Genomic DNA, 479,042 nt, shown 5'->3' with positions numbered 1-479,042 from the left:
CTCTTCCCTAGTGATGAGACCAAAACTGATTCTTGTTTGCAGCTGGAGAAGATCTTAACACCAGCAGGCTACACAGAGGACAAAGCAATACATTCGCCTGACCCATTTGCTGCCAAAACTGTGCTTTGAGTTAAAAAGACTTTGTTCATTTAGAGAGTTAACAGAGCAATGAACCTTTTTTTTCACCTAACTGACATCGTTCATGCTCCATCTATCTTCCTGTTCTTATGCTAATGGCTGGATTGCCTGTCACTTTATTACAGAACTCTGCCTTAGACTGCAATGCTGCTGCCTTCTTCTGTGAGGATGTTTGAATTACTACAGTATCATAGGATCATAAAATCATAGAATCAAGCAGGTTGGAAGAGACCTCCAAGCTCAGCCAGTCCAACCTAGCACCCAGCCCTGGCCAATCAACCAGACCATGGCACTAAGTGCCCCAGCCAGGTTTTTCCTGAACATTTCCACCACCTCCCTGGGCAGCCCATTCCAATGCCAATCACTCTCTCTGACAACAACTCCCTCCTAACATCCAGCCTGACCCTGTCCTGGTGCAGTTTGAGACTGTGTCCCCTTCCTGTGTTGCTGCTTGCCTGGCAGAAGAGCCCAAGCCCACCTGGCTACAGCCTCCCTTCAGGTAGTTGCAGGCAGCAATGAGCTCTGCCCTGAGCCTCCTCTGCTGCAGGCTGCACACCCCCAGCTCCCTCAGCCTCTCCTCACAGGGCTGTGCTCCAGGCCCCTCACCAGCTTCGTTGCCCTTCTCTGGACATGCTCCAGCCCCTCAATATCTCTCTTGAACTGAGGAGCCCAGAACTGGACACAGCACTCAAGGGGTGGCCCAAGCAGTGCTGAGCACAGGGACACAAGAACCTCCCTTGTCCTACTTGCCACACTGCTCCTGAGCCAGCCCAGGATACCATTGGCTCTCCTGCCCACCTGGGCACACTGATGCCTTATCTTCAGCTCCTCTCTACCAGCACCCCTGGGTCCCTCTCTGCCTGGCTGCTCTCAGCCACTCTGGCCCCAGCCTGTAGTGCTGCTTTGGGTTGTTGTGGCCAAAGTGCAGAATCCTGCACTTAGCATTGTTCAGTCTCCTCCCACTGGCCTCTGCCCACCCATCCAGCTTGGCAAGGACCCTCTGCAGGGCTCTCCTACCCTACAACAGCTCCACACTTGCTCCCAGCTTGGTGTCATCTGCAAACTTACTGATGCTGGACTCAATCCCCTGGTCCAGCTCATCAATAAAGATATTGATAAAGTAGGCAGCTGCTGTAATTCTGATTTCATTTACTGCAGTCAGTTTAATAGTCTTGCTCTAAATAATCTTCAGACTGAAGTTCCAGGAAAAACCCCAACTGTATTCCAGCCAAGATAAACTCCTCATGGGAACTACAGGAAATGTTCAATAGAACTTATAGGGAAAGTGACATCTCAATTTCAAAAGTATGAGAAGAGTTGAAAGGAGCTTTATCTTATTTGATCCTTATTAAGTTTTCATAGTGAGATGCTGCTCCCCATGTCCCAGAGGCAAAAACTGCCTTTCTTATCAGGTTTTGTTTAGCATCTCCTTTTGTTGTAGAGAGATTTGGTTTGGGGTAAACTACAAGGACCCAGGAGACTGCTGCTGATGAACATCTTTCTGCCTGTTCCTTCTTCTGTCACAGCTTCTTAAAAACAAGGAGTATTTGAGAGAAACATGTCTCCTTTCTACAGTTCCTTTCTATTCTGTAACAGCTCACTCAGCTCCCTTAAAACTCCATCACCTGCTGCACTTCTTGTCACTTGCAAGTAGAAGCTTACCAAGCCCTCAGCGAAACTCCTGGCTTTTGCTTTGCAAGATAATAACAAGAAGTTCCTTTTCTCCTGTTACTAAGTTATTTTCCTTGCTCTCCTATAAAGGGAGTTATTGAACCACCTTAGAGGTAAAAAAACACCCAAAGTGATAAAGTCCAGCTCTGCAGGGTGGCCAAGCTGTGGGGCAGCACTGCCCGGCAGCTCCTCCTGCAGCACACCAGTAACCCGATTACAAGTGCTCACCTTTCCTACCTGCCACCTCCTAAGGCACAGCAGATGTAACTAAATATACCAGAGCTTTACAGGACCTAACAAGCTACCATTATTAAGCTCACCACCTTCCCTAGCCTGCAGCATGGAGGGGGAAGGGTGGGAGCCACTGGGACTAGCATCAGATTCAGGTACCTTCCTTCATCTTCTTTCTTGAGCAGTCAGCCAGACTGACTGGAGACAGCCTTTAGCTTAAGTACAGCTCGAATTTGTACCTCTGTGTCTGTGCTAACTGCTCTGCTGCAGACAGACACACAGAGAGTCCTGCTGAGGCAGAATTTCTGAATGCACAACGTTTTCCAGCTCCAAACCCCTGCCAGCTCCTAGCATTTTAATCATCTTCCAGGGGAAAATATTGTGACCAAGCTAGAAGCAGCTGTAATTTAGAACAGAGATTCTTTCCAACAAACAGACAAAGTGGAAATGTGTTAGCTAAGATTGCATAGAGTGGAACCTGCTGCAGATGCTGCATAGAAATGGGTAGTTAGAGATCATCTCTACCTCATGCTGGAAGTTCATGTGATCTGGAAGGAAGAGAGCCATGCTAAGTGCTAGTGAGGTGGCTCCTAGAATCACAGAATGACAGAACCAACCAGGTTGAAGGAGACCTCCAAGTTCATCCAGTCCAACCTAGCACCCAGCCCTAGCCAAGCAACCAGACCATGGCACTAAGTGCCCCAGCCAGGCTTTGCTTCAACATCTCCAGGCACAGCAACTCCACCACCTCCCTGGGCAGCCCATTCCAATGCCAATCACTCTCTCTGACAACAACTTCCTCCTAACATCCAGCCTAGACCTCTCCTGACACAACTTGAGACTCTGTCCCCTTGTTGATGCCAATGTGACAAAGATTCTTTTATCCTCATCTCCTCCAGAAGTGGCCTTAAGGTGCCTTAGGGTCAGCAGCAGTAGGAGGCATAGGGATCTTCTGTGCTAAGCCTGAAGTTGTGGGCAAGAGGAACTGAACTTGCAGAAGATGCAGAAAAGGGCAGCCAGGAAAAGGAGGGTAGGAGCAATGATTTGTGGAAACGTTGAAAGCTTGGCAACAGGGGGAAGGCTGAAAGAGATATGGTTGCTCTCTGGCGATAGGAAGGCTGAAAGCAGGGGAAATGAAAGTCATTTTAGGGTTTGGAACGTCAGGAAGAGTCTGCCAGGTGATCTTCATACAAATGAAGACAGAATAAAAGAGAGGAAAGGTTTTAATTAGCAGAATGTGCCATTTTGTATTCAAGGAAAACATGATCAGCTGATGTGTGGCAATCATTACACGACTGCATGCAGCAGCAAGGTTTGGATGAGCCAGGAAATCCCCTTTCCCTATATCCAAACTTGGCTTTAAAACTTGACAGGCTATTTCTTTCTCTTCCCTGCCCTAAAAATAGCACAAATGGGATTAGTGGAAGACACCAGATGGTCCTGTCACAGTTTCCTAAGCTCAGTGCATCCAGACTCCCACTTTTCACAGGTTATGGCTGAAAAGCTGAGTAGCTGTGTCACATGAAGCACATTTTATGATGTTCCTGCACATGCTATTAAAGTTTGTGTGGTGCTGGCATTGGTGGCTGACCAGGTTCTTAGAGCCTCAAATGAAGCACTTTCAAATGCCAGCAGTAAAATTCCTCTTCTAATGATCCTCTTGCCTCTGGGTTGAATGAAAATGGCACTGAGTCCCAGGAGTGCCAAGCACACAAAAAGAATGAGAACCCAGGATTTTGCTGCCTCATTTTCTTTTGTTCTTTTCATTGGACCTTTCCTTAAATTAAGCAAAGAATCATAGATTCACAGAATCAAGCATGTTGGAAGAGACCTCCAAGCTCATCCAGTCCAACCTAGCACCCAGCCCTGTCCAGTCAACCAGACCATGGCACCAAGTGCCTCATCCAGTCTCCTCCTGAACACCTCCAGGGACGGTGACTCCACCACCTCCCGGGGCAGCCCATTCCAATGCCAATCACTCTCTCTGACAACAGCTTCCTCCTCACATCCAGCCTAGACCTCGCCTGCCACAACAAGAGACTGTGTCCCCTTGTTCTGTTGCTGCTTGCCTGGCACAAGAGCCCAACCCCACCTGGCTACAGCCTCCCTTCAGGGAGTTGCAGACAGCAATGAGGTCTGCCCTGAGCCTCCTCTTCTGCAGGCTGCACACCCCCAGCTCCTTCAGCCTCTGTGGCCTGGAATGTGACTCAGACTACAGCCCATGAAGAGTATGAAGAGAGAATTAAGGGGAAAAGTACACACAGTTGTTACTATAAAAATCTGATAGAGCTCAGATGGGTTTTATTCATTCTGGGCTATTACTCCTCCTCCTCTCAGTGCTTTAGATCTCTGCCCTCCTATGAGGCTAGACTACAAACCTGAGTGTTCTCAATTAATCACTCAAAAACTTTAGGCACTGCATTTAGAGCTTAGGCAATCATCCTACCCTTTGCTTTGTGTCCTCTTACCTCATGCATTTATAAACTGTTTCCCACCACAATTAGAATGACAGAGAAATGGCCCATGCTAGAGGGACAGAGAAATGCTCCATGCAGGGTAAGAACTGATGAATGATTTATAAGGACTTTTAGCAAAAGTCTCATTCAAGGAAGTTTGCTCATCAGGTTCTAGCTCTAATCTTTGATGTGGGCTTTTGTTTTTCCTTTGAGCACAGTAGTTTGCAATAAACACTGCTGCTTGTCTGACAGAATCACAGATTCAACCAGGTTGGAAGAGATCTCCAAGCTCATCCAGTCCAAGCTATCACCCAGCCCTATTCAATCAACTAGACCATGCCACTAATTGCCTCAACCAGGTTGGAAGAGACCTCCAAGCTCATCCAATCCAACCTAGCACCCAGCCCTATTCAATCAACTAGACCACGGCACTAAGTGCCTCAAGCAGGTTGGAAGAGACCTCCAAACTCATCCAGTCCAACCTAGCACCCAGCCGTAAACAGTCAACCAGACCATGGCACTAAGTGCCCCAGCCAGGCTTGGCTTCAACACCTCCAGGCACAGCAACTCCACCACCTCCCTGGGCAGCCCATTCCAATGCCAGTCACTCACTCTGTCAACAACTTCTTCCTAACATCCAGCCTAGACCTCCTCTGACACAGCTTGAGACTGTGTCCCCTTCTTCTGTTGCTGCTTGCCTGGCAGAAGAGCCCAACCCCACCTGGCTACAACCTCCCTTCAGGCAGTCCTAGACAGCAATGAGCTCTGCCCTGAGCCTCCTCTTCTCCAGACAGAAGTTAAACTCAAATTGCTTAGGTCTCTTTATTACACTGCACCTTTCTTTGGCATATGCCTTAGTCAATATCGTGCCTAAAAGCTTCTTTTTCTCTTGTGAAGAGACTAAAAGTTGTGTTGTAATGGTTCATTACAACATCGTCTTGGGAGAAGGGGAGGCTCTTCTGGAGTCAGCATGGCTTTGTTTGTTCTGGTTGCAGATTGCAGAGCCTAATTAGCATTCCTGTAAAAGGGTCCATTAGGATCACCTAGTCTGATTTCCTACAATGCTGCTGATGTTATTGAGGTTTGAATTGTTAATACTGTGTTTAATAGCAGGTATCATTCCTACAGCCAGGGCTTAGGAGACATTAACAAAATAAAACCAAAAAAGTAATAATCCAACTTGCTAGAAGCTTCCAGGACAACAGGAATGTGTCTGTCACTGACCCAGCTTAAGAGCAGGGTGTGACAATCTCATTGACTACTCAGTAACATGCATCTGTGGTGCTTTCTAAACTTGGGGTTCTTGCAGACCCTCTGATGTCCCTGGGCACTGATTATCATGGAATCAAGCAGGTTGGAAGAGACCTCCAAGCTCAGCCAGTCCAACCTAGCACCCAGCCCTATCCAATCAACCAGACCATGGCACTAAGTGCCCCAGCCAGGCTTTTCCTGAACACCTCCAGGCACAGCAACTCCACCACCTCCCTGGGCAGCCCATTCCAATGCCAATCACTCTCTCTGACAACAACTTCCTCCTAACATCCAGCCTAGACCTCCCCTGCCACAACTTCAGACTCTGTCCCCTTCTTCTGTTGCTGCTTGCCTGGCAGAAGAGGCCAACCCCACCTGGCTACAGCCTCCCTGCAGGCAGTTGCAGACAGCAATGAGCTCTGTCCTGAGCCTCCTCTTCTGCAGGCTGCACACCCCCAGCTCCCTCAGCCTCTCCTCACAGGGCTGTGCTCCAGGCTCCTCACCAGCCTTGCTGCCCTTCTCTGGACACCTTCCAGCACCTCAACATCTCTCTGCAATTGAGGAGCCCAGAACTGGACACAGCACTGGAATATTGTGCCCACTGACCATAAGGATACAGCAACCAGGGCAGGTGAAAATGTGTGCTGGAATCCACATGTAAGGTCAACATTTCCACACTACTTAGGAACTATTTGTGTCACCTGCCTGCATACCTGAGTGAGCTGTGCAGACAGAAAACTGCTTTCCTTCTGGTGGTGTGCTTTTTTCTGATACTCAATGCAGTGATTTATTCACAGGAGCTTGGAAAAGGAAGTGTTTTAGCAGACATACAATCTGTGTGAATCAGCAGCTTGTCTTTGAATGCTCAAGACAAGCACAAACATCAGAAGGTACTAAAATCCCTCTGATAAGATGATGTGAAGTGATTTGTCCTCTCATTGCTGCCTCCAGCTCATACTGCCCTGCCTTCCAGAAACGGCTGCCTTGCATCTTTGCTTTCTGCTAGCATCAAGCACCAGAGAGAAACAACCTCATGGCTCTGTCCCTGCATTAGAGCTACTCACAGCTCTAATGACACCACCTGGCACTGCAGCCTGCTTCTAATCAAGCCTTTCTCAGTAACCCAAGGTTACTGAGAAATTTAGATGTGCTCCTTCACTGATGCATTGAAATGAGATTTGTTGTTGTTGTTGTTGTTCACTTCCTAATTATTAACATTGGCAGTGCACAACAAAAAGCAAACCAAAGCAGAAACAAACAGACAAAAAGAGTGACACAGCTCAGGTCAGTACACAACTACTGAGGGCTACATTTCAAAGGATACTGCACTACCTAGCACAGGCAGAAAGGAAATCCAGCAATGATTCTGATGCGATGAAAGGGCAGGGTTCTACACTTTGGCCACAACAACCCCAAGCAGCACTACAGGCTGGGGGCAGAGTGGCTGAGAGCAGCCAGGCAGAGAGGGACCTGGGGGTGCTGGTAGAGAGGAGCTGAAGATGAAGCAGCAGTGTGCCCACGCAGGCAACAGAGCCAGTGGCATCCTGGGCTGGTTCAGGAGCAGTGTGGGCAGCAGGACAAGGGAGGTTCTTGTGCCCCTGTGCTCAGCACTGCTCAGGCCACTCCTTGAGGGCTGTGTCCAGTGCTGGGCTCCTCAATTGCAGAGAGATATTGAGGTGCTGGAAGGTGTCCACAGGAGGGCGCCAAAGCTGGTGAGGGGCCTGGAGCACAGCCCTGTGAGGAGAGGCTGAGGGAGCTGGGGGTGTGCAGCCTGCAGCAGAGGAGGCTCAGGGCAGAGCTCATTGCTGTTTACAACTCCCTGAAGGGAGGCTGTAGCCAGGTGGGGTTGGGCTCTGCTGCCAGGCAAGCAGCAACAGAACAAAGGGACACAGTCTGAAGTTGTGTCAGAGGAGGCCTAGGCTGGCTGTTAGGAGGAAGTTGTCAGAGAGAGTGATTGGCATTGGAATGGGCTGCCCAGGGAGGTGGTGGAGTCACTGTCCCTGGAGGTGTTGAAGCAAAACCTGGCTGAGGCACTTAGTGCAATGGTCTGGTTGATTGGCCAGGGCTGGGTTGGACTGGCTGAGCTTGGAGGTCTCTTACAACCTGGCTGATTTAATGATGATGATGATTCTCTGATGATGAAAAGAGAGTGAGTTTCTCTCCTCATACCCCACTGAGGGTTTAAACCACATTTCAATAGTCACAAGAATGTTAACGTTCAGGTCACAGCTGAACAGAAATGATTTCAACTTTAATACTAACTTCACACATGATTAAAGGTAAGATCTATGCTATATAAGTTCTATAATTCCAAGTGAACACTGTGAGCCTGAAAAACACCAGTCAGTGTGAATGTAAGTTGGATTGTTTATAGGAAAGCAATTTTAGGCATAGACTTTTCAGCAGCTGCTGAGGGATGTTTAGCCTCTGTGCTTCAGCAAGCAGAAACAGGGATCCTTTGGTGTTGTTCTGTATAGTAGCAGACCACTTCCATGACTTTTGGGTTGCACACAGTGGCTGACAGAAACATTCACCTCGATGGTTTTAATTGCACAAGGGGTGTCTGCCTTTCTTTCTTTGTTTATTTCAATTGTATGGGTTAAAAATACATAGATATGTAAAATAATCCTCTTTCAGCTTAGAACATTAACCTCAGTATGAGTGAAACTCGGGCACAGAGGCAAAATCCTTCTCCCACACTTATATAAAGGACTTGTGGAGTGGTGCAGCCAGCGTTGTGCAGTATTAGAACGCCTTTTCAAATGATCTTCTTACCACTGGGTTGAATGAGAATTGCACTGAGTCCCAGGGATGCCAAGCACGTGAAAAGGAGGAGGAATAATTAACTCTTCTGAAGCTCTACCAGATAACCACAAGAGGTCATCTCTGCTCCACGAGAACAGTTTCTCCTTAGCCTAGTAAGAAAAGCTGCTCGAGTGTCTTCCATGTGCTCAATATTAACTAACTAAATACAAACCTAGCACAACTGAGATTGTTTTACCTTCTTCACGATGAAAACACCACCACAAAACCAACAAGCAGCCCCCTCCAAACAAACCAAACCAAACTAAAAAACACCACCAAAAAAAAAAACCTCAAAGAAGTTTCTGCAATAAACTAGAAGTAATTTCTTGAAATCTGTCTCTTTAGCTTTAATATATTTTGTCTCACTTTCCTTAAGCTTCCTTCTCGAACCTTTCCACACCTGATTCATCTCTAATACAAAGGTCAAGGAAGGGGGTGTTATGTGGGATGCCTGCTTGCTGGGAGAAAGAGTCTCTTAGCAGTTCAAAAGAATGGATGGCCAAAAAGAATCACAGCTCATGTCCTTCCTCCCTCCTTTCCTCCCTCCCTTCCTCCCCTCTCTTCCTTCCTCCTTTCCTCTCTCCTTCCCCCCCTCCCTCCTTCCCCTCTATCTAACCCCCTCTTCCTTCCTTTCTCCTTCTCTTCCTTCCCTCCTCTCTCCATTCCTTCCTCCCTTCTGTCCTCCATCCCTTCATCCCCTCTTCCCTCCCTTCCTCTCTCCCACCTTTCCTCCCTCCATTCCTTCCTCCCTTCCTCTCTCTCTCCCCCATTCCCTTTCTCTCTCCTTTCCTCCCTCCCTCCCTTTCTCCATCCTTCCTTCCCCTCCCCTCTTCCCTCCCTTCCTCTCTCCCACCTTTCCTCCCACCCTTCCTCTCTCCCTTTCTCCCTCCCTTCCTTCCTCCTTTTCTCCCTCCCTCCTTTCCTCCCTTCTTCCCTCCCCCCCTTCATATTTTGACCTTCTAAATTCAACCTTCTCCCTTGTTCTGTTCTCAGCTCCAAAAAAGCCATTGCATACTACAGAAATGCTTCCTCTCTCCTTTGCCAGCTGACCCAAGGCTGTCTCAGCAGCATAAGGAGGCAGAGAAGTTTGCAGAGTGTTTTAGACTTGGAGCACTCCAGAGATTCTTGCCCTGATTACATCTGATGTTTGCCATTTTCTTTTCACATAATCCCTCCAAAATGACAGACTTTCTTAACCATGCTTTCACTACAGAATCCCCACCTGGGAACCCATCTCATGTCCTAACAGGAGCTTCAAACACCTCATGTATCCAGATGATGAAAAGAGCTTCCTTTTGTCTTTTCCTGGCAAATGTAATCTTGCTGCATTTAGGCTAACTCAGAGTACTCCCAAAACAAGCTAATCATGAGGGGCCTGAAGCACAGCCCTGTGAGGAGAGGCTGAGGGAGCTGGGGGTGTGCAGCCTGCAGCAGAGGAGGCTCAGGGCAGACCTCATTGCTGTCTACAGCTACCTGAAGGGAGGCTGTAGCCAGGTGGGGTTTGGCTCTGCTGCCAGGCAAAGAGCAACAGAACAAGGGGACACAGTCTCTTGTTGTGGCAGGGGAGGTCTAGGCTGGATGTTAGAAGGAAGTTGTTGGCAGAGAGAGTGATTGGCATTGGAATGGGCTGCCCAGGGAGGTGGTGGAGTTGCTGTCCCTGGAGGTGTTGAAGCCAAGCCTGGCTGGGGCACTTAGTGCCATGGTCTGGTTGATTGTCTAGGGCTGGGTGCTAGGTTGGCCTGGCTGAGCTTGGAGGTCTCGTCCAACCTGGCTGATTCTATGATCCTATCTTGGAGCTTTTCCTGCTATCTTTTTCCTACCAAGTCCCCCTTGAGGAGCAGCACAATCTCTCTTGGGTTTGCCATTGCTGTATCCTCACCCACCTTGCCATCCCTCTGCCCATGCTGCCAGCCTCTGCAGCCCACAAGCACTGTCACTCTTTCATCTGCTTCATACAGAAGAGCAAATCACTGCCTTCCTTCAAAAGCCCCTTTAGAACCACTGCCCACCATTCAAATGGCAAAAAACAAACTCCAGTGTGGTCAGGCAGCTGGATCTGCTTTGATCACTGCCAGTTCCCCTTACCTCATTCTTCCCCAATCATTCTCACAAGCTCAGCTGTATCCAGCTGCAAGCTCTTTGAAGGGGAATCATCTCCTGATCCCTTATGCAGCATCATCCCACTCCATTCCAAGGGCCTTCATGCAATGAAATCAAATAAGCACAGATTAAGGGTTTAAGTTATGGCTTGCATAACTTGTTTAACATGGAGACACGGTCAGTCTGGGAATGGGTTTAAATGTCAGCAAACTCCATCTGGTTTCAAGCCACACAGTGAACAGTTTAAAGCAGAAGTATTATATTATCTTGCCTACAGGCTGCCTTCATGTGGGACCTGCATGACTCCAGAGCACATTTCCAAACCCAGACACGACAGAAACAACATCAAATTCCCTGAAATCAACAGTAAAAGTCCCAGTGACTTTTCAGCAGAGTTGGGATTTCATCCTCAGCCAGGTAGGCAGGTCAGAATCACATCAGCACATAGAAATGGTTATAGTAGCGCCAGATGAGACTGTGGCCATTACCATGGCAACCTCATCCCAGATGAAAGCTAACAAGCCAGTGCCATTCAATTAGCACCAGCGTCAGGCTACTCTCATGAGCAGCCACGGTTTATTGAAGTGCTGAAAGCTTGCAGGACAGAGACTGCAGAAGGAAGAAGAAAACCAACTCACCAGTTCCATGGCTACATACCAAGATGCAAATTGGCTAGCTAGAGAGTATATTAGTCATAGAACATCCAAAGTGTTGTTACATAAAGAATTCCACAATTAATATTTGTTTCATAGTCTATCCCTGGCTGTCCTTGTTTCACTTTTTGTACCCTGCATGGCTGTGAACTAAAAACAGAGGAAAAAAGAGTCAAACTGAAAAGGGATTATGTTGGGGAGAGAAAAAAATCCGCTACTGTGAGGTTCAATATGACAAACTGCAAGGCACTGCACCTGGGTCAGAACAACCCTTGCTATCTTTCTCTACTCCCCTCTGTGTGATGAACTTTCCAGGACTGGGATCTCTGGACACTCCCCAGCTCAAGATGACAAGGGACTACATACAGAATCATAGAATCAAGCAGGTTAGAAGAGACCTCCAAGCTCATCCAGCCCAACCTAGCACCCAGCCCTGGCCAAGCAACCAGACCATGGCACTAAGTGCCCCAGCCAGGCTTTGCCTCAACACCTCCAGGCACAGCGACTCCACCACTTCCCTGGGCAGCCCATTCCAATGCCAATCACTCTCTCTGCCAACAACTTCCTCCTAACATCCAGCATCACATTTTGTGGTTCTATGATCCACAACCTTCCTGGAGATGTTCAAGGCCAAGCTGGAGGAAGCCTTGAGGAACCTGTTCTAGTGGGATGTGTCCCTGCCTGTGTCAGGGGGTTGGAACTGGCTGAGCTTTGAGGTCCCATCCCACCTAACCCATTCTATGAAATAGCAGATCTGCAGGTGAGAGATGCTGTGACACAAACCCAGCCCTGGATCGCAGCATGAGAAGTCAGTAAGGCCAGGCCAGGATGACAGCAGGAGCACTGGGACACAGAGGCAGGCTGGGCAAGTGTCTGACAGCAGCAGACCTGGCAGGCCTCAGAGACAGCACAGCTAGGTAAAGTGTGGTGTTAACATATGCTCAGCGAGCAAGCTCCCAAATTCTCTCCCTTGCATTCTCCCAGTACCTTCAGCAAGGATTTGCAAGCTGCCACTAACATTTTACACATACTTTCCTCACTGCCAAGTACCTCCAATCCTCCACCCATCCCCAGATGAGTGCTGCAGTCAATGCTCAGTACAGTTCAAAGCTAGACAAGTGACCACAGAGACACTTGTTGAGGTTGTGAGCATCCCACAAGAGGAGATATGAGCACAGGACTCTCAACACATCACTTCCACCTTTCACCCAAGTGATCCCATTTTGGTTTTACATTTTTAAAGAGCTTAATTAGGGGTCTTTCTCTGATCTCCCTGGGAACTTTAAATGGCCTGGGAGAAACTGCTGGGATGCAGAATTTACTTTAGTTGCTAAAACCTCATGAATAAATTCAGCCAGCAATGTTTTGTGACAATCCAGTTATTTGATAGCCTTGATTAAACCTTTTTTGGAATGACTGGAGGCTCTGGATGTTATTTATTCATGTTGGAGCACAGAAGCAGTCACTCATGCAGAGAAGTCCTCAGTGAGTCACAAAATGACATGCTCACTTAAGCTGGGTAGCTCGCAGGGTGATGCGCTGCTGCCCGGACGCCTGGGTACCGTGCACGCTGACAGACTGGCCCAGGGATCACAAGGTCACAGACCACAGGCTCACAGATGGCAGGGGTTGGAAGAGACCCAAAGAGATCATCAGTTCCAACCCTCCTGCCAGAGCAGGGCCATACAATCTAGGTCAGGTCATACAGGAACACATCCAGACAGGCCCTAAAAGTCTCCAGAGGAGGAGACTCCACAGCCTCTCTGGGCAGCCTGTGCCAGGGCTCTGGGACCCTTACAGGAAAGAAGTTCCCCCTTGTGTTGAGCTGGAACCTCCTGTGCTGCAGCTTCCACCCATTGCTCCTTGTCCTGTCACAGGGAGCAGTGAGCAGAGCCTGTTCCCCCTCCTGACCCCCAGCCCTCAGATATTTACAGACATTTATTAGATCCCCTCTCAGTCTTCTCATCTCCAGACTAAGCAGCCCCAGGTCCCTCAGCCTCTGCTCATCAGCCATGCCCTCCAGTGCCCTCATCATACTCACAACCCTCTGCTGGACCCTCTCCAGCAGATCCCTGTCCCTCTTAAAGTGGGGAGCCCCAAACTGAGCACAGTATTCAAGATGAGGTCTCAGCAGGGCAGAATAGAGGGGGAGCAGAACCTCCCTTGATCTGCTGACACACTCCTCCTAATACACCCCAGGATCCCATTGGCCTTCTTGGGCACAGGGCACATTGCTGTGCCATGGGTAACTTGGTATCCAGCAGGTCCCTCTGCACAGGACTGCTCTCCAGCAGATCACCTCCCAGAGACCTTATTTTAAGAATCCTTGCAGGCTCCCACGAGGACCTCCTCTCCCTTGAAGCTGAACACAAATCTCCCCAGCCACTGCAGCCCACACTGCTGAACAGGCTCATCCACCTCCTCCTCCTCCTCCTCCTCCTCCTCCTCGAGCCTTTTCTCAGTGCTGTGGCATTTCCCTGCTGAGGGCTCCCCTAAGGTTGCTAATGCACTTATGAAAGGAATTCTTGTTTGCACTACCCTCACATTTTAATATCTTAATGCCAAAGAGCTGCTTGCTCTGCTTTTGGGGGTTTGCCTTGGTTTATATGAGCAATGCTACATTAACCCAACACTGGATGACAGCCAAGGGGATGAGATGACTCAGGGGATCAGTAACGGGCTGTGAAGCCTTTCCTTTCCGGGCCACTGCTCCAGTTCCTTCTAGGATGGATTACCTGGATTTAACTTTGGGGAGGAACTTGGGACTGGATGATCTCCTTTTATGATCAGGTTACCTGCCTGGTGAATGTGGGGCAGGCTGTGGATGGAGTCTGCCTGGACTTCAGCAAAGGCTTTGACACTGCTTGCCGCAAGCAGCTCCTGGCACAGCTGGCAGCTCGTGGCTGGGACAGATTCACTCTGATATGGGTCAAGAACTGGCTGGAGGGCTGAGCCCAAAGACTGATGGTGAATGGTGCCACATCCAGGTGGCAGCTGTCACTAGTGGTGTGCCCCAAGGATCAGTGCTGGGCACAGTCCTGTTCTATATCTTTACTGATAATCTGCACCAGGATATGGAGCCAGCATCAGTAAGTTTGCAGATGGCACCAAGCTAGGAGCAGGTGTGGAGCTGTTGCAGGGTAGGAGAGCCCTGCAGAGGGACCTGGCCAGGCTGGATGAGTGGGCAGAGGCCAATGGGATGAGACTGAACAAGGCCAAGTGCAGGGTTTTACACTTCGGCCACAACAACCTCAAGCAGCACTACAGGCTGGGGACAGCTCCACTCATGATCATGCAAACAGCAAATTCACAGCCTCCAGGCTCTATTCCCTGCAGACAAATGCTTTACTGTACAGAAAATGCACAGCCACATCCTATCTGTGGATGGCATCAGACTGCCCAGTGCCATGACAGCAGCAATAAATACCACAAAGCCAACCAACAACTCCTCAAATGCTTTGATGATAGCTCCAATAAGCCACCAGAAATGCACTCAGTGTGGAGAGTGCACATCTAGAACATAGTCAAGAGAAATCCATCTTGTCAAAAAGAGCTATGACCGAGTGAAAACCAGCACAGAAGAGAGATGGCAGCCTAGGGTGCTGCTTTCAGGAACTGAGAGCTTTTTTTCCTGTCCTTTTGGAGTTTTAGCTGAGGCACATCAGTGCTGCAGTGTTCCACTGCTGTGTTAAATAATGCATAAACACAACAAAATAATTGAAACAAACTTCATTTCCCTCTAGGACTCCATCAAAAAGGCTTTTGCTGCACTTTTTAACACCAACATGCTTGGAACTTCAATTATAAAGTGAAAATGTATTTCACAATCACAGAGGTTGGGAGGGACCCAAGGAGATCATGGAGTCCAACCTGCCTGCCAAGGCAGGATCACTCAGGGTAGTTTGCACAGGAACGCACCCAGGTGGGTTTGGAATACATCACCCACTGATAAAGCTCTAACTCAGAGGAAGACTACAGATTCATTAGTCCCCAGTAAATATGAACAAGGAGTTTAGTGATCACAGGCTCAAAGGATGTTAGAGGGTGGAGGAGACCCAAAGAGATCATCAAGTGCAACCTCCCTACCAGAGCTGGGCCATACAATCTAGCTCAGGTCATACAGGAACACATCCAGACAGGCCCTGAAAGTCTCCAGAGAAGGAGACTCCACAGCCTCTCTGGGCAGCCTGTGCCAGTGCTCTGAGACCCTTACAGGAAAGAAGTTCCCACTTGTGTTGGGGTGGAACCTCCTGTGCTGCAGCTTCCATCCATTGCTCCTTGTCCTATCCCAGGGAGCAGTGAGCAGAGCCTGTCCCCCTGCTTCTGACCCCCAGCCCTCAGATGTTTATAGACATTTATTAGATCCCCTCTCAGTCTTCTCTTCTCCAGACTAAGCAGCCCCAGGTCCCTCAGCCTCTGCTCATCAGGCAGTGCTCCAGGCCCCTCATCATCCTCATAGCCCTCTGCTGGACCTTCTCCAGCAGATCCCTGTCCCTTTTCAACTGGGGAGCCCAAAACTGAATGTAGTCCTGGAGATGGGGTGATCGTGGTGTGCACTTGGCTGTTTATAGTGACACTTCAATAGCTCCAAATGCTTGAGAAGCAATGGAACTGTTCTTACAACTCTGGGCTATAAACAAAACCTAACCAATAAACTACAAATGAGAATGAGCAGAAACTACTTTCAGAATATCAACTCACAGCAGTGGAACAAAACCAAATGGGTTTTCTAAATCAATCAGAATACTGAGGACTGATGTCCACAGCTAGCAATGTTTCCACATCTTGTTATTCATAGCACCATGAGCTTATCATTTGACACTCAATTACGTGCATTTAAACTTCTTATTTATAATACAGGTGTTTTATCATCTACAATATCAAGTTCTGCAGGTGATGAATTGCTGTGTGATACTGTTACGAGCACTCAGTGCAGTGCTGAGCTGTATCCACAGTGCTTTTCAGAACACAGAGTGAGGGGAAATAAAAGGGGAGCTTATTGTTTGTGAAAGAGATGAGAGAGAGAGAGCTCCCTGCAATAGCTGGGAAGTGAACTGTTGATGCAGAATTTCTCTTTCAGTTCTCTGAACCAACAGCTAAGCCATCCATGATGTATGCTGTAAATCTACAGGCTGGGGACAGAGTGGCTGAGAGCAGCCAGGCAGAGAGAGACCTGGGGGTGCTGGTAGAGAGGAGCTGTAGATGAGGCAGCAGAGTGCCCAGGTGGGCAGCAGAGCAAATGGCATCCTGGGCTAGCTCAGGAGCAGTGTGGCCAGCAGGACAAGGGAGGTTCTTCTGCCCCTGTGCTCAGCACTGCTCAGGCCACCCCTTGAGTGCTGTGTCCAGTTCTGGGCTCCTCAATTCAAGAGAGATGTTGAGGTGCTGGAAGGTGTCCAGAGAAGGGCAACAAAGCTGGTGAGGGGCCTGGAGCACAGCCCTGTGAGGAGAGGCTGAGGGAGCTGGGGGTGTGCAGCCTGCAGCAGAGGAGGCTCAGGGCAGAGCTCATTGCTGTCTACAACTACCTGAAGGGAGGCTGTAGCCAGGTGGGGTTGGGCTCTGCTGCCAGGCAAGCAGCAACAGAACAAGGGGACACAGTCTGCAGTTGTGTCAGGGGAGGTCTAGGCTGGATGTTAGGAGGAAGTTGTTGTCAGAGAGAGTGATTGGCATTGGAATGGGCTGCCCAGGGAGGTGGTGGAGTCACCATCCCTGGAGGTGTTCAGGAAAAGCCTGGATGAGGCACTTAGTGCCATGGTCTGGTTGATTGGCCAGGGCTGGGTGCTAGGTTGGCCTGGCTGAGCTTGGAGGTCTCTTCCAACCTGCTTGATTCTATGGTTATATGATAAAATGATCTGTCCTGCAGCTTTCATTAGCTGGAAAAATCCAGGCAGCAGTCAGTGCCACAGATCCTAGTCTCATCTAAACAGAGCTGTAATTAGATAAGAAAACCATTCTGCTCATGTTTGCATAAGATTTCTGCAACTGAACTGTACTGAAACAGGAGAAGGCATAATTAAAGGAGAAAAACTGCCACCTAGATAAGAAGTGACACAAGAGAGGAAGATTCCACACAGCTCAATAACTAAGGGAAACATGGAACAGCTGAAATCCTGAATTTGTTAGCATGGATATTTCAGAAAGAGATGGCAAGCCAACACTCTGCCTCATCCAGGCCCTAACCCAACTGCTTCTGAAGTTAACTGGATCCTCCTATGCAGGGAGAGTTGTTAAGCCTGGGAAAAGACTGCCTGGAGCAGTTGTGCAGTCTCCATCCTTGGCAATGTTTAAGACTCTGCTAGGGATGGCCCTGGCCACCTGCTCTGATGTGGAAATTTTCAGCAGAAGACCTGGCTAGCTGAGCTCCAGAGCTGCTTCCAGATCAAAATCCCATTCTTTTAACAATGTACATTCTCAATTACAAGACAGTTTCTTGTCATCAAAGTATGAGCCTCCAGCACAGCTTTTCCATTGCTTAACCACTCTCACTCTGAACAGTTTTGTTCCACGTACCAGTGGTAATTCCCCTTGCTGCAGCTTGTGGCTTCTGCCTCTCATGCTTTCACTGTGTATGCTTGACAAGAGGCTGGCTCTGTCTTCTCTGCAAATACCCTTTGGGTTCTTGAAGGCATCAATTAGATCTTTTCAGCCTTCCCTTCCCCAGATGAAACAACCTCAGCTCTTTCTGGCATTACACAACCCCTGAACCTTAACATTCTCCCAGTGTTATCCTTCTCACAGCACGTGGCTGTGGGCTGTACAACTTCAGAGCCATGTGGTCTTGTGCCACAATGGCCTTTTTGCTCACCTCTCCTTCCTTGGCACACTGATAGAAACACTCCTTACCTCAGCTTGACCTGTTGACAGATCCATCATATCTTTGTAGCCTCCTCCTATGTGATGAGCTTCTTAGTTTCCTGATCACCTTGGCAAAACTTCCTTCCACACGGCTGCAGGAATTCTTTACCTTGAACAGGTATAAGCTGTATATGCTTATAAGGGAGCAGGAACTTGAGCCCCTTTCTCCTTCCTGCTTGAGTATCCTCCAGTGGCAACACATCTCTTAGCTTGTGTGGTATGGCTGAACAGGTATTAGCTGCTCCATGCTTATAAGGGAGCAGGAACTTGAGCCCCTCCTTCTCCTTCCTGCTTTAGCATCCTCCAGTGGCAACACATCTCTTAGGTTGCACGGTATGGCTGAAGCTGTGCAGCTCCCATTTTAGATCAGGGTTGAACTCAGCTCACTGTGCCAAGTACTCTTAGCTAGTGTCTTAAGAGACCTTCTTGATACCAGTATCTCCTCTCTAACCCTGCTGGAAGCACCACCTTCAGGATATCCTAGAACCTTAGTTTCTTTGCCATGGACAGCAGGCAGGCATCACAGGCAGCATTCATAGCACCTAGCTTCAGCTGTCTGAAAAAGTGATCATCCTATCCTAAGAGACATGGTTGACCTCCTTCAGGTGTCCATCCTTGTCTGTTGATCAGAGGGGGAGGTGGGACAACAATTCCAGACCCACAAGCTCAGCATTATACAGCTGAAGCTGTATTAAGAATTAATCTCAGGTTCTGTGCTGGGGGAGGCCTAGGCTGGATGTCAGGAGGAAGTTGTTGGCAGAGAGAGTGATTGGCATTGGAATGGGCTGCCCAGGGAGATGGTGGAGTCACTGTCCCTGGAGGTGTTGAAGCAAAGCCTGGCTGGGGCACTTAATGCCATGATCTGGTTGATTGGCCAGGGCTGGGTGCTAGGCTGGACTGGCTGAGCTTGGAGGTCTCTTCCAACCTGGCTGATTCTATGAGTCTGTGATTCATATTTTTCATTCTCTGTCACCTCCACCTGACAATCCTACAGCTCTGCAGAAAGGAAATCTTCTCATCAGTCATCTGCCGTCTGACACTGGATTTTTGGGGTGTTTTTCACTCTTCCATTTGTCACACAGGTGCTGCTGTTTGTTTCTATCAGGCACCTCCCTTCTCTTCTTCACACACAAAGCCTTCCAGCGTCGTGAGTGTAGCAAATTGATCAGTGTATGCCAGCCTGTTGATGGGGTCAGAGGGAAGAGAAACAAGATCATTTGTGACATATCCATCTCCTCATGGAAAAACAACACTAATAACTTGCTGCCAGCTAACAAGTTCTTTTGCCACCTCAAATAATTATTGCTTACCCCTTTTGTTAGAAAAAAAGCAGCTGATTAGCTTTGCACTGTGCTCTCATCTCAATCTTAATCAACATATGGTGATTAAGACATGACACCACATTAAATGAACCCCAGAAATCCTAGTGTTGGTTTTACTGCAACTTATTTTATCTTAGACTCATAGAATCAGTCAAGGTTGGAAGGGACCACAAAGATCATCTGGTTTCAAACCCCCTGCCATGGGCAGGAACACCCTACCCTAGATCAGGCTGGCTGCAGCCTCATGGAATCATGGAATGGTTTAGATTGGAAGGGACCTCAAGGATCATCCAGTTCCAACCCCCTGCCATAAGCAGGGACACCTCCCACTAGAACAGGTTGCTCAATGCCTCATCCAACCTGGCCTTGAACACCTCCAGGGAGACAACAGCCACAGCCTCCCTGGGCAACCTGTGCCAGTGTCTCACCACCCTCACTGCAAAGAACCCTTTCCTAACATCTACTTTGAATCTCCCTTCTGCCACTTTAAACCCATTCCTCCTCATCCTCTTATTACAAGACCTTGTCATAGAATCACAGAATCAAGCAGGTTGGAAGAGACCTCCAAGCTCATCCAGTCCAACCTAGCACCCAGCCCTGTCCAATTAACTAGACTATGGCACTAAGTGCCACATCCAGGCTTTGCTTCAACACCTTCAGGGCCTCCAGATGACTCCACCACCTCCCTGAGCAGCCCATCTCAACAGCAAATCACCCTCTCTGTGAATTGTAAGCATCAGTTATAACAACTTGGGGGGGGGAGAAAAAAAACAGACACACAACAAAATCTTCACAACACCTACCTCAAGAAGGCCTCTTTCAAAACATCCTATTGGAACAGACCAATTCAGCAAACAGCAGTAAAGATTTTGGCCTCGAGTTGTTTTCTTTGCTTCCATTTTCTTCACGTAGTTAAATCAGCCAAGAAAAATGTCTGCAGAGAACAAAAAGAAACTTATCTCACATCAAACAAATATTGATGTGACTTTTAAGGTCAGTTGCTGCAAGGCCAGGGTTTAAAAACAAATTAAATGGGATGTATGCCGTTGGAAAGGTCACTTAGAAAGGTATCTGCTGCACCCATTTCACAGTGCAGCCCCCCCAGGGAGGCAAACCTATTGAATGCTGTGAGGAGACATTGCAATAATCAAGATAATTACAGTAATAGGTAGGTAGGTAATAGGGGCTTAATTAGATCAGAATGAGGATGTTCTTTAGAGAAAAAAGGAATTGCAGTGCATTGAATTAAAAGTAGATTACAGCAGCTGGGGTCAGTATTTATTTCAAGTTGACAGTTAACATGCATTAATGTTTCTTTGGAGAGATTCAGGGATTGCAGCAAAAGGCAGTCAAGATCATAGAACCATAGAGTGGTTCAGGATGGAAGGGACCACAAAGCTCAGCCAGTTCCAAGCCCCTGTCATAGGCAGGGATACCTCCCACTAGAACAGGTTGCTCAAGGCCTCATCCAACCTGGCCTTGAACACCTCCAGGGAGGTTGTGGACCTCCAAGCTCGTCCAGTCCAACCTTCCACCCAGCCCTGGCCAATCAACCAGACCATGGCACTAAGTGCCTCACCCAGGCTTTGCTTCAACACTTGCAGAGCCTCCAGACGATTCCACCACCTCCCTGGGCAGCCCATCCCACTGCCAATCACTCTCTCTGCGAACAGCTTCCTCCTAACATCCAGCCTAGACCTGCACTGGCACAGCTTGAGACTGTGTCCCCTTCTTCTGTTGCTGCTTGCCTGGCAGAAGAACCCAACCCCACCTGGCCATGGACAAGTTATTGTGAAAGAGGACTCCAAAGTCCTTCTCTGTGGAGCTACTCTCCATCAAGTCAACCCCTAACCTCTACCAGTGCATGGTGTTGGACAGTTAAACGCAGGTGAGCGCAAGGGCCACAGAGCAGTTCATGGTCTTTTGTCTAGGAAAGGCCTGATAATTATTTCACATACATAAGTCCCAAAGCACTGTTTTATTTCTTGTGTGCTTTGGCCATCTGTTCACTCAGGTGGGGTGGTTGTATTGCTTCAGATTGTGCTTGGGCATAGACTTCTGAAAGTCAGCTTCTAGTTATGGAATGTGACTTCTGGTTTAATGAAGGGGGCAGATATTCACTGACCACCACTGCCTTGCCAGGAGACTCCCTGAACTTTTGTGAGGCCAGGTCTGTATCACCCACCACAAACTGCTTGCTTGCCTTGCTTTTCCTTCAAGGTCCAATCTTCACACCACGTCAGCAGGACACACACTGAAAAAAGCACTATTCTTTTAGACAAAAACAGATGATGAACACTTGACTGGACACTTCTCCTTTGCAAGAAAGCATGTGGAGATGTCACCTCTAACTGCCAGCCATAGCTACATGCTGCTTACCTAACAATCCAAGTAGAAAAGATGAACTTCTGTGAGAACTTGGAGCTTCTTTGAGTAATTTCCATGTTTCTTAATGAATCATTAAAATTCTTTGATTCTGGTTGTGATCACTCCTGCCATGGCCACAGGCAGGAATGCAATAACACACGGAGTTATTCTGCTAGGAAGCACCAGAGGGTAGCATTGTCTTTTGCTCTGTGTGCTTGTGCCAAATGTGTTTCACCTAATCATCCTGAGGCTTGCTGCTGTGGAGTAGGCTGGATGCTAAACTGCTGCAGTGCTCTGCTACTACTTGTGAAATGACATCATAGAATTTGCTAGATTGGAAGAGACCTCCAAGCTCATCCAGGCCAACCTAGCACCCAGCCCTAGGCAATCAACCAGACCATGGCACTAAGTGCTTCATTCAGTGTTTGCTTGAACACCTCCAGGGATGGCAACTCCACCACCTCCCTGGGCAGCCCATTCCAATGCCAATCACTCTCTCTGACAACAACTTCCTCCTAACATCCAGCCTAGACCTCCCCTGAAACAACATCAGACTCTGTCCCCTCCTTCTGTTGCTGCTTGCCTGGCAGAAGAGACCAACCCCACCTGGCTACAGCCTCCCTTCAGGGAGCTGCAGACAGCAATGAGCTCTGCCCTGAGCCTCCTCTGCTGCAGGCTGCACACCCCCAGCTCCCTCAGCCTCTCCTCACAGGGCTCTGCTCCAGGCCCCTCACCAGCTTTGGCGCCCTCCTGTGGACACCTTCCAGCACCTCAACATCTCTCTGGAATGGAGGAGCCCAGAACTGGACACAGCACTCAAGGGGTGGCCTGAGCAGTGCTGAGCACAGGGGCACAAGAACCTCCCTTGTCCTGCTGGCCACACTCTTCCTGATCCATTGGCTCTGATGCCCACCTGGGCACACTGCTGGCCCATGTTCAGCTACTCTCTACCAGCACCTTTAAGTTCCTTTCTGTCTGGCTGATTGCTCATCCCAGAGCAATCAGATGTGCTCTCTGCACGCATTTGTCTGCCAGACTCCCAGCAAAAATCAATAGCAAGCAACGCTGGCTTCTGGGATAATCCTTGTCAATAGGTTGGAAAAGAGAATACAAAACAAATCTAACAAGGATTTATGGGACCACAGAAGAGGAACAAAATACCTCCAGAATTATATTATACCAGGAACTGCACAAGACTTTCATCACAGTAAAATCAATTTGCAAGCATCACATTAATAGAATTAATAGAGGGTGGTGGGGGAAATGTAGCTTGAAAACGCTTCAGTGAGCTTCCCCATGAGCCTTATGTGCTGCACACTGACTGTGTAAAATGTCTCTTTCAGTCATATGCCAGAGCCTAAAATCTCTTGGATTGCTGTAGCTATGACAGTAACATATAATGTGAAGTATAACACTGAGATATTGACGCTGCTAACAAAGCAATCAGCTACTCTGCCCCCCCCCCCAAGGCAGTAAATCTGCTATCTGGGAAGGAGCAGTTCCCAAGCAGGGATGATCTGGGCGTTTGCTAACTGAAATGCTGCTACTTGTCAGTATTGTTGACAACAACAGAATGGAATGGTTTTGGTTGCAAGGGATGTCAAAGATCATCCAGCTCCAGCTCCCCTACCATGGGCAGGGACACCTCCTACTAGAACAGGTCGCTCAAGGATGATCCAACCTGGTCCTGAGCACCTCCAGGGAGTTTGTGGAGCACAAGGGGTGGCCTGAGCAGTGCTGAGCACAGGGGCACAAGAACCTCCCTTGTCCTGCTGCCCACACTGTTCCTGAGCCAGCCCAGGATGCCATTGGCTCTGCTGCCCACCTGGGCACTGCTGCCTCCTCTTCAGCTCCTCTCTACCAGCACCTCCAGCTCCCTCTCTGCCTGGCTGCTCTCAGCCACTCTGGCCCAGCCTGTGGCGCTGCTCGGGCTCCTCTGGAAGCGCTGCTGTGGCAGCACTCGTTCCCTGTGCCAGAGAAGGTGCTTTTTGCGATTTAAAGCGCACCGTGCGGCGCAGCGCTCAACGCCGTGCGAGGCAGGACGGAGAGGCGCACACGGCTAAGGCAGACAGCGGCCCGGGCCGACGGAGGCCCCCTCGGAACCTTCCGCCGAGCGGCGCGGGGCCGGCCGGGCAGCGATCCGTGGCGCACCGCTTCCGGCTTCCGCACTGCCGCCGGCGCCAGGTGGGTAACGCCGGGGAGCGGACCGGGGGGGAGGAGGGCCCGGACCCCGCAGCGTCCCGGTGTGAGCAGCGAAGCGCTGCTAGTTCCCCCAGAGATCGGTGTCGGGAAACACGGAGCACGGCGAGCCGGGCTGGAAACGTGGCGACAGGGGCTGGGGGCCTAGGGAGAGTGCAGTGCTGAAATACACCGAAAGCTGGAACGCCGCAGCCGTGCCCCGCCGGCCCAAGTGCGGCTGCAGAGGCGGGAACAGGTCGGGGATGTGCCTGGGGACAGAGTGGCTGAGAGCAGCCAGGCAGAGAGAGACCTGGGGGTGCTGGTAGAGAGGAGCTGAAGAGGAGGCAGCAGTGCCCAGGTGGGCAGCAGAGCCAATGGCATCCTGGGCTGGCTGAGGAAGAGTGTGGCCAGCAGGACAAGGGAGGTTCTTCTGCCCCTGTGCTCAGCACTGCTCAGGCCACACCTTGAGTGCTGTGTCCTAGGCAGTATTTTGATCACATTGGGTGATTCTGTGCTCCACAACCTCCCTGGAGGTGCTGAGGAGCAGGTTGGATGAGGCCCTGAGTGACCTGTTGTAGTGGGATGTGTCCCTGCCTATGGGGTTAGAACTGGATGAGCCTGAGGTCCTTTCCAACCTAAATCACTTTATGATTCTCTAAGTAGTTCCCACACTTAGCTTTGTTTCCCCCCCAGGACAGTGAAAAATGCCCAAGAAGAAGACTGGCGCTCGGAAGAAAGCCGAGAACCGTCGTGAACGTGAGAAGCAGATAAGAGCTTCAAGAGCCAACATAGACTTAGCCAAACATCCCTGCAATGCTTCAATGGTATTTGAAAGTATTTTTTTGTAAAGGAACCTGGGGGTACTGATAGGTAGTAGGCTAAAGAGGAGGCAGCAGTGTGCCCAGGTGGGCAGCAGAGCCAATGGCATCCTGGGCTGGCTCAGGAGCAGTGTGGGCAGCAGGACAAGGGAGGTTCTTCTGCCCCTGTGCTCAGCACTGCTCAGGCCACCCCTTGAGTGCTGTGTCCAGTTCTGGGCTCCTCCATTCAAGAGAGATGTTGAGGTGCTGGAAGGTGCCCAGAGAAGGGCAATGAAGCTGGTGAGGGGCCTGGAGCACAGCCCTGTGAGGAGAGGCTGAGGGGGCTGGGGGTGTGCAGCCTGCAGCAGAGGAGGCTCAGGGTAGAGCTCATTGCTGTCTGCAACTACCTGAAGGGAGCCAGGTGGGGTTGGTCTCTTCTGCCAGGCAAGCAGCAACAGAAGAAGGGGACACAGTCTCAAGTTGTGCCAGGGGAGGTATCAGCTGGCTGTTAGGAGGGAGTTGTTGTCAGAGAGAGTGATTGGCATTGGAATGGGCTGCCCAGGGAGGTGGTGGAGTTGCCATCCCTGGAAGTGTTCAAGCAAACACTGAATGAAGCACTTAGTGCCATGGTCTGGTTGATTGGCTGGGGCTGGGTGCTAGGTTGGATTGGATGATCTTGGAGGTCTTTTCCAACCTGCTTGATTCTATGATTTTCAGTTGTGAAAACCACTGATAATAGATTGTGGTCCCTTCCAACCCCTACCATTCTATGGTTCTGTATTAATGCCACTAGAAGGTTCTTCCTGCCATCCTTCCCTTCCTAAAGTTACATTTGCATCAGAGCTATAATACTTGACTAACAAGTTTGGTTCCTTATCAGAACTTTAACTCAGAGTCCCTATGGAGTCTATAAACGTACTGCATTTTACCTAGAATAAAAATAATCACTGGTGTTGTATTTCTTTTCTTTAGGAATGTGATAAGTGCCAAAGGTAAGTATTTTTCACCTTCCCAACCCAGCAGTTTCATATTGATTGGTTTCCAGCATTTTTACAAAGCCTTTTTTAATGCTTGCCTTTTTTTCCCCCCCTCCATGCTCAGGCGACAGAAGAACAGAGCCTTTTGCTACTTCTGTAACTCTGTTCAGAAACTACCCATTTGTGCACAATGTGGTAAGTAGAAGCAACAAACTGACCCTTGCTGACCTCAGCCCTGTTTGAGGTGTTCAGCTCTCAGCAGTTGGGGTTCCTTTGTCTGAAAGTAGCTTCACCATTTTTGAAGCAGGTTCTTTTAAATCTGTTGTGATCATCCCCCTTGAGAGGAGATCTGCTTGATCATGCACTAATGCATATGTCTGACAATCACCTCCCCCAGAGCTGTGCAGGTCTGGACATGGGCTTGCTTTAGTAACACAGCCCTGTGAGGAGAGGCTAAGGGAGCAGGGGGTGTGCAGCCTGCAGCAGAGGAGGCTCAGGGCAGAGCTCATTGCTGCCTGCAGCTGCCTGAAGGGAGGCTGTAGCCAGGTGGGGTTGGGCTCTGCTGCCAGGCAAGCAGCAACAGAACAAGGGGACACAGTCTCAAGCTGTGCCAGGAGAGGTCTAAGCTGGATGTTAGGAGGAAGTTGTTGGCAGAGAATGATTGGCATTGGAATGGGCTGCCCAGGGAGGTGGTGGAGCTGCTGTGCCTGGAGGTGCTGAAGCAAAGCCTGGATGAGACACTTAGTGCCATGGTCTGGTTGATTGGCCAGGGCTGGGTGCTAGGTTGGACTGGCTGAGCTTGGAGGTCTCTTCCAAGGTGGTTGATTCTGTGATTCATTCTAATGATGTTTGGAGTTTCATATGGTCTTTTGTTTTAAAACAGGGAAAACCAAATGCATGATGAAGTCTTCAGATTGTGTTATAAAACATGCTGGGGTGTACAGTACTGGACTGGCAATGGTGGTATGTATGCAGAACTACAGCCTTTTAGTTTTTGTTCAGTGAGGTTATGCCTTGCAAATTTTTCTGGAAGCAGAAGAAGAGATTTATGTAATGATAGCATAGAATCATAGAATGGTTTAGGTTGGAAGGGACTTCAAAGCTCAGCCAGTTCCAACTCCCTGCCATAGGACACCTCCCACTACAACAGGTTGCTCAAGGACTCATCCAGCCTGGCCTTGTACACCTCCAGGGAGGTTGTGGAGCACAGAATCACTGAATGTGATCTTTGATCACATTGGGTGATTCTGTGCCCCACAACCTCCCTGGGCGACCTGTGCCAGTTTCTCACCACCCTCACTGCAAAGAAACCTTTCCTAACATCTAGGTTCAATCTCCCCTCTGACAGTTTGAACCCTTCAACCCTTGTCCTGTCATTACAAGACCTTGTCAATAGTCCCTTCCTTCTCAGCCTTCCTGTAGGACCCCTTCAGATACTGGAAGGCTACCTCAAAGCCTTCTGTTCTCCAGGCTGAAGAGCCTCAGCTCCTGTAGCCTGTCCTCACAGCAGAGCTGCTGCAGCCCTCTGAGCATCTTGGTGGCCTCCTCTGGACTGGCTCCAACACTTCCATGTCCTTCTTGTGTTGGGGGCTCCAGAACTGCACACAGGACTCCAGGTGGGATCTGAGGAGAGCAGAGCCAAGGGGCAGAATCTCCTCCCTTGCCCTGCTGCCCACACTGCTCTTGCTGCAGCCCAGCACAGGGTTGTGTCTGGGCTGCACTCACACTGCAGGCTCCTGTTGAGCTTCTCATCAGCCCAGACCCCCAGGGCCTTTTCCTCAGGGTTGCTCTCAGCCATTCCCCACCCAGCCTGGAGTTGTGCTTGGGATTGTGCTGACCCAGGTGCAAGATCTTAGACTTGGCTATCAAGTGTAAGGTCCTATCAAGCTGCTCCACAGTTCACTTTGTTTGTTTGTTAGTCACTTCTGCAGGATTACATATCATGAAAAATAACTTGGGTTTGCCTCTTTTCTGTTTTTTTCTTTCACATTTCCTATCTTAAATCTTATGCATGAAAACTCTGTCCTCCTGCCAAAACCTGAGATCCATAAATTCTAACAACATTCTGGCAAAAACACAATTTAAAAAGACCTGGAAAGTGCCAGGAGGTTCTTACAGCTCAGATCACTCATCTGGATTTTAAACCGTGCTGTCTGAGAAAACAAGCACTGCAGCAAGCAAAGATCAAAGAACTCATTAGAAATTAATTAGACTCTAACTTTCACTTTGATTGAACTACAACAGCTATTTGTTAGCCAGCCCTTAATTGTGGCATTTAAGAAGCTTCCTCAGACTGTAGGTAACTGCAGTGTGCACACAAAGCCAGGAATACAAAGGTGAATCCAAATTAATAGTTGCTCAAAATACTGCCTCTGTGTAGAGAGGGAATGAGTTTAGGAGCTTCAGAATGGAAAGGGCAGCTGTGTTACCCAGAAAAGCCACTGACTGGAGGCAGACACAGGATAGAGGTTTACTCCATGCAGCATTAAATCCAGAGGCTGTGACATTATCCTTTCTTTCCAGAAGAGAGTCACTCATTTGTCTGTCTCAGAACAGAACTCCAAAGGCCAAAAGCTATGATGCTCTCAAAGAGCTCTTTTTGTCTTTTATTAATTTTAAATACCATTCCTCCCTAATCACAGAAACATGCAGGCTGGCAAAGCTCCTCAGGATCACCAAGTCCAACCTAGAACCCTACTCTACAACATTCACCTTAAATCATATCCCTAAGCACCACATCCAGACCACCCTTAAATACATCCAGAGTGGGTGACTCCACCACCTGCCTGGGCAGCTCATTCCAGTCCCTGACCACTGTCTCCATAAAAACTTTTTTCCTAATGTCCACTCTTAACCTCTCCAGTCTCATCATGAGGCCATTGCCTCTTGTTCTGTCTCCAATTCCCTGTAAGAGCAGCCCAGCAGCAGCCTCTCCACAATGTCCCTTCAGGTAGCTGTAGTACTGAGGTCTCCCTTCAGCCTCTTCTTCCTCAAACTAACCATCCCCAGCTCCCTCAGTTGCTCCTCATCAGAATTATTCTCTAGGTCCTTCCCCTCTGTTATACTGACAGTCACTACAATACTCAGAAGACAGCAACAAAAGCCTCCCACACTCTACAGAATGATTCTAGACTTTAATGGAGACCAGGAATTGGTTACAAGGCATGGTAAACTGTAGTGCTGTTATTGATATGCTTAGAGACTCTCACCAGCACAGATTTAGTAGCATCCAGGACTTGTGCTAGAGTTTGCAGGAGCTGAATCTGAAAGTGTAAAATCTGGTTTTCCAGTATAAATTGGTTTGTGGTGGTAAGATGAGGGGGAAAAAAGATTGGCAAGAATTCAGCCTGGAGAAGAGGAGGCTTTGAGGAGACCTTATAGCAGCTTTCCAGTATCTGAAGGGGACATACAGGAGGACTGGGGAGGGACTATTTGCAAGGTGTTGTAATGACAGGATAAGGAGAAATAGGTTTAAACTGGAAGAGGGGAGATTAAAACTGGATGTCAGGAAAGGGTTCTTTGCAGTGAAGGTGGTGAGACACTGGCACAGGTTGCCCAGTGAGGTTGTGGGGCACAGAATCACTGAATGTGATCGAATCATTCAGTGATTCTGTGCCCCACAACCTCCCTGAAGGTGTTCAAGGCCAGGTTGGATGCGGTCTTGAGCAACCTGTTGTAGTGGGAGGTGTCCCTGCCTATGATGAGAGGTTGGTACTGGCTGATCTTTGAGGTCCCTTCCAACCTAAACCATTCTATGAATACAGATATGGTTCACACTCTTATGCTTAGCTGAATGAACCCCCTGAAAGAATGGTTACTTGGATACATTCAGGGTTATGGAATAGGCATCTCTAGGCATGACAGGATCTCTCTCTGTAATTGCAGGGTGCAATCTGTGATTTCTGTGAAGCCTGGGTGTGTCATGGGAGGAAGTGTCTGAGCACACATGCCTGTATCTGCCCTCTTGCAGATGCAGAATGCATTGAGTGTGAAAGAGGCGTCTGGGACCATGGTAAGTTCCTCACACCCAAAGATAAGAAAATCCAAACAATACTTTTCACACTGCTCAAGTTATTGTACCTGTATCCTCAACAGAGCACTTCTAATCTCCACTCATCAGTCCCTGCAGCATGTTTCTTCAAAGCAGGGCATTGTCCTCATTTAAAACACACCTTATGCAGTGGGGAATGTAAGTGACCTGCTCAAGACTATACAGCATTCAGCTCATGGGTGACTGTGTAATGGGCAGTACTGACTGTGCTAGCAGCTGAGTGCTCACAAGTAAGCACTGGATCAGGCTGTCAGCACACTTTGCTGTCATTTCCCTTCCACTCACCTGCACTAGTACAGGTATTTGGGTTCCCAGCTGCTTAGCAAATCAAACTGATCCTCATTTGTGGAATCATTTAAGTGTGTATTTCAAGTGTCCCTCAGAGGTGAGGGCTGAGAGGGAAGGAGGCTGGATGACAGACAAGGGGATCTGATTTAAGAAAGATTCTTAATGCCATAGTCAAATTGAAGAAAAGAAGTAGTACTTGCTTTATGTTGTCTTCATGTGTAGGCTAGAAAGTGTTTGTCAGTACAATAATGGATGGCAGTTGAGAACTTGGAAGTACTTCATAGAATGGTTTAGGTTGGAAGGGACCTCAAAGCTCAGCCAGTTCCAACACCCTGCCATAGGCAGAGACACCTCTCACTAGAACAGGTCACTCAAGGCCTCATCCAACCTGGATGGTGACAAACGAGAAGAGGTCTTCAGTCAAAACTGCCTTGCTTTCTTGTAGAGCAGAATTTGATGCCTATGCCCATTGCTAATTATTTTGCCTTGGTAAATCTTTGACCCAATGCTAATTCTTTTGCCTTGGTAAATCTTGTAGGGGGCAGAATATTTGCCTGCTCTTTTTGCCACAACTTCCTCTGTGAAGATGATCAGTTTGAACATCAAGCCAGCTGCCAAGTTCTGGAAGCAGAGACATTTAAATGTAAGTCACTCATAGTCAGCTAAGCAGACTTTCCAGTTGATTCCTCTGTGCTCCATCATGTAAAGGGTTAACCCTCCTGGGGGTGGTCTGAACCTGCCCCCAGGTGTAGTGGTTGGCCTACTTCCACTTCCTGTCTAGGCCCTCTATGAAAACAGAGGAACTTCTTGCTTTTATCTGCCCTCCCTACCCTGCTCCTGCAGCTCCTGTTTAGCCAAGTGGCTACCCCACCACATGGACACCCCCTTCCTGAATCTACCTCCATCCACTGCCATCAATCTGGTTGCAGAGATATTTTTGTATCTCGTTTCCCTTCCCTGTACCTCTTTGTAACTCTCCTACCTTAAATGCCTTTTAGTTAAATGTTTTAGCTTCCAAATGGAAGCAAGACTCTTCCTTGGGTGCTTCACCTCTTTTCCTCTCTACATCTAATTCTTTTCTTTCTAAAGAGGGGGAGAGGGGAAGGCATGCTATTATTGTACTGTTCTCTTAGCTATTTTGAGTCTCTGGAAAGCTTACATCAGACCAATACACATCACTTCTCCCAGATAACTTCTATAAGCACTGTGGGCAGAAACCTCTTTCCTATCTGCTCGCCCTCGATATCCAGTTACCTACACTAGAGCTTTTGTTTCTGAGCTTCCTCCATGCCAGGTGGTCCAGGGCAGTTGTTGCCCTGCCCGCTTCCTGAGGAGTAGCTGTTCACCCAGCTTTGTGTTGCTGCCAGTTCCCCTGTGGTTGCCTTTACCACGCTCCCTCTAGTGGAGCGAAGAAACCCACGGGAAGCTTCAGGCCAAGTTAATTCTGAGCCTCGGCTCTGCTCTTTACAGCTCATGTGCCAGCCACAGCTCTTTCAACATAGATTGTTGCATGAGGTTTTGTGCAATAAAGTATGTTCCCAGAGGACACAATAGAAAATACAGAGTAAAACAGCTGCTCTGGGTTTGGAAGCTTGCAAGCTTTAAGTGCTCTCACATCTCATTTATGAGATGAAGATGTTAAAGGCTGCCATGGCATTGCTTCTAGTGACTGTAAAATGATAGTTCTATTTCTTTGATGTGGTGAGAAGGCAAAGCAAGGTGAGCACAATGCCAAATTGTTTCTGAAACTTCTGCTTTGGAAAGTTTGCAAACTTGAAGAACAGTTATTTCCCCCTCCAATCCTCAGACTTTGTACCTAAGTATTGGTTAGGCCTGAAAACAACTGGTAAAATGAATGGTTTGTGATGCCAAAGCACAGTCGTGTCAGGAGATAAAGAACAAATGCCTCAATTCCATCACCACACACTTTTACAAGGCTTTAAAAGCATCTCAGACCTCCAGTTTCCAAGTACTCAATATTACATGTTGATTTTCTCCTACAGGTGTTTCCTGTAACAGGCTTGGGCAGCATTCGTGCCTGCGCTGTAAGGTAAAGCATAAAACAACTAGCTACAGCTTTAGACTTCTTCTCCTTAGCCTCCAAAGCTGCTATCAGGCCTCATCAAGGCCGTCTTCCAGGGATCAGTTCTGGTCCTTATCAATATCTTTATTGATGATCTGGACCAGGAGATTGAGTCCAGCATCAGTAAGTTGGCAGATGATACCAAGCTAGGAGCAGCTGTGAAGCTGTTGGAGGGTAGGAGAGCCCTGCAGAGGGACTTGGCCAGGCTGGATGGGTGGGCAGAGGCCAAGGGGATGAGATTGGACAAGGCCAAGTGCAGGGTTCTACACTTTGGCCACAACAACCCCAAGCAGCACTACAGGCTGGGGGACAGAGTGGCTGAGAGCAGCCAGGCAGAGAGGTACCTGGGAGTGCTGGTAGAGAGGAGCTGAAGATGAGGCAGCAGTGTGCCCAGGTGGGCAGCAGAGCCAATGGCATCCTGGGCTGGATCAGAAGCAGTGTGGCCAGCAGGACAAGGGAGGTTCTTGTGCCCCTGTGCTCAGCACTGCTCAGGCCACCCCTTGAGTGCTGTGTCCAGTTCTGGGCTCCTCAAGTCAAGAGAGATGTTGAGGTGCTGGAAGGTGTCCACAGGAGGGCGCCAAAGATGGTGAGGGGCCTGGAGCAGAGCCCTGTGAGGAGAGGCTGAGGGAGCTGGGGGTGTGCAGCCTGCAGCAGAGGAGGCTCAGGGCAGAGCTCATTGCTGTCTACAACTACCTGAAAGGAGGCTGTAGCCAGGTGGGGTTGGTCTCTTCTGCCAGGTAACCAGCAACAGAAGAAGGGGACAGAGTCTGAAGCTGTGGCAGGGGAGGTCTATGCTGGATGTTAGGAGGAAGTTGTTGTCAGAGAGAGTGATTGGCATTGGAATGGGCTGCCCAGGGAGGTGGTGGAGTTGCCATGCCTGGAGGTGTTTGAGGAAACACAATGGAGCATCTAGTGCCATGGTCTGGTTGCTTGGGCAGGGCTGGGTGCTAGGTTGGACTGGATGAGCTTGGAGGTCTCTTCCAACCTGCTTGATTCTTTGATTTCTTAACAATGGAGAGAACAGTTTGTACTTCTATATGAGTTTCTGAAGCTTGGAAGTGGACTTGTTTGGGACAGAAGGACTTTTACCTGTGCTTGCCTAATAATCACAAGCTAGTGCTGTGCATCCTTAGGGCAGGGAAGGTGCTCTTCACTTTGCCCAGCTCTGTGTTTAAACTGGGGCTGTACCACATTTGGGCCTTTTCAATCAGAAGAAAACCACCAAAGCTTGGTGTTGACCAGAACTAAGGCTTTGGATTATGTTTTGATCCAGTGTAGAATTAAGCCCATGTAAAAAAGTTGTTTTCTTTTTAAACAGTCAATTCCTAATCTGTCCAGAAACCACTGCAGCCTGGATCCAACAGAAATAATCTCCACAGCTGCTTTGCTTTAACTCATGGAGAGGCAAATTTGCTGACATCAGGTTTTTGTTTGGAGGCACAAAACTTTGTTTTTACACAAAAATTTCCACTTGCTTCCTCAGCAGCATTGCCCAGATGTATCCAGGTGTTGGTTCATTGCCTTCTCCTGGCCTTCTTACCCTCCATATGTTTCCCTGCAGTCTGCCTTGGCATGGATTGCATACTGCAGCGTGTTCCTTTCTCCAGCTATCTTCCCTGGCACCCTGGTGCTCAACACATGCAATTTCTATCTCTGATTCTTGCCTTCAGCTCACTGCACAGTTTCATTCTGGTGCACATTTCTGACTGTGTTTTATTTGAGCTTGTTACCATGACCCAAAGTTTGCCAGGCTCCTTGTGGGCCGTTCCATAATCCAGTCCTGGAGCATGTTCCTTTCTCTACTGGTTTATCAGCACTTCTCTCCAGCCTCTTTGCTGGGAAGCCACAAAACCACGTTGAGCACAAGTGGTTGCCTTATGCACAGACTCCAGTTCCACTGAGACAGAGCTCATTAAATGTTAATCCCAACCAGTAAACTCTGCTGCTGCTAGACACTTTTTTATAGAATCATGGAATGGTTTAGGTTGGAAGGGACCTCAAAGCTCAGCCACTTCCAACCCCCTGCCATAGGCAGGGACACCTCCCACTAGAACAAGCTGCTCAAGGACTCATCCAGCCTGGCCTTGAACACCTCCAGGGAGGTTGTGGAGCACAGAAACACCCAATGTGATGTTTGATCACATTGGGTGCTTCTGTGCTCCACAATCTCCCTGGAGAACCTGTGCCAGTGTCTCACCACCCTCACTCTAAAGAACCCTTTCCTAACATCCAGTTTCAATCTCCCCTCTGCCAGTTTAAATACCATTAACCCTTGTCCTGTCATTACAAGACCTTGTCAGTGGTCCCTCCCCAGCCTTCCTGTAGCCCCCTTCAGATACTGGAAGACCACTATAAGGTCTCCTCAAAGCCTTCTCTTCTCCAGCCTGCAGAGCCCCAACTCTTGTAGCCTGTCCTCATAGCAGAGCTGCTGCAGCCCTCTCAGCATCTTGGTGGCCTCCCCTGGACTGGCTCAAACAGTTCCATGTCCTTCTTGTGTTGAGGGCTCCAGAACTGCACACAGGACTCCAGGGTTTTGTTGTTCTGTGATTAGAACCTTCAGCCTCTGTATTCTCCTTTCATCCCACAGGCCTGTTTTTGTGACGACCATGTGCGGAGTAAGGTTTTCAAGCAGGAGAAAGGAAAAGAACCTCCCTGCCCTAAATGTGGCCATGAAACTCAGCAGACAAAGGATCTGAGCATGTCAAGTAAGCCTGCCTCTCTAGCTAAAAACCAGCGCAAGGTACCACTGGTGACTGCTCTTCTGCATGGGAGCACTGAGCAAAGTCTGATTGCTTTTGCTTTAGTAAAGCTTTGCTTTGCTGCAGTTATTTTGGGGAAAAGTTTCATGTTTCTCTGTTGTAGAATTGAGCAACCTCTTAACCAGCAAGGAAAGAATTCCTGTGTAGTCAAAGGTTGTTTAGTTTGGGATTTTAGTTATGGAAAATATGCTTAAGCCTTTATTTCATCTACAAGGGGCTGGCTAATGAATTTCAGAGGGTGAATTGATGATACACAGCCTACCTCAGCCACTCCTGCATAAATCATAGTGTGTGTTGTGTCTGCAAATATCCAGGTACAGCTTTTTCTGGCTAAAGTACCAAAGGTTTATCCTAACTCCTGCTCCGGGGGCAGACTTGGCTGCTTGGGGCAGACAGTGCAGCAGAAAAGTTGTGTCAGAGCAAGGCTTATACCTGAGAACATCATGTTTAGGTCAGAGGCTGTCTTAATGCTGTACACACTTGGTTCAGCAGTGGAAAAGGATGGCAAAGAGATAGAATGGTTTGGGTTGGAAGGGACCTCAGAGATCAAAAGGATGGAAAAGAGATAGAATGGTTTAGGTTAGAAGGGACCTCAAAGATCATCCAGTTCTAACCCTCCACTGTGGGCATGGACACCTCCCACTAGAACAGGTTGCTCAAAGCCTCATTCAAACTTGGCCTTGAACACCTCCCTGGGCAACCTGTGCCAGTTGTCTCAGCACCCTCACTGTAAAGAATTTCTTCCTACCACCCAGTTTCCATCTCCCCTCTGCCAGTTTAAACCCATTACCCCTTGCCCTGTTATTACAAGACCTTGTCAATAGGCCCTCCCAGCTTTCCTGTAGCCCCCTTCAGGTACTGAAAGGTGACTCCAAGGTCTCCTCAAAGCCTTCTCTTCTCCAGGCTGCATTGCCTGAAGAGATGCCAGCTGCTCTGCTCTGGTTGCTGGTGAGGGTGGGGACATGATGATTTCTCTCTGCCTGCAGCACGTTCCTTGAAGTTTGGCCGACAGACTGGAGGTGAAGATGGAGATGGAGCTTCTGGTTACGATGCCTACTGGAAGAGTCTCTCCTCCAGCAAGGCTGCAGATGCAGGCGACCGCGAGGAGGAGTGTGACGAGTACGAAGCCGAGGATGACGACGAAGACGACAATGATGAAGGAGGAAAGGATTCTGACCCTGAGACCACAGATGTATTCAGCAATTTGAATTTAGGAAGGACCTATGCTAGTGGATACGCACACTATGAGGAGGCAGAAGATTAAGTGTAGGATGCTGGCAAGCTAGAAACGCTTGGAAGGAGCCAGGCAGTGCTGCACTTGAGTTGTGTACATGCCAGTAGGATAGGTCTGTCAGGTACTTACATATCAGAGTTAGAGAACAAAGAGTATGGGACTTCTGCAGTAACTTCAAGGACATTTCCATTGTTGGCATAAACCAGGATTGGGTTTGGGCCTGGAGCAGGGAGGGAACATCTTTATTCCTCTAACAGAAACGGTTTTGTCCTTGAGTTACTGATTATAATGGATCAATGCTGTTTTCTCCTATCAATACAGGAACACAGGAGATCTGTACAACGACTTTCCATTTGCTCAATAGAAATTAAGTTATTTTTGTTAACTGAGCTCATAATGTAGTGGTGGGTTGGTGACTGTATTTGGTTTTTGATTTGCCCAATAAAGTCAGCTGAATTCTCTAATGAATTGTCAGAAATGCTGATCTCCCTTGAAGGCTTGGAAAGCAACTTGCATCAGAGTATAAACTGACACTAAAGTAACTTCTTTTATGCAGGTAAGGCAGATCAAAGTAGTTGTCCATGTAGGATCATAGAATCAGTCAGGGTTGGAATGGACCACAAGGATTAGCCAGTTCCAACCCCCCTGCCATGGCCAGGGACACCCTACCCTAGAGCAGGCTGCCCACGGCCTCATCCAACCTGTCCTTAAACACCTCCAGGGTTGCCCAGGGCCTCAACCACCTCCCTGGGCAACCCATTCCAGCCTCTCACCACTCTCATGCTCAACAACTTCCTCCTCATGTCCAGGCTGAATCTCCCCACCTCCAGCTTTGCTCCATCCCCCCATGCCATGTGGGGTTGGGCTCTTCTGCCAGGCAAGCAGCAACGGAACAAGGGGATAGAGTCTAAAGCTGTGGCAGGGGAGGCCTAGGCTGGATGTTGTTAGGAAGCTGTTGTCAGAGAGAGTGATTGGCATTGGAATGGGCTGCCCAGGGAGGTGGTGGAGTCGCTGTGCCTGGAGATGTTGAAGCAAAGCCTGGCTGGGGCACCTAGTGCCATGGTCTGGTTGATTGGTCAGGGCTGGGTGCTAGATCTTGGAGGTCTCTTGCAACCTGCTTGATTCTAAGATTCTATATGAACTGCTAAGTTGATAAAACAGAGTAGGGGTTAAAATACTGGATTCAGATACTGTTCCGTGCAAATGTGCTGGTGCAAGACCAGTGATCAGCACATCTCAGCTGAGAAGGAGACACTTGCAGAAGTGTTTGTGGTGATTCTCATTTGAAAGTCAACATCTTAATTACCAGCCTACACATCTAAGTGAGAGTATTTAGTCTCTTGTAGGGCAGTGTTGAGAGGGTGGCAGATTTAACAGCAGACAGGTCAAGATACAAGAGCAGCCACCTGAAGTGTTGCTCCAGCTTTCTAAATGCCATGCTTAAACACCAGAAAGCTGTTCCTTGTTATCTGTCAAATATCTGAGCTGATTATGGAATTAACTACTTTTGTGGTGCCTTCTCTACTGTTTTGTAACAGCTAAAGGTCAGATGTTGGCAGTGTGTGCCCTACTGAGAATAATTGTTAATGTTAGGGTGGCCAAATGAGCATTTCTTATCAAAATAAGATTGAGGAGCCTGGCCTTGATCCTTCCCTCCCACATACCTCTGATAACAAATGCATGAAAAATGAGACCTGGAAGTTATCCAAAGCAGAAAAACTGACAAAAAACACAGCCTGGATGTGGCAGCTGAGAGAAAACGTACAAGAAAGAGGATCATGACCTGATCAGTGCATGTCAAGAGCTTGCCTTCAGAACTGGAAGCTCATTAATAAACTGAGAACCAAACTCCCTTCAAAATTGAAACTCTAGAGTCATCCAGTCTCATGTGCTAGCAAAGACCTGCTCATCTTCAGAGAATCACAGAATCAAGCAGGTTGGAAAAGACCTCCAAGCTCATCCAGTCCAACCTAGCACCCAGCCCTGACCAATCAACCAGACCATGACACTAAGTGCCCCAGCCAGGCTTTGCTTCAACACCTCCAGGCACAGCGACTCCACCACCTCCCTGGGCAGCCCATTCCAATGCCAATCACTCTCTCTGACAACAACTTCCTCCTAACATCCAGCCTGGACCTCCCCTGACACAGCTTGAGGCTGTGTCCCCTTCTTCTGTTGCTGCTTGCCTGGCAGAAGAGCCCAACCCCACCTGTCTACAGCCTCCCTTCAGGGAGTTGCAGACAGCAATGAGCTCTGCCCTGAGCCTCCTCTGCTGCAGGCTGCACACCCCCAGCTCCCTTAGCCTCTTCTCACAGGGCTGTGCTCTAGGCCTCTCCCCAGCCTTGCTGCCCTTCTCTGGACACCTTCCAGCACCTCAACATCTCTCTTGAATTGAGGGGCCCAGAACTGGACACAGCACTCAAGGGGTGGCCTGAGCAGTGCTGAGCACAGGGACACAAGAACCTCCCTTGTCCTGCTGGCCACACTCTTCCTCAGCCAGCCCAGGATGCCATTGGCTCTGCTGCCCACCTGGGCTCTGCTGCCTCATCTTCATCTCCTCTCTACCAGCACCCCCAGCTCCCTCTCTGCCTGGCTGCTCTCAGCCACTCTGTCCCCAGCCTGTAGTGTTGCTTGGAGTTGTTGTGACCAAAGTGCAGAACCCTGCACTTGGCCTTGTTCAGTCTATCCCCTTGGCCTTTGCCCACCCATCCAGCCTGGCCAGGTCCCTCTGCAGGGCTCTCCTTACCCTCCAACAGATCCACAGCTGCTCCTAGCTTCTGTACCTGATTAATGTCCTGATTTGTCTTTTGTACATCCAAACCCAAAGTGAGGGCAGTAGGGTGCCTGCCAGTTCAGCAGTGATTTCTCATTTGTGAAGTTGGCATCAGTGACAGAATTTCAGCTCAACTTCCTGTGGTCAAAACACTTCTGTAGTTGAGTCCTACTGTGGCTGGTCAATCCCAGCAAAGATGCCAGGCTTTTATCTTGGCTGATGTTCCAAACCATTATGCAGCAGGGCCAAGTCTGACTGTACACTTCTCTGCATACCTGTAAACTTCTAGGTGCTGGTTTGTCATTTATTAACATTATTACTTAATTACCCAAAACTCCCCTTTAAGGTTGTTGGCTCCTGGATGAGGCTTTTCCCACGTGAAATCTGCTGCTGTCACTGACCTGTGCCAAAGGCTGCTGATGTAAGAGAATTAATCATCATAATCAGAGGAAAGAATTATTCATTCTCTCATTGAAATGTCCTTGCAAGATCAATCCTGCAGAGCTAATGCTTGTCTCTATGATGCTGTCATAAGCGAAGGTCACAGCACTGCCTGCAACAGATGCTCAGGATACCTACTATCATTTAACAAGGTCACCACTCAATGAACAGAGGCATTTATTTGCTTGTGGCTTGTACTGCTGTGGAAGGCATTGAAACTGCCTGTGCCATGAACTTGGCTGGAAACAGGGCCAGGTATGAGACCTGCACTGGCTGGCTGAGGGCTCAAAGCAAGCAAGTTTAAGCTGCTTTGAAGTAATCCGATGGATTCAGGCTAGGACAGACAAACATGACCTTGTTTTCTACTAATAAACTCCTGCATTTTTGACAGGACAGGCAGGATACAGTGATCCAAGTTGCACTTTCTCATCCTCACTGCTTGTGCAGTGAAGTTAGAAGCATGTGGTCTGTTTAGGATGGGTCCCCAAAGCTTGCTTTCAAAGGGTGCATCGCTTTGGTTAGGGTAAACGGCAGGAACAGGATGCAGCAGGCTGAGCACCTACCCCGGCTGTACTCCAAACCTGGTCTGGGACAAACTGCCCATCTCAGCAGCTCCACTTTGCTTTGCTTTTCATCTACCTTGAAGTGTCTTGGAGAAATGTTAGTGGTGCACTGACAGGGCAATCTGCCATCTCCACATCCAAAATACAAAGAGTGCTCCATTTACTACTACTTCTGAACTGAGCAGCTGATTTAGCTGTTGCCAGATCTGAAGGTGAGGATGCTGTGGTACTGATGATGCATGTTTTACACTCTCAGTATCTCTGGCTAAACCAGGCACTGCTGCAACCCACCAAGTAAGTCTGCAACCCATCAGTAAGTCTGCAGATGACAGCAAGCTAGGAGCAGGTGTGGATCTGTTGGAGGGTAGGAGAGCCCTCCCGAGGGACCTGGTGTGATGGTTTGGGGCTGGATGGGTGGGCAGAGGCCAATGGGATGACATTTAAACATTTAAAGCTTGAGTAGCATTTGAATCAAAATTGCAGGAATATTTCTTGTGCCTGCAGACCCTAAGAAATGAGATCTATGGCTACCTCTGCAAGCTCTTTCCTGGCATTACTTTGTTATGCTGACAGCAAGAGAATCATAGAATCAGTCAGGGTTGGAAGGCACCACAAGGATCAACTAATTCCAACCCCCCTGCCATGGGCAAGGACACTCTACCCTAGATCAGGCTGCACACAGCCTCAGCCAGCCTGACCTGAAAGACCTCCAGGGATGAGGCCTCAACCACCTCCCTGGGCAACCCATTCCAGCCTCTCTCCACTCTCATGCTCAACAACTTCCTCCTCACGTCCACTCTGACTCTCCTCACCTCCAGCTTTGCTCCATTCCCCCCAGTCCTGGCACTCCCTGACAGCCTAAAAAGTCCCTCCCCAGCTTTTTTGCAGCCCCCTTCAGATACTGGAAGGCCACAAGAAGGTCATCTGGTAGCCTCCTCTGCTCCAGCCTGCACAGCCCCAACTCTTTCAGTCTGTCCTCACAGCAGAGCTGTTGCAGCCCTCTGAGCATCCTCATGGCCCTTTTCCGGACACATTTAATCATCTCCACAACCCTCTTGTAATAGGGGCTCCAGAACTGGATGCAGTACTCCAGGTGGGGTCTCAGCAGAGCTGAGGAGGAGAATCACCTCCCTTGACCTGCTGGCCACACTCATGCATTCATAACTCATGAATTCATTGGGTGCTTAGGTGGATTTAATGCATTTTCATTTATACTCAGGGGTGAATTAGCACCTGTGCCTGGGAGTCTTATGGTCAGTCCTGGTGCAGGGTTGCTGATTTTGTTTCCAGCAAATTGCTGGGGAGATCACTGTAAGGTACCAAACAGTTTCAATTACCAGTTGTTGAGGCAGAGCTAGAGAACAAGCTTCTGAAGGGCTTAAAGCTCTGTTTGTTCAGGCAGAAAGCATCTTAGTGTGTCTTACAAGACACTGCATGCATCTCTCCAGGTCCTGATTCTAATTCCAGAGGAAGCAATGGCAAAGCTCCCATTTATCCAAGTGGGTGAAATTTAATCTTTAGTATCTGCAGTTAATCTTAAAACGTCAAAGAGATGTTATGGAACAAAACATGAGGGCAAGCTGAGGTGAGAAAGATGGAACAGAGCTGAACATGAGGTTAATGTGCTGCCATTAGCATAAATATACTGGTTCTGAATTTCAGCAGTTCTGCTGCAAAGTGCTTTTCAAGAGTGGAAGAGGAAGGTGGTTAAAGCAGGCAGACAGAAGAGTCCACAGAACACATTCAACAAGGTGTGGAAATTTGACTACTCGTCTCCTGAAAGTCTGCACACAGCCAGGGTTAGAAGGGACCACAAGGATCATCCAGTTCCAACCCCCCTGCCATGGGCAGGGACACCCTACCCTAGATCAGGCTGTCTAGAGCCTCATCCAGCCTGGCCTTAAACACCTCCAGGGATGGGACTTCCACCACTATCCTGGACAATGTGTTCCAGGGTCTCACCACCCTCATGCTGGGGACAGAGTGGCTGAGAGCAGACAGGCAGAAAGGGAGCTGGGGATGCTGGTAGAGAGTAGCTGAAGATGAGGCAGCAGTGTGCCCAGATGGCCAAGAGAGCCAATTGTGGCCAGCAGGACAAGGGATGTTCTTCTGCCCCTGTGCTCAGCACTGCTCAGGCCACCCCTTGAGTGCTGTGTCCTGTTCTGGGCTCCTCAAGTCAAGAGAGATGTTGAGGTGCTGGAAGGTGTCCAGAGAAGGGCAGCAAGGCCGGGAGGGGCCTGGAGCACAGCCCTGTGAGGAGAGGCTTGAGGGAGCTGGGGGTGTGCAGCCTGCAGCAGAGGAGGCTCAGGGCAGAGCTCATTGCTGTCTGCAGCTACCTGAAGGGAGGCTGTAGCCAGGTGGGGTTGGGCTCTTGTGCCAGGCAAGCAGCAACAGAAGGAGGGGACAGAGTCTGAAGTTGTGTCAGGGAAGGTCTCAGCTGGATGTTAGGAGGAAGTTGTTGTCAGAGAGAGTGATTGGCATTGGAATGGGCTGCCCAGGGAGGTGGTGGAGTCTCTGTGCCTGGAGGTGTTGAAGCCAAACCTGGCTGAGGCACTTAGTGCCATGGCCTGGTTGCTTGGACAGGACTGGGCACTAGGTTGGACTGGATGACCTTGGAGATCTCTTCCAACCTGCTTGATTCTACAACACTGATTTCTAACAGTGAAGCAGCTGAAGCATTTGCTGCCCCTCTGAAGCCAGGGATTCTTCCACAGCATTCCCCAGACTTAACAGTAATTGAAGAAATCAGTTTGGTTTCCTTCTGAAATGAGCAGCAGTGAGTGAGTGCCTGCAGGGCCTGGGCAATGTTCTGACTTTCTCATGATGTTACATGACATCTGCTGCAGATTTTCACATTACCAAGCCACCAAGTAGTTTTAAATTTTTCATTAGAGGGTTAGAATGCCAAAGGCCCACGAGTTCTGGAGCAGGTAACACACATTTTTACTGCTGTTGTTGCCTGTTGCCCTTCCTACTGTTTCATTTGTGGCATAGGAAACTAGGTTGATTCTTTTGGGAGAAAATCATTGCTGGTCATGCACACAAACCTTTGGGCTGCCTTCAGTCTGATCTCAATTCACCTTATTTTGATGGCAGAGATGAGAGTGAGCCCCTGTGAGATTTTTCTCACCAGCAGGAGAGACTCAGGAGGACCTCACCCTTGGTGTCAGCATCAGCTGGAAGTGGTAACACTCCTGCCAGTTCAAAGTGGTAACAACTGAAAAGTGACCTTTTGCTAGATCACACTGGAAGCCAGCAGAAAACCAAATGCTGCTGCCTCTACCTGTCTTTAAGTGCTTACTGCCTGGAAAAAAAACATCAGCTACAAAGCTGAATCCCACCAAGGAGGTATTTTCACCCTACTGCTTCCTCAGGGATAACAGAATGCTTCCACTAGCTTATACAGAAGTTATTGTTATTGGTTGGGTTTTTTCTTCTTTAAATCTATGAAGCATGGATTTAAGTGAGAAATAGAAACAGAAACAGAAAGATAAATCTATCAACAGCAGAACAACAAAGCCATACTGAGTGCTTTCTAAGAAGGGGATGCAGAGACAACGCCATATGCTCACAATTGGCTTCTCCTGCACCCTCCTCTTCAGTCTACAAGCACAGGCTAAGCAAGCATTACACAGAGATTAACCTTGGGGTTTTGTTTGCCAAAGCATTAACAGTTCCAAGGGAGCTTCAGAAGGAGCAGGGTATGATTTCTTACTAGGCAGTTAATGCAGCACAAGCACCCTGACCTGATTTGGAGCCTTGAGGGTAATTCACAAGGTAGATGATAAATTGCATTCCTGGCATGTGCTCCCCACTCCCTGGGTGCCACATGCCTTCCAAAGGTCCATCATGACCTTCACAGGCTAAAACTGCACAAACACAGCCCTCTCAGCTACCAGCAGCAATCAGGAGTGGGTGCAAGCCCAAGCACAAGTCCAGGCTGGGTGGGGAATGGCTGAGAGCAGCCCTGAGGAAAAGGACCTGGGGGTCTGGGCTGATGAAAAGCTCAACAGGAGCCTGCAGTGGGAGTGCAGCCCAGACACAACCCTGTGCTGGGCTGCAGCAAGAGCAGTGTGGGCAGCAGGGCAAGGAAGGGGATTCTGCCCCTTGGCTCTGCTCTCCTCAGACCCCACCTGCAGTCCTGTGTGCAGTTCTGGAGGCCCCAGCACAAGCAGGACATGGAACTGTTTGAGCCAGTCCAGAGGAGGCCACCAAGATGCTGAGAGGGCTGCAGCAGTTCTGCTATGAGGACAGGCTACAGGAGCTGGGGGTCTTCAGCCTGCAGAAGAGAAGGCTTTGAGGAGACCTTAGAGTGGCCTTCCAGTATCTGAAGGAGGCTACAGGAGGGCTGAGGAGGGACTATTGACAAGGTCTTGTAATGACAGGATGAGGAGAAATGGGTTTAAACTGGCAGAGGGGAGATTGAAACTGGATGTTAGGAAAGGGTTCTTTGCAGTGAGGGTGGTGAGACACTGGCACAGGTTGCCTAGGGAGGTTGGGGAGCACAGAATCACCCAATGTGATCTTTGACCACACTGGGTGATTCTGTGCTCCACAACCTCCCTGGAGGTGTTCAGGACCAGTTTGGATGAGGCCTTGAGCGACCTGTTCTAGTGGGAGATGTCCCTGCCTATGGCAAGGGGTTGGAAGAGGCTGAGCTTTGAGGTCCCTTCCAGCCTAAACCATTCCATGATTCCTAAGCAGGTAGTGCCAACATAAAACACAGCAGGTACTAGCAGGCTTCTCACACCTTCAGGAGGACACCACTCCTCCTCTACCCAGCACCTCACAACACCATCAGCAAATTAACAGCTCAAGAAGCCTTTCCAGCAAGCAACGTTCCTGACCTTGGTTCCAGTCTGCCAAGTTTTGAATCAACTGAGAGCAGCTCAGTGCCCAACATACTACTGCGACTGGCGTGGAGGTGTACACTGGGCACTCCCAGCATCACTGCACCACAGGATCACAGAAATATCCAGGTTGGAAAAGCCCCTCAGGATCACCAAGTCTAACCCATACCCTTACTCTACAAGGTGCACTTTACACCATATCCCCAGGCACCATATGCAAACAGCCTTTACACACCTCCAGGGTCAGTGACTCCACCACCTCCCTGGGCAGCATATTCAAATGCTTGAGCACTCTCAGTGGGAATTTTTTTTCCCTAATATCCATTCTAAACTCACCCAGTCACAGCTTGAGGCCATTCCCTCTTCTTCTGTCCCTAATTATCTGTGAGAAGAGACCAGGGCCAACCTCTCCTCAATGTCCCTTCAGGTAGCTGTAGACAGGAGTGAGGTCTGCCCTTAGCCTCCTCTGTTTCACAGTAACCATCCCCAGCTCCTTCAGTCTCTTCTCACAAGATTTACTTCCAGGCCCTTCACAGTCTCCTTGCCCTCCCCTGCACTGGCTCCAGCACCTCCACCCGTCTCTTGTGTTGAGGTGCCCAAAACTGAACACAACACTCGAGAGCAGAGTCTAAGACAACAATCCCCTCCCTGATCCTGCTGGCCACAGCATTTCTGATCCCAGCCAGGATGCCTTCCCCCAGGCTCAGCTGTGGCATGCAAGAACATAGACTCAGCACCTTCCCACAGCCCTCTGTAGCCACCCTAAAAGCACCAGAGCTCACTCTCCACAATAAGCTTCCCCCCTTCTCTCCAGATCTGTGACCCATCTCCTCTCCCCAGACCTTTACACAGAGAAAGCCAAACCATCACTTACCTCCGTGCAGAACAGCTCCAGACCAGAATGCCAGCAAGTGCTCCTCTGCACCACAGAAGTTCCCTGATGGCTCACGTGAAAGTTCCTTTCTCTGCAGTAGGCCTTCAGGCTCAACAAGCCCTTTAACTACTCTCAGCCTTTGCCTGTTGCTGTCTGATGAGCTGCTGTGGTCTCTATCCACCTTTGCAGGTGCTGTATGATCAAGTACTGAGTCCTGTTGCACCTTCCTGCTGCTTCCAAAGAAAAATGGTTTCAGCATGAAGCATAAATAACATTTATCCTATTTAACATGTGACAGCTCTCCTATGCCATGCTATTTTCTTACATCTAAAATGAATTTGCAGATGATGATACAGGTTTTCTACTGACCCAGGGTGCTCTATCACGAATATACTAGCACCCTTCTTACAAGGCCTTCATGATACATTAGTATCACTAACTCAGCTTCTGGAAACTAAAATATTACCTTATGGCCTTTTCTATGCTCTAATTTTCTTTGCCAGTGATATGGACAGAGCAATCAGTGCAGCCTCAGCAAGTGTGCAGATGGCACCAAGCTGTGTGGCACAGGCGACTTGCTAGAGGGCAGGGATCCATCCAGAGGGACCTGGACAGGCTGCAGAGCTGTGCCCAGGCCAATCTCATGGCATTCAACAAGGCCAAGTGTAAGACTCTGTAGCTGGGTCGGTGCAGTCCCAAGCACAGCTCCAGGTTGGGTGGGGAATGGCTGAGAGCAGCCCTGAGGTAAAGGACCTGGGGCTCTGGGCTGATGAAAAGCTCAACAGGAGCCTGCAGTGGGAGTGCAGCCCAGACACAACCCTGTGCTGGGCTGCAGCAAGAGCAGTGTGGGCAGCAGGGCAAGGGAGGGGATTCTGTCCCTTGGCTCTGCTCTCCTCAGACCCCACCTGCACTCCTGGGGGCAGTTCTGGAGCCCCCAGCACAAGAAGGACATGGAAGTGTTGGAGCCAGTCCAGAGGAGGCCACCAAGATCCTCAGAGGGCTGCAGCAGCTCTGCTGTGAAGACAGGCTACAAGAGTTGGGGCTCTGCAGTGTGGAGAAGTCTTCGAGGAGACCTTGGAGTGGTCTTCCAGTATCTGAAGGGGGCTACAGGAAGGCTGGGGAGGGACTACTGACAAGGTCTTGTAATGACAGGACAAGGGGGAATGGGTTTAAACTGGCAGAGGGGAGATTCAAACTGGATGTTAGGAAAGGGTTCTTTGCTGTGAGGGTGGTGAGACACTGGCACAGGTTGCCCAGGGAGGTTGTGGGGCACAGAATCTTTGACCACACTGGGTGATTCTGTGCTCCACAACCTCCCTGGAGGTGTTCAGGACCAGGTTAGATGAGGCCTTGATCAATCTGTTCTAGTGGGAGGTGTCCCTGCCTATGGCAGGGGGTTGGAACTGAATGATCCCTGAGGCCCCTTCCACCCTAAACCATTCTGTGATTTTCTGTGATTTTCTGTGTGTATGAAAAAAAATTATTAGAGCTATATCAGACGATTAACAGCAAAAAAACAGCCATGGCCCCTCCAGTGCCATTTAAGTCTATCTGAAAGCCTTTCTCCTGCCAGAGATGTTTGCTCCCCAGATAATAAACTCTCTTGCAACTTCATGGAGAAAGTTAAGAGGTCTTCCCACTTGTTCCACTGCTGCTCCCAGGAGCTGCAGCCCAGCAGGGGAGCGTGCCCTGGGATGACAGCTGTTGCTGGAGCTGACAGTGAAGCAGTGTTCAGCCCAAGCAGTGAGCTGACCCATGAAGATCCAGGACATGCTGTTTTCTTTTCAGCTAGGCTCAGAGTCTTTGCTTAAGTATCTGAAGGTGAGAACAAAATCCAAACGATCTGTCCTTGCTTTACTCCGCTGAGTCTGCTGTCTGCACTTGGTTCTAACATAAGGAATATTGTCAAAGTGACTGATTAATGATCCTGAGGCATGGTCAGAGAATCACAGAATCAAGCAGGTTGGAAGAGACCTCCAAGCTCATCCAGGCCAACTTAGCACCCAGCCTTGTCCAATCAACTAGACCGTGGCACTAAGTGCCCCACCCAAGTCTTCCAGTTCCTTTCACTTCCAGGGACAGTGACTCCACCACCTCCCTGGGCAGCCCATTCCAATGCCAATCACTCTCTCTGACAACAACTTCCTCCTCACATCCAGCCTAGACCTCTCCTGGCACAACTGGAGACTGTGTCCCCTTGTTCTGTTGCTGCTTGCCTGGCAGCAGAGCCCAACCCCACCTGGCTACAGCCTCCCTTCAGGGAGCTGCAGGCAGCAATGAGCTCTGCCCTGAGCCTCCTCTGCTGCAGGCTGCACACCCCCAGCTCCCTCAGCCTCTCCTCACAGGGCTCTGCTCCAGGCCCCTCACCAGCTTTGGCGCCCTCCTGTGGACACCTTCCAGCACCTCAACATCTCTCTTGAATTGAGGAGCCCAGAACTGGACACAGCACTCAAGGTGTGGCCTGAGCAGTGCTGAGCACAGGGGCAGAAGAACCTCCCTTGTCCTAGAATAACCTCCTTTATTTGGTGGAATGTGGTCCTGTGCTCATCTCATTCTCTGCACTTCTACCTCCTGCCAACGACCCCACTCTGGTCATTCACACTTAGGTGCAGCTGGAAAGCAGGAGCTGATACCCTCACCCAGTAAGTCAGGACTGTGTTACAGGGAGCTGGGTGCCAGTGAAATGCAGTTTGTCTACTGGGTGACTGTGGTCTTTGCACAACCTCCTCCTACCTCTGAGCCCACAGGACCTGGTGAGGGTTCCCTGCTAACTCAGACACACCTTGCTAAACTACAGCCAGGGGCTGCACCTTTGCCTGGCACTTTTCCCACCATGTCCCTTCTCACTCTGATATTTGCCTCTTACTTTGTGAGATCAAACAACCCAAGCCTTGACAGGTGCTTTTGCAGTAGGGCAAGTGACTGAGAGCCCAAGCACAGCTCACTTCCATTTACCCAGAGCCGGCAGCTGGGAAGAGCAGAAGGCAATTCTTGTCTCAAGACTCACAGTCCAACACCAGACACTGGTTTCCAGGGAGCCATTTCTGCCTAAAGAATCGAGTCTAATCAAGGACCAAAGCAAAGAGCAGAGCTCCAGCTGCTTGCAGAGCCTGCACTCCCTTGAGCAATGCTTCTGCACAGCCTTGCAAAGTGCAACTAACAGCACACCACATTTGTCTCTGGAGCTGAACAGAAACACCAGCACAAAAAGCTGTTTGTGTGCTTTGGTGTTCTGCTAATGACAGGACTTTCCACCTTCTGAGACTCAGAATTAATGAGTATATGTAAATGCAGAATGAGTGGCTCTGGATTAAAACAGCCCCAAAGGCTCAGCTCAGGCTGTCTGTGTTTAGTGCAGGGGAAAGCAAATGATTGTTTCCTGTTGTTTAAGTGAAGGGAGTTGTGCAGCTGACCCTGGGAAGACTGGAATCATAGAAATCATAGAATCACAGAAACATTCAGCTTGGAAAAGACCTTCAGGATCACCAAGTCCAACTGACAGCTCTAGTCTACCTAAACCATACCCCCAGGTACCACATCTAAATGACTGAGGCTGAGGGAGCTGGGGGTGCACAGCCTGGAGAAAAGGAGGCTCAGAGGGGACGTTACTGCTGTCTGCAACTACCTGAAGGGAGGCTGTAGCCAGGTGGGGTTGGGCTCTGCTGCCAGGCAAGCAGCAACAGAACAAGGGGACAGAGTCTAAAGCTGTGGCAGGGGAGATCTAGGCTGGATGTTAGGAGGAAGTTGTTGGCAGAGAGAGTGATTGGCATTGGAATGGGCTGCCCAGGGAGGTGGTGGAGTCTCTGTGCCTGGCGGTGTTCAAGCAAAGCCTGGCTGGGGCACTTAGTGCCATGGTCTGGTTGACTGGCCAGGGCTGGGTGCTAGGTTGGCCTGGATGTGCTTGGAGGTCTCTTCCAACCTGGTTGATTCTAGGATTCTATGGGTTTAAATTTGTGCTCCTAGGTATTACAGAGCTTGCACTGTCAGGAAAAGAGGTCCTTCTGCCACTTGCCCAGTTTACATGGAGAACATCCAGGGGAGACATGAACAGCATCAGTTGAAAGAGTTAACTTAGTACTGAGGTAGCTTCAGCTGCATCCAGGTATTAAGCTACCTTTGTGATGTCAATTACCTACTTTTTTATGGCCCTGTTAAGTAAAGTTACCAGCACAAAACTACTAAAGCAGAGAGTCCTATAAAAAAGTGGCAAGTGAGTTACTGCAATTGCTCTAGGCAGTGTAACCTACTTCTGCATAGTCACAGATGGGGAAGGTTTACTCATTGTCTAAAATTTATGCTTACAGAAAGTAAAGCAAAACACAGAAGCAATCCTTTTTCCTCTCCAAAAATCAGTTTTCCTCCTCCTCACCCTTGAGCAAACAAAAATCCCCAAACTGGTTTCTCTGAAAGGAAAGAAATCCTGATGGGACTTCACTGTAAGGTGAAGGAGAAGGTTATTAACTAAAGTGGTATTGCAAGCTTAGGGGACTCTAAAGATGCAGTGAATTTCCAGAAGCCAAACTGTAGCCATTTGAAATTGCATGTTTGTATTTGATTGATCAGGCAAATGTGTTACTTTGGAGATAAGGCTGAAGTTATCATATTGAGAGATGGTTTCCAGCTACGCTATCATCTGGTGAGAAAGAGGCAGGATCCCAGAGCTCTGTTTGTTATTAAAAGCAGCTGTTTAATTTCCAGGAAAGAAAATAAATTGAAATCTTTGCTTCAGAAAGTATGTGGCAGAACTGAAAGGACAGAATTACTTTCAGGCTGTGAAATCATAGAACTAGAGAATCACAGAATCAACTAGGTTGGAAGAGACCTCCAAGTTCATCCAGTCTAACCTAGCACCCAGCCCTGGCCAAACACGCAGACCATGGCACTAAGTGCCCCAGCCAGGCTTGGCTTCAACACCTCCAGGCCCAGCAACTCCACCACCTCCCTGGGCAGCCCATTCCAATGCCAGTCACTCTCTCTGCTAACAACTTCTTCCTAACATCCAGCCTAGACCTCCCCTGGCACAACTGGAGACTGTGTCCCCTTGTTCTATTGCTGCTTGCCTGGGAGAATGAGAGGGAACCTAACCCTACCCTTAACTAAATGTGACTCTTGGTCACAGCAGCAGTCCTGCTGACTTCAACATAGCTCCTTGACTGCTTGAGAGATACTAACTGGCATATGCCAGCTGTGCTGTTTGTCTGTGGGGTGCATGCTGCTAGGTCCCAGGGGACAAGGAGAGCAAGCTGAACCCCTACATCTGGGGGTGTTTGAAAGATGCAGAGATGCAGTGCTAAGGGGTGTGGTTTAGGACCAGACTTGGTAGAGTTAGATAATGGTTGGAGTTGATGCTCTTAGAGGTCATTTCCAACAGGAACAATTCTCTGATTCTAAGTTTACTGCACCTGGGAAGTGTTGGCAGGACCCACACAGTTCTGCTCCAGCAGTGCACCTCACATGCCAGTTTCTGGAAGCATCCTGGTATGGATAGGGTACAGTATGGCCAGTGGGACAAGGGAGGTTGTTCTGCCCCTCTACTCAGCACTGCTCAGGCCACACCTTGAGTGCTGTGTCCAGTTCTGGGCTCCTCAAGAGAGATGTTGAGGTGCTGGAAGGTGTCCACAGGAGGGCAACAAAGCTGGTGAGAGGCCTGGAGCACAGCCCTGTGAGGAGAGGCTGAGGGAGCTGGGGGTGTGCAGCCTGCAGCAGAGGAGGCTCAGGGCAGAGCTCATTGCTGGCTACAACTCCCTGAAGGGAAGCTGTAGCCAGGTGGGGTTGGTCTCTTCTGTCAGGCAAGCAGCAACAGAACAAGAGATCTGGACAGGCTGCAGAGATGTGCCCAGGCCAACCTCATCACACTCACCAAGGCCAAGTGTAAGGTCCTGCACCTGGGTGGATGCAATCCCAAGCACAATCCTAGGCTGGGTGGGAAATTGCTGAGAGCAGCCCTGAGGAAAAGGCCCTGGGAGTCTGGGGTGATGAAAAGCTCAACCTGAGCCTGCAGTGTGAGTGCAGAGTATTTTCTTCTGCTTTGCCTACACACATGAAAGGCAGGAAAAGGACCTCCCAAGCTTGGCCTGAGATGGATCAGAACTGGTGTCTTCAGGGGGCTCAGCTGCAGCAGATTTTCTTTCAAACTCAAATCAAAAGATGAAACAAAAATTACTCTCTGCTGATTTTCTTTACCTTGCACACCTGAAATCTGAATAAAAGGGAAAATCAGGCATTTAAAAAGTGCCAGCTTCAAAAAATTGGCACTGACAGAGCATGGCTGATCAATGGTGGTTTGTTGTTACAAGGGGAGCTTTAACTGAAGCTGTTTTCCATTGGTCTGCTGCCAGGGACAGCAGCAGAGATCTCTGAGGTACAGAGGAGGGGAGCTGAAAGAGTCTGGAGGAATTCCTTTGTGGCAGTGACTACAGACCAAGAGAAACCTCTTAGCCATATACATTTTTTACAGCCAACAGCTCAGTAAACACTAAAAGCAGGCAGTAGGTTGTTGAAAAGAAAAGCAGCTCAGTCCTCAAATACCCTTTTCATAGCATTCTGTCTCCAGGTTTCATGAAGTGGCAGGGGAGATCAAATACCTCTGAAGCAGCTGGGCACCTCCCCGTATTTCCCTCTGCATTTGGCATGCTGGGATCTAAAAAGCAGCAATATTCTGAAGCCATGGTGCCCAGGGTAAGGGCTCTCTCCCCACTGTCAGTTCAAAAGAAGACCTCAGCAGGCATGCTGCCCTATTGAGGAGTCTTACCCAAGACAGCAAGAAGGCTGTATGTGAAGGTTACTATGCCTTGCCCTGGGAATTCCTGGATGACTCCCACACTGGAGGTGCAGCCACTCCGATCTCAGAATCCCAGAATCAGCCAGGTTGGAAGAGGCCTCCAAGCTCCTCCAGTCCAACCTAGCACCCAGCCCCAGCCAATCAACCAGACCATGGCACTAAGTGCCCCAGCCAGGCTTGGCTTCAACACCTCCAGGGACAGCAACTCCACCACCTCCCTGGGCAGCCCATTCCAATGCCAAGCACTCTCTCTGACAACAACTTCCTCCTAACATCCAGCCTAGACATCCCCTGACACAACTTGAAACTGTGTCCCCTCCTTCTGTTGCTGCTTGCCTGGGAGAAGAGACCAACCCCACCTGGCTACAGCCTCTCTTCAGGTCTTAATCTTGCTTTCATGCCCATGGGATACTGACTTCAACAAAACAGTCTCTGCTTCATTTCCCAGCTTTGCAAAACAACTTAATGGATCATAGACTTGGGGGAGCACTCCCATTAATTTCTAGCTTACATTCCCCCCCTTTCACAACAGCAAAATGTCAGTGGCTTTAGCCTTTTCAACACTGTTTCCTCTGACAGCACACAAGTCAAAAAGCAGAAGGCATAAAATAAGCTTTCCTTTCTCTGAAGCCATTCCTCTATCAGCTATGAGGATGGAGAAAGTCATCCAAAGCCCCCTCTACTGGCCTTCCCTCTGAGCAGGCAGAGGGCTCCAGGCACTCCTTGATGATCGGCATCTGTTTGTTAGCACGACCCTGATTCTCTCTTTGCTCACACACTTATCAAGCATGAAGCTTTGCTCCAGCTGACGTCAGCAGAACTTTATCAGCATAAAAGCAGACCAAAATGTAAGTACAACTGACAGAAGAGGCAGCTTCTGAAAGCAAAAATACACATTTGCTGTACCTGGAATGACAGAAAGGAAGCTCTGCTTGTCTATTTGCTGCTCTATCCCTTTGAAGCATTACAAAAGCCTGTGAAAGTCTGGATGTTAGAGGCTGCATATGCACTTAGAGAGCTAATGTGCATAAACATACAGAAAATGAGGGTTTGCATTCTTTTCTGCACACCTTTTTTGGCTCTAGTGCTGTGTAAATCACACCTACTTTATTTTCACTTGCTGTGCCTTTTAGTCTCCTTACAGCATCTCAGGGAACAAATACACATTCCCAGATCCTTACAGCCCTAACAGCCACATTAATTTGTACACAAACACAGGCTGGGTGGGGAATGCTGAGAACAGCCCTGAGGAAAAGGACCTCAGGCTTTGGGCTGATGAAAAGCTCAACAGGAGCCTGCAGTGTGAGTGCAGCCCAGACAGCAACCCTGTGCTGGGCTGCAGCAAGTGCAGTGTGGGCAGCAGGGCAAGGGAGGGGATTCTGCCCCTTGGCTCTGCTCTCCTCACACCCCACCTGCACTCCTGGGGGCAGTTCTGGAGTCCCCAACACAAGAAGGACATGGAAGTGTTGGAGCCAGTCCAGAGGAGGCCGCCAAGATGCTCAGAGGGCTGCAGCAGCTCTGTTATGAGGACAGGCTAAGAGAGTTTGGGCTCTCCAGCCTGGAGAAGAGAAGGCTTTGAGGAGACCTTGGAGTGGCCTTCCAGTATCTAAAGGGGGCTGCAGGAAGGCTGGGGAGGGACTATTGACAAGGTCTTGTAATGAGAGGATGAGGAGGAATGGGTTTAAAGTGGAAGAGGGGAAATTGAAACTGGATGTTAGAAAAGGGTTCTCTGCAGTGAGGGTGGTGAGACGCTGGCACAGGTTGCCCAGGGAGGTTGTGGAGCACAGAAGCACAGAATATGATCAAAGATCACATTGGGTGATTCTGTGCTCCACAACCTCCCTGGGCAATCTGTGCCAGCGTCTCAGCACCCTCACTGCAAAGAACCCTTTCCTAACACCTAGTTTGACTCCGGATGGGTGAGGAGGTCCTACCCCTCTCCATGCACAACAAGTGTGACAGCTTTGCCATGCTGCACTTGGCCCAGTCAGAGTTTGCCAGGCTGGCCTGTGCTTATCTGCATTGTATTCTCTACCAGCAGCCCTGCAGATGGACGTTGCCCTCAGAGACCACCAATGATACGAGCACAAGAGGTGCCCATGGTGTCCAGAAGGGATTAGCTTCACTTCCAAAAGGGGAATTCAGTGAGACAATGTGTTGCAGCCCCTGGCCCTTGCCAACCACACGAGGCTCTGGCTGTAATGTAGATGTCTGTCTGCTGGGCACTGGGCTAAGCCCAACCAAGCAGCATTCACGCAGGCCACTGAACAGCTTCTGATGTTAATGACTTTCGATTGCCACTGGCCTGAGCTGCCTCTGTATTTTATTAACAGTGTGTACAGAGTGAGCAGAATTCCAGATGGAGCACAAAGTGCCTTTTTCCTTGTTTTGCCCATAATTGCAAATGCTCAAATTGTACTTGCAGCTGGTTTATGACTTGACATTGACCTTAAACTCTGCGCTTGCTCCCGTGGAACACAGCAATTTCTAGGGAGTGGAAAGATCACCCAGGGCTGGTCGATGATCTCCACGATGCAAACACAAATAGTACCAGGAGTGCTCAAATAAATATTTCTTTCCATTTTCTCTTTGCATTTTTATTGCTTCCCCAGGTCACTTGAAATGAAATTGTCCTTCCCAGGCCAAGCTACGGTTGCTTTGCAGACAGAAAAAAAGGCTGCTTTTAGATCATTAAAGCCCTGGAGAGGTTAGAGCAGTGCAGATGATTTGCATTTCCGAGGGAAAGGCTTTTATTTCTGAACTGGTCACCTATTATTGATCTGAAAATGGACCTTCTTGCTCATGAAAATGCCTGTCCTCAGAATTAAAAATGGCATACTCCTACCCTTGATGTGCCACCTCTCCATCAGCTCCCTGCTGAGATGCTCACTGTTCTTTGGGAGGAAGTCATGCCAGTGGAAGAAATGAGCACTCTGGGCTGGGGAGCTACCCTGGGTCTCAGTGGACAAGGTAGAGGAAAAGAAGGTTCACAGACTCTTAGAACCATTTGGGTTGGATCAGAGATCGCTTACTTCTATACCCTCTGCCATGAGCAGGGACACCTCCCACCAGCCCAGGCTGCTCAGGGCCTCACCCAACCTGGCCCTGAACACCTTCAGGAAGGAGGCAGCTGCACCCTCCCTGGGCAACCTGTGTCAGTGTCTCACCACCCTCACTGCAAAGAACCCTTTCCTAACATCCAGTTTCAATCTCCCCTCTTCCAGTTTAAACCCATTCCTCTTCATCCTCTCATTGCAAGACCTTGTCAATAGTCCCCCCACAGCTTTCCTGTAGCCCCCTTCACATACTGGAAGGCATCTCCGAAGTCTCCTCCAGGCTGCAGAGCCCCAACTCTTGTAGCCTGTCCTCATAGCAGAGCTGCTGCAGCTCCCTGAGCATCTTGGTGGCCTCCTCTGGACTGGCTCAAACAGTTCCATGTGATTCTTGCACTGGGGGTCCCAGAACTAAGTCCCATCAAGCCTGACCCAGAACGTTTCCAGGGATGGGGCTTCTAATACATCTTTGGTTCACCTGGGACAACGTTTCATCACCCTCACTGTAAAATTTTTCTTCTTTCTATCTAGTCTAAATCTATCTAATTTTAGTTCAAAACCACCCCCTTGTCCTGTTGCAACCAGACCTGCTAAAGACACTGTCTCCATCTTTCTTCTAAGCCCAGAGGGGCTCAGCCACCATCTCCTTTTCTTACCTCCAGGTAATCTGGACATTGCGTTTCGTTTTTCTGTTAGGTTTCTTTTTCCCGAAGAGGAAAGGGAAAGGGATGTCAGGAGCCGGGATGCTGCTCGGGGAAGCGTCGCTTCCCGCGGCCACCTTTAGATGGCAGCCGGAGCCGGAGGGATGCCGGAGAAGAGCCTGCGGGGATGGAGCCAGGCTCAGGGGAAGGCTGAGGATGTGTAAAACCAGGAGACGGCAAAATTGACGGCGAAGAGTGCCCCGGCGCTAGCGGAGACGGAATGACTTTTGGAAGGCGTCTTTGAACACACAAAAGGCATCTGCACCTGCCTGCGAGTGGGGAAAGAGCTCGCTGTGCTCCACGCCCCGCACCCTCCCACCTTCAGCAGTCCTCTCATCAGCATTCCAGCCCTGCTTCACTTTGAAGCACAACCTGTATTTCAGTGGTGTTATTTCCACGCGGGCTGTGTGGAAATAAAACTCATGACAGTGTTGATTTCTCAGATCTGCTCAGAGCCTTCGAAATTTGCATTCGATTAGCCTAATCACTCCTCCTCGTTGTATATATTTACAGCAGCACTTTTGATGTTTGAACAGACCAGGCTGTAATGAGATGTGCAGGGGGAGAAACATACCCCAAAGAAAAGGAGCACTCTTTTTTCTCAGACCTCAATCTTAAGCCAGAAGTTTTTTCAGATGGAACAGTGGGTCAGTGCCTTTGGGACCTGAGGAGAAAGGCTGGGAAGGATGGAAGATGGAGGGACTGGCTCTGCCTTCAGCAGCAGCAGGCAGACCGAGGCTGGGTCCCTGCCGCTGTAACACAGAAGCACCCAGGCTGGAAAAGCTCCTCAGGATCACCAAGTCCAACCTAGAACCCTACTGACTGAAGGCAGACACAGGATAGAGGTTTACTCCATGCAGCATTAAATCCAGAGGCTGTGACATTATCCTTGTTTTCCAGAAGAGAGTCACTCATTTGTCTGTCTCAGAACAAAACTCCAAAGGCCTAAAGCTATGATGCTCTCAAAGAGCTCTTTTTGCCTTTGTTAATTAGTTTTAAACACCATTCCTCCCTCATCACAGAATCACAGAAGCATGCAGGCTGCCAAAGCCCCTCAGGATCACCAAGCCCAACCTAGAACCCTACTCTACAAGATTCACCTTAAACCACAGCCCTAAACACCATATCCAAACGATTCCTTAAACACAGCTAGGGTGGGTGACTCCATCACCTCCCTGGGCAGCTCATTCCAGTCCCTGGCCACTCTCTCCAGGAAAAACTGCTTCCTAATGTCCAATCTAAACCTCTCCAGTCTCAGCTTGAGGCCATTCCCCCTTGCTCTGTCTCCAACTACCTGTAAGAAGAGCCTCTCTGCTCCTGCTGGCCACAGCATTTATAATACAAGCCAGAATGCCATTGGCCTTTTTGGCCACCTGGGCACACTGCTGGCTCATATTCAGCTCCTGTCTATTACAGCCCCCAGGTCCCTTTCTGCCAGGCAGCTCTCCAGCCACACTGCCTCCACACCTGTAGCATTGCTTGGGGTTGTTGTGGCCCAGGTGCAGGACCTGGCATTTGGCCTTGTTGAAACTCATCCCATTGATGTTGGCACATTGATCCACCCTATCCAAGTCCCTCTGAAGAGCCTCTCTACTGGGACACAGTCTCAAGTTGTGTGTGCCAGGAGAGGTCTAGGCTGGATGTTAGGAGGAAGTTGTTGTCAGAGAGAGTGATTGGCATTGGAATGGGCTGCCCAGGGAGGTGGTGGAGTTGCCATCCCTGGAGGTGTTGAAGCCAAGCCTGGATGGGGCACTTAGTGCCATGGTCTGGTTGATTGGCTAGGGCTGGGTGCTAGGTTGGCCTGGATGAACTTGGAGGTCTCTTCCAACCTGGTTGACTCTATGATTCTACTCTATGATTCTACTCTCATTCACATCCTGCCCCTCCTGACAGAAGGAGCTTTCCAGATTGATCCCATGATGCCTCTACCTACAGAGAGCAGTTTCTGAGGACTGAGCAGAAGGAGCAGCTGCCAGATCCTGACTCTGCTGAACTCACTGGGAATAGTAAAACGTCCTTTTAGGGGACAACAAAAAGGCTGTGATTGTGGCACAGTTGCACTAGCTCTGACCATGCTGTGCAGGCAAGTCCTGCAGGCCCTGTGCTCCTGCAAGTGGCAGGCAGGAGATTTGGGAAGTGTTGCAGCCATATGCTCATGTTAATTAATTTGGTCTCAGGGCTGGCTCTGTTAGATCCAGAACGACAGGAGAAAGCAGAGAGAGAAGCAACCCTGGCATAGCAAATGTGGCCAGGAAAAGGCAGTGGGACAGAGCAGATGAAGGAGAAAGATTACTTGAAGACTGAGGAAGACAAGGAGTCTTTCTGGAGGGTACAGGAAATTGGCAGTTACCTCGCATGGATTTCAGCTTTGCAAAGGCTCAGCATCATGCTTCTACTGGCATGTTAGTATAGAGAGCATAGGTGCAGCTCTTGAATTCAAGGGGGAACAATCTGGCTGACTCTGGTGTTAACTTGATCTTACCATGTGAAATCTGGTGCAAATCATCCACCCTTCAACATACTGCCCTGAAGACACCACAAACCATGGCAAACTGTGGCAGCTCAGTATTGATTCTGTAACTTGAGATGGTGAAGTTTGTTGGTAGGGACCTTTAAAGGTCTAGGGCTGGGTGCTAGCTTGGAGGTCTCTTCCAACCTGGTTGACTCTATACTTCTGTGATTCCATGATTTCCATAGACTCAATGACAGATGACAGCAGACTTTCTAACTCACACACTGGAACTGATCTATCCACTTAGACATGCAAATGTCAGGTTTTGAATAAGTCTAACATTCTGAATTGCCACCACTGCAAACAGCTTTCTCCAAAGGCAAGCTGGATTTTTCAGCTCTCCTAAGCTTGTTAAACATGTAGAGTCAAGGAAAAACAACACCAACAAATGAACAAGACTCAACTGCTCTGCTTTATAAGGATTCAGTGATCAAAGGAGGTTTTTAAGGCACTATTTCCCACTTCATAATCTTTTTACAAAGAAATGTTTCTAGAAGCATGGCTCAAAGTAGATATTAGGAAGAAGTTCTTTCCAACTAGAGTGGTGAGACACTGGCACAGGTTGTGCAGGGAGGTTGTGGATGCTCCCTCCTTGGAGGCATTCAAGGCCAGGTTGGATGAGGCCTTGAGCCACCTGTTCTAGTGGGAGGTGTCCCTGCCTATGGTGGGAGGTTGGAACTGGCCGAGCTTTGAGGTCCCTTCCAACCTAAACCATTCTGTGATTCTATCACTTCCCTGAGGATTTCTTAGTCTAGGAAAACAAAAAAATCCCAGGTGATTTTCATAGAATCATCATCATCATAAAATCAAGCAGGCTGGAAGAGACCTCCAAGCTCATCCAGTCCAACCTATCCCCCAGCCCTGTCCAGTCAACCAGACCATGGCACTCAGTGCCTCATCCAGGCTTTTCTTGTACACCTCCAGGGACGGTGACTCCACCAACTGCCTGTAGAAGGTTTGCATATCTGCCAAGCAGTTTGCATCTGACAGTCGACTGCTGCTGCTGAGAGCCATCAGTTCTTTCAAGGACTTGGAACTGCAGCCAACTTGTATGGCAAGTGACTGTAAAAGGAGGTAACTGCAGCCATTATTTGGTCAGATTTAGCCAAAACATCCCCAGAAGAGGCAGGAGGGCACAGTGGGAATTGTCTGACGAGCCTACTGGGAGAATAATTCCCTGGGCAGCAGTTTGCTCATTTCAGTTGTTGCAGCACTTAGCTGCTTTTGTGCTGTCAAGCACTGGGCTTTCTGAATTAAACGATCTTGCACTGCCATTGTCTCTTTAGCTGATTCTGGGATTATGCACTCTCGGATGTGCATTCCAGGCCTGCTTCTCTATCATATCAGCTATTAGAAAATGAAAATACTTGCTGCAATATTCCCATCCTCACCAGAGATGAAATTTGCTCCACCGGAGCTGTGCTACTGCATTACAAAGAGTTGGCTTTTCTGCTTGCCATGCTCACGCAGCTCTTAGCCCCATTTGTGTTTTAACCTTGCTTCTTTCAGCAGGATCAAAGTCAACATTTGGATCTTCAATACCTTTTTTTGCTTTTTCTTTCTTTTTGTGTGTGTGAAAATTGCACATACAAATGTTGGGTTGGTCGAGTTTTAGTTCTTGTTGTTGCCTTCGGAGTTTTGTTTGGGGTTTTGTTTTGTCTGTCATTCTTCCTTCCTTCCTTCCTCCCTCCCTCCCTCCTTCCTCTCTCCCTTCCTTCCTTTCTCCCTTCTTTCCTTCCTCCCTCCATCCCTTCCTCTCTCCCCTCCTCCTCCCCTTCCTTCCCTCCCCTCTCTCCCTTCCTTCCTCTCTCCCTCCCTTCCTTCCCCCCTCTTTCCTTCCTCCCTCCTTCCTCTCAACCCTCCTTCCTTCCTCTCTCCCTCCTCTCAACCTTCCTTCCTTCCTCCCTCTCTCCTTTCCTTCCTTCCCTTCCTTCGTCCCTCCCCCTCACCCCTCCTCCTTCCCTTCCTTCCCTCCCTCTCTCCCTCCCTTCCTCTCTCTCTCCCTCCTTCCTCCCTCTCTCCCTCCTCTCAGCCTTCCTTCCTTCCTCCCTCTCTCCTTTCCTTCCTTCCTCCCTCCCTCCCCCTTTCCTTCCTCCCTCCCTCTTTTTTCCTCCCTTCTTTCCTCTCTCCTTCATCCCTCCCTCTCTCTCCTTCCTCTTGACCTTCCTTCCTTTCCTTCCTTCCTCCCTCCCTCACTTTCTCCCTTCCTTGCCCTCTCTCTCTCTCTCTCTCTTTCTTTTATTTAGCTACTTATGTCCTTATCCATGTATTTATTTCAGTAACAAGTTGCATCTCAAAGTTTTCAAGACCAAGTTAGGCACCAGGGAACCAAAGCTGGGCCAGAATTCTGATTTGACTCAGCAGCTTTTGAAAAACATAAAATACATCTAATAAAAGGATATGAGCCCCTGGAAGGCACTATGGGAAAGTATTGCCAAAATATGGATTCTGAGTGGGCAGAAAACCCAAAAGCTATGAAAAGAAGCACATTAAAATCTAGAATCTCTACCCTGCTCTCCTGAGACTCCACCTGGACTCCTGTGTGCAGTTCTGGAGTCCCCAGCACAAGAAGGACATGGAACTGTTGGAGCCAGTCCAGAGGAGGCCACCAAGATGCTCAGAGAGCCGCAGCAGTTCTGCTATAAGGACAGACTACAGGAGTTGGGGCTCTGCAGCCTGGAGAAGAGAAGGCTTCAAAGAGACCTTGGGGTGGCCTTCCAGTGTCTGAAGGGGGCTCCAGGTAGGCTAGGCAGGGACTACTAACAAGGTCCTGTAATGACAGGACAAGGGGGAATAGGTTTAAACTGGCAGAGGGGAGATTCAAACTAGATGTTAGAAAAGGGTTCTATGCAGTGAGGGTGGTGAGACACTGGCACAGGTTGCCCAGGGAGGTGTTCAAGGCCAGGCTGGATGAGGCCTTGAGCAACCTGTTCTAGTGGGAGGTGTCCCTGCCTATGGCAGGGGGTTGGAATTGGATGATCCTTGAGGTCCCTTCCAACTAAACCACTCTGTGATTCTTCGATTCTAGAAGCTGTGTTTAATCAACAGGCTACAAGAGGTACATAGTAGCCTGGGGGTTGCTTTTTACAAGACAGTGAATAAAACCAGTTGCAACAGCAAACCTGACCCAGCAAACCACCCTGCCCAGAGCAGCCTAACTGGTCCTCTCCACCAGTTCTCAGCTGCTGTTCCTGATAAACCAAACCAGGCTGAGTTTGGTTTGTTCTGGTGGATGTAGCCCATGTGCTTTCCAGCTCTCCAATATGAATGCATAGACCCAGGCTGGTGTCTCTTGCTTTAAGTAGAGTGAGATGAATACAAAAGAAGGAGAAGAAAAGGAAGTAAAAGAGGTAAAACATTACCATATCAGAGCTTTTTGCTGCTGCATGTATGGATAAAAATATATTGCTTGTGACTCCAGTGAAATGAGAGTCTGCCATTAGGGAGCTTACCACAATCTACCTTGTTTGTGCACTTGGGAGGCTTGAGAAGGCTAACTTGATTGGAATGGAGATGGAAAACTTGTGGATCATTGGCCAAAGCTTGAAATAAAAGAGACATTTCCTTGCTCTGAAGAGGATATTAGCATTCTCACAAAGGCTTTATCAGAAGAAGAAACGTATCTTTAAAGCAAAACTCCCTTTGATGTGGATCCTGCAGAGAGCACGGGAAATATAAGAGGGCCTGTGGGATCCTGTTTCCTTCTGTGTGCACTTCCCAATTCCCCTCTTTGCTAATGGATCACTTGGGATGTGTCTTCTTTCCAGCAGCTGAACTAGGGCATCTTAGGAGGGCAGCAGGGACACAAACATATCCTAAAAGACATGCTGCTGCTGGAACCCATGTCTCAGAGAGAAAAGCACTTCTGTTCTCTTTTCCCATCTTTTCTGTTCCTGCACTCTACCTGATTCACACTGCAGCTGCTTTCAGAGCAGAAGAGCAATTTGACTTAGCAGCCTGAACTGGCCTCAGCAATCTGCTCTTGACAGAAGTTAGTGCTAGAGACAATATTCTAAGAAAGTTAGGAGCAGGTGTGGAGCTATTGGAGAGTAGAAGAGCCCTGCAGAGGGACCTGGCCAGGCTGGATGGGTGGGCAGAGGCCAAGGGGATGAGACTGAACAAGGCCAAGTGCAGGGTTCTACACTTTGGCCATAACAACCCCAAGCAGCACTACAGGCTAGGCACAGAGTGGCTGAGAGCAGCCAGGCAGAGAGGGACCTCAGGGTGCTGGTAGAGAGTAGCTGAAGATGAGGCAGCAGTGTGCCCAGGTGGGCAGCAGAGCCAATGGCATCCTGGACTGGCTCAGGAGCAATGTGGACAGCAGGACAAGGGAGGTTCTTGTGCCCCTGTGCTCAGCACTGCTCAGGCCACACATTGAGTGCTTTGTCCAGTTCTGGGCTCCTCAATTCAAGAGAGATGTTGAGGTACTGGAAGGTGTCCAGAGAAGGGAGATAAAGCTGGTGAGGGTCCTAGAGCACAGCCCTGTGAGGAGAGGCTGAGGGAGCTGGGGGTGTGCAGCCTGCAGCAGAGGAGGCTCAGGGCAGAGCTCATTGCTGTCTGCAACTACCTGAAGGGAGGTTATAGCCAGGTGGGGTTGGGCTCTTCTGCCAGGCAAGCAGCAACAGAATAAGGGGACAGAGTGTCAAGTTGTGGCAGGGGAGGTCTAGGCTGGGTGTTAGGAGGAAGTTCTTCACATAGAGAAATCCACTCTGTCCTAAGCAACAACTTCACTGCCATAGTGAGCATGATGACCATTTAGGAAATTCCTGTTTGGCTTTTCCTGCCCAACTGAATATTTAGGCTTTGCACAGAGACCTTCCACCCACAGTGAGCACACTGGCAGGGAAGGCTGAGTGGGATAGAGCTGTGGAGGTGCCAATTTGGCAGGACTATGTGCACAGCACCTGCCTTGGAGCCCTGCCACGATTTGCCATTGGAATGGGCTGCCCAGGGAGGTGGTGGAGTTGCCATCTTCAAGTCATTGTGATTTTAATTAAAGAAGAAACAGCTACAGCACAACAAAAAACAGCAAAAAGCCTTTTGTAAGCAGCAGCTTTCTATAGCAGGATTGCAAATCAAGGTTCTTTTTGCTGTTGCTGTTGCGTTTGTTTGTCTGTTTTGGTGGTGGTGAGGTCAGGAAGTTGGACCTTTAACTTGCCTTAGAACCCTACTACTCATCACTGCCTCATTTACAAGGTTATTTCAGTATCTTGTGCTGAGGGACCACTTTACCTCAGCTCTATTGCCTAAGAGTCAGTATCAATTTCAAACTTATACTTTTTAATATGCTTTGGGAGACATCTCAAGAAAGTGAGAAACTCTATTTGTATATCACAGAATCATAGAATCATGCAATGGTTTAGGTTGGAAGGGACCTCAAAGCTCAGCCACTTCCAACCCCCTGCCACAGGCAGGGACACCTCCCACTAGAACAGGCTGCTCAAGGCCTCATCCAACCTGGCCTTGAACAGCCCTGGGGAGGTTGTGGATCACAAATGTAAGCCCATTTGTGGCTGACCAGGCCTACCTTGACAGTTCTTGTCAGTGATACCAGAAACAGAGCCCAGATGGGTTCCAAGCAGCTTTGTTTTGGGTGAGCTGTCTCTGAGGAGGCCACCTGAGCTGCACTCAGGAGGATGTTCCTCAGGGAATCTCAGGGACATACCTGCATCTGTTCTCCAGAGGGGAAAGGTGTCACTGTCCTTCTTTGGCCAACTGAGCAGCAAACAAGTTCTTCATCAGCTACAGGTGGGGCATAGCAGGCAGTGCAGGGCTCCCATCAGTGCTGGCTGAGTAAAACCCTCAGGATGGAGAAGACTCTTGTTTAATTCTCACCTCTCTGCTACAGAGGGACTGCAGCCCACAGGTTCCTCTAGTTTTCTCTAGAAAAAGAAAACAGGGTCAGAGTGAGAAACAGTGGAAGGGAAAATGACTTTCTTGCCTAAGGCTGAGGTGATACTATACTAAGGCTGCTTTTACTAATGCTTTTTGCAGTTAGTTTTACAGAATCATAGAGTGGTTTAGGTTGGAAGGGACCTCAAGGATCATTCAGTTCCAACCCCCTGACACAGGCAGGGACACCTCCCACTAGAACAGGTCACTCAAGGCCTCATCCAACCTGGCCTTGAACACCTCCAGGGAGGCTGTGGAGCACAGAAGCACAGAATGTGATTAAAGAACACATTTTGTGCTTCTGTGCTCCACAACCTCCCTGTGCAACCTGTGCCAGTGTCTCAACACTCTCACTGCCAAGAACCCCTTCCTAACATCCAGTTTGAATCTCCCCTCTGCCACCTTAAACTCATTACCCCTCATCCTGTCATTACAAGACCTTGTCAAGCGTGTCCAGAGCAGGGCCAGGAGGATGCTCAGAGGGCTCCAGCAGCTCTGCCGTAACAACAGACTGAAAGAGTTGGGGCTGTTGAGTCTAGGGAAGAGAAGGGTTGCAGGTGACCTTCTTGTGGCCTTCCAGGATCTGAAGGGGGCTACAAAACAGCTGGTGAGGGACTTTTTAGGCTCTCAGGGAGTGCCAGGACTAGGGGGAATGGAGCAAAGCTCCTCTCAGGGAGGTGGGGAGATTCAGGCTGGATGCGAGGAGGAAGTTGCTGAGCATGAGAGTGCTGAGAGGCTGGAATGGGTTGCCCAGGGAGGCACTTAAGGCCAGGCTGGCTGAGGCTATGGGCAGCCTGATCTAGGGTAGGGTGTCCCTGCCCATGGCAGGAGGGTTGGAACTGGCTGATCCTTCTGGTTCCTTCCAACCCTGACTGATTCTATGATTCTATAATAGGTCCTTCCCAGACTTCCTGTAGGACCCTTCAAATACTGGAAGGCCACTTCAAAGTCTCCTCAAAGCCTTCTCTTCTTCAGGCTGCAGAGCCCCAACTCTTGTAGCCTGTCCTCACAGCAGAGCTGCTGCAGCCCTCTGAGCATCTTTGTGACCCTCCTCTGGACTGGCTCCAACAGTTCCACATCCTTCTTGTGTTGGGGGCTTCAGCACTCCACACAGGACTCCAGGTGGGTTCTGAGGAGAGCAGAGCAAAGAGGCAGAATCCCCCCCTAAATTATCTAAATTACCTAATGGGAAAAAACAGGGCAGGAGGAAAAAAAAACACATTTTCCCAGAGGCTGGCCTCTAGCAGATTAAGAAATGGCATTCCTCTTGTTTTTTCCCTTCTGAGCAAACCCAGCTGGGCAGTGCTATGAGGATGCTGTGAGTGAAAGTGTGCTGCTGGGTCCCACGCAGCGTTTCTTGCACATTTAGGTCTATAGGGTGTACTCATAAGAGCATTCAAATGACCTAAAAATAAAAGAGAAACTGCTGCAGGAAAATGCCAGATACCCACAGGCAGTGACTAGATACAGTAAATCAAACTCATGTCATACTAGGCTGCTTTTCACTTTGACAGGCAGCCTTTTCTTTTACACTCTGATGTTGTTGTTTTAAGATCTCAGATGATTTTGACTGGTAACTAAGGAAAAATACTTATAATAGAAGCACATTGGGTGATTCTGTGCTCCACAACCTCCCTGGAGGTGTTCAAGGCCAGGCTGGATGAGGCCTTGAGCAATATGTGCTAGCGGGAGGTGTCCCTGCCTGTGGTAGGGTGTTGGAACTGGATGAGCTTTTAGGTTCCAGCCTAAACCAGGCTATGATTCTGTGATTACTGCCAATGCATTACACTGTGCAGGAGAGCTGCAAAGTCTACAGCCTAAGGTTAAAACAATCCCACACAGTCACGCTCAGATCATTAACAAAGCAAAGAAACCAACCAAAACCCACCACAAAATAATCCAGTACAAAACAAAACAAAGCACCCCAAGCCTCACACCCCAGCATTAAACTACAGCCTAGTAAGGCAGCTTTACTTTTCCCTTGTGGCCTGTTTTGGACTAGCTCTGCATCCTGTTTGCTATGGCATCCTCCCAGCTTCATTTTTCCTTGACTGAAAATAAAGCAGCCCATTTTTAGTTTAGCAGATGTGAAGGTAAAACACAAAGTGTTGTTCTGATATTTCTCAGCTCCCACCTGCATCGTTCTGAACCTCTGGCCAGCTCCAATTCAACTTGACAGAGATGGAAGGCTCTCTTGTATGCTATCTTTCAGCATGTTTCATGCAAGCAGGGAGTCAAGAAGAAAAGAGGAAAGGTATCTGTGCACCAATTGAGTGACAGTCTTCTTTAGGCTCTGGGGAAATGATATGCTATCACCCCCTGGGGACAGTGCTCCACAAAAACCTGTGCCCAAGGAACTCCACCTTGGTATTAATGAGTTTGGGTAATAAGAGCTGGTCACAGATCAAAGCTGTACTCTGCTGGATTTTGTGCACAGATAATCTCTGCTTCACACCTTTCCTAGAGCACAAATCAACAGATGGGAAGAGCAAGACACAGCACAGATCAGTAAGGCAGGCAGGCCCCTGCTATCAGTGCATCACCACAAAAGGAAATGTGAAAGGGGGACAGAAGTGTTCTATTCTGCTTTGTAGATGGAAAAAGCAAAGCCACTTTGTGTAGTGAGGGAGAGCTGAAGAGACAGAACAGTGATGCACTTCCCAAGTCAGACACCAAAACCAGGAACATCTCAGCACCAATGGCTCTCCTGTGTGCTGTATTTGCAAGCCTCAAACCCAGTGAACTAAACTCCTTTTTGGTGACCCATTTAGCTTGCATCTATTGTGTTGTGCCTAAGGATACTCCTCCACTCTCTCAAGCTAAATCACTCACAAAAAGAGAAGACGTTTTTGTGTTGGGATAGATATTGCCCCACAGGATTAAACAGCCTCAGGCTCTTACTGCTGCAGCCTTTAACTCAGAACCAGTCTTGTGTTTGTTTCAGTTCTGGTCTGCCCATGCTGCTTTCTCAAGCCCACCTAGCGCACAGACTTCCATTCTGTCCACATGAGCCTGTGCAGATGTGCTGGGCAGCTAAGAAAGAAAAGTGTCTAATGTGGGTAAGTATGGTCATGTATGAATGGAATGGGAGGAGGGGTAACAAAAAATTCCACCACAACCAATCACAGACTGTTGTGCATTTTGGGTAGTACCAGTATGGTCTTTTTTAGCATTAGAACATACACCTCCACATGTCCTTTGGGCAGCCTGCTCTAGGGTAGGGTGTCCCTGCCCATGGCAGGGGGGTTGGAACTGGATGATTCTTGTGGTCCTTTCCAAGCCTGACTGATTCTATGATCTCATACCTTCCCCTGAGATCCCTGAACTTGGCTGGGCTTCCACATCTATGCTTTTCACCAACAAAAGCATCAGCACAAGCTACAGAATTTTCTTTCTGTCTGAAAACAGAAAGCAATAGAAGAAGAATCCTCCTTTTTGCCCATTCATGGCCCAAAGCTGATTTCCATTCCCATCTTGTTGAGGAAGGAAACTGCTAACCCAAACAAAAGCCAAAGGCATCATACCTTTATTTCCTAGGACAGCCTGGGTGTTGGCTCTTCTCAGCACTGGTGTCCTCCAGGAGGTAGCTGCAGGTGCTTACAACTCCTCTGGCTAATCATCTGCTCTGGTGGGGCATGTCCTGTGGCCTCCCCTGTGCTTCCACACCTGAGGGCTAATTTCTTTCCTGGTAGGTGACATATAATAAAGATTCATCCAGTTAAAATTTATGCTGGAGGTCGGGAAAACTTCACTTGGAAAACTCCTCTGTAACATCTTCTGTAACCTGGGGGTCTGGGCTGATGAAAAGCTCCAGATGAGCCTGCAGGGTGAGTGCAGCCCAGACACAACCCTGTGCTGGGCTGCAGCAAGGGCAGCTGCTGTGGGGGCAGGGAATTAATGTGGCCCAGTCAGGAATATATATATATTAAAATAGAATTACTTCATTTTCCTGAGACCCTGCCCCCAAAACCACATACAGAAATGAATCCAGTTTGATTAGCAGGCTCGGCTTGACTGAGAAGCTCTTACAAGGGCACTGTGGATAAAGGTGGCTGGTTTAGAAGTCAGGCAGGGGAAAAGGCTAAGCAACAAACACAGCTTTTCCCTGCTGTCAGTCAGGCTGAGCAGAAGTTACACTGCCCGCAGGTGAGCCAGGCTGGCTGACGGAAAGGGCCCTCCAGAGGCTGCTCAGCTCTCTCTCAAACACCTCCCAGGCGCGCTAGGCCCCGCTGAGCTCGCACAAAATGGCTGCAGCGGCTCCCTCAGGAGCTCGTCCCTTGAAGCCCCGGGAGACTCTCTGCAGGCACTACCCGGGCCGGGCAGCACGCTTAAGGCGGGAAGCAGCCCGACACTGACACCTTCCAGGGCGAGCGTGCCTCTAGGCGCGGAGCACACAGCCGAGAGACCGCCCCAGCGCCAGGCACCGCTCCTGCGCCGGGCACCGCCCAGCGCCAGGCACCACCCAGCGCCGGGCCCCGCTCCCGCGCCAGGCACCACCCAGCGCCAGGCACCACCCAGCGCCGGGCCCCGCTCCCGCGCCAGGCACCACCCAGCGCCGGGCACCACCCAGCGCCGGGCACCACCCAGCGCCGGGCCCTCTGCGCAGGGCGGGAAACGGCTGCTGGGGCCGCTCTCGTCTCCTTTCCTCTGCTCTGCTCTCCCATTGCCTCTCCTCTCCCATTGCTGCACCTCTCTGCTGCCATTCAAACCGCAGAGGGAGAGCAGTGTTGGGGCATCCAGGACTCCAGGAGAGCAGTGTGGGCAGCAGGGCAAGGGAGGGGATTCTGCCCCTTGGCTCTGCTCCCCTCACACCCCACCTGCAGTCCCGGGGGCAGTGCTGGAGCCCCCAACACAAGGACATGGAACTGTGTGATTGAGTGCAGAGGAGGCCACCAAGATGCTGAGAGGGCTGCAGCAGCTCTGCTCTGAGGACAGGCTGAGAGAGTTGGGGCTCTGTGGCACAGAAAAGAGAAGGCTTTGAGAAGACCTCACAGTGGCCTTCCAGTATCTGAAGGCAGCTACAGGAAGGCTGGGGAGGGACTATTGACAAGGTCTTATAGTGACAGGATGAGGAGGAATGGGTTTAAACTGGCAGAGGGGACATTGAAACTGGATGTTAGGAAAGAGTTCTTTGCAGTGAGGGTGGTGAGACACTGGCACAGGTTGCCCAGGGAGGTGTTCAAGGCCAGGCTGGATGAGGCCTTGAGTGACCTGTTCTAGCGGGAGGTGTCCCTGCCTATGGCAGGGGGCTGGAAGTGGCTGAGCTTTGAGGTCCCTTCCAACCTAACCCATTCTGTGATTCTGTGGCTAAGATTTGGTTCCCTCCAACAGCCTTCAGCCGTGGGAGCATTGCTGAAGCGCTGCAGGGTTTGTCCCAGTGAGAATTTCCTCGCTGCAGCTTTTTATTCATGAGGAATTGTCAGGGGGCAGCCACCTGAGAACCAAATAGCTGTGAAGCTGTGCAGAGGACAGAGGCAGTGCCCCTGGCCTTCTGCCCAGAGCCACACTGCAGTCACCAGTCCTGTCGCTCAGTAAGGTGACCGTGCTGTGGAGCATGGCAGCAGAAACAGAGAATGACATCTGTGGGATACTGAGGACCACACTGCTGGGCAGCCCCAGCTCCCCACTTGGCAGCCTTCTGGGGCACATATGAAGGCCTGCCTGTGGATAGGCAGGCAAACTCGTCATCAGGGAGAAGTTGTCATGTGAGCAAGGCGAGTTATCTAGCAAAATTCATGACTCTTAATGTAAGCACTCTCATGGTTATTTGTGGAAGACATGGAGCAGCTGCACAGCAAATCACTGCTCATACATCATTCATATGACATCAGCAGTCTCCAAGCCTGCAGTGCCTTGAAAGGTGCTCTCATATCTTGTAGAAAGGGGGGGAAAAATAGCATGCAGCTAAAGACCAAAATCCCAGGAATCATAGAGTCATAGAATCAAGCAGGTTGAAAGAGACCTCCAAGCTCAGCCAGTCCAACCTAGCACCCAGCCCTAGACAGTCAAATAGGCCATGGCACTAAGTGCCCCACCCAGGCTTTGCTTCAACACCTCCAGGGACAGCGACTCCACCACCTCCCTGGGCAGCCCATTCCAATGCCAATCACTCTCTCTGACAACAACTTCCTCCTAACATCCAGCCTAGACCTCCCCTGACACAACTTCAGACTCTGTCCCCTTCTTCTGTTGCTGCTTGCCTGGCAGAAGAGCTCAACCCCACCTGGCTACAGCCTCCCTTCAGGGAGTTGTAGACAGCAATGGGAAATGGGATCACCCCTGAGGAAGAGTTCATTTGGTGTCACAATGACTCTAATTAGTCAGAGACTGGCAGCAGAGGGAAAAATGGCAAGGTTGGTAGGTGTCTATTTACTGTTACAGTTAACTTGAATTCTCTGGGTGTGCACATGCACACACACACATCTGGAGCCATATCCTGTGAAGAAAGTGTCGTGGAGGCAGGGAATTAATGTGGCTGAGTCAGGAGTTATAAAAATAGAATTATTTCACCTTCCTGAAAATCCTGCCCCCAAACCAGATACAAAACCAGCTTAGGTTCATTTACAGATCCCAATTCGATTGGGGATTCTTCAGAGGATGTTATGGACAAAGTCAGAGATTGAGAAGTCAGGAAATGGAAAAGGCTAAGCCACAAACACAGCTTTACCCCACGATCAATCAGGCTGAGCAGAGAATTAAGGCAGCAGCAGGCTTTACTCAGGGAGGTGAGAGAGGTATTCTGCACAGATCCCTTGTGGGATCGCTCTGCTCTCAGCTGCCTCCTGATGCTGCAAGCAACATCCAATAGTCTGGATCCAGGCAGCAGCAGCCCAAGGCCAGTGGCAAAGCTGCCAAGCTCAGCAGTGCCTCTGGACGTGGCTGCCCCAAGACAGGGATTCGTGGAAGCGAGGCTGCCTCAGCAGCAGCAGCAGCAGCAGCAGCAGGGGGGAGCAAACTGCTTGGGTCTCCCCAGTCCGGACTGGCAGGCAGCAGATCAGCTGTGCTGTGGCCTGAGAGCAGCCAGGTCCGGGTGCTGCCAGCAGCTCTCTCGAAAGGAGCCCAGGGCTTGCCCAGCCTGCAAGTCTGCACTGAATGGTGCAGAAGTGGGAAGGACCAGCCACAGGCAGGGATGCTGTGAAACAGAGAGCTGTGCAAGAAGGTAGGAGCCATCCAAAAGCAGGGATGGTCCAAAAGGGGAATTCTGGCACGGCAGGAGCCTGTCCTGTCCAGAGCTCTGTCAAGGCAGGAGCCACCTTGCACCTTCTCCCTTGCTCTATTTATGCTTTTCTAGACAAAGTGTCCATTTGCCATTTTATCCTGGGTGCCAAAACCCAGCCAAGCACCAGCCTCATCCCAGCGTGGGCTTCCACACGGGTCAGTACAGGTGTGGAAAGGCCTCCTGCTGTTCCCTCTTCAAGCCTGCAGGGCTGGGGGAGGGAAAGCAGTGTTCGTGTCACCTTCTCCTCCCCATTCATACCCATGGTGGGGGCAGGAGGGAGAACAAAGGAATTTGGAGTGCTCAGGATCAGAAAGGCAGTAAGAAGAGGAAGGAAAAAGAAACAAACCAAACCAACCAACCAATCAAATAAAAACTGGAGCGGAACAAAGCATCACTGATGAAATGAAAAAGAGATTCAGAAGTATGAAAAGAAAGGATTTGGCCATCAAGCACAAAGGTCTCTTCTCAACAAGCGCTGAGAAATTGCTCAACCTCCTTCCTTTCAGGCCGAAGGGAGCTGATGGCAAGGGGCAGGGGGGAGCAGGAGATATGCCCTGTACAGATTTGGCAGAGGCCACAAGTTCTCTGGTCCACAGCACTTGCACATCCAGGTCAGTGCACAGTGACACACTGCTGACAGTCAACGAGAAGAAAACTATTTACTTTAGAGATTAGCCCTGGAAAATGGGAATGACCATGCAGGACCCAATGGCCTACAACAAAAGCAACAACATTTCTCATTACTGGTTTCTTTCACACAGTAATGGATCTTTCCAGAAAGCTTCTAGGCAGTGGACTCTTAGATTCATCTTCCCTTGTCCCCGCAGAATAACCTTTCCCTGGGCAAGCAGCCCAAGCCATCTGAAAGAGCACAGTCCCTTAGAAATCATGGGCTGCTTGGGGTGGGTGAAGGTGGCAGAGGCAAGGTCTTGCAGTGCTAAATCCTGCCTCACCTCCAAGGAGCTGCTGCATTTAGAACAGCCTCCTCTCCATTTTATGAGGCATAAATTATCATAGTGCATTTCTTGCTTGCAAACTTTTTAATGCTGGCTTTACAGCGCAGGGCTAAAATTGGAATGTCATTGCAGGAAAACCTGTAGCCACCCAGCAAAGGGAAAAATAAACTACAGCAAATAAAGAAGGCAGCATGAAAAATTTCTTGAGAGTAATACAGAGGTATCTGTAAATAACACAAACACAGGTTTAGTAGAAAAGAGTCACTGATAATCAAAACAGGTGGCTCCTTCATCAGTAAGTTTGCAGATGACACCAAGTTAGGAGCAGCTGTGGATCTGTTGGAGGGTAGGAGAGCCCTGCAGAGGGACCTGGCCAGGCTGGATGGGCAGGCAGAGGCAATTGGGATGAGATTGAACAAGGCAAAGTGCAGGGTTCTACCAACCCCATCTGGCTACAAGCTCACTTCAGGTAGTTGTAGACAGCAGTGAGGTCACCCCTGAGCCTCCTATTTTCCAGGCTCACCAACCCCAGCTCCCTCAGCCTCTACTCATAGGTCTTGTAATATATCTGCTTGTATATTGTGCTAAGCTGTGAATATAAAGCTTTGTTCCTTAACTTTCAGTTAGCTGAGTCTAGTCTGGGTGATTTCATAAGTGTGGGGGGGTAAATCCCAAACCATCACACTTGGAGTGCCTAGGGAAAAAGGACATGGCTCTGTTAGATGGATCTCAGCTGCATGTGCAGCTGGGATTTAAGGCAGCTTTCCTGTAGCTTTCTCCTACAGGCAGTGGGATTCACCCAGCAGACCTGCTCTGACATTGCCCCAACGCATTTGAACCACATGAGAGAAACCAAAGAGCTATTTTGGCTCAGAGGGAGCAGTCCAGGTCAGTTTGAATACACACAAGAAGCCACAAGCAGGTGTACAAAGAGAGAATGCTCAGCACAGCCTCCAGTTGTGCTGGGGGAGGTCTAGGCATTCTTAGAGCATTTTCTTTCTGTCCCTGGGCTTCTTTAAATGCAATTTGTGGTGCCAAGTCTCTTTTTCCTAGCAAGGACTGAGAGGGAGCATGCACACAGATGAAGCTAAAAGGGATCCGGTGGGGCAGAAGCAGGATGTATGTGTCAAGGGCCAAAAAATATTCTAAGGAAGCATCAGGCCTCATAGGAAGATAAATATGGGGCTGAGAGGCAATGATGTAAGAGTCATGGGGAACAGTTGTTCTGGGACCTGTTACCAAAGAGGGCTCAAGAAAAGGAAACAGTAGCTCATGTTCTCAAGCAACAGCACTGAAAGAGAGGCTGTTTCTGCTGTGACTCACCCTGGCAAAGACACTCTGTGCACATGTGCACAGGCTGCAGGAGCTGGCTGCCACTCTTGCAGCCAGGATGTGTGAACAATGGGCAGCTGATTGCAGCTGACATGCAGTCTGAGGAGCACTGATAAAGCAGGAATACTATACTCAATATTTAGATGGAAGGATTAGCCTCATCTTGAAGCTAAACAGGGAATGCAGTTGTCAATAAGAAAATAGAGAAAAGCAAGCCATGCCATCATTCAAAGCATGCAGTGGCTGATGTGGAGAATATCACAGAGTCAAGCATGTTGAAAGAGACCTCCAAGCTCATCCAGTCCAACCTAGCACCCAGCCCTAGACAGTCAACCAGACCATGGCACTAAGTGCCCCATCAAGGCTCTTCTTGAACACCTCCATGGATCGAGACTCCACCACCTCCCTGGGCAGCCCATTCCAATGCCAATCACTCTCTCTGACAACAGCTTCCTCCTAACATCCAGCCTAGACCTGCCATGGCACAACCTAAGACTGTGTCCTTTTGTTCTGCCTGTTGCTGGTTGTCTGGCAGAAGAGCCCAACTCCACCTGGCTACAGCCTCCCTTCAGGCAGCTGTAGACAGCAATGAGGTCTGCCCTGAAGCTTCCCTTCTCCAGGCTGCACACCCCAGAATTGCTACAACCCTAGCTAGCCAGCCAGGCAGGGCAAACCACAGGCTGGAATACTGCATTATGTTCCAGACTCCACTGGAAATAAAAGCAGGAAGAGAAAAGTGGTCAGGAACTCTCTATTCCCTACCAAAGAAGATCTCTCTGAAGAGCATCTATAATTTCAAGCAGAGTCTCCAGGACAGCAGACTAAGTTTAGAAGCAGACCTTGCTGTGTGTAACAGTCAGTTCACCTCAGCTTGCTCAAGTCCAGAAGTCACACCACGAAAGCAGCTCAAGCTCAGAGCGAGCTGCAAAGAGGAGCCATTAAAAACTAACAGCAAGTGAATCACCACCTTTACTCCAAAGCTGCTGTCAAAACAAAGCCACTGAGCAGCACACTGTAAAATAACCGAGGTCACTCCACATGACCAAAGAAGCCTTCCTACTTTATATGCCTTGCAACGTCAGGCAGAGTTTCTCCTGTGACAGAAGATACAAATCAGACGTTCAAACCTTTGCCACATCATCAGGTACACTTTTTTAACGGGAGACAGGACCTCAGCTCCCTGCCATGGAACCCCATGGCAGCTGCACCACGTCCAGAGAGACTTATTTTCTTCAACATTGCAACACTCATAGCTAGAAAAAAAGGAGAGGTCACAAAAGAAGGAGCCAAGGTGTGACAGCTATTAAAGGTGCTGGGAATGGAGTGCTAGGCTGAGTATGCACAGGCTGCAGCTAAGTAGAAATGAAATCCCATGAGCTTGAGATATTCTTTGAGGAGCTGAAAGCCATTAAGTGTATACTCATAGGACGTCAGCTACTGCATTAGAGTCTCATAAGCTGTAAAACTTCTAAAACAATTGGTTTACAATGAATGCTGCAAGGCAAGAATAGACTCCAGAGGGGGAATTTGTGAAACAAAGCAAAACCCCACACTATGAGCAAGGCACCAATTTAGATCTATTACATCCCACCCAACAGCTACTGCAAGAGTTCTGTGCCTCAATGGGAGTCTGAGGAACAGCAGCACTGATGCAGCACCTAGGTGGGTGCTCCAGGCTGGGTGGAGAATGGCTGAAAGCAGCCCTGAGGAAAAGGACCTGGGGGTCTGGGCTGATGAAAAGCTCAACAGGAGCCTGCAGTGTGAGTGCAGCCCAGACACAACTCTGGGCTGGGCTGCAGCAAGAGCAGTGTGGGCAGCAGGGCAAGGGAGGGGATTCTGCCCCTTGGCTCTCCCGAGACCCCACCTGGAGTCCTGTGTGCAGTTCTGGAGCCCCCAACACAAGAAGGACATGGAACTGTTAGTGTGAGTCCAGGGGAGTGCCACAAGGATGCTCAGAAGGCTGCAGCAGCTCTGCTCTGAAGACAGGCTACAAGAGCTGGGGCTCTGCAGGCTGGGGAAGAGAAGGCTTTAAGGAGACCTTATAGTGGCCTTTGATCCAGCCTCTCTGGACAACCTGTTCTGGTGCTTGCCACCTTCACAGGAAGAACATTCCTCACTTGAAAGAGGACTAACTCAAGACACACCCTTCTTTCAGGTCACTTCCATGGTGTTTGAAGCACATAATTTTTTCCCTCAGTGATCCCTACAAGATATGACACTAAGGTTTATAAAAGCCTTTCCCAATAGCATTTTGTAGCAGAGCTGGCCAGGACAAGCTCAGTTTGCACATTAGAGATGCCAAAAGCTTTTTACTCAGTAAAATGCTGTTCTACAAAATGTTCCTTCTTTCTTATACACTTTTTTTCCCCTCCCTCAAGAAAATAGCCTCTGCATCCTTCCTGACTCTTTATTAGTCTTCTCTGTCTCAAAGTCCATTTATGCAAGGTTATTTGTCAAAGCTTGTTTACTTGTTTGCAATCCAGGGAAGTATTTTGTGCTATTAAAATCAGGTCAGCACTGATTTAATAGTGTCTCTGGGAACTTTTATGTTTGGTATCAATCTCTGCCACTTCCTTGCAATAGTATCATGGAATCATAGAATCCACAACTTGAGACTCTGTCCCCTTGTTCTACTGCTAGTTGCCTGGCAGAAGAGACCAACCCCCACTTTGCTACAGCCTCCCTTCAAGTAACCTTGTTTAATATTAGTGCCTGAAGCTAAAAAGGAAAGGAAAACTCTTTGCCCCTGAGATACCTGGGGTGGAGCCTTCCTACTCTCTCCAGATTGCTCTGCAGTGATGATGAGAGATGAATGAAAGGGAGTAATGAAGTTATAAGGAGATAGATTTTGCTCACATAGTTAGAACAAAGGGACACAGTCTCAAGTTGTGCCAGGGGAGGTCTAGGCTGGATATTAGGAGGAAGTTGTTGGCAGAGAGAGTGATTGGCATTGGAATGGGCTGCCCAGGGAGGTGGTGGTGTCACCATCCCTGGAGGTGTTGAAGCAAAGACTGAATGAAGCACTTAGTGCCACGGTCTGGTTGATTGGCCAGGACTGGGTGCTAGGTTGGACTGGATGATGAGCTTGGAGATCTCTTTCAACCTGGTTGATTCTCTGATTCCACGACAGTCCTGGAGCTTGAACAAGAGCAAATTATCTGCAGCCAAACCGGTGCAGACAATAGCAGCAGTTTCCAGACTTGAGGTGCAAATGTAACCTACAACAAGGAATGCAAAAGTAAGACATTCCATTAATATGCTTAGAATGAAAAGCTTCTGTTGCCTCCTGAGCACCAAGAGACAAGAATCCATTTAGGAGCCAACCAAATGTGTAAGGAGATCAGTGTTTAAGAAGAAATCAAAGAAGAGCTGCCACAGCAACACAGCAGAGGAAGGGAGGAGTGGTACAGCACGAAAAACAGAGATGGTTTCTGCTCAGTTTTCTTCCTTCTTTAATATGATGTCACCTGCTGTTACCAACTGATTTGTTGTTACAAAAGACCATTATGAGCAGAAAGCTCAGGCTGATTCTCTGCATTTCTCAAGCTGGTCCCTCAGGCACTGCTGAGAGAGAACTACCATTTTGATGAGGTACAGTTCTTCTAGGTAATCTGCCTCCTGGCCTTGGGAGATCTTGCTGTGAGCATGTAACCATAAAGTAATCAAGGTGATTAGATGGGTCCAGTTGCTCATCTGTTACACTGGATGAAAAGGTGCTGGGTGTAACAGTATCAGCTGGGTACTTCAATCACTTGTGTGCCAGCTAAACAACAGAAGAGACTGGATTTCCAGGGATTCTGTGGTGATAATTTATAGGTCTGTAATCTTACAGCTCCAGGATACTTAAGAATATGATGTTGACCTCTTTCTGGCTTCTGTTTATTCCTGTTTCCTTCCCAGCTTTAGTTGTGTGCAGGGGGAATAACAACACAGACAATGGAGTAGGTGAAATGCAGCTATCCAAAGCTGTCTGTGCTTCAGCCTGTTGAGCTCCTGTCAGATTTTGTGCCGTGGCATGCAGACAGTGTGTTTCCTTGCCCACTAAGGAACGTTTCACTTGAACCAGGTTAGCAGTTTTATAACACAAAACAACAAGGATCAGGAATACTTGGGAGCATTTTTGTTTGGAATGCATCTTCAAGGAGATGATCTTGAGCTTCAGCTGTGGAGAAGTCCCTCAGCAAAGATTCTAAACGTGCTTTACTTCAGCTACAGCAGCTAAATAGGATGGAATGAAACAACCACCAAACAAAAAAATCTCTGCATCTGTAACAGGATTCTTAGGCAGCTTTGACCATTTGGTTCTGTTGAAGGAGCATTTGGGAACCATTAGGCAAATGCCTCAGGGGAAAAGCTCCCTCTCTGGTAGTCTCTGCCACAATCTGTTCTTTTCAGTAGCTGTGTTTCTCTCATACACCTTAGACTGATACTGGGTTTAGAAGGTTGATTTAAAATGAAGAAAACACCCAAATACTCCAGAGCTGATACAAAAACATTGCAGGGGCTGCCTTGTCACAGGCTACACTGACTTACAGTAAAGATGCAATTAAAAATGAGCTTATTAGAATACTGGATGTACATCACAGGAGGCTGCAAAATGACTCAGAACAGGAAAACGATATGCCTGTGCTTCATTAGCCTTTTTCCCCCACTGAATAGCAAAATGCTGACCTGTTGTGGAACACTTTTAGCACCCCAGTTTTGAAAGCTGGCTCCTGTGACTATTTCCACTCAGAATGGGAATAAGGAGTTTTACAGGACTCAAGACCCAGGATTTCTCTTCCTGTGACCCAATGAACAACATAATAACATTTTTTTTCTTTTCATTTGGTTCCTCTGCCTTTTAGGGATGACTTCTCACTGAGGTAGGGAGCCAGTTCTGCAGTTGTGGAGGCCCCCAACACAGGAAAGACATGGTACAGTTGGAGCCAGTGCAGAAGAGGCCATGAAGATGCTCAGAGGGCTGCAGGTCTGCACTGACTTCAGTGAGAGCAGATCTCTCCTTGATGACTCTCACAAAGACTAAAGCTCTGTTTCTAGGAAAGGACATCACTAGTGCTCTTGATAATAGCAGTCCTGTTCACGTGTTGGGTCAAGTACATTTCCAAGGCAATACTAGCTGAGGCTGTTCAGGCTGCCACAGGCATTAATTGAATCCATTAGATCTGTCCTTAATGTCTTGGGACATCCTGACATTCTGACTGCCCAGCATGAGGTGTAACACACACTGCTAGGGAAATAGCTGCTAATAACAGTGGCCCTCGTGAAGTGAAAACACAGGGTAATTGAATTCCAGAGCATGCAGCAAAGCCTGCTGGTGAGTGCAGCAAATGAAACACAGCAACCATGCACTGCCTGATGAGGAGAGGCTGAGGGACCTGGGGCTGCTTAGGCTGGAGATGAGAAGACTGAGAGGGGATAACTATCTGAGGGCTGGGGGTCAGGAGGGGGGACAGGCTCTGCTCACTGCTCCCTGGGATAGGACAAGGAGCAATGGGTGTAAGCTGCAGCACAGGAGGTTCCACCTCAACACAAGGGGGAACTTATTGACTGTAAGGGTCCCAGAGCACTGGAACAGGCTCCCCAGAGAGGTTCTGAAGTCTCCCCTGGAGACTTTCAAGGCCTATCTGGATGTGTTTCTGTGTTACCTGAGCTAGATTGTCTGGTCCTGCTCTGGCAGGGGGGTTGGACTCAATCTCTTTGGGTCCCTTCCAACCCCTGCCATCCTGGGATCCTTCCTTTTCTCTTTGGGTCCCTTCCAACCCCTGACATCTCTGCTCTTTCTGGGGCAGCTACAGACTAATGGGTTATTCCAACAAATGCTACAGGAGCAACACTTGATAGTGCTGATTCTCAGAAATAGGGACATCCAGAGTCAGAGCACTACAGTGGAAAAGCAAAAAGAACACAGGATTCTCATCCTCTGCTTTGAGAATTCATCAAACACTTAATTCCCGAGCAGCTGGAGATGTAATGTCTGCTCTCAGAAGATCTCTGGTACCTGAAAATAAGGGTCAGCTACTTCCATTAAGGAGAGAAATAAATCAGTCCATCATGCTGCATTTCAATCCTGGTTTGAAAACAGAAGCTTGTTATTTGCCCTGCTAACCCTTTCCTTGCACTGGGAAACAAAAGGTGCCTATTCTATGCCAAAGCTCACACAGTGCTCACGTTAAAGTGCCTTTTTCATACACAGCAGCATCTCTCATGCTTTTAATCAGAGACATTTGCATGGCATGACCCACTTAGATCTGCAGTTAATACTGTCAAGTATTTTATTTTGTTCAGGTCTCCAGGGTGAGCTGTTAGAGAATGGCAACAGCACTTCTACCACAGCACACTTGCCAAGGATGCTGCAGCTGCTCTCTCTCAGGATGCCTAAGTGGGCTGAAGAAAGCAGGAGTAAACACACAGCACCAAACAGCTCAGTAAACAATTCCATCTGTACTATCCCTCACACTTGGATTATTGCTAAAGCTCACATTGTGAGACACAGAACTCAGAGCTCAGTGGTGCTATGCAGGCTGCAGCAGCGCAGCCTTCTCAACACCTATCTTCTCAAATCCTGCCAAGGGAATGCCATCAAAAGCTGAACACCTCCTAGATGTCTTTAAGATATCTATAGAGAATCACAGACTGGTTTAGGTTGGAAGGGACCTCAGTTCCAACCCCCTGCCATAGGCAGGGACACCTCCCACTAGAACAGTATCTATGAACAGTGAAAAATGAAAGAGTGAAGTCACTTCCAAAAAGGATTCCAGTTCATTTCTTCAGACTGACTGGAAATAGTCAGAGCCACACTGTGCCACGTGAATAATTCCCAAACTGGTTCCCAGCAACATTATCACTCCGTTGCAAAACAGTGTTCAGCTTTGTCAGGTCCTGGTCAGCTTAATGCAATGATGGAAATCCATCAGCAGGGCAAAGTAAAGGCAGAACAAATGGAATGCCACTGGAATGGGCTGCCCAGGGAGGTGGTGGAGTTGCTGTCCCTGGAGGTGTTCAAGAAGAGCCTGGATAGGACATTTAGTGCCATGATCTGATTGATTGGCTGGGGCTGGGTGCTAGGTTGGGCTGGATAAGCTTGGAGATCTCTTCCAACCTGGCTGATGCTATGATTCTCTCCCCCTTCAGGCAGAAGTCAAAAGGAGCAGAAAAAAAAAAATCTCTGTCTTGTGTTGGAGGAGCTGCCTTTGTAGCAGCAACAGTGAGAGCTGGAATATAGAAAGCATACTCATGGGCAGTGGCATTTCTTCATGCCAGCGTTCACTGCTCAGAGGAGAGAAAAGGAGAAGGCTATATGCAAGCTGTGCTTATAGGAAGGGTTGATGTAGACTTACATTTAATCATGGTCAGTTCTAGATTTAAGCCATTTCAGGGAGAGCTGAAGTAGACTTATATTTAATCATGACCAGTTCTAGATGTAAGCCATTTCAGGGAGAGCTGATGTAGATTTACATTCAATCATGTTCAGTTCTCAGTTCTGCTTTTAAGCCATTTCAGGAAGGGCTGATGCAGACTTATATTTAATCATGTTCATTACTCAGTTCTAGATTTAAGCCATTTCCATGTTCTCAGTATTCCTCTTGGTAACCAAAGAAATTCTCCATGAGAGAGACTGAGATGCAGACACTCCTAGTTTTAGGTGCCTGGTTAGTTGGAACATCTCTATAGGGCAGTGCACCATTAAGGGTGGAAAATAGATGCTGTATTGCATGGGCCTTGCTGTCCCTGGCTAACACATCTTTAATTGGAATTTAGAGTACTTAACACCTTTAAATACCTGCTTTTCAAAACGTCAATTCCCTTAATGAGGCTGTCTGAAAGAGAGGGGATAATCTATGTCACCTCCAAATTGCACTCTAAATACCCAGTTAAATGATCTATTAAACAAGGCTGCTTCTGGGCACACTCCACATTAAGGAGCAGAAAGGGAAAGGGCACTACAATAAACTTCACCAAGACATATTGTCCAGGAAAGATTTTCCTCGTGAAACATTTGCTGTTTGCATGCCCTGACTGCAGCTTTTTTACACAGCAGTGTGCTGTGGACTGAACCTCAGCGAGATAATGCTCAAATTGCTGCTGCAGACTCTGACAACTTTGTTAACTCTCTTCACTGTCAGGCTGTGTTTCATCCACATTCTAATTTCTGGTTTGGTAATTAATAATAATAATTATAAAACAGGGGATGGAGCACTTCCCAGAAGGCTGTCGAGGCATTTAACCCTTTAGCTCCTACTCGTGCAGCACAATCATTGATTCTCCCTAGTATAGCCCCACCATTGCCGACTGCAGCTGGTGGTGTCCTTGAAGCTTTTTCATTCTCACTTCCAACAGGGACATTGCATGCATCCTTCCACCTCTAGTCTGCTGCATCCCTCACTTCAGCATGCCATGCTGGCCAGCTACCTTCCTTCTCAGATCACTGGAACACCCCAAACTTCCCCTTCACCAGTACCTTCATGCAAAGTCACATCTGAGCCTAACAGAGCCATGGGATTTTCCAGAGACCAGACCCAAATGAATAGCCACATAGAAACACAGAATCAAGCAGGTTGGAAGAGACCTCCAAGCTCATCCAGCCCAACCTAGCACCCAGCCCTAGCCAAGCAACCAGACCATGGCACTAAGTGCCTCATCCAGGCTTTGCTTCAACACCTCCAGGGACAGCGACTCCACCACCTCCCTGGGCAGCCCATTCCAATGCCAATCACTCTCTCTGACAACAACTTCCTCCTAACATCCAGCCTAGACCTCCCCTGACAACTTCAGACTCTGTCCCCTCCTTCTGTTGCTGCTTGCCTGGCAGCAGAGCCCAACCCCACCTGGCTACAGCCTCCCTTCAGGGAGCTGTAGACAGCAATGAGCTCTGCCCTGAGCCTCCTCTGCTTCAGGCTGCACACCCCCAGCTCCCTCAGCCTCTCCTCACAGGGCTGTGCTCCAGGACCCTCACCAGCTTCTTTGCCCTTCTCTGGACACCTTCCAGTACCTCAACATCTCTCTTGAACTGAGGAGCCCAGAACTGGATACAGCACTCAAGGTGTGGCCTGACCCGTGCCAAGTACAGGGACAGAAGAACCTCCCTTGTCCACACTGTTCCAGACAAGCTTAAGAGATGAACACTCATTACTGGTCCAGTCTTCATCACATCAGTTTGACCTTATCATTCACAGCCCACCAAAGAACCTGTTAAATCCTTATTCAAGTAGGACTGTGAAGTCTAACAGATTTGTCTTCAGAAATGGTATTGGTTTAGGCAGTCTGCTTGAGGAGGAGGATGGACTGGTTGACCTCTGGCTTCTCTTTCAACCTCACTTTTCTCTGCTTCCCTGGAATCTCACGCAGAGATTCTCTGAAGGGCTTTCCATTTGTGTGGACTGAAAAGAAAATTATTTTTAATGAGAGCCATGATTCTGGGCTTGCTGTGCCACTTCAAAGGACGCTGCATAATGCTGAGTACATTATTCAGATCCTGTGGAGCCTTCTCAAGCTAAAAAAAAAATGCTGCAACTGGTCCCTGCCTGAAGTTCTGCCTGAGCAGCAGCATTGAGTCGCTAACGCCACTGGCAGCTTGCTCACCCTTTCCTCCTTGATATTAAAATAGGTTATTATTAATTATTATTTTTAAATGCTGTGGGCTCCTCTTTGGTTTGATGTTGACTTTTTCACTGTGCCTTCAGTGTGTTTAGGTTAAAAAAACCCCAACCCTTAATGCTTCTATATATTTGCACAGGTAGGGAGTTTGACCTTTCGTGGGGACTTCACCTTAATTATTGTCTGAAACAAGTCAAGTTTGCTCCTTTTTCAAGTCATGGGATGAATGCAAACCTTTTCAGTGCCCATTTCCAACTCCTATAAATGGCCTGCCATTAAAAGAGGTTAAAAAGTCCCCCATAAACTACCACTGCTGTTATTAAATTTAATTAAGATAGAGCAGCAGGCAGTTTAAATGGGAAAGTACAGCACAAAAGATGGCAGCACAGAAAAATGACTCCGATGTTTTCATTAAAGCTAATTGGAAGCAAAGGGGTTCTAAATGACAATGTAATTAACAGGCTAATGAATGCCATATTAGGATTGTTATTAACAATGAAATTTGCAAACATACATGGAAAACTAGTTAGAGACCTCACATCATTAGAGATATTACAAGGTAGAACTCTACAAACAAATTATAGAGCACTCTATCTGATGACGATACAATGCTCCAGCCACCCAGCAGTAATTAAACCTTTTGACCTCTCATGCTTCTGCCAAATTAAGTGATAATGATCGTGGATTAGCTATAAAATGCATGCTTTGAGGAATCCTGCCACTCCAAAAACCTGCATGCAGCTCACCAAGTAACATAGTTAGAAAAGGCAGTGAGTGAAGGTGGGGAAAGGGCAATGACTGCTTACAGCCTATGTCTATAAAGCCACTAAGGGGGTTCACTACCACATGGAATGGAAACATAGAATCAACCAGGTTGGAAGAGACCTCCAAGATCATTCAGTCCAACCTAGCACCCAGCCCTAGCCAGTCATCTAGACCATGGCACTAAGTGCCTCATCCAGTCTTTTCTAGAATGCAATGGAATAGCAGAATCAATCAAGTTGGAAGAGACCTCCAAGATCATCCAGTGCAAAGGAACTGTCAGGCCACCCCTTGAGTGCTGTGTCCAGTTCTGAGCTCCTCAATTCAGGAGAGATGTTGAAGTGCTGGAAGGTGTCCACAGGAGGGCGCCAAAGCTGGTGAGGGGCCTGGAGCAGAGCCCTGTGAGGAGAGGCTGAGGGAGCTGGGGGTGTGCAGCCTGCAGCAGAGGAGGCTCAGGGCAGAGCTCATTGCTGTCTGCAGCTGCCTGAAGGGAGGCTGTAGCCAGGTGGGGTTGGGCTCTGCTGCCAGGCAAACAGCAACAGAAGAAGGGGACACAGTCTGCAGTTCTGGCAGGGGAGGTCTAGGCTGGATGTTAGGAGGAAGTTGTTGTCAGAGAGAGTGATTGGCATTGGAATGGGCTGCCCAGGGAGGTGGTGGAGTTGATGTGCCTGGAGGTGTTGAAGCCAAGCCTGGCTGGGGCACTTAGTGCCATGGTCTGGTTGATTGGCTAGGGCTGGGTGTTAGGTTGGCTAGGTCTCTTCCAACCTGGTTGATTCTATGACAAGACCTTGCAAAGAACTCCACTTTCTAAGCATTTTTGCTGGTCAGAAAGGTTAGGCCTTCAACAAGACAAAGAATTGAGTGGTCAGAAGATTCTGAGCTAGAATGTAAAACAGCATCACAAACAACAAGCAAACTACTGAGCACACAGATGAAAAATGACACAATTTCCTCTGCCTCTACAAACAAGCATTTCTGGATAAACATCAATTTCACCCTTAATTGGCCCATCCAAACAAACTGAAGCATGCTGAAAAAGTCACTAAAATGCTTCTTCAACCCAAATATATTTAGTGGGAGCCAAGAAAACCAAAACAGGTTTGGAAGAAAACCAACAGAGGGCTGCAGAGCTCTGCTGTGAGCACAGACTGAAAGAGTTGGGGCTGTGCAGGCTGGAGAAGAGGAGGCTCCCAGGTGACCTTCTTGTGGCCTTCCAGCATCTGAAGAGGACTACAAAAAAAGCTGGGGAGGGACTTTTTAGGCTGTCTGGGAGTGGCAGGACTGGGGGGAATGGAGCAAAGCTGGAGGTGGGGAGAGTCAGCCTGGAGGTGAGGAGGAAGTTGTTGAGCATGAGAGTGGTGAGAGGCTGGAATGGGTTGCCCTGGGAGGTGGTTGAGGCCCCATGGCTGGAGGTGTTTAAGGCCAGGCTGGCTGAGGCTGTGGGCAGCCTGCACTAAGGTAGGGTGTCCCTGGCCATGGCAGGGGGGTTGGAACTGGCTGATCCTTGTGGTCCCTTCCAACCCTCACTGATTCTATGAAAAACATCTGGAGGAAACAGCAAGAGAATTAAAGGCAGCTTGTAGGAGAAGAGGGTTTAAACAAACCAAGGGTTGATTCATAGCCCTCAACTCAAAATTTGTAATTGCTTCATAGTTAAGATTCTTTTCTTCACAGTCACCATTGTGACCCAAATCCTGTTTTTCAGCAGTTAGTCTTTTGCCATGGCTGAAGCCAATGACATCTTTTAAACAAAAATCTCTTTAGGCAATCCTTGCTTTGCAGTATTTGGAGGAGTCAGGAAGTTCAGAGCCACCCTCAGCTACGTGGATGGAATGAAACTCTTAGAGCCTCCACAAAACTGATCACATTGAACCCTGAAAGAGATTGCATCTTGCAAGATAGGAATTGGATTATTTCAGCAATTCCCCAAATGACATCTTATCAAAAGATTCAAATCTTTGGCTGGGGTGTACATTTCTTACCCCTAATCCCCTGAAAAGGAAAGGTGTTCCTGTATTTTTAGGTTGCTGTTGAAGAGAGCTAAAGTCACTCTATTGCCAAATGCAGGCAATGGAACACAGGTGTTAAAACTTTTTGTTCCTGCTTATGTCCTGCTTTGAGTTACAGCCACAGAATGTCAGGGGCTGGAAGGGACCTCCAAAGCTCATCCAGTCCAACGCCCCTGCCAGAGCAGGATCAGCTGTACCAGACCACACAGGAATGCATCCAGGCAGGTTTTGAATATCTCCAGAGAGGAAGACTCCACAACCCCCCTAGGCAGCCTGTTCCTGTGCTCTGTCACCCTCACAGGGAAAAAAAATCCTCCTCATGTTTACATGAAACTTCCTATGTCTCAATTCAGAATCATAAAACCAACCAGATTGGAAGAGACCTCCAAGATCATCCAGTCCAACCTATCCACTCAACCAGACCATGGCACTAAGTGCCCCAGCCTTCAGGCACAGCGACTCCACCACCTCCCTGGGCAGCCCATTCCAATGCCAATCACTCTCTCTGCCAACAGCTTCCTCCTAACAGCCAGCATAGACCTCCTCTGGCACAACTTCAGACTGTGTCCCCTTCTTCTGTTGCTCCCTGCCTGGCAGCAGAGCCCAACCCCACCTGGCTACAGCCTCCCTTCAGGGAGCTGCAGACAGCAATGAGCTCTGCCCTGAGCCTCCTCTGCTGCAGGCTGCACACCCCCAGCTCCCTCAGCCTCTCCTCACAGGGCTCTGCTCCAGACCCCTCACAGCTTTGGCGCCCTCCTGTGGACACCTTCCAGCACCTCAACATCTCTCTGCAATTGAGGAGCCCAGAACTGGACACAGCACTCAAGGGGTGGCCTGAGCAGTGCTGAGCACAGGGGCAGAAGAACCTCCCTTGTCCTGCTGGCCACACTCTTCTTGAGTCAGGCCAAGATGCCTTTGGTTCTCCTGCCCATCTGGGCACATTGCTGCCTCATCTTTAGCTATTCTCTACCAGTACCCCTCTGTGCCTGGCTGCTCTCAGCCACTCAGTCCCCAGCCTGTAGTGCTGCTTGGGGTTGCTGTGGCCAAAGTGCAGAACCCTGCACTTAGCCTTGTTCAATCTCATCCCATTGGCCTCTGCCCACCCATCCAGCCTGTCAATGTCCCTCTGCAGGGCTCTCCTACCCTCCAACAGCTCCACAGCTGCTCCTAGCTTGATGTCATCTGCAAACCTACTGATGCTGGACTCAATCCCCTGGTCCAGCTCAAAGACACTGAAGAACTCCCCTCCTTAAGAAGGAAGCAGTTGTTTTTAAATTATCAGACGAAATACATTAATGCTTTTTAGTATTTTAAACCCCTTAAGTTACCCTCTCTGTCCCTCAGCAGTCACACTGTGTCCATTTCCATTGCCTGTGCAGCCTTGAGAATATCACCACTCTCATATATCCTCTCTGCTGCTGAGAAATGGACAAATCAGCAAAGAATGTCATGTTAAGCTAAATCTCCTCCTTCAGCCAAAGCAGAGCATGCAGGATTTCATTAAAAGCTGCTGAACATAGCTCTTGTTAATTGGAGTGACTGGCAACAAAAAAGCCCTTGGAGACCTCCTGGTTTGGGGTAGGATGAACTTGCATCAGCATCAGAATTTCAGATGGCTCTTTTTTGTGTATTCGATGTAAAGACTTAGCTCTACCTCCTTGGCAAAGTCTCTTGTTCTCCTGGGATGCCAGGAGACAACTGTGTTTATCAGATTCCTAGATCTAAGCTTCCATTCATGTGTATGGGAGTGGATTACAATTGAAGCCATGCAGCCACTCAGGATCAAAACAAGTAAAGCATACAATTTGTGGTGCCAGCTGCATGTAATGTCAACCTAGGAAATAACAGACTCTCCACTGGCATAAATACATGGAGAGCTTTTGCAAGGAAGCCTCAATATCAGCAGGAACTCAATTCTACCCCTCCCCTAAGCCACACAACATTCATTTTCAGGACAAGGAAGTGGTTACACAGGGGACTGTACGCAAATAGATGCTCTTGGAAAGAATCCTGTGATAAAACACCTCACATGACAAGCTGTTGCTAGCAATTTATGGCTGCTGGCAAGTCATGAGAAATGTCATAGTTCCCTTTATGTAAGATTTGGGAGAGACTTTTATTAGCATGTCCCAAGTGACACAAAGTCCATTGTTTTTTCTGGAATATGCCTACAGTGACAACTTTGCCATGTTGTAAGTTTGCCACTGAGAACCTTCACTGCATAGGGTTTGGCTTTGCTGCCTGTTGTTGTACTCAAACTGAAACCTGAGGCAGTGTATGTCTTGATTTGTTTACTAAATACATTAAGTCCTAATGCTCACATACCATAGAATTGAGTAGGTTATAAGAGACCTCCAAGCTCACCCAGCCCAACCTAGCACCCATTCCTAGCCAAGCAACCAGACCATGGCACTAAGTGCTTCATTCAGTCTTTGCTTGAACACCTCCAGGCACAGCGACTCCACCACCTCCCTGGGCAGCCCATTCCAATGCCAATCACTCTCTCTGCCGACAACCTCCTCCTAACATCCAGCCTATACTTCCCCCAGCACAACTTCAGACTGCATCCCCTTCTTCTATTCCTGGTTGCCTGGCAGAAGAGCCTCCCTTCAGTAGCTGTAGGCAGCAATAAGGTCCCCCCTCAGCCTTCTCTTCCCCAGGCTAAACAGCCCGAGCTCCCTCAGAATGGACATCATTACTCAGTTGCATTCTCTCCTCTTTCAGCCCTCTCATTTCTGTGGTAGTCCTTTTTTAGTGGGACTTCCTTGCATCATCAAACAGGTTAGGATCTCAGCCTCCTGCACTCCTAGAGGCTTCAAGTGAAATGGCAAAGCCAGCTGCAAAGCAGGTTGCTTAACCTCATGCAGGGTGCCTACATGGACTCTGACAAACACTTAGCTTAGAGGGAAAGAATCCTTCCTCCTCCCACCAAAAGTGACTCAGCTTCATTACTATCATGGAACATTTTGATGCTTCTGTTCATTCTTCTGGAATTTCTGTTGAGAAACACTTATATAATGCTTGTCTAGGGGGAAAAATTTACCATTGACTGACACATGCTTAGTGCTGTGCTTTGAAGTGAAGGAAGGCACTGCATTCAGGAGAGGAGCCCGAGCTGTGCATCCTGGTTGGAGGCATGGCCAGTGAAACCAAGTGCACTTCAATCCTCAAAAGGCTTTCCCCAGCCCTTCTGATTTGCTGCTTTAGACAGTGCCCTGGTCAGGATGTGAAACTTAACAGCTAAATGTGCCTGACTCCCGAGGCTGACAGCTATCCACTTAGCAAAGTGCCCAGTCACCTAAATCCAGTGGCACACACTTCACTTCAAAGAAGCATTTGAGTAGAGGCTTATTCCTTTGGGAACTTAATTAAGGATTAGCTTCATTAGAGAACACCATTGGAGGCTGTGGAGACGACAGGAGTTTTGTGGTTTGGCCACTCAGAGTTAAGAGAGAGTTAAATAACATTACCTACAACTTGACAGAAGTGCTACAGTGCAGCCAGCCCTTTTGGGGTGCTAGGCAGCCTTGGGCTTCACCTGCTGCTTTTGGGTACTTTTTCTGTACCCATCATGCAAGTTAAGGAACAACTCTTTCAAGCAAACTTTTAGGCTGCAACACAACAAACATTTTGTCTGAGGACAGTGTATGCTCACAAGGCACTAAGCAAAGAACATAAGATATAGGTTCCTCACATAACACCAACAAAGAGCAGCACATTCCTCTGCGTTGGCTCTTTGCACAGAGGCCAATGGGAGGAGACTGAACAAGGCCAAGTGCAGGGTTCTGCACTTTAGCCACAAAAAACCCAAGCAGCACTAGAGGAAGGGGACAGTGTGGTTGGAGAACAGCCAGGCAGAGAGGGACCTGGGGGTGCTGGTAGAGAGGAGCTGAAGATGAGGCAGCAGTGTGCCCAGGTGGGCAGCAGAGCCAATGGCATCCTGGCCTGGATCAGGAAGAGTGTGGGCAGCAGGACAAGGGAGGTTCTTCTGCCCCTGGGCTCAGCACTGCTCAGGCCACACCTTGAGTGCTGTGTCCAGTTCTGGGCTCCTCAATTCAGGAGAAATGCTGAGGTGCTGGAAGGTGTCCACAGGAGGGCACCAAAGCTGGTGAGGGGCCTGGAGCACAGCCCTGTGAGGAGAGGCTGAGGGAGCTGGGGGTGTGCAGCCTGCAGAAGAGGTGGCTCAGGGCAGAGCTCATTGCTGTCTGCAGCTCCCTGAAGGGAGGCTGTAGCCAGGTGGGGCTGGGCTCTGCTGCCAAACAAGCAGTAGCAGAAGAAGGGGACACAGTCTCAAGTTGTGTCAGGGGAGGTGTAGGCTGGATGTTAGGAGGAAGTTGTTGGCAGAGAGAGTGATTGGCATTGGAATGGGCTGCCCAAAGAATAGTCCTGCTTGTAAGGTATTCAAGGTAGGGGAGTTACAAAGAGGTAGAGGGAGACAAGACACAAAAGAATACATACAACCAGGTTGACGGCAGTGGATGGAGGCAGGTTGGCCACGAGGCAAAACAGGAGCAGCAGGAACATAGATCATAATGGCAGGCAGGCAGGGAGAGCAAAGAGAAAATAAGCCTGCCAGTTGCTCTGCTTTTATAGGGAGTCTAGACAGGAAATGGGAGTGGGCTAATCCCTACACCTGGGGTCAGGTTCAGACCACCCCCAGGGAGGAGTCAGGAGGATCTACAGTCAGGTTCAGACCACCCCCAGGAGGGTTAACCCTTTACACCTTACAAAAGTCTTCTCCCATTTTACCACTCTTGCTTCTGTGGCAACTCTTCCTCCCCTGCTGTTCAGCAACACCACTTCCAAATGGGTTCATTTCAGGAACACAGGCAAAGTTTTAACAGCACAGCAGACTCAAACTCGTTGTTGTTGGTCGTGCAGCCACACAAACCACCTCGCTCATAGAAGCATAGAGTCAGTGAGGCTTGGAAGGGACCACAAGGATCAGCCAGTTTCAACTCCCCTGCCATGGCCAGGGACACCCTACCCTAGAGCAGGCTGCCCACAGCCTCAGCCAGCCTGGCCTTAAACACCCCCAGGGATGGGACCTCAACCACCTCTCTGAGCAACCCATTCCAGGCTCTCACCACTCTCATGCTCAATAACCTCCTCCTCATGTCCAGGCTGAATCTCCCCACCTCCAGTTATGCTCCATTCCTCCTAGTCCTGTCACTCCCTGACAGCCTAAAATGTCCCTCCCCAGCTTTTTTGTAGGCCCCCTTCAGATCCTGGAAGGCCACAAGAAGGTCACCTGGGAGCCTCCACTTCTCCAGGCTGCACACCCCACAGAATCAACCAGGTTGGACGAGACCTCCAAGCTCATCCAGTCCAACCTAGCACCCAAACCTGTCCAATCAACAAGACCATGGCACTAAGTGCCCCATCCACTCTTTTCTTGAACATCTCCAGGGCCAGCAACTCCACCATCTCCCTGGGCAGGACAATGCTGCTTCAGATCAGTTATGGTCACCTTTGAACTTTAAGTTATGCTTTTATTTTCCAGACGAAGTTCATGCATCTGTTTTCACCTCACCATTTACATGATTGGCTTGGCTGTTTGCAGGTTATTCACATTCTTTGTCCCTGCCCTTATAGCACTAAATTACAATTTAGTAGCTCATTAGTGAGAGTAATTGCCAATATCTTGCCAAATAGCCTGTGTCCACTAGAAATGAAACCTGCATCTATTAGAAAAGGATATTCTGCTCCTAAGAGAGCAGGAGAATCATTTGTGCTGTAAATAAACACCTTGATGTGCCTCGTAGTGTTTAGATGACCATAAAACATCCCTGGTGTAATTAGGAAGCACATTTTGGTGTCATTAAGAAAATGAATGAGAATTAAATTTTGAGAGGGTCCAGGTGACATTGCCACCCTATTGTAATGCAATGCATACTGACACTTGCATTATTGTTGTGTACAGCTACTGTAATGTTTAGGAGAAGTTTGTCTAGTAAGCTAGCAGCTGATGAATTTTAACTTCAGCAATGCCACGAACATGTAGAATCATAGAATCAGTCAGGGTTGGAAGGGACCACAAGGATCAGCCAGTTCCAACCCCCCTGCCATGGCCAGGGCCACTCTACCCTAGAGCAGGCTGCACACAGCCTCAGCCAGCCTGGCCTTAAACACCTCCAGCCATGGGGCCTCAACCACCTCCCTGGGCAACCCATTCCAGCCTCTCACCACTCTCATGCTCAACAACTTCCTCCTCACCTCCAGTCTCAATCACTTCACCTCCAGCTTTGCTCCATTCCCCCCAGTCCTGTCACTCCCTGAGAGCTTAAAAAGTCCCTCCCCAGCTTTTTTTGTAGGCCCCCTTCAGATCCTGGAAGGCCACCAGAAGGTCACCTGGGAGCCTCCTCTGCTCCAGCCTGCACAGCCCCAACTCTTTCAGTCTATGCTCACAGCAGAGCTCCTGCAGCCCTCTGAGCATCCTGACAGATCATGGTAAATATATGAAGTGAAGCTTCAAACATAGTCGTTTAAGCTTCAGGATTAAGGATTCAAATATGTTCTCTTCCTGAAGTACAGGCATTGCATTATTGTCTAATCAAATCATTTATCTTAAGAAGAATCTCCTCACAGAAGGAGTGGTAGACCATTGGAATGGGCTGCCCAGGGAGGTGGTGGAGTTGCCATCCCTGGAGGTGTTTAAAAGGAGGCAGGATGAGGCACTTAGTGCTGTGGTCTAGTTAATTGAAAGTGTTAGGTGATAAGTTGGAATTGATGATCTCAGAGGTCTTTTCCAACCCGGTTAATTCTGTGATTCTGTGAAATTATGAGACATGGACAGAAGAATCAGTGCAGCCTCAGTAAGTGTGCAGCTGGCACCAAGCTGTGTGGCACAACTGACTTGCTAGAGGGCAGGGATCCATCCAGAGTGACCTGGACAAGTTGCAGAGCTGTGCCCAGGCCAACCTCATGACATTCAACAAGATCAAGTGTAAAGTCATGTACCTGGAATGGTGCAATCCCAATCACAACTCCAGGTTGGGTGGGGAATGGCTGAGAGCAGCCCTGAGGAAAAGGCCCTGGGGCTCTGGGCTGATGAAAAGCTCCACAGGAGCCTGCAGTGTGAGTGCAGCCCAGACACAACCCTGTGCTGGGCTGCAGCAAGAGCAGTGTGGGCAGCAGGGCAAGGGAGGGGATTCTGCCCCTTGGCTCTGCTCTCCTCAGACCCCACCTGCAGTCCTGGGTGCAGTTCTGGAGCCCCCAGCAGAAGAAGGAACTGTTGGAGCCAGTCCAGAGGAGGCCAAGAGAATGCTGAGAGGGCTGCAGCAGCTCTGCTGTGAGGACAGGCTGAGAGAGTTGGGGCTCTGCAGCCTGGATGAGAGAAGACTTTTGATGAGACCTTACAGTGGCCTTCCAGTATGTGAAGGGGGCTACAGGAAGGCTGAGGAGGGACTATTGACAAGGTCTTGTAATGACAGGACAAGGGGGAATGGGTTTAAACTGGCAGAGAAGAGACTAAAACAATGTCAGGAAAGGATTCTTTGCAGTGAGGGTGGTGAGACACTGGCACAGGTTGCCCAGGGAGGTTGTGAAGCACAGTATGTAATCAAAATCACATTCTGTGATTCTGTGCTCCACAACCTCCCTGGAGGTGTTCAAGGCCAGGATGGATGAGGCCTTGAGTGACCTGTTCTAGTGGGAGGTGTCCCTGCCTATGGCAGGGGGTTGGAACTGGCTGATCCTTGAGGTCCCTTCCAACCTAAACCATTCTATGAATCTGATTCTAGCCCAGCAAAGGTATCACATGAAGATGAAAAGCTAATTGGTAAGCAATCTGTTTTCTTCCACTTTTAAACAGTGACAAATCAGGACCAAAGTCCAAATGCATGCTCTTGCAGGTATATTTGAAATCATTTACTCTCATTCTCTGAACTGCAGCAAGCTGTAGAAACAGAGGGGTTTATGACAGCTTTTTTTTTCAAAGCAGTGCCCTTATCACAACACACAGTTGATAAATGAGTATAATCCTTTGGTTTAAACATTTACCTGGGCCAGTGTTTTTATGCTGCAGTGCTGGTACCTGCCTTGCATTTGCAGCTTTCTACTCCCTCAGGCAAGAATTCCAGCCACGTCTGTGCTTTTATTTTCTCTTTCAAATCCTGCCTACCTTTCTAATGGCTGCCAGTTGAAGCAGATCTCTCCTGCCAGGTCTGCCAACCGCTTCAAAAGTGATAGTGACACTCGATAGTGAGACAGAGTACACGGAGCACGAGGAGTTGCTGCTTTTCTGGAGACACAGACTATCTAAAAGATAGCAAAGAGTCCCTTGACAGCATGAAATTGTGAGTTCAGCTTTCTTCTTCTTGTCTCAGCAGAAAGAATGCTGGACCCAAGCTTTGGACCAGCAGTACAGTGCACAAGGGTGCTAAAAACTGGCAGGAAGCTGAATCATGCAATGTGTTTGTCATCTCAGTTCCAGTGGCAGCAAGTTGCATCATTTGGAAACAGTTCCAGTCTTTGTTTCTCTCTCTTGTAAGATGGTTGCTTAAGATACAGAAGGCTTATTTGGGACTTTAAGTAGATTTTTTCTGAGTCTGGGTGTAATTAAATCTCCCATGCATGAGGAACTAACTGCTACTGTTCACCAGGCTGCATAGAGAGTGTTCCTGGAGAAAGAGCATTTGACTGAAGCAAGAGGGAAATGCCTAACTCCAGAGACTCTTTTCTTCAGTAAGGAGGCAGAGGCATTTCTAAACTCCTCTCAGTTAGCTGCAGAATATTTTTACCACCTCACAGAGTGTGGTAGGAGTAGAATAACAACTAGCACTGAGGAAAACACAGAAGAGGGCAAGATGAAGGTTGCACAGAGAGGAAATACCATTTTCACTGTAGGCTCTGGAGTACATGACCCTTGCACAAGTAAGTGATGGTTCCTGGAAGCCTGAGAGCTCCTGGGAGCTGCTGAGCCATATCTTCAGGATATTGTAGTTTAGCTCAGGATAGAAAGGTTTTCCTCTTGAGGTGTCCAAGCAGGACTTTTGGATTGTAGCTGTCACGTCTTGTGATTATCATAGGTAACAAACTCTCACTTTTCCTAGCATCTAAAATCCACAATTTTGGCCTTCAGTGCAATTTGTGGAGTACTTTTTCAGCTCCCTGTGATGGTTTGGGTGTTACCTGTCCCCCCCTTAAGAAAATCACCCAGACTAGACTCAGCCAATCTGAAAATTAAAGAATGAAGCTCTATATTCACAGCTTAGCCCAATATCCAAGCAGAGATTTACAGCTATAGGCAGAAATAGACAAGTTTAAAAGTAATACAGAAACACAGAAGCCCTCCCAGAAACCAGGGTGCCCAGGAGGGGCTCTCAACCACCCTTCCACCTTCTCCCCATCCCTCTACCTTACCCCAGACTTTGCCTTAGGTTGAAGGTGAGTTTGGAGGATCAGCCAGGGGGTTAGGAAGCAGAGGAATTAGTTCAGCAGCAAGAGAGAGGGAAAGAGGGAGGGTCAGGGGGTTTTGGAAGCAGAAGGATTAGTTCAGCAGCAATAGAGAGGGAGAGAGGGAGGGGCAGGGGCTTAGGAAGCAGAAGGATTCGTTCAGAAGCGAGGGAGAGAGGGAGAGGTGCAGCCCAAAGCCAGAAAGCAAACTGTGTTATCGTATCTATGTTCATGTTCTTGTTTTTATCCATCTCAGCAAGCCTATGAGTGCAGCAGACATCACCGTGTCCTTCTCACAGCCTATCATCTAATTCATCTCACTGAAACATCCCAACTAGCCAGCACGCTCCTTAATAAGGATCCTCTTCCAACGCCACAGGAAGCTATGCCACCTCTCTGTGGCCCCGCAGCAAACCAGAAGGTGTGCCTTTCAGAGGACCTCTTTCCTGCCTATGTTCCTCTTTCTTGGCTTTGCCTCCTACGGCGACTTCTCTTTCCCTGCCGCGGAGGCTGCCCCAGTTAAAGTGCTTAGTCTGCGAAAGAGGAGGAGTCCCCAGCACGAAGCTGCAGTGCCTGCCGCCAGGGCAAGCGAGTCTGCGGAGCCGCGGGTGGAAGGACACGCCAAGGGACTGGGCAGAGCCAGGGGCAGAAGCTGCTTTCTCCTTGCGGAGAGATAAGAGGTAGCATGCGTAAAGGCGGCTGCTGGGGACAGCAAGCAGCTGCCCTGGGTGGCAGCGAGTCGCCTGCCTGCCTGCCTTCTAGAGCGCAAGCGTCTGCCCCCCTCCCCCCCACCTGTCTTCTGGGTCTTATCCAAGGTTGAAAACCGCTCAGAAACGGCAGTGGGAAATCCCTGCTATCTGCCAGCAATTTCCGCGCTGGATTAGTCCTCTGCTATTATATAACAACAGAAACTAAACGGGAACGGGAGGTGGAGGGGGTGGAGCATTTGCTGCTGTCACCAGCGCACACTTTAACTTCTCCTGTCCCCCCTTGCTGCACAGCTGGTCCAAGATTTGTGAGTATTTGACAACTGTCTTTTTTACAGCCTCTTGCTTCTCTTTCTGTCTGGCATGGAAAAAAAGATGAGGGCGCTCACACCGCCTAGCTCCCGTTCAGTGGCTTTTAAAACGGTCTCGGGAGAGCTGGGATAGAGATAATAGACTCTGCCTAAGTGCTGTGCTTAACCTTGCAGCTGGCACCCCCTTCTCTGCCTCTGCTGTGTGAGACACAGCAGTAAGTAGGGAGAATTGGTGCTGGACAGAGAAAATCTGTCACTGTTTTCCAGCAAACAGCAACAACAACAAAAAAATGAGGAGAAAACATAGATAAATGCTGTAAGCCAAATTAACATGGCAAGGACAGAGATAAAAAGCCGGGAGGAAAGTTGTTATTTACCATCCTAATACCTCTTGAAAGGGTATTAAAGGCAGGCTTCAGGGAACTAAAAGTTTGCAGCCAAGTGGAGTCCCACTGCAAACCAGCAGCACAGATACTATAGCTGACAGCAGCTAGCATGGAGGAGTTAGCCAGCAGTGAACCTGAGGAAGCAAATGTATTGATGGATCTGCTGTTAAACTACCACATTCCACCTAAGTAAACCAAAGAGGTAGGAGAACAAAGGTGTGGGGGGCAGAAAATTGTGAAGGATTGCACTGAACTGAAAACTTGCAGCCAAGTGGCATCCCACACAAACCAGCAGCACAGATACTACAGCTGATAGCAGCCAGTATGGAGGAGTTAGCCAGCAGTGAACCTGAGGAAGCAACTGTATTGATGAATCTCTTGTTAAACTACCTAATCAAACCCAAAAGGTAGGAGGAGAAAGGTGTGGAGGGCAGAAAAATGTGGAAGATTGCATTGTCCAAACCTGCAAAATCACCTCTGAAAAGCCCAGTGGGAGGAACTCCTCTTTACTGTGCACACAACCACCACCTTGTGATTCCTTCTGTATCAGCAGGTCTGTTGGTGCTGCTTGGTGTTGAAAGAGTCTGATAGTACAGAACAAATTCCTGAGGATAATTACCACAATCTGTTTTGCTCTGCTTTCCAAGTAGTCAATAGCACAGCACTTGCTTTGCCTCTTAGGAATGTGTTTATTTATACTCAGTTATCAATGCATTTGACAGGCACTAGATAAATGGAAAGGTATTGCTTGGGTCTTTTATCTTGGAAGGAGATACTTAGTTGTAGATCAGCTTAGTATAAAGAATTGATCTTTATAGATCAATGGAAGTTTGATGATGTTCATTCTTTGGGAGCCTGCTGGGCTGTTCCAAACTCCCAAACACATGCAGAATAGCTTTATGCCCTGTCACAATCATTTCAGCTCTGGGGAAATGGAATGATAAAGGTCAGCTTTGCTACCTCTTCAGAGTGCAACCCCATAAGGAAGGAAACAGCTCCTGTGCTGGCAGGACCTGCAGCTGAGCCTGCAGCGTGGTGCACAGGACAACAAGTGACTAAAACTGGACACAACAGTCAAGGTGGTGGAAGCCTCATCCCTGCAAGCTTTCAAGGTCAGGCTGGATGTGGCCCTGGGCAGCTTGACTGAGTGGGAAGTGTCCCTGCCTATGGCAGGGGAGTTGGAACTAGGTGAGTCCAGAGGAGAGTGATAAGACTGGTAAGGGGGCTGGAGGGAAAGTCTGATGAGGAGAGGCTGAGGGAGCTGGGGGTGTCCAGCCTAGAGAAGAGGAGGATTAGAGGAGACTTTATCACTCTACAACTGAAGGGAAGTTCTAATCAGGTGGGGGTCAGGCTCTTCTCCCAGGCAGCTTGTGACAGGACAAAAGGGCATGCTTTGAAGCTGCACCAGGGGAGGTTTAGGTTGGATATTAAGAAGCACTTCCTTACCGAAGTGTGGTTAGGCACTGGAATGGATGCCCAGGGAGATGGTGGAGTTGCCATCTCTGGAGCTCTTTAAGAAAAGATTGGATGTGGCACTTGGTGGCATGGTTTAGCTGATATAGGCTGCACTTGATGATCTCAGAGGTCCTGAACTCAGGGAACCTCTGGGGAAGCTGAGAGACTTGATGGAAGCCTGCAGTTGCTGGGGCCAGGAGCAGTGGTGGCCAAGTCACCCTCCCACCTAAAAAAGAAGACTTGAGGGACTGTTAGCAGCCAGGGTGTGGCATGACAGATTGCACAGCAGGGCAGGCAGCCAGGGTGCTGAAGCTCTGCCAGCTTGGCTGTGGAGCAATGGCACCCACCTGACAGAAAGCCAAGGCTTCTCTAAGCTCTGCAGCCAGGGCGGATGCCACTGCTCATCAGAGCTCTGGTGGGAGCATGCAGAAACCCAGGTGCCAGGCTGTGGGGTGTGCTGCACCTGTGGGAGGTGTGCTCAGGTAGAGGAACTCCTCCACTTGGTGACAGAGCTCTGGGAGGAGACAAGTAGGTTGAGGGGTATCAGGGAGTGGAAGAGGGAGATTGACCACTGGAACCACATCCTGCCTTTCCTAAGAGAGGGCCAGCAGGCAGACAGAACACAGGGCGCCAAACACTGAACCTTGGCTGCTGCTGCTCACCTCAAGGGTTCCTGTGTACTGAAGGTTCCCCTGCTCCTGCTGGGCCACTGCTGTTCCCAGGATGGGAGAGCACACTCAGGACAAATCTGAAGGAATCACAGAATCAAGCACTTTGGAAGAGACCTCCAAGCTCATCCAGTCCAACCTAGCACCCAGCCCTGGCCAATCAACCTGACCATGGCACTAAGTGTCCCAGCCAGGCTTTGCTTCAACACCTCCAGGGATGGCGACTCCATCACCAATGCCAATCACTCTCTCTGGGAAGGCCTATAAGAGAAAGAGATTTCACCCAAGGTATGTATAAGCATAAGCAGAGATGCTGCTTGGCTAGGTCTGAGTGCCACCTTGGAGACAATATTCTCTCCATCATTGTGAGAGCTTTAGTCTGGGATTTCCTTTACATTCTTCAGCTGCTCTGGAGCCTGTTAGCCATCATACATCAGGATTTGTGGACAACTGGTGCTAGATTTCTGTATCATGATGACAACACAAAGAACTCAGGAATCTCAACTGCTAAACTGTGTCCAGTTCTGGGCCCCTCAATTCCAGAGAGATGTTGAGGTGCTGGAAGGTGTCCACAGGAGGGCGCCAAAGCTGGTGAGGGGCCTGGAGCGCAGCCCTGTGAGGAGAGGCTGAGGGAGCTGGGGGTGTGCAGCCTGCAGCAGAGGAGGCTCAGGGCAGAGCTCATTGCTGGCTACAACTACCTGCAAGGAGGCTGTAGCCAGGTGGGGTTGGGCTCTGCTGCCAGGCAAGCAGCAACAGAAGAAGGGGACAGAGTCCCTTGTTGTGTCAGAGGAGGTGTAGGCTGGATGTTAGGAGGAAGTTGTTGTCAGAGAGAGTGATTGGCATTGGAATGGGCTGCCCAGGGAGGTGGTGGAGTCACCATCCCTGGAGGTGTTCAAACAAAGTCTGGATGAGGCACTTAGTGCCATGGTCTGGTTGATTGGCCAGGGCTGGGTGCTAGGTTGGGCTGGATGATCTCGGAGATCTCTTCCAACCTGCTTGATTCAATGATTCTAATATAAGCTTTCCATCTCCCACTCATAAATTCATGCACTAGCATAAAATAAGGAGGTTTATTCCTTTTTAGCTAAAAAATTAGTGAAGAGCAGCAGAAATATTTGGAAGCCAGCAGGAGATGTACTTTATAATTAAACTGTTGTCCTTGCTGATATGTTATTATCAGCAGGTAACAAGATGCATGCATCATTACAAAGCATCTCCCAGCATTGCGTGCTCTAACAGATGAGCTATGTCGTCAGTGGCGGCAGAGGGTGATCGCTCAGACATTGTTGCCATTACAGCTGCTATAAATTACTACTTAACAGTTTCATAGTTTACCAATTAACTCCAGGGCCAAGGCTTGCAAATTCAATGCTTGGAGATTTTTTTTTTGGCCCATGGAGGAACTGTTTCTGAAAGCCTGCTTTAGAGAAAATCCTCTAGACTAGAAAGGTTCCACCCAGTTAAAAAGACAATCTTGTACTGAAGTTGCTAAAGCAGCTCACCCATGACTGGAACTTATCAAATGTTTTAAGGTGCTTTTTTTATATATATAAACAAAACCCCAAGTGAGGCAAATTTCCTGCCTCAAATTTGAGTGGAGAGATTGCCATATTCCAAACCGCTGCCCCAAAACGATTCCTGCTGCACCTTTTGCTCCCTGCAGGCTCTGCCAGAAGGCTGTGAAATGGCAGGTGTTTTGTAACTGTCTTTCCAAGAGTTTAAGCTATAAATAAGGATACAGGGACACAAGAAGGACATGGAACTGCTGGAGCCAGTCCAGAGGAGGGTCACAAAGCTGAACAGAGGGCTGAAGCAGCTCTGCTCTGAGGACAGGCTACAAGAGCTGGGGCTCTGCAGCCTAGAGAAGAGAAGGCTTGGAGGAGACCTTATAGTGGCCTTCCAGTATCTAAAAGGGGGCTGCAGGAAGACTGGAGAGGGACTATTGACAAGGTCTTGTCATGACAGGATGAGGAGGAATGGGTTTAAACTGGCAGAGAGGAGATTCAAACTGGATGTTAGGAAAGGGTTCTTTGCAGTGAGGATGGTGAGACACTGGCACAGGTTGCCCAGGGAGGTTGTGGAGCACAGAAGCACAGAATGTGATCAAAGATCACATTGGGTTGTTCTGTGCTCCACAACTTCCCTGGAGGTGTTCCAGACCAGGGTGGATGAGGCCTTGAGTAACCTCTTCTAGTGGGAGGTGTCCCTGCCTAAGGCAGGGAGTTGGAACTGCCTGATCCTTGAGGTCCCTTCCAACCTAAACCATTCTATGATAGAATGGAGTAGTTTATTGTCTCTGCTGGAGAAGGAACTTGAGCTCATTGGTGATGTCAGGTCACTGTCTGCCATAGATCCTGTCCGTGGAGAGGCAAATGAGGCTATGCAGTTGTGCTGGTGAGCTTGGGAACAACTCATGCAGTACAAGTCCTATTTTATATGTAAAGGAGTAACAACACTGACAAGATTTCTCTCCACGTGTCTTAAATGCTTAAATTAACTTAATATGTTGTTAACATCAGTCCTGTAACCAATATAATGGACAATTAGGCATGAACTCTGTGGCCTCTTTGGATGCTGCGTTAGCTAACACAGAATTATGGCACTTCTAGCAGTGCTGCAAGCATGCAGCTCAGGCAGGTGACAAGGTGCCAGCCTCTGCAAAGGGAAGTAGGAACCTTGTCTGCCCTTCCAGAACTAAAAGGATTGCAGGAAGGTGGAAATCCGTGTGCCTGACAGCTGAAAGTTGCAGCTGGTTACTGGCACCAACCTGCCTGTAAAAGCTCTCAGCCTAATCACACTTGAAGCCATGCTGGCTCTCCTCTGAGTCACCTAGCTCAGGGTGATGGCCACTGAAATGACAGACATCTGCATACCTGATGTAAACAAGTGCATGTAGTGTGTTTTTAAGAGTACAAGAGTGGGAGTCACAGTAGCTCTTGCAGGCTCACCTGTTGTAGCCTGTGGCAGAAACCCATCAGGTAAGGTTTCTTTCCTGCCAGTCTATGTGGGTAATGGGGCAGTTGCTAGGTGGAGTTTTCCTTTGTGCTGCCCCTTTGCAGGGTAAGTAGCTCAAATGCTGTTCCACCCTCCTGAGGCTGGATTAGTTCTGATAGTAGAGTTAACAGGATCAGGGCTGCCAGGCAGTGAGCAGTAGAGGTGATGGGGAGGAGAGTGGCAGTGGCAGCCCACCTGTGGTTACATCAGTCCCCTTTTCTCAGCCTGGGGGATTCCTGGCCACATCCTGAGTGCTGTGTCCAGTTCTGGGCTCCTCAATTCAAGTGGGATGCTGAGGTGCTGGAAGGTGTCCACAGGAGGGCGCCAAAGCTGGTGAGGGGCCTGCAGCACAGCCCTGTGAGGAGATGCTGAGGGAGCTGGGGGTGTGCAGCCTGCAGCAGAGGAGGCTCAGGGCAGAGCTCATTGCTGTCTGCAACTACCTGAAGGGTAGGGGTGGGGGGGGGCTCTTCTGCCAGGCAAGCAGCAACACAACAAGGGGACAGTCTGAAGTTGTGTCAGGGCAGGTCTAGGCTGGATGTTAGGAGGAAGTTGTTGGCAGAGAGAGTGATTGGCATTGGAATGGGCTGCCCAGGGAGGTGGTGGAGTCACTGTGCCTGGAGGTGTTGAAGCCAAGCCTGGCTGGGGCATTTAGTGCCATGGTCTGGTTGACTGGGCAGGGCTGGGTACTACATTGGACTGGATGATCTTGGAGGTCTCTTCCAACCTGCTTGATTCTATGAGTCTTAACCTGAGTTCCTTAACCTGAGCTTTTCACAAGTGACAATCATTTTCTAACCTGCTTGATGCTATGATGCTATGATCTGAGAACGAAGTTGCTAATATTTATAGTCTGAAAGAACTGTGTAGAGCTCCCTCAGTCTCTTGTGAATGTATCAGACATCACAACAAATTGTCCTTTGTGACCAAGTGCATTTTCCAGAAGGGAATCCCCCTTATCTTGCAGCACTGAAAAATGAGCCTCCTATCTAAAAATAACCAGTTTTAAAAGTCTGTGTCTTCTATTTCCATCAAGGAGACTTGCAGGAGTTCTTTGTGAAACTTCAGCCACTTCCTGCTCTGAATGCTCTTATTGGAAGGGGCTGAGAGCCACTCAGCACTCTGTTGCAACACTGTGCATACTTATTTCCCCCACATTTAGGTCCTGCAGTGTCCTTTCCTCATCCAGATGCTGTGATCCTGTTCTGAGTAACACTCCAGCAGGCAAGATGCTGTGGATGGTGTGGCCAGCACAACCTCTGCCAAAGCACTGAGCAGGCTGCAGAGTCTGGTAAGTGTCACTTAACCACCAGCTCCCATTAGGATATTTCAGCAAAGCTCTTCATCTGCTTTTATAGCCCAAGAAGAAAAAGAGGTAGTGCAGCAAATGTAAGGCTTGGAGACATTTCCAGTATTTCAGATGAGACCACCAACACCCAAAACTTTTCCACTCTGCTTGTTCCACTCCTTATTGCCCACTTCCAGCAGAATTAGACAGTGAAAAGCTCTGGGCTTGGATATTTTCTTGTATTTTCTTTTGTATGTGTATGTGGAGGGTTTTTTGTTTCATTTCTTTGTTTGGTTCATGTTTTAATTGTTTGGAGTGTGTAGGGTTTGGTTTGGTTGGGTTGTTGGTAGTGTGGTTGGGGTTTTGTTGTTGGTCTGTTTTATTCTTCTTTGTTTGGTTCATGTTTTAATTGTTTGGAGTGTGTAGGGTTTGGTTTGGTTGGGTTGTTGGTAGTGTGGTTGGGGTTTTGTTGTTGGTCTGTTTTCTTCTTCTTTGTTTGGTTCATGTTTTAATTGTTTGGGTTTTGTAGGGTTTGGTTTGGTTGGGTTGTTAGAATCATAGATTCAGCCAGGTTGGAAGAGACCTCCAAGCTCAGCCAGGCCAACCTAGCACCCAGCCCTAGACAATCAACCAGACCATGGCACTAAGTGCCCCAGCCAGGCTTGGCTTCAACACCTCCAGGGACAGTGACTCCACCACCTCCCTGGGCAGCCCATTCCAATGCCAATCACTCTCTCTGACAACAACTTCCTCCAAACATCCAGCCTAGACCTCCCCTGCCACAACTGCAGACTCTGTCCCCTTGTTCTGTTGCTGCTTGCCTGGCAGAAGAGCCCAACCCCACCTGGCTACAGCCTCCCTTCAGGTAGTTGTAGACAGCAATGAGGTCTGTCCTGAGCCTCCTCTTCTCCAGAATAAACAATCCCAGGTCCCTCAGCCTCTCCTAATAGGGCTGTTAAGGTTTGTTTCTTGTTTTCATTTGTCCTTACCACTCTGCTCTTTGTATTGTGTTGGGAGACTGGGGTGATAGATGGAAGATCTCTTGTAAGAGTTCATAGTTATCTTCCACCTGTTGGCTGGCTTTGGATGACAGCTAATATTGTGATCTAGACTACTGTGTGGACCTCCTTGTCCCAGGCCTTTCATAACGACATGTTGCAATAGTTCACCTTCTTTCTGATCTGTGTTTCTATCATCTCCTGCACCATGTCCCATCTCTACACTCCAGACTGTAACTCTCTACGCCTTTCTTCCTACATTTTCACTCTCCTGTCCATGTTCTCACACACACCAAAAAAAGCAGGTCCTTCCCCTTCTCAGGTGGTGCTGGAGATAGGGCATTTGATAATGACAGAGCAGGTCGTGAGCTGCTGTCTCAAAGGCAGGCACAAGTTGGTACATGCTAGTCCTTCCAGAGCAATTGCCTGTAGCACCTGTGAGTCACGTTAGGATTATTTACTCTCCTAAGCCTACAACAAAATCAAATGCATCCCAAGCAAGCAGGATTCTATTTATGCTGAGCATTTCAATTACAAATAGCTCCAGTGTTGTTTTGACTATAGCATTTCTCCTGTGGCTCTTAAAGAATGCAAAAAGCCATTACTCCTGGAGCAAGCAGCAGACACAGGCTGGTGTGACCAGCTCAGGAAGCAAGCTTATTTTGCCCTTTGGTCATAGAAATGCTCTAACTTGCCTAGTAAATCTCCTTCATCCTCTGTGAGAACTGACCTCTTGTTTCCTGGAAGCAATTCTGTTTGCCTCCAAAGCCAGTGCACCTTGTTAAAAACCACTGTACCACTCCCCCCTCTCAAAGATCTCTGCACTCTTATTCACCTGGCATTGATGCTGTTACTGTATCATCTCTTAAGGTAGTAATTCTATGCCATTTCTGACAATGAAGGTTGCAGTGATGAAGGTACAAACAAAAAGGCAACATCTTTCCCAGTAGTGCTGAGTACCTAATCTCAGACTTGGATATTTGTTTGACTCTGTCCTGCATGGCATCCTGGTCACCAAACTGGAAGAACACTGATTTAATGTGTGGAGCACTGCTGGATAAGGAATTGGCTGGGTGGTGGCACCCAGAAAGTGGTGATCAGGGGCACAATGCCCACCTGGAGACCAGTGCCAAGTGGCATCCCTCAAGGGTCACTGCTGTCACCAGTGCTGTGTAACATCTTTGTCGGTGATATGGACAGAGGAATCAGTGCAGCCTCAGCAAGTGTGCAGCTGGCACCAAGCTGTGTGGCACAGTCGACTTGCTAGAGGGCAGGAATCCATCCAGAGGGACATGGACAGGCTGTAGAGGTGTGCCCAGGCCAACCTCATGGCATTCAACAAGGCCAAGTGTAAGGTCCTGCACCTGGGTGGGTGCAATCCCAAGCACAGCTCCAGGCTGGGTGGGGAATGGCTTAGAGCAGCCCTGAGGAAAAGGACCTGGGTGTCTGGGCTGCTGAAAAGCTCAAGAGGAGCCTGCAGTGTGAGTGCAGCCCAGACACAACCCTGTGCTGGGCTGCAGCAAGAGCAGTGTGGGCAGCAGGGCAAGGGAGGGGATTCTGCCCCTTGGCTCTGCTCTCCTCACACCCCACCTGCAGTCCTGGGTGCAGTTCTGGAGCTCCCAGCACAAGAACAACATGGAACTGTTGGAGCCAGTGCAGAGGAGGCCACCAAGATGCTCAGAGGGCTGCAGCACAGGTTGCCCAGTGAGGTTGTGGAGCACAGAATCACCCAATGTGATCTTTGATCATATTCTGTGCTTCTGTGCTCCACAATCTCTCTGGAGGTGTTCCAGGCCAGGTTGGATGAGGCCTTGAGGGACCTGTTCTAGTGGGAGGTGTCCCTGCCTATGTCAGGGGGTTGGAACTGGATGATCCTTGAGGTCTATTCCAACCTGAACCATTCTGTGATTCTCCAGTGACACAACAGCAGTATCTACAGCACCTACACTGCTGATACATCCACCCTCCAAGTACCTGAGACTGTTTTTCCAAGGGAATTGTAGTGAACAGTCTCAAGTTGTGCCAGCAGAGGTCTAGGCTGGATGTTCACAGAGAGAGTGATTGGCATTGGAATGGGCTGCCCATAAGATGGTGGAGTTGCTGTCCCTGGAGGTGTTGAAGCCAAGCCTGGCTGGGGCACTTAGTGCCATGGTCTGGTTGATTGGCCAGGGCTGGGTGCTAGGTTGGCCTGGATGAGCTTGGAGGTCTCTTCCAACCTGCTTGATTCTATGGTTCTATGAAACTTCTCTCATGTCCTATTTTTGAAACAATTCCTTCTGTTTTCCACCTTCTTTTTTTTTTAAGGACAAGCCCCCTACCCCCCCAATCTCCTGCCTTCATCTAACTGAAAATATCTCTGGGATTCATAAGATTTTATGGATGCCAGTAGATTGTTTTGCATAATTTAATGGAGAGATGAATATTTCAGGTCTCGTTTTAAGCTGTGTGCTGTTTCAAGGTACGTGGGTCAGAGCGAGGACAAAGCAGTTCCCTACAAGTTTCCATGCAGCTAAGATGAATGACTTGACAATAATGCAAATTTATGTGCTATGCAGATGTGGCAGTTGTAACAAGGAGCTAGGAGATAATTTGCCTGCCAGTCAGAGGGAGAGACAGCGTTCACAGGGAACTGATGTGTAACTGCTGAGAAGGCCAACTCCACCTCTGCCTTACAGCCAGTAAAAGTGGATTCTCAACAATTAAATGATCCAAGAAGATGGGGGGCTAGCACTGATCCTCTCTGCTTCCTGGGATCTGAAGGGCTTTGCCAGTGCTCTTGCTAACAGCTCAGGGTGTTTACCATATCAAAGGTGTGGCAGCATTCAAGGCACTGATACAGACTATTTTATCTCAAAGTAATTTAAGGCACTTGTCTTGCCCTGGCTGAAACGTCAGCAAACAAAACCCTCCTTCATTTAGATAATAGATTCTAATTTTGATTTCCATTTCATAGAATCAGACAGATTGGAAGAAACCTCCAAGCTCATCCAGTCCACCCTAGCACCCAGCCCTAGCCAATCAACCAGACCATGGCACTAAGTGCCCCAGCCAGGCTTGGCTTCAACACCTTCAGGGACGGTGACTCCACCACCTCCCTGGGCAGCCCATTCCAATGCCAATCACTCTCTCTGCCAACAACAACTTCCTCCTAACATCCAGCCTAGACCTCCCCTGACACAACTTGAGACTCTGTCCCCTCCTTCTGTTGCTGCTTGCCTGGCAGAAGAGCCCAACCCCACCTGGCTACAGCCTCCCTTCTGGTAGTTGCAGACAGCAATGAGCTCTGCCCTGAGCCTCCTCTGCTGCAGGCTGCACACCCCCAGCTCCCTCAGCCTCTCCTCACAGGGCTGTGCTCCAGGCCCCTCACCAGCTTTGGCGCCCTCCTGTGGACACCTTCCAGCACCTCAACATCTCTCTTCAATTGAGCAGCCCAGAACTGGACACAGCACTCAAGGAGTGGCCTGAGCAGTGCTGAGCAGGGGCAGAATCACCTCCCTTGTCCTGCTGGCCACACTGCTCCTGAGCCAGCCCAGGATGCCATTGGCTCTGCTGCCCACCTGGGCACACTGCTGCCTCATCTTCATCTCCTCTCTACCAGCACCCCCAGCTCCCTTTCTTCCTGGCTGCTCTCAGCCACTCTGTCCCCAGCCCCTAGCACCGCTTGGCATTGCTGTGCTATTGCTCATACTCTCTGAGCTGAGCATTTTGCTAAGACTGAGCTACCATTTGTCCAGCAGTTGTTGCTGTGGTAACTATTTTATTTTATAGTCTCAGGTTTCCCAATTCTCATGCATTAGTATGACCTATTTTCTAATTTTCACTGCTTAAGGTTGGTGTTTGGCACTGTTACAGAGGTTAACACCCTAACCTTACACGCACAGAAACATCCTCCCCAATTGTACTTCTATTCCCTGTTGGATATTTGTTGCCATGCCATAACAATAACTCAAATAATATTTACAGGGAGTACCTTACAACCTCCATAAATAAGGACCACGTTGTGCTAAACTAATTTTAGTGCAGGGTAGTTCCTGCCCTTTCTTTTGGTGTGTGTTGTTAGTGTCCTTCACATTTCAAATCTGCTGTGATTCAGCTGCTTACAAAGTATACTCTGAAATGTCTTTTCACTGATTATTGCATCCTAAGGGTGGTTGTTTGGGGTTAAACTGTCAAAGATAAGCATCTGTGCCCTACAAATGAGGGTTTTGCTCTGTACTTCCTCTTTACTTCACTGGCTGTGCCTTGAACTCAGTAATTTTGCCATTGCTAAACCTTGGGGCTTCTCTATTTAGCAGTGACAGTGTTTGCCAAGCAGATCTAGCATTAATGCCAGGTGTGCTTGCATCAGGACAACATTAAGTTGATGTTTTATAATGTAATATGTGATTGATATCTTGAAAAGATTTGCAGTACAAAAGGACTTCTAAAGAATGTAGCAGGCATTGGCTTTCTTTTCTGGATGGATTTTGCCAGCTGGATAAAAGTGCTTTAAGAGATATCACAGAGCACTGGAACAGGCTCCCCAGAGAGACTGTGGAGTCTCCTTCTCTGGAGACCTTCAAGGCCTAGCTGGATGTGTTCCTGTGTGATCTGTGTTAGATAGTCTTGTCCTGCTCTGGCAGGGGGGTTGGACTCAATGATCTCCTCGGGTTCCTTCCACCCCCTAACATCCTGAGATCCTGTGATATCCTGAACTGACAGGCAAAGGGAAAGCCCAAGATCATCCAGTCCAACCTATCACACAGCCCTATTCAGTCAACTAGACCATGGCATCAAGTGCCTCATCCAATCTTTTCTTCTGTCTTGCTAGGGAAAAGCTTTTTTTACTTGATCATAGAATCAACCAGGTTGGAAAAGACCTCCAAGCTCATCCAGCCCAACCTAGCACCCAGCCCTAGCCAGACAACTAGACCACGTGCTCCTTAAAAGAGAACTCTCGTGGCTTAGGCTTTACTGGGTGCTAACTGGTTTTGAAGTGCTTAATTTTAACTCCATCATTAAGGAAAAAATAACAGTCCCTTTCCAAACATGGTTGTGTATATCCCAACTCTTAGCTGTATTTTGGAATAAGGTGTATTCTCTTACAAAGGCTTTAATCCTTAACTTGGAATTGTAGGTGATCAGGCCAGGAGCTATACATAGACATATTTATGTAGTTAAGTAGGAGCTGCTCCCTTGTCCAAAGTTCAGGCTTCCATAAAGCAAAGGTATCAGAGACATGATAGAGACAGCAAAGACCTGGTTAATGATTGGACAGAGCAAGGAACTACAAACTAGCCAAAGATTTTTATTGCCATGTGTGTTTGAGGCAGGAGAGTCATGTGTTAAAGTGTGTAAGTGAGCTACCAAGTCTTGTGTTACTGAACAAGAGTTTGGACAGAATAATCAATAAATTCAAGTAGAAAATCATAGAATGGCTTAGGTTGGAAGAGACCTCAAGGATCAGCCAGTTCCAACCCCCTGACATAGGCAGGGACACCTCCCACTAGAAGAGGTCACTCAAGGCCTCATCCACCCTGGCCTGGAACACCTCCAGGGAGGTTGTGGAGCACAGAACAACCCAATGTGATCTTTGATCATATTCTGTGCTTCTGTGCTCCACAACCTCCCTGGAGAACCTGTGCCAGTGTCTCACCACCCTCACTGCCAAGAACCCTTTCCTAACATCCAGTTTCAATCTTCTTTCTTCCAATTCCAACCCATTCCCCCTTGTCCTGTCATTACAAGACCTTGTAAACAGCCCAGGGTTGTTGAAATGGATGTGTTAGATGAGCTACTTGACACCAAGAACCTCTTTCCCTCTAAAAAAAAAAAGAGTCCTTTAGAGCATGCACAGAGTATATTTCTAATGTATTTTCTAATCAGCTCTCTGTTACTTCTAAAGCCCACATCTTCTATTGTAAATCATCAATGATGCCTCCACTGCAATAAAATAGTTATCTAGGCTATTTGAGAAAACCAAACTCAAGACAGCTGCATTAATCATCAAGAACAGAGTGTTCTGGAATCACTGGAGTGAACAATTACTTGAAAAAGGAAGGAAATGACAAACTAATGACAGCTCTGGCCCATTATTCATTAGGTGCTATCATCTCACCTTGGACCCTTTGTTCTACAGGAGAAATCTGGCAGTGCCTTTGGACTGCAGCTCCCTCTCAAGTCGGCTTTTTAAGGCCTCCCAGTGCTAATTATGAAACACAAAGCTGGTAAGTGCTTATGGACCTTTCCTCTTTTCCTTTGTAGCCATCTCCTCTTGTGTGAGACAACCTGGCTTGTAAAGTGAGCAGGATGTTTTCCTACCATGAAACATTTCTAACAAATGGAAATTAGTGCTGCTAAAGGGGTAAAAAGTTTAACCATGAGATTTCTCAGCTGTATCTAAGAAAGTTTAAATGTGCTTGGAGTTTCCCCATAAGTCCACTTTTGAACTTCATTTATTTAATTATTTAGAATCATTTCATCATAGAGTCAAGCAGGTTGGAAGAGACCTCCAAGCACATGCAGTCCAACCTAGCATCCAGCCCTAGCCAGTCCACCAGACCATGGCACTAAGTGCCCCAGCCAGGCTTGGCTTCAACACTTCCAGGGTGTCTGGATCTTCATCTCCCATCTCACCATAAATCCCAAGCACCACCAGCACTACAGAGCTCTGTGGTAAAGGGTTGGACTTGATGATCTGTGAGGTCTCTTCCAACCCTGATAATACTGTGATACTGTGAAACATGACACCACTTCAAACTTTTTCCTGGCTTTTGTCTGCCAGGACATTCTGTAATCTACCTTCCTGCCTTTGTTTCTTGTTTGTGTGGTAACTTGGGTAGACAACAGGCTTAGATCAGTTGTACAAGCTTTGCCTTTGAGTACTTGGCAGAGCCCCTCAGTACTCTTTTAAAAACTCAAGGACTTAGAATCATAGAACCATAGAATCAAGCAGGTTGGAAGAGACCTCCAAGCTCAGCCAGGCCAACCTAGCACCCAGCCCTGGCCAATCAACCAGACCATGGCACTAAGTGTCCCAGCCAGGCTTTGCTTCAACACCTCTAAGGATGGTGACTCCACCACCTCCCTGGGCAGCCCATTCCAATGCCAATCACTCTCTCTGCCAACAGCTTCCTCCTAACATCCAGCTTATATGAAGCTCTGGTATGTGCTTGCATTTCTATTACTTTACATAGTGTACATCTGAACCTGAGAAGTGATACAGTTAAGATGCATTAATTTTGTCAGCAAAGTCTGGCAACTGGAGATAAGGAGGTGTGAGCTGTGTATTCACCATCAGCAAATGTTCTCAGAATCACAGAACAGTAGGGATTGGAAGGGGATTCTGGAGATCATGTAGTACCACACCCTCACCAGAGCAGGTTTACCTACAGCAGGTTGTGCTGGGTGGCATGTAGGAGTGTTCTGAATGACTGCAAAGACCTCTGTCTTTGGGCAGCCTGTTCCAGTGTTCCACTACTCTCAACATAAAGAAGTTCCTCCTCATGTTTAGATGGAATTTCCTTTTTTCAAGTTGGTGCCCATTAGCTCTTGTGATGTTTGTGGGCACCATGAGATTGGGGAGATGGTGGAGCTGCTGTCCCTGGAGATGTTGAAGCAAAGCCTGAATGAGGCACTTAGTGCCATGGTCTGGTTGATTGGGCAGGGCTGGGTGATAGGTTGGACTGGGTGAGCTTGGAAGTCTCTTCCAACCTGCTTGATTCTATGATTCTATTGAAGTCCCTACACATCTGTAGCATTTGTTGTGCTCACTACAGTCTCCTGTATGTACAACCACAATGCTGTAGGTAGGGATATAGTAGTAGGCAATTCACAGAATTTGGGTGGGAAAAGGTAGGTAGAGAAAGATCTCCAGGGTGGAAAACAAAACAAAAGCTCTTTTAGATTGTCTCTGCAATAAATTGCAGTCTGCAGCACAAACAAGTATTAAGTAAGGAGGCCAGGATAAGGTCAGATTTTTGCAGTGTCTCTCCAGCATCTAATTTTTCTACCAACTGCTTTGTGAAGTGATTATGTGTTTCTGCAAGCTGCAGATCAGTTGGTCTTTCAATCTACACACAATGGGTTGTCTTGTCTTGATGGGCTGTCTTGTCATATTGGTTAATTATGCCAGCAGTAAAGCAAGACTCTGTGAAATCAGGTTGTGATAAGTTATCATCTTGGTTGTGTCTTACAGGAAACACACCTGAAAAGTATTTGTCTGCAATATCAGCTGCATCTGCTTGTGAACAGCCACTTCTTTTACACTTTAAAGAATGAGATGGCACGAATCATCTTCTTCCTATGGTAATTACAAAGTCATTGGTAATGAGACAGCACCTACCACTGCCTTGGTTTTGCTATTACAGCTGTTACCTGCCCCCACTTGCTTTAGGGAGTGGATCCTCTCCTGCCATGAACATGTACCTACTGTGCATGTGCAATCCTCATTGGTTCACAGCTCTTCTAATATTCTCTTTGGCTAGGCTCAGTCTGGTCAAAGATGCATCTTGGCCCTAATGTCCATGATAGCATTCCAATTACTGGACTTGCCCAATTTAAAGGGCACATATCTGCAATGCAAACCACACCAGCCCTGAGCATTTTACAGCATGTATATAGCTCTTCTTCTAGCCTCACTTCAGTTTCATGTCTTTGAAAACTGGCCCTCCTTCTGTGTGCCCCATACATCTTCTCCTTGTGCCACTTCAGTCAAATCTCTTTGCTGAAGCCTGACATTCTTTCTCTCTCCCTTCCCCTGGCAGGAACATGGAAAGTGTCCTCTGATTCTTGTAATTAAAAAAATCTTGTTATTTTTGAGCCTTTGATTAAGACTGAAATATTTAACCACTGCTTGTTTTAAAACAACTTCCCAAAACAACTGCTCTGCCTCTGTCTTTCCCTGCACTATCATACAACAATGCCAAGCAGCACTACAGGCTGGGGACAGAGTGGCTGAGAGCAGCCAGGCAGAGAGGGACCTGGGGGTGCTGGTAGAGAGGAGCTGAAGATGAGGCAGCAGTGTGCCCAGGTGGGCAGCAGAGCCAATGGCATCCTGGGCTGGCTCAGGAGCAGTGTGGCCAGCAGGACAAGGGAGGTTGTTCTGCCCCTGTGCTCAGCACTGCTCAGGCCACCCCTTGAGCGCTGTGTCCAGTTCTGGGCTCCTCAATTCAAGAGAAATGTTGAGGTGCTGGAGTATGTCCAGAGAAGGGCAGTGAAGCTGGTGAGGGGCCTGGAGCAGAGCCCTGTGAGGAGAGGCTGAGGGAGCTGGGGGTGTGCAGCCTGCAGCAGAGGAGGCTCAGGGCAGAGCTCATTGCTGTCTGCAACTACTGAAGAGAGGCTGTAGCCAGGTGGGGTTGGGCTCTTCTCACAGGCAAGCAGCAACAGATCAAGGGGACACAGCCTCCAGTTGTGTCAGGGGAGGTCGAGCCTGGATGTTAGGAGGAAGTTGTTGGCAGAGAGAGTGATTGGCATTGGAATGGGCTGCCCAGGGAGGTGGTGGAGTTGCTGTCCCTGGAGGTGTTGAAGCCAAGTCTGGATGGGGCACTTAGTGCCATGGTCTGGTTGATTGTCTAGGGCTGGGTGCTAGGTTGGACTGGCTGAGCTTGGAGCTCTCTTCCAACCTGGTTTCTTTTTCACCATAAATCCTGTGTATCCTTGCTCTTTAACCTAATGGTCACTGGTTTGCTTCTGTTCTAGTGCTTATATACTAAAGACAGCAGCAGGTCATTGCAAGTGGGCAGAAGTTCTGAAAGATTTGGAGCAGATCAAGACATCCAAGGTAAGTTCACAAAAAGGTCAGCACTTCTTAAAGTCACAGCAGAAGACATAATGAAATATTTAGCATCTTACTCAGATAAGAAGTGTCAGTGACAGGGAGCTGGAAGAGAGCTGGTGTTTGTGTAATGCTGCTCCATGGGGAGAAGCAAAGGAATAGCAGGGAATAAAGGGAACTGGAGATGCCTAAGTACCACAACTCATTTGCCATTGGAATGGGCTGCCCAGGGAGGTGGTGGAGTCACTGTCCCTGGAGGTGTTGAATCAAAGCCTGGCTGGGGCACTTAGTGCCATGGTCTGGTTGACTGGCCTCGGCTAGGTGCTAGGTTGAACTGGATGAGCTTGGAGGTCTCTTCCAACCTGCTTGATTCTAGGATTTTTTGGTGCTTTTCCTAAGGAAAGGGCTCAAAACATAGCTCCTTTGGAGCTGTGTTGTTGGCCTTCATTCTGATGAGTCCTCCTAACAAGGTAGCCCATCCTGCACATTGCTAGGCAGCTTCAAGCTCCCCTGACTTGCTGGCTTCCAGTAGCTGGATCAGTATGAACCTGGAGCTAATCCACATCTTGTACAGTTAGCTCTATTATCTCTAAACCTGTTACGCAATGTTCAAAATCCTGACTCTTGTTTTCTTTTAGGACATTGATGTCAGTTTATACACTGCAAACACAGATGAGGATGTAAGTAAGACTAAAGTCTGAGCACAAGTGGTCTAATATGGCAGCTGCATTCCTTTACCACTACATTTCTTTAGGGCTGGGTGCTAGGTTGAACTGGACAAGCTTGGAGGTCTCTCCCAAACTGGCTGATTTTATGATTCACTACTGTGGTAATAGCCTGCCTCCAAGACACTGCTTACCTGGCAACATGAGCATTCCCACAGGGACTGTGCCAAACACAGGAGATAGATCCTGTTTAACCTGTAGGTAAAGGATTACTCTCAGCCACCAAACACAGGAGATAGAGCCTGTTTACCCTGTAGGTAAATGATTACTCTCAGCCACCAAACACAGGAGATAGATCCTGTTTAACCTGTAGGTAAAGGATTACTCTCAGCCACCAAACACAGGAGATAGATTCTGTTTACCCTGTAGGTAAATGATTACTCTCAGCCACAAAACACAGGAGATAGAGCCTGTTTACCCTATAGGTAAAGGATTACTCTCAGCCACCAAACACAGGAGACAGATCCTGTTTACCCTATAGGTAAAGAATTACTCTCAGCCAATCTTCTCAGATATCTTAAAGTGTTTGAATAATAAGAAGAGAGATCTGGTGAGAGAAAAATAAAAGCAGCCACTTCATGATCAATGATGTCTTACAGTCACTTCTTCCTTTTCCATCATAAAACTATAAGCATGTCATCTTTTCCAGAAAGAATGCCAAGAACCTGTCATGAGGTGCTTCTTCTTAGAGACAGAAGTAATCCTGCAGGAATGCCTTATCAAAAACTGTAGTAAGACCCAGGATGTACGGAACATATGGAAAAATGGCAATGCCAGCTTAGAGAACAGCAAGGTAAGTAACAGCAGTGCTCTGCTGGGGAAAGGCACATCCAAAAGATCTCTTCAGGAGCAGAAATCTCTCTTTTGTTATGTAAAACGTGGGATAGTACTGATGGAAACTTAGTACTGTGGTCTAGGTGGTTGGGTGGGGCTGGGTGATAGGTTGGACTGAAAGGAGGCTGTAGCCAGGTGGGGTTGGGCTCTTCTGCCAGGCAAACAGCAGCAGAACAAGGAGACAGAGTCTCAAGTTGTGGCAGAAGTCTAGGCTGGATGTTAGGAGGAAGTTGTTGGCAGAGAGAGTGATTGGCATTGGAATGGGCTGCCCTGGATGGTGGTGGAGTCACTGTTCAAGAAGAGTGGATGAGGCACTTAGTGCCATGGTCTGGTTGATTGGCTAGGGCTGGGTTAGGATGATCTTGGAGGTCTCTTCCAACCTGGTTGATTCTATGGTTCTATGAAATACTCAGCATCCTGCTTTACTCTTGCATTTTGTTTTTCAGCTGAATTCCACCATATCCTCAAAATGCAAAGAATGTGAAGAGTATGAAGAAAAAAATTTTACAGAGTTTATACAGAGTTTTGTAAAGGTTATCCAGAAGGAATGCAAACACTGACCAGCAGACCAGAATTCTTCCATGCATATCCTCTGAGAAATAGGATTATTGCCAGCAGTAATCTGGAAAGAACATCACTCAGAATCCTACCCATATAGCATAACATGCAAACAAAGAATAGAATCCCTCTAACTCACACAGTACTCACAACTGAGTACACAAATAATATTACTTATGAAGTAAAAATGAAAGGAATTTAAGAGGATTTAAAGCTTCTTCTAGACTTAAAAGTATCTTTTGGTAATGCCACTGGAAAAGAAATCCTGTCTAACTTCCCAACCTTTCAAGAGAACGAAGAAGATCTGAAGATCTCAGGGTATCTGCAGTGAGGCTCTCCTCAGGAACATCAATTCAGGGCTGACTGAATGGAGTTTCAGAGAAAAGGTCTTCTTGCATTATTGTTAATTTCAAATTATCATACTCTCTTAAAACACTTTTTTCTCCTTAAAATTCTACAAGGGGACACAGTCTCAAGTTGTGCCAGGGGAGGTCTAGGCTGGATGTTAGGAGGAAGTTGTTGGCAGAGAGAGTGATTGGCATTGAAATGGGCTGCCCAGGGAAGTGGTGGAGTCACCGTGCCTGGAGGTGTTCAAGAAAAGAGTGGATGAGGCACTTAGTGCCATGATCCAGTTGATTGGCCAGGGCTGGATGCTAGGTTGGACTGGCTGAGCTTGGAGGTCTCTTCCAACCTGCTTGATTCTCTGATTTTATATGACTGGGACTTCCAATATATGACAGGTTAACTTCTTTATCCTTAGAATTCTCTGCCATCTAGGTGGGAAAGGAATCCAGCAGGGTCTTAAGGAGACTTGAATTCTCCAGCATATAGCACTGTAAACAAGATGTGGAGCTGAGACTTTGCTGGTCCCCTTCTTCTGTTGCTGGTTGCCTGGCAGAAGAGCCCAACCCCACCTGGCTACAGCCTCCCTTCAGGTAGCTGCAGACAGCAATGAGCTCTGCCCTGAGCCTCCTCTTCTGCAGGCTGCACACCCCCAGCTCCCTCAGCCTCTCCTCACAGGGCTGTGCTCCAGGCCCCTCACCAGCTTTGGCGCCCTCCTGTGGACACCTTCCAGCACCTCAACATCTCTCTTGAATAAAAATATTCTCTTTTAAATATAAAAGGGATATTGGCATTGTGACTTTTTCCTCAGTACAAAAACACTTAGAATGAATCACCTGCTAATTAATTTATATTACATCTGGTTGTGTTAGTCTTCCAGAAAAGACCAAGCTTTGTGGGCTTCTTTCCCCTTTCTTTATTTAGAAATCAAGCAGACAGTAATGCAGCTGCAACATGCAAGCTGTCAACATCCTCACCCATCCTGCTGGCCAGGTCTAAGAAAAGCTTTACCTCCAACAGATGGCCACAAGTCTACTACTGCTTTCCTATCATTTGTGGCAAGTCTCTTCTATTTTGGGTGGTGTCAACCTCTAACTTCCTACTTTGCCATTTAAAATTCTAACTGGAGTAGTCATTGTCACTTTCTGACATGAAGTAGTCTGTGGAGCCAGTAGAACACTACATGGTGACCTACATAGAGAAGCTACAGAGCCAGCACAAGGGCACAGCTGAGTGCTTTGAGATGCCTGTGTCAGTTCTTGTAAAGGAGCTCTTGGTACCTACATAGAGAAGCTACAGAGCCAACACAAGGGCACAGCTGAGTGCTTTGAGGGGCCTGTGTCAGTTCTTGTAAAGGAGCTCTTGGCATTACCACTTCACATGGGGTTAGCGTTTCGCAGAGGTGAAGGTGCACACATCATGCAGAACTGGGAACAATCTCTGTGATGAATTATTAGTCACTTTTGCTTACCTCAACTGAAAATGTTTGCTTGATGACCTGCTGGCACCTACACAGAAAAAGAATATAGGGCAAGACCTCATTCAGCCATTCCTTTTCAGAATCAGGTACGCTTAAGCTGCTAGGGAAGAGCAGACCTCTGCTGACAGCTACGAAAGCCTAAAACGAATCTTCAGCAAACCTTTTCTTTTCACTTGTGGACAGGCACACAACTTTAAGGGCATGGTAGGATAGGCTATTCCTTTCTGATGAAGTTATTTGTGTGACACTTCCTTTTCTGGTTGTCAGCTTCTCATGTGTCAGAGGCAGTAGCATGCACAGAGGAAGCGAGGGCTGTACATTTGCGGGGGACATAGGCAGCCCTCTTTGCTTTAATGCTTTTCAATACCTGCATTTCTTTTTAGACTATTACCTGACTTGGGGGAAATCCAAACCTGTTTTTCAGTTGTTGTGGAAGGAGGGAATTAACCTGGCTGTGTCAGGAAAATAGAATTATGTTATTTTCCTGGAACCCCACCCCCAAACTATACACAAAAATTAGTTTATTAACAGATTCTGTTTGCTCGGGAATTGGACTGGATGATCACAGAATCATAGGGTTGGAAGGGACCACAAGGGTCAGCCAGTTCCAACTCCCCTGCCATGCCCAGGGGCACCCTACCCTGGATCAGGCTGCCCACAGCCTCAGCCAGCCTGGTCTTAAACATCTCTGGGGCTGGGGCCTCAACCACCTCCCTGGGCAACCCATTCCAGCCTCTCACCACTCTCATGCTCAGGAACTCCCTCCTCACCTCCAGTCTCAGTCTCCCCACCTCCAGCTTTGCTCCATTCCCCCCAGTCCCGTCACTCCCTGACAGCCTAAAAAGTCCCTCCCCAGCTTTTTTTGCAGCCCCATTCAGATACTGGAAGGCCACAAGAAGGTCACCTGGGAGCCTCCTCTTTTCCAGCCTGCACAGCCCCAACTCTTTCAGTCTGTCCTCACAGCAGAGCTGCTGCAGCCCTCTGGTCATCCTCATGGCCCTTCTCTGGACATGCTCCAGCATCTCCACATCTCTCTTGTAATGGGGGCTCCAGACCTGGCTGCAGACTCCAGGTTGGGTCTCAGCAGAGCAGAGTAGAGGGGAAGAATCACCTCCCTCAATCATGAAGGTCCCTTCCAACCTGGTTGATTCTATGGTGTATATATATAATACCACACACCCTGAGATGTTTGATATGATATCTCATTGCACTGAATTTGAAGATCATGTTTAGAAGAATAGACAGTGATTTGTTTTGTCAGTGAGCCAAAGTTGAAGGGTTCACCAGTCCTGCTGGGATGCAGAGGAGATTGAATGTAACAGCTTAGGTGATGATTTTCTGTAACACATTTACTGACATTTCCTCACCTCTATTCTTCTCCAGAATAAAACAGCATTTTCCAAACAGTGAAAATGAAATGCTCTCTACCAGTTTAGCATGTTCTGTGATAACAGATAGGGTTTTTTTTCTGCTGTGGGACTTGAACATTATCAGCCAAGTAAGCCATAAGAACTGAGGGAATTAATTCCATCCAGAGAAATAAATGGTGGCATTCACAGAGCAATTAACAAAATATAAAGCAGTCCTTCAACTAAACCAAATTGCCATTAGAGAGTCTGCTGCTGACAAAAAATAAGATGAACAATTAATGGATGTGTTTTAAGTGAAATAGGGGCAGAAACAATATATATATACACACATATAGGGGAGTATATTCACTGAGTTGAAACAGTAGTGAGGTAGTGAAGAGGACAAACATTTTATATGAAGCTTCTTTTCTTCTTTGATTTTGCACATAAAGATCATAGCTTCTCAGCTGATTAACTTTCATTTTATGATCAAAAGCAGTGCCTTGTGTGACTTTCACAGCTGTTTTGTCCTCTTAGGTGTAGACATGGTACTAAGTGATGTTTGTAACTAGCATTAGGGAATTTGCCTTCACAGTTGCAAACCCCTCTAGAATAGAGCACGTTTTTTTCTCTTAAGCACTGCAGCCTTTGAGACATGATAGAGAAATTTCCATTTGAAGAAAAAAAGAAAGAAAGAAAGAATCTTTATAAACCCAGAGCTTCTTTTCCACTGGGGAAACAGATTTTTCATGTTTGTTGTACTTCAGGATCACAAGGCTGATGTTACTCTATGAGAAGGCTTTGTTAACTACATGAGAAACTTCTCTTGTATAACCAGTGGGGCAGAGCAACCTGCAGAGGAGACCCTTTGTTTCAAGTGAAATAAAGCCTGAGGATAATGCCAGATCATCAGACCTAGCCCCTCCAAGGGCCAGTGAATTAGGTAGCACTGAAATGACTTGTAAGGTGTCTAAAGCTTCCAGCTAATGCAAGGATGTTAGTCCTTAAAAAGAAGGACTGGCCATGCTTTGAGCAGACAATAGGAAAGATGAGATCTGAAAGATCTTTGCAAGATTAGGAATTTACTTGAGATACACCGAGATAATCCTCCCCAAAAGATACCATATAAAAAGCCAAGCTGCAGCAAGAGCAGTGTGGGCAGCAGGGCAAGGGAGAGGATTCAGCCCCTTGGCTCTGCTCTCCTCAGACCCCACCTGCAGTCCTGGATGCAGTTCTGGAGCCCCAACACAAGAAGGAAATGGAACTGTTGGAGCCAGTCCAGAGGAGGCCACCAAGATGCTGAGAGGGCTGCAGCAGCTCTGCTCTGAGGACAGGCTGAGAGAGTTGGGGCTCTGCAGCCTGGAGAAGAGAAGGCTTTGAGGAGACTTTATAGTGGCCTTCCAGTATCTGAAGGGGGCTCCAGGAAGGCTGGGGAGGGACTATTGACAAGGTCTTTTAATGACAGGATGAGCAGGAATGAGTTGAAATTGGAAGAGGGGAAACTGAAACTAGACGTTAGGAAAGGGTTCTTTGCAGTGAGGGTGGTGAGACACTGGCACAGGTTGCCCAGGAAGGTTGTGGCTGCTCCCTCCCTGGAGGGTATGGATGAGGCCTTGAGCAACCTGTTCTAGTGGGAGGTGTCCCTGCCTATGGCAGGGGATTGGAACTGGCTGAGCTTTGATGTCCCTTCCAACCTAAACCATTCTGTGATTCTATGACAGCAAATGTTGAGGTGATTACCTACAGTGTCTTAAAAAAAAGAAAGACAGAGCAAAGTAAAAAACTCCAACCCAGAGTTGCCACACACCCTTCTGTACAGCTAAACACTGCAGCTTTATAAGCTGACTCAAGTAATTCCTGTCCTTCTCGTCTGAGCACTTCTCATGCTCATGTCTTCAGAACAAGGTAACGAGCACAAAGAAGGAGCAAATCAATTGAAGCCAGATTCAAACCTGCACAAAGAATCAATCCATTCATTATCACCAGGTGCCCCTCCAAGCTGATGTGCAGTTGTGGAACACCATCACCGTTCCAGCACTTACCAAAGTCACACTACACTGGAGATACTGAGCTTTAGGCTGCTATGTGCTGTACTGAAATCTGTGGGCTTCTAGGATGCATGCTTGTAAGAAGACTGCCCCTGTACTCAGCACTGGTCAGGCCACACCTGGAGTGCTGTGTCCAGTTCTGGGCTCCTCCATTCAAGAGAGATGTTGAGGTGCTGGAAGGTGTCCAGAGAAGGGCAACAAAGCTGGTGAGGGGCCTGGAGCACAGACCTGTGAAGAGAGGCTGAGGCAGCTGGGGGTGTGCAGCCTGCAGCAGAGGAGGCTCAGGGCAGAGCTCATTGCTGTCTGCAACTCCCTGCAGGGAGGCTGTAGCCAGGTGGGGTTGGGCTCTTCTGCCAGGCAAGCAGCAACAGAAGAAGGGGACACAGTCTGAAGTTGTGCCAGGGGAGGTCTAGGCTGGATGTTAGGAGGAAGTTGTTGTCAGAGAGAGTGATTGGCACTGGAATGGGCTGCCCAGGGAGGTGGTGGAGTTGCTGTGCCTGGAGGTGTTGAAGCAAAGCCTGGCTGGGGCACTTAGTGCCATGGTCTGGTTGATTGGCCAGGGCTGGATGCTAGGTTGGACTGGATGAGCTTGGAGCTCTCTTCCCAATTGGTCAGTTTTATGATTCTATGACAAACCATGGCATTGACTCTGGCTACTAACCTAGCTCAGGCCTCTGTTTGCTAGGAGGAAGGTGAAAAAAGATGACTTTCATGTCCTCTGAAATAGAAGGCATCTGATATGGTAAGTTTACACTAAAGATATGACTACTCATTATAACTATTCCTTCTACACCACAGCACTTATCATTTAATACTGTGCTGTCAAACTGAGATGTCACAAAAGATATACAACAAATACTTTGATATAAAACTGAGTTTGAGTCACTTATATCTGACAAAGAATGAAATTATAGAATCAGTCAGGGTTGGAAGGCACCACAAGGGTCAGCCAGTTCCAACCCCCCTGACATGCCCAGGGACACTCTACCCTAGAGCAGGCTGCACACAGCCTCAGCCAGCCTGGCCTCAAACACCTCCAGCCATGGGGCCTCAAACACCTCCCTGGCAACCCATTCCAGCCTCTCACCACTCTCATGCTCAGGAACTCCCTCCTCACCTGCAGCCTGACTCTCCCCACCTCCAGCTTTGCTCCATTCCCCCTAGTCCTGTCACTCCCTGACAGCCTGAAAAGTCCCTCCCCAGCTTTTTTGTAGCCCCCTTCAGATCCTGGAAGGCCACAAGAAGGTCACCTGGGAGCCTCCTCTGCTCCAGCCTGCACAGCCCCAACTCTTTCAGTCTGTCCTCATAATGAGCAATGTATTTTTGTCAGGCAAGTAATTAGTGAGAAGTGGTTTTGACAAGAGGACTCTTCTACAGCTCAGACAATTAAACTGCTCAATGCTGCTCCAACTGAGCTGCAAGGAGCAATCTCTACCTGTGTCTTCTCTCCAAAGCTGTATGAACTCTGCAGCAGAGCAGTGTTAGTCTCAGTACACAAGGCCTCAGCTCACATACCCAGGCACAGACTGTGCCTTGATTTTCTTGCCTGTTACTATATCCTGCCACTGTGGCTACACCTTGTGTGTTACCTTCAGCTTTCTGTGTTCCTCATTTGCCAGCTTATGTGAGATAGCTTTTCCCATGCCAGCATTCTCACTGGCATGACTTTTCTGTGGCTTTCAGAAGGATTTCAAGATGAGGAAACTGTCAAATACTGACTTATTGAATGGCATTTAGGTATTTGGGATAGACTGCAAACCAGAGCAATGCAAGCTAAGAAAATACTACAAACCTTTTGGATATAAAAGATTAAATGTTTTCAAGACATTTCCCTCTCACCATTAAATACAAACATGAAGTCCTTAACATCTTTTCCATTCACTTCATTTCAATGCATTGTCTTAGAATCACAGAATCAAGCAGGTTGGAAGAGACCTCCAAGCTCAGCCAGCCCAACCTAGCACCCAGCCCTAGACAATCAACCAGACCATGGCACTAAGTGCCCCAGCCAGGCTTTGCTTCAACACCTCCAGGCACAGCAACTCCACCACCTCCCTGGGCAGCCCATTCCAATGCCAATCACTCTCTCTGACAACAACTTCCTCCTCACAGCCAGCCCAGACCTCCCCTGACACAGCTTCAGACTCTGTCCCCTTGTTCTGTTGCTGCTTGCCTGGCAGCAGAGCCCAACCCCACCTGGCTACAGCCTCCCTGCAGGGAGCTGCAGACAGCAATGAGCTCTGCCCTGAGCCTCCTCTGCTGCAGGCTGCACACCCCCAGCTCCCTCAGCCTCTCCTCACAGGGCTCTGCTCCAGGCCCCTCACCAGCTTTGGCGCCCTCCTGTGGACACCTTCCAGCACCTCAACATCTCTCTTGAATTGAGGAGCCCAGAACTGGACACAGCACTCAAGGGGTGGCCTGACCAGTAATGAATACAATCCCTTCAAAAGCATCAAACAGAGCTTAAAGTGGAAACTGTAACTTCATTTCACAGCCCAAATTGTGTCTCTTAGTACTGTAAAATGGACAAGTTATTAGCCTGTCATTTTTTTTAATTAAAAAGTATTTGCTAGGAAATTGCTTCATTTAATTGGAAATGACAACATTAAAAAAATACAATCAGAAGAAATAAGAGAATTAATCTTAAAAGTGTGAGGCTCTTTGTTGAACATCTGCTTCCCAAAGAAAAGATTGAGAATTGAGACCAAATCAAGCAGAATTCTGCTCTTGGTTGATGACTCATAGATGAATCAGAATCAGCCAGGTTGGAAGAGACCTCCAAGCTCAGCCAGCCCAACCCAGCACCCAGCTCTAGCCAATCAACCAGACCATGGCACTAAGTGCTTGAACACCTCTAGGGATGGCAACTCCACCACCTCCCTGGGCGTGCCAGCTTCATGCATTAATTACCTGCAATGGATACCTGTTTCTTGGAGGTTCCAGCCTCCTTCCCTACCACTCTTTCCATAGATTCTTCATCAATTCTAGCAAAGGAAAAGAGAAATAATTGTACCTGCTCTTACGTTGTTTCTCATCAAAAGTGTCCAACAAGGACCAAGAGCTCTGCTATGAACCAGCTACCAGCTGTAAAAAGGAGAGGCTGCAGAGTGGTCACTGCCAACAAAATCAGTTGACCTGAGGGAAAGACAACATCAGAAAATCAAAAGGAATATAAAGTGTCCAGAGTTAAATACAGCCTGATCAGCACTGAAACTCTCCAGGTATTTCATTCAGAGAAAACACTTCTCTTCTCCAGGCTGAAGACCCCCAACTCTCACAGCCTGTCCTCACAGCAGAAGTGCTGCAGCCCTCTGATCATCTTTTGTTTGGCTGTGGTGCTTGGGGATATGATTTAGAGTGAACCTCATTGAACAGGGTTATCAGTTGGACTCGCTGATCCTGAGAGTCTTTTCCAACTGGAATGTTCCTGTGATTCTCTGACTTGCTTATAACATTAGCCTTGGCTTACTACTTAACACCGATGTGCCAGCCAGGAAGTCTAAAGAGCTACACAGCTGATAAGGAACAATGAACCTGTTCTTACCTGTTGAAGCCCTGCTTCTCTTTCCATTTACACAGCCTGGGTAGAGATGGAGGAAACTACACGAGGAGTTGCACAGATGGGCTTTCAAGAGGGTTATATAGATCTTCAAGGACAAAGCTTCTCAGCTGGCTCTTGTTAAGAGGCAGAATGTTTCTGTCAAACAGAGCATTATGGCACTGAAGAGTCCCCAAGGTGCAGAGCAAGTCCTTGAAAGCCTTCTGCCCATTTAAGTCACTAGGAAAATAATTCCCACTGCTGGCAAGAAGACTGTTGCTTTTCCCAGGGCTGGCAGAAGGCAGGACTGCTGCTTTTACAACTCCATAACTGGGTGAATGGCACTGAGTACAGCAATTAATCCCCTGACAGTTCAACTTCATCCAAGAAGATGGAACCCATCATCTCAGGCATCTTCATTTACCTGAGCAGGTGTTTGGGATATATGTATTTGAAATGCTGTAACAGCAATAGGTGAAATAGCAGGCACTAGGGAGCAACTCCAACGGGGGAACAAAGCCTACACATTCCAAGTAGCTCAGTGCCACACTGGGACAGATCCAGACCCAGCATTATCGCTCCGAAAGCACGAGATTTGCTGTGGGCAGCATCAGAGGCATGACTTCCTTCCTTCCTTCCTTTCCTTCCTTCCTTCCTTCCTTCCTTCCTTCCTTCCTTCCTTCCTTCCTTCCTTCCTTCCTTCCTTCCTTCCTTCCTTCCTTCCTTCCTTCCTTCCTTCCTTCCTCCCTTCCTCCCTCCCTCCCTTCCTTCCCTCCCTTCCCTCCCTTTCTTTCTTTCTTTCTTTCTTTCTTTCTTTCTTTCTTTCTTTCTTTCTTTCTTTCTTTCTTTCTTTCTTTCTTTCTTTCTTTCTTTCTTTCTTTCTTTCTTTCTTTCTTTCTTTCTTTCTTTCCTCCTGTCTTTCTTTCCTCCTGTCTTTCTTTCCTCCTGTCTTTCTTTCCTCCTGTCTTTCTTTCCTCCTGTCTTTCTTTCCTCCTGTCTTTCTTTCCTCCTGTCTTTCTTTCTTTCTTTCTTTCTTTCTTTCTTTCTTTCTTTCTTTCTTTCTTTCTTTCTTTCTTTCTTTCTTTCTTTCTTTCTTTCTTTCTTTCTTTCTTTCTTTCTTTCTTTCTTTCTTTCTTTCTTTCTTTCTTTCTTTCTTTCTTTCTTTCTTTCTTTCTTTTCTTTCTTTCTTTCTTTCCTCCTGTCTTTCTCTTTCTTTCTCTTTCTTTCTTTCTTTCTCTTTCTTTCTCTTTCTCTCTTTCTTTCCTCCTGTCTTTCTTCTCTCCCTTCTGTCTTTCCTTCTTTCTTTCAGTGCTTCTTCCTTTCCTTCTCTTTCTCTCTCTGTCCCGGAGTCCTGCACACCCCAAGCCCCCTCTCCCTCTGCGGGAGGGCGCTAAACACCTGCGCCCCGCCCTGCTCTGCGGGCGTGAAGGGGAAGGGGGGGGACAAAGGGGCCTTCCGGCACGAGGCTGCCCCGCGCAGCTGCCCGCGGGGACACCAAAGGCCCTTCCGGCACGAGGCTGCCCCGCGCGGTGCCCGCGGGGACACCAAAGGCCCTTCCGGCACGAGGCTGCCCCGCGCTGTGCCCGCGGGCAGCAAAGGAACCTTCCAGCACCAGGCGTGCTCGTGCAGCTGCCCGCGCTGCAGTCGGGCTGGGGACTGCCTGTGGGGACTGGCTGCGGGGGCTGTGGTGAGTGTTTGTGGGGACTAGCTGCGGGGGCTGGCTGCGGTGACTGTGGTGAGTGTTTGTGGGGACTAGCTGCGGGGGCTGGCTGCGGTGACTGTGGTGAGTGTTTGTGGGGACTGGCTGCGGGGGCTGGCTGCGGTGACTGTGGTGAGTGTTTGTGGGGACTGGCTGCGGGGGCTGGCTGCGGTGACTGTGGTGAGTGTTTGTGGGGGCTGGCTGCAGGGACTGGCTGCTGTGATTATGGTGTTTGTGGGGACTGGCTGCGGGGGCTGGCTGCTGTGACTATGGTGTTTGTGGGGGCTGGCTGCGGGGACTGGCTGCTGTGACTATGGTGTTTGTGGGGACTGGCTGCGGGGACTGGCTGCTGTGACTATGGTGTTTGCGGGGGCTGGCTGTGGGGACTGTTTGTGGGGACCGGCTGTGGGGACTGGCAGTGATCTTCGCACCCAGGCAGTGGCAACTCGAGCCTTTGTCTAGGAAGGGTATAAATATTGGGGTGCTTCCTGCCTTGGGGTGCTCGCCTTAGAGTCCTCCCCCGCCTGGGTGGTTCCTGCAGAAGGAGTCCCCTGGCGCTGCCAAGGACAAGCTCCTGAGGGACAGGAGTGTCCCTGCTCTGCAGAGCTTCCCACCTTAAGGCTCGATGGCCTTAACGACCCTCGGATGGCTTTTGAAGGAGAGGCAGGGACGAGCGTCTGGAGCAGCCTTCCCTCAGCCAGCCTGGCTCACCTGTGAGTAATCTTTTTGGCTGATTAACAGCAGGCAATGCTCTGGTTAGTAGCTTGGCCTCTTCCAACTCCTGACTTGCAAACCAGTCAAATTTACCTGTGAGATCTTCTCAATCTAACTGCGTCTGCTAATGAAAGCTAAATTAATTTCTCTGTGTAGTTTTTGGGGCAGGTTTCAGGAAAACAAAATAATTCTCTTTTAATATATATTCCTGACTCGGCCACCTTAATTCCCTGCCTCCACAACACTTTCCCTCCCTCCCTCTTTCCTTTTCCTCCCTCTTTCCTTCTTTCTTTCCTTTTCCTCCCTCTTTCCTTCTTTCTTTCCTTTTCCTCCCTCTTTCCTTCTTTCTTTCCTTTTCCTCCCTCTTTCCTTCTTTCTTTCCTTTTCCTCCCTCTTTCCTTCTTTCTTTCCTTTTCCTCCCTCTTTCCTTCTTTCTTTCCTTTTCCTCCCTCTTTCCTTCTTTCTTTCCTTTTCCTCCCTCTTTCCTTCTTTCTTTCCTTTTCCTCCCTCTTTCCTTCTTTCTTTCCTTTTCCTCCCTCTTTCCTTCTTTCTTTCCTTTTCCTCCCTCTTTCCTTCTTTCTTTCCTTTTCCTCCCTCTTTCCTTCTTTCTTTCCTTTTCCTCCCTCTTTCCTTCTTTCTTTCCTTTTCCTCCCTCTTTCCTTCTTTCTTTCCTTTTCCTCCCTCTTTCCTTCTTTCTTTCCTTTTCCTCCCTCTTTCCTTCTTTCTTTCCTTTTCCTCCCTCTTTCCTTCTTTCTTTCCTTTTCCTCCCTCTTTCCTTCTTTCTTTCCTTTTCCTCCCTCTTTCCTTCTTTCTTTCCTTTTCCTCCCTCTTTCCTTCTTTCTTTCCTTTTCCTCCCTCTTTCCTTCTTTCTTTCCTTTTCCTCCCTCTTTCCTTCTTTCTTTCCTTTTCCTCCCTCTTTCCTTCTTTCTTTCCTTTTCCTCCCTCTTTCCTTCTTTCTTTCCTTCTCTCTCTCTTTCTTTCTTCTCGGAAGGTCTGTGAAGGCTCAGCAGTTCGAAATACCAGCCAGCAGGGCAGGGCTGCCAGTTACACCAGTTACTAAGAGAGGATACTGCTCTGTCTCTCATACGTTATGGCTTGCAAGTGATTCTTTGGAAAGGTCCCTTAATCCTCCTGCCTTTTAAAGCACAGTTGACTCTACACAGCAATTGAGAGGGGCTAAGAAGTCCTATGCAAGCATTCAGCTGTTTTATAAGATTCTGAAGTGCACACTCACCTTTGAACTTACTCCAAATGCAGAAATACCATGTTTAACTGCCAGCTCAGGATGTTTTGATAAGCCACAGAGCCCTTTCCTCTGGTATCATTCATGCAGAGAAAAAGTAATCATTATTTCCTAACCTCTGTGGAAGGGCAGTGTTGCTCAAGCGAAGGCCAGCTCTGACACCACTTACTGTCAGCTAGACACGGGGCCGTGTGAGATTTCTCTCTGACACTCTCCAAGCATGTAACCTCTGCACATGTCCCTCAGACTAAAAGAAATGTCTCAAGCTGAACTCAGGACCCTGAGATTTCATGTCCACTGCTGTGGTTGGAGTTGCCTTGTTCTTTGAAGGGGATTAACATGGTATTAGTATTGACATTATGATTACTCCGTAGATCACAGAATCACAGAATTTCTTAGATTGGAAAAACCCTTCAAGATCATGGAGTCCAGTCATTAGTTTCACACTGACAAGTCCTTGACTAAACCAAATCCCTGAGCACAACATCTAATCACTAGGAATCACTATGATTGGAAAGGACCACCAGGATCAGCCAGTCCAACCTTCATCCCAGCATCCTTCATCACTAGACCACAGCCTCAAGCACCACATCCACTCTCCTTTTAAGCACCTCCAGGGGTGGCGACTCCACCACCTCCCTGGGCAGCCTGTTCCAATGCCAATCACTCTCTCTGACAACAACTTCCTCCAGCCCAGACCTCCCCTGCCACAACTTCAGTCTCTGTCCCCTTCTGTTGCTGCTTGCCTGGCAGAAGAGACCAATCCCACCTGGCTACAGCCTCCCTTCAGGGAGCTGTAGACAGCAATGAGCTCTGCCCCGAGCCTCCTCTGCTGCAGGCTGCACACCCCCAGCTCCTTTCAGCCTCTCCTCACAGGGCTGTGCTCCAGGCCCCTCACCAGCCTTGCTGCCCTTCTCTGGACACCTTCCAGTGCCTCAACATTTCTTTGAATTGAGTGGCCCAGAACTGGACTCGGTCACACTCAATGTGTGACAGCTATGGATTTACTGGCAGAGGACTAGAAGAATGCAGTCCCATTCTCAGCTCATTCCACCACTAGGCACTGTATAAACCTGGTTATGAAAGGTGGTCAGGGAGTTTGAGATGAGAAAATGGTCTGGTCTTATGAAACCAAATTTAATAAGATATTGACTAATTCATTTCATGAAATTTATGGGTTACTCTCTTCCCTTCTGGTTAAAATTCAGGACTCTTGAAAACCACTGCCCATCCATAAAATTCAAATACCACCTCTGTCTCCCCCTTACATACAAGTACAGAAGAGGTTTGCAAATTCAGCACAGCATGTATTTATTAATCAATAATCCATAGGGAAGCTGTAAATTCTACAGGCCTCTGCACAACAGTACATTTGGTAGAAGCCTGCAGCTATGTGAACTTTTCACCCTTCATTCACCTAACTTTTGAAGGAGTATATATCAACTGGAATAAAACATATTTTCCATGTTAACTCTCCTATAGAACCCTTGGATGCTCTGTACTGAAGCTTCATGCTCACTCCAGTTTGCAGCACACACAGATTCCTTTCTCCTGTCACCATGCAGTCTCAGAAGCTTCATGCTCACTCCAGTTTGCAGCACACAGAGGTTCCTTTTCCCTATCACCATACAATCTCAGAAGCTTCATGCTCACTCTAGTTTGCAGCACACAGAGATTTCTTTCTCCTATCACCATACAATCTCAGAAGCTTCACGCTGAGGGAACAGCACTGAGGGAGATGAGCTCTGTAAGCCCCAGTGTTCTGATTCAGGGAAGAGTTCATCACCATGGCCAGTGCAGTGACTTAGAGCCTGACCTAACAATCCAGTTTGGTTTAGCATCATTTCTGCACTGAGGATTTAGTTATGTTTCATTTCATGCTGACACATCTGAAACTCAGAAACAAAGAAGTTTGAGATGGATACTGCTTAGCCATGGCTGCAAGTAGAGGAGTTTTGGCTGGATACTGCACGGCCATGGCTACAAGTTGAAGACTTTTTTTATAGCCACATGGCTAGGTGGACTTTAGGAAAAATCATTCCAAGATTGAAGATAGGAAGTCACTGGGATAAATTTGCCTGAGTTTTTGCGGGGAGGAGAGAGGGGACATTGTTTTTTATCCCTTATGGCATCTTAATGGTATGACAGCAAGTTAAATGTCACTCAGGAGTGAAACACTGAGGGAGATGAGCTCTGTAAGTCCCAGTGTTCTGATTCAGTAAGCTTTTCCATCAGAATGAGAAGTTGAGGACAATCCACAGCTGCCTAGGAAGAATAAAAATAGGTCTAAACTGCAAAACTCAGATCCATCATTTATAGGTTAAGGTGGACAAAGATTCAGAAATCTGGATTTAGGGACCTGACCTGGGGGAAAAAAACCCAGCAACTTTGTTTTTCTGTAATACTAAGTTCTAAAAGCACTAGTATCAGTCAAATGAAGAAAACTGAAAGTTGCAGGCAATAGATATATTTTTATGGCCTAGAAGCAAGGAGGTAGAAAACCAAAGTGTTCCCACTGGCACTAGATATAAACGATGAATGAGCTGTGCTAAATTAGCTTTAACTTACAAGTGCACATCAGGTTAATTAAAAATAAACATTACTACCTTACACCACCAAACACATCCCCTTTCCTTAATTCAAGTACAGATGAATGGATACAGCAAATTTGATCTGTCTGCCTTCACTGGGTTAATTAAAAGTCAGGCATTCATCTGCAGAGCCAGACGGAATGTTTTAGTTCTCTGTAAGGGCAGTTGGCAACTTGGGAGCCAGAAAAAGATGATGAAGAAGAAAAAGCAGCATCTGATCTCTCCTGAAGTTAAAAGGAAATTGTGATGGTTTAAAAAGAAAAAAAAAGCATCTGATCTCTCCTGAAGGTAAAAGCAAATTGTGATGGTTTGGGAGTTAACCTGCCCCTGCCCCCACACTTAAGAAAGTCACCCAGACTAGACTCAGCTGGCTGGAGGTTAAGGAGTGAAGCTATATTTACAGCTTAGCACAATTTGCAAGCAGGTATTTCCACAACTGTGCTAGTTTGAGCCTAGCTGGGATATTTTGGTGAGAAGAATTAGACTATAGGCTGTGAAAAGGAAACAATGGTGATGTCTGCTGCACTCATAGGCTTGCTGAGATGGATAAAAACAAGAACATAAACATAGACTCTCTCTGGGCTTTGGGCTGCACTTTTCTCTCTAACTTGCTGTCTGACTAATCCTTCTGCTTCCTAATCTCCCTGGCCAACCGCTCCAAACTCACCTTGAACCTAAGGCAAAGTCTGGGGTAAGGTAGAGGGGTGGGAAGAAGGTGGAAGGGTGGTTGGGAGCCCCTCCTGAGGACTCTGAATTCTGGAGGGGCTGCTGTGTTTCTGTATTACTTTTTAACTTGTCTATTTCTGTCTATAATTGTAAATATCTGTTTGGATATTGGGCTAAGCTGTGAATATATTTCAGATCAGCTGAGTCTAGTCTGGGTGATTTCTTAAGTCTCTGTGTGGGGCAGGTAGCACCCAAACCATCACAACAATACTTACAGTTATATACCAGTTACAAGTAATACAGAAACACAATACCCCCTCCCAGAACAATCAGATTGCCAGGGAGGTCCCCCACCCAAACCACCTCCCCCTTCCCTTTTTCTCTCCCTTCAGAAATAACCAGATCAACTAATGTATATCTCACATGATATATCTCAAGAGATCTGAGGTGAGATGCCAAAAAGACAGCGAGGAGGTTAGAGGAAAAAGGGTTAGGTGGGATTAAAGAGTTAAGGCAGAGGCAACCACAGAGACCAGCCCACCAGAGAGAAAGAGAACAGAAGTGAGAGGTAAGCAGTGTGTGAGAAGTATCTTCTCTATATTGTGACTAGTTGTGTTTCTCAGCAGAAGAATGAGGGATATAGATTACTGTGTTGGTTTTTTTCTTTCTTCTCACAGCTCAGGATTTAATTCCTCTCTAGTAAAATATTCCAATTAGCCACAAACCAGCACAGAAATCTAAACCACTGCTGATGTGAGCGATGTTGACTCACAAGCAAAGGAGTGTGGAGGCCTTGGCCTCTGCACTGCCTTTTCTCAGTGTGGAGACCAGTGCCATTTTACCTTTAGCACACTGAACTACAAGCTGCAGAGTTTCAGCTGCAGTTAAGACATCCTCGTCACAGTTTGCACAGGCCACAGCTGGGGCTGACAGCCAGACCATGTCCTCACCAGCCCCTCTGCCTTTATGGCTCTTGCTGAGTCACATTGCTGTCAATCACTTGAGGAAAACCTGTGCCCAAAACTCAGCCTTTCTGCATCTTGCCATTGTGGAGACTCCAGCATCCATGAATTAGAACTCCAGTTCTGATTCATAGAATCAAGCAGGTTGGAAGAGACCTCCAAGACCATCCAGTCCAACCTAGCACCCAGCCTTAGCCAATCAACCAGACCATGGCACTAAGTGTCCCATCCAGGCTTTCCTTCAGCACCTCCAGGGATGGCAACCTCCCTGGGCAGCTCATTCACTCATAGCAGAGCTTCTGCAGCCCTCTGAGCATCTTGGTGGCCTCCTCTGGACTGGCTCCAACACTTCCATGTCCTTCTTGTGTTGGGGGCTCCAGAACTGCACAGAGGACTCCAGGTGGAGTCTGAGGAGAGCAGAGCAAAGGGGCAGAATCCCCTCCCTTGCCCTGCTGCCCACACTGTTCCTGCTGCAGCCCAGCACACTGCAGGCTCCTGTTGATCTTTTCCTCAGCCCAGACCCCCAGGTCCTTTTCTTCAGGGCTGCTCCCAGCCATTCCCCACCCAGCCTGGAGTTGTGCTTGGGATTGCACCCACCCAGGTGCAGGACCTTACACTTGGCCTTGTTGAATGTCATGAGGCTGGCCTGGGCCCACCTCTGCAGCCTGTCCAGGTCCCTTTGGATGGGTGGATACATTTTCCTGCTACCCCAGGGGGGCTTCAATTACCTTCAGTCCAAGGAACATGCAAAATGACAAAGTTAATGACTGGAAGTGGACAAGGTCCAGTTCTGGTGGATTTCTGCCATTCCAGTGTGAAAGGATGCTCAAAGTACATGGGAACTGGCAATCTGCATGAAGGGAACTGAGTGCAAGCACAAAGTTGGCATCTGTGAGCTCTATCTCAGGTTTAATTATTCCAGTGCACTGTGACATGCAGGCAAGAGTGATGAGGGCTGTGCTCTGACAGGGCAACAAAGTCTATGTTGGTTTAGTCATAAAACTGAGATAACGAACCAATAGTTCCTTTTATATTTCAGCCACTACCCTGCTTGTAAAACCAGATGATTATCAGTTTACATTTCCTGGAATGCAGAAAACCAGTGCAAAATATGCCTCTTTAAAGTCATTCCCTTCATTTAAAGGAAAAATTGGGGAGTAGAAAACTACCTTAGCAATGTCATTAAGTAAAAGGGAATGTTCAGTCTGGAGAAGAGGAGGCTGAGGAGACCTGTTGGGGAGTATAAGACTCCTTTAGCACTACGATTAAGTAAAAGGGAATGTTCAGTCTGGAGAAGAGGAAAACTATTGGGGTGTATAAAAGCACCTTAGCACTATCATTAAGTAAAAGGGAATGTTCAGTCTGGAGAAAAGGAGGCCTCAAGGTGACCTTCTTGTGGCCTTCCAGGATCTGAAGGAGCCTACATAAAAGCTGGGGAGGGACTTTTGAGGCTGTCAAGGAGTGCCAGGACTAGGGGGAATGGAGCAAAGCTGGAGGTGGAGAGATTCAGTCTGGACATGAGGAGGAGCATGAGAGTGGTGAGAGGCTCGAATGGGTTGCCCAGGGAGGTGGTTGAGGCCCCATGGCTGGAGGTGTTTAAGGCCAGGCTGGCTGAGGCTGTGGGCAGCCTGCTCTAGGGTAGGGTGTCCCTGGGCATGGCAGGGGAGTTGGAACTGGCTGATCCTTGTGGTCCCTTCCAACCCTGCCTGATTCTATGATTCTAAGAATGAACTTTAATTATCTCACCCTTACAGTTTTTAATAAAGATTGATTAGCAAGTAGTTACCATGACAGCAGGTTCCAAAGCTGTGGATGTTGATTTTAAGCTGTGGAAATGGAAGAACTGTTGAATGGAAGGGGAAAGAAGAGATTTTTAAACAAAACAATGGGTTCAGAATACCTTTCTTTAAATCAAGAGAGAGTGGCATGCGTGAGGCAACAAAGCCTACCTGCAGCTACCTTCATCATTACTATACTTTTCCTGTATGCTTATCAATAGCAGCCTAAAGTTGGTGACCTAAAGCTTCCTAACCTGCAGATAAATCAAACTGTGCTTCTGCAGCACCTCTTTTTGAGGGAGAATTGAAATTCCTGGATGTGAACTTGATCTTATTTGCAAGGCAAATCATAGCATGGTTTCAGATGAACTCATTCCTTGTCAGGAAGCACCTGACATTCCAAATCAACTTTGACTCAGATTTTATCAGCTCAACATTCAGTGCAGAATTTTTTGAGTTGCAAAGAACTCATCACTTTCTTGTCAAAACAAAATCACTCTGTTGGGTTCCTGCTTACAGCAAGTGAGTGAGGTGGAAACAGCCTCTAAAGCTTCACCCTTGGTGTATTTTGGCATTAATAGACATCTCCTGTTCAGGAGACTCTGATAGATTGGTAACCACAACGTTGTTGTGAAGTGAATGCAGCTAACATCTGAGTGAAAAGCTTGAGTCCTGTTCATGCCACATGCACTTCTACAAGACAGAGAAGCTGCAGGAGGCTTTGTAGTCCAGCCACTCTACCTGAAAAATCTATGAACAAGTCACAGAATGGTTTAGGTTGGAAGGGACCTCAAGGATCATCCAGTGCCAACCCCCTGCCACAGGCAAGGACAGCTCCCACTAGAACAGGCTGCCCAAAGCCTCATCCTTCCTGGCCTTGAACACCTCCAGGGAGGTTGTGGATCACAGAATCAGCAAATGTAAGCTCACTGCTGTGTAAAACTCCCTGAAGGGAGGCTGTAGCCAGGTGGGGTTGGTCTCTTCTGCCAGGCAACCAGCAACAGAAGGGGACACAGTCTCAAGTTGTGCCAGGGGAGCTATAGGCTGGATGTTAGGAGGAAGAGGGACCTGGACTTGCTGGAGAGGTGGGCACAAGCCAACCTCATGAGGTTCAACTAGACCTAGTGCAGTGTCCTGCATCTGGGCTGAGGCAATGCCAAGCACAAATGCAGGCTGGGCAGTGAGTGGCTGGAGAACAGCCCTGAGGAGAGGGACTTGGGGGTGCTGCTGGACAAGAAGCTCAACAGGAGCCAGCAGTGTGCACCTGCAGCCCAGAAAGCCAAGCAGAGCCTGAGCTGCATCAGAAGTGTGGCCAGCAGGTCGTGGGAGGCGATTCTCCCCCTCTGCTGCACTCTCAGGGAGGTGGTGGAGTTGCTCTCCCTGGAGGTGTGGAAGCCAAGCCTGGATGAGGCATTTAGTGCCATGGTCTGGTTGTTTGGCCAGGGCTGGGTGCTAGGTTGAACTGGATGAGCTTGGAGGTCTCTTCCAGCCTGGCTGATTCTACGATTCCAGTTTCCCATACAGAGGTGCACATGTCTTTAGTAGTTATGATCATTACATTGTTTGGCTCCCATTAACTTGGAAGTTTTCTATCACCTGGTGCTGTGGAGCTTATGTCCTTAGTATGAAAGACAATTAATTTTGGGTAGAACTTTTACTTTCCCCTTCATTCCATGGCAGCTAATTTCACACCAAGGACTTAATTACTTTACCTTTCCTGGCACTTCTCCTCTGCTTAAGGCATTCATAAAGACTATGTAACTGTTTCATGAAGTCCTCATTAAGAAAAACTTGGCAAGGCAATCCTTTCAGAAATAAATGTGTGCATGTGTGTGCATTTTAAATGCTGTTTAAACCAGGGAAAAACTATTGCCAGTGCTCTGTCACACTCTTCTCTGGTGCTCAAACAGAAGTGATCTGATCTGATTGCCTGATCTAGGGTAGGGTAGCTCTTGTCCCCTTGTTCTGTTGCTGGTTGCGTGGCAGAAGAGACCAACCCCCACCTGGCTACAGCCTCCCTTCAGGTAGTTGTAGACAGCAAATCTAGAGGGAGAGGCAGGGAAATCACTGCCTTAATAAGAGCTCACTCTAAGGAGGAACAGTCAATAGCAAACCACACTCTGTGTCAGTTACCTGCTCGATTGTCCCACATCTGTCATTACAGACACCTTCTAAAGGGTTGTAAATAGATTTTTGCCAGTTGTTTTCCTCAGCAATTAGACCTGTCTATACTCAGTGCACTTCCCCTGATTTTCACTGCCTTTCTATGTAACTTAATAGTGAAAAACTTCGGCTCAGGTGACTGCTTCTTCATTTCTCTCTGCTCCAGGTCTAAGGGCAAATTCTTAGAATCACAGAATGGTTTCGTTTGGAAGAGACCTCAAGGATCATCCAGTTCCAACCCCCTTGCCATAGGCAGGGACACCTCCCACTAGAACAGGTCGCTCAAGGCCTCATCCAACCTGGCCTTGAACACCTCCAGGGAGGTTGTGGAGCACAGAATCACAGAATGTGATGAGAGATCACATTCTGTGATTCTGTGCTCCACAACCTCCCTAGGAAACCTTTGCCAGTGTCTCATCACCCTCAACCTGTGCCAGTGTCTCACCAACCTCAAAATATGCCAGTGTCTCACCACCCTCACTGCAAAGAACCCTTTCCTAACAGCTAGTTTCAGTCTTCCCTCTGCCAGTTTAAACCCATTCCTCCCACTGCTGCCCAGGGTCACGAGGCTAGCAGGTGTCCAACTGATGGCCGTACCTGCTGCGCCGTCCGTGAACCCTTCCATAACAATGGGTTTTAATCTTTAGAGGTGAAAGAACTCGGTCTGCAGCTTGGCACACACTCTGCTATTGAATTAGCACACAGGGTAGGAGCCAACAGCCTCCCTAGATGAAAGTGAAAAATGCATATTTTATTTACCTTTCATTTTGAAACTGCCTTATGCTGAGTGAAAATTTCAAGTAGATAAGCAGTTTGACCAGCGGCCAGCTCCAAATATTACTTTCTTGTCTGCAAATGGATTAAGGGCCACAGCCATACCTTACTTATTTTCAGCATCCCTCCAGAGTGAAAGTTGTTGCTGGCTATATGCAAAAAAAAGTGCTTCCTGATTATAGAAAAGGATTTTGGTGCTGAATTATTGCAGACTGGCAACTTAATGCAGGCTTATCCAGCCAACCCTGTGCCCGCTTCCTTCAAACAGTTTTTATCTTGCTTTTCCATACCTTGGGGATTTCTTACAACTCATATCCATCTGAGGCCAATCCCTGCTTTTGCAACCATTTTTTTCCCTTTCTTTTTTTTTTTTCTTGTCACAGCTGAGTAACAGAATCATAGAATGAAGCAGGGTTGAGACCTCCACACTCGTCCAGTCCAACCTAGCACCCAGCCCTAGCCAAGCAACTACACCATGGCACTAAGTGCCCCAGCCAGGCTTTGCTTCCACACCTCCAGGGATGGTGACTCCACCACCTCCCTGGGCAGCCCATTCCAATGCCAATCACTCTCTCTGTCAACAACTTCCTCCTAACATCTGCCTAGACCTCCCCTGGCACAACTTCACACTGTGTCCCCTAGTTCTGTTGCTGGTTGCCTGCCAGAAGAGCCCAACCCCACCTGGCTACAACTTTCCTTCAGGTAGTTGTAGACAGCAATGAGCTCTGCCCTGAGCCTCCTCTTCTGCAGGCTGCACACCCCCAGCTCCCTCAGCCTCTCCTCACAGGGCTGTGCTCCAGGCCCCTCACCAGCTTCATCTCACCACCCTTTAATAGACATGAAAGCAACAGCTGACAGACACTGTGGCTTCCATTTTCATCCACCCAAACTTTTATCCAGGTGTATAATACAAATTATTTTTCAGAATCCTACATCTACTGCCTTCCTCAATGGAGAGAGCTCAGTACCTTTAGGGAACAACTCACAAATTCTTCAATGAATTTGCTTTAAGATGTTCCTGGCTGTCGCCATTTCTTTTCCAGGAATGTCAATAACAATTAGACAAAAACTAGACAACATAAATAAGGTGACATGAGCCCATGCCTCAGTCTCCTGACTGTGTTTGTACTTAGTGGTCTTGAATTGCCCATCCTAAAACTAAGGACTACCTCATGGATCTGAGCTGAGCTATACCACACAATACTTCTTCCTCTGCCCAAAGACAGTGAAGCTTCAGCTTCAGTTTCTCATGCTAAATGGTTAGGATTCAGTAATCAGTGCTGAATAAAATGAAATAACTATACCTGGTGAAGAAGATTATGTTAATTCAGTGATTCAGTTAAATCCATGATTACAGTTCAGTTCAGCAACAAGTTACTGTGGAAGTGGTTTGATCATGGTACTGTTTTTTGGTAACAGTAGAATGCTTTTGCAAATATGCTTTTTTGATGTTAGGATAGAATCAGCCAGGTTGGAAGAGACCCCTAAGGCCATCCAGCCCAGAACTGGACACAGTCAAGCAGAAGTTAATGGGCTCAAGGGCAGAGGAGTGCCTGCCTGCACTCAGCTATCTGCTGCTGTGAGGGCTGTCACTTGGGAAGCAGACCGTGATGATCTCTGGTTTTGTCTCAGTGTGTCAGTGCTGTGGTTCCGTTTGTGCCTGGCTTGTGCATACTGCACTCTTCAGAGCATCCTGGACATGTTTCTTGCACAGCATCCTGCCTTCCTGTCAACGATTACTCTGAGCCTGACCTGCCCTTAACTTTTTTTAGGCTAGTTCTTAATCTCTCTGCAGCTATTCCTGTCCCACGATTTCAGGCATTCATCTTTTTCTGACACCCAGGCTGCTGGGTGCCTGGGAGAAGAGACCGACCCCTACCTGGCTACAACCTCCCTTCGGGTAGTTGTAGACAGCAGTGAGGGTATAACTGCTTTATAATCACCATCTCCTTGCAGAGAAGTACAAGTACTTACTGTGACCATCCCCACTTTTGGACAGAGGTACGAAACTGTTGGGTTTGCTGAGTATACCTGGATACAAAAGCAAGATTAAACTGTTTGCATTTAATTCCTACTCTTCTGCCAGCTGCAACAGAATCCGACGAGGCAGAACCCATGCTCAGCTTTTCCCTCTTATCACCTATTTGCACTGTTGTTTGCCTTGCTCTCTCGGTTCTGATAAGTTCAAGTTTAACTAACCTGTTATAAAAATAGCTGCAGGGAAAAAAGAAACAGTGTATGAGTTACCATCTACCTACAGATAACACTAATAAAATAAGGAAGCACCATAAAGATCCATCTTAAACAAACCATGCCATTCTATTTGATAGTCTTACTGATAATTCAGCAGTGAAACAAACTGCACACTTCTCATTTTCTCTGGGAAAACATACATTGATGCCTGAAATTCATCACCATTCCTTCAGCTGATCAAAGTAAAGCAGCGTTAGATTTAGATTGCAGTCTCAGAACTGTGATGGCAGTGGATTAGACCTTCCATCATCTGCAGAATCCCAGTGCAGTTAGCAACTGGGAAAACTGTGGCTTGGCTGTGCATAGCAGGAACGGTGTGGCCAGTAGGCTATTCTGCCCCTGTGCTCAGCACTGCTCAGGCCACACTTTGAGTGCTGTGTCCAGCTCTGGGCTCCTCCATTGCAGAGAGATGTTGAGGTGCTGGAAGGTGTCCACAGGAGGGCGCCAAAGCTGGTGAGGGGCCTGGAGCAGAGCCCTGTGAGGAGAGGCTGAGGGAGCTGGGGGTGTGCAGCCTGCAACAGAGGAGGCTCAGGGCAGAGCTCATTGCTGCCTGCAGCTACCTGAAGGGAGGCTGTAGCCAGGTGGGGTTGGGCTCTGCTGCCAGGCAAGCAGCAACAGAAGAAGAGGACACAGCCTCAAGCTGTGTCAGGAGAGGTCTAGGCTGGCTGTGAGGAGGAAGTTGTTGCCAGAGAGAGTGATTGGATCCATGCCCCATCAGAACAGGCTGCATTTCCACTGCTGAAGCCATCTCAAGCTGCAGGATATGTCACTGCAATGATGGCAGTTTGCTGTGCAATCAGACACAGAAAACTCTGTGATGCCTCTCTATTCCCACTGCTGCACATGTAGCTATACATAGTTATGAACAGAGAGATCTCTTACTCTGCACTACACTGCTCCCCTTACACTTTTTGCCGTTTTCCTTTGTCTCTTTTCCTAGACAGTGGAAGAGGATGAAAGATTATCAGCCAGTAAAAACGGTGGCTAACAGCAGGCAAAGCAATGAGGAGTTCAACGTACAGCCACTGCTCCAGGGTCAAGCTCCTGTGGCACATACTGCTTCAGACAAGCAAAGGTGAGTGTGAGCACAGACTGAAAGAGTTGGGGATGTGCAGGCTGGAGAAGAGGAGGCTCCCAGGTGACCTGCTTGGGGCCTTCCAATATCTGAAGGGGACCTACAAAAAAGCTGGGGAGCAACTTTTGAGGCTCTGAAGGAGTGCCAGGACTAGGGGGAATGGAGCAAAGCTGGAGGTGGAGAGATTCAGCCTGGAGGTGAGGAGGAAGTTGTTGAGCATGAGAGGGGTGAGAGGCTGGAATGGGTTGCCCAGGGAGGTGGTTGAGGCCCCATGGCTGGAGGTGTTTAAGGCCAGGCTGGATGAGGCTGTGGGCAGCCTGATCTAGGGTAGGGTTTTCCTGCCCATGGCAGGGGTGTTGGAACTGGATGATCCTCGTGGTCCCTTCAAACCTTGACTGATTCTGTGATTCTATGAACATCCATCTGCTTTAAAACAGATCTAGCTAAAACACACTTGTGCCTGCCTTGTGTGCTGAGCTAGAATTTAAGCTGTCTTAATTGCCACTCATCTTCATTTTCGTGTTTCAATAATACATTACATTAATAGCAGATATTATGACACATTTCCTTGTCAAACATAGTCATGTACTGAGCAGTGTTCTGGGAGAAAATGATTGAGGAAACTGTTGAAGTGGAAAAAAAAGGTCTTGACTACCATGCAAGAGGGCTGAGCTTGCTATTCTAGTTTTTAAGTTTTGAACATGATGATCAGAAATGGCAACACCCAGGACACTTAAAAGTTCTCCTGGCAGATTTATAACGATGGAATAGAATCATAGAATCAGCCAGGTTGGAAGAGACCTCCAAGCTCAGCCAGTCCAACCTAGCACCCAGCCCTATGCAGTCCACTAGACCATGGCACTAAGTGTCCCATCCAGTCTTGTCTTGAACACCTCCAGGGACAGAGACTCCATCACCTCCCTGGGCAGCCCATTCCAATGCCAATCACTCTCTCTGACAACAACTTCCTCCTAACATCCAACCTAGACCTCCCCTACCACAACAAGAGACTCTGTCCTCTTCTTTGCTGCTTGCCTGGCAGAAGAGCCCAACCTCACCTGGCTACAGCCTCCTTTCAGGTAGTTGTAGACAGCAATGAGCTCTGCCCTGAGCCTCCTCTTCTGCAGGCTGCACACCCCCAGCTCCCTCAGCCTCTCCTCACAGGGCTGATTCTATGATACATATTAATCATACCATAAATAATGACCACATGAGACACTTTACCAAAACTTCCTGAAAGGGGGTTGTAGCCAGGTGGGGTTGGCCACTTCTCCGAGGCAACCAGAAACAGAACAAGGGGACAGTTTCAAGTTGTGTCAGGGGAGGTCTAGGCTGGATGTTTGGAGGAAATTGTTGTCAGAGAGAGTGATTGGCATTGGAATGGGCTGCCCAGGGAGGTGGTAGAGTTGTCATCCTTGGAGGTGTTGAAGCCAAGCCTGGCTGGGGCACTTAGTGCCATGGTCTGGTTGATTGGCCAGGGCTGGGTGCTAGGTTGGCCTGGATGAGCTTGGAGCTCTCTTCCAACCGGGATAACTTTGTGATTCTATGATACACAGTAACAACATCAACCATACCATAAATAATGACAACATGAAACACTTCACCAAACCTCAGGGTTGTTTGGTGTTCCCAACAGCACTGTTAAAACCCCCATTCCTTATGAAGCACGCAGATTTTGTTTCCCTGTTACATTTATTATTCTATTTGTGTCCCATATGCACAGATCACCTCTGTCTTTCAGGGTACACCTTTTATCCTCACAGTATGTGCCACTTCAAATCTTTATTGCAAGACTGGCTAGCTTTCTGCTGAAGGGTAAGCCAAGTGTGCCTCCATAACCCTGCAGTTTAGCCACATGCCTCTCACCTTGGCTGCAAGCTGCGTGCCTGAGTTAAGGAAAGGGAACACAAGTCAGGACAAAATGTGCTCTATACCTGGGGAGATAAAACAAATGCACATTTTAAAGGAGCTAAGTGGCAATTACAGCTGACATTTCCTGAACTGCATTTGATTACCCAGCAGAAGATTAGGTGGGTAGTTTCTGATCATTTTGGCTCATGTTTAGAATAATTTTGTTAGGGCTTCCAGGCTCTGTTTCTCTTGCTGGAATCTGCCTCATCACTTCGCCTTCTTAACAAAGTTTCATGAAAACTCATTTTAAGACATACATTTTTCAGGCCTTGGAGAAGCAGGTGTGCTACTTAACACACTCTGCATCTTGAAAAGGCTCATCTGCTACTTCATCCTTGCTGTTGTAATGCAATCTGATCTGATTCAGAGAGCCACATTCTATTGAATGTCCTATATATCTGCAATTGGCTAGGCATATCAAAAGCAAAGCTGCCATGAAGAATTGTCTCTCTGATCCCTGCTGTGGAGATGCCATTTACAAACATAACAGCCACAGTGTAGGACAAGGGAGGTTATTCTGCCCCTAGACTCAGCACTGCTCAGGCCCCACTGTGCTGTGTCGAGTTCAGGGCCTCTCAATTCAAGAGGGATGTTGAGATGCTGGAAGGTGTCCACAGGAGGGCGCCAAAGCTGGTGAGGGGCCTGGAGCAGAGCCCTGTGAGGAGAGGCTGAGGGAGCTGGGGGTGTGCAGCCTGCAGCAGAGGAGGCTCAGGGCAGAGCTCATTGCTGCCTGCAGCTGCCTGCAGGGAGGCTGTAGCCAGGTGGGGTTAGGTTCTGCTGCCAGGCAAGAATCAACAGAACAAGGGGACGCAGTCTCAAGGTGTGCCAGAACAGGTCTATGCTGGATGTTAGGAGGAAGTTGTTGTCAGAGAGAGTAATTGCCATTGGAATGAGCTGCCCAGGGAGGTGGTGGAGTCACCATCCCTGGAGGTGTGGAAGCAAAGCCTGGCTGGGGCACTTAGTGCCATGGTCTGGTTGATTGGCCAGGGCTGGGTGCTAGGTTGGACTGGATGAGCTTGGAGGTCTCTTCCAACCTGGCTGATTCTATGATTCTGTGAAACTGCTGTGACAAAGCAATAGCTCTGCAATTTAAATTTTTTAAGGTATCATTAGTTTCAGGGAAGCATGGAGGTGGTGCACCACAAGAAGGTGAAGGTAGCTGTTGACAGTAGCTTACCATTGCTTAGGGGCACTTTGTGAGTCTGGGGGTAGGTGGTTTCCTTCAGCATGAAAATTAGCTTGCTGTGGCTTGAAGTCTCCTGTGGAACAGTGTGAATATTTAACTTATCTAAACAAGCAAGTACTTTCTATTCATATTAGCTCTTGTAATCAGCCTCTAAAAGGTCTTTTAATCTTTGGATGGCAAATCCAGAGACACAGTGGTTATCAGTTATAACAAAGTTTGCCTTGGTGCTTTCTTAAACACTCATTTCTTACCTTCTTGTCTAAGCACTGGCTTGCTCCCTTTGGTCCCTTGGATCTGCAGGAGTGTACCAAATGGTATGAGCATTTTCCTGTAAAATCCCTATGTGAGAATGACAGAATCCAGCATGTTGGAAGAGACCTCCAAGCTCAGCCTGTCCAACCTAGCACCCAGCCTATCCAATCATACAGACCATGGCACTAAGTGCCTCCTCAAGGCTTTTCTTGAGCACCTCCAGGGCTGGCGACTCCACCACCTCCCTGGGCAGCTCATTACAGCTCATTCCACCTTCTCTGGGAAGAACTTCCTCCTAACATCCAGCCTAGACCTCCCCTGGCACAACTGGAGACGGTGTCCCCTTGCTCTGTTGCTGCTTGCCTGGCAGAAGAGCCCAACCCTACATAGCTGTGCTCCAGGCCCCTCACCAGCTTCATCACCCTTCTCAGACACAGTCCATTTGGCATCTACACCCTTATTGCCCTTAATCCCATCAACAGCAGCTCTCACAGAGCTCCTACAGGCTGTAGGCCATAGAAGATACAACACTAAGTGCATAGGAGAGCTCACGCTGGCCCAGCAGAAGCAGCATTTGTGCACCTATGTTCTCAGTGTCTGCAGTAGGCAGTCCAGTGCAGACCACTGTGGACTAAAGCTCAGAAGCATCAAGTTGAGATACTGGAATGTGTCCAGAGGAGGGTGACAAAGCTGGTGAGGGGCCTGGAGCACAGCCCTGTGAGGAGAAGCTGAGGGAGCTGGGGGTGTGCAGCCTGTGGAAGAGGAGGCTCAGGGCAGAGCTCATTGCTGTCTGCAACTACTTGAAAGGAGGCTGTAGCCAGGTGGGGTTGGGCTCTTCTGCCAGGCAAACAGAAACAGAACAAGGACACAGTCTCAAGCTGTGCCAGGGGAGGTCTAGGCTGGCTGTTAGGAGGAAGTTCCTGGCAGAGTGATTGGCATTGGAATGGGCTGCCCAGGGAGGTGGTGGAGTTGCTGTGCCTGGAGGTGTTGAAGCCAAGCCTGGCTGGGGCACTTAGTGCCATGGTCTGGTTGATTGTGCAGGGCTGGGTGCTAGGTTGGGCTAAATGAGCTTGGAGGTCTCTTCCAACCTTTTTAATTTTATGATTTTAAGTCAAACTTCTCTTATTTGCCCCAAAGTAACTTTTGAAATGGAACTGCTGAAAACATTTTCACCATCATACCACTCTAGCATCTCATTACAGCTCATAGGCTCCTCCCTCTTTTCTCTCTTTGTTATGAGGAAAAAAGCTGTTCCCTGTTGACACAGAAATCAAATCAGTAAGCATGCCAAGTGAGACAAAGTCTATTTTAAAGCCTGTCACTTTGATTATTAAGAGACATAATTCTTAAGCTGCTTGCTAAAAGCTTTTTAACTTATTTCCATAATAACCATCAGTTCCTGCTGCTTTCTAAAGGTTATCAAAAACCTTGCAGGTAATTAACATCTTGCTGGAGGTATCAGAATAAAACAACCAAACATTCTGGCATATCAACAGAGAAACTAAATTATGCAACAAGCTTCTAATCGTAGTAAAAATAATAGTGCAGAAGGTGAGCCACATTGCATCATCTACCCAGAAAGGTGTATTTGCTCCAGTTCAGCCAAGCATGAAGCACTTACCTTGCACTGTGATGACGTATCAAGTAGTAAATCTAGATATCAGCAGCAGCTCAATAGAACCCAACCACCACAGAAGCAGCCCTTATTTCCCAAAGCTCAACACCCAGCATTAAGATGGTGAAAACAAAATCCACACTACAGCATGCCAGCAGGAAAGGGACCTCAGGGTGCTGGTAGAGAGTAGCTGAAGATGAGGCAGCAGTGTGCCCAGGTGGGCAGCAGAGCCAATGGCATCCTGGGCTGGCTCAGGAAGAGTGTGGCCAGCAGGACAAGGGAGGTTCTTCTGCCCCTGTGCTCAGCACTGCTCAGGCCCCACCTCGAGTGCTGTGTCCAGTTCTGGGCTCCTCAATTCAAGAGAGATGTTGAGGTGCTGGAAGGTGTCCACAGGAGGGCGCCAAAGCTGGTGAGGGGCCCGGAGCAAAGCCCTGTGAGGAGAAGCTGAGGGAGCTGGGGGTGTGCAGCCTGCAGAAGAGGAGGCTCAGGGCAGAGCTCATTGCTGTCTGCAACTGCCTGAAGGGAGGCTGTAGCCAGGTGGGGCTGGGCTCTTCTGCCAGGCAAGCAGCAACAGAAGGAGGGAACAGAGTCTGAAGTTGTGTCAGGGGAGGTCGAGGCTGGCTGTTAGGAGGAAGTTTTTGTCAGAGTGATTGGCACTGGAATGGGCTGCCCAGGGAGGGGGGTATGAGTCATCATCCCTGGAGGTGTTGAAGCCAAGTCTGGCTGGGGCACTTAGTGTCATGGTCTGGTTGATTGTCTAGGGCTGGGTGCTAGGTTGGCCTGGATGAACTTGGAGGTCTCTTCCAAGCTGGCTGATTCTATGTCACCTCTGCCAGAACCTGCACTAATGAAAGGTGCTGATGCCACCTCCTTTAGACAGCATAGCCCTCTGCAGGTCGGCAGGCATGAGACAGGGGGTTCCTCCCAACTCTGTGAACATATTGTTTGGTGTTAATCACAAAATGCAGGACTCACCTGGTTCTGAGATGAAAGCTGTAGCAAGATTAGGAGCAATAGAGCAAATTAATGTCTGGCAATGGCAGGACATTCTCTTGCTTTTTTCCAACTACTTTCTCCTAGCAGTGATGAGACCTTTAGGTGGGGTTCCACCAACTCCTTTTGGAGGGACCCCACTGTCACATCATGCACAACCTGCTCTGTGGGCAACACCACCATAATGAGAATGAAAAATGAATAACAAACAAACAAAGAAGTCAGAAACATAAAAAATAAAGGTCACATTTATTTAAATAAAGATATACACACAGTGTACAATGGGCATGGCTTACAGACAGCAGTGGAACAAGAAGGCTAAATCCTGAAACAGACAGAGCTGGATTGCTGCAGTTGTGCTTCATTTCTCTGAGCAACCACACACTGTGGACAGAAGGTCCTGTTCATGTTGCTTACACAAAGTCCCATGTGCTCCAGAGTGAGAGACAGAACGTTACAAGGCACAGCCACAGGGAACAAAACACAAGGACCAAAGTCATGTGGGATTGCAGACATTCTGTGGTCAGGCCCTTCATAAACAAAATGGAAGCACTGAGAACTTGGAACTTACTTTGTGTACATGGAAACAATACCAAACACCACTGCCAAGAGTCAGGAAGAGCAGAGTGGGTCCTAATCTCAGCCCTCCACACCCCAGGGAGCCAGGCTGCTCTGCCATCACTGCCAGGTTTCTACCATAACTCTTCCTGCCTCTCAGCACACAAACCCCCACATTTTATGTATCAGCTCTTTGGAACAGAGAAGAATTGGTTTAAAAGGCTGCTCAGTCTGCAGCAAAGGAGGATCCCAGCTGACAATGTACATCTATACATAGTTATGAACAGAGAGATCTCTTACTCTGCACTACACTGCTCCCCTTACACTTTTTGCCCTTTTGCTTTGTCTCTTTTCCTAGACAGTGGAAGAGGATGGAAGATTATCAGCCAGTAAAAACGGTGGCTAACAGCAGGCAAAGCAATGAGGAGTTCAACGTACAGCCACCGCTCCAGGGTCAAGCTCCTGTGGCACATACTGCTTCAGACAAGCAAAGGTGAGTGTGAGCACAGACCAAAAGAGTTGGGGCTGTGCAGGCTGGAGAAGAGGAAGCTGAGAGGTGACCTTCTTGTGGCCTTCCAGGATCTGAAGGGGGCTACAAAAAAGCTGGGGAGGGACTTTTGAGGCTCTGAGGGAGTTCCAGAACTAGGGGGAATGGAGCAAAGCTGGAGGTGGGGAGATTGAGACTGGACATGAGGAGGAAGTTGTTGAGCATGAGAGTGGTGAGAGGCTGGCATGGGTTGCCCAGGGAGGTGCTTAAGGCCAGGCTTGGATGAGGCTGTGGTCAGCCTGCTCTAGGGTAGGGTGTCTCTGGCCATGGCAGGGGAGTTGGAGCTTGATGATCCTTGTGGTCCCTTCCAACCCTGTCTGACTCTGTGATCCTGGATGTCTCTTCCAACCTGGCTGATTCTACAATTAAGGCTGTTTCTCAGAGCTCTAGTTTTTTAAATCCATCCTCCTAAATGACTAGTTCTTTGTAACACACACACAGAGCTAGTATTGAATCAAAGTGAAGAGCTTCACGTAGATAAACATCAGAAACCATAGTTAAAAGTTTCTGTTTCCTTATTGCTCCATAAAAAAATAACGTAAAAACATTAACAAAAAGGTATTCAGACTTCCCAAAAGCAGACTGCAGGAAAAAAAAACTCCTGCCTTTTTACTAATGCCAGGCCTATGCATGCTGTGGATTAGAACACATTACAATCTTCTCTGAGGAAAAAGATTACTTTAACCTTCCCTTCATTCCTTTTCAAGCATTTTATATTCTCTCTTTGGACCCCAGCCTGTGGTACAACCTCCCCAGTATAAGCCTGCAGTGCCTTGTAGGAATATTCTAAAGCTAGAAGCCCTTATTTCAGGATTCCTTGGGGCAGATCCTGATCAGTATATTCCTACAAATAACAGCTTCTGTGACTAAGACAGGTTATGGCTTTAGATATCAGATACATTCTTAGAATCAGAGATTCAGCCAGGCTGGAAGAGACCTCCAAGCTCATCCAGTCCAACCTAGCACCCAGCCCTAAACACTCATCCAGACCATGGCACTAAGTGCCCCAGCCAGGCTTGGATTCAACACCTCCAGTCACAGCAACTCCACCACCTCCCTGGGCAGCCCATTCCAATGCCAATCACTCTCTGACAACAACTTCCTCCTCACATCCAGCCTAGACCTGCTCTGGCACAACTTGAGACTGTGTCCCCTTTTTCTGTTACTGCTTGCCTGGCAGAAGAGCCCAACCCCACCTGGCTACAGCCTCCCTTCAGGTAGCTGTAGACAGCAATGAGCTCTGCCCTGAGCCTCCTCTTCTTCAGGCTGCACACCTCCATTGGAATGGGCTGCCCCCAGAGGTGGTGGAGTCACTGTCCCTGGAGGTGTTGAAGCAAAGCCTGGCTGGGGCACTTAGTGCCATGGTCTGGTTGACTGGCGAAGCCTGGGTGCTAGGTTGGACTGGATGAGCTTGGAGGTCTCTTCCAGCCTGACTGATTCTATGATACTCTTGGAGCACAGTAGCTGATGGCAGGCACCAACCAACCATGAAAACACCTGAGTCTGTTTCAGTACTAAAGCCATCAGGCTCTTCTAGGAGTCTAGAACCACACCAGTGGGGTTTACATGGATCCTGTGACCTACCATGAGGATGGGCAGCCTTTGTTCTGTACATCTGTGGGAGTACTTCAAGGGTGCATAAGGAACTCATAACTATTTGTAAACAACTCAAGAAGGTTTTTTAAGCTAGTAACATAGATAGGGCTGGTGTGGCACTCTGGCAGAACAAACCATTAGTTTCCTAGGAACATTTATATTCCATAAACCCACACAACTCTTGTACAGCTTAGCTACATTACAGTCAAAGACTTCAACACAAATTCATGCACACAGCCACCCGTTCAGTGAGAAGTGCCCACTTCTACTGGTGTGTGCAACAGAATCAATTCTCATCTGCCTGAGCTTACCCATGGTGCGATGCAAACTCTCCTGACATCTACTGTGGAAGCAATACATTCTAGAAGAACAAAGAAGGCATTCATGAAAGCACAGAACTAAACAACACATGCACCAAAACACCACTGAAATGGCCTACCAATAATGCCCCAAAGAGTTATTGTGAAGGTGAACTCTTGGCTTCACTGAAGTCAGCAAAGATTGGAAATTAGGACCTCTTCCTCATGTTCTCCACCAAGATCCAAAGCCTGATCTTGCAAATATACAAGATGGGTTTAATTTTATTCACAGGGACAGAACATTTCCATGTAATCACCCAATTAAAGTTTGCAGAATCAGGCTCCTAAATATGTATTTCTTTACTAGCATAGTTACAGACTTATACCCAGTAATGGGCAGTAATGGATTAAACAAAACAAATGACAACTCATGCTGCATCAAGATCTTTTTGACTTCCATAGGAACAAGCAAACATTAATTCTTTATCCAGGGCAATTACAGTTTTGTACAGATGCTCAAACTCCCAATGCAGTTTCATTAAGATAAAATTTTCACTCTTCTGCTCTAGATAGCTAGATATTTTTTTCCCTTCCAAATGAATGCATTACATAAAGGTCAGTAACCAGTGAATACTTGGGGGTTTTTAATTGTATTTCTCTCTGGGAGGCATAAGGCAGCAATAAATAGATACAATTAGAAAACACAAATGTTCTTTGCAAGACAAATTCAAGGACTAACACAAGCTGGCAGAAGCATTACCATTCATTTCTAAAGCTGATAGCTCTTCATCCTAGAGTGTCTCTGTGCAGCATTACACACATGGTATAAATCAGCTGCAGTGACTAGTCCTAATACAGCAGGTTACTCATAACACTTCTCTTAGGCTCTGTAAAAACAGACATGTTTTTGTAGCCTAAAGATAGAGTAACTCCTGTCTGTACAACTCATTTTCCTTACAACTGCTGACAGTTTAAAGGGTTTACAATAAACGGGAACAGGACAGGTCAGATTCAAGTCAACTTACTTGTAGAATGAATGAATACCCTGATTTCAGTGTGATTCCTGTGCAAGTGAGGTAAGTGGGCTTTGGCTGTGGTAGAAAAAGCCAAGAATGATGCACCCAAACGATCCAATGGGATCCTGGGGTGCAGACCTTCTTGGCCACAAGGGCGCATTAATGTCCCATGGATAACGTCCGCCAGGACTCCGGGGTCCTTCTCCACGGAGCTGCTTTCCAGCAGGTGAACCCCTGATCTGTACTGGTGCATGGTATTATCACTCCTCCCAAGGAGCCAGCAATCACAGACTGTAATTAGTAAAAGCATATTATGAAGTTACTGTGCTTATGTAAAGAAGCTAAATCTAATTACCAAAATGATATTTAGCCCAGGTGTTAACATCAGCATCTGCCATAAATGCTTACTTGAAGTATTTAATCAAGACCTTGGTGCTATGCTGGTTCCAGAAAACATGCTTCCCAGCAGCAAGAGACCTCTCAAACCAAACCTCAGGCTTGGGTTCAGAGGCAGGATGTCACCTTCCCCATTGCAACCTCACTTCCTAGAGAGAAAGATGTTTCTCATTTTCATCTTTGATTAAAATGACCAAAACCCCCTTGTTCTGGCTGGCTTTTGAGTCATAACTCAGCTTCAGCTTCACAGAGGGAAGCTGAATGTGCTGTGCTGGTTCCAGAAAACATGCTTTCCAGCAGCAAGAGACCCCTCAAATCAAACCTCAGCCTTCAGTTCAGAGGCAAGATGCCACCTTCCCCATTGCAACAGCACTTCCTAGAGTGAAAGACATTTCTCATTCTCATCTTTGACTAATATGACCCATACCCCCTCATTCCAGTTGGCTTTTAAGTCATAACTCTGCTTCAACTTCACAAAGGGAAGTTGAATATATGTTGGGCTCAAGAATATTCAGTCTGTTGCTTTGCCATGGTGCTTCACTTCACGAGGGCTAACTGCAGTTACCTTACTGTAAAAGGATAAAACCTGATAAAAATAACACCTCAGTTACTTACACATTCCCACTTAATAAGCCACAAACAGCAACTTTTATATTCACTAATTAGCATGGTGTATGTTCCTGATTACACTTTGGTTAAACTTAGGTGTCAGCTTTTCCATATGTGCCTTCTGGAGGTCTGTAGTACTTTGGGAAAGCCATCAGCTGTATCATGTTGAATGCATACTTTCTGCATTTGACATTCTTCAGTACATTCTCTATGCGGCATCCTTCTCTAGTGAAAGGGGAGGGAAAAAAGTACAACTTCATGAAACACAGAATAAAGAAATATGCTTTATTTGTTCATTGCAGAGTTGCAGCAACAGTTGAAGTAAAAATAACAAAGATTCAACTCTACATTTTTTGTTTGTTTGTTTTCCACAAGTGATGATACATCTTACAAAATTAAATCCAAGGCCAGGCCCAGTACAGTTATTGCCCTCAGAAGTAGGTGATAAGGTTTCCCTCCCCTTAAGCATTATTTGCCCTTTGAGGTTTAAAGTTTAGTTTAAAAATAAAATTAACTTAAATATTTTAAGGATATATTATGTTCTAATTCCAGAAATATATTTGCCTTTCCAACTTTCTCATAGTTTGTTTTTCAACACACCCCCCCTAAATTGTTTGCTATACATATGAGAGTACACCTCGCCCTAAAAATGTGTATCCTAGGAATAAGGCATTTTATTAGGTCTGGCCCTAGTGATTTGTGAAGGAAAAGTTTTCATCTCTGCTTCATTTCCCCTACGTTCAGCTTTGAAATGAAAGGAAAGGAAAAACAGAAAAGAGAGAGAACAGCTTTTCCAACAGCCCAGTCCAACTCTCTGCTTCGTAAAGGAAGGATGTTTGTTCACATACAGTACAAAAGTCACAAGTGCCAAAGTGGTGCATCAAGACATAAACAGGACTTAGTTAAAAAGAATATAAAAGTGTCTGGGAAAGCAAAAGCAACGAAAGCAACAGTTACAAACAGGTTGAATTCATTACAAACCAGAACTTACTCTATTCCATTTAGTCACTTGACAGAAAAGGGTTAGTGGCAGCAAAGTAATCACCATCGGTTAAACAAACGAACAAAAAGGATCCCAGCAGCTACTAACAGCAAAAATAACACAACCAAAGTCAAGTCTCACAAACCACCAGCAGCCTGTGACAGCTGGCCAGGGGTCAGTCTGTGCTGTGCAAATTCATTGATACTGTTTTGTTTTGTTTCATAGTACTAATCACTCTGGAAAGAGGGGTTCAAGCATTCAGGATTCCACACCTTCTATACAGTGACGGCATCGGTAAGTGGGCTTGCTTTCAGCTAATTACAGTGGGAAAGCTTTACCATGAACAGAAAGAGCAAATCAATTCACTCAATGCATAGTACTTCTCAAGAGTTCAGAAAGGAATCATGGAGAACATCGTACATGGCAGACATCTGCATCTTAAAGATGAATTCCTGGGGTGTGAGACTGTAGAAACATTACAGCGTATTCCCCTTTGGCTAAAGTTAGTTTGTGGCGGTTGGTAGAAAAGGAGGGGACGGCGGAGTGAAGTTTATTGGTATTTGGCTAATAGCAAAGCCAGACTTAAAATAAGCCACACGACCAGCAAGTGAGAGCTGACAAGCAGCAAGGCGACAGGATAGAAGTGTCGAGAGGTTGGCTTGTTATCAGTTAGACAGCCTGTTTCGGGATCATCCGACTCATTCAGTGCTCCCTGGGTTTGTCTGCTGTTAAACAGGGGAAGTTAGGAACAAATAGAAGAGCATTTAAGCAGCAAAGAAAGCCAACACGTTGCTATTTAGACACAGTGAAACCTCAGAGCCCTGTCAGGGAAATAAATGTATGCTAACTACTTTCAGCACGCATTTTGTGTTCTACACCTGAGGCAGGCAGCACAGTGGCTAGGTGGTTACTTTCCAGCCCACTAGGTGCCCTTGGAGTAGCATTCACAAGCTCAGTAACTTAGGAAATGAGCTATGCTATCACTAAAATGAACACACACACACAGAGCAAACAGAAATGAACTAAGGAGGTGAGACAAAAAGTTAAGGAAGCAAAGGAAAAATAACCAAGTTCACGATCATGAGTATGTCACAATGCAACACTGACCAAAGAGTGTCTCCATGCTGTCTACAGACTTTTTGGACCTATAAGGAAATACATAGGCAGAAGTGGAAAGGGCACATGCTGGGTTTTTTTATCTGAAACAACTAGCAACTCTTCTAAACTAGTTTTAAATGATGGTAAATTGACTCCTTCAAAAATGTATTGGTGCTGGTGACTCACTTTTGAAGTTGAGAGCAGTTCTCCATATGTAAAGGTTCACATCTACATTCCTCTGAGAAAATTACCTTGTACTTTCTTCAGTCAACTCAGCTAGGAACTACTCTGCAATCTACTGAATCACCGTGCCCTGCACGGCCACTTTCCTGCCAGAGCAACACAGAGTGAGTCATAGAATCAGTCAGGGTTGGAAGGGACCACAAGGATCAGCCAGTGCCAACCCCCCTGCCATGGGCAGAGACATCATACCCTAGATCAGGCTGCCCACAGCCTCATCCAGCCTGGCCTTAAACACCTCCAGCCATGGGGGCCTCAACCACCTCCCTGGGCAACTCATTCCAGGCTCTCACCACTCTCTTGGTGAAGATAGTTCCAAATCACTGCCAGTCTTTCCTAGTGTAGCCTTGCTAACTTCTCTACAAGCACAACTATGCGGGCTCCAACTACACCTCTTCAATCCCACTGAGCTTTCTTAGTGGCATTTTTACTAGGGCATTAACTTCATAGAATCACCATCATAGAATCAATCAGTATGGAAGACACCTCCAAGAGCATCCAGTCCAACCCAACTCCTACCCAATCAACTAGACCATGGCACTAAGTGTCTCATCTAGTCTTTCCCTGAACAGCTCCAGGGATGGTGACTCCACCACCTCCCTGGGCAGGCAGGACTCCTTTCATGGACTTCCTTTGAGCAGTAAGGGCTAGTAGTCCTTCATTTTCCTATTCACTGTGAATATTTTGGGATGAGGAGATAACTCTGCATTTCGAGAGCCTATAGTGGCCTTCCCGTATCTGAAGGGGGCTACAGGAAGGCTGGGGAGGGACTATTGACAAGGTCTTGTAATGACAGGACAAGGGGGAATGGATTTAAACTGGCAGAGGGGAGATTCAAACTGGGTGTTAGAGAGAAGTTCTTTGCAGTGAGGGTGGTGAGACACTGGATCAGATTGCCCAGGGAGGTGTTCAAGGCCAGGATGGATGAGGCCTTGAACAACCTGTTCTAGTGGGAGGTGTCCCTGCCTATTGCAGGGAGTTGTAACTGTATGCTCCTTGAGGTCCCTTCCAGCCTAAACCATTCCATGACTCTCTGTGGGTTTAAGAGTATTCAAACACACCACATCACAACACGGTGCTTTCTCAGCAGCATGTGTGCCAAGTGTGTTGTTTTTTCAAGACAGAAGATGCTGGCAGGCCACATACAGGCAGCAAAGGCAGGATCACAGCCACAGGTAAGGCAAGAAGAGTACATCAAAGACAGCAGCAGCCACTCTGTCTTACACAAGCCTGCCCTTCTTACACATGTGTTCATATAACCATAGAATCAAACATGTTGGAAGAGACCTCCAAGCTCAGCCAGTCCAACCTAGCACCCAGCCCTGGCCAAGCAACCAGGCCATGGCACTAAGTGCCCCAGCCAGGCTTGGCTTCAACACCTCCAGGCACAGCGACTCCACCACCTCCCTGGGCAGCCCATTCCAATGCCAATCACTCTCTCTGCCAAAGACTTCCTCCTAACATCCAGCCTAGACCTCCCCTGGCACAACTGCAGACTCTGTCCTCATTCTGTTTCTGTTTGCCTGGCAGAAGAGCCCAACCCCAGCTGGCTACAGCCTCCCTTCAGGTAGTTAAAAGTGTTAAAGGTCAGTGCTGACTTTCTTTAGCCTGTGTAGCAAGAGAGGTGTGAGGACTGCACTTACAGGTGGGAAAGGGGTTGATCAAAACAGTTCCTTGCATAATTTTCCATTTAGAGAAGACTTCCATATCAAGTTCTTAATTTTTTTTCTTTGAACCCTCCACCTTTATGTTACACTACCGAAAGCAGGCAGCCCACACTATTATAAACAGCAAAACAGGAGGTAACAAAATAGATCTCTATTACTTGAATGCAGATCAAGGGTTCAGGTGCCAGAACGGCGTCAGTGTGTCCTCTGCTTCTGGTCTGCAGGTTTCAAGTGTCTGTACATGAAACGTGGACAAAACTCAAGCAGTACTTTAGACAATATCCTCTTGGAAACTGCCAAGGAACAAAGCTAACCACAAATCATCAGGCTTTGTCAACACTGTGCCCTGCACCAACAGAAATTGTTCTCTATCAGACCTCTCCAGTTAACGCCTTTGTCCCAGGGCTCACCCCCAGAACTTCCTTCCTTTCCTGCTCACAGTGATAAGGTTACCACTCATGGTCAGTCATGAGAACTAACTGCATTGCTCTTTGTTAATTTCCTCCTTTGTTTGTGTGTTTTCAGCTGTTTTTAAAGCCATGCTGCTCTTTTTCTTTCTTAATCTCTGCAGCATCTCCCCAAGTCTGCCTCTTTGACCCTTTTGCACTGTCCTCTCCCTTCTTTTCTATTCTTCAAGCTCAGCCTGCTGGTTTCAGTTAATCTCCATTACACCCACACTTGGGAGCTCTAGTTCAAGCCTCACAGTCCCCTGTACTCCTCAGTCACAGAGCCCAGATGCTTTTGGACTGTCCTTCTGGGTGTCCTCCTTCACAGACCTCTTTGCATCATTTACTATGGACTATTTCAAAGCTGCCTGCCTGACAAAAAACCACCAATGCACTGAAAAGCTCATGTTTGTATCATCTCTTGGCAGATGCTGGTTGCTAATGCAATCCTACACTCTTTGGGCTCTGCTGTGTCTCCAGGAATGTTTGTCTTCATCACTCTTGAACTCTTTGTTTCCAGCCCAGATCTGGAGTGTGCTGTGTCCCACACAGCTGCAAGCAGCTTGTGCTGTTTGATTCTCTGTGCTGGTTCTGCCTCATGCAGAAGTTAAAGGCTGTCTGCAGGTAGAAGGGGCAGCACTGAACCAGCAGCAGCGTGGGGACAGGCTGTGAGCACACAGTCTGCTCTGTCCCAAGAGACCCCACACACCAGGATGTGTCCATGGCATGGGATGCAAGAAGAGCAGTCAATCATGGAATGCACTGAGTTGGTCATTCTCTGGAAGGTGTCCCTGCCTACGGCGTGGGGGTTGGAACTAGATGATCTTTGAGGTGCTTTCCAAACTAAACCATTCTATGATATATACACTCAGGGCAGAGCAGATTCAGAGATCAAGCTCTTTTTTCTCTAGAAAGATCCACCTAGGCAGCAACCAACTTCAGCCATCAGTAAGCCTGCACAGGCACTGTGTTAGTCACTGTTAGCTACCTCATTCTGCAGAGCCTTGGCTTTGCATGCCAATAGTTTATTCTAAGCAGGCAGAGTCACACACCTGCAGCTTGTCCCTCCAGGGATGACAACTCCTACCTGTGTGGTGTGCCTTGTTCTGCTTTCCTCCACGTCTGGCTGACAGCATGCCTCAGTCTTTTATCTATGTTGCTAGGAGTCCCATTAGCATCAGTGAGATTTATGCAGATGTAAAATGATGGAAGCACAGACAAAAGCCATTTGTCCTGACATTTCTTCCAATATGAAAGCCTACACTACATTTGTTCTTTGATATGCTGAGAAGAATGATCAGTGCCTTTCAACATAAAAAGTCCTATCTTTCTCCCTAGGAAAACCATAGAGACTTCTGTTCCACAAGCTAGTCACATCATTCTATGTGTGATCCACTCAATAAGGCACCCTCAAAATAGGGCAAGAGAACCCACTCCCTTATTGTCCATGCCCCACATTGGGTGCCAAAATAAGATGTGATGGTTTGGGAGCTACCTGTCCCCCCTACTCTTAATGAATCACCCAGACTAGACTCAGCTGGCTGGGAGTTAAGGAATGAAGCTTCATATTCAGAGCTTAGCACAAGATACAATCAGAGATTTACAATAGCTACAGCTATATACAGAAATATACAAGTTAAAGGTAATAGGGAAACACAATACTGCTCCCAGCAATCAGAGTGCCCAGGAGGGGCTCCCAACCACCCTTCCACCTTCTTTCCACCCCTCTAATATATCCCAGAGTTTGCCTTAAGTTCAGGGTGAGTTTGGAGGATCAGCCGGGGGGTTAGAAGCAGAATTAGTTGAGTTACCCAGCAAAAGCCCAAGGAGAAAAGCACAGACACCGACTCCAGCAGACAGAGACTCTCACACACTGTCTTATCTATGCTTGTGTTCTTGCTTTTATACACCTCAGCAAGCCTATGAAGTGAAGTAACCATCACCATTGTTTCCTTTTCACAGCCTATCATCTAATTTTTCTCCTTAAAATATTCCAGTTAGCATCAAACCAGCACAGCTACCCAAGAACAGCCCAAGCAGGACATCTAAACATGCCTAGAAATCAAGAGAAACATTTGACCACGGTCAGCTGCTTTGCTAAGCTTTGCTGATACTTCTCAGCACACCACAGTGGCAATGTCTGCTGACACATCTTGTTCTCCACAGTGACTATGGGATCAGGTTCAACAAAGGTAGGCTCTTCACCCAGCTGTCAGCAGCGTGACAACACTGCTTCCCCTGGCTCACAGAGTCAACCAGGTTGGAAGAGACCCCCAAGCTCATCCAGTCCAACCTAGCACCCAGCCCTAGCCAGTCCACTAGACCATGGCACTAAGTGCCTCATCCAGTCTCTTCTGGGACACCTGCATGGATGGCAAATCCACCACCTCCCTGGGCAGCCCATTCCAATGCCAGTCACTCTGTGAAGGACTTCATAGTGATCTGTGCAAGGTTTATTAGTGCAGGCAGCATGAATGCAGCTGGTGTCATGTCAGCTGGATTTACTTGGTTTCTGGTGGACACTCAGCCCCACCAGAGCAAAGTGACTCTACTGTGGTGTGAAGGTGTAGCCACAGCTTTGGGTCTTCTTCTAATGAACACAGCTAATGGCACAGCTGTGAGTCTTCTTCTAATGATTGGACTCAATGACCTTGAAGGTCTTTTCCAACCTAAGAAATTCTGTCATTCTTTCCATCACAAACCATACTCTAATTCACACCAAACAGGGAGGGAAGAAGATCGAAATATCCAGCAGGTTCTATTTCACACACACAGGGTTTTAAGAGGCACAGCAAAAGCTTTTCAAGCCATAACATCTGGGGTAACAAACAGCTCTCTAACCTATGGCACTATTTTATTCATTTACCTTCAAATCGTTCATTTGAGGCTTACAACATAGCACAAATAGATGCCAACAGCCAAGGGGGCTGTAAGTTTAATGACCATCTAACCATTTCAGTCTGCCTTGTGTCTCACTTGGTGTTTCATCATCTTATGCTCCTGTTGGGATAACGCTGCGTGCCTATCAAATGAGACACAGCCACAACAGCAGGTACCTTCTGTGCTTTTCAGATTCAGATGATACATTTTTTTGAGCCTCTAAGCAGTGGAGCAGAGACAAGGAAAATCGTGTGCAGGAAAAAGAAGCCTCTCAAGAACCCTCCTGAAGTCAAGCACACACGGGGGGCAGAGGCTGGCTTTTGATTATCAGTCGACTGACACCCTTGTGCCAGCTTCTTGGAGGAGATGCATTTTAAATACCTTGGGATAAAGGCTTCTCCTCTCCGAACTGTTTTAGCTTCAGCTATTAATGACACTGGAAATGCTGAAATGTCATAGAATCAAGCAGGTTGGAAGATACTTCTAAGCTCATCCAATCCAACCTAACACCCAGCCTTAGACAATCAACCAGACCATGGCACTAAGTGCCCCAGCCAGGCTTTGCCTGAACACCTTCAGGGACAGCGACTCCACCACCTCCCTGGGCAGCCCATTCCAATGCCAATCACTCTCTCTGACAACAACTTCCTCCTAACATCCAGCCTAGATCTCTCCTGGCACAGCTTGAGTCTCTGTCCCCTTCTTCTGTTGCTGCTTGCCTGGCAGAAGAGCCCAACCCCACCTGGCTACAGCCTCCCTTCAGGGAGCTGCAGACAGCAATGAGCTGTGCCCTGAGCCTCCTCTTCTGCAGGCTGCACACCCCCAGCTCCCTCAGCCTCTCCTCACAGGGCTCTGCTCCAGGCCCCTCACCAGCTTTATTAGCCTTCCCTGGACACCTTCCAGCACCTCAACATCTCTCTTGAATTGAGGAGCCCAGAAGTGGACACAGCACTCAAGGGGTGGCCTGAGCAGTGCTGAGCACAGGGGCAGAATAATCTCCCTTGTCCTGCTGTCCACATTGCTCCTGAGCCAGCCCAGGATGCCATTGGCGCTGCTGCCCACCTGGGCACTCTGCTGGCTCATCTTCAGCTCCTCTCTACCAGCACCCCCAGCTCCCTCTCTGCCTGGCTGCTCTCAGCCACTCTGTCCCCAGCCTGTAGTGCTGCTTGGGGTTGTTGAGGCCTAGATGGAGTACCCTGCACTTGGCCTCGTTAAATCTCATCCCATTGGCCTCTGCCCACCCATCCAACCTGGCAAGGTACCTTTGCAGGGCTCTGCTACCCTCCAGCAGCTCCCCACCTGCTCCCAGCTTGGTGTCATCTGCAAACTTACTGAGGCTGGACTCAATCCCTTGGTCCAGATCATCCCAGACATTGAATAGGATCAGGCCCAGCACTGGTCCCTGGGGCACACCACTAGTGACAGCTGCCAACTGGATGTGGCACCATTCACCACCACTCTGTGGGCCCAGCCCTGCAGCCAGTTCTTGACCTATTTCTGTCCTAAAGCAGTGCTTCAGGTAGAATACAGTCAGCTTTCTATCTGCACATGGTGCCTGTGTGCTAGCAGTGACTTCAGCCTGAACTCATGTCTAATAGCAGGAGCACTTTGGGGGAATTTTCCTTTCTCTGCAGACAGACTGAAGTAAGCAGTTTCTAGGCCTGCTGGGTTTTTCTTGTCGAACTCCAGTGCTGACACAGAAAAATGGGAAAAGTGAGATGCTTCTCACTAATCTCATCCAACACCAGCAGCAGAGACATGTCTTCAGACAGCAGGCATTGCTAACAGTTCTGCAGCTTGCACAGTTTTGATTACCTGCCTGCTCTTTCCCTTTAAGACTATCACTATCCAGATCTTCTAAGCAGCAGCTTCTCCAAAGAGTGTTTGCAGCACTCTCACAGCAACAGAAACCTGTCAAACAGAGTCTTGTAGTGGAAGCAGTTATAGCTGCCCAGGGAGGTGGTGGAGTTGCTGTGTCTGGAGGTGCCTGGGGCCCTTAGTGCCAGAATCTGGTTGATTGTCTAGGGCTGGGTGGTAGGTTGGCCTGGATGAGCCTGGAGATCTCTTCCAACCTGCTTGATTCTATATTTAAGTTATAGCTTAAGGCCTATAAGGAGAGGCTGAGGGAGCTGGGGGTGTGCAGCCTGCAGAAGAGGCTCAGGGCAGACCATGTTGTCTACAGCCACCTGAAGGGAGGCTGTAGCCAGGTGGGGTTGGGCTCTTCTGCCAGGCAAGCAGCAACAGAACAAGGGGACAGAGTCTCAAGCTGTGGCAGGGGAGGTCTAGGCTGGATGTTAGGAGGAAGTTGTTGGCAGAGAGAGTGATTGGCATTGGAATGGGCTGCCCAGGGAGGTGGTGGAGTGGCCGTGCCTGGAGGTGTTGAAGCCAAGCCTGGCTGGGGCACTTAGTGCCATGGTCTGGTTGCTTGTCTAGGGCTGGGTGCTAGGTTGGGCTGGCTGAGCTTGGAGGTCTCTTCCAACCTGCTTGATTCTGTGATTCTGTGTTCCACATCATACATGTTACTGTGACTCACTGAAATGCTTTGGAGAAAATGCAGCTGTCTAGCATGCAGCACTGGCTTCAGGAAGGACTGTTTCAGAGGGGAAAGGTGGGATCCTTGTGGACATCTCCTGGCCATTATGAATGTGCAGCACTATAGCATCCAGCAGAATAAAATGCATTCCAGAAGGAAAACAAACAGACCTCAGCCTAGTCCTGACGGACTGATTGCTGAATCAGAGCAGAACTCAGATGAAAGACATAAAGGTATATTGAGCAACAATTTTTATGTTGGCAGATAAAGTGGATGCACTAAAAGCTGCAGTAATCTGTACAAAAAGATAAAGTATGTTTCTGCATTGTTTCCAAATGGGAGCTGTAGGCAGGGACTCTCCAGAGGCATCTTTTTATCAACAACCTTTACAATAAAGCTTTTCCTGATGCATATCACTGTCACTCACTGACACATTTCCCCTCAAATCTAGATGGCATTAGGTAAAAGATGATAGGAATAATATTTTTTTTGCTGTCTGTGTGATCCTATCATATCTGCTTCAAAACAACCACCTGGTATTACACAGTCTCAGATCTAGAAAGGCTGGAGAGCAGTCCTGAGGAAAGCACCTTGGGGGTGCTGCTGGAGGAGAAGCTCCACAGGAGCCAGCAGTGTGCACTTGCAGCCCAGAAAGCCAAGCAGAGCCTGGGCTGCAGCAGCAGAAGTGTGGCCAGCAGGGCCAGGGAGGTGATTGTCCCCCTCTACTCTGCTCTGCTGAGACCCCACATGGAGTACTGCATCCAGCTCTGGAGCCCCCATTACAAGAGGGACGTGGAGATGCTGGAGAGTGTCCAGAGCAGGGACAGGAGGATGCTCAGAGGGCTGCAGCAGCTCTGCTGTGAGGACAGGCTGAGAGAGTTGGGGCTGTGCAGGCTGGAGAAGAGGAGGCTCCCAGATGACCTTCTTGTGGCCTTCCAGGATCTGAAGGGGGCTACAAAAAAGCTGGGGAGGGACTTTTTATGCTGTCAGGGAGTGACAGGACTTTGGGGAATGGAACAAAGCTGGAGGTGGGGAGAGTCAGCCTGGAGGTGAGGAGGAAGTTGTTGAGCATGTAAGTGGTGAGAGGCTGGAATGGGTTGCCCAGGGAGGTGTTTGAGGCCCCATGGCTGGAGGTGTTTAAGGCCAGGCTGGATGAGGCTGTGGGCATGTCCCTAGAGCACCCAGCCCTGGCCAATCAACTAGACCATGGCACTAAGTGCCCCAGCCAGGCTTTGCTTCAACACCTTCAGGCACAGCAACTCCACCACCTTCCTGGGCAGCCCATTCCAATGCCAATCACTCTCTCTGACAACAACTTCCTCCTAACATCCAGCATAGACCTCCCCTGGCACACCTTGAGACTGTGTCCCCTTGTTCTGGTGCTGCTTGCCTGGCAGCAGAGCCCAACCCCACCTGGCTACAGCCTCCCTTCAGGGAGTTGTAGACAGCAATGAGCTCTGCCCTAAGCCTCCTCTTCTGCTGGCTGCACACCCCCAGCTCCCTCAGCCTCTCCTCACAGGGCTGTGCTCCAGGCCCCTCACCAGCCTTGCTGCCCTTCTCTGGACACCTTCCAGTACCTCAACATCTCCCTTGATCTGAGGAGCCCAGAACTGGAGAATTAGAGCAAGCTAAAGAGAAAAGTCTGAAATACTGAATGCTAGGTTAAACATTTAGTTTGACTTTGTTTACAGGGCACTTCATAGCTGTCCTGAAAACCAGGGAAATTTCCAGTTTAGCTCATTTTGTCCCAAAAACAGTTGGCTCACCACAAAGCAATCCCACTCTGTTTGTCTCTGTTTACTTTTAACATACTGTTAACTCTGAAGAACAGCTAAAAGGGCAGTGCAAAGCTTCACATGAAACATACTATAGAGGCTATACATCATGAGTGTCAATCACCTCCCAGTGCTTCAGGTAACTGTGCTGAGTACTTTCCTCTGTGACTGAGACAGAACATCAGCAAGAAACATTTCCCCCTGACATTAACCCATGTGGTTACTGGTTCACTGCCAGTGAAAACAATACAACTCAGCAAAATGTTCCAGTTAGACACACACAACCCATTTTCCTCACTGCTGCTTTAAGACACCAATGTTAGCAGCTTAAATCCACCCTCAGCAGTTCCCCACCACTGCAGCCTGACAGCAAAGCCACATTCATGTTTTACTCTGCTATCCTCAGACCCCACCTGGAGTCCTGGGTGCAGTTCTGGGGCCTCCAGCACAAGAAGGACATGGAACTGCTGGAGCCAGTCCAGAGGAAGCCACCAAGATGCTCAGAGAGCTGCAGCAGCTCTGCTATGAGGACAGGCCACAAGAGCTCTGCATCCTGGAGAAGAGAAGGCTTTATAGTGGCCTTCCAGTATCTGAAGGCAGCTACAGGAAGGCTGGAGAGGGACTACTGACAAGGTCTTGTAATGACAGGATGAGAGATAACGGATGTAAAGTGGCAGAGGGGAGATTGAAACTGGATGTTAGGAAAGGGTTCTTTGCAGTGAGGATGGTGAGACACTGGCACGGGTTGCCCAGGGAGGCTGTGGCTTCTCCCTCCCTGGAGGTGTTCAAGGCCAGGTTGGATGAAGCCTTGAGCAACCTGTTTAGGGGGAAGTATCATAGAATGGTTTAGGTTGGAAGGGACCTCAAGGATCGCATAGTTCCAACCCCTTGCCATAGGCAGAGACACCTCCCACTAGAACAGGCTGCTCAAGGCCTCATCCAACCTGGCCTTAAACACCTCCAGGGAGGTTGTGGAGCACAGATCAAAGATCACATTGGGTGATTCTGTGCTTCACAGCCTCCCTGGGCAACCTGTGCCAGTGTCTCACCACCCTCACTGCAAAGAAACCTTTCCTAACAGCCAGATTCAATCTACCCTCTGCCAGTTTAACCTTCTTGTCCCTGTGCCTATGGCAGGGGGTTGGAACTGGATGAGCTCTGAGGTCCCTTCCAACCTAAACCATTCTGTGATTCTATGTTATGTGTCTATGTCTTTCTCTGACAAAAGAGATTGCTGAACTGAAGCCACTGTATGGGAGCAGTCCCTTGTTTGTGCTAAGACCCCATATGCCCTGGGATCACCTGGGTGAGTGCAAAAATCTGCCAAAATTGTGCTAGGAAACATTTTGTAATTCCACTCTCTAACATCACTTCAGAGCATGTCCTAGAAGCATTCTCCAGGAGGTTTTAATTTACAGCCGTGGGCAGAGGTTTTGAGTCCTGCGAAGTCATCCTGGTAACTGTGTGAGAGATTAGTTTCAGAACTGAGGAGTGATAGTTTTGCAGGAGAGATTTTTCTTTGCCTGTCAAGACACAGCTGAGTGCTTTTTGGAAACAGGATTTCCACCTCTATTATACACCAAGCAAAGGATCTGCTGTTTCATTCGACTATTTTCCCACACAGCTGTGCAGTATTACACATGGATCCTACCAAGGTTACTCTTTATAGCAAAAATATGACTCTAATAATCTTCCCAGACTCTCTTCTAGAAAGCATTTAGGATTTCAGAGAGGGGAATCCTCAGGACATAGCTGCAGAACCTTCCCTGGCAAATCTTTCTTGCAAGGTTTGAGATTCAATCCAATGTGCAACCAATACTGAAGTGACAGAGAGTGATTGGCATTGGAATGGGCTGCCCAGGGAGGTGGTGGAGTCACTGTCCCTGGAGGTGTTGAAGCCAAGCCTGGCTGGGGCACTCGGTGTCATGGTCTGGTTGACTGGCTAGGGCTGGGTGCTAGGTTGGACTGGCTGAGCTTGGAGGTCTCTTCCAACCTGATTGATTCTGTGATTCTGTGAACTATGCCTTTGTGCAGGAAAATAACCAAACAAGAATCTACAAGCAACCCATAAACCAAATCTTAGGTTTCTTAGTGCTCAGAGCATGTGTGAAATGAGGACAGCTACATCCTCCAGTTAAGTTCTGAACACACAACTCCATAAATACATGGCCCTAGTAAAATGGCCCAGTGAGTCACACTCACTCCTAGTCCTTTCTGTCATAGCAAGGAAGTTTTACTATGGATGTGATTCCACATCCAGTTCACACAGCACAGTGAAACATAAACCCATATGTCTAAGCAGGCTTTAAATACTTTCTGTTGACCTCTTCCAGTACCTCAACATCTCTCTCAAATTGAGTAGTCCAGAACTGGACACAGTACAGAATGTATCTGGTTGGAAGAGTCTTCAGAGATGATCCACTCCAATCTTTGACCCAGTGAGCTCTCCCCTCAGCCTCCTCTTCTCAAGGGCATTCCCTGCTCCCTCAAATGCTCATGCAGCCCAGGTGCTGCAGGCCCTTCACCAGCCTCACTGCGCTTCTCTGGACATGCTCCAGCACTTCAATGTCCTTCCTATAGAGGGAGGCCCAGAACTGAACACAACAGTGGAGGTGCAGCCTCACCAGTGCTGAGCACAGAGGAATGATCACCTCCCTGCTCCTGCTGCCCACAGTGTCTCTAACACAAGCCTGGACACCAGGACAGCCTGTTCCAATGCTTAACAGCTCTTTCAGTGAAGGAATTTTTCCTAACCACAGAATGTTAGGTGTGGAAGGGACCTTGCTCTAGCCCAACTCCCCGGCTAGAGCAAGATCAGTTAGAGCAGATCACACAGGAACACATCCAAGCTACTTTTGAATGTCTCTGTCCAACCCAAACCTCGCCTGGTGCAACTTGAGGGAGTTTTTTCTTGCCCCACACCTCCTATTTTACACTTTCTTTACACAAATGCAATTCTCAACCTGGCCAAGTCTGAGACACATTAATCCTAGTGCTGCTGATGTTCCTGGTCATGTTTGCCTTTCATCAGGAAGAAAAACAGTAACCCTTATTCACATGCTGACAGTGTTTGGCTTGAGTCACCCTGAGCCAGGGGCCAGGTGGTCAAACAGAAAAATCTACAGTGCAGCCAAAAAGCACACAGGCTGCTAATCAGAAACGCTTCTTCCTCCCCAAGTGCCCATTACAATGGCAAGCCTTAGGGAATTCTGCTTCCCTTTTAATCTCTAATAAATGCTAATGACCTTCAATTATCTTGTAACACATCTCACATTAACCTCACTGGGAATCACACTGCCTTTCCAGGCCCATAAGGTGTGCCAGCATTCACAGAACCACAGAATCAAGCAGGTTGGAAGAAACCTCTAAGCTCATTCAGGCCAACCTAGCACCCAGCCCTGGCAAATCAAACAGACCATGGCACTAAGTGCCCCAGCCAGGCTTATAACACCTCCAGGCACGGTGACTCCACCACCTCCCTGGGCAGCCCATTCCAATGCCAATCACTCTCTCTGCCAACAACTTCCTCCTAAAATCCAGTCTAGACCTCCCCTGGCACAACTTCAGACTGTGTCCCCTCGTTCTATGGCTGGTTGCCATTCAGTGTCCTCTCTAGCACTTGTTCATGGCCAATGAGCTATGAAACAGTGCAGCCACCCACCCCAGCCTGAGTGAGCTGCTGCCTCTTTCTCTCTTTTGGCCACTGTGTTTCTGTGGCTGTTGACAGCAGTTAGAGGCTTCTAGCAACTAAGTTTCCCTTTTCAGCATATATTTACTGTGCCAATAAGGGCCAAGACTTTCAAACTACCTAACTTATCCTCTGCCATGGACCCAAATACACATGGACAGGTATAAAATGCTATTGTAGAAAATTACCTCAATCATTCCCAGGATTTAATTTTCAACAAACCTTCCTTAAGAAGTAAACCACCTTCACACCATCTCACCAGAGCCTGGCTAGCAAGTAAGAGGGGTGCTGGAACTGTGCTTGTCTCAGTTTATTAGCATTTACTTCTCTGTTACTTGAATCTCATAAAGTGCTGTCATTATGCTACTACTGACAGCTGAGACAAAATCAATGCAATACAAAAGCTGCATTCAAAGAGCAGAAGTAATTTCCAAAACATGATCATTGCCAATCTACAGGCAACTCCTCTTACCTCACTGATATACACAGGGCAAGAGGACTGTGGCTTGAGCACTGTCTTTGTACCACTGTGTTAATAATATCCTTCCTACTCTCTTGCAACACAGTGAAACCAAAGGTAGCAGAAGTGCTTTCAACCACTTCTCTTTACTTTTGCTCTTTGCCTAAGTACTTATTGATCATATGAGACTCAAATCTCAAGGTGTCTGGGTGCAGGTCAGCAGTCGCACTTGTCAGACAAGGATGTACACTGGTGCAGACAGGATGCTGTGGCCAGGAGAGCCAATGGCATCCTGGCCTGGCTCAGGAACAGTGTGGCCAGCAGACAAGGGAGGTTATTCTGCCCCTGGACTCAGCACTGCTCAGACCACACCTTGAGTGCTGTGTCCAGTTCTGGGCTGCTCCATTGAAGAGAGATGTTGAGATACTGCAATGTGTCTAGAGAGGGGCCTGGAGCAGAGCCCTGTGAGGGGAGGCTGAGGGAGCTGGGGGTGTGCAGCCTGCAGAAGAGGAGGCTCAGGGCAGACCCCATTGTTGCCTACAACTCCCTGAAGGGAGGCTGTAGCCAGGTGGGGTTGGTCTCTTCTGCCAGGCAACCAGCAACAGAAGAAGGGGACAGAGTCTCAAGCTGTGCTAGGGGAGGTCTAGGCTGGATGTCAGGAGGAAGTTGTTGGCAGAGAGAGTGATTGGCATTGGAATGGGCTGCCCAGGGAGGTGGTGGAGTCGCTGTCCCTGGAGGTGTTGAAGCCAAGCCTGGCTGAGGCACTTAGTGCCATGGTCTGGTTGATTGGCCAGAGCTGGGTGCTAGGTTGGGCTGGCTGAGCTTGGAGCTCTCTTCCAACCTGGATGATTCTATGAAAACAACTCTATAAAAATACAAATCACATATTCAGGTATGGTACTCAGTAATGAAGCCCACAGAGAACACCACAGCCAACTTACACTACAATGATCCATCCTAAACTGGCATTACTCACAGCTAATGACATTTTCACTGGGAAATTGGTAGTTTTACACTGGCCCATGAGGGTTCTCTTGAGTTCAGGATAATTAAGGACTGAAGAAGTAACAGACAACCTGAGGGCAAGGAATAAAAAAATCTACCAAACATTTGCTTCCCTAAGGAGGATCTGTTTTATTTAGAAAGCCTCCTCTGCCTCCCATTCACTCAACTCCTTAGCTGCATATTTGTTTCTAAGGAGCATCAGCTATAAATGGGTTCTTTTTCAAACATAAACACATCAGATCTCAACAGCAGAAAAACTAAACCAACATCTCCTGAAACACTGGGAAAGGATTTGAAAGATCAGCTTCCAAACATCTACTTAAAGTGGCTAAGTATTTGCAGGATTCAGAGTGGTGCCAAAATGATGTACTCTTAAGCAGCTTTCTGTCCAGAAGAGATGTTTACATTTGAAATACATAAACAGCAATTTAGGATAGTGGAACTTATTTAAATCCCCTGCTTAATGGCTACTGCTCTCTATAAACAAGGGAGCTAACCAATGAGGACTGCTACCACCAAAATCTCAAAGCGTGCAGTAGTTAGTCACAGGATTATTAGATGGAGAGGGGAATATAGTGACAAAGGATGAGGAAAAGGCAGAGGTACTTAACACCTTCTTTGCCTCAATCTTCAATAGTGGGACAGGTTCTCTGCAGAACTACTGGCCTCCTGAACTGGCAGATGGAGCCAAGGACCAGTGTAGTCCCCCTGTAACCCAGCAGGAAGAAGAGACCTGCTGAGCCACTTGGATTTTCACAAGTCCATGGGATCAGATGGGGTCCATCCTAGGGTGCCGAGAGAGCTGGCAGATGAGCTGCCCAAGCCACTCTCCATCACCTCCACTGCCCAGGGAGGTGATGGAGTCTCCGTCCCTGGAGGTGTTCAAGCAGAGCCTGGCTGAGGCACTTAGTGCCATGGTCTGGTTGACCTGGATGAGCTTGGAGGTCTCTTCCAACCTGATTGAGTCTATGATTCTGTGATAGGAACCAGGCAGGCAAACAGAGGAAATGGCCCAAATATTGGAGGTTAAGCATCAATTTAACAATGCTCTTTGAACTTGTGTGACTTTCCAGTAACTTCTGTCTTCCCTGACCCCATGGCAGTAAAGAAATTGGTGTCCAGTGACAAACAGATGTTTAAAACACGACAGGTGGTGAGCTGCTGTCAGCAGTCTCTTTTCGCTGCCACACTTTGCCCTCCTACCTTTTTAACCTTCAGTTCTTTACCAGGATAACTATAAAATATGATTCCAAAACCTGATCCAAATCATCTGAAAGGCAACATGTGGTAGTCTCCCTCAAACTGGAATGGCAAGTTGTTAGGTGCCAAAAGCAACAGCTGGGGCTTCCCAGAGAGTGGTGGTGAATGGTGCCACATCCAGTTGGCAGCTGTCACCAGTGGTGTGCCCCAGGGACCAGTGCTGGGCCTGATCTTATTCAATGTCTGGGATGATCTGGATCAGGGGATTGAGTCCAGCCTCAGTAAGTTTGCAGTTTACACCAAGCTAGGAGCAGCTGTGGAGCTGTTGGAGGGTAGGAGAGCCCTGCAGAGGGACCTGGCCAGGCTGCATAGGTGGGCAGAGGCCAATGGGATGAGATTTAACGAGGCCAAGTGCAGGATACTCCACTTAGGCCTCAACAACCCCAAGCAGTGCTACAGGCTGGGGCCAGAGTGGCTGAGAGCAGCCAGGCAGAGAGGGAGCTGGGGGTGCTGGTAGAGAGTAGCTGAAGATGAGGCAGCAGTGTGCCCAGGTAGGCAGCAGAGCCAATGGCATCCTGGGCTGGCTCAGGAGCAGTGTGGGCAGCAGGACAAGGGAGGTTCTTGTGCCCCTGTGCTCAGCACTGCTCAGGCCACACCTTGAGTGCTGTGTCCAGTGGTGAACTGCCCTATGTGCTTTACTCCCCTATCTCTAACCAGCCCATCCAAGTGCTGCCACCGTGGCACTTACAAAAGGACCCACACCTGCCTCAGATTTCCTTTCCAGCACCGTAAGTATGGTTGAACATGATGGCTAACTGCCTAAACTTTCAAGCTTGACTGTGGGCTGTTTTTAAAGGACTGTCTTGACTTAAATCTGTAATGTGAATAAAAGAAAAAGGAAAACACTTCTGAGCAAGCAATTGTCTGTTTTGGACTACATTACAGTGTGGCACAGAACATTAACTTTGTAACAGATTAAATGCCTTTTTATTTCCCTTTTGGTGGTCCACACCCAATGGAGTATGGATAGGAAGTTTAAAGCTGTTTTGGTTTTGCATTTGGGTTTTTTTCCCCATAAATCAGCATTGGCTTTTTTACCTCTGCATTGTAATGTGTATTTCATTTAATAAACATCCTAATTACCCCGCCCCATGCTAAACCCACTTCTCTGTTCCAAGATTACAATTCAGAGTGGCTTCATTCAGTCCCATTAGTTTTAACATCTGTGTTTTAAGTTGCACAGAGCTTCAATAGTAGCTACTGAGGTAATGTAGTGCTTCATTTCCAAGAGGAAATTGGATGCTCACTGCATTTCCTAAGGCAGCAGTAACAAAGTGGCTATTAATAAAGCAGCCCAGCAGAACAGCAGGGGCTGGCCCTGACTGGGAAAAGGTCTCCTAACTTCTGCCAGGCCACTGGGTGCTGCTTATTCCATCTGGTTCTATATTCTCAGAGAGATGAGTGAAATCCACACTACAGGAAGGGTTATTGCCTCATCTGTACCTGGAACAGCCTCACGCAGGGGCAGAGGATTGTTCTCAATTTAAGTAATCCTTTGGAGTGTTCCTGGAGAACAAATTGGCCAGAAAGGATGGATCAGATATCCTAAAGACCTGCTTTCCCTTCCATGTTTATGACAGGCTGCTGTGTCTGCTTGCACTGGGGCATGGGACAGGGCTCACCACAGAGCTCTGATGGCAGATTTCTAGCCCACATTTGCTGGTGTAGTTCCTTTAACTCGGCATAAGCTACCCCAGTACAGGCTGGATGTTAGGAAGTTGTTGTTGTCAGAGAGAGTGATTGGCATTGGAATGGGCTGCCCAGGGAGGTGGTGGAGTTGCTGTCCCTGGAGGTGTTCAAGCAGAGCCTGGATGAGGCACTTAGTGCTATGATCTGGTTGATTGGCTAGGGCTGGGTGCTAGGTTGGGCTGGATGAGCTTGGAGGTCTCTTCCAACCTGCTTGATTCTATGATTCTATTTCAAGGTAAAGATTACTTATCAGTGAGTATATTAAATGTGTGAGGCACAAAGCAGTACCTCAGAAGTCACAGATAAAATCACAGAATGGTTTAGGTTGGAAGGGACCTCAAAGCTCATCCAGTTCCAACCCCCTGCCATAGGCTGGGACACCTCTCACTAGAACAGGTCACTCAAGGCCTCATCCAGCCTGGCCTTGAACACCTCCAGGGAAGGAGCAGACACAACCTCCCTGGGCAACCTGTGCCAGTGTCTCACCACCCTCACTGCAAAGAACCCCTTCCTAACATCCAGTTTGAATCTCTTCTCTGCCAGTTTAAACCCATTCCTCCTCATCCTCTCATTACAAGACCTTGTCAATAGTCCCTCTCCAGCCTTCCTGTAGCCCCCTTCAGATACTGGAAGGTCTCATCAAAAGTCTTTGCTTCTCCAGGCTGCAGAGCCCAAACTTTTGTAGCCTGTCCTCACAGCAGAGCTGCTGCAGCCCTCTGAGCATCTTGGTGGCCTCCTCTGGACTCACTCCAACAGTTCCATGTCCTGCTTGTGCTGGGGGCTCCAGGACTGCACACAGGACTGCAGGTGGGGTGTGAGGAGAGCAGAGCCAAGGGGCAGAATCTCCTCCCTTGCCCTGCTGCCCACACTGCTCTTGCTGCAGCCCAGCACAGGGTTGTGTCTGGGCTGCACTCACACTGCAGGCTCCTGCTGAGCTTTTCATCAGCCCAGACCCCCAGGCCCTTTTCCTCAGGGCTGCTCTCAGCCATTCCCCACCCAGCCTATAGATGTGCTTGGGATTGCACCCCCCCAGGTGCAGGACCTTACACTTGGCTTTGTGATGCCCAAATGAAGGAGAGTGTGGCTGTTGCCACCACGGTACCCACAGGGCTGCCACTGCACAACTGAGAGACACACTGGTGAGTTTTGCCTTCTAAATGGTTTGAACTGGTTTGATTACCCCGTTTCAGAGGACCACTCTCTTTGTCTTACTAACTCTTATTTTCCTCGCATTATGACATTCACAGTGATTACAGTTTCTTCATTTGGGTGTATGCTTAGGTAGGTCAGATTCAAACCTAAAAGCTGCACTGAAAAGCCTCTCACAATATTAACTGTAAGTGAAGCAGAACCTTTCAGCTTCTAATCTGCTGGAGAGACAAACACTGCCAGAACAGAGCCATGTCTGGGAAACACCTGTCCTGTGTCTGAGCTCTTGGATAAGCATGCAGGAGATAATCAAAACTCTGAGTTCAAGCTCATTACCACCTCATTTCAAGTTTTACCTTGGAATTAAACTTAAATTGAGACTGAAATGAGTTTTGTTTTCCCTGTTGTGCTGCACAGAGGAAGATTCTTTGTGACAGCAGGAGGAATGATTGCCTCTGAGACCGACAGCATCGAACAGGAGCCAGCTCTGTCACAAAATACTGCTAGAAACAATTAGCTAAGGCTACAAATTCCTTTCTAGCTCACTCTGAAAGTCTCTTCTCAGCACCCTCTTACCAGTGGATAGCCACTGTCTGGAAGGGAGCAGAAAGTGTCTGACACAAAATGCACTGAAGTTTCATCATCCTCTCTCAACACCAAGCAACAATTGCTCCGTCACATCATGTGAAGGCAACAAAGTCTCCCAGCACTTCCACCTCAGGAAAATCTTCATCATCTTAAATGGCAGATCCTAAAGCTACAGGGCAACACAGGACACCAGAGTCTAAAGTGCTGTAACTAAACTGTCATTGCCAGTCAAGGCAGCTGAAGCAATCAGAATCCATGGTGGTACAAAAATAAGGCAATAAAGCACTCCACAAACTGCTACTTGTCTTGGAGAAATACTTGGAAAGCTTTGAAGCCCTTTTTAAAGCTTCATTTGAGTCACATAATGAAATACCAACATGTGACAGAAACCAATGAACCACAGAATCATAGAATCAACCAAGTTGGAAGAGACCTCCAAGCTCATCCAGTCCCACCGAGCACCCAGCCCTGGCCAACCAGACCATGGCACTAAGTGCCCCAGCCAGGCTTTTCTTGAACACTTCCAGGGATGGTGACTCCACCACCTCCCTGGGCAGCCCATTCCAATGCCAATCACTCTCTCTGATAACAACTTCCTCCTAACATCCAGCCTAGACCTCCCCTGACACAGCTTCAGACTGTGTCCCCTCCTTCTGTTGCTGCTTGCCTGGCAGAAGAGACCAACCCCACCTGGCTACAGCCTTCCTTCAGGTAGCTGTAGACAGCAATGAGCTCTGCCCTGAGCCTCCACTTCTCCAGGCTGCACACCCTCAGGTGCTAGGCTGGACTGGATGAGCTTGGAGGTCTCTTCCAACCTGGCTGATTCTGTGATTCACAGTAGAGGTCTGACATGACCTAGCTTGCTTTCAGAATGAATTCAAGCAGCATCCTGGCATGGCAAATGAAGTTAATCTGTCTAACAGAAATGTCAAACTGCATTGAAAGCATTTGCCTACAAATCTGCTGATAATAACATTGCAGCAGCACAGTTTTACAGAGGAAGAGGACACAGGCATCGACCTTTTTGCCTTGGGCAGCAACACAGTAAGAAAGCAAGAGGACTTTATTCAGTATGATGTTGAGGGAGGGCTATCCACCAACACTCAGGCAGTTGACGCACCAGTTCAGCAGTGTCCAGGAGGGAGAGAGGCTTTCACTGTGCTGCCAGCACTGCTGCATGCACTGTGTCAGCATGAACTCAAGTATCAAAAAGGATTGGGCAAAGAGAATTACTCCCATGCAGAATAGCAAAGTCAGTATAGGCAATGAACCTTCTTTACAAGCATTGCTACTGCATGTTCAAGTAGAACAATGTGGCTTTTATTTAAAGCAAACCAGACAACAAGAAGAGTCTGCTCAGGAAAAAGTAGTTCTGAATTCAATTTCCATCAAAGGAGAGGGCTGTGAGATCATGAATGATCTGACATCTCTACACCATCTTCCTCTTGTGGTCAAGTCAGAAAAACACAAGGCACATTTCATGACCTTAGCCTTTGCTTGGCAATTAGAAGGGTTAATTTGCTCAAGATTAAGAAGTGTTTGCACAATGTTCAAATCTCAGCTCTTGACCTACTTCTTTAACCAGTGATCATTACATGAAAGGCTTTAGTGCATACACAGCTCACCGCGTGAGCAGTGGCTACAGTGAGGACTACAACACACACAACAGATGATGAGGCAGTAGGAAGGTCCGTATTTTGTGCAGAAACCCAACTCCTATCACATCTTCATCATTACAAGCTCTTAAACGAGAGAGAAGACCCCTCAGAAATGCCTGGCAGCATAAGTGAGTTGCAACACCTAAGTGGGATAGAAGGTTCTAAGTGCAGGCTGACAACAAAAAGAGGTGAAACAGCAAACAATGTGTCAGAGACCTTTAGTTAAGGCTCATGAATAAATGTTCTAACCAGTGATAATCAATATCAGCAAAACAGGCTTTTCTGGGACTCAGAATCAATTCATGGACCTTTGACAATGTGATACTCTAACTGCTTGCTTTGCCTGATGCTACGTGGATGGTTTCAGAACCAGCCAGTGCTGCCTTTGACAGAGAGCCAGTTGAGCCATCCTTGTGAGCTTCCCTGAGGCATTCTCTGTAGCAGCATTTTATTAGCTGAAATAAACTTAGAACATAGATCATGCCAGCCGTGCTTACACCAATTGAGCTGAAACCCCAAACCAACCACACTGAAGATGCTGATTTTCATTTCCTGGCTTGAATGTGTTATGAAAAACATTCCACAAGCACCTCCTGTGGACACTCCCATCCTCTACTTACCACACCACCACAAAGCTGCTTGTTGAAAGTTGCTTAGCAAACCTTTAGCTGCTGACCACTTTGCATTCTGTAAATGCTCCATTGCTAGCAACCTGGCATGAGTTACAAAGAGATTTAAGTAGAAAACCCAAACCAACAACTATGGAGCAGTGAGGATTGAGCTTCCCAAAATGCACAGAAAACCCAACATCATTTTCAGTCATAGAATCAACCAGGTTAGAGGAGACCTCCAAGCTCAGCCAGTCCAACCTAGCACCCAGCCCTAGCCAAGCAACCAGACCATGGCACTAAGTGCCCCAGCCAGGCTTTGCTTCAACACCTCCAGGCATGGTGACTCCACCACCTCCCTGGGCAGCCCATTCCAATGCCAATCACTCTCTCTGCCAACAACTTCCTCCTAACATCCAGCCTAGACCTCCCCTGCCACAGCTTGGATAGGGCTAGACTGGATGATCTTGGAGGTCGCTTCCAACCTCCTTGATTCTATGATTGTATGGGTCAGACATCTAAAACATTTCATCCCAGGGCAGAAGCTACAGGGAATGGAGATTCCTTTCCCATCCTCTGACCTCATTGCTCTGTGGGACTTCAACCTTGGCTAAGTCTTGCGCAGGATACCAGGACCCTGCACGGGTAGAAACTGCACTCTGGCAGAAGCCTGGTACTTTGCCCACTGTTAGCAGACAATATGCACAGGGCAATGTCTGGGCTGGGCACAGAAGATAAGCTAGCAGGGAAGCAAGCCCCCAGCAGGGAAGCAAGTCCTCAGCAGGGCACAAAGCAGCACTGCAGGTGCACAGCCAAAGCAGTGCCCAGTGATTCTGGCACTGGCTATGTTTAGAGGCACGACAGAGCTACTGCACCACTAAGCCCCAGGGTTGCAAAAACCAATTTGAACTGTTGTAGCAGTCAGAGCTGACTGTGGAGTGATGATTCTGTCTGTGCACTTTGGATGGACTCCAACCTTTCCTTTGCATTAACTTCCTTATAAATACCATGCTTCCTACTCATACAGAGCACAGCAGAGCTTCAGGCTGTTAAGATGCAGGTTCCCAAGACTACCCCCAAAATTTATCTCTGAATGATGCAGAAGACAGCAATATAAAGCCACTGGCTTTGTTACTGGGTGTAGTTCCAGCCAACTCCAGATAACATCATGGAAGCAGGAAGTCCATAATAAGTACATAATAGTCCAAATGGAAATCCTTTGGTCACTCCACTGTAAACAGCTAGCAGGTACTGCAAGGAGCCACCGAGAAGCACCATGCTGCTGCTAGCTACACAAAGGGAAGTCTGCCAGAGGCTGCTGTAATGATGAGGACACATTTATGAAGTGTCAGTCATCAAATCAGAGCAGCCCAAGCAAGTAACATCTAGAAACCAACACTAAACATGTCTTCTGAACTGAGCTGAGAAAGACTGCAGCCAAAGGAGTTCCTCAAATATCTTAAACCTGGGAGACACTGCAGGAGAGTAAGAGACAGGGAAATACTCACTGGAAAGAGGAGATCCAGCAGGAGCTTATGGAAGAAAACCAGAACAGGGAATCATAGAATCAGCCAGGTTAGAGGAGACCTCCAAGCTCATCCAGTCCAACCAAGGTCACCCAGCCCTGTCCAGTTAACCAGACCATGGCACTAAGTGCCTCATCCAGGCATCTCTTCAACACCTCCAGGGACAGTGACCCCACCACCTCTCTGAGCAGCCCATTCCAATGCCAATCACTCTCTCTGACAACAACTTCCTCCTAACATCCAGCCCAGACCTGCCCTGGCACAACTTCAGACTGTGTCCCCTTGTTCTGTTGCTGCTTGCCTGGCAGCAGAGCCCAACCCCACCTGGCTACAGCCTTCCTTCAGGGAGTTGCAGACAGCAATGAGCTCTGCCCTGAGCCTCCTCTGCTGCAGGCTGCACACCCCCAGCTCCCTCAGCCTCTCCTCACAGGGCTCTGCTCCAGGCCCCTCACCAGCTTTGGCGCCCTCCTGTGGACACCTTCCAGCACCTCAACATCTCTCTTGAATTGAGGAGCCCAGAACTGGACACAGCACCCAAATTGAGGCCCTATCAGTGCTGAGTACAGGAGGATAATGGATGAGAAGAGATGATGCTTATGTGAGCAGAGAGCATTTCTACAAAAGAAAATGAGTTGGAGGAAGTCATTAAGGAAGCTTTTAAAATGAGAGGAAAAATAGACCTGGATGTGTCTATTACCTGCAGTCTAGATGAGCCAGCCAGAGCTGGAGCCTGATGCTCTACCTGCAGAATCTTCAGTTCCAAAGCAGCCTTGCAGCTGGTTGCTGCTCTTGCCCTGATTGTTATTCTGTGTTCCCTCCAACTTCTCCACAATCTGTGCACGGTTGTAGGAAGGAAGTTAGTTACCAGCTCTGCCTGCCCAGATAATATTATTCTGAGACAAATATTGTTTTAGAGGGAGATAAATTCTTGAAGTGATTTGCTCCATGATAATTTTAATCACCTATTGTATACTATTACTACCCACTTATTCTCATTTCCTGCTCCACTCTTATCTAAATTTCAGACTAGGCAGTGTTGCCTGAGAGATTTAGCTGCACATGGTCAAAGGCACAATAAATCAGCTGTGGTGCATGGAGTTTTAATGTAATAAATATGCATGGAGAACTTTTCCCACACACTCTTCCAGCAAACTTTAATAAAGTGCAATCTAATAAGAAGAAACCTGTATTACTCCCTCTGGGGACTTTAATGCATCCAGCTCCTCATTTCGGGTAAGACTTGGTCTGTCGTGGAAGTTCTGAACAAGCAATAGCATAAGCACCAAGGCACCAAAGTGAATGAGGGAATTAATGAACTCTTGCAGGGCTGACTAGGAGAATCTCACCAAGGAAGAGCAGGCAGTATTTCCAGGTAATCTGACTGTCTGCACACAAGACACTTACTCTTACACTGGCCACCCAGAGCCTGGGCTGCAGCAGAAGTGTGGTCAGCAGGGCCAGGGAGGTGCAGTGTTGTAATTCACTGCTGTGCTGTTGAGGATCCACACACAGACTGTGCTACTAACTGGGAAAGCAGAATTACTGGAGAAGGCTTTTTCATTTGGCTGGGTTTGAAAACTAAGTGCTCACAGTGTGCACCTCTACCTGTGTCCAGTTCTGGGCTCCTCAGCTCAAGAGAGATGTTGAGGTGCTGGAAGGTGTCCACAGGAGGGCGCCAAAGCTGGTGAGGGGCCTGGAGCAGAGCCCTGTGAGGAGAGGCTGAGGGAGCTGGGGGGGTGCAGCCTGCAGCAGAGGAGGCTCAGGGCAGAGCTCATTGCTGTCTGCAGCTGCCTGAAGGGAGGCTGTAGCCAGGTGGGGTTGGGCTCTGCTGCCAGGCAAGCAGCAACAGAACAAGGGGACACAGCCTCTTATTGTGCCAGGGGAGGTCTAAACTGTAATGTTAGGAGGAAGCTGTTGCCAAAGACAGTTTCTCTCCGTGGAGGTGTTGAAGCAAAGCCTGGATGAGGCACTCAGTGCCATGGTCTAGTTGATTGGGTAGGGCTAGGCTGATGATCTTGGATGTCTCTTCCAACCTGGCTGATTCTGTGATACACAGTAATAACATCAATCATACCATAACTAATGACAACATCAAACACTTGATCAATACCCTGGGTTGTTTGGTGTTATCAAAAGCATTGTTAAAAACAAACCTTCTTTATGAAGCACACAAATTTTGTTGGTTCTATCATTCACACTCAAAACTCAGGAGATTCTGAGGTTATTCACTATGCACGGCCTCCAAAAGGGACCCTGTCACTGGAACCTTAAAATTAAATAGGGTCACAAAAGGAGAAGGAAGGGAAAAAAATAGGCAAGAACTCCCTCACACCCAAAACAAAACCCATCCCCTCCAGAAAACAAAACCAAACCCAGCCCCAAGCAGCAAAAAGTCCCAAACCACCAAAACCCCCAAGCTAAAGCACAAAAAGCAAATCAAATGAAATGCCTTTTACAGAGCTGCTTCACAGCTGCCTACCAGAGTCCATCCTCCCTTCAGCAGTAGCCATCTCAAAAAGTAAGAGTGTGACAGATAGTGCAGTGAGCTAGGGTGAATCAGTTCTGTCTCTCTACTGTCTCTTGGAAGAGAGTAAACACTGAATGGTATGAAATACTCACCTGTGCCCAGGAGACAAAACCATATATAACATACTGCAAGTGATAAAGTTTGTGTCCCAATCATCATTTCCCTGCATTTTTCACAAGCTAAAGGGACAACTAATGGAAGGTGTTTTGCACAGCTTTTGCTGTTGCTCTGAAGCAATGATAAGCATCATGCAGTTTATCACTACAAGACAGTGATTCAACTTACAAACTCATTAAATCACAGCTACTGGCAGTATTTCCAAACCAGCACTGTGCAGTGCACACTGAAGCAAACACACAGCAGAAATGGCCTCTGGTTTGCTCCAAAATTTAGGGATATCAGAGATGCTGAGAGCAGCAGCATGCACAAGTCTAGCTTTTCCAAGCTTCTGCTGGCAAGAAACACAAAATCAATCAGGTTGGAAGAGACCTCCAAGCTCATCCAGTCCAACCTAGCACCCAGCCCTGGCCAATCAACCAGACCATGGCACTAAGTGCCTCACCCAGGCTTTGCTTCAACACCTCCAGGGACAGCCACTCCACCACCTCCCTGGGCAGCCCATTCCAATGCCAATCACTCTCTGGCAACAACTCCCTCCCAACATCCAGCCTTGATCTCCCCTGCCACAACTTCAGACTGTGTCCCCTTGTTCTTAAGCAAATGCTCCCCAGCAAAGCTGTGTCAGCACTGGCAGGAGAAGAAAAAGCTTCACAGCTACACAGACACCTTTATAATTTTCACATCTCCAAATGATGGCATTTCCCATGAAGGCTGAACAGCCTTTTGCCTTCACAGCTCACTGTGTTTCACAGGACTGTCTATCTCCTACTGTTAACTCTTGAAAGAAGGCTTTCAAAGATCAATGCAGCCTATTAACAACCTAGACGTCAAAATGGCATTTTTCTTGTCCACTTCTTCTTTTGAAAGGCTCAGAAGTGATTTGTGGCAATCAGCATAAAGGGACTTGATTGACAGAGTTTAACTAAGTGATCAGAGGGCTGGATAAGATAATCAGAGGGCTGGAGCAGCTCTGCTATGAGGACAGGCTACAAGAGATGGGACTCCGCAGCCTGGAGGAGAGAAGGCTTTGAGGAGACCTTATAGTGGCCTTCCAGTATCTGAAGGGGGCTACAGGAAGGCTGCGGAGGGACTATTGACAAGGTCTTGTAATGACAGGACAAGGGGGAATGGGTTTAAACTGGCAGAGGGAAGATTGAAACTAGATGTCAGAAAAGGGTTCTTTGCAGTGAAGGTGGTGAGACACTGGCACAGGTTGCCCAGGGAGGTTGTGGAGCACAGAAGCACCGAATGTGGGCTACTCTCAAAACACAACTAATGTGCTCATCTCATCAGCTTTCGAACCAGTTATGTGCTATAAAACCACTCAATCACTTGTATTTTAGTCTACCAAAAACTAATCCACTGTTGCAGTCTAAGTTAGTTTGCCTAAAGGTCATGGCTGTTGGGTTTTGTTTGTGAAGCTCTGGTCAGTGCTATTCTAACACAGCAATGATTTCCAACAATTACCTGGCCTGTGTCTGGTAATTTACTTTAAGGCACACACTTTTGTACTTTCTGGAGACAGAAAAGAAAGAAAACCAAAGAGACCATATTTGAAATGCCAACAGAAATGAAACTTAACACAGGAAGCTCAGGAAGTTTTCATTAATGACAGAAGATGTAGCAATGAAAGACTGCACACGAGTCACTAAGGCACTGAAACGCTGCAGACACTAAGGGACTTAGGCAAGCTGATGGTAACAGACGGAGCGATGCGCCTGGGCTTCACACATCACACTGAGCTAGCACTGTGCACACCAGCTCTGCACTTGAGCCATCTCTGCTCAGCTACTCCTGGGAAGCATCACCTTTTTTCTCTACAACACCTATCCCTGCCAAAAGACAAAGGGACCCAGTCCTGCAGCGTCACCTAGGCATTAATCCCCTAACTGACAGCACTACATGTTAAGGTCAAGAATTAGCAGGCTTTAAGCAGGACTGCTCACTCGCTGTGGCCCCTGCAGATCCACACTCAGCTTTGTGTTTCACACAAGCACAAGGTGTGGGTCAGTCACTTCTTTGCAGGCTGGCCAGAATATTTTCTTTTCTGCTCATTTTGCAGCGAGCTCTGTTAATTATTGTGACATCATGGATCTATTTAAACTCAGGAAACACAACACAGTACTCAATGAAGTCAGTTATCAAAGTTCCTTTTGAGACCAGAGCATCCACATTCACTTCATGACCCAAACCTGCTTGCTTCAGTAGGCTTTTTTTCTTCACTAAAGCTTCAGATAATCAGAAATCTTCGCATCCCTTTAATTACACATTGCTGATAACATCAGACCCAGCTTCTGCTTGGTTGGCATTTAGAATAAATCATCTTTCTTTTGAAGCACAGTAAAGATCTTATCAGGTGTTGGTGGCAATCACCATCAGACCAAGCCTTATCTTTAATAACAGGAGCTAATAAAGAGTTACCATCTGCAACAAATGCTCATCCTGCTTCTACCAGGCTGGTCTGGATTTTATACAAATGATCTAATGAACGTGGAAATACCTTAAAGCAGACAATAACTGTGGGGGGGTTTGTAATGGTAATGGAAGACTGTTAAAAGTTTTAAGCCTTATGAAAGCCTAAAAACTGCTATTTGCTTCAGTGAAATCCTGTGGCAGTGAAGTGACACTTGGAAGGTTTCACACCTCTATCTCAGAACTGTTAGCAGTGACAAAATGTGCAGTTCAAAGGCCTTGCATGTGGAGCTGACCTAGCAGCTGGCGCTCAGCTGGTTGCTTCTCTGCTAAAGCAGGACTGCAGGCTTGTGGCACAGCTGCAAGCAGCTTTAGACCGTCCTGAGCTGTAGCTGCTGGCTTAGCTCAAAATGCAAGGGGCACCCAAAAATCTCCACGTACCTTCTCATACAGTCCAGGGCCCGAATGAAGAAGTCTTTGTGAAGCTGATGCTCGTCCCTCAGGATGGAGCACTGCTCCAGTGTCACCGACATGGACGTGCGGTCTTTGGCGCTCTTGCAGCAGGTGAAACGGACTCCGTTCAGCTTGCGGCAAATCTGAAACACAGGCAGGGGCCACAGGGTGCCCTTTTCACACTCTGTCCTCTCTCCAGGCAAGGCAGGCTGGGGAACACTCACCATGGTGCCATGACACACACTGGAGAGGCAGAACTACGTTATCACTCCAGAAGAAAGCAGCTATTAGGAGCTAGTACCTGCAATCTGAACCATGTGGCTGCTGCCAGGGTCTCTGCGGGTCAAACAGTTAACAGGGCAGTTTCATATGCCAGTACCTGAAGGGGGCCTACAAGAAAGCTGGGAGAGACTGCTTACAGGGACACAGAGCAGTAAGACAAGGAGCAATGCTTCTAAACTAGAGCAAGGTACATTAAATTGGACATTGGAATCATAGAATTGACCAGGTTGGAAGAGGCCTCCAAGCTCAGCCAGACCATCCTCGCACCCAGCCCTGTCCAATCAACCAGACCATGGCACTAAGTGCCCCAGCCAGGCTTGGCTTCAACATCTCCAGGGGCAGCAACTCCACCACCTCCCTGGGCTGCCCATTCCAATATGAGGGTGACAGAACAGTGGAACAGGCTGCTCAGGGAGGTGGTGATCTTCATCCCTGAAGATCATAGAATCAACCTGGTTGGAAGAGACCTCCAAGATCATCCAGTCCAACCTATAAAAGATGTTCAACACCAGACTTCAGGGAATCCTTGAGCAACTTCATCTATTTGGAAGTGTCCCTGCTTAGTGCAAGGGGGTTGGACTAGATGCTGTTTAAAGGTCCCTTCCAACCCAGTGCACTCTATGATTCTAAGGAGTATGCCCATGCTGGGCTGACACAATGCCACAACAGCTGAAAATGTTGTGCTCAAAAGAGCTGTGAATTCATCTTCTGTTCAGAAATTCTCAGCATCAAGACTCTACAAAAACAGCACCAAAAGATCACAGAATCACAGAATGTCAGGGGCTGGAATGGACCTCAAAATCCCATCCAATCCAACCCCCCCTGCCAGAGCAGGATCATCTACACCAGATCACCCAAGAATGCAGCCAGGCAGGTTTTGAATGTCTCCAGAAAGATCTTCAGGGCTTCCATTATCAAACATCCTGCCTATTGATGAAAAGGACTGCAGGAGAGCTGCACACCATCTTCTACAGCAGTTGCACTCAAGTGTTCCTCCTGCTCACCTCAACATGCTCCCCACAAGGGAAGCAAGAAGCTGCCTATTCTCAGTCCTGCTTTAAGCAAGTCAGTAGATTGTCTGCAGGTCCTACAGCCTTAGCAAATCACTGCATCCAATTTCCTGGACTTGAAATAAAACGTGTTTGTGCTAGCCTAGGCTATTGGAAAAGGAAAAGCTGCTTCATTTTGTCCTCATTTTCTCTGACAAGCACTCTATTCAATTAAAGCTTAATTGTCTGAATACCTAATGAATGTTGAAACAGTGAAGAAAACCTCTGCCAAGTCTTAATTCAGACTCACGAGCGCAGAGGACTAACTTCTCCCGAAGGTATGGACTCAGACACATCTGAATTTAAATATAGTTCTTATTTTCAACAGGTACAAAACACAGTTAAAGCTCAGCCCAAATGACCTCCAGGGATTGCCTCCTCTCGGTGTACACTCTGACAAACTGTAAGAGATAAGGGAAACATGACATATTTTTAAGGGTAATTTCTCACCTTATGCACAATCTGGAGTTGCTCCAGCCTGTTAGTTTAGACTCTGGGTTCAAACAATGTTTTAATAGGAATGGAAGGACAGAAGATGTGCCCAGGTGGGGATCTGTCTTCTAAGAAAAGGTAATACTTGCCTTTGCTTGCTGCTATCCCTGGACAAACACAGCTCTAACAGCATTGAATCAGGGAGGTAGTTTAGAAAGGTAATAGGAAACAGAAAGGAAAGAAGGAAACAGAAAATAATGCAAGGAAGGAAGTTAGAGCTGCTTGGCTTCATGCCAGGGAACTTCGCAGCTTGACAGTAATGACAGGACAAGGGGTAATGGGTTTAACCTGGCAGGGGGGAGATTCAAACCAGATGTTAGGAAAGGGTAGTTTGCAGTGAAGGTGGTGAGACACTGGCACAGGTTGTCCAGGGAGGCTGTGGATGCTCCAGAGATGGTGACTCCAACACCTCCCTGGGCAGCCCATTCCAATGCCAATCACTCTCTCTGCAAACAACTTCCTCCTAACATCCAGCCTAGACCTCCCCTACCACCACTTCAGACTGTGTCCCCTTCTGTTGCTGCTTGCCTGGCAGAAGAGCCCAATCCCACCTGGCTACAGCCTCCCTTCAGGGAGCTGCAGACAGCAATGAGCTCTGCCCTGAGCCTCCTCTGCTGCAGGCCAAACACCCCCAGCTCCCTCAGCCTCTCCTCACAGGGCTCTGCTCCAGGCCCCTCACCAGCTTTGGCGCCCTCCTGTGGACACCTTCCAGCACCTCAACATCTCTCTGCAATTGAGGAGCCCAGAACTGGACACAGCACTCAAGGGGTGGCCTGAGCAGTGCTGAGCACAGGGGCACAAGAACCTCCCTTGTCCTGCTGGCCACACTCTTCCTCAGCCAGCCCAGGATGCCATTGGCTCTGCTGCCCACCTGGGCACACTGCTGCCTCATCTTCAGCTACTCTCCACCAGCCACTCCACGTTCCTCTCTGCCTGGCTGCTCTCAGCCACTCTGTCCCCAGCCTGTAGTGCTGCTTGGGGTTGTTGTGGCCAAAGTGTAGAACCCTGCACTTGGCCTTGTTCAATCTCACTCCTGAAGAAGTAATGCTGTAAAGAAGTCAACTGCTTAATTGAAGAGATTAATTTTCTTTATACTAGTCCCTTTTGAAGTCTGTGAGTCACTGGGACTATTCTAAGTGAATGAGTCATAAGACAAAAAAAAACCCCATATCCAGGTAATTATTCTGGGTGAATGATGGCCTTTGGTGCAGGATCAGCAAATCTCAAATCTGGGTTGACAGCACACATCAAGTGCTGGCTAGTGAGAGTCAGACTGGAGCTGAGAAGCATTCCAGGCATGACAAGCAAATGACCTCAAGCTTATTTCTGCATTGAAGTTCAGCACAATCATCTCACTCAATCGTTGCAAAGTGGATTAAAGAGGAAGCAATCTGTTACCTTAAATAAGCAAACTAAAAAATCCTTAGATTCTGATTTAAGGAGAAATGTAGGTTAACCTGACTGGCTGGCCTAGATAAATCCTCTGAATGACTCAGCTCACTAAGCAGCAGCAGCAGCTAAACAGAGTAGATTATTCAAATGGGCAAAGACTGTGGTCTGATGCTCTCATCAAGTGATCTGAAATCTAACAAGGACAACACCAAATATACAGCAATATCATCACAGCGGGGCAGACAGCTTACAGCTAGAATCCAAACTGAATCCTACACTCAGTTTTGCCCACTTCCTCAAATACACTGAAGGAGGAGGAGAAGCAGACTTAACATATGTTAGAGCTTTAGAAAGTCTCCCTTATGAATGCAGTTGTAAGTGATCAAGATTATGACTAAGGGATGATAAAAGCATATAAACTCATGAAGACTAAACCAAGGATCACTCAATACTCTTGACAGCTTCTCCTGCTATAAGACAGAAGACAAAGGGTGAAGCTTAGGAATTAATAATATGTAAGATTTAAATCTCTGTCCCATTATACTTAGCATAAGAAATGTTTCTGATCCCAGTTTGCCAGAGCTGCCTTTTACAGAGCAGAGGCACTCTCACAGTTCCAGTAGCACAGTGATCACATGCAGAAGCAGGGATTCATGCATATCCAGGTGGAATCTCATACATCTACTGCAGTAACACAGTAATATAGAATCAGAGAATGGTTTAAGTTGGAAGGGACCTCAAAGCTCAGCCAGTTCCAACCCCCCACCACAGGCAGAGATGCTTCCCACTAGGAGAAGTTGCTCAAGGCCTCATCCAACCTGGGCTTGAACACCTCCAGGGAGGGAGCATTCACAATTTCCCTTACATCCTTTCCAACAACTCCCCTTGCCCCAAGTTACAATGTGCAACCTGGTCTAATTAAAGATGTCTCTGCTCACTACAGGGGGTTGGTGGAGTCACCACCCCTGAAGGTGCTGAAGCAAAGCCTGGCTGGGGCACTTAGTGCCATGGTCTGGTTGCCTGGCTAAGGCTGGGTGCTAAGTTGGACTGGATGATCTTGGAGGTCTCTTCCAACCTGGCTGATTCTATGAACTTTAAAGGTCCCTTCCACCCCAACCCATTCTGTGATTCTACGCTCTCAGGGTATAGATGCTGCTGCTCTGGCAGATCTTTTCAGGTCCCTTCCAGCCCCTAACATTGTGATTCTGTGAACAATGGGTCCAGAAATCCTTGTTTCAGGACGTTACAATAAAATCATACAAAGAGAAGCAGAATATCTGGGAAGAAAAACCTGAAGCAATTTCTATCTAATGCTTTTTACCCATGAAAATTATTTTTGGGCAATCATGAACAGTTGGTAGGAAACAACTTTCTCTAGTCAAAGATTAATTCTGTCATATTCATTGTAGCTCAGCTAGGACAAAACAACCCCAAGCAACAGCACAGCACAGCAGAAGCCCTGCAGGAAAGAGCCTGGTGAATAGTGGACATTGAAGTGACCAGGATCATTTTCTGCTTTAAAGGGAGAGTTCCAGTGAGAACAAGAAAATATCTACACTTTAAGCATAGGAAGAAAAGATATTTTTTCACAAGCTGGATGAGAGACCACAGAATGGAAATCTTAGAGAGCCACTTCAGCATATCCATCTACTGTAATCACTAAGCTTGCCCATCACAGTCCTAAAATCCACTGCACCTCCAGTACCAGCAGGCATGTGAACATCAGGCAGTCAGAGAAGACAGCTTACCGTTGCAGCCAGCCACATGATTTCTACATTCTTCCTCTTTTTGGCCTGGATGTTTTGATGGAGATTTTCTAGCAACCCCTTTAAATCATTTTGTTCTTGAAAATGTGGTAGACCTGGGAGGGGGGGGAAAAAAGTATGAGAAGGTTGCTCATTAGAATGAGGCTGGTGATATATTTGTGCTGACTAAAGAATGCCCTTCAGTGAAGCACGCATCTGTTATGCACAACCTTGTCTGGGAACACAGGATGGAAAGCAGCAGCTACACATGTAGAGAATAAGCAAACCTTATTTCTTTTAAGTATTGGGCTCTTGTCTCCAAGATCTCCATCACTGCAAACTAAAGGCTTTGGAGCTTTTATCTTATAACTTCAGTTGCAGTTCTGTCCATCAATGATTCATGGAATCAAGCAGGTTGGAAGAGAGCTCCAAGCTCATCCAGTCCAACCTAGCACTCAGCCCTAGACAATCAACCAGACCATGGCACTAAGTGCCTCAGCCAGGCTTGGCTTCAACACCTCCAGGCACAGCGACTCCACCACCTCCCTGGGCAGCCCATTCCAATGCCAATCACTCTCTCCCCTGACACAGCTTGAGACTGTGTCCCCTTCTTCTGTTGCTGCTTGCCTGGCAGCAGAGCCCAACCCCACCTGGCTAAAGCCTCCCTTCAGTTAGTTGCAGACAGCAATGAGCTCTGCCCTGAGCCTCCTCTGCTGCAGGCTGCACACCCCCAGCTCCCTCAGCCTCTCCTCACAGGGCTGTGCTCCAGGCCCCTCACCAGCTTTGGCGCCCTCCTGTGGACACCTTCCAGCACCTCAACATCTCTCTTGAGCTGAGGAGCCCAGAACTAGACACAGTATTGTAGTCACTCAGTGGAAACAAGCAGAGAAATAACTGAGCCCAGGAGAACTTTCTCTTATGGGATGATTATTTTTAAAGCCAAGATATTTTGCTTTTGTTTTCAAAATGCAGCACCTTGAGTTTGCTTTTAAATGAGGCTTTAGTTCCCAACATGACCTAAGACAAGGTTTGAACAGCACCACCTATCTGCCCCCACCCTCCCCAACCTAATTAAGGTTATTTCATAGCCTGAAATGAAATAGGACTTGAATTTTTAAATGGAAAATAATTTCATGTTGAGACAAAACCCCAAATTTGAACTGCTTGCAGTGGGTATGGCAGCTGAGCTGGAGTTTTATTAATCAGAGCTGTGTGGTGGGAACTCAAGAGCAGGCAACGTAATTTGCTCTTCTGTTTTGGTTTGGTTTAGCTCTTATGTTACCTTTACCTCCATTGCTTTTGAAAATCAGTAGAAACAATCAAGAAACCTCCTTTTAAAACCAATTTCTTCTTGCAGCAGTGACATAGAAAGAAATGTAATTACAATGATAATCAAAGCAGGGCTTAGAACCAGCTGAAAGAATGTTAAACCAAATCAATTACTTGATACAGTATGAGGACAGACTGAAAGAGCTGGGGCTGTGCAGTTTGGAGAAGAGGAGGCTCCCAGGTGACCTTCCTGTGGCCTTCCAGGATCTGAAGGGGGCTACAAAAAAGCTGGGGAGGGACTTTTTAGGCTGTCAGGAAGTGACAGGACTTTGGGGAATGGAGCAAAGCTGGAGGTGGGGAGAGTCAGCCTGGAGGTGAGGAGGAAGTTGTTGAGCATGAGAGTGGTGAGAGCCCAGAATGGGCTGCCCAGGGAGGTGGTTGAGGTCCCGTCCCTGGGGATGGTTAAGGCCAGGCTGGATGGGGCTGTGGCCAGCCTGCTCTAGGGTAGGGTGTCCCTGCCCATGGCAGGGGGGTTGGAACTGGCTGATCCTTGTGGTCCCTTCCCACCCTGACTGATTCCATGAGTTTTTCAACAAGTAGGATGTTCATTCAGAGAGGGGAGGAAAAAAAACCCAACCCAAGCTCCAAAGCTAAACCTTAAGATTTCTATTCAATTCAAAGAGTAAAAATGAGACACCTAGTAAGGCAGGTCAAAATCCATTCTCCTAAACTGATCACAGCTGGAATGATCCCTCTTATCTACAGGCTTTTACCTTTTATCTGTAATGAATTCAGCAGTTTCCCTTATCCATGATTCATAGTCTGAAGTCATTTAAATACACTCAGGAAGAACCATTCTAAAACTGCCTAAGTTGCCTCACTCCTACTGTGCTGCCAAAAGGGGAAAGAATGCAGGAAAAGTGCATTCAAATGAGCTTTGTAATAACCCTAATGAGGATTTCTTTTATCTGTGGATTAACAATTCCTGATCATACAATTAGAAACTGCAGAGCATATATAAGTACATCCTGACCTGCTGGACTGCTGCACTTAGCCTGCAGCTGTTTCTTTAAAACACACAGCATACAGTGAGAGCTCTGTGCAGATCCTTCCAGACTACTAAGACTCACAGAATCAACCAGCTTGGAAGAGACCTCCAAGATCATCCAACCTAGCACCCAGCCCTGGCCAAGCAACCAGACCATGGCACTAAGTGCCCCAGCCAGGCTTGGCTTCAACACCTCCAAGGATGGCAACTTCACCACCTCCCTGGGCAGCCCATTCCAATGCCAATCACTCTCTCTGACAACTTCCTCCTAACATCCAGCCTAGACCTCTCCTGACACAACTTCAGACTCTGTCCCCTTGTTCTGTTGCTGGTTGCCTGGCAGAAGAGCCCAACCCCACCTGGCTACAGCCTCCCTTCAGGGAGTTGTAGACAGCAATGAGCTCTGCCCTGAGCCTCCTCTTCTCCAGGCTAAACATCCCTGATTGTAGCCACAGGTAGCCATTTCACTGCTTTGGAGCAGTTTTCTTCTGCCTCACAGCAAAATGCATCATCTCAGAAGTGACTTCAGCACAGATAAAGCAACACTGCCAAACAAGCAGCACCATGACTAGATGTGATGGATTGCTTAAATTCCTTGTGCCACAAAGCAGTGCTGAACCATCAAATGATTCTCATAGGTGGCAAGGTGAAGAAGCCTACAAGTGCCAGACAGACTCAGTGCTGCCAATACAAATACTCTATTTGGATGCTATGTCAGAAAATGTTCATCTGCAGGATTTCTAAACCTCTGCTCACAAGGGACAACACTTGGCACCACTGATGGGGCTGTGAGTGGTTGGTAGCAAACCAGCAACACTGTGACTCAGAGCTTTCTTTCATTTTGAGTATTCAGCTGTTCAGACTCAGTTCTAAGGCTCTGTCTACAGTTAACTCTGTGTTACTGAAGAACAATCACACATCCCTTGAAGGCAGGGATCCATCCAGAGGGACCTGGACAGGCTCCAGAGCTGTGCCCAGGCCAACCTCATGACATTCAACAAGGCCAAGTGTAAGGTCCTGCACCTGGGTGGGTGCAAGCCCAAGCACAACTCCAGGCTGGGTGGGGAATGGCTGAGAGCAGCCCTGAGGAAAAGGACCTGGGGGTCTGGGCTGCTGAAAAGCTCCACAGGAGCCTGCAGTGTGAGTGCAGCCCAGACACAACCCTGTGCTGGGCTGCAGCAAGAGCAGTGTGGGCAGCAGGGCAAGGGAGGGGATTCTGCCCCTTTGCTCTGCTCTCCTCAGACCCCACCTGCAGTCCTGTGTGCAGTTCTGGAGCCCTCAGCACAAGCAGGACATGGAACTGTTGGAGCCAGTGCAGAGGAGGCCACCAAGATGCTCAAAGGGCTGCAGCAGTTCTGCCGTGAGGACAGGCCACAAGAGGTGGGGCTCTGCAGCCTGGAGAAGAGAAGGCTTTGAGGAGACCTTGGAGTGGCCTTCCAGTGTCTGAAAGGGACCTAAAGGAAGGCTGGGGAGGGACCATTGACAAGTTCTTGTAATGACAGGATGAGGAGGAATGGGTTTAAACGGGCAGAGGGGAGATTGAAACTGGATGTTAGGAAAAGGTTCTTTGCAGTGAGGGTGGTGAGACACTGGCACAGTTTGAAGGTGGTGAGACAGTGGCACAGGTTGCCCAGGGAGGTTGGGGAGCACAGAATCACCCAATGTGATCACAGATCACATTGGGTGATTCTGTGCTCCCCAACCTCCCTGGAGATGTTCAGGACCAGGCTGGATGAGGCCTTGAGTAATCTGTTCTAGTGGGAGGTGTCCCAGCCTATGGCAGGGGGTTGGAACAGGTTATTTCCAACCTAAACCACTCTATGATCTCTGCAGCCCTGCTATGGCTAGCTCACCCATACAACAGTACTACACAGCACTATTATGGTGCCCAAACCAGAAATGCATTTGGTTGGCACTTCCAGAAGGAATCATTCTGGGAGCACATTGGTGGTTACTGTTTTCAGAGTTCTCTAGAAGGGAACTGAAGAGAGTAAGACAGGTGACAGAGTGCACAGTCATCTAGAAGAAAACATAAAGTCAGTGTTTGGCAAATGCTTTACAGGCACCTGAAGACTCTTCATAAGTGGGAATAGAGGGAAAGGTAAAATGTTATTAGCAGGGGGAATTAGAGAGTCAAGAGACAAACCAACAGTACAGAGGGTAACACCTTTGCAGAAGGGGCAAATTCAGTGCACTGAAATGGAATATATGAATGAAGCACCAGGGAGTTGAGGCTGCCTAAGGATGGTGGATGCAACAGCTTGCCCAACAGGGCTGGGAGCTCTCATATTCTGCCTGGCACTGTTTGTAACTTAATGGCCTTCTGAATGGTCCTGCTTTTATTTTGCAGCATAGATTTGGCACTACAGGAAACTGTCTGGAAAGCTACGACAGAGCCATCAAAACTGAATAGCTCTCACTTGGCTACAGCACCAGGACTAGAGATCTTTCCCAACCTGGTTGATTCTGTGTCTGCTGGCAGCTTGGATGGAGGTTTATCTGCTTAAGAACTTGAGCACAGAGGTGGGGAAACTTAGGGAGCTGAAGAACTTGGAGAGCTTCACTTCTCTACAGTTTAAAAGTTGTGCTGGGGGAGGTATAGGTCTAGGCTGGAGGTTAGGAGGAAGTTGTTGGCAGAGAGAGTGATTGGCATTGGAATGGGCTGCCCAGGGAGGTGGTGGAGTTGCTCTCCCTGGAGATGTTGAAGCAAAGCCTGGCTGGGGCACTTAGTGCCATGGTCTGGTTGACTGGATAGGGCTGGGTGCTAGGTTGGACTGGATAAGCTTGGAGGTCTCTTCCAACCTGCTTGATTCTATGATAGTTTAGGCACTAAGGCTAATTTAACAGGCTGAGATTGATCACAGAATCATGGAATATTAAGAGTGTCTGCTTTCAAGCATCAGAGCAGCAGAATGGCAATGTTTATGATATGAAATTGGAACACAGGGCCTATTCCAGTGGAACCATGATATTCATATTAGTGATATTATGATGTGGCTCATTGCTTCTATTTGCATCTGCAGATTTCTCAGGGTTTTGCAATACCTTAATATATTTGCAGAATCAGAATGGAGGGAATAAGTGAAACTGATGAAAATTCCACAGAGTACTTCTGTACCAATATAGCAGGCACAGACTGTCCTCCACTTGAAATATTAAAAAGCACGTTATATTAATAATTTAAAAGAGCTGTTTAGTTCATCATGACTGTTTCATTTTCCTGGTAGTTTCTGCTGTGGCATTGTGCCTGCAGTCACTGCTGGCTTCAGCATAGCTGTGTTGAGGGAAGAGGCTGAGGGAGCTGGGGGTGTGCAGCCTGCAGAAGAGGAGGCTCAGGGCAGAGCTCACTGCTGTCTACAACTACCTGAAGGGAGGCTGTAGCCAGGTGGGGTTGGGCTCTGCTGCCAGGCAACCAGCAACAGAAGAAGGGGACACAGTCTAAAGTTGTGGTAGGGGAGGTCTAGGCTGGATATCAGGAGGAAGTTGTTGGCAGAGAGAGTGATTGGCATTGGAATGGGCTGCCCAGGGAGGTGGTGGAGTTGCTCTCCCTGGAGATGTTGAAGCAAAGCCTGTCTGGGGCACTTAGTGCCATGGTCTGGCTGCTTGGCTAGGGCTGGCTGCTAGGTTGGACTGGATGAGCTTGGAGGTCTCGTCCAACCTGGCTGATTCTATGTGTAGAGGCATAAAGTGTTTAACCACATGTTGTGGGACTGAGCCCTGAACCTGAAAGCTGCACAGCAATCCAGCGCTAATATTGCTTTCTTACAATCTTTCCCTCTTTGCAAAGCCAGACCACTCTGTGACTTGGATATTGCACTATATTGTACTCACAATCAGGAGGCATTTTTTCTGTAAACAGCTTGTAATATTCTTTTAGAAGTTCTAAGTTTTCCTGGTTGATGTTTTCTTGCAAAGTGGTATCTCCAAACCTATAAAAAGAGGACAACAAAATGATGCAACCTCCCCCAAACCGTACCCAGCCCCCAAGTTAATCCTCCCCAGACCCAACGTTAGTTCTTTGCATGAAGCACACACCCTTTCCCCCTTCCCAAATCCTGAATAACCAAAAGGGCTCTTGGGGGCAATTCCAGATGGCACCACAGCCAGACAACACCAACTCCTGCATCTCTTACTCTTGCTTAGGTAGCTCCATTTCTACCTAAGGTGGATGATACCGAGGTTGCACAAGATGGAAGAGATGCAAATGACAGGTGAAAAACCTTCTGAAAAAATAATCTGTGCTCTGGACTGGGAATATTTGCTATAAACAGTCAGATGGATTACTCCTCTGAGCCCTTTCTGCCCCATGCTGCTCCAGAGCTGTTAGTTATCTTGGTTCCCTGTACCAGGAGCTAATGAGAGAATCATTTCTCTGCTGTTGAGCAGTGATTTCATCGTTAAGCTTCACAGAGCTACGACCTGCAGGCTAGCTGGCTTCAGTGGGCTGTGCTGAAGCTTACTGCAGCACAGACCTCAGCAGTCACTCCACAGTGCTGCAGCCAGCTCAGGACTGTGTTCAGGGGCTCCTTGCAGCAGTCAAGCCTGCTGGGTACTCATCACCCACATCCCCATTATCCTTCACAGCAGACCCAGACAACATCAGGATGCCATCACGCTTTGCCATGAGCTGCCTACAGCTACACAGGCAAATCTCATTCTCTCTGAGAGCAAATTGTCTACAACAACCAGTTTCACATAGGCTAAAATAGAAGTCATAACAATAACAATTATTTCCTACCATCTCTGCTATGAGAGATATGAATGAAAAGAGAAAAACATCCCTTAAGCCTTTAGGACCAAGACTTTGGGGCTCATGTTTAGAACAGCCTCTCAAAATGAAGAAAAGGAAACAAAGGAATACAGAAAGACAGAGGTGGATAGGGAAGTGAAAACTTCAGGTAGAGAAAAGGGAACACACATCAGAAGACAACAAAAAGAGATCAGGCAAGGAGGGAAAACACTCAGCTACTTCCACAATAGCCATCCCTGCATGTGAGATCCTTCTTCTGAATCAGATACATTGCCACTGTTTGTAGTGAATGTGGTTTCAAGATGCTCTGCTAATCAAACCAGCCAAAAGGAAATGCAGCTGTCTCATTGTTGAAGTCTACCTTGCATTTTCAGCATTGCACAATGTAACATGATTGACAGACACCCTTCTCTTGGAAGAGAAAATAAATAGGTTGGTGAAAATGTGACCATTATTGTACTTACTAATTAGTTTCCAGCAATCTTTTCAGAGGAGCATTATTAACACATCAGAAATTTAGCCAGACTTTGGAAGGTTGTAATTTCAAGCAAACCAATCAGTAACTCCATCAGTCTTCATGTTCCTACAAATGTATTATTAATGTGTTCCCTATTATTAACTGCCACTCCTGGTTCCTGAAAAATTCATAGGATCACAGAGTGGCTCAGGTTGGAAGGGATCTTCTGCCAGGCAAGCAGCAACAGAAGGAGGGGACAGAGTCTCAAGCTGTGCCAGGGGAGGTCTAGGCTGGATGTTAGGAGGAAGTTGTTGGCAGAGAGAGTGATTGGCATTGGAATGGGCTGCCCAGGGAGGTGGTGGAGTCACCGTCCCTGGAGGTGCTGAAGACAAGACTGGATGGGGCACTTAGTGCCATGGTCTGGTTGACTGGACAGAGCTGGGTGCTAGGTTGGATGATCCTGGAGGTCTCTTCCAAGCTGGTTGATTCTATGATTCTGTGACCTCAGAGATCATCTACTCCAATCTCCCTGCCACGGGCAGGAACACCTCTCAACTAGACTCAGCTGCTCAAGGCCTCACTCAAACTGGCCTTGAATTACAGAACTTCTCAGGTTGGAAAAGACCTTCGTGAGCCTCAAGTCCAATCATTAGTTTCACACTGACAAGTCCTTGACTAAACCAAATCCTTCAGCACAACACCTGATCACTATGAACTGCTTTGTTCAGAAAGGACCACCAGGATCAGCCAGTCCAGCCTTCATCCCAGCATCCTTCATCACTAGACCACAGCCTCAAGCGCCATATCCACTCTCCTCTTAAACACCTCCAGGGATGGTGACTCCACCTCCTCCCTGGGCAGCCTGTTCCAGTGCCTGACCAAACATCCTCAGGGAGAAGGCATCCACAGCCTCCCTGGAAAATCTATTCCAGAGTCTCACCATCCTCACACCGAAGAACTTCTTCCTAAGATCCAGTCAAACCCTACTCTCCCTCAGTTTCAAGTCATCCCCCTTGTCCTGTTGCTACACATCCTTACGAAATGTGCCTCTCCAGTCTTCTCATAGGATCCCTTTGGGAACTGGAAGGGATATCTTTCTACCTTATGACTTGTTAAGCATCCTCAACCCTACCTTTATAAGAACTTCAATTTCTCAAACTCATGTTTGAGAAGGCCAAGTACTGTATGCAAACAAATCTCTGCAGCTGTGAAACAGAAGCCCATTTTATATCTGTATCCAAAGGAAACTTGGGGTTGATTGCATGAGAGAAAATCCAGCATCTGATTCTATCCTCACAGAATCAGTCAGCGTTGGAAGGGACCACAAGGATCAGACAGATCCAAGCTCCCTACCATGGCCAGGGGCACTCTACCCTAGAGCAGGCTGCACACAGCCTCAGCCAGCCTGGCCTTAAACACCTCCAGCCATGGGGCCTCAAACACCTCCCTGGGCAACCCATTCCAGCCTCTCACCACTCTCATGCTCAACAACTTCCTCCTCATGCCCAGGCTGACTCTCCCCACCTCCAGCTTTGCTCCATTCCCCCCACTCCTGGCACTCCCTGACAACCTAAAAAGTCCTTCCCCAGCTTTTTCATAGGCCCCCTTCAGATCCTGGAAGGCCACAAGTAGGTCACCTGGGAGCCTCCTCTTCTGCAGCCTGCACAGCCCCAACTCTTTCAGTCTGTGCTCATAGAAGAGCTGCTGCAGCCCTCTGAGCATCCTCCTGGCCCTGCTCTGGACACACTCCAGCATCTCCACATCCCTCTTGTAATGGGGGCTCCAGAACTGGATGCAGGATCTTCACTTGGACTGTTTTCATGGTGTAGCATTGCCTCATAGCTTGTGCTGATTTCCTCTAATACTTCTGTAAGTACACCTCACTGTCCACATGAGGTGGTACCAGATTTATGTCAGCCCTCTACCAGGCCAGAAAACTTGGAGAGAAAATAAAGCCCATTTCTTTTCTTACCTTTCAGCCAGTGTTTGCTGTTCATTGATCCCCACATTAAAGAGTACTGGATACATACGAAGTAGCTTTCCTTCTTTAATCTCTTGTGGCAGCAACTCAAACATTTTTGCTGGGAGTTGGACCTCTATAATGTAATGTTCACTAGGAAGATTGAAAAGCAGAGTGAGGACGGGATTATCGATTGGCTTGCTTGAAATTATAACCTTCCTAAATAACAGAGAACATGGAAGGCTTAGAAATCAGTCCCCCACTTCTTCCTTTAATTGTATTGAACCATAAAAGGGGAGAGGAAAGCTTGCTTGGTTTGAGACCAGCAGCTACATGGGAGAAGGCAGGTATATATAATTACACTCTTAGAAACTGGCTGCTGTACTGCAATGAAAATAGAACTGAAGATGAAAGCAGTTAACAAAAAAAAAGTCTTCTGCTAGCAAAATATCAACGAGACCTTCTCAACTCTTCAAATGCATCTTGCTGAGTTACAAAAACAACTTCTTTTCACAAGTCATAACTTGATCCTCCATCCATTTTAAATGCAATAGAAGCAAAAACCCCAAAGCAGAATCTCTATTTTCTTCAGTGGCTTGGCTGGATTTTCTCCTTGGGGATAGAAAGCATCACCAATAACACTGACTCTGTGAGGATAATAACTGAAGGCTTATTACACAAACATGAATCCTGCTGTAGGAGAAGGGACAGGATTTAGAGAAGTTCTAGCTTTATGCCTATGTTTGGTCTGACTTTGCATGAGCCAAATGACTTCGGCTGCCAGGCCAACTTCTGATCATGTCAAACCCTCAAGCTGAGTGTCACCTGTCTTTGAGGACTCGTACCTGGCCTCACAACAGGAGAAAACCAGCCTTGTGGCAACTTGGTTTTCTTTCTGTTAATAACAGAGTTATTGGTTTGATTAAAAGCAGAGCAAATTTATTTGTCTCCAGGATTTGGCATTTTAATCATTCTCTCTCCTGCAGAGCACATTTGGTACAGCACCAGGTAAGAGGAGTAGGATGGAAGGAAGATCTATATCCTACCCACAGAAACCAGGCCCTGGAGGACACACACACAACTTTTGCTTATAAACTAAAGGAGGAAAAGTTTTTGCATCTACTAAAATAATCTATCAGGAAGACCCTCAAACCCTTCTTTTAATCCACCATGTGCTTGCTAAAGAGTACAACCTGCCTTGCCCACATGCAGAATTTGGGCAGGAAGAGGCAAAAAGCCTGAAAGACAAAGACCAGTTTCTACAGTAACTCTGACACCTCTGACAAGCTGGAGGGATGAGCAGCAGCGTCTCAGAGCATACATTAGAGCATATATTCCGCCCAGCGCTGCTCAGGCCACCCCTGGAGTGCTGTGTCCAGTTCTGAGCTCCTCTATTCAAGAGAGATGTTGAGGTGCTGGAAGGTGTCCACAGGAGGGCGCCAAAGCTGGTGAGGGGCCTGGAGCAGAGCCCTGTGAGGAGAGGCTGGGGGTGTGCAGCCTGCAGCAGAGGAGGCTCAGGGCAGAGCTCATTGCTGTCTGCAGCTCCCTGAAGGGAGGCTGTAGCCAGGTGGGGTTGGGCTCTGCTGCCAAGCAACCAGCAACAGAACAAGAGGACACAGTCTTAGGTTGTGTCAGGGCAGGTCTAGGCTGGCTGTTAGGAGGAAGTTGTTGTCAGAGAGAGTGATTGGCATTGGAATGGGCTGCCCAGGGAGGTGATAGAGTCACCATCCCTGGAGGTGTTGAAGCCAAGCCTGGCTGGGGCACTTAGTGCCATGGTCTGGTTGACTGGCTAGGGCTGGGCGCAAAGTTGGACTGGATGAGCTTGCTTGATTCTATGATTCTAGGATTCTATATAAACAGCTTCAGCTTAGAAAAGCTAATGGTGGTGTTTGAACCTCTATCCTGCTTACATATCTGGGAACAAAATAAAACCATAGTACTCTCTACTCTCACAGCAGAGACTTGTGACTGAAAAGTAATTACATTCAGATAGAGCAACAGTTTGTGCTTTGGCAGGGCTAGAAGCAGTATGTAATCTTTAAGCAAATGTCCTACTCAGGAGTGTCATCAGTTCTGAGTATCTTGGAGTGAAGGAGGAGGAAAAAAAAGCAGGGACCAAAATAAGCAGTTCTGCTCCCCAGTTAAATCTGTTTGGTTTGTGTTTTGTTTAATTCATTCACCTATGTGAATGAAACAGAGAATTGGTGAGGATGGCAGCAAAGAACTCAGTATCAGTGATCTTTGCTTAGCAGCATTCATTCTCAGCCTGCATGTGAGCACTCTCAGCTGCTGTCAGGTGCTACCAGCCCATTTTCTTGTGATGAAGTGCTTCCATGAGGGGAAAAAGAAATGTTAGCTTAGTCTAATTCCAAGTGCACAAGCTACTGAACCTAAATGTCACCAAATCACTGCATTGCTACATTTCACACCCCCAAAATCACTACAAATCTTTCACTGAGGGAAAGAACATTGAGAAATGCTGACCTTTAGGCACGATAAATTAACATCAGCACCATTTGAAAGAGCTTCTCCTTGTCTTTTTTTTTCCCCCTTCCTTTTTCAAGGCATTTTTGGGAGCCTCAGAGATCATCCTTTTTAACTGTGAAAAAGCTGTAACCAATTGTACAATGAAAACAACCAACTGCTGACCATGTAAGGATAAGGCTATCAAGTCATGACAGCTGCCTAGAGAGTTCAGCAATGGTACTGAAGTCAGCTTGGGCTTCAGTAAAAATAATTCATAGAATCATAGAACCAATCAGGTTGGAAGAGACCTCCGAGCTCATCCAGTCCAACCTAGCACCCAGCCCTGCCCAATCAACCAGACCATGGCACTAAGTGCCCCAGCCAGGCTTGGCTTCAACACCTCCAGGGATGGTGACTCCACCACCTCCCTGGGCAGCCCATTCCAATGCCAATCATTCTCTCTGACAACAACTTCCTCCTAACATCCAGCCTAGACCTCCCCTGACACAACTTCACACTATGTCCCCTTCTTCTGTTGCTGCTTGCCTGGCAGAAGAGCCCAACCCCACCTGGCTACAGCCTCCCTGCAGGCAGCTGCAGGCAGCAATGAGCTCTGCCCTGAGCCTCCTCTGCTGCAGGCTGCACACCCCCAGCTCCCTCAGCCTCTCCTCACAGGGCTCTGCTCCAGGCCCCTCACCAGCTTTGGCGCCCTCCTGTGGACACCTTCCAGCACCTCAACATCTCTCTTGAATTGAGGAGCCCAGAACTGGACACAGCACTGAAGGGGTGGCCTGAGCAGTGCTGAGCACAGGGCAAGAATAACCTCCCTTGTCCTGCTGCCCACACTGCTCCTGAGCCAGGCCAGGATGCCACTGGCTCTGCTGCCCACCTGGGCACACTGCTGCCTCATCTTCAACAGATGAACAGATTCCATCCAGTGAATACCTGCCAGTAAGTACAGTAGAGCAATCACAGGCACTAACTCTTCTTCCTAAGGACTGACTACTCCATCAATCCAGAATGCCTGAGGCAGCTTAAAGCTCCAGCCTCTTTCAAGCCAAGCACCTCCTGGTGTGGCACTGCGGTGTACCACAGCCATGGCAGCAAGGCAGTATAATGGAGCTGCTGGATTCTCCAACACTTGTGACTGCTGTGCTTCACAAAAGGATTTATTCCTTCTGTTTTATCTGAGCACCATAATTATTCTTAATTGTTGCCTACCAGACTCCAGCCTTGCTGCTATTTATTTCGGTCCTTTCTCGGAAGGCCCATAGGATGAGAGTGAATCATCTGGAATAACGAGGTAAATCAGTGGTGAAAGCCTCCTTCAGAGGAAACAGATCTTTTCTAGAAGTTACTGCTTTTAGATGGATTTAATTTACAGTCTTCTCTTAAGAATAATGATGCTATTAAGGAAGTGATTGCTGCAAAAGTAAAAACATTTGGAGCTTCATACTAGAATAATAACGAAGATGAAAAACCCATTCCTCCTGTGTAGCAATCGTGGTACCCCTCTGCCAGCCACAACTAATGAAGTCTTCACTTGATTTCCCCATATTCAGCAATATTCACAACATATCAGTTCCTTTATGCAAGGGCTTCTGAGGCTGCCTGGGTCTTGTCTGACCTTCAGCAACTAAGATGGGTTGCACAGGATCCCAGGATGTTAGGGGTTGGAAAGGACCTCCATAAACCATTGAGGTCAAGCCCCTTGTCAGAGCAGGACCACAGAACCTAGCACAGGTCACACAGGATCCCAGGATGTCAGGGGTTGGAAGGGGCATCCATAAATCATGGACTTCACCTCCTCTTGCCAGGGCAGGATCATAGAACCCAGCACAGGTCACACAGGATCCCAGGATGTTAGGGGTTGGAAGGGACCTCCATAGATCATCGAGTTCAACCCTCCCCTGCCAGAGCAGGACCATAGAACCTAGCACAGGTTACACAGGATCACATAGGGTTCCCTTTTCAAAGGTAACCACTAAGATTTTGGCATCTGAGTTTTCAGTTTCCACCTTAAGACAATCAAAGCTGAACTCTCAGAATTACAGTTTCACAGTCACCCTGAAATACAAGTTCTGGACACTTCAAAACCCCAAGATTTCTGCAGTTAGAGGCCCCTTGAGTCAAGTCTGCACCTTGTCACATCTCTTTGGATTTTAGGTTTAGCATCCATATATAAACAATGCAAGAGAAGCTCTGCACAACCCAGACACCACTCTGATGAATTTGTATTAGCAATTAGAACTTTCAGCTTTTCATCAGAGAAGCAATCCAGAGCCTATATTACCACCAGCTTTACAAATTCCTAGTACCTCATGTCATAGAATTGGTCAGGGTTGGAAGGGACCACACAAGGATCATCTAGTTCCAACCCCCTGCCATGGGCAGGGACACCCTACCCTAGATCAGGCTGGCCAGAGCCTCATCCAGCCTGGCCTCAAGCACCTCATTCACCTCCTGGCAAACTACTGCACTTTCCATATGATAGGATTGAGTGACAAGAAAACAATTATCTGGGTTGTCTTCACTTCCTACAGAGTAAAACTACATGCCACAGGCTCCAGGTAACACAATTCTTACCGCCTTCCAGTTATAATAGGCAAAAAATCTTCTGATTTGGCTTCAATGACTTTAAACATGACTTTCTGCAAATCTGAAATCCCCACAGCCATGTCCTCCAGCATCCCTGCTTCTTCACCTATGTGGAAAGATTACAGAGGTTATTAGCAGAGCTGACAGATCAGTCACTGAACAGGTTACAGGAAAGCAAGATGGGGATTGTATTTTCCAGTCTGTGCATCTAGAAATCACAGCCCTAAATGCACATGAAAGTAACCTACATAAAAGCAGACTGATTTTTAGAACTGCTGACAATTCTCTGTGGCCTAAACAATAGCTATGAGTACTAAGCAGCTCTGAAAAAATCAGCCTGCTCTGTATGTGCACAGAATCACCTCAGAAGAGCTATTTTTGTCTGTTCTGAAAGTGTCACTAAAGACTGTCCTGCTGGTATAGAAGCACAGAATCAAGCAGGTTGGAAGAGAGCTCCAAGCTCATCCAGCCCAACCTAGCACCCAGCCCTAGCCAATCAACCAGACCATGGCACTAAATGCCCCAGCCAGGCTTTTCTGGAACACCTCCTGGGACAATGACTCCACCACCTCCCTGGGCAGCCCATTCCAATGCCAATCACTCTCTCTGACAACAACTTCCTCCTAACAGCCAGCCTAGACCTCCCCTGGCACAACTTCAGACTGTGTCCCCTTGTTCTGCTGCTGCTTGCCTATTGAACAGGACTGGGCCCAGCACTGATCCTTGGGGGATCAGGTAGAGGACAAAGGTATGGAAAAGGGCAACAACTCTGGTGCAAAAAGGAGGAACCACAGTTGCTTAAGTGCTGGAGAGATGCAGAAATGCTAAATTCCTCTACTTGGGTCACAATGCCTCATTTGGGGAAGGATTCCAAAACATGTAGTTCCAAGCATTTGGAAGCATATGACAATTTCTCCCTCCACATGTCCTTTTAAATCTTTATCAAATGATGGCATCTGTAACAACAAGTGAAATGAATGAAACACTTCTCAATCTGTCTTCACATCACCAACACTGGCAAGATCAGGACAGAGGCTGATAGAGTCAGCAACTGGTGACACATTGGTCATCTTTAGGAACCCACTGCTTTGGCTCAGGCCAGGTTGCCTATAGAGATGGACAGAGTTTTTATTTAAACATAACTTCTACTCAGCCCCTGGCAGGTGTACTTAAGAAGTCTTCTGTATTTCAGACAGTGCAGTTCAGCACTCTGCATGGAATAATTAGCAACTACCGCTCTGAAAGGAACTGAGGGGAAAAAAAGGGAAACCTGTAATGCAGAACTGACAGCAGAGTCTCAATGACTTGAGCTGTGCTATCAGATGGAAGCCTACTATCTGCCAAGGATAACATTTGTTGATCCAGTCAGACTGGAAGCAAAACAGAGGTTAAAATAAGAACCTGCTGAGTAAACTTCTGGTCTGGCTGCATTAAGACCTTTGTCCAAACCAAATACTTACTGTATGTACTAAGAAGTCCTTCATACTGCACAAGCAATCCAACAGTGTGGAGCTGCTGTAAAAAGCCTTGATCATGTAAGCCTGTGTGCAGTTTGATTATAAACCCACAGACCAATCCAGCAAGCTGCAAAGACAAGGAAATAAGTGTGAAATAAGAGTAACTAATAGAATTATTGCTACAACATAGTTAGAATAAGGCTTCCTATCATCATACACCACAGAGACAATACTAATATATTTGATAAGCCAGGAGGTTTTTCCTTTGGTGACTACATACACAGTTTCCTATGTTATTAAGGCATTTTTGGGGTGTAAGCAGCAGTGCAATATTCCCTGATTTTATACTGGGCAAGTTGAATTTCTTTTCTAGCGTTGTGTGTTACTTACACTCACAGAAACAACACCAGAACTTGTTGGCAGGCTATAAACACGGAGGGCTGTCAGTTATGGTGGATTTGAAAGCAGAGGGGTACCTCAATGCAACTGAATCTCCTTGGCAGTTCCAGCCCAACTCCTCAATGATGTTAGGGAAAGCATACAATTTAAGGAAGAAATCAGGCAAATCAGAGACAAACTGATCTGGAGAACAGGATCTACAGGAGAGGATCAAAAAAACTTCTGCTATTTACCAAGAGATCACAGAATCAGTCAGGATTGGAAGGGACCACAAGAATCAGCCAGTTCCAACACCCCTGCCATGGACAGGGACGCCCTACTGTAGATCAGGCTGGCCAGAGCATCATCCAGCCTGGCCTTAAACACCTCCAGCCATGGGGCCTCAACCACCTCCCTGGGCAACCCATGCCAGCCTCTCACCACTCTCATGCTCAACAAGTTCCTCCTCACCTCCAGGCTCTGCTCCATTCCCCCCAGTCCTGTCACTCCCTGACAGCCTAAGAAGTCCCTTCCCAGCTTTTTTGTAGGCCCTCTTCAGACACTGGAAGGCCACAAGAAGGTCACCTCTCAGCCTCCTCTCCTCCAGACTGAACAGCCCCAACTCTTTCAGTCTGTCCTCACAATGTCAAGTCTGAGCAGAGACCTGTTTTCAAACATAGAAACTGCTGCTACCAACTGGAGAGGAGGGGGAAAATCATCTGATCTTTATTTCCAAGGTGATCAGGCTTAAAAGAAAACAACACAGCTTTAATAGCAGGAAGGAATATTCAAAGCTGGAGCTGAGAACTTCACTCAAGTGAATCATAGAATAGTTTAGGTTGGAAGGGACCTCAAAGGTCAGCCAGTTCCAGTCCCCTGCCATAGGCAGGGACACCTCCCACTAGAACAAGTGAAGGGTGAGGATACTGACATATAACCTAGGAAGCATAAACACAGCTTTACACATCCTTCTTTGTACAAAACTGAGTTATAAGGAACCTTTTCTGGTGCACTGCAGATCTCCTTCTCTGACTCAATGGTACAGTCACTACAGATCTGCATTTACTATTGTTTCTCTCTCACTGTAGCATATTTAAGTGCTTGGAATGGGAAACACATGAAAAGGTTGTGTTAAATGGGGAAAAGGAAAACAAAACCATAACAAAAAAGCAAAAGGCATGAACAGGAGGATTGATCACAGCAACAACAGGAGATAAGTGACACAAGACAACCTACTGCTTGACTAAAGACGATGTCTCTCCTTAGGGTCAGCATCAAACACTGTGGCAAACCACAGGCAAGCTCCTGGAGCAGAACGAACGCCATCGATTGCTTCGCCCTGGTCACCACCTCTCCCATGCAGTCCTTCAGCGTAATCACCAGGGGATAAAGCTGCTCATACCAGTCACCTAGAACAACACAGATTATCCACTCCAAAGCTGAAAAGACACAGTGAAAATCTCTCTCCAAAATGGGAAGGGGCTGGCCAGTGGCTGTATAAATTACCCTACAATTCTAAGTGACCCTGCAGCTTCACCTTAACCTTTGTGGTACAGCAAGTCTCACTAGAGAACAGGCTTAGAGGCATGACTCCAGTTTGTCACCAAGACTGGGACTAAGCCTTTGGCCTGAATACAACCACATCCTGAAAAAAATGAGGTTTTAACAGTCCTAACTTCTCTGTAACACTTGCATTGAAGTGTCATAAAGAGAGCACACAGGGACAGAAGTGAAGACTCATTAGTGCGAGGATGAATCCAGTGGAGGTGAGCATCTCCCACTCTTCGCAGCGCCGCCAGCTTGCTAGCTAAACCAGCCAAAAAAGTGAGAGGGACAGCCTCTATGTAAGAACATGGGGGCAGGAAGGCAGAATGGAAGGACAAACAGATCTCTAGAAGGATATTATCTGCTCAGTATACAGGCTGGAGAAATACTACCCTTCAGGTCACACTCCTTTCTGTACTTTCTCTCTATATTGTTCTCTTTAAATATTTAGAGATATTGAACTCATGATTTTTTCAGCTACTTCGAGCAGAGAGATTCAGAACTATTTTGTAATCTGTTTTGCTCTGTTAAATTACATGCTAGGAAGATCAGATAAAACAAGCTAGTGAAATGCTTGAGAAACAGGAGCCTTTAATGCATTACGAATGAAATGAAGTGATGATAACTAAGGAACGGACAAAAATCAGAACAGCTCACTCAAACTTGCCCAATTACCCAAGCTGTTCCTGATTTTTTTTCCAGATTTAATAAACTCAGGCCTGAATTGTAAGTTCCATATGGTTTTGTCTACCCAAGTGGAGCAAACAGTAAAATAAAATAAACCAAATCTGCCTCCTTTGGAATCCACAACTCAGCTTTATTGTTATAGTTTAAGAAGAAAGAGGAATCAACATCCCAGAAGAGCCTATATGAAAATAAGGAGAGTAACTGGCTTAATGTAGTCCATCACTGACTCGTATTTTCTGTAGATTAGTGTAATCAAGAATCAATGATAATTAAAATCTGTTCCATTTAAATTGTAATTAGGTGGAAGATAACAGCACAATGTTTCAGGTAACATTCTGAGGCAGGCCAAGGAAAGACTCATTAGCACTGTGGAAGTTCTTCAGGCAGGAAGACATAGCTGCCTGTTGCAAAGTCAATTTGGCTGTACTCCAGAAACATGTGGATGAATAAAGCCCTAGCTGAGGAGACTGGAGAGAACTTTGAAAATCAGGAGAAACTGCAAAAGAAAAACAAAACACCAAACCAAAGGCACAGGAAAGAAGGAAAAGGAGCAAGGACAGAGCGGTCACAAAGAAGGACCTGACTTCCTTCGCGAATGATGGCTTCATGGGGACACAAGTCCTAACACAGGCATATGGATTGAAGTGTGAGAAATACAGACCTGAGAACCATTCCCTGGAAAAGAGCAGTTAGGGAGTTACAGCCATTGTGAACAAAAGAGAACAGAAGCCATTCCTAGCTCCATGCTCCAGCAAAAAGGAGCCTGAGAGCGCACTGATCCAGCATGCATCAAGCTCTGGGGTACACATTTTGAAGAGGCTGCTGAAAAAAAAACATGGAAAGATTGCAGAGGAAAGATACCAAGAGTTAGAGTTCAATCTCCTTAAGTCAATGAAAAAAGCTGAATCCTAGAATCATAGAATACACCAGGTGGAAGAGAGCTCCAAGCTCATCCAGCCCTAAGCTAATCAACCAGACCATGGCACTAAGTGTCCCAGCCAGGCTTTGCTTCAACACAGCAACTCCACCACCTCCCTGGGCAGCCCTTTCCAATGCCAATCACTCTCTCTGCCAACAACTTCCTCCTAACATCCAGCCTAGACCTCCCCTGACACCACTTCAGACTCTGTTCCCTCCTTCTGTTGCTGCTTGCCTGACAGAAGAGCCCAACCCCACCTGGCTACAGCCTCCCTTCAGGTAGTTGTGGACAGCAATGAGCTCTGCCCTGAGCCTCCTCTGCTGCAGGCTGCACACCCCCAGCTCCCTCAGCCTCTCCTCACAGGGCTCTGCTCCAGGCCCCTCACCAGCTTTGGCGCCCTCCTGTGGACACCTTCCAGCACCTCAACATCTCTCTTGAATTGAGGAGCCCAGAACTGGACATAGCACTCAAGGGGTGGCCTGAGCAGCGCTGAGCACAGGGGCACAAGAACCTCCCTTGTCCTGCTGCCCACACTGCTCATGAGCCAGCCCAGGATGCCATTGGCTCTGCTACCCACCTGGGCACACTGCTGCCTCCTCTTCAGCTACTCTCTACCAGCAGCCCCAGGTTACTCTCTGCCTGGCTGCTCTCAGCCACTCTGTCCTCAGCCTGTGTAGTAACTTTAGGCTTGAGGTGAGGAGAAAGTTCTTCACTGAGAGAGTCATTGGACACTGGAATGGGCTGCCCGGGGAGGAGGTGGAGTCGCCGTCCCTGGAGCTGTTCAAGGCAGGACTGGACGTGGCACTTGGTGCCATGGTCTGGCCTTGAGCTCTGTGGTAAATGGTTGGACTTGATGATCTGTGAGGTCTCTTCCAACCTTGGTGATACTGTGAAACTGTAACTTGATTTCCCCTCCTTGTGAAGGGAATATAACAACTAGTATCAGGGCTGTCTGTACTAGGGAATAAAAGCACAAGAGCAACCAAAGGTCAGAGGCTGGTGTGACACAGTCAGATTAAGAAATAAGGCAGCCAATGAGGTGTGACATGCTGGAAACCAGACTATCAGATCAGACAATCTAAACTCTCAAGTCCTGAACTGTGGTAATTTATTAAATTAATCAATACAAATAAATGTCAAGGCAAGGAAGTGCAGCAGTAAGAGCCAAGAATGCAGTGCAGGCTGCACCAGTCAGCAGGGCTGCATGTGCTAAGAATCAAAGAATGGTTTAGGTTGGAAGGGACCTCAAAGCTCATCCAGTTCCAAGCCCCTGCCACAAGCAGGGAAACCTCCCACTAGAACAGGTTGCTCAAGGCCTCATCCACCCTGGCCTTGAACAGAGTTTGCTGTTTGTTTCTTTACTAAGCAAAGAAAGACAAAGACCATACCTGGCCACTCTGAAGTAGACCTGCAGCAACAGCTACTAGACATCTGTTCCTCTTTCATGGGAAAGCAGGGCTGGCTACAGGCACAGCCAAGGAGCTTGCAAGCACACTGATAGTCAGGGCAAGAGAGAAAAAGCTGAGATTGTAGAACTGGCCATGCTCTGTGAACCTGCTGTTACAACTGCAGCTTCTGTGAATAAAGAGCTCTACTGGCACCCTTTCTCCCCAAAGAGGGGGTCACATACTGGCCACCAGTCACAGAACATTTAGATCTGTTTCTTCTGAGCTGCCACTTCACCAGCCCAGCTGCTCTCTGCAGTTCTGCTTCTCTAGGAGCATAACTTTCGACTTGTCCTTACTGAACTGCATCCTAATATTTCAGTGCTCCATTTCTTCAAGAGCCATTCTAATCCTGCTCCCGTGGTGCTTAGAGCCTCTCCCAGCTTTAAGCATCTGCACATTTTATAAGTGCCATCCATATTTCATAAGCCAAGTCAGTAATGAAAATATTGAATACTACTGGACCCAGAACAAATGTAAGTGGATTCTACTTCATGCAGCCCTTCAGGTTGGCAGTAAACAACTGATAACTACCTTCTGGTGTCAAATTCCAAATTATTTTGCACATATCTTGCAGTAGCTTCAACATCATTTTTCTTAACAAGGATTTCTTTTTTTGGGCAGAGGCACTACGTGTTTAGGGTACCAACTTGCTAAAATAAGTCATTTTTGTCAGTAACAGCTGCATTAAGAAGGAATTAAAAGATTTTAAATTCTCCAGGACATTTTTTTTCCATTAAAGGATACTAATGCTAAATGTGAATAAAAAGACCTTACCAAGTGTTGAATGTCCCAGAGAATACAGAGCTTCACTTACTTGAGGGATAGGAAACAATATAGCATCATAGAATCATGGAATGTACAGGGTTGGAAGGGATCTCAAGCAGGTTGGAAGAGACCTCCAAGTTCATTCACTCCAACCTAGCACCCAGCCCTAGCCAGTCATAGAATCAATCAGGTTGGAAGAGAGCTCCAAGCTCATCCAGTCCAACCTAGCACCCAACCCTGGCCAATCAACCAGACCATGGCACTAAGTGCCCCACCCAGGCTTGGCTTCAACACTTCCAGGGACGGCGACTCCACCACCTCCCTGGGCAGCTGGTTCCAGTGCTCTGTCACCCTCACAGGGAAAAAAATCTTCCTCATGTTTAAATGAAACTTCCTATGCCTCAGCTTCCACCCATTGCCCCTTGCCCTGTCACTGGGCATCACCAAGCAGAGCCTGGCTCCAGCCTCCTGGCACATACTCCTTACACATTTATGAACATGAATGAGGTTACCCCTTACTCTCCTCCTCTCCAAGCCCCAGCTGCCTTAGTCTCTCCTCACAAGGAAAATGTTCAATTTCCTTATCATTTTTGTGGCTCTGTGTTGGACTTCCTCAAGCAGCTCCTCTCCTTGAGCTGGGGACTCCAGAACTGGAAACCTTATGTGTATATATACCTAGAGAATCAGAGAATCAGTCAGGGTTGGAAGGCACCACAAGGATTGTCTAATTCTACCCCCCCTGCCATGGCCAGGGACATGTTACCCTAGAGCAGGCTGCCCACAGCCTCAGCCAGCCTGGCCTTAAACACCTCCAGCCATGGGGCCTCAACCACCTCCCTGGGCAACCCATTCCAGCCTCTCACCACTCTCATGCTCAACAGCTTCCTCCGCACCTCTACTCTGAACCTCCCCCACCTCCAGCTTTGCTCCATTCCCCCTAGTCCTGTCACTCCCTGATATCCTGAAAGTCCCTCCCCAGCTGTTTTGTAGCCCCCTTCAGATCCTGGAAGGTCACAAGAAGGTCACCTGGGAGCCTCCTCTTCTCCAGACTGAGCAGCCCCAACTCCCTCAGTGTGTCCTCACAGCAGAGCTGCTGCAGCCCTCTGATCAACCACATATATGTACCCTAATAATTAGGAAAGATAAATTGTGAGTATTATACTTGCCAATAAGAAAGGAACATGCCCTCGTGGGATTAAGTTATCCATAACACTTATCTGTGTGCTCACACAGGGAATTTTTGTCCGGAGTTAGTCAGGATGTCCAGTCCCCAGAAGGTGGAGCTCGCCAGTAAAGCTAAGGGAGGGAGTGCAATGTTTCTTGGAAGCAGAGTATTTCTGAATGGAGCAGCACATCCTCCTCGTTCTCCTTGTATTTGAAAGCAAGTTTGGCATGTTAAGATCAAAGGAAGAAGTGTACCACAGCCTGAAGTCTCAGAAAGATAACTCTAGGCAAAGAGAGGGGATTTGACAGGTGTCTGTAAATATCTGAGGGCTGGCCAGGATGAGGGGCACAGGCTCTGCCCACTGCTCCCTGAGATTGAACAAGGAGCAATGGGTGTAGGTTGCAGCAAGAGAGGTTCTGCCTCAGCACAAGGGGGAACTTCTTTACTGTGGGGGTCACAGAGCACTGAAGCAGGCTCCCCAGAGAGATTGTGGGGTGTCCTTCTCTGGAGCCTTTCAAGACCTGTCTGTATGTATTCCTGTGTGACCTGTAGTGTTGTCCTGCTCTGGCAGGGAGGTTGGACTCGATGATCTCCTTGGGTCCTTTCCAGCCCCTGACATCCTGTAAGCCTATGATCTCTATAGCTGCTCAAGCTCTGGTCTGTTAAAACCATCGTATGCCACCTGTTAATGCAGGATATCCTGCTGCAGATACTTGCATGCCTAAAAGCAAGTCCAGGTCATTCATTAACCACAGACAAAGCTCCAAGTATCCCTCAGAAGAGCAAATCTTGCAGCTTGCAAAACACTCCTTGAAACTGAGGTATGTGGAACAAACCAGCACTGCATTTTGAGGCTCCCAAGTAAATTTGGTACCACTTAGAAAATCAGTGTCTCATATACAAAGATGAGTATGGCACATGAATAAAACCCAGAAAGACATAAGGCTTCAAGAAGAACTTACAGTGGCCTTCCAGTATCTGAAGGGGGCTACAGGAAGATGTTTCTGTGCTCTACAGCCTCCCTGGGCAACCTGTGCCAGTGTCTCACCACCCTCACTGCAAAGAGCCCTTTCCTAACATGTAGTTTCAATCTCCCCTCTGTCAGTTTAAACCCATTCTTCCTCATCCTGTCATTACAAGACCTTGTCCATAGTCCCTGCCCAGCCTTCCTGTAGGCTCCCTTCAGATACTGGAAGTTCACTCCAAAGTCTTCTCAAAGCCTTCTCTTCTCCAGGCTGCAGAGCCCCAACTCTTGTAGCCTGTCCTCATAGCAGAGCTGCTGCAGCCCTCTGAGCATCTCCATGGCCTCCTCTGGATTTGCTCCAACTTGTCTTGCAGGCTCAGAACATTCTGATTCTCATGGAAAAAAAAAAAAGGCAAGACTAAAAATAATTTAATGCTAGTAAAGTAGTTCTCCAAGGCAAACTGGCCTAGAGTTCAATAAAAAACTCCTGTCCTTTAAAATCCATCTACTCTCCCTGATTTATTCTGCAGAGAAATCACAATCCTGCAGCTGATGAAACCACAGCATGTTACCTTGGTAACTGATAACTCCCATTCAACCTTAAGGATAGACTCAAAGGTCAGACTGCATGAAAAGTTTGGCTAAGGAAGGTGTAATTTCTGTTGATAGGGAAGCAAAAGGAAAAAGTGCTGCTGATATTTCTGATTACAAAGATTCTGCACAATAAATATAAGCATGTTGGGAGAAGAAGAAAAAGATCATCCTCGATGTCAGTGCTGAGACTGCAAACATAAAGCTACCCCAGGAAGCTCTGAATATGTGTGATGGCAACATCTGAAGTTGTAGAATATGCTGCTGCATCCAATTATCATGTAGCTTTTTTTACTGTCTGAAGTAAGAATGAGTGCATCCTTTGCCAGTTTTTTTTCATTGCTGTAAGATAGGTTGAAAAAAGGAAAGTATAAACAAACACTCAGGCTCTCTAACCAGAGAATCATAGAATCAGCCAGCTTGGAAGAGACCTCCAAGCTCAGCCAGTCCAACCTAGCACCAAGCCCTAGACAAGCAACCAGACCATGGCACTAAGTGCCCCAGCCAGGCTTTGCCTGAACACCTCCAGGGACAGCAACTCCACCACTTCCCTGGGCAGCCCATTCCAATGCCAATTACTCTCTCTGACAACAACTTCCTCCTAACATCCAGCCTAGACCCCCCCGACACAACTTCAGACTCTGTCCCCTTCTTCTGTTGCTGCTTGCCTGGCAGAAGAGCCCAACTCCACCTGGCTACAGCCTCCCTTCAGGGAGCTGCAGACAGCAATGAGCTCTGCCCTGAGCCTCCTCTGCTGCAGGCTGCACACCCCCAGCTCCCTCAGCCTCTCCTCACAGGGCTCTACTCCAGGCCCCTCAACAGCTTCGTTGCCCTTCTGTGGACACCTTCCAGCACCTCAACATCTCTCTTGACTTGAGGAGCCCAGAACTGGACACAGCACTCAAGGGGTGGCCTGAGCAGTGCTGAGCACAGGGGCACAAGAACCTCCCTTGTCCTGCTACCCACACTGCTCTGAAGCCAGCCCAGGATGCCATTAGCTCTGCTGCCCACCTGGGCACACTGCTGCCTCAGCTTCAGCTCCTCTCCACCAGCCACCCCACGTTCCTCTCTGCCTGGCTGCTCTCAGCCACTCTGTCCCCAGCCTGTAGTGCTGCTTGGGGTGGTTGTGGCCAAAGTGTAGAACCCTGCACAGGGCCCTCTTCAGTCTCATCCCATTGACCTCTGCCCACCCATCCAGCCTGGCCAGGTCCCTCTGCAGGGCTCTCCTACCCTCCAACAGCTCCACACCTGCTCCTAGTTTGGTGTCATCTGCAAACTTACTGATGCTGGACTCAGTCCCCTGGACGAGACCATCAATAAAGAAACTGAAGAGGCTAAGCACAACTTTCCTATTGTATTTTTAAGGCACACTTTTCAATGTTTTGGTCAAAACATATGGGCATTCCTCCTTTCTCAAACAAAGATCAGCACAACTTTTCTCAGGTTCAGCTCTGCCATTAAAGCAGTTTCAGGCTCAAAGATCAATCTGTGCTCACACATTCGCAGTGCTAATAAAATCCATTATGCTCAAATGATGGCATTTGTACATAATTGCAAATATGGCAATGTGGTCATAGATGTAATTTTTTTGAAGTTTCTGGAGGATAAAATTCTCTCGTTTTAAGAATGTGTCCATGGGTGTGAACATGAGGCAGCAGTGTGCCCATGTGGGCAGCAGAGCCAATGGCATCCTGGCCTGGACCACGAACTGTGTGGCCAGCAGGACAAGGGAGGTTCTTCTGCCCCTGTGTTCAGCACTGCTCAGGCCACCCCTTGAGTGCTGTGTCCAGTTCTGGGCTCCTCAGTTCAGGAGAGATGTTGAGGTGCTGGAAGGTGTCCACAGGAGGGCGCCAAAGCTGGTGAGGGGCCTGGAGCACAGCCCTGTGAGGAGAGGCTGAGGGAGCTGGGGGTGTGCAGCCTGCAGCAGAGGAGGCTCAGGGCAGAGCTCATTGCTGTCTGCAGCTGCCTGCAGGGAGGCTGTAGCCAGGTGGGGTTGGGCTCTGCTGCCAGGCAAGCAGCAACAGAACAAGGGGACACAGTCTCAAGTTGTGTCAGGGCAGGTCTAGGCTGGATGTTAGGAGGAAGTTGTTGGCAGAGAGAGTGATTGGCATTGGAATGGGCTGCCCAGGGAGGTGGTGGAGTCTCTGTCTCTGGAGGTGTTGAAGCCAAGCCTGGCTGGGGCACTTAGTGCCATGGCCTGGTTGACTGGATAGGGCTGGGTGCTAGGTTGGAGTGGATGAGCTTGGAGGTCTCTTCCAACCCGGTTGATTCTATGATATTTGATCTTGGTTCAGTTCTGAAGCCATGCAGACAGGCTTCACAGATAAACCCCAGCAGACTTAAGGCAGAATTTATAAAGCTAAACTTTGAATCTCAGCCTTGGTATAGTTGTTTGATGGTACAACCTCAGGGCTTCATGTCAAACTTTGGATGCAGATTCAGAGAAAAGCCAACAAAAAACCACACTCAGAGGAGTCAAGCATGAAAAATCCTGGTCCCAAAAGCAATGGTTTTGAAAACCATTCAGCAAACAACTTGGCCACACACCCGAATGGTTCTTCAGAAAGCTCCATCTGTTAAAGTTAGTGCTATGGAAGAGAGAAAGTTTAAAACAGCTACATTTCTGCATGACCTTGAAGGTTCTGTGAGTTCCCAAAGGCACTGCACCATGCTCTTGAGAAAACAGCACAAGGAAATAACATCTTTGCCAGAACACAGACCATGAAAACAAAGCAACCTGCCCCACAAATCTCCTGTAGCTTCCCTGTGATGGGGAGGTGCAGAACACTCAGCAACCTCAGCAGCACTGACTGCCCTGACAGAAGGGCACTTGTGTTGATTTAAGAGGAACAGAGAAGGCCCTGAAAGGAGGGAAATAGAAAAGAATGTACTCCAGTGCCCTTACGTCTTGGTGATTTTTGTGTCCTTGGCTTGTCAGCAGCAGAAGACAACAACCCTGCTGAATTAAACACATCTATCTTTTGCTATCCTTTACACTTATCATCACTGCTTAGCAAGAGCTACAGAATCACAGCTACAGAATCTACTCTACTCTAGAATCATACAATCAGGCAGGGTTGGAAGGGACCACAAGGATCATCTAATTCCAACCCCCCTGCCATGGGCAAGGACATCGTACCCTAGAGCAGGCTGGCCACAGCCTCAGCCAGCCTGGCCTTAAACACCTCCAGCCATGGGGCCTCAACCACCTCCTTGGGCAACCCATTCCAGCCTCTCACCACTCTCATGCTCAACAACTTCCTCCTCACCTCCAGGCTGAATCTCTCCACCTCCAGCTTTGCTCCATTCCCCCCAGTCCTGTCACTCCCTGACAGCCTAAAAGTCCCTCCCCAGCTTTTTTGTAGACCCCTTTCAGATCCTGGAAGGCCATGAAAGCCACAGAAGTTACTTTTCATTCTGTTTGGAGATTGCTTCTTAGAGTATTTAGAAGGAGGTAAATGTAAAGTTTTTAAACCATTCACCTTTCCTTTCCAAGTTTCCTATGAGGTAAGACACACTCCAGTGTTTTGGTTGCTTGTGTTTGGTTGGCTTGTTGTGCTTGGTTTTGTTTTTCCCACAAACAGTATGTTGAAGGAAAATCAAAACTGAGTTAAACTACATCACCTGTAGAGGTTTGGGCAGAATTGAGCAGCCTGAACTAAGGAGAGCAGGAAGGGTAATGTTAGATCATTCTGATAAAGAAGCACAGCTGCAGGGAAAATAACCTTGAGAGGGCTGGCAGAGAAGCTGCAAAGTTAGCTGCTGTTTGCAAAGTTAGCTGCTGTTTGCAAAGTTAGCTGTGTGAGGGGGATTGGGGGGCAGGGGGTCAGTCAGATCTGCCTCTAGGTGTGTGGACAGCCCATATTTCTGCTGTGTAACCTATCAGAATTGCACACCTTGTATTAGCCACTATACAAGCATCACTCTTAGCTTCAGTAAACGGTATTGACTCCTGCATCACGTTGATGTAAGACTCGTTGTAGCAGTCCCTGCACGGATTTGAGGAACACCCAGCAACCAACCTTCTAAGGGTATCACTGAGGTTTCAAAAGGGTTTCATCACAGCACCAAAAACAAGAGCCCTGAGCACAGCAAGCAGCTTGAGCACAGAATGGAGCTGTAATTTTAACAGCTTTCCACCAGTCAGGACTCCAACTCTGAAAGCTGGCCAGCAGCACTCTCTCAAGGATACCTACTGGCCTTTCTTTGGAGCTGTAACTTTCCCAGTTTTTTATAAGTCAATCCTTGAAAAAAAGTAAAACCCCAAGTAAAAAGGTTCCTTACCACCTGCAGGCAGCACCTTGCAATCTGCTGCTGGAGGGTCCTTCTCACCCTCTTTAACGTCACTGATGTTGGCTTTTTCAAGCAGTCTGTCCACCATGGCAATAAGGCAGTTTAAACTCTTGCCCACGTTGGCCCACACTCTGTCCTGAAAAGAGCAGAATTAGCACTGCACATTACTGAAGAAAGCAAAGAAAGGGACAATACTAACTGCCTTTAACACCTTTAAGTGAAGCCTCAGCCATCTCACACAACCACTGTGCCAAGTCTGACATGGCAGCTGCACCCCCCAGTGCCCTACAGACACAGACACTGGGGGTGTCCTTTCTGTGGCTTCAGAGCCATACACCCTCTGCAGGTCTCTTTGAGGTATGCTCACTGTGCTAGTTTGAGGCTAAGAATGGAGGTGAGGAGGAAGTTGTTGAGCATGAGAGTGGTGAGAGCCTGGAATGGGTTGCCCAGGGAGGTGGTTGAGGCCCCATCCCTGGAGGAGTTTAAGGCCAGGCTGGATGAGGCTGTGGCCAGCCTGATCCAGGGTAGGGTGTCCTTGCCCATGGCAGGGGGGTTGGAACTAGATGATCCTTGTGGTCTCTTCCAACCTTGACTGACTTTATGATTCTAATTGGAATGTTTTAATGAGAAAAATTAGATGATAGGCTGTGAAAAGCAAACAATGGTGATGGCTACTTCACTCATAGGCTTGCTGAGATGTATAGGAACAAGGACACAAACACAGATAAGACAGTGTGAAAGAGTGTGTATGAGAGTCTCTATCTGTTGGAGTTGGTGTCTGTGCTTTTCTCCCTGGGCCTTTGCTGTGTAACCCAACTACTTCTGCTTCTAATCCCCCTTGCCAATCCTCCCAACTCACCTTGCACACAAGGCAAACTCTGGGATAAATTAGAGGGGTAAAAAGAAGGTGGAAGGGTGGTTGGGAGCCCCTCCTGGGCACTCTCATTGCTGGGAGGGCTGTTGTGTTTCTGTATTACTTGTAACTTGTATGTAGCTGTAACTACTGTCAATCTCTGCTTGTATCTTGTGCTAAGCTGTGACTATAAAGCTTCATTCCTTAACTTGCAGCTGGCTGAGTCCAGTCTGGGTGATTCCACAGGAGTGGGGGAGGTGGGTAACTCCCAAACCATCACTCTCACAGGTAAAGAAATTGCCTCAACTCATTTCCACAATTACCACCCTCTTGTGAAGTGGCAGTGCTTTGGAGTGAACTATACCTCACAGAGGGCAGTCTTCATTCAGGCCTGTGCCCAGCTACCCTGTCAGTGAGGGTACATAACTTGTTGGAAATGCCATTTGATCTGTTCTTCAGAGATACAGCTACCTTAAGTAGTCAGTCAGAAGCAGCTCCAGGTGGCAACATGCCCACCTTTTCCTGTATTATACATGACAACAGGCTCCTTTCCCTCGTGCAGGGAGGCTCTAGGATAGCCTTGCAGCTGGCAAGAGAAAAGATTATCTACCCAGAGGCAATCAAACTCTCAAGTTCAGAATGTTTCCTTCAACAGTAATGCTTTACTACTGTCTACCTGCAGTGCCCCAGCATAGATAGCTCAACCCACACTGCTGCCAGTTACTGTGGGAGGTTTCTCCTTGGTGTGGAAGAAGAAAGGTGCAACACAGTACTGCAACAGAGAAGAAAGCTGTCTTTGGAAAACACTGCTCAGACAGTGAATGGGAAACTTGCACAGTTAGGAAATTAGGAGTCATTCCTTAAAGATGTATTTGGATGCCAGGGAAGGGGGTGGATTTCACCTAGCTTTTAAACAACTTTGTGCTGGTAATTCAGTCACTGGAAATGGATAGAATAGGGTGAGCTGAAAGAGTTGTTGGATGTCACTGATGAAGATTTTGGGCAAAACTAAAATTGAAGATTGATACTAGTGAGGAAGAGAAGGAAAAAGGAGGATACAATACTGTGCATACAAAGCAATGCATCTGAAAGGGTCTTTTTCCTTCTTATTTGACTTTCAGAGTAGATTAAGCATTTTTCTCAAGTTTAAATGCATTAATTATTTCTCTTTTCACCATACTAATGACAATCTGATCATTACAGCTTGCATTATTCATTGCCTCCACTGACAGAAAGAATGGAGGAAGTGATAGAAGCCTCATCTTTCAAATTAAGAGAAACCCAAATTTTCTTTAAGATTATATTCAAGTGTCTCAAGTCTGACAGTGACTCTGGCTCAGTTTAACTCAGAATCAAAGAATCAACTGAGTTGGAAGAGGCTTCCGAGCTCATCCAATCCAACCTAGCACCCAGCCCTAGATAATCAACCAGATGTGATGGTTTGGGGGTTACCCCGCCCCCCCACACTTTTGAATTTGCCCCAGCTAACTCAGATGGACCCTGGGAATATAGATGAAGCAATTTATTTACAGCTAGCAGAATTTACAAGCAGCTATTTACAATATATACAGTTATATACAATTATATACAGAAATATACAAAGGATAAACAATATAAAAGCACAACTCCCCTCCCAGAAACCTGAGTCCCCAGGAGGGGCTCTCAAACCACCCCAACACCTCCCCCCGGCCCTCTCAACCTTACCCCAGTTCTCAGGAAGAAAAGAGGTGCAGCCAAGAGGTTAGGGAGCAAGGTTAGTAGGAGCAGGGTTAATGAGATGTGACCAGGTCTAAGGCAAAAGCAAGAGTGAGTGACAAAAATGGAGAAAAAGTCTTTCTTCTTCCCAGAGTTCTCAGCGTGACTGTGAGAGAAGTTGACATCAATTGTTTTCATTCCATTGCCTGTTATCTAGTTCTGTTACCAAAACATCCCAGCTTGCTTCAAACTAGCACACCAGACCATGGCACTAAGTGCCCCAGCCAGGCTTGGCTTCAACACCTCCAGGGACAATGACTCCACCACCTCCCTGGGCAACCCATTCCAATGCCAATCACTCTCTCTGACAACAACTTCCTCCCAACACCCAGCCTACACCTCCCCTGCCACAACTTCAGACTCTGTCCCCACCTTCTGTTGCTGGTTACCTGGCAGAAGAGCCCAACCCCACCTGGCTGCAACCTCCCTTTAGGGAGTTGTAGACAGCAATGAGCTCTGCTCTGATCCTCCTCTGCTGCAGGTTGCACACCCCCAGCTCCCTCAGCCTCTCCTCACAGGGCTCTGCTCCAGGCCCCTCACCAGCTTTGGTGCCCTTCTCTGGACACATTCCAGCACCTCAACATCTCTTGACTTGAGGAGCCCAGAACCGGACACAGCACTGAAGGTGTGGCCTGACCAGTGCTGAGTGCAGGGGAAAATAACCTCCCTTGTCCTGCTGCCCACACTCTTTCTGAGCCAGGCCAGGAAATACTTCAAGATCAGTCTGATTTTAATCGAGTAGACAACCTTACACCTTCAGCAGAAAAAACAGACACACCTTTAACCAATGTGCTTAATATATTAATAGATGAGACCAAACAGGAGCAAGATGAGGACCCTCAGAAATATTATAGCTTCTCTGCAGAGACAGAGGTATGAAATTAAAGCACATCTTGCAGAAAAAAAAGGCCTGTTTTTCAATGTAAAAAGTCTCCCTTTTAGCAAAGCTGTAGTGGTATTTATTTTTCAGAATGCTCCAACAGCTGGAGACAAACATTTTGGCTTTCATTTCAAGGAGAGAAGAACCGCGCCAGCCCCTCAGGTTGTTGAGCAAACATGAAAAAAGTGAATTCAAGGCTCCAAAAGCAGAAGACAAATAAAAGAATGAGTGAGTTATTTATTGTCTAAATCTCATGACTACTTAATGCATGGGGCTGGAGATAATTGCCTTTTCTCTAGAAGAAAGATCTTCTCCTACTCTTGTTTGCGGGATGGATAAAAATTACAGTTCAGGTGTAAGTACTGTAGCTCACACAAGTTATTAATTATTTATAATGGAGATTAATATGCTGACATCCTTTACATTTATGGGAACACAGTGATGAACTGAAAGGATGAGCCTGAACTGAATAAAAATAGCTTGAATTCAGGGTGTAACAAAGAAGCAGATCTATCACCAACGCATCCACCGAAATCATTCATTTACTAAAGCTCAGCAGTATAAATAATATAAACCTTTGAGAGACCTGCTAAGAATGTTAAGAGCTAAAAGCTGTGGTTAGGGCCAGAAGAGATTCAGTATCCTCACTGTCATGTGCACAAGAGAGCAGCTGCACAGAAGCACACTGTGCTTAGCAAAACTTCCTCGAGTTAGTTTCAAAACATACATCCATGCTGGTTTCAGGCCAACTGGAATATTTTACTGAGAGAAGTTAAACCCTTAGCTGTGAGAATCATGATTCTATGAGAAGAAAGGAAAAACCCAACAGTACTCTACATCCTTCAGACTTCTGCTGAGAAACCCAACTAGTCACACTACAGCTAAGACACTCACTTCTCTCACACTGCTCAGCACTCAGTGCTGCTCCTCTCTGGCAGTCTGGGTCTGTGTGGTTGCCTCTGCCCTAACTCTTTAATCTGACCTAACCCTTTTTCCTCTAACCTCCTTGTCAGCTTTTTTTGGCATCTCACCTCAGATCTCTCCAGATTTAGCACATGAGATATACTTGAGTTGATCTGGTTATTTCTGAAGGGAGGGAAAGAGGGAGTGGGGGAGGGAGCCTCCTGGCAATCTGATAGAGTAGAGTGGAGCAGAGTACAGTAGAATAGAGTAGAATCAACCAGATTGGAAGAGACCTCCAAGCTTATCCAGTCCAACCTATCACCCAGCCCTGTGCGATCAACTAGACCATGGCACTAAGTGCCTCATCCAGGCTCTGCTTGAACACCTCCAAAAAAAAGACTGGATTGATTTCTGGGAAGGGTGTTGTGTTTCTGTATTACTTTTCACTTGTAGCTAACTGTAAATATTGTGTATGTATCTGCTTGTAAATTGTGCTAAGCTGTAAATATAGCTTCATTGCTTAACTCCCAACCAGCTGAGTCTAGTCTGGGTGATTTTATTGTGTGTGGGGGCAGGTAACTCCCAAACCATCACAACATCCAAGAAAGACCTTTTGCTGGCTTTGCAATCCTGCCACACACCCTCCACCCCACAACAAGGATACTTTTTGCTTGCATTAGCTTATGCTGATTTGTAGGACATGGGACTGAATGCCAGCCAGGAGTTTTTGACTACTTACCCATTCTTCCTCATCATATTCAGAATGATGGGGTATAGAGTCCTGCCTTTTAACCTGAGAAGGATGATCCTGATGCTGTACATCACCCCGCTCTTCTTCACTGCTTCTAGGCACAGCTGGTTTCTTGAGGACACAGCCAGGTCTGGCTGTGTATAGTGCTAAAAGGGCACTTCTGACCAGCTGATCCTTAAAGGCATGCACAAATAACTCTGTCTGGAGAAAAAAACAACAAACAAATGAAAAGTTTAGACCCAAGAACAAAATACTGCACAACAGCTATGGTAACACTGAAGTTCTCCTGGGCACAGTGGATATGTCTGGCCTGATAGGCAGAAAACAAAGGAGACCATCAGACAGTGAGCAGTAATTTAAAGGTTTTAGGGACATCATCTCATTCTCCAATGCCAGCATGCTAAGGATTAAGACTGAAGTCCAGTATCTGCCATAGAAATCATTATTGTCTTTTCAAATAACCCCATTTTATTTGAGCTCCAAATTTTGCCAGCAGAGATTGTGCCTCTACATGAACAAAGAGAAACCAACAACTACTCAGTCATTTCAAAGGCAGTGTCAGGTAAAACATGAGTAACAAATTTAAGGATCTTGTTAAATGAATGCTTTCAATAATTCATAATTTGTAGAATCATAGAATCAACCAGGTTGGTTGGAAGAAACCTCCAAGCTCATCCAGTCCAACCTAGCACCCAGCCCTAGACAATCAACCAGACCATGGCACTAAGTGCCCAGTGCAGGCTTTGCTTCAACACCTCCAGGCACAGCAACTCCACCACCTCCCTGGGCAGTCCATTCCAATGCCAATCACTCTCTCTGACAACAACTTCCTCCTAACAGCCAGCCTAGACATCCCCTGACACAACTTCAGACTCTGTCCACTCCTTCTGTTGCTGCTTGCCTGGCAGAAGAGACCAACCCCACCTGGCTACAGCCTCCCTTCAGGCAGCTGCAGACAGCAATGAGCTCTGCCCTGAGCCTCCTCTGCTGCAGGCCAAACACCCCCAGCTCCCTCAGCCTCTCCTCACAGGGCTCTGCTCCAGGCCCCTCACCAGCTTTGGCGCCCTCCTGTGGACACCTTCCAGCACCTCAACATCTCTCTGCAATGGAGGAGCCCAGAACTGGACACAGCACTCAAGCTGTGGCCTGAGCATTGCTGAGCACAGGGACAGAAGAACCTCCCTTGTCCTGCTGGCCACATTGCTCCTGAGCCAGGCCAGGATGCCATTAGCTCTCCTGCCCACCTGGGCACACTGCTGCTTCATGTTCAGCTACTATCTACTAGTACCTCCCCTTCCCCTCACATTCTGCTTGAGATCATTTCAGGTCTCTCCATCTGGCATGGCAGACTCATAAAAAGCTTCAAGTTTCAGAAAATTCTAAGTATGAGACACCTTCAAGTAAAGAATCTCCAGTAGGGCTGCAATGTGTATCAGGTAGCTTTCTGAAAAGTTCAAGTAACTCAATTTAATGTTAAGTATTTTCTAAGAAAAACTCAATTTGAAAGGCAAACTGCCATGGGAGACAAACTCTGTTTTGTTTTTTTCTTTCATAGAGACTAAAATGCCTCTGTAATTAAATCCCATTTGGAGATTCCATTGGTTTAAGAACAATCTCCATTTTAACTGCACTTTCTTGCGGCTCAGGACAGCTAAATATGCAGAACAGCAGCATTTATGGAATTGTATGGAAATCACAAAAGAAAGCTATTCAAAGAAATGGAAACTCTGCACATTCTTTTAAGGTACCTGACTAAAGGATATTTCTGCAAACAAAGATAGGCAGAGCTGGAAAATGAGTTTATCAAGCTTTCTGCCAGCTGCCAGTGCCGATAGACTTGTCGACAGCTAAAAGCTTCCTTAATCAATTAACAGAAAGTGTTGATAAAAGGTTGTCTCAGGAAAACAGTGCAGTAAATTGCAAATCATATATATGGAGAAGTAAAAGCAGGTTTGCTATCAGCAAATAAGCTCAATTTAAGGAGCTGCAGTGGAACTATTTAATTTCCCACTTTGAATGCGTGCCATTCCTAATGTAAACTCGTAAGTTACATTGCTGATGGCTCAGATTTACTCACTAAGGCTTTTAGAGAAACTGTCTTGGGTCTGGTTTAAATTTCCCAGAGACTCAAAGATAGGAAATAGAACCAATAACAATTTATAGGATGCCTTTTACAGAATCATATGAATCATAGAATCAACCAGGTTGGAAGAGACCTCCAAGCTCATCCAGTCCCACCTAGCACTCAGCCCTAGACAGTCACCTAGACCATAGAATCAAGCAGGTTGGCACTAAGTGTCCCAGCCAGTTTTGTCTTGAACACCTCCAGGGACAGAGACTCCACCACCTCCCTGGGCAGCCCATTCCAATGCCAATCACTCTCTCTGACAACAACTTCCTCCTAACATCCAACCTAGACCTCCCCTGCAACAACTGGAGACTGTGTCCCCTCCTTCTGTTGCTGCTTGCCTGGCAGAAGAGCCCAACCCCACCTGGCTACAGCCTCCCTTCCAAGTAAGTCTGGGAATAGACAAGGAAGCAGGGATTTAACTATTCATGCAGCAGTTGTTCAGACAACTGGATTCAGCTCCTCCAAGCAAAAGGTAGAGGCTGGATGGGAAATGTGAGCTGTCAGATGGACTGCGCTGCTGAGAGCCCTGCTTCTGCTTGTGGGAAACTGTGCTGATATACTCACAGCCAATTTAATCTTGTCCCTAAAAAGTTCACACAAACATACACAGTTAAAACATCAGTTATAAATGTAAAGTAGTTGTGACTTTTCCAGACTGAATGGGTTGTCTTTTTTGACCCTTTTCCTGCAGCCAGACTCTCCACCAAGCCTCGGTTCAACGAGTTAGCATCACAGCTGCCTGCAGCCACGCTGAAACTGTCCACTTCTCCTGCCTAGACATGTAAAGGGGAGAAGGCCACAGCAAATGGCTACAGCTAACACACAAATTCCTTAGCAACCAGGTCTTCAATCTCCAGAATGAACACTAACTTGCTCCACTCGTGCATGCATATTTCTTTGAAGCAGCCACTAACAGTGCCTTTACTTTTTCGACGTGCAGCCAAAACTGCCTTTATTTGGTGCTCCATGGAAAGCTACACTATCACTGCCACCCCTCCAGCCCCCTTGAACACATCACTTTCATTTCCAGGCTGAAATCTGGTTTCCTATGTCATCCTTGACATTGACAGCATCTCCAGTGCTCTCAGAGTCACTGTGGGTTTACACATCTGTAACCAAGAGCAACGTTTATCTCCCCTGTGGCTCCCAGACAATGCCTTCTCACTATGTGGCTGAGCTCAATACTCAGGCTGGAAACTCTCCCACTGAATGATGTGCTGCTGTGATAATAGTGCTCAACAGCCCACGGGGGTTGCCACTTCCCAACAGCTGAAGATACACTGAAATGGTTATTGATAGTGCTCTTAAGCCATACTGAGATCACACGACAGAATGTATGGCCCACCAAGCCACAGGAAACTTTTCTTGACCCCTTTAGTCATAGTTATAATGCTTAATATTTTAATAGGGTAACATATGCTTAGGAGTACTTCAAACTTCAGCTCATTTCCAATATCACTCTGAGAGACAGGTGGAAGATACAAACAGAACAAGGGGACAGAGTCTCAAGTTGTGCTGGGGGAAGTATAGGCTGGATGCTAGGAGGAAGTTCTTCACAGAGAGAGTGACTGGCATTGGAATGGGCTACCCTGGAGCTGTTCAAGAAAATCTTGGATGAGGCATTTAGTGCCATGGTCTAGATCACTGGATAGGGCTGGGTGCTAGGTTGGACTGGATGTTCTTGGAGATCTCTTCCAACCTGGTTGATTCTATGATATCATCTTCCTTAATTTAAAGAAACTACAGTGAGGAAGAGCCTAAGGCTACAGAGGAATAGCACAGGAGAAAGAGGATTAAAACTGGAGACCTCCTGGTGTCAACTGCCTAACTTTGCTTCCAGGCCGCATCACCATTTTGGATCATGCAATTACTTTAAACCTCATACACAAACCTGGCTTGAACTACCTCCCACAAGCAGCAGTTAGAAGCATCTCAGAAAGAGAATTAAACCAAAACTATTTACAATAATCTATTTTTGATAAGCCCCAGGATGTGGCCACTAGAGGATAACAAAGACACATGAAACTAAGCTAATTATACTTTCAAATAAAGACAACCTTTATAGATTTCATTAATTTTCTACATGGAAGGCCTAGAGAAATGCTAAATAATAAGCTTCAAAATGTTGCTATCAGAAAGAAGAATATTTTAGCAAAGCTTATTTAACATTTCCTGACGTGATGAAAGTCAATTTATGCAGGAGAAAAAAAAAACCCAACTAACAAACCCCAGCAGTTAGAAGTTTGGTTATTCCATTTTCCACTGCAATGAAGATTTCAATCTTACTTTTTCTGAAAGCATCTTTAAAGAACTCTTCAAGCTGTCTGGAGAATGCTGGCTTGCAGAATTAAGCAGCAGGTCTGCATGGCTTGATATGAGCGGTTGGAGATGATTGATGTTGCTGAGGACTTCCTTTGCTTTGGCTGTGTTTTCAGGTGAGTAGTAAATACACTGGTATCCAGTACTGCAACGAGAGAGGGGCACAGAATCAGTTCTGCTGCTAACAGCAATGCTTAATGTGCTAAAAATCTTACCACCAGTTTGGCAATAGAACTACAAGATACCTGAGCTTCACTGATAGCACTGAAATGCTCCTGGCTTTGAGAGTAAAAGCAAACCCTTGCTTGAACAGAAGAGGACACCAGGCTGCCTGCCACCAAATGCTCCAAGCACTACTGTTCAACCTATTCATCCCTTAGAGTTAATCAACTGAACCTAAGAAAAACAGTTATTTATTTATGGAAGTAAATGCAATTCTGGGGAATTAAAAGGCTTGACCAAGGCAGGTAACAATCACAAAGAGCCTAAAGCTCCTTACTTATTCAACTGAATTTCCTGTCACAGACTGAACTACCTCTGTAAACCTTTTAAAGTGAGCCATTAATGTTTAATTGATGAGTGGCACACACGGTTTTGTTTAGCACCAGGGATGTCCAGGATGTGGTGACAAACAGAGTTATCTCCAATAAATAACACTTGCAAGACAAGACATAGAACCAGAGTGTGGGAGTTAAACACACAGATGCATACTGCAAACCTGCTTTCCTTTCAACTGTTGACACACTGCTCTATTTCTTTTACATGACTTCACACAATCACAGAATTTCTTAGATTGGAAAAGTCCTTCGAGATTATGGAGTCCAATCATTAGTTTCACACTGACAAGTCTTTGACTAAACCAAATCCCTCAGCACAGCATCTGATCACTAGGAATCACTGTGGTTGGAAAGGACCACCAGGACTGCATTACCTACCCCTATTCTCCACCCCACCTTCCGACACTCCCTACTTAATGCAATACACTTTTACACCATTATGCCAAAGAAGCATTTCAGACAGCATGCACACACCCCCTGGTTCTTCTCTGAAGCACACATCTCCTCACCTGAAACTCCTGTACATAATCATAGAATCATTCTGTGATCCATTTGAACATCTTTAGGGAGGTTGTGGGGCACAGAATGACCAAATGAGATCAAAGATCACATTCGGTCATTCTGTGATCCACAACCTCCTTGGGCAATCTGTGCCAGTGTCTCACCACCCTCACTGCAAAGAACTTCCTCCTAACATCTAGTTTAAATCTCCCCTCTGCCAGTTTAAACCCATGACACCAGTGATACATCATGTGTGACTAATTATAAGCAGTGTTTCTAATTATTTAGAATTACTATAGAATCAGGTTGGAAGAGACCTCCAAGCTCATCCAGTCCAACCTAGCACCCAGTCCTAGACAATTAACCAGACCATGGCACTAAGTGCCTCAGCCAGGCTTGGCTTCAACACCTCCAGGTCTCCACCACCTCCCTGGGCAGCCCATTCCAATGCCAATCACTCTCTCTGGCAACAACTTCCTCCTAACATCCAGCCCCTGCCACAACTTGAGACTGTGTCCCCTCGTTCTGTTGCTGGTTGCCTGGATCCTCTACAAAGGCCTGCTTCAGTCTTTCAGAGAAACAAGGAAGACTCTACTGCAGCTTCAGATTAACCTATGACAGTAACACAGGGAAAAACACAACCAAGCAGCCCTAGGAACATCACCAATGCCAGAGCAGGGTATATACTACTTCACAGTTGGCTTTGCCTGTATCTCACTTCTTTCCTGTGTCTTTCACCACTCACCCTTCAGTCTCTCCCACCCTTTCCCCACTGATTTAATTTCTGGTTTAATTTCCTGTATCAAGAGCTTAACTTTGGCACACATGCAATCCTTTGAACTTCACATGTTTCATTTTGGTCTTTTTTTCCACATCTCTTCACTCCCCCATTTCTCCTCTGTGTCTTCTACTCTCCCTTCCAATTCCTCCTCCTAATTTTTCTACAAATTAGAAATTAATTTAGCAAAGGACATGTGCAATCCACATTCAGAAGTCCAAAGGAAATCACTTCCATAACAGTTAAAAGGCTTAAGTCATCTGACAAATAAGAATAGATACAAGCAGTCTTAAAATTCAGCCTCTTGCTTAGACACCTCACTGAGTTAGAATCATAGAATCAGGCAGGGTGGGAAGGGACCACAAGGAGCAGTCAGTTCCAACCCTCCTGCCAAGGCCAGGGACACTTACCCTAGATCGAGCTGCACACAGCTTCATCCAGCCTGGCCTTAAACACCTCCAGCCATGGGGCCTCAACCACCTCTCTGGGCAACCCATTCCAGCCTCTCACCGCTCTCATGCTCAACAACTTCCACCTCACCTCCAGGCTGACTCTCCCCACCTCCAGCTTTGCTCCATTCCCCCCAGCCCTGTCACTCCCTGACAGCCTCAAAAGTCCCTCCCCAGCTCTTTTGTAGGCCCCCTTCAGATGCTGGAAGGCCACAAGAAGGTCACCTGGGAGCCTCCTCTTCTGCAGCCTGCACAGCCCCAACTCTTTCAGTCTGTCCTCATAGGAGAGGTGCTGCAGCCCTCTGAAAGTTACAGCCCCTGATCCTGCAGCACCCCATCCTACTCTTGTCTTTCAGCAATGTCTCTATTTTCAGACCCAATTCTGTGTAGAGGCAATCAGGGTGAACAGCATTTGAATCAGAGGAGCTTTGCTGTGATCAGTCACACCAAAATTACTGTGTCTCCAACTAACAGTCCTTACATTAGCTGCTGGATTGCTGAGTGCAGAGGTCAGAATTTTAACTCTTTTCCACAGCAGGAACTGCATTAAGCTGCGTCTCCAATGAATCAGGCAAAAAGAATCCCTGAGCCTCTGAGAAATGAGGAATCGGCCACAGCTCTGCCTTCAAGGTGTTGGCAAAATGAACTTGCAAAGTTCTATCTCTCTCTACATTTTGCTGCAGCTCTCAAGCTGTCAGATTCATTAGACAGGGCAAGGACAAAAGGTAACAGCCTCTGTTAATTGTAGTGAAGACAGAGTCTTGAAAGTCTTGATACTTCACAGCACTGAATAATCTTCTTTAATCTTCTTTAATTCCCTTTCCGCTTCTCCCACCCTAGCTCAAGCAGCCCTTTTGCAGGCCGGTTCTGGCTGATGCTGTTATCAAGCTCACCATGCACACACTCCTTCCTGGGATTCCCTTCAGCCTTTAATTCCCAGATCCCTCTCACTGATCTCCCACAGCTCTAAGCTTCAGTGAATACTGCAGCAGAAAAGCAGGAGACAATGCAAAAAGAAAAGAAAGAGGGAAGGGAGATACTAAACCTCTGTGCAGAGCTCATTCTAATGTAGTCAATCAGAGCATTGACATAAAGGAAATGGTGAAGAGAGAGAAGAAGCCTTTCTGCAGAATATTCTATCATAGAATGGTTTAGCTTGGAAGAAACCTCAAAGCTCAGCCAAATCCAACCCTCTGCCATAGGCAGGGACACCTCCCACTACAACAGGTTGCTCAAGGTCTCATCCAATCTGGCCTTGAACTCCTCCAGGGCAGTTGTGAAGCACAGAATCACCCAATGTGATCTTTGCTCATGTTCGGTGCTTCTGTGCTCCACAACCTCCCTGGGCAACCTGTGCCAGTGTCTCACCACCCTCACTGCAAAGAACCCTTTCCTTACATCCAGTTTCAATCGCCCCTCTGCCAGTCTAAACCCATGATAGCAGTGATACATCACATGTGATTAGTGATAAGCAGTATTACTAATCATTTGGTATTGTCATTGAATCAATCAGGTTGGAGGAGACCTCCAAGCTCAGCCAGTCCAACCTAGCACTCAGCCCTGGCCAAGCAACCAGACCATGGCACTAAGTGCCCCAGACAGGCTTGGCTTCAACACCTCTAGGGACGGCAACTCCACCACCTCCCTGGGCAGCCCATTCCAATGCCAATCACTCTCTCTGACAACAACTTCCTCTTAACATCCAGCCTAGACCTCCCCTGACACAACTTGACATTATGTCCCCTTGTTCTGTTGTTGCTTGCCTAGCAGCAGAGACCAACCCCACCTGGCTACAACCTCCCTTCAGGTCATGGTAGACAGCAGTGAGGTCACTCCTGAGCCTCCTCCTCTTCAGGCCAGGCAACCCCAGCTCCCTCAGCCTCTCCTCATATCACTACTATTTAAGTGATAAGTAGCATCATTTAAATGATGCTGCCAATGGGAACTTCTCACCAGAGTCTTAATGTAGACACTAGATGAAGGGAATCATGAATTAGAAGAAACATTTGCAATAGGGCAAAGGTCACAGGAGTAGGTCCAGTGTGGGAACCAGCAGCACCATAAAAACCTACCTTTGATATGTAAAAGACATTATTAATCATGTACCTTCTGAAACACTCTGTACTAATGTCTCCTGGGTTAAATACCAAAGCTTTCACAGAGCACAGGAACCCACACTTCATCATTCCCATACATTGGCACCACCATTAACTACCTAGACATGGATGGCAGTGGTCATTTCAGCTCCTAAGCTGCTTTAATGACACCACTGTGTCATTTTGATACTGGTTACAGCAGTCACATCTGCAGCTTGAACTCTAAACCAACAAAGTTTTGCCTGACAATAAATACTGCAAGATGGTAAATGTCTAATTTTTAATGACACTCTGACTAACTCCACTCCTGCTGTTAACTGAGTAATTTGTGTGGCTGAGCTAAATTGTCACCATCTGGGACTGGGTTAAAAATCTTGCAGGGATGAACATTTGACCTCACGTTTTTCACAGTCAAAACCCATAGACGTGAACATCAACAATACAGTTGAAGTGTTGTTCCAGAGTACTCTAAACTCTTTTCTTCTCTCCACCTGTGGGTATGAATGGGGAGAAGGCGGCACAAAAACTGCTTTCCCTGCCTGGCCCTGCAGGCTCGGAGGGGGAACAGCAGGAGGCCTTTCCCCATGCATGCTGACCCGTGTGGAAGCCCACGCTGGGATGGGGCTGGTGCTTGGCTGGGTTTTGGCACCCAGGATAAAATGGCAAATGGACACTTTGTCTAGAAAAGCATAAATAGAGCAAGGGAGAAGGTGCAAGGTGGCTCCTGCCTTGACAGAGCTCCGGACAGGACAGGCTCCTGCCGTGCCAGAATTCCCCTTTTGGACCATCCCTGCTTTTGGATGGCTCCTACCTTCTTGCACAGCTCTCTGTTTCACAGCATCCCTGCCTGTGGCTGGTCCTTCCCACTTCTGCACCATTCAGTGCAGACTTGCAGGCTGGGCAAGCCCTGGGCTCCTTTCGAGAGAGCTGCTGGCAGCACCCGGACCTGGCTGCTCTCAGGCCACAGCACAGCTGATCTGCTGCCTGCCAGTCCGGACTGGGGAGACCCAAGCAGTTTGCTCCCCCCTGCTGCTGCTGCTGCTGCTGCTGAGGCAGCCTCGCTTCCACGAATCCCTGTCTTGGGGCAGCCACGTCCAGAGGCACTGCTGAGCTTGGCAGCTTTGCCACTGGCCTTGGGCTGCTGCTGCCTGGATCCAGACTATTGGATGTTGCTTGCAGCATCAGGAGGCAGCTGAGAGCAGAGCGATCCCACAAGGGATCTGTGCAGAATACCTCTCTCACCTCCCTGAGTAAAGCCTGCTGCTGCCTTAATTCCCTGCTCAGCCTGATTGATCGTGGGGTAAAGCTGTATTTGTGGCTTAGCCTTTTCCATTTCCTGACTTCTCAATCTCTGACTTTGTCCATAACATCCTCTGAAGAATCCCCAATCGAATTAGAACCTGTAAATGAAGCCAAACTAGTCTGGGGGCAGGGCTTGCAGGAAAATAAAATCATTCTTGTTTTTATAGTGCCTGACTGGGCCACATGAATTCCCTGCCTCCACGACCAGTGTACACAGCAAGAACATCTACCCCCAGATAACACTGAGCTGCTGAAGATCCCAATTCAGTGGCTTATTTCTGCCTCACATGTGCTCTGTCTAAAGAGGGAATTGCTACTGAAAACAGAGTCTGGACAATTCTCTGCCTCGGGAAAGAAAACTAAACCATATGATCAGTTCTAAGGTTTTGAGATCAGAAGCTTGCATGAATTTTTTATCTCCACAAGATTTCCTCTCAAATGTGGAAATTCCAACTTTGAATACTAAGGAAAATGAAAAAATGTTATTACTCAGTCTAATCTATCTTACGAAGCCCAAATCTCCATGAACCCTTATCTTAAGGCAATGGCTGAGGCTTCGCGCACAGAACTTCTCTTGTTGCTCTTCCATTCTCTCTTCAATCCTAACTGAGTCTTGGAATAACTCTACAGCTCGTAAAAGGACATGAATTTCATGGAATCATAGAATAAACCAGGTTGGAAGAGACCTCCAAGCTCAGCCAGGCAAACCTAGCACCCAACCATAGCAAATCAACCAGACCATGGCACTAAGTGCCTCATCCAGGCTATGCTTCAACACCTCCAGGGATGGAGACTCCACCACCTCCCCGGGCAGCCCATTCCAATGCCAATCACTCTCTCTGACAACAACTTCCTCCTAACAGCCAGCCTAGACCTTCCCTAGCACAACTGGAGACTGTGGCACCTCCTTCTGTTGCTGTTGCCTGGCAGAAGAGCCCAACCCCACCTGGCTATAGCCTCCCTTCAGGTAGTTGTAGACAGCAATGAGGTCTGCCCTGAGCCTCTAGGATATAGAAACAGCTTAGAAGTCTAAGGAAGGTTACCAGTGATGAAGTTGAAAATGATCAGTATAATTATACAGAGGAGGTAATTAAGAGGTAAAAGCTCATCTCAGAATTGAACAAGGAGCAACAGGTGCAAGTTGCAGCATAAGAGGCTCCAAACAAACATAAGGAAAAACCTTTTCAGTGTGAGGATGACAGAGCCCTGGAACAGGCTGCCCAGAGAGGTTGAGGAGTCTCCTGGTTGCCTGGGAGAAGAGACCAACCCCACCTGGCTACAACTTCCTTTCACGTAGTTTTAGACAGCAACGAGGTCTGCTCTGAGCCTCCTCTTCTCCAGGCTGCACACCTCCATCTCCCTCAGCCTCTCCTCAGTTCACAGTGCTTGAACTGCTGGACCTAGTGACTCACCTGAAGACTTCCTAAGCCTAAATTATTACCTGTGATAAGTCTGAATGCAGACCAAAGCTTCCTGAAAAACACAACAGATATAAGAGGCTACCAACACATTGCAAGCCCACTTACAGAACCCCACTGAATGTTAGCAGAAGGAGATCAATCACATTGTTAAGCAGCAGCTCCTTCAAGAGATGCCTGTAGACATTTTGCTCATCAGGAAAGATGCACTTCATAGGCCTCCACGCCAGGGGGATATGGCAGCCTGGCCCAGTCTGCTGACAGCAGAACAGGTACCTACTGTTTGCACAAAGTCCATCCACAGGTCTCACGTGTTTCCTGATATTTGTGTTTCGTTGGCAAGTTGTGGCACCAGAGGTGGCCAGGGAAATGAAAGACTTTAGAAGATTTAATAAGGTTTTTATGTCAGGCAGTGCAAACAGAAAGAATAATAATACAGTTTTCAAAGCAAATATATCTGCTGGGTTTTGTTTGGTGTTAGCAATGTGTTGACTTCTAGTCAACCCAGGAGTCAAAAGTAACTTTTTATCATTTCGCCTTTCACTCTTCAGGATATTCTGCCTGGAAAACTTTTTAAAGCAATGAATAAAATGGAAATAATTTCCTGTGAAGCATTACAGAGTGATTTGGGTTTCAAGAGACCACTGGAGATCATCTAAGTCCAATCCTCCTGCCAACGCAGGTTCACCTAGTGCAGGTTGCACAGGAAGGGGTGGTGGTCCTAGTAGGCTTTGAATGTCTTGGGAGAAGGAGGCTCCATCACCTCCCTGGGCAGACTGGTCCAGTGCTCTACCAGCCTCAAAGCAAAGAAGACCTCTTCTATGAGGACAGACTGAAAGAGTTGGGGCTGTTCAATCTGGAGAGGAGGAGGCTCCCAGGTGACCTTCCTGTGGCCTTGCAGTATCTGGAGGGCCTACAAAAGAGCTGAAGAGGGACTTTTTAGGCTGTCAGGGTGTGACAGGACTGGGGGGATTGGAGCAAAGCTGGAGATGAGTAGATTCGGACTGGAGGTGAGGATGAAGTTCTTTACCGTGAGAGTGGTGAGACCTGGAATGGGTTGCCCTGAAGGTGTTTAAGGCCAGGCTGGATGAGGCTGAGGGCAGCCTGATCTAGGGTAGGGTGTCCCTGCCCATGGCAGGAGGGTTGGAACTAGATGATCCTTGTGGTCCCTTCCAACCCTGATTCTGTGATTCTAAGACCCTTCTCATGTTGGAACTTCCTATGTTCAAGACGATGTCCATTACCTCTTGTCCTGTCACTGGGCACCACTGAAAACAGACAGACCTCACCCTCCTGACGCCTACCCTTGAAGTCTTTACAGCATTGCAAGATCCCCTCTCAGTCTAAAAAGCTCCAAGACCCTCATCCTTTCTTTCTAAGAGAGCTATTCCAGCCCCCTAATCACCTTTGCAACCCTTTGGTGCACCCTCTGCAGTAGTTCCCTGTACTTCTTGAACTGAGGAGCCCAGGTGAGGCTCCACCAGGACAAAGAAGAGGTGCAGAGAGCCCCCCTTGACCTGATGGTTAACTCATCTTGGTGCACTCCAGGATGCCAGTGTCCTTTTTGTTCACAAGGGCTCATTACTAGCTCAGCAAAACCTCTGACACCATCCACCATAAGAAGCTCCTGGCACAGCTGGCAGCTCATGGCTTGGACAGATTCAATCTGAAACAGGTCAAGAACTGGCTGAGGGACCAGGCCCAGACAGTGATGGTGAACGGTGCCACATCCAGTTGGCAGCTGTCACCAGTGGTGTCCCCCAGGGATCAGTGCTGAGCCTGGGCCTGTTCAATACCTTTAGTAAACTTATCTGGACCAGGGGATTGAGTCCAGCATCAGTAAGTTTGCAGATGACACCAAGCTAGGAGCAGGTGTGGAGCTGTTGGAGGGTAGAAGAGCGCTGCAGAGGGACCTGGCCAGGCTGGATGGGTAGGCAGAGGCCAATGGGATGAGACTGAACAAGGCCAAGGGCAGGGTTCTACACAGCATTGCCTTGTGAATGCTTTGCCACCAACCACTTGGGGTTGGCACACTTGGCCCAAGTGCTGAGAGCAGTCACAGCTATGGGTGCCACCAGTGACAGCTGAGGCTGCTTGAAAGATCTTAACAACCACAGCAACAAACACAAATACATCCAATTCTTAGCAAAATACACAACTTGTGTGCATCTTCAGTGGTTAATAAAGCATTTGATGACAGCAATAAAGTGACACTCTGGTTAAGGCCCTCATCTGCACTTGGGCTCATTTTGGTTTCGTGAAGAAAAAGAACAGAGCAGTTTCTTAGTCACCTCACAGATCACGGAATGGTTTCGGTTGGAAGTGACCTCAAATCTCATCCAGTTCAAACCCCCTGCCATAGGCAGGGACACCTCCCACAACAAGAAGTCTCTCAAGGCCTCATCCAACCTGGCCTTGAACACCTCCAGGGAGGGAGAAGCCACAACCTCCCTGGGCAACCTGTGCCAGTGTCTCACCACCCTCACTGCAAAGAACCCTTTCCTAACATCCAATTTCAGTCTTCCCTCTGCCAGTTTCAACTCATTCCTCCTCATCCTGTCATTACAAGACCTTGTCAATAGTCCCTCCCCAGCCTTCCTCTAGCTCCCCTCAGATACTGGAAGGCCACTCCAAGGTCTCCTAAAAGCCTTCTGTTCTCCAGGATGCAGAGACCAAACTTTCTCAGACTGCCCTCAGAGCAGAGCTGCTGCTGCAGCCCTCTCAGCATCTTGGTGGCCTCCTCTGCACTGGCTCAAACAGTTCCACGTCCTTCTTGTGCTGGGGGCTCCAGAACTGCACACAGGACTCCAGGTGGGGTCAGAGGAGAGCAGAGCCAAGGGGCAGAATCCCCTCCCTTGCCCTGCTGCCCACACTGCTCTTGCTGCAGCCCAGCACAGGGTTGTGTCTGGGCTGCACTCACACTGCAGGCTCCTGTTGAGCTTTTCAGCAGCCCAGACACCCAGGGCCTATTTCTCAGGGCTGCTCTCAGCCATTCCCCACCCAGCCTGGAGCTGTGCATGGGATTGCACCCACCCAGGTGCAGGACCTTACACTTGGCCTTGTTGAATGTCATGAGGTTGGCTTGGACCAAAACTATTTTTTATTCACACACACCCAGGGCTGTAGGCAATGAAGATGCTACCTTCAGCTCCTGCTTCCTTATTGAAAAACTGTCTATAGCTGCTTTCCACTTAGCACAAGAATTACCAGAGAGACATCTCACTCTGAACAGCAGGATTTCAAGAACTGACATGCCTCAAGCTTCCTGAAATACAGGAATCATAGCATCAAGCAGGCTGGAAGAGACCTCCAAGCTCATCCAGTCCAACCTAGCACTGGCCCTGGACAATCAACCAGACCATGGCACTAAGTGCCCCAGCCAGGCTTGGCTTCAACACCTCTAGGGACAGTGACTCCACCACTTCTCTGGGCAGCCCATTCCAATGCCAATCACTTGGGGTCTAAAATAAGTCTTGGCACTAAAATGAAAGTGTGTTTCAAGTTTTGCAGTGCAGCAAAGCAGGGAATACAAAGGAATGTTTTATGGATGCATCCCTGTCCCTAGCAGACTAATTTTCCAGGCATTCAGCAGGGTAAACTGTTTCATTACTCAGGCAGCTCCTAACATTTTAATGCAGGACACTTTCCCAGCCGCTCACACAAATACTTACTTTCGCCTTTCTGCCTCGAATTTACTCAGCAGTTTCCGGAGCCCACCATTCTTAAATCCTTGGAAATGTGCTGCTGGGGCTCCCACGGTGATAACATCATAAAGAGCATCTGGAAGGGGGACAAAGCACAGAGATTTGTAGGTGCCTATGCTCGAGGTATGGCAGCGCTATGGTATCTACCCCTGGAGACGCAGGGACAAGTAGTCTATATCACTGCCATGGAATAATTGAGACTCTGTTTCAAGGAGGATCAAGAGCTAATTAATCTTTTCCATACAGCCACCTGCATGCATTCAGAAGTTGATCTGATTTATTGCCACACCAGAATTACACACCAGAGTGCAGAACAGTATTCTGGCCCTGCAGTTTACAAAGCTGCCAAGCAAACTGGCCTTTAGTGTACTTCACTTTATTACCCTTTCCATTATTTAACTTGCAGCCATGTCCAGATGCACAAATTCATGCATTTCAGAGTGAAAAGAGATCATCACGATGGAATAGTTTGACTGCCTGAGTAATACAGGGTACAGAGTTACAGCTAATGCTGCCTGCATCGAGCTTATGCCTTCTGGTTGAATGGAAGAATCTCTCTTGCATTTTTATGTTAAAACACAACAAACCTACAAACATTCATTTGGATTTGAAGGCTTCAAGTGACATAGAATCAGTCAGGGTTGGAAGGGACCACAAGGATCAGCCAGTTCCACCCCCACTGCCATGGCCAGGGACACCCTACCCTAGATCAGGCTGGCCACAGCCCCATACAGCCTGGCCTTAAACATCAAATTCACTGCACTCCCAATGAAGTTGCTCCAATGATTAATCACTTAAAGTAACAAAAACCTGCACTTCTTGTCTAGTTTGAATTTGTTTAGCTTCTACTCTCAGATACAATGACCTGTTTAATGCTACAAACAAGAGCCCTTCTCCGTGACACACATTTTTTATGCTTATGAACAGACAAAGTCAGTTACCAGATGAAAAGCCACCAGTTCTGGAGCCCCCATTACAAGAAGGATGTGGAGATGTTGGAGCATGTCCAGAGAAGGGCCACGAGGATGCTCAGAGGCTGCAGCAGCTCTGCTGTGAGCACAGACTGAAAGAGTTGGGGCTGTGCAAGCTGGAGAAGAGAAGGCTCCCAGGTGACCTACTTGTGGCCTTCCAGGATCTGAAGGGGCCTACAAAAAAGCTGGGGAGGGACTTCTTAGACTGTCAGGGAGTTCCAGGACTGGGGGGAATGGAGCAAAGCTGGAAGTGGGGAGATTCAGACTGGACATGAGGAGGAAGTTGTTGAGCATGAGAGGGGGGAAAAGCTGGAATGGGTTGCCCAAGGAGGTGGTTGAGGCCCCATGGCTGGAGGTGTTTAAGACCAGGCTGGATGAGGCTGTGTGCAGCCTGCTCTAGGGTAGGGTGTCCCTAGGCATGGCAGGGGGGTTGGCACTGGCTGCTCCTTGTGGTCCCTTCCAACCCTGACTGATTCTCTGGTTCTACGATCCCAAACCTCAATAATTATTCCTTCAAAGTTTATCCTCACGTTTGCACTAAGCAGTACCTCCTATGTGTCCAAGCTGACTGAAAGTACGAAAATACAGGTTGGAATGAATGCCTCATATCCTTAAAACCTATTCCTAAAGGACACATTAGAGGATTTTTTTCCCTGGGAACTGTTTTATTCATTACAGATGCTTTCCATGTAAATTAAAATCTAATCCTCTCCTAAAAATAGAGTTTCTCTTGCATTCTGATGATAAATACCCCTAGAAGCAAGAACATTGTACAAATGATTCACAGTTAATGAACTATGTTTTACTTCCAGAGCTGAATCTCAAAGCCTGTTCACTCAAATTTATTTGAACCCTAATGAATTGGTGACTCCACAATAAAAGGAAAAGTGACATCTTTTCATTAGCCTAAGGTGAGCTTCAGGATGCTTACCTAGCTCATTCTCTCAGGTCTTCATATAGATGCATCCATAATGCATCATCTCAGGCTACCAGAGCTCCATCAGTACTTGACAATAAGCAGTTCACAGAATCAACCAGGTTGGAAGAGATCTCCAAACTCATCCAGTCCATCCTAGCACCCAGTCCTAGTCAATCAACCAGACCATGGCACTAAGTGCCCCATCCAGGCTTTGCTTCAACACCTCCAGGGGTGGTGACTCCACCTCCCTGGGCAGTCCATTCCAATGCCAATCACTCTCTGGGAAGAATCACAGCTTTAAGCAGTTCTACTGCTTAAAACAACAGTGGCTTCAAAGCAAAGTAAGAGGTGAACCCATCAGGGTATCTACATAGTGCCTTCTGAATTGGCTTAGAGGTAACTCCAGAAACCATAGGAAAACATTTTAAAGACTAAGCCCTGGTGCTTTTTCCAGCTCTGCTTTTAAAACAGTGACTTGCTTATAGTTACTCTGGGATGGATTTCATAGAATCATAGCATCAGTCACAGCTGGAAGGGACCACAAGGATCAACTAGTTCTAACCCCCTTGCCATGCTCAGGGACACTCTACCCTAGATCAGGCTGCCCACAGCCTCATCCAGCCTGGCCTTAAACACCTCCAGGGACGGGGCCTCAACCACCTCCCTGGGCAACTCACTCCAGGGTCTCACCACTCTCATGGTGAAGACTTATCCAGAAGGAAGCTCTTATTCAGCCTGTGGCCTCAATTACTGTTACATTTATACTATAGTGCTGTCACAATACCCTAAGCATATTGAGGAACCCTATTAGTACACAAAAAATAGAAAGAGCCCCCCACAACTATGGTGTCAGTCTCCCATACACATGTATAAGCAGAGTTTCCCTGATTTTAACACAAGTCTTCTTTATAGATCTTCCTCAGTTTCTAAACCTGATTGCAACAAGGACAGACTTATCCTAAAAAGGAAGAGTTTTATAATTTGAACAAAGTTCTAAATTTAGAAGATGATTCTAACATTTATCTCTTTCTGTACCCTTTTCAATTATGGATTAACCATATGCCACCAGCAAAGTGCTTTTGGAAGAGAAAGGAGAGAATTCATTAAAAGCCAAACAAAAACTCAAGCAGTGTAGAAGTTGTGGATGATTGAGTGACACATTCCATTGCATGCTTTAATTTAGCAAATAAACACACAGTGCCTTCCTCTCAGAATGGTTTTCTTCAGAAAGAAATTGAATGGGCTGCTCAGGGAGGTGGTGGAGTTGTCATCCCTGGAGGTGTTCAAGAAAAGACTGGATGAGACACTTAGGGCCATGGTCTGGTTGACTGGCTAGGGCTTAGTGCCATGGTCTGGTTGACTGGCTAGGGCTTAGTGCCATGGTCTGGTTGACTGGCTAGGGCTGGGTGCTAGGTTGGACTGGCTGAGCTTGGAGGTCTCTTCCAACCTGCTTGATTCATTAAGTTTCTGGTCACTTGTAATCATCATTCCAAACAGCAATAGCACAAGGGGACACAGTCTCAAGTTTTGCCAGGGGGAAGTATAGGCTGGATGTCAGGAGGAAGTTGTTGGCAGAGAGAGTGATTGGCATTGGAATGGGCTGCCCAGGGAGGTGGTGGAGTCGCTGTCCCTGGAGGTGTTGAAGCCAAGCCTGGCTGGAGCACTTAGTGCCATGGTCTGGTTGATTGGCCAGGGCTGGCTGAGCTTGGAGGTCTCTTCCCACCTGCTTGACTCTATAACACAAGGAATCACTTTAGCATGAGGGTGTTGGAGCAGGCTGCTCAGAAACGTTGTGGAGTCTCCAGTGGAGACTTTCAAAACCTTCCTGGATACATTTCTGTGCAGCCTGCCCTTGATGGTCCTGCTTTGGCAGAGAGGCTGGACTCAATGATCTCAGGAGGTCCCTTCCAACCCCTACCATTCTATGATGAAGTGAATTAAACCTTGGGCTGTCAGATTGTGTCACTCTAAATCCTCTTCTTGTCAAAATGCTTGTTTAGTAAAAGAAATAACAAAACACTGAGCAAATTCAGTATCTAACAGACAATCAGAAGATTGTGTGTTCCAACTAGGAAGTGGCTGCACATAAGCAGTAAGTAGTGTAATACTCCTGTAATTACTGTTTGTGCTGTGCTGCAATCTGCTTAGATGCAGAGCATATTTGTAAGGCAAAAACCCCAACTTACAGAGTCTAATTTCCGTGTTTCTACAGTGACAGCAAGTTAATAGATCCCAATTTATCAACAAATTAGTCACTGTGCTATGATTTGCTCATGTGTGTATCATTATAATCTCTTATCTGTAAAGGATGCTGTTAAAATTATATGCAACAGAATCTTCTGTTAAAAAGAACCTCAAAAGACATTACAGGAACTGATCCTCCTTTCCAGAAGGTACTGGAAGCTTGCAGTATTTTCACATAATCAGGGAGCTATTTTCACTTAACGCTAAGAAAATGCTTATATGGCACAGGGGAGCACTGAATAAGCTGATTGAGACACTAGCAGCACTGGGCTCATTAAGGCTCCCTTAGAAACAGAATATATATATATATATATATAGGATATATATAGAAGAAGAGCAGTCTCAGGGGTGACCCCATTGTTGCTGTCTACAACTTTGCAGTGAGGGTGGTGAGACACTGGCACAGGTTGCCCAGGGAGGTTGTGGAGGACAGAATCACCCAATGTGATCTTTGTTCACATTGGGTGATTCTGTCCTCCACAACCTCCCTGGAGGTGTTCAAGGCCAGGTTGGATGAGGCCTTGAGTGACCTGTTCTAGTGGGAGGTGTACCTGCCTACAGCAGGGGGTTGGATCTGGATGATCCCTGAGGTCCCTTCCAACCTAGACTCTTCTATGATTCTATGAACACGTGTGCAACATAAAATGCATCTCAGGATTGCCTTTGAAAGCCACTCTAGCTCTCCTGATGTTCTTTTCTCCTCAGTGTTCTTCCAAATCCACATCAGCCCAACCTGCACACAGTTGTACTAAAAAAATTCATCAGCTATGACTTCCCTTGCTTTTGAGCTGTAGCATCTTTCCCTACCCACTGAGCTGAGCAGTATCCAACCACTAAGTGAGAAACTCAGACTGACCAAGACCCCACTCTCTAAACCACATCTCTTTCTGCTGTGGGTTTAAGGTTTCATCGGAAGCCTGTGAAGGAAATCTCCATCCTGGGAACTGGGTACAAAGCTAAGGTGTTACCATCTTCATGGGAACTCTACTCCTGAGCTGCAAGTTTAATTGTATGTTAGAGCATACCTGGGGGCCTTCTCTGCAGAGAGCACTTTACCTTTCAAGCAAGGGCTATGCACGTGCATCCTTTGCAGATGAAGATTTATTGGGATGAACTCTAATGTTTTTTCTCCTTTGCTACAGCTCGATTTGAAGGAAGAACCTGAAAAAGAGAAGTTTAAAGAGTCGTTAGCTTAAGCACCCAACAGATGTTTTGTTGCCTTGTTAATGCAAGGACAATAGTTCTACACTAAGAGTCTTCCTTAATTTACTTTTAATGTGTAACTGTGTATTAGGAGAAGAATGGTTCACTAACCCAGTCCCACTGTGTACCCACACTGGAAGCAACAAAACAGCTTTTAATTCACAGAACAGCCTCATTTTTTATTCCAGGTGATAGACTTTTTCTTCCCCTGCTGTCTGAAATCAGTCTGCATTTGGCTGGAAATGATGTCACAGTTCATGTGGATTAGGACTGTTCTGTGCTAAAAGCAGAAGTGCAGAGCTAGGATGGTACCACACTTTTCACCAAGTAACATCTCTTCCTTCAGGCAAAAAGAATAGCCATTGACCTGGCTATGCATTCTGCCTGGAAACGTCAAAGAGAGAAGCAGAAATTAGCTTAAGAAAAGCTACAAATCAAGATTCCCTCCCTAAATGCCAGAATCCCAAGAAGCACAATGCTCTGGAAAAGACTGAGTCATAGAATCAGCCAGGTTGGAAGAGATCTTCAAACTCATCCAGTCCAACCTAGCACCCAGCCCTAGACAATCAACCAGACCATGGCACTAAGTGCCCCAGCCAGGCTTAGCTTCAACACCTCCAGGTATGGCGATTTCACCACCTCCCTGGGCAGCCCATTCCAATGCCAATCACTCCCTCTGTGAAGAACTTCCTCCTGATCTCCATCTCTTTACAGTATCCTCTATAAAACCCTCCTATTTTTTTAGTATAGTTTGTTTTTAAATACCTTGCTGTATTTATGAACCAAGATCTACAGTCCTTCTCTTAAACTAGTTATTATTGTTGCAAGATTAAACTTTTCAGGATGAGAAAATGCCAAAATCTAAGATGTGACCTGCCTCTGATGTTCACCTGAAGAGGAACTATGAAACAGATCTCGTTGCCATACCATGTGGTAGCTTTTTCCATCTCCTTGACAGTTTAGAGTCTTTGCTGCTCACTTCAGAAGAAATGAGTCAATATTCTGCTTTCAACTTTTACTTTGGCATCAAGATTCAAACATATTGGTCAAGCCTCCCACAAAGACACGATCACAGAATGCTAGGGGTTGGAAGGGACCTCCAGAGATCACTGAGTCCAACCTCCCTGCCAAAGCAGCATCACCTAGGGCAGGTCACACCGGAATGCATTCAGGCAGGTTGTTAAAGTCTCCAGAAGACTCCAGAACCTCTCTGGGCTGCCTAAATATCCTCAAATTTGTCATGTACAGTTGTGGTTTCTAAGGCCTTGACAAACATTTATAGAATGATTTTAACTGGTGATGCTTTTATCCACTGAAATGGTAGAGAACAACTTAAGGCCAAAGCATTTAAGAAGCAATGCATCAATATGAGACAGTGAAGTTGTCATTCTGCAGAGCACACATTATAATACAACATCACATTCCATTTTGGAAGCACAGCTCCTGCTGGGCTGAATTGCATCCGTAAGTACTGAGTACTTCTGCAAAACAGCTTGTGTCCATTACCAGGCTTCCAAACACACACTAACCAATTCTGAAGTCTGACTTGCCTACTGTCACATAGCAACTTTGTGACAAGGCAGGCCAAGGGTAAGGTCCTGCACCTGGGTGGATGCAATCGCAAGCACAGATCCAGGCTGGGTGGGGAATGGCTGAGAGCAGCCCTGAGGAAAAGGACCTGGGGGTCTGGGCTGATGAAAAGCTCAGCAGGAGCCTGCAGTGTGAGTGCAGCCCAGACACAACCCCGTGCTGGGCTGCAGCAATAGCAGTGTGGGCAGCAGGGCAAGGGAGGGGATTCTGCCCCTTGGCTCTGCCCTCCTCAGACCCCACCTGGAGTCCTGGGTGCAGTTCTGGAGCCCCCAGCACAAAAAGGACATGGAACTGTTTGAGCCAGTCCAGAAGAGGCTACCAAGATGCTGAGAGCGCTGCAGCAGCAGCTCTGCTCTGAGGACAGGTTGAGAGAGTTGGGGCTCTGCATCCTGGAGAAGAGAAGGCTTTTGATGAGACCTTGGAGTGGCCTTCCAGTATCTGAAGGGGGCTACAGGAAGGCTGGGGAGGGACTATTGACAAGGTCTTGTCATGACAGGACAAGGAGGAATGGGTTTAAACTGGCAGAGGGGAGATTGCAAGTGGATGTTAGGAAAGGGTTCCTTGCAGTGAGGGTGGTGAGACACTGGCACAGGTTGCCCAGGAAGGGTGTGGAGCACAGAAGCACAGAGCGTGATCAAAGATCACATTGGGTGATTCTGTGCTCCACAGCCTCCCTGGAGGTGTTCAAGGCCAGGTTGGTTGACGACTTGAGCAGCCTGTTCTAGTGGGAGGTGTCCCTGCCTATGGAGAGAGATTGGACCTGGATGATCTGTGAGGTTCCTTCCAACCTAAACCATTCTGTGATTCTATGATTTACCTCTGGCTGCAAGCAAAGGCAGAGGCAAAAGCACTTCATGGCTTTCCAAGAAGAATGGGGCCAGTTCACCTCATCTTAAAATAAGGCTTCCCAAGACAACAGCATGACTTGGGGATTTTGCATCTAAGGCCAGGTAAGAGAAATCTGATCTAGCTTAGAAAAGCAACCTTGAAATTCTCCAGCAGAGGTAGTGATGATCACAAACTACCCCTACTAGACAGGTGCCTGTTTCCGAGCAGCCCTGGGTCCCCAGCACAGATGCACAGGGACAGCTGAGCATTGCAATTCCCAGGCTGTTTCAGAACAGTGAGAACTGTTTCAACCCAAACTCGGGCAAAGTGCTGACTAAGACCAAGCAAGAAGCTGACAGAAGCCAAACTGTAAAGCAAAATCTCTTATTTGTCATGAGTCTCTGAAAAGGAGATAGTAAAGAGTGTGTTGAAATAAGTTGACTTGAGAAGTCTGCACTGAAGTTGCACTCACATCTCCTATACTTAGCATTTTCTCCCCTGTGAGTACTGCCATTTCCAGACTCTGCAAGTTTTTTGTTAATCAAGTTAAACCTATGCCTGGCTTGCCTCCCTTTTCAAACACTCTAATGGTTCTTAAAGCAAGGCAGCACACACTGCTGGTTTTGGACTGGGTACAGCCTTCTCATCCCATATTAAACCAGTGCTTCTCTGGCACAATGTGGGCAACAACAGCTACTACACAAAAGGTATGCAAAGCAGAGCTGTCTCTTACATTATCCTGTAGACTGTTACATGAAGCTTAAGCTAGACTCAAGAAAAAATGGCAATCCCAGCTCTAAGGCTGTTCTCAGTTGTGACCTTTCAGTATCTTAAGTGGGCTACAAGAAAGCTGGAGAGGGATTTTTTAGGCTGTCAGGTAGTGACAGGACTGGGGGGAATGGAACAAAGCTGGAAATGGGTATATTCAAATTGCATGTTAGGAAGAAATTCTTCACCGTGAGGGTGGTGAGAGCCTGGAATGGGTTGCCCAGGGAGGTAGCAGAAGCCTCATCCCTGGAGGTCTTTAAGGCCAGACTGGATGAGGCTCTGGCTGGCCTGACCTAGTGTGAGGTGTCGCTGCCCATGACAGGGGGGTTGGAACTAGATGATGCTTGTGGTCCCTTCCAACTCTGACTGACCCTATGTTATTCAATATCAGCAACTCACAAGAAATTAAAACACAGAGGCTATTTTATTGCTGCTGTATAACCACTACTTAAGAACAATCAATATAGAATCAGACAATCAACCCGATTGGAAGAGACCTCCAAGCTCAGCCAGTCCAACCTAGCACCCAGCCCTAGACAATCAACCAGACCATGGCACTAAGTGCCCCAGCCAGGCTTGGCTTCAACACTTCCAGGGACAGCGACTCCACCACCTCCCTGGGCAGCCCATTCCAATGCCAATCACTCTCTCTGACAACAACTTCCTCCTAACAGCCAGCCTAGACCTCCCCTGCCACAGCTTGAGACTGTGTCCCCTTCTTCTGTTGCTGCTTGCCTGGCAGCAGAGCCCAACCCCACCTGGCTACAGCCAGGTAGTTGTAGACAGTAATTAAGTCACTCCTGAGCCTCCTCTTCTCCAGGCTCAACACCCCCAGCTCCCTCATCCTGTCCTCACAGGGCAATAGAGTTATTTCTGAACCTCTCCACAAGAGGAGAGGCTGCTTGCATACCTGTGTGCTTCCCCAGCTCTGCCAGAGTATCCTGGTACATGCTCAACATCTGATCACAGTGAGCAATGACACTTTTGCGCATGTTGTCCCAGTGAGGAGCAAGCTCTCCCAAGTCTTTAAGTTCTTGATTCCTGTATCAAAAGGCAAAAAAAAGAGAAGGCTGTGGTTAACTCATGAATCCACTAACATGTATCCAATCTAACTATCTAACATGTACTTCAATCTATGACAAAATCAGAGAATCAGACAGGTTGGAAGAGAGCTCCAAGCTCAGCCAGGCCAACCTAGCACCCAGCCCCAGCCAGTCAACCAGACCATGGCACTAAGTGTCCCCATCCAGACTTTGCCTGAACACCTCCAGGGATGGTGACTCCACCACCTCCCTGGGCAGCCCATTCCAATGCCAATCACTCTCTCTGCCAACAACTTCCTCCTAACATCCAGCCTAGAACTCCCCTGCCACAACTTGAGCTCTGTCCCCTTCTTCTGTTGCTGCTTGCCTGGCAGAAGAGGCTGACTCTTACCTGCCTACAGTCTCTCTTCAAGAAGTTTGTTAGAAACCATCAAAGCACTTGCTAATTGCAATCAAATGTTTCCAGGACACCTGTAACATCTGCCATTTCAGCTGTAACTCAGCCACCCAGTAAAGTGTGTCAGAATAGGGCTGGAATCTCTCACTGAAACTCCTCTGGCACAAAAGCAGTGGCATACAAACTGAAACAGCCTGTCTTCCCTGGAAGCAAGCAGGCTTCCAGGCTCCCCAGAGCTGCCATCACAGGAAGAGACCTTCTCTAAAGAAGTATTAAAAACTGTTGCGACAGAAACTTTGCCTCTTTCCCACCACCTTCAGCACTGCTGCATTGATAGGCTCTGCTCTCACACGCATCAGGAGCATGGCTTTAGTAGCCTATCTACAAAAGGCAGTTTAACCACCATGCCAGCCCTCACCACATCTCACACAATCATAGAATCACAGACTGGTTGAGCTTGCAAGGGACATCAAGGATCATCCAGTTCCAATCCTCCCACTAGAACAGGTTTCTGAAAGCCTCATCCAACCTGGCCTTGAACATCATCAGGAAGGGAGAAACCTCCCTGGGCAACCTGTGCCAGTGTCTCACCACCCTCACTGCCAAGAGCCCTTTCCTAACATCCAGTTTCAATCTCCCCTCTGCCAGTTCAAACCCATTCCTCCTCATGCTCTCATTACAAGACCTTGTCAATGGTCCCTCCACAGCCTTCCTGTAGCCCCCTTCACATACTGGAAGGCCACTCCAAGGTCTCATCAAAAGCCTTCTCTTCTCCAGGACGTAGAGACCAACTCTTGCAGCCTGTCCTCAGAGCAGAGCTGCTGCAGCCCTCTCAGCATCTTGGTGGCCTCCTCTGCACTGGCTCCAACACTTCCATGTCCTTCTTGTGTTGGGGCTCCAGAACTGCACCCAGGACTGCAGGTGGGGTCTGAGGAGAGCAGAGCCAAGGGGCAGAATCCCCTCCCTTGCCCTGCTGCCCACATTTCCCCACCCAGCCTGGAGCTGTGCTTGGGATTACATCCACCCAGTCTTAAAATCACACGAAAACTCTCAGAGCACAACCACCCCACCAGTCCCTACAACTTAATCTTCAGCCTCACAGCTGGCTTCATCAGGTCAAAACAGCAGTGTTGTGGTAACCAAACATGACACTGCACACCCAAAAGGAAATCCTTTAGCAATTCACCACTTTTCCTGAACACTCTTGAGCGCTGCCCTGAGCGAAACAGAGATCACTTTAATTTCCTACACAAACAAGCACAGTTGCAGCACACTGGGGCTTTCTGTTTTCCCTGCTTGCAGAGTTAAGGTCATCCCATACCTATCCTAGAGGCACTTGGGGGGCCCTGCTCTTAAAGAAACTGAAAATGAAAGGTCTTGATTCTTTGAATCGTTCCAGAGAAAACAGTGATGGTTGCTTGTGCTAACACAACACAACTTTGAAAAGATGAACAACTCTTGGAATAAGTTCTGAGACCCTTCAAGATCCCACAGCACCGTCAGAAATGCCAAGAACCTTCATTGCAGGCTCCTAGTTTCAAACCAACTTGTTTCACTCTGAATGACTTACTCATTTTACACAGCCACAATTTATGGGCACTTTGCTCTGCAGGGGACTTGAGCTCAGATTGATAATCTGCCTTTCTATTTATCAACTCTGACTTTCTTTTTTATTATTGTTACTTGTAAGACCACATTAGTTGTATGATGATGGTAAATTGCTAAAAATACCTGAATGAGGCACAAAGATGTTGATAATTTCTACGTAAGCATTCCCTGCTTTGTGCCATGCACTCTAAGGACAATACTAACAAAGACTCTCTAACACCAGTTTGCAAATGAGGAAACATAGAATCAGAGAATCAACCAGGTAGGAAGAGACCTCCAACATCATCCAGTCCAACTTAGCACCCAGCCCTAGCCTATCAACTAGACCATGGCATCAAGTGCCTCATCCAGGCTTTTCTTGAACTCCTCCAGGGATGGCAACTCCACCACCTCCCTGGGCAGCAGCTTACAAGTCCAAGGGAGGTTACCAGTGATGAAGTTGAAAGTGATCAGTGTAACTATACAAAGAGGAGATAATTAAGAGGTAAAAGCTCTTCTCATAATTGAACAAGGGGCAGCAGGTGCAAGTTGCAGCATAAGAGGTTCCAAATAAACAAAAGGAAAAACCTTTTCAGTGTGAGGGTGACAGAGCCCTGGAACAGGCTGCCCAGAGAAGTTGTGGAGCCTCCTTCTCTGATGACATTCAAAACTCACCTGGACAAATTCCTGTCTGACCTATTCTACACTAGATTTTCCAAGGTCCCTTCCATCCCCTACCATTCTGTGGTTCTGTGAAGAGCACATCAAGCACAAATGCTGCATAAAGACAAAGTAGCAACTTCTGATTCATTCAGCTTCAGAATTCCAATGCTGCATTTCCCAGTGAAGCAAACATGACAAACTCAAAACCCAAGATAAAAAAAAGGGAGCAATTTTTGCCTCCACTGAGCATAATTAGTTTCTGATATCCACTTTCTGAAAGCATCAGAAACGAAGTGCTTAGCAGGATTCAAACCAAGATGAGACATTTGAGCAGATTACATTTGCAAAACTTTTATAATCTTATAAAGGCAACAAACTTCTGAATATTCATCAAACAGGAGCTCTGGAATAAACAGACACCAAAAGCTTTGGGGCATGACTCAATCACTCATAAGTAAAGGAATCTTAGAAGCTTCCTTCTAAGGAATGGAGGAGAAACATTACTTCTCCTAACAAATTTCTCTTTAAAGCATACATCTTTGTGGATAACTACTTCATGTTTTCCTGTTTTTTTCTGGTAGAAGCAGATAAAATCATTCTCACTTCTCTTTACAAGTTATGGTCCTGTGGCATACAGACAATAATCCACCAAAAGAATCTAACCTTCTCTCCAGAAATAAAAGGCTCACAGCCTTAAAAAATCATAGAATGGTTTAGGTTGGAAGGGACCTCAAGGATCAGCCAGTTCTAACCCCCTGACATGGGCAAGGACACTTTCCACTACAACAGGTTGCTCAAAGCCTCATCCAACCTGGCCTTGAACACCTCCAGGGAGGTTGGGGAGCACAGAATGTGATCTTTGATCACATTGGGTGATTCTGTGCTCCACAACCTCACTGGGCAACCTCTGCCAGTGTCTCACCACCCTCACTGCAAAGTCTCCCCACTGCCAGTTTAAACCCATTACTCCTCATCGTCTCACTACAAGACCTTGTCAGTAGTCCCTTCCCAGCCTTCCTGTAGCCCCTTTCACATACTGGAAGACCACTATAAGGTCTCCTCAAAGCCTTCTCTTCTCCAGGATGCAGAGCCCCAACTCTTGCAGCCTGTCCTCAGAGCAGAGCTGCTGCAGCCCTCTCAGCATCTTGGTGGCACTTCTCTGGACTCAGTCCAACAGTTCCATGTTCTTCCTGTGCTGAGGGCTCCAGAACTGCACACAGGACTGCAGGTGGGGTGTGAGGAGAGCAGAGCTAAGGGGCAGAATCCCCTCCCTTGCCCTGCTGCCCACACTGCTCTTGCTGCAGCCCAGCACAGGGTTGTGTCTGGGCTGCACTCACACTGCAGGCTCCTGTTGAGCTTTTCATCAGCCCAGACCCCCAGGCCCTTTTCCTCAGGAGCTTTTGTACTATTATTATCCTCAGCCTTTGTACTATATTATTTATAAACCAGACAAGTAATTACTGAGGAGGATTTAATTCCTTCTGGGAGAAGCTACCACCAATAGAAAAAAAAAAAAAGGCAAAAGGATATTTTTCTGTCTTTTCTTATACTTCTAATTTAGAGCCTCTGGGAAGCAGCTCTGCTTGCACAATGTGCCAAGTTCTATTTTTGGTTCTAGTAAGCCTGTCCTGACAGGTAACTAAAAACTAACATGTATGATGGGCCTACTTTTTGCATGTCTTCAACACAGAAACATAGAATCAAGCAGGTTGGAAGAGACCTCCAAGCTCAGCCAGTCCAACCTAGCACCCAGCCCTAGCCAATCAACCAGACCATGGCACTAAGTGCCTCATCCAGACTTTGCTTCAACACCTCCAGGGACGTTGAATCCACGGCATGGAAACATGAACGAGCTCTGCACTCTGGAAAGGAGGCTCAAGGAAAGCTCAGCAACTTATCCTTGGCATTTGTTTATGGGTTGCAACCACAGATGTCAAGGGACGAATCTGGCTGTAAGTAGAACCAAAGCTGAGTTTGGTTCCAAGGGATTTGAAAGAGCTTGAGTGGCAAATCTGAGATACACATGTTCCAGTCTCCTCATTCTCTTGCTGTATTGGTCTGGTGTAGCACAAGTTACAGCTACAAATGCAAGTTGGGATTATATGGGTCAAATAACTTTCTGCAGCATTGTTGTAAACCACTAAGTCTTTTTTTATTGGGTTCAAAGAACTACTTGGCTAATCTTGGATGTAAAATATCTGGACAGGACTTGTGTAAAGATGTATTAACCACAGGGGAAAGGACTCACTGGAAAACCTCGAGGAGGAAACCATTATTAAAAGCAGGAAAGCAGACTCTATGACCCTTATTAGAACAATAAAAATGACTGCACAGCTCCTATTAAAACTTCTTCCAGGGAGGTTTGAAGGACAAAATCTTTAATGCATGCACATTATTTTATGCTGGAAAAATAAAGTTAAGCATCCTTGGGGGCTACAAACTGCAGAGCATCACATCAGTAAATGAAAAAGGTTGTTTATCTCTTGATAAACTACACTGCTCTCATTGTCAACCAATCTTAAGAGCTATGAGAAAAGGGAATTTCAATTACAATTTAATATAAAACACTGAATGGGATTAACACTTCACTTGGATATTTTTCACAGGTAATTGCTTCAGACCTGACTGTACTGAAGCCCCAACAGGAATAAAATGGAAACAGGTTGAGGATAACAAGTGGCCTCTGAGACAAAAATATTTATTCTTTTGTACTAGCTGGAGGGGGGAAGATGCAGAAAACATATCACAAGAACAGACTCAAGATGGTACAGTGGAGTTTTCATACAAGTCCAAGAGCTCACATAAGAATATTCTAACATCACTTCACTAGTTCAACAAATGGGAGGTGTAGACATGACATCTCTTCCCATCTCACAAAGCAAAGCCCATACAAAGCTGAGGGTCCAACCTCATGATGATAGGTGACGCAGACAGAGTCACAGAATCAACCAGACCACCAAGCTCATCCAGTCCAACCTATCACCCAGCCCTAGCCAATCAACTAGACCTCAAGTGCCTCATCCAGTCTGTCTTGAACACCTCCAAGGACAGCGACTCCACCACCTCCCTGGGCAGCCCATTCCAAAGGCCAATCGCTATCCCCACCACCTACCTGACATTCTACCACAGCAGGTTGGTCTTACCTCCTCCCTCAGACTGATACAATTACTTGGACTTTCTCTCACACCCACGCTTTCTACTAGGCTTGAACAGCTAACAACGCTGGCAGTCAGGAAAATCAGAACCACTTGCTTCAACACTTCAGCAACTTCTACTTCTGTCTCTTCCTCAACCTTTATTGTGATGAGCACTGAATAATCATCAGAAAGAAAACCAATCATGGTAATTCTTTACTGTGACTTCATCCAAGGAGGTGAACACTAATAGGAAGTAACAGGAAGTGCCATCCCTTACATTATGCCTTTGGAGACAATAAGACAGTAGTAGTAAAAGCGGTTGAAGGAATCCTCTAACATTTAACAGGCATTTACCCACGGGGCAAATGAAAATCTGGGAAGTGGATGAACCGTTCACATCAGCATAATCTGTTTTTACTGCATACTTAAAATCCCCTGCACATCAGTATTCTCAAACAAGATCAGGCCATAAATGCCTAAACACAGCACTAAGTGAATAAAGTATGCTAACAATTCATATGATTTTTATAACCCATCATCACCATGCATAAGTATCTATCAGGCCATTGACTTTATTAAAAGCAAGATTCTGGTCTCCCACATGCTGCTCTACTGGCACAACAACATCTTACAGGAATGGGCTGAATTAGAAAGAAGAAAAGAAGGGCCTTTTGCAGGAGAACCAACCACTGTAAACAACCTCTCTGCTGGAGGGATTTGGCTGAAATTGCCTGGGATGGCTTTGGGATGCAGCACCAGCTCACCGTGGCACTGGTGAATGCAGGGCAGGCTATGGATGGAGTCTACCTGGACTTCGGCAAGGCCTTTGACACTGTCTGCCACAAGCAACTCCTGGCAAAGCTGGCAGCTCGTGGCTTGGACAGATTCACTCTGAAATGGGTCATTAACTGGCTGCAAGGCTGAGCACAGAGAGTGGTGGTGAATGGTGCCACATCCTCTTGGCAGCTGTCACCAGTGCTGTGCCCCAGGGATCAGTGCTGGGGCCAGTCCTGATCAATATATTTATTGATGATCTGGACCAGGGGATTGAGTCCAGCATCAGTAAGTTTGCAGATGACACCAACTTAGGAGCAGGTGTGGAGCTGTTGCAGAGTAGGAGAGTCCTGCAGAGGGACCTGGCCAGGCTGGAAGGGTAGGCAGAGGCCAACGGGATGAGATTGTCAAGGTCAAGCATGAGGTTCTATGATGCCTGGAGCACAGCCCTGTGAGAAGAGGCTGAGGGAGCTGGGGGTGTGCAGCCTGCAGAAGAGGAGGCTCAGGGCAGACCTCATTGCTGTCTGCAACTACCTGAAGTGAGGCTGCAGCCAGGTGAGTCTCAAGCTGTGGCAGGGGAGGTCTAGGATGGATGTTAGGAGGAAGTTGTTGTCAGAGAAAGTGGTTGGCATTGGAATGGGCTGCCCAGGGAGGTGTTGAAGCTGCTGTGCCTGGAGGTGTTGAAGCCAAGCCTGGCTGGGGCACTTAGTGCCATGGTCTGGTTGACTGGCCAGGGCTGGGTGCTAGGCTGGACTGGCTGAGCTTGGAGGTCTCTTCCAACCTGGTTGATTCTATGGTTCTATGTTTCTATGATGCTTCAAGCCATGAGCACACTCCAGCACAGTTCACTGCTCAGAACTAAGTCCCTGGAGCCCTAAAATTTCCAAGCAATCAATTCTGTTGTTCAGTTACAGCTGCAAATTTTTGGCAGCCAAAAAGACTGCTACACTTTGCTTATTTCACACTAAGAATCAGTGGGTTTAGCTCATCACCTACATTATTTCAAACCAGAAACAAAAATAATGTCTACTATGGTGACAACTTCCTTACCTTCTCATATCCTCCTTTATGTGCAGGTTGATCAGTTCTTTAGGAACATGGAAGGAGAGGGTTGTCTCAGCCATCTGCTCCCGGATCCTCATCCACTTGTTGTCAGAAGTAGGGAATCTATATAACTTACAGATTGGGTTTTTTAACACTGCAGAGAAGGAAAATTGTATCATTACCACCATCAGAGGACTCTCTGAAAATTTATGGCAACAATTTAATCCAAAAATAATACGTTATTCCCACTCTTGTTTCCAGAATTCATTTTAGAGCCATTAAGATCCTATCAAAACCATTAATTTTTGATTCAATTTATTGTAGCACCATGCAGAGGACAAAGTATTGTTAGATAGAGGACATAGCACAGCAGGTACCCTGTGAATTCAGCATTCTTGGTGGAGCAGGAATGCAAATGATGCTCTCCCTTCTTACACTTCAGACACAGGTAGGGAAAATGGAATGCACAATTAAACAGTGAAGTCTCTCCCAGCCAACACCATTCTTGCCAGCTGCTGGAATCACTTACATAGCTATTAAACTGCTGATAAATTGTATGGGTTTATTATGGTAGGCCTGATAGGCTGAAATAGGCTTATACAAGTCCTGGATTGCCCAGGCATGTTTTTCTGCTCTCCCAGTTCTGTTCTGGGGAGAAGCAACCACGGCCAAGAGGACAAAGAACCTGAAGCCACTGAGTCTAGAGACTCTGGCCTGCCCACACTTGTTTATACCCTGTGGTAAGCAAGGCACACAGGATGAGCTTGTGCCTGCCTTCTGCAAGGCCTATGCTTTTCCCACATTTGGGTAAAGCAAGCCTATGGCTTTAGCTAATATGATCAAGCTTGGCTAGCTGCCACTCTGATTGGCTGCTCTGTGTCCAAAGGTCTATTAGCTTGGGGCTACATTGATGAAAGCGATGCGCAGGAAAACACAAAGTGCTCTGCTGTTGTATGTGTGCCTGCTGTTGCCTGCTGCCATTGCTCACTGCCTCACTGCATCCTCAACTGCTTGGAAACTGCTTGCCTGGAGTTTACCAGAACAGGCTCTACACACCTCCCTTCGATCAGCCCGCACAGCCCGTGTGATGCTGTGCTGAGACTGCACATCTCAAGACATCCTGCCTACACCTGAAGGTCTCCTGCCAAGACGGGAAGCCCTGGATACATAGATTGTCCAGAGGACCAGGTCAGAGATACTCAGCCTCCTTCCCCCAGAAGCCTGGGAAGAATCAAGTCTCTGTTACTGTCTTGCCAGCCACTGAATTCCCTGAAAGTGTCTGGGTACTGTCTGAAGCTGTAACTGGCCCCACCAGTTGGGAGATAATATTTTGTGAGTAAATATTTAAAGCCTCTTGTAATTCACCATTGCCTTTTGCCATAAGCAGAAAGGAGCTCCTTGAGTCCAGCTAGTAGTATTTGACAGCAGCCAGTAGCAACCTTCTCTTATAGTTCCACTGATGTTTAGTTTTTTTGGTGGTTATTACTAGATCTAGTTATTCCTCTGTAAAATGTTTCCATCACCATGCAAAGAACTAATTATTATTACAATTAGTGGGGGGGGGGGGGAGGAGGGGGGGCAAGACTCCTGAATATCAAAATGAGTAAACAATATTCATTTTTGAAAAGATCATCTCACATTAATTACCCCTTCATAACAGGGGTAAGTGAAGTGTGCCTCACTACTGGGCTACAGCTGATGCAGCTTCCTAGTGCTGCATACAGAAGTCCCCAACAGCTGACCCAGCATCAATAGATGGCTTACAGCTACACAAAAGGAAACCTGACCATTGCCATACACAGCTTGAGTCATTTACAGAGTCAGCCTGATCAGTGATGTGCTCAAGAGAGGGCCACTACATAGAAAGAAACACAAGCAGTGCTGTAGACCTGCTACACACACGTTTCTCTGTTCACTGTGTGACCTGCCAGAGGGAAATCGTGGGGCTTGATGTCTTGGGAGCTTGTGCCTAAGATCCACCATGGGTTTTAGCCTGAAAGCTCTAGAAGTTGGCTTTGTTTTCTATCAGATCTTGCAATGCTGCTCTGTAATAAAGGTGAGTCATTTCTGCTTTCTCCTTGTTGTCTTTTTTCTTCCCCTCCCCACACTCCTCTGCCCCTCGACTCATTTTCCAGAAAGAACAAATGGGGAAAAAAGTCAAGAGAGAAAGTTCTGTTTGACTACTTTGATAGGCTTACTTGGAGACAAATGACTGTAATTTAAACACACACCTCCACTGCTTCCCAGCTCAGAATGACTTTGGACAGCCACCTAAATCCTCCAACAGTACCTTTCTGTCAGCCCTCTGGAAAAAGCTGCCTTGGAGCAGGCTCCCATTGATCTGCTGCTGAATGGCCTATAACTCAGAGGTGTGCATTTCCCATGTGTGCTGAGAGGAAACTGTTGCTGTCAAAACAACACCTACTAATAGAAATTTCAGCTTCACAACTCACTGTCACCATTACTGTTTATGTAGGCTGATTTACAGAGAATGAAAAACACAGTCTGAGCTGCTAGAGATACACAACCTGTCCTGACTGTCTAATCAAACTGCTTTTTAAACAGAATTCCTTTAGGAAAGGCCCAAAACAAGAGCAAAGACTAAAAGAGATCTGTAACAAAACAGTTGTTGACAGCTCATAAAGGCAGGAATGTTGTAAATAATCATGTTTGAGTAATTGTAGATGAAGTTTTACTGGTCCCACCACTCCACTGAGATCTCTTGAATCATTAGTAGGAAAAGGGAGGATATTCTTCCCCTGTACTCAGCACTGGTCAGGCCACCCCTTGAGTGCTGTGTCCAGTTCTGGGCTCCTCAATTCAAGAGAGATGTTGAGGCGCTGGAAGGTGTCCATGAGAAGGACAACAAAGCTGGTGAGGGGCCTGGAGCACAGCCCGGTGAGGAGAAGCTGAGGGAGCTGAGGGTGTGCAGCCTGCAGCAGAGGAGGCTCAGGGCAGACCCCATTGCTGTCTGCAGCTACCTGAAGGGAGGCTATAGCCAGGTGGGGTTGGGCTCTTCTGCCAGGCAAGCAGCAACAGAACAAGGGGACACAGGCTCAAGTTGTGCCAGGACAGGTCTAGGCTGGATGTTGTGAGGAAGTTGTTGTCAGAGAGAGTGATTGGCATTGGAATGGGCTGCCCAGGGAGGTGGTGGAGTGGCTGTGCCTGGAGGTGTTGAAGCAAAGCCTGGCTGGGGCACTTAGTGCCATGGTCTGGTTGATTGGCCAGGGCTGGGTGCTAGGTTGGACTGGATGAGCTTGGAGGTCTCTTCCAGCCTGGCTGATTCTATGATTCTAGTCCAGCTACATCTAACAAGGACATAAACCTCAGCAAAGAAATCTCAGTAGACTCAAACATGGAACCTAACATCTCAAACACACACCAAAGGTCTACCTTTATGAAAACTCATACATCCTTCCCAGCCTCTGACACTCAAAAAGCACTGCACAGGTCATCTGTAGTGAGTGGGTGAATATGGTTATATAATTAAGGGCAGCAGTGGAACCCATATGAGGAAGCCATACTCTGGGGAGCACAGAGAGCTTTGGTCCAAATGAAGCCCAGTCCTGGAGGCATGATGGAGAAGAAGTCTGACTGGCTGGGCAAAGAAGTTCATCAAAGAAAAGCTAGCATTTTCTGAGCAAAGAAACTGGGGATTGAGTAGAAAGAGTGGGACTGACAAAACCTGGAAGTAGTGCCAGGTGTCAGCAGAGAACTGGAGGTAAGATGGGTGAGAAGAGGAAGTCACAAGCAGAGGAAACAGACTGAACAAAAAGTATATATTGTAACTAACTTCCTGTGACTGAGAACTCTTTCCCATCCCCTGTGTGCTGTCATCTCTTGCATACACATCTGTAGTTCTGTTCTCTCCCCTTAACTCTTAAAAAACAAACCACAACAAAACCTCCTTCGTGGTAATTTTGACTTTGTGAAGTCCAGGAATACTGGGTAGGGTGAGGGGTTGGGCTTTATGTTGTGTGTTTACAAATCCCAGAATGTTAAGGGCTGGAAGGGACCTCTATAAATCAATCCCTCTGGGCATCAGAACAATAAACATAGGAATTTAAGGGCAGTATATCTGTGGAGTCTTGATAAAATGATCTAGACTTCATCATAAAGCTGTCTTCTACCTTGGAAGTTCCAACAAAACATCTTCCCCAGACTACAGCATTTCCCCACCCAAAAATACTCACTGAAAAAGCCCAATCAAACCTACCTAATGGAAGAAGCAAACTGAAAACTCTGTCAGCTGTGTATTAGTAACACTTCCTCTGAAGAGAAATTCCTCTAAGATCCACTTCTCAGGATGACATAGAATGGTTTAGGTTGGAAGAGACCTCAACAATCATACAGTTCCAACCCCCTGACATAGGCAGGGACACTTCCCACTACAACAGGTTTCTCAAAGCCTCATCCAATCTGGCCTTGAACACCTCCAGGGAGGTTGGGGAGCACAGAATCTTTGATCACATTCTGTGATTTTGTGCTCCACAACCTCCCTGGGCAAACCTGTGCCAGTGTCTCAACACCCTCACTGCAAAGAACCCTTTCCTAACATCTAGATTCAATCTCTCCTCTGCCACTTTAAACTCATTCCTCCTCATCCTCTCAGTACAAGACCTTGTCAATAGTCCCTCCTCAGCCTTCCTGTAGCCCCTTTCACATACTGGAAGGCCACTCCAAGGTCTCCTCAAAGACTTCTCTTCTCCAGGCTGCAGAGCCCCAACTCTTGTAGCCTGTCCTCATAGCAGAGCTGCTGCAGCCCTCTCAGCATCTTTGTGGTCTCCTCTGGACTCACTTCAACACTTCCATGTCCTGCTTGTGTTGGGGGCTCCAGAACTGCACCCAGGACTGCAGGTGGGGTCTGAGGAGAGCAGAGCCAAGGGGCAGAATCCCCTCCCCTGCTGCCCACACTGCTCTTGCTGCAGACATACAAAATCAGACTCTGATTTAAACTGAAGTGGTGCATCAGCTCTGTGTCTTGTCTCCAAGAAGAGCCATAAATAGACACCTAGAGCAACAAGATACTCCGCATGCCCACAGCTATTTTCAACTCAGGAATTTCCAGAGCCAGATGCAGTTCTGTCATTTAGTAACTCTCAATGAATCTCTCTTCCAAAAACGTATCTTAGTCTCATATTGAACTAATAAAAAGAAATTGCAGTTTCTAAGATTTTTTTTCCCTGCTTCTGATCTTGTCTCAACAACACACAGGGAGAAAAAAAATTACAGCACTCATGTAAGGAAAAGGTAATTTTGAGTGCTCTAGTGCTTCCTTCAGACTGCAAAGCTTGTCTAATAAATCTCTCTTATCAGTGCAGTCACATGAAAAAGTTTCAGTAAAGGCCTTAAAACTTCAGCAACATTTCTCCTCAACTGTATGCAGCAAATGCAGAGAGCTCTTGACAGTGCTGTAGTTTCAGGTGATCCATATAAGTTATTTGTGACATTGTTACTGCAGAGTAATGGAGATTCATAAACCTGGACTAATAAAACTGTGATGGTGCAGCATCTCAGTGTGCAATATTTCTCAGCACAATGAAAGAGAAATAGATCTAGCTCCACACTCAACATTCCAGCCCAGAATTGACCTAGAATTGACAACACCTTGCCAATAGCTTCCTTCATTTCAGGACATACAGCTTCCAGATCAAACTGAAATTGCCACTTCATCACCTATGAGAGAGATTCACTTTCTAGGGTATTCAGTTGCAAAAAATGCATAATTACTCTAAAAGAATGTCATGCAAGGACATGACAAAAACTTATGAGGTACACTCCATGCCCACTGAAGTCACTGACAGCCTTAAAAATCACTGCACAGTAAAGATGCAAGTGGTAGATTTCAACAGGGGTTGAGAAAGCAGAAGTGATGTAAACTTTGGAAGGTTCCCCTTAAATATTTCCCTTGGGAGGAATCACAGAATCAGTCAGGGTTGGAAAGGACCACAAGGATCATCAAGCTCCAATCCCCCTGCCATGGCCAGGGGCACCCTACCCTAGAGCAAGCTGCCCACAGCCTCATCCAGCCTGCCCTTAGACACCTCCAGGGATGGGGCCTCAACCACCTCCCTGGGCAACCCATTCCAGCCTCTCACCACTCTCATGCTCAACAACTTCTTCCTCATGTCCAGGCTGAATATATCTCCCCACCTCCAGCTTTGCTCCATTTCCCCCAGTCCTGTCGCTTACTGAGAGCCTAAAAATTCCCTCCTCACCTTTTTTTGTAGGCCCCTTCAGAGCCTCGAAGGCCACAAAAAGGTCTCCTTGAAGCCTTCTCTTCTCCAGGCTTTAGAGCCCCAGCTCTGTCAGTCTGTGCTCACAGCAGAGCTGCTGCAGCCCTCTGAGCATCCTCCTGGCCCTTCTCTGGACATGCTCCAGTATCTCCACATCCCTCTTGTCCCAGGGGCTCCAGAACTGGATGCAGTACTCCAGGTGGGGTCTCAGCAGAGTAGAGGGGGAGAATCACCTCCCTGGCCCTGCTGGCCACACTTCTGCTGCTGCAGCCCAGGCTCTGCTTGGCTTTCTGGGCTGCAAGTGCACACTGCTGGCTCCTGTTGAGCTTCTCCTCCAGCAGCACCCCCAAGTCCCTCTCCTCAGGGCTGCTCTCCAGCCACTCACTGCCCAGCCTGGATTTGTGCTTGGCATTGCCTTGACCCAGACCCAGATGCAGGACCTTGCACTTGGTCTTGTCGAACCTCCTGAGTTTGGCTTGTGCCCACCTCTGCAGCCTGATCAGGACACTGTCAAACATGTATAAACACTAAAATGTGCATCATTTGAAAAGCTTTTATAAGCTTTCAGCCCCAAATGTTTGCAACTTCTTCAGGAGCTGCCAGAGGGTTGCAGCTGGCAGGTTTCAGAGATGTGAGAGGACTTACCTGCATTTAAGGAAGGTGAGTTGTCTCTCCCACTGATGCCTTCAGTGGCTGTACATTCACGAACCAGTGCACACTGCAGGAGACATGCAACCACGACTGTAACACATTCAGGTGCAACCAGGAGATTCACAGCAGTTTTTAAGTGGCAGGCAGAACAACATCACTGATAATACAACTTTCAAGCCTTTAACGGTGTGCTGGTTTGAGGCCAATTGGAACATTTTACTAGACAGAAATCAAATCCTTAGCTGTGAGAAAAGGCCAACAGTAGCCTGTATCCCGCATTCTCCTGCTGAGAAACTCAACTAACCACAATGTAAGTATGACACTCACTTCTCACACACTGCTCAGCTCTCACTTCTGTTCCTTCTCTCTGGCAGCCTGGGTCTTTGTGGTTGCTTCTGCCTTAACTCTTTAATCTGACCTAATCCTTTTCCCTCCAACCTCCTTGTTGTCTTTTTGACATTTCACCTCAGATCTCTCCAGATTTATCACATGAGGTATGACTGACCTGGTTATTTCTGCAGGGAAGGAAAGAGGGGCAGAAGGGAGGAGGTTTGGGTCTGGAGCCTCCTGGGGCCTCTGATTTTTTCTGGGAGGGGTATTGTGTTTCTGTATTACTTTTAACTTGTATATAGCTGTAACTATTTGTCTACACTGTAAATATCTGCTTGTGTAATTGTGCTAAGCTGTAAATATAGCTTCATTCCTGAACTTCCAGCTGGCTGAGTCTAGTCTGGGTGCTTTCAGAAGTGGGGGTGGGGGGTAAATCCCAAACCATCACACTCACAGATAAATTATCTGAACTCATTTCCACTATTAACACCCTCTTGTGATGTGGCAGTGCTCTGGAATGGACTTGACCTCACCGAGGTCAGCACCTCAGGCCTGTGCCCAGCTACCATGTCAGTGAGGGCACATAACTTGTTGGCAATGTCATTTGTTCTGCTCTTCAGAGATACAGCTACCTTAAGCAGTCGGTCAGAAGCAGCTCCCAAACCAGCACAAACTGTAATTTACACTTTACTTTGTAACAGTCAGAAACAGAGCAGAGAAAGTGGCAAAGTGAGATTAGCTACTCAGAACACAACAGAAAGTTTTCCTCCCAATACAATGGCAGAGGCTAAAACAATTTGTGACAAGCTCTGTGCTTTCAGAGAGGTTTAACAAGGCTGTTTTCACAGGCACAGTGTCAGAAAAACACCCCATGAATTTTTAATCCAGGGAAAAGTAGAAACAATAAAAAGTCTGGAAACTGTGCTAGCAGTTTGTCATTGAAGTCTTCTGCTACAGAAGTGAACTGGAGGGTTTTAATCTTGATTTAATATAAAGTCAGTGTACAAAAACAACATAAGACAAGTATGGAAAAACCAACCAGTGTAGATTTATATTATTTGTACTAGGAATATGTTTTTAATGCTCCTCCTCCCAGCCAAGAGGGAAAAAAACACTAGGCAGCCTCCAAAGGTGCTAGAGAGCTCTGCTCCCAGGGCTTCCCCAGCATCTAGATGTTCTGTTGCTGAGCTTGCAGCAAAGAGCTGATACCTCAGACTTAATTTAGCTATCACTATACACTACCACAAGGATTCCCCTGCACACAGTTTACTTAATGAGAGAGCAAACTGAATTCAGTTCTTATTTCTTTGAAGTAATTCAGTTATCTCCACATACTCACAACTGCATCCTTGCTATCAGCACACAAACCACGAGTCTGTTGTGCAGCTCATCCAGCAAAACTAAGGAGCTCTTTTAAACACCACAGAAAAACACAGCTGTCACAAGCCTGGTCTCTCTTGACAGGCATCAGAACCCCTCACAAAGATGCTATTAAAGCCTTATGGCTCCCTCAAACTAGACACAGCTCATTAATTACATCTATAATAACTCAGGACAGTCTTAGTCCACATTTTCAAACAGAGGAAAAGCAAAATGAAAGAGAAGGCTGAAAGTAAAAGTTATAGAATCATAGAATGGTTTAGGTTGGAAGGGACCTCAAAGCTCAGCCAGTTCCAATCTCTCATCATGGACAGGGACACCTCCCACTAGAAGAGGTCAATCAAGGCCTCATCCAACCTGGCCTTGAACACCTCCAGGGAGGTTGTGGATCAAAGATCACATTGGGTGATTCTGTGCTCCACAACATCTCTGGGCAACCTGTGCCAGTGTCTCACCACCCTCACTGCAAAGAACTTCTTCCTAAGACCCAATTTGAATCTCTTTGATCACATTCAGTGATTTTGTGCTCCACAACCTCCCTGGAGTTGCTCAAGGCCAGGTTGTATGAGGCCTTGAATGACCTCTTCTAGTGGGAGGTGTCCCTGCCTATGGCAGGGGGTTGGAACAGGATGATCTTTGGGGTGCCTTCCAAACAAAACCATTCCATGATTCTATGATCCTGTCATCATAGAAAAGAGCCTAATTGTTTCACCCTTTCCTTTGCTTCCCCACTCCTCTCAAACCCAATCCCTCCCACATCATCTTCAGCGCCAATCTCCATTGTGCTTATCTGCAACCACCTGCCTACTTAGGAGCATTTTTGCTCTCTCCAAGCCCTTCTATCCTTCCTCTTGTCACATACCATGGGCACTTCAACTCAGAATCCCTACACATATCCTCTGGCTGACTCTGCCCTGTGCCGTCACTCTGAGAAATCAGTTCTGCACCATCCTTTCTGTTGATCTTCCTCACCACTGTGTGCTCCCACTAAATGCAGCTGAACTCACTCCTTTTTTTTTTTGGCTTGCCTCCCCACCATTCTTTTCATTTTGTTCAGTATTTTGTGCACAGATTGCACATAAAGATCCAAGTGAGCAGGACTTTAAGGGCAGAAAACAGAGGAACTGTTGAAGGGGAAAATAAGTCACATTTATGGCATTGCTATGGACAGTCTTTTGATCAGGAGGGATTAAATGGGGTCAGTTGAGGTGAAAATCAAGACCTAAAAGGAGGGACTAGAAAACTGAGCATGTAGAATTGCTCCATATAATTTAGTTTGCAAAGTGTTTTTAGAGATGTGAAGGGTACATAGTACTGCATTCCAGATTTTCCCCCCCATGAATTCCATAACACAATTTGGAATGAGTACTTCAGGCACCGAACATCCTAATGAACTCTGTGCAACGAACTGAGCTTCTACCTTTTGATCCTGGGCATCTGTTGTGATATGATCCGTTTCCCTATCCTCCAGCTCTCCCATCTTCACAAGATTGACCTCAATGGTACCAACTGTCTTTCCACCATCAGAAGTCCTGGAAAAGGAAAAACAGGAAAAAGAACAACCCATGACACTGAGTCCCCTGCAGCACTCTGGCCTTCAGTTAAAATACTGTCAGCAAATGGTTAGTTACCCTCTCCGTTCTGTACAGCTGCACTCACCTGCACTGAACTTGGTGTCTGCAAGCAAAGCAAATGTTAGCCACAAAGCACTACCTACTTTGTGCAAATTCTTCCTACCTGGTTAAGTTTTTGTCATGGCATTGGAATGGGCTGCCCAGGGAGAGGGTGGAGTCACCATCCCTGGAAGCGTTCAAGCAAAGACTGGATGAGGCACTTAGTGCCATGGTCTGGTTCATAGGTTGGACTGGATGATCTTGGAGGTCTCTTCCAACCTGGTTGATTATATAATTCTATGAGGCACTTAGTGCCATGGTTTGGTTGATTGGATAGGGCTGGGTGATATCACAGATTCATTTAGGCTGGAAAACATCTCTGAGATCATCATGTCCAGCCTACAACCTAACACCACAACATCAGCTAAGCCATGCCACCAAGTGCTACATCAAACCTTTTCTTAAAGACCTCCAGGGATGGTGACTTGACCACATCCCTGGGCAGTCCATTCCAGTGCCTAATCACCCCTTCTGTGAGGCAGTGCTTCCTAATATCCAACCTAAACCTCCCCTGGTGCAGTTTTAGACCATGCCCTCTCGTCCTGTCACATGCTGCTGTGGAGAAGAGCCTGACCCCCACCTGACTACAACTTCCTTTTAGGTAGCTGTAGAGAGGTTCCCTCCAAGTCTCCTCCAGGCTAAGCAAGCCCAGCCCCCTCAGCCTCTCCTCATCAGGTTTTCCCTCCAACTCCCTGACAAGTCTCATTGCTCTCCTGTGGACCCACTCTCATACCTTAATATCTCCCTTGCAGTGAGTGGCCCAGAGCTGCACACAGTACTCAAAGTGAGGCTTCACCAGTGCCAGCACAGGGGCAGAACTACATCCCTAGCCCTGCTGGCCACACTATTCCTGATACAGGCCAAGATGCCATTGGCCTTCTGTGCCACATGGGCACACTGCTGGCTCATGCTCAGCTGCCTGTCACCCAGCACTCCCAGGCCCCTCTTAAGTGGACTGCTCTGGATGAGCTTGGAGGTCTCTTCCAACCTGGTTGACTCTATGACAGGTAAGTGCTAGGATGGTGAAAAAATCCCCAATCATGTCCAAGTTTTCAGGCTAGGTAATTTTCTGTCTGTGGAGCAGCAAAGGGCTGTAACACTGCACTGACACCCAACTATCACCAGCAATCTCACTGCTTTGCTTCCCAGCAATTCCCAGTCTCCCCAAACCTGCAAAGAAGGAACAAACCTCCTGCTAAACCAAAGCACTGAAACTCATCTAAGTGGCACTCTTCCTTTCGCAGTCCTCCTGCAGGATCATTATTCAGAAGCAGCCTCATTTTTTGAGTATAAAGGAGAAGATAAGACAGTTGCAGGTGAATTCCTTTACTATCATATCACTGCAAACAAAATACTTCTAATGAAGAAATCTGAACTGCTATTTCTTTTTTCTATCTGCAAGCACAGAGTACTGTTCAGTGCCTCTTGGAAGCAACAAGAGATTCACTCCAAAAAGATGCTGAGTGCCTTCGTAGCTTCCACTGGTACACAATGCCAAGGTTGATGGCACAGTTGATCTCCTCTGGCTTGTTGTAAACAGCTGGCTACTTTGAAAGGAAGGAAAGAAGGGTAACAGATCACTTAATAACGAGGAGAAAAGTATAACAAAAAGCACCAAGCAAAAATTGGCAAAAGGGAAATGATGAGAACAAGTTTTGCAGAACTGCAGAAGCACAAAGAATGATAAAAATGGGTTTGGGGCAACTGAAGCATAGAATGACAGGGGCTAGAAGGCAGCTCCAGAGATCAGTGAATCCAATCTCTGCTGCCAAAGCAGAATGCCCCAGGGCAGGTCACACAGGAACATGTCCACAGAGATTCTGAATGTCTCTAGAGAAGGTCACTCCACAACCTCTCTGGGCAGCCTGGTCCAGTGCTCTGACACCCGCACAGGAAAGACGTTTTTCCTCACACTGAGGTGGAATTTCCTGTGCTGTTTGTGTTCTTTGTCCCATGCCCTGAAAAGAGGCTGGCTTTTTCCTGACACCCACAACAGCATGACTAAGAGCCCCTTCTCAGCCTGCTCTTCTCCAGGTAAGGAGACCCAGGTCTCTCAGCTTATGCTATGTAAAACCACAAAAGTGAACAGAGAATAACAGAATCAACCAGATTGGAAGAGACCTCCTGGCTCATCCAGTCCAACCTAGCACCCAGCCCTGGCCAATCAACCAGACCATGGCACTAAGTGCCTCACCCAGACTTTGCTTCAACACCTCCAGGCATAGCAACTCCACCACCTCCATGGGCACCCCATTCCAATGTCAATCACTCTCTCTGACAACAACTTCCTTCTAACATCCTCCTCTGGCACAGCTTCAGACTCTGTCCCCTTCTTCTGTTGCTGCTTGCCTGGCAGAAGAGACCAACCCCACCTGGCTACAACCTCCCTTCAGGTAGATGTAGAGAGCACTGAGCTCTGCCCTGAGCCTCCTCTTCTGCAGGCTGCACACCCCCAGCTCCCTCAGTTCCAGTTCCATTAATGTTATATATGTTTTTGCAGGTTATTTCCAGATCTAGCAGTTCCTCTGCATGATGTTTCCATGACCATGTGAAGAACTGGTTACTACTGAAACTAGTGGTTGGGGAGGGCAAGGCTCCAGAATATCAACATTCATAAGCAATATTAATTTTGGAAAAGATCTTCCTGCATTAATTAATTACCCCTCCATAACAGTGCCCATGTTACTACTTCTGGCAATAAAAGGTTGACCCAGGCACCCAGAGAGAAGGAAGGGAATGAGCTAGAGGTGGCAAAGCAACTGAGCTAGATGGACTGAGAACAGCAGCCATTTGCCTCCAAATGCTGTTTCTCATCAAGTCTTATTTCTTCATGTTAAGTATGCAAATGTAGGCTTGCTAATTGACTCCCAAGGCCATACCTTTCCTCCAAAAAAATGGCTGCAGAAGACAAACAACAGGGGAAGCAGACTGTGTATTTGCATAGCTGCGTTAATTATACATGAGAAGTGAGTGACTGCTTGAGAAGCTCCCTGCATGGCTTTCAGTCTAGCAGGCAGACACTCTCCCCAGTGCATAACCCACGAGGCCTGTGATTATTACAGACTAACACACACATTGCCAGTAAATCACTCTCTGTACTGCTGCCACATACTTTGAACTGTGCAAGAGCGAAACAATTGCACTTGTGCAGAAGTGTTTACTCTGTCAATTTGGTGGAGCCTACTGCAATCCATGGTGTTTGCAAACAAGTCCACTGCTACTGAGCTTTGTTGCATTCAAAGTTTTGTGCCCTTCAAGCTCCTCTTAGTTTTCATCATTTCAAGGTATTGTTGATTAGGCTTCATGTCAAAACAAGCTCCACCTCAGGTGTATGGGAGGATGTAGCTTATAAAGCCAAGCTGTTGCCTACCTGCTTCCTGGTGTGGATGACATGAAGGAGCAAGAAACAATTTCAGGATGGATACCAAGTAAAACTAGTTGTAAGCAGAGTTGCATTGCACTTTAAGAGTGAAAAAGCTGCTTATTTTAAGAGGGAGAAGCAGCTAAATAAGTAGTATGTTACAGTCAGCATTTGCTAAGGAAGTTACTCATGACTCATACAGAAGTGACTGCAAAAATTAGTGTGCTGCTCTCAAATTGTCTTTAGTTCAATAGTGTGAATGGAACAACTACTATAGTGGGTGTCCTGGGGTCCACAGAACTACAAAGTGCTTAGAGGACAGCGGCAGGAGTATCACAGAACCTTAGAGGTTGGAAGAGACCTCCAGAGATCAAGTCCAACTCCCCTTGCCAAGGCAGGATCACCCAGGGTAGTTCACACAGGAATGCATCCAGCAGGGTTTTGAAGGACTCCTTAGAGGGAGACTTCACAAACTCTCTGGGCAGCCTGCTCTAGGGCTTCATCACCCTCAATGTAAATAAGTTTCTCCTCATGTCGAGGTGAAACCTCGTATGTTCCAGTTTGCATCTGTTGCTACTTGTCTTATTGCTGCTGACCATCAAAAAGATGGCCCCAGCACTGGACACCCACCCCTCAGATACCGTACACATCAGTAAGAGCTCCTCCCAGTCTTCTCCAGATTAAAGAAAGTTGAGCTGGAATTCCTTAAATGGACTTCTTGAAAGGTTTTGGGTTTTTTTTAATCTTTCCAAAAGGCATCTGTTATATCTCTTTAATTCATAGAATCAAGCTGGTTGGAAGAGACCTCCAAGCTCAGCCAGTCCAACCTAGCACCCAGCCCTAGACAATCAAGTGCCTCCACTAACTGCCTCATCCAGGCTTTGCTTAACACCTCCCGGGACAGCAACTCCACCACCTCCCTGGGCAGCCCATTCCAATGCCAATCACTCTCTCTGACAACAACTTCCTCCTAACATCCAGCCTAGGTCTGCCCCAGCACAATTTCAGACTGTTCCCTTCTTTTGTTGCTGACAGCCTGGCAGAGGAGCCCAACCCCACCTGGCTACAGCCTCCCTTCAGGCAGATGTAGAGAGCAATGAGGTCAGCCCTGAGCCTCCTCATCTGCAGGCTGCACACACCCAGCTCCCTCAGCCTCTCCTCACAGGGCTGTGCTCCAGGCCCCTCTCTTTTATTTCAAGGACACAGGTTCAGTTATACCCAAGATTAATGAAAATAAGTCAGATAACAGAAGCAGATTAATAGACAAACAGATGCTGCCTGGAGGTGGAGTCACATTTACAGGAAGTCTCTGTGGTACAGAGCAGACATCCACATCAGACCCTCCCAGGTAATCTGTGCAATTCATACACTCCATTTGAGTTCTTGGTTTTGTACAGTTAGTTCCACTGCTAGAAAGCTCCTGCTTACAAGGGCCAAAGCATCTGAGCAGTATTGATGTCAGTCTAGTTTCACACTGACGTTGCCTACACTTTTGAACAGTCTAAAAGGAGCATTTCAGACAGATGCACCTTATTTTCATGGACAACACAAAAGAGCACTATTATCTTCCCCCTCTGCTGCTTGTTACATAGAACTTAGTAGAAATCATACCAAAATCACCCAAGCTAAAGAGGTCCTTCCTGGAAACAGAGCAAACTCCCACCAGAGGGGAAGCAGCTAATGGAAGTCCAAATTGTTAGCCCTTTACAAAAGGCCACACACCTCAACCAAGTAAAAAAACATATTATGCTGTTCTTGAAAGAAGGACATAGCAAAAAAAATCCTCTTCACTGAATTTAAAATGAGAATCCAACAACCAAAAAAACCCCACTGAAACCAAACCAAATAACCACAAAACAAACCAATCTCCACCCACCCCCAGCCAAAAAGAAACAACCTACAGTAAAAGCACAAACAACAAAAAAAAAGGCAAACCAAACCCAAACCAAATAGTGCTAATCACTAAAATATCAATCATAGAATCAAGTAGGTTGGAAGAGACCTCCAACCTCATCCAGTCCAACCTAGCATCCAATCTTAGCCAATCAACCAGTCCATGGCACTTAGTGCCTCATCCAGGCTTTGCTTGAACACCTCCAGGAACAGCGACTCCACCACCTCCCTGGGCAGCCCATTCCAATGCCAATCACTCTCTCTGCCAACAACTCCCTCCTAACATCCAGCTTAGACCTCCCCTGACACAACTTCAGACTCTGTCCCCTTTTTCTGTTGCTGCTTGCCTGGCAGAAGAGACCAACCCAACCTGGCTCCAGCCTTCCTTCAGGTAGTTGTAGACAGCAATGTGGTCTGCCTTGAGCCTCCTCTTCTCCAGGCTAAACCTGGCTCAGCCTCTCCTTACAGGGCTTGTGTTCCAGGCTCCTCATGTATGCAACTGTGCTGGTTTGAGGCTAACTGGAATATTTTAATGACAAAAATTTAGATGATAGGCTGTGAAAAGCAAACAATGGCGATGGCTACTTCACTCATTGGCTTGCTGAGATGCATAAAAACAATGACATAAAAAATAGAGAGGAGAGTGTGTGTGTGTCTCCCTGTCACAGTTGGTGCCCTGGGCTGCTTCTGTGTAACCTATCCTTCTGCTTTCTCATCCCTTTGCCGACCCTCCAACCTCTCCTTGCATCTAAGGCAGACTGTGGGTTAAGGTAGAGGGGTGGAAAGAAGATGGAAGAATGGTTGGGAGCCCCTCCTGGAGACTGCGGGAGAGCTGTTGTGTTTCCGTATTACCTTTAACTTGTATAGTTCTGTCTAGAGCTGTAACTATTGTAAATAGCTGCTTGTATATTGTGCTAAGCTGTGAATATAAAGCTTTGTTTCTTAACTTACAGCTGGCTGAGTCTAGTCTGGGTGATTTCATAAGAGCTGGGGGGCAGGTAACTCCCAAACCATCCCAGTAACACAACCTTCCAGAGCACCTGTGTACAATACCCAGGAAGAACAATGTCTCAGGTTTCCTAGTCACAGCTTCTTTTCTCCCAAAGTTTTCAGCGCATAGTTTTTGGGCAGTTGCTCAGAGAGGCTTACCTGAACCTATCCAGTAATCCCCAGAAAGCCTCCTTCATGCTAGCAAACACCAGCTCAACAAAATCCCTGCAGTGTATAAAGTCCAATGAATCCAGTCTGAAAATCATCACCTGAAAGGTTTCCTCTAACCTTCAAAAAGTTTTCCTCTATCTCTTGACTCAGCTTAAGCCATGCAGGTCAGTAGCAGGGGTGAAAACTGCACAGCTTAAAGGAATAGCTGTTCAGCACAGCCCTAGATTTTGAACAGTGCCTCTGGCTCTTCCTCAGCTTTGTGCCATGTCATTAGTGTCACACACCACCTGCACTTACATTTCAGTTGGGCTATAAGAATCACTGCAGGAGACTGCAAGCAATTTCACCTGAGAGAAGCCTTGAGCCATGAGGTCATCCATCTTTAAACACACCTAACAACCCAGGCAAAGTGCACAGAGTTTACTCTTTAAAGCACATCTATCAAATGAAACAGAGAACCTGCTGCTCCTTCCTAAAGAAAACTTGGAAAGAACATCCCCTGCAAGTTCCCTGCAATTCTTCCACAGGTTATCATAGCAATAAATTGCTAACCTTTTCCAGTATGACACATGGCAAGCTCCAGCTGAAAGAGCTGGTATTTCATTTTGACTTTGTGCAGGGTAGAAACAGAAGCACTCTGAGTTGACATTTAATATATCTCAAGTAATAGAGTTTCAAACAGTCAAGAAGCAATCACTTAGGTTGGAAAAGACCTTTAAGATCATCATGTTCAATTGTTAGCCTAGCACAAGGAAGTTCGCCTATAAACGATGTACCTCAGCACCACATCTACACATCTTCTAAATCCAGTGATGGTGATGCAGCCACCATCCTGGACAGCCTGTTCCAGTGCTTGGCAACCCTTTCAGTGACAAGATTTTTCCTACTATCTAATCTAAACCTCCTCTGACACAATTTATCATAGAATCAAGCAGGTTGGAAGAGAGCTCCAAGCTCATCCCGCCCAACCTAGCACCCAGCCCTGGCCAATCAACCAGACCATGGCACTAAGTGCCTCATCCAGGCTTTTCTTGAACACCAGGAGAAAGATCAAAACCCACCTCACTCCAACCTTCTTTCAGGTGGCTGTAGGGAGTGAAGTGGCCTCCCCTCAGCCTCCTTTTCTCCAGACTAAACAAGCCCAGTTGCCTCACCCACTCCTCAGAGGACTTCTTTGATCTTCTTTGGACACAAAATGCCATGGATTATTAATTCAGCATAGTTTGCAATACAGGGAAGCACTTACCTGAGGGTGAGGGTCAGCTGCTGCTCCTTTGACTTTACCAAGTCTCCTACTCTAAAAGTTGCACAACCCAGGAAGCTTCTCTACAAAACAAAGCAGAAAGAAACACTGATCATAGTATCATATAATGAACCAGGTTTGAAGACACCTCCAAGATCATTCAGTCCAACCTATGACCCAAACCTATCCAATCAACTAGACCATGGCACTAAGCAGCTCATCCAGCCTCCTCTTTCAAAGTTTTCATTGTGGTGCTTTTTTGGTTCCCAACTTGGAAATCTTTCTTAGGCTTCTTTCTGGGGTCTTCCTTCCACAGCACAACAGAACTATCAATTCATTTAAAACCCCTAAGTTGGAGTGCTCATAGAACCAGGGTTAAGAAGCAATTACAGTGCTCCCATAGATAGACTGGGAGCTGTGGTCACTGGACCCACTAACCATCTCTGAGTATGGTGTGCCAGGGTCATGAAATTCAAGGTGAGTAGTTCTGTAGCCTTTAAAAAAGGATTAGTTCTTTGTCTCTTGTGATGACAGGATGAGGTTTAAACTGCAGAGGGGAGATTCAAACTAGATGTTAGGAAAGGGTTCTTTGCAATGAAGATGGTGAGACACTGGCACAGGTTGCCCAGGGAGGTTGTGGAGCACAGAATCACCCAGTGCGGTCTTTGATCACACTGGGTGATTCTGTGCTCCACAACCTCCCTGAAAGTGTTCAAGGCCAGGCTGAATGAGGCTTTGAGCAACCTGTTCCAGTGGGAAGTGTCCCTGACTATGGCAGGGGGTTGGAACTGAATGAGCTTTGAGGTCCCTTCCAACCTAAACCATTCTGTGATTCTATTTCCCCCCTCCCCATTTCATCAACAGACACTGAGATAAGAGATTCTGTGATTCTGTGCTTCAAAATCCTCCCTTGGCAACCTGTGCCAGTGTCTCACCACCCTCACTGCAAAGAACCCTTGCCTAACAGCTAGTTTCAGTCTCCCCTCTGCCAGTTTAAATCCGTTGCTCCTCATCCTGTCATTACGAGACCTTGTCAATAGTCCTTCCCCAGCCTTCCTGTAGCCTCCTTCAGATACTGGAAGGTCTCCTCAAAGCCTTCTCTTCTCCAGGCTGAATCAATCAAGAAAACAAAATCAATTGAAGAAAACAAAAAATGCTTACTCCACTCTCAGCTCTTGGCTCCTTGTGATCAGGTAGAACACTGGTGCGGACCTGAGAGAGGGAATGAGACAAAAAGGCAAATGAAGCATTTCATTTTGCAGTTCCTTTCCAATGAAAATGAGAGAAGTGCTCATGCTTTTTTCCCCCCTCTTGCTTTCTACATTTTGAAGCTGATTTTCAAGGGAGATATATATGTATATATAATTTAATAACAGTTCATTAATAATTTAAACACAATATCTTCTTGTTCCTGTGGAGAAAGTCTCTCACCCATTTATCCCATTTATCATTGTGAACCTTCTTGGTATGCTAGAGAAAACTTCTGCTCAGTTGTTCCTTCACTAACATCAGACTCTGTGCCTCTAACATGAGTGCTAGAATTCTTCAACTAGAGTTGCTATGTGGAACCAAAGTTTTCAAGCACAAATGACAGAAGACAGTACATGAAAAGGTATTTACTCTAAGTACTTGCCTTTGCAGGCTGACCTGCAACAGACACCCTGATCACCAGTCTCACACAATGGGTGGCCCTCAGTCCTCCTACAAATTCCTGAGCCACACTGAGGTGATGAAGTTTGACTTGGAGGTCCCTGAAGGATCTCTCTAACTGTCTCTGCATTTTCTGCAGGGTGGAGATACCATTCTACAAACCTACTTCCATTCCACAAAGCAAAGAAAGGGACGACCTCACTTCTTAGGAAGTGAGGTTGTCAGTGAGTATTAGGAGGAAGCTGTTGGCAGAGAGAGTGATTGGCATTGGAATGGGCTGCCCAGGGGTTGGTGGTGGAGTTGCCATCCCTGGAGGTGTTGAAGCAGAGCCTGGATGGGGCACTTAGTGCCATGGTCTGGTTGATTGTCTAGGGCTGGGTGCTAGGTTGGGCTGGCTGAGCTTGGAGGTCTCTTCCAACCTGCTTGATTCTATGATTCTTTTTACTTCTGTTTTCCAAGATACTGCACAGGTCTTGGGAGGGGTAGGTTCAGCATCTATATAATTTATTGCTGAATATTGATTGAGAACAAAGAACAGATTAAACAAAAAAATGAGACTGAAAAAATTATAAAGAAAACCTCTACAACATCCCTCTTATGTGGTCTGCCTGTGCCAAAACAGTCCTTTGGGTTAGCCTGCTTCCAGAAGGATGCCAGCTTCAGCAACACACAAGGGAGGCATGTACTGAGCATTCACATCTGTTCAATTACCTGGCCCAAAGAAGAGAGATATCTATCCACTCACAGCACTGTCCCCCAGGGCAATGTTTTTGCTTGATTTTGAATTAAAACTCAATTTAATTTTGCAAATCTGTCAACAGAAGTCTTTTTTTCCCCTCCATGTCCTCAAATGCATCCCTCAGTTCTTTTATTCTAGCAGGAGCATACTATATCAAAAAGAAGCATAGAATCAAGCCAGTCAGAAGAGACCTCTAAGATCTTCCAGTCCAACCTAGCACCCAGCCCTAGACAATCAACCAGACCATGGCACTAAGTGCCCCAGACAGGCTTTTTCAGAACATCTCCAAGGACAGTGACTCCTCCACCTCCCTGAGCAGCCCATTCCAATACCAACCACTCTCTCTGACAACAACTTCCTCCTAACATCCAGTCTACACCTCCCCTGACACAGCTTGAGACTGTGTCTCCTTCTTCTGGTGCTGCTTGCCTGGCAGAAGAGACCAACCCCACCTGGCTACAGCCTCCCTTCAGGCAGCTGCAGACAGCAATGAGCTCTGCCCTGAGCCTCCTCTGCTGCAGGCTGCACACCCCCAGCTCCCTCAGCCTCTCCTCACAGGGCTCTGCTCCAGGACCCTCACAGCTTTGGCACCCTCCTGTGGACACCTTCCAGCACCTCAACATCTCTCTTGAATTGAGGAGCCCAGAACTGGACACAGCACTCAAGGTGTGGCCTGAGCAGTGCTGAATGCAGGGGCAGAATAACCTCCCTTGTCCTGCTGGCCACACTCTTCCTGATCCAGGCCAGGATGCCATTGGCTCTCCTGCCCACCTGGGCACACTGCTGCCTCATCTTCAGCTACTCTCTACCACTATCCCCAGGTCCCTTTCTTCCTGGCTGCTCTCAGCCACTCTGGCCCCAGCCTGCAGAGCTGCTTAGGATTGCTGCGGCCAAAGTGCAGAGCCCTGCACTTGGCCTTGCTCAATCTCATCCCATTGGCCTCTGCCCACCCATCCAGCCTGGCCAGGTCCCTCTGCAGGGCTCTCCTACCCTCCAATAGATCTACATCTGCTCCTAGCTTGGTGTCATCTGCAAACTTACTGATGCTGGACTCATTCTCCTGGACCAAATCATCTATAACTCTCTTTTAAAACAAAGATAATTACAGTTGTCTAAATAGATCAAGTTTTTAGACAGGGCCAGCCAAAACTCTGCTACAGAGGCATGCAAAGCATGACCATAGCTCTTCGCAGTTCTTATCCCTTGACTCTTTACAGTGAGAAACACTTTCTTGTTTTAAGATAAAAGCCTGAAGAGAGTAAAGAAATGTTATAAAGAATTCTATGAGGGCCAGCACATTTAGAACTCTCTGGGAGTCCTCATTTGGAGGTAGCTTTGTGTTTGGCTAATTTCCAGTAATACAACATCAGCAACTCAGGCTTTTGGCTTTCCACAGAACACTAGTACCACATTTTGGACAACAAAATGTCTATCTAAAGTTTACCTGTAAAGATTTCAGGACACCAATTAAACTGTTAGTGATATTTCTTTGTTGGTGATGCCTGTCTTACCCTTTCAGGGGCTGAGGAAATGGAGGGAAATAACTTAGAGCAGATGTGTTTCTTAGAAGAAAGGAAGGGCCAACATCAGGCCAAAAACTCAACACCATTTTAAGATGCTAAAAAGCTCTTCTATATGCTAGCCTCAAGCAAGTGACATCTGGCCCAGCATAGATGTGAGCTATTTTCATTTCCCAATTACTGTGGATATTTATTCAAGAAATATGAACAAATAATTTAAGAAGGAACCTTCCTCTTCATTATTTATAGGACATATTTGTCACCCAGAAGCAGCTCAGCTTTTAGAACCTGTGTAATTGGGTTTGCCTGCTATGAAGGTGTGCTGCAGAGCAAGAAGCAGCCCTACCTATACACTTCCTACTGCATTTATCACAGGCATCTCTAAGCAGCAGATCGCTTTAGGCACCGATTCCAAGTTCAGCTTTAATTAAATGTCCTTCAGGATAAGGAAGCTTTGTGTGATTAAGATGAAGATGTCTTTCAGTCACTCATACCAATCTAAGACACATCCACACATGCTGGAAGAGTTCAGAAACCTGAATCATTGCCAGCAATGAAACTTCCATGCCTGCCCTTAATTGCAGCCTTTGCATTTCAGTTGAAGATCAAAGGCCACGCTTGGAAGCTTCGCAAGGAAACAATGTAGAACCTTTTTGCAGTTAATCTGGATTTACCTCAGCAATTCATAGAATAGAATCAAGCAGGTTGGAAGAGACTTCCAAGCTCAGCCAGTCCAACCTAGCACCCAGCCCTGGCCAATCAACCAGACCAAGGCACTAAGTGCCTCATCCAGGCTTTTCATAGAATCAGCCAGGCTGGAAGAGACCTCTAAGATCTTCCAGTCCAACCTAGCACCCAGCCCTGTTCAATCAACTAGATCAAGGCACTAAGTGTCTCATTCAGGCTTGGCTTCAACACCTCCAGGCATGGAGACTCCACCACCTTCCTGGGCAGCCCATTCCAATGCCAATCACTCTCTCTGTCAACAACTTCTTCCTAGCATCCAGCCTAGACCTCCCCTGACACAACCTGACACAGTGTCCCCTTCTTCTGTTGCTGCTTGCCTGGCAGAAGAGATCAACTCCACCTGGCTACAACCTCCCTTCAGGTAGTTGTAGACAGCAATGAGACCAATCACTCTCTCTGTAAAGGACTTCCACCTAACATCCAGCCCATACCTCCCTCAGCACAACTTGATGCCCCTGCAAGGTTGGACTAGATGAACTTTTAAAAGGCCCCTTCCAACCCAAACCATTCTGTGGTCCTGTGCACATGTGCTGGGCGAGCTGCAAACGCTGGAGCTGTTAGTAGGTTCTGCAACACCATTGATCAATTTTCATAGGCCAGATACCATTCCAGTGCAGGCAGCAAATTAATTTTTCAGAGGAGATCTTGATGAGACAGTGCATATTTACCAGCTATTTATTGTCATCATATAGATTAACAGTTTGCTAAATAGTTCAATCAGTATTGCATAGTCAGCAAAGTCAAACACTTCCATCGACACTTAGCTGGACACCTGCTTACTGGATGGAGGACCATGCCAATAATGCCATTTCCCAATCCTTAGAGCACAATTAATCCTAGGAGTCAGTACAAAGCAAAACAGAAAATCGTTTCTCAACAGGCATGCATATGGCACTGCAGGCTTGACAGTGCCAGTGCAAAAGTTGCTATGCAAGGACACTAACAAGTGTTAAAACTAAATGAAAGATGAAAGGAAGTAAAGGGAATGTTAGCTATAGCAACTTTACTGCAACACTCTAGCAGTGGCCCAAGATATATTCTGTTTATTACATAATAAACTCTAAAATAAACACTTTACAACATTCTATATATTTCCCTCTTGCTGGAACTTTCCCTACTCTATGGTCCCTACAATTTGCCAAGTGACAGTCCCAGCAGCTTATTGCTCTGGAAGGGTCACATATAATGGCAAGCCCATCTGCATGCACTTGGATACCTATTAGGGGCAGCGTTTGCTCAAGACTCTCCTGAAGAATGGGGAATCAGAACAGATGAGTAATAGAATCATAGAATCAAAGAGACTCTAAGAGGTAACTCAAACTTGGGACTTTGCCTTCCACAGTTATTATATGAATAGCTGTGGAAGGGAACAGAGTTAGATACAGACTCAATCAGGTCAGAAGAGGCCTCCAAGCTCAGCCAGTCCAACCTAGCACCCAGCCTTGGCCAATCAACCAGACCATGGCACTAAGTGCCCCAGCCAGGCTTGGCTTCAACACCTCCAAGCACAATGACTCCACCGTCTCCCTGGGCAGCCCATTCCAATGCCAATCACTCTCTCTGACAACAACTTCCTCCTAACATCCAGCCTAGACCTCTCCTGACACAACTTGAGACTGTGTCTCCTTGTTCTGTTGCTGCTTGCCTGGCAGAAGAGCCCAACCCTCACCTGGCTACAGCCTCCCTTCAGGCAGTTGCAGACAGCAATGAGCTCTGCCCTGAGCCTTCTCTGCTGCAGGCTGCACACCCCCAGCTCCCTCAGCCTCTCCTCACAGGGCTCTGCTCCAGCCCCCTCACCAGCTTTGGCACCCTCCTGTGGACACCTTCCAGCACCTCAACATCTCTCTTGACTTGAGGAGCCCAGAACAGGACACAGCACTCAAGGTGTGGCCTGAGCAGTGCTGAGTCCAGGGGCAGAATAACCTCCCTTGTCCTGCTGCCCACACTGCTCCCTTTAAAGAAACAATCCACAATATTTGAAGCTTTGAAGTCCCCTTCAGCAAATCTGCCATACCTGCTCTCACCTGCTTGCTTTCAGTGTGAAATAAAAGGCACAGAAGGCAAATTCTACCTTCTGCCAGCAAGCTGCTGCTGAAGCATTGCTGTGCTTTTTTGGCTACTGATTTACGTGGGCCAGCCAACAGGGAGTTGTTTCTTGCCTAAACCCAAATGCTTCGGGCTGGTGATTACAGTTCTACCACCCAAAGATCACTGAGACAGACTCCACAACCCCCAAAAAAGCAGCAGTTAACTGCAGCCAGGGAAACCCAGATGTTCTGACAAATCACATCCCAAAGAATACCCACTCCAGAATGATTAAGATAATAGGACATAGAAATAAGCATTTTTCTCTCATGATTTTTCCCCTCCCTCCTGACCCCCCCATCCAATTCTCTGTGCATGTTGCTTGAGTAAAACACGACTGACCTGGCAATCTCAGTCTGTCTGTTTGAGCATCTCATGCCCCTAAAGCAGCAAACTATCACCCAAGTGTTCAAGCTGGAATTTCAGGGAAAAATGCCTCGCTAGAGTCAAAGTGTTCAGTGCTGCTCACAGGGCCTGAGGCAGCTGGTTAGGAAATAAAAGGACATTTAAAAGTCTCATTTCCATATGAATACGAGAGAATCTGTGCCAAAAAAAAAAACATGCTGGGGAAGCCAAGGAAAGAACTTGTACTCTAACCACTTCTTTCATAGGACACTTAAGAGGATGCAAGCCAAGGATGGTGAAAAGCACACACACCTGCCCGATGAACAGCCAATCAACACTGTCTCACTTCAGCTTTCCATGAACAACAAATTAAGGCAAATACTGGAGGGCAGGTCAGACTTTCAGCTCAACTGCAATAGAGAATTACCAGAACACAAACTTCTGCTGCAACACTTGCACTGTGACTCTGAACACCTTGACAAAGCAAACTGAAGTTCCCATTTCTTTCTTTCCTTAAGTCTTTTTGAGTATGCTGTACTGTGCATTTAGTAAGAGTTAAGAGGATGCAAGCCAAGGATGGTGAAAAGCACACACACCTGCCCGATGAACAGCCAATCAACACTGTCTCACTTCAGTTTATCATGAACAACAAATTAAGGCAAATATTGGAGGGCAGGTCTGACTTTCAGCTCAACTGCAATACAGAATTACCAGAACACAAACTTCTGCTGCAACACTTGAGCAACACTTGCACTGTGACTCTGAACACCTTGACAAAACAAACTCATGTTCCTTTTTCTTCCCCTACTTAAGCCTATGTTGAGCATACTATACTGTGCCTTTAATAATTTGCATCCTTTGCCATCAAAGTCACCAGAACACAAACTTCTGCTGCAAAACTTGCACTGTGACCCTGAACACCTTGACAAAGCCAACTGAAATTCCCATTACTTTCTCTACTCAAGTCTATTTTGAGTATCCTGTACTGTGCACTTAATAATTTGCATTCTTAGCCATCAAAGTTACCAGAACACAAACTCCTGCTGCAAAACTTGCAAGCCAGCTGTTTACAAAAAGCAAAGTTTGCATTAGAATTCTGAACAACTATTTTCAGCTCCCCAACAGATTGCAACATTTACTCAAATAGCAGAAGGTTACTCACATGTTACACAGAGGAAAGAATCTTGCTGCCTCATCCAGACCTTTCAATACTCTATACAAAATACCCATCAGGCTTCTGACTCATGGGAGCAGCTGAAAATGAAGACTCATCATTTTAAACTCCCTGCAGCTGGAGCTGTTGAGTCTCCGGGTACACACCCTCCACTTCAACTCCCTCTAGAAGCTGATATCATCCCTGACAATACTTCAAAGCATTGGCTGCTGGGGGCCTTGCATTCAGTATTTGGAATGAGTTATTTTTAGATGAGACACAGAACCAATCAACTATCAGCTCCCACAGAAGCAGAAAACTGTCATAAGATTACAGACTGACAGACTGCATTGAGTTGGGAGAGACCATGAAAGCTCATCTTGTCCAATCCCCCTGCAGTCAGCAGGGACACCTCCAAACAGATCATACAATCATAAAATCAAGCAGGTTGGAAGAGAGCTCCAAGCGTATCCAATCCAACCCAGCACCCAGCCCTGGCCAAGCAACCAGACCATGGCACTAAGTGCCCCAGCCAGGCTTTGCCTGAACACCTCCAGGGATGGCGACTCCACCACCTCCCTGGGCAGCCCATTCCAATGCCAATCACTCTTTATGTGAAGAACTTCCTCCTAATATCATGTAAGAACATGTGCAGTCTGTGTGCTTTCTGACTGGCTCCACTCCCCTCCAAAGTGCTCACGAAAGTCTGAAAGGCAATCAAGGGCCTGATATTTTAATACAAAGCATCAACAACAGAGCTGCATCAACCTCCCAATCATTTGTTTCAGTATTTTACAGTCAGAGACACCACATTAAAAAAACCCTTCACACATTTTTGTTTTAAACTATACCTTGGAAGGATTTTAATCTCTTCTCCCACTCCTGCAAGTAGAAGGTCATGCCAAAAAAAAAATGATTGCTGCAATAGTTCAGAGTCATTTTCTAATTTGCAGCCCAACATTATTCATAGAGAGTTTATACTCATTTGCTCCTCTGCCAACATGGTCTTTTAGCTAAGTAATTATTTTCTGTTCCTCATAGTGGTCTCCTGATGTATTAATAAGAAAGGAATCATATGCCCTCTCATACTTCATTTTGTTAGGATAATAAGGCAGGCTTTTTCAGTAAGCTGTCACACAACAGCCTCTCCATTCCCCACATCACCCTGTTTGTTCCAGCCCTAATTCATCTTCCTCAAACACAAGCACCTGCATTAGCAACAGCTTTCCAGAAGAGGCCTAACTTGAGGATATTGAAGTTCAGGGATTCACCTGAGAATCCTCTCTCTCTCAGCTGCATTAGGTTCAGTGCTCAGTCACAATTTGATCAGCTCATTCACCTGCGTTGGCTTTCCTGTAATTTGTTTCAGCTGCACTCAGCCAGAAGCTCACATTAGTAGAAAACACAAGGCCCTGTACTTGCAGGCTACTCTTTCACATCCCATTCCTGCTATTCCAGACCAAGTACTTCAGAATCAGAATTAAGCAGGTTGGTAAAGACTTTCAAGATCATCCAGTCCAACCTAGCAGCTAACACTTTCTAATTAATTAAACCACAGCACCAAGTGCCCCATCCAGCCTCCTTTTGAACATCTCCAGGGATGGTGACTCCACACCTCTCTGGGCAGCCCATTCCAATGCCAATCACTCTCTCTGACAACAACTTCCTCCTAACAGCCAGCCTAGACCTCACCCTGCAGCAACTGGAGACTGTGTCCCCTTCTTCTGTTGCTGCTTGCCTGGCAGAGGAGCCCAACCTCACCTGGCTACAGCCTCCCTTCAGGTAGCTGCAGACAGCAATGAGCTCTGCCCTGAGCCTCCTCTTCTGCAGCCTGCACACCCCCAGCTCCCTCAGCCTCTCCTCACAGGGCTGTGCCCCTTCAACGGCCTTGGTGCCCTTCTCTGGACACGTTCAAAGCACCTCAACACCTTTCTTAAATTGAGGGACCCAGAACAGGACACAGCACTCAAGCTGTGGCCTGACCAGTGCTGAGTACAGGGGCAGAAAAACCTCCCTTGTCCTGCTGGCCACACTCTTCCTGAGCCAGGCCAGGATGCTGTTGGCCTTCTTGGCCACCTAGGCACACTGCTAGCTTATGTTGAGTCACTGTCAACCAGCAACTCCAGAGCCCGCTCTGCCTGGCTGCTCTGCAGCCACTCTGTCCCCAGCCACTCTGTCCCTTCAAGCAGCTCCATGGGTAAAGAACTCAGAGCTTTCAGCACACACCAAACGAATGGGGGCAGGAGGGACTCTCCCATACTGCTTCCAGAGGAGCAGTTAAAAACACCACTTATCAGCAAGGATTTTTTTCCTGCTGTGACATTTTGTGCTAATGTTCAAAGACCAGTGAAGGCCAAGGTGTGCTGTGGTGTTACCCAATGGATGGTAACTCACCTCTGGATTGGGCAACTCTGGCCACAGAAGTACTGTGGTAGAAGGGATAAAGACAGGTTAGAGAGAGATGAGCTGAAGTGCAGCTTCAATTTGCTGAGCCATACTATTAACTGTTTTCCTTGCCTTAGTCAACAGGATCTATTTATTCACAGAAGTCCAATTCAGTAAGCTTACAGCTGTACCTCCCTAGGTAATGTTCCTCCCAACCTGCACAACTGCAGTTGTGCCATGAGAATGCTGTTCCCAGAGCTTCCACGTGCTCCATTTGCTCTGCTAACAATCCACAATGGAAGGCAGCAAGGAATTTTCTCACAGGAGCCTCCGGAAGTTGCTAGGAAAAGAAACATTCTCAATGATCCAAATATAAACATTCCCAATGATTCCACTATAAACATTCCCAATGTTCTAAATATATATTTTTTTCCAAAGCTCTCTACAAAGAAAAGATGCCTTTTTTGGTGGGGCTTTTTTCCCCTTCTGAGAAAGTATTTTGTTCTTAGACTAGAAGAGCTACACTTGAAGAACTGGAATTAAGTTAAGTCCATAAATACTCCACCAAGCAACCTGCTGTTCACAGCCATCTTTAAGCAAACAGACAGGCTCTGATAGGGCCCTGACCTTTGCGCAACCTCCCTCTCTTCCCAGATGAGAAACTGAAAGGGTTTGGCTTTATTTATTTATTAAGTAAACTCAGGACTGGCTTCAGAAGTGCTTTCAGGATGGACATCTCATCTCTCTCACAATCTAAATTAGTTTCTGCTTTAAAGGCAAGAAGCAGCTATCACTGGAAGCAGACATCACTGTGGGTCTATTTCACTCTGCAGAAACCTACACATAGTTTTGTACCTACAAGACAAGACAAAAAGCAGACATCAAGGAGCTGGTTTACTTCAATACAACCTTGTAACAGAGACCAGTTTATCTTAGAAGTATCCCACGCTTTTATCAGCAAAGGGATGCTGCAGTCACTTCCCTGTGACTTGCCAATGGAATGGGCTGCCAAGGGAGGTGGAGTCACCATCCTTGGAGGTGTTGAAGCAAAGCCTGGCTGGGGCACTTAGTGCCATGGTCTGGTTGATTGGCCAGGGCTGGGTGCTAGGTCGGGCTGGATGAGCTTGGAGGTCTCTCCCAACCTGGTTGATTTTATGATTCTATGACACACATAGCATTTTGATCTCAAAACCATTATGCACAAAGACTGCTTTTCCTCACCTTAGTATGTGTCACTATCCTTCTTTCTTCCTGCTACACCTACTGATGTTTTCAGCTTTTAGTGTATTAGTTTTGTTCAAGCATGCCTGCAATCCAGAAGATTTTTCCTCATTAAAAGGTGAGTTGGTCTGAGGAAGTGTATGAATAGAACAGAATCAAGCAGGTTGGAAGAGACCTCCAGGCTCATCCAGTCCAACCTAGCACCCAGCCCTAGACAAGCAACCAGACCATGGCACTAAGTGCCCCAGCCAGGCTTTGTTTCAACACCTCCAGGCACAGCGACTCCACCACCTCCCTGGGCAGCCCATTCCAATGCCAATCACTCTCTCTGACAACAACTTCCTAACAACATCCAGCCTAGACCTCCCCTGACACAACTTGAGATTCTGTCCCCTCCTTCTGTTGCTGCTTGCCTGGGAGAAGAGCCCAACCCCACCTGGCTACAGCCTCCCTTCAGGCAGCTGTAGGCAGTAATGAGCTCTGCCCTGAGCCTCCTCTGCTGCAGGCTGCACACCCCCACCTCCCTCAGCCTCTCCTCACAGGGCTCTGCTCCAGGCTCCTCACCAGCTTTGTTGCCCTTCTCTGGACACCTTCCAGCACCTCAACATCTCTCTTGAACTGAGAAGCCCAGAACTGGAACTAGTAGTTCTCAGAGAGATCACAATTCCTATCAGAAATTCCCCAGAAAATGAGCATGCAGCAAGAATAAGGGACAAAAAAAGCACATGCACAATTTAGCAGGAATGATTTCATGTCATGTAGATTAGATGACACAGATTTGATTTCTGTCTAAATAAATCAAAGGAACAGATAGAGCTGGCAATGAACAATGTAAATTTGCATGACTTTTAATGGCTGACTACAGACTCTCAAATGTCTTGACAAGGAAGACTTTTGAAAACAAATAGGAGATTTTGTCTACTTAATAGACAGCACAGGCTACACTTCCAAAATATATTAGCACAATACCACATTTTACCACAATGCCTTCAATTCATCAGCTCCACAGGAACGCCACTACTTGCACTCAAGCACAAGGAGTACAGCAAAGCTCAGCATGTTCAGGCTTCAGCATAGCCAAGTGGGCATTTTCATGTGATGGTTTAGGTTGGAAGGGACCTCAAGGATCATCCAGTTCCAAGCCCCTGCCATAGACAGGGACAGCTCCCAATAGAACAGGCTGCCCAAGGCCTCATCCAACCTGGCCTTGAACACCTTCAGGGAGGGAGCAGCCACAACCTCCCTGGGCAACCTGTGCCAGTGTCTCACCACCTTCACTGCAAAGAACTTCTTCCTAACATCTAGTTTGAATATCTCATCTAGTTTGAACCTCCCCTCTGCCAGTTTAAACCCACTATTCTGTGTTCTGTCAGTACAAGACTTTGTCAATGGTCCCTCCCCAGCCCTCCTGTAGCCCCCTTCAGATACTCCAAGGCCACTATGAGGTCTTCTCAAAACCTTCTTCAGGCTGCAGAGCCCCAACTCTCTCAAGACTGTCCTGCAGCCCTCTGAGCATCCTCTCTGGACTGGTTCCAACAGTTCCATGACCTTCTTTTGTCGGGGCTCCGGCACACAGGACTCCAGATGGGGTCTGAGGAGAGCAGAGCCAAGGGGCAGAATCCCCTCCCTTGCCCTGCTGCAGCCCAGCACAAGGTTGGTTGTTTTATCCCAGTATAGAGCAGCCTACAATTTCTCCTCACTCCTCCCAACACCCAGCTGAATCTTCTCCTTTGACACAGGGGATAACTATGTCTAAAAGAAAAGCATTTTAATACAGTGTGAATGATCTGAAAGGTAGTTATAGATACAAAAATATGGTAATTTTTTCTGCTTGAGAACAGGTTGTGATATAAAGCCTGAACTGCACAGCATCCCACATGCTGACAGGATGGTGGCAGTCCTGGAAAATTAATGTTTAGAGGTTTCTCCTTCCACAGCTCATACTCTAAAAGTGAAAAAGATATATGCAACAAAGAACAGCTTATACCTGAAATAATGTTGTATTCATAAAGCATCTTCCAACTCATCCAATACATTCTGGATAAATTATTACAGCTCTTCTGCATCCAACACAATTATTTTAGGAGCTGCCTGGACTCAGCATTCTTGCATATAGGCTCTTCAACGGAACCACACAATGATAGGGGTTGGATGATAGGTTGGACTAGATGACCTTGGAGGTCTCTTCCAGGCTGGCTGATTCTATGAAAGGGACCTCTGGAGAGGCCAGAGCAGGTTCACCGAGAGCAGACTGCACAGAATGGCACCCAGAAGGGTTTTGTATGACTCCAGAGGAGACTCCATCATCTCTCCAGGCAGCCTGTTCCAGTGCTCTGCTACCCCTTCAACATTCCTCCTCATGTTTAGATGGAGCTTTCTATGCTGAAATTTGTGCCCACTACCTTTTGTCCTTGTGCATATTTGCTAAGATTTACTACAACTTTTGGTTTGCACACAAATGTAATCATAGAATCAGTTTGGGTTAGAAGGGACCACAAGGATCATCTAGTTCCAACACCCCTGCCATGGGCAGGGACACCTCACACTAGATCAGGCTGGCCACAGCCTCATCCAGCCTGCCATTAAACACTTCCAGGGATGGGGCTTTCACCACCTCCTTGGGCAACCCATTCCAGGCTCTCACAACCCTCATGGTGAAGAACTTCTTCCTAACACCTAGTCTGAATCTACCAATTTCTAGCTTTCATAGAATCAACCAGGTTGAAAGAGACCTTCAAGATTATCCAGCCCAACCTATCACTCAGCCATGTTCTATCATACCTAACATCCATTAAAGTCCCTCCCCATTATGATGGAAGTATCACAATGGTCCTTCCACAGATATATGAGAATGAAAATGAGAATGTAAGCCACACATAGAAGTTATTTATAGAGCTTCGCTTCACAGAGACTAAAAGAGGTTAATCTCTTCCTGTTGCATTCTGTGATTTCATGAAGTCATTCTGCTCGGTTTTAAGTACTAAAGATCTTGCAATAAAACTTAACACTGTTGCAAGAACCTATACTTCAAACTTGTCAGCATAAGCAGCATCACACAGCAGGTAATGAAAAGCACTTCACTAAATTCTGCATGTTTTGGTTTTGAAAAGATCAAAGTGGAATAAAACCAACAATAATGATCATCAGTCCATCACTCCCTTCAAAAGCTAAAAGATACTTGGACTTATTTGGAATCACCGAGTCACAGAATCAGGCAGGGTTCAAGGGAATACAAGGATCAGCCAGTTCCAACCCCTGACATGGGCAGGGACACTTCACACTAGATCAGGCTGCCCACAGCCTCATCCAGCCTGGCCTTAAATACCTCCAGCCATGGGGCCTCAACCACCTCCCTGGGCAACCCATTCCAGCCTCTCACCACTCTCCTGGCTCAACAACTTCCTCCTCACCTCCAGCCTGAATCTCTCCACCTCCAGCTTTGCTCCATTCCCCCTAGTCCTGGCACTCCCCGATAGGTTAAAAAGTCCCTCCCCAGCTTTTTTGCAGCCCCCTTGAGATCCTGGAAGGCCACAAGAAGGTCACCTGGGACCCTCCTCTTCTCCAGACTCAACAGCCCCAACTCTTTCAGTCTGTGCTCACAGCAGAGCTGCTGCAGCCCTCTGAGCATCCTTGTGGCCTTTCTCTGGACACACTCCAGCATCTCCACATCCCTCTTGTCCCAGGGGCTCCAGAGCTGGATGCAGTAGCAGAGCAGAGTAGAGGGGGAGAATCACCTCCCTGGCCCTGCTGGCCACACTGCTCCTGCTGCAGCCCAGGCTCTGCTTGGCTTTCTGGGCTGCAAGTGCACACAATACCTGAGCATTCTTTCCAAAGGAAAGGCTAACACTGACTCATCTGCAGGTGAAGCTTCAGCTCCAGATGATGTTTGGATTAACGAAATGCGTACAACAGGTCTGATTTAAACACTGCAGCTTCAAGTCCTCTTCCTCCTACACAGAGATCACGGCACAGAAAGGCAGCGATGAATTATGCACCACTCTCCACGCTGTCACCACACCACCAAAGATGTATAGCAGATATCTTGAGAGGGACAGCTGGAGAGCATACTAAGGTCCCCAAAATCCCATGAATCATAGAATCAAGCAGGTTGGAAGAGAGCCCCAAGCTCACCCAGTCCAACCTAGCACCTAGCCCTAGCCAATCAAGCAGAGCATCTCAAGGCTGCTCTGAATCACCAATCCCTTTTGGCTTTGGGTGGTGGTTTTGGTTGATGTTGGTTTTTATTCCTTTTTTTTTCTCTTGCCTGAATGCTGTAGCATTTGAGCACCTCACAGTGTTCACACATGATCATAGAACAAGAGGGAATGGCCTTGAGCTGCAACTGGGTAGTTTTAGACTAGATATTAGGATTTTTTTTTCACAGAAAGAGTGGTCAGGCATTGCCACAGGCTGCCCAAGGAGGTGGTTGAGTCACCAACCCTGGCTGTGTCTAAAGATCGTTCAGATGTGGCCCTTGGGGACATGCTTTAGAGTGAATCTTGTAGAGCAGGGTTGTAACTTGGACTTGGTGATGGTGAGGGGCTTTGCTAAGATTAATGTTTCTGTGATTCTGGGCTCTCCTTGCTTCTTCCTTGTATGCAAGAGAAGAAACTAAGACCCCTTGAAGGAATTCATGAAGGATGACTGGCAAAATTCTAGACCTCTGCAAAATAATGAATACACAAAATCTAGGAGCTCTTTGACCTGTGAACTCAGGAAAATTATTTCCTCCTCTACTTTCCTCTCCAGAAAGCCACCTAGCATCTACTTTGACCTCCAGAACTGAGGACCTAGCCTTTATACTTAGCATTCAGCACTGGTAGGCCACACCTTGAGTGCTGTGTCCAGTTCTGGGCCCCTCAATTTAAGAGAGATTTTGAGGTGCTGGAAGGTGTCCAAAGAAGGGCAACAAAGCTGGTGAGGGGCCTGGAGCACAGCCCTGTGAGGAGAGGCTGAGGGAGCTGGGGGTGTGCACCCTGCAGCAGAGGAGGCTCAGGGCAGAGCTCATTGCTGTCTGCAGCTACCTGAAGGGAGGCTGTAGCCAGGTGGGGCTGGGCTCTTCTGCCAGGCAAGCAGCAACAGAAGAAGGGGACAGAGTCTGAAGTTGTGCCAGGGCAGGTCTAGGCTGGCTGTTAGGAGGAAGTTGTTGTCAGAGAGAGTGATTGGCATTGGAATGGGCTGCCCAGGGAGGTGGTGGAGTTGCTCTCCCTGGAGGTGTTGAAGCCAAGCCTGGCTGGGACACTTAGTGCCATGGTCTGGTTGACTGGCCAGGGCTGGGTGCTAGGTTGGACTGGATGAGGTTGGAGGTCTCTTCCAGCCTGGCTGATTCTATGTTAATTTCTAAGCCCAGGTTCTGCTCAAAAATAGTAGCAGTCCATAACTTCTACTGAGCTCTCCCCGAGACCATGCTAATAAGCAGCAATTGTAAATGTTGACATCATGATTAGCATCATTAGATCTGTGGCCAAAGACCTCCTATTATTCCCTCTGTCTTCCTGTGGGGACTGGAGATCATTTTACAATTGTGCACTTGACTTGACAAGTGCTTACACTCAAGAGATCTCCTGCCAGTACTACAGCTGCCATCAACAACTAAACCAAACAAACTTCAGAACAGAGATCCAAAAGTCAACGATGGTTTTCCCTGCTAAAAACTGCTCTTTAAAACAACAAAGAATCATTCCTGATTTTAAACCTTCTGTTCATCTGCTGTGGTACAGATGCTAAAGATCTCTTGAGAGCAGAGCTACTGCCCTTGTTTCTTTCCAGCTAAGAAATAAAGTCTGTGTTGTAATAACAACCCCTTCTTTCCTGGGAAGAAAACCTGCAGGCTGACCATACTTTTGTCTTGAAAATCACAGCATCACAGACGGGTTTAGGTTGGAAGGGACCTCAAAACTCAGCCAGTTCCAACTCCCTGCCACAGGCAGGGACACCTCCCACTAGGACAGGTTGTTCAAAGCCTCATCCAAACAGGCCTTGAACACCTCCAGAGAGGGAGCAGCCACAACCTCCCTGGGCAACCTGTGCCAGTGTCTCACCACCTTCACTGTCAAAAATCCTTTCCTAAAATCTAGTTTCAGTCTCCCCTCAGCCAATTTAAACGCATTCCCCCTTGTCCTGTGATTACAAGACCTTATCAATAATCCCTCCTCAGCCTTCCTGTAGCCCCGTTCACATACTGTAAGGCCACTATAAGGTCTCCTCCAAGCCTTCTCTTCTCCAGGCTGCAGAGCCCCAACTCTTGTAGCCTGTCCTCACAGCAGAGCTGCTGCAGCCCTCTGAGCATCTTTGTGGCCCTCCTCTGGACTTGCTCCAACAGCTCCATGTCCTTGTTCTGGTGGGGGCTCCAGAACTGCACACAGGACTCCAGCTGGGGCCTGCAAAGCTAAGCACCAGTATGATGGATATTATTTAAGGACATCACACTTCCTGAGCAGAGGCTCAGTCTGTTTCTAACAGTGCCTCCATAGAGAAGAGCAACAACAAAAGCCACTTCCAGTTGCGTAGTTCAATTGTATGTATAGCAGTATTTTTTCCTCTCACTTTTTCTCTCCCCTAAACTTCTCACATCCTCCACTGATAACAAACAGTGCCAACACATTCTTTAGAAATCCTGCACACTAGCAAGCCATGAATCATCTGGCAAAGGAATTGCTCTTGTGCAGGGCACAGTTCAAGGCTGCCCTGTGGCACAGGGCCAGTACTGCACCTATACGTGCTCTGGAGACGCTAGGAGTCAGCCTGGTTACACTGAACCCCTTCTCAGAAGGCAACTCCACTTATTTCTCTATTTTCTTTTCTTTTATTAGTATGCAGAAATGGTGTGGAGCTCTGTGCGTGACCTACAGCAGCCAGGTTATGGCCGTCAAGTTCACACTGAAGGAAAATCTCTGCTTTCTTGAACCTCCACATTCACTACCTTAGCAGATTGGACCTGCAGAGATCCAAATTCCAAAGGATGCAAGCTCACAAAGATGCCTTTCAGATGCCTTGCAATACCACAACACATGGACAAACACACTGCTGGGTGTTCTAAACCAGCTTTTACAATGGTCTTCCATAGCAACCCCTTGTTGTACAAATATTGTACTGCTGTACTTACGCTACCTATGGAATCTGCCATGAATCCTCAACTACAGTCTCAACTACATCACTCTTCCGTAACTTTGTCCTGACTTTCCTGCTTTTTACTTACAGAGAATAGAATCATAGAACCAACCAGGTTGGAAGAGACCTCCAAGCTCCTCCAGCCCAAACTAGCACCCAGCCCTAGCCAATCAACCAGACCATGGCACTACGTGCCCCATGCAGGCACCTCCAGGGACAGCAACTCCACCACCTCCCTGGGCAGCCCATTCCAATGCCAATCACTCTCTCTGACAACAACTTCCTCCTAACATCCAGCCTACACAACTTGAGACTCTGTCCCCTTGTTCTGTTGGTGCTTGCTTTGGAGAAAAGCCCAACCCCACCTGGCTACAGCCTCCCTTCAGGTAGCTGCAGACAGCAATGAGCTCTGCCCTGAGCCTCCTCTGCTGCAGGCTGCACACCCCCAGCTCCCTCAGCCTCTCCTCACAGGGCTCTGCTCCAGGCCCCTCACCAGCTTTGTTGCCCTTCTCTGGACACCTTCCAGCACCTCAACATCTCTCTTGAATGGAGGAGCCCAGAACTGGACACAGCACTCAAGGTGTGGCCTGAGCAGTGCTGAGCCCAGGGGCAGAAGAACCTCCCTTGTCCTGCTGCCCACACTCTTGCTGATCCAGGCCAGGATGCCATTGGCTCTCCTGCCCACCTGGTCACACTTCTGCCTCATCTTCAGCTCCTCTCTACCAGCACCCCCAGGTCCCTCTCTGCCTGGCTGCTCTCCAGCCACTCTGTCCCCAGCCTGCAGTGCTGCTTGGGGTTGCTGTGGCCCAAGTGTAGAACTCTGTTGTCTCCTTGTATGAACAGTTTCTCACAAATGGCTTTGTGCTCCTGCAAATTGCAGGAGTTCCTGTACAAGAGAGCAGAAGAGCCTGACAGGCAGGGGCTAACTGGCAACCAGGTAGGACAACAGAAATCGTTTCAGTGAAGGTTGCAGGCAGTAGTTTTTTAAATGACAGGGAGCTCAATTAAGTGCCAGCTCAAATCAAATTCCAATTCATCATTCATAGCAGTCATCTGTGGAACTCCTACTCCAATCTATCCCTTCCCACACAAAGAGTTAATACAGCCAGAAGCTCCAGCAATGCATTGGGTACCAATTCTTTGTGACAGACGCCAGGTCATTTCAGGTAGACAGATGAATTCCAGTCACAAAGCCATTAAAAGAAAAGCTCTGCTTCTGCTACCTTCATTACTATGCACTTCCTTTGAGGAAGAAAAAGAAACATGTTATGGGCCTGTGACTCGGTTTAGCTGTTCAGACACTGGCTTTAAATTATGGCACTCTTGCTCCATCCTGGTCAGCAGCCTGCATGTGGAGGGGGTGGGGGAAATCAATGGCTTTCCCTGTTCTACACGCTCCAAGGCTGTCAGAGATAGGACAAATTACTTGTGGGTGATTTAGCTACAGAAGCCTAAAAATGCTCCACTCTGTGGCTGATACTTTTACAAGGAACATGAGCCAGCACTGCCATTCCAAACCTCCTCAGTGGTCTCTGCAGTCCAAAAGCTGCTTTTTGGCACTAGGTTACATAATGTATCCAGAGAGTGGTGAAAAAAAGAATGCCCAGCTAAGTGCAAACAAGCTGCCACACTAGGATGAGAATCCAGTTCTAATGCCACTGGTAGCTCACTGGCAGCCCAAGGAAGAAACAGGAAACTTCATTTTACCACTCGGAGAGGAGATATTCAGTACTGGAGTGGCAGTCAGCATCATTTAAGCAGGAATATCCTTCAAACAAGAATAAAGGACTCAAGCTGAAGCTTTCAGATCATCCCAGCTTCATACAATAGCTGTATGTGGGAACATCTGACAATACAAGTAGCACACTGAAGACTCCAAACAGTTTCAAGCTTCTCAGCATTCCTCTGTTTAAAATTATTAGTGACAATGACAGAATTTTGTTAGAAAGAAAGCTTCCTCTCAACCAAGTATTCATAGAAGCATAGAATCAACCAGGTTGGAAGAGACCTCCAAGATCATCCAGCCCAACCTAGCACCCAGCCCTAGCCAAGCAACCAGACCATGGCACTAAGTGCCCCAGCCAGCCTTTGCTTCAACCCCCCCCTCCCCAGGGACGGCAACTCCACTACCTCCCTGGGCAGCCCATTCCAATGCCAATCACTCTCTGACAACAACTTCCTCCTAACATCCAGCCTAGACCTCCCCTGCCACAACCTGAGTCTGTGTCCCCTTCTTCTGTTGCTGCTTGCCTGGCAGAAGAGACCAACCTCACCTGGCTACAGCCTCCCTTCAGGGAGTTGTAGACAGCAATGAGCTCTGCCCTGAGCCTCCTCTTCTGCAGGCTGCACATCCCCAGCTCCCTCAGCCTCTCCTCCTTAGGGCTTACACGGATAGAAACAGGCTTGGCATTTTTTTCCCAATATCTTATGTTACAGGGGAGTGTTTTCTTATATAACAACCCAGGTTACTTCTCCACAGCACCCCTCAGTGTTTCCTCCACTTGAGTGAGGCAGAAACTCCTCTGTTACCTCATCATCTACTGGTGCTCAAGATCCTCAGACACGAAGCTCGGTTACCTGACACACTGCTCCTAGCAGTGTACACAAACACCTTTAATCCTATGCACGGGGGGTAATTCCATTAAAAAACCAACAAACCAAAGTCTCTGCAGAACAGAAATTAAATTCTTTTGACTTGTCTGTGACAATATAGCAAGCCCAGGGCACAATTAAGGACACAGGTTCTTGTCTGCTGCTCCACATACCACAGGATTACTCAGCTTCCTTCCTCTGATCACAGTTGGGGGTATCCCCCCTAACGAACACATTTCTGTACTCCAACCACTCTGCTATTTTAATACCTCTTCAAAGCCCATGGCCTAATTGAAACCATCCCAAACAAACATGCTTCTCAGACATACAATCCAGCTGGGCAGAGATACATTAGAAGCCAGGCTATTCAGAGACTGCTCCCACACTGTCTGTCAGCCAGCATGCTGCTCAAGTGACTCATCTGACTGAGAACATGATGGGACTCTCAGATCTACAGAGCACCTTCTTTTTCTGGAGGAGAACATGGGTGCTGACTTAGGGTAAAAGGCAGACTACATTTGAAGTGATTGAAACACCTCTGATTCTTTCAACGCTTTTTTAATTTAATAACTTCAGATCACAGAATGGCTTAGGTTGGAAGGGATCTCATTTAGCCTGGAGAAGAGGAGGCGCAGGGGAGACCTCATTGCTATCTACAACTACCTGAAGGAAGGTTGTATCCAGGCAGGGTTAGTCTCTTCTGCCAGGCAAGCAGCAACAGAAGAAGGGGACACAGTCTCAAGTTGTGCCAGGGTAGGTCTAGACTGGATGTTAGGAGGAAGTTGTTGTCAGAGAGAGTGATTGGCATTGGAATGGGCTGCCCAGGGAGGTGGTGGAGTCGCTGTGCCTGGAGGTGTTGAAACAAAGCCTGTCTGGGGCACTTAGTGCCATAGTCTGGTTGACTGGCCAGGACTGGGTGCTAGGTTGGCCTGGACAAGCTTGGAGGTCTCCTCCAACCTGGCTGACTCTATGATTTTATGATTCTTCCTCCCTGGAGGTGTTCAAGGCCAGGCTGGATGAGGCCTTGAGTGACCTGTTCTAGTGGGAGGTGTCCCTGCCTATGGCAGGGGTTGGAACTGGATGATCCTTGAGGTCACTTCCAAGCAAAACCATTCTAGAATTCTATGATCTTAGCTGCTAATAGCTATTTTATTCAAAAGGCAGGGAAACAAGGGGAAAAGTATAAAAGTAGACAAGAAATTGATGTTGAAACTTCAGAGTTACTAGACCATAACAAAAAGAAATTACAGTATCATCTTAATTAACTGTGATGCACTCGGTTGGAATATCTCTTTCACCAAGAAATCTCATGGGAAAATGGATGCAGCTAAATGCTGGATGGCAGCAATTTAGTGAGGAAAGCACACCCTGAACAAAAACTGTTTTTAACAAGGAAAGAGCCAAAAAGTGTTACGAAAAATGTGCTCTTTAACTGGTATTTTCCAAGCAGGAATGCAAACACCTTGTGAGTTTTGTAAAAGAGACACTGCTTAAAGCACTTCAGGGCAGCTCCTGGGCTGTGTCAACGTGAATTACAAGCAAACCCAGATCACTGAAGTAGCATCAGTAAAATCAGGGAACTCAGACCTGTGAAGGAGAATCTAGTAGCAAAAAAACACTTCATTGAAATTGAACCAAAGAGTAAATTTTGCTTTTAACTGTTGAAAAGAAAGGGAGGGGGGAGGGAGAAGTGGTATTTATGTGGCTTAAAACAGAACAGGAGGAGAACACAATTGAATTTTAGTGCAATACTCAATAACCTGCTGCAGATTAAGTCACCTAGAACCAGCTGCTGTCACCTGGAACACAGCAATGGGCTGAAATCCAAACAGATTTCATGTTGCTGTTAGTTACACTTTGTAAGTGACCTGTGCTAGGCAGTAAAGAGAAACCCAACTACACTGACCAAGCTGTAATAAAACCAAACCAATGAGTGACTTATTTAACCTGAAAAGTATTTTGAAACATAATCCACCAATTAATATCAAGGAATGAAATCAGAAGCTAGCCCTGTGTGCTGAACTCTTCAAACTTCAGGTCTCCAGATGCAGTCTCTCAAATATATTAAAGCAGAAAAGAAGCATCAAAACCAAACCTAACAAACCCTCCATCCATCACTCCAGAATCCTATCAGTTACGATTCAGACCTTTGTTAATGCAGTTCTGAACCTTCTTCTTCCTCAAGCCCCATCACTTCACAGTGTTTCATGCTCTTCAGAGCTAAGAGTCTGATGGAAGTGGAGTGACAAGGATAGCAGTGTGTTACTAGAAGCTGCAAATTATTCTAGACCTTACCAATAACTTAAGATTTAGTTATGCATTTCCCCTAATTGGGTGATTTTATCACCGGTTTTAGCCCTACGGGGAGAGGCTGAGGGAGCTGGGGGTGTGCAGCCTGCAGAAGACAAGGCTCAGGGCAGAGCTCATTGCTCTCTGCAACTCCCTGAAGGGAGACTGTAGCCAGGTGGGGTTGGGCTCTTCTGCCAGGCAAGCAGCAACAGAACAAGGGGACACAGTCTCCAGTTGTGGCAGGGGAGGTCTAAGCTGGATGTTAGAAGGAAGTTGTTGGCAGACAGAGTGATTGGCATTGGAATGGGCTGCCCAGGGAGGTGGAGTTGCCATCCCTGGAGATGTTGAAGAATTGCTTGGCTGAGGCACTTAGTGCCATGGTCTGGTAGATTGTCTAGGGCTGGGAGCTAGGTTGGGCTGGAGGATCTGGGAGGTCACTTCCAAACTGGTTAATTCTATGTTTCTATGATGTCTGACTTAGCACAAAAATGCCTGTGTTCATTAAATGGTGATCAAGCAAACTGATGTCTTGCTTTCCCTCAACACCAATTTGACTGTCTAGACAAAGGCAATGCTGTAGCTTATCTTCTGGACTTTAATAAAGACTTTCATGTAGTGCCTTTCCAAAAAATTATTAGGCAGCAGGGAAGAAATTATCAAGATTAACAGAGTGGCTAATCAGAAAATCGTAGGGGTTGAAACATGAAGAGTTCCCTGAAACTCAGTGCTAGAGATAATTTTATTTCAGATTTCAGTGAACACCATGGCAAAAAACAGCAGAAGCTTTATAACGAGATCTAAAAGGCAGAATCTAGAACAAGTAGAACCACAGAGGGATACAGAAAGCATTACACATGGAAGATCTGAGTAACAGAACTAAGTCTATCAAGTGCAAGCCGTGCATTCAAACAGTAATAAGTAGCACTTCCTTCACAAGGCAGATTCATGCCCATTTAGGAAGCACAGCAGCAAAAAGACCTAAGTGTCATTAATCAACAGGCTGTGAGGTGTCCATAGCTTTGAGAAAGTAACTAGAATAGAATCAACCAGGTTGGAAGAGACCTCCAAGCTCCTCCAGTCCAACCTAGCACCCAGCCCTAGCCAGTCAACCAGACTATGGCACTAAGTGCCCCAGCCAGGCTTTGCTTCAACACCTCCAGGGACAGCAACTCCACCACCTCCCTGGGCAGCCCATTCCAATGCCAATCACTCTCTCTGACAACAACTTCCTCCTCACATCCAGCCTAGACCTCCCCTGCAACAACTTGAGACAGTGTCCCCTTCTTCTGCTGCTGCTTGCCTGATAGAAGCGATCAAGCACACCTGGCTACAGCCACCCTTCATGAAGCTGTAGACAGAAATGAGGTCTACCCTGAGCCTTCTCTGCTTCTCAGATGGATCAGGAAATGTATTTCCACTTCATCACCATTGCCATGTATGCTTGGAGAAACAGGATTGAAGATGCTGTGGTAAGAATGGAAAATCAACTTTAGGTGAGAAATATAAACCAGTTGATTTAGCATCAGAAAACGAAGCTACATGGAGCTACGATAATTTTAAATGAATGCAACTGTGCATTAACAGCAAAGGCAGGAGAGCAGCTATTTCAGTGAAGGCAGTATTCATAGAGTCATGGAATGGTTTAGGTTGGAAGCGACCTCAAAGCTCAGCCAGTTCCAATCTCTCACCATGGACAGGGACACCTGCCACTAAAATAGGTTGTTCGAGGTCTCATCCAACCTGGCCTTGAACACCTCCAGGGAGGTTGTGGAGCACAGAATCACCCAATGTGATCTTTGATCATATTCTGTGATTCTGCGCTCCACAACCTCCCTGGGCAACCTGTGCCAGTTTCTCACCACCCTCACTGCAGAGAACCCTTTCCGAACATCTAGTTGGAATCTCCCCTCTGCCAATTTAAACCCTTTACCCCTTGTCCTGGCATTACAAGACCTTGTCAATAGTCCCTCCCCACCTTCCTGTAGCCCCCTTTGGATACTAGAAAGCCACTATAAGGTCTTCTCAAAGCCTTCTCTTATCCAGGCTGAAGAGCTCCGACCCTTGTAGCAGAGCTGCTCCACCAAAACACCCACAAGATTCCCCACACAAAACCAGCACACTTGAGCACCTAAAAATAACTACCTATTTCTACCACTCATTTTAGAAAATATATCTATTCATTGTGGCATAAATTCACACTGCCACGAGAGATTCCTGCAGCAAAATCCTCATATACTGCTGAAAGCTTAGCCTTAAATCTTTATATATGTAGCCTGAAGGCAGTTTTTATGCCCAACAGAACATCGAGAACAGGAGTTTGGAAAGGACATGCTGACAGAGCTGAACTCCTCACTGCTGTACTAAACACTTCATTTTCCTTTCCATTGGTCCTGCACAACAAAGACTCAGAAGCAAAGGATCACAGCCCTCAAAGCTTTCCCATGGCTCTAAGAACAGAAGTAATAAAGACATTATTTATGTTTCAGCTCAGAAGTTGAACTGCTAAGGTGTTCATTAAAAAACAAGGGCACAGCCTCAATCCAAACTGTCATTAACTCCTTCATTAGACTCACTCTGTGTCACCTTTCCTACTTCACCTCTTTCAAAACAAAAATCTTGATTCTTTTGCCAAGACTGAAAAGTCATTCAGAGTCAGTGCACCTGGCCTCCCCCTCTGCAATGGTCAATTCTGCTTCAACTTTAAGATCGTAGAATCAGCCAAGTTGGAAGAGACTCCAAGCTCATCCAGTCCACCCTAGCACCCAGCCCTAGACAACCAACCAGACCATGGCACTAAGTGCCTCATCCAGGCTTTGCTTCAACACAACCAGAGACGGCGACTCCACCACCTCCCTGGGCAGCCCATTCCAATGCCAATCACTCTCTCTGACAACAACTTCCTCCTCACATCCAGCCTAGGTCTGCCCCAGCACAACTTCAGACTGTGTCCCCTTGTTCTGGTGCTGCTTGCCTGGCAGCAGAGCCCAACCCCACCTGGCTACAGCCTCCCTTCAGGGAGCTGCAGACAGCAATGAGCTCTGCCCTGAGCCTCCTCTGCTGCAGGCTGCACACCCCCAGCTCCCTCAGCCTCTCCTCACAGGGCTGTGCTCCAGGCCCCTCACCAGCCTTGCTCCCTTTCTCTGGACACCTTCCAGCACCTCAACATCTCTCTTCAATTGAGGGGGCCAGAACTGGACAAAGCACTCAAGGTATGGCCTGACCACTGTTGAGCACAGAGGCAGAAGAACTTCCCTTGTCCTGCTGGCCACACTGCTCCTGAGTGTTGTGGAGGCAGGGAATTAAGGTGGCCGAGTCAGGAATATATAAAAAGAGAATTATTTTGTTTTCCTGAAACCTGCCCCTAAAACTACACACAGAAATTAATTTAGCTTTAATTAGCAGACGCAGTTAGATTGAGAAGATCTCACAGGTAAATTTGACTGGTTTGCAAGTCAGGAGTTGGAAGAGGCCAAGCTACTAACCAGAGCATTGCCTGCTGTTAATCAGCCAAAAAGATTACTCACAGGTGAGCCAGGCTGGCTGAGGGAAGGCTGCTCCAGACGCTCGTCCCTGGCTCGCCTTCAAAAGCCATCCGAGGGTCGTTAAGGCCATCGAGCCTTAAGGTGGGAAGCTCTGCAGAGCAGGGACACTCCTGTCCCTCAGGAGCTTGTCCTTGGCAGCGCCAGGGGACTCCTTCTGCAGGAACCACCCAGGCGGGGGAGGACTCTAAGGCGAGCACCCCAAGGCAGGAAGCACCCCAATATTTATACCCTTCCTAGACAAAGGCTCGAGTTGCCACTGCCTGGGTGCGAAGATCACTGCCAGTCCCCACAGCCGGTCCCCACAAACAGTCCCCACAGCCAGCCCCCGCAAACACCATAGTCACAGCAGCCAGTCCCCGCAGCCAGTCCCCACAAACACCATAGTCACAGCAGCCAGCCCCCGCAGCCAGTCCCCACAAACACCATAATCACAGCAGCCAGCCCCCGCAGCCAGTCCCCACAAACACCATAGTCACAGCAGCCAGTCCCCGCAGCCAGTCCCCACAAACACCATAGTCACAGCAGCCAGTCCCCGCAGCCAGTCCCCACAAACACCATAGTCACAGCAGCCAGTCCCCGCAGCCAGTCCCCACAAACACCATAGTCACAGCAGCCAGCCCCCGCAGCCAGTCCCCACAAACACCATAATCACAGCAGCCAGTCCCCGCAGCCAGTCCCCACAAACACCATAGTCACAGCAGCCAGTCCCCGCAGCCAGTCCCCACAAACACCATAGTCACAGCAGCCAGCCCCCGCAGCCAGTCCCCACAAACACCATAGTCAGCGCAGCCAGTCCCCACAAACACCAGTCACAGCAGCCAGTCCCTGCAGCCAGTCCCCACAAACACTCACCACAGTCACCGCAGCCAGTCCCCACACTCACCACAGTCACCGCAGCCAGTCCCCACAAACACTCACCATAGTCACCGCAGCCAGCCCCCACAAACACTCACCACAGTCACCGCAGCCAGTCCCCACAAACACTCACCATAGTCACCGCAGCCAGCCCCCACAAACACTCACCACAGTCACCGCAGCCAGTCCCCACAAACACTCACCACAGCCACCGCAGCCAGTCCCCACAAACACTCACCACAGCCACCGCAGCCAGTCCCCACAAACACTCACCACAGTCACCGCAGCCAGCCCCCACAAACACTCACCACAGCCACCGCAGCCAGCCCCCACAAACACTCACCACAGCCACCGCAGCCAGCCCCCACAAACACTCACCACAGCCACCGCAGCCAGCCCCCACAAACACTCACCACAGCCACCGCAGCCAGTCCCCACAAACACTCACCACAGCCACCGCAGCCAGTCCCCACAAACACTCACCACAGCCACCGCAGCCAGCCCCCACAAACACTCACCACAGCCACCGCAGCCAGCCCCCACAAACACTCACCACAGCCACCGCAGCCAGCCCCCACAAACACTCACCACAGCCAGACCCTGCAGCCACCACAGCCCATCTCCACCGTCAGTCCCCACAGTCCCCGCAGCCAGACCCTGCAGCCACCACAGCCCGTCCCCGTAGCCAGACCCCACAAACGGTCCCTGCAGTCCCCACAAAGTCTCCACAGCCCCCGCAGCCAGTCCCCGCAAACAGTCTCCACAGTCCCCATTAAACAGCCCTCGCAGCCAGTCCCCGCAAACAGTCTCCACAGTCCCCATAAACAGCCCCCGCAGCCAGTCCCCGCAAACAGTCTCCACAGTCCCCATAAACAGCCCTCGCAGCCAGTCCCCGCAAACAGTCTCCACAGTCCCCATAAACAGCCCCCGCAGCCAGTCCCCGCAAACAGTCTCCACAGTCCCCATAAACAGCCCTCGCAGCCAGTCCCCGCAAACAGTCTCCACAGTCCCCATAAACAGCCCCCGCAGCCAGTCCCCGCAAACAGTCTCCACAGTCCCCATAAACAGCCCTCGCAGCCAGTCCCCGCAAACAGTCTCCACAGTCCCCATAAACAGCCCCCGCAGCCAGTCCCCGCAAACAGTCCCGCAGCCAGTCCCCGCAAAGGGTCCCCAGCCCAACTGCCCCGCGGGCACCGCACGAGCACCCCTGGTGCTGGAAGGTTCCTTGGCTGCACGAGGCTCACCTCGCGCCGAAAGGTCTCCCTGCTGCCCGCGGGCACCGCACGGGGCTCGCCTGGTGCTGGAAGGTTCCTTTGCTGCCCGCGGGCACCGCACGGGGCTCGCCTGGTGCTGGAAGGTTCCTTTGCTGCCCGCGGGCACCGCACGGGGCTCGCCTGGTGCTGGAAGGTTCCTTTGCTGCCCGCGGGCACCGCACGAGCACCCCTGGTGCTGGAAGGTTCCTTTGCTGCACGAGGCTCACCTCGTGCCGAAAGGTCTCCCTGCTGCCCGCGGGCACCGCACGGGACACGCCTCGTGCCGGAAGGGCCTTTGCTGCCCCCCCCCCCCCCCCCCCCCGCGGGCAGCTGCGCGGGGCAGCCTCGCGCGCGGCGACTCCACCCCCTCCCCGGGCAGCGCCTCCCAGTGCCAGTCACTCTCTGCCCCAGCCTGAGCCTGTGCCCCTTCTTCTGTTGCTGCTTGCCCGGCAGCAGAGCCCAGCCCCACCTGGCTACAGCCTCCCTTCAGGCAGTTGTAGACAGCAATGAGCTCTGCCCGGAGCCGCCTCTGCTGCAGGCTAAACAATCTCAGCTCAGTCACCGCTCCTGGAGGTGTTGAAGCCAAGCCTGGCTGGGGCACTTAGTGCCATGGTCTGGTTGATTGGCCAGGGCTGGGTGCTAGGTTGGACTGGATGAGCTTAGAGGTCTCTTCCAGCCTGGCTGATTCTATGTTGATCCTATGATGAATGAAAGCCTGTCACAAATCACAGAAGTCTAACAGTGAATTACAGAAGAATCAACACTTGTTCTTTGCAGCTGCCAACTAAACAACAACAAAATCCCCAGTCAATGAAATTCATGCCAAAAAGTTCCCTCTTGTTCAAGGCTAACACATCCTGTGCTTCCAAAGACAACCCAACAGGGTAGGACCATGAAACAGGCTGTCACAGACTACAAAGCCACTGAAAAGCAGCTGGTATTTTTAGAGCTCTCCTCAGAAATCTAGACACTTGCCAGCAGACCAAGCAAAGCTGACTAAAATCCTCCTGTGAAGTTTTGAGCTCCCCTGTCAAGTCCACAGAGCTGCTGTTTCTGCACCACCAGTTTTCTACCAGGCTGGTTGCCCCAGTGCAAGCTGCATCAGTCAAAGAGTGCCCCTGCACCACCAGAAGGTGCTGAGGAGGCCATGGCAAATTGGGTGTGATTTGCTTTTGACCCAACTCCAGGCTTCTAGAGCTGACAGACAGGCACACCAACAGCAAGCAACATGAGCATATCTGCAGTGCACAGGGAATGCAACAATTGCCATGAGGATCGGCGAGGCACCCATCCTTCCTGTTCTTCTCTTGGCTTTCTCCCTGCTGCCTTTCAGTCCCAAAGAAGGACAGAGTGCTGTTCTTTCTGAAAACACTGCACTCAAATACTATTTCTGAAGCCAAATATGGTAATTTTTTCTGATGCTTTTGCAGTATTTCCTGCTTTATTTTCATTACCAAGAAAATTTCAGGGTTGCATTACATCCAGAGCTGAATACAAACCCTGCAAAAATACTGAGAGCTCTGAAGGGGAAATGCAGCTTGTACTAATGCACTGCAAATGTAATTTTCCATCATAAAAGCTACTGCAATTAATATTATCTTTCAGACTCCCTGGAGTGATGGGTTCAGGAGAATGCTACTGCTCACTCTGGAAGCATTTTACTTCAATACATCCTTGCTCGTTGGGAGGATTTACTCCTGAATCAGAAGTCCAATTCCCTGCATTCCAGCTACATGTTTGGTTCCCAGATACCTGTCAAAAAACACCCAGAGCCTTAGAATAACAGATTCAGTCAGGGTTGGAAGGGACCACAAGAATCAGCCAGTTCCAAGCCCCCTGCCATGGCCAGGGCCACTCTACCCTAGAGCAGGCTGCACACAGCCTCATCCAGCCTGGCCTTAAACACCTCCAGCCATGGGGCCTCAACCACCTCCCTGGGCAACCCATTCCAGCCTCTCACCACTCTCATGCTCAACAACTTCCTCCTCCAGGCTCAATCTCTTCACCTCCAGCTTTGCTCCATTCCCCCCACTCCTGGCACTTCCTGACAGCCTCAAAAGTCCCTCCCAGTTTTTTTGGATGCCCCCTTCAGATGCTGGAAGGCCACAAGAAGGTCACCTGGGAGCTTCCTCTTCTCCAGCCTGCACAGCCCCAACTCTTTCAGTCTGTGCTCACAGCAGAGCTGCTGCAGCCCTCTGAGCATCCTCCTGGCCCTGCTCTGGACACACTCCGGCATCTCCACATCCCTCTTGTAATAGGGGCTCCAGAGCTGGATACAGTACTCCAGGTGGGGTCTGAGCAGAGCAGAGGGGGAGAATCACCTCCCTGTCCCTGCTGGCCACACTTCTGCTGCTGCAGCCCAGGCTCTGCTTGGCTTTCTGGGCTGCAAGTGCACACTGCTGGCTCCTGTTGAGCTTCTCCTCCAGCAGCACCCCCAAGTCCCTCTCCTCAGGGCTGCTCTCCAGCCCTCAGTAAGGAATGACTGCAGCTCTTAAGCAGTGTGCAGTGTTGCCATCCTAGCCCAACACTGATCTCCAGAGACGAGTTCATTTCACTTAAGTGTACCTCTCTCCTCCCGTACAGTAACTACAGTGGCAAATGACAAGAGAGCCTGTTTCCCTAGGGCAATACTGCCATGCTGATGCACCTTCTGCTGCAGGTCTGACAGCACACCAAAGACAGTGACTCAGTCTTTAATACACCTCTGGAAGTTCTCCTAAAGCCAACAAGCACTGCATAGAACTCTAATTTATTGCTAGGTGTACAGATGGGCTGGTTCTTTGACAGAAAGCCTACCAGACTCGCCTGTTTTGCTCACTTCAGACAGGCTTGTCCTAGCTCTGAAGTTGTCTGAACAAATCAAGCATGAAGGGAAAAGCACTAAGGCCTTTGCTCCAGACACTCAGAATTTCAGTACAGACTGCTTTGGTTTGCCTTCAGATTTTGTTACTGTTGACAATGCAAACACCACCTAGAAAAGAAAAGCCCTTAACAGCACATATCTCTGCTTTAGACCACGGGACACAAGCTCCAGACTTTTCAACCATCACGTAAAGTAAACCTCTTCCACGTGATCTCAGTGACCTGAAAATCAACAACTAAAGCCTCCTTCTAAATGCAAATTCAGGAAGCTTCAAGCACCTTTCAGTATTTAAGCCTCTCTTGCAAATGAATCACAGAATCAAGCAGGTTGGAAGAGACCTCCAAGCTCAGCCAGTCCAACCTAGCACCCAATCCTAGTCAATCAACCAGACCATGGCACTAAGTGCCCCAGCCAGGCTTGGCTTCAACACCTCCAGCGACAGTGACTCCACCACCTCCCTGGGCAGCCCATTCCAGTGCCAATCACTCTCTCTGCCAACAACTTCCTCCTAATATCCTGGCCTGCAGAAGAGGAGGCTCAGGGCAGACCTCATTGCTGTCTACAACTCCCTGAAGGGAGGCTGTAGCCAGGTGGGGTTGGTCTCTTCTGCCAGGCAAGCAGCAACAGCAGAAGGGGACACAGTCTCAAGCTGTGCTGGGGGAGGTCTAGGCTGGATGTTAGGAGGAAGTTCTTGCCAGAGAACTTCCAGACCTTGCCAGGTCTGGTTGATTGGCTGAGACTGTGTGCTCAGTTCGACTGGATGCTAGGTTGGACTGGATGTGCTGGGAGGTCTCTTCCAACCTGCCTGATTCTATGAGAAGCCTGGATGGGGCACTTAGTGCACATGGTCTAGTTGACTGGATGGGGCTGGGTGATGGTTGGACTGAATGATCTTGGAGGTCTCTTCCAACCTGCTTGATTCTAGAACTCTATTCTATGAACTGTAAACCAAGACAGATGCATCCACCAGGAGGGAATTGCTAACTGATAAGGCCAAGGTTGCCTTAAAGGGCAGTGAAACTCTGGACACAAGTCTCACACACTACTGTACAGGCAAAGTCTTTCAGGAAGGCTCTCAGTGGAGCAGGGTGTATGTATCCTCACTTTCATTTGCACTGCGAGGGTAGTCTTTCTTCTGCCACAGCCAAGCCTGAAAGCCATTTGGGCACAGTTAATTATTCAGAAACTTGCTTGTCACAGGGGTGATGTTATTTCAGAACAGGCTAGCAATAATTGGGCAGTAACTGTCCAGAGCTTCCACATCCAGAGATAATTTCTTGAGCGAGAGCCTTGCAATTACTTCTTCTGAAAAGCTGCCAAGTTATTCCCCAGGAACAGAGGCAGTGAGAATCTATAGCTATAACAAATCAAGGACTTCCATGCTCCATTTCACTAAGGCAGCTGTGTGTCAGAACCCAAGCCTTCCAAGCCTCTCAAAGACATACTGACTGCTGCCTTCTACAGGAAATAAATCACATTTGTCCCACACAACACACATTTTCTGCCAGGAAGCACACAGTCCTGTCTGAAGGAAGCTCAATAGAGAAATGGTTTCCCCCCACCCAAACTTAGGCGTCTGCATCTTGAGACAAGACAGGTCCATGCAACTAACTACTCTTGGTGCAGATGCTGCTGCAACCTCTAAAATCTGTTAATCTGTATTTTCCAACACAGATAACCACAAGTTTAGCACTTCTGACCACTTCCAACACTCCCAGTAACAGTTATAAAGGGTAAAGTAAGGAACATAAAACTGAGAAGCTGCAATCCAATGCTGCCTCTGGGCCCACTCTCACATTTTGATGCAAGCAATGAAGACATAAGCCTGCCTAATTTTGTGTTAGTAGATCCAGGAGGCATAAGGTAGCAGACTCCACTCTGCTTTCTACTCCACAGAGATGCAGTGGTTTTCTTTGTATTGCCTACCAACAAATGCCCATAGTCTCACCACGGAATCAAGACCCTGAGCAATGCAGACAGCCATCTGTGAGAGACAAAGGACCAAGACTTCAGCTTCCACCAGATGCTTGTAGATGTTAAGTCAGGTTAATGTAATATACACACCCTCTGAAAAAAGTGCCTTATCTCATGAGAACAGATATGCCAGCAGAGGTGGAAACGTAGCTCCTTGGTGTGTGTGACCACATGAGCCTGTTTGTAAGCAAAATGCAACATCTCTCCAGTGAGAGTCCTCTGGACTTCACTTGAAAATAGCTCAGGTGGAAGTTTTACAGTCAAAACTGGTAGATGCTACTGTGTTCCCTACCCTGAAATGGAGAGAAAATACATAAGAAATTATTTAAGTGTTTTGGACAATTGTGACTTGCTGCTTTTATCAGTGTACATTATTGAGACTGCATCTGTGTATCACAGCATCAGAGACTCATAGAATCAAGCAGGTTGGAAGAGACCTCAAACATCATCCAGTCCAACCGAGCACCCAGCCCTAGACAATCAACCAGACAATGGCACTAAGTGCCTCAGCCAGGCTTTTCTGGAACACTTCAGGGACAGCAACTCCACCACCTCCCTGGGCAGCCCATTCCAATGCCAATCACTCTCTCTGACAACAACTTCCTCCTAACATCCAGCCTAGACCTCCCCTGACACAACTTCAGACTCTGTCCCCTTCTGCTGCTGCTGCTTGCCTGGCAGAAGAGCCCAACCCCACCTGGCTACAGCCTCCCTTCAGGCAGCTGTAGACAGCAATGAGCTCTGCCCTGAGCCTCCTCTGCTGCAGGCTGCACACCCCCAGCTCCCTCAGCCTCTCCTCACAGGGCTCTGCTCCAGGCCCCTCTCCAGCCTTGCTGACCTTTTCTGGACACCTTGCAGTACCTCAACATCTCTCTTGAATTGAATGGCCCAGAACTGGACACAGCACTCAAGGGGTGGCCTGAGCAGTGCTGAGCACAGGGACAGAAGAACCTCCCTTGTCCTGCTGCCCACATTCTTGCTGATCCAGGCCAGGATGCCATTGGCTCTGCTGCCCACCTGGGCATAATAAGATTGCAGGAATAACATCAACAGCTGCATGGTGTTACAAAAAACTTCCACTTTACTTGCTTTAAAAATACCAGGAGCGTGATGAAAAGAACTCCAGAGGAAAAAAGAAAAACAAACTCCTAACACTCCAAAATACTAGAGGAAAAAAACTCAACACACACACAAAAGGCAAAATACTGGGGGAAAAAAACAACACACAAGAGGCAAAATACAATCATAACTGATGTCACTAGGCCAGTAACTCCTTGACAGCAATCCATCATCTCATCAACCAGCAATAAATCCAAGGTGAGGGAAGGCAGTGAACAGAATTCTCTCTCACCACAAAGTGCTGTAACATTACAATATTAAAGGGCATTGTTTAAACTCCACTTACTGCATCAGTGTGCACTTGCAGCCCAGAAAGCCAAGCAGAGCCTGGGCTGCAGCAGATGTGTGGCCAGCAGGGCCAGGGAGGTGATTCTCCCCCTCTCCTCTGTTCTGCTGAGACCCCACCTGGAGTACTGCATCCAGCTCTGGATCCCCTATGACAAGAGGGATGTGGAGATGCTGGAGAGTGTCCAGAGCAGGGCCAGGAGGATGCTCAGAGGCTGCAGCAGCTCTGATGTGAGGACAGACTGAAAGAGTTGGGGATGTTCAGTTTGGAGAGGTGAAGGCTCCAAGGTAACCTTATTGTGACCTTTTGTTATCTCAAGGGGGCTACAATAAAGCTGGGGAGGGACTTTTTAGGCTGTTAGGTAGTGACAGGACCGGGAGGAATAGAACAAAGCTAGAAATGGGTAGATTCAGACTGGATGTTAAGAAATTCTTGACCATGAGGGTGGTGAGAGCCTGGAATGGGTTGCCCAGGGAGGTAGTGGAAGCCTCATCCCTGGAGCTGTTTAAGGCCAGGCTGGATGAGGCTCTAAACACCCCATCTAGTGTGAGGTGTCCCTGCCCATGGCAGGAGGTGTGGAGTCTCCTCCTCTGGAGACTTTCAAGACCTGTCTGGATGTGTTGCTCTGTGATCTGTGTTAGATAGCATTGTCCTGCTCTGGCAGGGGGGCTGGACTCGATGATCTCCTTGGGTCCCTTCCAACCCCTAGTATCCTGCAATCCTGTGAACTAGACAATCTTTGTGGTCCCTTCCAAGCCTGATTCTATGATTACCAAGCAGCTGATACACAATCCAACAACTGCTTTGTGCACTGAAATGTTGAGCTCTGTTGTTGATGTCCATAATGTCCTCACATGTTTGCCAGCCAGATTTTGAGGGCAGCCAATTTCACATTGATTTCTGGCCACACTACAGACTGTATTTTGGTTTTGCTCTCCTGGCTCTCCAGCCACCACTGCAGGAGATGCAAACAGCTTTTGCAAGCACTGTGCATTTAAAAGCAGATTTTTTTTTCCACCCCTTTTATGATCATGCAATCCATGGTGAGCAGCACAAAACAAAGAAGAGATCAAACCAAACTCCTGCTTTCTGGTGTGAAGAAAGCCGAGCGTGGAGAATTTCAGCCACACGGGAATTTGTTTCTGTAACACACTGCATAATGATCACATAAAGAGCTTTGATTACTGTAAAATTCAATGATACATGCATCTCTAATGGCACTGCAATCCCTAAGAGATTACACAAGCCTTTCATGTTTATTCATCAAATATTCAAAATACAGCATAATACAAAACATTTAACTGGTTTACACCAACAGAAACTTGCTTGAGAAGATACAGTCTCCAGTTATGCCCAATGCCTATGATTCCTACTTGAGACTGAAATACAATTCCTTCTTCACCTGTACTTTTTAAGTGCCAGATCTCAAATGCAAACAAGGAATGGTGCATACAGAACCCATAACTGTAAGGAGCCATAGCATCGACCAGGTTGGAAGAGACCTCTAAGATCATCCAGTCCAACCTAGCACCCAGCCCTAGCCAATCATAGAATCAAACAGGTTGATTCTGTGCTGTCCTTGCATATTTGTATGTCCCAAACTCTGGTAACCACTGAGAATAACATTAGAAGTATCACAGAATCACAACCAGGTTGGAAGAGACCCATGAGCTCAGCCAATCCAACCTAACACCCAGCCCTGGCCAATCAACCAGACCATGGCACTAAGTGCCCCAGCCAGGCTTGGCTTCAACACCTCCCTGGGCAGCCCATTCCAATGCCAATCACTCTCTCTGACAACAACTTCCTCCTAACAGCCAGCATAGACCTCTCCTGCAACAACTTGAGACCATGTCCCCTCCTTCTGTTGCTGCTTGCCTGGCAGCAGAGCCCAACCCCACCTGGCTACAGCCTCCCTTCAGGTAGCTGCAGACAGCAATGAGCTCTGCCCTGAGCCTCCTCTGCTGCAGGCTGCACACCCCCAGCTCCCTCAGCCTCTCCTCACAGGGCTCTACTCCAGGCCCCTCGCCAGCTTTGGCGCCCTCCTGTGGACACCTTCCAGCACCTCAACATCTCTCTGCAATGGAGGAGCCCAGAACTGGACACAGCACTCAAGGGGTGGCCTGAGCAGTGCTGAGCACAAGGGCAGAAGAACCTCCCTTTTTCCTGCTGCCCACACTGCTCCTGAGCCAGCCCAGGATGCCATTGGCTCTGCTGCCCACCTGGGCACTGCTGCCTCATCTTCAGCTCCTCTCTACCAGCACCTCCAGCTCCCTCTCTGCCTGGCTGCTCTCAGCCACTCTGTCCCCAGCCTGTAGCGCTGCTTGGGGTTGTTGTGGCCAAAGTGCAGAACCCTGCACTTAATTTCATGAGGCACATGGTAGAAAGGGAAAAATCTGTTCCAATAGATTGAATTTTTTCTCTTTTCAATTTCCCAGCATTTGCACCTCAAAACTTTAAAGGAAAAAAGAAGAAATCTGTTTCCAAAGTGGTTTTCAGTGCCTGCTCTCACAATACAACAGCAAAAGCAGACTTCCCACTGCTCCATATACATTTATTTTCATCCTTTCAATCCTTAATGCATCTCAATATATGAAAGCATTATACAGAAACAGCTTTGCCACTGGACTGGTTTTTAAGTACACTGTAATGTCCATTTAACATCCGTGTTTGGAAGTGCCTTTCTCTGAAGCAAGATGGGTGAGAATATAAGAACTGATCTGGCTGATTTTTCAAGAAGCTAAAAACCTGAGATAATAGATACAAAATAAAAATAAGCTTCAGGAAGTCACTAAAATATTTCCATTAGTACTGAGCTGGGCTTTGAGAAACAAGAAAGACTTTCCTTAGTGAAGACTAAGAGGCAGAAGCTCCAGAATAAACACTTCTTTTCCTTCAACATTTAATGCATTTTCCACAGTGAATTAATTTGTATTTATGCACAGTTTTGGCTGCAGCTGAAGGAGGAGACATAAACATATTTTTCCTTGCTTGTAATAAAAGAGTCTTCTAAAGGCTTATTTGACAAAAGCACACAAACCATGAAAAATTAAACAGAAGTAGTTCACAGCAGTGATTTTTCAAGGAGTTCAATATATCCACTTAAAGTTAGAAGTGCTTCCACATCAGCAAGAGAAGAATCTATTTGGGGGATTATTTTCCAGGTAAATGAAGTCCCAGAAATGAGGCTTGTAGGCAAAACTGGAGCTTTCTATACTGGAAATAAACATCATCTGAAGTCTTCTACATCTTTTCACCTGCAGAAATCACCTCTAATTTGTGAGCTGCTCATCAGTTACAAGTAAACCAGTGAACTGTTGTGCCTATGCTCATTTTAAGTAGCTACAGCTGAAGGCAAATATATCACTACTTTCTGGGATGTCAACTCCCCTTCTGTATGCTCTAAAACTAGTGCTGATGTGATGGGGCTATCTGATCATCTACCTGACAAAAAAAAGGGAAATCACCAGTGAGGACAGACAAATCTTATCCTTTGAGCCATTCCAACACTGCCTTGTTAATGCACTTAGTCCAAGGAAACTCCTCCAACTTGCAGGGCCTGGAGTGCCTGTGAGGACTGCAATACCCAGCCTGTCAGGAGCATCAGCCAGCCCTCCTGCACAGCTGCTTCAGAGCAACCCTTAGAAAAGGCAGAAGCATGTTCTTCAACCTGAAGCCACATTTCCATAGCCAGGTGGCTCCACACTGAAGAAGAGCATTGCTGTTCACTACAGCATGCCTATTTCAGAGGGAAACAGAGAATGGAATCAAAGAATGGTTTAGGTTGGAAGGGACCTCAAAGCTCAGCCAGTTTCAACCCCCTGCCATAGGCAGGGACACCTCCCACTAAAACAGGCTGCTCAAGGCCTCATCCAACCTGGCCTTGAACACCTCCAGGGAGGTTGTGGAGCACAGAATCACCCAATGTGATCTTTGATCATATTCTGTGCTTCTGTGCTCCACAACCTCCCTGGGCAACCTGTGCCAGTGTCTCACCACCCTCACTGCAAAGAACCCTTTCCTGACATCCAGTTTCAATCTCCCCTCTGCCAGTTTAAACCCATTACTCCCCAGCTGGTCATGACAAGACCTTGTCAATAGTCCCTCCCCAGCCTTCCTCTAGGTCCCCTTTAGATACTGGAAGGCTTTTATAAGGTCTTCTCAAACCCTTCTCTTCTCCAGGCTGCAGAGCCCCAACTCCTGTAGCCTGTCCTCACAGCAGAGCTGCTGCAGCCCTCTGAGCATCCCAGCCTTCTGCACTAGGCACACACCCTTGAACCCCAAATGTGGTGGTCTTTAGAAGGAGTGCAAGAACCACCCCACACTTATTTGAATAGTCTCATGCAGTCTGTGCTGGGCTTGTGAGGGATGGAGCAGTGAAGGCTATCTATATATTATAGGTTGGACTGGGTAATCTTGGAGGTCTCTTCCAACCTAGTTGATTCTATGAGTCTATAAATATGTATATATGAAGTACTCATTGCAGAGTGATCTTTTTGCTGTCTACAACTACCTGAAGGGAGGCTGCAGCCAGGTGGGGTTGGGCTCTTCTGCCAGGCAAGCAGCAACAGAAGAAAGAGACAGAGTCTGAAGTTGTGTCAGGGGAGGTCTAGGCTGGATGTTAGGAGGAAGTTGTTGTCAGAGAGAGTGATTGGCACTGGAATGGGCTGCCCAGGGAGGTGGTGGAGTCACCATCCCTGGAGGTGTTGAAGCCAAGCCTGGCTGGGGCACTTAGTGCCATGGTCTGGTTGACTGGCTAGGGCTGGGTGCTAGGTTGGACTGGAGGAGCTTGGAGGTCTCTTCCAACCTGACTGATTCTATGATTCCATGTCAGTGTGCACTTGCAGAAGGTGGCATTCCCCACTGCTTTGCAGGCACAGATTCACCCCCTGTACTTACATCATACTTTGTAAACACTCTATTAACTTCTCCGTTCTAACTCTATCGAAGTAAAGCAGGAATGGCACTGTCATTATTAAAAGTTTCTGTTGACATGAAAACTTGCAGTAAACCAATCACTCTAACTTAGGAAGAGTAGCCAAAACAAAGAAAAAAAATCTCCTCCAAATAAGCACAAAAATTGGTGTTTCATTATAGTAAAAAGCCTCAATTACAGAAAGCCTGACACAGCCAAGAGATAATTATGTCCAATATCAGACAGAGACACACAAAAAGTGAAGTGTGCAGTTAGAACATTCAGTGTGTGAAGAGCAGTGAATGTGATTCCAGCTGCACAGTACTTTAATGCAATTAAACTGCACTACTTGTATCATGTCAGCTAACTGACAGGCAAGAGGCAAGTTAGCTCTCTGCTTTCTGGCATGGCAATGCAAGCATTGCCATGGGTAGTTTTACATCTTGGGGTTTAAGAACGTGTCAGCAGTGCCAAAAAACTTGTGGTTGTCTCTCAGAGGGGAAGCATCACCTTTCACTTCAGCACTACAACCTGGTGTGCACAAACTGAGTGGGATTTAGTTATTTTTGTTGTACAGTAACAATGCAGTGGGTTTGAAATTGAGACCTAATTCTTTTATATAGATGGGGGCAGGTTTAGGCAAAAAAGCAAGCAAATGCTTTACCCTGTGGTGCTCCCAGCACCCTTTTCTTGCCTTCTCTGCAGTTTTCTACTCCTGCCAGTAAAACCCTGCTTAGTTTAATTAATGCACAGAACCAAGTTCCTTATTTTAGTTTGAAGAACAAGAGAAATTAGCACCAGATTTGTGATGAGGGACTGACCAGGTACTGGTTAGCTGAAGTAATAAGTTTGAGTGTAGCCCTGATGTGGTGGCAATTCTCATGACTAACGTTCTGCCCCATTTCTGTACAAAACCCTTCAGTCAGATCCAAGGATGATTCTGGGCTCCTCAGTTCAGGAGTGAGGTTGAGGTACTGGAAGGTGTCCAGAGAAGGACAACAAAGCTGGTGAGGGGCCTGGAGCGCAGCCCTGTGAGGAGAGGATGAGGGAGCTGGGGGTGTGCAGCCTGCAGAAGAGAAGGCTCAGGGCAGAGCTCATTGCTGTCTGCAGCTACCTGAAGGGAGGCTGTAGCCAGGTGGGGTTGGGCTCTTCTGGCAGACAAGAAGCAACAGAAGAAGGGGACAGAGTCTGAAGTTGTGTCAGGGGAGGTCTAGGCTGGCTGTTAGGAGGAAGTTGTTGTCAGAGAGAGTGATTGGCATTGGAATGGGCTGCCCAGGGAGGTGGTGGAGTCACCGTCCCTGGAGGGGGTTGAAGCAAAGTTTGGTTTGGATGAGTCACTTAGTACCATGGTCTGGTTGATTGGCCAGGGCTGGGTGCTAGGTTGGACTGGCTGAGCTTGGAGGTCTCTTCCAACCTGCTTGATTCTATGATAAATACTCAATCCCATGTGCTGGTGGCCTAAAGCAACAGAGCACACCTAACAGCCCTGCACTGTCCTCCACCCTCAGGTGGTTTCCCTGTCTGAAGGAATGGTGAGGCCAACTGTTGTGGTCATAAGCTGCAGCAGAAATTTCCAAGGAGAAGGAAAGCCAACTTCAGAGCAGCCTGGACAAACTGTGACACCACAAGCACTGGAAGAGGCTCACAAAAAGGATACTTCTCACTACTTGGGTCCTGTAGCAAGTATTGATGTCTGAGATGCTGCAGCTATGCTGGCAATAGTGCCAAGCTACAGGATGCTAGGGGTTGGAGGGGACCTCTGGAGATCATAGTGTTCAACTCCCCTGCCAGAGAAGGACTATGGTGCCATGCAGGTAACTCATACAGATGAACCTTGAAAGTCTCCAGAGAAGAAGCTCCTTTAAACCTGACATTCTACATCTATGTACACCTCCAGACTCAAACCACTTATTGACTTAAAAGAAAAACTTCTGCTTCCAATTACAGGGCAGAAAGTGAAGGCACCAGTGTTACCCCTGCTCATATTCTAGAATGTAATCAGAAGTCCAAATATTGCCAAAAATGAAGCCAGGACCTAGGTGGCCCAGGGCTCCTCACACATGCTGCACTCTACCTTCATTCATAGAATCAACCAGGTTGGAAGAGACCTCAGAATCAAGCAGGTTGGAAGAGACCTCCAAGCTCATCCAGCCCAATCTATCACCAGCTCTAACCAATCAACCAGACCATGGCACTAAGTGCTTCATCCAGTCTCCTCTTGAATACCTCCAGGGACAGCAACTCCACCACCTTCCTGGGCAGCCCATTCCAACGGGAAATCTCTTACCCAGCTCTAGTTTATTAAATGCCTGAATATTCAGAAAAGCTCAATATATGCAGCCAGGAAAGGGATTAACATTTCCCCTACAGAAAGGTACTGAAAGCCATAGATGTAGAATGTTTTACACAGGAGCTGTGACAAAGGAGGAAGGTGTTCTCTCTTGTGACTTATGAACCTCATTAATGGGATTCTCTTGGAGGGACTCCAGTCCTGTACTACAATTGTAGGGAACAGTTATTAAAAGTTCTTAAAAGTCTGCACTAACTTCTCAATTTATATTCATTCTCCAGGCTAGATCTTGTCCTATATAAGAGGCAGGATAGAGGTTTGCAACTAGAAGAGAAGCAGTACAAGGAATCAAGTTCACATTTTTTCAGTTACAGATAGGATATTATTTATCCATCACCTGCCAGTCACTACAGAAACTGAAAATGAAAGAACAAAGTCAGGCTTCTCTCACTCAGCTCCTGTCTGTGTCCACGGGTGACAACTCTATTGAGTAAACAGCAGATCCTACCTGAAGCCCCTGTGGCCTAAAGCATCGCCAAAAACTAGAACTCAGGCATCTTGAAAATGAGTGCACATGCCTCCCTGGACAGCCTTCAAAAAAAAAACATCACTGTAGTCTAGAGACTGGAAGAAGTTTTATGTCCAAAACATTCCACCTATTCCATCTGAGGAGCAGAGAGAGAAGCCTGATCCAACTCATTAGCTCACAAATATCCTACATTAATGCAAATATACCAACTATTTTCTACCTGGAAAAAATCCCTGCCAGTCACAGAATCACAGAATCAACCAGGACAGAAGGCATCTCCAAGCTCCTCCAGTCCAACCTAGCACCAAGCCCTAGCCAAGCAACCAGACCATGGCACTAAGTGCCCCAGCCAGGCTTTGCTTCAACACCTCCAGGCACAGCCACTCCACCACCTCCCTGGGCAGCCCATTCCAATGCCAATCACTCTCTCTGACAACAACTTCCTCCTAACATCCAGCCTAGACCTGCCCTGCCACAGCTTCAGACTCTGTCCCCTTCTTCTGTTGCTGCTTGCCTGGCAGCAGAGCCCAACCCCACCTGGCTACAGCCTCCCTGCAGGCAGCTGCAGACAGCAATGAGCTCTGCCCTGAGCCTCCTCTGCTGCAGGCTGCACACCCCCAGCTCCCTCAGCCTCTCCTCACAGGGCTCTGCTCCAGGCCCCTCCCCAGCCTTGCTGCCCTTCTCTGGACACTTTCCAGCCCCTCAGCATCTCTCTTAAACTGAAGAGCCCAGCACTGGACACAGCACTCAAGGTGTGGCCTGACCAGTACTGAGCACAGGGACAGAAGAACCTCCCTTGTCCTGCTGCCCACACTGCTCCTGAGCCAGCCCAGGATGCCATTGGCTCTGCTGCCCACCTGGGCACTGCTGCCTCATCTTCAGCTCCTCTCTACCAGCACCCCCAGCTCCCTCTCTGCCTGGCTGCTCTCAGCCACTCTGTCCCCAGCCTGTAGTGCTGCTTGGGGTTGTTGTGGCCAAAGTGCAGATCCCTGCACTTGGCCTTGTCCAACCTCATCCCTTTGGCCTCTGCCCACCCATCCAGCCTGACCAGATCCCTCTGCAGGGCTCTCCTACCCTCTAACAGCTCCACACCTGCTCCTAGCTTGGTGTCATCTGCCAACTTACTGATGCTGGACTCAATCCCCTCGTCCAGATCATCAATAAAGATATTGAACAGGACTGGGCCCAGCACTGATCCTTGGGGAACACCACTAGTGACAGCTGCCAGCTGGATGTGGCACCATCTAGTCCTCTAGGCACATACCTTTAGTTATGTAAGCAGTTCAAAGACAGTCTCAAGCTGCAAGTTAGGTGTTTAATTTCCTTCTTATGGATAATGAACACATATGCAGTCATGACATGAGCTTGCTTGGGTTTTAATCACACTGAGGAACAACTACAGACCTGTCAGGAGCAATTCACTTAATTTCATACAGGTGTCAAAGGCCATTTTTGATGCCCAAAAGAAAACTATCTACTGGACTCCAGCTGCCACAGAAGAAAAAGACATCTCCCACTGGTCCTGTGGTATCTTTTAGCTCTCTCAGGCTGTCTTAGATCACCTGCAGCCCATAAAACAGTACTCGAGGTCTATATTTAGCAGCTAAATCACTCAAGTAGTCCCAGTGACCTCCAGATATCATCTCAGGTGAATAACTGCTTCTCAGTGTAAAAAAGCTAAAAGCATGGCCAAAAAATATACAACTCTGGAACCTAAAATGATTCACCTTGAGCTATGACACAAAATACCTTTCAAATTAGTAACAACAGCCACAGAAGAGCTGCAGACATCACCATGTATGGGATTAAAATACATTATCTCTCTCAGACATCAGCCTCTATCATCATTCTATTTCAGGCATCACCATGTCAGGGTTTAAAATACATTATCTCTCTCAAATATCAGCCTCTATCATCATTATGGTTCAGGCATCACCATGTAAGGGTTTAAAATACATTATCTCTCCCAAATGTCAGTCTCTATCATCATCCTGGTTGAGGTATCACCATGTAAGAGATTAGAATACATTCTCTCTCTCAAACACCAGTCTCTATCATCATCCTGGTTGAGGTATCACCATGTAAGAGATTAGAACACATTATCTCTCTCAAACATCAGTCTCTATCATCATTCTGGTTCAGGTATCACCATGTAAGAGATTAGAACACATTATCTCTCTCAAACATCAGTCTCTATCATCATTCTGGTTCAGGTATCACCATGTAAGAGATTAGAACACATTATCTCTCTCAAACATCAGTCTCTATCATCATTCTGGTTCAAGTATCACCATGTAAGAGATTAGAACACATTATCTCTCTCAAACATCAGTCTCTATCATCATTCTGGTTCAGGTATCACCATGTAAGAGATTAGAACACATTATCTCTCTCAAACATCAGTCTCTATCATCATTCTGGTTCAGGTATCACCATGTAAGAGATTAGAACACATTATCTCTCTCAAACATCAGTCTCTATCATCATTCTGGTTCAGGCCTTTAGGAAAAATATCATTAGGTACATACCTCTGAAAATGTATTCACAGTGGTGTTATCTCAGCCTACTCCATATGTTCTCTGTCACTTAAAAGCACACAAGAGTAATCTTTTGATTGCCAAAAGTGCCTGTGCTGATTCATGGAACCAATTAAAAGACAGCAATAGCTTATGGCTTGCTTTCTGTATTCTCTAGTACAACAACAACAACCATGAAGTACATTTTAGGTGTAAGAGATGAGCAAACCCAATTCTACAGAAGCCTACTGCCTCAATTTGCAAACGTGCTAAAGAGGGTCAGAAAACTCAACAGCAAGAAACTTCATCCTGGGTTAAGACTGATGCCAGAAATGAAGCAAAGCACTTACTGTGTCTTGAGACTTATCCTTGACATCGTAGACTGTTAGTTTTATTTTAGTCTCTTCATAGATGGGGTATTCCGGTGGGAATGTCACACCAGTCAAAAACAGTGGATCTCTTGTACCCTGTGTAACATGAGCAGACATTCAGTAGGGTAACAGCTGTGCACCCTGCAGGATGCCATTATGGAGGTAGAGACACTGTAGGCTCTTTAGAAAGAACAGCTTTCTGCAGCAGAGAGATGTGAGCAGCTCAGCATTGTCCAATCAACAAGAAAACTAAACTTTCAAACATGGGCAAGAAAGTCTCACAAAACCCTGGGTAGGTTTTTGCCACTGGAAAAGACATGAAGTGCTTCTGAAACAAAGCCTAGCAACAGGCCTTTGAACAGCTCAACCAGCAGCTATCAGTATCTGGACTACAACCTGTAATAAACTGTCCCTTTCCTCCTCCCACGGCCATTTCTGAAAGCATTCCAATGCCACAGCAACTTAAATCAACTAAAGATGTAACTTTCACACACACATAAAAGAGAGCTCTTAAGTCACGAAACAAAAAGGCCTACAGGGAAGTTTGAGACTCCTTTGTATTACACTGAGGATGTTGATTTGTGGGGAGAAGATTGCAATACCTCTCTTTAGGCTGTAGTGGAGTAAGAGGAAGATTCCTCTGCTTGCTAACACGATTATACCTAAAAGCTGTACACAGAAGCAGCTATTTCATAGGCTTGAGGTATGCAGTTAAATGAATCACCTAAAACCTCGTTTAGCATTTCTTACTGGTTATTTACACTTAATTTCCCAAGATTAGCAGGCCAGAGCCCTCACATTTGCTATTAAATACATGATTTTGCATGATTTCTCTTGAAGTAAGTCACTATGTCCCTACCTCTGCCCCTCCCCAAAACTCGACTATGGAACAGAGAACCCTGACCCAACGCATTCAAAGATTCATTCAGATCTAGGAAATGCAGCAGTCCAAGTGGAATGTCATTCTGAGCCGATCCAAGATAGCTGAATTAAACAGTTTCAGGATGGCTGAGGGCTGGAAGCACAACTGTCTGCATGGTAGCTGGTTAGAACTGATCACACAAAGGGCTCCTGAAATACTCTCCCTGTATTTAACAGCCACAACAAGCCTCTGGCATAATCAAATGTTTACAATAAGACTTCCCTGTTCTTAGTGAGCCTCTCCACTAACTGAAGCAAGTTCCATCTGCAGTGCCTGCTCACAGGTAGCTTTCCCTGCGAAGAGCATTTGCTGTTTCTGAGATGGATGCTCACAGGGTGAAGGAAAGAGCAGCAGAGAGGCCCCAGACAACTCTTTCTGTAACGTGTGATGCAAGCTACTAATTATTTCATGTAAAGCCACAGACATTACGTACACTCTTTTCCCTAATTACAGAAGGTGCCTCATGTTTTTCAAGTCACAGAAGCATCAGCTTTGCAGTGGAAAAAATACTTGCCCAAGTTTGCTGTACTCTTAGTTTAATTTTTGTGCTTTCACAAGAGTAACTCTTCCCTGCTCCACTCTAGACCTACGTCGGGAGAACAGGAACATTCTCTCTGCCTGCCTCGGCACAACAGAGCTTTCATGCAAAGCCAAGCTCACTTTCTCGCTGTTGATCCTGGTGAAATGCCAAAACCTACAGAACACGCCTAGGTATGCTTTGCTAGCTGCCAGAGCGCGCCTGCCTTACCTAAACCTCAGCACGCCGACTTGTTGCGTTTCTCACTCACTCAGGACGGCAGTCGCAAGCAATTCATTAACCAACGAGTTAATTGAATAAGAAAAGCCTCTCACCTCCACGATTTCAGTGCTTGAATACCTCGTCAAAACGTGCTCTGCTGGATGCACCACCGAGACCTGTACGAAGGTACTCAGCTTGCGATCACGGGTAGCAGCCACCAGGTCCTTGCATGCTGGAGAGAGGACAAAACAAGAAGTCAAATCCCGACGGAGCGGAGCACTCCGGGCGGACGCAGTGGCAGAGCCGAGGACAAAGCAGGCTGCGCTCGGCTCCAGAGCTAACCTCCAGAGACAGGCTGGTGGAACAGAGGAAGTCCCTTGGAAGTAACTCACCGAAATAGGAAGTCACATGCTGCAGAAGTGCGCTGAGATTTCGTTTCCACTAAGAACCCTTGCAGCTTGTTGCGAGGCTGCCTGCCAGAGGCTCGCCCGCTCCCGCGGCCGCCCCTGGGTGCGCACAGGCAGCCTGGCACACGCCGCGCCCGCAGGTGAGCCCCCGGCGCCGCTGCGGCCGTTCCACGCAGGCTGCGCTTAGCAGCTCTCTCCTCTGCCAGTTTCCACCGGACATGACCCTTTTAAATGCCTGCTGAACCAGTCACCAGCAGTGATTATAGTTATATAGGTTATATATAGCTAGGCAGACTACCTAACCTATATATACACAACCAGAAGAGACTGGATGAGGCACTTAGTGCCATAGTCTAGTCGATTGGGCAGGGCTGGGTGCTAGGCTGGTCTGGATGAGCTTGGAGGTCTCTTCTTAACCTGATTGATTCTATCATTCTATAGTTATAGGTTATATACTCTGCCTAACTCTATATAACCTATATAGGTTATGCAGTCTGTGTTCAGAGTGACTGCTTTTGTGACCTTCCCAGAAGCAGGGCTAGGAATCATAGAATCAACCAGGTTGGAATAGACCTCCAAGATCATCCAGTCCAACCTAGCACCCAGCCCTAGCCAGTCAGCTAGACCATGGCACCAAGTGCCTCAACCAGTCTTTTCTTGAAGACCTCAAGGGACAGTGACTCCACCACCTCCCTGGGCAGCCCATTCCAATGCCAATCACTCTCTCTGCCAACAGCTTCCTCCTAACATCCAGCCTAGACCTCCCCTGGCACAACTGGAGACTGTGTCCCCTTGTTCTATTGCTGCTTGCCTGGGAGAAGAGGCCACCCCATGGCAAGCTTTTTAGTAGAAATAATCATGGAGTGAAAAATCTACACACCTTAAAGTAGATAGCAAACCAGGACATTGTTTTTTTCAGTGGCTGGCATAAAAATGTGAAGGCGTTTTTGTATTCTGGCTTTATGAAATCATAGAATGGTTTAGGTTGGAAGGGACCTCAAAGCTCAGCCAGTTCCAACCTCCTGCCATAGGCAGGGACACCTCCCACTAGAACAGGTCACTCAAGGCTTCATCTAACCTGGTCCTGAACACCTCCCTGGGCAACCTGTTCCAACGTCTCACCACCCTCACTGGAAAGAACCCTAGGTTAAATATCCCCTCTGCCAGCATTGACACTTCCAGACACAGACATTTCTCCCCTGCAACTCTGATCTTTTGCCACTACCCAGTCCCTAAATGTCTTATTCTACAGGCACAGTAAAGCGCAATTTCAGAGGAACAGTAGGGGAGCTCATCTTAACTACCAGAACCTGGAACACTGACAGATGGAGTCAAAATTGACACAGCCACCATGCAGCCAGCTCACAATCCAATGGAATTCCAAAGATGGCAGGGATGTAGTAGAAGGGAAAAACTGAAAAAGCCAAAAACTTCAAGATCAAACCCCCTCCAGTGACTCTGGCACGAACTCTTGTACCAAGCACCAGAGCATGATGAACAGAGGGAAACCTCCCATTCATGACAGCTTGATTTACTTGTGGGATGTCTCAAATACATCAATTAGATGTGACCAATCCTTTCAGCAGCCAACACAAGAGGCTTTGATCTGGCTGATAAACCTTTAACAGTAGGAAGAAGAATTGCACTAAGCAATCACCACCTCGGTGATACCTGAGCATGGGAGAGAATGAATTTCTGTGGTAGTAGGACAAGCCAGTCATTAGATCATCTACCTGGAAACAGGCAGCTCAGCAACATGATCTTGAGTTTCCCTGGGTAGAGCTGACATGAAGATAATTCACCTGCATCTCTCCAGTGGGGAGGATCAGCATGAACTGTCAGAACTCCTTGGAAGATCCCCATGCAGAAGTGAAATAAAGCCTACACTTACTTTGATGACAGTTATGTCTCAGCTGTGACACTGGGCTGCCATCGAGTCAGAGAGGGCATTCAATAAGATTGTCACAGGCACATAAGTGCAGATTTGGTGTGACACAGAATTTGACAGATGGAGCCACAGTGCATCACTTCCCTTGAAAAGAGCCCGACTGAAATGTTTCACAAAACACAAAGACTACTTTCAAGTTGGTGCCAAGGACTAGAAGTTTGTTATATCCTGTTCACAGCCTGGCAAGTGCACAGTCCCATGGTGTATTATGGACCTTGGAACTTTCAAATCAAGGAACAGAGGTTTGTTATATCCTGTTCACAGCCTGGCAAGTGCACAGTCCCATGGTGTATTATGGACCTTGGAACTTTCAAATCAAGGAACAGAAGTTTGTTGTATCCTGTTCACAGCCTGGCAAGTGCACAGTCCCATGGTGTATTATGGACCTTGGAACTTTGAAATCAAGGAACAGAAGTTTGTTCTCTCCTGTTCACAGCCTGGCAAGTGCACAGCCCCATGGTGTATTACTGTCCCTAGAACACATTTATCAGTAGATCTCTAGAAATTTGGGGTCTTCTCACAGGAACAGGCCAGAGTGTGTGGGCACAGTGAAACAGTAGATGGCTGTAAAAGTGAGATACCAGCTATATCTTAGGCATTTTAATATCTCTTGGGTATTTGTGACATACTGCTCAGAAAGAAGCTGGTGATCAAGTGTGTGGTGTAGTAAAACACAAACAGGAGAGGTGTGCTAGGTTGTTTTCATCACCATGGCTGTAACAGTGGAAGCAGATTATCAGCATCACTCATAGAATCAACCAGGTGGGAAGAGACCTCCAAGCTCATCCAGCCCAACCTAGCACCCAGCCCTGGCCAAGCAACCAGACCATGGCACTAAGTGCCCCAGCCAGGCTTTGCTTCAACACCTCCAGGGACAGCAACTCCACCACCTCCCTGGGCAGCCCATTCCAATGCCAATCACTCTCTCTGACAACAACTTCCTCCTAACATCCAGCCTAGACCTGCCCTGGCACAGCTTGAGACTCTGTCTCCTTCTTCTGTTGCTGGTTGCCTGGCAGCAGAGCCCAACCCCACCTGGCTACAGCCTCCCTTCAGGGAGCTGCAGACAGCAATGAGCTCTGCCCTGAGCCTCCTCTGCTGCAGGCTGCACACCCCCAGCTCCCTCAGCCTCTCCTCACAGGGCTCTGCTCCAGGCCCCTCACCAGCTTTGTTGCCCTCCTGTGGACACCTTCCAGTACTGCAACATCTCTCTGCAATTGAGGAGCCCAGAACTGGACACAGCACTCAAGGGGTGGCCTGAGCAGTGCTGAGCACAGGGGCAGAAGAACCTCTCTTGTTCTGCTGCCCACACTGCTCCTGAGCCAGCCCAGGATGCCATTGGCTCTGCTGCCCACCTGGGCACACTGCTGCCTCATCTTCAGCTCCTCTCTACCAGCACCCCCAGCTGCCTCTCTGCCTGGCTGCTCTCGGTCACTCTGTCCCCAGCCTGTAGTGCTTCTTGGGGTTGTTGTGGCTGAAGTGTGGGACCCTGCACTTGGTCTGGTTCAGTCTAATCCCATTGACCTCTGCCCACCCATCCAGCCTGGCCAGGTCCCTCTGCAGGGCTCTCCTATCCTCTAACAGATCCACAGCTGCTCCTAACTTGGTGTGATCTGCAAACTTACTGATGCTGGACTCAATCCTCTGGTCCAGATCATCAATAAAGATGTTGAACAAGACTGGGCCCAGCACTGGTCTCTGGGGGACTCCACTAGTGACAGCTGCCAACTGTATGTGGCACCATTCACCACTACTCTCCGGGCCTGTCCTGTCCTTTGTGACTCCCCCAAGCTGCCAATACACTGTGACTACAGCCAAGCAGACCATGCACACAGGTCACATAACTTTTCAATCCTCCACTATGCTTGCACTAACTGGAAAAATTCACCAACCAGCCTGGGTGAACTGAAGTGACAGCCTGTTCTTACATGCCAGAAGTCTATGAATCTACTCATTGTGACTGTTGACTCAGTGTGTAAGAGTCATCCATTCCCCTGGTGATGCCAGCTCTGCTAAACCTATCAGCATACAATGAATGTTTAAGGGAGAACTGCATTAGGAATAATTTATGATTTTACATAAATGAAGAAAAAAAGAAGTCAGGAAGAAAGAATTGCTCCATGTACTGAGGTAAGTAAAAGTATGAAAGAATGAGAGCAAAGGAATCACTACATGTACAACACTAAAGGCTCAAGAGAAAAAAGAATTCTCCTGGAATATAGTCACACATACTTCAGTGTTGGGCAAAGCTGTGGCCCACACAAAACTCCTATCACTTAAAATGCATTAAAAGAGGTAACATTCCATGAGTCACAGAATCAGCCAGGTTGGAAGAGACCTCCAAGCTCAGCCAGTCCAACCTAGCACCCAGCCCTGGCTAGTCAACCAGACCATGGCACTAAGTGCCTCACCCAGTCTTTCTTTGAACACCTTCAGGAATAGAGACAGAGCTCACCCCCTGCACGCTCAGGAATGAAGGTACACATTGAAGAGGGTGCCACCTTTACAACATGCAGAGCAACCAAACAAAATGCAGAGCAACAGACTCCTCTGGCACCCAGAGGAGCTGCAGAGACCCGAGGGATGCCTAATTCCACCCCAGATAGTTCACTGCCTCCCTGCTCCTCGGACAGGAGGTGCACACAGGCACAGCTCTCCAGTGCTGCACCGCATTTGAAGGTCAGGCTGTGCCACCATCAACCTTCCCCATCTCATCAATTCACCTAGCACAATGCTAACCAGTGCTGCTTGCCCCTGCCTGCCTGTCCTAGCATAAGCCCCAGCACAGGCATTGCCTTCTCCTAGCAGGGATAAGCATTTATTCATCACTGGTATCTAAGCAGGCTTTGAAGTAAGTGGCCAAATATATCCCAGCTGTAACCCACCAAGTGCTTCCTGACCAGCCTTGACCATCACTGTGTTATCACTGGAGGTCCAACCTGGCTGATCCTATGATTTGCTTACCTTTCTGAAAAACAAAAGCAAAGAGAATTCTGTCCTTTACTGTTGTCTTACTACTAAAACTATAATATTATTCATAAATGAATGCCAGTAAAGCAGAGCTGCTCCTCTGTCAGCTGTGCCTACACACTGCCCTGTGCATGCCAGGCCCAACTCGAGTCACACAAACCCTGTGTGCAGTGAGCAAACCACACAAGCAGATGTTTGAGTCTCAACTCCTGCCACACTTAGTATTCCACTGCTCTCTAGGCAGCACTGACATACTGGCTGAGTTCTTCATCCTTCTGTGTGCATGTGGACACATGCAGAGGCCACAGAGGAGAAAGCCTGGTTACTGCTTCCTCAAAGCCAAGCTGTGCTGTAAACACAGCAGAATCTTTCTTCGTGGTTTCAATGAGTGACTCATGGAATCAGGGAGAACTTTCTGAAAGCATTACTTACATAGAATCACAGCATCAGCCAGGCTTGGAAGGAACCACAAGGACCAGCCAGTACCAACCCTCCTGCCATGGGCAGGGACACCCTACCCTAGAGCAGGCTGCACACAGCCTCATCCAGCCTGGCCTTAAACACCTCCAGCCATGGGGCCTCAAACACCTCCCTGGGCAGCCCATTCCAGCCTCTCACCACTCTCCTGCTCAACAACTTCCTCCTCACATCCAGCCTGAATCTCCCCACCTCCAGCTTTGCTCCCTTCCCCTTAGTCCTGTCACTCCCTGACAGCCTAAAAAGTCCCTCCCCAGATGTTTTGTAGCCCCCTTCAGATCCTGGAAGGCCACAAGAAGGTCCCCTGGGAGCCTCCTCTTCTCCAGCCTGCACAGCCCCAACTCTTTCAGTCTGTCCTCACAGCAGAGCTGCTGCAGCCTCTGAGCATCCTCATGGCCCTGCTCTGGACACACTCCAGCATCTCCACATCCCTCTTGTAATGGGGGCTCCAGAACTGGATGCAGTACTCCAGGTGGGGTCTCACCAGAACAGAATAGAGGGGGAACATGAAGGAACAGAGCAGAAAGAAAAAGACTCCAAAATCCCAATGACCAAACCAAAAAGGGGGGAAAAAAAAGCCCAAAGGAAACAGGAATTGTCTGAGAATTCACCATCTACCTTAGCTGAAACTACCACAGTTCTTGTACAGGCATTCAACACTTCTACAAAGCTCTAAATCCACTGAGGTCAAAAGACATCAACCTCGTCGAGAACTGGGGAGATGCAGCATCTGCCAGAACTGAAAGAGGTCCACTGGCTGGGACAAACAACGTGGGCAGAGGGACTGAAAGACATCCTCACCTCAGAGTTCACAGGGTAGTTCAGGAAGGAAGGAAGCCAAGGTCTGGCCCCCAGGTTCGGGAAACGGCATTGCAACTGCAGTGTTTTCGTTAGTGGGAGAAGTCAGAGCACATGGGGGAATGTCTTTCCAGCCCAGGGACTGACACACTGCATACATTGAGCCTCCACAGTGATTTGCCAGGCAGCTCTTCCTCTAACACCATTTCCCACAGCTCCATTCCTTCCCATCTTTCAAACCAAAAGAGGCTCCGAAGGCTTGGCAAGGCACAGGAATTAACCACCACAGCCCTGCTGTCTCCAGGGCATACTATTTTGTATGCTGTCCAAACAGAACAGAACATTAGCTGTATGTGAAGACAAGGGGCATGGGAGAAACCTCTGTGTCTCACACAAATATATACGTGAACGTGGTGTTGAAAACCTTTTTCATTTCCTTGGCACTGCAGCAGTATTATTATCCCAAAGCAGCTTAGTTTATAAATAATAAGGTACAGTCTGTCTTGATACACTAATTAACAGAGCTGCAGCTACTCCTTAGTGGGCAAAAGGACACAGTAAATAAGAGCACCCAGCATTCAGACCTGTGCTACAGGCACAACACTCAGCAGCACAGAGTTTTCTTTCCTCCACCCTAGGGGGTGTAAGGAGGACAGGGAGGTTGCACATTGCTGTTTCTGCCTCTAAAGAACACACAGCACTAGCCAGGTTTGCTGGAAAGAGTAACTTAGGCAGGCATTCATAAAGACTTAAGAATAAGTTCAGAACACAGAGGAAAGCTTTGGCCAGACTTTTGACTTGGGAGCACAGCTGTGATTCCAGGGGATGAGAACAGGACAGCAGTGTGTTCTCTGCATGGCAAAACATGCCTGCAAGCAAACAAGCCATAGATTTGAAGAGTGGCATTAGCACAGAGCAGTGGTAAGCAGCACCCCTCCAGCTAGTGCTCCATAATTAATATTATTAATTGCTTGATCATAAATACTGCCAAATGCTTGTCCCATTCATGTGTCAGCAGGCATGCTTCAGTTTGCTGGTGAGTAAACACACTGCTGCCTAGGGAGCCAAAGAACACAGAAGTCACTCCCATAAAAACCTGCAGTGTCCCAGTAAAATTCACCATGCAGCACGAAGGATGCTAAGGACACAGGCTGGGCAGTGAGGGGCTGGAGAGCAGCCCTCAGGAGAGGTACCTGAGGCTGCTGTTGAGTCTGGAGAAGAGGAGGCTCCCAGGTGATCTTCTTGTGGCCTTTCAGTATCTGAAAGGGGCCTACATAAAAGCTGGGAGGGACTTTTTAGGCTCTCAGGCAGTGACAGGACTAGAGGGAAGGGAGCAAAGCTGGAGGTGGGGAGATTCAGATTGGATGTGAGGAGGAAGCTGTTGAGCATGAGAGTGGTGAGAGGTTGGAATGGGTTGCCCAGGGAGGTGTTTGAGGCCCCATGGCTGGAGGTGTTTAAGGCCAGGCTGGATGAGGCTGGGTCCAGCCTGATCTAGTGTGAAGTGTTCCTGCCCATGGTAGGAGGGTTGGAACTTGATGACCCTTGTGGTTCCTTCCAACCCTAACTGATGCTGTGATTCTGTGAAGCATCAAATGATAGAGCCACAGGAATTAGCCACATGATTGCAAAATGAGGGTACAGATACCCAGTCATGAAAGAGGTATGTATTTAGGAGGGACACTCATCAACAGGAGTGACTAAACCAGACAGCCCTGGGGCTAACTCTACAATGAATGCCTACAGAGCAGAAGACTACATTTGCAGCATAGATAGAAATAACTACAGATCCACTGACTTTTACCTTAAAAAAGGTTCCAGATCATTGTTCCTGTCTCTGGGCATAAGAGGTTTGTATAAAACTAAAATACATATCTGTTCTCTGGAATGTACAGCTGGTTGCTAAAGCAACCTAGTTCTTTCTCAAGGAGATGCACAGACAGAATACAAGTACCAGCCTTTAGGGGATGTCTGCAGGAAGAAAACTCCTACTGACAGTCCAAGGAGAAAGAGCAGAGAGGGCAGTCCTTGAAATGAAGTATAAAGACACCTCTATGACATAGAATCACAGAATCAGCCAGGTTGAAAGAGACTTCCAAGCTCATCCAGTCCAACCTAGCATCCAGCCCTGTGCCTCATCCAGGCTTTGCTTGAACACCTCCAGGGATGGTGACTCCACCACCCAGTACCCAACAGCACCCTATACTCTTTTGCTGAGAAATGCAGTAGTCAAAACACAGAGAAGACACTTGTCACACCCTGCTCAGTTGGTTCTCGGTTCTGCTCCTTCCCTCTGCAGCTCTGTGTGTGCTTGCCTCTGCCTTAACTCTAATCTGCCCTAATCCTTTATTTCCCCAAACCTCCTTGGCAGCTTTTTGACATCTCACCTCAGATCTCTCTGGATTTATCACCTGAGATATACTGGCAGTGATCTGTTATTTCTGAAGGGAGGAAAAGAAGGGGAAGCAGGGAGGAAGTTTGGGTCAGAGCCTCCTGGCAGCCTGACTGGTTTTGGGAGGGATTCTGTGTTTCTGTTTTACTTTCAACTTGTATATAACTGTATAACACATATCTATTGTGTATATATATATGCTTGTAAATTGTGCTGTTGTAACTATGGCTTCATTCCTTAACTTCCAGCCAGCTGAGTCTAGTCTGGGTGAGCTCATTGGTGTGTGTGGGGGTAACCCTCAAACCCTCACACCACCCTAGGTTTTGCAGTGCTAAGGAGATGTCCTGTGTTGCACTGAGGGACTGGTGCTGGACTAGAACATGAAATAGAACACTTTCAGAACTGCATCCTTCTGCTGTCTCCAGGAAGGTAAAATGAACATAAAGGCTTAGACTGTGACTTTGCATTCCCATTGCCAGCAGCAATAACAGCTGCTTCCTGAGTGTGGGTTTCCATTCTTCTGACCAGTTAGAACAAGCCTGTGCCATGGAATCAGAACCAGTCAGGCTTGGCAGGGACCACAAGGATCATCTAGTTCCAACTCCCCTGCCATGGGCAGGGACACCCTACCCTAGACCAGGTTGGTCAGAGCCTCATATTGCAGCATTGCTCTTTGGCCTGGACAACTCCAACTAACAGAGCTGAAGTATGACAGATGCCAGAGACTCAGGCAAGTGGCTGAGTGGATTAAGGTAGAGCTCCCAGGCATTGCATCTGCAGTGCAGAAGGGAAGGTGTGGCTGCATGTTTTAACCACCCCTTTGGTGCAGCTGACGGTTGAGTGGTGCACTAATCCACTGCTAACGTTAGGCAGCCTGTCCCAGCACATTCCCTGCTGACCAGCTGTGCTCCTCCACCTTTATTTACAACTGTGGCAGACTTCTGCTGCCTCTCTGCTCTTCACTGAAGCTACACAACGACCACAAGGCCGCAGAAGTGAATGCCCAGTTTTGTTCAGAACAGTTGGCTCTTTGCACAATGCAACAAACTGCTCTTGATCAATATTTTTAAACTCTAGGCATTCATGGAACGCTGAGAATCTAAGTGTCTTCATTTCTCTTTCCTGCAGTGCTATATTTAGTTATAAAAACATCATTCTTCCAAAGAGGACTGCATTTTCCTGCTGAGCACACTGACAGCACCGACAGCTGCATTCTCTGAGGCACTGCACTAGTCTAGAAACAGCTGGAAACAGGAATGCAGCTCAGACTAGGAGCCACCTGGCTGGAGAGCAGCCCTGTGGAATGGGACCTGGGAATCTTGGTGGACAAGCAGCTCAACATGAGTGAACGTATTGAGCCCTGTGAGGAGAGGCTGAGGGAGCTGGGGGTATGCAGCCTGCAGAAGAGGAGGCTCAGGGCAGAGCTCATTGCTGTCTGCAGCTACCTGAAGGGAGGCTGTAGCCAGTTGGGGTTGGTCTCTTCTGCCAGGCAACCAGCAACAGAAAGAGGGGACATGGTCTCAAGTTGTGTCAGGAGAGGTCTAAGCTGGATGTTAGGAGGAAGTTGTTGTCAGAGAGAGTGATTGGCATTGGAATGGGCTGCCCAGGGAGGTGGTGGAGTCACCATCCCTGGAGGTGTTAAAAAAAATCCTGTCTGGGACACTTAGTGCTATGGTCAAGTTGATTGTCTAAGGCTGGGTGCTAGGTTGGAATGGATGAGCTTGGAGGTATCTTCCAACCTGCTTGATTCTATGATTCTAAGTACAAAGATAACAGTGTGCTGCAGCAGCAAAGAAAGCCAACAGGGCGCTGGGATGCATCACGTACAGAGATGAAGAGGTCATCATCTCATGCTACTCAGCACTGATCAGACCACATCTGGAGCACTGCATGTAGTTTTGGTCCCAGCTATAGGAAAAAGAGATGAGGACAGGCTGCAAAGTGTCCAGAGAAGGGCTGACAATGCTCAGAGGACTGGAAGAGTCCACATAAAGGCAGGCTGAGAGAACTGGGTTTGTTCAGCCATAGGAGAGACCTTATCAGCACAGACCAGTGTACAAAGGGTGGCTACCAAGAGGATGGAGCCTCTCTTCTTACAAGGAGCCCCACAGAAATGATGAGGGGTGATGGGGACAAGTTACTGCTGGGGCGAGTCCCACTGAAGGAAATGTTTCACTGTGAGAACAGTCAGACACTGGGATCATCTCCCAAGGGAAGCAGTGGATTCCCCTACATTGGACAGTTTCAAGGCTCAGCTTGAGAGGCTGCGGGGCTAGCTCATTTCAGCTAGACAGTTACCTAGAAAGGTTGGACCAGATGATCTCTGAGGTCCCTTCCAATCTAGCACACTGTGATTCTAAATTCTAAACAGCAAAGTAGTGCTCTTGATGTTGCTCCAATTATCCTCTTTACCTTCTCTCCAAAACTATTCTGCTCATGGCACTGCCTGTTAATGGTATTTATGTTCTGACCTGAAGCTGATTCAGTTCTCTGGTGAGAGGAATGAGGAAAAGAAGGGGGAAAAAAATAGTCAGCAAACACCTGAAGTCCTACCAATAACTCATCATACATTACTGCTCTCCAAAAGATATTGATCTCAAAATGGATTTTGATACTGCTCTTTGCAAGGCAGTCATTTATTTTGGTATTTTAGAATACCATGGAAAGGTTAAATCTCCTGGAGACGTCGTTAATGCCATCTCCCCCTTCAGCTTTTCCCCAGATTGTCATACCAAGCATCTAAAAAAAGTAGTAAACTTGCTGTATATTCTTTCAGAGATTTCTCACTCCCCTGAAAATAGAGTGAGGTGCTGGAAGGTGTCCAGAGAAGGGCAACAAGGCTGGTGAAGGGCCTGGAACACAAACCCTATGAGGAGAGGCTGAGGGAGCTGGGGGGGTGCAGCCTGCAGAAGAGGAGGCTCAGGGCAGATCTCTGCTGTCTGCAGCTACCTGAAGGGAGGCTGCAGCCAGGTGGGGTTGGGCTCTTCTGCCAGGCAAGCAGCAACAGAAGGAGGGGACACAGTCTCAAGCTGTGCCAGGGCAGGTCTAGGCTGGATGTTAGGAGGAAGTTGTTGTCAGAGAGAGTGATTGGCATTGGAATGGGCTGCCCAGGGAGGTGGTGGAGTCTGTCCCTGGAGGTGTTGAAGCCAAGCCTGGCTGGGGCACTTAGTGCCATGGTCTGGTTGCTTGGCCAGGGCTGGGTGCTAGGTTGGACTGGATGAGCTTGGAGCTCTCTTCCAACCTGGCTGATTCTATAATAACTTCTATAACTATGACTGCAGGATTAAGTACAAGTTGGAGAATTGAAAGAGCAGCAAATGATATAAATTCTGCTTTTTTCTTTTAACCATGAGTTTCTTTATACTGTAGACTCACAGCAAAACATGGGGAACCTGTAAAGTTCTTCCAGATTTCATAAATTAAATCTCTTCTGCTGGTTTCTAACTTTGTCTGTCTCTTCAGAAATAAATGTAGAAAACTATAGCAGATATAACCCAGGAAGAATCATAGAATCAAACCAGGTTGGAAAAGACTTCCAAGATCATGCAGTCCAACCTAGCACCCAGCCCTAGCCAATCAACCAGACCAACATGTCTCTGGAGCCCCAGCAAACTGACTAACCAGCCTTCTGTTCCCAGTGCCATGCTGCTTGCACTTCCATGAACAGGGGGGGATTATTCCTGTTGCTATCATTTTTTCTTACACACTCCATCATCTCCACATCCCTCTTATCCCAGGGGCTCCAGAGCTGGATGCAGTACTCCAGGTGGGTCTCAGCAGAGCACAGTAGAGGGGGAGAATCACCTCCCTGGCCCTGCTGGCCACACTGCTCCTGCTGCAGCCCAGGCTCTGCTTGGCTTTCTGGGCAGCAAGTGCACACTGCTGGCTCCTGTTGAGCTTCTCCTCCAGCAGCACCCCCAAGTCCCTCTCCTCAGGGCTGCTCTCCAGCCACTCACTGCCCAGCCTGCATTTATGCTTGGCATTGCCTCGACCCTGATGCAGGACCTTGCACTTGGTCTTGTTGAATCTTCTGAGTTTGGCTTGTGCCTACCTCTCCAGGTCCCTCTGGATGGATCCCTGCCCTCCAGCCTGTCTGCTGCACCACACAGCTTGGTGCCATCAGCAAACTTGCTGAGGGTGTACTCACAGCCTCTGCCCATGGCACCCACAAAGATGTTGAACAAGACTGGTCCCAAGACTGATCCCTGAAGGATTCTGCTTGTCACTGGCCTCCACTTGGCCATGGAGCCACTGACTGCCATTCTTTGGATGCAGAAGAAGAATGTGGAAAAAAAGAAACAGAAAAAAGAAACAGAACAAACTGAACAAGAAACCAAGTCTGCCCCATCTGGTTTTATTGAAACAGCACACACTACTTCCTTTGACATGAGCATTTACACACTGCTATGCCAGCTGTCAAGTGAAGCATTCTGTGGTTATGATCCTCTGTGTGCAGTATTACTTTACAACACTGTACAGTCTTTTTTCTCTGATATGTAAAGCCAATTCAGTTGTTGCTTAGCCTTACTTGCAAATTCATGTCATCATACACCTCTTTACAACACACTTACAGGCTTGATGAGGAAAGAAGCTTCCCTTGTCAAATAAAGGCAGGCAGGCAACAACACAGAGGCCAGCAATCACAGCAGACAGCAAACTTCAGAAAGAATTCTCAACAACCTGGAATCTTTTAGGGTGCTTCTTCACTGCAGTACAGCTGCCCTGAGCAGCTGTAATTCAGCTACTCTGAATTCCACGTAGAAGACAGAATCAAGCAGGTTAGAAGACACCTCCAAGCTCATCCAGTCCACCCTAGCCCCCAGCCCTAGACAATCAACCAGACCATGGCACTAAATGCCTCATCCAGGGACGGCAACTCCACACCTCCCTGGGCAGCCCATTCCAATGCCAATCACTCTCTCTGACAACAACTTCCTCCTAACATCCAGCCTAGACCTCCCCTGCCACAACTTCAGACTCTGTCCCCTTCTTCTGTTGCTGCTTGCCTGGCAGAAGAGACCAACCCTACCTGGCTACAGCCTCCCTTCAGGTAGTTGTGGACAGCAATGAGCTCTGCCCTGAGCCTCCTCTTCTGCAGGCTGCACACCCCCAGCTCCCTCAGCCTCTCCTCACAGGGCTCTGCTCCAGGCCCCTCACCAGCTTTGTTGCCCTTCTCTGGGCACCTTCCAGCAACTCAACATCTCTCTTGAAATTAGGAGCCCAGAACTGGACACAGCACTCAAGGTGTGGCCTGACCACTGCTGAGCACAGGGGCAGAATAAGCTCCCTTGTCCTTGCATAGGCATCTGTCACAAGTTGAAAAGTATTGAATCTCTGCCTGAAATGAGTCCTCTCCAGAAAGAACAGAGCAAACATTTGAAGTACATTTCAGAAGACAAGCATGGTTTTTTTAAATTTAGTTCAATTCTTTCTTTTCAGTTTGATATTCCACCTAACAGTAATAATAAATAAATTAAAGAGATAGTTAATCACAGTAATTAGTGGCCATAATTGTCCTAGAACCTTTGTGTTCCACAAGAGGTGAGGGTAAAACAACAGAGGAAAACTTTTGCAAGCATTTCCTTTGTTTTCAGCAAAGCCCTTCCAAACAACCCAGGTAGGTCTGCTTGTCATGTCACAGCCAGTGTCCTGAGGGATTCTGCAATGCTGTATTTTGAAGAACTCCTCTTTTTTTCTCCAGAGCCTGCAACAGAAGCTCATTTTCAAGTCAAACCTCACCGCAGGACACGCACTTCAAAACTACTAAGATTAGGTACATCTGTAACTAATGTCTTCAAAAGTGGAGGAGGACTTCAGCCTTCCATTAATTAGGTGGTTTGCTTTTTATGGAGCTTGTTTTCACACCGGAAGATTAAAAAAGTAAAAGAAAAAGGCCATTGGGAAATGCTTTGTAACAAGAAAATATTACAGCAATTATTTCCATAGGCATGTTTAGAGATGTATTTAGTAACTACCATTTGAAAGACAAATGCTCAGTTCAAGCAGCATGGTACTATTGGAGTCAAAGTCAACAGCTTTCATGCCTTGGATTACTAAAAAAATATTTCAGCTAATATATTATAGAATAGAATCAAGCAGGTTGGAAGAGACCTCCAAGATCTCCAGTCCATCCTAGCACCCAGCCCTAGCCAAGCAACCAGGCCATGGCACTAAGTGTCCCAGCCAGGCTCCTCTTGAACACTTCCAGAGGTGGTGACTCCACCACCTCCCTGGGCAGCCCATTCCAATGCCAATCACTCTCTCTGACAACAACTTCCTCCTCACATCCAGCCTAGACCTACCCCAGCACAACTTCAGACTCTGTCCCCTTCTTCTGATGCTGCTTGCCTGGCAGCAGAGCCCAACCCCACCTGGCTACAGCCTCCCTTCAGGCAGCTGCAGACAGCAATGAGCTCTGCCCTGAGCCTCCTCTGCTGCAGGCTGCGCACCCCCAGCTCCCTCAGTCTTTCCTCACAGGGCTGTGCTCCAGACCCCTCACCAGCTTTGTCACCCTTCTCTGGACACCTTCCAGCACCTCAACATCTCTCTAATAAAACAGAACTGTCATTACCATTCTGCACAACAAGCAGCATGAACTATGTGACCATCCTGATCTGTAAACAGATTGGGTTGTGTCTTCCAAATGCTTTATACTCTTGGAATCAGAAGGTGACCTGATTTTCAAGGAGAAACACCTCCAAGGAAAGAGATGTGGGGCATTATCTAGACAGCTCTTCATGCAGTGCCTGGGCTGAAGATTAGAAAAGACCCACTGCAAAAAGTGACAGTAAAAATTTGAGTGGAAACTCCTCAAAAGACAGAGATGTCCACAAATGGGTTTTTAAGGAGAATACTCAGCCTCCACACACCTGCTACCTGGCTTGGGAGATATTGGACATCTCCAGGTATGTAAGATTTCAACTCTGGAAATCCCTACATGCTGCAGGTTGGCTTCTGGGCAACTCCCAGTTGCCTCTGCCTAGACCATGCTGAGTGGCTCCAGGGCTACCTCTGGCCCTGTCAGGATTTGCAAACCACACACCTACCATGCCAGTCCCAGTCTGGTAGGCAGTGGCAGGGCACAACTGCTAGCCCCTGCTCTGCAAAAGCATCACTGCTGATTTCCTTCATGACAGACACAGCAGGATGGCTGAAGGAGAAACGGTGCCAGTGCCCCTTTTAATTCAGCAAAGCACTGGACCAGAAGGAGGTCAGACACTGAGCAGAGCCACAGGTTTAGCATTCTGCCCACCTCCAACAGCAGCTACAAGCCACAAAACGTTGCCAACAGTTCCACAAGAGAGCAATACAGGCAGACCCTCAGAGCCTTCCCCTTGAAGCTGGCACAGAATCAAGCAGGTTTGAAGAGACCTCCAAGCTCATCCAGTCCAACCTAGCAGCCAGCCCTCATTTAAAAGAAGAAAGAATTTCTTCCTGGCAACTGGTGTGGAGGGCACAAAAGCTCATCTGGAAGTTCATGTCTCTATTTCATATGTATTATTTTACATTCAGTTGTCACTGAAATTGGGATCACTGCCCACAGTCACACCAGAACTGAGGTCCACCTCAGTGGGCCAAGGACACTAAGCACTGAACAGTCATCCTCAGCTTCTTTTGTCTTTGACCCAAATTCTGGTTTTTTTTCCCTTCTGGAGAAAGGCAGAGGAGTTGCAGCTCAGGGTACAAGTGTTCATTTCCATTTTATTCCTGGCCAACACCACTGCTGCAAATACATATTCAGTAAACAACCTACTTGAAGCTTGCACTTGGCAAGCATTCCCACTACTAACTCTTCCCTAAGAGAATAGGGGAGGGGGGGAATTTGCATGCAAATGTACACAAACCCCCATAAAAATAAGCACCAATAAGATATTATCTCAGGCCAAAAGCACTTCAAAAAGCTTGAATTCAACTCTCTCCAGTGCCAGCTCATTCTTTGTCCAAAAAGGCAATTGAGGCTGCTGTTATACCCCTATGTGAGGTGCACTAAATGCACCATAAAGGTTTCAATAACAGTGCAAGAGTGGAAGTTCCCCAAGAATGCTTAATCTACACAGATGGAGACAATTTTCAACAGTCTTATTTCAACCTTGGGATGAGGCATTTTTTAGAGATCCTGAAGATGACTTGCCATTGGAATGGGCTGCCCAGGGAGGTGGTGCAGTCACCATCCCTGGAGGTGCTGAAGCAAAGCCTGGATGAGGCACTTAGTGCCATGGTCCGGTTGACTGGCCAGGGCTGGGTGCTAGGTTGGACTGGGTGAGCTTGGAGGTCTCTTCCAACCTGCTTGATTCTATGATTCTATGATTTCTGGAGGCCACTTCCAACCTCTAAGGTTCTGAGATTCTGTGCCCAAAACAACAGATATCTTACTGTTAACATGTGGTAGAGAACATCACAAGAGTCCATGGCAAATCAGTCACTGGCTACAAGCTCTAAGAAGCCTCAAAAAAGAATGTGAAAGTCAGATGGCAAATCACAGATGCTGGAATCAGTCTTGGACTTACTGAGTTCAACCCCTCTGACCATTTGGGGTCAGCTGCAGTAGGTCGCCCAGGACTATGCTCAGGGTCAGGCAGCTCTAAGAATGAAGACTTCACCACCTCCCTAAGACATCTGTGCCACTGTTTCACCATACTCAAAGCAAAACATCTGTGTGGGAGGGTTGAGTTCCCACCACATTTCATGTGTCTTGAGCTGCAGTTTACAGGCTTTTAGAATCATAGAATCAAGCAGGTTGGAAGAGACCTCCAAGCTCATCCAGTGCAACCTATCCCCCAGCCCTATCCAGTCAACCAGACCATGGCACTAAGTGCCTCATCCAGGCTTTTCTTGAAGACCTCCAGGGATGGTGTTTTGTTCTGTCACTGAGAGGGGGAATGGGGAAGAGAAGGAGAAACAAAAAGCTCTTCCAGCAGGACCTTAGAAAATGTAGCTTATTCTTAGTAATGAAGCTGTGGAGCAGACTAACCTCTCTTGCTGAAAACAGTCTGCAGACACTGTGTGCCTTCTAGTCCTCCCTGACAACAGCACGGGTGAGGAAAAACAACCAACACCACAAAACCTCTCAAAACACAACCATTTGCTCTCTGACTAGTTAAAATGTCAGCTGGCTGGGAAGGAGGGAAAGGTCAGAAGGCGGCAGCAGTGTCATGACTGCCATCCAGATCTCTGTTGTAGGTGAGGAATTCTTACAGAGCTTTCTAGAAGACAAAAAGGAGTAACTCATCTTCATTTAGCATGGTGCTCCTTGTGGATGAACGTCTGCAACAGAGACAACTCAATCAGGATCTAAACAGGCCTCTTCCTTAGGAGCAGCTTCCTGGATACACAGAGGAGTCAATCATGGACTCATTTTGTATCAGCTAAGCACCAAGCCATCAGGTCACAGCAGAGCTGTACCTGTGGACATCTCTGTCAAATAATAGAATCACAGAATCAACCAGGTTGGAAGAGAGCTCCAAGCTCATCCAGTCCAACCTAGCACCCAGCCCTGGCCAAGCAACCAGACCATGGCACTAAGTGCCCCAGCCAGGCTTGGCTTCAACACCTCCAGGGACAGTGACTCCACCACCTCCCTGGGCAGCCCATTCCAATGCCAATCACTCTCTCTGACAACAACTTCCTCCTAACATCCAGCCTAGACCTGCCCTGCCACAGCTTCAGACTGTGTCCCCTCCTTCTGTTGCTGCTTGCCTGGCAGAAGAGCCCAACCCCACCTGGCTACAGCCTCCCTGCAGGCAGCTGCAGGCAGCAATGAGCTCTGCCCTGAGCCTCCTCTGCTGCAGGCTGCACACCCCCAGCTCCCTCAGCCTCTCCTCACAGGGCTCTGCTCCAGGCCCCTCACCAGCTTTGTTGCCCTTCTCTGGACACCTTCCAGCACCTCAACATCTCTCTTGAATTGAGGAGCCCAGAACTGGACACAGTACTCATGGTGTGGCCTGAGCAGTGCTGAGTATAGGGAAATAATACCTTTCCTTGTCTCAGTGCCAGTCTCATCTAGGAAGAGGCTGCCCAAGGAAACTCCTTCCATGGCAGAACACTGTTAGGTAAGCCTCTGCCCTCCCCTTCCCAGCCCAGCCACTGAACTCCCACACAGCTCTGCCACTTGCCCTGTTCCACCACTCTGGCAAGGTAAAGACTAAAGCTGTAGCAGCTACACACAGCTTAGACACAAACACACACTTCCTACAAATCAAGTTTCCTAGTGTGAGTACTAAGAGAACTACATGGGAGGCATGCCAGGGAATCTGGAGAGACTCATTTAAGAGAATGAGGTTCAAAACTTGGCCTGCAAAGAGCACATCTCCTGGCAAGAGATAGAAGAGAAATTATGCACAGTAGTAGGTGTCTTCTGGGGGAAAAGCAGAAGAGAAATACACAGACGAAGAAAGAGCAGCAGCATGCACCAAAAATAACTTCAGGCCTCACTTCATGATCTTTAATCCCACATTCCAATGAAGTAGCTTATAAAAACACCCTGGAAACACAAGTTCTCAGCTTCATCAGAACAGTTTAGAAGCTTAAGTCATTCTTCACAAGCTAGGCACTATGCTTGTAAAAATTAAGAACAAATTAAGGTACCTACTGAGTTGTTTCTTTGGGTTACATTAAGATATACATGACAAAATTGACTAAGCCCAATTTTGGCAGAATCACATCAAATCCCTAACTAGATCCATACATTCTTAAGTAACTCCCAATAAGCCTTACAATGCCACCCCTGAGCCTCCTCTGCTGCAGGCTGCACACCCCCAGCTCCCTCAGCCTCTCCTCACAGGACTGTGCTCCAGGCCCCTCACCAGCTTTGCTGCCCTTCTCTCAACACCTTCCAGCACCTCAACATCTCTCTGCAATTGAGGAGCCCAGAACTGGACACAGTTAGCTTCTGTCAAGGCATGGCCTGACCACTGCTGAGCACAGGGGCACAAGAACCTCCCTTGTCCTGCTGCCCACACTGCTCCTGAGCCAGCCCAGGATGCCATTGGCTCTGCTGCCCACCTGGGCACTGCTGCCTCATCTTCAGCTCCTCTCTCCCAGCACCCCCAGGTCCCTCTCTGCCTGGCTGCTCTCAGACACTCTGGCCCCAGCCTGTAGTGCTGCCTATGATAAAAATGTGAAGTAGACACAGAAGTATCATTTTCAATCTCAAGGACAAATTGAAGCAGCCTATCTTTTTTATTTATTTAAGGATCTGAAAGAGTCTTATCCTCTTCTCCTCTCCCCTCTCCTCCCCCCATTTGCTAAATCTGGGAAGATTTTAGAATCTGTACATTTCTGATAGAGTTTAATCCCATTATCTGCTGCATCACTTGAGAACTAAGATGATAAATCCTGGCTCTCAGCATGGTTAAATACAAAACTATCCTTTCAGCTGTTAAATAGCTTTTCAAATGCAGGTACCTACAAATGCCTCTCTAAACAGATTAGCCATAGTTATTCAAAATGAATCTCTAGATAAGGGTGTTTCAGCTCATAGCAAAACATGTGAGAGTTGATCTAAGAGTCTTTATTCTATTCCATTTAAAAGTTTCTTTTAGTCCATGATTTATACACATTTGTATGTACAAGGCTGTCATCAGCTTCCTCTTGGTAGTTGTTAAAGGCAGAAGCCTCCAAAACAAGAAGTTACTTAAATTTCATTGAATCATAGAATGACTCATGTTGGAAGGGATCTCAGAAAACATCTACTCCAACTGTCCTACCAGGGGCAGGGACAGGAGAGCAGCCAGGCCACACCATGAGTGCTGTGTCCAGTTCTGGGCTCCTCAATTCAAGAGAGATGTTGAGGTGCTGGAAGGTGTCCAGAGAAGGGCAACAAAGCTGGTGAGGGGCCTGGAGCAGAGCCCTGTGAGGAGAGGCTGAGGGAGCTGGGGGTGTGCAGCCTGCAGCAGAGGAGGCTCAGGGCAGAGCTCATTGCTGTCTGCAGCTCTCTGAAGGGAGGCTGTAGCCAGGTGGGGTTGGGCTCTGTTGCCAGGCAAGCAGCAACAGAAGAAGGGGACAGAGTCTGAAGTTGTGGCAGGGGAGGTCTAGGCTGGATGTTAGGAGGAAGTTGTTGTCAGAGAGAGTGATTGGCATTGGAATGGGCTGCCCAGGGAGGTGGTGGAGTCGCTGTCCCTGGAGGTGTTGAAGCAAAGCCTGGCTGGGGCACTTAGTGCCATGGTCTGGTTGACTGGCCAGGGCTGGGTGCTAGGTTGGACTGGCTGAGCTTGGAGGTCTCTTCCAACCTGGCTGATTCTATGATCTCTCAACTAGACTCTGCTACTCACGGTCTCATTCAACCTGACCTTAAATGCCTCTGGGGAGGGGGCAACTACAACCACTCTGGGCAACCTATTCCATAGTCTCACCACCATTGTCCCAAAGAACTTCTTCCTAAGATCCAGTCTAAACCTACTCTCCCTCAGCTTAAAACTATTCCCCCTTCTCCTACCACAGAAAACCCTCATGAGAAGTCTCTCTCCAGCTCCCTTCAGATATTGGAAGGCAGCTCTGAGGTCCCCACAGAGTCTCTTCTTCTCTAGGCTGAGAATTTCATAAAATGTGGTGAAACAGAGCTGAAGAAAACTGTCTGAAACCTCCTTTGCATCTGGGCCATGAGACCCTCCCCCCCAAAACATCCTCATGCTACTTAGGACTCACATCAGTGGATTGCTCTGCTTGACCACACTGGAAATGGTCAATCAGTAATGATTTACTCAAGCTGGTTCCTTGTGTGTTCTGGCCTGCTTCAGAGCAAATAAACATCCCTGCATTTAATAAGCTCACTGTGATGACTAATTGCTACATAGCATAGAAATTGAATTTCCACAAGTTATAGCTGTTTAATGAGTGTCATTATGTAGGAGCAAAGGCTGACAAGTTGAAAACACTTCTGTGCCTACTTCTATCAGGAATTATTTCTTACTGGCAGAGGAACTAAGTAGATTATTCACAGAGTTAACAAAAATGAGAGGTGTGGTATGAGGTGGAATGGAGTTTCAGCAATGGAACCCATTTTCACATACATGAACTCCATGCTTGGAACAGCTAGCTACAGGACTCCACATGTGCTTCTATAGCTATCCTACATGGGAACACATTCTGTCCATCAAATGGATGTCAAGAGCAGTGTGGGCAGCAGGGCAAGGGAGGGATTCTGCCCCTCTGCTCTGCTCTCCTCAGACCCACCTGCAGTACTGTGTGCAGTACCCAGCACAAGAAGGACATGGAACTGTTGGAGCCAGTCCAGAGGAGGCCATGAAGATGCTCAGAGGGCTGCAGCAGCTCTGCTATAACAGGCTAAGAGAATTGGGGCTCTGCAGCCTGAAGAAGAGAAGGCTTGGAGGAGACCTTATAGTGGCCTTCCAGTATCTGAAGGGGGCTACAGAAAGGCTGGAGAGGGACCATTGAGAAGGTCTTGTAATGACAGGATGAGGAGGAGTGGATTAAAACTGGCAGAGGGGAGATGCAAACCAGAAGTTAGGAAAGGGTTATTTGCAGAGAGGGTGGTGAGAAACTGGCACAGGTTGCCCAGGGAGGCTGGGGAGCACAGAAGCACAGGATGTGATGCAAGATCACATTCTGTGATTCCATCATCCACAACCTCCATGGAGGTGTTCAGGACCAGGTTAAATGAGACCTTGAGTGATCTCTTCTAGTGGGAGATGCCCCTGCCTATGGCAGGAGGTTGGAGCTAAATGATCCTTGAGGTCCCTTCCAACCTAAACTATTCTGTGAATATAGGATAACATGGAGAGAATTTTTCATGTTCTCTCCATCTACACAAGCAGCCAGAACAGTAACTGAGCATCTCCCAAGGTTTTGTGACTGGGGATTTTTGAACCCTTGCATGTGCAGCCATACAACTAGTACAGATTACAATTGAAGGGTTGGGACCTCATGCTGCTTCTCTAGCTGCAATGCAAAGAGAAACAGAAAAACAATGTAAATAGAATAGAAATGGAATCAAGCAGGTTGGAAGAGACCTCCAAGCTCAGCCAGTCCAACCTAGCAACCAGCCCTAGACAATCAACCAGACCATGGCACTAAGTGCCCCAGCCAGGCTTTGCTTCAACATCTCCAAGGACAGTGATTCCACCTCCCTGGGCAGCCCATTCCAATGCCAATCACTCTCTCTGACAACAACTTCCTCCTAACATCCAGCCTAGACCTCCTCTGGCACAACTGGAGGCTGTGTCCCCTTCTTCTGTTGCTGCTTGCCTGGCAGAAGAGCCTAACCCCACCTGGCTACAGCCTCCCTGCAGGCAGTTCTAGACAGCAATGAGCTCTGCCCTGAGCCTCCTCTGCTGCAGGCTGCACCCCCCCAGCTCCCTCAGCCTCTCCTCACAGGGCTCTGCTCCAGGCCCCCCACCAGCTTCTTCTCACCCCTCAGCAGAAACTGATTCCTGGGCTGCTGCTGACTTCACTTTTTAAATTTGCTCAAAAGTGTGATGGTTTCTTCTTTCTTTTTTATTTGACCAACACGACAAAGGATGAGTTATTCCCCAGCTGGTAACATGATGAAGCAAAAGGGTCACTGAATTAGATGGGAGAGGTCTGCTAGGATCAGAACTCTGACTCCAAGTTTACAGCATGGATAAAACCAGTATCTCTGCTAATCATTCTTCTAGGAACAGCTGCTGCTGAAAAGCTCCAGATTATATTTCAGAATTGGAAAAACCATTTAGTCATGGTCTTTGAGCAGCATTGATGTACCATTCAGGTTCAGTATGCAGAGCTAAATCTGCTTCAAAACATTTTCCAAGGGATGCCCTTCACAACATTACTCTGGGGAAAAAAGAGACAGTGAAGAGAAAAAGCTTCTGCATTTACAGGTAGACAACTCTCCTATCAGCCCACTATTGGCTAGAATGAAAAAGCATTTACCCTGTGCTGGTTTGAGCCTAGCTGGGATATTTCAGTGAGAAAATTAGATGATAGGCTGTGAAAAGGAAACAATGGTGTTGTGTGCTTCACTCATAGGCTTGCTGAGATGCATAAAAACAAGGACACAAACATAGATAACAGAGTTGTTCTCTAAGTGCAGCTGGTGCCTGTACTTTTCTCTCTTACCTGCTTTCTGTGTTAACTAATCCTTCTGTTTTTTAACCTCCCTGGATGATCCTCCAAACTCACCTTGCAGGTGAGGCAAAGTCTGGGATAAGGTAGAGGGGTGGAAAGGAGGTGGAAGGGTGGTTGGGAGCCTCTCCTGGGGACTGTGGTATCTGAGAGGGCTGTTGTGTTTCTGTATTACTTTTACCTTGTATATTTCTGTATATGTTTTTTATTTATTGTATAATTGTAATATATTGTATAATATATATTGTAAATATATATCTGTATATATGTTGCAACTATCTGCTTGTATCTCATGCTAAGCTGTGAATATAAAGCTTCATGCCTTAGCTTCCAGCTGGCTGAATGCAGTCTGGGTGATTTCATTAGAGTGGGGGTGCAGGTAACTCCCAAACCACCACATACCCTCAAGGAAATTTTCATTCTTTCTATTACTTGATGTTTTCTTGGGGTTGTGCACTATTTAATGAGACTGTGTAGCAGGACAAAGTCATAAGATTTCCATTACAGAAAGTACCTGGAGGGGATGCACCAACAGGAGGGTGGTAAGAGGGTCTATTGTATAACACTATAAATACCTATATAAGCTCTTTCCACACACAAGCCATTGCAATTCCAAGATGTCAAAACTGTGTCTTACCCAGACTGAACTCCAGCTTTGGCTCATTTGCAAGTCTTTGAATACCTTTTAAGAGAAAGAAAAAGCAAATATCAGAAAGAACTTGATTTCCATGTTCAGCACTTTAACACATAGTAAAACTTTCACATGCATAATTCATACCTCTAAGGACTTGCCACTGCAGTAGTAGTTTTGTTTCAGACTTACTGTGCAAACCCTTTCCATGAATGTGCTAGTTTGAGCCTAGCTGGGATATTTTGGTGAGAAGAATTAGATGATAGGCTTTGAAAAGGAAACAATGGTGATGTCTGCTGCACTCTCAGGCTTGCTGAGATGGATAAAAACAAGAACACAAATATAAGTATCACAGCTGCTCTCTCTCTGGCTCTGGCTGCCTCCTTCCTCTCCCTAACCTGCTGTCTGTGTAACTAATCCCTCTATTTCCTAACCCCACTCCAAAGTCACCTTGTATGTAAGGCAAAGTCTGGGATAAGGTAGAAGGGTGGGAAGGAGGTGGAAGGGTGGTTGGGAGCCCCTCTTGGGGGCTGTGGTTTCTGGGAGGGCTGCTGAGTTTCTGTATTACCTTTTTAACTTGTATATCTCTGTCTATAGCTGTAGATATTGTAACTCTCTGCTTGTGTATTGTGCTAAGCTGTGAATATAAAGCTTCACTCTAATTTCCAGCTCAGCTGAGTCTAGTCTGGGTGATTTTCTTAAGTGGGGGGGAGGCAGGTATCACTCAAACCATCACAATGCATTCAATGTCTGAACAAAAAGACCACTTTTGTAGAAGAGTTTTTTTACTCAGTGTATTATTTTAGTGGAGGCAGAACAAACTTCTGAGTTTAATTCTGCCAGTAGCAGAGTCAGCATATTGGTCTGCAACACCTTTCACAATCTGCTGGATACAGACTTTAAGTAACTGGGTAACAAATACAGTACCCCAGTGTCCAAACTTCAGTGGACCAACTATGACTCAACATATGGCTACATGTCTTCAAATCCCAAGGGTGCTTCTACATCACTAAGATACTGATTACAGCATCACTACAGGTTTTATACATTGCTTGAAGTTAGCAGGCTCTATTTTAAACAGCAGCCCATATGTTCATATAGGACACAAAGGAGAAAAGAAGTATTTCTAGCTAAAACAAAACTAAGCATTATGAAGAAAACAGATTAGAGAGGAAAAGTCAGAAGCACAATAACCACATTTGTTCCCCTGAAGGTTATGTGTATTAATCAGGTAACAATATTGAAAAGATAAGATCATAGAATGGTTTAGGTTGGAAGGGACCTCACGGGTCACCCAGTTCCAACCCGTTGCTACAGGCAGAGACTAGACCAGGTTGCTCAAGGCCTCATCCAACCTGGCCTTCAACACCTCCACATTCTGTGATTCTGTGATCCACAACCTCCCTGGAGGTGTTGAAGGCCAGGTTAGATGAGGTTAGATTCTGTGATCCACAACCTCCCTGGGCAACCTGTGCCAGTGTCTCACCACCCTCACTAGAAAGAACCCTTTCCTAACATCTAGTTTGAATCTCCTCTCTGCCAGTTTAAACCCATTACCCCTTGTCCTGGCATTACAAGACCTTGCCTTCCTGTAGATTCCCTTCAGATATTGGAAGGCCACTCCAAGGTCTCTTCAAAGTCTTCTCCAGGCTGAAGAGCCCTAACTCTTGTAGCCTGTCCTCACAGCAGAGCTGCTGCAGCCATCTGAGCATCCTTGTGGCCCTAGGACGATTTTCCTAGGTTAACTTCCTCTACCACTGCATGTTGTCAAGCAAGGAGGTCAACATCATGAGGTTCCCCATTTGAGACACTGCCTGCAGTGCTGCAGAGAGCAGGCCATTCTTACTGTACCACATCAAGGAGTACATAAGCACTTACTTGTAAACTGTGGCTCTCCCAGACTGTCTGCTTGGGATGAAGGAAGAAACTGACGTGCTTCATCAGATGCTCTCTCCTCTTTGATTTCCATGATCAGCCTTTGGAGCTGCTGAATTTTATTCCACAGACCTCCTGAGTGTGCCTCTGCCAGTGCCACAGCCCAAGATTGGCAGCCTGGCTTCAAGGTAATGCAGCTTCAAGGTAAGGATCTGCTTCTCCGCTCCCGAACTCTGCACTCAGGAAACACCAACACAGAGTTTAGGAACTTAGCTTCAAAAAGAATACCATGGAAATACTCACATCACACACTATTAAACCCACCACACACACACACATTTCTTTTCGTGGTCACAGAGCTCTCTCATACTCAGCACAGCACCAAGTCTCTCAAGCATAATGCTGAGCTAGGAAGTAGAATCCAAGAGAAATGGAAAATCATTTTAGGTTGTTGGGGGTTTTTTTGGCACAGATTCTGCAGCCTAGCAGGTAGAATATCCAAGCTGCTACCATCAACAAGAGTTATAGAATCAACCAGGTTGGAAGAGACCTCCAAGCTCAGCCAGCCCAACCTAGCACCCAGGCCTAGCCAATCAACCAGACCATGGCACTAAGTGCCCCAGCCAGGCTTTGCTTCAACACCTCCAGGGACAGCAACTCCACCACCACCCTGGGCAGCCCATTCCAATGCCAATCACTCTCTCTGCCAACAACTTCCTCCTAACATCCAGCCTAGACAGCCCCTGGCACAACTTGAGGCTGTGTCCCCTTGTTTTCTGTTGCTGCTTGCCTGGCAGAAGAGCCCAACCCTCACCTGGCTACAGCCTCCCTTCAGGTAGTTGTAGAGAGCAATGAGCTCTGCCCTGAGCCTCCTCTTCTCCAGGCTAAACAAAGAACTTGATTTAGGAATGGCAGCAGACATGGCTCTGCCAGACAGTGGCATTCTGCAGAATGAACATGTCTGTCATTTCTTCTATTAGAGCTCTTCTTTATGCTCAGCCTCTCATTCATCCTTGCCAGAATACTGCTCACCAACACATGCAGATAATTTAGCATGACGTAGCTCCTCTGGGAAGGCTCAACAGGTTGTATGTGAGAGCTTCTGACCTCATTAGTATCTGCAAGTCATTTGCTACTCTGCCTGAAGCCTCATTGTTTCATGGTAACATCTCCTAAGAAGAAAGGAAAGAAACTGTAGGGGGGGAGGAAGCTGAATCTCTGAAGGAATCCAGGTAAGTAGCAAGGGTCACTCATTTGGCAAAGAACAGCACAAGAAGGGGAAAAAAAAACCCACACCTTATAGGCATTTAAAATTCTTGGCATTGATGGCTTCAGAGAGTCACAAATTTGATGTGACATTTAGTGTGACACTCGCTGAGAAGAATAAACTAGGGAAGAAAGAAAAATCAATGCTCCTTTAAAAGAAGTTACCAACTCATTTAGAAACATAAAACTCTCTAAACCTGCGCTGTAGTATTAATGAGGACTGAAGTATTTGGTTGGACATCAAAATCATTTTGACCTAAATAAGCCCTAGATCATATTACTGGGTGAGAGAGACCACTTCAGTGTTTTCATTCTTCACAAATTGAGGCAACAGCTAAGATTTTTCACTACAAAGTGAACTTGAATTCCCTTTTACTACCTTATGTATCTAACCTTGGGCTCTAACCCATGGTGTTATTCTAAACCCATCTGCACTTCATAAACCGAGCATCTGCCACTTACAATTAGCTTTGGGTTTATTGTTACAGGGAGAACAAAAGATGCAAACCTCCAATTGGGAAAGCCTCCTAAAACTGTGCTGCCACAAATCCTTCTAGAGGTGGGACATGTTTTCTGTCTGGGGGTGGACCTAAAGAAAGCTAAATGTGTGGCTGCAGCTGCTGCTAAGAATGCTGGATAAGATTTCACATTCCAGTTGGACTATAAAATTCAAGAGGAAAGACTGGAAAGAGCAAAAAAATGAGGGAATGTCTCTGTGGCTTCGCAGACAACGTAACAAGAGCTCAAACTCTTGTTCTGAGCCCTGGCTCAGCCAGAAAACAAGGTGGTGTGTTCACCAGGCAACAGTTCTCAGAAGATGAGGGAGCTGCAGAGGTTGATCAGACCCTTCTTTACACACCAGACAGGCACTTGAGTGACCAAACCTGAACATGTTAACCAAACTCAAACTGCTAGAGGGTAGCAAAGCCTTGTAGAGGGACTTTGCCAGGCTGAATGGGTGGGCAGAGAGCAATGGGATGAAACTGAACAAGGCCAAGGGCAGGGTCACTTTGGTCACAACAACCCCGAGCAGCACTACAGGCTGGGGACAGAGTGGCTGAGAGCAGCCAGGCAGAGAGGGCCCTGGGGGTGCTGGGAGAGAGTAGCTGAACATGTGGCAGCAGTGTGCCCAGGTGGCCAGCAGAGCCAATGGCATCCTGGGCTGGCTCAGGAAGAGTGTAGACAGCAGGACAAGAGAGGTTATTCTGCCCCTGTACTCAGCACTGCTCAGGCCATACCTTGAGTACTGTATGACACCAGTAAGCATTGAGAGCTGCTCCAGTGCTGACTGGGACTGAATTTTAGCCCAACCACTATTTTAACTCAAAAGGCATCTTCCTCAGACTGTGCTCACTGTGTGGAGTCCATCTCCATGGGTGGTGAGACCTCACTACTGCATCACTACATGCTGCAAGCACACATCCAAAGCTACCTATTGCCTACATCAGTGAGAGAAATACAAAGCTCTGGCCAGGCTGTAGGTGCTCTGCTTTGCCTCTAATGAGATGGCAGGAAAGCAATTAATACAATTATGAACACCACTGCAAAGTTTCACAAGCTAAAACTCAGGGATGATTTTAATTAGGCCTCCTTAGAGTCTGATTACTTGTTCTTGCTTTGTGTTTGTTGCTCCCATTCTAAGTTGTGGCTCTCTGCTTCAGGCTGGATTCTCTATTTTTACTCTTGCCTTTCAGAAACTGAAAATCCCTCCAAGAACATAGGTCTGATTAAAACGTAGATGATAATCCTAGCTGAAGATGAGGCAGCAGTGCTCAGGTGGGCAGCAGAGCCAATGGCATCCTGACCTGGATGAGGAAGAGTGTGGCCAGCAGGACAAGGGAGGTTCTTCTGCCCCTGTGCTCAGCACTGCTCAGGCCACCCCTTGAGTGCTGTGTCCAGTTCTGGGTCCCTCAATTCAAGGGAGATGTTGAGGAAGGTGTCCACCAGAGAAGGGCAACGAAGCTGGTGAGGGGCCTGGAGCACAGCCCTGTGAGGAGAGGCTGAAGGAGCTGGGGGTGTGCAGCCTGCAGCAGAGGAGGCTCAGGGCAGACCTCATTGCTATCTACAGCTACATGAAGGGAGGCTGTAGCCAGGTGGGGTTGAGCTCTTCTGCCAGGCAAGCAGCAGCAGAAGAAGGGGACAGAGTCTGAAGTTGTGGCAGGGCAGGTCTAGGCTGGATGTTAGGAGGAAGTTGTTGTCAGAGAGAGTGATTGGCATTGGAATGGGCTGCCCAGGGAGGTGGTGGAGTTGCTGTGCCTGGAGATGTTGAAGCAAAGTCTGGCTGGGGCACTTAGTGCCATGGTCTGGTTGCTTGGCCAGGGCTGGGTGCTAGGTCGGACTGGAGAAGCTTGGAGGTCTCTTCCAACCTGATTCTATGACCATTACCATTTGCCAATAATCAGACACGTAGAAGTTCTTGGTGTATTTTGGTAGTTCCAAAGTGGAAAAAGAGAAATAAAACAAAATAACAGCAGTCATTCTACTAACAAAAATAAATCTTCACAGGCCTGAAAGACATCTGCTTATACTATTCAACTGTTTTAGGCACAAACAATTTGAATACAATCAGGTTGGATACTGAAGACACCTCAGCTAAGGAAGGACTGTCAGACAAACCAGTGTCCAGCCAAACACAAACCTCTCAAGGTATTGTCTTCCTTTTGCTTCTTGTTTTTAAATGTAACTAGACACAGTGACCTTGTCTGGAAATACTCTACCACTAGCTAGATTAAAAACATCTGCTTTGGGAGGAAATAAACATTTTGCAGTTGAAATCATGCTATTTATATTTCCCTCTTAGCTGTGGAAGTCAGCCTGGCAAGCACAAAAGGCAAACTGAATCACCCTTAATGCGCACGGGAGCAGGGATGGAGAGTGCAATGCAGTTGGAGTGAGCATAATTCACTGCATTCTGATCTAACAGGTGCCAGTTTTGAGATCTGGAAATTCATTCTAAACTAGCATTTCAAAACACTAGAGTCTGCTATATTTAGATCTCTGGAGTACCTGACAGCTAAGCTACATTCTGAAAGGCAGATGGAAATACCTGGGAAATATTCATCCAGCAGAAAGTCTGCTTCTGCAGGTGCAACAGTTGGTAAGTTCAGTACTTCTCAGCCTGTTTTGATGCAGGTCTTGCTTGAAGAATTGTAGAATCAACCAGGTTGGAAGAGACCTCAAACTCATCCAGTCCAATCTATTCCCCAGCCCTAGCCAATCAACCAGACCATGGCACTAAGTGCCCCAGCCAGTCTCCTCTTGAACGCCTCCAGGGACGACAACTCCACCACCTCCCTGGGCAGCCCATTCCAATGCCAATCACTCTCTCTCAGAAGAAATTCCTCTTAACCTCCAGCCTAGACCTCCTCTGGCACAACTTCGAATGAAATCAGAATCATCATAGAATTAACAGGGTTGGAAGAGACATCCAAGATCATCCAGTACAACCTATCACCCAAGCCCAACTTGAGACTGTGTCGCCTCATTCTGTTGCTGGTTGCCTGGCAGAAGAGACCAACCCCACCTGGCAATAACCTCCCCTCAAGTTCTTGTAGACAGCAATGAGGTCTGTCCTGAGCCTCCTCTTCTCCAGGCTAAACACCCAATTGGAACAGAAAAAAACATTTTTTTCTCCTCAGGGCACAGTGCTGCTGTGGTATGGAAACCACACAGAATTTCTTACATTGGAAAAGACCTTCCAGATCATTGAGTCCAATCATTGGGTTCACACTGACAAGGCCTTGACTAAACCAAACCAAAAAGACTTCAAATCCTCACTGCTGCTGTCAAAATTGAAACTTAGATGGGACAAGGGGAAAAGTATTTGCCACAACAGGAGGTTGAAATATGGCACTGAACTGATAGGCACATCGTGCTTCAACAGGAGAGCTCTCACTCAAAGCCTTCTTGCTTGTCCTTGATGGCAACCCTGAACATCTCCTCCAGGAGGGAGCTGGTGGAGTTGTTGTCCCTGGAGGTGTTGAAAAAAAACCTGGCTGGAGCACTTAGTGCCATGGTCTGGTTGATTGGCTAGGGCTGGGTGCTAGGTTGGACTGGATGAGCTTGGAGGTCACTTCCAGCCTGGCTGATTCTATGAGTAAGAAGCTGAAATGCAGTTTTCTGTTCAATTATGAATTGCCTCTGTGTGGAATCAGTAGTTGTTATGACTGGATGAGCTTGGAGGCCTCTTCTAACCTGGCTGATTCTATGACTTAGGAACATACAACATTAAGGAAGTGTTCTATCTACTTGGCAACCTGCAATAGTAGAGGATTAATTTTCACCTTGGTGTTGGATGTGCCCATAGGGGTTTGGAGTTGAGTGGCATAAGCTCAGGGATGACACGGTCACATTGAGCACAGTGCTTTCCTTCACAAAACATGCAAATCCAAAGCAAAATTTATAGTTGTACCTTTATCTCTTCTTGAGCTGAAGCTCTGCACAGCTACAAACCCCAGCAGAGAGCCTTTGACGGCTTGCATAAACAGTAAGGGGAAGGTGCTGAGATCAGAGGCTGGGATGTCAACATCACCTAGGGTTACCTGGCAGTGCTTGTTCCCACTGTAAATCTGCACAGATCCATTTGAAATCACTATCTAAACCAACACTTTACAAAGCTTTCTCCTCAGCTTTTCCTAAGAGATCTCATTTGTTTCCTGGAATCTAGAGGAGTGCTTAGAAGCAGGAGCACCACTACTACACCACTTAGATTAGTACAAGGACAAATCTAAGCATGTCAGACATGCTCTTCACATTTGCCATTAAACACTGGTCTGCAACAAGCAACCAGCTACCAAAATAGCTTGTGTTTAATGCAGTTTTGAACTACCCAACTGAAAAGATTCTGTGCTTCTATGTTGAGGCTGACTGCTCTCTTTTTCTAAAGGATCACTCTTTTTTTACCTCCTATGCAAATATTCAAAGTGAGAGAGTTCAGCAAGGTCAAAGGTTGTCTCTCTCTTCACACACACTAGCAAAAAGTAATTCTCATTTGCTACCTCAGCAGTGGAAAATGGTTGAGAATATCAACAAGCCCCTGCCACTCAAAAACATAAAGCCCCACCACAGCTAAGCACCATATGCTGTAACAAAAGTAGAATGGAAGCTTTGATACCTAAATTATATCCACAGGATAGTTCTAATACAGACATCAGAGGCTTTTAATTCACAAAGCTATCTGAGTCCTATGCACTGATGCATTTCATGTTGAAATGAGCAGTGATGAAATCATCCCATGGTTACTCATGATGCTGTGTTAACCTTCCTTCGAAAGCTACATTTGCAATGAAAGATACAGCATTTAATTAAAACCTTTATCTTCAGCCTTGGTTGGGTTGGTCTTTTAAATTATTATTATTATTTTGCAATGCTGGAATAAACTGAAGTTACCATTACAAATCTCCACTGAAGTCACCACAGAAGCTTACAGAGAGCCTGAGGTGTTTGAAATTAATGTAGTGAGATAACCCAGATTGACTACTGCAGTACAATGTTTGGCTTCTTTAATTACCTGCAGGCTTTCATACATAGGATCATAGAACCATAAAATCAGATAATCATAATCAGGTTGGAAGAGAGCTCCAAGCTCATCCAGTCCAACCTAGCACCCAGCCCTAGACAGTCAACCAGACCATGGCACTAAGTGCCCCAGCCAGGCTTGGCTTCAACACCTTCAGGCACAGCAACTCCACCACCTCCCTGGGCAGCCCATTCCAATGCCAATCACTCTCTCTGACAACAATTTCCCCCTAACAGCCAGCCTAGACCTGCCCTGGCACAGCTTCACACTGTGTCTCCTTCTGTTGCTGCTTGCCTGGCAGAAGAGCCCAACCCCACCTGGCTACAGCCTCCCTTCAGGTAGTTGTGGACAGCAATGAGCTCTGCCCTGAGCCTCCTCTTCTGCAGGCTGCACACCCCCAGCTCCCTCAGCCTCTCTTCACAGGGCTGTGCTCCAGGCCCCTCACCAGCTTTGTTGCCCTCCTGTGGACACCTTCCAGCACTGCAACATCTCTCTTGAATTGAGCAGCCCAGAACTGGACACAGCACTCAAGATGTGACCTGAGCAGTGCTAAGCACAGGGGCAGAATAACCTCCCTTGTCCTGCTGGCCACACTCTTCCTGGGCCAGCCCAGGATGCCACATGGCTTCTCCTCTTTCATGAAATAAATGCCACACCCATGCTAGAAGCAAGGCACACAACACATATATTTATTGCAATACCACAATGGCATCTCAAGATCACTCAACAGAAACACTGCAGTATGCAGAGCAATACCTGCTCAACTGGGATGTCTTCAGGAGCTGTAAGGAAAGGTCTGCTTGGATGCCTGAAGGACCTCCTCCTCACCACCTGCTGCTCTCACTTGGGAGCTTGCAGGGCTGATTCTGACACTTTTTCCCACTGCTGGACAATGTTTTACCCTTTCTGAAATACACCTTTCCTGAGGTGCCGCATCTGGGCTGAGCTGTGCCCTGCGTTTGGTGAGCTGCCCTCTCCCCTCTGCCAGGTTAAATCCATTACCACTTGTCCTGCCATGACAAGACCTTGTCAGTAGTCCCTCCCCAGCCTTCCTGTAGCCCCCTTCAGATACTGGAAAGTCACTTCCAAGGTCTCCTCAAAGCCTTCTCTTCTCCAGGCTGCAGAGCCCCAACTCTTGTAGCCTGTCCTCACAGCAGAGCTGCTGCAGCCCTCTGAGCATCTTTGTGGACTTTGCTGGACTCCTTCCAACAGTTCCATGTCCTTCTTGGGGGCTCCAGAACTGCACATGAGGACCCAAGCAACCAGCAACATGCACAGTAACAGTTCATGTAACAAGTCCTTCAGTTCTCTTTCATGGTCCACTTAGAAACCTTCTGACCTAGGTGGCTTTGGGAGCACAATACTTGAAACACTGGCAGGAATGCTTCAGCCTGGAGAAGACTTCAAGTACACCTTATAGTAGCCTTTCAGTATCTGAAGGAGGCCTACAGGAAGGCTGTAGAGGGACTATGAGAAGGTCTTGTAATGACAGGATGAGGAGGAATGGGTTTAAACTAGCAGAGGGGAGGTTTAAACTAGATGTGAGGAAAGGGTTCTTTGCAGTGAGGGTGGTGAGGTGTTGGAACAGGTTACCCAGGGAGGTGTTCAGGACCAGGTTAGATGAGGCCTTGAGTGACCTGTTCTAGTGGGAGGTGTCCCTGCCTATGGAGGGGGGTTGGAACTGGCTGAGCTTTGAGGTCCCTTCCGACCTAAACCATTCTATGATTACCTTCTGCAATTGCCTGATCTCTTCTCTACACCCCTTATGGTTCAGCTCCCACACCACCCCAAGTCTATGATCAGCTCCACAATTTCACTACATGTTGCTTGAAAATGTGCTTATTTCCCCCTCCATTTTACTCCAGCATCCTTTGCTGTGGTCTCTCTTAGATATCCCAGTTAGTCTCCATTTCTCGCTCTTCCTCATGTCTCCTGAGATTCAGCCCCTCACTCAAAGATGGCAACAGCCAAAAGCTCACTCCAAACTCCATCCTCATGTTTCCAAATTTAGCTTCCAGATGATTTTCTTCATCTTGCAACCTACAAGATGAAGGAAATGTCCCTTCACAGCCACACCAGAAGTTAAATCTCTCAGATTAACTCTGCCTCCTTCCTTGGAGCTTCTGCTGTGTTCTGGCACAGCAATCTGCCATCTGCTCCATAAAGAGTTTGACATTGTGAGCAGGTACATCCTCCTCTCCTGCTTCTACCTGCATTTTTTCAAGTCCCAGTTACATATTTTAGAGCTATTTTTTGCCTCTTAATGGCCAGTGGATATATTCCTGTGACAATACAGCCAGTTTTTCATGATTGAAGCCCCCACTGACATGACCTCTCTTCTTAGTTAGTGAGTATTGCTTTCCTCCCTCATTTTGTCTTCTGAGTTTTGTTCTCTCCTACAGTACCTGGGTTATTATTTCACTTCTTATGGTATTTTATCCTCTCCCAGTACACAGTAGATCATCTTAATTTGTCCTCAGTTTTGTTCTAATACCCTATTATAGTCTGGCCTTCCTATTTTCTTTCCCCCATCCAGCAAAACATCAGTCAGGCTGTTGTCCTTGTTCTCCAGCACAGGAAAACTGCCAAGTTTGAAATGCATTTCTCCTCTACCTGTCTGTCTCCTCTTCTATCTTCCATTGCATTCTTTCAGTCACACCCCAGGCATTCATCATCATTTGTTGGCTCTCCATGCCTGGAGTTTTCTGTACTGTTTCTTCTTTTTCTCCTTGAATATGTTTTTAGAGGCTGGTCACAAAGCCACCCTTGTCTCTAACCACACTACTGACCTTCAGAAACTCAGCTTTGAAAAGTCTGTCTCTTGACTAGCAACTTCTGTTCCTCACTGTTCAAGTGTATTTCTCCCTCCACACATATTCACAAGTCTCCTCCACAGGCAGCCTGAGTGCTCAGTATTCATCGTTGTCTGCATCTTCAGCTTTTGGACTTAAAATGTGTGAGTCTCACTGCCACAGAACCTACCCTGTTTGCAAGCTTCAAAGTTAGCTGACAGAATTCTGCCAGCAATTACAACTGTACTCTTGCTTCAGTTCAGTTAGGCAGCAGCAGCAGCATTATGCTCAAGCATTGTAAAAAGCACCAAAAGAGAAGTGACACAACTGCATTCATACTCAAACTGTCACACTGCCACCTCATAAAGCTGATGACTTCAATCAATTCAACTCAACAGAAGACTCTGTTTAAGAGTCAGTGGTAATCATTCATCTGTTAGTCAGGCAAAAGGATGCTTCCAGGCCCAGACAGAAGCCCTTTTCAGTACAGCGCCTCATCATCAGGCACAAGACATGAGACTTCATTCCACTCTTAATGATGCAGGATTGCAGCTACTCCCCAAAATACCACACAGAAAAGGGTGATGTGGGTAGGTGAGTTGGAGTGGCACCAATCCTACCACCATGATACCTTCTGAGATGGCAACCAACCAGCTGTGCTATCTAAGCAACTCAGGAGCTCTACTGGGTGGGGGATAGGGTGAGTATAGTCTGCCCATTCAATGATCAATAGAAGCTCCTTGGGATTGTCATGTCTTAGCACTGTAGTTTCTCCCTATGGCTGAAGCAGGTGAGCCACAGGTATTGTGTCTAGACCTTTCTCATGATGGTTTTAATGTTGAAGCTATACTGAGAGTATTGAAACTGTACCCAGAGGGGGGTATCCATGTGTGAGAGCATTTCCTGGTCCCAAAGAACTCACTGGAACACCATTCCAACCTCAAACTTCTATTTACTGTCAGAGGAAGATGATGACACATGACTTCAACTTGATTTTTACAAGAAGTACAACTATAACTTTTAGGATTTTCTTCTTAAGCATAAACTCAGAGACAAGCAACATTAAAGCATCCAACAGACAACAGGGCATATTTTAGTTAAGTTTCAGCAAAGTTTCTGTGCTTAGGTAGGTTTTTTTGTTGCAAATTGTTGTTGACAAAAAAAGAAAAGATTTACACTGAACATATTGAGCTGTGTCTTACTTACTGAGAACTATTGAAACATCTGCTTTACTCCTGAACTCCACAACCCAGCATCGTTCCAGGATTACCACTTTGGAGGCTTCAGAACTCTGTAAGACATAAAGATGACAAAACATTAGCATTTGGAACCTGACTGAGAAGTCCTTCTGCTTGGCTGTTCACAGCCAATGCAACATGTGGATATAAAGACAACAACACACAATAATCACCAGGCAGATGGATACAGGCATTCTTTAATTACCTATCTGAGCCATCCCACTTCAGCTTAATGAGCTATTATGGGAATAAACAGTTAGAAGAGATCATGCAGGAAACTAAAAGAAAAGAAACTTGGTGGTTAGGTGTTTTCATATTGTATGTATTTAGAAGTTGAGGTGTCACTTGATTCCTAGGCAATGCAGGGAAGCCCAGCTCACTCCAACTTCCAACTAATAAAGCTGAACCAAATGTTGGAGTCTACTCAGAGGTTAGGCTACTTTCCAGTCAGCAAAACCACACACAGTCTCGCAGCAGGCATTTCTCTGCAATGCTTATTTCAAAGGGATTTCATAGAACCAGTCAGAGTTGGAAGGGACCACAAGGATCAGCCAGTTCCAACCCCCCTGCCATGGCCAGGGACACCCTACCCTAGATCAGGCTGGCCAGAGCCCCATCCAGCCTGGCCTTAAACACCTCCAGCCATGGGGCCTCAACCACCTCCCTGGGCAGCCCATTCCAGGCTCTCACCACTCTCATGCTCAACAACTTCCTCCTCGCATCCAGCCTGAACCTACTCACCTCCAGCTTCGCTCCAGAAATTTCTAGATGGTCACTTGAAACTTTGAATGCTATCTCTAGCTATGCAATTCAAATCACATGAAGAGACACAGACTCTTCCTCAAAGTACCAAGTCACTGCCCCCCACTGTCAGAGGGAAATCAGACTTAGGGCAAAGGCCAGTAGTTGCCAGGTTACCAGAGATAAGAGCAGGGTCTGTGAGCTCTTAAGTGACAAGTCTAAGGAAAACAGAGCCTGCAAGTACCATCCCTGTAATCAGAGGCCAGAATGTGGTGTTGGCTAAACAGCATGTGGAGCCAGCACTGACCTTGAAAGGCTCCGCAGGGGACAACCATCTGCAGAGGGAGCCGAGGATAATGAAGGCTCCCCTCACTAAGGGGCAACAATGCACATGGGCTGTAGAGAAAGTTGTAACAAGTTGTGAACTAAGAGAGGAGCTTGGTTCTCCTTAGTTCAGCCTTCTGGGATGTATTGGCCACACATCACAGAGTTCTGAACACCTCTAAACTGAGAACATAGGTGGCTGAGCTGTGAGCAGCACCAGGCTCACCAGCCTAACAGGTGCTGGTCCACGGTGGGGACCTTTTGAGACAGCAGCTGAGCAGCTCTGCTATCTGTGCATCTCAGGAGCTTTGCAGGCCAGTGGGATAAGGTGAGTGTAGCCTGCCCTTCCAGCAGTAGAGCTGCTTGGGATTGCTTGTCACATCTTATTCAGCAATGTAGTTTCTCCCACACACCCTTCCCTTTATGGCTGTAGCATGTGAGCCATAAGCACTGTGGTTTCCAGTACACCTTTCTCATTATGGTTTAGTGTTTAAGCTGTGCTCAAGTATCGAAACTGTACCCAGCAGAGGGTACCTGCATGTGAGAGCATTCCCTGGTCCCGAGAGAACTCACTGGAACAACCACTTACTAGGAGAAATATCTAATGCTTTCACAAGAAGTTTTAGAGGAGAAGTTGGTGACTGGGAACATGAGAGACCAAGTATTTGGGCACCTACAAAGCTGCTTTTAGTGACATACAGGCTAAGTGCCTAATGTGGAAGGGTGGAAAGCAAAGTGAAGTGCTGCCTCCTCATTGGAAACTCTTCCCTAGTTCTACCATGCACCTACACCTTGACTGTGCAAAACCTGGCTCAGAAAATGACTGTGTGCTCAGCCTCCCACTGCAAGCTAACTGTCCAGAAGGACAGCTGGATGACAGTGAAGAGGTGTGATGATATGGCTGCTACCTCTTGGCATGTCCAAGCTCTGCAACGCATTGGCAGCATTACAAAGGTGTTATACAGCCTAGTATTAACCTAACCAGGTCTGGTATCAACAGAAACAAAGTCCTAACAGCATTAAAAATGGCAAAAGCTGTGCAACTTGCCCACAATCCTGAGTTTTCACAGCTTCAGCAGACCTGACAAATGAGCTAGTCAGATACCAGCTCAATAATGGCTGCATGTGCTCAGGCTGTGCTTTTGACTACACTCTGCACACAACCACCTACATTTGCTATTTCAGTGTTAGCACAGATAAGGTTCATCACTCTGCAATTAAAGCACAGCTTTTATACATATATGAACCAGAAAGAAAGAGGCTACACAATTTGTCAGGATAATTTCATTCACAAAGCAAAAAGCTAATACTCTTCAAGTTATTTTCAGGGTAGTTCTACAGCAATATGCTCATTACCAAACAGAGCAAAATACACTGCTCTAATTTTAAGGTATTAAGAAATGACTGCCTGGCATACACAAGCATATAATTTGCAGAATTAAAACCTCCCCTTTAAATGTTAGCAAGCAGTATTCAACAACCTGAAGTCTCCTTTAATATTCTACCTTCTTCTGCCATATCTTTTAAGCAACGCAAAGCCTCCGACCTAAGCTGTGTGATGAGGGAAAATGTACTTCCTGGCAGTCTGATTGTTCCAGACAGGCTGTAACCTGCTAGTTCATTGCAACAACCTTTACAAACTGTCAGCTCACTGAAAGGTACTCTAATCATCATCTTCTGAAAATGCCCTACCCACTGTGGTTAATCCATCAAGCACAGATACCAACTTCAAGCTGACAGTATAATGCCGCTAATTCCCGTTCACGCTGGAAAATGTTGCCTTACGTCATTGGACGAGTCCTGCAGAACAGACAAGTGCTTCTCACAGACTATGAGCTTGGACAAGTGTGAGTAGCTAACCAACAGTAATTTCCTTTTTCAGTTTCCAAGTGCATTGTTAGTAATACCAATGACAGTAGCACCCAAACATTCACTTCATTCGCACCCTACATCCAGTTTGTTACGGACGAGCTCAACTGAACCATGAAAATTCATCTTTCTGCAGGTGAAAGAACCTCCTGTTACCATTCCTACCTGAAGAAGTTAACTAATTCTTATCTGAAGTGCATATAATTAAGTTTTTCACAAGTTATATTTTGGTGCAAGGCTCCAGTTCTGTGTCGCCTTCTGTTTAGATTTGCACCCTGATGTTTTGATTTCAGACTGTAACTAAGTTATCTGTGGTCAAAGGTTTCTGACTTCTCAGCTGGGTCATTTTGTCTAATATGCTCCATAGCCTCTACTTACTGCTCTTGGTCGTGTTCTGACATCACCACAGGTAGACCAGCACTATCATTGTCCAGAGTAACATGCACAGAAGGAAGACAGGAGTAAGGAGCCCACAGAAATCAATTCTAAGGAAGGTACTTTAAATAGATGGGGATTTTACCCCTTTTCCTCTCTATGTCTAATTCCTTTCTTTCCAAAGGGAGGGAGAGAGGAAGGCATCTTATTATTGTATTGGTTCCATTAGCTGTATTTTGAGTCCCTAGGAAGCTTAAAGTAGAACCAATACACCCATCTCCATCAGTCTGTTTAAAGGTCACTTTTACTGAACATTCTTAACAGTAGTTGACAGAGAAGGTGGGAGGAGGGGGAGGGGGAACCTTCCTCAGTCAAGCACAAAGAAGAAGAAAACCAGAAAAGAATCACAGTGTAAATGTTAACACAGACTGAGAGGACAAAGAAAAACCTGCAAGTCAGCATGGCTTTTTAGGAAAAGGCTCAGCAGAAAAACCCCAAGCACCTGTTCTCTTTGACCTCCACCATATGGAGTCAGGGAAAGACTCATTCACAAGGCTGTTTTCCCCCCACTAATTAGGAAAATAACGACAGATTTTACCCTCACTCAGTTAACTCTCAACTTTCTTCTGATTTTGTTCAAACTGTATAGCTTTTATTTAAAAAAAAAAGCTGCCAGGTAAAAGAAAACAAGCAGGGAACATTTTGAAATCTTGGATGCCTTACATGAAAATGATACTTCAGATGACTGTGACAGAAGAAGAGCACTCAGAAGATTAACACTTTCGAAGCATAAACCACACGAGAGTTGTTGCACCCACACAAAGGCCCACAGAGCACAGGGTGCATCTATGATCATAGAATCAAGCAGGTTGGAAGAGACCTCCAAGCTCAGCCAGTCCAACCTAGCACCAGGCCCTAGCCAGTCAACCAGACCATGGCACTAAGTGCCCCAGCCAGGCTTTGCTTCAACACCTCCATGGACAGTGACTCCAGCACCTCCCTGGGCAGCCCATTCCAATGCCAATCACTCTCTCTGACAACAACTTCCTCCTTGCTTGCAACTTAGCTCAATTTAGATTATTTGCCCAAGTGCAAAGGCTCCTTTGGCCACAGAGATTCACCAATCAGAATGGCATTTGCAATCCTGGCCATGTGGGGTGAGCCCAGGGCTTGCTCACCCTTATTTGGGCAAGACACTCATAAATACCTAAACACCTGTGGGTACCTGTTTAGCAAACCACTTATTTGGGCAAGACACTCATAAGTACCTAAACACCTGTGGGTACCTGTTTATCACTTTGGGAGGAGACACAATGCCTCAAGCCTTTGTTTTTCTCCTGTCCTTGCTTCCCCCATCAGCAGAAGGATGGGGCAAGCCAGAACATCTAATAGGCTCTTAGCCTTCCATGACAGAAAGAACAATCCCTGGGTGTCAGAGTTTTAGTGTTGATCTCAAACATTTCTAATGTGCAATGGAAAGTTTTAAAGAGCTATTTCAGTCACAGTATCTCATCAACAAGCAACAGGCAACACTATTTCCCTCACAGAAATTAAAATAATCAGTAAACCCACTTCAAGAAGCTGTTTCCAGCCTATGCACGGCTTAGAATTGTGTGCAGACAGGAGGAATTCTGTCCACAAACTGCACCTGAAGTATCCACCTGCAAATAGATGCGTGTGCAGTGCTAACACAGCCTCACACAACTGACCTTTGGGGGGGTTTAATGGGATCCCTCCTTTGCCATGCTGCCAAAGCCTTCCAGACAAGACTTTCACAGCATTCCACATGCAAAGCAGAGACACTTCACAGTGAAGTGAAGCATTCTCAGCATAAAGTTAGTTATTTCTCATGCTTCCACTTACTGCTCTCCATCTAGAGCAAAATGGGGAAATGTTTGCCCAAAAATAACTTTTACAAACAGTTCCCCTCATTTAACAACCCCATCACTGCTTTGGCATTTCATCACCCTTAAAAGCCACTTACTGCTTCATATTCCACCTCACTAACTGCTGTGCCTTAAACGCTGAATGAAGTATTAGATATTCCCCAGGATATTGATCAAAATGACATAGCATAAAGGGCAACCCACAGTCTGGGGTGCAATAAAAGAGCAGCACATTAAAGAATTAGTACAACATTTACACTCAGTTGCATAGAAACCCTGGGAAAGTACTTTACAGCATTGATTTCAGTACCCAATATGTCCATCACATCACTACTAAAGTAAATGTCAAAGCAGCTAACAGTGACTTTTCAAAGTGCTACAGAAGATGTACGTTGATCATACTGAGATGCTGTAATCACATTTGGTTGTAATCACATCTGATGAGGGCTGAGGAGAGCTCACCAGCTGAGTATCTAAAAGGGAATATACACAATTAACAATCCCATTTTGATTTGTCTTGTCCATCCCAGCCACAATTCAGGACGTTATGAGTTTGCAAACAGCCCAATAAAATAATGTGGCAGGCACAACACATTATTGTAAACGTAAACACTGCTGCTTACTCATTTTCAGTTCTCTTGCTCAAACGACACTAAATCCCCACCAAGCATGGCCCAGAAGCGAGAGCTCTCCTGTCTGCATTCTCAGGGGACCAAAGCAACATAATCTCCAACTGTAGCCTGATAAATCTTTCCTGGAACTCTACTCAGAGTGAGGAATTTTGAAATGCTCAATATAAGATATGGGTATTTGGTCCCTTGATGGGAACCCTTACAGAACTTTGCTCAATTCTTGCCCTTGGGGAATTCTGCACCCACCAGCTCTTTGCCCACTAAGCAAATTAGCTCTGGAGGCCTCTTTCCATAGAAACCTCCACAGCCCACAACATCTTGTTCCAAGGCCACCTGCATCATAGAACCAACCAGGTTAGAAGAGACTTCCAAGTTCATCCAGCCCAACCTAGAACCCAGCCCTGGCCAAGCAACCAGACCATGGCACTAAGTGCCTCATCCATGCTTCGCTTCAACACCTCCAGGCACAGAGACTCCACCACCTCCCTGGGCAGCCCATTCCAATGCCAATCACTCTCTCTGACAACAACTTCCTCCTAACCACACCAGTCTGAGAACTTAAGGAAAAAAGACCCTCAAGCTGGTACATGTGAAACGATGTCTAAAATGGGACAAAAAAGAGAGCATTTTACCTGCTTACTTATTTGCTCTTCACAATCTGAATTCATCACTACTAAATATGTACCTTAAGTGAAGAATCCCATGATGAAGAACTAAATGACACAGATGATTACTTAAATATCTGCCTCTAAGTGTCATTTCCAGAGACAATGAAGGGCTTTGTTCCATTTCACTAAAAATATCAATAAGGCAAAGAGGAGAAACCAAATTTAAGACTTGAGGTATTTTCAGCTTGTAGCCATAATTACTCTGTTCTAAGGGTCCAATAGAGCTGCAGTGATTTCTGAGAGAGAAAAAAAATACATGAAAAGAATAAAATTAGGCTCATTCCACCTAATCTCCCTCACTATTGCCAGGGATAGGAACAATCAGTCCTTGCTAATTCTTTAGCACAGAGCATCTCTTGAGATAAGTTTCTCACACAAGCAAGAAGTCCTCCAGCAAAAGAGAATCAGCTTTCAAGAACATCTTATCCAGTGCAATATATGAAAGATGAGAACCACAGCTTATGTTTAAGCTCTTTTGCTGCTTCTCAACTGACACACACTGAGCACTTTCTTAAACACAGCTAGAGTTTAATCCAGACAAGTGGCTGGGAATATTAAGCAGCAATATCTTATCCCTAAGTTTCCAGACACAACACTAAATCTAACCTTTCCAGGCCAACTCTTCTATGCTCTTTTACCACTAAGAACCAGGAAAACCACTGCAACCATACATGCTTTGTAGACAACATACATATCTGAGAGGTCTCTTCCAACCTGATTGATTCTATGATCTTAAATGTCTATTCCTTATTTTCTTTTCCAAGAAAAGAAGTGTACAAAAAAATGTACACTTGTTTTTTCTTTTGGGAGAGGACAAAATTACTTCAGGCTCAAAGTTCATGTGGTTTGTCAGAGTCAAAGCACAGCAGAAGAGATGAAGTACAGCTACAGAAGACAAGAACCTTTCCCACTAAGGCATTTCTCACTTTCCAGGACTAAAAAAAATCCTAAGTAAATAAACTCTGCAGTGCTAATACAGTGCAACAGACTTCCTTCTTTTGGTTGGGCTCTCACAACCAATAACTGCCTTCCATACATAACACTTAAAACCTTAACTTAGTACTTCCTGGCTCTGCCTTAATAATAAGAGATTTGCCATTGGAATGGGCTGCCCAGGGAGGTGGTGGAATCACTGTCCTTGGAGATGTTCAAGAAAGCCTGGATGGGACACTGAGTGCCATGGTCTGGTTGATTGGCCAGGGCTGGGTGCTAGGTTGGACTGGCTGAGCTTGGAGCTCTCTTCCAACCTGCTTGATTCTACAATTCTGTGATTCTATAAATTACCCCAAACAAATTAACCCCAAAATACTATGTTTCTTCTGCCAATTTGAAGCTTCTTGAATCTGTTTTTGGTGACAGGCTGCAGAGGTGGGCACAAGCCAACCTCATGAGGTTCAACAAGACCAAGGGCAAGGTCCTGCATCCGGGCCGGGGCAATGCCAAGCACAAATGCAGGCTGGGCAGGGAGTGGCTGGAGAGCAGCCCTGAGGAGAAGGACTTGGGGGTGCTGCTGGAGGAGAAGCTCAACAGGAGCCAGCAGTGTGCACTTGCAGCCCACAAAGCCAAGCAGAGCCTGGGCTGCAGCAGCAGAAGTGTGGCCAGCAGGGCCAGGGAGGTGATTCTCCCCCTCTGCTCTGCTCAGACCCCACCTGGAGTACTGCATCCAGCTCTGGAGCCCCTAGGACAAGAGGGATGTGGAGATGCTGGAGTGTGTCCAGAGCAGGGCCAGGAGGATGCTCAGAGGGCTGCAGCAGCTCTGCTGTGAGCACAGACTGAAAGAGTTGGGGCTGTGCAGGCTGCAGAAGAGGAGGCTTCCAGGTGACCTTCTTGTGGCCTTCCAGTAGGACCTGAAGAGGGCCTACAACAAAGCTGGGGAGGGACTTTTTAGGCTGTCAGGGAGTGACAAGACTGGGGGGAATGGAGCAAAGCTGGAGGTGGGGACATTCAGTCTGGATGTGAGGAGAAAGTTCTTCAGCATGAGAATGATGAGAGGCTGGAATGGGTTGCCCAGAGAGGTAGTTGAGGCCCCATCCCTGGAGGTGTTTCAGGCCAGGCTGGCTGAGGCTGTGGGCAGCCTGCTCTAGGGTAGGATGTCCCTGGGCATGGCAGGGGGGTTGGAACTGGCTGATCCCCGTGGTCCCTTCCAACCCTGAGTGATGCTATGTATTACCTAGAATTACACTCTACACATTATCTTTGTTCTAGTTAACTATTATTCAGGCATTCATTTGCTTTTGTGTTGGTGTTAAAGAGAAAGTCTAAAACAAAATGTTTAATTGTTTGGGGTCTTATTTTGTTGATGAGTTTTTCTCTCTTTCTCAATTAAATTCTATCACAATGCAGCACCCTGCAAAGAGTTTCACACAGTTTACTTCTCTTCAGACACTACCATCCATCATGTCTTTAGACATTAAAATGGTTGAACTCTATCACAGACAATGGCAAAGGGCTAAGCTGTGCCCAGAATGCCAATGATGTTGACAGCCTCATTGCACAAGAGGATTCTCCACCCATCCATTCTCACACTGACTGATTATGTCTCCCACTTTAGCTAAAGGTTTCCAGAAAAGCCTAACAGATTTTACACAAGCACTTCTACCATGACAGATCACTAACATGAAGCAGTGTTAATGCAGCCCCATAGCAGGTTATGAAGATATAAAAGCTAGATCCAAGGTCTGGCTGCCTTGCTCAATTTAATTTCCTATTTGCATTTTCATCCTCCAAAGAGCATACTGTATTAGAGAGGGAGTAGACTGAAATTATACCATAATTATCACTAAAGTAGTTTTCCCAGCAAGCACACCATAGTAGACAGAAACATGGAAGGGGACTTGTTGTTTTCTTTTCCCTTCACACTGAGAGCTGGAGAGTAACAGAAAGGGGTTCATAAAGCACAAGAAGTCTCTCAGGCATTTATGGCTCTCTTTTCCCAAGTAATTAGTGATAGAAAATGGCCTCGAGTTACACCAAGGGCAGATTAGATTGGATATTATGAAAAATATCTTCACTGAAAGAGTGGTCAAGCATTGAACAGGCTGCTCAAGGAGATGGTGGAGTCACTATGCTAAATCCCACACTATGTGACATGATATTTAATTCAGGCTCCCTTTATTAAGCACAGATGGATGCAGGCTGGGGACAGAGTGGCTGAGAGCAGCCAGGCAGAAAGGGACCTGGAGGTGCTGGTAGAGGGTAGCTGAAGATGAGGCAGCAGTGCCCAGGTGGGCAGCAGAGCCAATGGCATCCTGGGCTGGCTCAGGAGCAGTGTGGGCAGCAGGACAAGGGAGGTTCTTCTGCCCCTGTGCTCAGCACTGCTCAGGCCACCCCTTGAGTGCTGTGTCCAGTTCTGGGCTGCTCAATTGCAGAGAGATGTTGCAGTGCTGGAAGGTGTCCACAGGAGGGCGCCAAAGCTGGTGAGGGGCCTGGAGCAGAGCCCTGTGAGGAGAGGCTGAGGGAGCTGGGGGTGTGCAGCCTGCAGCAGAGGAGGCTCAGGGCAGAGCTCATTGCTGTCTGCATCTGTCTGAAGGGAGGTTGTAGCCAGGTGGGGTTGGGCTCTGCTGCCAGGCAAGCAGCAACAGAAGAAGGGGACAGAGTCTGAAGTTGTGTCAGGGGAGGTCTAGGCTGGCTGTTAGGAGGAAGTTGTTGTCAGAGAGAGTGATTGGCATTGGAATGGGCTGCCCAGGGAGGTGGTGGAGTCTTCGTCCCTAGAGGTATCACAGTATCACCAAGGTTGGAAGAGACCTCACAGATCATCAAGTCCAACCCTTTACCACAGAGCTCAAGGCCAGACCATGGCACCAAGTGCCACGTCCAACCTTGCCTTGAACTGCCCCAGGGACGGCGACTCCACCACCTCCCCAGGCAGCCCATTCCAGTAGCCAATGACTCTCTCAATGAAGAACTTTCTCCTCACCTCGAGCCTAGCCTGGCTGAGGCACTTAGTGCCATGATCTGGTTGATTGGCCAGAGCTGGGTGCTAGGTTGGAATGGATGAGCTTGGGAGGTCTCTTCCAATCTGGTTGATTCTATGATAAGTAATCACTTGTTCCACTGGGCCTTGATGTGAACTGTTTAACACAATATAAACCTTACCATCTCATCATTTTTGAAGGCATCAAACTTATTTGTGAAGTTGAGAAGAAAAACTGAAAGTAGATATTCTGCAATGTGATTGCTGTTAGAAGCTCATAATGAAAACACACTTGCACCCACCTTTTACATTGGATGTGAAAACATCCTATGCAAGTAAAAGCAAAGGCTGGAAGCAGCCTCTGAGCTGCTTGTTTTAAACTGACCAATAATGCAGGTCACAGACTCCTTGAAAATAGCAGAAGAATCTCTCCTGACAGGCAACCAAAACATAAATTACAAGTGTAACTGCAGAAGCCACAGCAGCTTCACAGAGCAGTGCTGAAGCATGCAACAAAACCTAGAGGAAGACCCTGCCTCCACAAGTACAGACTGCAGAGCCACTCTGCCAAACCCCACCAGCCATGAAATGCACAGCCCTTGCTCTGCACAGAGCACTCCCAAGCAGCAGTGGTGCTGCAGCACTCAGAGATGAGCTGATAGAAGCTCATGGATAAGCCCAAGGGAAAAACAGCCACATACACAGGCACGTTTTGGACATGTAATCATAGAATGGAAGGGACCTTTAGGTTAAAAGGGATCTTTAAAGGTCATCTAGTCCAGCTTACTTGCAGTCAGCAGGGACATCTTAAAATCTTAGATGAGGTGGCTCAAAGCCCCATCTAACCTGATCTGGAACGTTCCCAGAGACAGGGCATCTACCACATCTATGGGCAGCCTGGGCCAGTGTTTCAACACCCTCACTGTCAAGATTTTCTTCCTTATATCAGCTTAAATCTGAATGCAGCAGGAGATGTCATAGATAACAATAGCACATACAATTGCTAGCAGCACACCAGTTTAAACAACATATCCATTTAAGCTTCCTGTATTTCCAGTACAGAGACAGAACTCGGCACCACAACTGAAGGCAGGCAGTCACACCCAGGCAACTGCAGGCAGCTGTGCTGAGCTCCTTCCAGCTGCTCCTTTGGCTCTTCACCTATGTCATCACTGATAAACCCTCCCGAGAGCAATGCCAAGCACTGTTTAAACGTTGAGAGGTCACTCAGTAACTCTTTGGGTACACCACAATTTCAGCCTTAGTTGAAGCCACGCTGCCCTACATAAGGCACACACTTTAATGTAATTCATAGAATCATAGAATCAACCAGGTTGGAAGAGACCTCCAAGCTCACCCAGTCTAACCCAGCACCCAGCCCTAGCCAAGCAACTAGACAATGGCACAAGGTGCCCCATGCAGTCTTGAACACCTCCAGGGACAGTGACTCCACCACCTCCCTGGGCAGCCCATTCCAATGCCAATCACTCTCTCTGACAACAACCTCCTCCTAACATCCAGCCTAGACCTCCCCTGCCACAACTTGAGACTGTGTCCCCTTCTTCTGGTGCTGCTTGCCTGGCAGAAGGCAACCAGCAACAGAAGAAGAGGCACAGGCCCAAGTTTGCTCCATGTCTCAATTGCTCTCAGTCACTTAATGCACAGATATATTGCAATGTTTTCCTTCTGCCAGGTGAAACAAAATGCCTGCTTTACAGAGTAATTGCACTGTGAAATAATTTTTCTTCAGTACATAAACTGGAACAAAGTGCTCAAAACACAAAGGTTTAAGTTACTGAAATGATCATCTCTGCAGCAACTGAAATGGCTTTGCTTGTTTGCCAAGGCCATAAAAAGACAGAGTAATACTGGGAAATTATTACACTTAGCAGTACAAGAAGGTGTCAAGGAAAAAAAAAATGAGAGGAACTTGTGTGTTGTGATCTTCTGTAGGTTCTATATACAAATAAAATCTGTCAGGAATAAACACACCTGAATCAAGGGTGCATGATAAAACTTGCTGCTGTTAAGCAATTATCAGAGACCAACTATGCCAAAAATGTGAGGAGTAAAAAGTCCCATTTGGTATTTCCAGTCTGTGCTAAACATGATATGACTTGGCAAGTAAAATGAAGTTCTGTCTTATTGAGATCACTGCTTCTGCATCACTGGGTACAAATTCCTTTAGGCTCCCTCCATTCTAGGTGTTAATTTTGACCCAGTTTTGGCCTCATTAAACACAAATCTCCAAACACTCTGTTTCATAGGAGGGGGGAAATATTCTCACATGTGAGATAAACACACACAGCTCACTCTGGTTTTCAGATCAGTTAGAACTTAACCACACAATGTTTGAATACAGTGTGCTGACAAACATTCACACCTTCCAGGGTAAGTTTCTTGTTCCCATTATTGCTGCTTTATGTTGGGCAAATAGGTAGCAGCAGGAAGAAAAGGCTTTAAAAGCCAATGCCCACCCTGTAGGAGACATTTCCTTTGCACAGAAATTCAGTAAGGACCAAAATATCATAAAATCAACCAGGTTGGAAGAGACCTCCAAGCTCATCCATTCCAACCTAGCACCCAGCCCTGGCCAGTCAACCAGACCATGGCACTAAGTGCCCCAGCCAGGGTTGGCAACTCCACCACCTCCCTGGGCAGCCCGTTGCAATTCCAATCACTCTCTCTGACAACAGCTTCCTCCTAACATCCAGCCTAGACCTCCCCTGCCACAACTTCAGACTCTGTCCTCTTATTCTGCTGCTGCTTGCCTGGCAGAAGAGCCCAACCCCACCTGGCTACAGCCTCCCTTCAGGTAGTTGCAGACAGCAATGAGCTCTGCCCTGAGCCTCCTCTGCTGCAGGCTGCACACTCCCAGCTCCCTCAGCCTCTCCTCACAGGGCTGTGCTCCAGGGCCCCCCCCAGCTTTGTTGCCCTTCTCTGGACACCTTCCAGTACCTCAACATCTCTCTTGAATTGAGGAGCCCAGAACTGGACACATCACTCAAGGTGTGGCCTGAGCAGTGCTGAGTCCAGGGGCAGAAGAACCTCCCTTGTTACATGCCACCACCCAACTAAGTCCTGCCCTTGAAAGTAGTTGAAATTACTTCACTGGGCAACCAAAAGTTAAGCAGACAGCAAAAGGGAAATCCAGCATCAGACATAAACCCTTGACCAACACCTTGTACTCCTGGCTGTAGCAACCACTCCCTCTGCTCCACCACAGCTGCCAGCAGTTTCTCTCTACACAATGCAGCCAGCTGCTTCAGTGACATTTGAGGCCCTGCAAAAAAAAAAAAAGCCCTTTGCTTCTAAATCCTGATGGCTGTGAGATGCTGTTGTAAATCCAGAGAACATCTGCCTGACTGCTAGCTGAAGAGATAGACACTTTCATTCTGGTGCACGGTAATGCGAGCCTGCAATCTGCTTTTGGCTTCACCTGTTTTCCTTCAGGAAATAATCACCCAATTAACATCACAAATTGCCAAAGCATTTGCATAAAACTACAATGAACTTTAGCAGATCACTCGTGGCAGTGCTGACAATCGTATGGCTCCACTGGGCTGCAGTTTCATGATTTTGCTTGAGATAAAAACGAGAAGTATGATCAGAAATAAAGACCACAGGGCAATCTTAGCAGCAGGAGTCAAGCCCAGAGAGCACATTCAAATGCCACCCACAGCTGTGAAGCACTTCATTGATTCTGCCGTTCCAACTCTGCTCTGGTGAGAGTACCTGGAGTACTGTGTCCAGTTTTGGGGCCCCACACATAAGAGAGACATGGTCCTACTAGAAAGGGTCCAGAGGATGCCACCAAGATGATCAGAGGGCTGGAGGACCTCTCCCATGCAGAGGTGCGAGGAGAGCAGGGGCTGTACAGCCTGGACAAGAGAAGGTTCGAGGACATCTTACAGCTACACTTCAGTATCTAAAGGAAACCTGCAGAAAGGACTGTTTAGAAGAGCTTGAAGCAATAGGATGAGAGGCAATGGTTTTCATCTGGAGCAGAGTAGAGAAGGCTTCAAGTGGACCTTATAATTGCCTTCCAGTATCCAAAGGGGGCCTACAGGAAGGCTGGGAATGGACTGTTGACAAGGTCTTGTCAAGACAAGACAAGGAGTAATGGGTTTAAACTGGCAGAAGGGAGATTCAAACTGGATGTTAGGAAAGGGTTCTTGAACAGGAAAGCAACTGAGATATGCATTTTAAGTACTGTTCCAGAGGGAGAAGTCCCTGCCTATGGTTGGAACTAGATGACCCTTGAGGTTCCTTCCAGCCTAAACCATTCTGTGATTCCATAATTTAGGTTGGACATAAGCAGAAAGTTTTTTACAATGAGAGAGGTAAAACACTGGAGCAGGTTGCCCAGTGATGTGAAGTCCCATCCCTGGAGACATGCAATTGTGGCCCTGGGCAGCCTGATCCCATTGGAGAGGTCCCTGCTGACTGCAGGGGGTAGGACAAGACAACCTGTGCTGGTCTGAAGCTAATTAGAATACTTTAATAAGAAAAAACAGATGATAGGCTGTGAAAAGGAAACAATGGTGATGGCTACTTCACTCATAGGCTTGCTGAGATGTATAGAACCAAGGACACAAACATAGATAAGACAGTTTCTATCTGTCAGAGGTCAGTGTCTGTGTTTACACCCTGGGCTTCTGCTGCTCTGCCTGAATCTGTGTAACCCAACTAATCCTTCTGCTTCTAACCCCCCTTGCTGATCCTCCCAACTCAGCACATAAGGCAGAGTCAAGGATAAGGTAGAGGAGTGGGAAGAAGGTGGAAGGGTGATTGGGAGCCCCTCCTGGGCACTCTGATTTCTGGGAGGGCTGCTGTGTGTTTCTGTATTAATTTTAACTTGCATATTTCTGCCTAGAGCTGTAGATATTTGTAATATATTGTAAATCTCTGCTGGTATATTGTGCTGAGCTGGGAATATAAAGCTTCATTCCTTAACTTCCAGCTGAGTCTAGTCTGGGTGTGGGGGCAGGTAACTCCCAAACCATCACACGACTCTTGCAGGTGGCTTCCAACCCAATGCAATCTGTCAATCTGTGATTTTTACAGTAGTTAAAAGATTATTTCCCATGTACTATTTGGAATGACAACTCTCCAGATGCTCCAAGGCAAAGACTGCTTTAGGCCTTATCATATAGTATCAAACAGGTTGGAAGAGACCTCCAAGCTCATCCAGTCCAACCTAGCCAATCCACCAGAGCTCCTCCAGGCTGCACACCCCCAGCTCCCTCAGCCTCTCCTCACAGGGTTGTGCCCCAAGCCCTCCACCAGCTTTGTTGCTGTTCTCTGGACATATTCCAGTATCTCAACATCTCTCTTGAAGAGCCCAGAACTGGACATAGTACTCACTCAATACTGGTCAGGCCACAGGGAAAGTTTCACCACACTGTTCCTGAGCCAGCCCAGGATGCCATTGGCTCTGCTTCCCACCTGGGCACACTGCTGCCTCATGTTCAGCTACTCTCTACCAGCACCCCCAGCTCCCTTTGTGCCTGGCTGCTCTCAGCTACTCTGTCTCCAGCCTGGAGCACTGCTTCCTGTTTAGAAATTAATCACAATACAGAAACCAAAATCGTTTGTCATAGGGAAAACAAAACACCACATCAAACAACAAGAACAAACAAACAAGCACACTCATATTTTGCTTCACTTTGTCTTTAGATGGCAGAACAAAACCTGTATCTTCCAATGAAAACCTGCACAGCACTGTAGATGGTGTGATCAGGAGAGAGCATTCAAATCCAAGCTCAGTCCCAGAAAAGGCTCTGGTAACTCTACCCTCATTTCAGCTTCGAGATTGCCTTCTGGATCTGTGCCCACACAACTGAAGATGTTCAAACTGAAGGGGCAGCTTAACAGAGTGAAATTGCATCAAGCTGAAGCCAGAGTCCTTATCCAAACCGAGATAAGGATTCAGGTTATCCTGTTACTTCAAGAGGAGAGCTATTGACATGATGAACAATCTTTTCTAGAGTCTAAGAAGATGTTAAGTAGATGCTTTGAGTGAACTACTTGAGCAACCAAGCTCTACTTCCCTAGATAACCTGTTAGCAATGCTGCTAATTTGCACAATCCCCAAAGGAAAATGTGTACAGCTAAGGACACTTCTAGCTGTGAATGAGCACAAACACAGCAGTTCTCTTCACTGGCATACAGCAAGTGGGGAAACTGAACAAAGAAAACCTGCTTTTCTTTCCTAGACTTGATCTCAGCCTTGCAAATGATTGAAACTGATGTCTGTGAGAACTTCAGCCAAAAAAATATCCTGAGCCTAATAAAAAGAGAGAAAATCCTTTCCCAGTTTCAGCATGACCTCAGCCAACATGAAGCATATGGAAGCTGATAGCAATGCTACTAACACACCACTGCTGAAAATGGGCCTGGAAAAAAACCCAAGGAACTCTGACCTACTTTTTGGAAATAAATATCAAATGTTTCCCAGTGTCCCAGCTTAACAACTCACTAAGATACTTTTGTGCTCAGTACAGTATCAACTGAGAAGCTTCTCTAAAGTATATCCTATAATCCTAGGCAAACCATGCAAAGCCAGCCAATCTGGCTTCTGTCTTCCAGGAAACAGAAAGGTTTCTCTAACAAGCATGACATTCTCAACAAAAAAAGCACTGACATGGTCAAATTCTGCAGTCCAGAAAGTTAATCCTAAAACTAACTGGCTGTGAAAAACATCCAGAGAAGACTTTAGAGTTCAGTGTCTGAAGGTACAAGAGCCTTTCATGAAGGTTTAGCTAACTTGGGGCACTGTTTTGTGTTGCAGTACTCCACCTTCCAAGAGAGCAATTTGATTGCTTAGGCCACACATCAAGTGCTGTGTCCAGTTCTGGGCTCCTCAATTCAAGAGAGATGTTGAGGTACTGGAAGGTGTCCAGAGAAGGACAACAAGGCTGGTGAGAGGCCTGGAGCACAGCCCTGTGAGGAGAGGCTGAGGGAGCTGGGGGTGTGCAGCCTGCAGCAGAGGAGGCTCAGGGCAGAGCTCAATGCTGCCTGCAGCTACCTGAAGGAGGCTGTAGCCAGGTGGAGTTGGTCTCTTCTGCCAGGCAAGCAGCAACAGAAGAAGGGGACACAGTCTGAAGTTGTGCCAGGAGAGGTCTAGGCTGGATGTTAGGAGGAAGTTGTTGTCAGAGAGAGTGATTGGCATTGGAATGGGCTGCCCAGGGAGGTGGTGGAGTTGCTGTGCCTGGAGGTGTTGAAGCCAAGCCTGGCTGGGGCACTTAGTGCCATGGTCTGGTTGATTGGCCAGGGCTGGGTGCTAGGTTGGACTGGATGAGCTTGGAGCTCTCTTCCAACCTGCTTGATTCTGATTCTATATATGTATTTTTTTTTCCTATTGTAGCTGATAAAAAGCAGTCCAGACTAAAACAATGTACCAAGTTTTAACTGTACCAAGAAGCAATGGGTAAATATGTCTACCTGTCTAAAAGGTAGTTAGCCTTGTGTCTTACCAACAACAGAGCCAGCTGTTGCATAATAATCTCTTACCTCTCATGCTCTTTTGCCTTGCACTGCTTGCTTCAACAGATCAAATGCTATTTGCATTTGCTTGGGCATCTACTATAGCTTTCCCATCTGCAAAAACTGGTATGATGCACTATTCATTCATCATTGTAAACTACTTCCAGAGTCTCCCTTCAGAGGCAAACTCCATGAAAAATACCCAGCAAGCCAAAAAACAAATCTCACTTTTGGGTTTGGAAGGGTTGTACAAGAACTGTTCAACTATTTGTTTTGGTGATACCTAACCCAGCCTCCTCCTTTCAGAGGAGACCATGTCAAAGAAGAGTACAGTCATGAATATAATGCCAAGAATTTTGAGAACATGGCTAATCTTTAGGCTGACCTAGAATTCAGAGAAGCTGGAATGATCTGGGACTATATTCAACTGCAGTAACAGATTAACACATGAAATAGGAAAGATTTAATCCAACTAACAGCTACAAAATCCATCCTAAAAGCATATCAAAGTCATGCACTCCTTATGCAAGCTACTATTATTATATTTACCAATTAATTCACATTCAACTTGAATAGGAATGCAACTGAGACATGCATTGTAAGTACTGTTCCAGTGGGAGGTGTTCCTGCCTATGGCAGGGGATCACAGACTCACAGGATATTAGGGGTTGGAAGGGACCCAAGGAGATCATAGAGTCCAATCCCCCTGCCAGAGCAGGACCACACAATCTAGCACAGGTCACAGAGGAACACATCCAGACAGGCCTTGAAAGGCTCCAAAGAAGGAGACTCCACAACCTCTCTGGGGAGCCTGTGCCAGTGCTCTGTGACCCTTACAATAACGAAGTTCCCCCTTGTGTTGAGCTGGAACCTCCTGTGCTGCAGCTTACAACCATTGATCCTTGTCCTATCCCAGGGAGCAGTGAGCAGAGCCTGTCCCACTCTTTCTGACCCCCAGCACTCAGATCTTCACAAACATTTATTAAATCCCTCCTCAGTCTTCTCTTCTCCAGACTAAGCAGCCCCAGGTCCCTCAGCCTCTCCTCATCAGCCATGCCCTCCAGTCCCCTCATCCTCCTCGTAGCCCTTCACTGGACCCTCTCCAGCAGATCCCTGTCCCTCTGAAACTGGGGAGCCCAAAACTGAACACAGTGTTCAAGATGAGGTCTCACCAGGGCAGAGCAGACGAGAGTAGAACCTCCCTTGATCTGCTGGATACTCTCCTCTTAATACACCCCAGGATCCCATTGGCCTTCTCGACCTCAAGGGCACATTGCTGTGCCTTGTTTTCCACCAGCACCCCCAGGTCCCTCTCCACAGGGCTGCTCTCCAGCAGATCACCTCCAGCCTGTACTGGTGCAGTTTATTATTCCTTCCCAGGTGCAGGACTCTGCACTTGTCCTTGTTGAACCTCATTTGGTCTCTCTGTGCCCAGCTCTGTCTGTCCAGGCTGGAAGGCCACACAGCCTTCAGCTGGATCAGCCAAGCCTCCCAGTTTGGTGTCATCAGCAAACTTGCTGAATAGACACTGTGCCCTCATCAATGCCATTGACAAAGATGTTGAACAGGACTGGACCCAGCACTGGGGATTGGAACTAGATGATCTTTGAGGTCCCTTCCAACCTAACCCATTCTATGATTCTGCTGCTCTAGGGCTTTCTTCCTGAATCTGACCATGGGTGCACACATGAAGTAGGTGTAGTGAGAAACTCTCTTGCTGCTCATCTTAAAAAGATAGGAAGAAATACAACAAAAGCAAAAGCCAAGCTGGTGTGTGAGGAGGGTTTTAAATGGTCATTTTGTACACCACCAGCCAAAGAAGTTCAGAACACTGAGGAGTGAAAAGCTGACCTAATTCTGCCCTTAGCTTGCGGTGCCACTGTGGCTACAAAGCCTCCTACGCAGTTCAACAAGATCAACCTTACCTCTGCACTCTGCTCCAGCAATCCATCTTTATCCCCTGTTGTGAACACACTGCAGGGAGATGACACCTTCCCTGGCTCTGCAACCAAAAGACATTTGACAACTTCAAGCCCATCACCATTGCATCTGGGAATTTTGGATGACAAAACCTATTGCTAAGAGAAGCAACTTCAAGCTCAAATGCAGGAGACAGAAGAGGCCCTACAGAGCTCTCGTTTCGCAGTGGGACCCTGCCTGCTATTGCTTCCCCTGGGCTGAAGCAGAGAGATTACTCCCTTGTATGGAGGGCAAAAACCCAGGAAATCCAACTCCATCCAAGTGGCTGTGTTAGTGCTAAAGCTACTTAATAAAGCATTGCCTGCATTCTCTCCTGAATGCCCAGTGCAAGGTCACACAGATTTGCTAAGAAGAGCACTACTGTTTGTATGTGAAGCTGCAGCTCTAGAAAGTTAATATTCTGTTACTGTCATTTGCTGAAACGAGCTGGAAAAGAGATCCCATCAAACACTCTATGAACAATACATTATGTGCCCACATACAGATGGCCTTGTGAGCCCCCTTCCAACCTCTAATATCCCATGGTTCTGCAACATTGGCCCCCAAAACACCACTGCCCTTAACACAAGGAAACAACTGAAGTGTTCCCAGAATTAACAATGCTGTCTCTCACCTCCTCATTCTCCCTGTACTTTTCTCTGTTGCCAAGACCTGATTTGTAAATTTCTCTCTAACTGCAGGTTAGAATCTCACCTATTCAGATCAGCTAACCTTGGGATGCAAAGCTAATAACAAGACTTGCAGAGTTGTCAGCTGAAATGAAGCCATTTTGGTAGACCTTAGAGAATGATTTGTTTCACTCATAAGAGCTAATACAGAATACTTGTGGGAGCACTACTGCCAAAAACAAAAGAAGGGAGAGAATGAAAAGTCAGTGGAAATTAAAGGGATAAGATCACAGAATAGCTTAGGTTGGAAGGGACTTCAAAGCTCATCCAGTTCCAACCCCCTGCCATAGGCAGGGACACCTCCCACTAGAACAGGTCACTCAAGGCCTTATCCAACCTGGCCTTGAACTCCTTCAGAGAGGTTGTGGAGCACAGAATCACTGAATGTGATCAGAGATCCACAACCTCCCTGGGCAACCTGTGCCAGTGTCTCACCACCCTCACTGCAAAGAACCCTTTCCTAACATCTACTTTGAATCTCCCCTCCGCCAGTTTAAACTCATTACCCCTTCTCCTGGCATGACACGACCTTGTCAATAGTCCCTCCACAGCCTTCCTGTAGCCCCCTTCAGATACTGGAAGGCCACTGTAGATGCATTAACCAGAAATAAAATGAAATCCACTTTGAATGCATGTAGAAAAACACACCTGTGGGAAAAGAGCACAAAACCATCATAGAATCAACCAAATCGGAAGAGACCTCCAAAATCATCCAGTCCAACCTAGCACCCAGCCCTGGCCAATCAACCAGACCATGGCACTAAGTGCCCCAGCCAAGCTTAGCTTCAACACCTCCAGGCACAGCAACTCCACCACCTCCCTGGGCAGCCCATTCCAATGCCAATCACTCTCTCTGACAACAACTTCCCCCTATCATCCAGCCTAGACCTCCCCAGCACAGCTTCAGGCTGTGTCCCCTTGTTCTGTTGCTGCTTGCCTGGCAGCAGAGCCCAACCCCACCTGGCTACAGCCTCCCTTCAGGTAGTTGTAGACAGCAATGAGCTCTGCCCTGAGCCTCCTCTGCTGCAGGCTGCACACCCCCAGCTGCCTCAGCCTCTCCTCACAGGGCTCTGCTCCAGGCCCCTCACCAGCTTCCTTGCCCTTCTCTGGATGTTTTCCAGTACTTCAAAATCTCTCTTGAATTGAGGAGCCCAGAACTGGACATAGCACTCAAGGTGTGGCCTAAGCAGTGCTGAGTCCAGGGGCAGAAGAACCTCCCTTGTCCTGCTGGCCACACAGGTACAGGTAAGGTTATGCTTTAAAATTATGAGTGGTGACAGAAATTCAGATACAAGCATTAAATGCTGTGTGCTGGTCTGAAACTCGAGTGATTTGTGTGCTAGGTAAATGGGACATTTAGCACTCTCTGAGGCTGCAACAAAAGTACAAGCTTCCTTTCACACTCCTTAAAACTGTTCCCTTCCCTGGAGAAATCATTTTCAACCATTCATAAAAAGTTCACTTTTGTTCATTTTACTGCTCTCTTCCTACTGAACAGGATCTTTTCACTTTATCTTGTTCATCTCCTGGTCCAAAAGGTTCATTCCTTCAAGGGATACACATTTCTCCCTTAAAACTTCATCAGCCCACCAGAGGTGAGGTGAGAATTACACAGAAAATCATGATGAGCCTCAAGAAGACAACAATAAAGGAGGAGTAAATAGAATGAAGTGTAGATGATTACTGAGCAGTTCACAAGAGTATAATCAGAGATAAAAGCCAAGTCCAAAACTATTTGAAAGAAAAGTTGCAATCTTTCTGAAGTATTTGAACTCCAGGATCAAATATTCACCTGAACCTGGTCTTGTCATCATATTCAACTGTTTTACTTCAAATCACCCAGAGTGCTGTGTCCAGTTCTGGGCTCCTCAATTCAAGAGAGATGTTGAGGTGCTGGAAGGTGTCCAGAGAAGGGCAGCAAGGCTGATGAGGGGCCTGGAGCAGAGCCCTGTGAGGAGAGGCTGAGGGAGCTGGGGGTGTGCAGCCTGCAGCAGAGGAGGCTCAGGGCAGAGCTCATTGCTGTCTGCAGCTCCCTGAAGGGAGGCTGTAGCCAGGTGGGGTTGGGCTCTGCTGCCAGGCAAGCAGCAACAGACCAAGGGGACAGAGTGTGAAGTTGTGCCAGGGGAGGTCTAGGCTGGATGTTAGGAGGAAGTTCCTCACGGAGAGAGTGATTGGCATTGGAATGGGCTGCCCAGGGAGGTGGCGGAGCCTCCGTGCCTGGAGGTGTTGAAGCCAAGCCTGGCTGGGGCACTGAGTGCCATGGTCTAGTTGACTGGACAAGGCTGGGTGCTAGGTTGGACTGGATGAGATTGGAGATCTCTTCCAACCTGGCTGATTCTATTATAGAAACCATACAGAAGTCATCTGAAAATTATATCTAAAATACCCTTGAGCTATTTAACTAATTATTTCCATCCTTTTTCCTGCAGTCCTTTAAGTTACATTAAGAAGATAGTCTCTGCTGTTCAGATGGATTTTAAAGATCCTCTTTTTCATCTTAAAAAACCTTAATGTGACAAGTAGTCAAAAATGAGTTACCTGAGATTACAGGAGCCTCTACTTTCACCATGGTATCCTTCAAGAAAAGACTGGACTAGGGTGAATGGAGGAAAGCTGGAGGTGGAGAGATTCAGACTGAATGTGAGGAGAAAGTTCTTCAGCATGAGAGCAGTGAGAGGCTGGAATGGGTTGCCCAGGGAGGTGGTTGAGGCCCCATCCCTGGAGGTGTTTAAGGCCAGGCTGGATGAGGCTGAGGCAGGGTGTCCCTTGGCATGGCAGGGGGGTTGGAAGTGGATGATCCTTGTGGTCCCTTCCAACCCTGACTGATTCTATGATCTTGTTGCTTGGATAGGACTGAGTGATAGTTCAGACTGGATGATCATAGAATCAATCCAGCCCTATCCATTCAGCTAGACCATGGCACTAAGTGCCTCACCCAGGCTTTTTTTGAACACCTGGTTGATTCTATGATTACATATTTATTGCCACACCAAGGAAATTTCCTTCTCTATTTTCAAGCCAGAAGAGAAAAATCAGTCTTAAGTTCTGGGTGGGTAGGCTTTTAGGCTTCCCCTTCTCTCCTTCAGAAAAGGAAACCATCAGAGGCACTGAAATGTGCTCCCAACACACACACACAAAATCCACTGAACAGTACTTTGAAGTGCTAAAACACCTTGGCACTGCTGTAAAAGAATCTGAAGACCAAGAAACCAAAAGGGAAAGAACAAATTGACTGGAAGACTCAACTTTTATAATTCCCATTTCAAAAAAGTAAGATTTCTCTGTGCAAAGTAGCAGCTGATGAAGAGAACTGCTGCAGCAGGAGGTACAGTTCACTGTATGGTTCCAAAAAGCTTCAGACTGCTGGTGCCATGCCACTGCTGCTGCACTGTAATGCAAGAGCCAGCCTTGCAACGACAACAAAAAAATCACTTAAGAGCAGAAAACCTTTGAAAACTACAAACACTAAAGAGGTGTGACTGCAGATAAGTGACTTGCCATAGGATGGCATCATCCTGCCCCCTGCCCCAGGTTTGGATTGTACTAGATTGAAAGGATAACCATTAAAAGCTTCAAAGGCTCTTTGAGAAATGAGCCTTAAAAGAAGAAAGTTCAGAATGGTTATTTCAGGTCTTCCTTCCAGATGTCTCCAACTTTGGAAAATCTGCATGCCTGCTCCTCTACTTAAAGCACTGGCTGGACTCCCATTCAGCTCTGCTGCAGCTAAAAATGGGACATTAAACTTCCATTTCTTTTCATTTCTTTCATCAAGGGACAAGGAAAATGTACATCAGAACCAGAAATTCAGTTTCAGTGCTTCCACAATGACTTATTCCAAAACATGGCTTTAGACTGCATTTGCTGGAGAATCACAGAATCAAGCAGGTTGGAAGAGACCTCCAAGCTCCTCCAGCCCAACCTAGCACCCAGCCCTGGCCAAGCAACCAGACCATGGCACTAAGTGCCCCAGCCAGGCTTGGCTTCAACACCTCCAGGGATGGCGACTCCACCACCTCCCTGGGCAGCCCATTCCAATGCCAATCACTCTCTCTGCCAACAACTTCCTCCTAACATCCAGCCTAGACCTCTCCTGACACAACTTCAGACTCTGTCCCCTTGTTTTCTGTTGCTGCTTGCCTGGCAGAAGAGACCAACCCCACCTGGCTACAGCCTCCCTGCAGGTAGCTGTAGACAGCAATGAGCTCTGCCCTGAGCCTCCTCTTCTCCAGGCTCCCTTGGCCTCTCCTCACAGGGCTGTGCTCCAGGCCCCTCACCAGCTTTGCTGCCCTTCTCTGGACACCTTCCAGCACCTCAGCATCTCTCTTGAGTTGAGGAGCACAGAACTGGACACAGCACTCAAGGGGTGGCCTGAGCAGTGCTGAGTCCAAGGGCACAAGAACCTCCCTTGTCCTGCTGCCCACACTGCTCCTGATCCAGCCCAGGATGCCATTGGCTCTGCTGCCCACCTGGGCACTGCTGCCTCATCTTCAGCTACTATGTACCAGCATCTCCAGGTCCCTCTCTGCCTGGCTGATCTCCAGCCACTCTGTGTTTCCCCCACCATGGTATGCAAACATCAGCTGGTCAGGTATTTCTCTTGCAGTTCTTTAGTGCCTTAATAATGACTTGTCTGAAGCTAGCATTTGCACACCCAATAGAAGCACTCTTACAAGAGAGGCAGCTACCCTGTTGTAAGATTTGTTCTAGAAGGAAGTTAGAATGACAAGATGATCTTATAACACCATTAGCTTTCCTACACTTTACCATACACAGAGCAATTTCCTTCTTTTCTCTAACTTCACCTGATATCAAAGCAGAGATATTAATAGAGTATCTTCTTGCCAACAGAGATTAGTCCTAGACTTACACAGAAGTCACCAAGCACTGAAAACTAAACCAGTAAACTGTAAAACTTTGTACATCATCTATCAAAATAAACCATTCCACCTAAGTAAATTGCTTGCAATACATATCCATTACAACAGACTTACTGTCACCCCATGCAGCAAGACCCAGCATGTTGGCTGTATCTTTCCAGAGATGCAGTGCTGAGGAAACCAAGCTGAATCTATAAAACAGAATAACATCAGCACTGACCAGCTCACAGAGTGGTTTAGGTTAGAAGGGACCTCAAAGCTCATCCAGTTCCAAACCCCACCACTGGCAGGGACACCTCCCACTACAGCAAGTTGTTCAAGGTCTCATCCAACCTGGCCTCGAACACCTCCAGAGAGGGAGCAGCCACAGCCTCCCTGGGCAACCTGTGCCAGTGTCTCACCACCCTCACTGCAACGAACTCTTTCCTAACATCTAATTTCAGTCTCCCCTCTGCCAGGTTAAACCCATTCCCCCTCATCCTATCATTACAAGACCTTGTCAGTAGTCCCTCCCCAGCCTTCCTGTAGGTCCCCTTGTGGCCTTTCTCTGGATGCCTTCCAGCACATCCACATCCCTCTTGTGATAGGGACTCCAGGACTGGATGCAGTACTCCAGGTGGGGCCTCACCAGTGCGGAGAAGAGGGGGAGGATCACTACCCACTACCTGCTGGTCACACCCATTAAATACAGAGCATCTTCATTTTCATCACATAGTCTATATATATGTATATAGAGAGAGTCACTTCAAACACAGAAACAGGAAAAGAATTGTCTTAGAAGAATCAGGAGTGAGTAAAAGGAGGAAATAAGCCAGTGGGAGGGGGAAAAAAACACCTGACTTGAGACTTGACATAAGATTTCTGTCTCTATCTCAGCTAAATCTGTCTAGAAGAGAATTTGCTCTTGTTTTACAGGAGGTTTCTGTGTTCTTTCAAAAGCTCTGCATTTTAAATCATCTTTCTGGACAGGAACCAAGCAGCAATTCCTCCAGAGGTTTGAAGAGTGGTTCTGATAAGATTTACATAATTTAGCCCCCCTTTGGCTACAACTTCAAATCTAAATAGAACACTTCAGAAATGTGACAATACAGCACAATACAAGTTGGCACCATAATAAAGATAACTACTTCCACTCATTGAACAGAAGAATTTTAGGCAGTCAACAAGCTTCAGAGAAAGCTTTTTTGTCTTGCAGAGATTGATGGTGGGTGGCTGTTTGAAAGCAACTTCGACCAAGTCACTGCCATCAGGCTTCAAGAGCAGATTTCCAGTAATGTACAATTTTCCAGATGAGGGTAGTTTAGTGGAAGCCTTAAAAGGCAGCTGAAATCCTTGTGCCTCATTAAAAACCATAGCTGTGGGCAGCGATTTGTCTCAGCTAGACCAGGCTGCTAAAGGATGTTAGGAAGAAGTCCTTCCCAGAGAGAGTGATTGGCATTGGAATGGGCTGCCCAGAGAAGTGATGGAGTTGCCATCCCTGTAAGTGTTGAAGCAAAGCCTGGCTGGGGCACTTAGTGCCATGGTCTGGTTGATGTCTAGGGCTGGGTGCTAGGTTGGACTGGATGAGCTTGGAGGTCTCTTCCAACCTAGCTGAATTCTATGATTCTATGAAGGTCTCATCCAACCTGGCCTTGAACATATCCAGAGAGGGGGCATCCACAACCTCCCTGGGCAACCTGTGCCAGTGTCTCACCACCCTCACTGCAAAGAACCCTTTCCTAACGTCTAGTTTGAATCCCCCCTCTGCCAGTTTAAACCCATTACCTCTCATCCTGCCATTACAAGACCTTATCAGCAGTCCCTCCCCAGCCTTCCTGGAAGTCCCCCTTCAGATCCTGGAAGGCCACTCCAAGGTCCTCTCAAAGCCTTCTCCTCTCCAGTCTGCAAAGCCCCAGCTCTCTTAGCCTGTCCTCACAGCAGGGCTGCTCCAGCTCTCTTAGCATCTTCATAGCCCTCCTCTGGACTCACTCCAAGAGTTCATGGTGCTCATTTGCACTCAGCAACATCACTCAGTTTCTGCCTCTGTGGAAGTTGAGGGCAGACAAACAGACCAGCAGAGTTACTGCCAAATGAACAGGTTATTGAGCAGCATCACCTCTTTTGAACCAGCGAGGTCCTCAAGTACCATTTCCCACTGAACTTGAGGTCACATAGAAAACAAAGCCATTTCTCTCGCTGCCTCTGCCACCGCTTCTCATGATTTAATCTCACACTGGATTAGCTTATGTGAAGGCTGACCTTAAGAACTGACTGGTGACAGAGGCAAGTGGAAGAGGATGTGGTCTAAATCAGAGGCCACAATTTCTCCCCAAGCTTCTGCTTCTCATTAGCTCACCACCTCTGAAGAGTCAAAGAAAATGATTTTTGTTCTGCCTATACTGTTAGCAGGGCATGGATTCAAAACCACATCTGCTATGTCCCCTAATTCAGCTTGGCACATCGATGTGGCAGCACAGTGGAGCTCTTCCTCTGCCACCACATTCTGTTCCAGAGTTCACCCAGAATCTACATTTCAGCATACTTCTGAATCCCAGCAGACTGATGCCAGGTGATTTGCTCCAAAGGGAGCAGGCAGGCTCACAGAGAGGCTAAATCAACAGTGGCTTCTGACAACAGAAACCTTGCTGAGAGTTTTTAAGAGTCACTTGACTGACGGTGTTGGGCTTCAGCATGAGAGCCCCAGGGGAAAAGGACTTGGAAAAGCAGTTGCAGCATAGTTAAAAACCTGAAAGGCATTCATCCAGTAATATCCTCAAACCCACTCGTGATACAAAACAGCTGCCAGCAATTTGGCATTATGCCAAGATGAAATTAGTTACATTTCTTATCTCACATGGAATATTTATACTCCTACCGTGCTTGATGAATGAGAACTCTCAAAAGCAGTGCCTGCCTGTCTGCCTGTCTTTAAAGAACTTCTTTCCAGTCATTTGTTTTGTAACTTTGATCCGGGGAACACCACAATCATAACATAAATGCAGCTCTACTGACTGCAACAACATTCCTTCATAACAGCCTCAGTGATCTGGCATGGTTTGGTGGAGAGAATTCGGGGTTTCTTTTAATAATATTAAAGCTGACATCATTAAGTACTTTGGTTTGCTTCCTTCTGCAGAGCAAACCCAATTGCAGACAATGCCAAGCTAGGAGCAAGTGTGGATCTGTTGGAGAGTAGGACAATCCTGCAGAGGGACCTGGCCAGGCTGGATGGAGGGGCAGAGGCCAATGGGATGAGACTGAACAAGGCTAAGTGCAAGGTTCTGCACTTTGGTCACAACAACCCCAAGCAACACTACAGGCTGGGGCCAGAGTGGCTGAGAACAGCCAGGCAGAGAGGGAGCTGGGGATGCTGGGAGAGAGGAGCTGAAGATGAGGCAGCAGTGTGCCCAGGTGGGCAGCAGAGCCAATGGCATCCTGGGCTGGCTCAGGAACAGTGTGGCCAGCAGGACAAGGGAGGTTCTTGTGCCCCTGTGCTCAGCACTGCTCAGGCCACCCCTTGAGTGCTGTGTCCAGTTCTGGGCTCCTCCATTGCAGAGAGATGTTGAGGTGCTGGAAGGTGTCCACAGGAGGGCGCCAAAGCTGGTGAGGGGCCTGGAGCAGAGCCCTGTGAGGAGAGGCTGAGGGAGCTGGGGGTGTGCAGCCTGCAGCAGAGGAGGCTCAGGGCAGAGCTCATTGCTGTCTACAGCTACCTGAAGGGAGGCTGTAGCCAGGTGGGGTTGGGCTCTGCTGCCAGGCAAGCAGCAACAGAAGAAGGGGACAGTCTCAAGTTGTGGCAGGGAAGGTCCAGGCTGGCTGACTCTATGATAAATTCAACAGAACCCAGCACACAGACTGCTGGAGAGTCAGTGCAGACAGGGAAGGAAAGTGATTCCTCCCACTTGCCCTACTCCAGATTTGGCCAAACAGCTATTTCCCTACTCCTGCAGCTCGGACAAAGCCTTACTGAAAGCTGAGGGCTCCAAATACCATGACTACATGGAAAATTGAGGGTAACAAAAATACTCATTTCAGTGTTACAGTTTTGGACTTCAGGAAGTCCTCAGTGGATCACTGTAGGGTTGTCAAATGCAGGACAGGTTTGTGGTTTGCCCTTGGAAGTAAAACTTATTAAGGGATTTAATACAAAACAATAGTTTGCACTATCTTAAAACAAGATAGAATTCCCTATAGTCATCTCTGGCCTGAATGCAAAATGCACTTCAAGTCACACAACCACTGGACAAGTTATTTTGAAATAAAACCTTGGGTTTTTTTCTCTGCTAGAATATTGCTTTTATTCTACTCACATTATTTATTCTCTCACTTTAGCAGAGGTGTAATTAAAGGATAGAAGAAAGGAATATTTGGGGAGGGGAGGTTGGGAACTTAATTAAAAGTGTCAAGTAGGTAATAGACAGTAAAAGCCTTCAGAATTACTGCATATATATTGGTGACTTAGTTGGAACTTAGCACAGAGTTTTGGACTGCTGCACATTTATTATATGCAGCATTACTGGTCTTATTAATGCCCAAAAGGGGAGCAGCTAAGCTGAGTACCTCTGTTGGGGGAAGCAAGGACTGCTCCTACATCAGGACGCATGTTAGGGCAGAAGCCTTTCTATTGCACCAGGTTGAGGTGGTTCATTATTACATCTGAAAGAACTGGCCCTAGGATCAGAAATTCATTATTACATCATAAAATGGTTTAGGTTGTAAAGCACCTCACAGCTCATCCAGTTCCAACCCCCTGCCATAGGCAAGGACACTTCCCGCTACAACAGGTTGCTCCAGGCCTCATCCAACCTGATCTTGAACTTGTCCAGGGAGGGAGGAGCCACAACCTCCCTGGGCAACCTGTGCCAGTGTCTCACCACCCTCACTGCAAAGAGCCCTTTCCTAACATCTCGTTTCAATCTCCCCTCTGCCAGTTTGCACCTATTACCCCTGTCACTGTCAGTAGTCCCTCCCCAGCCTTCCTGCAGCCCCCTTCAGATACTGGAAGGCCATTATAAAGTCTTCTCACAGCCTTCTCTGCTCCAGGCTGCAGAGCCCCAACTCTTGTAGCCTGTCCTCATAGCAGAGCTGCTGCAGCCCTCTGAGCATCCTGGTGGCCTGCTCTGGACTGGCTCCAACAGCAGCCCAGCACAGGGTTGTGTCTGGGCTGCACTCACACTGCAGGCTCCTGCTGAGCTTTTCATCAGCCCAGACCCCCAGGGCCTTTTCCTCAGGGCTGCTCTCAGCCATTCCCCACCCAGCCTGGAGCTGTGGTTGGGTTTGCACCCACCCAGATGCAGGACCTTAGACTTGGCCTTGTTGAATGTCTTGAGGTTGGCCTGGGCACAGTTCTGCAGCCTGTCCAGGTCTCTCTGGATGGATTTCTGCCCTCTAGCAAATCGACTGTGCCACACAGCTCGGTGCCAGCTGCCAGCTTCCAGTGCATTATTTGCTATGTCTATGTGGGTGATTTCCAGGGGTGATTTCCCAGCCACAGTCAGGGCCATCAGAAACCATCTTCATTCACTCCAGTGTAGGTCCATTAGCATAGCAATATTCTTATGAATTCAGACAGCCACATCATGTGGGGAGCTGATTCTTAACACCAGCTAAATTACTTTCATTATCTCTTTGCAAAGGAAAAAACATCTTATTGCATCCCAGCTGAATCTCTAGCTACTGGGACTGCTCTCCATTGCTTTTGTAAATGTGCCCATCCATGTTTTACAAGCAAAGGCCACAAATGCAGTTGTTTGGGGTGGTTTAAAAGGGTATGGAAGAAATCAAGCCTGCTTGCACATGGAAAGCTCAACCACAATGAATGAAAGCAGACCTGGTATTTTGGTGTTATCTGGAAATTTAGAATACACAGAATCATACAATCATAGAATCAGGATTGGAAGGGACCACAAGGATCAGCCAGTTCCAACCCCCCTGCCATGGGCAGGGACACCTCACACTAGATCAGGCTGTCTAGAGCCTCATCAAGCCTGGCCTTAAACACCTCTGGGGAATGAGGCTTCCACTGCCTTCCTGGGCAACCCATTCCAAGCTCTCACCACCCTCATGCTGAAGAACTTCTTCCTGCCATCCAGTCTGAATCTACCCATTTCTAGCTTTGTTCCATTCCCCCTAGTCCTATCACTACCTGACAGCCTAAAATGCAGAGAATAATTGCCTCAAAACCCAGGCTGAGACACCTAATTTACGCTTGCACACTGCTGCCTGAGTAATTTTTTCCATTTCCTTTCAATCGTTTTCAGAATCTCCCTTTGGTTCTAAAAGATTGCCTCTAGAAGGAAGAAAAGGGGGGATTAAGAAGCTGAAATAAATCTCTCTCTGAAGGTAAAATTTACCAAGCTTCAAAATAGCCCAGCTACTATAAACTGCTTGGCTAATACTTGTTCATTTTACAGTCCAGTGGCCATCACAGAAAACACACATGAGCCTACCTGCATTGGCAGGATACTCACCCACTACTCCCCAGTCCTTCCCACAGCCCTCACCAGCAAGCTGATTCTTCCCTCAGTATGTTCTTGTGTTGACCTGTTCTACTCTAAGAAGCAGGAGATGACTCTGGGATACATACAGGACTCTCCATCATCATGTGTGCATTTTAGTGGAAATCATTAGCAACAAAGTACTTTTTGTGCTATATGGCATGAAATCAAGTAACTGCTAGGGAATAAAATCACAGAATCAACCAGGTTGATTGGAAGAGAGCTCCAAGCTCATGCAGTCCAACCTAGAACCCAGCCCTACTCAATCAACCAGACCATGGCACTAAGTGCCCCAGCCAGGCTTTACTTCAACACCTCCAGGCACAGTGACTCCACCACCTCCCTGGGCAGCCCATTCCAATGCCAATCACTCTCTCTGCCAGGAACTTCCTCCTAACATCCAGCCTAGACTTCCCTTGGCACAACTTGAGACTCTGTCCCTTTCTTCTGTTTTGGGGTGCCTGGAGAAGAGTCAGAGAGAAATCAGAGAGTGGGGAACTCTGGGGCATTTCTCACATACCTGAAGAGAAATGCAGAAGCAGCTTTGTGCTGTGCACTGTGTGCCATATATTGTTCTCCTGCAACAAGTTTATCGACTCTCACTGAATTTGGAAGGCTGAATGTGTGGCTTGTGATCCTCCTCAAGGGTTTCACAGAATCATAGAATCAGCCAGGTTGGAAGAGACCTCCAAGCTCATCCAGTCCAACCTAGCACCCAGCCCTGGCCAATCAACCAGACCATGGCACTAAGTGCCCCATCCAGGCTTTGCTTCAACACCTCCAGGGACAGCAACTCCACCACCTCCCTGGGCAGCCCATTCCAATGCCAATCACTCTCTCTGTGAGGGAGTTTGTTGCTGCTTCCCTCATAGCATGTTGTTCCTGGCATGGTCTCACATGCACTTGCACATGCACACCCCAGTTCAAATATCTGACTTGAAAGTGCAACACACTGAGATGCCACATTCATTTTTTTCAGGCAACCACCAAGCAGCTGAAGGAAAAGCACTCTGCTGCATGCCTGCAGAACCGCAGGGACTAGCTGATCCAGGGAAAATCATCTCAAATCACTTAGAGCAAAGATAATGATTCTCTCCCTAATGTAATCAGCATGCTGCTTAGAGCTCAAATTTACTGTGGTACTTGCAGCAGAGCAGAGAAACCTCATCCAGAGTAGTACATAACCAAACAACCATTTCAACTTTAATGTTTCTCAAAACAAAATGACTGAGTTCTGAGAAAAAAAAAACAAAACAAAACAAGCCACAAATTTCCAATTACTTTCTTCAGATTTTTGGGACAATTAACACTGATTTCTGCACTTCTAAAATCCAGTTTGTGTGCATATTAAACTTACATCCCTTTGCTTACATTAACAAGGATGAGATGAAGACAGAAGCCATGGCTTAATTAGACATCAAGAGATTTTCCATGTTTTCCATCTCTGTTTCCTGCTTTGTGGCAGCGCAGCTCTGTGCAGCGGAGCAGAGGGGAACAACACTACAGGCTGAAAATCTAGAGCAACTCTTCAGGGCTATAAATTAGGAGGCACAGCACAGCAGAACAGAGACTGAAATGGTAAGGTCAGTTTGACTTGCTTACAATATTAAGGATACTAGAAAGAATAAACCTCTGTTCTGCACAAAACACTTGTACAGCAAACGCTGAGCCCATCAGCTCAACAAGTACTCAAAGCAAACTCATCAAGCAGCCTCACCTGCCCCCATCACCACCAGATGAACTCAGTTACAAGTTTCAGAGGAATACTGGGCAAGTTGCCAACAGAGTGAGAACTAAAATGACAGAGGAAAAGCTGATCCAGTTAGCTGTCAGCCTATGCAGACTTTCCATAGTGTAGTTAAAACAGCAATGGCCTTTGCCTATTATGCCAGAGCCCCATGTGGCATTAAGAGATGCAGATCTGTTGGCTGAAGTCAAACTCACCTAATTTAAAACCAGTCAAGGCTGAGTTGCCTTTTTGTCCCCTGACATTTTTGGAGCATTTAAGCACTTTGGATGATGGTGCTTAACACAAGAACACAGAGGCAGCCATTCTATTACTGCTGAAGTCTACAAAATGATAAAACTGAAGACAAAACTAATAAAGCTCAAGATATTAGAAATGCTTTGAGTTCTTTCTTTGGGTTTTGCTGTGGTTTTGGGGGGAGAGTTTGTTTGTTTGTTTTTTTTTGGGGGGGTTTCCTGATGGTTTGGTTTAGTTTTTCTTTTCAGAAGATACAAATCCACTTGTTAAAAAGATACTATCACTGCTAAAAGTGTGACCTGGCTGACAAAGAAGTTTGGGTGGTGAATGGTGCCACATCCAGTTGGCAGCTGTCACTAGTGGTGTTCCCCAAAGATCAGTGCTGGGCACAGACCTGTTCAGTATCTTTATTGAGGATCTGGACCAGGGGATTGAGTCCAGCATCAGTAAGTTTGCAGATGACACCAAGCTAGGAGCAGCTGTGGAGCTGTTGGAGGGTAGGAGAGCCCTGCAGAGGGACCTGGCCAGGCTGGATGGGTGAGCAGAGGCCAATGGGATGAGATTGAAGAAGGCTAAGTGCAGGGTTTCACACTTTGGCCACAACAACCCCAAGCAGCACTGGAGGCTAGAGACAGAATGACTGGAGAGCAGCCAGGCAGAGAGGGCCCTGGGGGTGCTGGTAGAGAGTAGCTGAAGCTGAGGCAGCAGTGTGCCCAGGTGGGCAGCAGAGCCAATGGCATCCCAGCCTGGCTCAGGAACAGTGTGGCCAGCAGGACAAGGGAGGTTATTCTTGCCCTGTACTCAACACTGGTCAAGCCACACCTTGAGTGCTGTGTCCAGTTCTGGGCTCCTCAATTCAATAAAGATGTTGATGCAGTCACTGTCCCTGGAGGTGTCTGAGAAAAGCCTGGATGAGGCACTTAGTGCCATGGCCTAATTGATTGGCTAGGCCTGGGTGCTAGGTTGGACTGGATGAGCTTGGAGCTCTCTTCCAACCTGGTTGATTCTATGCCTCAGTATAGGAGCTGCTCTTTAATCACATTCTGTGATTCTGTGCTCCACAACCTCACTGGAGGTGTTCAGGGCCAGGTTGGATGAGGCCTATGATTCTACAATAGGCTCATCAAATGTTGGAAGGGTCTGCCCAGGACAGTGGTGGAGTCACCATCCCTGGGTGTGTGCATTCACCATGTGGATCTGGCACACAGGGACATGGTTTAGTGTTGATCCTCCAGTGCTGGGTTGAGGGTTGGTCTGGATGATCTCTGAGGTATCTTCCAACCAGATCTATTCTGTGTCAAGATTGCTTTACTTATCAGTAAAAGTCAGATATAATGAACCTCTGATTATTCATGGCTAGATGACAGTATGAATTTGCCCTCCTAAAGATTCCCACACTACTTTGTACATCAAATTAGATGGAAAAAGAACAAATAACAAAGCAACATCTTTAAAAAGCACAGGTGAGGAGAGCTAAAGGTATGAAATTGTTATGGGAGGCAGTTGCCAAGTTGTCCATGTTATAAACTAATGCTTGTTTCCTTCCTAGCCCTCCATGGCTTACACACTACCTGCCAGCTCCCAAACCACATCAACCCAGTACTGACTGATGGCTTTCTGAGCAGCTGCAGGGGGGTTGTAACCCATTTATTACTTTTCACAGGTATTTATGTGACAGCTGATTTGCATCATGATGTTTGAAATGTTTAGCTGAAAAGAAAAAGCTTCTATGCTGCATTTCTTTGGAAGGGTACTGGAAGAGAACTGGCCCAGATGGTAAAAAACCCTCAGTCTTCAGCAGAAGCCCTGGAGAGGATGACAAGTTTGTCTAACTGTAATCTTTAAAGAATAGGTCACCACAGAGACTGCTATTCCATAGGCTTCCTGTCTCAGGGAGACAGCAGCAGGCTCCACAGCAAGGGCAGGTCTTACAAATAGCTCAGGAGGGTTGATGTGGCAGAGGCCTCTCATCAGCCCTGCACATGTTCAACCCTGTTGCAGCCCAAGGGAACCTCAGGCAACCAGAGCAAGATCCATCATGAGAGGTGACCTCGATGCAAACATTTGCCTTTCTCTCAGACAGCAGAAGTCAAACAGCACTTCTCCTGCCCTGCTTGCTCATCTTAGTCTGGCTGCAAGAAGACCTTTTGGCTAATCCTTCTCAAACTTTAAATGATGGGGCTAATTCAATAAGCTGGGCAAGCCTAGAATTACAGACATCTCACTCAAGTTTTGGTTTGGGGAGATGAGGAGGGGAGCGGGGGAAAGGAAAAGAAATCCATTCTTCTTCTCTGAAATTTTTGTCTTTAGATCATAAACAAAGCAAAGTCCCAGCCCTCTTCTGTGATTCACCCAACCTCTATAGCAGAAAACACATCAGCACACAGAGGACAAGCATAACACAATCGCAGTCAGCCTGCAGAGGACTTCAGCACCTGGAACGTGTGCAGAGAAGGGCAATGAAACTGGTGAGGGGCCTGGAGCACAGCCCTGTGAGGAGAGGATGAGGGAGCTGGGGGTGTGCAGCCTGCAGCAGAGGAGGCTCAGGGCAGAGCTCATTGCTGTCTACAGCTACCTGCAGGGAGGCTGTAGCCAGGTGGGGTTGGGCTCTTCTGGCAGGCAACCAGCAACAGAAAACAAGGGGACAGAGTCTGAAGTTGTGGCAGGAGAGATCTAGGCTGGATGTTAGGAGGAAGTTGTTGGCAGAGAGAGTGATTGGCATTGGAATGGGCTGCCCAGGGAGGTGGTGGAGTTGCCATCCCTGGAGGTGTTGAAGCCAAGCCTGGCTGGGGCACTTAGTGCCATGGTCTGGTTGATTGGCCAGGGCTGGGTGCTAGGTTGGACTGCATGAGCTTGGAGGTCCTTTCCAGTCTGGTTGATTCTCAAATTGTGCAGTAAGTAAGAGCAGAATTTTAAGACCATGCTGCAAAATGTTTTGAAATGGCAACAGCTTTGAATTTTTGAACAACTCTCCTATATTGAAAATTAAATTTAGGAGTCCACTACATCCGAGGCCCAGCAGCCTTTCTGCTCTTACTAACAAGAGGCAATTTCCTTCTATTCTGTATTTAAACTGAAGGGAAGTCAAGAGCTTGCTGTCAGTAAGTCAACAGAAGTTCACAGCAAGTTCCAGCAGTAAGGTCACTGGCAACGCACACAGAATTCTATGTGACCAATTTGCATTCTTTCAGCAGCAGGAGAAACTGCAGTAATCTTACAGCTGCAGCCCAACCTATTTCCAATTCCAAATATTAAGAAGTGTTCACCTTAGAGGTGAAAATTGGCTGACACTATAAGATGGGCTACTGACTGAGGTGTTTACTGAAAAAATAATTAGGCTCAAAAGGTTAAATGGCTGTTAAACTGGGAGCAGATTGTTAACATTGTACTTAGGAAGCACGGCCCAGGCTGTACTAGGACTGTACTATCTACTGGGAGGGGCTCAGGGTGTCCAGTTTGTCCTGTCTACAACTACCTGAAGGGAGGCTGTAGCCAGCTGGAGGTCAGTCTCTTCTGCCAGGCAACCAGCAACAGAACAAGAGGACAAACTCCAGGGGAAAGCAAGAAGCAAGTGGAGAACTGGAAATTTCAGGATGCCATTGGCCCTTCTGCCCACCTGGGCACACTGCTGCCTCATGGTCACCTACTATCTACCAGCACCCCCAGCTCCCTCTCTGCCTGGCTGCTCTCCAGTTATTCTATGCCCAGCCTGTAGTACTGCTTGAGGTTGTTGTGGCCAAAGTGTAGAACCCTGCACTTGGCCTTGTTCAATCTCCTCCCATTGGCCTCTGCCCACCCATCCAGCCTGGCAAGGTCTCTCTGCCTGGCTCACCTACCCTCCAACAGATCCACAGCTGCTCCTAGCTTGATGTCATTTACAAACTTATTGATGCTGGACTCAATCCCCTGGTCCAGATCCTCAATAAAGATACTGAACAGGACTGGGTCCAGCCCTGGTCCTTGGGGAACACCACTAGTGACAGCTGACAACTGGATGGGAGCACGGCCACACAAAGAGAACTGCATTTCCAGCTCTCACTTAGAGAAACTGGGCAGAAATGGAGAGACCGTCATGTTTAACAGCTACCAGAATTCTTTTTCCTTCTTAAAAGAGCTTCCTAAATGAAAGCCCAACAAAGAATTAATCTGAGCAGACACTGCTCACTAAAGGTCTGATCATCAAGTTCTGGCCAGCAAGATCCAACTGGTGCAGAGACTATGACCCACTCACCAAATTAGACCCAAGTGAACTGCAATTTCTGCAGCTCCTGAAGAAGAAAGGTTGCTGACTCCCACAGAGAAGAAGCAGTATGCAGAGCACAACATTATTACAGGAGACAGCAGGCTGCCTGCCACAGGTGAGCCAAAAAGATCCAGGGAAGGCAAAGCACACTCTGCACAGGCTGACAAAGCAGCCTTTATGACATAATACCCCAGACAGTCAAATTCCAACCTGGCTAGAAAAGAAGCCATGAAAAGGATTTGGCTGTTTTCTTTCCCATTCATCCTCTTTAAAGTCACTGTTGCTCTAGGTGCCTTTCTCCACCAGACCTTACTGCTCTTCCCACCTTACGTTCTACATGAACCCACACTTCCATTCACACTGCTGCCCACGACAAAAACCTTCTAACAGATCCAGCAGGCAGGATGGTTGGAGCATAATTCAAGTGCCTTCTTCTCCAATTTAGCAGTCTTAGGCACTGAAGGACCACGGTCATCAGCTGCTTCTGCTGTGACAGTGCCTACCTAAGTGTGACAGATACTGTCTATCATCTCATGAAAAGCTTGCAAGAGGGATGAATATCCTCATTCAGTTCCTGGGTAACAAACCTGGCTGGCTTTCAGTCAGCTGCAGCAGCATAATCCAGTACAATCTACTAGTAACAAGAAGGAGCAAAAAGGAATAAGGTGATTTCAAGAACTGAAAAGGCTTAGTCAAGTTGCTACCTTCTTGAGGTTTGCAAAACACAGACCAAGACGTACTGGAGAACAGCATCACACTGCCACGCCGCAGTAATCCTTCACTAACCCCCAACCCACATCTGAGCAGCAACAGCTACCTGAAGCATTGCTTACATGAAAATTGTTGCAACCATCCAGTTCTGGGGCCTGGAGCACAGCCCTGTGAGGAGAGGCTGAGGGAGCTGGGGGTGTGCAGCCTGCAGCAGAGGAGGCTCAGGGCAGAGCTCATTGCTGTCTGCAGCTCCCTGAAGAGAGTTTGAAGCCAGGTGGGGTTGGGCTCTTCTGCCAGGCAAGCAGCAAGTGGACAGAGTCTGAAGTTGTGTCAGGGGAGGTCTAGGCTGGATGTTAGGAGGAAGTTCCTGGCAGAGAGAGTGATTGGCATTGGAATGGGCTGCCCAGGGAGGTGGTGGAGTCGCTGTGCCTGGAGATGTTCGAGCAAAGTGCCATGGTCTGGTTGATTGGATAGGGCTGGGTGCTAGGTTGGACTGGCTGAGCTTGGAGCTCTCTTCCAACCTGGCTGATTCCATTCTATTCTATCACAATTTGAAGGCAGTTCTGTTCTATTTCCCATTCGTACCTCCTCCTGCAGGATGACATCCCACCTTAGCACTGCTAGGTTGCAATGGAAGATTTGTTTCCAGCCCCCAATCATTTCAATTATTTGTGGTTTTATAAATAAGTTTTCCCCAGAAGGAAGGAAAAAGCACAACGGAATTTAACACTAATGTCATTAGAGAGCCTAAAAACTTACTAATTAATTCCTGAGAACTCATAAATAATCCTCTGAGATGTTCCTGATCCATCCATCCACAGATACCAGATCCCTAGCTCCAGATAGGAGAAGAAAAAACTCTGCTTTTAATCATTTCCATCCTCGTGCTCTCCTTGGCTTGTTTTCATTAGACATCTTTCTCATTTATCCTTGATATACTCAGTGTAACAAAGCACATTAAAATTTATCTTTCTCTTCAGTACATATTTTCCATCCTTATAAATATATTCAGCACATACTTTATTTTCCATTTGCCACTGCTTTACAGTTTAGTCTTATCCTCCAAGAAATAACCTCGATTCCCTTATTTTATCAGTTTTATGGCATGTGAAAATAAGCATTTTAATGAGGTAGCAAACTCTCTTTCAGCCAGCTAGTTCATTCTGGAATTTTAACATGTTTCATACTGTTTGGACATTTTCCCCACCAGAGAGAATATTTAACATAATTAGTCTGCATACAGCATGTGCACATCTCACTCATCCAAGAAATCAATGTAACATTTACACACCAGCGTGGAGTTGAAATGATCTCATCTCGACTGTTTCATATACTCAAGGCATAACCCTAAAATATGAAGCTCAAAGCACACCCAGAGAAGTCAAAATGAATGACATAGAATGAAAGAGTCAACCAGGTTTATTAGAAGAGACCTCCAAGCTCATCCAGGCCAACCTAGCCCTAGCCAAGCAACCAGACCATGGCACTAAGTGCCCCAGCCAGGCTTGGCTTCAACACCTCCAGGCATGGTGACTCCACCACCTCCCTGGGCAGCCCATTCCAATGCCAATCACTCTCTCTGACAACAACTTCCTCCTAACATCCAGCCTAGACCTTCCCTGATACAGCTTGAGACTGTCCCCTTCTTCTGTTGCTGGTTGCCTGGCAGCAGAGCCCAACCCCACCTGGCTACAGCCTCCCTTCAGGGAGCTGCAGACAGCAATGAGGTCTGCCCTGAGCCTCCTCTTCTGCAGGCTGCACACCCCCAGCTCCCTCAGCCTCTCTTCACAGGGTTCTGCTCCAGGCCCCTCAACACCTTCCAGCACCTCAGCATCTCTCTGCAATTGAGTAGCCCAGAACTGGACACAGCACTCAAGGGGTGGCCTGAGCAGTGCTGAGCATAGGGGCAGAAGAACCTCCCTTGTCCTGCTCCCCACAGGATGCCATTGGCTCTGCTGCCCACCTGGGCACACTGCTGCCTCATCTTCAGCTACTCTCTACCAGTACCCCTAGGTCCCTCTCTGCCTGGCTGCTCTCAGCCACTCTGTCCTCAGCCTGTAGTGCTGCTTGGAGTTGTTGTGGCCAAAGTGTAGAACCCTGCACTTGGCCTTGTCCAATCTCATCCCATTGGCCTCTGCCCACCCATCCAGCCTGGCCAGGTCCCTCTGCAGGGCTCTCCTACCCTCCAACAGATCCTCACCTGCTCCTAGCTTGGTGTCATCTGCAAACTTACTGACGCTGGACTCAATCCCCTGGTCCAAATCATCAATAAAGATATTGAACATATAGGAACAGTCTGGAGAGGCCTAAAAGCCTCATCTGCTTCACAGTTATTGTAACCTCTATTACTGGTTAACAAATATGAAATCACACATGAAGTGCACACTAATATATTGCTGGCATCAAGTTATTGAATGAAAATCAATAAATTTGCTCTGGTATAGAATTGTAAGTACTAAAGCAAGGTGGATTGTCCTACAAAACTTTGATCTTGAGACTACAAGCAAAAATCATTGCATTTACATACACTTCAACCACAAATCAGATACCACCAAGAAGGACAAAAGAGACAAGACAGTCTGAATCATACACTGCAGTCACCTGTACCAACCAAGACTCTCATTTTTGTCACCATGCTCTATTCCAAATGTAATTCATGAGCAACATATCTCTCCCTCTCTGGAGATATTCAAGACTTTCAGGTCTTGAATATGCATTCCACTGTGATCGGGTATAGGTGATCCTGCTCTGGCAGAGAGTTCAATTGTATCATCTCAGCACTGGTCAGGCCAAATCTTGAGTGCTGTGTCCAGTTCTGGGCTCCTCAATTCAAGAGAGATGTTGAGGTGCTGGAAGGTGTCCAGAGAAGGGCAACAAAGCTGGTGAGGGGCCTGGAGCACAGCCCTGTGAGGAGAGGCTGAGGGAGCTGGGGGTGTGCAGCCTGCAGCAGAGGAGGCTCAGGGCAGACCTCATTGCTGCAAAGAGTAAAGAATTCTGAGTCCTAATTGTGGGGGAAAAAAACTCATCCCATTGAGATGTTATTTGTCCACATGTATAAAATGAATTTATGACTCAGGTATTAAAAAAAATGAATACAAACTATTGATTGTGCAAGAGTGCCAGAAGTGCCACAAGAAATTGCCTAAGGCCTTGATCTAGGATTGGATTGAAGTGGGTTTTTCTTGAAGCCAGACACAGAAGCTTTTCACTGCACCTGGACAGGAGTGTGTTCCGTTTGCCTTCCTACTCGTGTCGATTCCAGTTTGTCAATGTCTGTGCTCCCTCCCCTGCCTGATTCATAGCAGATGCAAATGTCCTTGGTCTAAATCTGAACTGTCCATGCTCTTAACCTTTACTGCACTGTTTCTGCATTTGCACCTGCTGGAGAGCAGCCTCGTGGAGAGGGACCTAGATTTGACTTGGTACATCTCTTCCCATGTTCATGGCCAAGCTAAGGCACTGCCATCCACTTCTCAAGTACATTCCAATGTTGCCCACTGCAAGACGGGAGCATATTCTGTCCAAGCTAGAAAAGATTTTTAGAGGCAGGCCAGGCATGGAGTTTTGGCTGTGACTTTAGTTTATTGCTTAAAGTTTCCCCTCCAGAGAAATCTCAGAATATTTATTGTTTCTCCACAAAGCAGGTTTGTATTTTCTCTTCCTTGGAACAAGCAGTGAAATGTGGGAGAGTGTGAGAGCCTCTCAATCAGGCATTGCTCTGAAGCCTTGCTGCCTCCTCCTCCTTTCTTCCCAGTCATGCAGGAGTTCCAAACCTGTAAATATTCCAATGTTCTCCCTGTACAGCAATATCTGTTTCCCTCTCCAAAGTGAAGAGAAGGCTGTTGAAGGAAGCCAGCTCTTGCCTGTTCAGTGATATTGTTGTGCATTGGAAAAGAGGGAGATGGAATATCTGAAAGTGCAGCTTTCATTTTGATGTATTGCTGGCTGTTATGCCTTTCAGAATTATAAAAGACATACTTAAGTAGGAATTGGAGAATAATGTCAAGGGGAAGGAAAAAAATGTTACTTCTTGGCACTGGCTTAAATAAATGAAACTTTAGAGGTGTTCAGAGTTAGGTGTTCCCATTTTGATTCATTCCCTTGTGTTAATATCTCGGCTGTAGTGGGAAATGACCTTTTACACTGCAACTGAAAAAAGGCAAAACTGAAATTAGAGAGGCAAGGGTCTTTCCTTTTCTTTTTCTCATCTCCCACACTGAAACAGAAACACTTTCTAGTCCAACAAGCAAACATTTAGAAATGGAGCAGAACTTGAGTGTTCATAAATGGAATCATAGATTGGTTTTGGTTGGAAGAGACCTCAAAGCTCATCCAGTTCCACCCCCCTGCCATAGGCAGGGACATCTTCCACTAGAACAGGTCACTCAAAGCCTCATCCAACCTGGCCTTGAACACTTCCAGGGAGGTTGTGGAGCACAGAATCACCCAATGTGGTCAAATTCTGTGATTCTGTCCTCCACAACCTCCCTGGGCAACCTGTGCCAGTGTCTCACCACCCTCACTGCAAAGAACCCTTTCCTAACATCCAGTTTCAACCTCCCCTCTGCCAGTTTAAACTCACTACTCCTCATCCTCTCACTACAAGACCTTGTCAATAGTCCCTCCCCAGCCTTCCTGCAGCCCCCTTCAGATACTGGAAGGCCACTGGGAGGTCTCCTCAAAGCCTTCTCTCCTCTGGGCTGTAGAGCCCCAACTCTTGTAGCCTGTCCTCATAGCAGAGCTGCTGCAGCCCTCTGGGCATCCTCCTCTGGACTGGCTCCAACACTTCCATGTCCTGCTTGTGCTGGGGGCTCCAGAACTGCACACAGGACTGCAGGTGGGGTGTGAGGAGAGCAGAGCCAAGGGGCAGAATCCCCTCCCTTGCCCTGCTGCCCACACTGCTCTTGCTGCAGCCCAGCACCGGGTTGTGTCTGGGCTGCACTCACACTGCAGGCTCCTGTTGAGCTTTTCACCAATGCAGACCCCCAGGTCCTGTTCCTCAGGGCTGCTCTCTGCCATTCACCATCCAGCCTGGAGCTTAGGCCCTGCATTGATGAGTCTATGACATTGTTTAGATAGTTCTTGTCACTTAAAGATCACCAAGGTTAAAAGCAGTAAAGTTTAGCTAATGAAAATCCTACACCCACCATTTTTTTGCTGGGAAAGAGTGGGTGAGCATGGAAACTGAAACAAAATGACAACAGCAAAACTGAATGAAACAGCAGATGAGATAAGGGGAGGAACAGTATTTCCTCCCTGGTTTACAATCTGCCAGATAAAACCTAGCATATTTATTTGTATTGCCTTTCCTGGGAGTAATCCTTCTTTCCCTGCAGAGAACAGTTTAACAGAAATCACTTTCATTTCAGACCCAAGCACCATGTCAAATATAAGCAAAATAGATTTTACAACCACTGCTCTCTCCAGGCCACAGACTGGGTATGTTTTCTAGCAGAGGCTATCGAGCTTCCCTACAAAGGTCAAACTTCAGTGGTATGTAAACTCTCTGATTGTTATTAGTAGCAATGACATATAGCATGGTGCCTTTTCTGGAACATAGAACCTTGCACAGCAGGAACTCAGTGCCACACAGGATGCATTCTAGGGCCCTCACCAGCTTCTCCAGACATGTTCCAGTATCTCAACATCTCTCTTAAACTGGAGGCCCCAGAAACTGGCTCAGGTTGCCCAGGGAGGTTGTGGCTGCTCCCTCCCTGGAGATGTTCAAGGCCAGGTTGGATGAAGCCTTGAGCAACCTGTTCTAGTGGGAGGTGTCCCTGCCTATGGCAGGGGGTTGGAACTGGATGAGCTTTTAGGTCCCTTCCAACCTAAGCCATTCTATGATTCTAATTAGATGACTTTTCCTCCACACATGCCCGTGCCAAGGATCAGAAAAGAATGACTGGCAGAAAAAAAGCCTAAGGAACACAGAAGCACTTCCCATGAGTCAGGAAAAAGTTGCCATGTTCATTGAAGGCAAGTGCAGAGGAAGTAAGAGACATTCTAACCAGGTTGGCTGCTGGTAGCTGCCATGTGCCCAGCATTCCAGACAGAAATCCTAGCACCTTCATGGTCTGGACAAAATTTCTCAAAAGAAAACAGGATCAAAACACAGAAAGAGGAAGGACATATCCAGGAAAACCTGTTCCACCCTAATGCTTCTTTTTCCTCTTTCTATTCTCCCTTCAGCTATTTTCACTTTCCAAATGAGATAAATAATTACATTTCCTTACTCAAAGAACTAATCAGCTTGGTAATAAACCCTGGAGTTGCTTCAGGTGGCCATGCACAGCTACTAAAACAATGTTGAGCAAAGCTGAATCTAACATAGCTTTGCTAAAACCCATGCCAAATGGGTTATCTACCAGATGAATGATCATAGAATCAACCAGATTGGAAGAGACCTCCAAGCTCAGCCAGTCCAACCTAGCACCCAGCCCTAGACAATCAACCAGGCCATGGCACTAAGTGCCTCATCCAGGCTTGGCTTCAACGCCTCCAGGCACAGCGACTCCACCACCTCCCTGGGCAGCCCATTCCAATGCCAATCACTCTCTCTGACAACAACTTCCTCCTAACAGCCAGCCTAGACCTCCCCTGACACAACTTCACACTCTGTCCCCTTCTTCTGTTGCTGCTTGCCTAGCAGAAGAGACCAACCCCCACCTGGCTACAGCCTCCCTTCAGGGAGATGCAGACAGCAATGAGCTCTGCCCTGAGCCTCCTCTGCTGCAGGCTGCACACCCCCAGCTCCCTCAGCCTCTCCTCACAGGGCTCTGCTCCAGGCCCCTCACCAGCTTTGTTGCCCTTCTCTGGACACCTTCCAGCACCTCAACATCTCTTTTGAATTGAGCAGTCCAGAACCGGACCCAATGTGTGCCAGTACTCAATGTGTGGCATAGACCAATTAAGTCTTACTGATCAAACAGAAAACCTCATCAGTAGAAAATGATCATACACTTCATATATTGTGCTAAAATCCATTTTTAAATGCCAAACATGTTGGCCTCTTACTGAATCCCCTGGACTACATTGACTCAAAATGTCCCATTAAAGTTTAGGTCTGTTTCTTTAACCTTTCCATGTATCTAGGAGATAGCCATAAAATCAAAGACTGTGCCAGCTAAAAGCACTTTCACCTGCTGCTTTTGGAATGGCAGCATGTTCCTGCCTGTGTTAACAGAAGTCAAGGGGAGGATTTTTGTCTTTATCTTTTTTAAAGGAATCTTTTCTTTTCCCTCCCCTCCCAACTTTGTAACACAACAATAAGCAACCACCATTAAAATGGGAGACTAAGGTGTTGGAGTTGCTGTCCCTAGAGGTGTGCAAAAAAAATACTGGATGAAGCACTTAGTGCCATGGTCTAGTTGATTGGACAGGGCTGGGTGATGGGTTGGACTGGAGGAGCTTGGAGGTCTTTTCCAACCTGGCTGACTCCATGATTCTATGTAGGTGTTGAAGAGGAGGCTGGATGAAGCACTTAGTGCCATTAGTTAATAAGAAGGGTCAGGTGATAGGCTGGACTAGAAAATCCTAGAGGTCTTTTCCAACCTGGTTAATTCTGTGATTGCTCTCTACAACTACCTGTAGGGAGGTTGTAGCCAGATAGGGTTGGTCTCTTGTGCCAGGCAAGCAGCAACAGAAGAAGGGGACACAGTCTCAAGTTGTGGCAGGGCAGGTCTAGGCTGGATGTTAAGAGGAGGTTCTTCCCAGTGAGAGTGATTGGCATTGAATGGGCTGCCCAGGGAGGTGGTGGAGTCCCGATCCCTGGAGATGTTTAAGAGGAGGCTGGATGAGGCACTTAGTGCCATGGGTTAATTAGAAGGGATAGTTGATAGGTTGGACTCGATCCCAGAGGTCTTTTCCAACCTGGTTAATTCCGTGATTCAAGGAAATAGTTGAAGATTCTTCACCAGCTCTGGTAAATCTGGTCAATGACATAGTAGTGCTGCATCCCATCATCCCTGCTCCAGTGAAACCAAACCATCTGAAGCTGGTAGGACATGGAGCTTGTCACTCAGGTACCGCAGCAGTAGCTGCAATGCGCCTAACAGAAATAGAATTAATTGGCATCCTCGACAGAGCTGATCCATTAGCACTTGTGTGTTAGGCTGTGATAAAAAAGGAGACATCACTGGTAATGCTGAGGCTCATCTTCTCCCATGGGAGCACCTCTGAGTGTTCTTATATTAGGAAAGCTTTTACACCCTCTGAGAAAGTCCATAGATACCCATTTTCATTTTGCGTGCTTTTGTGTTCCACATCTTTATAAATACTGCTTTAAAGGAAAGGTCAATGGCAAAAGCCTGCAGGTACATTCAATATCAGGCAGACATTTCCAAAAGTCAAGATGAGCCAAAGTCTAACAGCTTGACTAAGCCTAGAAACAAAAGGCCAAATGCATGTGATGGAAAAGAAAACACCAAGAAACCTCACAAAGCAAAGGCACCAAAACATCTCCATCTGGAGGTTAATGCTCCATAAACTCTCAGTTAATGAAAGGAATTCCAACTAAGAAAAATAATGGGAAAAAAGCCCACACAAAACCACACAATCAGGCACTCCCAATTCTTATCACTGTATTGGACCTGCCCTTGTTGCCATCTTTCTAAGAAAATGCAGTATACATGACTGAGCCACCCAATTCAAGGGAGATGCTGAGGTACTGCAACATGTCCAGAGAAGGGCAACAAAGCTGGTGAGGGGCCTGGAGCACAGCCCTGTGAGGTGAGGGAGCTGGGGGTGTGCAGCCTGTGGAAGAGGAGGCTCAGGGCAGAGCTCATTGCTGTCTGCAACTCCCTGAAGGGAGGCTGTAGCCAGGTGGGGTTGAGCTCTTCTGCCAGGCAACCAGCAAGGGAACAGAGTTTGAAGTTGTGTCAGGGGAGGTCTAGGCTGGATGTTAGGAGGAAGTTGTTGGCAGAGAGAGTGATTGGCATTGGAATGAGCTGCCCAGGGAGGTGGTGGAGTTGCTCTCCCTGGAGATGTTGAAGCAAAGCCTGGCTGGGGCACTTAGTGCCATGGTCTGGTTGCTTGGCCAGGGCTGGGTGCTAGGTTGGGCTGGATGAGCTTTGAGGTTACAAGTATGCAAGTTGAAAGTAATACAGAAACACAACAGCCCTCCCAGCAATCAGAGTGGCCAGAAGGGGCTCCCATCCATTCTTCCACCTTCCTTCCACCCCTCTAACTTATTCCAGAGTCAGCCTTATCTGCAAGGTGAGCTGGAAGGACTGGCAAGGGGGGTTAGAAGCAGAAGGATTAGTTGAGTTACACAGATTCAGGCACAACAGCAGAAGCCCAAGGATAAACTACAGACACCAAACTTTGACAGATAGAAACTGTCTTACCTATGTTTGTGGCCTTGGTTTTCACAGAATCCTAGACTCAACCGGGTTGGAAGAGAGCTCCAAGCTCAGCCAGTCCAACCTAGCACCCAGCCCTATCCAGTCAACCAGACCATGGCACTAAGTGCCTCAGCCAGGCTTGGCTTCAACACCTCCAGGGACAGTGACTCCACCATCTCCCTGGGCAGCCCATTCCAATGGCAAATCACTCTTACAAGCCTCTGAGTGAAGTAGACATCACCATTCTTTTCTTTTCACAGCCTATCATCTCATTTCTCTCATTCAAATATTCCAGTTAGCCTCAAACCAGCACAATCCTTTATGGTTTGCTGTCTAACTGGGCAGAGAGCACAGCACAGATAAGGCTGCTCTCTAACTTGAGAGCCACTGAAATAGCAAGCACCAGGAGAAAAAGCAAGTGCCAGTTAGGACCACCTGGAATGACTTTAAAGAGCAGCAGCTTGATGTGTATATACACATGCACAGCTCCTCTCCTCCCTTCTCCTAAGATCAGCCTTCTCTAATGAGCATGGTGGGGCAAGCAGAGAGTAGCCAGAAGATCTTTTTTGATGATACAAGCAACTCTACCTACAAATTCCTTCAGCTGGCTGGCATCAATCACTTTGCAGCTGCAGGATGACTCTAGCTGTACTTACACTCCTCTGGCTTCCCTTCTCTCTTCATCTTGCTCATAAAAGTCTAAACCGAGGTTAATCAGCAGCCCCTGGCTTCAAAATCCTGCTTTAGGCCAGAAATAAAAGCACGTTTTGCCCTCAGTGAATTACTTCATTAGTGTTTTCCCCCCCAGGATTAGTTAACATTAGCATAAGACGTTCATTTGGCTGGTAACCTCCAGCTATCATCTGAAGAGATTGCTGCTGCCATCTGCTGACAGCTTCCGCTACAAACAAAGCACAAAGCAACTGAAACACGAGAGAGAAATCATAGAATCAACCAGACTGGAAGAGACCTCCAAGCTCAGCCAGTCCAACCTAGCACTCAGCCCTAGACAACTAACCAGACCATGGCACTAAGTGCCTCATCCAGTCTCCTCTTGAACACCTCCAGGGACAGCCACTCCACCACCTCCCTGGGCAGCCCATTCCAATGCCAATCACTCTCTCTGACAACAACTTCCTCCTAACAGCCAGCCTAGGTCCTCCCCTGCACAGCTCAAGACTGTGTCCTCTTCTTCTGTTGCTGCTTGCCTGGCAGAAGAGCCCAACCCCACCTGGCTACAGCCTCCCTTCAGGTATTGTAGGCAGCAATGAGGTCTGCCCTGATCCTCCTCTGCTGCAGGCTGCACACCCCCAGCTCCCTCAGCCTCTCCTCACAGGGCTCTGCTCCAGGCCCCTCACCAGCCTTGCTACACTTCTCTGGACACATTCCAGCACCTCAACATCTCCCTTGAATGGAGGAGCCCAGAACTGGACACATCACTCAAGGGGTGGCCTGAGCACTGCTGAGCACAGGGGCAGAATAACCTCCCTAGTCCTGCAGGCCACACTCTTCCTGCTCTAGGATGTTCTGAAATGAGACAAACTGATCCCAGCAAGAAGCCCAGCATGCACAAAGCAGTGCCAGGCTGTATCAGCTACCCAAAAGGATACTAAATCACGAGCATAACTTCACAGCAGGCACAGAGCCCTTTCAGAAAGAGGAGTTCAACAACAGCATCATGAAAAACGGGTCAGACAGAGCAGTGATGCAGCCCATAGGTTTCAGGGGTGGTCTGCTGGGTGTTTGCTTCCTTTGACTGCTAGCCCCCCAGCAGTGAAGAAATGCAGGTATACTCTATGCCAAAGAGCAGTCTTCAGCTTTCTTTCATGTTTTCTCTCAGGAGTACCATCCTAGCTCAGACTAACATCATCAAATGCCAGTTGTGTGCTTGGTTTGATAGAGTTTTATCCTTCCTAAGGGGCTCTTGACTGGAATATGCCATGAAGTGAACCAGTTTCCTTGTCCAAGCAGCTATTCCAGCTTCCCTTCTGTGCAAGTTCACTGCTTACAGCAGGCACAGTCTCCATGGTCTCTTCATGTAGCACTGTAACCCACTGCTGTTTGTCTGCCTCCATCCCCAGGGTTCTTTCAGGTGTTAACAGCTAATATTCCCAAACTGCCAAGGACTTCAGTCACAGTGCACTCATCTAGATACTGCTGCACTCTGTCCACCCAGCACTTGCAGCCACTTACAAAGCCTTTCTTCTTTCCCAGTACAGCTATCAGGTCTTCCTCACCAAAACCAAACAGCTGTAAGAGTAATCTATAAAAACTGTAGCTTGCACTGCAAAAATTGGCACCCAAGTCTCCCAAAAATAGCTGCAGAAGCTAATAGAGCCCTGATCTTGCAAACTGATCTCCAGCAGTGAATGGCTACTCAGCCCCAGGACTCTCTCTGCAGCCATGCGTGAAGCTACTCAACAGAAACATCTGCCAGACCCCACATGCTTTGAGAACCACCACAGGGCTCACTGCAGCACCAAGGACAGCAAAAGGCACTGAACCAAGGCAGAAGGACGCAGGAGTGCTCTGTAACCTTTTGTTAAGCACAGCTACCTACACAGTTATCTGTTCTGAACAAGGTTGGTGTTTGATTGCTGCCAATTACGTTACAATCTCATGCAATCATGCCAATTGCTGAAGGAACAGTGGAGAGCACAGCCAACTATGAAAAATAAAACAAAATAAACCCTACCTGATCCCATTTGGTAATTACAGAATGGATTAGGTTGGAATGGACCTCAAAGATCATCCAGTTCCAACCCCCTGACATAGGCAGGGACACCTCCCACTAGAACAGGTCACTCAAGGCCTCATCCAACCTGGCCTTGAACACCTCCCTGGGCAACCTGTGCCAGTGTCTCACCACCCTCACTGCAAAGAACCCTTTCCTAAAATCCAGTTCCAGTCTCCCCTCTGCCAGTTTAAACCCATCACTCCTCCTCCTGTCTTTACAAAACCTTGTCAATAGTCCCTCCCCAGCCTTCCTGTAGCCCCTTTCAGATCCTGGAAGGCCACTCCAAGGTCTCAAAGCCTTCTCTTCTCCAGGCTGCAGAGCCCCAGCTCTTGTAGCCTGTCCTCATAGCAGAGCTGCTGCAGCCCTCTGATGATCTTTGTGGCCCTCCTTTGGACTGGCTCCACCAGTTCCATGTCCTTCCTGTATTGGGGGCTCCAGAACTGCACACAGTACTCCAATACTTACCAATTCAGTGATTTCCCCAAATTAAATGTTTATAAATGTATTACCAGAGGGTTTATGAAAGTGGATCAAGGACCACAGGGCCTCATGATAGTGTGCATTGGATAGAGTACACAGATGTTAAATCACAAGAAGGCACAAGAGTTTATGTACCACAGACATGAAAGAGCCAAAAAGCAATCCCAAAATGAGAATTTCTCATAAGCATCCAAGCAAAAAAGAGTTGTAAGGGCAGAAGCTAGGGAAGGATAATGAGATTAGACTTCATACCTTGTTGTAGTACCTCTGTGTTGGTTTCACAGACCTCTGAAAGCAGGAACTGTGTGCTGGACATTGCTCAGAAGCAGAGCAGGCAGCATATACTGGAGACTGGGAAAAACCTTCCCAGTGCAAACAAAGAGCTAACAAAAGGAAGGATTGAAGAGCCAGATACAATGAAAAGAGTAAGTCCAAAACCAAATGTCTAGGGAAACTCTTTGTGCAAGAGCTCCAGCAGAGATAACAAAAAAAAAAAAAATCTTTTTTCCCCAAGATCAGAAGAAGATATTTCAGTGAAAGATAATGCAAAACAACATTATCTCAGAGCAGAGGCTTTGGTGAGCAAGAGATATCTATCTTAAGAAGGATCTGCAAAAGACAGACATAGGCAGATCGTGAATAGAAACACATTCCTGTTGAAAGCAATGCTAGAACTGGTATGAGTAGCAGGAAGAGAAATGATGTTTGCTTCAGCCATCAAAAGCAATAGGAGAAAGAACTTGACAGGAAAGATTAAGCAGCTGTTTGATTCCTGCTGAAATTGAATTCACAGCTAAAGGCACAGGAAGAGGTCTCTGAAAGGCAAGATGAAAGCCTAGTTTGGACAAATAGCTATTGAGGCAGAGCTGATGTCATTTAGTATCAAGGAACATGCAGAGTTAAGTTACATTTTTCTCATGCAACCTCCAGTTCTAGGTGCAGCACATCACAGAATCAGAGAATCATCATGAAACCCTTGAAAGAATAAGGAAGAGTTTGAAAATGAGCAGGAGAAAATGCAGTCCGAGGTAGAAGGTGGCCTAGCCTTGGAAGCGGCAGGCAGCTGCCTGAACAAAAGAGATGCTTCTTAGCTCTCATTTGGAAGAGGCCATTCCTCCAAATACCCTCTGATTAGTTCTACACAGCTCTATAGAGTGCAAAGGCATAGCTAAGGGACTGGGAAGGAGCCTGGGATGGAAGTGCAATGGGTGACACTGTAAACAAAGTAGTAAGAAACTCTTTGATACTTGAAGTCTGTGAGCACAGCTGGGGAGGCAAGCAGGTGAAGGACAAGGATGTGTGCAAACGGAAGGATTACAGCATGCTTCTGCCATGGAAAAGCTAAAGAAAAAGAAGACATGGAACAAATTAGGCCAATTAAACAAGAAAATCAGACAGAATGGAGTTATCTAAGCCAACAGAACTGCATACAAGTTTGGGCTGAGAATGCTCAGAAACACACTAAGATTTTTAGGCCATTTAAGGGATGATACAGCTTCTAGATCTGCCTAGGCTATGGTTTGGTCATTTGTTGCTTCCTTCTCACTTCTTTCTGTGACCCAAAATCTTATCAACACAGAAGCATCTATCACTGAAACTTACTGAAGGAATATTATATTACAGACAGGGGTTCACTTTACTACTTCTCAGCTTACAGACATTGCAAAACACCATCATAACCAATAGCACGTGTGTAATACTTAGCCAGATGACCCCCATCAGCAAGGTCACTCAATCCCAAAGCCATGCTACACAGTGCAGCAACACTTACTCTGGCTGCTCAGATCTTAAAGTGATAGAGAGCAGGCTCTAGAAAATTGAAATCACTGCTGAGAAATGGTTTATAAAAGGTACATCCTCAGCCAGAAGAGACTTTTATTTCAAGATGCCCTGGAGAGATCACTGACTTGCAGAATGCTAAACCACATACACAGGGAAAAAACCTCATGGTCCAACAGACCAGAAAAGGCTCCACAGCTTCAATATAAATAAAACAACCTCGCTCTGTAAGAATATTTGAAAGACATCAAACTGGAAAATATGGAAGCTCTGCTGAAAGTGCACTGCATGTGCCTGCCCCACTGCTGAGATTCACCAACAGGCTCTCTCCTTTTTATGCTGCCACTTGCCTAGGACTATGCCATCAAAACCTCAATAACATTTTCACACTTCAAAACCTCAGAAGTGTGTCGTTATTGTATTATTTCTTCCTTCTGTGTGATTCTCTGGTTATTGATTCATGAGTCAGTCTGAAATCTTGGAGGCTTTTTTGCTGACTGTTAATAATCCATCACACTTGTGAGAACCACTGTAAGAACATAATTTATGCTAAGCCTCCATAAACACTGCAAGAAAGCTGCTGATTATTGACAGCACATCCTTTGGCATTTGCTCTTTATCTTGTCTACAAGAAATCTGAAGCCCAACAATGCATTTGGTTTAAAGGAAAAAGGTAAATTCATTAAGCTGCATTCGTGTAAGCTGAAGCACAAGAGGCTGCATTCCTGTAAGCTGCAACACAAGAGGCTCCACCTCAACACAGGAGGGAACTTCTTGACTGGAAGGGTCACAGAGCACTGGCACAGGCTGCCCAGAGAGGCTGTGGAGACTCCCCTGACAACTTTCAAAGCCTTTCTGGATGTGTTCCTGTGTGATCTGTGCTAGATTGTATGGTCCTGCTCTGGCAGGGAGGTTGGACTCGATGTCCTTGGGTCCCTTCCAGGCCCTAGTATCCTGTGAAGCTGTGATTTCAAGAGGTCTCAGAACATTCACCACCTTTTAGCAAACTCTCTCTGGCTTTAGCTGTATCACAGCACTCCAGCTCACATTCAGGGCAAGCCTGGCATTCCTTCACTTAGCACACAAGCATATGGATTCACTACACAGCTAACGAGCATATGGATTCACTACACTACAAACATGCCACAGACGTTTGCTACCACAGCATAGAATCGTGGAATGGCTTAGGTTGGAAAGGGAACTCAGTGATCATTTACTCCAACTCCCCTGCCATGGGCCAGGACATCTCTCAACTAGATTTGGCTACTCAAGGTCTCATCCAACTTAGTCTGGAGCACCTCCAGAAAGGGGGCACGTACAACCACTCTGAACAACCTATTCCAAAGTCTCAATGCCCTCATACTGAAGAACTTCTTCCTAAAATCCAGTCTAAACCTACTCTTCCCTCAGCTTTAAACCATTCCCCCTTGCCCTGCCAATAGACATCATTATGAAAAGTCTCCCTATGCCCTTCCTGTTGTTTCCTTTGAAGTACTGCAAGAAAGTTGAAGTCCACCCAGAGTCTTCTCCTCTCCAGGCTGAAGAACCCCAGCTCCCTCAGCCTATCCTCATAGCTGAGGTGCTTCAGCCCTTCAGTCATCCTTGTGGCCTCCTTTGAACTCATTCCAACAGTTTTATGTCTCTCTTATGATGGACATGGTATTCAAGGTGGAGATCCCACAAGAACAGACTAAAGGGGGAAAATCCCCCTCCTGAGCTGCTGGTCAAACTACTCTTGATATTGCACTGCTTAGATGAGAGCAAAAGAAGTGTGTTTATAATTGTATGTGTGAAATGTAACTGCTAATTCAAACTCCTTTCAGCACTCCTAACAGCTTTCATTTTAAATACAGCCACCCATAAAACTAGAACTTCTTTCCTCCTATGAGATTCAAACTAGATGTTAGAAACACAAAAGCATAGAATCAACTAGGTTGGAAGAGACCTCCAAGGTCATCCAGTCCAACCTAGCACCCAGCCCTATCCAGTCAACCAGACCATGGCACTAAGTGCCTCATCCAGGCTTTGCTTGAAGACCTCCGGGGATGGTGACTCCACCACCTCCCTGAGCAGCCCATTCCAATGAAAAGGTTCTTTACAGTGAGGGTGGTGAGACACTGGCACAGGTTGCCCAGGGAGGTTGTGGAGCCACATTCTGTGCTCCACAACCTCTCTGGTGGTGTTCAACACCAGGTTGGATGCAGCCTTAGGCAACCTGTTCTAGTGGGAGGTGTCCCTGCCTGTGGCAGGGGCTCGGAACTGGCTGATCCTTGAGGTCCCTTCCAACCTAAACCATTCTATGATGATTTTTTTTCTTTAATCAATATATCATACAAACTGCTAAAAGGCAACACTGCACACACAAAACCAGCAGGAGCTTATTGAGCTACTGCCTGAACAAACTGACCTGATAGATTGCAATAGTTACCTCCACAGGATCATTAAACCACAAACAAAGATAGATTTACACAATAGACACTAATGACTCTGCTGGAGAATCCACCACAGACTATTGATCAAAAAATCCATTTAGAAATAAATTCCTTAAATACATATTCAAAAATAAATAGGAATGTCAACATGTTTGCTCACTACAACAGAATGGGCCCTCTGGAGCTATTACTGAGAAACAAAAAAACATAATTGCATTTATTTATTTTTTTTAAACCAATCTTTTCACTGTGTGGATTGCAAAGCCATTTCCAAAACTGGCTAAGTATCAACATTACCATTTGAGAATATTAGTGCATGGGAAAATGAGCCATAGATGGCTTAGGTAGCTTCTGTCTCTGCTTCAGTAGCAAGTACTCCAAATGCACAACCACACACACAACAAACATCAGTTTAAGCTTTTCTTAACCACAGGTGGAGGATGTTGAAGAAATCCAGCCCTGAATTGACAGGAGGAATAGAAGAGATTAAGAAAGGTTAAAAGTATTCTGCTTGCTTGTTTCTGGGGAACAAAAAGAACCCCAAACACACAAACACAAAGAAAACAAACCAGTCTGTTATTTTGGAGGACCTCTGAACAATAAATAAGGCAATGCCACAGCATGTCATTTGACATGGAATCATACAATCAACCAGGTTGGAAGAGACCTCCAAGCTCAGCCAGTCCAACCTAGCACCCAGCCCTGGCCAACCAACCAGACCATGGCACTAACTGCCCCAGCCAGGCTTTGCTTCAACACCTCCAGGGATGGCAACTCCACCACCTCCCTGGGCAGCCCATTCCAATGCCAATCACTCTCTCTGACAACAACTTCCTCCTAACAGCCAGCCTAGACCTCCCCTGACACAACTTCACACTCTGTCTCCTTCTGTTGCTGCTTGCCTGGCAGAAGAGCTCAACCCCACCTGACTACAACCTCCCTTCAGGTAGCTGCAGACAGCAATGAGCTCTGCCCTGAGCCTCCTCTTCTGCAGGCTGCACACCCCCAGCTCCCTCAGCCTCTCCTCACAGGGATGTGCTCCAGGCCCCTCACCAGCCTTGCTGCCCTTCTCTGGACACCTTCCAGCACCTCAACATCTCTTTTGAATTGAGGAGCCCAGAACTGGACACAGCACTCAGGTGTGGCTTGACCAGTGCTAAGTACAGGGGCAGAATAACCTCCCTTGTCCTGCTGGCCACACTCTTCCTGATCCAGGCCAGGATGTTACTGGCTCTCCTGGCCACCTGGGCACCATTCCCTTACCAAAGCAAGCCCCAAAACAACCCTTGCTAGAAATTCTGATCTGTAATTAAAACCAAAGGCAGTACACACCACTGCAACCCCCAAAGAGATGTGAAACTTCTAATCAGAAATCCCCTCCTACATCATTGGAAAAAAAAAAAAGCTCTTAAGTATATAACACTCATTCTATGCACTAGCAACTGTTGCCCAGCAATCCTCCTCCCCATTTTGTTCTCACACAAGTACTGGAAGAAAGTTCCTGCCAGACCAGAAACGGGTAGAACCTAAGTCAATAAGCTGCCTATTTAAGGTGAGGTACATCTCACTTTCTAGTTCCAGACCTTAACCCTTTTGTAAGCACTAGTAGTAGTATGCTAATATTTTGCACTAGGATCCATAACAATTGGCCCAAGATTAGCATCGTGTCAAACTTCACTCTCCAAGTCTCGTCACACAACGTTTCTCAGCAAAACTTTAGGGTTGACCCAGGGAAAAATTAGTTTATTGCCTATTAAAATAAACCTGGATAGAGAGAAGCAAAGACAAGAGCTAAAACAGTTTCCTCCCACCTGCCACATTCCCAAGGCTCCACTCAGTCTTTCATTCTCAAATCCTCTACCTCCTCCTCCTCCCTGCCTCAAGCGGCACAAAGGGGATGGGAAATGGTACAGCAGTCAAGTGCATAACAGTTCCTCTCTGCTGCTTCTTCCTCCTCATGTTTTGTGCCTGCTCCGGCAAGGAGTTCTCGCAAGGGCTGCAGCCACTGCAGACCTGCTACAGCACGGGTGCTAGGAGAGCCTGCTCCCACCTGGGCAGCCCCTGTGCTGCAGATCAGCCAGGGCACGTCCAGGTGCTTCCTTATCATCTCCTGCGCAGGCTGCAGATGGACATCTGCTCCTGCTAATGGAGCAAATTAAATCCTCCCTCTCCTTCTCTGATCCTGAGAACTCTTTCTTATGCTTCCTCCCTGCTGTGCAGCAGTTCACTCTTTCTTAGACACATTTTCCCAGAGGCACCACTTGCTCTGCTGATGGGCACAGATGTGTCCTGCAGTGAGTCTGCTGCAGAGCCTCTGACCTTTTCTCACAGAGGCCACTTCTGCAGCCCCCCCAGCTACTGTAACTTAGCTACCTACAGCAAATAAAAAAAGAAGCTTCCTCCCCCAGAAAAAACAACCAACAACAGGCAAACAAACAAACAAACAAAAGCCAACACAAAAAAAAAACCCAAACCCCAAATCAAACCAACTGACACCAGAAAAAAACATCTCCCAAACCCACCACTCCCACCCCAAACCACACTGTTTCACTAACATGCCTCAGGTCTACTTCTTAGCCTACTCCAAGTCTAAAATGTCTAACTCCACTACTAGACCAAGGAAAATGAGTGTCCTTAAGATGCTTAACAGGTTGCTCTGATACATGTAGATATGATCAAGTGGAGGAATATAGCTTTTTTTTTTTCCTTTCACTGAGAATGTGCTGCCCTGCTACTAAAGATTTACAGCACAGCTAAGTTAGGAAGCATCCTTTACAATTTCATAGAGAAGCTCCTTATACAAGTGGTACAATTTATGTCCATTTGGGCTAGAATGAGAGTCTGTCATTAAGCTATAAGCACTTGTATATGCAGACATGCACATGCTCTGACAGCAATTAATAAACGGCAGCAAATCACTCTTCATTTCATGACAGTGACTTCTGGACTTAACTGTTCAGCATTCAGATGAGCCTCTGAAACATCAGAGTTACTTTTCTTCTGTGTCAAGCCACAAGACAAGTCAGGTTCCAGCAGCAAAAATAGGAACATGGCTTCATCAGCACTGTTTCTGGGAACATCTGTGCCTAGATTTCCTATTGCCCCAGATTCCCACTGGCAGTGCCATGGACAGAGGCATTGAGTGCACCCTCAGCAAGTCTGCTGATGACACCAAGCTGTGTGGTGCAGCAGACAAGCTGGAGGGCAGAGATCCATCCAGAGGGACCTGGACAGGCTGCAAAGGTGGGCACAAGCCAACCTCAGGAGCTTCAAGAAGACTGAGCACAAGGTTCTGCAGCTGGGTCGAGGCAATGCCAAGCACAAATGCAGGCTGGGCAGTGAGTGGCTGGAGAGCAGCCCTGAGGAGAGGGACTTGGGGGTGCTGCTGGAACAGAAGCTAAGGAGACAACTCTTCCCTTGTATCCTACTTCTACTCATGCACTTCTATGAATGAGGACCAGAGCAGTAAAATGCTAAGCTCAACATGAGCCAGCAGTGTGCATTTACAGCCCAGAAAGCCAAGCAGAGCCTGGGCTGCAGCAAGAGAAGTGTGGCCAGCAGGGCCAGGGAGGTGATTCTCTCCCTCTACTCCCTTCTGCTGAGACCCCACCTGGAGTACTGCATCCAGGTCTGGAGCCCCTATGACAAGAGGGATATGGAGATGTTGGAGTGTATCCAGAGAAGGGCCACGAGGATGCTTCAGACGGGATGTTTGGCCATGTAGAAACAAAAAGACATGTAGGTTACCCTCCCTCTCTGTGCTCCCAGAACACCAATTGCTTTGATTTTATTTAGCATGTCAATAAATTGCATCCTTCGAAAGAGAGGTTTGAAACTTGAGAGAGATCTGTCTTTGTCAGTGAAGCTGTCCTCCATGGTGCCCAGTAGATGAAGCCTCTGAAAAGGACCATTTCACAAATTTCTGGGATATAAGATGACTAGGAAGTGATACATCATTTAGTTTGATCTATTGTGAGACATTGCCCTTTAATCTCTCAGTGGTCTCTGTTCTGAGCCTAGTAAATTGTGACATTTTAAAACCAAGGATCCACTTTATCTCCCCACACTTGAGTTTCATTTGAGTTCTTCTGACTTCAATTTCCAAGTTTTCCTCTTATTGTGACTTCCCTTATTAAAGCACCTGATAAAAGTCACCTTTTAAAGAACACTGACACTAATCAAGTCACCAGTCTTTGAGAAGCTGAAACTTGTCAAGCCTCCTGGATCCTACCATAACTTTGGCAAATTGTGAAGCTTATTTAAGCAGGAAATCAGCAAGGAACTCAGTGCTGGTTTCTAGGACTGCCCTAGACACAGACATCACTGTGAGAGTGGTGAGAGGCTGGAATGGGTTGCCCAGGGAGGTGGTTGAGGCCCCATGCCTGGAAGTGCTTAGGGCCAGGCTGGCTGAGGCTGTGGGCAGCCTGCTCTAGGGTAGGGTGTCCCTGCCCACAGCAGGGGGGTGGGAACCCGATGATCCTTGTGGTCCCTTCCAACCCTGACTGATTCTGTGATTCTGTAAAAAGCCACTCATCTATTTAACTGATTCAGTCATAGAGCAGAACAATCATGAGAATGTGGCAGAGGGGTGGCCACAAGCTTTCTTTCACCTAGAGAGAATTTGTTGGTTCATTCACCACCCAGGGGAATGCAGCCCCAAGAAGCTTGAGGCAGAGAAACCTTTTACATCATACTGTCTCATTTTGTTTGCATACACACAGCCATCTCATCACATGCTCCTGAGCAGTGCTTTGAAAGCAAATACTGCTTTAGAAGTGTACCATATGTGCACATTCATCACTGTATTAAAGTAAGCCACTACATCACACTGAAAAATCTCTCCAACAAAACACACAATCTGTCAGGCAGTGCTATCATTTCTGCCCAACTGCTGCTCCCTAACAGCATCAAAACATCCCAGGAGGCAATTATGAAATACTTGCTGTTAACAGGTGAGCATCTCCAACTTCACACCACTCCCTAATTCTCCAGTGCTATTTCCAGCTCACCCAGGCAGCTACCTAAGCAGCATTCATAACACCAGAAGTAAAAAGAGCAATCCCATACTTGATGCTTCTTCTTTCCAGAAGATGAGTGGCCTCAGCTCATGGGCAAAGGCAGAAAAGGGCACTCAGCAGCTCCTACAAAACCCCCAGGTCGGGGTCAGGCCCTATTTTAACAGACCCTTTTTTTAGGCATGGAATTGCTTTTTCCAGCAGAAGAAGAGGGGGAGATCACACCATTCTTCAAAACAAAGTTAGTTACGAGGCCACTCTAAAGAATCATAGCAGGGGTCTGAAATTGTGTCTTGTTACTACAACATGTCATTTAGCCTGAAATTCTGCTTTTGTTGTTCCAGGCATGGGAGCAATTCTGGCTTTGGACACCTGTATGTTGTGAGCAGAGCCTGACCACAGACTATTTGTGATTCAGATAAGGGCTGTTGGTGGCATGAAGAATACCTGGTGTCAGAGAGTGCAAACGATGACTTTTTTGTCATCTCTGCTACTCCAATAACACTGATTCATACTTTTTTTGCCCCTAAAAGCACAACAACAAGAGCTATCATGTAAACAGATTACTCAAGTTCTCCCAGATTAGACTAAGAGAGCAAGCAAAGCAGTAGGAAAACGAATTACCTTATTTTTCATCAGAAAAAGCAGATTTCCTTGCAGCCGGCACCATCTCTCCCTCGGTTCTGCATGCAAAGAAGCAAGAGATTAATGAAAACAACCTCTCTCCATGGAATGCTGCTTAAAGAAGACATACCAGCTATAAAGGTCAGCAAAGAAAACCAGGAAGACCTAAAAGAAGGCAGCCTCACTCAGCATCTGCCTATGCACTACATGCTGTGAAATGCCAAATAACTTCCCGGAAGGTTCCTTCCACTCTGCGGCTGACAGCGTTGGTGACTGCAGCAGACACTCGCTGTTTGCTCTGCGTTTCTCCCTTGCCTCGCATGGGAGCAGAGAAAGCCACTTCAGCCTGGAAGGGCTTTTGCTTCCAGCATTTCAAGAGATGAAATGTAATCCTTGTTAAGGCACAAAAACATTTCCCATTCCACTTGATTAGAGCATGTTATCCTGAATTTACATTTCTCAGAAGAAGAAAAAAAAGAGCAAAAGAGACCTAAATATTTACAGCTGCTTTGCTACTACTATTTTAGGATATGTTAGAAGTGTTTTTCCCCTGTACTCAGCACTGGTCAGGCCACACCTTGAGTGCTGTGTCCAATTCTGGGATCCTCAATTCAAGAGAGATGTTGAGGTGCTGGAAGGTGTCCACCAGAGGGCAACAAAGCTGGTGAGGGGCCTGGAGCACAGCCCTGTGAGGAGAGGCTGAGGGAGCTGGGGGTGTGCAGCCTGCAGAAGAGGAGGCTCAGAGCAGAGCTCAGTGCTGTCTGCAGCTACCTGAAGGGAGGCTGTAGCCAGGTGGGGTTGGGCTCTGCTGCCAGGCAAGCAGCACCAGAAGAAGGGGACAGAGTGTGAAGTTGTGGCAGGGGAGGTCTAGGCTGGATGTGAGGAGGAAGGTGTTGTCAGAGAGAGTGATTGGCATTGGAATGGGCTGCCCAGGGAGGTGGTGGAGTCACTATCCCTGGAGGTGCTGAAGCCAAGCCTGGCTGGGGCACTTAGTGGGAGGTGGTTTAAGGCCAGGCTGGCTGAGGCTGTGGGCAGCCTGATCTAGAGTAGGGTGTCCCTGCCCATGGCAGGGCGGTTGGAACTAGATGGTCCTTATGGTCCCTTCCAACCCTGACTGATTCTATGAAAGAATTCTGCTGAGGAACCCCAGAGCAACCAGAAGTGGATGCTTAGTAGTACTCAGTCCAGAAAGTTCTCTGTAGCCTCCACAGGCAAAACTCTGCCTATGCATTATTAAAGGTACAAAAGACTCCAAAAGTATGGCACAAATTATTATCAGTCCCTTATCATAACTGAGTCTGTGCTGGTTCAGGGTTTGGTTTGTTTCTACTAAAATAACAAGTAAATATAATTGCAATGAAGACCAGCAGGTAGAAGTGAAAATAAAGCATTTGCTGTTGCTGAAATTATTGCATTAGGACTGATCTTACAGCTAAACAGGAGCTATCTCCCAACAGCTGCCAAGGGAACAGACATTTATTCAAGTTTACTTGGAAATTGACAGACATTTAACATACGATCATAAAAGCCTGAAGAAACCCACAAAGGAGGTGGGAAGTGAGATGTGGAAAATGTAGAATGATAAAAGAATACAGTTTTTGGGGGGTGGATCCTGAGGAACTGGATCTCTAAACTCTCAAACATGGCAACTCACAACTGGCAACCAGCAATCAGTAGCAGGATAAAAAAAACAACCTTCAGTTTGCAGGGGGAAATAATAATCCTACTGTGAAGGACTGAGTACTGCTGCTCAGGTACACAACAAAGAAGATGTGAAAACTTGAGCAAGCTAAAGAGATGGCTTTAGACTGCTTTATTTAGAGAGCTATTTAGCACCACTGAAGCATCAGTAATGAAGAGGGCTGAAAACTCTGAGGGGGTGAGCTGACAAGTGCAGAAAGCATGCCCATCAGCCTCAGCTGCTTTGCATTGCCTGTCACTTGTTACCTAGTGATTTTTCATCACCAATCACCCTGCAAATCTTCACTTTGCCTTCCTTGTCAAAACAACCTGAAGGTCACCTGGCCAGAGCAGCCAGATCTTTAGCATTGAACCTCATGGGGTTGCCAAGTAGAGGTTGAAGGCTAAGCCATGAAGAAGGATTCTGGTGATGATGACAGTTATTTTGTTGAAGCTGAGCAAAGTCTAGGCAGCAGATAGGAAGGCTGACTGAAATATCAGAAACACAAAGCAAAACAAGTGAGGCTGCTGCTTACTATGATTGCCACTCTGCTGGGCATTCCAAACATCAGACTTCCTTTCACAGTGTGGGATTAGTGTAAGTAATAAAGAAGGCCCCCAAGGTTAAGTGGAGACATCTCAGAGAACCACAGAACTAACCACACTGGAAAAGACCTTTAAGACCATCAAGTTCAACACCCAACACCATCTAATCAATCAAACCCTGGCACAGTCTGCTTTTGAACACCTCCAGGCACAGCAACTCCACTACCTCCCTGGGCAGCCCATTCCAATGCCAATCACTCTCTCTGACAACAACTTCCTCCTAACAGCCAGCCTAGACCTCCCCTGACACAACTTCACACTCTGTCCCCTTCTTCTGGTGCTGCTTGCCTGGCAGCAGAGCCCAACCCCACCTCCCTTCAGGGAGCTGCAGACAGCACTGAGCTCTGCCCTGAGCCTCTTCTTCCACAGGCTGCACACCCCCAGCTCCCTCAGCCTCTCCTCACAGGGCTGTGCTCCAGGCCCCTCACCAGCTTTGTCGCTCTCCTGTGGACACCTTTCAGCACCTCAACGTCTCTCTTGAATTGAGGAGCCCAGAACTGGACACAGCACTCAAGGTGTGGCCTGACCAGTTTTGAGTACAGAGGCAGAATATCCTCCCTTGTCCTGCTGGCCACACTGCTCCTGAGCCAGGCCAGGATGCCTGTAATCTGATAGAGAACCTCAGCTCTTAACTCCTGATGAAGTTTCTCTCAAGCACTCAGCAGGAGGACAAGCTGCACCTTCTGCATTGTATCCTTCTGTGGGCCCTATTTTTCCCTTTACACTTGCTTGCTTTGCTCAGATTTGTCCCTCAATCAATGACTGTTGCTGCATCTTACACTCCTCAGTAGCCAAACCACAGCCAGCCCCAGCAGTGCTGCCACAATAAAAGCAGACCATATGCAATATGTACCTATGACACATGGCCCAGACATGAACAATGGTTAGGAGAATGGCAGGGACGCCTCTAGTGAGAGGTGTCCCTGTCTATGGCAGGGGGTTGGAACTGGGTGACCTTTGAGGTCCCTTGTAACTTAAACCCTTCTATGATTCTATGAAATCTCCAAGCAATCTTTTTCTTCTAGGAAGATTATACAATTCCATGCAGAACTGTCTACATGTTGGAGAACAAGGTTACAGCTTCAACACTGCCATTTGTTCAAAGACATCCATCAATGGCATTGATGAGGGCACAGAGTCTGCTCAGCAAGTTTGCTGATGACACCAAACTGTGAGGCTTGGCTGATCCAGCTGAAGGCTGTGTGGCCTTCCAGTGAGACCTGGACAGACAGAGCTGGGCACAGAGGAACCAAATGAGGTTCAACAAGGACAAGTGCAGAGTCCTGCACCTGGGGAGGAATAACAAACTGCAGCAGCACAGGCTGGGAGGTGATCTGCTGGAGAGCAGCCCTGTGGAGAGGGACCTGGGAGTGATGGTGGAGAACACTCATGGCACAGCAATGTGCTCTTGTGGCCCAGAAGGCCAATGGGATCCTGGGGTGTATTAAGAAGAGAGTATCCAGCAGATCAAGGGAGGTTCTACTCTCATCTGCTCTGCCCTGGTGAGACCTCATCTTGAATACTGTGTTCAGTTTTGGGCTCCCCAGTTTCAGAGGGACAGGGATCTGCTGGAGAGGGTCCAGTGAAGGGCTACGAGGAGGATGAGGGGACTGGAGGGCATGGCTGATGAGGAGAGGCTGAGGGACCTGGGGCTGCTTAGTCTGGAGAAGAGAAGACTGAGAAGGGATTTAATAAATGTTTATGAAGATCTGAGTGCTGGGGGTCAGAAAGAGTGGGACAGGCTCTGCTCACTGCTCCCTGGGGTAGGACAAGGATCAATGGGTGTAGGCTGCAGCACAGGAGATTCCACCTCAACACAAGGGGAAACTTCTTTACTGTAAGGGTCCCAGAGACATTGTGGAATCTCCTCCTCTGGAGATTTCCAAGGCCTGTCTGGATGTGTTCCTCTGTGACCTGTGCTAGATTGTGTGGTCCTGCTCTGGCAGGAGGGTTGGACTCGATGATCCTTCCTGGGTCCCTTCCAAACCCTGCCATCCTGGGATCCTGTGATTTGTTCCCACATAAACACCTTCTTGCTTGCTTTCTCTTCAGCTCCTGCAGCTATGCTACTGTATTTTTTTGTAAGCCCATCTTCACACCTTTGACTGCCCTTCATAGTCTTGTTGAAATTATAACCTCATAACCTTATGGTCAGCACTTGCAATTGACTACACCTGAGGATGCTGCTGTGCCCAAAATGAGCTACTGACTCCAACAGAGGCTCCATGCAGGTGTAGCTGCCTGCCAGGGTTTTATAAATTGATAGGCTACAACTGTGGAAAGCTGAGTCACACAGCACTTAGCAAAAGGATATTTATCACACACTGAAATCTATTAGTACAAGCAAATTCAGCACTGAAGACCAAATCCATCAGGGAGGCAGGGGATGGTGCCAGGGGATGGTGCTGGCTTGGCCAGACAATACATGAAACTCAGCCATGATGACACTTCCAAGAGGCTTCCCGGGGCACACAGGGAGTTTGGGGCTGACAGAAGGATATTCCTACTAGCCTCTGTATACTGAGTGCAACTACCTGTTGGGTTACAGCCACAGCCTGGACTTTAACAACACAGCCTTTGAAGTAGACCTGTTTGGGTTTTCTAAAAGAAGAGCAAACTCTGCAAGGTAGATATATTTTTCCTGTCCAGCTGTGCAGTTTTGGTACCAGCTGATCCTCTCTGGGGCAGGCATCCTGCACACCTTCCACCAGTTGGCTTCTCGAGTTGCTGAACACAGTTGGAGAAACTCAGCTGCAACCTACTAAGGTCCTGCACCTGGGTCAGTGCAATCCCACACACAGATCTAGGCTGAGTGGGGAATAGCTGAGAGCAGCCCTGAGGAAAAGGACCTGGCAGTCTGGGGTGATGAAAAGCTCAACAGGAGCCTGCAGTGTGAGTGCAGCCCAGACACAACCCTGTGCTGGGCTGCAGCAAGAGCAGTGTGGGCAGCAGGGCAAGGGAGGGGATTCTGCCCCTTGGCTCTGCTCTCCTCAGAACCCACCTGCAGTCCTGGGTGCAGTTCTGGAGCCCCCAATACAAAGACATGGAAGTGTTGGAGCCAGTCCAGAGGAGGCCACCAAGATCATCAGAGGGCTGCAGCAGCTCTGCTCTGAGGACAGGCTGCGAGAGTTTGGGCTCTGCAGCCTGGAGAAGAGAAGGCTTTGAGGAGACCTTAGAGTGGCCTTCCAGTATCTGAAGGGGGCTACAGGAGGGTTGAGGAGGGACTATTTAGAAGGTCTTGCAATGATAGGACTGAGTAACACCTATGCTATCAGAGCAATGAAGGTTACTGGATAAACTCTAATCATGCTTAAATGCAGTAAGCACTGAGATTCACAGGTACTGGTACTCCACCCAACTGCAGAATACAGAAGACCAGGGAATGAGACAAGTTGTAAACTGCTATTTCAGACAGCTTTTGCTTTCCAGCAAAAGAAAAAAACAGACCCAAGTAAACAAAACACCCTGGGTCTCCTGAAAGCCTATTAAAAGGAATAAAGAACCTTCAGGAGGAGAGGAGCACATTGATTTTGTCATTTCCCCGCCCTGCTCGAGAAAAGATGGTATATCTCTTGCACTCATCTCTTAGTGCAGTGGCAATGGCCTAGAAATTTTTTTTATTGCATCTGTGCATCACTTGCTCTGCATTTGAGCCCCAGCATGTAAATCATGTGGCACAGTCAGAGAGGTACAGAGCAGCCAAACCCCCTGAGACAGCATGCTTCAGTGCATACAATCCAATACCTGTCCTGAAATGCAAGGCAGCCAGGCCAGCAAACTTCCACAGTGATAATAACCAAGGTACCCAGTCCACTGAAGCTCTCCCAAGAAGCTAAACTGATCTGACAATGTCTGAATACTATTCAGGTCTAGAAGACATAAAAGATCCTGGGATTCAAACCTGGGTTTAACTCAGAAACTCAATGACCAGCCAAAGGCATCACAGTGGGTGCTGACACACCAAATGAAGTGAAAGAGAGAAAACTCAAAGCAATAGCAGTATCTGTCTTCAGCTGCATGTCCTTGAAGGAGCAGAAAGACTTTGGAGCTCAAAACTCCCCTTCTCTTCTGGTTCCATCTCAGAATAAAGCTGCCAGGGAAGCTCTTAGTCATATACTGCCTTTAAGTGTTTCTCTTAGCTTATCTCTTTCCTAGCATGAGCTCAGATAGAAAAGATAGTATCTTCAGTTACTTAATACTGGTGGATCCACAGACAGGCATTCTTTCATACTTGTGCTTAGAGAGGAGCATGCTGAATCTCCAGTCCCTCTCAACAATTTTTCCCCACACAACCACCACAACCATAAATTATAAGGAAACCAGAACAGTCAATTACTCTGCAAGTGGCCAGGAGAGAAAGAGGTGGAGGAGTCTCTGTCCTTGGAAGCAATGATTTTAGAGCAAGTGACAGGCTTGACAGCTCATGGACCACAAAATGTGTGAGGGATGTTCCCTGTCCCCACACATTTGCCATTTTAGTGTTCATGGTCACTATTTATGGACACAGAATAATCAGAGCTATCAGATATGGGAACAGCCTGCCCAGGGAAGTGGAGTCACCATTCCTGGAGATGGCAAACAACAGTGGAGACATGGCACTTCAGAATATGGTCTAGTGACCATGGTGGTGTTAGGCTAACAGCTGGACTCAATTTTAGAGGCCTTTTCCAGCCAAAATGATTCTGTGACTCTCTTGAATCCAGATGACACAGAAAGAGCCCTACCCTCTGGGATTTTTTAACTTGGGAGGTGCTAGGAGTGAGGTTGCCAGTGAAGGCTGAGTGAAAAACACTTGAGGACCTCAGCCTTCTCCTCATCTACTGTTACTAGCTCACCATTCTTGCTCTTCAGGGGGAGTTCTCCTTTCATTGACATACCTGTAGAAGGTCTTCTTGTTATTCTCTGCATCCCTTGTCAAGTTCAGCTCCAGCCATGCCCTGGCCTTCCCGACCTCATTCCTGCACCATCAGGCAGCATCTCTTCCCAGGCTACTTGCCCCTGCTCCTTCTTGCCTTTTAGCTTAGCCAGTAGGTCTCAGCTGAGTCACATTAGACCCCTCCTTCCTTGCTAGATTTCTTACACCTGGCAGTGGAAAGCTCTTGAGTGCTGTGGAACATGTCCTTCAAGATCTGCCAGCCCTGTTCGGCATTCCTGTCCCTGAGGGTGTTTCCTTTGGTCTCCTATTGACTAATTCCCTGAGGCCTTGAGCAATTTCTTCTAGGGGGAGGTGTCCCTGCCTCTGGCAGGGGCTTGGAACTGGATGACCCTTGAGGTCTCTTCCAACATAAACCATTCTATGATTGTACAAAAGCTGGAATTTTGCTGTTCTGAAATTCAGGGTCCTGCCTATGCTCCTTGACTGATCCACATCCCTTAGCACTGCAAATTCCACCAGCACAGTAAAACCTGGTTACAGCTACATAGGCATTGGGAGGTATTTCTGTATTTTTGTATTTAAAATGCTCTGCTTTAGAGTAAATAGGCAGCACAAATGCTGCTGATCTCTCTTAAGATGCACAGAATGTCCTAGAACAATGCCCCTCAGCTCCAATAGATGCCAGCTGGTGGCACAGCTGTCTCCTGTGACACGTCAATCTGGCACATGTAGGTAGGACAGTTACAGAGAATCCTGAGATAGGGTTTGTCTTCAGGGCTCTTTTTCTGTTAGCTAAATAGATGTCTCACCACTGATCATCATCTCCAGAGTGCAAGATCTGCAGTTCAGTGCTGAATTTTGGGACACTGGAAGATTAAGCTGTTCTGCTTCTCTCTTCAGGCTCAGTTGGGATTGCTCTAATTTATGTCAGCTTTGAGCTGGTGCCTCAGAGTTTCTGTGCTCTTCAGATTAGTTCAAGCATAAGGTACTTTGGGAAAATTGCTTCTCTCATGCTCACATTGGCTTCCAGCACCTCTGTCCCTGCAGTGAAGGGGGGTGCAGGACCACTTCGTTGCTGAGGAGATGAGGATTTAATTTACTATCAGCCACATGGGGGCTTCTTTTAAGGATTAGCCCAGAAGAAAAAGAAAGGAAGTGAAATGTTTACCCTGGACACTGCACCCCTCCTTTCCCCTCCTCTTCTGAATGGCCCCAAACACTGTGCAACCACATACTTGAACTAGACAGCAGGAGTGGTCAGATTTCCTGGTGAGCAACTTTTACTGCTTTATCTTTACTGTGCTGGGGTGAAAGGCAGCAGGCATTTAACAGAACAAAGCAGCCACCACTAGGGACAAAGGGAAATGGATCATAGAATCAAGCAGGATGGAAGAGACCTCCAAGATCATCCAGTCCAACCTAGTACCCACTCCTAGCCAATCAACCAGACCATGGCACTAAGTGCCCCAGCCAGGATCTGCTTCAACACCTGCAGGCACAGAGACTCCACCACCTCCCTGGGCAGCCCATTCCAATGCCAATCATTCTCTCTGACAATAACTTCCTCCTAACAGCCAGCCTAGACCTCCCCTGACACAACTTCAGACTCTGTCCCCTTCTTCTGTTGCTGCTTGCCTGGCAGAAGAGCCCAACCCCACCTGGCTACAGCCTCCCTTCAGGGAGCTGTAGACAGCAATGAGCTCTGCCCTGAGCCTCCTCTGCTGCAGGCTGCACACCCCCAGCTCCCTCAGCCTCTCCTCACAGGGCTCTGCTCCAGGCCCCTCACCAGCTTTGTCACCCTTCTCTGGTGGACACATTCCTCAACATCTCTCTTGAATTGAGTGGCCCAGAACTGGACACAGCACTCAAGGGGTGGCCTGACCAGTGCTGAGTCCAGGGGCAGAATAAGCTCTCTTGTCCTGCTGGCCACACTCTTCCTCATCCAGGCCAAGATGCCATTGGCTCTGCTGCCCACCTGGGCACACTGTTGCCTCATGTTCAGCTACTCTCTACCAGCACCCCCAGGTCCCTCTCTGCCTGGCTGCTCTCAGCCACTCTGCCCCCAGCCTGTAGCACTGCTTGGGATTGTTGTGGCCAAAGTGTAGAACCCTGCACTTGGCCTTGCATAGGAAATTCTAGACTAAGATTTTGGAATCTGTCAGATTTTGCCCAGGATGCTATAATTAATGCTCTTAATGAAAGGCAAAACTTCACTTCTTAAACTTCCAACACCACCTACCAAGTGTTCATTAATCCCAGTGTCAGAGGTTTCTATGCCACAGTGAAAATATCAGATTTCCACCTTTTCTTTTGAGCTGTGCCACCAGGAAGCTCTTTCTATCCTTGGCACATTGATGTGTCCATGAAAGCTTAGACTGTTTCTGTTGTGTGCATGTATTGGAATCATAGAATGGATAACACTGAAAGGACCTCACAGCTCATCCAGTTCCAGCTCCCTGACATAGGCAGGGACACCTCCCACTAGAACAGGTCACTCAAGGCCTCATCCAACCTCAACTTGAGCACCTGCAGGGAGGGAGCAGCCACAACCTCCCTGGGCAACCTGTGCCAGTGTCTCACCACCCTCAATGCAAAGAACCCTTTCCTAACATCCAGTTTGAATCCCCCCTCTGCCACTTTAAACCCATTACCATTACATCCTGTCATTACAAGACCTTGTTAATAGTCCCTCCCAGCCTTCCTGTAGGCCTCCTCAGATACTGGAAGGCCACTCCAAGGTCTCCTGACAGCCTTTTCTTCTCCAGGATGAAGAGTCCTTACAGCAGAGCTCAGGTCACTGGATCACAGATCATAGGATGGCAGAGGTTGGAAGGGACCCAAAGAGATCACAGAGTCCAACCTCAGCTTTAACATTCTTTGGAGAATATGAATTTCATTAGGAAATGTTCTCAGAATGTAGCATTTTTTCTTTTTCTTTTTCCTTTTTCTTTTCCTTTTTTTCCTGGAATCATTCAATCAAATTCAACTGATGATCTAATTGATTGGATAGGGCTGGGTGCTAGGTTGGACTGGATGAGCTTGGAGGTCTCTTCCAACCTGGTCGATTCTATGCTTCTCCAGTGGGGTTTATGTTCTCTATCAATAACACTGGGATAGAAGCTTTTTTTTTCCTTATCTGAAGAAACTTTCAGCAAGTTGATCAGTTGTGGCTTTCTGCTCCATTATCCATTCAGCCTGGCTTGATTTGTGTTGGTGGTAGCAGTGGAATGGAAAGAGCAGCAAAATCCACTGCTGGTTCTGCATGTCTCTTGACCTGATGTGTTCATTAGCTAGCTATCTCATTCTTCTTACCTTTCCAGTCAGGGCAGCCTGTACAGAAATGAATTCCTTCATCAAAGAGAGGGAACATACCACTTAGAGTCCCATTTTCATCCTGGAAATGGAAAATTACTTTCCCTCTGGAAGGCACAACCATTCAGACACATCTAATGTCTCTGCAACTTTAAAAAGGATGAGGGGGAAGGAATAAATCAAGCTGTTAGGGCTATAATCTCTGCCTAAGAACTCTCTGATTCTTTGGAGGCTCAGGGTATAGAACCAGAATTTTGTCCTGAAATGGCAGTCCTGTGAGTAAGCAGATTTCAGTGTTTAATAAGAGGTGGGCCCAGGCTAACCTCATGACATTCCACAAAGCCAAGTGTAAGGTTCAAGCACAGCTCCAGGCTGGGTGGGGAATAGCTGAGAGCAGCCCTGAGGAAAAGGCCCTGGGGGTCTGGAGTGATGAAAAGCTCAACAGGAGCCTGCAGTGTGAGTGCAGCCCAGACACAACCCTGTGTGGCCAGCAGGGTGAGGGAGGGCATTCTGCCCCCTTGCTCTGCTCTCCTCAGACCCCACCTGCAGTCCTGGGTGCAGTTCTGGAGCCACCAGCACAAGCAGGACATGGAAGTGTTGGAGCCAGTCTAGAGGAGGCCACCAAGATCATCAGAGGGCTGCAGCAGCTCCGCTATGAGGACAGGCTGAGAGAGTTTGGGCTCTGCAGGCTGGAGAAGAGAAGGCTTTGAGGAAATCTTAGAGTGGCCTTCAAGTATCTGAAGGGGACCTACAGGAAGACTGGGGAGAGACTATTCACAAGGTCTTGTAGTGATAAGATGTAATGGTAATGGGTTTAAACTGGCAGAGGGGAGACTGGAAGTGGATGTTAGGAAAGGGTTCTTTGCAGTGAGGGTGGTGAGACACTGGCACAGGTTGCCCAGGGAGGTTGTGGCTGCTCCTTCCCTGCAGGTGCTCAAGTCGAGGTTGGATGAGGCCTTGAGTGACCTGTTCTAGTGGGAGGTGTCCCTGCCTATGTCAGAGGGTTGGAACTGGATGAACTTTGAGGTCCCTTCCAATCTAAATTATTCTATGATCCTGTGTGCATCATTGACCTTTCTTATGCCTGAAACCTTGGCTTCACAAACACACTGTGCATTGGCTGATTGAATGTGAAGACCTGGGTGGGATTTAGGGCTTGTTCTTTCTTTTCCTGGCTAAGCAAAACACATAGAGTGGAGAACTACGTTGTTAGGGAAGCAGAAGTGGATTGAAGTTGTACAGCAACTGATCAAGTGATCAGTCACTGAAAGATGATGCATTTGCAGGATGACAGCACTAACATCCATCTGCCTGTGATTTCTAGGACTTGTTTTGTTTTCAAAGGTTTCTTTGGTAGATCTCTGCTGAGGAGTGATGTATTTTATTGCCAACAGGCTGACACCAGCCTATCATTAGCTATGTCTAGCCTGTAATCAGACTCAGTGGGGCAGATCAGGAGCTCTCGTAAAGGGAACATAACTGGAGAAGATTGGCAGAAGAAAACAACATAGGCAGTGAAGCAGCTGGACTTAGGCAACCAGCACTCAGGTGGGCAGAGATTTGTTTCTGAGTGCTTTGCTTAAATTTTAGGCAAAGAAATCATGCCATCCTCTAGTCATAGCACTGAGTCATTTCGGATCTTAGGAAATTGTTTGTTTGTATACAATTATCTGCTTGATTACATGTTTTTGTCTGCTCTATGGTGGAGATCAGCTATGCTGAGAGAAGTAATCCCATCAAGAGCAGTCTGGCAGGTATGGAAAACCATCATCTTCGGGGCTTATGATCCATCTATGTTTAAAAGGAACATCCAGGCACTGAACCCAAATTTTATTACTGAACATCCTGACATCCTTGCCCCTGGCATAATACAAGGAGAGATGAGAAATAAGAGCAGAAAGCAGGTGATGAGATGTGCTGCATGTTGCTGCAGTCGCGGGGGAAGTTAGTGGTCTTTGCTGCTTTGCTGCGCTGTCAGTGCAGGGCAGCAGACACAAATGATGCTCTGTCTCTTCAGCTGTCACTGGTCTCAGCCAGGTGATCTAGCTTGTGTTCCTTCTCATGGTAGGAGGCACTATCATCTCATAACTGGGCCTGAAACAATCAATGTCCCTCCAGAACTTTTTGACTTCCAGCAAAGCACCTTGTAAGTAGCATAATCTGCAGGAATTTTAAGTGTTACATGAACTGGTTAGAAGTCTGTCCTAAAGACCAGAACAGAGCTTTATTAACCTTTTCTGTTCGATGCCATGAGGAACTGCAACTGCTTTCTTGGCTGCTTATATTCTGCACACATTTTCCTTTCACATTCTCTCAGTAAGCAGAGCTTGTTTTGCTATCAATATCTCCTAGTGACGGAGATAGTGCTATCTATTGTTTGTTATTCCAAACTGCTTCTGGCTTCATTTTATCTGTGGGGAGTATGGAAGTGCAGACTGGTGGCTGCTGCTTTCATGCTTTGTCACGATTTTCTTTCTTGTTGCTTAAGGAAAGTGACAAGCCACCATTAGAAACTCAGAGCTTTCTGACTGTGGCAGTACCACTGCAGCACTCCAAGTCAGGACTGTATTGTTCTGCTGTGAATACAGAAGCAAAGTGTCTCATGCCTTGCAGTGACTAAAGCCAATATACAGTTTGAATGTTTTCCAACTTCAGTTTCTAGTACCATACTTGGAATTGTGGTATCTAGGAGTATATTTAGTAACTTTTTAAAAGGTAATACTTAGAAATAAATCTGCCCTATATTTTCCTCTGAGATTATTTTTCTCCTCCCTATTAATGATTAGAAAATGAGACACTAGAAGTTCCATGGTGCTGGAGGTAGTAACTGATTTTGGGGAGGGGATTTGGGGGAATTATCACAGAATTTCTTAGACTGGAAAACACCTTCAAGATCATCAAGTCCAATCATAAGTTTCACACTGACAAGTCCTTGACTAAACCAAATCCCTCAACACAACACCTAATCACTATGAATCTCTATGTTTGGAAAGGTAAAAGAACATAGCAAAGTTGTGATGAGCCTCTTCTCTAAGCCTGGTAGCCTATTTGGCTGAATGCTTTGCATTGTCATGGGTAGACCAGAAGTGTACAGGCTTGGAGTCACACAAACATTTGACCTGCTGGTGAGATGGTGATGTATGGGTGGGCAGAGGCCAATGGGATGAGATTTAACAAGGTCAAGGGCAGGGTTCTACACTTTGGACACAACAACTCCAAGCAACACTACAGGCTGGGGGCAGAGTGGCTGAGAGCAGCCAGGCAGAGAGGGACCTGGGGGTACCGGTAGAGAGTAGATGAACATGAGGCAGCAGTGTGCCCAGGTGGGCAGCAGAGCCAATGGCAGGAGGAGTGTGGCCAGCAGGACAAGGGAGGTTATTCTGCCCCTGGACTCAGCACTGCTCAGGCCACACCTTGAGTGCTGTGTCCAGTTCTGGGCTCCTCAATTCAAGAGAGATGTTGAGGAATGTCTCCAGAGAAGGGCAACGAAGCTGGTGAGGGTCCTGGAGCACAGCCCTGTGAGAAGAGGCTGAGGGAGCTGGGAGTGTGCAGCCTGCTTTAGAGGAATGATTATTGATCACATTCCAGTTTCAAGCTTCCCTCTGACAGTTCAAACCTATTACCATTACATCCTGTCATTACAAGACCTTGTGAATAGTCCCTTCCCAGCCTTCCTGTAGGTCCCCTTCAGATACTGGTGTAGCTGCCATAGCTGGGTAACAGCTTGCTTGGCACGGAATAGAACACTCACAGATCTTAGAAGAAAGAGACATGTCAGGATAAAGTTATGAGACTTGATTCTACAGAAGGAATTTGGAAGTTCTGACCATTTAAAGCATTTCTACTGGAAGAAGAGTTTTAAAGGATGAGCTCAAACAATAATCCCCACAGAACCAGCTTGCTGGCACTGAGAATTCATGCCACTGCTGGAGAAGAACTTTCAGCTGAGAAATGTGGTAAGTTTGCATTATGCCCATGATGTTTTTCTTTAAAGTAGACATGAAAAGAGGTAGGAAGGCCAGGATAGCACAGCAGATAAAGTGATGTCACTGTACAGAGCAGTGGACAATGATAAGAATGAAAATTAAGTGCAATAAATATATCTGAGAACAGCAGTCAGGTAATGTAACCTGCAGTTCCCACTACACCAGCATAGAACGCAGTTAAGGATCTATTAGCTGAAGTGCCAGCACAGCTGAAACACTTCTGTGCAAATAGCAGGAACATAAAATGGAATAATTTTAAATTGCAGATTATTAACCAGGATATCACAGCTGTAAAAGAGCTGCAAAGCAGCCATGACAGAACATGAATATTGAAGGACACAACCTTTGCAGGAAAGCTAGAGAGTTATGGAATAGCACTGCGATACGTGATGTGTCGCTCAAATCATTTAGAGACAATGGAAGTGAAACAGAAGCTGCTTGAATTGATGTCAGCTTAGTGGAAGGTGGAAAGAGACTCTGTTGGAGTGTTGATAGAGTTCTGAAGTAGATGCAGCACTGGATCTGGAAAAGAGGCAACTGTGATGGTGTAACAACTAAAGTTACAGGAAACATTCTGAGACGCTACTGTCATGTGCATCAGCTGGAGACCACTTTGCTCTGGTTAAGACCTCACCTGGAGTACTGCATCCAGCTCCAGATCCCTCAACAGAGGAAGGACCTTATGGAATGAGTCCAGAGGATACAGAGCCCTGGATCAGGAAGAGTGTGGCCAGTAGGACAAGGGAGGTTATTCTGCCCCTGTACTCAGGCTGGGCGTTAGGAGGAAGTTGTTGCCAGAGAGAGTGATTGGCATTGGAATGGGCTGCCCAGGGAGGTGGTGGAGTCGCTGTCCCTGGAGGTGTTCAAAAAGAGGATGGTGGAACACTGGAACATGTTGCCCAGAGAGGTGGCTGAGGCCACATCCCTGGAGATCTACAAGGTCAGGCTTGACAAGGCTCTGAGCAACCTGACCTCGTGGAGGGTGTCCCTGCTGACTGCAGAAGGATTGGACTGGATGAGCTTTGGAGACACCTTCCAACCCAAACTATTCTATACAAATGGTATATAGAGCCAAGACTTTGTGGTTGAGAGATCTGACAACAGCGACCTGTTCTAGAGGGAGGTGTCACTGCCTATGGCAGGAGCTTGGAAGTGGATGAGCTTTGAGGTCCCTTCTGACCTAAACCATTCTATGATTCTATTAAATGTTATTTAGCGTGCAAATAAGTCACAAACAGGGGCCACAAACAGGGGAGGCTTCTTTTGAGTACTGTTTTTGCTATTGATTCATTTAGAAATCTGTGCGCTGGGAATGGAAGGAAACAGTTAAGTCTGAGGAACAATCAGTACCTTGGCACTGCACATTCTCCAACTAACATACTCCTAATTTCCTGACTGCCTTGAGGAAATTAAAAGGAATCAGGTTTTGAGTCATTTATGGATACGTTTGAGGGTTTTGCTTTGCTTCCCTTGCAAGGTACTGACACACCATAGTGAACTGGGAGGTGTTGAGGGAACCACAACAATCTGTGCTGGGTAAATTGAGTGGAACAGTGTTTTAAAACACAACTCACGCATGTGTGCTTGCAGGCTGCAAATTGTAAGACATTCTTCAGGCAAAGACAACAGCTATTCACCAGCAGAACTGAAGTTTCTTAAACTTATATGTCTAAACTCCCACATAAGTTGTTTTTCTACCTTGAAGCAAGGTGGACAAAATAGTTTAGACTAATGCCTGAAATATCAAGAATAAGGGGGAGAAAAAATCCTGAAGCACTTCAGGCTGGGGACAGAGTGGCTGAGAGCAGCCAGGCAGAAAGGGACCTGGGGGTACTGGTAGACAGTAGCTGAACATGTGGCAGCAGTGTGCCCAGGTGGCCAGCAGAGCCAATGGCATCCTGGGCTGGCTCAGGAAGAGTGTAGACAGCAGGACAAGAGAGGTTATTCTGCCCCTGTACTCAGCACTGCTCAGGCCATACCTTGAGTACTGTATGACACCAGTAAGCATTGAGAGCTGCTCCAGTGCTGACTGGGACTGAATTTTAGCCCAACCACTATTTTAACTCAAAAGGCATCTTCCTCAGACTGTGCTCACTGTGTGGAGTCCATCTCCATGGGTGGTGAGACCTCACTACTGCATCACTACATGCTGCAAGCACACATCCAAAGCTACCTATTGCCTACATCAGTGAGAGAAATACAAAGCTCTGGCCAGGCTGTAGGTGCTCTGCTTTGCCTCTAATGAGATGGCAGGAAAGCAATTAATACAATTATGACCACCACTGCAGAGTTTCACAAGCTAAAACTCAGGGATGATTTTAATTAGGCCTCCTTAGAGTCTGATTACTTGTTCTTGCTTTGTGTTTGTTGCTCCCATTCTAAGTTGTGGCTCTCTGCTTCAGGCTGGATTCTCTATTTTTACTCTTGCCTTTCAGAAACTGAAAATCCCTCCAAGAACATAGGTCTGATTAAAACGTAGATGATAATCCTTCAATTAGATGCTGAGCAGCTTTTCCAGGCTGGGCTATCAGGTGTGATTTCAGCAGGGATGGAAAAGAGGCTGTTACCAACCATTCACATCCTGAGGCAGCACAGCCTCTGTGTCAAGGGGTTTGGCTTGTGCTACTGTGCACCTTCGATTTTCATCACAGAAACATTCAGCCCTGAATTGCCTCGGGGAAAAATCAGTTATCCTTCATTTTTAATAGAAAGCCATTCATTTAATTCAGATATGCCTCTTGTGCTGGAATTGTGTCATACCACCCGAGTCAAGGGCTCTCCACCCAACTAATTCTGTTCCCAAGGAGCAGGAACAGCTTATTTACCCCAAGCAGCACTACAGGCTGGGGACAGAGTGGCTGGAGAGCAGCCAGGCAGAGAGGGACCTGGGGGTACTGGTAGACAGTAGCTGAACATGAGGCAGCAGTGTGCCCAGGTGGGCAGCAGAGCCAATGGCATCCTGGGCTGGATCATGAACAGTGTGGCCAGCAGGACAAGGGAGGTTCTTCTGCCCCTGGACTCAGCACTGTTCAGGCCACACCTTGAGTGCTGTGTCCAGTTCTGGGCTCCTCAAGTCAAGAGAGATGTTGAGGAATGTGTCCAGAGAAGGGCAACAAAGCTGGTGAGGGGCCTGGAGCACAGCCCTGTGAGGAGAGGCTGAGGGAGCTGGGGGTGTGCAGCCTGCAGAAGAGGAGGCTCAGGGCAGAGCTCATTGCTGTCTACAGCTACCTGAAAGGAGGTTGCAGCCAGGTGGGGTTGGGCTCTTCTCCCAGGCAAGCAGCAACAGAAGGTGGGGACAGAGTCTGAAGTTGTGGCAGGGGAGGTCTAGGCTGGATGTGAGGAGGAAGTTGTTGTCAGAGAGAGTGATTGGCACTGGAATGGGCTGCCCAGGGAGGTGGTGGAGTCACTGTCCCTGGAGGTGTTGAAGCCAAGCCTGGCTGGGGCACTTAGTGCCATGGTCTGTTTGATTGGCCAGGGCTGGGTGCTAGGTTGGGCTGGATGATCTTGGAGGTCTCTTCCAACCTGCTTGATTCTATGATTCTATGACACCACCTCTGGAATTTTGTACTTTGTGTCTATCTGTGACAGCCTTATTTTTCTTTAAGTTATTGCTGTGAACACTTTATCTTTGCATGAGGTGTTTAATCTAAAAAAACATGTCCTTTTGCTGAGTTTTACGTAGTTGGCTATTTGTTAGCCCCAGCTTCTTAGATTAAGGCTGTTTGTAAAATTATATATCTGCAAAACATTTGATCATGACCCTGTAGGGCTCAAGAGAGTGAAGTGTCATATATTACAGTGTTGTAACAGAAGAATTCTGCAGTCTGTGGGATAAGCCAAGGAAAAGAGCTTTTGTACTTGCAAATCTGCAAGTTGAGCAGCCCTAATCTTAAATTAGGATGGGGAGAAGCAGAAACTCATCACTACATTTTCCCAGCAGCATGGTAATGTGTTGGGTATTATGAGTGTTATTTTTTCTTTTCCTGTCATTACAGATGCTGAAAGCATCAAAGATGTTTTGGTTCTTGTGGATGATGCAAAGCAAAAGAGATTGAGAAATTCAAAATTGTTTGGGGACTGCAAAGTTTGTAAGATTACCAAGAAAAACCTCCTGTATCTTACAAGGCACAAGCTGCAGTCTTAGTATGGCAATTTGTCTGCTACAACACTGCTATTGCATCAATTTCACTGTGCTTTGTTTATCTCTACTTTTTGCATCTTTAGGGATGCTGGAAGAGGAAATAAGTCCTCTAGAGGCAATGTTCCAGTTATTGCCACTGCCATGGTGCATCCTGTAAAATGGAGCATGCTGCCATTTTAATACAGTGTAGTATTGTTTGGAAACTGGTTGCTGTGTCCTCCTCTGGTCCCTTTTTTATAGGATCAGTAGTGCCAGCACACTACCTCCTCCAGGCTGCTTTACCTCCTCTCACGTGTGTAGCTGCTCCTACTGAACCAAGCTGTACTAGACTCAGGTTTGGGTTTGTTAGGTTTGAGTCTATGAAATGGCAGGTCACAAACAGTGTGTGTAGGTGTACATTCATAGAATCATAGAATCAAGCAGGTTGGAAGAGACCTCCAAGCTCATCCAGCCCAACCTAGCACCCAGCCCTATCCAATCAACCAGACCATGGCACTAAATGCCACATCCAGGCTTGGCTTCAACACCTCCAGGCACAGTGACTCCACCACCTCCCTGGGCAGCCCATTCCAATGCCAATCACTCTCTCTGCCAACAACTTCCTCCTAAATACAGCCTAGACCTACACCTTATACCTATACCATCCAGCCTATACCTATACCTTATACCTATACTTCCCCCTGCACAACTTGAGACTGTGTCCCCTTGTTCTGTTGCTGGTTGCCTGGGAGAAGAGACCAACCCCCAACTGGCTACAGCCTCCCTTCAGGTAGCCTCCCTATTCCTGGAGACCAGAGAAAGGAATCTGCTGTGCAAATAAACTTGTAGGGAAGCAGTGACTGAAATGCTAATATTTAGCTGGAGACCACCTACTCTGAAACCAGAATGTCATAGTGGTGGCTGAATTCCTATTAAGTCAGTCCTGTGCAGATGAATGTCTTTGAAACACCAATGATGCAGGCACCTTTTAGTAGGGTTTTGGAAGTCTGGCTTACCTTCTACTTGTTTTCAAGCATGGGTTTTGAAGTAGATAACTTCCATAATCCATCTTTCTTTCTGGCCCTACAGAAAGCTACAGCCACTGCAGCTGTGCCCCCCAGCAGTGGAAGGTGGGCAAAGGGGCTGGGGAGGTCATTGCCTGAGCAGAGAGGTGAGAAAGAGCAATGTAAGATGATGTTCTTGAAAGCATAGTTAGAGATTAGAGAAAAGCTCATGGATTAATCTGGATTTGCCAGGAATCTTTCCAAGTAAGAGTTAGGTATGAGGTCCTTCATATTTGAACTCAGTCCTAAGGCTGCAGTTAAGCCAGCATTCCAAGCTGTCACCCAAAAAAACACCCAAAGAAAAAGAACAATTCATAGTCAGCCCCTTCTGAGGGGAACAGAGGGTCCAATACATCAAGCAGGCCCTTCTCCTAGGGAGGTTTGCCATCTCCCTGGAGCCCAGGTTCAGGACATCACTGTCAAACTTCCTAGCCTGGTGCAGTCCTTGGACTATTGCCCATTATTGACCTCCAAGATCATCCAGTCCATGGCTCCATGGCTGCTGTCACTGCCACCAGTTCAGGTTCTTTGGCTCTGGGGTGACCTACACAGCACCAAGGCTGTGATATCAAACAGGAGATACCTTTCTCTGAGCAGGGAGAGTGTCTTCGCTCAGGAGATGGCAGGGCTGCTTTCCAACCCAAACCATTCTGTGATTCTACATTTCATGGCCATACCTGGCCAGAGCTAAGAAGGTCTCCTTTAGCTCAAATCTTATCTGGCAGTCAGTTTGCTTCTTCTCTGACATGGCAGGCCTCACTCAGGATGATTTTACTGCATCCTTTGTTCATTTCTTTTGTTTGCATTTCTCAGTCTTCAGGTTAAGTGAAAGGCTAAGCACAGACTGAAGCAGGCAGTCTGTATCTATTTAAATAGATGTCAACATTTTGAAATGCCATCATACCAAAATGATTCCATCAAATCCCTTATCCATGGGGAAGGAAACAAAAGGAGGCCTAGCTTGAGGTCAAATTTTACCACCATTAAATGAGCACAGCTCCTGCTGACAGCTGCATTCTCTCCCATTTTATTTCCATGGCTGCTGCTGAAACAATTAATAGATTTGACTGGTAATTTGCACATAAAAACTAAAATAACAAAACCATAGAAAAAGTAGTTGGAAAAGTAAAACAACCTTAAGTTTTGATGCCTAGATCATTGGCTAAAAAAAGTACTATTTGCCTCTATGTCATCAGAGGACTTCATTTCATGATACTAATTCTGCTCCCTTTCTTTGTGGGGTCTGCTAGATTAGGCTTTGAGTGTAGCCCACCAGCAGCTGCTGGCAGATGCATATAGATTCTAGCTCAGCACTGCACCCAGCATCAACTCACTGGAATTTTACCAGCCTATAGTGCTGCTTGGGGTTGTTGTGGCCAAAGTGTAGAACCCTGCACTTGGCCTTGTTCAGTCTCACTCCATTGGCCTCTGCCCACCCATTCAGCCTGACCAGATCCCTCTGCAGGGCTCTCCTACTCTCCAACAGCTCCACAGCTGCTCCTAGCTTGGTGTCATCTACAAACTTACTGATGCTGGACTCAATCCCCTGGTCCAGATCATCAGTAAAGATATTGAACAGGACTGTGCCCAGCACTGATCCTTGGGGAACACCACTAGTGACAGCTGCCAACTGGATGTGGCACCATTCACCACCACTCTCTGGGCCCAGCCCTCCAGCCACTTCTTGACCTATATCAGAGTGTTCTTTTGTTTTTCCTTCTCTCCCCCAGATTATGCATCAATTCCAGCTTCCAGGAAAGTCGATTAGGTGAGAAGTCACAGAATCATATAAACATAGAATCAGCTAGGTTGGAAGAGACATCCAAGATCATCCAGTTGAAACTATCATCCAGCCCTATCCAATCAACCAGACCATGGCACTAAGTGCTTCATGCACTACAATGACTACATAACTGAATACAAAATACTTCTGTCACTTATTTCATATGTTGGAACTCAACACTATTTGGAAAGGCTCTGGATGTTCTTCTGTCAGTGGTAAGAAGTGAGTAAAAGGAGGGGAAATACTACAAACAATAATTTATCACCTTCTCATGGCACTGAGTTGCTGAACCCAGACTAAGTGAATCCAGTGCAGCCTACCTTCCACTCCAGCACATCCAGAGTGGGGAAAACAGCAACCAACCTTCATTTGCTGGCTTCAGGAGAAAAATAAATCAGTGACTACCATCAGATTATCTCTTCTTTCCTGCCTATCTATGGTGTGGATTTCCAAGCCTTCTGATATTCTCCAACAACATTTTCACCTGCCCATAGAACAAAGCTTTCTCTCCACCTGACAGATTATATACCACAGCACATGACCACTCTGCAGGTGCTTTATAAGCATTCTTCCTGTCCCAGCATGATAAGAAACCAGTCTTAGTTTTACAGATTAAGAAGGCTTAATTAAAATGACTTATCCTGATGGTGGATCCAAAAAAACTGCACTCACTCCTCATCCTCTTTAGGTGGAGAAAGGTGACTGGATTTCTTTTTGATCAGCATTTTAACTATGGCATGCAGGAGATTTTTGACAGACCTGAGACGATTTGTTGACTATCCAAAATAAATTGCATTTGATTGGTAAACTGCAGGAAAAACTTTAAATGCTTTATATTGATATCAAGAGCAGTGTGGCCAGAATGGAAAGGGAGAGGATTCTCCCCTTTCACTCTGCTCTCATCAAACCCCACCTGGAGTACTGTGTGCAGAACACAAAGGTGTAGATTTTCTGCTGGATTTTTCTTCCTCCTTAATGCAATACATGAAACTATTTAAGAGAATTGTATGTGCAGTAGTAGGGAATTTCTGCCTCTCTGTGTTAAAAATACCATGGTGATCTGGGAAAAATGTGGAGAGAGTGGTTTTCCAGAGGAAGCTGAGACTGGAAGTGGTTTATGGGAAGAAAGACTGGAGTCCTGTGTGCAGTTCTGGAGCCTCCGACACAAGAAGGACATGAAACTGTTGGAGCCAGTCCAGAGGAGGCCACCAAGATGGTGAGAGGGCTGCAGAAGCTCTGCTATGAGGACAGGGTGAGAGAGTTGGGGCTCTGCAGGCTGGAGAAAAGGCTTCAAGGAGACCTTGGAGTGGCCTTCCAGTATCTGAGGAGGCCTACAGGAAGGCTGGGGAGGGACTATTGACAAGGTCTTGTAATGACAGGGGAAGGGGTAATGGGCTTAAACTGGCAGAGAGAAGAATCAACTAGATGTTAAGAAAGGGTTCTTTGCAGTGAGGGTGGTGAGACACTGGCACAGGTTGTCCAGGGAGGTTGGGGAGCACAGAAGCACAGAATCTTTGATCACATTGGGTGATTCTGCGCTCCACAACCTCCCTGGAGGTGTTCAAGGCTGGGTTAGATGAGGCCTTGAGCAACCTGTTCTAGTGGGATGTGTCCCTGCCTATGGTAGTGGATTGAAACTGGATGATCCTTGAGGTCCCTTCCAACCTAAACCATTCTGTGATTCTAGGATTCTATATTTGAATGTCAACTCTGCATAGAAATGCTGTTTGAAAGCAAAGGACTACTTTAGACATGCAATAGAGAGGGGATTTTTTTTTTGGTCTGGGCCTTAAAAAAAATCACAAATACAAGACACCAGCTCTGTGTCAGCCATACTTAGAAAGAAAAGCAAAGGCAGAATCTAGGAGAAAAAGAGCAATGTCATCTTCTCCCTTGTTCTGCCAGCAATTCTGTCATTTCTTGTTTTTCTGGTCTAAGAGTTTCTCAAAGTGCCCAAAGGTGTGTGCAATCAACTCATGAGCTGCTGCTCTATTATCACCATCAAAACCAGGAGACAATACACATAATGAGACAAACTGTGTTTCTTCTCCTTTGATTTCCTCAGTCTGAAGTGACCCACACAGCTACACTTCATACTTCCATTCTCATCACTGAATAGAATTTGTCAGGCAATAAGCCTTGAAAGCTGAGGAAGAAATAAATGAGAACAGCAAAATGAAAAAGGCTATCACTGCACCTTCAGATTCATGTTTTCCTTCAGGCTCTCTTCATGTTTCTATTTCCATGCTGTTGGTGCTCTCTCTTTCATCCTCAGTAATAAAAATCTTCTCAGACTCATCTTTCATACATACCTCCTATTTCAATTATCAATCAAGGAAATCATAGAAAGGTTTAGGTTGGAAGGGACCTCAAAGCTCAGCCAGTTCCAACCCCCTGCCATAGGCAGGGACACCTCCCACTAGAACAGGTTGCTCAAAGCCTCATCCAACCTGGCCTGGCACATCTCCAGGGAGGGAGCAGCCACAATCTCCCTGGGCAACCTCTGCTAGACTTCCACCACTTCCAATCTAAGCTTCCTCTAGGAAAACCACTCTCTCCACATTTTTCCCAGATCACCATGGTATTTTTAACACGGAGAGGCAGACAATCCCTATTAATTGCATGTACATTTCTCTTAGTTAAATGTATTGCATTAAGGAGAAAAAAAAATCCAACTATAAATTTTACACCTTCGTGTTGAAAAGAATTAATCTTCCAGCATTCAGCATTTCAGTTCAAGATGGATCACCACCACTTTTAAAAACAAGGAACAATGAAAAGAAGCGCTGAACAGATCCCTTTTGTATAAATCTACCTAGTTGTAACCAGATTATTCTTTGCAACATTGTATTACCACTAAACTGAAGAACAGGAAATTGGGCTGGGAAGCAGCTAAGAGCACAAGATACCCCTTGCACCTTTTGGGATGAAAGCTGAGAGGCACCAGAAGACATCTTACCAAAATCCCTTTAAAAAGAAAAAAAAGTTTTCAAAGTAGTCAGAGCAAGACTTTTGACAAAATCACTGATGTGTTCCTGTTTTAATAATGCAGTAGATTTAGAACTACAGACATGAATCAATTATAATTTCTTGGTCTGACCTGAACCCTCTGCTGTGGTTAAGTGATCAACTATGATCAAAATACCCTGCAGAGTGAAGTTGTTACAAGCACACATCTGAGGAGACAAACCTTCCCTTATGTCCTATTTCTACTTATGCACTTCCATGAATGAAGACTAGAGCAGTAAAATACTAAGCTCAACAGCAGCCAGCAGTGTGCACTTGCTGCCCAGAAAGCCAAGCAGAGCCTGGGCTGCAGCAGCAGAAGTGTGGCCAGCAGGGCCAGGGAGGTGATTCTCTCCCTCTACTCTGCTCTGCTTAGACCCCACCTGGAGTACTGCATCAGGTTCTGGAGCCCCTGGGACAAGAGGGATGTGGAGATGCTGGAGGGTGTCTAGAGAAGGGCCACGAGGATGCTCAGAGGCTGCAGCAGCTCTGCTGTGAGCACAGACTGAAAGAGTTGGGGCTGTGCAGTCTGCAGAAGAGGAGGCTCCCAGGTGGCCTTTTTGTGGCCTTCCAGGATCTGAAGGGTGCTACAAAAAGCTGGGGAGGGACTTTTTAGGCTGTCAGGGAGTGACAGGACTGGGGGGAATGGAGCAAAGCTGGAGGTGGGGAGAGTCAGAGTGGATGTGAGGAGGAAGTTGTTGAGCATGAGAGTGGTGAGAGGCTGGAATGGGTTGCCCAGGGAGGTGGTTGAGGGCCCATCCCTGGATGTGTTTAAGGCCAGGCTGGATGAGGTTGTGGCCAGCCTGATCTAGGGTAGGGTGTCCCTGCCCATGGCAGGAGGCATGGAACTTGATGATCCTTGTGGTCCCTTCCAACCCTGATTCCATGATTCTAAGTGGCAGGGACAAACCAGTGCAGAGGAATGAACTGAGCCAACCAGCAGTTTCCTGTAGAGCTGACACAGATGAAAACTTTTCAGCTTTCTTTTGCAGGATTAAGGTTTAAAAATAATTTTTAAAGCTACAAATATGGATCTTAATCTAAATTCCTTCCAACTTAGTGTTTATTTAGTCCCAATGTAATCTAACTTCTGGCAGACACACACAAAGGAAGATTTTATGCCTTATCCTTTAAGCAAAGAGTGATTAATAAGCACCAAAACTCCAAGGGAACTATGAGAGATATCTTAGCTATCTCTTCTGTACAAATGACTGTAAGCTATTTCTCATGACACTGAATTAAATATTAATGTTCCTTAATATTACCCTTAACATTAAGAATCCTCACATTTAAAATATTAAATCCACAACTAAAAGTAAGATTTGGCAAATTACTTGCAAAGACCTACATTAGGTAACTATGCCCTGGAATAATATGCACTTGAATTCAGCTGCTGTTAGCCAGAATCACTGTCCCAGTGAGCTGGAAGGGATACACATGCACAGACTGACTCAAAAGGCTGGCAGAAAGGCACAAGGCAGTAGCACAACCACACACAACAGGAAAGCTTCTTACAAACTGCTAGTTTAGTGCAAGCACAGCAACAGAAGCTTCTTAGGAGAATGAAGATCTCTTCCTTATGGTTTCACAGGTACCTCTGGCCTGCCTGAATTTTCTCCCTTGCTGCCCTCTTGACACTTCATTTATATGCACATTTTTATACCCAATTCTAGCTTTTCCCCCCAACTACAGTAAAATAGTGACTAATGCATCTACACAGATGTGCTGGTTTGAGGCTAATTGGGATATTTTAATGAGAAAAATTAGATGATAGGCTGTGAAAAACAAACAATGGTGATGGCTACTTCACTCCTAGGCTTGCTAAGGTGTATAAAAACAAAGACACAAACATAGATAAGACGATGTGTGTGTCTGTCTCTCAGAGTCTGTGTTTCTCCCTGGCCTTCTCCTGTGTAACTAATCTTTCTGCTTTTAACCCCCCCGGCCAATCCTCCAAACTCACCTGGCACATAAGGCAGACTCTGGGATAAGTTTGAAGGGTGGAAAGAAGGTGGAAGGGTGGCTGGGAGCCCCTCCTGGGGACTCTGATTTGTGGGAGGGCTGTTGTGTTTCTGGATTCCTTTTAACTTGCATATTTAGGAGTGGAGTAGCCATCACCATTGTTTCCTTTTCACAGCCTATCATCTAACTTTCCTCATTAAAATATTCCAGTTAGCCTCACACCAGCACAGATCTTTTATTAGTTTCACAGCCTGTATGTTGACTTCTTTACTCTTCTTTTTCCTAGGCTAATTAAAAACAATTTATTAAAAAAAAAAAATTAATCTCCACTGGCTGCTTTAGCTAAATAACCAAACTAATACCAAAGAGCTTTGTATTGTTGTGTGTGGGGTTTTTTTTCTTCTTACCTTTTAAATACCCCAGCATATTTTCTAACAGACAATATCTCATTAAAATTACCATTATCCATAAGTGAGATAAAATACATTTTTCCTCAAAGGAAAAGCCTTATCAGACTCAATGATAGAAGTGAGAAAGAAAAACCCACCAAATTTTAATTAGCTACATGTCATCATAAGCAGCTCAAAGGTACATATATATCTGTGGAGCACACAGTAAACACTCAAAGAAAGGTCATAAGGTATTTCTCTTCCAATAAAGAGAAGATAATGCAATTCCTGCTACAGATCTCAGCTCTCCTCTTACCTCTGATATGAGGACAGGCTACAAGAGCAGGAGCTCTTCAGCCTGGAGAGGTGAAGGCTTTGAGGAGACCTTACAGTGGCCTTCCAGTATTTGAAGGGGACCTGCAGGAAGGCTGGGGAGGGACTATTGACAAAGTCTTGTCAGGACAGGACACGGGGTAATGGGTTTAAAGTGGCAGAGGGGAGATTCAAACTGGGTGTTAGGAAAGGGTTCTTTGCAGTGAGGGTGGTGAGACACTGGCACAGGTTGCCCAGGGAGGCTGTGGAGCACAGAAGCACTGATCTTTGATCACATTCGGTGCTTCTGTGCTCCACAAGCTCCCTGGAGGTGTTCAAGGCCAGGTTAGATGAGGCCTTAAGCAACCTGTTCCAGTGCGAGGTGCCCCTGGTGTATGGCAGTGGGTTGGAACTGGGTGATCCTTGAGGTCCCTTCCAACCTAAACCATTCTGTGATTTACAAAATGAAAATTGAGTACTCTGTTATTAAAAACCAAAAAGGAATCTTCGTTCAGTAGTTAAGATAAAAAGAAAAGAAGGGGGAAAGGACTTTTTTCCTTGTATGCTGTTTGTTTTTAAAGCAATGCCAAAGAAAGTTTAGAAAGTTCCTTTTCTAAAAGGCTGCCCTCATAGGCAAAGTGCTAATGGCTGTAGAAAGACAAATGGTTTTCTAAGATATACTTATCTGATAAATGGGTTAACTAAATTAGATATTTTTTTTTAATTAAGTTGGTCCCTTGCCTGGAGCAGCCAGAGTTGTTTACCCACAATGGCCCTGATATTCCCTGTGTTTGATGGTTTAATTATCTCCTCCTTGCCTGTTAATTCTTTTAAGGCATTTCTTAAGTGTGTGTGGCATAGCAAACAATGAGAATTATCTGTTTGTCTCTGCTCAATCTTATGGACTTAGATTTTGGTGTCTCTTTCTTCTCCTATTGTGACTTTGAAGTTGATGCACTAAGGCACAGTTTATTTTAACATGAGAGAAGGCTGTAGCCAGGTGGGGTTGGACTCTTCTGCCAGGCAAGCAGCACCAGAAGAAGGGGACACAGTCTCAAGCTGTGTCAGGGGAGGTCTAGGCTGGATGTGAGGAGGAAGTTGTTGGCAGAGAGAGTGATTGGCATTGGAATGGGCTGCCCAGGGAGGTGGTGGAGTCGCCGTCCCTGGAGGTATTGAAGCCAAGCCTGTCTGGGGCACTTAGTGCCATGGTCTGGTTGATTGGCCAGGGCTGGGTGCTAGTTTGGACTGGGTGAGCTTGGAGGTCTCTTCCAACCTGGTTGGTTCTATGAAAGCCCCTGAGCATAATGCAGAAACACTTCCTGCCATGATTTTGTGCTGGTTGGTTCTATGACTCTTTATTTTCCCTTATATGAGCCACTGCAGCCCACGACCTTTACAGACACCTGCTACTGGCAGAGATTACAAGATGTGAATTTTGTTTACTCCTTTGGTTGAATTATCTGTCTGATGCAAAGAAATTCTGCTGAGAAGAGCACGGCAAGTTACGTGCACCTCCCACCTCAGCACTGGGCCCTGGCTTACGCTGTCTGATCCTGTTAGTAATCTGGGTGTGATAAGAACTAGAGCTGAAAGCTATGAATATCTTTCACTGGGCTAGAATGGGAACAATGCTGTGTGGACAGAAATAGAATAAGTTGAAAGACAACCACGTATGAAGAAAGAGAAAAAAACAGGATCGTTGACTGTCAGAAGAGGAAAATCTCAGTCAGGCAGAGTCTTGGCAAGTTTTTTTCACTCATGGACACAGGCATAGAATCATAGAATCAACCAGGTCTGCAAGCTCATCCAGTCCAGTCTATCACCCAGCCCCGGCCAATCAACTAGACCATGGCACTAAGTGCCCCAGCCAGGGTTGGCTTCAACACCTCTAGGAATGGTGACTCCACCACCTCCCTGGGCAGCCCATTCCAATGCCAATCACTCTCTCTGCCGACAACTTCCTCCTAACAGCCAGCCTAGACCTCCCCTGGCACAGCTCAAGACTCTGTCCCCTTGTTCTGTTGCTGCTTGCCTGGCAGAAGAGACCAACCCCACCTGGCTACAGCCTTCCTGCAGGTAGCTGCAGACAGCAATGAGCTCTGCCCTGAGCCTCCTCTGCTGCAGGCTGCACACCCCCAGCTCCCTCAGCCTCTCCTCATAGGCCCCTCACCAGCTTCATTGCCCTGCTCTGGACACATTCCAGTACCTCAACATCTCTCTTGAAACTTCTGGAATACTGGAAACTTCTCATTAAGTCCCCAAAAAGATCCACCTTTCATTAAACAACAACAATCTGGCTGCTCATCAGTACATGAGCACAGAACTTAATTCAGTCCAAACTCTGCCTGACAGAAGTTCTGTGTATAAAACTTAAAATACATCCTCATTATAAACTGAAACTAAACTCGTTAGAATAAATAAGGAATGGACAAATTAGAACAGACTCCAGTTTTTATTTCCCAGATAACCAACCAGACTAACACTACAGGACAGTTTGAAATGCAGTGCTGGTCACAAAATTGCCAAATGGTTTGGGTTCAAAGAGATAAAGATCATCTAAGTCCAAACTCCTGCCACAGGCAGAAAGATCTTGCAACAGACCCCTGTGCTCACAGTCCTGGCCAACCTAACCTTGAACACTTTTCACAGAATGGTTTAGGTTGGAAGGGGCCTCAAAGCTCAGCCAGTTCCAAACCCCTGACATAGGCAGGGACACCTCTCACTAGAACAGGTCACTCAAGGCCTAATCCAACCTGGCCTTGAACACCTCCAGGGAGGGAGCAGCCACAACCTCCCTGGGCAACCTGTGCCAGTGTCTCATCACCGTCACTGCAAACAACTTCTTCCTAATATGCAGTTTCAATCTCCCCTCTGCCAGTTTAAACCCAGTATTCCTCGTCCTGTCATTACAAGACCTTGTCAATAGTCCCTCCCCAGCCTCCTGTAGCCCCCTTCAGATACTTGAAGCCTTCTCTTCTCCAGGCTGCAGAGCCCAAACTCTCATAGCCTGTCCTCATAACATAGCTGCTGCAGCCCTCTGAGCATCTCTGTATCCTCCTCTGGACTGCTCAAACAGTTCCATGTTCTTCTTGTGTTGGGGGCTTCAAAACTGCACACAGATGAGACATCCACACAACTCCTCTGAGCAACCCATTCAGTTTCTCACCGCCCGCACTGTAAATCATTTCTTCCTTGTATCTAACCTAAACCTACCTCTGTAAGTTGAAAACCATCAGCCCTTGTCCTGTCACTACATGCCCCGACAAAAAGTCTGTCTCTGTTCTAAGCCCTCTTCTACAAGCATTGAAAGGCCACACAGCAAGGTCTCAGCAGAGCCTTCTCTAGACCAAACAACTCCAACTCTCTTTCCTCATATGAGGTATGTTCCAACCCTTTCTTTTGCTGAGGACTCCAAAGCTGGGTGCAGAGCAGAGCACACTGCTTTCTGGGCTGCAAGCACACATTCCCAAGTCATTTCTAATTTATCAGCCACCAACATGCCCAAGCAGGGCTGCTCTCCATCTCTTCCATCATCCAGTCTGTACCAGTACTGGGCATTGCTCTGACTCAGTTGCAGGATATCACACTTGGTCTTTGAACTCCATCATGGTCACACTGGCACACTTCTCTTAAGCCTGATAAGGTCCCTGTGGATTGTAAATGGTTACCATAGGGTGTCTAGATCTGAAGCTTAGCATAGGTTGTCTAGAAAGGAGGCAGTAGAGACCTTGTGAGGTCAGAACATCATGCCAGGCAGGCAAAGGAAAAAGGAAAGAGAAAAATATCCTTTCTGTGCTTTGTGTTGTATGAACAAAAGGAAAGACAAAGGACAGAGCATATTCTCAAGACTAATGCAAATAGCAAAAGAGAACCAGAAATGTTTCATCAAGGTATTCACAAACTCAAAGACACTAAAGATCCTGATTCTTTCTGTGACTCAGATGTAGCCTGACACAGTCCTACCTCACAAAGGGAGTCAGTCTCACAAGTGAACATTAAGGAGGCAGCCAGCTCATCACCTCCTCATGTACACAGAAGCTTTCTAAACATGAACAGGGACAAAGCAACCTTAGAGGTAAGATGGAAAGTGACCAAGGACACAAAGACTTAACTTCATTTTTACAGTCTCAGGCACACTGCAACACTGAGACTGTTGATGGCATATCCTTCATTCCCCATCTGGTAGGAAAATTTCTACAAGCCCTGATGTTTTTATGACTCCCTAGAGGTTCCCTGCTCTGCAGACTAGCTCTCCTCCAGTTTCTCACTGCCATTCTAATAGAGGCTCATTTGGCATTCTCTGTTCAAGGTATCAGTATACTTGACCTAAATGCAAATCTGAGCCTCAGATTTGCCAAGATGGGACCTACACTTCCATCCAAAATACCAGCAGTCCCCTATCTCTCTAGCTTGTTTCTTCTGTGCATTTTCACAATCAATTGCCTCTTAAATAATTTTAAAGCCACCTAAGGAAATCTTTCTAGAAACTAAACCCAAAAGCTAAGATCTTAGAGTGCTTCCTTCAGCTTCAGTAAACTTCCAGCACTGCAAATGGGGACAGAATCTGCTCCCATCACTTAGGGGAGGTGAGAGATATGTGGCATTGCTGACTCTACAACAAAGGCTCTTTTGAATTATTTACTGCAGCAGAGCTAACAAATCATCTGGATGTAAAGCTGCAACACTGCTCCAAACTCAGGAATTAATAACTAGGGTCAGAACTGACAGGCTGGTATTGTCTTCTAGAATTGCTTAAAAATACATCTCCTGCTACGTTTTCAATGCTCTTACAATTCATCATTCCATTTTTGCAGAAATATTTCTACCTTAACCTTCAGACTGGAGTGGGAGACGTTGCTCTTGCAGAACACAAGAAAACAGACTCTCATTGCTGATGTTTTTCTGAACTTAGGAAGTATCTGTCAAGAACAAAAATTCCCACAGGCACAAGCTAGGTCTTCACTTCTATTTGCATGTGTTTTGGGATAGTTTATTTATTCCTACCCCTCCCAACTGTAACACTTCATGAGGACAAAGCTATCCAATAATTCTGCATTTACAAATAGATGCAGCCACAAACCTCAGGTAAAATTCCACTTTACCTGCACTGTGTTGTTTTGATGAGCCAGATCAGACAGAGGAGTGAAAAAAAAATAGAACATTGCCTCAGGCACAATGTCTAAGCATGTCATTCTATTGTAACATACCAAAATTGATTGTTAAGGTAATTTCAGTGCACTGAAAATGAGTAATGGCAATTCTGCTTTGGAAAAAAAAAGAGTACAGTTTGCCCCAGGTTGGGAACTACGGGGTTAAAAATCCTCTGGGGACTAAAAGATTGCTATTCAATCCCATAATTCTGCTATCTCTTTATAAACTCGTGGCAATGCCAGCTTGTTCTGCTTTCCTCCCCTAGTCCTGTGTCAGGTGGGAGTCACTTTAACAAGACAAACATGTAGGAAGTAGGCCTGGTTATTTGGGCCACCAGAGACTAGTGTTTAAGCCTGTGGATGGCAGAGACATGGGGAGTGGAGGAAGGATTGGAGCACTGGGGATTATAGATTTAGTTTTGGGTTGGGGGGTTAGTTTGAGGTTGGGATGAGATTTAACAAGGCCAAGTGCAGAGTTCTACACTTTGGCCACAACAATCCTAAGCTGCACTACAGGCTGGGACAGAGTGGCTGAGTACAGCCAGGCATAAAGGGAGCTGGGGGTGCTGGTAGAGAGTAGCTGAACATGAGGCAGCAGTGTGCCCAGGTGGGCAGCAGAGCCAATGGCATCCTGGGCTGGCTCAGGAACAATTTTGCCAGCAGGACAAGGGAGGTCATTCTGCCCCTGGACTCAACACTGCTCAGGCCACACCTTGAGTGCTGTGTCCAGTTCTGGGCTCCTCAATTCAAGAGAGATGTTGAGGTGCTGGAAGGTGTCCAGAGAAGGGCAACAAAGCTGGTGAGGGGCCTGGAGCACAGCCCTGTGAGGAGAGGCTGAGGGAGCTGGGGGTGTGCAGCCTGCAGAAGAGGAGGCTCAGGGCACAGATCATTGATGTCTACGACTCCCTGAAGGGAGGATGTAGCCAGGTGGGGTTGGGCTCTTCTGCCAGGCAAGCAGCAATAGAACAAGGGGACACAGTCTCAAGTTGTGTCAGGGGAGGTCTAGGCTGGATGTTAGGAGGAAGTTGTTGTCAGAGAGAGTGATTGGCATTGGAATGGGCTGCCTAGGGAGGTACTGGAGTCGCTGTGCCTGGAGGTGTTGAAGCCAAGCCTGGCTGGGGCACTTAGTGCCATGGTCTGGTTGCTTGGCCAGGGCTGGGTGCTAGGTTGGGCAGGAGGAGCTTGGAGGTCTCTTCCAACCTGGTTGATTCTATGATTCAAGGGGGTCACCATGAATGCTGTATCTGCTTTTGTAATTTCTTTTCTGTATCTCTCTCCAAATATAATTCTATTTTTTTCCTCCAATTCATTTGGGAGCTTCATTCTGTCCTCTCTCTTCAAAAAAAAAAAAAAAAAAATCAAAACCAAAACCTCAACACAATTTTTCTGCAGGCTCTTAATATTAATAAAGAGTGGTAGATAACTCCAGGACACTTCATTAGCAAGCTGACCAACAAGTTGAGCAAGTGCTGAGTTTGGTATTTTAAGTAATTATTATAAATGCATGTTCTCATCGTAACATCAAAACAACAATTGTATGTTTGGACTGTGTCTGAAGAAGGGCAAAGATGTTGGTGCAAGGTGTGGAGAACAGGCCTTAGGAGAAGCTGAGGGAACTGGGTTTGCTCAGCCTGGAGAAAAGGAGGCTGAGGGAAGACCTTTCTCTCTGTAAGGTTAAGGGTTTTGAAAGGAGGTTGGAGACAGGTGAAGGATGGAATCTTCTGCCAAGCAATAAGCAGTACAACAAGAGGAAACAGTCTCAAATTCTGACAGGGGTGGTTTAGATTGGACATTGGGAGCAATTTCTTCATTGAAATAATTATTAGGAAAGAGATTGACTCAGCTCCAGTCTGAAAGGAGAGAGAGAAAGAAAGGACAAAGGGATTTTACTTTGCCAGCACAGTGGTTGGAGGTGAGAGCATTGGGCACTATGGGTCAGTTATTTCTGGAATACTTTTTATGTGGGTCAAAAACTGCCATTCAGCTCTGCTTCTGTGTCTGTATTCCTTTCACCCTATGAGTCAGTCAGTGACTTCCCACTATGCTTTTGTCAGGGAACTGCTCTGTCAGGTTCCCACACAGCTTCAGATCACTCTTCAGCTGCAGGTTGCAGGATGACTCTCCTTCACCTTTATATCTGCGTTCACAAGCTTTATTCTGGAAGGAACTTTCTCTTTTGTGCAAGGCTACCACAACTTGCCACTCAATTAGGAACACTAATCAAAAGGAATGATTTGTTAACACCAAGCCAAAAAGCTCCAAACTGAGACTTGGTATCTCAACTTGCACTCGGAGTACACACAAAAACTAAGATGCTGAGCTGCTGAGGACGAACAACACAAAGACTCCTCTGCTGCAATTTATGAATGATAAAAGTTAAAGCTAAATTTCCCAAAGACTACACAAAGGTAGAGGGACACTACTCACTGGGGCTCTGAGGGACACATATAGACATGCAGTTGGCCTCCAAGCCCAGCTTTATTGGAACATGTACAGCTTCTGTTAGTAAATCTTTCACACTATTGATATCACAGCTACCAATGGTACCTCGCATGTTCTTAAGGGAAAAGCACCCTAGTAGCAGCAGAAGAGCAAGGAAAGAGAAGTGTTGCTTCCTGACTAAACACTCCTATTTTTTTTACAGTCCTTCTCTACCATCTACATCAGTGTGTCATTATCAGAACCTGGGATTTCGCACAATACTCTTTCCCCAGCCATATTCAGCATGCAACAACATCCTATCTTAAGCATGCAGTCTTCCTAATTTACCACCAGATTGATTACTGATCAATTTCAGTGCTAAGTGCTGCATATATTCCATGTTTCCTTTGACAGCCTCAGTCCATTTACATTGCAGCTCATGGACAGCTTTGCTGTTTCCAATACACAGTCCTAGAGAAGCTGTGAGTAGGCTTTTCATTTTCATCAGGGAATGAAAATCCAGGTCATAAAGATGTAAAGCTATCACAGTGTCACATCAAACTGCTTTCTAATTTCACTTGTAAACACATAAAGCAGTTGTAACTCTACACACAACCTTTACAGGTTGGGTTCTCTAATCCCTCCTGCTTTTTTATGCTTTAATAGGGAAATCTATCTCTGCGCTATCACATCTCGATGGTAGAGAATCTGACTTAAAGGTTTCTTCTGAGTGCTATTTTCTCAAGTTGTGGCAGAGGAAATATAGATTTGAAATTAGGAGGAACTTCTTCACAGAGAGAGTAATTGGCATTGGAATGGGCTGCCCAGAGAGGTGGTGGAGTCACAGGTTGGAAGAGACCTCCAAGCTCATCCAGCCCAACCTAGCACCCAGCCCTAGACAATCAACCAGACCATGGCACTAAGTGCCCCAGCCAGGCTTGGCTTCAACACCTCCAGGAACAGCGACTCCACCACCTCCCTGGGCAGCCCATTCCAATGCCAATCACTCTCTCTGTCAACAACTTCCTCCTAACATCCAGCCTAGACCTCCCCTAGCACAGTTTGAGATTGTGTCCCCTTGTTCTGTTGCTGCTTGCCTGGCAGAAAACACCATCCTCACCTGGCTGCAATCTCCCTTCAGGTAGTTGTAAACACCATCCTTGTTTTGTCTGTTGATAGCTTCTGTCCCACAGTTTTCAAACATACATCTCAAACATCACTGTCAAAACGAACTTATTGGCTAGGGAAACCACATGTAGCTGCAAAAAAGACCCCAAGCTAGCCTACCAAGATGAAACTGCAGACTGGATTTACAGTATGCCAGCAAAATGAAACTGCAGACTGGATTCACAGTATGCCAGCTGCCTTGCAGTAACTGCCCAAACAGACACTCTTACTCAAGCAAGGTAACCTCAGGACAAATTCAGATCATGAAAAATAAGTGTTCTGATATTTAACAGGAGCACATGCAGTCAAAAATAAGAGCTGAGCCATAAGTGTAGCAGCTTCTGCTGGGCTTGCTAAGAATTCCAAGCGTCTTTGTATTTTACACTGCCACCTAGCGCAGGCTACGTTCATGCATTCCAAGCTTCCAACTTACAGACACCTGAGGTAACAAAAAACACAACCTTACACAGAAATAGCACCCACCACTTCCGTTTGCTTGGAAACTTTCAGCGTAAGCCTCCTGATCCAAAACACCAAAACTTAAAGGTGCTTGCCACCAAAAGTAGGGAAGCTGAATAAAATTCCTATAGGGAACAACTGAGAATGATCCATGTTTTTAACTTGGTGGCTAAACATTCATCAGAGATGATTCACTAGGGAAAACGTTTAATGTAGATACACCAAGTGAAAACCTAATTAATGCAGGTGAAGCATCTGTGCTTGTATAGAAACTACGGAGCAAATTAAATAGCATTTCTCAACAGCAGGTCTAAAAGGAGGATGTTTATTTCAGCGTGGCTGTGAGTTGTTATTTTTTTAACCAGGTGTTTCTTCATTATTTGCATCCTCTAGCTTTATTCCAAGGTTTTACTCACTGGATCACGGCTTGATGAGCCTGATGACAGTGCTCCTGTGGAAAGAGCTGTTATGCAGGATTGCAGGAAAGTTTGCTTTCCCATCAGCTTCCCCCCAGAGGCCACATTGCCATCTTTGTCACTACCAGCTAACACAGAGAGGCTGTGCCATGAGACCACACAAATAGTGTGTCATGACCAACGGTAACACTCAAACTCCAGATATAGTGGAGCTCTAGAGATGCCTTCTGGAAGGAAGAGAAATATATATATATACATATATCCAACCCACACACTTAGTTGGCTAAGGCAAAACAGCAGTTTCCATACACACTCCAACTTTTAGGTTATTAATTTGAAAAATTAAAGCTCTCCTCATCAATTGAAAGGGTATTTTTAAGAGCTATAAAAATAGCCACCTGACGTTATCCTGTACGTCAAACGCAGAATCTCCTACTCTGGGTACCAAATTCTGCTCTCATTTACAGCACAGGCTGCAATAAGCCATTAAACAGATTTATCCCAGAACTGTGTCACTATGGCAGAGAAGCTCACTGGAGCTGACAAAACTCAGTGCTACCCATACCTGTTTTCTTTAGCTACTACTGCTGCAATCAAGACTGGACATTATCTAAGTGTTGATGGGTTCTGCTTAGTGCTCCATTTGTGCAGCAGTAAGCACGTAAGACACCAAAAGTCTCATTTAGTGCCTAGAACTTCATACCCATTTTCATGATTTTGAGTCATTCTCCTAACAACAATATGCACCCAAGGTTCAGTGCCTCTTACCAGCATTGCTGTAATATGCTAAGATGATAGTTTATAAATAAGCAATAAAAAAAAACCTCCTGATGGTACATGAAAAGCTGTCCAAAACCAATAAAGGCTTATTTCCCACAAGACTTTCTCCTCCTTTATTGGCCTTTACACACCCACCTCTTACAATTACAGACAAAACTAGATTCTTTGTAGTGCCTCACATCCACAGATTTCACTCTATTTGCCAAATTAGTGGTCTTGCAGCAAACATTTAAAGTTTAGTTCATATTGAGATCTAAATCAGAACAGTTGCTCTATCACCCAGTGACATCCCCTCTAATCAGAGGAAGATCAGCAAAAAGAGACAAGATAAAATAATAGAATGGTTCAGGTTAGAAGAGACCTCAAGGATCATCCAGTTCCAACCCCTCACCATAGGCAGGGACACTTCCCACTAGAACAGGTTGCTCAAGGCCTCATCCAACCTGGTCATGAAGACCTCCCTGGACAACCTGTGCCAGTGTCTCACCACCCTTACTGCAAAGAATCCTTTCCTAACATCTAGTTTGAATCCCCACTCTGCCAGTTTAAACCCATTGTCCTGTCATTACCTGAGTTCACATTAGAACAGATTTAATGCAACAGCAAAAGTAGTATCAGTACAGGCATAAAGGTAGAGCAATTAAGCTAACTAGAACAGCAGTCCTGAAGAGCAGCCAAAGAGGAGAATGAGGCCCTAAGCTGGAGACTGTAGCAGAAAGGCTACCCTCTCCTCAGCAAACCTCCCCCTTTCTACTGAGTGTGACATTTATGGTCTGTGATATACCTGTAGCCAACTCCGGTCAGCTGTCTTGTCTGACTCAGAACTGCTAATGGCCTGCAGCACACAGCTGGCCAGGGATTCTGTCCCAGTTAAACCAGGACAGCACTAAACTGCAAATGACAAGGCTAGAGCTAACAGAATGACAGAAATGTACATAAATGGAAGTGAGTTAGTTACATATATATTTAAGAGAAAACTGTTCCCTAGACAAACTCAGCCCAGACTGACTTTGCTACTGTGCTTAGGGTAAGTTCTCACTGGGTTCATAGGGTGACATTTCGCAGAAACAGGATAGAGAACAAAACTAAAACTACCCACCAAGAAAACCACAGACAGCTTTGATCTTTAATGCCAGGCACATAGTAGTGTGAGCAGAGGACAAACTCAGGCTGCAAAAGAAATTAACTTGATAAACAGCATGGCATTTAACAACTTTGGCACCCTACTATGTCAAGTAAGCACCTTTAGCTTGTGTTGGCTTCCTTGAGTTCATTAAATACAAAAAACTATCTAAAGGAACCTATGGGGCAAATTCACGGACAAACAGGAAGAAGAGGCTTAGTTTGTCGGAGGCTGAGGCAAAAAGCCTATTAACATCCTAATCTATGGAAAGCAACATTAAATCTCCTGTGCAGCTACAGAGTTGCAACTACTGTGAGCAGGAACTGTCCTGCCTAGTCTCTTCTGGATTCAGAAGGGTGGTAAATCCAATAGAACATAGATCTAAAATACATCAGAAACAGAAAAATAATCCTACATTTTTAAATAGTCCCACTAAAGATGCTGACATCAATTTAAAAACCACTGCTGAGATGTGTATGCAGACTTTGTCACTGCAAACCTGAAAACCCTTCAGAGCAAGTGAATACAGTTTGTTCTATTCACTCCCTCTTAAAAGACAGCTCAATAACTGTACCACATACAGCTTAAGATGCCCAACCTGCTCTTCAATATGTTATCACAGCCTACCTTGCCAAAAAGATGCACAAGACTTGGAAGGCAGACAAGGTAGCCTGTCACCTAACAGCAGTTTTCATAGTAGGATGCATTGTATAAATCTAATTTGGTGTTTGAGGTTCTGCCCATCCTGAGTTAACTTATGATAATGGAAGAAATGGGGGAAAAAAGGGAAAGCAACTCTTCCCTGAAATAATCTGCTATGAACTTGACAAATTAAACCTATATTTGCAGATTATGGGGGAAATAAGCTAAAGTATTGTGATGGTTGGGAGTTACCTGCCCCCCCCACCCCCCACACACACTCTTAAGAAAAATCACCCCGACTAAACTCAGAAGTTAAGGAATGAAGCTATAATTATAGCTTAGCACAATTTATAAACATACATATACACAATATCTGCAGCTATATACAAGTTAAAAGTAATACAGAAGCACAATACCCCTTCCAGAAATCCCAAACCTCCTCCCTCCAGAAATAACCAGACCAATCCCCATATATCTCACGTGAAATATCTGGACAGATCTGAGGTGAGATGTCAAAATAAACCAAGGAGGTTAGAGGAAAAAGGGTTAAGTCAGATTAAAGAGTTAAGGCAGAGGCAACCACACAGACCCAGACTGCCAGAGAACAGGCACAGAAGTAAGAGCTGAGCAGTGTGTGAGAAGTGAGTGTCTTACCTATAATTTGACTAGTTGGGTTTCTCAGCAGAAGAATGAGGGATGTGGGATACTGGGTTTTTTTCTTTCTTTCTTCTCACTGCTAAGGATTTAGTTTCTCTCAGTAAAATATTCCAATTAGCCTTAAACCAGCACAAGTATCCTCAGTCGTTGAAATATAGGTTTGATTCCTTCTTAATACTCAGCTAGCAAGCAGTTAACATAGTCTTCCAAAGTGCAGGAAACTGAAATTCACAAATCTCAACTTCCTTTGAAAACTGCCAGCCTGTGTTTTGTATCAAGAGGACAAGTCTTTGTAATTAAAATCCTCTATCACTGGGAAGACATCCCTGAGCTGAAGCCCAGCACCGCACTAAAACCTTGCATGACGCAGACAGCCTTTAAAGGTTTGTCTCAAGTCTTCTGCAGCAGGCTACCTCTCCATAGCTTATCAGGAGAGCCTGATAAGCCACCTGGCCAGATCTGTATCCAGTGGGTTTAGGAAAGAATTAGACATTCCTTTGAAAAATAATAAGAATCTTAAGGGCTGCAAGAACCAAATCAACTGTGACTGCTCCTAAAGCATGAGATGAAGAATCTGGGATTAACTGTAGCAAGATTGCTAGATTTGTAGGCAAAACCTGCAAGTGTGGGGAGAGGTCCTAAAACCAGGGTAAGTAGTAGGCAAGACTAAAGGCTTGGTGAGGCCAGGACTGCCAACTCTCCCTAAGTAACATTTCAGTCTTCCATCCACCCTGCATTTTGACATCTGAAGTTAGATTTCCAAGTCATTAAAAACAGGAAAGGAAAATTATTTCATTGAATCTGATTTATATCACTCCAGGCTACTTTGGAAGAAAGGCTCCTTCCTCAGAAGTGTGATGAGTAACATTTGCCATTCATCAACGGGAACAATAAAATATTAATGTAGCACAAAAGGTTTAACTAAGCCAAACAAAAGTTAGTCCTTCTGATTTTTCTTTTCATCAGTCAGGAGCATCTGGCATATAGGAAAAAATATGAAAATATAAATTAGGGAGAGAAACTGCCCAAGTGTTTACGAATGATAGCTCAAGTTGTCATCTACTCTGAAGAAATGTTAGTGTTGGGAGTAATTGTCTGCCTTTCAACTTGTCTCTCCTAGCAAACTATCTTGCTTTCTCCTGTAAATCCATGACATAAATTCCAGAAGTATTGAGCTCATATTTCTCTGCAGAAGTCATATGCTAAAAATATATATCCATAACAAGCTAAGTAATTCAGCAGGCATATCAATCCCACTACCTTTCCTCAAAGTTCACAGCTAATTTAGACCTAGGCCTATTTGAACAATTGCTTCACCTGCAGACCCCCTCACAGCCTCCACACCTCTCCAGTCTTTACTGCAAACCAGCAGTGCTGCTCTCCTCAGGCTCACTTCAATGCTTCTTCTACCTTAGGGCTGTCTTTTTCGGTTTGTGGTTTTTGGGGAAAGGTCTTCATACAGTACAGCAGACTTCCAGGTACTAAGCACAGTGTTGATCATGCATGCATTTTGATTCACAAAACCTTCATCTAATGTTGTGAAATCTTCTGGTCAGACCAGAAGATAAGGAGATAGTCATGAAGGAGGATCTGTTGGAGACACTTGGCTACATCTGCTCAAACTGATATACCTTAGCCTGAGGAAAACAGAATCCTGTGATGAAAAAGAACTAAGGGGGCCTCACAGATAAGCCTCTTCAGAAAAACATAAAATGAAAACAACAGTCAAAGAGAGATCAGCTAGGTATGAAGAACCCATGGAGAACTGGAAATTGAAGCCTTAGGTAGTCCAAAAGAGACAGTAAAAGAAAAGCTTTCTTTAAAAAAGAACAAGAAAAATTACGATCTTGTCTTGACCATTGTAGAAAACTGTCAGAAACCAGAAGGAAAAAGGGCAAAACCAGGGCTCTGAAGTAGTAACGCTGCCACATGCTCTCACTAATGTCATCAGGGCTGTAGAAGCCTCAAAGGACTAATTTCTGCTCATATTATTCTTGTGATTTGTATCTTAATTTCAGTGGGATTATCAGAATGTGTGAAGTAAACAGCATTCAGTCCTGCATGGATAGTTACAGTAATGAGGACTTCCCTGCACAAACCCAGTCCAATATACAGGTTCAAAAGACCAAAACCCTGAGATCTCATAGGGGTTTCAAGGTTGTTCAAGATTTAAACAAGGAAAATAAAAATAACACTGAAAAATAAAATTAATATTAAAAAAAGGAACACTGCCTTTTAAGTATTTACAGCTATGACAGCAGTCTTTATCTGAATATAACTTTTGTTAGTAACCAGTTATTTACATGAACTCTTGCTTTGATGCAGAGCAAGAAACAGACATTTCCCCCTGTCATTCTTGCTATGCAGACATCCTTTAAATATAAAGGATACCTGTAAACCAGTGAAGGCTTCAAATTAGTCTTGTTTTCAAGATTAAAAGCCAGATTTAAATGGCATTTCTATGGCCTGATTTTAGTAGGTCTATTTTAACACATCATTAAAGGGTAAATAAACAAGGAAATTTCATCTGGCAAGGAAGAGCAGTGAAAACATAATTATGCAGCAGATGAAAACACAGCTCCCGAAGACTTCATCCTAACATTTTTTCTATTTCAGACAAGGCACCGGGCTAAGCTTTAGAGACCAGACAAGCAGCACAAGCTGACATGCATGCTTCAAAAGCTGTGTGTCATTTGGGGGAAAGGAAAAGACAGCTCCACTTGACCATAGTCCAGAAATTAAATATCACCACCACCCCCATCCTCTCTCTTCCGGCTGCTAGCATTTCAAGTTACAACTTTCCTCAACTTATCTGTATTTAATACCTTCCTTGTAACGTCCATCACACCTCAGCAGACGCTGTTATTTGCAAGATGGGGATGAGGAACAACTCTACTAAATTAACCCTTTAGGGGGACCTTCGGAGCCTGCCACCCACCTCAGCTATCACGTACCCCCAACTTTTTAACACGACAGAAGACGACTGCAAATAAGGTCTCCAAGCCCCTCCTCCCTAAGGCCTCTTCAGAGGAGCCACGGCTGCCGCGGCGCGGGGTGCAGCCCGGCGATGAGGCTTCCTTCCCGGGCAGGCAGCGCCGGCGGCGCGGGGAGCGGGGCAAACAGCAGAACCGCTCCGGGGGTCTCAGCTGGAGGCTGCCCCGGTAGCACAGGCCCCTGCGCGCCCCCGGCCGCCTCGCAGACCCCAACCGAGTCCGGGGCCGGAGCGCAGCCTGCCGGAACCCATCACCGAGCTGCGGTGGCCCCCGACGAGAGCGCCTTCACCTCCTGTCAGAGCTGTGCGCGCCTTGCGGGCTGTAACCTTAAGAAACTTGATAAGGGAATGAAAGGGAGGGACTTTAACAGAACCCATTCCCAGCTTTTAATCTCTCCTGACGCGGCGGAGCCAGCGGGGAAACAAGAAAACAAAACCCTCGCTCGCAGAACGAACCCTGGCTGCCCGCCCCCCCTACCCCTGCCCGCCCCGAGCGGCGGTTACCTGGCTGGCGGCGGGGCGGCCGGCAGCACGGGCAGCACGGGCAGCGCGGGCAGCACGGGCAGCGCGGCACTTTTCTCCGGTGTGCGTGCGTGTGTCGCTCGGTGTCTGGCGAGGCTGCTATTTATAGTCCCGAGCTTCCAGCAACACGACGGCGAGTGGAAATGAAGGGCTGAGCGCCCCAGCAGCCGCGCCGAGCAGCCAGAGTCCAGCCTGCTCGCCCCAGTGAGGGCGAGTTGTGGCTGCCGCTGTCCGCGGGCACAGCGGCTCTCGTCCCCCCGGCGCCGCCCTCGGACGAGTCTCCTCCCAATGTCACCGCAGCCCGGCGGTGGCCCCGCAGGTAGCGCCCCCGAGCCGGCGGCGACGAGGGGGAGCAGCGAGGTGCCTCTGGCAGTCTCTGTGGCAGCCTTGCGGCCGGCAGGCAGCGCAGCGCAGCACGGCTCGGCTCAGCCGCGCAGAGGTGACCCGCTACTGCTGCTGCTGGAGGAGGCGAGACCGACACTGGGGTGTGGGAGGGAGAAGCCGCCGCTTGCCGTTCACCTCCTGCCGCCCAGAGGGAGCCCGGCCTCCGCGGCCGCCTCTGCCGAACGCCGGGGGCTAAGAGGCGGTGGCGAGGAGCCTACCCGGCCCGAGGGGACGGTCGGGAGAGGTCTCACCCGGGAAGGCAGCGCCGGGCCCAGACTAACTGGCCGGCGGCCGGCGCCTCCTCGGGCTGCAACGCCCTGAGCGCGGCCGGTCCCGAGAGCGCCGCGCGGCTGAGGCGGGAAACGCTGGCCACGGTGTGCTGCCGGCGGAGTGCTGCCGGCGGTGTGCTGCCGGCGGTGTGCTGCCGGCGGTGTGCTGCCGGCGGTGTCCTGCCGGCGGAGTCCTGCCGGCGGAGTCCTGCCGGTGGTGCGGGCGCGCCAGCAGCTCCCCACAGCCGCCGGGCAGCCTGCCCTGGGTTTCCAAAGTTTGGGAGGGCGGGCGAGGAACGAAGACCCTTCCCGTCAGCGAGGGAGAGGGAGGGCTTCACCGCGTCCCCAGCTCCGGAAAGTGCTGGTGGCCTCCATAATGCTGGTCTTGGGTGCGCGGGGAGCCGCAGCCCCCTCCTGCCACCGCCCCCCGCAGCTCCCCTCGGCCGCACCGCAGGCACTGGCTGGAGCCCAGGTACAGGCCGCATGGAGGCAAGGCTGGGGGAGGCACTTTCTGATACTTCGCTTGTTGTAAATAAATGACTTTGCGTGGCAGTTCTGCTGATCATTGCGTAGCCGTTGTGAATTCCTTGGAAAAGCCACCTGGGGAGCCCCGATGGCAGAGCTGACCCCTTCAAGCTCAGCTACTAAATGCTCTGTCTTCTGGGACCTCGTCTGAAAATTGGTTTTGTGTGTAAAGCAGCAGAGGAATTCCGAAAAGTAATTTCTAAAGCATCTTCCTCACTTTGTAATAATCTTCATATAATCCAGTTTGGGTGGGTTTTTTTCTCTTCTAGTAAGATAAACTTGGATGCTTCAGACTTCAGCTGATCCTTTGGAGACTCCTTGTGCGTTCCAGCAAGACACCATCTGGGATTTGAGCTGCGTAAGCAGCTCCTAGAGCGTCATACACAAAGTTGCTAAAGTTGATACAGATTAAAAAGCTCATACCAATTACATTGGCACACAGCCCACTCATAGCTTTCGTTATGGGGAATGGACTTCAGGGTTTTCTGCATTGGAATGGCTGCATTCATTTACAAGGCACCAGGACAGTGTGACAGTGTTCTGTGCAAACCAAGACTCTGTTAGCTTCAAGAGCATGAGGTCAAAACAAAGTTACACAGAAGGAGCCAAGGAGAGCTGAACAAATACTTGCATTCTGCTACATAAAAAGTGAAAGCAAAACCCTGAGAAGGCACAAGTGAGAAAGGTTTGACCTTGTCCAACCACTTAAGCGTAAGAAGTACACACAAACCTAACTTGATGGAGCTGCCCATTCATGTAATACTACTCATGCAGAAGTGCTTGCAGAATCAGGCTTATATTGCACAAGCCATTGTAATGAAGTGAAACTGCCTTTTGAAGTCAGAGATTAGTCTCTTGAGTGCCTCTCACGAACAATATTTTGCTTCTCACAACAGGAATTTCGTAATAATCTTCATTCATGATCAATTTTTAATGTCCCATACTGTAACACAAGCATAGGAATTGCTACCAGTGGGCTCAGGCTGCTGCCTGTGGAAATCCAGCTTGTCAAGAGGGAACTGGCCAAACTTCACAGGTCTAACTCAGTAGTGTGTCTAATTCCTTCTGTCTCTGTGCCCCTTTAAAAGCTGACTATTACCCAGGTTTAGTCTGTGGTCACTCTTCAAATGAAAGCAATTGTGTGCTCTTTGATATGTTTGGAATGGAGGACAAAGTGTGTAAAACTGATGTCCTGCTAGATTTGGAAGGAATTGCTGTGAGTCTCTGCTTATTTCACTAAGGAAAGCCTAAACACAAATAGCACTGAACATACAAGAAGCAGTTAGCAGAAGTGTGGCCTTGAGGTACACTCTTCTTGGGCAAGGCTTTGTTGTACAACTCATCACTACAGACCACAGGAAGGAAAAGGGCTGGTTTTTAAATAACTTGTGCTAAAGATGTGAGATGTTACTCGGAGGGTTCCTGTTCAGAAACCTACTCCACGACAGTATGGGAAAATAAAAAGGTAAGGCAATGAGAGTTTTATCCCCCTGAAATGTTTTTAAATGGGCATATAATCTAAAGCTCTCTTTCATCATACAGTCAAAATTTTCAGAGCTTGAAATTACACTTTAGGCATAAAAAAATGTCATCTGATCTTCAGAAGTACTGAGCTCAAAATCATTTTAAATGTGTTTCAATGCTCCCTACCTCTGAAAATCACATTTGCTTAAGTGCCTAGATATGGATTTAGGGTGCCTAAGTACATGTGCTCAGGGTTGAAAATTTTAGCCTGCATATACCTGTCCTTCATAATAAATGCAGCAGAAAGCTTCAGACAAGCTATAAAAGCTTGCTCTCAAGAAGAGCAGACTCGAGCCATTAGAAAGCAAGACACCAGCCTGTCAGCGCACTTAGCTGTATAGTTCAACTCATTGTCACATATAGAAAGCAGCATATGAAGCCCAACATTTGAGACAACTGAATTAGCAGGAGAAAAAATACCATGAAACACCTACTGGGGCATCTTCTTTCCTGTTAGCTACTGGTGCTTCTAAATCAGTGGGCTTCTTTCTTTAAAATCATAGAATCACAGAATGGTTTCCATTGGAAGGGACCTCATGACAGATTGTATGAATGGCTGCATGGCATAATTGCACTGCTGCCTCACTTATACCTGTGTTTTAACTGCAAAGAACTGCAGAATCAACAATTAAATCCTAATGAAAGCATAAACCATTCCCATATCAGTAGCTGATCACTCTCACTCGATAAAGCCACTGTCCTTGTAGTGGAACCAACAACCCTGGCTGAAACCAAAGGATACCTCTGGCACTGAACCAAAACCTAAAGCACCACATGAAAATCAGCAAGTCCACATCCTAAGTAGCACTGAATTTGACTGGTAGAGCTTCCTGCAGATTACTACACAAAATTGAACTCTGTGAAACATCAGGCTCTTAAAAAAGAGAATCACTGACCACGGACTATGGTTTGGCTCTGAGTGCCTCACACCTTGTTACTTATGCTGATTATAGAATCATAGAGTCGACTAGATTGGGAGAGACCTCCAAGCTCATCCAGTCCAATCTAGCACCCAGCTCTGGCCAATCAACCAGACCATGGCACTAAGTGCCCCAGCCAGGCTTTGCTTCAACACCGCCTTGAACACTGTGACTCCACCACCTCCCTGGGCAGCCCATTCCAGTGCCAATCACTCTCTCTGCCAACAACTTCCTCCTAACATCCAGCCTTGGCACAACTTGAGACTGTATCCCCTTGTTCTGTTGCATGTTGCCTGGCAGAAGGGACCAAATCCCCACCTGGCTACAGCCTCCCTTTAGATAGTTGCAGACAGCAATGAGCTCTGCCCTGAGCCTCCTCTTCTGCAGGCTGCACACCCCCAGCTCCCTCAGCCTCTCCTCACAGGGCAGTGCTGCAGGCCCCACACCAGCTTTGTCACCCTTCTCTGGACATGTTCCAGTATCTCAACATCTCTCTTGAATTGAGTGTAATGAATATGTGGGAAAAGTTACCCTGCTAATCTAATCCTGCCTTTTGCCTAATACGTGTTACAGTGCAGCTACAGAATGATTGCAAAAGAACGAGAAGATGTGGGACCAATGTGCTGGTTTGAGGCTAACAGGAATATTTTAATGAGAAAAATTAGATGATAGGCTGTGAAAAGCAAACAATGGTGATGTCTGCTGCATTCATAGGCTTGCTGAGATGGATAAAAACAATAATACAAACATAGATAAGACAGTGAGTGTGTGTCTCTATCTGTCAGAGTCTGTGTTTTCTCCCTGGGCTTTTGCTGTGTAACTAATCCTTCTGCTTCTAACCCCTCTTGCTGATCCTGCAAACTCACCTTGCATGCAAGGCAAACTCTGGGATAAGTATGAGGGGTGCAAAGAAGGTGGAAGGGTGGTTGGGAGCCCCTCCTGTGGACTCTGATTTCTGAGAGGGCTGCTGTGTTTCTGTATGACTTTTAAGTTGTATATTTCTGTATATACCTGTAAATATTTGTAATATATTGTAACTGTCTGCTTGTATCTCGTGCTAAGCTGTGACTAGAAAACTTCATTCCTTAACTTCCAGCTTGTTGAGTCTAGACTGGGTGATTTCATAAGAGTGGAGGGGATGGTTAACTCCCAAACCATCACAACCAGGTTCTGAAAAGGAGCTGAAAATGCTGCATTAATGAACAAATCCAGGTCTTGACTTCAAGGTTGTTCTGCGTGTTCAGTCCGTTGTGCCAATGGCTGCAGCGAGGCCCTTGCAGGCCACTGCCAACATAAAACAACTTGAAGGAAGAGCTGTATGACTAACAGCATGGAGGTGAAACTGAAATTGAGACAAATCTCACGCTACCAAGCGGCAAAACAAACAGCGTCAAAGGCAAGCACTTCCTCAGTTATCTGAAATGACTTTTCATCAAAAGACAAGGAGGAAAAAGAGTGCAGAACCCCTGGAGACAACGACTGCAGAGATCATATCACACTGTGCACCAAATGAGAGATGGGTGGCAGAGCAAATAATGAAACACCCCAACCCAAAATGAAGTCTGCTGCTGAGGAGATTGCATCTCCTGCTGAAAGACAGATAGGTCTGGCTCCTCTACACTTTGGCACTGTTTATTGTGTTTGTTGTAGGGGTTGAAATTCTTGTGCAATCCCAAACACAACTCCAGGCTGAATGGGGAATGGCTGAGAGCAGCCCTGAGGAAAAGGACCTGAGGGTCTGGGCTGATGAAAAGCTCAACAGGAGCCTGCAGTGTGAGTGCAGCCCAGACACAACCCTGTGCTGGGCTGCAGCAAGAGCAGTGTGGGCACAGAGCAAGGGAGGGGATTCTGCCCCTTGGCTCTGCTCTCCTCAGACCCCACCTGGAGTCCTGTGTTCAGCTCTGGAGCCCCCAGCACGAGAAGGATGTGGAACTGTTGGAGCCAGTCCAGAGGAGGCAACAAAGATACTGAGAGGGCTGCAGCAGCTCTGCTATGAGGACAAGCTACAAGAGTTTGGGCTCTGCAGCCTGGAGAAGAGAAGGCTTTGAGAAGACCTTGGAGTGGCCTTCTAGTATCTGAAGGGGATCAACAGGAAGGCTGAGGAGGGATTATTTACAAGGTCTTGCAATGACAGGACAAGGGGTAATGGGTTTAAAGTGGCAGAAGGGAAATTGAAACTAGATGTTAGGAAAGGATTCTTCACAGTGAGACACTAGCACAGGTTGCCCAGAGAGGTTGTGGATGCTCCTTCCCTGGAGCTGTTCAAGGCCAGTCCTTGATGGACCTGTTCTAGTGGGAGGTGTCTCTGCCCATGGCAGGGTATTGGAACTGGATAATCTTTGAGGTCACTTCCAACCTAAAGCATTCTCTGAATGACTGTAATAAAGTGACCCAACTTTGTGCATTGGTTGTATTAAGCAAATATTTCTTGTCAACACCAATCTGAACAGTAATTTCACTTTGTGCCTCACTGGCAGGAAAAAATCAGTCTCAGAAGCCCCAGACAAAGCACTGCTGCACTATTATTTTCTCCTTTTCAACAGCAGTTTCAGTTTTGTCATTTATTGCTGTGCAAAGGTTTGTGTAAAATCAAGGGACAACACAGAGAGGTCCCAAGGAAAGCAAAATGTTGTGACTAATACAAGCTTGGAAATATCATATTCATGTGAAAGAAACTGCTGAACAGCACAAGCCTACTCTGCTCTTCAAGACATGGTAATGGATTGGCTTCATTGTGACAGCCTCTATGTCAGGTAGCCTCTTTTAAAGCCCATTTAACCACTATGTCATGTGCTGTGGCCACTTAGACAGCAATGTAGTTGTGTGCCCAGGCGTAATCTGATACAGACTTGCCAGGCAAGACAGGCAGATGCAGATCTCGTATGAAAAACTTGGAGGGCTGCAGCTTTAGGGAGGAAAGGAAGAAAGGGAAGGAAGTGAAGGAAAGGGAGGAAAATGGGAGGAAGGAGAGGAAAGGGAGGAAAGGGAAGAAAGGGAAGAAGGGGAGGAAAGGGAGGAAAGGGAGGGAAGGGAGGAAAGGGAGGAAGGAGAGGAAAGGGAGGAAAGGGAGGAAGGAAAGGGAGGAAAGGGAGGAAAGGAGAAAAAGGAGGAAAGGCAGGAAGGGGGGGAGGGAGGAAAAGGAAGAAAACCAAATGTTCTTCATTTTCTGCTCACTTTGCACCAACATAAAGGACTCTACAGCATTCAAGGCCAATAAAGAATCAAGATGAGTGATTCAATTACTGGTCCAGTTCCATTAGTAAACATTCTGCAGACCGTAGGGGTCCTTTTACTGCCCTTTGCACAGGGCAGAAGCCATGGTTTTTATGAGGTGTACAAGTACTGCATGCCATCTTTCAGGCCAAATATCCTGTTACTGACTGTTGGATGTTTAACCTCTGCCAAAATACCACACTGCTCCATTTCATCTCAGAAAACAAAAATACTTCAATATCTCTCAGCAATGCTTGTCTGGGACAGAAGGTGAAAGGCCAAGCCAGCAGTTAGTTTACTGTCTAAAACAATAAAGTCATCACAGAAGCTAAAATGGAGGCCAAACTTGATTCCCTACTTGCTGACAAGATTTTGCCACTGCTTTTATCACATTCTCTGTGTAGGCTGAACTTCAAGGAAGGTTTGTAGGATGCCAGAGCAGACCTGTTTTAAAGCATTGTGTTGATGTCCACCAGAAACACAAAAAGGAACTAGCTGCCAAGAAAATTTCCCAAGCAAAACCTGTTCAAAAACCAACCCCCAGGCTGATTCCTATGTCTTTTAGTGCAGTTCCATGTCACTTTTTAACTGACCCCTCAAAGTGGAGTTCAGACTTTGTTTCGTTCTCAGAAGATAGAAGTGTGACCGTTCCCTACCTACAGAAAAAGGCTATTATCAATCCCTTCAGAATTCTGCCAAAACCTCAAAAGAATCTGGATTCATCCTAAATTTAATCCCACGTTCCCTTTGCCTCTCTATTTAGAGACAAATCTGTCCTCTGGGAGAGCAGTGCCTACAAAAAGAGTGTCCCTGCCAATGGCCAGCTGTTCCCTATTCTCTCATCTTCCAAAGGGACAAATTGGCAGGAAGCAGCTGAGTTCACATTTGCATTGCCCTCCACTGGTGTAATTATTTATATCACATTATACTGAAGGCAACTTTCCCTCAAACCATGGGAGCAGTTGTTTCTTTCACTTTGCATGGTGAAAATTAAAAGGTTTGATGCAATAGAAAAGCAAACCTACAGAGCTTCTCAGTGCTTTCAGCGGAGTAGTTCACACAGCAGTTCACACCCTCCTTTGAAATAGATTTTGGCTGCATTTGTGGCATCTGGTTGAAGACAACATCCCAAAAAACCTGAAAATTCAGCAATGGGTGCCAGGCTGAAGCAGCAAATGATAGGATATCTTATCACTGGTAGCTGGATAAAGTGATTATGTGGACTTCATTCTCATTTAATATGTGTTTCCTTCTACAGCTGCACACATAGACCTCTAATGCATACCCTGCAAATTCATAGCAAGAGGAACCCAACAAGATTGCCACAACTATCTGAAGAAAACCTGAAAACTAAAGCATGCTCTTTAAGCTGAAACTTTGACAGATACTCTTTTCACACATAAAAGTAGGTCTTTAGAACTTGGAAAAAGGTTCAAATGTAAGGGGTCAATGCAAGTACTGCAGTCCTGTGTGCAGTTCTGGAGCCCCCAGCACAGGAAGGACATGGAACTGCTGGAGCCAATCCAGAGGAGGCCACCAAGATGCTCAGAGGGCTGCAGCAGCTCTGCTGTGAGGACAGGCTACAAGAGTTGGGGCTCTGCAGCCTGGAGAAGAGAAGGCTTCAAGGAGACCTTAGAGTGGCCTTCCAGTATCTGAAGAGGGCTACAGGAAGGCAGGGGAGGGACTATTGACAAGGTCTTGTAATGACAGGATGAAGAGTAAACTGGCAGAGGGGAGATTAAGACTAGATGTTAGGGAGAAGTTCTTTGCAGTGAGGGTGGTGAGACACTGGCACAGGTTGTCGAGGGAGGTTGTGGAGCACAGAAGCACCCAATGTGATCTTTGATCACATTGGGTGCTTCTGTGCTCCACAACCTCCCTGGAGATGTTCAAGGCCAGGCTGGATGCGGCCTTGATGGACCTGTTCTAGCGGGAGGTGTCCCTGCCTGTGGCAGGGGGCTGGAACTGGATGATCCTTGAGGTCCCTTCCAACCTAAACTATTCTAAGATTCTATGTCCTTGCAGAGCAACCACTCAGGTAAACTGATACAAAGCTTCCAGCATACATTTCTCTCTCACCATATTTCATCCATGCATCAAAGGGAGTGTCATTGAAAACAAAAGGAGATTAACCACAGCAAATACTGACTATCAAAATCAAGGGCTCTTGTAAGATATCAGCTGGTGCTTAGGTCAGTAAGGAAGCAGGTTTGAGTAGCATGTAGCAGGCGGCTGCAGGTGTGACACCTCCAGGGAGATGTCTGAAGGAGGGGCTGGCTTACATTGCATGTGAATGCCAGAAGCAGCAGAAGCCAGGAGCTCCTGCCTTCCTTCCATAGAGTTAAGATGCCACCAGGCAGCTAATTAGCAACAGCTCATCTCTTGAAGGGATGCTCTTGCTGAGCTTCTGCTGAATTCCTACTGTCACACTTTTCCTCTAATTTAAGAAAGAAAAGTACAGTCCTGGATTCCCTTGTTTGAAATTCTGCTAGCCTCTGTCCTAATCAGCTAATGCTTTAAGCCACAGCCACCTTCATTTCAAGGAAGTTTCACTTCTAGGATAACTTTGTGTCATCATTTTGTATTGGCTTATTCATGTACCTGTAATGTACCAGACCTGTGTTGGACAAAGATTTGCAGTCTGTTTCCTACCTGTCGGCAAACCGCATGCAGGCTCTCACCCTTGGTCGTTTTGTACTGGTCACAGCAGGACTTTAAAAGGGATGTATTTTACTCCACAGATGAGCAATCACTTTCCAAACCCTTTGCAGCATTTTCCTACCCACTGTGCTTCAATTGACAATTTGATGCCATTCAAAAATAACAACCTCTTGTCTGTGTATGATATTGCAGCCTGTCTTGGGTAAATGGTTAATCTGAAATCACCAGCACTTAAAGGTGTATTCTTTTCCCTGCACTGCAATTTAAAACAGTCATAAAAAGAATATTTTGGAGAGCTTGATATATACCTAGCTGGTTGTGTCTCATCTCCTGGTCTTTGATATGTTTTGGATTTTGACCCTGTCTGTCCTGTAGAAACTTGTAGGTATGATGAATTGACTGATTAAACGCTAATGATGCTCACTGCCTCAAAGAACTTGGGAGAAAGCAAAATCATGGAACTGTTGGCTTAACAGGGTCACAAAGCTTGGGAAGGAACCAAAGTTTCTTTGAGTCTTCCTCAGACTATTGTCTGCTTTGCTTTCCACATCTAGGGCAGATTGGCTTTTGATTAACTGAAGTGTTGAGCACAAGTTAAAATCCTCAACCAACAGACTCTATGTAAGAGCAAAGTGTTATTATTCATTTCAGGAGGAACATATTTAGCATCATTTAAGTCATGTGTCATATGAGAAGTCAGGACCATTTTTATTAGGAATTAATCTCTCTCAGCCTCTCTGGTTAGCAATAATTAGTTCCAAGCATTATTTCCTGCTCCTTCCTGAGTTTTATCTTGGTCATCTTGATACATGCACATATTCCACTGAATTTAACAGTTACTCTCATCAAGCTTTAGGACCTCTTACATTTGGATCTGTGCTTTATGTATTTGCCTCCAAACATCCTCATATCTTGCTGCTATCATGAGAAATAAAGGATTCTGTGTCCCAGAGCAGACTCCCATAGAGCAGATAGTTACCCAGAGACAGCACATCCAGTTAGATGGAAATATTTTTTTCTTCTTCATTCTAAGAAAGAAATATTTAGGTATGTAACAGTAACTCCAGAGGGGGCCAGTTCCCTTGGTTGATAGCCTGCAGATTCACAGACTGCATTGGGTTGGGAGGATCCTTCAAAGGTCATCTTGTCCAACCCCCCTGAAGTCAACAGGGACACCTCCAACTAGATCAGACTGCCCAGGGTCACATTAAGTCCAATCCTGAATGTCTTGAGTGCTGTGTCCAGTTTTGGGCTTCTCAAGTCAAGAGAGATGCTGAAGTGCTGGAAGGTGTCCACAGGAGGGCGCCAAAGCTGGTGAGGGGCCTGGAGCAGAGCCCTGTGAGGAGAGGCTGAGGGAGCTGGGGGTGTGCAGCCTGCAGCAGAGGAGGCTCAGGGCAGAGCTCATTGCTCGCTACAACTACCTGAAGGGAGGCTGTAGCCAGGTGGGGTTGGGCTCTACTGCCAGGCAACCACCAATAGAAGAAGGGGACAGAGTCTGAAGTTGTGCCAGGGAAGATCTAGGCTGGCTGTTAGGAGGAAGTGGTTGGCAGAGAGAGTGATTGGCATTGGAATGGGCTGCCCAGGGAGGTGGTGGAGTCACCGTCCCTGGAGGTGTTGAAGCCAAGCCTGGATGGGGCACTTAGTGCCATGGTCTAGTTGACTGGATAGGGCTGGGTGCTAGGTTGGACTGGCTGAGCTTGGAGGTCTCTTCCAACCTGACTGATTCTATAATTCTATGATTCTTCAGAGGAAATATTCTTTCAGCTACTTCGGGGTTAATGGAGCTGTGTGACTGCCACTGTGCTTGTAAAGCCTAGCTAATAGAAGGTAACTTCCTCCCACATTCCAAGCAGAAATCCATTACAATGTGATGCTGGCATGCATTCATGTTTGGCTCTCTTTTACCAGTTGACTAGCATTAGTTGCTAAGTAGATGTTAACTTTAGACTTACAAAAATACTTGCTCCTGGAAAAAACTACTTTAGCAAGTGTAGATGGTGTTAATATATAAAACAGCTCTGTAGCCACTTCCTTCCTGTTATTTATAGGGACAAAGTGAGACCAGCTGATGTATATATATATACATTGCTTCTAAGTCAAGTGAGAGAAAACACAAAAACACAAAGCAAGAGAAAACACACAATACAGCTTCTCATAGCAGTACTAAGTTATCTGCATTGCATATACTGGGTCAGAGTTGGTTTAGGTGTTTTCCTCCTGCAGTAAATGCAGACAATTTCTGTTGGATCCAGTTGAGCTGTTCTGAAACTGCAGCCTGTGAGTAAGAGGCAGATTCACCCTCTCCAGAGATGTGTGTGTAGCTGCCTGCCAGCCAATCACAGGTAGGGCTTACCTTGCACCCTTAACATTTCTTGTTAAAATGACACAGCCGAGCCTCAGGAAATGTGAACCAAGCAGCCAGAGGCTGCGGTGTGGGCTGGGGAGGGAGCAAGAGAGGAGCTGAGAAGGAAGGATGGGGGTGGACAGCAAGTCAGAGGCAAAGGCTGAGGACGCACTCCATCGCCTCTCCACCCTCGGGCCGGGCTGACAACATGAGTTGTGACTACCCTCTCTGGTCTCCAGCCTCACTCACAGCGCACACGAGCAGCCACGGGTCTGTACCGTGGCTTGATGCTGCCAGGAGGATGGGGACAAGGGAGGAGGAAAGCCTTTGCTGTATATGGCTCAGGGGTTGTTTTGTAGAGAGAAAATAGAATCATAACATCAAGCAGGTTGGAAGAGGCCTCCAAGCTCAGCCAGTCCAACCTAGCACCCAGCCCTGGCCAATCAACCAGACCATGGCACTAAGTGCCCCAGCCAGGCTTGGCTTCAACACCTCCAGGCACAGCGATTCCACCACCTCCCTGGGCAGCCCATTCCAATGCCAATCACTCTCTCTGACAACAACTTCCTCCTAACAGCCAGCCTGGACCTCCCCCAGCACAGCTTTAGGCTGTGTCCCCTTGTTCTGTTGCTGCTTGCCTGGCAGCAGAGCCCAACCCCACCTGGCTACAGCCTCCCTTCAGGTAGCTGCAGACAGCAATGAGCTCTGCCCTGAGCCTCCTCTGCTGCAGGCTGCACACCCCCAGCTCCCTCAGCCTCTCCTCACAGGGCTCTGCTCCAGGCCCCTCACCAGCTTTGGCGCCCTCCTGTGGACACCTTCCAGCATCTCAACATCTCTCTTGAATTGAGGAGCCCAGAACTGGACACAGCACTCAAGGTGTGGCCTGAGCAGTGCTGAGCACAGGGGCAGAATAACCTCTCTTGTCCTGCTGCCCACACAGTTCATGGTCCAGGCCAGGATGTCATTAGCTGTCCTGGCCCCCTGGGCACACTGCTGCCTCATCTTCAGCCTAACAATGTTACAGGGAATGAAAGGTAAGTGTAGGAGAGGTGAAGCAAATTTTGCCTTGCACAGGGTTAGTGCCCAGCAACCTTTGCCATGGGAATTTGGGGGGACATTTTCTTCTGCTGTGGAAAGAATCTCAGGTTCCCATGGAAATGGTTTATTCCTATTGCAACATTGGGCAAATACTGACTTTCTTTTAGGATTTTCTGAATGTCTCCTTCTAGAACATACATAGAGAATCATGGAAACCTTTCCATGGCACAGACATATGTGCTTGTGCCCAAGCCTAAGGAGGTTGCTTTCAATTTACTTTAAATAAAGAAAGAAAAAACAAAAGTGAGAAGAAACAACAATAAAGAAAAAACCCTCTGTGTGAATTATGGTATTCTGGCTTTGAATATTATGTTTTTGGAGACAAACTCTCCTTTAGGTGGAAATAACAGCCCAAAGGAGATGGTTTTTTTCTGTACACTGATTTGATGTAAGAAATAATGAGTATAGACTAAACAGAGTTCTTAAGTTAGAGCAGGTTCACCTCTGCCACGCTCAGAGGACATGCAGAATGACCTCCAACTTGCCTGCAAAACACAGGGTGAACATAGGCCCCTTGTGGCTTGAAGAACAAAATTAACCTGAAACATGAACCTGGCAGGAGAGAAAACATGTTTGCTGAATAATGTTTGTAACACAAGAGTAAGTGAAGGTAGCTGCTCATTTTCCTCTCCTTAATGAGGGCAGGGGTTAAAACACAGAGAAAGAACAAGCATTACACAATTAGAGGTGAGAGTAGGACAGCAGAGTACAAGGAAAAAGTCTGAAATTACTACAGGTAATGAGTCTCCAAGAGCTGAAGTCTACTGAGTGCTTTTGCTAGGGCTCTACTTTCTGAGGGAACTGCTGAATGCCATCCCTCTCTCTCTCTCACCTGCAGGAATGGATTCTTTTTTTCCTAGCCATTTGAATATTAAATCTTTGAAAAGCAAGTGGAAGACAGCAGATTTCATGAAGGACAGCAGCAGCATGTCAGGGCTTCTTGCCTTTCACTCTTCTGAGGTTTATTTTTTTTCATACACTGAACCTTTTCTCTGCATAACTGACATTGAGATAATCATATCAGAATTTGGGAAAGCAATGCAACTGAAGAGATAATCCAGCCAAAACCTCAGCAATGAGGACTAAGAAGCACAATAAGAGCTGATGCTCTTCAAGGTTTCACAGTCCTTCAACCCCAAGCAGTGCTACAGGCTGGGGACAGAGTGGCTGGAGAGCAGCCAGGCAGAGAGGGACCTGGGGGTGCTGGTAGAGAGGAGCTGAACAGGAGCCAGGAGTGTGCCCAGGTGGGCAGCAGAGCCAATGGCATCCTGGGCTGGCTCAGGAGCAGTGTGGGCAGCAGGACAAGGGAGGTTATTCTGCCCCTGTGCTCAGCACTGCTCAGGCCACCCCTTGAGTGCTGTGTCCAGTTCTGGGCTCCTCAATTCAAGAGAGATGTTGAGGTGCTGGAAGGTGTCCACAGGAGGGCGCCAAAGCTGGTGAGGGGCCTGGAGCACAGCCCTGTGAGGAGAGGCTGAGGGAGCTGGGGGTGTGCAGCCTGCAGCAGAGGAGGCTCAGGGCAGAGCTCATTGCTGTCTGCAGCTACCTGAAGGGAGGCTGTAGCCAGGTGGGGTTGGTCCCTTCTGCCAGACAAGCAGCACCAGAAAGTGGGGACACAGTGTGAAGTTGTGCCAGGGGAGGTCTAGGCTGGCTGTTAGGAGGAAGTCGTTGTCAGAGAGAGTGATTGGCATTGGAATGGGCTGCCCAGGGAGGTGGTGGAGTCGCTGTCCCTGGAGGTGTTGAAGCCAAGCCTGGCTGGGGCACTTAGTGCCATGGTCTGGTTGATTGGCCAGGGCTGGGTGCTAGGTTGGACTGGATGAGCTTGGAGGTCTCTTCCAACCTGCTTGGTTCTATGATTCATTCAGCATTGCCATCTATTAACCCAAAAGCTACTGGCAACAGTGTCTTCATTTTCCTGCCAGGTGCACTGTGGTGCATGATTTTGTTCTTGTGACCAAATTGTTACCTAAAAAAAGGAGATGGAAGGTTAAAACAATGACCATACTCTTCTGAAGGAATTCCTCCCTCAGGCTGTGGGCTGCTAGGGTCTGTGCTGCTACACTTTGTGGAAAAGGGAATAGGCTCCTTTAAACCTGAGTAGGACTCCTACAAATGCATCTGATGGAAAGGAGAGCACCAAAAAAGCTATCAACATATGAAATGCTACCACAACAAGGTAGCGTTGATTCAGATGCCAAGTTTATGCATTTCAGCACAGATGCAATCCACTCTGATCAGCACTGAGACATTCAGTCCCCTTGCTGTAGGGTTTCCAGAAGACTTGGTGTATAAACAACAAAACAGTAAACAAGTCTGCAGTGTGCAACTGGTAGTGGGATAAATCCAGCTGCCACCACAGTGCTCTTAACAAAGGTAATAGTGTAATAATGAAAAGGTTAGAGAGTCAGGAAATGTGTCAAAACCTTGCTCTGAAATTAAACCTGTAGCTGCTGATGGGCTAGGGAGAGGTCAGCATTTTTCTCAGCTGACAGTTTGTTTATGCTATTTTCCAGTCTGTGAGATCAGGCAGCAGGCATCAGAACAATATTTATTGCGTTCTGTGGTTCACTACATTCAGGCAACCAAATCTCTCTGTGTACTTTTCACTAAAATAAGAAATGCATTCCTGAGGTTCCCTTATTTACTGATCAAGCACAACTCCTGAAAACAACACCAAAGCACCTCCAGGCAGAACAGTAGTCAGAAATCTCCCATACCCAGTGTTAAAACAAGACTAGCTTCTAAAGTCAGACAGCTTTGGCTTAGAAACAGCTCTGCTATAAGGACAGGCTACAGGAGCTGGGGCTCTGCAGCCTGAAGAAGAGAAGGCTTCAAGGAGACCTTAGAGTGGCCTTCCAGTATCTGAAGGGGACCTACAAGAAGGATGGGGAGAGACTATTGACAAGGTCTTGCAATTGACAGGATGAGTGATAATGGGCTTAAACTGGCAGAGGGGAAATTCAAACTAGATGTTAGGAAAGGATTCTTTGCAGTGAGGGTGGTGAGACACTGGCACAGGTTGCCCAGGGAGGTAGTTGCTGCTCCTTCCCTGGAGGTGTTCAAGGCCAGGTTGGATGAGGCCTTGAGTGACTTGTTCTAGTGAGAGGTGTCTCTGCCTATGGCAGGGGGTTGGAACTGGATAAGCTTTGAGGTGCCTTCCAACCTAAACCATTCTCTGCACGACTAACAGAGTGACTCAACTTTGTGCGTTGGTTGTATGATGCAAACAGTGTGATAGGTTGGACTGGGTGAGCTTGGACTTCTCTTCCAACCTGGTTGATTCTATGGCTGAATGCCCATCCCCAGAGGTGTTTAAAAGCAGCAGAGATGTGGTTTTGAGGGACATGGGTTAGCATCAGACTTAGCAGTTACATAGCAACTTGACTCAATGATTTTATGAAGGTATTTTCTAACCAAAATCAGTGGACAAGTCTGTGATTCCTCCTGCAGGAGGAGCATGGCAGCTTGTTCAGCTTCGTTGTGAAGTGTCCCTCCCTCCTGTAAGCTTTCCCAGGCAGTGGCTGCCATAAGCAGCAGAGCAGTATTGTCGTGTGGCAAGCACTAATCATTGCACGCATTCAGATGATAGCACAAACAGCATCAATGTCTGTTATTGCCATAACAGCAGTTTCAGTGTGGGAGCCAGGAGAAGGGAGAATAGCAACTGAAGAAAATAGGGCTGCTATGCAGGGATCATTCTAGTTAGCAAGTGAAGTTCGACCTCCAAGAAGCAGCTTTTCCCTTCACAACGACCTAGCCAAAGCTTCCCTGCTTCCTGATGGGGCTGTTTGTGCAGCAGCATTTCTGTGCTGCTCGAAATCGCTGACTCCATTG

The 479,042-nt window shown here is 47.3% G+C and overlaps 3 protein-coding genes across 13 annotated transcripts; 2 read left to right on the top strand and 1 right to left on the bottom strand.

Annotated features, from left to right (window-relative positions):
• The first annotated feature begins 23,909 nt into the window (after positions 1-23,909).
• On the top strand, positions 23,910-36,677 carry ZNF330 (zinc finger protein 330). Of its 2 annotated transcripts, none has more exons than XM_064150370.1 (10): positions 23,910-24,030; positions 24,718-24,848; positions 25,794-25,813; positions 25,923-25,993; positions 26,682-26,761; positions 29,684-29,810; positions 30,676-30,780; positions 32,141-32,187; positions 34,808-34,925; positions 35,966-36,677. In XM_064150370.1, exons 2-10 carry the CDS (start codon positions 24,729-24,731, stop codon positions 36,241-36,243), a joined length of 966 nt encoding a protein of 321 aa, XP_064006440.1. In that variant the 5' UTR covers positions 23,910-24,030; positions 24,718-24,728; the 3' UTR covers positions 36,244-36,677. The 2 variants fall into 2 exon arrangements, with proteins under 2 accessions (XP_064006440.1, XP_064006442.1); XM_064150372.1 differs by lacking the exon at positions 23,910-24,030 and adding an exon at positions 24,053-24,280.
• Positions 36,678-96,777: 60,100 nt separating this feature from the next.
• IL15 (interleukin 15) lies at positions 96,778-117,722 on the top strand. The gene is given in 8 exon segments (XM_064149500.1): positions 96,778-96,939; positions 103,605-103,696; positions 103,699-103,733; positions 112,905-113,014; positions 114,407-114,488; positions 115,121-115,162; positions 115,857-116,000; positions 116,488-117,722. Coding segments are annotated over 7 exon segments (552 nt in total). The 5' UTR covers positions 96,778-96,939; positions 103,605-103,671; the 3' UTR covers positions 116,602-117,722.
• A 32,955-nt stretch (positions 117,723-150,677) lies between these two features.
• INPP4B (inositol polyphosphate-4-phosphatase type II B) lies at positions 150,678-462,268 on the bottom strand. 10 transcript variants are annotated; one of them, XM_064149503.1, is made up of 28 exons: positions 457,122-457,136; positions 418,849-418,907; positions 377,430-377,506; positions 357,577-357,661; positions 346,798-347,027; positions 344,926-344,970; positions 320,353-320,471; positions 318,558-318,674; positions 273,391-273,441; positions 272,233-272,312; positions 264,319-264,430; positions 261,183-261,255; positions 254,308-254,455; positions 246,567-246,697; positions 242,324-242,428; positions 237,101-237,209; positions 226,296-226,473; positions 221,867-222,079; positions 216,728-216,872; positions 205,596-205,768; positions 203,985-204,108; positions 202,513-202,630; positions 197,473-197,613; positions 194,125-194,222; positions 187,980-188,092; positions 183,005-183,159; positions 175,991-176,082; positions 175,246-175,512 (listed from the first exon to the last, which is right to left on the bottom strand). In XM_064149503.1, the coding sequence occupies exons 5-28, from the start codon at positions 346,886-346,888 to the stop codon at positions 175,364-175,366; spliced, it is 2,880 nt and encodes a 959-aa protein (XP_064005573.1). In that variant the 5' UTR covers positions 346,889-347,027; positions 357,577-357,661; positions 377,430-377,506; positions 418,849-418,907; positions 457,122-457,136; the 3' UTR covers positions 175,246-175,363. The 10 variants fall into 10 exon arrangements, with proteins under 10 accessions (XP_064005575.1, XP_064005576.1, XP_064005574.1 ...); XM_064149505.1 differs by lacking the exons at positions 175,246-175,512; positions 175,991-176,082 and adding an exon at positions 150,678-152,477; XM_064149506.1 differs by lacking the exons at positions 175,246-175,512; positions 175,991-176,082 and adding an exon at positions 150,678-152,472.
• Between the last annotated feature and the right edge of the window lie 16,774 nt (positions 462,269-479,042).

Source organism: Pogoniulus pusillus, chromosome 10, assembly GCF_015220805.1.
Source record: "Pogoniulus pusillus isolate bPogPus1 chromosome 10, bPogPus1.pri, whole genome shotgun sequence".
Classification (NCBI taxonomy): Eukaryota; Metazoa; Chordata; class Aves; order Piciformes; family Lybiidae; genus Pogoniulus; species Pogoniulus pusillus.
Note: the sequence above shows the minus strand (reverse complement) of the source record. Positions and strands in the feature narration are given on the sequence as shown.

Bases quoted from the DNA above. Each gene is read 5' to 3' on its own strand.
- INPP4B (XM_064149503.1), bottom strand. From the start codon at position 346,888: ATGGAAATCAAAGAGGAGAGAGCATCTGATGAAGCACGTCAGTTTCTT. The intron at 197,614-202,512 runs GTAAGAATTGTG...CAATCTTCCTAG, and splicing joins CCTATTATAACTGGAAGGCG to TGAACATTACATTATAGAGG. The intron at 183,160-187,979 runs GTAAGCTGTCTT...CCTGTGTTTCAG, and splicing joins TCATGTGGCTGGCTGCAACG to ATTTGCCGCAAGCTGAACGG.
- ZNF330 (XM_064150370.1), top strand. From the start codon at position 24,729: ATGCCCAAGAAGAAGACTGGCGCTCGGAAGAAAGCCGAGAACCGTCGT. The intron at 24,849-25,793 runs GTATTTGAAAGT...TCTTTTCTTTAG, and splicing joins ATCCCTGCAATGCTTCAATG to GAATGTGATAAGTGCCAAAG. The intron at 34,926-35,965 runs GTAAGCCTGCCT...CTCTGCCTGCAG, and splicing joins AAAGGATCTGAGCATGTCAA to CACGTTCCTTGAAGTTTGGC.